Source organism: Aquarana catesbeiana, linkage group LG02 (assembly GCF_042186555.1).
Source record: "Aquarana catesbeiana isolate 2022-GZ linkage group LG02, ASM4218655v1, whole genome shotgun sequence".
Classification (NCBI taxonomy): Eukaryota; Metazoa; Chordata; class Amphibia; order Anura; family Ranidae; genus Aquarana; species Aquarana catesbeiana.
In genome coordinates, this window is record NC_133325.1 from 77,696,725 (window position 1) to 78,273,440 (window position 576,716).

Here is a 576,716-nt window from a genome sequence, read left to right on the forward strand (position 1 = left end):
AGGGTAATAGCTGTGGGGGATGAGCTAATGGAGAAAATAGTGCAGTTGTTAGATGGAGGCAGGATAGGCTTCTCTGAAGAGGAAAGTTTTCAGGGATCGCCTAAAGGAGGATAAATTTGGAGACAGTCTGACGGATTGGGGTAGGGAATTCCAGAGGATGGGCGAGGCTCGGGAGAAGTCTTGGAGGCGGATATGGGATGAGGTGATGAGGGAGCTAGAGAGCAGGAGGTCTTGGGAAGAACGGAGATGGCGATTAGGTTGGTATTTTGAGACTAGGTTAGTGATGTAGCTGGGGGCAGAGTTGTGGATGGCTTTGTAACTTATTGTTAGTATTTTGAATTTAATTTGTTGGGTGAGTGGTAGCCAATGGAGGGATTAGCAGAGGGGGTAGCAGACACTGAGCGGTTTGTAAAGTGGATGAGTCTGGCAGCAGCATTCATGATGGACTGAAGGGGGGATAGTCTATTTAAAGGTAAGCCAATGAGGAGGGAGTTGCAGTAGTTGAGGCGAGAGATAACCAGGGAGTGAATCAGGAGCTTTGTGGTTTCATTGGTTAGAAAGGGACGTAGTTTAGAGATGTTGCGGAGGTTGAGGCGGCAAGCTTTGGAAAGTGATTGGATGTGGGGCTGAAAGGAGAGTTCAGAGTCCAGGATAAAACCTAGCACCCTGACATGTGGGGACGGGTGGATGGTTTTGCCATTGCTCTTGACAGAGAAGTCAGGGAAATATTATAAGCTCGGTTTTGGACAATTTGAGTTTGAGGAAGTGGTGTGACATCCATACAGATATGTCGGTTAGTAAGTTAGTGATGCGTGAGGAGACTGATGGAGTGAGTTGAGGGGTGGAGAGATAGATTTGTGTGTCGTCAGCATAGAAATGATATTGAAAGCCGTGAGAGGCTATCAGCTGACCCAGGGAAGAGGTGTAGATTGAAAATAAAAGAGGTCCAAGAACAGAACCTTGGGGGACCCCGACAGAGAAGGAAAGAGGAGTGGAGGAAGTAGAATTGTAAGTGACACTGAAGGTGCGTTGGGATAGGTAGGATGAGAGCCACTGAAGAGCACAGTCACGGAGACCGAGGGAGTAAAGTTTTTTGAGGAGGAGGGGGTGGTCAACCGTGTCAAAGGCAGCTGAAAGATCCAGAAGTAGGAGTACAGAATAGTGTCCGTTGGTTTTTGCAGTTAGTAGGTCATTTGTGAGTTTTAAAAGAGCAGTTTCTGTGGAGTGTTGAGGGCGAAATCCAGATTGAAGGGGTTCAAGAAGGTTGTTTTTAATGAGGTGGTCACTCAGTTGGTTGTAAACCAGGCGCTCAAGTAGTTTAGAGGAAAAGGGGAGCAAGGAGATAGGGCGTAGCTTGTTAAGATTGGTAGGGTCCAAGGACGGCATTTTAAGTATGGGAGTGATCAGTGCATGTTTAACCCATATAGCAATAAATCTTCAATAATAGTTGCCGGCATAATCTTCTGCAGTAAAAATCTAAACATAATGATATCTGACTACAGCATAACAGCTGAAACATGTAAGTGGCTGCATTTGATGGGCACAGTGAGGCTGCAATTTGATTTTTTTTTTCAGTTTGTTTGCGCCACCCCAAAAATTTTGAGCACCAGCCGCCACTGTCCCATAGACTCCTATTATGGGGACTCCTGGGGAAAAAAAGTGTGCAAAAATGAAGTCGATGAAGTCAGAAACATCACAAGTACCTTGTATACCTTTTTGAGCTTCAGGCATTAAGCTACAGTTGCCTGAACACTCAAATGCGAACAGGGACAACTGGAAAGCATGGAATTTGGCTTGTTGAGCGTTTGAACTTTTAGGATCGCGCTACAAAACACTCAGATATGAATGGGTTCTAAATGTAACTTGAACAGGAAGAATTTGCAGGCTTCCATTGCTGACCTCTACTGATAATGGTAGATACTTGGCTGTGATACTGATCTAAAGACCGTAGTAGTGCTTTCTGAATTACTACCCCAGGGCACATATGCAGATTGGGAGTTCTGACTTTGCTGGCTGCATGCATGTTCTGCAATAATGACTTAAGCCAGCCATACATGGATCGAAATTTAAGCAGAGACAGGTTGTCCATGTATGGGCGGGGAGGTTGTACAAAAGTTAATCTACTGATCTTCTGTATTACCGCTCTGTCGAATTTTCACTGCATCAGCAGATCAATGTATTCTGATGACAGGGAAGTCTCCCCACTGTCAGAATACAATAACTCAGGAAGGATTCCCCCATCCACTGCAATGGTTTGTATGTGAGAGGATGGCAGAGATGTGCTAAGCCGAGCTGTCGCCTGTGTGTAGTGATCCCAGTCCTCCTTCCTCGTTCACCCATTTGGATTGAAGACAATGGTTATAGTTCTATCCCATCATTCATAGCATCTGTTTGGGGTTTATCCTTAAAGCACTGCTGGCTTTTCATTCATTTGAAAGCCATCTTAATCCGGTATGCACCTGTAGCGGGGACACATTTTTGATCTAACTTAATGTTATGTTATATCTTGTCCTCTGGCGCCATCTAGCGGCCAAAGTACAAAAGGACTGGATCTTTAGTTTATTTTTTACTGTTTGTTCAGGAGTTTGACATGGAAGTATTCTGTTTGTTTACATTTGGACATTAACTTGACCTACCCAGAATGCACAGTAACTCCCACAAACCTCAGGGAGCAGAACTGCATTGTGGGAAGACTATAAAAAGGCTGGGAGTGGCCATCTTTGCTCTCTTGTTCCTGGGACGCGTGGCCTGCCAGCAGGGCTCTGTGGGTGTGTGTGTTCCACAGAGTTGCAGCCTACCTGTGCGAAGCAGAACAGCAGCCAGCGATCCTGCCTTAGATCACAGCGGGTTGGAGCAGCAGAGTGATCATTCCAGAGACCCTTGAAGGAGGTAACCGAGGACTCCCGGTCGTCTGGGAGTAGTCTTTGGTCCGGCCTTACATCACAGCGTGCTGGAGCAGCAGTGTGATCGTTCCAGAGACCCTTGAAGGAGATAACTGAGGACTCCTGGTCGTCTGTGAAGCAGTCTTTGATCCGGCCTTACATCACAGCGTGCTGGAGCAGCAGTGTGATCGTTCCAGAGACCCTTGAAGGAGGTAACCGAGGACTCCCGGTCGTCTATGAAGTGGTACAGCGTGACGGTGTGGCCACAACGAACGAACTGAGATACTGCGGAGGAAGAACCTTGCACATCAGAGTGGAGTCTCCTGACAGCATTGTCCTGGTTAGGTGAGAGGCCCACAAGTTTCTTGACGCACTTTCATACATCAGTTTACACAAAACAGAGTTGCTGGGACCTGTAGTCCCACAAGCAAAGTCAAGAGGATTCAACACTAAGTCACTGCATCAAAGTTAGTTATAGCTCTGCTGCATCAGGACTTTGCTTTATATATTCAGGTTACTTTGTTAAGGAACCATTAACCCTTGGATTACAAAATTACCTTGTTGCTAGCAGAAGAAAAGAAGATAAAGAAGGACTGTTCAGTAACACATAAGGCCTTGGGTTATTTTATTATATCAGGGTGGTGTGATATTACAGGAGGGAGCTCCCTAGTGTTGTATTATACTTAGTCAATTTAGACATTTGATTTAGTACGGCCTTAAGCGCGCAGGAAATAGGACAGTGCTTAGAGTGAGATACACTCACTCTGACGGTATCCTAGTTACTTTATTATACCTCTCATATATTATTTCAGACATTATACACCTGTATTGTACCTTTGTAAAGTTTAATTGTCTCTCAGACTATGTTGGTCTACAGTACAACCATTGTAGTTTAACCCTTCTAATACAACAACAGTAAATACGGTTATTATTTAAGTACAACTGTGTGAGTGTTGTTTTACTCTTCATCACAAGCCAAGAGGAGGGTAAGGTAACTACAAACAGGTATATTATATTGAGTATTGTGAACTTGTCTTTGTGGTTTCGTTCTAACTGCACACTAGTACACCACAGCTGTGTCAGGGGGACTGAGATATTCAAAGGGGTGTAAAGCAGAGTATAGGCCCAAATAACTCAGCAGCTCCTTCGGGGGACAGTGCTACACACCCAATCTGACTTTTATCTCCTCTGGACTTCTAGGATGCTCTTTCTGAAGTTAGTTCCGCTGGATTTCTGGGTGCCCTCTCTGGAGTTTGGAAGCACCTCCTGCACTCTTGTGGACTTTAAATTTGAGCACTTGAGTACTGATTGTTTTTTGGAAAAGATTAATTTCTATTACATTTTTCTATATCTTATATTGATCATTGTTTCACGTTTTATGATAGTGCTGCACATTGTGTATTGATGGATCTCTCAAAAAACAGACCCCTTCAAACCATTCAATCAGTTTGTTCTTCGAACACTAGATGGCGCTCTATCATAATGCTGTATTTTCTTCCTTTGAACCTAATGCAAATTTTGTGCTACTGCCACAGCTGTTTGTAACCTATAACCCCCAGCAGAGCCTTTAAAGATGTTTTTACGTTGCTTGCCATAGCCAAGTCTGAGTGGAGGAGTGCAGTATAATAAAACATAACTGAATCAACATAAAAGCATCTCATAGATTTGGGCAGCTTTTAGGTCCTCATAAACAATAGATAACAGTTCTGCACAATCCATTAACTAACAGATTCCCCTGACTAACATTCAAAATGAATGAATATACTTCCTAGCTATTTTTCAACCCCAGCGACCTGCTTATCACAGAACTGACAAAGGTAACCATAGAATATTGGCAAAACATTTCCAACCTTTACCACTGGGTGGCCATTGCTTTAGGTGAGATGTCTTCCAATTCTGGCAAAATTGCAATGATTGGATGCTGTGCATTTAATGTATTTTAGCACCAGAGAATTGTTCTTTACCACATGGGGGTTAATCTTGAATTCCAGACAAATTAATAATTGCACAGCTGAAATAAATATATGGCATTTGTTTTACCTACCAAAGAATTCTGTCCAACCACTCCTTACAGAGCTGAAGAAATCTGATGGGCCCATTCCTTATTCTCTACTCCCTCCAGCATGTTTCTTGTCATCACCTTTGCACTGCAGCATTCCTGGTTGGCTCCTAGAGCTACGCCTCCTCCACCCAGGCTGAGTGCTGCTGTACACAAGAATAATTCCAATGTATCGGCATATTATACATGGTTACATTGGTCCAGCTTTGACCAGTGTATCTATGTATACACCATAGATGGTCAATGCCCCTACTAGAATTGGGCGAACAGTTTGAGCTGAGCAAACGTTCGGCCCGAATTTGCGGGGCGCTTGGCGGGATGTTCGCCCACCAAACGCTCCACAATGAACTTCGTGCTGCACAGTGCATTCTAGGGCCCTAATTGGGTGAAGCAATGCACTTGACCGCTGGTCAATCAGGGCACAGAGCACAGTCAGAGCCATGATTCGATAAAGTCATGATGACTTTGCCCAATCATGGCTCAGTGCTCATAGTCCCACCCCAACTATAAAAAGTTCCTTCCCACAGGAGAAAAGTGAAGTGCTAGAAATACAAATATACAGTACCCCTGGTATGAACCTAGGGAGCAAAGAACCTGCACAATAAAAAGTATGCTGAAATGCACAGAAAGTTAGTGAAAATATTAGGGGTGTAATAAAAACACAAATGCTATGTGTGCTGATTAGTGAATCAAGTGCAATCAATGTCAAAAGTCGGGTAGCACCATGTGTTCAGATGACACCTTAAAAAACGAAAATAATGAAAAAAAGGCACATGTAACAAAATACCAAGTATACGTGTTGTATCAATAAAAAAAATAATTAAAGCACAGTCCTGGGTGCCTTGTTAAAATTGAATTATCACCATTTATGCTTTTTTTAAATCTAATAACATCTGATATCCATGCCACAATGGGTTGTCTCAGAGGAATACATCATGTTATCTATCATTGATGGACTTTGCACTGTCATATTGTGTTAAAGTTTACTTTTTTCTTTTCTTTTATTGATACAACACGTACACTTGGTATTTTGTTACATGTGCCTTTATTTCATTATTTTCATTTTTTAAGGTGTCACCTGAACACATGGTGCTACCCGAGTTTTGATATTATTGATTGCACTTGATTCACTATCAGCACACATAGCATTTGTGTTTTTATTACACCCCTAATATTTTCACTAACTTTCTGTGCATTTCAGCATAATTTTTATTGTGCAGGTTCTTTGCTCCCTAGGTTCATACCAGGGGTATATTTGTATTTCTAGCGCTGCACTTTTCTCATCTCATATTTACACGCAATTATGCCCAGTACACACGGTCGGACATTGATCGGACATTCCGACAACAAAATCCATGGATTTTTTCCGATGGATGTTGGCTCAAACTTGTCTTGCATACACACAGTCACACAAAGTTGTCGGAAAATCCGATCGTTCTGAACGCGGTGACGTAAAACACGTACGTCGGAGCTATAAACAGGGCAGTGGCCAATAGCTTTCATCTCTTAATTTATTCTGAGCATGTGTGGCACTTTGTGCGTTGGATTTGTATACACACGATCGGAATTTCCGACAACGGATTTTGTTGTTGGAAAATTTTATAACAAGCTCTCAAACTTTGTGTGTCGGAAATTCCTATGGAAAATGTGTGATGGAGCCTACACAAGATCGGAATTTCCGACAACAAGGTCCTATCACACATTTTCTTGCTTTCATCAAGAGTACCTTTATAGGGTTACGGTGTGAAGACACCACCAACACCCAAAGCACAATTTTTTCAGCACCTATTTGACAGGCGCATATACTTTAAATTTTTTACAGAAAGGATTAGAATTTAGAGTGGATAAGGATATCAGCCATTGACCGAGGCAATACCTGTTGCCAACGCATCACAATGCATGCTATATGCATTTTGATGTGTTGCCATTGACTTCTATGTGCCTTCTAATGCACTAGAAGGCAGAAAGAAACAGACTTGTCATATTTTTCAAAACACATTGCACTTAAGCGCTAAGATGGGAGCAATCACTATTTTATTAGGTGGAGAAGCTGGACACAAGTATTTTAACATGATGAAATGTGTGTTAAAATGCAACAATGCTTCCAACCAGACAAAACATGTCAAGCTTCCTAAATATCCATTGCTAAAATTTTAACCTGCACTTGAACCTAAGGTAGTTTCCTTTAATCTTTTTACATATATGCTGGGGTAAAGGTACATCGCCAGCACTTCGCAGATAGGGGCTGGTAGATACCAGACAGGTTTGCTGGTCTCGGGGCCTGTTTTAACCCCCTAAATGCCAGACTACCACGCTGCAACTGCGTGTGTTGTGTGTGGTTGCAGGACAGTTGCAGTGCACTTAAATGGGTTGTGGTCAGTGGCATGGTAGTGCCCGTCAAGTGTGACGGGGGTACATCTCCAGCTGTAGGAGCGAAGCCTAGTATCACAGCCGTGAAATGTGTACACCCCTGGCCACTGTCTTCTCAGCTAAAAGGAAAGTGGTCAAGGGATGGTAAAAATGTTATTTAACCGTGGGATTTTACTGGTCCCCAACCGCAAGTGTAAACAAACCCTAAGGGGGGCATTCTTCCCACTGAGCCACTAATGAACTGGTTATAGCAAGGGTTCCCTGAGACCTGGACATCTTTTCAAAGGGTTCCTCTGAGGGTAAAAAGGTTGAGAAAGGCTGCTCTAAAATGAGGAATCTGCTACCTTTTTGGAGGAATCCTATTTGTCTTTACACAGAGAACATCAATAATCACTTGCTGACCACCTTACGTAGGAGTACGGTGGCAGAGTGGCTCTCCTGTTCCAGATCACCTACCTAATACATGATCCAGCACTTCCTGGTAGGGAGCGTGCACACGTGCTGCCAGCTGTGCTTTTAGACACAGCATGAGCTGATCAGCGTGTGCCGGACAATAGATGACTATGTCATAGCTGCCAACTGTCCCGGATTTCCCGGGACATTCCCGGGACTTGGACTTCATTCCCGGATTTGTGGTGTCCCGGGAAATGTCCCGAAAAATCCGGTTCCCGTTTTTGAAACCGCCGCCGACTTCCGACCGACCGCCGCCGACATTGTCTCCGCCGGCCGCCATTTTGTGGAAGTTCAGGAAGACGGCTGGGGGGGGCTAGACGAAGCTTCTGCGTCGCCGCCCACCCCCTGCCCCGCTCCGCCTCGGCCCGCCCCGCTCCGCTCCGCCTCGCCCAGCTCCGCCTCGGTCCGCCTACCCCCCGCCCCGCTGCCAGTCTGATATGGAAAGGGGCGGGGGTTCTAGGTGGGGGGGAGCGCGCGCACCGCTGTGGGACACCTGATGTGAGGGGGGGGGGCACTGGGGACACCTGATGTGAGTGGGGGGGGCACTGGGGACACCTGATGTGAGTGGGGGGGGGCACTGGGGACACCTGATGTGAGTGGGGGGGGCACTGGGGACACCTGATGTGAGTGGGGGGGGGCACTGGGGACACCTGATGTGAGTGGGGGGGGCACTGGGGACACCTGATGTGAGGGGGGGGCACTGGGGACACCTGATGTGAGTGGGGGGGGCACTGGGGACTCCTGATGTGAGTGGGGGGGCACTGGGGACACCTGATGTGAGTGGGGGGGGGCACTGGGTACACCTGATGTGAGGGGGGGCACTGGGGACACCTGATGTGAGGGGGGGGGCACTGGGGACTCCTGATGTGAGGGGGAGCTCCACCGGGGACTCCTGATTGTGAGGGGGGGCTCCGCCGGGGACTCCTGATGTGAGGGGGGGCTCCGCCGGGGACTCCTGATGTGAGGGGGGGCTCCGCCGGGGACACCTGATGTGAGGGGGGGCTCCGCCGGGGACACCTGATGTGAGGGGGAGCTCCGTCGGGGACTCCTGATGTGAGGGGGGGCTCCGCCGGGGACTCCTGATGTGAGGGGGGGCTCCGCCGGGGACTCCTGATGTGAGGGGGGGCTCCGCCGGGGACACCTGATGTGAGGGGGGCTCCGCCGGGGACTCCTGATGTGAGGGGGAGCTCCGCCGGGGACACAATTTCGTATAAACCACGCCCATTTTTTGCCGCTTCGCGCGCCTCACTTGTCTATTTTTCCTAGGCCACGCCTGCTGACGAATGCCCCGCCCCCTAATTATTGGACAGCTCCGCCTACAGCCACAAAAGTGTCCCACATTTTTTTTTTACAATGTTGGCAACTATGCTATGTGCACCCACTGATCAGTGAGGAGGAATACAGGACAGAGCTCTGTCAGTGTAAACAATATAGAGTTCTGTCCTGTCAGCGGGAATGTGCCGTTTTTTGTTTCCCTGCAAAGCAGGGAATAAAAATTAGCATGTCCCTTAGTAAAAGCCCCTCACAGTAAACACATTATGCACTGTTAGGCACACATATAACCCTTTGATTGCCTTAGATGTTACCCCTTCCCAGCCAGTGTCATTAGTACAGTGACAGTGCATATTTGTATTACCGATCACTGTATTAGTGTCACTGGTTCCCACAAAGTATCAGTTAGTGTCAGACTGCCCGCATTACTATCACAGTCCCGCTATAAGTTGCTGATTGCTGCCATTACTAGTATAAAAAAATGTAAATTCCAGTATTTATACCATAGTTTGTAGACGCTACTAGTAAAAAAAAAAAAAAAAAAAAAAAAAAGTAAAAAAATAAATAAATAAATAAAAATATCCCATAGTTTGTAGACGCTCTAACTTTTGCACAAACCAATCAATATACGCTTATTGGGACTTTTTTTTTACCAAAAACATGTAGCAGAATACATATTGGCATAAATTGATGAAGAAATTAGATTTTTTTAATTTTTTATTGTATATGTTTTATAGTAGAAAGTTAAAAAATATAGTTTTTTTTTTCAAAATTTCTTTTTTTGTTTATAGCGCAAAAAACAAAAACCGCACAGGTGATCAAATACTACCAAAAGAAAGCTCTATTTTGGGGGGAAAAAAATTACATACATTTTGTTGGGTAAAGCGTTGCATGACCACACAATTGTTAAAGTAACGCAGTGCCAACAAGCAAAAAATGGCCTGGTCATAAAGGTGGGTAAATCTTCTGTGGTCAAGTGGATAACAACAGTAACAACAATAAAAACAACAACCTGTTATTAGCCATTGATGGCACCCAAACTTATTTTTTTTTTGGTTTATTCATAAAGCTTTATTAACTCAAAGTTTTTACAAATAAAAATACAGCTTTGTCTTTGTACACTGGATTCCTATGTATAGATACATCTTCCATAAAATGTACTCTGTATACTTTTTTGCAGGCTGCAGTATTGTACAATGATTGGAAAATCATAACTTCAACAAATATATGGCTTTGTCTAGATAAACCTATATGTTTTTAAATGGGGCCATTAAATAGTTTTAAGTACTACACAATGACTGATGCCATCTCTTAATGAAATATTATCACATACGCCATAATTGGTAATAGGTATTATATAACTAGTGGTCGTCCATCAATGTATTCAGTGTATCTAATATATTCAGGTATGTAGTAAGATCATTCTTGTTTGGAGAATAAATTACTGAAGATGGGTAGGTGTATACGTGATTATAAGTATGCTGGGTCCTGTTTATCAAAGTGTCTGGAAGAAGAACTGTTGCCCATTAACTGTTGCTCATTAATCTCATTCAATACTGCAATTGAGAATGACACTTGAATAATAGAAACAAAGTGCTTCATTGGCAAATGGAACAATATAGACTTTGTTTCAGTATATTGGCCATTCAAGATATTGTTCATCTTTGTCCCTTTATGCTCAATGAAGGTGTCCTGTGACATACAGCCCTCAGCCTTATTAGGAGAACCGGGGCTGTGTGTAACTGAGCCCCTATCTAAAATCAGTCATGGTTATGCTGGCCATGTATGGATTATTTTGATTTGAGTACCTATGACAGCATCTTCCTCAATACTCGTTGTCATACTGTATCTCAGCAGTCGGATAAGGGTTTACACTTCACACAACTATTTGCACTCTTGTGGAGATTGATGCAGTAAAGGTTGCATATCTTTACTGCACTCCCATACATAGAATGACAATGAACCTTTTCTATAGAACCTCTTGAAATCAGACACTTTGACAAAAGAGGGACCATCTCACATGGACACTTCCCTACATTAAGTTAGCTAGACATGGAGGCCTGTTGTGATTCTATTGATGCTTAGGTTCAAAAGACAGTCTCTCCCCGAGTTCTCTGATCAGTTCCGCCAGGTCTTCTGTGTTCTGAGATTTCTCCTCAAGGAGCTCATAGCGCAGACTAGAGATGTCCTGCTTAATTTCCTTCAGTTCTCCTGCAAATATTTAAAATAAAGAATATAAAAGATCACATGGTAACTACAGTGGCCACATTATACAATAGTAGTGCCTGTACAGTATATATGGACTCCATACCCCTGATGACGTGAATGCGGACAAAATGCGTAGGGGGTCCACGCTCGTGCCGTCATCATACACAGCGACACCACAAGGTGGTTGGATCGCTACCAGTATTTTTATACATATGCTGGATTTTATCATCTTTATTGTGTTATTAGCATTGCCTTGTTTTTAATAAATACAATATACAGTTTTACAGTATGTGGATATCTTGAATTCATCTTTCATGTATGTTACGATGGAGCTATTCCTACCAGGAGTTGTGATACTGCCTTAATTCACATACTGTAAGTAGAAAGAAGCACTGAATTTTGATTTTGGATTTATATACAGCGCTTTCAACTCTTATAACCAGGGCTTTTTTTCAGCAGGAACTAGGGGGAACTCAGTTCCACCACCTCTGGCTCAGGTCTTCTGCTCACTGCTCACCACTATCACTTGGTAACACTGAAGTCCAGCTTCTACGTTTACAAGTGATAGCTTATCTCCCAGTAGCTCTCACAGGTCAGATCCCCTGCGCAGATCCCACTGAGTGTCGGACAGGGACCAGGGAGATACAGAACAGGTGCCCAGGGTTCAGTGCAGTCATGGGCAGGAGAGGGTGCGTAGTAGGCTGCACCCTCTGTGGTCTCAATTTTTTCCCTGGTGACCAGTTGTTGATGCTCCTACTGCATGATCTCCCTTGCAAGTGACTGTAGTATAGTATAGTATAGTATGCTGGGAGGTACTACAACCAGATAAGTGCTTCAACTTAATGTTGCAACAAAGGTAAAACATATGACAGATAGTGGAGCTTTTTAAGGAGGGGGGAGAAGATGAGGGCAGTGGAGGGAGGGGGTTGTATGCAGAGCGAAGAGCTACTATTTGATGCCATTTGGCAGGTATGTGTGTGTGGCGGGCATGGTTGAGTTCCTGCACCTATTTTCTGAGAAAAAAAAGCCCTGCTTATAACTTAGAGTCCATTGCTTATGGTAAGAAGGCACTTTTTACCTTTCGGAGGAGTTGCACTTGGGTGATTTATCTATTGATTCGTCATTCACACAATGGGAATTTCCATTCAGTGGAATCTGCACATCTAACTCTTTTATGAGACATCACTATGAATTATTTGTTGTATGAGATTCATATTTTCGTCACATTTTACTCATTAATATTTTTTTTAGCGCTGCAAACCTTTATTTTATACCTCTACAGTATATAGAATGCTCACATCTTCAGGGTCAGAATAACTTAACCTCTTCCCGACCACATAACTTCTATGCATGGCAGCAAGGATGGTGGGCCTTAATGCCCACACGCCCCACACATGCCTCTATGTAGGTTTCTGTCCTGAGAGTACTTTCTGCATGCTCCCAGCACAGTGACTGAGCTGTCATTGACAGCTACCAGTTTCTAGTTATGATTGGGAGGTGGTGGGATGGACTCCCGATCATGTGACCACTGTGACAGCCAAGCACAGTGACCATGTGATCGGGAAGTCCATTGCGCTCCCTGCTTAAGACCCAAGTAAAGGCCCAATGGTGGGTAGGTGAAAAGTGGCCAAGGCAAACATGCATAGATAATAAAAAACTAAGGATCCAGAGGCAAGTAAGGAAGAAGGTTCTTATCCTGGAAAATTAGGGAAGGGCTTCTACTAAATATAAACATGTATAAGGATAGGACATTTTTCATAAAATATTTTGTATGTAAATAACAATTTTTCTACTGATTTATGAATTTTGAGGGAGTGATTCTATGTGTGGCACCCAGGTCCACCATCTCCTCTGCTTTATGTAGAGGAGTTTTTTTGTTTCCTATTATACTGAGAATATGAATTATATACTATTTTTTTTTTTGGGTGGTGCCAGTGAAGCTTGTCTTGTCTTACATATGTAATTTGAAAAAAAAAAAATCATAAAATGTTGCCTTTATGAATCTACGTATACCACAATTACACATACAGGAATGAATGTTGGAATACATTGTAATCATTCCATGGAGTGGTCATTCTGCTCAGGCTTAGTGCATACTTTAAAAAATATGTAAACCCAACATTTCATATTCCTGATGCAACACTGTGCATTGTTACCGTAATGCAGATCTTTATTTTGACCACAAGATGGCAGTGTTCAAGAACTCTGTTTATCACAAGTTTCAATACAGGAGTGCAGGATCGCTGGAACTTGTGTGCTGGAAGCAGAACTTTTCTAATGCCCGTACACACGATCGGAAATTGCGCCAGCAAAAGTCCAATGTGAGCTTTTGGTCAGAAATTCCAACCGTGTGTATGCTCCGTCGGACAGAATTTCTGCCAGCAAAAGATTGAGAGCAGGTTCTCTATTTTTCCGATGGAGAAAGTTCCTATCAGAAATTCCGATTGTCTGTGGCAATTCCAACGCGCAAAATTCCTATGCATGCTTGGAAACAATTCGACACATGCTCGGAAGCATTGAACTTAATTTTCTCGGCTCGTCGTAGTGTTATACGTCACCGCGTTCTTGACGGTCAATAGTTCAGAGAACTTTTGTGTGACCGTGTGTATGCAAGGCAAAATTGAGCAGAATTCCGTTGGAAAATTACAGTTTAGCTGAGATCACAACAACCCAGGAGCCTTTGCTAGATGGCAGGAGCATATAAAAGAAAAAAGCCCGGGAACAGGGGTGGGGAGAGAGAGAGACTTGGCTGCTGGAAGGACATGTGTAGTAAAGCTGTGTGGAGCCACGTGAGCCCAGCCTGGACTGGACAGGCTTGAGCCAAGAAACCACGAATGTCATCGGAAAGCCAAATATCCTGAGGAGGCAAACTGGTGGATATCTGTATGCGGTCAGATCTGGTGGTCATCATCGCAACCACATCCGCAAAGGACAAAGTGGGCCCCAGCAGGACACTCATTGCTTCGAAATGCTTTACATAGGGACCAGGTGAGGGGTTCCTAACCAATTTAACATTACACTTCTTGCCAGTGTATTTTCTGTTTCAAGTTACTTCAGCTTTAAGGACATCTATCTATTGCTGCAGTCTGCCATTCTTATTTGTTCCTACAAGTACTGCCTGCAGGTTATCCCTATAACTCCCTGCTAGGCAGAACTCTGCACCGCACCTATCCTAAATCAAGTTCAAGCCATCCAAGGAAGGAATTAGCTGCTCAAGTTCAACTTCTCCATGTAAAGGGACATACAGTACATCTGAGAATTCTCCCCCCCATCTACTAAAGTAACTTTTTCCTACCATTCAATATTCTTTAAGTGATCTTCCACACCAACTTCATCTATTAAAGTGGAACTCTGCTGACTACTTTACCATCTTTAGAGATTATTCTGTTTACTTCTTGCTGGCAGATGAATGCAACATATACTTATGGTTTAGTGGTGGGTGGGAGTTTTGACAACTTTCCTGAAGCCTAAACTTAGTCTCTTCTGATTGAGGGTCTACAAGTGAGCTAGCCTTGTTTGTTTGTTACTCCTTTTTGTCCTCTTGGTGAAAATCTCCCAGTCCCAGAGCTATCGTTTATATCTTCAGTCCTGCAGAATGGGTAGGCCTGTCTTAAAGGGGTAGTGTATATTACCTTGTTTATCAATAGTTTCGGTTGACTGTATTCTTTACCTGCCATACTATTCTTTGATCTTAATACAAAGTAATCATTTATTTTACAAGTGTATGCATATTTTTCTGTGTGTGACACCCAGGAGACTACCTGGTCAAGGTACTGTGGTGGTGTTAGTAGGCTTAGTGTTGAACAGGGGACCCACATATTCTAGTGGTTCTTGTGGGGGTATCGCTACACTGATATGTGCCTGTTGTACCATGTACTTGTGTGACAAAGTATACGCTTTTCTTTGTATTGCTTCCTTTGTGTGAAATCCCAGGTGTTCCTGTCAGTCCCTGTGATTTCCTACCAAGAACTAACCACACTAGGCATGAGAGCACAGTGTGGTCAGTTATCTAGCTGTGCTGAGAATTGAGCCCGCTCTCCCAATGAATAGACTTGTGCTGACACCCCCCTCCTCCACCGCCATTTACTGGGAAGATCAATGTGCTGCGGTTTCTCCTCCGCTAGCTTTCTGAGCTCCTTATGCAGCGGAGAACATGGGGTGTGTGATCACTTCAAAAAAAAAAGGGGGAAAAGGTATTTATAATGTGTTTTTTTTTTGTTTTTTTTTATATCTATACACAAATGTTTTGCCTTTCATTTCTTTTTTAAACTGATTTTATATGGTCAGGGTTTAAATATATTTTAAAGGTTGGTGCAGGCATAATAGGACAAAGGAGCTAACCATAGGTCTGGCAAACCCCAAGACATAGGTGGCTAGTGTGCCAGAAAGGTTACAGCCATACATAAAATTTCTGAACGTTTTCTCTTAATGCCTTTACACTCCATGGATCTGGTTACTCCTGGCTCATAAACACCATGGGGTTGATTTACTAAAGGCAAATAGACTGTGCACTTTGCAAAATGCAGTTGCTCCAGAGCTTAGTAAATGAGGTAAAGGTTCACTTTGCAAAGAATACCCAATCACCTGCAAGGAAAATTTAAAAAAACAGCCTTTTTGCTTGCATATGATTGGATGATGGAATTCAGCAGAGCTTTTCCTCATTTACTAAGCTTTGGAGCAACTGCAAAGTGCAGAGTCTATTTTCCTTTAGTAAATCAACCCCCGTATGTCATAAACACCAGCTGATGGCTGCTCTGACTCACCTTCATTAACTTCATCACTCTCCTTGTCAACCTGAGCTTTCAGCACATAACGCTTTATGAGACGCTTCATTATTTTCTACAAAATGGAAGAAAAACATTACTAAAATGTTGTTATTGAAAATTATATCATCTACTAATCTGGAATGTTGAAAATACACAAGTCTGAAATCATGCATACATACACTATTTTGCCAAAGTATTGGGACACCTGCCTTTACACACACAAACTTTAATGGTATCTCAGTCTTAGTCCATAGGGTTCAATATTGCATTGGCCCACCCTTTGCAGCTATAACAGCTTCAACGCTTCTGGGAAGGCTGTCCACAAGGTTTAGGAATGTGTCTATGGGAATGTTTGACCATTCTTCCAGAAGAGCATTGGTGGGGTCAGGCACTGATGTTTAATGAGAAGGCCTGGCTCACAGCTTCCGCTCATTCATTCCAAAGGTATTCTATTGGGTTGAGGTCAGGACTTTGTGCAGACTAGTCAAGTTCCTCCACCCCAAATTTGCTCATCCATCATATGGACCTTGCTTTGTGCACATCCCCAAACTGTTCCCACAAAGTTGGGAGCATGAAATTGTCCAAAATGTCTCGGTATGCTGACGTCTTAAGAGTTCCCTTCACTGGTACTAAGGGGCCAAGCCCAACACCTGCAGAAACAACCCCACACTATAATCCCCCCTCCACCAAATGATTTGGACCAGTGCACAAAGCAAAGTCCATAAAGACATGGATGAGCGAGTTTGGGGTGGAGAAACTTGACTGGCCTGCACAGAGTCCTGCCCTCAACCCGATAGAACACCTTTGGGGTGCATTAGAATAGAGACTGCAAGCCAGGCCTTCTCGTCCAACATCAGTGCCTGACCTCACAAATGCGCTTCTGGAAGTATGGTCAAACATTCTCATAGACACACTCCTAAACTTTTTGGACAGCCTTCCCAGAAGAGTTGAAGCTGGTATAGCTGCAAAGGGTGGGCCAACTCAATATAGAGCCCTACGGACTAAGACTGGAATGCCATTAAAGTTCATGTGTGTGTAAAAGAAGGTAAAAAAGGGTTTAAAAAAGGGTTTCTTTTTTATTTACCTTTATATTTTTACACTGTCCCTTTATTTTTCTCTCTTTATTTTTTATCACTTTATTCCTATTACAAGGATTGTTAACATCCCTTGTAATAAAAATAAGGATGACAGGTCCAGATCTGGGGTAAAAAAAAACCCAAATCTCTTCTTTACCTTTAAAAGCAAAAGATCAAAAAAACTATATTTTTTTCTGATCTTCTGCTTTAGAAAAAAAAAATATCTTCCAAGAGCATAGAGGCAATCAGAGAGTATCTACTCTTTGATCGCCTATGGGAGCTTTGTAAATCGTTTCTCGGGCGAACCGGCGGAAACGGTAAACCCAAGAAACACCGGCGAGCAGCGGGGGGAGGGGCCCTCCCGCCACTTTGAAAACCATTCCAGCGCCTCGTGAGTTGCTCGGAATGGTTTTGTGAAAAATCTGGCAGCCGGCTGCAAAAAACAATACCGCGGTCATGGCTGACATCTTCAGTCATAATCCCGGTAAACCACTTGAAAGCCACAATTTATACAGGTGCATCTCATAAAATTGGAATATCATCAAAAAGTTAATTTCAGTATTTCAATTAAAAAAGTGAAACTCATATTTTATATAGATGCGTTACACACAGAATGATATATTTCAAGCGTTTCTTTCTTATAATTTTGAGGATTATGGCTTATTGCTACTGAAAACCCGAAATTCAGTATCTCAGAAAATTTGAATATTACATAGGACAAATAAGAAAAAAAAGGATTTTTAATACAGAAATGTTGGCTTACTGAAAAGTATGTCCATGTACAGTATAGTTTGCACTCAATACTTGCTCAGGGCTCCTTTTGCATGAATTACTGCATCAATGTAACATGGCATGGATGAGATCAGCCTGTGGCACTGCTGAGGTGTTATGGAAGTCCAGGTTGCTTTGATAGCGGCCTTCAGCTCGTTTGCATTGTTGGGTCTGGTGTCTCTCTTCTTTCTCTTGACAATAACCCAGAAATTCTCTATGGAGTTTAGGTCAGGCGAGTTTGCTGGCCAATCAAGCACAGTGATACCATGATCAATAAACCAGGTATTGGTATTTTTGGCAGTGTGGGCAGGTGCCAAGTCCTGCTGAAAAATGAAATCAGCATCTTCATAAAGCTGGTCAGCCGAGGGAAGCATGAAGTGCTCTGGAATTTCCTGGTAGAGGGCTGCACTGATTTTGGACTTGATAAAACACAGTGGACCAACACCCCAAATCATCATCACGGACTGTGGAAAATTTAGCATTTCATTTGGAAATCAAGGTCGCAGAGTCTGGAGGAAGAGTGGAGAGGTAAAGAATCCAAGTTGCATGAGGTCCAGTGTGAAGTTTCCACAGTCAGTGATGATTTAGGGAGCCATGTCATCTGCTGGTGTTGGTCCACTGTGTTTTATCAAGTCAAAAGTCAATGCAGCCCTCTACCAGGAAATTCTAGAGCACGTCATGCTTCCCTCTGCTGACCAGCTTTTAATGATTTCATTTTCCAGCAGGGCTTGGCACCTGCCCACACTGCCAAAAGTACCAATACCTGGTTTAATGATCATGATATCACTTTGATTAATTGGCCACAATGGCCAGCAAACTCGCCTGACCTAAACCCCATAGAGAATCTGTGCGGTATTGTCAAGATGAAGATGAGAGACACCAGACCCAACAATGCAGACGAGCTGAGGGCCGCTATCAAAGCACCCTGGGCTTCCATGACACCTCAGCACTGACACAGTCTGACTGCCTCCATGCCATACCGCATTGATGCAGTAATTCATGTAAAAGGAGCCCCAACCAAGTATTGAGTGCATACTATACTGTACATGGACATACTTTTCAGTAAGCCAACATTTCTGTATTAAAAGTCCTTTATTTTTATTGGTCCTGTGTAATATTCTAATTTTCTGAGATACTGAATTTCGGGTTTTCACTAGCTATAAGCCATAATCCTCAAAATTAAAAGAAAGGAATGCTTGAAATATATCACTCTGTGTATAACGCATCTATATAAAATATAGGAGTTTCACTTTTTTAATTGAATTGCTGAAATTAACTTTTTGATATTCTAATTTTATGAGATGCACCTTTATATACAGTTGTGCTCATAAGTTTTTATACCCTGGCAGAATTTATGAATTCTTGGCCATTTTTCAGAGAATATGAATGATAACACAAAAACCTTTCTTTCACTCATGGTTAGTGTTTGGCTGAAGCCATTTATTATCAATCAACTGTGTTTACTCTTTTTAAATCATAATGTCAACAGAATCTACTACAAATGACCCTGTTTAAAAGTTTACATACCCCAGTTATTAATACTGTGTATTGCCCTGTTTAACATCAATGACAGCTTGAAGTCTTTTGTGGTATTTGTGGATGAGGCTCTTTATCTTCTCAGATGGTAAAGGTGCCCATTCTCCTTGGCAAAAAGCCTCCAGTTCCTGTAAATTCTTGGGCTGTCTTGCATGAACTGCACGTTTGAGATCTCCCCAGAGTGGTTCAATGATATTGAGGTCAGGAGACTTTATTCCGCTGTAGCCAATGACAGGTCAACTTGGCCTTGTGTTTTGGATCATTGTCATGTTGGAATGTCCAAGTACGTCCCATGCGCAGCTTCCTGGCTGATAAATAAAAATGTTCCTCCAGTATTTTTGATAACATACTGCATTCAGCTTGCCATCAATTTTGACCAAATTTCATGTGCCTTTTTAGCTCACACATCCCCAAAACATCAACGATCCACCTCCGTGTTTTACAGTAGGAATGGTGTACCTTTCATCATAGGCCTTGTTGACTCCTCTCCAAATGTAGTGTTTATGGTTGTGGCCAAAAAGGTCAATTTTTGTCTCGTCACTCCAAATGACTTTGTGCCAGAAGGTTTGAGGCATGTTTCTGTGCTGTTTGGCATATTATAAACGGGATACTTTGTGGCATTTGCGTAGTAATGGCTTTCTTCTGGGGACTCGACCATGCAGCCCATCTTTCTTCAAGTGCCTCCTTATTGTGCATCTTGAAACAGCCACACCACATGTTTTCAGAAAGTCCTGTATTTCACCTGAAGTTATTTGTGGGTTTTTGCATTCCGAACAATTTTCCTGGCATTTGTGGCTGAAATTTTAGTTGGTCTACTTTTCCGTGGTTTGGTTTCAACAGAACCCCTCATTTTCTACTTCCTAATTAGAGTTTGAACACTGCTGATTGGCATTATCAATTCCTTGCATATCTTTTTATATCCCTTTCCTGTTTTATACAGTTCAACTACCTTTTCCCGCAGATCCTTTGACAGTTCTTTTGCTTTCCCCATGACTCCGAATCCAGAAACGTCAGTCCAGCACTGGATGAAAGATGCAAGGGTCTATCAGGAGTCCAGAAACTCATTGACCAAAAGGAACATAAATACATACACACTAATTACAAGCAAACAGATCACAGGTGAGGATGGTTACCTTTAATAGCCATTCAAATCCCTTTGTGTCAACTTGTGTGCATGTTATCAGGCCAAAATCAGGGTCATTTGGGTAGTTTCTGTTGCCATTATGATTTAAAAAGAGTAAACACAGTTGATTAATAATAAATGGCTTCAGCCAAACACTAACCATGAGTGAAAGAAATGTTTTTGTGTTATCATTCATATTCTCTGAAAAATGGCCAAGAAATCATAAATTCTGTCAGGGTACAGTATGTAAACGTATGAGCACAAATACGTATTGCGGTCAGTAAGTGGTTTTAACAAGTACAAAAATTCAGAGTCCAAGTAGTAAATGCTGAATTCCTATTGATAGCAGTTCACCATGCAGTCTGTGGGTAGGGTGCAATGTGGTGCACCAATGGCAAATAATTCACTGACAGCCGAAATGGAGGAGAATAAGTTCCAACAATGTGCAAACAGGCCCGGCAGGTAGACACATGTGACCGGAGCCACTTACAACCATTAGCAGAGGAATGTGACCTTGAAATGATGCTGACAGCTTCCTCAGCGAGGAGGAATGTGGCCTAGCCGGTCCACATCCAAACGGAAGACTTCCCAAGATGAGATGGTGTTGTCCCTTCACTTTTCCTACTCCTCAGTAACCTTTCCCTGCCGCAATGCGCTGTCCCTGCCAGGCAGAGAACCCATTCCTACACTAGCCACTCGCACAAAGCACGCCAAGCATGGAAGCCAGAGTCTTAAATAGACTCTGCCCTGAAACAAGATGGTCGCTGAGGTCACGTGGGGCACCTGCGTTCAATCAGACAGCCATCACCACAGTGACCACAGGAAGCCATAGAGGAATTAAGTTCCCCGCAACTTCCTTTCTCTACTGCATTAGTTCTTCGGTCGAGCATCACCTACAGTGGGGAGTACAGACAGCACCTGCCTACAAAACAACAAAAGAGAATAATGCTTCTCTGTAATCAAATTACCTCTACAAATCCTTAGTTGTATTAGCCAGGGCTAATAATAATCTGTAAAAATAAATAAGTATCTGAGCTGCTGTATAATTATCCCTATTGATATAAGTATAAATAGTTAAATATAATATAGCGCTAAACAACTAACAATAAAACATTAGTTCAAAGTACTGTATATATAAAATAAATCTGTGCCAAAAATTCCCCAAACAAAATACATTGCCATTAAGGTGAAGGATAAGGCTAAATACATTGATTCTTAGAAAATGCTGCCTCTCCCCTCCTTCTACCTATCCTGCCTAACCCGTATAACAAATATCTATGTAAATACCTTCTTTTAATCCTTTTTGGTCAGGTCATAAAATCTCACAGTTCTGGCTCCCCTATGTCAGTGAGCTGCTGCTGCAGGGGAGAGGGAGGGGAGTGCCGACAACAAATGGGCAATGAGAGCCGGTGGCTGATGTCACGGCTCCACAAATTCACAGCCATTGGCAATTGCTCTCTGAAGTAGCAGCTGCTGGAAATGTGACTGGACACATTTTTTTTTTTTATATACAGGTTATGCACTGTAGGTAGGGTTGGGCAGCATTTTTAAGAATAATTGTAATTAGCCTTTACATTTACAACCAATTTAAGTGAAAAGAAAGCCCATCCCGTCTGTCCAATCCCAAAGGTGTACAACTCTCAGTGCAGCAATTAAATTCAAACTGCAGATCCTGTTCAACAATATCAATAGACAGTTCATCAAGTATCAAGCATATACGGTAAGTGCATAAAGATTAAATGAGAATTTGCACATTGAATTGCAGCACTGAGAGAGTTGCACACATTTGGGGGTTTTATATGGACTTAAAATGTATGGGTGATAAGTTCTTGAGTGAGAATAACATTTCTGCTTTTATTCTATTATAATTATTATTCTATTCTAAGGGGTAGTAAACTCATGTTCATTTTTACCTACAGGTAATCTTAAAATAAAGGTAGATATGTAAAATTAATATCTCCTAAACGTGCGCCGTTTAGGAAATATTCTAGCGACTGTGTGCCGTGGCCAAGACTCCAGCACGCCTGCATGGGAGTGACGTAATCGCGGCTCAGCCAGTCATATGGCCAGAGTCCGCAAACCCGGAAGGAAGACTGGGTGAAGATGGAAGCCTCTGCAGTGGTGACAGCGCGCCACTGAAGGGCTTTGTAGTACATACTAACACATGAAGCGCAAACGTTCTTCCCCAAACTGTTGCCATGAGGTTAGAAGTCATATTTGGAAGCATGACCACATACTTTGTCCACATATTTTGGCCATATAATAAATCAGTCACTGGTGGAGTCTGCAGTGCTTAGTCACCCTCCAGAATTTTAAATCCCAGGGGAATTCAGGGGTGCAGTCTTGCTCCAACATGGGCGGGGGGGGGGGGGTCTCTCTTTCTCTCTCATAATTTTAGATTATTCATTATGAAAAGTAAATTGGAAGTTCATCAGGACAGAGATATAACTGCTGTAAAATGTTTATAGATGTGACAAATGAAGTGTAGAAATCTCACCACTGTAGTCCAAAAGAAACATAAGAAGCCATTAGCTCATTTTTACTCCTCAGCATCCAACAAACACTGAAATATTAGTTGAAGTGGACCAACTTTTATATACTGTATAATAATTATGGTTTTGAAAATGGTTTGTACTTACCTGATACCTTGAGGGTGTTTGGCTTATGTTGTTCAGGTTGCCATCTTCTGAACTCCTAATGCTTGAGTGCTTGCTCTGTCCCAACTGAATACAAAACAAATGGATAAGGTATTGACGTCTATTAAATGTAAAAAGTTTCATAGTATCCATAGACAAAATATGATATGCACCACTCAGCATCATATCAGATGACAGTCTCATGTTATTGGGTTTCCCTGCAGTCACTGCTATACGCTCAAATCATTTCATTACAGCCTAAAGGGGGGAAAGCCTAGTCATGGGCTTTGGCTTCTGATCCAAGTTACACTATGATCTGAGGTGTGTAATTAGGGGTATAGAGAGCATAATGAGAACAAGGGGGCTTTTAGGAATAAATTCCATAAATTGTCTAAAGTATTGTTATCTTCTAACTTCTACTGTATCTCAGTTGATACCAGTTGTGTAGCTTGACACATCTAGGTCCCAGTACAAGAGATGAGTCAGAGTTCTTAAATGTATCAATATCATCCCAACTCTTATAATATTTCTTACGGATAATATGTCCACCCCATAATCTCCTGTACCTAAAACTCTTATCCCTCATACTTGTAGGCAGTTTGTTTATTGCTGCATTAGCTAGTTAGTGGCTGGCCCAGGCTGAGGGGGGAAAACATTAAGTGTGTGTGCTCAGTTCCCAGGCTTTTTGGTCCCACCCACCTTTGGTATAAAATGGGAAAGGCTGAGATACATGCTGTGATGGAGGACTGCAGCGCCTTGCAGCCCGTCTGAGTCACCAGAGATACAGAGATCAACCAGCACCTGGAGAACGCCAACATGGGCTTCTACCTTGCAGAGGCATGCCTGGGCAGCCATTCAGTTGTAGTTGGGGTTAGGAAATGGACTCTGTTCACATTGAATTGTATTGGCAAAGACTTCTCAGTAAGGTTGCATCATCTGATCTAAGGATGGACTGCTTATTCAAAGGGGTGCATGTTGGTTTTGGGTATCAAAAGAACCAGGGTCTGTTAAGCACAAAGGAGTATAAAGCTTGAGGGTTAACTAGGCAAGACAAGGAGGAGGAGTGTAGTTGCTAAGAGTACCCAAGCACAGTTCAAGACACAAGCAACCAGTCATTAAGCGTGGTACCTGGTGTAGCTGACATGTCTTCTGGCAGCGAGGGGGTCGATGTCCTGGCTCCCTCCCTAGCGGTCCGTTTCCAGTAGCAACCTGAACTGAACCCACATCACAGAGATCCATGGCCTGGTCACATGGGTACAGGAAGGAAGGAGTTAACAAGTACACGCATGAGGTCCACGCTAGGTGCATGCCGGGACCCCATTCTTACTGAGAGTGAGGTAACCGGTATGCTGGACTGGTGGAGAGGGCGCAGGCTCTGCAGCATCCCTTCTAATGCAACATATATCAAGTTACAGTGTGTAAGGACATGGGACAAGACTTCCACAGAGGAACTCTGTATGTTTACTACTCCACATAGTGAAGGCTCATCTGTAAATTGGGGAACTGCCTTAATGTTAGACTTTTCACAAGACCTCAGTCTCTGCCTGGTCCTGGGCATTGATGAGTGCGCTCTGCGCGGAAGGTACCCCCGCATGTAGGGTGAAGATGACCCTGCCCACATACTCCCTCCACTCCAACACCTAAAACTCTCTCCACCTCACATAGTATGCCTTCAGTCTTCCAGAAGAAGAGAATTTGCCATACACTTGTTCAAGGTGAGGATGATGGAGAAGGAGTTCGGATATTGCTAGGCAGGCCCTAGGAGCCCACCAGCGCCAAGGGTGGGTTGCAAATGAAGCATCTACTTCCCCTTTACTACAACAATGTTGCTTAATTTATACAATAATCATAATCAATCCACAAACCTTGTCTCAAATCATTAAAGTGATTGTAAACTAATTAATTTTTTTAAATAACAAACATGATATACCTACCTGCTCTATGCAATAGAATTGCGCAGAGCAGCCCCCGATCCTCCTTTCTCGGGTTCTCTGCTGGTGCTCCTGGCTGTTCCTCTTCTCGGTGTGCCACCATAGAAAGCCGCTGCTATGGTGGCACACCTGTGGGCAGGCTGTGTGCATCCATAGATACAGACAGCGTGGCCCGCCCCTCATTCCCTCGTCACAGGATTTGACTGACAGCAGCGGGAGCGAATGAGAGGGTAAGTGTGAGTGCGAGGGAGGCCGCTACAGATGGGCACAGCGCTGTATCGAGTGAGGACTCAGGCAAGTATAAAGTGGGTGGGGTGAGGGGGCTATACTGTTACCTAAACATTTTTTACCCTAATGCAAGAAATGTTTAGGCTTTAGAACCACTTTAAAGCCTAGCTCAGTAATCACAATTAAAAGTATGTTCTTCTCCACAGCTGATGAAGAGTACATTTCTCATCTACTTGGCTATGGGGTAAACACATAGTTATACTTACTTTACCCCACCTTTCCTCAACGTTTGGCAATCAGTTCCTATGCTCTCCTGAGATACAATGTTGGATGATCTTACATTACCACATATAATGCAGGACCGACAGATTTGTCCCATCCTGATGGTGAATTGTATATGATGGTGGCCGGCCAGCAGCCAGCAAGAAAAGCAGATTTATGGACCGGTCATCACAACTATTGAGTGGAGGAAGACTGTGGGACCATGGATTGAGGTATTTTTCTGCATTAGAAAAAAACAGCAATATATTCTTCACCAGCGGATAGTGGTGTGGGATGGGTTAACGTTAATTATTTTATCACTGCTTAGAGTTAAGCTCTAACTTTATTAGAGTTAACTCTGTTTTTCCCCAAGAAAAACATGCAAAAAAGTTGCATTTTTTTCAACACACGTATTAAAATGCACATTTTGGGACTAAAAGGTTAATCAAAACCCCAAAATATTATTGGAGGAATTTCCTAAATCAGAGGAGACAGTATCTGGAGCAGCTGTGCATAGGAATCCATCACTTTCAAGCTTCAGCTTGTTCAGTCAAGTTTTGAAAATGAAAACTAAAAGCTGATTGGTTGCCATGTGTAGCTGCTTCAATCATAGTAAATTCTCCTTTATATAGAAAGCAAACATCTTGTAAAATGAAAAAGATGGCAGTTGCCAATTTTTATTTTGCAGGTTATTTGCGCAACTGTTCTTCAAACCTATATTTTCAGTAAACATACACAAATTTTAGTACACAAAAACACAATATCATTCACTTTTTTTTTTTTTTTGTTTTGCAATATTTAAATGGCCAGACTGTGTTGAATAAATAGATACCACTAAAAATCAAGCCTTAAAACTGCATGCAAAACGGTGAAAAATTTTGCTACTCAAAATTGTCTATAGACTGCGCTTTAAAAACTTTTATGCCCTGTACACACGATCGGACATTGATCGGACATTCCAACAACAAAATCCATCAGATTTTTTCCGACGGATTTTGGGCCAAACTTGTCTTGCATACACACGGTCGCACAAAGTTGTCGGAAAATCCGATCGTTCTCAACGTGGTGACGTAAAACACGTACGTCGGGACTATAGACGGGGCAGTAGCCAATAGCTTTCGTCTCCTAATTTATTCTGAGCATGCGTGGCACTTTGTGCGTCGGATTTGTGTACACGCGAACGTAATTTAAGCGATCAGATTTTGTTGTCGGAAAATTTTATATCCTGCTCTGAAACTTTGTGTGTCGGAAATTCCGACGGAAAAAGTCCGATGGAGCCCACACACGATCAGCATTTCCGACAACACAATCCGATCGCACTTTTTCCATCGGAAAATACGACCGTGTGTACAGGGCATTAGAGTTCACCAGTGTAGCATTAACTCTAATTGACCCTAGAATGATTCTTCTCACTTCAGCATGCATGCTGATACCCAATATGTGTTACACAAATGTCATTATTTATGCACATACATCCTGGGGGCAGGGGTGTGGGTCCCATACTTTTTTTTATGTAGTTCATTCAAGTTTATCATTATATTAGTTTATTTATTTACTTCATGTTTTTACTATCACGGGGGCTAGCAAGCCACCTATTGATAGTATTGTGCAGTGACAGGTCCTAATTTTGGAGACTTTGGGGAGTACTTGTCTCTGTCCAGAGCACTTCCGGGTTCACAAAAAAATAAAAGAGGGAGGATCAGTAAATAGATTTTTTCCTCTGGCATCTGGAACTCCTAGTGTTAACCCCAAGCCAGGAATTCAATGTTCAAAGGGTTACCCATTTGGAGAGATTTTTTTAACCTGATTAATGCTGGGGGATAATGCAAGGGTGGTTAGAGTATATCTAAAACCTACACTTTTTTGCCTTATGTCAGGGCATGTAAGTCCTGTACATACCACACAGGAAGTGATTATAAATCTCTCAGCCAAACAAGTGAGATTAATCTCCTCTTAGACAGTTGACTCCACGAGTGTCTCTGCTGAAAGATTTTCCCCTCTGTTCCTGTTCTATTAAAAGTTCAAAATGTTGACTCTCCCTCACTAGAAGACACACCATAGAGAGAATGCTTCTCCCCAGCAGCATACCTTCCGACTTTGTGAGATGGGAGCAAGGGACACTTATTAGCAAAAGTATGCAGGCATAGGACACACCCCCTGCCACGCCCCCTTAAAGAAGAATTATACAAAAAAATGATTAGTTAAACCCACAAGTGCTTTATTTTTACCACTAATATTCCTTTATATAGGCTTTTGAAGTTTACACATGCAGCAATTTAGTAATTGGATGAACGATTTAGCACCGGGAAACACTTTTTGAAAGATAAATAGTGCATTTTATATACAATTATATAGATCCGACCATAATGAGGGACAAATGAGGAGGAAAGGAGGACAGAGGGACATTGCTCCAAATCAGGGACAGTCCCTCAAAATCAGGGACAGTTCGGAGGTATTCAGCAGGGGTACACACAGCAATAAAAACCTGATAGGGATTCTAATCCCTCATTGCAATGCAAAAATTAGCTTTAGATACACATGCATATATATTATATAATACCCAGAAAAAAATCAAAAGCATGGTATTTGAGTCAATTAGGACTTCCAGTCACCCAATCAGTGGGTCCATAGCCATAGTGTAGTAATTATAATATTCCGAATAATTTATTAAACATATGCACTACTTAATAAGCAATTGGATTACAGAACACTGCTCCTTCCCCTCTGACATACACAGTGTGAAAGGTTCAGAATTTTATCCACCAGGCAAGACCATGATTATTACCCTTTTATTTAATTCCTACTATGGACTTACAGTATGTATCCTCAGCCAACCATGAAATAACCAGGTTTGCGTATCTTTACAATAATCAAATAATAATCTTCTCAATAATCAAATATTTTCTTCTCAGTGTACTATAGCTATTTTTTACTGGCATGGATTGTTACTATTATTTCACCAGTAGGGGGCGATCTTAGATCAAGGTTTCTATGACTCGGTCACAATCATTTAGAGATAACTGAACTGTTTGTTGGCAGTCTGCATCTGTCTTCACAATAACATTACACAAAGTGAATACTGACTTGTATCTCTTGTCTCTCTGAACACAGGAATTATGAAATGAACATTTATTACCAGCAGTGAACCTTTCTGAAATTCAAGATGCAGTTACTTTAAAGGACCACTACTACAAATATAATTGTATTCTGCTAAATGTATTTTTATTATTATTCAGGATTTATATAGTGCCAATAGTTTGTGCAGGGTAATTCAATATAAGAGGGTTATGGGGGCTCTGAACCTGAGAGCTTACAATCTAATAGATGTATGGGATGTGCACATGTAATGTCAGTATTCATTGTTTGGATTCTTTTTTTTTTTTCCTATGCCTTTATATTTTTATACCCATACAGACCAAGCTGTCTATCATAAGTGATAATGGTAAGGGTTGGGACAACAACTGTCACTTTTTTTTGTACTCGATCGCCAGTCACCGCAAAGGTCCATAGAAAATAATCGTTTCTATGTGTCCTGTTCACACTACAACACTGTCTTCATGTGGAAAAATGCAGCACTGCTATCCTATCCTATATATCTATATATATATATAGATATATAGATATAGATATATAGATATATAGATATATATATCTATATCTATATAGATATATATATTTATATATCTATATAGATATATATATATAGATATAGATAAATATATCTATATCTATATCTATATATATATAGATATATAGATATATATATATATCTATATATCTATATATATAGATATATCTATATATATATCTATATATATATATCCTATCCTATAAATGCATCTACTACAGCTCTACTGGAATAATTTCGATATTTAAATATACTGTAGTTTAACCACTTGCCGCCCACCCACATTAGTTGTACTGCGAGTGGGCGCAGCTGCAGGCCGGGTGACGTTAAAAAAAAAAGGATTAAAACAAGTAATTATAATATACCTTCCTATATATTTAGTTATACTAGCAGCATAAGGATTAAAAAAATAGTTAACGTTAAGAATTTAGCTCTTCTTTAATCACTTCAATACAGGGCACTTTCACCCCCATCCTGATGAGGCTGCACTGATAGGCGGCACTGATGGGCACTGATAGGCGGCACTGATAGGAGGCATGAGTAGGGTTGGCACCTAATCCCTTTAAACCCGAACACACATGAATTACACAGGTTCTGTGGCTGATTAAGGTGGTAATTAAACTCACTTGGTGCTTTATCTGCATTAAATTAACCTCAGAACCTGTGTAATTCATATATGTTCGGCTTTAAAGGGATGAGGTGGCAACCCTACTGATGAGGCTGCACTGATAGGTGGAGCTGATAGGCACTGATAGGTCTGATAGGCACTAATAGGCTATGAGTAAGCACTTTGTATAAGTGTGAAACGCGTCAGTTGTTGTGCTGTACCACTCCAGTGGTGTCTCATGTACCTTATGATCCTGTTTTACAAATTAAAAGAAGAATTGAATCTGTTTATCCCGGTGTGCGGCTGTCCAGATCTTCTCATTCATCCACAGCTAAAGGGCACTGATAGGTGGTACCAATAGGCTGCACTGATGGACACTGATTGGCACTGATGGGTCTGCACTGTAAACCATGTGCTGACAGGCTTGCCAATTAACGGTTCTCCTTTCCTCTCACAGAAACCGCGTGGGAGGAAAGGACTGCCAATAACCTGCAAATCTGTTTACATGTAATCAGCTGAGATTGGACACAGCTGATCACGTGGTAAAGGGACGCAGAGATTGGCCCTTTATCCCAATCTGTCATCAGCTGTGTCAGAAGAACACAATGATCACAGAGCGTGCCCAGAGCACGCCGCAGGAGGCCCGCAGGGGGCGGGGTTCTGGGAGGACATCTATTGACTCCCTCCCATAACTGGACGACCGCGTCGTAGCCAACTTTTGGCTATAGCGTGGTTGGCAAGTGGTTAAACGGACAAGATTATTGTATTAGGCCTTATTCACATGGCTGTAAAAATGTTATTACATGTGATTTCTAGGAGAAAAGTTCCTGTGTAATGATCAATAAAATACTCAGCTTAGATGGGTTTAAACACACAAAGACGCGTATGAGTACATCATTTGTTTTAATGATAATTCTTTTTTCCCTTTGGTTAGACTTAATTTAGATGCTTACAAATGCATAAAACATGTGTTTATACGCATAAGGGCATAAGCACATTTTCTTAGATGCAGATTTTTGTATTCTTTATTAGTGATCTGAAAGCAGCTCATGTTTATGCACCTGTGTGAATGGCTCCTATGAAAACAATGCAGCTGCATTCAGATTTGTATATGCATTTTTTTATGGCTGTGTAAATGAAGCCTTAAGCTGCTGCTTATTTTCATGGACTTTTCATAGAAAATATACCACAAATTTTCCTTATGGTATACACATATACATACCTGTATACAGTATCTTACAAAAGTGAGTACACCCCTCACATTTTTGTAAATATTTTATTGAAAAGTGAAGAAAATATTTACACAAATGCGAGGGGTGTACTCGCTTTTGTGAGATACTATGTGTATTAATATATATATATATCAACCCACATAGGCAGGGCAGGACTTAGGGTGGTGGGGGCCCCTGGGCTTGAGTCACTTATACATTACATTAAACATTTTTCTTTTAAGCGCGCCACTCTGATACCGTTTGTCCGCCATTACATCACTGTCTAATGCAGACAGGTTTTCTCAACGGCAGTAAACGAGGCACTACGTAACTGCCAATAACCAATCAGCAAACCTCAAGATAAGAGTTTAAGGAATTTTAAGGAAAAAAACTATTTAAGGAAAAAAACTTTTAAATGCTCATCAATGCACAGCGTCCATCTGCATGTTTGCTCAGTGACATTGCAGCCTTGCAGCCTTATCAGTGTCATTTGCAGCCTTGTAGCCTCCATCTGCAGCCTTATCAGTGTCCATCTGCAGCCTTGTCCGTGTCATTTGCAGCCTTGCCCAGGCTGCAGTTAAACTGCAGTGACTTGTGAGTGTCACTGCAGTTTAAATATGGCGCCGCCGAGATACACAGAGCCAGTCCTGTGTATCTTGGCTCCTGTCGGCTTTTCTTGGCTGCTCTCACAGTCCCGCCCAGTCAAGCCCAATGGTAAGTCCGGCCCTGCACATAGGACTGAATTGAAAGACACCCCGGAAATCAAAGTGAAAAAATGATGCAGCAGGCTAGTCCATTTAGCTGAAATTTCATTGCAGCAACTCAAAATGGTAATTTGTATGGCCCTTGCGTGCTTGTATGCATGCTCCTAATGAGACAACGGATGGTGTCCTGGTGGATTTCCTCCCAGATCTGGACCGGGGCATCAATGAGCTCCTGAACAGACTGAGGTGCAATTTGGAGGTATCGGATGGATCGAAACATTTTGACCCAGAGGCATTCTATTGGATTTAGATAGGGAGAGCGTGGGGGCCATTCAATGGTATAAATTCCTTCATCCTCCAGGAACTGGCTGCATACTCTCGTCACATAAAGCCGGGCATTGTTGTGCACCAGGAGGAACCCAGGACCCACTGCACCAGCGTAGGGTCTGACAATGGGTCCAAGGATTTCATCCCGATACCCAATAGCAGTCGGGTGCCATTGTCTAGTCTGTAGAGGTCTGTGCATCCCTCAATGGATATGCCTCCCCAGACCATCACTGACCCACCACCAAACTGGTCATGTTGAACGATGTTACAGGCAGCATAACGATCTCTGCAGCTTCTCCAGACCCTTTCATGTCTGTTATATGTGCTCAGGGTGAACCTGCTCTCATCTGTGAAAAGAACAGGGTGCCAGTGGTAGACCTGCCAATTCTGGTGTTCAGTGGCAAATGCCAATCGAGCTCCATGGTGCCGGGCAGTGAGCACAGGGCCCACTAGAGGATGTCAGACCCTCAGGCCACCCTCATGAAGTCTGTTTCTGATTGGTCAGAGACATTTACACCAGTGGCCTGCTGGAGGTCATTTTGAGATACTGACTGCTGATGGCTGCTGATGGGTTAAGGACCCCTTACAGCCGTGTCCAGCTCTCCTAGAGCAACTGCCTGTCTCCTGGAGTCTCCTCCATGCTCTTGAGACTGTGCTGGGAGACACAGCAAACCTTCTGGCAATGGCACGTATTGATGTGCCCTCCTGGAGGAGTTGGACTGCCTGTGCAATCTCTATAGCAGGGATATGCAATTAGCGGACCTCCGGCTGTTGCAGAACTACAAGTCCCATGAGGCATAGCAAGACTTTAACAGCCACAAGCATGACACCCAGAGGCAGAGGCATGATGGGACTTGTAGTTTTGCAACAGCTGGAGGTCTGCTAATTGCATATCCATGCTCTATAGGGTCCAGGTATTGCCTCATGCTACCAGTAGTGACACTGACCCTAGCCAAATGCAAAACTAATCCCAGGAGTTGAATTGACTTGATGCTATACTCTGATTAAAAAGTGTTCCTTTAATTTTTGTGAGCAGTGTATATATGATTTCTTCCTGCCACAGAGATTTTAACATTCCTAGTAATCTTAAATGATGTATTCTTGCTTAAGTACATTAGTATGCATGTTTTGATTTGCTGATGCTTGTTGTTTTAAGGCAGTTCATTCACTTTAAATGAATCCATATTGAATCTCGATGCACAAAAATTGCACCTACTATTTTGTGGCTGACAGTGCACCACAATGAACAGATCAGTCATATCTAAAGGACAGGTGCACTTCTTTATACCGGATACATGCACTGGGGTGCCATTCAGAATTAGTACACATATATACCCCCATCATGCAGATTATTTATATATACAGTGGGGACGGAAAGTATTCAGACCCCCTTAAATTTTTCACTCTTTGTTATATTGCAGCCATTTTCTAAAATCATTTAAGTTCATTTTTTTCCTCATTAATGTTCACATAGCACCCCATATTGACAGAAAAACACAGAATTGTTGACATTTTTGCAGATTTATTAAAAAATGAATTTAAATGATTTTAGCAAATGGCTGCAATATAACAAAGAGTGAAAAATGTAAGGGGGTCTGAATACTTTCCGTCCCCACTGTGCATGTATGTAGTATGCACGAATAAAATGCACATCAGAATGCGTGTTCATGTGCACATTAACACAGATGTATAGGTATAAAACCAGCCATGTAACACTGATCTAATCCCCAAAAAGGCTGACACTATCATCTAAAGATAACAGGTACTTTTTAAACAATAAGCCTGGATATTCAGCCCACAGCTTTCATTTACTGGCTTTGCTAATTCAAATTAAATATATGCAGGACAAGGCGAATCATTCTTATGAATACACATTTGCTTATTATCTGACACTATAGAAAGCCTCCTTTGTTGTTTCATTTATTGAGTTATGAAAAGGGTTTTCTTCACACATCACTGCAGGCTTATCATAATCAGTACCCAGGCAGGCTGAGATGGAGAGGGAATTGACACTAATAATATAGACAGCTTTATTAAATGTCTGTGTGTAGAATTCTGCCACAGCCGATGCAGGCAGCAGTATGCGCTCAGCGACCAATCAGATGTAACTGGCTCAAATATTTACTCTTGTATTTCTGTGCTTGGGGCTTATGTGTTTAATGCAGGCACGATGTTAATTTGTTCCTATGACAATCTATCGGTTTTGCGAGTGTCCCCTTTATTGCTGGCCCAAGAGTCTTTCCGCTGGTAATATCACAGAATGAGAGGAATCATTCTCATTCAATGTAATGAATTGATACACATGTCGAAAAGATACAAAGAACTCGGAAGACAAAATATACACCAGCGGCTATTTTCTTCCTTTGACCTGAAGCATGGTGACCTGTCTTTCAATCTGAAATCTACAGCTCTGCCAGAACTTGAAGCATCTGCACAGCAATGGCCTGAAATGATGCCAAGGTTAGCTCCACTCAACCCAGATGCTCCCAAGTGCTGCATCGTTTTCAGGACTGGATTTAAAATGATTGTAAAGGATCCATTTTTATCTTTTAAAAAACAACAAACATGTCATACTTACCTGCTCTTCTGGGGTCCCACGCCAGTGGTCATGGCTCCTCTTCCCTGAGTACCCCCATAGCAAGGCGTTTGCTATGAGGGCGTTACTGCAGGCTTGCTCCCAAGCCATGCTCTGTATGTCCTTTGACACACAGAGAGTGGCTCGGCCAAACCCCCTGCTCCAGTGGTGGCTGGTTCTCAAAATTTTTTGGGGGGGTGCAAACAAACTGAAAAATTCTTTCTTTTCTTCCTGTCCTCATTCATTTCCTCTCATTCTTCCTGCTTTCTTTTTTTATAAATATATACAGTGGGGACGGAAAGTATTCAGACCACCTTAAATTTTTCACTCTTTGTTATATTGCAGCCATTTGCTAAAATCATTTAAGTTCATTTTTTTTCCTCATTAATGTACACACAGCACCCCATATTGATAGAAAAACACAGAATTGTTGACATTTTTGCAGATTTATTAAGAAAGAAAAACTGAAATATCACATGGTCCTAAGTATTCAGACCCTTTGCTCAGTATTTAGTAGAAGCACCCTTTTGATCTAATACAGTCATGAGTCTTTTTAGGAAAAATGCAACAAGTTTTTCACACCTGGATTTGGGGATCCTCTGCCATTCCTCCTTGCAGATCCACTTCGGTTCTGTCAGGTTGGATGGTAAACGTTGGGTGAACAGCCATTTTTAGGTCTCTCCAGAGATGCTCAATTGGGTTTAAGTCGGAGCTCTGGCTGGGCCATTCAAGAACAGTCACGGAGTTGTTGTGTAGCCAATCCTTCGTTATTTTAACTGTGTGCTTAGGGTCATTGTCTTGTTGGAAGGTAAACCTTTGTTCCCGTCTAAGGTCCTGAGCACTCTGGAGAAGGTTTTCATCCAGGATATCCCTGTACTTGGCCACATTCATCTTTCCCTCGATTGCAACCAGCCGTCCTGTCCCTGCAGCTGAAAAACATCCCCACACCATGATGCTGCCACCACCATGCTTCACTGTTGGGACTGTATTGGACAGGTGATGAGCAGTGCCTGGTTTTCTCCACACATCCCGCTTAGAATTAAGGCCAAAAAGTTCTATCTTGGTCTCATCAGACCAGAGAATCTTATTGGTATTTCTCACCATCTTGAAGTCCTTCAGGTGTTTTTTTAGCAAACTCCATGCTGGATTTCATGTGTCTTGCACTGAGGAGAGGCTTCCGTCGGGCCACTCTGCCATAAAGCCCCGACTGGTGGAGGGCTGCAGTGATGGTTGACTTTCTACAACTTTCTCCCATCCCCCGACTGCATCTCTGGAGCTCAGCCACAGTGATCTTTGGGTTCTTCTTTACCTCTCTCACCAAGGCTCTTCTCCCCCGATAGCTCAGTTTGGTCAGACGGCCAGCTCTAGGAAGGGTTCTGGTCGTCCCAAACGTCTTACATTTAAGGATTATGGAGGCCACTGTGCTCTTAGGAACCTTAAGTGCAGCAGAAATTTTTTGTAACCTTGGCCAGATCTGTGCCTTGCCACAATTCTGTCTCTGAGCTCTTCAGGCAGTTCCTTTGACCTCATGATTCTCATTTGATCTGACATGCACTGTGAGCTGTAAGGTCTTATATAGACAGGTGTGTGGCTTTCCTAATCAAGTCCAATCAGTATAATCAAACACAACTGGACTCAAATGAAGGTGTGGAACCATCTCAAGGATGATCAGAAGAAATGGACAGCACCTAAGTTAAATATATGAATGTCACAGCAAAAGGTCTGAATACTTAGGACCATGTGATATTTCAGTTTTTTTTTTTTTTTTTTTTAATAAATCTGCAAAAATATCAACAATTCTGTGTTTTCCTGTCAATATGGGGTGCTGTGTGTACATTAATGAGGAAAAAAAATGAACTTAAACGATTTTAGCAAATGGCTGCAATATAACAAAGAGTGAAAAATTTAAGGGGGTCTGAATACTTTCCGTCCCCACTGTATATATACAGTATATATACACTGATAAAAATGATTCTGTTGGCTTGTAATTTTACCATAAAAAGTTATCATTTTCAACAAATAAATGTGTTAATTAATTTACTTTGATATTTTAAGTACCTTACTTAATTTTCATTAGTTCTTAAAACACACAAATTTTTCGAAGTCACTACAAAGCCATGCAGTGCCACTAAAAGGTAAGAATGAACATTGAACAAATTATCGTTCACATGCTTTAAAGGTATCTTAACCACTTCCCGCCCGCCCTCTTGCGGATTGCATCATATGACATCCAGCAGGATAAGCCGCTCGTGCGTGCTGACTCTGATACACAGCATCCCCGATCGTGGTAAAGAGCCTATGATATAGGCTCTTGACAGGGAGAGCCAATCAGCGGCTCTCTTGACAGGGGGGGGGGTCTGCGCTTATTAGCAAGCGCATTGATTATCAGCGCAGCCCCCTTTAGAGGTGCCCACCAAAATGCCAATTAGTGCCCACCAAATGTCAATCAGCGCCCATCAAAGTGCCAATCAGTGTCCGTCAAAATGCCAATCTGTGCCCATCAGTAACACATGTCGGTGCCCTTAACAGATACCAATCAGTGCCCATCAGTAATGACTAAGTGAAGGTAAATTGAGTATCTGGAGCTCCAGGAGGTAATGCCCTGAGTTTGTAATAATGTACATTTAATTAGTCAGTCTTTAGGTAAAAACAAAGTTGAACCACAATAAGGGGGTGATTTAAAAAGAGGCAGCCATCCCCAGAGTGTGTCCAGAAACTCTGCAAACATATAAAAGAAACGGGGGGGGGGGGGGCGCCTTTCTAAGTGTAGTATTAAAACAGTATCATTTATTGCACAAGCTGACATTGAGTCAGCATGGAGCTGACTACTTCCTGGTTTTCCTGAATGTACAGCTATTCAGCACAACATCACACCATAATCTTTCCCAGCTACCCGGATTGTGCGAGAGCCTGATGAGACGCTGTAGAACTGCCAGGACTACATACTTATGATGAGCATGACTCCCACTTATATCTTGTAAGTGTTTTAAATCTTGTGCAATAAATGATACTGTTTTAATACTACACTTATAAAGGTGCCCAACCCCACCCCCTCTTTCTTTCACCAGTAATGACTGTCAGTGCCTCCTCATCAGTGCTGCCTATAAGTGCCATCTATTAGTGCCCATCAGTGCCACCCATCAGTGCTTCCTATCGGTGCCCATCAGTGCTGCCTATCAGTGCCACCTATCAGTGCCCACCAGCGTTGCATATAAGTGCCTCCTCATCAGTGCTCATCAGTGCTGCCTATCAGTGCCCATCAGTGCTGCATATAAGTGCGTCCTCATCAGTGCCACCTATCAGTGCCCACCATCGCTGCATATAAGTGCCTCCTCATCAGTGCTGCCTATCAGTGCCCATCAGTGCTGCATATAAGTGCGTCCTCATCAGTGCCACCGTATCAGTGCCACCTCATCAGTGCCCATCAGTGCAGCCTCATCAGTGCCCGTCAGTGAAGGAGAAAACAAAATTTATAACAGAAAATAAAAACTTATTTTTTTCAATTCTTTCAATTATTTTTTTATTCTTTTCTAGTTTGTTTAGTAAAAAATAAAAACCGCAGAGGTGATCAAATACCACCAAAAGAAAGCTCTATTTGTGGGAAGAAAATAAAGATAAAAAAAAAAAATGATAAAAATGTAGTTTGGGTACAGAGCTTAGGCTGTCAATCACAGGCTGTGTGCTGGAGATCCCTCCCAGTCACCTTTTTTCTCTTGGCATCAGGAAAACTTGTCAGAAGTGACTGATAGCAGAGGAACAAAGCAGCAGACAGAAATTACACTTATGCCCCGAACACACGGTCAGATTTTCCGACGGAAAATGTTCGATGGGAGCTTGTTGTCGGAAATTCTGAACGTGTGTAGGCTCCATCGGACATTTTCCATCGGAATTTCCGACAAACCCAATTTGAGATCTGGATCTCAAAGTTTCCGACAACAAAATCCGTTCTCGTAAATTCCGATCGTGTGTACACAATTCCGACGCACAAAGTTCCACGCATGCTCGGAATCAAGCAGAAGAGCCGCACTGGATATTGAACTTCATTTTTCTTGGCTCATCGTACGTGTTGTAAGTCACCGCGTTCTTGACGTTCGGAGATTCCGACAACATTTGTGGGACCGTGTGTATGCAAGACAAGTTTGAGCCAACATCCGTCGGAAAAAATCCATGGATTTTGTTGTTGGAATGTCCGACCGTGTGTACGCGGCATAAGTACTCTTATTTGAGACAAGTACACACTATAGAGTGATATGCTTTGGGATATGCTTTGTTCATATTTCATGTCTGAGGTTTACAACCACTTTAACCACCACCCTCCCACCCATGCTATAGCTATGTACTTTGGACACAGCTGTTCACAGATCGGGGTAAAGAGCCAATCAGAGTGGCTCTTTACCATGTGACCGGCTGTGTCCAATCACAGCTGATCACAGTTTTTGTTGGTGTTCTATTGGATAGTGCCCGCCATCTAAAAGTGCCCGCACATGCGCAGTATTGAAGGGCACTCCAGCTGATTTGCCGATCAGCTGGCCCGACGTAACCATGGCGCATGTGCACATCGTATGTATCTCTTGATGGGAGATACCATTTCAGGGGCACAATTGAAACCTATTCAAACAGCGGAGGGAGACTGTACTTGTCAGATTGTGCCTTGCTGTTGCGGGGCGGCTTTACAGTGTGCTGATGGTCCAGTTTTGTCTGTGTTGCAGGGCGGGTTTGGTGTGTTGAACGCTGGTTTTGCCTGTGTGAAAGGGCAGGTTGCAACACAGACAAAACCAGCTATTCAACACAGCTACTAGCCGCCCTCCAGCAGCAGCGATGCACAATGTGCCAGCTATGGTCTCCCTCCGCTGTTTGTATACGTTCTAACTGTTCCCGTGATAGTACTTCTCATCGACAGATACCTCCTACGATGTGCGCATGCGCCATGGTTACGTCAGGCCAGCTGATCGGAAAATCAGCTGGAGTGCAATTCCATACTGCGCATGTGCGGGCACTTTTCGATGGCGGGCGCTATCCGATAGAACACCGGTTATCGGCAGTCTTCTTTATTATAAATAATAAATGTTAATTTGTTTTGAAAGCCTGTTTCGTGAGACTATTCCTTTTAAAAAAAAAAACATATTATTATTTTAATATTAAATAAAAACCTTCAAACGTATATCAAATATATTTGGAAAATAAGTTTTACCAACTTAAAAAAAAATGAGTTACAAGAAAAAAATAAGTTAATATCACTTAAAAAACTATGGTTCCAGACAAGTGGTTTAGCGGTTTAGCGGTTTGCACAGTGGTATAGTGGTTAGCACTTTCACCTTGCAGCCAAGGGGTTGCTGGTTCAAATCCACTACAACCACTTTATTATCTGCATGGAGTTTGCATGTTCTCCCTGTGCCTGCGTGGGTTTCCTCTGGGTACTCCGGTTTCCTCCCACACTCAAAAGACATGCTGGTAGAGAAATTGGCCCTAGTATATGTATGAATGTGAGTTAGGGATCTTAGATTGTAAGCTCCTTGAGCGCAGGGACTCATGTGAATGTGTATGTAAAGTGCTGTGTAAATTGACAGTGCTATATACATACCTAAAATAAGTTAATGTATGTATTCCTAACTTAAACTTATGGTCTATAAAGTGAAAAAAATTGAATAGGCTTTACTTAAACCTATGGTCTAGAAACTGGAAAAATTAAGTTGATTTTACAAGTCTATAAATTGGAAAAATTGAGTTGGCTTTACTTAAAACTATAGTTCCAGACAAGTTAAGGTATGTATTCCTAACTTAAAGCGGGATTCTGGCCACTATCATTCTTTTTTTAAAAGTCAGCAGCTACAAACACTGTAGCTGCTGACTTTAAATAAGTAGACTTACCTGTCCTGGGTGCCCACGATGTCGGCCGCCCGAGGCCGACCCGTCTCTCGGGTCCCGGCACCGCCATCCTAAGTAAGGGAAACAGGCAGTGGAGCCTTGCGGCTTCACTGCCAGATTCCTACTGCGCACGCGCGAGCGGCGATCTGTGAATAGCCCCGTGTTTTTCTGGGAACACGCACAGTTCCCAGAAGGCAACGGGGCCACTCAGCTAGGAGCAGAACACACCGCGGAATAGGAAGAGGTAGATTAGGAAGACTGCCTAGCAACAAGGGTTCAGGTAAGTTTAACATTTTTTTAAAAAGATTTTTCATGCTGTTTTCTATTTTAGGGTGGCCCTCCACTTTAACCACTTCAGCCCCGGAAGATTTTTTTGCAATACGACACTGCTTCTCTTTAACTGACAATTGCGCGGTCGTGCGACGTTGTACCCAAACAAAATTGACGTCCTTTTTTTTCCCACAAATAGAGCTTTCTTTTGGTGGTATTTGATCACCTCTGCGGTTTTTATTTTTTGCGCTATAAACAAAAAAAGAGACAATTTTGAAAAAAAAAAACAATATTTTGTACTTTTTGCTATAATAAGCATCCCCATTTTTTTTTTAAAAAGATAACTTTTTTCTTAGTTTAGGCCGATATGTATTCTTCTACATATTTTTGGTAATAAAAATCGCAATAAGCGTATATTGATTGGTTTGTGCATATAGCATCTACAAAAGAGGGGATAGATTTATGGCATTTTTTAAAATTATTTTTTTTACTAGCAATGGCGGCGATCTGTGATTTTTTTATTAAGACTGCGACATTATGGCGGACATATCAGACACTTCTGACACATTTTTGGGACGATTGACAATTATACAGCAATGCTATAAAAATGCACTGATTACTGTATAAATGTCACTGGCAGGGAAGGGATTAACACTAGGGGGCGATCAAGGGGTTAACTGTGTTCCCTGAATGTGTGTTTTAACTGTAGAGGGAGGGGACTGACTATAGGAGATGGACATGAAAAGTCTAATGAGTCAGACAAGAATAAGTTAAGTTGACAGTACTTAAAAAGTTGATGCAAATAGTTGCCTCAATTTTTTTGAGTAGACCCATCTCAATATTTTTTACAGAGTATATACAGTACATACATTATATATATTTTTAAGGTGTGATAAGTTTGGCAACCAAATTTCATCAGAAATTTCAATTCGTAATAGTTTTGGATCAATATTGTTTTAGTATTTTTTTGTATAAAGGTTGTAAGATAAAGAGTGTAAAAACAGATCAAACAGATCGATTTTCACCCTATTTATACACAAGCTCTGTTTGTCACATGAAAATTATAACACATTCAAACTCCCCATATCTTTTTGGCACATGTTTGTTATTACTTAAATGATACAAATTTCCTTTTATTTCCACCCTCTAAGGTGAACTATATTTTACAATTGCACTCATATTTTGTCATTAATGCCATTCAAGCGCTACTTAGCAAAATGTTTGTTTATGTGACAGATGGTATGTCCCTTTCCTTCCTTTATATGTAAACTATGCATCTACTATTCTCAAAACCATTCTAATAAAAATATTGTGAAAGAAAAACGATAACACTTGAGAAAGGATTCCCAGAGCACTATGTTAAATCTAAAGAGATAGCACTACAGCTTGCTTTGCAGCTCCTTCTGCTTGACAGAAATCTTAAGCCTCGTACACACGATTGGATTTTCCACAGACAAAACATCGGACTTTTGTCCGAAGGGCATTGGCCAGGAACTTGTCTTGCATACAAACGGCAAGGAATTTTCGGCCAACAAACACAAACTTAGTGATGTACTATGTGGTTTGTCTGCTCTTTAGCACCACTGTTTCGGCTCCGTCTGCTAATTTCATGTTAGTAGAAGTTTGGTGAGTGTTGATTTGCGCTTTTCATTTCGCACTTTTAATTTTGCACTTTTCAGTTCATTTTTGAATGGCCGTTCGTCAACCAGCCATGTTGCAGAATCGGAGGAGATAATGTGTTATTTATTATTGACCTTGGAGTTATTGCTTTGACCCAAGTCCAATCCAGGAACAGGAGGAGGAGGATTTCTTGGACCAAAAATTGGTTGCTTTATTAATCGTGACCAATTATGTTATATGCGGGAGCTCCAGGAGAATAATTCAGATGATATTCGGAATTATCTCTGGATGACGGACCCCTCCTTTCACCAACTCTTGCCATTGTTGACCCCCTATATTAAGAAGAAGGGCACATGCATGGAGGCTTTTATTTTATTTTTTGGTTGAATAATAATGATTTGATCTGGTATATTTTCTATATTTTTGGATGCATAGAATGCACTTTTTGGATAAGTTCTATTGGCAGATAGCATGACTAATTTTATTTGTTTTCTTTTTTAATGCACAATAAAAAAATTGTGGAGAATAATACTTGGCTATGTGTTTTACTTCAAATGACAGTTTGGGAGTCGGCAGTTACATTTTAAAAAATACAATGTAAAATTAAAAGGGACACCAACATAGTTGTATCTTTGATCTTAAAAACGACGGGATAATGGTGTTGTGGTAACTTGCACCAAAAAAAAAAAAAAAAAATAACAAACATAATAATATTATTCTTGATATCAATAGAAAAAAAAAAAGCCTTTGAAAATCTGTTTGCAATAACTCCATCAGTATCACCAGCAAAGCAGCTTCATTATTATCCCATTAAAGAAGAAGAGAATTGTGCGCTGCATTTGGAGATTTCATAATTTGTCACGTCACGAATGTTAATTCTCCAATATGAACGTTAGTTTACAAGACCGACCGCTTCTGGCTCATTCTTGCTTCTGAGCATGCGTGTTTGTACTTTGGACTTTTGTCCGACGGACTTGTGTACACACGCTCCGAAAATCCGACAACAGACATTTGTCCACAGAACATTTTTAAAGCCTGCCATCCAACATTTGACCTCGGAAAATCCGACAAAAATTGTCCGATGGAGCGTACAAACGGTCAGATTTTCCTCCAACAGCCTGTCATCACACAATTCCCATCAGAAAATCTGATCGTGTGTACGAGGCTTAAGACTGAGACCTTTCAATTATTTAAACAATGAGCTTCTTTCATCACAGCAGGAGAGTAACAATTGCTAATCATGTAAAAAGGAGACTAGAGGTCCACTACAGTTTAAATAAATGAGTAAGGCAGCCCATACATTGACCTTTTTTTTCACATTCAACCAGCGAGTTGTATGAACAAACAAAAAAAAAAATCAGATTCCCCCATCCACACACTCAAGGTGGATTGGGGAATCCTTCCTGCTTTGGTATTGTATTCTGAGCCTTCCCTGCCATCAGAATACAATGATAAGTGTTGTTGGCTGTAGCCGGCAGCACTGATCTTTTAGGAAAAACCCAACAGGCTGGTTGTACACAAGTCAATTGATACAACCAACCTGCCCATACAAGAATCGACATTCAGTCCCTGCTGAACCGGCTAAATTTCGATCCATGTGTGGCCGGCTTAATTGATATAAATATGAAGTATTTCATATTTACCTGTCACAAAAAACTAGGACCATATGTACAAATTACTAAATAGTAAGAATGTTCCTTTTTAGGGCTTGTTTTGATGGCTGTTTAACCCCTTCCCGCAGAGTGTATGCAGATGTGCGTACTCGGCTTTTGGGGGTTATACCGGGATGTAAAGACGCTCGGCTGTTATACCGGAGGAGCAGGAGGGGACCCCCCCCCCTCCCGCCGCCTCCTGCAGCTCTTAGCGGGCCTTCCATTCCACTGGGAGGCCCGATCACGAATCCGCCACCTCCGGCAGCTAGTGACAGTAAGTGGCTTCGTTCCAGCCTCCTAATTGTAAACACGGAAGCGACATCATGATGTCACTTCCCATTTACTCGGCTGCCAATGACGCCGGTTTTAAAAAACTATACAGTATTCAGAATCGCCAAAAATGGCGATCTGAATACTTTGAAGGGCAAAGGAAGGATCGGGGGGGTGACAGCAATAAAAGTGATCACATTTTTTTTTTAAAACATAATTTATTAATATAAAAATAAAATAAATCAAAATAAAAATTTAAAGTGCCCCCGTCCCTGCGAGCTCGCGCAGCAAAGAAAACGCATAGGGAAGTCGTGGTGTTCAAATCACAGTGATCTACTGCTCCCTGTCATTGGGAGCAGTGACCGCTGTCATGTCAATGGTAGCCTATCCCCCCCACAGTTAGAATCACTCCCTAGGACACACTTAACCCCTTGATCGTCCCCTAGTGTTTAACCCCTTCCCTGCCAGTGTCATTTACACAGTAATCAGTGCATTTTTATAGCACTGATCGCTGTATAAATGACAATGGTTCCAAAATAGTGTCAAAAGTGTCCGATTCATCTGCCATAATGTCGCAGTCATAAAAAAAAAAATTTTGAAAATCGCAGATCGCCACCATTACTAGTAAAAAAATAATAATAAAAATGCTATAAATCTATCCCCTATTTTGTAGATGCTATAACTTTCACGCAAACTAATCAATATATACTTATTGCGATTTTTTTTAACAAAAATATGTAGAAGAATACACATCAGCCTAAACTGAGGAAAAAAATATTTTTTTATGTATTTTTTGGGGATATTTATTATAGCAAAAAGTAAAAAATATTGCTTTTTTCAAAATTGTCGCTTTTTTTTTGTTTATAGCGCAAAAAATAAAATCCACAGAGGTGATCAAATACCACCAAAAGAAAGCTCTATTTGTGGTAAAAAAAGGACATCAATTTTGTTTTGGTGTAATGTCACACGACTGCGAAATTGTCAAAAATTGTTAAAGTGACGCAGTGCCGAATCGCAAAAAGTGCTCTGGTCAGGAAAATCTTCTGCGGCTGAAGCGGTTAAATAAAAGTGGGCAGGAAAGCCCTGGCATGGAGAAAACTCACTGTTTTGGCACTACCACTGAGCTAATAAACCCCGATGTGTCACAATACATTATATCATTAAAAACTATAAACAGAAAAGAGGGTTACAATGTTGTCAGAAATATATATATAATAATTTTGTTCGAGTAAAATTTTGGTTCAATGGCAAAGATAATAAACCCAGTTCACAGTGCATCCTTCGCAACCACAAACACAAAGAAAATCAAGTCAATTTTTCTTGGGCTTTCAAAACACATGACCTCTATAAACCATGTGAAACAAAAATGTAAAACTGGTAAAAAAGGACAGATCCAGACTAGCACAAGAGTCTCTGATTTTAATTATACTTTAAGCAGGACAAGACAAAAGAGCACCAACACAGCTGGATGGTTTCTGAATGATCAAACCTCACATATGTGAACCAAAGATGATACTTCCTTTGGCCAGCACTGGCTAAGAGTACACAGTAAATGTCATATAATTATACTCATTGTGTTCAATTTAAAGGAAGGCACGCTCTATAAAGAAGAGAATGGGTTGTGATTAAAATAAGATCATTCATAAGCACAAGATATATTGTAGCTAATAAGGAAGGAAATGAAAAAGGCACAAACTATAATATTAATTCAGCTGAAAAGTTGTGAAATAAAACTTTTCAAAAGGATTGCCCAGTGATACAAATCTCTCCTATTTCCATCAAGCTGTAGATTGCTTTTATAATTAGATTTCAAATGGAAACCCAGTTAAAAGGAATATCTACTTTGCTTTTAGATTAATCGAAATTCCACCTCTTTCTCCACCCCCATTGGACAGCGTTGGGAGACGATCAAGCTTCAGCACTGTCACATATAATGAGTCTCATGCTCCTTCACAAATGGAAGTACTGGTATTTTCTTATCTCCCAGCACCTAAACAGCAAGGCAATAGTGAGTACTGGTGCTGAAAGGGTATTCGGGAAAACCAGTTGCTTCCCTTGCATGGGTTAAAAGATTTAAAGGTTGCTTTAAAAGAGAAGTTCGGGATTATAAAATAAACAAACATTTATACTCACCTAGGTGGATGCAGCATCGATCCGATGCTGCATCTGTCCCCGCTGCCTCTACATCGAGAGCTGAGCAATCGAAGACTGCTGATCGCTCAGTTTTCAGTCTTCAGTGACAGACAGTGGTTCTCTGCTCTGCCCCTCCAGCAATCACTGGAGCATTGGGCTGTGAAGGGGTTGGGAATGGCTGGGTAAGGCTCTCAGCGATTCACTTTAATGTCGGGATCCACCCAGATGCTTGGACCGGCCAGACAGTGGGCTTTAAGGTCACATATACGGGTCACAGGAGTGCACTCCTGAGATCTCCAGGAAAGGAAGGGCATTGGCCCTAATTCTCCTTTAGGGATATGTGAAAAGGGGAATAATATATGCTATTTATCTAGGACCACCGTAGTTAAACAGATCCATTCAAGGACAGATGACAGTGCCAAACCCCCAGCAAGCTATGCCCTGCTACCTTTGCCGCCTCCACACTTCACCTAAGCCCTTGATCAAGTGCTCTATTAACCACTTCAAGGCCGCCCACCTCATTTATACTGGGGCAGGGCAGCTCTATTGCGCAAAACAACTTACCTGTACGTTGTTTCCTGCACTAGATACTGTGGGCACACGTGCCTGCTGCACGGAGGGGGAGCCAGTCCACAGGTCCTGCGCCCCGATGTCCGCTGGCCACTCGCGATCGCTCCACAAACAAGGCAGATCCCCATTCTGACAGGGAAGTACACAGAGACCTTCTGTTCCTAGTAATCAGGAACAGTGATCTCTGTGTTCTTCCTGTCAGTCCATCCCTCACACAAACACTTGCAGGGAGCACACTTAACCTTTTGATCGCCCCTGATGTTAACCCCTTCCCTGCTGGTGTCATTTATACAGTGATCAGTGCATTTTTTTTTAGCACTGATCACTGAATTGGTGTAACTGGTCCTCAAAAAGTGTTGCAGTCCCGCTAAAAATCGCTGACCATTACCAGTAAAAAACTATTTAAAAAAAATGTAAAAGTCTATAAATCTATCCCATAGTTTGTAGACGCTATATGTGCAAACCAATCAATATACGCTTAATGGAATTTTTTTACCAAAAATATGTAGTAGAATGTACAGTATATTGGACTAAATTGATGAAAACATTTTTTTTTTGGATATGTTTTATAGCAGAAAGTAAAAAAATATTGTTTTTTGTTTTTCAAAATTGTCTGTCTTTTTTTGTTTATAGCGCAAAAAATAAAAACCACAGAGGTGATCAAATACCACCAAAAGAAAGCTCTATTTGTGGGGAAAAAAAGGACATTTAGTTTGGGTAGAGCGTCGCACGACCGCGCAATTGTCAGTTAAAGCGACGCAGTGCCGTATCGCAAAAAATGGCCTGGTCGTTGAGCAGCCAAATCTTCCAGGGCTGAAGTGGTTAAGTTAGGAATACATACCTTAACTTGTCTGGAACTATAGTTTTAAGTAAAGCCAACTCAATTTTTCCAATTTATAGACTTGTAAAGCCAGCTTCATTTTTCCAGTTTCTAGACCATAGGTTTAAGTAAAGCCTATTCAATTTTTTCACTTTATAGACCATAAGTTTAAGTTAGGAATACATACATTAACTTATTTCAGGTACGTATATAGCAATAAAAACCGCAGAGGTGATCAAATACCATCAAAGGAAAGCTCTATTTGTGGGAAAAAAAGGACATCAATTTTGTTTGGATACAGCGTCAAACAACCATGCAATTGTCAGTTAAAGTAACGCAGTGCTGTATCGCAAAAAATGGCTTGGTCATTAAGAGTGTAAAACCTTCCGGGGCTGAAGTGGTTAAAGTGGTGCTTTCAGATATGGAGGAGCATGTGACCTCCCCTATGTAATAGAAATTGGACAGAACAGCCAATCGCCAGGCATTAACACTGTCAACTGGGGGGGGGGGGGGGGGAGGGCAGTGATGTCACATCCACATTCATTAACTAAGCAGATAGATCTGTTTTCAGGCCTATCTGTGCCACTCACGCTAGTTTCTATTTTAGAGTGCAATAGAAACTAGTGCAGGACTGCACCTAATTAACAGAGAGAATATGGCAGTTTTCCATATAAAAAAACCTCCCAAAATTCCCAACAGGTATGACCTTGTTGTACGGAATGTGAAGTGTCAGCAGTATTAAACACTATATGAGCAGATTTAGGGTTAACAACCCTCATCCTCTCACCCGCTCTGAGCTGAGCAGGGGAAGACAACAAGCAGAGAGTTTGAAGCATACAGCTCCAGCATTCCATTCTCTGTGCTGAGCAGTGGCGGCCAGTCTATAGAGGGCGCACGGGCGCCGCCTCCCCTATCCATGCGCCCGGCCCCCTGGTCTACATATCAGTGGTGTCGGACCATGGATTCCAGTTGCGGGGTGGGTGTTTTTTTGAAGCACGTGATTAGAGCCAGAGGCTCTAATCGGCTTCAAAAAAGGGTGGCCTCGGAGCGCAGAGCCCCTTTGTTAATCAGAATCAGCATATACTCAATTTTTATGTTTAGAATAGTGGTGCCAAGATATGTGCTTGCACCCCTCTTTGTTAATTCCACCAAATGTATGCATTGCTTTTGGCTTTGCCCATGTCTGAACTGCAAGACACTATTAAGTAACATACACAAATCTCCATGGACATAGATATACATATATATACCTTGTTCATTTCGGAATCCTCTTGTAAAGCTTTGGATTGGCATGAAAATATTTTATAAAGAACAGATTTTATTTTCAGTGCAACATGGAAGAATGACTTGGGACTCGGAACTAAGTTGAAAGGTACTGGCAGGGTCCTCCCCTCCTCAAAGTAGGAAAACCAGAGTTTAGCTCTGGCAAATTTCCATTCCACATCAGAATCATCCTAAAAACATTACAAAACAATGCCTTATTAGAAAGGGGTACTTTTACACAAAGTTATATAATATATATATATATATATATATATATATATATATATATATAAAAAACAATTGGGCACATAGTAATACAATAACTAAGAATGAAAACAGTTTATTGAAATGCATCCACTTTGAGTGCTTACCCAACCACAAAAGTAAATAGATCAAATGTATCTGACCTACCAGCTGTAGTCTATGAGCTAATAAAAATATGTGGGCCCTCTCAAGCATAATTCTAGCCAGTTTTTCTTTCTAGTGTAAAAAAAAAAAAAAAAAGTGTTCTATGTATGTGCCCTCAATTTGGAGATCCACCTCACTATCTGCACTGAGCTTCTCTGGTGAAAAGTGTCTGACAATGGATTTTCTTTCAATTTAGGGAGATTTCCTTTTACATTCTGTTGAGCCTCTTGGGACAGTTATGCCCCATACACACGAGCGGATTTTCCGTCGGAAAAAACTTGGATGGTTTTTTCAACGGAATTCCGCTCAAGCTTGCCTTGCATACACACGGTCACACAAAAGTTCTCTGAACTTTCGGCCGTCAAGAACGTGGTGACGTACAACACTATGACAAGCTGAGAAAATGAAGTTCAATACTTCCGAGCATGCGTCGAATTGTTTCCGAGCATGCGTGGGAATTTTGCACGTCGGAATTTGTACAGATGATCGCATTTTCGGATAGGAACTTTTTCCGACCGAAAAATTGAGACCCTGCTCTCAATCTTTTGCTGGTGGGAATTCAGCTGTCAAAAGTCCAATGGAGCAAACCACACAGTCACATTTTCTGACCAAAAACTCTCATTGGTCTTTTGCTGGCCGAATTTCCGATCGTGTGTACGGGGCATAAGTGTGTACAAATATCCCTGCCATTTCAGCCATTGTAAGTACTATTTTCTTGATCTTTTACTGAAGTATTGTCACATGCAACAGGAAATGCTGTAATGTGAAGGTGGGTCTTGACACTCAAAAGTCCCAGGTGGACCAAATTAGATTTAGGAATTATATCACGTAGATCTCTCTTGCAGAATGCAAGACAAAAAGAATCTGGGGCTGGCTCAGCCTACCAGGCAACACCTATAACTAAAATATTACATTTGGATGGACAAACCCTTAAATTATCAAGACGTTCAAGAAAGGAATTGGGTGAAATTCAGCCGTAGATTCTAATGTTGCATGAAAGCTTTTGTTTAACAACATTGTAAACTGTTATTAAAGTTTCCATTTTTCATTATGAAGCAGATTCTATGCCAGCTGAACGATTTATTTATATGATTTTATTTCTGACTACAAAGTCTCCAGTTGTATTAAACATACCGTAGTTGTGTTAGTTGTATTAAACATATTTCCAGCCAATCATTGTAACATTGACAATTTTTACCCCTTGACACAGTGCAGGTTGAGCTTATATCATAAATATATCCCGGGTGCCTTTTATCTCTTTTATATTCTTGGCAATCTGTTGGCAGCAACCAATAAACAGGCAATGTTGTTATTATCCTCTGATCCTGACTGATGTTGAGGATCTTGTAGCAGTATTTTAAACAGATGCTGATGGAGCCACAACAAACGGGAATGGCACCAATGAGGAATAGGATAAATGTTCCTGGCTTTAATTCACAGGACATTGATGATTTCTCATGCTCCACTGACAGAAATATACCAATAATTTGTAGCTGGAAAAGATAAACTAGTCTAACAAGGCAATGTATTGGAACCCTTGCAGACTAGATCAGTTGCTGAGGGTGACAGGTGGTGACATATCTAACCGTCCAGACTGGAATCTACACACTGCCTATACCCATCATGATCTTCTGATGATATGATGCCATCAGACTGCTGCATGTAGCAGGAAGTATTTCCTGAAAATCTACAATAAGGAGAAAGGCTAGCCTGTTTGACACAACGTAAGATCTATCATGTGAGCTTCAATATTTACATTATTGTGCTACCCCTGAACTGGCATCTTAGTGCGGGAAATAAATGCTGAACTTGGAAAATGCCTGATCAAAAATGGCATTGGCCTACTGGGAACAAGAAAGTCAAGGCATTGTCAGTAGGAGTACTGTGATCTTTGTGGTAGTTAGTAAAACCCTGTGAGTATTACACATATACATTATTTACCATGCATGCACTTAACACAGGGGCATAGATTAGATGATAGGTCTGCTTTAAGTGCTTATTTAATTTTATTTTCAAATTTATATGAAAGTTTCAATACAGTTTACTGTAAGCAGTTTTCATAAGAGATATAAAAGCTTATTTGACATAAATATGAAATATTGTCCCTTAAACACTTGTTTCAGCATTTCAGACAATGGTTCTATTTTGTGTACCAGCACAATCTTTTTTGTTTCATATTTTGCTTTTGTTATAGTATAGATTAGTGTTCATCCCTAGATTGTAAGATCTGGCGAGCAGGGCCCTCTGATCCTCCTGTATTGAATTGTATTGTATTTGTACTGTCGGCTCTAACATTGTAAAGGGCTGTGCAAACTGTTGGCGCTATATAAATCCTGTATAAAAATAATACAGAGGAATAAAAATAAGATTTATGTGCTTACTGTAAAAATCTTTTTCCTGAAGTCCATTGAGGGACACACAAATTTAGAAACTGATGGATTATACTGTCATCTACAGGAGAGTGGGACACTGGCAAACAGTAAAAACATTGTAAGCATGCCCCCTAAAACCCCTTCTCCACCCAGCATGCCTCATTTTTGTGAGCAAGCTGTACTCAGGGCCAATGAACACAGAGGGGTAAAATCTGTATCCCTCAATGGACGTCAAGAAAAGATTACAGCAAGTACATACATGTTAATTTATTTTTTGTTCATTTAAGGACACAGGAATTCTGAAACTGTTGGAGTTTCCAAAAGTAGTCCAACTGAGGGGTGGGCAGCAGCCACTGAGAGGTACAACAGATGTAGGGACCATCCCGCTTTAAAGTGTCTGAAGGAACCAATTCTTGAGTCAGGGCTAGATGAAGAAAATACCATCAAAATAAAGAAACTGCCATGAGAGGGGAGGTGGGGCACTGAGGATCAACTTGGTGCTCAAGATCCAGACAGAGTATTACCGCTAAGTGGAAAACTGTATAGGCAGGAATGAAGATATATCTCAACCCAAAATGGTATACGTGATCAGAATTAGAAATAAGAAAAGTGGTCCTTCCAATTCCAACCAAATACACTGGAGTGTTCTTAAGGTGTGGTATTCTACACTAAATACCTGCCTAGTCATAGAGAAAGTCAGTAGCAGGGTCCCAGTGAGTTCTGTCTCCTGGCTGTCTAGAGAAACACAGGACCCTCCAGTGAGGAACACTACCTTTCAGAATAAGAGGGGCACCCAAGTAATGAACCTTCACCCTTCAATGCAGAGATTGTCCATTAAGGAGATCCCAAAGGCCATAGGAGATCATATTGATGCCTTATGCAGAGAACAGACTCCATAACACAGAGGAAGAGTCCAAACAGAACTGAGATGTAATAGAAGGGCATCCTCTGGCAATTCCATAAGCCCTGAAAGGGGAAGGTAGGAAAAAGTCTGCAATACATAGGTAATAGGTCACAGGTTCACAGGGAGTGGGCTCCCTTAGCCAGGACTTCAGCTGAACAGCCCCACTTGATGATGACCCCTGGTTACCAGCAATAGACACGTGTCATTTCACATCTAGACAAAATTTACAAATGATAGGATGCTAAGGATGCTTAAACTGTAGAAGCCCAGAAAACTACCAGAAGGGCATCTTCTGGCAACCTCACAAGCTCTGAAAGGGGAAGGCAGAGAAAAGCCTGCCATACATACAATGAACAATCCTGCTGGATGGTGACCCTGAGCTACCAGTACTAGACACCTGGCAATGCGGTTTGCAAAAATAGGATACTCAGCATAGCTGAGCTTGCACAGCTCACACAGCAAGAATCTAGAAATCTAACCCTCCTTAAACAGAGTTTCCTGAGCATTCCACAATGGGGATGCCAGGGAAAGGCATTAAGATGGACACCAGGACCAGTGCTATGAGCAGGGTTTGAAACTGCTAGAGGAAGTTGAAAGGTCAGGTCCTCACCAGGGAAAAAAACAGTAAGAACTAACCTGTAGGTCTAGTAAGAACTGACCTTTCAGGTCTAGAGTTACCTCTGTGATAGGGCTATGTGATAGGGCAGAGGAGTGTCAAGCATCATAAAGGGCATAACCACATCTGAGGGTAAAGGGCTCTCTTGTGGGAAGAAGTGCAAGTCCGAGTGGGTAATCATTTCCAAGGATAGGTTTCTACCAAGGTGGGAATCAGACTCAGGATTCAGAGAACCCAGACCTACCTGGGAAAATTCACAATGGGGTGCAGTAAAACCAGAAGGGTGAAGGCATCTGAAGGAGATGCCCAAGTTGAAGGTTTGAAAGTGGTGACCTAAAATGGAATTGAATTTTTTAAAATGAATCTTGAATTTAAACGCATTGTAGGGTGTGCCCCCCAAATATTTTTTTGTATATTGTAATAGACCTTGACCAAGTTTTTTAGGCTTGCGCACCCCTCCCCCTCCTCATTACCTCTTATTTAGTGGCCACCAGTGCATAGGATGTATCCCCTTCAGTTCTCCCACATAGAGGAGTTCAGCTCCCATGGTTTAGACAAAAGACCATCCATTCTATTACTAGAGTAGGACCCACTAATTCGGGGTACTTTGTCGCAGTAAGTGGGCTTAGCACTATATGACCATATAGTGTGACCAAACCCCCGTATTTTTTGAATATGTTAAGGTGTTTTTAACTAGCCGTGCAGGAAACGTCATTCTTGTATGTGTGCGCTGTAAAATATTTTGTACTGTTTGTAGGTCTTATAGCAGCACCATCTTGAATTTAAACGCATTGTAGGGTGTGCCCCCCAAATACGTTTTTGTATTTTTCTAAAATGAAACTATGCTCAATTCCACTTCAGCAACGCAGTGTCCATAAGCACCCTTGCTGGCTCTTGACATCTTTAGCCTGTTTTTTTTCTTTGGCCATTTTGAATTGGGTGGGATTCACTCTCATGAATGCACTTCCACAAGTTCATTCATCTCAACAGATGCTGAAATTGTACACTGAGCTCCATAAAATTCCTGACTGTTCACAAATATGTATTTATTAAGTAAAGTTCCACTTTAAGCACAAAAATGCTGGGGATGAACAAAGAGTCTCCAATTTGTGCAGAAGGCTGAGAAGACATGTAGCCAAACTGCCCTACGCATGTGAATGGACATCAAAGCAGTGCAAGAAACACGATTAGATGCTTGCAACAGGCCATCACAGTTAATATGCAAAGCTCCAGACATTTGCTCAAAATGTTCAATAGACACGTGTAGTTCATTGCATTCCGAATCGAAATTCAGACAAATTTTTCATTATTTTGAAATTAGGAAGTGTCCGAATTTAGAAATTACAAAAGTAATTAAACAAATCCAAAAGAAAACAAAAAAACAAAACGAATTTGAAATCGAATTTGAGAACAAGAATAGAATAAAATTAAAATAGAAAATAAAGGAATGGAATAGAAAAGAATAGAATAGAGCAAAACAGAACAGAATAGAAAAGAAACTAAAGGAATAGAAAAGAATAGAATTGAATAGAATAGAAAATAAAAGAATAGAATGAAATAAAATAGAGAATAAAAGAAACAAATAGAAAAGAACATAAAAAATAGAATAGAAAATAACAGAATAGTGTAAAAAAGGATAGGGCAGAAAAGAATAGAAAATAAAGACGAATAGAATAGATTGGCATAGAATAGAAAAAAGAACAAAATTCGAATTTCAAATAGAATAAATTAGAATTTAAATAGAATAGAGTAGAATAGAATATAAAGTAAAGGAATTGAATAGAATAGAAAAAATATAATAATATACTGTATATGGAAGAAATATAAATATAATGAATATGAAATGAAAATAAATGGAAAAATAAAAAATAAAAAAGGTGATGTCAGTAAAGGTTTTCAAAATAAAAATAAAATAAATATAAAAATAAATAATTTAAAATATAAAATATAAATAAAAAAGTAGTTATAGAACTAAAAATAAAAAAATAAAATTATGTCAGATATGAAAGGTGTTTTACTTTCCTCTTTCCCCCGAACAACCCCCCCCCCCTTTTTATTTATTTATTTATTTATTTATATATGTGGTGTAAAGGGGGGGGGAGGTTTAGAATATATGAAAAAAGTATGAGTACAACTTATGTATGCCAAATCGCATACTTATATAAGTATATGTAGGAGTATAAAAACAATGGATGAAAATTATGAACCTACAAATAATGAGATTGAATAGTAATGATAATAACAGTAATGGGAATCATGAACCTAAACTTGAGGCTGACGTATAGGCATTTCACCCCCTTGCCATTTTTCGTGTTTTGTTGCCTCACAACCTGGAATTAACATGGATTGTTTGAGGATTTGCATCATTTAATTTACAGAACATGCCCACAACTTTGAAGATTTTTTTTTTTATTGTGAAGCAAACAACAAATAGGACAAAATAACAGAAAAAGTCAATGTGCATAACTATTCACCCCCCTAAAGTCAATACTTTGTAGAGCCACCTTTTGCGGCTATCACAGCTCCAAGTTGCTTTGGATAAGTCTCTGAGTTTGCCACATATTACCACTAGGATATTTGCTCATTCCTCCTTGCAAAACTGCTCCAGCTCCTTCAAGTTGGATGGTTTGCGCTTGTGAACAGCAATCTTTTAGTATGACCACAGATTTTCTATTGGATTGAGGTCTGGGCTTTGACTAGGCCATTCCAACACATTTACATGTTTCCCCTTAAACCACTCAAGTGTTGCTTTAGCATTGTGTTTGGGGTCATTGTCCTGCTGGAAGGTGAACCTTTGTCTTAGCCTCAAATCACACACAGATTGGTACAGGTTTTGCTCAAGAATATCCCTGTATTTAGCACCATGCATATTTCCCTCAACTCTGACCAGTTTCCCAATTCCAACTGCTGAAAAACATCCCCACAGCATGATGCTGCCACCACCATGTTTCACAGTGTGGGATGGTGCTCTTTGGATGATGTGATGTGTTGGGTTTGCACCAGACATAGCGTTTTCTTTGATGGCCAAAAAAGTTCAAGTTTAGTCTCATCAGACCAGAGCACCTTCCTCCATATATTTTGGGAGCCTCCCACATGCCTTTTCGCAAACTCAAAACGTGCCATTTTGTTTTTTGCTGAAAGTAATGGCTTTCTTCTGGCCACTCTGCCATAAAGACCAACTCTATGGAGCATACTGCTTATTATCACCCTATGTACAGATACTCCAGTCTCTGCTGTGGAACTCTGCAGCTCCTCCAGGGTTATCTTAGGTCTCTGTGCTGCCTCTCTGATTAATGCCCTCCTTGCCCGGTCCGTGAATTTTGGGGTGCGGCCGTCTCTTGGCAGGTTTGCTGTTGTGCCATGTTCTTTCCATTTGGTTATGATAGATTTGATGGTGCTCCTAGGGATTATAAAAGATTTGGATATTTTTTCTAACCTAACCCTGACTTGTACTTCTTAACAACATTGTCCCTTACTTGTTTGGAGAGTTCCTTGGTCTTCATGGCAGTATTTGGTTAGTGGTGCCTCTTGCTTAGGTGTTGCAGCCTCTGGCGCCTTTCAAAAAGGTATGTATATGTAATGACAGATCATGTGACACTTAGATTGCACACAGGTGGACATCATTTCACTAATTATGTGACTTCTGAAGGTAATTGTTTGCACCAGAGCTTTTTATAGGCTTCGTAACAAAAGGGGGTGAATACAGTCGCACATGCCAATTATCAGTTTTTTATTTCTGAAAAATAGTTTTATGTATATATTTTTCTAATTGTGCTTCACCAACTTAGACTATTGTGTTCTGATCCATCACAAATCATTCAGATTAAAAAAACATTGAACTAAAGGCTGTAATGTAACAAAATAGGTAAAAAGCCAAGGGGGGGGGGGGGGGGTGAATACTTTTGCAAGGCACTGTGTAAACATGAAGTATGAAAGATGTAAACATGTGATGTTTGAAAAATATATAAAAATAAACACTAGAATAGAATTTGTTTCCAGTGTTCTGTGTGGAATGGATTGAAAAATATGATGGAGAGTAAGGGGAGGGGGAACGGGGATTGGGATGAGTGTAGAGTGTAACCTTGGGGAGTAAAGAGGGGCTGGGGGGAGGGAGGAGGAGAGGGGGGACAGGAAATGAAGGGGGAGGGGAGGAAGGGGAAGAGGGGGGAAGTGGGCATGGGGAAGATACCATGGGAATTAGATAATAGTACTGATTTCCAACTCTTCATTCAAGCCTTCAGGTGAGAGACTATTAAGTTTGAAGATCCAATAAGTCTCTTGTGCGCACTGTTTTTTTAACCTTTCCCCATTAGGTAGCGAATGAGAGATGGATTGGATAGCCGTTACTTTAATCAGTGCAGGGTTTCTATCATGGTGGTCTAAAAAATGTAGCGCAATGCAACATTTTGGGTGAATTTCTTTCAGGCTCCTCCTGTGTTCCCCAAATCTGGTACGAATCGCTCTGATGGTGCGACCCACATAACACATTTTGCAGGTACAAGTGATGAGGTAAATAGCAAAGTTAGTGGAACATGAATATAAAAGAAAAGTGCAGAATAAAAGAGGAATAGAATCGAAAATAAGAGAATAGACTAGAACAGAAAAGAATAGAATAAAAAAACAATAGCATACAATAAAGAATATAACCATCTTCCGAAATTCAAAATTCAAATAGAATAAATTTGAATAGAATAAATTAGAAAAGAATAGAATAGAAAAAACAATAGTATGGAATTCAATAGAATATAATAAAATAGAAAGAATATAACCATATTCTGAATATCGGATTAGAATAAATTTGAATTCAAATAGAATAGATTCAAATACAATAGACTAGAAAAGAATAGCATGGAAAATAACAGAATAGAATAAAAAAAACAATAGAATAGAATGAAATAGAAATAAAATTACTGTCTTCTGAAATTCAAATTTTAAATATAAACAATTTTTATTTTAATAGAATAGATTAGAAAATAATAGAAAAGAATAGACAACAAAATAAGAGAATACAATAGAATAGAAAAAAACAATAGAATAGAATGAAATAGAAAAGAATAGATTAGAAAATAAGAGAAGAGAATAAAATAGAATAGAATAGAAAAAAAGCAATAGAATAGAATCAAATAGAATATAACTGTCTTCCAAAATTGGAAAACGAATAAATAAAATGAATTCCGAAAACAAATTAAATACATTTAACTAAACTAAATTATTTATATAAGGAAACGAAACAAAATTAAACAATTTTTTTCATTCTGCACATGTCTAATGTTCAATGATATGAGGGCCAATCCTGGCAATAACATGCGCTAATACATTAAAACCTGTGATACAATTTCACAGATCTAAAGGTGGAGAATCATTCCAGATAATTCAACCTGGAATCTAAATTTTAAATCTGTCTATCAGTGAAACCGGAAAGGTGGGAGCACCATCAGGCCCTCTAGTAGTATGCCTATTTACATTGTCTACAGTAGGGAAAGGCCAGCAAGCAAGAAACTCTCTGTCAAAGGAGAAAGGCTCTTCCACATTTTCTAAAGGTTCCATCACAGTATTTATAGTCCTTATATATGCCGACCTTTAGAGTGCATGTAGCGGTGATGTCAGCAGCTTCCTGCAGAGTGAATATCTCCTAAACTGTGCACGTTTAGGAGATATTCACTTCACCTACAGATAAGGCTTATCATAGGCTTACCTATAGGTACAAAAAAACAAAATGTACTGGAGACTTTAGTTGACTAAAATATGACTAAAACTAAAATGGCATTTTAGTAAAAAGACTATGACTAAAAAGAATATTGAAATTTGACCTTTAAAATTAACACTGTTACTTTGCTAATGCTAGTGAGTGACAGACTGCATCATATTTGTCATTTTTGTCATTTTTGATTTTGTCCTCGATATCACTGTAAACCTGGAGTTTTGCTTTACCAATTGCAATACTGTACTTTAACCACTTGCCGCCTGCCATATAGCAAAATGATGTTGGCAAAGTGGTTGTGATATTCTGACCGGACGTCATATGACGTTCTGAGGACATCAAGCCGCTGCACGGCCCCGGGGGCGCGCATAGCAGCGATCATTGTTGCAGCGTGTCAGTCTGACACACTACAACTCCGATCTAGGTAAAGAGTTTCTGACGGAGACTCTTTACCACGTGATCAGCCGTATCCAATCACGGCTGATCACGCTGTAAACAGGAAGAGCCATTGATCGGCTTTTCCTCACTCGTGTCTGACATACGCGAGTATTGAAGAGCCCATCGGCTGCTCTCCTGACAGGGGGGTCTGTGCTGATTGTTTATCAGCGCAGCCCCCCTCCCTCGGATGCCCGCTCAGGACCACCAGGATGCCACCAGGACCACTAGGGATGACCACCACACTGGACCACCAAGTATGCCACCTCAGACCACCAGGGAAATGCCAATCAATGCCCAGGCAGCTGCCAATGCCAATGAAAAATGCCTGCAGGTGAGTGCCACCAGTGATGCCTATCAGTGAAATATATCAGTGCCAGCCATCAATGCCCATCAGTGCTGCCTTTCAGTGCCCAGCAGTGCCGTCTATCAGTGCCACCCATAAGTACCCATTAGTGCAGTCTTTCAGTGTCGAATATCAGTGCCCATCTGTGCCGCCTATAGCCTTCAGTGCCACCTATCAGTGCTGCCTATCAGTGCCGCCTATCAGTGCCCATCGTCAGTGCCCATCAGTGCCACCTCATCAGTGCCATCTCATTGGTGCCACCTCATCAGTGCCGCCTTATCAGTGCCCATCAGTGCAGCTTATCAGTGCCCATCAGTGAAGGAGGAAACATACTTATTTACAAAATTTTATAACAAAAACAAAGAAAAACTTTTTTATTTTACAAAATTTTAGGTCTTTTTTTATTTGTTTAGCAAAAAATAAAAACCACAGAGGTGATCAAATACCACCAAAAGAAAGCTCTATTTGTGGGGGGAACATGAAAAAAATTTAGTTTGGGTACAGTGTAGCATGACCGTGCAATTGTCATTTAAAAAGTGACAGCACTGAAAGCTGAAAATTGGCCTGAGCAGGAAGGAGGGAAAGTGCCTGGTATTGATGTGGTTAATATACTGAGAATGCTCTAATATTAGGTAAAGAGCTCCTTTTTAAGGTGGTTTAAGTAATATAGATCTGTTGTTGGTTCTCTCTAAAGAGGACATGCTGTGGATATCTGCTACTTTGAAGTAAGATAAATGAAAAATCTCTAACAATGGAAGTAAAGAATTCATGTGGACACGGTGCTCGGTATCTGAGACATGGAGTACTTCAGATGAAATGAATAAAACTCAGAATTTTTGGCTTTTCAAACAGCATTCTGTACCAGCCCGAGTGACTTTCTGCAGGTTTTCCACAAGCTAAAAGCTGTGAAAATGCCCCTCCTGTCCTGTGCTGGATCTCATTAATGTAGATGTCCACCCTAACACTAAAATACCTACATCTACAGACATCCACGATCAAACACTAACCTATCTAGCCCTGTAAAAAAGAAATCAGTATACATACCTTTGTTGCAGCCGATCTGACCCGATCGCACGCTGAGCTGTCAGTTGCGGCTTCGCTGTGTGTAGGCGGGTGCAGAGGACACAGCCGACAACGGAAGCCCCATATTAACTCTATGGGTAACGTTATTATTATTATTATTATTATTAATATCCCAGCCGTTGTCAGCTGTGTCCTCTGCAGAGCTTCCGCTGCTGGTGACTGGATCCAATCGGCTTCAAGAAAGGTATGTATACTGATTTCTTCTCTACAGGGCTAGATAGGTTAGTGTTAGATCGTGGATGTCTGTAGATGCAGGGATTTTAGTGTAAGGGTAGACTTCTACTTTAATGAACTGTTCCAGACTAATTTTACGGTGGCTAATATGACTGCCAATCTTTATAGCCTTATACTTACCAACAAAAATAGTATAATCTATACAAGTGTAGCACCCTCTAGCTAGTGTGCTAGTGTATATAGTTAGCTGTTAGTGTAGGCAGTTTGGTTTGGCTGAGAGCCAGGCCTGGGCTGAATCTGGGTCAGGGTTAAGTGACTCAGGGAGGCTGGATGATTCATCTGACATCTCTTCTGGTGCCTCTCCCTATTTTCTGGAACCTTGGAGAAGGTTCTAGATGTAGTGGGTGGAAGTTAGGAAGGGCTGTAATGCATATTTATGAGGACACTGGCTAATCCCCAGCAAAATGGGGTGGCAAGGAGCAGCTTACCTCATAAATAGCCGTGAGTCATGCCAGCAGGGGCAGTCAGGTGAAAGATGGAGATGGAGTGCTAAGGACGCTGTCGAAGGCCCTTGCAGGGTGCCCCCTCGTCTGGGGGGTGGCCTCAGGTCTCGGGCTCAGGTGCTGGAAGGATCGCTACACATCTAAGGGGCCTCGGGTTCCTGCCTCTAACAGGCTTTTGCTCTGATCTGACTGTGTGTCTTGTCAGATCCAACAACAGTGTGTCAGTGGAGTTCTTCAAGCAAGCAAGTGCTGGAGGAAGCAGAGGAGTGTATATAGACTGTATATAGGAAGAAGTTGTCCCTGAAATTGTTCTGAAGACAAGCGGGCATCCTATCATTTTTCCAATCCCTATCCAAGTTCTAATCCCTCAATAAAACAAAAAAACTGGACTGTTCTCTGACTCTGGAGTGACTGTGAAAATTTTGTGTGCAGGGTGGGGGATCCCAATTACTTGTGGTGGTTATTCTAAAGCACAAACAGTTTTTACCTTAATGCATTCCTTGCATTAAGGCAAAATAATGTATGCATCGGTTTTGGCCAGTCACCCCCTCTTTTACTTACCTGAGCTCTCATTTGATCCAACGCTGAGCCCTCATTTGATCTGCAGCTCTTCTCTCCCCTCACTTCCATGTCTCACTAGCTTTGCTGGGGCATTGGGAGCCATTGGCTGTCAATCAAAGTCAGTGACGAGGGAGTGGGGGAGCGGGGGGGCGGGGCCAAGTCCTGCTGTCTGTGTCAATGGATGCAGCAGCGGGGCTCGGAAGCAAGCATGTACAAGTGCTCCCATGGGAAGTGGCTTCCCATGGAGGCATTGGACAGAGGAGGATGCCAGTGATGTACTCGAGAAGAGGAGGTTAGGGATCGCTCTGTGAAATTCTTTTTTTTAATTTTTTTTTTCCTTTACAATCACTTTAAGATAATTTTAACGCTACCCCCAAAAAAGCTGCTGGTAGGATGGGTCCTCTGTTTTTTGCCTTGACCTTCTCAAGGGCCACAGCCCCTCTGACACACCAGGTTGAGCAAAACACAGTAAAACACTGCAAATAATTCTTATCACCCAATAATCGTGCTATATCGAAAATAGGAACCAATGCCATGGGTAAACTTAATATATTATTACTCAGTATTGTTGATAACCAAGCAAGTTCAAATAAGTTGGCAATTGTGGTAACACAGTGCAGACTGCAAAATGGTTAACAGTGAGTACTAGGCATAAGTGGCATAAATCGCCTAGATCAGCATAAACAGTAGCAATGTCACCTAAATTGTAACAGTGGGTAGTAATAAGACTTCATCTAATAATACAGTAGCTATACTGCCTGTGTGCACTAATATCAGCTGTGCTAGGCCTAAACTGACTGGGTAGGCACAGTCAAAATTGAGAAGCATAAACAGTGAAGGTACGTAATTGCTACAGAGAAGTGCAGATTGGGTGCTATAATTGTCCTTCTCTCAGCAGCTTGGCTACTGCTAACAGTACAAACGAGCCAGGATCCCTTTCAACAACTCCCCTAGGCAGACATCCCAACCTGCAAAAACTCATTTCAGGGAGGTTTCAAACGCATTTCAGGGAGGTGACACTTTGTGCCGCCGCCCCCCCTCCCCCCCCCAATAAAATGCAGCCTTACCAGTACCAATTAAATGCAGTTTTCGTGCCCATGAAGTGCAACCTGATCACACAGCTGCTGGTCCTGGGGTCTGGCTGCTGGAGCCTGGGGTCTGGCTGCTAGGGCCAAGGGTCTGGCTGCTGGAGCTGGGCTCCTGGCCCTGGGGTCTGGCTGCTGGGGCCTAGCTGCTGGAGCTGGGCTGTTGGTCCTGGGGTATGGCTTCTGGGGCCAGGGGTCTGGTTGCTGGGGCCAAGGGTCTGGCTGCTGGAGCTGGGCTGCAGGTCTTGGGGTCTGGTTGCTGGTCCTGGGGTCTGGCTGCTGGTGCTGGGGTCCGGCTGCTGGTCCTGGGGTCCGGCTGCTGGTCCTGGGGTCTGGCTGCTGGTGCTGGGGTCCGGATCCTGGAGCTGGGGTCTGGTTTGCTGGTGCTGGGGTCTGTCTGGTGGTGTCTGGCTGCTGGTTCTGGGGTCTGTCTGCTGGTGCTGGGGAGACATCCCAGTCAGAGAATTCCCCAGCAGGAGGGGGGTGGGCAGAGGCAGAGAGAAGACTGGGCGCCGTGATCTGTAGGCTGTAGCAATTAACTTTCGGGTGCTGGTGCGCAGTGATCTCCTATGCGACAAGTACATGACAGTCCCAGATTGCCCGGGAAATGATATTGAAGAGAACTGTCATGTACTTGTTGCACAGGAGATCACTGCGCAGTGGCACCCGAAAGTGGAGAAAGAGTCCACTTGACCGGGGAATTTTTTTTTTTTTCTTTCTTAGTTTTTCTTTTTGTTGCTTAGTAAAGGTTGCCCAACAGAAGTGGTGCTGTTTGTTTGGTAAGGGTTAACTTTGGCAGCCAGGTTTTCCCTGGCTTTTCTGAAGACTACCGTCCTCTGCTAGTCACTATCTAGGACAAGAGTTGTTGGTTGCTCTCTGCATGAGCAGAGAAGGAGAGTGCTACTGAGGATGTTGTTACCACTTTGCTACTTTACCACCTCTTGTGGGAGCCCAGTCTGGGTTTCAAGGGATATGGACTTTACTGCTAAATGGACTAATGGACTTTCTCACCTATTTGAAGTGTGACCATCTTATGGGGCACAAGGGAGCACCACGGACAAACCAAAAGGGCACTTAAAGTACTTTGTACAGGAATGTGTATGGAAGATGTTGCTGAGAACTGTTATCTGTTATATTTTACTGCTTCGGTAAAGAACGTTATAATTACGTCAATCTGTCTAGTCTGAAGACACTAAAGGGGTGAATGCATTGTGTATCAAAGAACAGGGCTTAGAAGGGGGATGAAGAGGAGTCAGTGTGAATACATTACAAAGGTCTACCCTGCAGTGGAAGGTTGTTTTGCCACTGCTAGGGGCAACCGGAGTAATGTCGACTGCTTAAGCAGCCAGCCAGCAAGAGTCTTGGTGACATGGCATGGGCAACAGAGAGCACTGGTGGAGAAGGGGTTTGTGAGCTTGGCCCCCTCCCTAAGGACTGGTGCCCCACATACAGGGACTGATATCGCAGCACAGGGTATCCCAGGTACCTAGCCTGAGATGTCATGGAAGAAGAGAAGTGAATGACAGGCCTCTGGAATTAAGAAGCTCAGGAACATGTGAAGAGAAGATCTCTATGTGTCAGGGAGAGGCCTCATAGTGTCCCTGGAAGTGAGGTGACACGTCAGGTTGACCTGGTGGAGTGGGGTACAGGTTCCATTGTACCCACTCAGGATTGCTGCAGCCATTGGGAGGAGTTACGGAAAGTGAAACATACACAAAGGGTTAACTGTGCAAAAAGAACCGGCTCACTTCTAAGCCAGAGTTCTGCCTTAACAATAATATCTCATTAGTGCAGCCTCAGCCTGTGAATTCAGGCATTAGCGAACATTGTACTGTGGCTGTACCGGGGTCCAAAGAGTTATCCAAACATAAGGGTAGAGTGAACTTGCGTCCAAGTCAGAGCGCTGCCTTAACGATGATTTCGCATGTTGGCAGCCTCCGCCTGTAAGTGCAGGCATTAGCGAGCACAACTAGCGAGTCCCAAGCTGGGCGCATTAAGCCCCACCCACCCATTGGAGAAATTTCCCACCACTTTCTGTCTGAACAGAAAGTATAGGAAAATCTTCCCAAAAGGGATGCTCTATCCAAAACAAAATAATACATTTTTGGCTGGTGTTGAAAATGCCATTCCTGCTTATCTTCTAGCTAATAGACTTCCAGCTCCATTGAGGCTGGATTCACACTTTAGCGGAGTGTGTTACCTGTTGCCACAGTGTAAGAGTATTTTTTTGTCTTTTATTTGTTTTTGTTTTTTTACTTTTTTGTATATCTTCTCTTTAATGTGCCTTTTTTTTATATTTGTACATTTGGGAAGTGGTTGTGGGGAGGTTAGCTGAGAAATTGACATGCTCAAATGATTTCATGCTGATATATATGCTTTAAGGATGTACATACACAGAAAACTTTGTTTAAATACTGCAAAATAATCCATTATTTTCAGCACGAAAAACTGTTTTTATACAATAGCACTGAAGAAGTTGCATCTCACCTCGATCTCCTGAAATGAGTTGTTAATCATAGCGATCAGCATGTTTAATAAGACAATCACCATGGTCACATTATACACTCCATAGAGAACATATCCAATATTCTCTATAAATTTATGTCCATAGTTGATGACAACTGATTTCACTTCTGAGAGCCCAAAAATTGCCCAGAACAAAGTCTTAAAACTTTCTTCAACTCTAAAAAAAAGAAACAGATGAAGAGTTTTTGTTACACTGTGATCAGTTACTCAGATGGGAGATTTGCAGACACATTTCTGGCAATTGGTTTATTGATTTTGGTTTCCAAATATGTTGAATCCAACCTCTTCTATTTTACTATGAGTTTTTACCCTTCTTTTTTTCATATCAAGCAGGTATGTATCATAAACCTATGAAAGGCCTTCTTGAAAAGCTAACTTCACTTAGAAATTATACTTTTATTTGAGGAGTTCAGGCTATAGTTTGTAGACATGTGCATTAGTTTTCGTCCGAATGCATTTTCGTCCGAATTTCGTGTATTTTCGTTATCATTGTAACAAACAATAACGAACGCGCAGAATGCGAAAACCGAAAGATCCGACATAAACAAATGCTTTATTTTCGTTTTCATTGCGACAACAGTTCGATATACATAGGAGATTCAACATGATGCTGACAATAGCGATCTGTGTCCATCGAACCTGTGGTCAAATGTGCCTAACCTTAGCTCTATTAGTCCAAGATTATTCTACATAGAGAGAAAAGATTTGACATAGCTGCAAAGGGTGGGCCAACTCAGTATTGAACCCTACAGACTTAGACTGGGATGCCATTAAAGTTCACGGACGTCCCAATACTTTTGGTAATATAGTGTATGCCTCAAATATTTCACATATAAGGCCTGCCATGCATGCTGTTTTGCAGTTCTTAATTCTACCAGAGTCTAACCAAACATTATTTACTGTACATCAATAGCTACACAAGTGTGTATGTTTTTTACTTTTTTCACACAGATATACATAATTCCTGTTTTGGAAGGAGGACTGCAGATCCAAAATAACTGGCCTAAAGCATTTACTCTCTGACTTGTCTGTCACTACATTTCCAGGCTATAATAATCTATACCTTTTGTATTAAAAAAAATCCTTTCAGTCTTAATAAACGAGTCCCTTAAAAAAGTCCCATATTCCTTGAAAGATAAATAGAACTTACTATAAATATGAAACCTTTCCATCTATTTGAAGATTCCTAGATATCAAACAAAAAACTAAAATACCTGTTCCACACAACATGTTTCACCATTTTAATTCATGGCTTCATTAGTTGTGCAAACATTAAATAAAAATGCTCAAATGCTTGTGCTCCAAACCAAAATGATCAAATAAAATAAAATCAGACCACCATTGGCCATGTGCTGGCCCTTGTTGGACCACATGGCCAATGGCAGTCTAATTTTATTTTATTTGATCATTTTTGGTTGGGGACAGCTTAAATCTCTCTCATATTATTCTTCATATATGCACAGATTATGGAGAGGTATGTGAATCACAGAGTTTCAAATCCCTTGGTAGCTAACACTTTTAAAGGGTAACTCCCTTTTCATGGGGAAAAAAATAGTAAAAAAAATTAATAATAATATAGTGTATACAATTGCGACATGAGTCATATTGTAATTGAATGTTATTAAGAATGACCTTTCCTTTTCAATCTGCAGCTGCTGCAGTTTTCTATAAAATGCAATATGGCTACCTGGAGGCATTTTGTACACAGATGGATGGTGTACAGATTGCCCCCCAGAAATGTAATTTCCGCTTGTGTGATTGGCTCACTGATATTCTCAGAAGTCTGCAAATCAGATTTTGAGCATCCCCTGCAACAAAAATGTTATTTTTGGTGAGATACACACAATGGGAAATCATGTCTAAAAGGATGCAGACCCTGCCAATTTCCTCAATAGAGCTCCACAGGTGCAGCAGCTGATTGATAATTATCAAAACCACTCCCATACAGACTCACTTAGCACATGGACAAACACACAGCTATTTCTTCAGAATAACAAAAGGTAAGAATCGGCAACAGTTTGTTAAAATCCCTGAAATGTACATAGATCACCCAGAGGGGAATATTTTTTTTCAACAAAAGTGGAGTTACTCTTTAATGTATAGGTATTTTAACTTTTATTTTGGAAGTTTAATTGGATCCTTTTATTAACTATACTGAAACCCTCAACCCATACACATAGTTCCACAGACAGGAGCGTTGCTCTTTTGGACCACCATCCTTCTGGAAAACAGCATAATCCAAGACAAGCCACACTAAAATGATCCTGCTAAACTTACGTGGTAAAGGCATCATTTTGTTTAGCTCCAAGGTAATAGGAATAAAGGTTAAACATTCCTATCATGAAGGCCACAAACACCATAATAAATATGACCATGAACTTGAAGATGTCTTTTACAGTTCTTCCCAGTGATATCTGCAATGGGCCAAAGCTTTCGTTAGCTGGTAGAATGTAGGCGATGCGTGAGAAGCTGAGGACCACAGCGATTGCATAGAGACCTTCTGATATGATCTGAGGGTCAGAGGGCAGCCATTTTATTCTTGCTGAAAGAAAAAAAGGCAATAGTATATGTAATGAACAATGTGATCATGCCTTGCACTGTATGAAGTGATAAGGGTAAGGAATATGGGGGAGGACAAAAGCTGAAAGTAAGCCTGCCATGATATGAATAAATGAACTCCCATTGCCAACTTCCTTCTGGAAATGCTAGCTGCATGGTTGCCTGCTAGTGGACCCAATGGCTTCAGTACTTTATAAGCCAAAAACAATTATAGAGATAAGAAAAGTTTAGTATCTGCATACTTACTTCTTGGTTAGTGACTCAAAATATTGCTGTAAAAGGGTCACCAAACGAGTCAGGCAACTAGCATTTTATGTAGAAGAGGTCAGCGATGGCAGCCCCTATGTTTTTCTCATGACAAGTGTACTTTGAAGCATTGATAACACCAAAAAGGGAGAAAAAAACCTAGAGAAACTCAGGGAAAGAGGCCAAAACAGCTCAGATTGGGTACTTGCAATGGTCAGCTTTTTATCATTTATGTAAAACTATTATTCCAAAAGGAAAAAAAACTGTTGCTGTAACTTTTTAAAAGGTATTAGCTGGAGTTTGGAATTAACTTATTAGTCAAGACCATCAAAATCTACTGGGGTATCTAAGGCTACCCTCCCCACAGACTGACAATGCTGATGTCCAAAGGTGACTCTGCTGCTCCTCCATTCAAAGTGGAGACACCCTAAGACAGGAAATGTGTTACTGGCAGGATCACCAGGTGAAAATAAAGGAAAAGAGCCTAAAAAAGGAAACCAATGCAGCACCCGCAATACAAGATTAGTAAGCCGCTTTACTTTCCATGGGTAGGTAAAGAATTTTAGGGTTAGGTTAAGTGCTTAGGGTTCATTTTCAGGTTAAAATGTCAGTCTGCAGAAAATTGAAGTTTCCATATCTCTTTGGACAAGTATCTGCACTTGGTCTCCCGAGCCTGTACACCTGCTGCACCATTATTAGGGGTTCCCTCTGCTGGATATTTGTTTGATTGTATACTATGAAGAATGAATTTGCCTCATCCCTGGGCACATACTGCCCTAAATGTAAGTATTACTTGGTACACCATCCAGCCGCAGCTGATGTCAGCCTCTCAGACTTTTACAGTCCACAAGCAGCAGGGCTGGAAGTGAGCCTGTAGCTTCCACCCGCACCTAAACACCAGAGCTTCAAGCATAAGTTTGTTTGTAAGTCCCGGCTTCCTTCTGACCTTGCTTCTGCCTAATGCCTTGGTACCTTGCTGTCCGCCTGCTACCGAACCCCCTATCCTAGTGACCTCGCTCCTGTATCCTGGCTCAACACTGCTATCCGAGTGTCTGCGACTAAGGTCCTGCGACCAGCTGCGACTTCCTGCTGCAAGCCTGCCAGAAACTCTAGATCGCCAGATGTTCCAAGCAGAGAAGTACAAGCAGAGTGCCTCTTTAACCGCAGCTGACCCACGGTGCATGGCTGCCCTTCCTAATCTGATGGAACTTGTGTTCCTCCTGTCCCTCGGCTCCCTCTGTCCCACTCTCAGCGGGACCTGGGTTGGAGATACTAGAGAGGCCGACCTCGTCATTTTAGTCTCCCTTCAGGTACGTGACACTTAATTAGTAAATAGAGTTCACCTGTGTGCAATTTAATCTCAGTATTAGTACAGCTGTTCTGTGAAGCCCTCAGAGGTTTGTTAGAGAACCATAGTGAACAAACAGCATCATGAAATCCAAGGAACATACCAGACAGGTCAGGGATAAAGTAAAAAAATATCCCAAGCTTTGAACACCTCACAGAGCAGATTTCAATCATAATCCGAAAATGGAAAGAGTATGGCACAACTGCAAATCTACTAAGACATGGCCATCCACCTAAACTGACAGGCCGGGCAAGGAGAGCATTAATCAGAGAAGCAGCCAAGAGGCCCATGGTAACTCTGGAGGAGCTGGAGAGATCCACAGCTCAGGTGGGAGAATCTGTCCACAGGACAACTATTAGTTGTGCACTCCACAAACCAGGCCTTTATGGAAGAGTGGCAAGAAGAAATACAGTGTTAAAAGAAAGCCATAAGGAGTCCCGTTTGCAGTTTGTGAGAAGCCATGTGGGGGAAGCAGCAAACATGTGGAAGAAGGTGCTCTGGTCAGATGAGATCAAAATTGAACGTTTTGGCCTATAAGCAAAACGCTGTGTGTGGCAGAAAACTAACACTGCACATCACCCTGAACACACCATCCCCACCGTGAAACATGGTGGTGGCAGCATCATGTTGTGGTGATGCTTTTCTTCAGCAGGGACAATGAAGCTGGTCAAAGTTGATGGGAAGATGGATGGAGCCAAATACAGGGCAATCTTAGAAGAAAACCTGTTAGAGTCTGCAAAGTACTTGAGACTGGGGCGGAGGTTCACCTTCCAGCAGGACAACGACCCTAAATATACAGCCAGAGCTACAATGGAATGGTTTCCATCAGGGGTCTCCAAACTATGGGTCTCCAAACTATGGCCCTCTAGTTGTTCAGGAACTACAATTTCCATCATGCCTAGTCATGTCTGTAAATGTCAGAGTTTTACAATGCCTCATGTGACGTGCAGTTCCGCAACAGCTGGAGGGCCATAGTTTGGAGATCCCTGGTTTAGATCAAAGCATAATCATGTGTTAGAATGGCCCAGTCAAAGTTCAGACCTAAAACTAATTGAGAATCTGTAGCAAGACATGAAAATTGCTGTTCACGACACTCTCCATCCAATCTGACAGAGCTTGAGCTATTTTGCAAAGAAGAATGGGCAAAAATGTCACTCTCTAGAAGCTGGTAGAGACATCCCCAAAAAGACTTGCAGTTGTAATTGCAGTGAAAGGTGGTTCTACAAAGTATTGACTCAGAGGGGCTGAATACAAATGCACATCAAACTTTTCACGTATTTATTTGTAGAACATCTTTTGAAAACCATTTATCATTTTCCTTCCACTTCACAATTATCTGCCACTTTGTGTTGGTCAATCACATAAAATCCCAATAAAATACATTTACATTTTTGGTTGTAGCATGACAAAATGTGGAAAATTTCAAGGGGTATGAATATTTTTTCGAGGCACTGTGTGTGTGTCTAGGTCAAATTTCATGAATGGGGTTTACAACCACTTTAAGTTAGGGTGGATTTTGTAATAAACTTCTACATTTTTTACAAGTGCATAAATAAGTGGCTTTAGCATTCTCACCAAAAGTGTAATATTTTATTTCAGGAGGCAGCGTGGCACTTGTCACATCTTTAATGTTCTCATCATCATCAACAAAGTTCTGTGCTCGGGATGCGTGCCAGAATGCCATGAACCTGGCAATAAAAGAAGCTGCAAAGATTGCCAACATTCCAAAATCCAGGATATTCCACAGCTCGAAAAGGTACTCTCGGGGGCCTTGGGACCAAATCTCCTTACATTCTGACCAGATCATACCTGTGTGGAGGCAACACAGCTGGTTAATAAATCCAAAATACATGATTAATTGCAGGCATTAAACAATACATTTCAGATACTAAACATAGCACAATGAGCAGATGCAGACTTAATCCACCCAGAGAGGATGTAAAGCACTGGGGGACAGATCTGCTCATGGCATTAGGCTAGATTCAGAAACATTATAAGCGTATAAGGGTCCTTACAATGTGACTCAGATTAGAATGGGACTTAAAGATAGCCGCTAATACAAATAAATGGAAGGCTTTTACTGACATCTCATACAAACCCCTTCATAACTGCATGTGTGAATACGGTGTGACATATTGTGCATAGATACTGAAGTCTGCATTTTTTTTTTTATTTGGGTAGAATAAAGATGAGTAAAAATATCTATATACCATGAAGATAGCCACTTCACCCACCTATAGATAGAACACATTAAAGTTACACAAGTATACATGTAACAGCAATAAACATCATGCTGTGAAGGAAGAGGTTAATGCAGAACTAAAGGCAAAACTTTTTTTTATAATTATGGAAAGTTTAAGGGAGGGTTATAACTGCTGTCAGGTTTTTTGCCATCTGTTTCCCATCAGGAACATTTCCCTTCATTTCCTGTCCTATAGCCAAAACAGGAAGTGAGAGGAAATCCCTTTAATCACTTTACCTCCAGAAGGTTTTACCCCCTTCATGACCAGATCATTTTTTTGCTATTCAGCACTGTGCTACTTTAACTGGCAATTGTGTGGTCATGCAACTGTATGCTGATTAAATTTATATGATTTTTTTCCACACAAATAGAGCTTTTTGATTACCACAGATTTTTTTTGCAAAATAAAGGGATTTTTTTTTTAATACAATATTTTCTACTTTCTGTTATAAAACATATCCAATCAAATGAAATGTCTTCATAAATTTAGGCCAAAATGTATTCTGCTACAAGTCTTTGGAAAAAAAAACAGAATAGGTGTACATCAATTGGTTTGCATTAAAGTTATAGTGTGTACAAACTATGTTAAATACAGTTTTGCTAAATAGTTTGCATACCCTGGCAGAAATTTTGAAATTTTGACATTAATATTGAAAATATGACCGATCATGCCAAAAAACTGTCTTTTATTTAAGGATAGCAATCACATGAAGCCATTTATTATCACATAGTTTTTTGGATCCTTTTTATACCGTAGTGATAACGGAAATCACCCAAATGGCCCTGATAAAAAGTTTACATACCCTGGAATGTTTGCCTTGGTACAGACACAAAAGGTGGCACACACAGGTTAAAATGGCAATTAAAGGTTAATTTGCAACAATTGTGGCTTTTTAAATCACAATTAGTGCCTGCGTATAAAAAGTCAATGAGTTTGTTAGCTCTCACATGAATGCACTAAGCAGGCTAGACACAGAGTCACAAGGAGGTAGAAAAGAACAGTCCAAAGACCTGTGTAAAAAGGTAATGAAAGTTTAGAAAGATGGAAAAGGATGTAAAAAAATATCCAAAGCCTTGAATATGCCAGTCAGTACTGTTCAGTCACTTAAGAAGTTGAAAATTTGGGGATCTCTTGATACAAAGCCCAAGGTCAGGTAGATCAAGAAAGATTTCAGCCACAACTGCCACAGGGAGTTTGGGATACAAACAAAAACCCACAGGTAACCTCAGGAGAAATACAGGCTGCTATGGAAAAATATGTTATGGTTGTTTTTAAGGAGCACAATACGATGATACTTGAACAAAAAAGGAGTTGCATGGTCAAGTTGCCAGAAAGAAGCCTTTACTGTACAAGTTCCACAAAAAAGCCTAGTTGCAATATGCCCAACAACACCTTGACATGCCTCATTGGCTTTTTTGTGGCATTGGCGCAGTAAAGGCTTCCTTCCGGCAGATCAACCATGCAGCTCTTCTTTGTTCAAGTATTGTTAAATTGTGCTCCTTAAAAACAACCACACCGTCTTTTTTGGAGAGCAGCCTGTATTTCTCCTGCGGTTACCTGTGGGGTTTTCTTTGTATCCTGAGCAATGGGACTAGAGACCAAATTCAATAATATCTTAATCATATATTAAATATAATAAAACAATTAGTCTTAAAATGTGGTATGAATGGCCGTGGCCCTTTATTACTGGTATGACGACATATAACCAATAACAACCAATATATATTTGATAATATAACATTTTATAACCTTACAGAGATCAACATACCAATGGTTCAGCTATAAAAGCTTGAACCAACCAATTTATAACAAAAAACACTATCCCTTTCAAAATAAAGAATATTCAAAATGGGGAAGGACCGTGACAAGGGGGAGGGGTGCCTTTTCTTTTGCTGCAGCCGTTGTTCTGATGAAAACCGTTGGTTTTATTTCTTTTATAACCTCTTCTTTCTTCTTATAGGTTCGTTGAATCACCTGACCAACTGTAGAATCTTCTAGAAGACAAATGTCAGCTGACAGGTAAGTGACCAATTAATAACCGTATTTTATTTTTTAAATTTAAATCGAATTGCCCTATTGATTTGTCCCTATTCCCATAGGTAAGGTGCGCTATTGCGTTCCCCCCCTACTTTCATGGGACTAGAGACCAAATTCAATATTATCTTAATCATATATTAAATATAATAAAACAATTAGTCTTAAAATGTGGTATGAATGGCCGCAGTCCTTTATTACTGGTATGACAATATATAGCCAATAACAACCAATATATATTTTACGATATAACATTTTATAACCTAACATAGATTAACATACTAATGGTTCAGCTATAAAACCAACCAATTTATAACAAAAACCACTATCCCACACGCCAGGCTCTTTATTTCAAACGAATCAGGCACCCCACCCAGGCCACAGCCAATTCTATACAAGAACTAAAATCCAGGTTGAGAATATCACAACAGATGTCAGATAGATGGACCTGGTCAAAGCCATAAAAACCACCTTCCAAATCGACATGACAGAAGGACAGTCCATCAATTGAGCGCATAAATTTTGCTATCATTCTGTTAATCCTTTTACGGATCTTCCCCAGATAAAAAAATTCCGGATTAATCAACCATTTAATCCTCGGAATAATCTCAGAGAAAACTAAAATGTTGGATGGCAGAACTACACAAAGATGCAAAAGATCCACCCTAATCTGAGCAATTAAATCTAACGTTTTATAAGTACCTAAATCATTTCCAGATAAATGTAAAATAATAACAGCAGGAGGAGGCCAAGAGGAAAATAAAGAAGTCAGAGAAGGACGAAGATCGAAGCAGGACATGCTTCTCCAGCCATACCAAAATATTTTGTAAGTTGTGCTGTCGAGACCTAAGTTGAGTCCATAACTTCTTAGGGAAGCTCTCATGTTTGCCCAATAAACGAAAGAATGTCTTACAATCCAAATATAACAGGGGGATCCTATAAAAAAATTAGAAAAAGCACAAATTAGGCCTAACATATGACCAGAAACAGTCAGATTTCCAACCACCCAGACTTTTGATAGCATGAGACGACAAACCCAACCTAGAGGCTTTGGTACTGCACCAATTCGAAAAGAATGTGATGTGATATGCAAGTGGCCTAAACCGATATGGCAAAGGCATCTTTTCAAGATCATCTTGAACTAGTATTGAGTAAGGGGAAGGCCGGAGCTATGTATTAAAAGAAGACCAGACTGTTTGGGGCGTAATAGCAAGTATCTCGATAATAAGGAGAAAACACAGATCGGAGAACCATGCATTTTATGAATGACAATCCAACGACCTTTTCTCAATTGGTCTGTTTTGCTAAAACGTAACAAGATTCAGACGCAATCAGTATTCATAATGACATCAGGAATCAAAAGGCCTCCGGAAGATGATGAAGACCTCGGCAATAATTCGGAAATATGAAATGCTCTGAAGAAACAGAGGAAAACAGAAACTTGTAAAAGAAGAGTTTCGTAATCCGAAAAACAAATGGTGGAGGAGGCAATCAAAAGGCGATGCAAAATAGTAGAAGCAATTGGTACCCTGTCGTCAACCTGAAAATATTTTTTACGGTAACCTTTAAGGGCCTGCATAACAGAAAAGAAATGCGAGCATGGAGGAAAACCTCTTATTTTATTAAAAAAAGAAATACCTGCCAAAACTTTAACTAAATGAGAATAAGAATAGGATCTACGCATTAAATCATCAAGACAAGTCAAAACCAATATTTCTGAGAAATAATGTATAGGGAAATGGGCGGAGTTTAGAAAAGAGCACCACAAGGACCACGCAGTGTTGTATTGTGCCCACGTAGAGGAGGACAAAGAATTTGAGATAGCTGACGTCACCGAGGACAAACCACCGACCACAACTGTTCTCGGCATGGAGAACCCAATAGATCTGCATCCGCCACCTAACTGTGGAATCGTTCCAGCTGAAATCGGGACAAAGAATCAGCAACATTGTTAACATGACCTGGAATATATTTAACTTTAATCCACAAATTAAAAGTAAGGCATTTGAAAACCAATCGTCTTAATACTGCTAAAGCTGGTAAAGATGTAGATGTCATACAATTGATAGCAAACGCAACACCTTTGTTATCGGAATGAAAGAGAATACCAGAATTCCGTAGTTGATTGCCCCAGAGCTCAAGAGCTACTAAAATAGGAAAAAATGTAAGTAATTTAATTACTAATTTAATTTAAGTAATACAATGTTTTTAGTCAATCCTCGATCCACCCAAGAAGTAGGCCAAAAATCCATAGACCAACGACCGTGACAAAATGCACCATAACCGAGAGAACCATGGGGTTTTCCAAAAAGAACAGCCATTATAAGATACTAAAAATTCATCCCAAACCAAAAGATCTGAAACGAAATCAGATGTAATACATATAAAATGAAAAGGTGATTTAAAACCCACTAAAGCCTTATATAATCTCTTAGAAAAAAACAGACAGATAGGGATGATTTGAGTCACGAAAGCAAGCAAACGCAATAATGATTGTAAAGTTTGAACTTTCATTGTAGATTTAGAAAGAAAAAGAGACACCAAAGCATGCAAACGATCAACTTTAGCAGAAGGAAGACGACACTCCATCAAAACCGTGTCAATTGTAATGCCCAGAAACTCAACACAAGTAGTAGGCCAAACTGACTTTTCTGTCAAAACGTCTACAGATGACCTGGAATTCACTAAACAAATAAAGACAATGTGAAGAATTGGCCGGACCCATAAATAAGAAGTCATCCAAGTAGTGTATTATATTAGTAGATTCGGATTGAAATGAGACTGTCCATTCAAGAAAGGAAGCAAAAGCTTCAAAATATTTGCAAGACAAGGAGCAGCCCATGGGCAGACATTTATCATAATAGTAGGCTCCATTAAAGTAAAAACCCAGAGAGCTAAAAGCGGAATGATGAATAGGGAATAAACGGAAAGCCGATTAAATGTCAGCTTTTCACAAGCAAAGCGGACTGTCCAAGCAAACGTATTTTAAAAACTGCGTCATCAAATGACACATAAGAAACAGAACATTCAACAGGGTCAATAGTAGCGTTAAGGGATGAACTGACAGGATAAAACAGGTGGTGTATTAAGCAAAAACTATTTTTTTTTTTTTATGTATTAAGCCAAGAGGTGAGGCTCTAAAGTTTCGAAATGGCGGCGAAAGAAAGAGGCCTTCAACTCTACCTTCATTAACCTCTTTCAAAATTTTTTCGGATGCTATATCAGGAAAACGATGAAGGGAGATTATCGTGACAAACACAACCTGTGCCATCAAACTCCAGCAATCAAAAACCAACAGAAAAACCACTAATTATGAGATCCGCTGTCGGACAGTCTGGCCATATTTGAAGAAATGGTAACATGGCGATTAGTTTCACTGGCGTTATTGCCAGAATTAAAATTATCCCTAGAATGAGATGTAGCAGCCTGAGACAATTTTTTGAAGCAATGAATAGCAGGATGAGCACCAGGGCAGGTAGCGCATTCATGCTTGTAGGGACAGAAATTAGGCTATTTACATTGCCCTTCATTAAACCTGAAGCACAAACCTTTTTTAAAAGGCCCAGGCTCTGAAGATAGAGAAGGCAATATTTGTTTCCTAGGGATCAACAGGTTTAGCCACAAACCCACATCTTTAGAACCCCATTTTAAATGTTTGTGAATCGCTAATTATTGTCTGAAGGATTCATCGTAATAGAACCACGCTAACCTTGAAAACTTTTTAAAAGCTTCAAGGATAAATTCAGTGAGTTGAAACATCCCGCAACATAAATCGGGACGTTTCTCACCCATAATGCTAGCATATATGCAAAAGGCTTGAAGCCAATTGTTGAAAGAGCGGGGTATTGACTTGCGCCTATCAGCCTCAAATTTATCAGAATCCTTCTTATCCAGACGATTCTCTTTAAAGGAAGGAAAGAGAGAAAGAAGGTCAATATATTCGCCTCTCCAAATTTTATCTTTAATAGAAGCAGACAAATGAAAACTGAGAGGCGAGACTTCACAAACTGGCACTTCCTTAAAACAGCTTTCAGGAACTGAAGGAACAGAAACTCGGTCATTTACAGATGACATAAGTGGCGATACATTTATCGCCGTAACAGGAGAAGCTGATACATCAACATCTTTCCATACCTGCAACAAAGGATTTTCAGAACAAGAAGGCAAGCCGCTAATACATCTTTTGAAATACTCAGTAAAGGAATTAAATGACAGTAACAACGAACGTAATTGTTCAGACTCACCATTATTATCGATCTGTGTGTTAGGAGATGAAGATGCAGTCTGAGCAGAGGACTCCTGTGAAACTTCAGCCGCTGACGACGAATTTGACACAGCATATGGTAAATTGACAAGAGGCAAAGAAACTGCAGGCAAAAAGTTTGTAGTTTTTTTTAAACGACAAAGATGTGGATGGACATGACTATAATTGATAGGGTTAATAAATGAACAATCCTGTTGCAATGAAGGATCAATAAATTTTAAAGCTGGAGAAGATTGTTATATATTTTTAAGACTGGAAGATGCATTGTTAATCAAAAGCTTTTTTAGGTAATGATATACTAGCTGAAGATAATGCAGAGTGAGTGCAAAGGGTTAATATTTTTACCATCAACTTTTTTTATTTTTAGGTGCAGGCTGGCCCCTGGATTCGATCCAGCGGATCGGCTTCTGTTTCGTCCTCTGTGGGTGTCCAGGCGGCATTGCGTCCAGCATCGCCTTCTGCGTCTAACCTGCGCCCAGATGATAAAGGAGGGGTGGAAACAAGCGGCCTGGCCGGAACTAATGAATGGCCACACGGAGAAGGAGGAGAGGGCAGAATAGGAGGCTGCATTGGAGGAGGAGCCGGAACAACAGAAAGTAAAGGGGGAGAAGGAACTGGTTGAACCGGAAGGCATACAGGGAGAGAAGGAGATGGCACGGAGGAGACTGGAGGCAAGACGGACAGAGGAGGGGGGAAACCAGGAACAACAGCCGAGAAAGGAGGAGGGAGAGGTGGCAGAGAAGCCGAGGCCCTCTCTATCAGCTGACGCAGCAAAGAATTCATGGCGAGTGGGAGAACAACACAGGGGGTGCCTTTTCTTCTGCTGCAGCCGTTGTTCTGAAGAAAACCGTTGGTCTTATTTCTTTTATAACCTCTTTTTTCTTCTTATAGGTTCGTTGAATCACCTGACCAACTGTAGAATCTTCTAGAAGTCAAATGTCAGCTGACAGGTAAGTGACCAATTAATAACTGCATTTTATTTTTTAAATTTAAATCGAACTGCCCTATTGATTTGTCCCTATTCCCATAGGTAGGGGGCGATATTGCGTTCCCCCTACTTTCATTCTTCCACCAGTTGTGGCTGCAATCTTTCTTGGTCTATCTGACCTTGGCTTTGTATCAAAAGAGCCCCTAATTTTCCACTTTTAATAAGTGATTAAACAGTACTGACTGGCATATTCAAGGCTTTGGATACCTTTTTATATCCTTTTCCATCATGGTAAAGTTTCATTACCTTGTTACGCAGGTCTTTTGACTGTTCTTTTCTACCTCCTCATGGCTCAGTGTCTAGCCTGCTCGGGGCATCCATGTGAGAGCTAACAAACTCGTTGACTATTTATACACAGACACTAATTGTGATTTAAAAAGCCACAAATGTGGGAAATTAACCTTTAATTGGCATTTTAACCTGTGTGTGCCACCTTCTGTGTCTGTACCAAGGCCAAACATTCCAGGGTATGTAAACTTTTTATCGGGGCCATTTGGGTGATTTCTGTTATCATTATGATTTAAAAAGGGTCCAAAAAACTATGTGATAATAAATGACTTCATGTGATCACTATCCTTAAATAAAAGACAGTTTTTTGGCATGATCGGTCATATTTTCAATATTAATGCCAAAATTTCACAATTTCTGCCAGGGTATGCAAACTTTTGAGCACAACTGTATATATATTTGAAAATTGACCAATCCTGATGTACCGATGGTCTATCTTAATTAGTGAGGCCCTTAAGATGCCAGGACATTACAAATACCCCCCAAATGACCCCTTTTTGGATAGTAGACAGTCTAAGGTATTTAGTGGGAGACATGGCGTAGTACAGTACAACATCATCATATTACTGGTGTGGCAGTGATTTGGGATACTGACTGATGACTGGTAAGTTCTTTAACTTTTTTAAAATTTTTTAATTTTACATTTTTGTATTTAAATACCTTCATCAAAGTAGTTCAGTGTCACCATAGTGACACTGTACTACTCTGGGGGGAGGGGGGTTGGGGGGGGGGGGGTGATCAGGGATTTTTTTTTTTTTTACACTGTGATTGCTGTTACAGGGATGAACACTGTAAGAACAAACATTTGAACTGTCATGAATGGGTTTACATTCATGACACCTTGCTTTCTGTTAAAATGCTGTGATTGGCTACAGCTAACCACATGGTAGAGGATGCTTTGATTGGCCCAGGTGCCATGTGATACCTGTGGGCCAATCACAGCATGACTACAGAAAGGACAGCTGTTATGAATGAAACTCATTTATAATTGTTGTGTATACAATGTGATCGTAAAGCGATCACGTGATCCCCTGTCCACTCAATGCGGCCAGGTACCGGGAACCGTATATATACTGTACGTTGTTGAGCCTACCCGTTCCGCCTGCCAACAGTAAAAGTACTGTGGGCGGTCTTAAACTGGTTAAAGTGAGGGAATCCCTGGTTCTGTCACCAGAACTCTCCCATTGGGAGATTTCTTCTCAATTCCTGTTCTGAGGACAGTCCAGAATTTGTGATTTTCTTTCACTTTTGCTGATAATGTAGGGTGACCAGATGTCCAGGATGAAAAGATTCCAGGGCCAGCACACAAATTTAAAGGTTAATCACTTGCTGACCGCGCTACAGTCAAATGGCGGCTACAGTGCGGATGGCTAGTTCTGGGAGGCCGCCAAATGACTGCCTCCCGTGATTGTGCCTGCTGCGGTGTGTGGGTGGCGCGATCTGTGATCACAGTGTCCAGAGGACAAATGTGACACTCCGGTGTCACATTTGGCACCTTTCGGGGGGGGGGGGGGTTGGAGCAGGTACCTGTATAATCCAGGTATATGCTCCCACTTCTGGGCATAGATCACCGCAGTATCCCCGGCTATCTAAACCATGTCCGGTTCCTCTTCCGCCCCCCCCGCTGTTTTCTGGGAGACACACAGATCCCAGAAGACAGCAAGGACCAGTGAGATCGCGCAGCACAAGGCTTCACTTCCCGATTCCCTTACCGAAGATGCCGGCGCCTCTACCGGGAGCCGAGGGACAGATCGGCTTTGGGTGAGGCATGGTGGGCACCCTGGGCAGGTAAGTGGCTTAATATTAAAAGTCAGCAGCTGCAGTATTTGTAGCTGCTGACTCTTGTTTTTATATTTTTTTGGCAGGACTCCGCTTTAAGATTTACCACACAGGAATATAATTTTATCTCCTCTGATCCATCAATGCAACAAAGTATCAGCTTTTGAAAAAGTGTACAAGGAGCCTCTGCACCAGAAATGTATGTTGTCATTAACAGTGACAGAGTATTGGAATCGTAGGAAAGTGTGCAGGAACATTCATTGTGGGCATAATGTTAATTTGAGTTAATTTGTGTACAGAAGTTACATAGTTACATAGTTACATAGTAGGTGAGGTCAAAAAAAGACACAAGTCCATCAAGTCCAACCTATGTTACAAGCGAGCAGCATAATTTTGAATAAATAAATAGGATATACTGTATAATGTATATGTTTAAATGAAATCTGTTTGGCCTCATGAGCTCAAAAATGCCTTTTTTTACAGGCGTTTGACGCTTTTTTTTTCCCCCCTCTAAATGCCCTTCTATATTAGCCTATGTACACATGAACACATAGGCATTTACAGGAGTTTAGAGGCAGGAAAAAAAATCATCACTTGAGCGTTTTGGCAGAAAAAAAATGCCAAAACGACTAAACACATCTAAATGCACTTAAAGAGGAGGGCCACTAAAAAATAAATAAATAAATAAATAAAAGTCAGCAGCTACAAATACTGCAGCTGCTGACTTTTAATTGGTCCAGCGATGCAGGGGATCGAAGCCCCGCTCGTCTCCCCCTCCGTTCGGCGGCGCCGGCATTGCAACTGTGGGCGACGGGCTGTGGCTTCGCAGCCTGGCACCCACTGCGCATGCGCGAGCGGCGCCGAGCGACGTGATTGGCCGCTCAGTCACCTGGGACCTGTAATGGGTCCCAGATGATTGACAGGAGGGAGGGAGCAGAGCTGAGCCCTTCCTGTGCCGAGGGGTTGAGGTTTATGTGTGTCTGTGAGACTCTCGCTTTTGGCACAGTATTTAACCACTTCCCGCCCGCCCTATAGCGGATTGACGTCCGGGAAGTGGTTGTGTTATCCTGACTGGACGTCATATGACGTCCAGCAGGATAACATGCCGCAGCGCGCCCCCGGGGGCGCGCATCGCGGCGATCGGTGGAGCGGTGTGTCAGTCTGACACACCGCTACACTGATCTTGGTAAAAAGCCTCCGGCGGAGGCTCTTTACCACGTGATCAGCTGTGTCCAATCACGGCTGATCACGCTGTCAATAGGAAGAGCCGTTGATCGGCTCTTCCTCACTCGCGTCTGACAGACGCGATTAGAGGAGAGCCGATCGGCGGCTCTCCTGGCAGGGGGGGTCTGTGCTGATTGTTTATCAGCGCAGCCCCCCCTCAGATCACCACACTGGACCACCAGGGATCGCCACTAGGACCACCAGGGAAGGGGCAACATGTGGATGGCCAGGTATGTACCCCATGGCCATCCACATGTGCCCAATCAGTGCCCACAAATGGGCACTGATTGGCACCATTATGTTGCAGTGATGCCCAACAATGCCACCCTTAGGGGCATCACTGCAAACAACCAGTGCCGTCAGTGCCACCCATCAGTGTCCATTCATGCCACCTGTCAGTGCCCATCCGTGCCCATCAGTGCCCATCTATCAGTGCCCATCCATGCCCATCTGTGCCAACTATCAGTGCCACCCATAAGTAACCATCAATGCCACCTATGAGTGCCCATCAATGCCACCTATGAGTGCCCATCAGTGCCGCCTATAAGTGCCCATCTGTGCCGCCTATGAGTGCCCATCAGTGCCGCTTACCGGTGCCACCTATCAGTGCCCATCAGTGCCGCCTATCAGTGCCCATCAGTGCCGCCTATCAGTGCCCATCATCAGTGCCCGTCAGTGCCACCTCATCAGTGCCACCTCATTGGTGCCACCTCATCGGTGCCCATCAGTGCCGCCGTATCAGTGCCAGTCAGTGCCCGTCAGTGCAGCCATATCAGTGCCCGTCATTGAAGAAGAAAACGTACTTATTTACAAAAAAATTTTAATAGAAACAAAGAAAAACTTGTCTTTTTTCAAAATTTTCGGTCTTTTTTTATTTGTTGCGCAAAAAATAAAAACCGCAGAGGTGATCAAATACCACCAAAAGAAAGCTCTATTTGTGGGAACAAAATGATAAAAAATTTGTTTGGGTACAGTGTAGCATGACCGCGCAATTGTCATTCAAATTGTGACAGCGCTGAAAGCTGAAAATTGGTCTGGGCGGGAAGGTGTCTAAGTGCCTGGTATTGAAGTGGTTAAAGCATATTTAACCACACCTCTTTAAGCTCCTCCCACAGCACAGTGTGGCCATGCTACATCATTACGCTCCTTCTTATGCCCATGGGTGCCTTAAATCTTTCTGAATCCTAGCAATGCCTCTTAAACGGAAGTTCTAATTTAAAGTTTATACTTTACAAAGCTGGTCTAAAGCATCCTAATGGGGATGGTAGTTTATAATAACTCGTAAAGCAGAGTTCCACTTGTTCTTGTATCTATTAAAATTCAGCAGCTACAAAAAGTGTAGCTGTTCGAACCCTCAGTTCTTTCCCTCTCCTCTTCCTGGTGCCGGCATTACAAGTGTGGGCACCCGGCTGTGACAGCTTGTAGCTTCACAGCCGGGTGCACACTGCACATGTGCGAGTTGCGCTGCGCCTCCTCAATGGCCGGGCAATCTTCTGGGACCTGTGACATGTCCCAGAAGATTGAAGGGAGGGAGAGCGCTCAGTAGCCTGAGCGGAAGTGGGAGCGGGTACCTGTCAAAACTACTGTAGGTACTCGCTCCCCCTAAAAAAAAAAAAAAAAAAAAAAAAAAAAAATTCATGCCAAATGTGGCACGGGGGAGGGGGGAGGAATGCTTGAAGCGGAACTTCCCCTTTTGGGTGGGAGCTTCACTTTAAACTGGCCAAAAATATAAACAGACTACTGCACTGCATAATTGTTGGCATATCTAAAGAGGATTGCACAATAAAAGCATACATGAACCCTCACCTTGTAAAACAACCAATTCAGTTTAAAATGGAAGATAGAACATTTGTGTATACATATAAAAAAAAAACATTATAAATGCCTTCTCTTCCTCTTTTATATAAGTAACATAACCTCTGTTCTCAGCTGCATAAGGAGCTCAGGGAGCTGGGAGAGGAAAAACAGCAGCACACTGGTCTTCCCAGTAAAAAGCTGTGAAGATGGGGGAGGTCATCACAAGTCTAATCATTGGTGGAGAGCATACTGAGCATACTGAGTTCCCAGCACAGCCAGAAAACTGACCAAACAGTGCTCGCTCTCAAGCCTGGTGTGGTCAGTTTTTAATAGGAAAGCAGAGGGACAGGCAAGAACACTAGGGATTGCACACCAAGGAAGCAATACAAAGAGAACATGATCATTTTTCATATAAGTACAGTACATGGTAGGGCAGGCACATATCAGGAATATGAAATGTTGGGTTGACATATTCTTTAAGTTGTAATGTGTATGGACAGATCATCATTCTGTGCAGCGGAATGTACCTCCAATCTACCAACCCTCTATGCTAGGATTTTGGATTTTGACATCTCAGCTTGTTAGACATGGTTCTCTAGCACATAGAATACACAAGAGCAAGAATTTCAGTTTATTGGTGGTATATTTTTCTTTAAATGTCAGTTCCATGTCAAAGTTCGGCATAGCACTGACATGAAAAGTCCCTCACCAAGACACAGCACACAGCCCTGTCAATGTTCCTGGCAGGGCACTTAATTGAGGTTTTGTGGCAGGCAGCATCAAAGGAGAAAATATCCTGTGGACATTTCACAAATGTATTCCAAGTTCTTTTTTTTTTTTTTTTCAGCTGCTTTACAGCTGCTATCAGTAACTGTTTTTTATCTGTTTAGTATGTCCTTTAGTGTTGACAGTTTAGCAAACTGCTGGAGTAGTGATCAGGTTAACCTCTATTTTAATATTAGTAGTGGTATAAAACATGCTGAAAGAAATCAAGAAAGTGTACAGAACACACAGATTAACCCTACGTTCACACCTGTGCATTTTGCAGTTTGCAGAAACGCACTACAGTCCATTTAACATGGTTTCCAATGGTACTAGTTCACATCTAAGCGTTTTGTGGCCGGTGCGTTTTTGGAAAGGGTTGAGGACTTTTTTTCCCGCGGTTTGCGGCTAATAGATTTCAATGGAGCTGCACCAGTAACGCAAGTGGTGTGTTTGTGATGCGATTTGTGAGGTGTTTTGCATTTTGCGGTTCTTATTTTACCACTGTATATAGCAGGTGACTAAGCAGGAGGCCATGCGACGTCATTGGATGGCCACGCCCCATGCCTATATAAGAAGCGCCGGACAGCGGGGGAACATAACAATGGAGGAACACAGCTTTGCGACAAGACTAGCTCTTTTTTGTTTTTTAGCGGGTAACCGGCGACGGCAAGGAAGAAGAAGAAGATGACGCGAGGAGGAGGAAGAAGGAGATGACACCGGGAGATGACAGTACGGGGAGAAAACAGCGGCAGAAGAAGGCGAGGGCACCGGGAGAGACGACACCGGGAGACACGGCAGCTCCAAGCTATTTTACTAATAAAAGAATTGTCAAAAACTGGCTCTTGTTTTTTTAACTTTTCACTGCTTTATTGGTGAATGGGTAGGGGTATGATGTACCTGATACCCATTCACATGGGGGGGCAGGATCTGGGGGTCCTCAACCTGCCCTATGCCACCCCAACCTGCCATATGCCACCCCAACCTGCCCAATACCACCCCATCCAGTCCTATACCACCCCAACCTGTCCTATGCCAGCCCAACCTATCCCACCCCAACCTGTCCTATGCCAGCCCAACTTGCCATATGCTACCCCAACCTTCCCTATGCCACCCCAACCTGCCATATGCCACCCCAACCTGCCCTATGCCACCCAACCTGCCATATGCCACCCAACCTGTCCTATACCACCCCAACCTGTCCTATGCCAGCCCAACCTGTCCTATACCACCCTAACCTGTCCTATGCCAGCCCAACCTGCCCTATGCCACCCCAACCTGCCATATGCCACCCCAACCTGCCATATGCCATCCCAACCTGTCCTATGCCACTCCATCACTGTTCACTGTTTTGGACGCCTACAGCTCTAATCAGGTGCTTCCAAAAAACACCCCCGCCGCTGTAATTCAGGTGCCTGGTGCTCGACAAGGGGCCGGACACCTGAATAGGGGGTGGCAGCGGCGACCATAGATAGATTCAGGCAATGCCTGAATCTATCTATGGTGATAGAGGGACGGCAGGAGAGAGGGGTGGCGCCTGTGTGCCCTTTATCGACGCACCGCCACTGCCCACTTCTCAGCTTCATATATTATTGACCCCAACTTGTCAGCTTCATGTAATACTGCCCCCCACTTGTCAGCTTCAAGTATTACTGGGGGGGGTCGGGGAGACCTCATTTTTTATTGCCCCCCCAGGGCTGGGTCCACTTTGTCATCCTCATTTATTACTGTACTGTCCCCAGCCTCAGTGCCCCGACTTGTCACCTGACCTGGCTGCTCCAAATTAATTTGCTCACCTTCTAAGCTGGCTGCTGGACTTGTCTTGTGTGGTGGTGAGCAGTTGATTGAGCGCCGGTCTATGTTCCCTGGTCCTGGCTGCAGGCAGTCTGGCTGGGGGGCCCCCCTCAGGCAGTCGGGTAGCTCTGGCCACGGGAGGGAGGAGAAGAAGTCGGGCAATGTGCTGCGGGACAGGCACTGGGCAGCTGAGCAGTGGATCTGGATCTAAGCCAGCCAGCACTGCAGAATGCCACTGGCTGGAGGAGTCGGGACTCAGGAGGAGATACTGTTACACAGATGCTCTCTCTGCTGCTCACCTGCTGCCGCCTTTGCGGCCTGGAGAAGGAGAGGAGGTGGGTGGAAGCTAGCGCAGGGCAGCATTGGGTAAAGGTCTCATTCTGAGAGACTCTGCGAATGTGACGTCACTGGTTGCTAGATGCCAGGCGGGGCGGCCCTAGCAACCAGTTTGGCAATAGTTTATTAAGGTGGCTGTGTGTCCTTATTTCATTCCGGGACACTGTATTGTCCCGGGATGAAGGTGCCCGGGACACAAATATGAATTGCAGGATAATCCCGGGCAATCCAGGAACGTGGGCACCCTAGCTGCAGCTACTGGAACATGTTACATGTTTTATCCTTAATACAGGTGGAATATGTAACATGTTCCAAAAGGTGAACTTATCCTTTAAGGGAAACAAGCTGTCACTGTGTCACATAGCCAATCAGGGAAGGAGATGGGGAAGGAACTCCTCAAAAAAAGCAGTATAAAATGCTTTAAATTGAACATCTTATTAATGTCAATTAATGAATTAATTTAACCCCCCCCCCATGCAAGTGTAAATGAACCCTAAAAGGCAGAAGTAATCAACCTTCTGAACTTAGAAAAGACCCGCAGAGCTTATAAAAAGGTAAACAAATGCTCAGGCTGGTTACAGCCTAGCTGCAAAATACAATATACGTACTTAGGGACACAACAGCATAGGGCAGGGTCCCTTTATATACTGTAAGAATATTTACAGCAACCAGATCTAGAATGTTTACCTAAAACTCAAATGACTATACATACCGAATACAGTCTTTTAGGTGGTGGACGGACTAAACAGTAATAATATGTATATCCTTAATTTAAAAATATGATGCAGCAGGAATTAAAATAGTGGACAAACAGCCTTATACAAAATGAGTAATGAATGGCACATGTCATGCTTACATCATTGTTTGAGTTGGCAGTAAAGTGGGAAGTGTGAAAAAGCAGAAAATGTCACTGAAAGCCAGAAATACCAAAAGTGACAGCGATAACGAGTGATAGTTGATCCAGGAATTTCCCACTAAGTCCCTGGGATAAGAATTAACTGTTGCTGGCTCTGATAATGTCTGCGTGATGCCTGAGAAACCCAATATTAGGATGCTACATGATGTTTAGCATGTGGCTCATCAACTCTCTCCTCTTAATGAAGGCCCCTTGAGCCTATAGGGGAAGGGAGCTTTGACTGATGGGAGCATTACTCAGAAATTGGTTGTGCACATATGCAACAAGTTAAAGTAGCTCTAAGGTAATTGGCTAGACACAGGGTGAAAGGGCTGGGCCTGAATTCTATTAAGGGTCCACACCAGGGACGTGCAGTCAGGGGAGGCTGGTGAGGCAGAGTCATGAACATAAAAATATTATATATTATATATATATATATATATATATATATATATATATATATATAAAAAAGCTGAAGTCCTACCCCACCACTGGTCAAAATGTGGGGCCTCTGCACCCTATGGTTCCGGAGATATGGGGCTCCTTGTGCAGCCTGTCAAAAGCTACATACAGTACTTAGCGGCCAGTTTAAATACAAGCTGGCACACACTGTTTGCAGCAGACTGAGGATGAGCTCACAGTGCCTCTCACTTCTTGTGAGAAGCACTGAGCTCAATGGACAGCTTGGAGTCTTGGACCAATGGTAAAGCACCACTGAGCACACATCACAGCTAGCTTAACCAGCATTTTTATTATTAAGTGACCACAACAACACCATTTACATAGATTGTTTAATTATCACCTGTTACATTACTTATGTGTGATCACACAACATCATTTTAAGGTTTATGACCTCATTATCACAAGCTGCATGTCACGTGTTATATATTTTATCTTGTTTATTTTATTTATATACTACTTTTTTCTTTTTCCTTTTTTTCTACGAAGTATAGCACATGTCACTTTAACACCTTATTTCTTGTTTACAGTCAAGCATTGAGGAGGTTTTTCCTTTAGTAATAGTATTTTTGGACGGCGCCACACTCACCTCCCATTTTTGCATTTAATCTGTCCATTAAACCACCTGCTTGAGTACAGTTTTTGAAAATATAGTAAATTACCTTAAAAACAATATATAATAATTATTTGTATATTACTTACATATGGTAATTAACCCCTTGCCACCCAGGCCAATTCTGACACTTCTCTCCTCTGTAGAAATCATAATTTTTTTGCTAGAAAATTACTCAGAACCCCCAAACATTATATATATTATATATATATTAGCAAAACACCCTATATTAGCAAACACCCTAGGGAATAAAATGGTGGTCGTTGCAACTTTTTATGTCGCATGGTATTTGTGCAGCAATTTTTCAAACGCGTTTTTTTTAGAAACTGTTTCATGAATAATAATTTTTTTAAAAATCACTAAAGTTAGCCCGCTTTTTTTGTATAATGTGAAAGATGATGTTACGCCGAGTAAATAGATACCTAAAATGTCACAGTTTAAAATTGCGCACACTTGTGGAATGCCAAACGTCAGTACTTAAAAATCTCCATCGGCGACGCTGTAATTTTTTTTTTACAGGTTACATTGTTTAGAGTTACAGAGGAGGTCTAGTGCTAGAATTATTGCTCTCACTAGAATTATTGCTCTCGCTCTAACGTTCATAGCGTATGTAACCTGTGTGTATCTGGCTCTGATACTGGCCAGTGCCTCACCAGCCACTGACCTCACCACACGTCCCTGGTCCACACTGGGTGTAAAAAATGCTGCTTCTACAGCAGCTTTGCATTTTTTATTCTCCTGCCTGTAGAAGCAGTTCAATTTTATATGTGTCCATGCACATTAGGATGTTTAGAGGCATATTTTAAGCTCAGCGTTTGGAGGCAGAAAGAAAAACGTTTTTGAGAGGAGCTTTCAGACAGAAAAAACACTTGTGGCATTTAGGAACATTTGCATTTTCAGTGTACATTGAAAAATGAGCAAAAGTCCATAAACTCTCCTAAACTTTTGTGCAATATGATCTACTATGAGCATTTTTTGCCACTTTTTCTGCCAGAGGTTCTGGCATTTTTTCTGCTCCTATTGTGCATAGACTCTAAGGCTGGGTTTACACTTGCTGCGGCCGCGGCTCACAGCAGGGGGTCCGGTGTGTCCCTGTTCACAGATTCAGGTGCGAATCAGGTCCAAATTTCTGCCTGAATTCACACCTGATTCGGAGCCAATGACGCACAGGACCCTTTCCAAATGCGGACCACGGCTGCCCTGGAGGTGTGTGAACCATCTCTATTGAGAGCTGGTCACACTCTCCTGTCAAGCGAATTGTAAACTCAGAATTGGAGTTTACACTCTCCGGTCACAGTCTCCTGTCATGCGAATTGGATGCGAAGAAACCCACATCCAATTTGCATAAGTGTGAACCCAGCCTAAAAGTTTGCACTGAGGTAAATCATCACTAACCTAAGGAACTGCAGCTTCAGAAGAGTTGCCCAACTACTTGCCCTGTTTGAGGATGTCGACGGGCACTCCTAAATCATTGCATACAATGCAGGACCAGTGGTGACTGTTGGTCCTGCATTGTATGTGGTGACATCAGCAAGAGGTGGAGACACAAGATCAGCCAAAGACCAGCATGAAGAGTGGCTTTATGGGACTGGCCATCACAAATGGAACCAGCAGAGGGGTGGACCACAGTACCATGGCAGCACAATGGTTAAGTGGTTAGCAATTATGTCGAGCAGCACTAGTGTTGCCAGTTTGAATCCCAACCACAGTACTACCTGCCTGGAGTTTACATGTTCTCCCTGTGCCTGCATGGATTTCCTCCCATCTTCGCATCTCCTTGTTTACATGTGACCGGCTGTGATTGGACACAGCGGATCACATGGTTAATGACCCGCGGACGCGGCTCTTTACAGAGATTAGGGTTTCGCAGTGCCCTACTAACACGGCACGACCGCGATCGCCGCGCTGCGTGCCCCCGTGGGCGTGCAAAAGCGGCCGTTCTGGGACGCCACCATATGACGGAATCCCAGAATGAGAGCTGCACCGCCCCGGCGTCATTTGATGGCGGGGCAAGCGGCAACTATTTAAGGGTCCATGCACACTGGCTTCAAAAATCGCAGCTTCAAGAGGAGTTTAACATTTTGCCTGTTGAAGCAGCTAATGTTATCCTATGTGTACATGCACATTAGGACATTTAGAGGTACATTTTAAGCTCAGCATTTAAAGGCAGGAAAAAAAAAAACCTTTCTGGTTCACGTTTTTTAGAGTAGTTTTCTGACAGAAAAAAACACACTAAACACTCCTAAAGACTTCTAAACGCTCCTAAGCGCCTGTACATCTTGGAGCAAGAAGAGGATCTCGTGGAATAGTAACATAGCGCTATTTGACCTTCTTTTTAATTAAAGGGGTCACATATATCTGGCAAGTGTGTAGTGGTTTATGAGCACACCTGGTGTATACGCATGTCATGGTGATCGACAAGCAACAGGTCTGATCAACTTTTTTTGCAACATCACTTAGCGATATTGATTATACATTAAGTATACGCCTTTCACACCGAGGCGTTTTTCAGGTGCTAAAGGGCTATAAATAGCGCCTGTAAAGCGCCTGAAAAACGCCTCCCCTGCCACCCCAATGTGAAAGCCTGAGTGCTTTCACACTGGGGCGCTACGCTGGCAGGACATTAAGGTCCCTTTCACACTGGGGCGCTACGCTGGCAGGACATTAAGGCCCCTTTCGCACTGGGGCGCTACGCTGGCAGGACATTAAGACCCCTTTCACATTGGGATGGGGGCGTCGTCGGTGGTAAAACGGTGCTATTTTTAGATCGCCGCCATTACTAGTTTAAAAAAAATGTAATAATAAAATTGCCATAAAACTGTCCCCTATTTTGTAGACGCTATCACTTTTGCGCAAACCAATCAATATACACTTATTGCAATTTTTTTTACCAAAAATATGTAGAAGAATACATATCAACCTAAACTGAGGAAAAAATAGTTTTTTTTAATATATTTTTAGGGGATATGTATTATAGCAAAAAATAAAAAATATTGAGTTTTTTTCAAAATTGTCGCTTTTTTTTTGTTTATAGCGCAAAAAATAAAAACCGCAGAGGTGATCAAATACCACCAAAAGAAAGCTCTATTCTATTGTGGTGAAAGAAGGATGTCAATTTTGTTTGGGTGCAATGGCACACGGCCGCGCAATTGTCAGTTAAAGCGACGCAGTGCCGAATTGCAAAAAGTGCTCTGGTCAGGAAGGGGGTAAAATCTTCTAGGGCTGAAGTGGTTAAATATGTTATTTCATACCAATTGATTCGCTCAATTCTGGTGGTGTGCTTCATTTAAAGTACCAAAAATCCTCCCAATCTCCCTACCCCCCTTTCTTCATAAGTAACAAGGATGGAGACACATGAACTCAAGTAGTTGTTGCCTCATATAAAGTCCAAATATACTTTTTCTCCTTTATTGTATACAACATGAGATTGGTTGTCACTATTTGGTCACATTGATTATACATACATTATTGGAATATATATTGTTTACTTTTCAGCATTATTTTGGTGATTTTGTAGTCTTTAACTTTTTTGTAATCATCTAACATAAGAAGCGGCTACTATTAGCTGCAATATAATTGCATGTTTATCCTTCTTATCGCCCTCTTTCTCACATTTGATTTTAAAGTGTTCACACACTTTTGAGTCGGCACCTTGTCACATTATTTTTCATCACATATTTTTATTGGCGCGGAAGTCTTCATTTATATTTTGACAATATTTATGATATTTTGTAACTGGAGTAATGCCGCGTACACACGGTCGGACTTTCCGGCATACTTGGTCCGGCGGACCAGAGTGTGCCGGACAATCCGCCCGTGTGTAGGCACCGGCGGACTTTTCCGGCGGACTTTTTCCCAAAAGCCCGCCGGAACTAGATTTGAAGAAAGTTCTAAATCTTTCCGCCGGACTCAGTTTCGGGCGGAAGGTCCGCTCGTGTGTGTGCTGGTCCGACGGAAAGCCCGCTCGTGTGTAGGCTGGTCCGACGGACCAGATACAACACGAGGGCAGGGTATTGCATCTCACGCTCGCTGCAATAGGAAAAACAAATTTTCCTATTGCGGCGAGCGCGGGGCATACCAGGCCCTTAGGTCTGGTATGGATTATAAAGGGGAACCCCGCTACGCCGAAAAAACGGCGTGGGGTCCCCCTAAAATCCATACCAGACCCCGATCCGAGCACGCAGCCTGGCCGGTCAGGAAAGGGGGTGGGGACGAGCGAGCGCCCCCCCCTCCTGAACCGTACCAGGCCACATGCCCTCAACATGGGGGGTGGGTGCTTTGGGGGAGGGGGGCGCCCTGCGCCCCCCCCCCCCAAAGCACCTTGTCCCCATGTTGATGAGGACAAGGGCCTCTTCCCAACAACCCTGGCCGTTGGTTGTCGGGGTCTGCGGGCGGGGGCTTATCGGAATCTGGGAGCCCCCTTTAATAAGGGGGCCCCCAGATCCCGGCCCCCCACCCTATGTAAATGAGTATGGGGTACATGGTACCCCTACCCATTTACCTAGGAAAAAAGTGTAAGTAATAAAACACACTACACAGGTTTTTAAAATATTTTATTAAACAGCTCCGGGGGGGGGATCTTCCTCCGGCTTCGGGGGTCTTCTTCCGGCTTCGGGGGTCCCTCCGCTTCATCTTCTCCCGGCGTCCGGTTGGTTCTTCTCCGCTCTCTTCTCCCGGTGTTCCTGTTCTTCGGCCGGTGTCTTATCGAATTCAGTCCCCTATCATATAGTGTCCTCCCTGTACTGCGCAGGCGCAGTACGGAGGACAAAAGAGACGCCGAAAGTCTCCGAAGTTCAACAGCTGATCGTCAGCTGTACACGGCGCATGCGCATTTATTCTTACCCTATGTCCAGGATCATTCCCTACTATCCAAGTGGACATAGAGTTAGAATAAATATTTGCCGAGCGCAGCGAGGCCGTGCCCGAAGCGTGGCGAGCGAAGCGAGCCCGCGAGGGGCCCTCTTACACTGCCATCGCTAACAGGTGCCCGAGCGCCGTGTACAGCTGATGGTCAGCTGATCAACTTCGGGCATTTTCGGCATCTCCTGCTCCTCCGTACTGCGCAGGCGCTGCGCCTGCGCAGTACGAGGCGGACACTATTTGATACGAGGACACTATATGGCAGAACACCGGCTCCTCTGCTGTCTTCAAGTAGCTCTCTTGCCAGCAGAGGTCCGGACTTCTGGGCTTCTGGGCTTCTGGGCTTCTGGGCTTCTGGGCTTCTCTTCCCCAGATGTTGACACGACGCTCTCTCCTGCTGGACTGCTCTCCGAGGGCTGCGTTGTGACTTATATAGGTGGAGACCCCGCCCCCTTTTGATGTCACAGTCCCTGGGCATGCTGGGACTGTGACGTTTTAGGGGGCGTGGTCAACATCACCCAGTGACCACGCCCCCTAAAACGTCACAGTCCCAGCATGCCCAGGGACTGTGACATCAAAAGGGGGCGGGGTCTCCACCTATATAAGTCACAACGCAGCCCTCGGAGAGCAGTCCAGCAGGAGAGAGCGTCGTGTCAACATCTGGGGAAGAGAAGCCCAGAAGCCCAGAAGCCCAGAAGTCCGGACCTCTGCTGGCAAGAGAGCTACTTGAAGACAGCAGAGGAGCCGGCCGAAGAACAGGAACACCGGGAGAAGAGAGCGGAGAAGAACCAACCGGACGCCGGGAGAAGATGAAGCGGAGGGACCCCCGAAGCCGGAAGAAGACCCCCGAAGCCGGAGGAAGATCCCCCCCCCGGAGCTGTTTAATAAAATATTTTAAAAACCTGTGTAGTGTGTTTTATTACTTACACTTTTTTCCTAGGTAAATGGGTAGGGGTACCATGTACCCCATACTCATTTACATAGGGTGGGGGGCCGGGATCTGGGGGCCCCCTTATTAAAGGGGGCTCCCAGATTCCGATAAGCCCCCGCCCGCAGACCCCGTCAACCAACGGCCAGGGTTGTCGGGAAGAGGCCCTTGTCCTCATCAACATGGGGACAAGGTGCTTTGGGGGGGGGGACGCAGGGCGCCCCCCTCCCCCAAAGCACCCACCCCCATGTTGAGGGCATGCGGCCTGGTACGGTTCAGGAGGGGGGGGGGGCGCTCGCTCGTCCCCACCCCCTTTCCTGACCGGCCAGGCTGCGTGCTCGGATCGGGGTCTGGTATGGATTTTAGGGGGACCCCACGCCGTTTTTTCGGCGTAGCGGGGTTCCCCTTTATAATCCATACCAGACCTAAGGGCCTGGTATGCCCCGCGACGGGGCTAGTAAGGTGTCAATCTCGCCGATAAAAGCGGCAAGATTGACATCCTTTTCTAGTCCCGTCGCACCTGAGTCACGTTCAAAATGAACGGACTTGTCCGTGTGTGGGCAAGTCCGTTCATTCTGAAAGTCCGCCGGAACTCCGGCGAAAGTCCGTCGGAAAGACGGGCGGACTTAGCCCGCCGGAAAGTCCCGGCGTGTGTGGGCAAGTCCGTCCGTTTTAAAGTCCGGCGCACCTGGCGGACAAAGTCCGTCGGAAAGTGTGCCGGACCAAGTAGGATAGAAAGTCCGCTCGTGTGTACGCGGCATAAGGGTTTACAACCACTTTAACTTGAGGTTTGTAAGATAGAGATACTTCCTTATTCATTTGGCTCATCAGAGCTGGGTATCTGTGTGTTGTGTCTCTCCACTGCAGTGTATGGAATAAAAATGTCACCCTTCTCTTGATTTGGATCTACTATTTCATCTTGAACGGTCTTGTTTAAAGACTCCCTAACCTGATTTAACAGTAGACTGCTGGACATTCATCCTGTGCTTGATCAATGCATAAATATGTTTGCTCAAGCCCAAGAGAGTGGTCTGTCTGATTGTTCATTTTTACTCCTGTGATTGTTATAACTATTTTTGTACACAGTTTGTACTTATCCCGATCATTGGCCTGTTTATGCCTAATCTGCTATTATCTAATGCAGTGTTTCTCAACCTCTTTTCAGTCAAGGCAACCTTTACAATTATGGACAATCTCAAGGCACCCTCTAAAATTATGGATAGTCTCAAGGCACCCCATTCTAAAACATCCACACATAGGACACCCAGGGTTAGAGGTGATTTATTCTTCCAAAGCAATTACACTTTTTCACACTGGTACAGACTAGTATTCCAATGTTTCTCTTCTTCCTCATTTTCTCCCCATCAGTCATCTAATGTCACCCCAGTGCTAATGAAGAGAGACATAGGAGGGTCAAAAAAGGATGCTGTGGAGGCAACAGACATCCTCCTTATTACTGATGATGTCATTGGTTGTTAGGATGCCAGTGTCTAGAAAGTTGTAATGGAGCATAATAAAAACCTGTGGCTTTGCGGAACTAAAAGGCAAGATTAATCCACCTGCTGGCTTGTGTACAATTTTTGATCCATTTTTAGGCATTTTGCCAAGGCACCCCTGAAGAAACCTCAAGGCACCCCAGGGTGCTTGGGCAACCTGGTTGAAAAAGGTTTGTCTAATCTGTCAGAGGACTTACACTTACTCTGGCCATCCGTCAGAGGACTTACGTTGTTCTAGCCTCTGTCTTGCCTGGTAGCCGGCTGTTGCCCATGGTGACACAGTAGGTTCACCAAACTGTGGGACAACTCCTACATGTATCAAACATGCAACCTAATGTATGTCTTGTGTTACCAAAACACCTGCATGCATTTAGGATTTCACAGAGTTATCACAGACCTGTGGCATCTTCTATGTATGTACTGCATGTAATTCCATTTTATTAATATGTGCACTGACACTGCTTGTTGTAACAACAGAGCTGTTTTTTGTTTGCTTCTGCTGGTTAAAACTGTCTGAAGACAAGGATGCATATAATTTCCTTGCAATATTCTATACAGTATTGATGTGATTTAAAAATTCTAAAGGATGATTGGTATTCATGACATAGACTGTAATAACCCGTTATGTCTCTGAGTCCATGACTCTATTCACCTTCACATTATGCAGAATGAGAGGCAGAAAGCACGTTTTTATTTGAAATTCAATTCAATTTAAAAAGCTCTACAATTACAGAGATCCCAAGCAGAAGCAGAGCTTATAGATATTGTAAATAACACAGAGGCACATATATTGCTTGTTGGTAATTAGGCTCCCTCTGCGGAGTTTTGTTTTCTCGGTAATAACAAGGTACCATTAGATGGTTCCTGCCAGTAAGGTTAACGTAATCTGGGCCCCTTAGTCCCCAGAAATAACACACACCTAAAGACTTGTCATTATATCTTTTCATTGTGTAATGTCTTGCAATGGAGTGTCACATACCCATCTGCCTGGCAGACAAGGTTAACAATGACAGCATGTCTTTCTATGGTGCCTAATTCAATTCACGTGTCTAACCACTGGGCTTATACCAGTTGTACTCACTGCTGTAATACTGGCTAATAGTGTGAAGCTGCTTCACATACAATGTTTGGGTACCAGTCCTTTAAACACCTTAATAGACCTATGTTATCTTTGAGAGTTTCACAGCAGATATGGTTGGAAAATGACACAGGTCATCGATTCGGACCAATGTGTGTGTGTGTGTATTAGGGTGCCCACGTGTCCCAGATTGCCCGGGACAATCCCGCAATTAGCAGGTCTGTCCCGGGTCCCGGGCACCCTCATTCCGGGACAATACACTGTCCCGGAATTGCCCTGGGTCAATGTAATGCCCCCTAAAATAGCCTTTGCATAGTTTGTCTCTCGCTGTCTCAGCCTGTGGTGGACCTCTAGCTGGCAGAAACCCTTTTTACTTAATTCATCACCGCCGCTGGCTCAGTGCCCAAACTGGTTGCTACCTGCCGCCCGCTTGGCGTGTAGCAACCAGTGACGTCATGAGCAGGAGAGAGGTAGAGACCCATCACAGCGGAGGATATTTAACTTCCTCCTCTGCACCTACTGTTTATCTTCACCCACCTCCTCCCTGTATGTTCTCGAGTCCAGCTAGGCAGCAGCATGCAGAAGAAACTTCTGAAACAGACTGCAGTGCACAAACAAAAGGAGAGAAGGTAGAAAGGTAAGTAAAATGCTAAACACTCACCACACCACCTTCTCACCTACTAGTCTTTTTAAGCCCTCTGTATACTAACCAATCCTCTCAGCAGTGGCCCATCTCTCATCTGCAACTATCACTCCATTCATTGCTCATTTCTCCTTCAACCTGCCAGAATTTATTTTTATCTCCACTGCAGCGGTGTAACTACAGGGGTCGCCATTGCAACCCAGCCTCATACTCCAGGGGGCACATGTAGCTTCCCTCTAAACCTGTATATGAGGGCAGCATATAGAGGAACTGATGCCCTCCATGTTCTTCTTGCAGCCACTGAATGCCTACAAGTGGTAAAGGAGGAAAAGCGGGCATTCAGTGGCTGCAAAAAGAACATGAAGGGCATCAGTTCCTCTATATGCCGCTCCTCCTATACTGTTTACTTCTGCTGCCCACAGGTCCATCAACGCTCTCCTGGCCCCTCTGTGATCTTCCTCAGCAACTTCTCTGCTCTCCCACTCCACCCCCCCTTCTCCAACCCCCTGCTGTCCTCTGGTCCCACCTGTGCTCTTTTTCAGTCCCCCACCCCTGCTGTTCTCTGGTCCCCCTATGCTGTTCTCCGGTCCCCCCTGTGCTGTTCTCCGGTCCCCCCCCCCCCCCGTGCTGTTCTCCGGTCCCCCCCCTGTGCTGTTCTCTGGTCCCCTCCCCCTGTGCTGTTCTCCGCCCCCCCGTGCTGTTCTCTGATCTGAGGTCTGTTGTTAAGCTTATATTATTATATGTATATAGATGGACTGATTAGGGGGACAGGGACAGTGATCAGGAAAAAGGTAAAAAGCCCCCCAGCACATTTCCGACCTCCACCTCTCTACAACACAAGTGGAAGGGGAGGGGGTCAGTACTGTGGGGGTCTGTACTTAGTGGAGAGGGGGGTCCGTACTGAGGGAGGGGGTCTATACTTAGTGGAGAGGGGGGTCCGTACTGAGGGAGGGAGGTCTATACTTAATGTAGTAATAGAAATACATATCAAGCACAATGTTGGGATGATACGTGCTAAAACCAGCCAATCACCCGCCGCCGAAATCCGGAGACTACATTCAATACAACCCCCCCGGTCCTTGACAAAATTGTCCCTGAATGGCAGTTTGGAAATGTGGTCACCCTAGTGTGTATCAGGGTGAGTCTTCTACGAATATACAAACCCTTATATTTCGCCTATTGAGAAAGGCATCTAGAAGTCTTTTGAAATTGTCAACAATCCTAGCCAATGCCACTGCCTACTTCTGTCTACTGTGGTGCCAACCACTTATTGTTTCTGCACCCTACAAACCGGTCCACTCTCTTGTGCAACGGAATATATGCATTATATATGAGTGGGAGGGATAGTGCCCCATCATTGGTGTCAGTGGGAGGGATAGTGCCCCATCATTGGCATCAGTGAGAGGAATAACGTTCCGTTATTGGTTTCAGTGAAAGTAATAGTGTCCCGTTATTGGTGTCAGTGTGAGGAATAGTGTCTCACCATTGGCATCAGTGGACGGAATAGTGCCCCATCATTGATGTTAGTGGGAGGAATAGTGCCCCATCATAGATGTCAGTGGGAGGAATAGTGACACATCATTGATGTCAGTTGGCAGAATGGTGTCCCATCACTGGTACCATTAGGAGGAATTATGTCCCGTTATTGGTTTCAGTGAAAGTAATAGTCTCCCATTGTTGGTGTCAGTGGAAGACATAGTGCCTTTTTGTTGGTATCAGTGGGAGGAATAGTGCCACATCATTGATGTCAGTGGGTAGAATAGTGTCTCATCACTGGGAGGAATAATGTCCCATTACTGGTTTCAGTGAAAGTATAATGCCGCGTACACACGGTCAGACTTTTTGTCTACAAAAGTCCGACGGACGCCGACGGACTAAAGCTGGCTGACAATCCGATCGTGTGTGGGCTTCCCTGGACTTTCAGCTGACTTTTCCAGCCGCAAATCTGACGGACTTTAGATTTGAAACATGCTTCAAATCTTTACGTCGTAACTACGCCGGACCCAGAAATCCGCTCGTCTGTGTGCTAGTCCGACGGACAAAAACCCACGCTAGGGCAGCTATTGGCTACTGGCTATCAACTTCCTTATTTTAGTCCGGTGTACGTCATCACGTACGAATCCGTCTGACTTTTGTGTGATCGTAGGTAGGCAAGTCCGTTCGTTAGAAAGTCTGCCGCAAGTCCGCCAAAAGTCCGTTGAAAGTCTGTCGGACAGGCTGTCGGACTTTTGTAGCCGAAAAGTCCGACTGTGTGTACGCGGCATTAGTGTCCCATTATGGGTGTCAGTGGAAGATATAGGGTTTGATTTACTAAAGGCAAATAGACTGTGGACTTTGCAAGTGCAGTTGCCCCAGAGCTTAGTAAATGAGATGAAGCTTCACTTTGCAAAGAATACCCAATCACATGGAAGAAAAATAAAAAAATAGTTTTGCTGCACATGATTGGATCATGGAAGCCAGCAGAGCTTTCCCTAATTTAATAAGCTCTGGTGCAACTGCACTTGCAAGATGTGCAGTCTGTTTGCCTCTAGTAAATCAACCCCTTAGTGCCTTATTGTTGGTGTTAGTGGGAGGAATATTGCCCCAACCTTTACCGACTTTACATATACATTGGGGCAGGTTTCACATTTTTTAGGTGCATTTTATACACTCACCTTATCTTGTGCTTAAACATGCTTTAATAATTCTAACATTTTACATTCTGCCAAAGTATCAGAACATTTTACCTACAATTCTCTGCATGATTATTACTAGAAATTTATGCAAGACAGTTTTAATATTAAGCAGCCCTTTAAACAAGGTGTTTACATGTAGACAATAACTGGGGCACAGGGCATTGGCAGTAAAAAATCTTTACCTATTACCCAGGAAATAATGAGCAGCTCCATCCAGGAGAAGCATGACGTTTTCATTCTAAAAAGCTGCCTTGCATTATCTGTGATGCTCTCATTTGGAAGGATCTTGGTGCCTTCGAACCTGTCGGCGGCATTCATCACTAGTAGACCAAGGAATATGGTAAATGAGGCTGCATGGGCTACAAACTTCATGAACGGTCCCCGCATTATTTTGCCAAGCTGTAAAAGACAGGAAAGCACGTTAGGAACAGAACACGATGCTCCACTAAATTTAAAAAAAAAATGTAGCAGGAAGTTATAGAATACTTGTCAGGTTTTTATTGCCATAAGAATAGTTCAAAGCCTCAGACTCCATAATAAGAGTTCAAAGACTTTTTTTACAATTTGTTCCAGACCAAATCTGCATACATTTCTAAATCTACAAATATGTCTTAGGTATTGCCCCTTTATCAAGATTTGAAGTTGTAAATAATGGACTCTGGGTGCTTAGGTAAAATCAAACAATAATATGCTATGCGGCATGCTACTCAGTGGATGTTTTTTTTGTTAGCAGTGTTGTCAGCCCTGCACTTGTAGGCTGGTGCAGACTATTTTCTCCACTGCAGGTGGCACTCTTCCCCAGCAGCAATGCAGGTGGAGGAGGAGTCCCCATGGATCCCCATGACTAAGCTCCGGGGGGGCAGAGTGAAACTCGCTGGGGCGTAGCCTGGTTGGAGTCCAGGCTGAGGTTGCCACTCCAACCATCTCTGTAGGACAACATAGATGTGCGACTTCCAGGGGTTTCCCCTCTTTCATTTAGTTCCTCTATGGTTTCCTTGGTCACAGGGACTCAGCTATCCAATTGGATGCTGGCACCCCATGGAGGTAATTTTGGGTCAGGCAAAGATTATTTAAGACCCCGAGTTTAGCATGCATTTTGTGGGTGGCTAGAGTAGGAACAGGTCACACACCTTTCAGGGACAGTGCCTAGCATCAGGGAAAGGTTCCGGAGGAGTAGGGAAAGTGCAGGGACACGCCATCTTTCCTAGAAGCCTCCCCGTTTGGGTGCAGACCAGCCAGACCACATTCTGCTCCTCAAAATAGATGCTGTTGGCACCTCTGTTCCACCACTCTACTGCCGTTTTGCTGTTACAACTTGTGAGTGTTCCCGGTCAGGTTGCCTACCCACCAGGTCTGTTTTGAATTGCTGGACTTCTGTTACAATGAATCCTTGTTATTGTACTTGTGTTTTCTGCCGGCCTCATCATGTTGCACCTTCCAACACACAAATTATCCCCTGCTGGTTTACAGAACAGAACTACTTCTTCTCGATTAATCTCCGCAAACACGGGGGGGGGGGGTGTTCTGTAGTCCAGCCGGGAAAATCAGGCAAGGTTGAGAACACTGCATATGATCTGATTGTAGCTAAGGCGTCAGTGCCAGCTAATTTTAGAAAGTTACAAGCACACTTCACATATCTATTTCTGGCATTAATAATGGTTAACAGAAGTTAATGGCCTTCATTCTTTTAGCCACACATCAAGTCTGGAGACAGCTCTCTCTGAGCTTTACGGAGGTAAAAAACACAAAAAGCTCATTTCTATACTAAATGATATTTATTAGAAATATTTGAAAATACATTCACCGGTGTTAGAGTATAACCACAACCTGAATCCTGACCATTCGTTACCCTTGCTTTGAAGCAGGAATAACCTTATAATGTGGAAGCATTCCACAAGATCTTCCTTTTTTCTCCTACTCTCTCCCCTTTTTTTTTTCTTCTTTCCTCTACTGCACTTCAATTTCCACTATTTCCGTCTCCCAAGCTGGCACAACTTCACCCTTTCTTCAACCCATTTTTTCCCTTCCCCTACCTCCTCACCCCCATTAACACCGGCCAGGATGTTATCAACGCTTGCTGAAACATCCCGAACCTTGCTTAGATATCTCCAGAGACAGTCATTGGCGTGCTATGCTAGTCGCCTCCATACTGATAGATACACTGCCATACTCCCCTTCCCTTCTTCCTACCCATTATTAGAAATATTTTTCTCTTGTGATTAATCAGCCGGCATCTGTCTACACTATGTTCTGTTAAGCTTACATAACTGTTTTCATTACTTAGAAATTGTTTATGTTGCATACTCAATCTTTAACATAACGCACAATGTAAAATGAATGTGCCTTTTACTTTGTCTTTACAAATACTCTTGCAAAACCAATAAAATGCTGAAGTAAGTTGCAAGCACACAGTATTTCTGGAAAGATGAACATACACTATAGTACCAAAAGTATTGGGACGCCTGCCTTTACACGCACATGACTTCAACTCTTCTGGGAAGGCTGTCCACAAGGTTTAGGAGTGTGTCTATGGGAATGTTTGACCATTCTTCCAAAAGCACATTTGTGACCCAACTGTGAATGCGACATACTACAGGAGATGACCAGAGACTGCGAATGCAACATTCTACAGGAGATGACCAGACTGCGAATGCGACATACTACAGGAGATGACCAGAGACTGCAAATGCGACTACAGGAGATGACCAGACTGCGAATGTGACATACTACAGGAGATGACCAGACTGCAAATGCGACATACTACAGGAGATGACCAGACTGCGAATGTGACATACTACAGGAGATGACCAGACTGCGAATGTGACATACTACAGGAGATGACCAGACTGCAAATGTGACATACTACAGGAGATGACCAGAGACTGCGAATGTGACATACTACAGGAGATGACCAGAGACTGCGAATGGGACATACTACAGGAGATGACCAGACTGCAAATGGGTTGTACTACAGGAGATGACCAGAGACTGCGAATGCGACATACTACAGGAGATGACCAGACTGCGAATGGGACATACTACAGGAGATGACCAGACTACAAATGTGACATACTACAGGAGATGACCAGACTGCGAATGCGACATACTACAGGAGATGACCAAGTAGCCAGTTTTCAAATTTAAATCATCAGCAATGCACAGCTATACAGGGGGGTAAACAACATTGTCAGGGAGGGTTTAGTAACAGTGAGTCTATAGGCAGAAAGACCTACCTGGCCAGCCGGGCTCACCCCTCGCTCTCAGAGGTCTGGAGGTGGAACTTTCTGAGGTAGGGGTGGGGCTTTCACGGTAGGGGGTGGGAATATTCGTGGTCCAGGAGAGGCAATCTCGGCGCTCCGAGCACATACAGAGTACATGGGGCGGAGCAGGGCAGGGTCAGAATGTCAGTGATGCTCCCTGCCCTGCCCCTCCCGGGTGACAGAGCCTCTCTCAGCCTAAGCTGAGCCCAACAGCCGGCTATCTGATAGAACCCTGGCACCGCGATCCAGCAGGCTGGCCGCGGCGCCGGTGGCTGTATTAGTCACCGGTGGGATTTTTTTTTCATGTGGAGGGTGGCTTTTTTCCGCCCCTTCCCCCATGGCGCCCATGGCACTTGCCATGGCTGCCATACCTTAGATACACCCTGCACTTACATACTTTCACAGTGTCTGCCTTGAACACACAGATTTCTTTTTTTTCTCTAATATAACCTGAATGCACACAAGTAAATGCACAGTGTGATTTTTGCCATTTAAAAGCATTACATGTATGTCCCCGCCATCAGAATACACTGGTCAGCGTTGCATGATGCTGATTTTACAGTCTACCTGACAGGGCCCCCCCCCGGCCAAAAGTGACTGAGGACCTAGATTTATCAGTCCCTTTCTCTACAGCCTCAGCTGCACAATGAATAGGAAGTGCCTTGAGGCTTACTGCTCATTCACAAGCTGAAGAATAGTAAACACAGTTTACTATGCTTCAGTGATGAATACACACAGGAGTGATTGGTACCAATTGCTCACTGTGTTCATTCAGGAAAGAAAGGAGCCAGTAAATAACACCCCCCCCCCCGTGTGCCCGCAGCAGTTGTCAGCAGGAGGGGAGGCAGCCGGCAGCGCTGTGAGGGAAAAGGGGCAAACGAGGTGGAAGGGGCGCATGTGCTAGAACTAATCCCCGTGCAGTGCAGCCAGAAGGAGGGAGAGGAGGAGAAGCTGGCAGCGCTGCAGTGGGACACAGAAGAGGATCAGTGTCTGCAATAAGACAGTAGAGACAGCCTTCCTGCTCAGCAGGTGCCTGGGTCCCTCCTCTTTGAACTGATGGGGCCTGGGCCCAGTACAGGAGGGCTGGCTGAACTGCCTTATTAGCAGCCCTATAAAGGAAAAAAAACTGCGCTCAGTCAAAATACTATTACAGTGAAACAAATATTAAAAGATGAACTAAAATGATAAAAAATGTCCAGTATGCAGCAGCTTATTGTGAGACATGCACAAAAAAGAATATGGAAGAGAGAAGCTGCGCTGCTTGAAGGTATTTATCAAACAATTGCTTGTAGATAACAGGTATTTAATGATAGTTCAATTCCAATTGGAAACAAACACCAAAGTGAACTTGATCAAACAAAACGTGCCACCACCTTAAGAAAAACCTGCTTACCAGCTGGCAAGCAAAACCGGGCGGATGGCTTAAACCCAGCTGGGGCCTTTGCTTGTGCAGAAGATCATCTGGTAAGCTGTAATTTGAATGGCTGCATGATTATTCCAAATGCTCCTGGCACCGTACGACTCGGATTTAGAGGCCCAGTACCCCAGCTTGAGCAGAAGTTTGCGTGATCAATTTGTCCATTTCAATACTACCAATGTGTTAGAGCTACTTTGTCATCTGACTCGTTAGTGTTACAAGGTCTCAGGTGTGAATATGGAGCAGGTGTGTTAAATTTAGTGTTATCGCTCTCATACTGGTCACTGGAAGTTCAACATGGCACCTCATGGCAAAGAACTCGCAGAGGATCTGAAAAAAGAATTGTTGCTCTACATAAACATGGCCTAGGCTATAAGAAGATTGCCAAGACCCTAAAACTGAGCTGCAGCACGGTGGCCAAGACCATACAGCGGTTTAACAGGACAGGTTCCACTCAGAACAGTGGGTTGAGCGCATGTGCTCAGCATCCTATTCAGAGGTTGTCTTTGGGAAATAGACGTATGAGTGCTGCCAGCATTGCTGCAGAGGTTGAAGGGTTTGGGGGTCAGCCTGTCAGTGCTCAGACCATACGCCGCACACTGCATCAAATTGGTCTGCATGGCTGTCGTCCCAGAAGGAAGCCTCTTCTAAAGATGATGCACAAAAAAGCCCGCAGTTTGCTGAAGACAAGCAGACTAAGGACATGTATTACTGGTCTGTGGTCTGATGAGACCAAGATAAACTTATTTGGTTCAGATGGTGTCATACTTGTGTGGCTGCAACCAGGTGAGGAGTACAAAGACAAGTGTGTCTTGCCTACAGCCAAGCATGGTGGTGGAAGTGTCATGGTCTGGGGCTGCATGAGTGCTGCCAGCACTGGGGAGCTACAGTTCATTGAGGGAACCATGAATTCCAACATGTACTGTGACATACTGAAGCAGAACATGATCCCCTCCCTGCAGAGACTGGGCTGCAGGGCAGTATTCCAACATGATAACGACCCCAAACACACCTCCAAGAAGACCACTGCCTTGCTAAAGAAGCTGAGGGTAAAGGTGATGGACTGGCCAAGCACGTCCCCAGAGCTAAACCCTATTGAGCATCTGTGGGGCATCCTCAAATAGAAGGTGGAGGAGCGCAGGTCTCTAACATCCACCAGCTCCATGATGTCATCATGGAGGAGTGGAAGAGGACTCCAGTGGCAACCTGTGAAGCTCTGGTGAACTCCATGCCCAAGAGGGTTAAGGCAGTGCTGGAAAATAATGGTGGCCGCACAAAATATTGACACTTTGGGCCCAATTTGGCCATTTTCACTTAGGGGTGTACTCACTTTTGTTGCCAGTGGTTTAGACATTATTGGGTGTGTGTTGAGTTATTTTGAGGGGACAACACATTTACAAGCTGTACACTACTTTCTTCAGTGTTGTCACATGAAAAGATATAATAAAATATTTACAAAAATGTGAGGGGTGTACTCACTTTTGTGAGAAACTGTATTTACTCGGCATAACATAATCTTTCATATTTTACAAAAAATTGGGGTGTACCTTGTGTTTTTATTTTAATTCATTAATGTGTATTCTTTCCCAAAAAATTGCATTTGAAAAATCGCTTCGCAAATACCGTGTGACATAAAAAATGTGCCATTTTATTCCCTAGGGTGTTTGCTAAAAATATATATATAATGTTCGGGGGTTCTAAGTGCCAGAAAATGCCTGGTCTTCAAATGGTAATAAATCCAAAAACAAAATACTGAATACTATATTGTAGCTTACCAACTCTTAGATATGGCTGCATTCGTTTTCTTTTTTATCTTTTTTCCTTTATTTGTACCTGCTAATTCAACCAGTAAGTCTATTATTTTTCAACTTCCTTTAGCAGACCAAGCTGTCTAGCAAAAGTGGCAGTTAGAGAGGTGAGGCTTTGGTCAGCATAATAGTGCAGATACTAGTGGTGTGCAGACCTTTGATACAAATTAGTTTGCTCATTTCTACTAATAACCTGACATGATATAGGGCTGATACAAAGTGGCTGTAGTCTGGCTTCCCCTTAGCAAGCTAATTACCATGGCAACCTTCAGGATGTTAGCCGGGGTAGTTAGATCCTGAGAGCTATTGAAACATCACAGATCTATTTACATGCAAATTAAAAAAGTAAAGATACATATTTTCACCTGCAGTAATCACGCTGCCACCTGCCTCCTATTAAGCCTGCATGTTAAATACCATCAGAATTATAATATTCACGCAGATGGAATTTTACTTAAAGGTAACCTGCCATGAAAGGAAAATACAAATTTTATGTCTGTCTTTGGCTTTGATGGGGACAAGGGCCTCTTCCCCCTAACCCTGGGCTATGGTTGTGGGGGTCTGCAGGCAGGGGGCTTATCGGAATCTGGAAGCCCCCTTCAGTTCAAGAGTTTTTGACAATTCCTTTATTAAAAAATAAAAAAACAATGTCCCCCGATGTAGATCCATCATCAATCACACCGCCACCGGTGGACACGAAAAAAAAACAAAAAACCTTGACTCGCCACAAACACTTCCGCAGTCTGCCTGCCCCCGCCGTGTGACATTTCTTAAATAGCTTTGGGGCGAGACCAGCTGGCGACGTCACCTGGTGGTACCACCCCCCACTGTGACGTCATTGACCGGTGCATGCTGGGCTGCCGACGTCACAGGGGGGCAGTGCCACCAGGTGACGTCTCAAGCTGGCCCCGCCCCATAGCTATTTAAGAAATGTCACACGGCGAGGCAGGCAGACCGTGGGAGAATTCGTGTATGGCGGTGGCGGCAGTGTCAAGATTGACGATGGATCTACATGCGGGGACATTGTTTTTTTATTTTTTAATAAAGGAATTGTCAAAAACTCTTGTACTGTCTTTATTCACTTTTACACTTTTTTGGTGAATGGGTAGGGATACTATGTACCCTATACTTACTCACATGGGGGGCGGGGGCCCCCATGTTAAAGGGGGCTTCCAGGTTCTTGTAAGTCGACCCCCACAACCACAGCCCAGGGTTGTGGGGAAGAGGCCCTTGTCCCATTCAACATGGGGATAAGGTGCTTTTGCCCCAAAGCATTGGCTGGGGTGCCGACATCGCTGGATTCCAGGACAGGTAAGTGTCCTAATATTAAAAGTCAGCAGCTACAGTATGTGTAGCTGCTGACTATTACAATTTGGAGGGATGGGCTGAACACCTCTTTAATCACTCTATACGCTTGCATTGGTTCAATGGAGTGCAATTTAGTTCCTTTTAGCTCATCTCACCATGGTAGCTTCTTTGAGTTATTTTCAACAATAGTTGCAGGAAGGACTCTTGGAGGGGAATATTCAACAAGAAACTTTAGCACACCCTTAAAGTATTTGTAAACCCTTACCTTGTAAAACAACATATTTCATTTAAAACAAAAAAGAAAGGCAAAACATTTTTGTGTATATGTAAAAAAAAAATTCTAAATACCTATTTGTTTTTTTGTTTTTTTTAAGTGATCACATAATCTTAGTTCTCAGCTACATAAGGAGCTTAGAGAGCTGGGGGTAGAGAAACAGTAGAATACTGATCTTCTCAGTGAATAGCTGTACACAAGGCTGACCATTGGAGGACAGGCAGGCTGTGCTCCCAGCAGAGCAGAAAACTGACCACTCTGGGATGGATGTGCTTCTATGCCTAGTGTGGTCAGTTTAAATTAGGAAGGCAGGGGGACTGGCAGTATCACCAGGTATTTCATGCAAAGGAAGCAATGCAAAGAGAACAGGATACTTTTTCATACAAGTACATGGTACAACAGACACATATCAGGAATATGAAATGTTGGGGTAACATATTCTTAAATCTTTATCGCAATATTACGATCTGCAGATAATGCAGTAGTTGCCTTACCTTGCTGCATGGGGCAAACCAGTAAACTATGGCAAGAAAAGGGAGCCCAACCGCCACAGCCAGAACAACCAGAAATTTTACAGCGGTGGTCTGCTGTCGCAGGCCTGAAATATTTTCGTACCAGATTGATAGAAGTTGCTGCTGACAGTTCGGATGAGCTACAAACTTAAAAGGCGACACAAGTGAATGTATATTCTGCAGTTTATAAACAGACATCAAACTGTGTTAATTAGATTTTGCATGTGCTACACTGAGCCTGGGGCAAGTGACATTGAAAGGTGGAGTGTAATGGTGTCATCACACTGCGCCCACTCCACTTCTGTCATTGTATATCAGAGCACAAGGACACTACATTCACACATCAAAACTTACCATTACAACTCACTTAAGGCCACACACATGTTCTAATTTTAAGAATTCTCACATGCATAAACAGGGTGATCCCATAAAAATACATGCATTTTTTTCAGAATTATATACAGTGGGGAAAAAATTATTTGATTCTCTGCAGGTTTTGTAAGTTTGCCCATTTACAACGAAATTAAGGGTTTGTGTATTTCAAATTCTAGAGACAGAACATCAACCAAAAATCCAGAAAAACATGATATAAATGTTATAAATTGAGTTGCAATTCAGTGAGTAAAATAAGTATTTGATCCCCTACCAACCAACAATAATTCTGGCTTCCACAGACTGGATACAGTAGGTGCTCATGTGGTACACAGATTAGTCCTGTCAATTTAAGAGGGTGCTCCTAATGACAACTCATCATGTGTACAAAAGACACCTGTCCACAGAATCTCTTTCTTCCATTCAAACCTCACCATCATGGGCAAGACCAAAGAGCTGCCAGAGGACATCAAGGACACGATTGTAGACCTGCACAAGGCTGGAATGGGCTACAAGACCATCAGCAAGAAGTCTAGTGAGAAGGAGACAACTGTTGGAGCAATTATTTGCAAATGGAAGAAATACAAAATAACCATCAATCGCCCCCTGATCTGGAGCTCCATGCAAGCTTTTGCCTCATGGGGTAAGGATAATCATGAGAAAAGTGAGGGATCAGCCTAGAACTACACAGGAGGAGCTTATCAATGATTTCAAGGCAGTTGGGACCACAGTCACCAAACAAACCATTGGTGACACAAAACGCCACCATGGATTGAAATCCTGAAGTTTGCCAGCGAACATCTAAATGATTCAGAGAAGGGACAAAGTGCTGTGGTCAGATGACACCAAAATTGAGCTCTTTGGCATTAACTCGACTCGCCGTGTTTTGAGGAAGAAAAATGCTGACCAAGACCTTAGGAACACCATCCCTACAGTCTAACACGGAGGTCAAAACATTATGGGGCTGTTTCTCTGCTAAAGGTACAGGCCAAACCTTAATCGTATAGAACATTTATGAAGGGAGCTGAAACTTCGAGTTGCCAAGCGACAGCCAAGAAACCTTAAAGCGGACCTTCAGTCATTTTTTCAACTTTCCATCTATTAAGTCTTCTGCCCTTGTTGTTTTAACTTTCCAGAGTAAAACATTTTTTTTTCTGCTAGTAAATACCTTATACGGCCCACTTCCTGTTTCTTGTCTGGTCATTATAGCCTAGGCTTATGACATCATGCACAGCTCTCTCTCGCTCTTGTGAGAGTCTGCCAGGAAGGGAGGGGAGATGAGTCATAAGAGGGCCAATGAAAGCTGCAGGGCTGGAGGTGTGCTTCTGTGTGTGTCTGTGTAAAACCAGGAAGTGAACAGGCAGCAGCTTCAGCTGCCCACAGTTAAAATGAATGCAGCCATAGTTAGTGGAGGGAGAAGTACAGAATCACAGTATATATAAAGTAATATGCAAAGTGGTTGGAGGGAAGCTTCAGAATGGCAAAGATGTTTTTATTACAAATTATGTGAGCAGACTCCAGTTCCTCTTTAAGGATTTAGAGTAAATCTGTAAATCCCTCCTGAGTTGTGTGCAAACCTGGTAACCAACTACAAGAAACAGCTTACCTCGTAAGTACTGAAGCGGAGTTCCAGCCTTAGAATTTTTTTTTAAAAAGTCAGCAACTACAAGTACTGTAGCTGCTGACTTTTAATAATGACATTAACCTGTCCAGGGAGCCCGCAATGTCAGCCCCTGAGGCCAATTCGTCTACCGCCTCAGGTGCAGGCGCTGCCATTACAACTAAGGGAAACCGGCAGTGGAGCCTTCACAGCCGGTTTCCTACTGTGCATGCGCAAGATGTGTGGTGCTTTCTGAATGGCCACCTTGTCTTCTGGGACACACACATGTCCCAGAAAGCAACAGGGGAGAAGGAGGGCTCACTGCAGAAGAGGAAATGACATACTTCGCCACGGCCCGGCTGGGATGGAGGTACACCTTTGTACTTCCTAAAAGTTTGGGGAAAAAAATAATAATATATACAGTATATCCAAAAACAAGAGGTGGAGGGATGGTCTTTAGTTTAAGATCATCTTGTAAAGTTGGGTGGAACTCTGCTTATGTCATGTCATGTTATTTTACTCATTGAACTGCAACTCAATTTATAACATTTGAATCATGTTTATTTTCTGGATTTTTGGTTGATATTCTGTCTCCATCATTTAACACACACCTATGATAAAAATTATAGACCTTTCATTTTTTTTGTAAGTGGGAAAACTTACAAAATCTGCAGGGGAGCAAATAACCATCTTTCCCACTGTATGTGTGTGTTTTTTTTTTTTTAAATTGCATTGTGTTTTGAATATCAAAATATTGCTTATACACGTTACAATATACAGAGTATATAAAGAAATGCAAAGAATACAATAGTTTTTCCTGTTGCCATCAGATTCCAGCCAACATGTTTACCAAATGGAAGTGGACCTTCATTTAAAAGTGAAAGTTACACTCATTGTCCCCCCTATAACAAAATTGGTGTTTTTTTTCCTTTGATCAGGAAAGTTTTTCTGTCTCCCACTTCAGGACATCAGGATGTATCAGCTTGGCCCGCCTACCTTCCCCCACCCCTTCCCAAGCCTGCCTGCAACCTCCTGGAACATGTCACATGTCCCAGGAGGCTGCGGGACCAGTCTCATAGAGCTGTACAATCTTGCACATGCACAGTGGGGAGCCAGCTATGAAATATCAGGAAGTGATAGCCAGCTCTCACATCAAAGATGGCCGTGTCGAGGTTCTCAAAGAATAAGTACAGGTATTCTCTCCACCCTTACCCTACCATCCCGTGTCTCCAACCCTATTCACCTACAACTACTGCTCCTTTTAGAGAATACAGAGCCATTTTGTGGTAGTAAGTAATTTAAATGGAATTTATTAATAATAGACCCCCCCCCCCGAAACAGCAGATCCCCCCAGTAACAACAGACCCGACCCAGCAACAATAGACCCTTCCCCTAGGAACAAAATACACCCCCAGGTTAATGATAATAGAGCTCCCAGAAACAGCAGATCCCCCAGAAACAACAGATCCCCCTCAGCAACAATAGACCACTGATAGAAACAATAGATCCCCCAGCAACCAGCATTAATAAACCCTCCCCCCTCAACAGTGGATCTTCCCCAACAACATAAGAACCACAGGGCAAAGATCCCCCGCCAGCAACAGTAGATCCCACCACAATCATACATCCCTCCAGCAACAACTGATACCCTCCCGACAACACACAACTACAATAGATCCCCAGCAGTCAGCATTAATAGACCCTCAAGCACACCCAAGTCCACATTGCCAGTACATACATTCTGTGCTGGAGGTTCCAGAACTGCGCTCCCCCTCGTTCCCCCTGAAAAAAAGCCCTGATAGTAATGATCAATACTTACACACAGTTACATTTTACACCTACCTTTTTAACCTCGTATTTAATAGCGAGTTTTAAGCGACGGAGGCTGGGCCGGCCATTAGCGTCTGTGCTGCTGCAGTTCAAGTCTACATCACCATTTAAAATGGCTTCCACCTCCTCGGTGTTTCTGCACAAATCAAGAAGCCCAACAACAAAGTCCTTGCATTGCATAGACAATTTTTTGTAGTCATTCTAAAAAACATGTAAAACATATTGAAGAGGTAATACAAAATAGACAGAAGACTGAAAAAAAACAGAGGCCTTCATCAAAGCTTCCTCCCATCCTGTGTCAAGTCCCTCCATAAAGGGTTTTAGTGTGTAGGACATAGTTATGTGGATCGCTCAAACACTTGCTGAGAATTGACAAGTAAAAGATTCTAGACCACAGGATAATAACAGAGCAATCAATCAAGTGTCTTTTATGGATCAGTATTTATGAACTCAGAATTACTGCGTTGAGACATATTGTAAGTGATGGTTTTCCAATTGAGGAGACATTATACCCATAACTGTCCTGCAAGTGAATAAGATCTCCAAACTAATAACTTATCTCCTGATTATTTACAATAACCCATTTATTGTTAACCAAAAAAAACAAACAATTTGGCAATTCACACTATTTATCTAATTCTACTGCTTGCATACTGTACATATAGCCTAGAAGTTATAGATTTTTTTTTCTTCTTCCTTTTGACCACCCATGTTGGACCACTGGCCGACATGCCAAGCTAAATCATGGCCTACGTGGGCTAGAATTCTAACCCTGCATATAGTCAACCTTCTAACTTTGGTGTGAATAATTATATTAAAATATTATATCTAACTGTAGCTCCCTGATGTTTAGGCAGGGTTGCTAGTAATTTTACCTGCCAGGTATAGTTGCCTTGGCCAATTAATAGGGGATCAATCGATTCCACCCTAATTGTGGAATTGCTGCACTTCTCTCTTCTGTCACTAGATGGCCGGGTATCTGGTGGTATTAGATAAGACAAGGGCATTGCAAGGACAGATTAGGAATAGATAGTGTATCTCAGCCAATGGGCAGGGATCTTTTTGGGTCCCTTGGCCTGTTGGGAGAGCCTATTTATTTGGGTGGAGTCAGGTGATCGGGGTTCTGTGCTACCTGGAATGCCATCTGGGTGGACGTGTGTTGTGCTGCCCTGGGCTGCTAGGCCAGAGCCTGAGGCCTATACCAGGGACATCTGGCTGCTAGGCTGTCTGAGGGCCTATCCAGAAGCAAGATAGCAGTGTAAGGTTGGGACTGCGGCTTGAAGTCCAACCAGAAGGGACGGTTCTGTCGGCCAGAGATCCGGTGATGGTCGGAGGTAGAAGAGAAGCTGTTGCCATTAAGGGACCATCCACTTTATTACCAGAGACCACAGTGAGTAGCTGAAGCAAGTACCAGAGCAGTATTTTCACCAACTGGGGACTGTAACGAATTGGGAAACTTCAGCAGGTGTCAAGCCAGCTGAGGTGCAACTTGCAGAGCAGCCTTGTGTGTCAAGCCAGGGACCGAGCAGGCCAGTGTGGTCACGCTTGGGGAGTATCCTGAATGCCAAGCTAGGGACCCAGCAGGGACATGGAGGTGAGGCTTGAGGAAGATACTCAGTGAGAAGATTGTAGGAGCTCAAGAGATTCAGTGGCAGTGGATCAGCGAGTCTAGTGAGAGAGACTGGGAGCTCAGTTGAGTGAAGATCTACAAGAGGAGATTGTAGAGGAAGTGAAACAGTTCATTGTAACCTTTGTTAGGAACTGTGTAAGATTGTTGCACATTGGCACATTAGCAGAATTTGTCAGTGATTGGACCAGGCAATTATTGTGACTTCTACTGAAAGGTTCAAAAAGATTTTTTATTTTGCCTGAGAGGAAAAATTGTCAGCAGTGTTAGAATAAATTCCTCTTGATGGACTGTTTTTTTTGCTAACCTAATGTAACCCTGTGTAACTCACTGTATTCCCAAAAAGGAGTAAAATGTGTTTTTAGCTATGGATGGAGAAAGGAAGGGCTAGAGATTTATATTTCTTTCTGAGTCTTTGTTAGGAGGGTTAACCCTCACATCTTGTTTTGGTGATTGTAGAAAGTGAAGGGGAAAGTTGTCACCTGAACAAGAAGTAAGGGGAAATCTCCCAAAGTAGGCAGCTTTTCCAAATGCCTAATGTAAAAGCTGATTTGCCCCCCACTTTACTTAGGGCCTGTGTCAACAGACTTTTGTCCGTATGAGAACCACTTCTTCCCAATGCATACAAGTTTATATGCAAAAGCAGCTTGAAGCAGGTTAATGTAGTTTGGAAGGAGGTCAAATGTAACTGTCAATGAACTGTTATAAATATCAGAAGTGTCTCAAACTGATCTGAAATGCAAGCAGAATGTCCCTGAAAGTAAGATGCATTTTCCCACTGACAAGAGCCAAAAGCCTATTCCACAGTCCCTTATTTTGCAAGAAATAACACTTTGCTACAATGTAGTAAGTGTACAGCTTGTATAATAGTGTACATTTGCTGTCCCCTCAAAATAACTCAACACACAGCCATTAATGTATAAACCTCTGGCAACAAAAGTGAGCACACTCCTAAGTGAAAATGTCCAAATTGGGCTCAATTAGCCATTTTCCTTACCCGGCGTCATGTGACTTGTTAGTGTTACAAGGTCTCAGGTGTGAATGGGGAGCAGGTGGGTTAAATTTGGTGTCATCGCTCTCACTCTCTCATACTGGTCACTGGAAGTTCAACATGGCACCTCATGGCAAAGAACTCTCTGAGGATCTGAAAAAAAGAATGGGTGCTCTACATAAAGATAGCCTAGGCTATAAGAAGATTGCCAAGACCCTGAAACTGAGCTGCAGCATGGTGGCCAAGACCATACAGTGGTTAAATAGGACAGTTTCCACTTAGAACAGGCCTCGCCATGGTCAACCAAAGAAGTTGAGTGGACGTGCTCAGCGTAATATCCAGAGGTTGTCTTTGGGAAATAGACGTATGAGTTCTGCCAGCATTGCTGCAGAGGTTGAAGGGGTGGGGGGTCAGCCTGTCTGTGCTCTGACCATACGCCACACACTGCATCAAATTGGACTGCATGGCTGTCGTCCCAGAAGGAAGCCTCTTCTAAAGATGATGCAGAAAGCCCGCAAACAGTTTGCTGAAGACAAGCAGACTAGAGACATGAATTACTGGAACCATGTTCTGTGGTCTGATGAGACCAAGATAAACTTATTTGGTTCAGATGGTGTCAAGCGTGTGTGGCGGCAACCAGGTGAGGAGTACAAAGACAAGTGTGTCTTGCCTACAGTCAAGCATGGTGGTGGGACTGTCATGGTCTGGGGCTGCATGAGTGCTGCTGGCACTGGGGAGCTACAGTTTATTGAGGGAACCATGAATGCCAACATGTACTGTGACATACTGAAGCAGAGCCTGGAGACTGGGCCGCAGGGCAGTATTCCAACATGATAACAACCCCAAACACACCTCCAATATGACCACTGACTTGCTAAAGAAGCTGAGGGTAAAGGTGATGGACTGGCCAAGCATGTGTAGCAATAACTCATGGTGGAGCTGCTGGTTTAAAGCAGGCTGTTATCGTCACCTTTATTACCTCAATTTCACCAGAACCGGGTCTAGGGTCCTGTTGAGTTTAATACCAGACAGTGTAGACACCAGACATTTGAGTATCTTTTCCATTGCTTTAATAAAGAGTAACTGAAGGAAGTAGCAGGAAAGAGGTAGAAGAAGAGTTGCAGGGAAGTTCAAATACCTTTTCTTGATGTAGTATTATGAATTGGAATCTTGTAGATGAATGTACTCTCCTTTTAGAGTTGAATCTTTGCCCGCCCAGATAGGTTCCTCTCACTAACCTAGCAACCAGCACGCAGCACGAACAAAAGTCTCTGCCACAGACTTGAATGGAATAGAAACCCGTACGATCCTCTGTCACAGGATGTAATGGTTTACGATGGACAGCAAACACAGCACTAGAACCTTTAAGCCGACCCGGCAATACTATGCGGTAGATTAACTTTAGGATGCGTCCTCCAACTGAGTCACCAGGCCCCTCTCCAGACCAGCACTCTGCATGATCCTTCCATGACGGGTCCTTCCCTGGGATCTTCTCAGTTGTCCAGCTTCTTCCTGTAGGACAGACAGCACAGGATCATTCCCTCGCCGCTGTGGTAGGCCCGAGACAGGCTCCTGGGCCCACCGACACGCGGCAGCAACGTGGTCCTCCCGATAGGAGGACCACGCGGTAGTACTCCTAACACATACCTGTCGGCCAGGAGGGCCAGTAGGTGGAACGAAAAAGAACCCTAAAACATGGCGTCTGTCCCATAAATAACCACTCCCAGAATGTAACTCGGAGGACCGCCTCCACCGAGTTATCTCCGGGACAGAAGAGCACCCATACGCTTCAGTGCGTTGCCTTTCCAGCACTGACCCATGGCGACAACGACACCCACAGGCACAGTGTGAAACTACATGCAAAACAGCCAAACTGGAACAGAAGCTAAATCTGACTATGTATAAAACAGATAACCCACTAAATTTACCTATAAGTGGTAGATGAAAATCTACCAGCGCTACACATTTCTCCAGACCTAAACCCTATTGAGCATCTGTGGGGCATCCTCAAATGGAAGGTGGAGGAGTGCAAGGTCTCTAACATCCACCAGTTCTGTGAGCCGTCATGGAGGAGTGGAAGAGGACTCCAGTGGCAACCTGTGAAGCTCTGGTGAACTCCATGCCCAAGAAAGTTAAGGCAGTGCTGGAAAATAATGGTGGCCACACAAAATGTTGACACTTTGGGCCCAATTTGGACATTTTCACTTAGGGGTGTACTCACTTTTGTTGCCAATGGTTTAGACATTATCGGCTGTGTGTTGAGTTGTTTTGAGGGGACAGCAAATTTACACTGTTATACAAGCTGTACACTCACTACTTTACATTGTAGCAAAGGGTCATTTCTTCAGTGTTGTCACATGAAAAGATATAATAAAATATTTACAAAAATGTGAGGGGTGTAATCACTTTTGTGAGATACTGAATATCAATTGTATAGTGTTCATTCAAATATTACCTGTATTTTTAAATGGAAGAAAAGCTATACCTTTAAAAATCCTTAACTGTGAACTGACATACCTACAAAATAATTGCAATCCTGTTGTGATAAACATACACAGGTGGTGGACCTCCCTGCAGGTTATATTGCAGATGAGTAGTAGAAGTGCCTGCATCACAAGCCTGGATTAACAGAATTTAAAATATTTTGGCCTGGGATTACAGTTTCCATATGCCTATTGCTACTGAGCACTTAGAGTTCAATTATCTATAAAATGTAAGACCATATATCCAAGAACTGTATTACAACACCTTCAGAGCTATGTATGCTCACACAGCATTCTTTGGATGTACTGTATCATATCTTTATTTTACTTGTTCTTGGAAAACTTTGAATAAATAGATTAGGCCCATGTCAGATAGGCAGTTCTGTCACTGGCACACTTTGTCAGTAACAGAATTGCTAAAATTCATGGGACGTTATCAAGTGGAGTCACTTCCTTCTTGCTTGAACTGGTGATATGTTGCTACCTCTTTGGCCACTGAGCAGTGGTGAAGCACCTTCTACTAGTGATAGTGGAATCAGAGTTCAGTGATTCAGGGAATTGTCAGTCTGACATGACCCTAATTCCAAAATGTGAGACCAGAATAGCACCGGCTTTTGGTGCACAATGGGCACTAGGTAATCTATTGTATTTCTAAGGCCCATAATCAGTAGTATATTATTATTGTAAGTATATGAAAGTATGCATTCCATTTGTACAGGATTTTCTTCTGTTTAGTGGTGAATAACAACATAAGACTGACATAGCAGGGTAATAGTCATATTTCCACTGTCTGTGCTAGTCCTCATAATAAAGTCTGTAATCTCTAACGTACCTAAATACAGTGAATCACTGGGGAGTGATTTGGATTACTTTATAATGTGCAATTTTAGCTTCAGGGATTAGGTTGGGTAACGCTGAGCTGGTCAGGGCCTGGAAGTTTAAGTTTATATGACCACAACAAAAATTCCTCCTTGGTATGTAAAATACCTTTTATTGGTTGTGGCCTCACTTAGTTTACAATACATTGACAATAAAGTGATAGATGTGCTGATTTTGTATTGTACTGTATTTGATGTCAAATAATCATGAAATTTGTAATATGAGGGGTCTTCAAAAAGTTCCCGCATTATTAAAAAGAGTTTAAAAAAGTACAGAAACTTTTGAAGAACCCTCATATATTGCTACCAACCATGTTATGTGTATCTTATTTCAGTTCATAAAAGCATGCCTGTAAGGCTGAAATAAATCATAGCTCACAGGATGGGCAACATGTGATGAATAGACCTCAGATCAGTGCAGTTTAGTCAAAATATAGCTAATACTGTAATAATAATTATTAAAAGAAACCTTTAGAAAGGGTGAGTCCACCAAAAAGGACCAAATGCTGCCAGCTGACTTTTTTTTTTTTTTTGCCTCTCTATGGCTCAGATGGTAATAATTCTTAACATTGCTTAACATTGCTCCTTTCCACCTTCAAGTCTAACTTGCCCTTCTGCAGAAGGGAGAGACCCAGTGGTGGTACTACTTTTTCCAATACATTAAATATAGTAAAATTACATTGATGTAGGTTAATGAACCTGGAAAAGTAAATCACTCTGATCTTTCTGCAATCCTCAAAATAATTTAATAAAACAAAAATCAGCTAAGTATTCTGTTTTTTGGCATCTGCGGAAGGTTTTGGCATCCTTGGATGGTCTAGCCTTCTAAGGAACCAGAAACGTGTAAATCATTTACTAGGAAATGATATCACTGTGTCCTAATTCATAAAATTATCTTTACATTAAGTACTATAAAGCAAAAATGGTCCGAACATTAGTAAATGTTCCCTAGGTCTAGACACTAGATCAGTTGGTCGTGCCAAGGACGGATAAGTCATGGTTAGCCTATGCAGAAAGAAGATGAAAGGTGAAAGACATACTGCATTGATTTCCAGGGTGAGTTTATTAGGGAGAATATAAGAGAGCCTAGACAAGGTCTTATAAACTTTTAAATTACAATTTCTTCTACAAAGCCTAGGCTGATGGTATCTACAGTAGGGTTGCCACCTCAGCCCTTTAAACCAGGACACACATTAATTACACGGGTTCTGTGGCTGATTATGGTGGCAATTAATCTCACTTGGTGCCTTATCTGCAGTAAATTAGCCTCAGAACCTGTGTAATTAATATATGTCCTGGATTAAAGGGATGATGTGGCAAACCTAATCTACAGGGTTGTCTTATCCATAGGCCTTTTGTGCTACGTACCTGAAAATAGCTAGATCAGGTGACTGTCACATCATGTACAACATACCTTTAATTTCATTGATGTGTTACCAGATAATTTAGGCCTTAACTTTGCAGGTGGTGTTTAGTTATACTATCCACACATGAAACATACAAGCTGCATGAGAATACCTGCTTGCTATTGCTTCTGCAGTAAACCAGGAGGGTAATGCAATTGATAAAAGCTGTGCATCTGTCTGTAGGAAGGAAGGCACTTGTAAGCAGTTGGTGTCTGACGAGGCTATGTTAATACAGACAGTGGAGGCTTCTCTGTGCCTATTGCATTCTTTATCAATATCTTTTAAAGAGATGGGGAGGGTTGGCAAAGATTCCTAGGGCTACATTGCCGGCTACTGTAGAAGGTGTTATTTTATTCAACAGTAACAAATTGTTTCTCTACAAAGTCCATCAAAAAGTGTCCACATCATAAGTATATTGAAAATGCAGCTCAGTTCTTCCACAGGAACCACAAGAGGTATACACACTCACATAGTCCCAAACTCAGCATGCACCAAAATAGGTATGAAAGCATCTGTGGTGCTGCCTGCTACCATGAATTTATACAATTATTTTTTCTGGTAACACATGAAACATGGAGTAGTGTACAATGTGTAGTTGTGGTGCCATTCATTTTAAATGGCCACCCACCACAATTTACATACACTATAGTGCATTACAATGCATAGGGTGAATCAATTGCAAAATGTATATATAGTCTGTATTGTGGTGCCTGGGCAGCCCACTCAAAAGAGAAAGGCCTGCCTTAATGCAATACGTGTTCACGTGCGTGATAATACACCTCAGCACAAGGGAAAGTCTGAATCTGGCCTTATTGCATATTGTTCTATGCTTTTCTGATGAACTTGGGTCTCTAAGGTGGCATTTTGACCTCGATGGACCATGTAACATTATGTTGTCATTTATGGTAACTAAAAAAGGTACACTTTTTAATGCATTTCTAGTGCATAAATTAAGTTATAAAACAGTGACTGCAGTACAAACATCCTGCACTATTACATGAGTATGTAGGTGCCCTACCCAAGTGGACATACTCACCTTTGCTTTGCTTTCCTGATTCTCTGCTCAGCCACTGGGAAGGAAGCAAGGAAACCCTGTTGTAAGCTGAAAGTCACTCTTGTAGAAGCTTGCACAGGGCAGAGGACATTCCCCCGTCTATATGACAGCACTGCCATCATTAAGCATCAACATAAGAGAAATAAGAGTGAGTCACATGTAGCGCCCTCCTAGTTAGGCTGCTAGGTACTTTTTTTGGGGCTTCTGTAATCAAGGGAGCAGAGATTGTTTGCCTGGTCAGTTCAGAGTTTCACATACTGAGAGTTTTGCTTCAGCCTGCAACTGAAAGAAGCATAGGGAGGGAGAATTTAAAAAATGGCCAGTCTGAATATTGATCAGGGCCTAGCCAATCCCTGGGAAGGTGCGCCCAGATGGTTGCTAAGCAGTTCAATAGTCTGGAACACTGGAGAGATCATCTTTCCCCAGGAAATTCTGAGCCTCGGGAGGGGCTGTTGCCCCTGAGGCAGCTTAAAGTAATATTGAAGGCTGATTCTTTTTCAAGTTAACAAACATGTTATACTTACCTGCTCTGTGCAGTGGTTTTGCACAGAGCAGCCCTGATCCTCTTCTTCTCAGGTCCCCCCACCGGCGTTCCTGGCCCCTCCCTCCTGCTAAGTGCCCCCACAGCAAGCAGCTTGCTATGGGGGCATCCAAGCTGGCTCTCACCCGAGCTGCAGTTCTCATGTCCATTCACACACACAGAGCCATGGCTTAATTGGCTCAATGGCTGTGATTGACAGCAGCGAAAGCCAATGGCTCCTGCTGCTGTCTAAGCCAATGAGGAGGGAGAGTCCCCAGAAAGCTGAGGCTCTCATGCACATCGCTGATTCGAGCTGGGGATCAGGTAAGTATTAGGGGGGCTGCTGTACACAGAAGGTTTTTTTCTTAATGCATAGAATACATGAAGGTAAAAAACCATGAGCCTTTACAACCACTTTAAGGACTGGGTTGCTGTTCTACAAAGTTTAAGGAGCTGCAGTGCTGGGCCCGAGAATCAACCTGGATCTGACAGCAAACTTTCTTCAAAGGATCTAGTCTGGATAAGGATGGTCTTCCTCATTGAGTGGTGTCTGTAAGAAGCTGAAAGGAGGCAGCTGTCCTGGGGACTTGTAAGTAAAGACCCTAAAAGTTATCCCTGTGCCTGTATAGTGTTCTGAGGATTACACTGGGTACCAGCAATTATACATTAGAACAAGATAAGCAGATGCCAGAATAATTTACCCCCATGGTCTTCAGCTGTGAATGAATAGACTGTTCAGTAGTCACATTTACTTTGGGAGAAGACTGTCCTCTGTTTGCTATTAGTTTTGGAGTATCCCATGACCCAATCCCTGTCCTGTTACAAGTTCTTCAAGCAATAAATCTTAAAAAGACATGCCCTAGACGGTTTAATGGAGCCAGAGTGAATGGATGATTGCTTGGGTGACTGGCAGCCTTTGGACTGTTTGGGGAAGAACCAGTTAAATTCAGAGGCCCTTGCGGGGTAGCACTACACAAATACTCCTCCATACTTGGAAGTGTAGGGTATTTTCTTCACTTACAATGGCTGAGCAGAGAGGCAGGGGGGTGTGCTGCTTGGGACAATAACATTAATACTAACTTGTTTTGTCCTGCATGGAGAAAGCACAGATTGGCTTTAATGTAATTTTTTACTTTCAAACTTTTTTCTTTGAGCTGGTCCCAGACACAAAAGGGCTGACAAATGTGCAGGCATGATCCAAGTGCCCATGCCATGACGATGTGCCACCTGTCACATGAACATTTATTCTTGGACAAAGAGCTGGAAGGGGCAAATGCAGGAAAATAAGTGATCAAACAAGATTTTCAAACCTGAACCTTTTCTGAGAGGTCTTTAAATCTAAACTCCTGGCACAAAAATTTAATAGTCACAAAGAATATAAATTCACTTTGTGTGCAGCAAATACCTTTTCAAAACCAGATATAACCTTGTAAAATTAGTAGTCAACTGTTCCAGGAGCAGACCAATGGGAGGGACCCAGCAGGCCCGCCCTCCATAGGCTGCTTGTAGAAAACTATAGAACGAGCGGATACAAGCCCAGTCACCCTGCACAAGGAGATAGAAAACAACTTGACCTGTTTTAATAACAGGCGTTTCATGGTGGATTTGTGCACATCTATGGAAGAAATACACAATGGACACCAAGAATCAAGTAACAATACCCATGCCTCTTGCATTTTGCCTGTCTTTTAGTTCAAAAACACTAGATCAGATGATAATCATTGCATGTTCATAGCCAGGTCTATAATGAAAACCCTGATTTTACCTCTAGCTAGCTAATATTGTGAGAAAGCCAAATTTCGAGGCACATTACAGGTTATAAATATTTGATGTTGCATCGCAATCTTCCAGTAATTATCAAACTGTTGATTAACCAGGATTTAAAATATTATTACCCTATCAGCCCCAGTGGCCATTTAATGTTGATGAAGCCCTAATTGTGTACTGTATCTGTCATGACAAGTCTTGCATTGCAGAATGCAAATCCAGACACTATGCCGCTTGCATATTCATAAGCAATACTATAGAAAATCCTCTCTTATCTCCAGCTGCCTGGAGGTTTGTTTAATTTATAAACCACCTTATCGAGTATCCCCCATCTGTTTCTATTACACCATAGAGAGTTTGTGTATTATGAAAAAAAAGTGAAGGTTTAAGTGTATAACACGGTGCTAAAGTAGACTTGTCTTTAGCTAAAACCTATGAAATTCAGGCAATCAATTAATAGTAGTCACACAGCGATATCAGATGCTTTACTTAATTTCCTGGAGAGTTCTGGGAGTTCACCAATCTGGGCCATTTAATACGCAAATTTAGATGTTGAGTTGTAAAGTCAAATCTCATCACCCCCTGACCCCCCTTCCCATGGTATGGGCCCCCAATAATTAGAGAGGCTCAGACTGTTGCATAGACACACACAGCAGAGCTTCAACTTTGCAGCTGGAAGTGGCCATCGGCAAAATATCTACTTTTAAATCAGGAGCTACCAGGGCACCAGATTAATAAAGTCTGTTCAAGCACAATTTCTGCCTGCTCGGATCTGCTTCAGGGCTTTAGTTAAGACCAGATGCATTTCAAAGGCTGTTCACAAGAATTATTTTCTTTATGGGCAGACAGGTGGGTTGAAAAATGTATAACTAATATCTTCTAAGTGAGATCTCTTGGTTGAAGTTCAGCACAACCCCAGAGGCAGCAGTTGCAAGGCCAAGCAAGGAAGTCTCCATCCTTCTGTTGCATTCTCCCAAATTAATTTAAAGAGAGAATCCATCAGTGAGTGGGTGACTTGTTTTTATTGGATGAGACAGCTGGCTGGATTTGAGAATTCAGACCAGAGATGTTGCTGCCGGTGTCTTCAAGTGATATAGGATTAAATAAGCCAGCCAGTGATTCTACCCTGCAGTAACCAGACTAAGGATAAATACCAGCATATAAACTACTATAACTGATATTTCATTCTGCAGAGTGCTGTGTAGTCACGTGTGGATTGCACACATGCTTAACCACCCTCTTTAGTCTATTTACTGATACAGAGGTATCAAATGATTGTTCTTTTTACCACCAACTTGGATCAAAGTGACGGGTTCTCTTCTAAGAACTACAGTACCCCTACCCACTGATACCCACTTTTTCTGTGTTTCCCAATAGCTTTGTTCCACCATCAGAGCTAGGAGTCCTAACCCTGTGTAAGCTTCAAGCCGATTGGTGTTGGAGCATAAACAGGGCTAACATTCTCCTCCTCTTCATATGATAGCGTTGGAGCCTAGTTGCTCATACCAAGGGAGGTCACATTCTCCACCATATTCAGAAGCACTGGGTATTTACAGAGGGAAGTGCAACAAAGTTGAGAATCAGTAGGAGGGGTCAGTCTTGCAACAGTAACAAAGTAATAGATTCTCAGTGCTTCTGAATATGGTGGAGAATGTGACCTCCAAGGTGATAGCACATGGGAGCTTATCCGATGCACTCTGCATACACAGATGGAAGGAGGTGGTACGTGAAAATATGATCATTGTCTTTCACTGCTCACTATCTCCTCCAGAGAGCAATGAACAAGAGACGTTAAGGGGAAACCTTTTCTACCAAGCCCCGGAAGCTCATCTAACACCTTGAGAGGAGCACCCCTCACAGTACTACACCCACCTTGAATTCCTTCTCAATATTAGCTAACACAGCCAACTCATTACTGAGCTCCAAAGCTGTCATAACAGGGTCTTCGCTGGACAACGATAGATAGGCAGGACTTGCAAGTCCCTTATATGCATTGATCCTGGACCTGGAGTGGCTAAAGGCGTCATATTTTTGTTTTTCACTACATTCACTGCATTTACAAAAATAATCGTGAGGCCTCTCAATTCGGGCGCCCTTTCTCAGAAGGGTGTGAACTATTTCATATTCCTGACAATGAGCAGCCAAAATAATAGGCGTGATATCTTGAGAAAATCTAGTTCCGTCTTCATCATAGGCATAGAAATCGTCATGTTGGAATTCCGACTGGCTAGGACTCGTCGTAAGTCGCTTGCCTTCAGCAAACGACGGATGGCCAAGAATAGCCTCTACTATCCTTACATATCCTTTACTGATAGCTAAAAGCAAAGCATCTCCCACCCGTGCCAAGTTTTCCTTCTTCAGTAAAAGTTCTGTAATTTCCAAGTGCTCATTGGCAACCGCTAACTGCAAAGCATTCTGGCCCATGTAATCCACACAGTTGACATTTAAAGAGTGACATTCTTCAATCATCTTCCGAACCACAGGAATGTTCCCGTATTCTGCAGCATCCAAAAAACGCTCCTCTTCTGCTGATAGGCTGGTAGAACGGTCACTGAACATATAAGCTGGCCCTCGGTTAGTTTGCCTCCTGTTTTTTTCCCGAAGTAATGTCTGCCTCCGATGCGACAATTTGTTTTGCCTGTGTGCAAGACAATAAAAAGAACCAAAACGATTATAAGTAAGATACAAAGAAAATTTCCAGACAAGGTATTCAATGTTACAAAGAAAAGGAACCAAGGAACATGAGTTTTTCTTTTGAAGAAAACCAACAAATTATGTAATGAAAAATGTTATCCCAATGATTGTTTTTTTCATATGATGGCGCACTGAGGGTATTTCCCTTGGTTGGCTGCACCCCATAAAATATGTTTTATTGGATGGTGTCTGTGTAATCTCTATGCTTTATGTGCATTGAGGTACAGTATAGTTGAACTAATGGCAGATAAAATTGACACTGTATATTCATTTTCATGATTTAAATTTAAAAAAGCTGATTTGTCATATGGAAAAAGTAAAGATACCCCTACGTTTACCACCACTTCAAATCCATGAAATTAATATCAAATGTTCCAGGCGAGGTGCCAATTATGAGACCCTCCTTATAGGTAGAATGCAGGTGGAACCTGTCTTACTTAAACCTTAGACATATAGGGTCTGGTGTTCTCTTTGCTTTTGATTTGTGTGGTGTCATCATGCCAAGATCAATAGAGGCCTTCAGTAAGAAGGTTACCTAGGAGTCAGGAAAGGGATTCAAAAAGATTGCCAAATGATTTGAAATTCCATTCCTCTCCACAGTAAGGAAAAATCTACATGAGGGGTAGATTTCAAACAACTGCTAATTTATTAGCCCAGCAAATTGAACCCAAACATGTTCTTGCAGCTGCATTTATAATCAGAAAGAGATTGCACCAATTCCTTTTGCATGAGAGGTGTATAAAGAAAAAGCCTTTGCTGCCCAAAAAGAACATTAGATTAATGCTGGGCATAGATGGATCGAAATTCAGTTGGTTCAGCAGAAAATGGTCGAATTTCGATCTTTGTGGCTGTTCCTGTTTTACAGAAGTCGATCGTTAGATCAACTTCAGTCAAACGAACACACTGGTAAACGTTGTTGATTGGTGGCTGCAGTCTCTGATTAGTGTATTCTGATGGCAGTGGGGGATTTCTCAATCCACCTCACTTGTGTAGCTGTAGGAATCTGTTTATTTTTTTTTTTTTCATTCAGCCAACAACAATAACAGTCTTTGCCCAGCTTAAGATTACAATTGAACATTAAGGCCTTCTGGAACAATGTGCTGAAGATTGATCAATAATAGACAGAGTTGTTTTTTTCACAGTAACAGTAGACATGTTTACTAGAAACGGAAGACAATATTTCAGGAGAATAATTTCATAACAACTGTGAAGCATTGTGGTGAATATGTTATGACTTGGGATTGCTTTGCAGCTTCAGAAACTGTCTTTGAGTCAACAATACATTCTACATCATACAAAAATGTGCTTGATGAGAATGTGATACCTAGATGGGGATTTACTAGAACTGGTGCACAAAGAATTTGGTGTAGCTGTGCTTAGTAACCAATCAACTTCTAACTTCACCTTGTTCAATTAAGCTTTGACAGTAAAACCTAGAAGCTGATTGGTTACTATGCACTGCTGCACCAGATTCTTTGTGTACCAGTTTTAGTAAATCTCCCCCCCATCCATCCAAAAGTTGAAGTTGAACCTGAAATGGGTCTTTCAGCAGTATAATGATCTGAAATATGTTAGAAAATTTACCAAGGAATGGCTTAAAAAGAGAAAATGGAGGGTTATGGACTGCCTTAGTCAATGATCTGACATCTTGGAACTGAAGGACCTTTGCATTGAGAAGTGGTCAGAAACTGTTGGACAGTTATACAAAATGGCTACAGAAAGTCATTTCTGCCAGTGCAATGCTGCAATGCCAAGGTTATAGCTACTTTTTCTACAGTACTCTACTAAATCTATTGATATTTTCGCTACATAAATGATTGAAAATGCTTTTATTCTTGTGTTCCATTTCAAGCATATGCCTTTTATTTGTAAAAAAGTCAACAATTTTCATGGGTTATATGACTGTACTTTCCAACACTTATTGACAATCATCTATGGGGTCTCTGAAACTTCAGGCTATTCCAGGAAAATAGAGGAAGACATAAAACAGAACTGTCAGTTCCTGACACACTGACATGGATGATGGAATAGGAAAAGGCATAGCAGTGAACTTCTAAGCCAAAAGAAATATTGCTAGGTTTTACATATTGAGTGGCCCAAATAAAAAAATGGTCTATTACACTTGTAGTAAATAGGGAAGAGAAGAGTGATTTCGAGAGTCAAGTTCAATGAACTGCTGAAAATTCCTTGAAGAAAAACAATCTACTTTTTTTTCTTTATTTATTAATTCATTCATTCATTCAAAGGGTAATTGGAGAGTATATTTAGTATACTTAGTGATTTTTCATTATATATGTAGCACTAGCCCTGTAGTAACTGGTTGCCCTACTCCTGCACAGCCAGGCAATATGCATTCTCCGCTTGCATCCAAACACAAGAAGTCAAACCCTTGGCTTTGTTTTTATGTTTTATTAGGGATAGCAACTTGGATGGGGTGAAGGATTACATGGATTGCCCAACTTGAATCAAAGAATAAAAACCATGGACAACTTATTCCCTATGTACAAAGTGTGCTGATGTACTCATATTGTCCTCCTTGCTCCCACTGCTTCTTAGGCAAGATTCCTTTCAAACTGCACTGCTGTCAGGATCCTCCCAAGCCAGCCCGAGCTCCAGCCCCAGGCAGAGCCCCCCCCACCCCCAGACCAGGGGTCCCCTCTAGTGCCACTGAAATTCTCCTCAGCACTAAATCTTCCACCGACTCCCCTGCTAGCATGACTCATCCATTTTTAAGCTCTGATTCAGCCAACCTGCCAGGCCCACTGCCTGAGGATTGGCCAAGTCCCCTAAGTAAGCAGATCAACCCTCCTGACCTCTGACCACTAACTTCTAGATAGAGATGTCTCAAATCTTCCAGAAGCGGGGGGGGGGCACCAGAGACCTGCCTGTATGAGTCATCCACCATGACCTGCAATAAACCCTTGACCCAGATTCAAGATTCATTTTACCATGAGCCAAAAGGTTCATCTGAGAAATTTATATATGGGTAAGATTGGCGCTGCTAAGTGTTACCAATGTGACAAAGTATGTTAATAAAAATCCTTGGAAGATTAAATGAAAAATAGAATGAAATAACGAAAAAAATAATAAAATGAAAAAATAATAAAGTAAATTTAAAAAGTTGTACTGTCACTTTAAGACATCATCATATAAGGTACAATTCTGTTAAATGGGCAAACACACATAATAAAGTGTTCAAAAAACTGATCAATGAGTATGTGTCAAACAAGTGTCCATTTTTTTGTGATTCCAAAGTGCATAGATCAGCAAAAGAACATTAACATATAGAATCCATTCAATTTTAAAGTTCATACAAAAATTGTGGTAAAGTGAAAAAATTATTTTAATTGACAAATTTGGTGACTCTTCACACGTGCTCCACTCTCAGGTCCACACTCACCAAAGGGATGTAGCTCTTTGTCCTGTGTTCCCTCTTTGACATTCACGATCGTTCAATGTACACACATATAGATGGATAAGAAAAAAGGGAGATTCCTTCGTGTAAATCCCTATTTAAAAGTTTATTGCATAAAAGTTTAGTAAAAAGTACTGACACTAGTGCCAAAAGGTAGTACACGATTTACAACAAAATTGTCTGGGACGCCTTGCTTTCCACAGACCAGAAACTCCAAAACCGGAAGGGATGCAGTGACACTGTAAGCCCTACGCATTTGTCATGCAGACATCATCAGGATGCAGGGGCACATCCCTTTGGTGAGTGTGGACCTGAGGGGGGGAGCACGTGTGAAGAGTCACCAATTTTGTCGATTAAAATAATTTTTTAACTTTACCACTATTTTTTATGAACTGATGGATTCTATATGTTGATGTTCTTTTGCTGATCTATGCACTTTGGAATCACTAAAGAAATGGACACTTGTTGGACACATACACATTGATCAGTTTTTTGAACACTTTATTAAGTGTGTTTGCACATTTAACACATTTGCACCTTATATGATGATGTCTTAAAGTGACAGTACAACTTTTTATAATTATTTTATTATTTTTTCATTTTATTATTATTATTTTTTTCGTTTTTTCATTCAATTTTTCATTTAATCTTCCAAGGATTTTTATTAACATACTCTGTCACATTGGTAACACTTAGCAGTGCCAATCTTACCTATATATAAATTTCTCATATTCCTTCACTGATCCCACACCTGTGGGTACAGCTGGGGTAGGCTGCAGCTAATTTCCATCTCCTGGCACGGAACACTATATTGTTTTTTAAAAGGTTACTTTGCCTGCACTATTCTAGTAGCACACTAGATGGTGCTACATATATTATTATTATTATGTTTTAATATTTATTATTCCAAGTGATGCAGGCTCATAATCTACGTTGACATATTCTGCGTTAAGGAAGCTCAATCATTTTCATTGGGCTGTCAAAACATGAAAAAAATGTCCCTGCACTATTTTTGAGACACAGCCCCTCACAATGTACAGCCGTGGCCAAAAGTTTTGAGAATGACACAAATATAAATCTCTGCTGCTTCATTGTTTTTAGATCTTTTTGTTAGATGCTACCATGGTATACTGAAGTATAGTTACAAGCATTTCATAAGTGTCAAAAGCTTTTATTGACAATTACAATGCAAAAAGTCAGTATTTACAATGTCGACCCTTCTTTTTCAAGACCTCTGCAATTTGCCCTGGCATGCTGTCAATCAACTTCTGGGACACATCCTGACTGATGGCCGCCCATTCTTGTATAATTAATGCTTGGAGTTTGTCAGAATTTGTGGGGGTTTTTTTTTGTTGACCCGCCTCTTGAGGATTGACTCCAAGTTCTTAATGGGATTAAGGTCTGGGGAGTTTACTGGCCATGGACTCAAACTTTTGAGGTTTTGTTCCCCAACTTAGTTTTAGTCTTACTTTAGACTTATGGCAAGGTGCTCCACTATACTGGAAAAGGCATTGTTCATCACCAAACTGTTCTTGGATGGTTGGGGGAAGTTGCTCTCAGGGAAACTTTTTGTACTATTCTTTATTCATTGCTGTGTTTATTCATTGTGAGTGAGCCCACATGAATGGTCTCAGAATGCTTTACTGTTGGCATGACACATGACTGATGGTAACGCTCACTTTTTCTTCTCTGGACAACGTTTTTTCCGGATGCCACAAACAATCATAGAGGAGATTCATCAGAGAAAATTACTTTACTCCAGTCCTCAGCAGTCCAATCCCTGTAGCCTTTGCAGAATATCAGTCTGTCCTCCCTGATGTTTCTCCTGGAGAGAAGTGGCTTCTTTGCTGCCCTTCTTGACACTAGGCCATCCTCCAAAAGTCTTCGCCTCACTGTGCCAGCAGATGCACTCACACCTGCCTGCTGCCATTCCTGAGCAAGCTCTGCACTGGTGGTGCCTCCGATCCCACAGCTGAATCAAATGTAGGAGATGGTCCTGGCACTTGCTGGACTTTCTTGGGCGCCCTGAAGCCTTCTTCACAAATGCAGTGGATTATGGGATTAAAGAGGAGTTCCACCCAGAGGGTCCAGTAAAAAAAAAAAAAAATTAAAAATCAGCAGCCACAAATACTGCAGCTGCTGACTTTTAATTGGACACTTACCTGTCGCTGGGTCCAGCGATGCGAGGGAACTAAGCCCCGCTCGTCTCCCCCCCTGTTCAGCGGTGCCGGCATTGCAACTGTGGGCGCCGGGCTGTGGCTTCACAGCCTGGCACCCACTGCGCATGCGCGAGCGGCACCGCGCGCTGTGATTGGCCTCTCAGTCACCTGGGACCTGTAATGGGTCCCAGATGATTGACAGGAGGGTGGGAGCAGAGCGGAGCCCTTCCTGTGCCAAGGGTGAAGTGATGTCACCAGCCCGTGCACTGGAAGGGGCAGACTACGAGGGAACCCCTAGCAACAGGCATTTAGAGGTAAGTTTAAAAAAATATATATCCAAATGTTTTTTGGGGGTTTTTTTAGGATTTTTCATGTATTTTTGTTTTTTTGGGTGGAACCCCACTTTAAGTTCATTTTCATGGCAAAGAGGGACTTTGCAATTAATTGCAATTCATCTGATCACTCTTCATAACATTGTGGAGTATATACAAATTGCCATCATAAAAACTGAGGCATCAGACTTTGTGAAAATTAATATTTGTGCCATTCTCAAAATTGTGGCCATGGCTGTAGGTGTTCACATTTGTCCTCTTCACATTTCACTTTACCCTCTTTCTCGTTAACAATTTAATATATCTTTACACTATAGGCTTCCCCGAAATTTAGCCACATACCAAATTATTTTCTACACTAAGATTTTAAAGCTATTTCCTGTGCATGCTTATCATGACTAAACTCAAAGCTGCCCCCAATCGCTCTAATGAACAATATTAGCATACCACCATATCTCGGTTTCCTTTCTTGGTGGCAGTCAGTGCAGGTGGCCAATGACTGCTTGTGCTCTGCTGTTATTCCTGCTTGGGTACTGACTGATTGACTGTACTGCATCCAGTGAATGGATCAATTTGTAATGCTAATGATGTGGCAAGGAAAGATCCCACAACAATCTGACAGATGGATACGTAGAAATGCTAGCAGCTGAGGAACTATCTTCACCCATTTATCCAAATGATGTCACAGCTGTCTGCTGGACTGTGAAATATGATGGAGAGCACCATTCCCAGTGGACACTGAGCCATCATTCACAATGTGCAGAAACATCTGCGACCTGCTTCCTATTGCGATTGAAAGAAAAGAATTGTCCCAGGACAGCTTAGCATCTCTACAATAAATATATACAGTAAATGCATTCTTGGAAGTAATTGTGTTTCGCCTGTAATCAAAGCATAGGTACTAACATGTTACAGTCTTACAACTGAGTTGCGGCATCCAAGCTTTTCACATGCAAGCAAGGAGTACAAATCATGATCTCGTTCAACATTAAAATGCTCAGTAAATATAATATAGATATGTTTGCTTCTTGAATGCAATTTTTCCGTAAGCATTACCTGTAGAGGTCAGGAAATTATGAATTTACGTGCATCTGTGTCCCATTTGGGGGTAATTTCCCAAGTGAAGGGAATCAAATTGGAAGATTTTTCCCTTTATCCCTCTATTCCTGTTATGATGACAACTCCAAATCTTTGGTTAACATTCACCTTCTTGGTGACACTGGCCCTCAGGACAAATAGGGTGAATTGCATTCATATGGACATAAATATTAATACAAACACGGCTATCCCCTCACTACTGTGTGCAAAACTCTGAGCTGTGCCCCACCAGATTTTAATTGTGCCCCTCCCTGATCCCTAATGCCCTGTACACACGATCGGACATTCCGACGACAAAATCCATGGATTTTTTCCAATGGATGTTGGCTCAAACTTGTCTTGCATACACACGGTTGCACAAAATTGTCAGAAAATCCAATCGTTCTGAACGCGGTGACGTAAAACACGTACGTCGGGACTATAAATGGGGCAGTAGCCAATAGCTTTCGTCTCTTAATTTATTCTGAGCATGCATGGCACTTTGTGCGTCGGATTTGTGTACACACGATCGGAATTTGTTGTCGGAAAATTTTATAGCCTGCTCTCAAACTTTGTGTGTCGGAAAAAGTCAGATGGAGCCCACACACGATCGGAATTTCCGACAACACAATCCGATCACACTTTTTCCGTCGGAAAATCCGACCGTGTGTACAGGGCATAAGAGTGCATCCACTGATCCATGATAAGCCAGTCTGATGGGGACAGTTGAAGTAAGGGGGTACTCTAATGGGGGTGAATTGATGTAAAAAGGGGATTCTGATGGGGACAATTGATGTAAAAAGGGGATTCTGATGGTGACAATTGATTGTAAGAGGAGACTCTGATGGGGACCCTGGTAAGGACTCCTGATGTAAGGAGGGACAGTGATAGAATCAACTGATAAAATGGCACCCAGTTTCTGTTTAACTGCTTTCTGCCCAGTCACAGTACATTTACTGCAGCAGGGTGGCATGGGCAGGCAGGATCACATACATGTACATGATCCTGCCAGTTCTGTGTTAGAGGCATGCAGTGCGCCACTCCCGCAGTGGATACAGCAGATTGCAGCTCCTTGTACCCACACTGATTTGAGTGGTCAGGGATCGTGTGATCGCTATGCGATCACATGATTACACTGTCAACAAAGCTGTTATGAATGAATTTCATTCAAAGCAGCTGTGTATCCTATAATGATGCTGTGATTGATCCACAGCTATCACATGGTACCTGGGCCAGCACCCTGTACCATGTGATAGCTGTGGGCCAATCATATCAAACAATAGTAAATCATTCATGACAGTAACCCATTCATGACAGTTCAAAACATTGCTGTTACAGTGGTCATTACTGTAACAGCAATCAAAGTATAAAAAAAAATCTCTGATCACCCCCCAGAATAGTGCAGTGTCACTATGGTGAAAAAAATCAACAAAAAATTATTTCATTTTTATTTTTAACATACGGATACCAGTAAGTATTTCTGATCATTGCCACACCAGTCATATGATAATGCTGTACTGCACTGGCGACAGTATGTAAAAAAAAAAGTGAAAAAACATTTTTTTGTTAATCTCTTCATTTTTCAAAAAATTGTGACAAAAAAACGACAACTACAAAAAAACTCACCATGCCGCTTTCTAAATACCTTAGACTGTCTACTTTCCAAAAAGGGGTCATTTGGGGGTTATTTGTACAGTCCTGGCATTTAAAAGGCCTCAAGATTTTGGATTGGCTGTCAGTACATCAGAATTGATCAATTTTCAAATATATATACTATATATATATATATATATATATATATATATATATATATATATATATATATATCATAGTTTGTAGACACTATAACTTTCACACAAACCAATTATTACACACTTATTGGGATTTTTTTTTACCAAAAAAAGTAGCATAATACATTTTGGACTAAATTTATGAAGAATTTTGGGTCTTTTTTGCATATCTATTATAACAGAAAGTAGAAAATATTGGGTTTTTTTTTCTTTTTTTTTTCAATGACAGGATAATCCATACAATTGTTTCCTGTTCACTCCTGCACTATCTGTAAGATGTTACTTCCGGGTCATGACTCGTGGTACAAAAGGGTGCAGGGAAACTGGTCCCCCACTTCACTATCACACTGTGAGAAAGAGGCTCACATACAATGTTGATTGTACGCCTGCTGACTTTTTTTTTACTGGACCCTCAGATCAGATAGGATAGATATGGCCCTGTTTCCAAGCCCAGTTCTTCTAATTATGAGAAGTTGAAACTAAACCTATAGAGTAACCAAAAGTCAGGGAGCACTGAAACCCAAAAATGTATACAAAAGGATAGCATCAGTTATGATAAAGCCAAAAAACTTTATGCTCCCACCCAACCAACTCCCTCCTCCTCGTGTGCACCCCTCTCTGCTGAATTATGCTTCTTGTTTTTATATACTTACTTTTTTTAGATGTCTTCATATCAGTCATGTGACACGACAGGTCCTCCTACTCTTTACGTCTTCTCTGGGCTGGATAGTCCTCACAGATGCAAAGATTGGCACTGAAGTGATGATGTTATTGCTGTTTTCTGCACCAATACGGGTGGGGTTGATTTACTAAAACTGGAGAGTGCAAAATCTGGTGCAGCTCTGCAGAGAAACCAATCAGCTTCCAGTTTTTTGTTTTTTTGTCAAAGCTTAAAGTGCTTGTAAAGGCAGAAGGCTTTTTTATCTTAATGCAATCTACCTGTGGGAGTCATGCTTGCAACTGTCAGCCTTGCAATGCCTCATGGGACTTGTAGTTTCGAAACAGCTGGAGGGCCGCCAGTTTGAGACCCCTGCACAAGAGACTCGACTGTCTCTCTCTCTTCATTGGCTGAGACCACAGCGAAGTGCCATAGGCTCCTGCTGCCGTCAATCAAAGTAACTGAACCAATGAGGAAAGAGAGGGGGTGGGGCCGGGACGCGGATCCATGTCTGAATGGAAGCAGGGAGTTTCGGCTCGGGTGCCCCCATAGCAAGCTGCTTGCTGTGGGGGCACTGAACATGAGGGAGGGGCTAGGAGCGCAGAAGAGGGACCCGAGACGAGGAGGATCTTGGCTGCTCTGTACAAAACCACTGCACAGAGCAGGTAAGTATAACATGTTTGTTATTTTTAACAAAAAAGAGAGACTTTAGTATCACTTTAATCGAACAAGCTGAAGTTAGAAGCTGATTGGCTAACATGCACAGCTGCACCAGATTTTGCACTCTCCAGTTTTAGTAAATCAACCCCACTGAATGCAGGACACTGTGGTGACAATTCCTCAGTAGTTGGGCCCATGACACCCCTACACCCACAATATCCCCCCAGTCTTCCAGGCTGAGTGATAAAGGATTTTTTTGCGGTGGAGAAGAAGTACAATAGGGGCTCTTGGTTGAAGAGAATTATTGCAGCCAGAGCTATTTTTTTTCCATTCTTATTATACTCACCTAAGGAAACCTTTCAAACTAAAAAAAAAAAGCCTAGCGTTTGGTTTTAAGCAAGGATTATAACCACTCTGGGATCATTTTCAATTTGTATTTAAACTAGAGTTTTATAAAAATGTGTTTTATAAAACTAAATGCACCAAAGATATAAGATTTCTAGAACATGGTGTTTCCAAAGAGAAGCATCAACTGTTTTCCCTGTAGACTCTTTCTCTGTATCTTAGACTCTGGAGGGCAAAGAAAACAGGAAAAGAAAGGGAGGGCGATGAGTCACTTCTGAACCTTTCAGTTACGTTTGCAAATTGTGTTGGGATTTTTATTATCCAAAGCTGAAATGCTTCCCAAGTAGCTTTAGCAGATCACTTAGGGCCAGTTCACACCGGGATCGCAGGGGGACGCACATGTTCCTGTGTGGTGCATTTTTGACAGTACATTTCATATGAAGGAAATGCAAAACACACCAAACCATGTGTCTGCACTACTTTTAAAAAACGCACTCCATCAAATTGTATATTACTACAGTACCACCCTATATGGTGCCTGCAAATGGTCTGCAATTGCGATCTGTGTTTGGGATACCCAGAAATCCCAAGTCTCCCATGAGTCACGGGAGTCTCCCGCATTTGGCTGTGGGCTCACAAACACCCGCGAGCGCAGGGCGATCTCCTGGCTGGGCCTGTCACTCAGCCACAGACAGAAGATAGAGCAGCCGAATGGAGTATCGCCCCGGGCCCTGCTCGGGCTGCTCTGTCTTCATCTGTGCAAGGGGGAGGACTGTAACAGGCTGCATTTAATTGGGGGGTCTGCGCAGGCGCGAAGCGCCACCTCCCTGAAATTAGTTTTTGCAGGTTGGGATGTCTGGATGCCATTAACAATATTGTTTTTTTTCCTGCCTCTAAATGCCCCTGCATGTTAGCCTATGTGTCCATGCACATATAGGTGTTTGGAGGAGTTTAGAGGCAAAAAAAACCCCCACTGCCAGCGTATCCAGGAGCAGCCATGTTTTGCCAGGCAAAATGCGTGATGCCTGTAAACGCACCTAAATGCCTGTAAATACATCTCTCCTAGACACCTTTCCTCCTGGTGTTTTGGGAGAAAAAATGTCTGATGCCTATAAATGTGTGTAGCGCGTTTAAGCTTGTTTAGCACTTGAATGTTGATTCTTTTCAATGGCCATAACGAATTATTATTCTGGCCAATGAAATTAATTAACACCCAACAGTTTGATGAGCCTAAAGGTGCTACACATGTTTACAGGCATAAAGCATTTTTTCTGCCAAAACACCGAGCCAGGAGGCAAAGTGTCTAGGAGAGGAAGCAAAACTGTGTGCTTGAGGCCTTAATGTGATTGTAAATGATCTCCTTGTAAAACAACCAATTTAGTTCAAAATAGGAATGAAAGGCAAAACATTGTTTTATAGGTATATAAAAAAAAAAACATAAATTTTTTTGTATAAGTGATCACATACTCTTTGTTCTCAGCTGCATAAGAGCTGGGGTAGGAGAAACAGCAGCACACTGAGCTTCCCAGTGAAAGGTTGTGCAGCTCGGTGTGTCAGGACAAGTCTGATCGTTGGAGGAGAGCAGGCTGAGTTCCCAGCATAGCTAGAGAACTGACCAAAGTGTGTTCTCCTGCTTAGTGTGGTCAGTTTTTAATAGGAAAGCAGAGGGACTGGCAGGAACACCAGGGATTTCACATAAAGGAAGCAAAACAACGAGAACAGGATACTTTCTCATACAAGTACATGGTACAGCAGGCACATATCAGGAATAAAAATTGTGTTTGGGTAACAAACGCTTTAATGACCCTGTAAACAACTATTTTTCATGAAATCATTTCATACTGTGTTTTTTTTCCTGCCTGGTAACATTCTTTTTCTTTTCACTCTCACTTCCATTTGTTTGAAACCGGCAGTGAACATTAGTTGAAGTCATGTGCTTTGCTCTATGCACACTACACATCTTATAGTTCATAGTCCATCTCGGGAGCGAGCAAGAGAGGGTGGCCACATTCCTACATACAGTGGGACCATGGAGAATGAATGTAGCCACCCTCTCTATCAACAAGCCAGATAGCATAATTCCTAAATTCATGCCAAAAGATATTGAAATTGAACTGAAACCTTTGAGGGGAGTAACATTAATTAGTAGTAAGCCACCAGACCACACTGCCCACCAGCTATTTATATTCATAATAAGCCAACTACATGAACAGACCAGTTGTTCCAAGAGTCAGTTGGCAGGGGGTCAAAACTGACTAAAAAGAACCCCATTTTACCATCTATGTCATGCGTGTCAAACACAAGGCCCGCGGGCCGAATACAGCCCGCCAGGCTATTTAATGTGGCCCTCGCACGTAGAGGGAGGGGTGGAAGTGAGATGTGGACAGACTGTGAAAAAAGATGAACCCTGCACACTATGCATAGCACAGTCTAAACCCTGCACTCTGTATGTAGTGCACTTCCCAGCACTGCCCTCTGTACACAGCGCACCCCTGAACTCTGCACTCTGTACATAACGCAGCCCTGAACCCGGTATGTAGCACACCCAGGAACCCTGCACTTGGTACGTAGCACATCTCTGTACTCTGCATACTGTAAGTCATGCACCCCTGAACTCTGCACTCTGTACACAACGCAGCCCTGAACCCGGCACTCGGTACACAACGCACCCCTGAACTCTGCACTCTGTACATAACGCACCCCTGAACCCGGTTTGTAGCGCACCTCTGAACCCTGCACTTGGTACGTAGCACATCTCTGTACTCTGCATACTGTAAGTCATGCACCCCTGAACTCTGCACTCTGTACACAACGCACCCCTGAACCCGGCACTCGGTACACAACGCACCCCTGAACTCTGCACTCTGTACATAATGCACCCCTGAACTCTGCACTCTGTACATAACGCACCCCTGAACCCGGTTTGTAGCGCACCCCTGAACCCTGCACTTGGTACCTAGCTCACCCCTGAACTCTGCACTCTGTACACAACACACCCCTGAACCCGGCAATAGGTACATAACGCACCCCTCAACCCCGCCCTTGGTACATAGCACACCTCTGAATCCTGCACACTGCATCCCTGAACTCAGCACATAAAGCATTCCTGGTATTTATTGCCCCTTTAAGATCCTCCCAGTGTTAGTGCAATTCAGCCACACCCATCCATCATTGCAGTCGTGGGGGGGGGGGGGGGGGGTCTGGTTGAGTTCCTGCACCTATTCTCTGAGGAAAAAAAGTCCTGCATACATTTTTATAGTCTTACAGATACAACCGGCCCTTTGAGGACAGCCATAATGCTCATGATTGAAAGATTGCTTTTCCTGGATGTATGCACAAAGCTTGTTGTCACATTGCAGGCATCCCCTGCAACGTGATTTTTAATTTTAGTGGCATTATTTTTAAGACTATACCTGCATACCGAGATTTTCCATTTTCTTTTTTTTTTTAAGTACAATGCTAAAACTTATCCATTCAATCCAAAATTGTCAAGTTATAATAGTGCATCCTATCAAATATTAAATTCCATTCTTCTGTCTCTGTCTATGTGGTTCTAAATTGCACGATTTCCTCCTCATAACTGTATAATAAAATATAAAACGACACTTAAAATTTATATGGTACATGTTCAGCAATTCTTGACATTTGTCAAGAGGAAAATGTCCCATATATTTATATATAATAGGATTGGATTACAGATTCATGCCTGCAGTGACATAATTTGGATAAGGGATAGTTCATGTTTTACAAGCTGTAACTCAAAGTTAAATGGACTTTTTGGCAATTTATGCTAAGGCCGTGTGCTTATAATCTCTATAATTATTTATATTGCATAGAAATGTGTTTCTCGATGTTCCGCTGGTCATCATAATTACATAACATGTAATGACATGCAATGCTGCCCTAATGAACGTCATTTAAACTAAACATTGTATTACATATATTATGTATATTAGAGCAAATGTCAGGCAAAAGTACAGTATTCTGTAAAACAGGGGTATCCAAACTTTTTAGTACGAGAGCCACATCATATATTTTACAAATGTTCACAGGACAAAAAAAAAATCATATATTATAAAAGAACAAATCAAATTGAAATGATTAGAGATTTTTGTAATCATCGTGATATAATTAAAAACAGAAAAAAAAAAACTTAATTAAAACAAAGCAAAGAAATTCCAAATAAACTTGAGCCCATCAAAGACCCCCTTACATCAGAGTCTCCATTGGAGCCCCCTGACCCCCTGACATTGGTGTCCCCCTTACATGAGAGTCCCCATCACAGCCCCCCCCCAGATCATGGTACCCATTTAAACTAGAAGCCCCCCTTACATGAGAGTCCCATCACATTCTCCCCGCCCCTGCATCAGGGTCCTAAACGTATGACAACATTGTAATTTTTTAATTTTGTGGTGGGTGGTGGTAACCATTATGAAAGTTTTTGATACTGATTGATTTCCATTAATAAAGTTATATTTTTAATTAAGTCAAATGAATAGTATTACCTGTAGTACCTTCTTTTTCTTTTGGGAGCATTCCCATTTTTTATTTTTGGTATGGTAATCTACACTGATATGGTGGTAAAGAGGACTACATTTATAACTGGCTCCTTCCCATAGGGTATCGTTTTGGATAATCCCGGACACATGGTTCATTTCTATGGCTGAATTAAATTTGCAGTGGGATGGATTATGTCACCTTTGTGTGTTGCACCATATGGTTATGCCCCCAGCTGCTAAGCACTGCCTCTGGGACTAACCAAGCCAATCTCAGAGACCCCCCTGTACCAAGTAGAGGATGCCATACCTCGGATGGGTCCCCACCGTTTTTCCCAATAAGACCATCTTTTGGACCCCTGACTCAGTCCCCAGAGCTACCACTGTTTAGGTAATGTAGGATCTCACAGAAAGGTTTCCATGGTGCACCTCCGGAATTGAGCAGGTGGGAGTGAGATTCTCTGTAATGCGCTATGCTCCCGAACAAAGTAAGTTTAACATCAAAGGAGTACTAGAACATAATTATGACTGCAAGTCTAACTCCAATCTTTTTTTTTCCTCTTACTTTTGGATAAAATCTCTTTGGAAAGAATCTAATGTTCTTTTTTATTACTGTATGTGACTTTATCGGAGGAGAGGTCCCACACTTGTCTCTTACCTTTGTGATGGAATATTTTCTATCGTTAAAGGAAGACACAGACAATAACAGAATATTCCTGCAAATTCTAAGTCTACTAAAAAGTTTTTTTGTTCTGGTCTGCTTCACCACTGAAGAACTTTCCTATAATTTTCTGTCCTGACAGGGAGTGGGTGGATATCTCCCAAACAGGTATGCAGAGTGCAATTAAAATATGACAAAGGCTATAACTCTGTCTCTGTCCACAACTAAAAAGTTTAGACTGGGCTGAGCTTGGCTTTCAAACAAATGTTGCAGTCAGGGGCTCAGAGTGCCCTCTATTGACGTCTTTGGTTGACAGCTCACCAATATCTCCTTGACCTGAAAAAAAAACCTGTTGATCTTATTAGAAATCCAGAGATGTCCTGTGTCCTTCACATTCTTCACACCCCTCGGTCCACAAAAAATGCTGTGTTGTCATTCCACAAGAGAGCTTAGGGGATTGAGCGCATAACTAACAGATCGACAGGTATTTTTCTGTACTTGCAGGTCAACTTTTTTGATATGGGGAGGGAGGCATTAAAGAAGAAGTACAGCCAAAGTTTGTTTCACAAGAGTGCAGTTCGTTTTGCACTCCTGTGACCCATTTTCAGCTGATGTCACAGAGCCGGTCCAGACTCGGGAAAGATCACGACCATATAGCCTCCCAGCCGGTTGCTTCCACCCCCCACCCCCACAGCCCAGCGCTCCAGTAAGTGCGTGGAGGGGGGGCAGGGAAGAGAGCTGGTGACTGATAGCCAACAGCTCTCTGCTCACGGAGCTCTGAGAACTGAGTGATCGAAGATGTTTGATCGATTGGTTCTCAGTCGGACCGATGCTTCATCCAGCTAGGTAAGTATGATTCTACAAAAATTTCCATGATTCTCTTTTAAGGGCCCTCGACATCTCCAAAAGGCTGCACATAAAATTCTGTAAATGTTCAATGTCAGAGACAGCAGACAGACAAGGATACACAACTCCAAATCCAAAAAAGCTGGGATGATGTGTACAATCTATATAAAAATAGAATGTACAGTAATGATTTAAAATCTCATAAACACATATATTATTCACAATAGAAAGTATATAAAATGTTTAAACTGGCAAAATGTACCATTTTACAGAAAAAATAAGGTAGTTTTGAAATTGATGGCAGCAACACGCCTCAAAAAAGTTGGGAAAGGGCAACAAAAAGCTGGCAAAGTAGGTGGTACTACAAGGAAGAGCTGGAAGAACATTTTGCAACTAATTGGGTTAATTGGCAGCAGGTCAGTAACATGATTGGGTATAAAAAAGGGCAGCTTAGAAAGTCAGAGGGTCTCAAAAGTAAAGATGGGCAAAGGTTCTGTGAAAAACTGCATCCAAAAATTGCCGAACAATTTCAGAATAATGTTTTTCAATGTCTGAAATTTATTCTCAGCAGATGATGACCCAGGAGTATAAAGCAGCCCATACATTATACAATTTGATTGTACATTTGCTGTACACTATCTTTTAGATGTACAAAAAGTGTTTTATGAGGACAAATCTAAACAATCTATTCAATCTGCATTAAATCAGGAGTAAGCTGGACTGAAGCTGATAACTTCTGCGGGATTCCTTCTTCTGTTGCTGCTGTATTATCCTTCTACAGTGTGGACAGGGTTAAACTAAATATTCATTAATGTAGAAGTGCAGCAGCCATCTTTAAGGAGACCACTTTGCAATGCTCATCTATGGAGTGTCTCCAGTTCAGGGGGCAGCCAATTTTGGCTGGGTTGAATTCAATCCTGCAGGCGATTGGCTGATGCAACAAAGCAGGGATAAGTTGGGTTGGCAGGCTGGTGAGGAAAGGGGCGAGGAAAGTAGAAGCAAACTGGTGTGATTGGAAAAGATTGGGCTGCTGTTGCTGGCAGACAGAGTCCTGCCATGGCTGACCACAATCAGGAGAGACTGCTCATTGGGTAGTGTGGGGTATGATTTGGATGCCTGGTGTAATCAGACTGTACTAGAGAGTACTTCCACCAATTGTAAGGAAGGAAAAGAGGGACTGTCTCAGCAGAAGTGGAAGAGGGAGATCACAGCAACGTCTATCCCTGTCTGACTAACTTGGCATTTACTGAGTTAGAGCACATGTCCACAGACCCAGAAAAGGGTGCCCTGGGTCTGGTAAGAGACTAACATCATACAAGTTAATTTGTTATCTGCTGAGACTGTTGTGCTTCTTCAAGGGCCCCAACTTTGCCAGCCATCACTTTATTTTTTTTTCAACATTCACCGTGCAGTGTGACAAAACAGAGACTGTTATAGTGAGTTAGGACTATCTTTATATAATGTTGCTAGGTAAATGAAGTTCAGTTCTGTTAATTGCCATTAGTCAGAATACCACTAGTGTTTAACTATAACTCTCAGAGTGACATTATTGTCTTATTGATTATTAGTATAAGTGCACTTGCTAATCCTCTCTTCTTTTAGGTTATGCTTGGCCTAACACATTTTTTTAAATACCCCAAGGAGTGTCAGTAAGTGCTGGGTGAGTGAGGTGTGACATCTTCAGGCAAGCAGAGAAATCACAAAACAATATAGTGGCTCTATACAGGCAAGCCCATGCACTATATAGTTAATGGAAGAGCAAAAGATATTGCATAATCAAATTATACAGTGTATGTTCATCTTAAAGTGGTATTAAACCCAAAAACAGAAATGTAATATATTGCAGCTTACCAATGTGGCTGGTGGCTGCAGTAGTTTTCTTTTTTAGGTATTTCTCACCAGTGGCAGCCCATGCACTGTGCCCATCCATGCGCCTGGCCCCTTTTAAGATGCCGGACGCATGGATTCCTATGGCGGGGGTGGTATTTTTTGAAGCACCTGATTAGAGCCAGAGGCTCTAATAGGCTTCAAAATAGGATGGGCTCGGGGCGCAGAGAGGAGCGAGGAGACTCGTGCTGGAGCGGAGGTCGCCACCGCTCTGAGAGGATCTGCTGCGGTAAGTCCCCTTGGCCGCGATCTGGCGGGGTGCCAGAGCCGCGATCCGGGGGCGTGCCAGAGCCACGATCCACGTGCGGGGGGGATGCTGCCATAGCTGAAAACCCCGCGAGTGGGGGGGGGTCAGTGTTCACAGTGGCTGCATTTGATGGGCAAGTGGCCACATTTGATGGGCACTGGTGGCTGCATTTGATGGGAACAGGTGGCTGCATTTGATGAGCACAGCTGCATTTGATGAGCACAGGTGGCTGCGTTTGATGAGCATAAGCGGCTGCGTTTGATGGGCACATGTGGCTGAGTTTGATGGACACAAGTGGCTGCATATGATGGGCACAAGTGGCTGCGTTTGATGGGATCATGTGGCTGCATATGATGGGCACAAGTGGCTGCATTTGATAGGCACATGTGGCTGTATTTGATGGGTACAGTGAGGCTGCAATTGATGACTGTTGATGATTACATTTTGAGCACTAGTTGCCACTGTTTCTCCCTCTGTTTTCACCAGGTGATGTGGTGAGTAACACACCTCCTGTATTAGAGCACCACCACTCTGGACAAAGGAGCACAGGGGCACCTTTGGATAGCAACATTGTCAGTTTATGGGGGAGGGGAGAGTTAGAGGTACTAGCAGATTTAAATACATTAACAAATTGAAGCTGAACTCTGCACTTTATGAGCAGTTACAGCAAGCAGTTTTTGGGATAAAGGTTTTACATAAATAAAAAACGCTGATTTTAAGCATCCCGTCAGTGTAAAAATGATTTGTATCATCCCTGTAACTGCTACATCTGCATAACAGCTTGTTCTTTTGAAAAACAACAGAAAGAACGCTTAAAAATGAAAGCAATGCAGCTATCACATCGAAACCTTGGTAAGCTACAATATAATACATTTTTGCCTTTGGATTTATTACTGATTTCAGTGACTGCACTGAAACACACACTGCCACTAGAGGATGATTTTACAAATCTGGATATATGATACACCAGTCACCACGTAAAACTGTGAAAGTTACACCAAATAATTACTTTGAAGGGTTTAACACAACAGCAGATCAGTAGAATACATACAAAATACAGCTCACTCTTAGCAGACAACAGGATGAGCAATTACACAAATTGTAAAAAAAGAATGTCTGCATAATAAATATGTTACACAGAGAAAATATTATAAAGGTGAACATGTGCTTTAAGGACATAAAAAGGCATGAGATGTTCCAAGGACTATGAATGTGTCCTCTTTGATTTGGCAAATCCCTTGTAAGTGCTGTTTCTCTGCCAGTGGTAAACAAATGGAAGACAAATCGAATCCAAGTAAAAGAAAATTGCAGGCCTAAAACTGACTGAATAATCTGATACACAATTTCCCATTAATAGTCTGTACAGAGCTCTACCTACAAGGCTATAATGAATTGACTGACCTGTTGATGTTCTTCTCTAGAACACAATTACACAGCTCAGGTAATTAACAAAAAAAAAAAAAAACAGATCTGGACTAAAATCTCATCTGGTCCATTACCTTCTGGAAAAGATTCAACAAAGGGGCGATAGCAGGAGACTCCTAACCTTTAGGACCTGCCATTCAACAGTCAGCCCATTAAAACCACTGCCTGTAAAGCAGGATGGAAAATGGGTCCTTGAGTGTCTATGACCCAATAAACTAGGTCTGTGTACCAAAACCAAAAAGGACAATCCAGCACCACCAGATTCCCTTCACCTTTGACCCTGCAGAGCAGACAAGGTAGAAGCTTTCTGAGAAGAAACACAAAAATGAGAGAGTCCCACTGAGACACCAGAGCATCTCTTGTATGAACCTTCATGTGGTCCAAAGAGTCCCCAAATGCTCTCCAAAGGATAAAAGGGATCCAGAGGGACCCAGTGCAGAGAGGCATGGAAACAATTTTCATCCCTACTGTTATCAGGTAGCATAAAAAACCAAGAAGAGTGCTGCTCCTGGTTAGTCTAAATGTAGGTTATCATGCAGGCCATGATTAAAAACTCTCCAAAAAAGGTGGAAAATAGCAGAAAGTTCCCTGGAGAACATAACAGTAAGCATACTCCCCGCAGCCAAAGTGGACCTCCAAAGTGTGCCCCATGAGAGATGCAATGCATAGAAGGTAGGCGTGAGGAGAAAAGAACGGGGGAGACCCTCCAGTTACCACACTTATGCCCAGGTCAGGATACCAAGGTTCCGCAGGGGGTAGGATCAGGATATCACCTGTTAGGGCACTGTTTTGCCTGAGGTGGACATTGTCACAGGACAGCCTGGGGCAGACCATTTGTGTGCCCCCCAGGAACAAAACATAGACTGTCCTTGCCAAGGCTCTCGTAGCCTATCATACACTGAGCAAGGAATTGCATATGCTCAATGTTTGGAACTGGGGAGACTACAAGGATGTATACTATATTTTTCAGACTGTCACTGTGGTAAAGATAAATAAAAGGATTTCTTCCCTGGAAAATAATAGAAAACAACAAGAACTAAATTCCAGCAAGGAACATTAGGTCCTAACTTTAACACTAGTCAAAAAGCTGAGCTCTTAGAGGGGTGAAGGAGTTTATCCACCAGGAGGGACTGCCCGTAGGCTGCACTTTTCGTTTTTTACTAATATCCTTCTCCTGCAGGTGGCAGCATAAATCAAAGAATAGTGGTGCAGTGGTAGCACTCTCACCTAGCAGTAAGAAGGGTCACTGGTTCAAATCCCAACCACGACACTACCTGCTTGGAGTTTGCATGTTCTCCCTGTGCCTGCGTGGGTTTCCTCCGGGTACTCCGGTTTCCTCCCACCCTCCAAAGACATGCTGGTAGGTTAATTGGATCCTGTCTAAATTGTCCCTAGTATGTATGAATGTGAGTTAGGGACCTTAGATTGTAAGCCCCTTGAGGGTAGGGACTGATGTGAATGTACAATGTATATGTAAAGCGCTGCGTAAATTGACGGCGCTATATAAGTACCTGAAATAAATAAATAAATAAATAAAGAATACATTAAAACACAATTTAGATAAAGTATTACAGATCACTATGTAGGCTACATAATTTATGTAATTATTGACTTAATTGACTTAAGCCTAGTACACACAATGAAATTATCAGACAAATGATCGTCCATTTTTTTGGATGCTAATCTCCATATCGAAAACTAATAGGTTACTAAAGTACGAAAATTCTTGTACAACAGAATAAACATTTGGAAGTGATGTAATGTGTTGTAGTGTATTTGTTTTTGTATTTTTACTGACAAATACTGTGCCGATTAAACAAGATCGTACGATCTGGTATCGTATGAGAAAAATTTGAACGACAGCTATGTACTAACAATCAGATTATCATACGATCGCTTCGAAAGAGGTATTTTTTGTACGATATTCTGATCGTACACAACATTTGGAATTAGCTGGGTTTTTTCCATCCTCTGGATCAACTGTGGGTATAGGATTGTGTATGGAGGTTTTCTATTTTTGTGTGTATGTGGTTTTTTTTTCACTGTTGGTTGAACTGGATAGACTTGTGACTTTTTTTCAACCAGACTAACTATGTAACTATGTAGCTATTCAAAGCAAAACTTCACTCTCTCAATCAACAGTGACTATGTTTATGCTGCTAGACATAGTAAATAGATAGGAAAGTATATCAAGTATATAACTTTATTTTTACATTACTTCAGTTACTTCCTGGTTTCCATGCCTAGCAAATTATGTCATCATACATGCCAGGAGTCTTCAGGAGGAAAGGAGGGGCTTTCTCAGCTAAGCACACCCTCCTGCCTGCATGCCTGAGCTAAGGGCACATTGGTTCCAGGAAGTAAGAGCTAAATGAATAATCTGTCCTTACTCAAGATGGCCACCGCCAAAAATTCTATAGGGGGGGGGGATTTTCAAAATGATTTGTAAGAAAAATAAAATATGGAGACATGGATGTATAGGCGAGTTGCTTTGAGTATTAAAAATTAATAAAATAGTTTGGTTTGTGGTGCTCAGATGCAGTGTAGTTCCACTTTAAGGAACAGCCACACTTCAGTAGTCTATGTAAAGGCCTTTTTTTATTTCAGAGAAAAGGAAGTCATGGTTTAAAGACATTATGTGTTACATGTGCAATACTAGGGTAAGTACAGCTCCTTGAAAAAGTATTTATACCCCTTGAAATTTTGCACATTTTGTCATGCTACAACCAAAAACGTAAATGTATTTTATTGGGATTTTATGTAATAGACCAACACAAAGTGGCACAACATTGTGAAGTGGAAGGAAAATGATAAATGGTTTTAAAATGTTATACAAATAAATATGTGTGGTGTGCATTTGTATTCAGCCCCCCTGAGTCAATACTTTGTAGAACCACCTTTCGCTGCAATTACCGCTGCAAGTCTTTTTGGGTATGTCTCTACCAGCATTGAACAAAAATTTTCAAGTCTTGCCACAGATTCTCAATTGGATTTAGGTCTGGACTTTGACTGAGCCATTCTAACACATGAATATGCTTTGATCTAAACCATTCCATTGTAGCTCTGGCTGTATGTTTAGGGTCGTTGTCCTGCTGGAAGGTGAACCCCTGCCCCAATCTCAAGTTTCTTGCAGACTCTAACAGGTTTTCCTCTTAGATTGCCCTGTTTTAGGCTCCATCCATCTTCCCATTAACTCTGACCAGCTTCCCTGTCTCCGCTGAAGAAAAGCATCCCCACAACATGATGCTGCCACCACCATGTTTCACAATGGGGATGGTGTGTTCAGGGTGATGTGCAGTGTTAGTTTTCCGCCACACATAGGGTTTTGCTTTTAGGCCAGAAAGTAAAGTTTTGGTCTCATCTGACCTTCTTCCACGTTTGCTGTGTCCTCCACATGGCTTCTCGCAAACTGAAAACGGGACTTCTTATGGCTTTTTTCAACATTGACTTTCTTCTTGCTTCTCTTCCATAAAGGCCAGATTTGTGGAGTGCACGACTAATAGTTGTCCTGTGGACAGATTCTCACACCTGAGCTGTGGATCTCTGCAGCTCCTCCAGAGTTACCATGGGCCTCTTGCTTGCTTCTCTGATGAATGCTCTCCTTGCTTGTCAGTTTAGGTGGACGGTCATGTCTTGGTAGGTTTGCAGTTGTACCATTCTCTTTCCATTTTTGGATGATGGATGGAACAGTGCTCCGTGAGTAGTTCAAAGCTTGGGATATTTTTTTATAACCTAACCCTGCTTTAAAATTCTCCACAACTTTATCCCTGACCTGTCTGGTGTGTTCCTTGGCCTTCATGATGCTGTTTGTTCACTAAGGTTCTCTAGCAAAACTCTGAGGGCTTCACAGAACAGCTGTATTTATACTGAGATTAAATTACACACAGGTGGACTCTATTTGCTGATTAGGTGACTTCTGAAGGCAATTGGTTCCACTAGATTTTAGTTAGGGTTATCAGAGTAAAGGGGGCTGAATACAAAAGCACGCCACACTTTTCAAAAAAAAAAAAAAAATTGAAAACCATTTATCATTTTCCTTCCACTTCACAATAATGTGCACGTTGAGTTGATCTAGTGAAGCCTAATGAGACCGTGCCTGAGACAGGCTTTTCTTTCTTGCAAGATTTCTTGCCAAAATCTTTATTGAACATTATTGACCATATTTATATAAATAGTAGAATCCAAAACTTACAATTCAGTCCAAAGCAACCACTGGCATTTGTAGAACACAGCGGGATTGCTAGGGGTACCAATAGGCCATGGCAAGAAAAAGTTTGGCTAAATTATGGATGATGATTACGAAGTTGAGTTAAGCAGTCTCAGCCTATCCACTTGTCAGGACTGACATTTACTGGGAGCAGCTGTGAAATCAAAGCTGAGATATACTGTAGCCACAAGCCATCCAGCTGGCTAAACAGAATATATAATTATGCATGTATTTCCTTAATCTGGGATTCCCTAAAAAGGGAGAAAGAGGTATACATTTAAGATGTATTGGTTTCATTTAGTCTGTGCACAGCTATGGTGAATCTCAAAGAAAGGTCTCCCCAGTATATAACTACTTCAACTTGCTTTCTACCCAGTGCCACATGTTGTCCTAACAGAACATCATCAGGCACAGGACCTAGCTAAGGATGCATGCACTGTTTCAGAAGAGCAATTCAAATTAAATTATAAATTGGAAAAATTTTTTTACAGCTCTCTATAAATCTTTATAGAGCATCATATTTGTATTTTTTGCGCATTAATATGGTGTAGGTAGAGTCAGAGATGATTGACACTAACTTTCATTTTGTTCAGACGTCATCTGCACCCAAGGCTCATTTTTATTTTGCAGGTATTGGAAATTACATTTGATATATTTAATACTGATTTATATTACATCTAAGCTTTTTTGTGAGTCTCTTAGTGAATGTAATAAATCTATATCTATATATACTATATCCCGCCCCCATAGTGTTTAGCAATAGGAGATTATGGAGGAGAAGGGAGGAAGAGGAGTGTCATTTACCACTGTGAATACACCCACATGTGTAACTCTATATTTATGTGGGCTGCACAGGTAAGAAAAAGAGGACGTGAGCAGCTTAGAAGGGATCTGAAACTGGAGCATGCTCAATAGATGACACCAGCTGGTCTACACAATTTCAGCCTGCAATGGGGACACAGAGACAATGGGAGGGACAGCTGAAGGAAGGATCAACAAGGTATATTTCACTATATGCAAAACAAATGCTTTAGTGGATTTGTGAGTATGAACACTCTGTAGTATAGCATGTAATGAGAGTTTTTCATAGTCTGGGTTTAATGACACTTTAAATGGTCACTTGCTGCTCTCTCTACAATGCTCTCAGCATCCAGAATGCTTACAGTTGCTTCATCGGGGAAATTCAACAAAATGTTATGTGTGCTGATGTCACTGTACAGAGAAGTAGCTGCACTTCTGTAAATTATTATGTGCCAAAGACATGACAAAGTATAGTGCCCAAAGCTGTACAGACAGGAAGAAAAATACTATTCCTGCAAACAAGAAAAGAAGGGTTTCATGCTCCTGACTGCACTGCTAGTAAATGAGCACTGGTGGCCACAGATTTTACCTAGAGAGCTAACAACTAATATTAATCATAGTCAAAGAGACACAAGTCCATCTAGTTCAACCTCCATTCGGATAATGCAAATAATGCACACAGCCAGTCCCTCGCTCTGCAAACCCCCCATTCATCATAGGGTTTGGTTTGGACCAGGAAAGGAAGTAGGGAGATGCTGGAACTTCTAATTGCACTCTGGAGCTTCTTTTCAACAATGCTTTGTAGCCTCCTCTTTTCCCTGTTTGGCTCAGCCATTGTATTCCAGTCCCCCTCCTGGCCTTCTTCTACTGACCAGACAGTGGGTGGAACTAAAGTAGCAATGCTTTCTTCAGCCCTGCGCAGCTTCCTTTTGTATACTGTACAAGAGGAGAGCCTCACCTCTTGTACAGTATACTGCTCTATAAGGGCCTGCAGTTTGTGGATTGCATAGCAGCTGTGGTTTACACACATTTGAAGGCAGTTGTAGGTTTTCTTACATCCAATAGGTGGAGCTGTGCCATTATACAGATACAGTGGAGTTTGTTAGGGAAAATTGTCCCCTCATGGACGCCATCGGTGTCTCAGATTGGTCACTGCAACCTCTGGTGACCTCAGCTGTTAAATAAAGAGCTCCTCATCATATTGGCGTGTTTCTGGTGAGTGAATGGTAGGGAAAGGAACCCGCTTGTGTGGGACAGTGGATATCTAAGGGTCAGGTTCCTGGCAAAGAGGGATAGCTCAGGGTAGGCTCCTTCTCCACTTTAAACACTCCGGTGAATGGCAAAGAGACGTGGTGCAGAATGCAGGAACATTCTTTGCCAGAAGGGAAATTACTTCTGATAAACCATCCTCTAGTAACATACTGTATACTGTAAATGCTGAGAATCCATATATTTTCTGAACTGTTGATATCAGTACTGTAGATCAGTTTATCCGTTTGCTGCAAACCAACTGTGCAAGAGTTATATAAAATACAGTAGTGACATATACACTGTGTGCGAGTATTTCCTCCCAATACAAGATACCCAACTTAGGCCCCTCCTATACATTTATCACCATAAACTCTCTACATACAATCGTAGGCTTTGCGACTACTACCTGCTGTCATGCTCAATCCTATCTATAATTGCCTTTTCTAGAAAAAAAAACAGCATTTGAATCTCTTTCCTATCATTGAGGTTGGCAACATTTTTACCACCCAGGTGGGCAAAACAATGGGCAAGATATGATAGACCAGCCAGTTTCAACCAGGGTTCTATGGAACTCTATGGTTCCTCCAGAGATTTTTAGAGGTTCCTTAAGCTGTGGCTGATTGACCTCCTGTTTGATGGTGTCTGCATAATTCTGGGGTTAACACCACTTGGCAGAGTCAGCTGTATGAAGCCAAAAGTCTTTTTAGCTGTCTGTAAGGGTGGCATTCTAAGAGGGACAGTCTTTTCAATGACCGTCAATAAATTAATTTTAGCAGGGATTCCCTGAGACCTTAAATTTATAAAAGTTTGAGAAATATTGTGATACACAGTCAGGATACAGACAATACACACAATGCAACCAAAAACACTTCTACAGGAGGTTTCCCTGCCGTAAAAATGCAATGATCACTGCTGGCGGCTATATGATCGTACGAAAAAAACCTGAAGCAAGACTGTACGAAAAAATACCCGACAGGCTGACTGTACTGATGTCGATCAATAGATCAACTTCAAAACAACCAACCTGCCCATAGATGGATCTAAATTTGTCAGGTTCCTGCTGAATCGGCCGGATTTGTCTATGTCTGGCTTAAGGGTTACCTAACTGAAGTAGAGAAACAACTGGTCTCCTGCCATGCTAGACAGGGTTGAGATGTGCAACAGAGCAGTAGAAAACTCAGGGCTGGATGGACAGAAATACTAATCCTTTGGCAGGTACAACCAGAGGCCGCTCTAGGCTTTGTGAGACCATAGGCAAAACTTAGACATGAGGCCCCACTCACGCCCATAATGGGAAAAATATTTCAAGCAATAATTATTAACTGTATTAAAAGGGTACAATATACAGGGATTATAACTGGACAGTACAGGGGGAAGGTGGGTATAGAACAGGGGGAGAGTAAGTGGACACAGTACAGGGGGCAGGAGGGTACAGTACAAGTGGAAGCAAGAGGGTACAGCACAGGGGGGTAAGTGGACAAAGTACAGGGGGCAGGAGGGTATAGTACAGGGGGGAGCAGGAGGGCACAACACTGGGGAGGGTAAGTGGACACAGTACAGAGGGCAGGAGGGTACACTACAGGGGGGAGAAGGTGGGCAAAGCACAAGGGGAGGGTAAGTGGACACAGTACAAGGGGCAGGAGGGTACAGTACAGTGGGGAGCAGAAGGGCTGTCAGGGCTGGGCTCAGCCCTTCCTTCTCAAAGCTCTGTGCTCAGCTGTCGGTTAATTCCCAGCACTCTTCATTCCACAGACTCACCTGGTCTTCATTTCCTGCTTGTCAGCTAGCCCTGCTGGCTATTTAAACTACAGATCAGATCTCCTATGCCTTCACCTGGTCAACCTATCCGGGTACTTTCTGCTGTGTTTTCCTGTTTAAGACTTTTGCCTGGCTGCCATCCCTTCTGGTTCCTGATCCTGTTTACTGCCTCTACTATGCTGATCTCTGGATTCCTGTTTCACTGGCTTGTTCCGGCTACCCGCTCTGGTTACCAAACCCTGGCTATGTTTTGACTACATTTGCTCTGTTTGTACCATTTTACCATTTTATTAAAAAGTGTGATTTTTACTGCTCTTCTGTCTCAGTCTGATTTATGGTTCCTGACAAGGGCACAGCACAGGGGGAGGGTAAGTGGGCACAGTACAGGGGGGCAGGAGGGCACAGTACAAGGGGAGGGTAAGTGGACACAGTACGGGGGCAGGAGGACACATACAGGGGGGTAGGTAGGTGAACACAGTACAGGGGGCAGGAGGGTACATTACAGGGGGAGCAGGAGGGTACAGTACAGGGGGTAGTTAAGTGGACACAGTACAGGGGGCCGGAGGGTACAGTGTAGGGGCAGTAATGAATAATACAGATACGGTCTCCTCAAGCAGAGCTGCGCAGGGAAGCTGCTCAGATCCTACCTATTCTGGCAGGCTGTCCCTGGCTAAATCTACACTGAAGTGACAACTCCCCCTCTACCATCCCCTCCAGAGATCCTGGTTCTCTTCCGGCACTTTGCAGGGGTTAAGGAAGGACCCAGAGGTGGAGAATATTTTTACTGCTGCTGCTCGTGTGGGTGGGATGTGTACTGCGCCAATCAAATTGGATGAATAGGAGAAGAGGGTCAGCAGAGATTGACGCAACAGCCCTTGTATATGTATTTTCTCTACATATTTAATTGGCTGCCTGGAGTTACTCTGTTAAGACTCAGAGATGACTATCTGCTTGTGGATTACTGCAAATCTAGCATGAGAGAGGTCAGTATTAAAGATCTTAACTAAAGTGGACTGAGCCTTTATGAATGTCTTTCTGCCAATAAATAGCCAAGAGCTATTGGTCCCCTGACATAGAATGCTGCTATTGATAATCTCCCGATGACTGTCAGGGGACTCTACAGATCAGTCAGCGAGTGCAAAGCATTAAATCAGCAGCACTACGTTTTACAACACTGCTGTAATTAATGCTTACAAGGAATTAATTTCTGTATAAAATAGTGCTGAGTGCTAAACACCAACTCTGCCATCTTCCTATAAGTGGATGGTTGGGCAGTATGCCTAATGTGTAAACGGTTTATTGCAGGATGTGCCAATTAAAAAAAATCTTCACTCTGTGCAGCCACTGATAATGCGACTCCAGCTCTATGCATGATGTGATAGATTCCCCGACTACCAGCAAACTGCTGAGAAGAAGGCAGGTGTACAGTGTGGAAAACGGAGTTCCTAAATAAGTATGACTTATTGCTGTTGGCGAGTAAAGGGTTACTTCAATGTGGCTTGGGACCGAGTTCAGGTAAAATGTCACTTTTCCTTACCTTGTGACAAGCTTCTCCAGAGAGGAGGACACTTGCGATGAAAGTAAATATAATGTGGCAAAAAAAAGTTATGATGTTTTTTGTGTGCTGGTCCTCTTGGAAGTGTTTTTAAAAATGCCTAGCAGCCCACACTCTTATTGCATAGAATAGGCAATACAAGAGGCTATGTTTGATCATGGCCATCTGGAATGAGGGCAGATGATTCAGGTAGCATTTACTTCCTGGAATGCATCTGCCCTTAGCCTAGGCATGCATTTTAAACACTTTATCTCCCACATCTATTATACAGAAGCAAATCATCTATATTTTTAGGACAAGCAAGGCTTTATTTTAACAATATTGTCTTGCAAAAATTATTTTAGTTTCTATATATTGTATTTGTATTCTATATAAAAAGTATATATTTTATTCTATAATTTGCCCTATTTATAATTTATAATTTTGTGGTACAAAGACTGCCCAAGTTATTTACAAATCATTTAAAAGCTTTTTAAAAATGTATTGTGATTTTTTTTTACTTTGACACTAAAGAAATGAACAAAACAAATAGAAAAAAAAGTTTAAATATGAAGAATAAAAAAAAAATGTAATGAAATCAGCAAAGAGAAGTGAAGAAAGAAGGTTATTAGGGATGGTGAGGGTTAGCTAATTTATATCTGTGCATTTTTTTTATTTAAACAAGCAAAAAAAAAAAAAAAAAAGTTTATTTTTTATTTGTAAGCTTGGTTTAACTGGCTTTAACCTTTTGATCTGCACAAAAAGTAACAAGTCTTAATATGCTGTAATATTATTATTACACTATGGAGTCGATTTACTTAAACTGGAGAGTGCAAAATCTGGTGCAGCTGTGCATGGTAGCCAATCATCTTCTAACTACAGCTTGCTCAGTTAAGCTTTGACAAAAAAAAAACTGGAAGCTGATTGGTTTCCATGCAAAGCTGCACCAGATTTTGCACTCTCCAGTTTCAGTAAATCAGTCCCTACTGATTTATGTACCAAAACTACACAGAGGGGGTTATTTACGAAAGGCAAATCCACTTTGCACTGCAAGTGCACTGAAAGTGCACTTGGAAGTGCAGTCGCTCTAAATCTGAAGGGAAGATCTGAAATGAGGGGAAGCTCTGCTGATTTTATCATCCAATCATGTGCAAGCTAAAATGCTGTTTTTTATTTTCCTTGCATGTCTCCCTCAGATCTACAGCGACTTTACTTTCAAGTGCATTTGCAGTGCAAAGTGTATTTTCCTTTAGTAAATAACCCTCATTGCAAGGTGGTATTATACTCCAGTTAAAATTCATCCTTCTCACATATCTTTTGGAATTGTGATAGAGTTACTCAGATATGGAAGCAACTAGAAAAATTTGCTTCCAAAATTTCAGATAGTAGTATAAACCTCACTATCTATAACTGTCCCCTATTTTCCCCTATCATCGGTCTTTCCATACATAATATGAGATTGATCCACACAATATGTGTTGCTGTACACCGGTTGATAGCATACCATTGGAAATCCCCTTCAGTTCCTCTATCACATTTGAAAACCAGACTCAACAATATTAATCTAATGGAAATAATATTCCACACTTTACAGAATACTAACCATTTTAACACAAACAAATGGGACCCATGGCTTAACCATGCCAATCTCTTCTTTAACCCCGAATAATTCTACCAAATACTGAAGTTCACTGAAGAATATAATATATGTACACAGTTTAAAAAATAAGAAAAAAAAATAAAAAATTATATATATATATACTTTGCTCAAGAACCACTCAATATGTTTTGTTATTCTTTTTGTAGAAATTACATTGACTGTACTTTTTACGGCATAAGTCAACAAGCTTTTTGTACTATTACTTTGTACCAAATAAAAAAGTTTGTCAACAAAAGTAAATAACCCTCATAGTGTTGCATTACAGCAAATGCTACACCTGCAAAACAGACAAAGATGGGGCAAAATAACAGCTGATTCCAACAATTTCAGTCATAAAGATCTAGGATATACCAGGTTCACCAAGGTATCAAGTATTTTTTTAAGCAGAAATTTAGCCGGAAACTTGATAACTCCCTAGTATTATCCTTTATTTGGCTACATCATATACACAGGATCAATTCTGACATGTTTCAGCTATTGCTGCCTTAGGCTCCATTCTAGGGTTGTTGCCTCATCCCTTTAAACCCGAACGCATATGGATTACACAGGGTCTGAGGCTAATTTAACTGCCTGCCGACCATTTTACTGCAGCAGGTCGGCATGTTCCCGTGAGTTGTCGTAGCTATACGTCAGCTCCTTTAAGCGGGATAGCAGGCGCGCGCTGCACTGCAGGGGTGCCGATGCTCGTGCCCAGCGGTCGCGATGACGGCCAGCTAAGAGCAATCGTGGGCACGAGAGGTAGAACAGGGACGTTTGTGCGTAAACACACAAATCCCTGTTCTGCTCGGTGAGGAGAGACAGATCGTGTGTTCCTAATAGCTAGGAACCACGATCTGTCACCCCCTCTAGTCAGTCCCCTCCCCCTACAGTTAGAACACACAGTCAGGGAACACATTTAACCCCTTGATCACCCCCTAGTGTTAACCCCTTCCCTGCCAGTGACATTTATACAGTAATCAGTGCATTTTTATAGCACTGATCGCGTATAATTGTCAATCGTCCCAAAAATGTGTGCACCATCATGTCACAGTCACAATAAAAATCACAGATCACTGCCATTACTAGTAAAAAAAAAAATAATAATAATAAAAATGCCATAAATCTATCCAGTATTTTGTAGACGCTATAACTTTTGCACAAACCAATCAATATACGCTTATATTATTTTTATTACCAAAAATATGTAGAAGAATACATATTAGCCTAAACTCAGGAAAAAAAAAAAAAAAAAAAGGGGATATTTATTATAGCAAAAAGTACAAAATATTGTGTTTTTTAAAAAATTGTCGCTCTTTTTTTGTTTATAGCGCAAAAAATAAAAACCGCAGAGATGATTAAATACACCAAAAGAAAGCTCTATTTGTGAGGGAAAAAAAAGGACGTCGATTTTGTTTGGGTACAGCGTCGCACGACCGCGCAATTGTCAGTTAAAGCGACGCAGTGCCATATTTCCAAAAATGATCTGGTCATTGAGCAGCCAAATCTTCCGGGGGTTAATGCAGATAAGGCACCAAGTGAGTTTAATTACCACCTTAATCAGCCACAGAACCTGTGTAATTAATATGCGTTTGGCTTTAAAGGGATGAGGTGGCAACCCTACTCCGTTCACATATGCTGCGGTCCACATTTCACAGCATGGGGTCCGGTGCATCCCTGTTCACCAATTTAGGTGCGAATCGGATCCAAATGTTTGCCTGAATTCACACCTGAATCGGACCAGAAGACGCACAGGACCCTTCTTCAATGTGGACTTCGGCCGCCCCGGAGCTGCAGGAACCGGCTACACTGAGAGTCGATCACACTCTCCTGTAATGCGAATTGGATGTGGAGAAACCTGCATCCAATTCGTATATGTGTGAACCCGGCCTTACGCATAGCATGCTATGCGTAAGGCCGCAATAGCCGAAAAACATGTCAGCATGTTGTATATGTCAGCATGTCAGTATATGATGGAGCCAAATAAAGGATAATACTAGGGAGTTATCGAGTTGCCAGCTATATTTCTGCTTTGGATGTTTGAACAGGGGAGTGGGGATCCCCCAGCCTGAGCACCGAATCTCAGCAAGTATTTCTAAATTGTGCGGTTGAGCTTGGGTATCTTCTGCTTGTACCAAGTTTTTCTAGGGCGTACCTGGTATGCCCAAGGTTCAGAAATGATGAGATTTCTTTCTGAGGTCTTAAGGGTAACAATGGTCCATATAGATCCCCAGATAGCACTCTCACGTTGAGAAAAAGTAACAGGGCCTACAAGTAAATAGTGTGTTATAAAAACATGTATTTTGATGCAAAGGCAACCAATTAGCTTCCAACAGTGGTTTCTGTGTTCCAGGTTGGAAAGTAAAACAAAGATACTAACTGGTGGCAAGTGATGTTTCCCCCTTAGCACACCTTTCATACATCAGTCCCTTAGTCTTTGACTTCATTTTTTTTTTCAACATGATAGATCAGAGTCTCACTGTAAATAATTATATAATCCCATTCACATAGATCTATTGAACTATATCCCAATTAACTCTTTTTACTGTTGGGTTACAGTAATGTCATTAGAGAATACGAGTAAACAAAATCTGCCGACAGTGAGATTGCTGACATTATTTCTTTCCCTGTGGATTATAATGAGATGAAAATAAAAATTGTGTTTATACATAAAACGACAGAGGTTAATCCTGCTGCGCTCATTATGATAAAAGCTGTTTAGCATTCCCTCATTTCCTGGAAGACAAAAGATTGGATAATTGTAATTAGGATTAAATTTAATTAAAACAGTTTTTTTATATGCGCTTATTTGGTGTTAATGAAATTAGAAATAGAAAATGAATGTTCTTTATGGCAAGGGGATCATTATCCAATTAGACCAATAAAATACTGGAATTATTACACTGCTTTGAAATGTGTTTGTGGGTTTTATTTTTTTTTAAGGAAAAATAAGGACAGCAGCAGGGAGTTGAATACCAGAAATGTTTATACAATACTTTGGCATCTAAAAGAACAGGCTTGTGCCAGATCAATTGTCTGATTTATTAGTACAGAATATAAAGAAAAAAAGGTTTCTGCAGATCTGTCCACTTTCTCTTTGCTTTGGTATTAATCACATTGTTTTTGCTAAAGAGGATGGAGGGGAAAGTGAGCCGCGTTAAAGAAGAGGACAACTAGTAGTTGCTGGGCTGGCTCTGTAACACAGGGCACAGGAGTGTGTGTGGCACAGGGTGCAGGTTTTAGGAGTGTGTGGCACTGAACAAGGCACATGGCTCAGGAGTGTGTATCGCACAGGCCACAGGGCTCAGGAGTGTGTTTGCATGGGATGCAGGGCTCATGAGTGTGTGTCACACAGAATGCAGGGCCCAGGAGAGTGTGTTGCATGGTGTGCGGGGCTCAGGAGTGTCATACAGGGAGCAGGAATGTGTGTCACAAAGGGTGCAGGGCTCAGGGGCAAAGGAGTGCATGTAACACAGAGAGTAGGGCACAGAAGTGACAGAGAGCAGGGTTCATAAGTGCATGTTGCCCAGAGTGCAGGGCTCATGGGTGTGTTTCACACAGGGTGCAGGGTTTAGGAGTGTGTGTCACACAGGGAGCAGTGTTCAGGAGTATGTTTTGCACAGGGTGCAGGGTTCAAAAATGCATATTATGCAGCACGCAACAGTGTGTGCCACACAGGGTGTAGGGTTCAGGAGTGTGTGTTGCATAGGTTACAGGGCTCATGGATGTGTGTCTCATTGGGTGCAGGGCTCAAGAGTGTAAGCAGCACAGTGTGCAGGGCACAGGAATGTGTGTCCCACAGGGTGCAGGGTTCAGGAGTGTGTGTCGCACAGGGTGTATGGTTTAGGAGTGTATTTCGCACAGAGTGAAGGGCTTAGAAGTGTATATCATCCAGTGCTATATAGCTATATATATTGCACAGGGTGTAGGATTTAGAAGTGTGTCAAACAGAGCCTAAAAGTTTGTTGCACAGGGTGCAGAGCTCAGGAGTGGGTGTCACACAGGGTACAGGTATAGGTACCCACAGGCTAATGTACTATCAAAATTTAACCCCAAATCCTTCTAGTACAGCCCTGTTTCCCCCAGTCCTACCCTATACCAGTATGGGTAGTATCAGTAGTAGTAGTTCAGGACAATCTCAATTAGTAGAGAAGGGCATCGGTAAAACAAGTAAATACAAGTAAAACAAGGATATACCCTTGCTCTTATGTTACATGGTTACATAGTAGGTGAGGTCGAAAAAAGACCAAAGTCCATCAAGTCCAATCTATGTGTGTGATTATATGTCAGTATTACATTGTATATTCCTGTATGTTGTGGTTGTTTAGGTGCTTATCTAATAGTTTCTTGAAACAATTGATGCTCCCCGCTGAGACCACTGCCTGTGGAAGGGAATTCCACATCCTTGCCGCTCTCACAGTAAAGAACCCTCTACATAGTTTAAGGTTAAACCTCTTTTCTTCTAATTTTAATGAGTGGCCACAAGTCTTGTTAAACTCCCTTCCGCGAAAATGTTTTATCTATATTGTGGGGTCACCAGTATGGTATTTGTATATTGAAATCATATCCCCTCTCAAGCGTCTCTTCTCCAGAGAGAATAAGTTCAGTGTTCGCAACATTTCCTCATAACTAATATCCTCCAGACTCCTTATTAGCTTTGCTGCCCTTCTTTGTACTCGCTCCATTTCCAGTACATCCTTCCTGAGGACTGGTGTTTGTTATTAAGAATTGCCATGCTACAGAAGGAATAGATAAGGCTGATTTAAAACATTGTTTTAGGAACACTGATACCCGTACGTGATTGAAGATATCTTTAGATGGGATATTGAATGTATGTCGTACTTCTTCAAAGGATAAGGGTTGGGAATCGGATATTACAGTAACGCCTTTCTTGTGGTGGAGGAGACGGTGCTGAGAACCGGTATATTCCAACTGAAAAAAGGTCCAAGTGCTGACATATTGAACAGCACTTCCAGAGCACAATGAGCCATTAAAGTGAACGTAACCCCACTGGAACAACTTTGTGAATGCAAATATTACATAACAACTTAAGAATAACTATGCAGAGATCGCAGTATTTCACTTAACCAAAAAGACCCCTGATGTCCCAATATAGAGAACATGTCACAGCAAATGTAATACACATATTAATAAGACTTGTCTGCTATATGATAAAAAATAAGTTTAGTGAAAAAAGTGTTAGGCAATTTCACATCTACATGCTGATGTGAAATTGCCTACCACTTTAAAAAATAATATTTTTTTTTTGCTCTACTTACCTTTTTTGTCTTCCATTTTCTGGTTTCTTGAAGGCAGTGGAGACTAGGGATGAGCCCGCGATATGTTCGACTTGAACATCGGGTGTTCGTTTGTTCTAAAACGAACCAAACATATGGGGCGTTCGCGGAAAATTCGAGCACCGCGGAACGCCCCATAATGCACTGCGAGATCGCAGTGCTTTGCTGTATGATAATTGGCCAAAGCATGCACCTGACCTGAATGCTTTGGCCAATCACAGCGCGCTCTGCTGAGAGAGTCATAATTGGACAAAGGCAGGGTGCATTTGGCCAATCATGGCTCAGGAGGACTAAGTCCACGCCCCACACTATATAAGGCTGCTTACAGAGCAGTCGTGTGTTGTTGGCGTGGACAGAGAGATAGCTTGAGTTAGATTAGGCAGGCAGGTTATTCAGTTATGGCAGTGTATTTGATATACAGTATCTCAGAAAAATGAATACACCCCTCACATTTTTGTAAATATTTTCTTCTCTTTTCATGTGAAGAAATTACACTTTACTACAATGTAAAGTAGTGAGTGTACAGCTTGTATAACAGTGTAAATTTGCTGTCCCCTCAAAATAACTCAACACACAGCCATTACTGTCTAAACCGCTGGCAACAAAAGTGAGTACACCCCTAAGTGAAAATTTCCAAATTGGGCACAAAGTGTCAATATTTTGTTTGTCCACCATTTTTTCCAGCACTGCCTTAACCCTCTTGGGCATGGAGTTCACCAGAGCTTCACAGGCTGCCACTGGAGTCCTCTTCCACTCCTCCATGACGACATAACGGAGCTGGTGGATGTTAGAGACCTTGCCCTCCTCCACCTTCCATTCGAGCGTGCCCCACAGATGCCCAATTGGGTTTAGGTCTGGAGACATGCTTGGCCAATCCATCACATTTACCCTCAGCTTCTTTAGCAAGGCAGTGGTCGTCTTGGAGGTGTGTTTGGGGTTGTTATCATTTTGGAATACTGCCCTGCGGCCCAGTCTCTGAAGGGAGGGGATCATGCTCTGCTTCAGTATGTCACAGTACATGTTGGCATTCATGGTTCCCTCAATAAATTGAAGCTCCCCAGTGTCGGCAGCACTCATGCAGCCCCAGACCATGACACTCCCACCACCATGCTTGAGTGTAGGCAAGACACACTTGTCTTTGTACTCCTCACCTGGTTGCCGCCACATACGCTTGACACCATCTGAACCAAATAAGTTTAGCTTGGTCTCATCAGACCACAGGAGATGGTTCCAGTAATTCATGTCCTTAGTTTGCGGGCTTTCTTGTGCATCATCTTTGAAGAGGCTTCCTTCTGGGATGACAGCCATGCAGGCCAATTTGATGCAGTGTGTGGCGTATGGTCTGAGCACTGACAGGCTGACCCCCCCACCCCTTCAACCTCCGCAGCAATGCTGGCAGCACTCATACGTCTATTTACCAAAGGCAACCTCTGGATATGACGCTGAGCATGTGCACTCAACTTCTTTGACCATGGCGAGGCCTGTTCTGAGTGGAACCTGTCCTGTTAAACCGCTGTATGGTCTTGGGCACCGTGCTGCAGCTCAGTTTCAGGGTCTTGATAGTCTTCTTATAGCCTAGGCCATCTTTATGTAGAGCAACAATTCTTTTTTTAAGATCCTCAGAGAGTTCTTTGCCATGAGGTCCCATGTTGAACCTCCAGTGACCAGTATGAGAGAGTGAGAGCGATAACACCAAATTTAAACACACCTGCTCCCCATACACACCTGGGACTTTGTAACACTAACAAGTCAAATGACACCGGGAAGGGAAAATGGCTAATTGTGCCCAATTTGGTAATTTTCACTTAGATGTGTACTCACTTTTGTTGCCGGCAGTTTAGACATTTATGGTTGTGTGTTGAGTTATTTTGAGGGGACAGAAAATTTACACTGTTATACAAGCTGTACACTCACTACTTTACATTGTAGCAAAAGTATAATTTCTTCAGTGTTGTCACATGAAAAGATATAATAAAATATTTACAAAAATGTGAGGGGTGTACTCACTTTTGTGAGATACTGTGTATATATATATATATATATATATATATATATATATATATACACATATACATATACATACACACACACACACACACACACACACACATACATATATACATATATACATACATATATATACATATACATATACACACACATACTCTGCATCCAGTGTAGCCTATATCTACAGTGCATTCCGTGGTGTACCGTTTCTAATACACTTGAGGTGGTGTACACAGTATCTAATACAGTGTGTACAGTTTCTACTACACTTCTGGTGGTGTACACAGTGTAGTGTGGTGTTGCAAAACAAAAAATGCATCATGTCCGGAAGGCCACCAAGGAGAGGCAGATGCTCACAGGCCACTAAAAGAGAGCAAGCAACCTCTGTGTCTATAGTCAACAGTGCTGGTGATGGACATGGTGCATCCTCTGCATGTGGCCGTGGGGCACGCTTGTCCTTTTTTGCTGCTGCTGGCCATGTTATTGAGCCAGAACATGCAGAAGAGTTGTGGAGTGGATAACGAAGCCGTCGTCATCTTGCTCATTCTCTGTCATCCAGGCTCAGAGTAGTTTGCCTTCCAACGCGGCATATTCCACCGGCTCCTTGTCCACAGTCACTCCTTCTGTAACCCCACCATCATGCACAGAGGAGTCCCCAGAATTATTTGACCACAGTGTCGTTTATATGCTGCTGGAGGATACGCAGAGATTTGAAGGTTCCGATGTTGGTTCCCAGGTTCCCGATGTTGGTTCCCAGGTTGAGGAAGGAAGTAACCTGATCCTAGAGAGATGGGGTGCCACAGAAGAACAAGAAACTGGCATTCACATGTTCCTGTGCCCAACAAGGGTATCTGTGAGGGGTTACAGTGTTGTGGCACCACCACCACCACCCAAGGCCCAATTTTGTCTTCCCCTGTTTAACAGGGGCATGTAATTACAATTTTTGATATAATATTTCACAGCAGGGCCCGTTCCTGCGCCCAACACAAGTATCTGTGAGGGGTCACAGTGTTTTGGCACCACTACCACCACCACCACCCAAGGCCCAATTTTCTGCCCCTGTTCAACAGGGGCATGTAATTACTATTTTTGAAATAATATTTCACAGCAGGGCCTGTTCGTGCGCTCAACAAGAGTAACTGTGCGGGCTTACAGTGTTCTGGTACCACCAACATCTAAGGCCCAATTTTTTGCAGAGTATATAGGGCAGGCCGTATAGTATATATACTGCTGTTCAGAGTATATAGTGCCTGTGGGCCTGGGGGACCCCCACGCCATTTTTAAAAAAATATTGGTGCGGGGTTCCCCTTAACATCCATATGAGACCTGAAGGGCCTGGTTTGGATTTTGGGGGGGACAGCCACAACATTTTTTTTTGGTATTTTTATCTATATTGCCAGGATTCGACAATATATTTCCTTTAGAAATGTCATTTTGCTGTGGTACTGTTCTAAACACAGGAAAAATTCCCTACTTTACAGGCATACTAAGGACACCCCCCAGGCACGATATTTAAAGGAATATTTCATTTTTATTTTTTCACTTTAAGCATTAATAAAATCACTGCTCCTGAAAAAAACGCCCATTTTTAAAACTTTTTTCGCATTAATACATGTCCCCTGGGGCAGGACCCAGGTTCCTATGCCATTTTGTCCAACAATTTTTATCTATATTGCCAGGATCTGACAATTTATTACAGCCGCAAGCAATTTTAAATTACATTTTTTCCTTTAGAAATGTCATTTTGCTGTGGTGTTCTAAACACGGGAAAGATGCGCTACTTTACAGGCATTCTAAGGACACCCCCAGGCACAATATTTAAAAGAATATTTCATTTTTATTGTTTCACTTTAAGAATTATTAAAATCACTGCTCCTGAAAAAAACGTCCATTTTTAAAACTTTTTTTTGCATTGATAAATGTCCCCTGACGCAGGACTCGGGTCCCCATACACTTTTTAGAGCACTTTTGATTCTTCATGTTCATGTCCTATAGACTTTAACAGTGTTCGCTTGTTCGTACAAATTTTTTGCCGGTTCGCATGTTCTGGTGTGAACTGAAGCGGGGGGGTGTTTGGCTCATTCTTAGTGGAGACATACTGTATCCCGACGCGTTTCCCTGTAACAAGCATCTACAGGGAAAGTCGATGCTTGTTACAGAGAAACGCGTTGGTTGGAGAGAACCCTGTGACGTCACCATGCACCAGCTGGTAGCCTGATAGCTTAGTGCTGTGTGCTGTTTATATTTCTGTGCCGTGCATGAAAAAACCTTTGGAAAAAACTTCTTGATTTACTGCACCATGAAGTTCTTCATATTTCTTTCTCAACATATATAAAGCATTCATCAGAGGAGTCTGTGTATGAAGTTAAAAGGCAAGTGTTATATATATAAAATTTATCCTGCCATTCGCTACGGAAGAGAGCCGTCATCCCCCATAAGCAGATCAGGTTGAAACATCACAGCTGATTGCTGCTGCTGCCGGAGTATGCTGAATGATTACCTCTGTTTGGAGTTTCTTATGTGGGAGAGCTGCTAAAAGATCATCTGGAGTAGATTGGCTGAAAATCATTCCAGTGTATGGTTGATACCAGGCGAGTTTGACCCTTATAACTTGAGGTCCATCAGATTTGGTAAGATGACATCTGGCTCTGCTGATATATATCTCATCTCCAGATTTGAAGCATCTGATCAAGTTTTGCTGTGTGTGAAAGGCGGCATCATTCGTTTTTTTCTTGCTATTATTTCACCTTGTCACTTTGTTTCAGTTTGGACATTTTTTGACACATTAATGTAAATATTTTTGTGAACACATTATTTATTTATTTATCCACAAAATTTCACTTGGGAAGTTTATATATTATCACGTAATAATGTTTTAGTGATTCATTCATTTCAGATTCATTTATCACACCTTTTTAATATCGTGTTTATATAGTTTGCGCATCTCTCCATGGTTAAATCTTAACTGATGACTTATAGGGGCTTTTAAAGCATCACTTATGGAATATTTAGGATACCGACCTTTGTTAATATTTCACAGGTCCATACAACTTTAAAGCTTGACATGTTGGGAATCTATTTACTCGGTGCAAACCTCATCTTTTATAATTTTATCAAATAAAGAAGCTTTATGTTTGAATTTTTTATTTTTTTTTTTGTCATAGTTTTGCTTTAAGTGGAGCAATACAAACCTTAGAAAAAGTACTGATGTGTGCTGCAAAATTGAATCATACAGCATCTTTGATACTCCATACTGCCATTAGCTCTCTGTCAATTTAAAAAGAAAATCAAAGCTGAAATCTTTGGCAGATACTACAGGTAATATTGCTACCAGTCTTTGTTCTGGCCACTCTGCATAAAGCCCAACTCTATGGAGCGTACGGCTTATTATCATCCTATGTACAGATACTCCAGTCTCTGCTGTGGAACTCTGCAGCTCCTCCAGGGTTACCTTAGGTCTCTGTGCTGCCTCTCTGATTAATGCCCTCCTTGTCCGGTCCGTGAGTTTTGGTGTGCGGCCGTCTCTTGGCAGGTTTGCTGTTGTGCCATGTTCTTTCCATTTGGTTATGATAGATTTGATGGTGCTCCTAGAGATCATCAAAGATTTGTATATTTTTTTAACCCTGACTTGTACTTCTTCACAACATTGTCCCTTGTTTGGAGAGTTCCTTGGTCTTCACGGCAGTGTTTGGTTAGTAGTGCCTCTTGCTTAGGTGTTGCAGCCTCTGGGGCCTTTCAAAAAGGTGTGTATATGTAATGACAGATCATGTGACACTTAGATTGCACACAGGTGGATATCATTTCACTGATTATGTGACTTCTGAAAGTAATTGGTTGTACCAGAGCTTTTTATGGGCTTCATAACAAAGTAATTTTACTTCACCAACTTAGACTATTGTGTTCTGATCCATCACATATAATTCTGGTTAAAAAACATTGAACTAAAGCCTGTAATGTAACAAAAAAGGTAAAAAGCCAAGGGGGTGAATACTTTTGCAAGGCACCATACATATGATATAGCTCTGGCCCTATATCCACCCACAGGACCTGTCTAAATCTATAAAAGTCTGACTGAGAGCAACCTCCCCCATTCTTCCATGTCTATTGTAATAAAGGACCTGGGGGTCCTAGTAGATGATAAGCTCAGCAATGAAATGCAATGCCAAGCTGCTGCAAGCAACATCAACAGAATATTGGCATGCATTAACCACTTGAGCCCCGGACCATTATGCTGCCTAAGGACCAGAGGTCTTTTTCCAATTTGGCACTGCGTCGCTTTAACTGCTAATTGCGCGGTCATGCAATGCTGTACCCAAACGAAATTTGCGTCCTTTTCTTCCCACAAATAGAGCTTTCTTTTGATGGTATTTGATCACCTCTGCAGTTTTTATTTTTTGCGCTATAAACGGAAAAAGACCGAAAATTTTGAAAAAAAATGATATTTTCTACTTTTTGTTATAAAAAAAATCCAATAAACTCAATTTTAGTCATACATTTAGGCCAAAATGTATTCGGCCACATGTCTTTGGTAAAAAAAATGTCAATAAGCGTATATTTATTGGTTTGCGCAAAAGTTATAGCGTCTACAAACTAGGGTACATTTTCTGGAATTTACACAGCTTTTAGTTTATGACTGCCTATGTCATTTCTTGAGGTGCTAAAATGGCAGGGCAGTACAAAACCCCCCCAAATGACCCCATTTTGGAAAGTAGACACCCCAAGGAAATTGCTGATAGGCATGTTGAACCCATTGAATATTTATTTTTTTTGTCCCAAGTGATTGAATAATGACAAAAAAAAAAAAAAAAAAAAATATTTACAAAAAGTTGCCACTAAATGATATATTGCTCACACAGGCCATGGGCCTATGTGGAATTGCACCCCAAAATATATTCAGCTACTTCTCCTGAGTACGGGGATACCACATGTGTGGGACTTTTTGGGAGCCTAGCCGCGTATGGGACCCCGAAAACCAATCACCGCCTTCAGGATTTCTAAGGGTGTAACTTTTTGATTTCACTCTTCACTGCCTATCACAGTTTCGGAGGCCATGGAATGCCCAGGTGGCACAACCCCCCCCCAAATGACCCCATTTTGGAAAGTAGACACCCCAAGCTATTTGCTGAGAGGCATATTGAGTCCATGGAATATTTTATATTTTGACACAAGTTGCGGGAAAGTGACACTTTTTTTTTTTTTTTTTTTTTTTTTTGCACAAAGTTGTCACTAAATGATATATTGCTCACACAGGCCATGGGCCTATGTGGAATTGCACCCCAAAATACATTTAGCTGCTTCTCCTGAGTACGGGGATACCACATGTGTGAGACTTTTTGGGAGCCTAGCCGCGTACGGGACCCCGAAAACCAATCACCGCCTTCAGCGTTTTTAAGGGCGTGAATTTTTGATTTTACTCTTCACTGCCTAACACCGTTTCGGAGGCCATGGAATGCCCAGGTGGCACAAAACCCCCCCAAATGACCCCATTTTGGAAAGTAGACACCCCAAGCTATTTGCTGAGAGGCATGGTGAGTATTTTGCAGCTCTCATTTGTTTTTGAAAATGAAGAAAGACAAGAAAAAACTTTTTTTTTTTTTCTTTTTTCAAATTTCAAAACTTTGTGACAAAAAGTGAGGTCTGCAAAATACTCACTATACCTCTCAGCAAATAGCTTGGGGTGTCTACTTTCCAAAATGGGGTCATTTGGGGGGGTTTTGTGCCACCTGGGCATTCCATGGCCTCCGAAACTGTGATAGGCAGTGAAGAGTGAAATCAAAAATTCACGCCCTTAGAAAGCCTGAAGGCGGTGCTTGGTTTTCGGGGTCCCGTACGCGGCTAGGCTCCCAAAAAGTCTCACACATGTGGTATCCCCGTACTCAGGAGAAGCAGCAGAATGTATTTTGGGGTGTAATTTCACATATTCCCATGGCATGTTTGAGCAATATATCATTTAGTGACAACTTTGTGCAAAAAAAAAAAAAAAAAAAAAAAATTTGTCTCTTTCCCGCAACTTGTGTCGCAATATAAAATATTCCATGGACTCGACATGCCTCTCAGCAAATAGCTTGGGGTGTCTACTTTCCAAAATGGGGTCATTTGGGGGGGGTTTTGAACTGTCCTGGCATTTTATGCACAACATTTAGAAGCTTATGTCACACATCACCCACTCTTCTAACCACTTGAAGACAAAGCCCTTTCTGACACTTATTTTTTACATGAAAAAGTTTTTTTTTTTTGCAAGAAAATTACTTTGAACCCCCAAACATTATATATTTTTTTAAAGCAAATGCCCTACAGATTAAAATGGTGGGTGTTTCATTTTTTTTTTTCACACAGTATTTGCGCAGCGATTTTTCAAACGCATTTTTTGGGGAAAAAACACACTTTTTTAAATTTTAATGCACTAAAACACACTATATTGCCCAAATGTTTGATGAAATAAAAAAGATGATCTTAGACCGAGTACATGGATACCAAACATGACATGCTTTACAATTGCGCACAAACGTGCAGTGGCAACAAAATAAATACATTTTTAAAAGCCTTTAAAAGCCTTTACAGGTTACCACTTTAGATTTGCAGAGGAGGTCTACTGCTAAAATTACTGCCCTCGATCTGACCTTCGCGGCGATACCTCACATGCATGGTGCAATTGCTGTTTACGTTTGACGACAGACCGCCGCTTGCGTTCGCCTTAGCGCAAGAGCAGGGGGCGACAGGGGTGCTTTTTTTTTTCTTTATTATTTTTTTGCTTTTTTATCTTATTTTTAAACTGTTCCTTTCATTTTTTTTTTTTTTAAATCATTTTTATTGTTATCTCGGGGAATGTAAATATCCCCTATGATAGCAATAGGTAGTGACAGGTACTCTTTTTTGAAAAAATTGGGGTCTATTAGACCCTAGATCTCTCCTCTGCCTTCAAAGCATCTGACCACACCAAGATCGGTGTGATAAAATGCTTCCCCAATTTCCCAATGGCGCTATTTACATCCGGCGAAATCTAAGTCATAAAATGCTCGTAGCTTCCGGTTTCTTAGGCCATAGAGATGTTTGGAGCCACTCTTGTCTCTGATCAGCTCTATGGTCAGCTGGCTGAATCACCGGCTGCATTCTCAGGTTCCCTGTTGAGACAGGAGAGCCAGAGAAAAACACGGAAGACGGTGGGGGGGGGGGGCATTCCCTCCCACGGCTTGTAAAGGCAGTCTAGAGGCTAATTAGCCGCTAGGATTGCTTTTACATGAAAGCCGACCGCTGGCTGAAAAGAAGGATACCAAGATGATACCTAAACCTGCAGGCATCATTCTGGTATAACCACTCAAAGTTGTGAATGGCGTACCTGAAGACAAAAAAATGGTTAACAATAAAGCACAGTAAACAGTAAAGTATAAATAATTACATACCTGAAAAACAAACATGATAAAACATAATAACAATAACAATAAAACACTGCAGAATAGAATACAGTAAAAAAAGAGCAGAACAATAGAGAGAGAGAATAGAGAGAGAGAACAATAAAACGACAACTATTTTTTTTTATTTTATATATATATTTTTTTTTTTACACTTTTTTTGTAACTAACTTTTATAACTGTAACCGGTTCCAGGTTCGGGTCTCTCAAAATGCGATGGCATCTTGGGAGACCCTGTGAAAGTGTGCCTAGTCTGTGCAATGCTGTACCCTACGCTAATACTCAACTAGTGAATGGTAGCGTTCAAAACATTCACCAATGCAAAGACCAGGATTGTCAGGACAGGAGGGACAATAATAGCGGGTGTCACGCCTATATTCGCGCTTGCTGCAGACACAACATCTTTTTGGGGGGGTTCGTTGGGTAGGGGTACTCGGGAGGACATAAAGAAAATGCCTCTCATGCAGCCGACTGCATTTGGTTGGGGATGTGAATGAGGGAAGTACGGGCGCTGCAGAAGTGGTGGGTTCCCAATTAGGATTGGCGAATGCAGCAGGAAGGGCACTATGGGCACGACGGGCCTGTGTTTGTCTTTTTGGTGGCAGCGGGACACTACTTGTGCTTGCCACCTCACCAGCTTGAACTGCACTTATGGGACTCGCCACGTCACCAAGTGTTACTGCAGTGCTGGTTTGACTACGACCGGGGTGTACTAGGCCGCTGGTGCTTGCCAGTTCAATAAAAAGCTTCCAAAAAAACTGTTAGCGATCGCAGGGATCAGGTCTGACTCTGCGAACGCTGCAGTTATGCGTTTAGTGTTTTGTAAGTGTCAGTGATCGATCGATACTGCACTTGGGTGGGCTGGACTGGGCCGGGCGGAGGGGCAAAACGCAGGTGCTAGCAGGTATCTGGGCTGATCCCGCTAACACTGCGTTTTTGGGAACCCTAAACTGCTGGGGACGCTAGTATAGATCTGATCGGATCAGATATTGATCCGTTCAGATACTATACCACTAAAGGAGGCGTATGCTGCGTGCGTGGGTGTTAGTGGTACTGGCGCTAACCTGACGCTGCCTGGGGCCGGTGCTTGCTAGTTCACCAAAATGCTACCAAAAAAACTGTTAGCGATCGCAGGGATCAGGCCTGACTCTGCGAACGCTGCAGTTATGCGTTTAGTGCCTTGTAAGTGACAGTGATCGATCGATACTGCACTTGGGTGGGCTGGGCTGGGCCGGGCGGAGGGGCACAACGCAGGTGCTAGCAGGTATCTGGGCTGATCCCGCTAACACTGCGTTTTTGGGAACCCTAAACTGCTGGGGATGCTAGTATAGATCTGATCGGATCAGATATTGATCTGATCAGATACTATACCACTAAGGGAGGTGTACGGTGCGTGCGTGGGTGTTAGCGCTACTGGCGCTAACCTGACGCTGCCTGGTGCTAGCTTGCCAGTTCACCAAAATGCTACCAAAAAAACTGTTAGCGATCGTAGGGATCAGGCCTGACTCTGCGAACGCTGCAGTTATGCGTTTAGTGTTTTGTAAGTGACAGTGATCGATCGATACTGCACTTGGGTGGGCTGGGCGGAGGGGCAAAACGCAGGTGCTAGCGGGTATCTGGGCTGATCCCGCTAACACTGTGTTTTTGGGAACCCTAAACTGCTGGGGACGCTAGTATAGATCTGATCGGATCAGATATTGATCCGATCAGATACTATACCACTAAGGGAGGCGCATGCTGCGTGCGTGGGTGTTAGCGGTACTGGCGCTAATCTGACGCTGCCTGGGGCGACGCATATCACCGCCGGGCGATCAGGGGGCTAAACCTTTATTCGGTAATAAACGGCGGGTGCCCTGACACTATAAAAAATAAACAAACTAACCAGCGTCACCCGTAACGGTTATACGGTGATCAGTGGTGAAAGGGTTAACTAGGGGGCAATCAAGGGGTTAAAACATTTATTAGGTAGTATATGGGGGTCCCTGTCACTATAAAACGCTGACGGCGAACCTAAATATTTACCTCACTAACTAGCATCACCAGTGACACTAATACAGCGATCAGAAAAATGATCGCTTAGCGACACTGGCGATGGGGGGTGATCAAGGGGTTAAAACTTTATTAGGGGGGGTTAGGGGGGTATCCTAGACCTAAAGGGGGGTAATACTCACTGTCCCAACACTGTAACTGTCACAAACTGACACTATGCAGTAATCAGAAAAAAAAAAAAAAAAACCTGCTGGTTTCAGTTTGTGACGGGGGGGGGGGGTGATTGGGGGGGGATCGGGGGGCGATCGGGGGGGGGATCGGGGTGTTTTGTATGCCTGGCATGTTCTACTGTGTGTGTAGTGTGTTGTGCACTTACATTGATGTCTTCTCCCCTCGGCGCTGGAACGGAATACCGAGCCGAGGGGAGATGACATCATTTCCTTTGCTGCTGTTTAGCATACAGCAGCAAAGGAGTGTTCCCATTGGCCGGCGGCGATCGCGAGGGGGGGGCCACGAACGGATGGCCTCCCCCTCATCTCGGATCGCCGGGGAACAGAACGGGACCGCTTCGGGCACCGGGGGGGGGTCCGATCGGACCCCCCACCCGCGAGAGGCAAATCACGTACATGTACGTGATTTTGCCTGCCCGTGCCGCCTTGCCGACGTAAATCGGCGTTAGGCGGTCCTTAAGTGGTTAAAAAGGGGATTAACTCCAGAGATAAAACGATAATTCTCCCACTCTACAAGACTTTGGTCCGGGCGCACCTGGAGTATGCTGTCCAGTTCTGGACACCAGTCCTCAGGAGGGATGTGCTGGAACTGGAGAGAGTCCAGAAAAGGGCAACAAAGCTAATAAAGGGACTGGAGGACATTAGTTATGAGGAAAGATTACAAGCATTGAACTTATTCTCTCTGGAGAAGAGGCAATTGAGAGGGGAAATTATATTGAAGTACAAATATCATACTGGTGACCCTAGCATAGGGAAAAAAATATTCAGTGAAAGGGAATTTAAAAAGACATGCGGCCATTCACTAAAATTAGAAGAGAAGCGGTTTAACCTTAAACTGCATAGAGGGTTCTTTACTGTAATGCCCTGTACACACGATAGGATTTTCAGACAACAAATGTTGGATGTGAGCTTGTTGTCGGAAAGTCCGACCATATGTATACTCCATAGAACATTTGCTGTCGGACTTTCCGCCAACAAATGTTTGAGAGCTGGTTCTCAAATTTTCCCACAACAAAACTTGTTGTCGGAAATTCCGATTGTGTGTACACAATTCTGATGCACAAATGTCCACGCATGCTCGGAATCAAGCAGAAGAGCCACACTGGCTATTGAACTTCATTTTTCTCAGCTTGTCGTACGTCTTGTACGTCACCGCGTTCTTGACGTTCAGAATTTCCGACAAGATTTGTGTGACCGTGTGTATGCAAGACAAGTTTGAGCCAACATCCTTCGGAAAAAAAATCCACGGTTTTGTTGTCGGAAAATCCTATCGTGTGTGTACAGGGCATAAGAGTGGTTAGGCTGTGGAATTCTCTTCCATAAGCAGTGGTATCAGCGGGGGGCTTCGATAATTTAAAAAAACTATTAGATGGGTACCTTAAGAGCTCTTGCACACTGGGGCGGCGTCGGCGGTAAAACGCCGCTATTATTAGCGGCGTTTTACCGTCGGTATGCGGCCACTAGCGGGGCGGTTTTACCCCCTGCTAGCGGCCGAGAAAGGGTTAAATACCACCGCAAATGCCGGCGGTATAGCCGCGCCGTCCCATTGATTTCAATGGGCAGGAGCGGTAAGGGAGCGGTATACACACCGCTCCTTCACCGCTCCGAAGATGCTGCTAGCAGGACTTTTTTTACCGTCCTGCCAGCGCATCTCTCCAGTGTGCAAGCCCTCGGGGCTTGTACACTGGAATGAAAGCAGCGGCACTTTCGGGGCGGTTTGCAAGCGCTATTATTAGCGCAATAGCGCCTGCAAACCGGCCCAGTGTGCAAGGGCTCTAACGATCAAAGCATACAGGTATATACAATGTAATATTGACATAAACACATACACACACACACACACAGGTTGGACTGGATGGTTTTGTTTTTTTTCTACCTCACCAGCTATGTAATTATGAAAAGTTTGATTATACATTTTATCCCTCCCTGTTTAGCTAGATATTTATTATATATATCCTGCCATGTTGGCATCAGGAAAAAGGAAAATTGTATCAAATACTGTACTTTCCATAATTTTCCTTTCCTTGCGCCAATCCATGGCAGCATACGGAACGTCCCTTTTTTGACCTTGATATTTTTACTGAGAATAGGGGGGGTTCCTCTCAGTCAGACTTTTATAGATTTGAACTGGTACTATGGGTGGATATAGGGGCCGAGCTACAGTCAGGTCCATAAATATTTGGTCATCAACACAATTCTAATCTTTTTGGCTCTATACACCACCACAATGGATTTGAAATGAAACGAACAAGATGTGCTTTAACTGCAGACTTTCAGCTTTAATTTGAGGGTATTTACATCCAAATCAGGTGAACGGTGTAGGAATTATAACAGTTTGTATATGTGCCTCCCACTTTTGAAGGGACCGAAAGTAATGGGACAATTGGCTGCTCAGCTGTTCCATGACCAGGTGTGTGTTAGTCCCTCATTATCCCATTTACAAGGAGCAGATAAAAGGTCCAGAATTCATTTCAAGTGTGCTATTTGCATTTGGAATCTGTTGCTGTCAACTCTTAATATGAGATTCAAAGAGCTGTCAGTGAAGCAAGCCATCATTAGGCTGAAAAAACAAAACAAACCCATCAGAGCAACGCTGTATCCTGGCCTAGGCCAACAAGGCCCAGGCCTAGGGCAGCACTTTGCAGGGGGGCAGCACGGAAAGAGTCCCCGCTGTTAGTGTAGCACCAGTCTTATGGGGTGGACTGGGCTGAGAGACAAATTAGACTAGCGCCCCATAAAGCGGCCGAACTGCTTCCGGTATGCGGGCGGCTGGTATTCCGCAACGGGGGGGGGGGAATGGGGGCGCCACTTCTAATTTTGACTGTCATATCATCCTGGACCACAAACCATCCTCACTGTGCTATATGTTTTCTGCTGCACCATTGCCATGGTTATATCGTCTTAGTCCTCTCCATAAAATTATCAGAAATGTGTGCTTAAAGTAGAACTATAGGTAGCTCTTTTTTTTTTTCATTTTGGATAGAGTAAGGGAGGGTTATAGCCCCTGTCAGTTTATTTTTTACCATCCCTGTCCCATTGCAGAGATTTCCCTTAACTTCCTGCCCCATAGCCAAATAGGAAGTGAGACGAAATCTATGCAAATTAAGGGAATCTATTGCCCCCCCCCACCAGACCCTCCGAACTAGTGTCCCCACTGGCAAATTTCAGTGCAGGTCTTAAACAGCAAGGGGTGTGTCCTTGACAGGAAGGGGTGGGTCATATTTATATTAGGGGTACACGAGTTTAGTCAGGCCCTAGGGCAGCACAAAACCTAAATACACTACTGCATCAGAGACATAGCAAAAACATTAGGTGTGGCCAAATCAACTGTTTGGAACATCCTTAAAAAGAAAGAACGCACCGGTGAGCTCAGCAACACCAAAAGACCCAGAAGACCACGGAAAACAACTGTGGTGGATGACCGAAGAATTCTTTCCCTGGTGAAAAAAAACACCCTTCACAATAGTTGGCCAGATCAAGAACACTCTCCAGGAGGTAGGTGTATGTGTGTCAAAGTCAACAATCAAGAGAAGACTTCACCCGAGTGAATACAGAGGGTTCACCACAAGATGTAAATCATTGGTGAGCCTCAAAAACAGGAAGGCCAGATTAGAGTTTGCCAAACAACATCTAAAAAAGCTTCACAGTTCTGGAACAACATCCTATGGACAGATGAGACCAAGATCAACTTGTACCAGAGTGATGGGAAGAGAAGAGTATGGAGAAGGAAAGGAACTGCTCATGATCCAAAGCATACCAACTCATCAGTGAAGCATGGTGGTGGTAGTGTCATGGCGTGGGCATGTATGGCTGCCAATGGAACTGGTTCTCTTATATTTATTGATGATGTGACTGCTGACGAAAGCAGCAGGATGAATTCTGAAGTGTTTCAGGCAATATTATCTGCTCATATTCAGCAAAATGCTTCAGAACTCATTGGACGGCGCTTCACAGTGCAGATGGACAATGACCCAAAGCATACTGCGAAAGCAACCAAAGACTTTTTTAAGGGAAAGAAGTGGAAATCATTTAATGGGGACACTAGTTCTGGTGACCTGGGTGTCCCCCAGGAATTCCCTTAATTTGCAGTGATTTCCCCTCACTTCCTGTTTAGCTGTGGGTCAGGAAGTGAAGGTAAATCTCCACAACAGGACAAAGCTGTCAAAAAAAAAAAAATCAGACAGGGGTTAGGATTATAACTCCCTTGCTCAATACAAAAATGAAAAAAAAAAAGTTTTGCTTATAGTTCTACTTTAATCCCATTTGGTGAATAATTAGTATCAGCTTGTACAGATCTGTAGATCACCCCAACAGGAAAGACAGTTATGGAGGGCAGTGGGGCGGCTTTTTCTGTACTACCAGGAAATGTTCAACAATCCCTCAACAGGGACTATATATGCTGACTACTGGATTATTGGAATCCCTGATCTGTCACGTTCAAGAGGAAGGAAATGTCACTGTATAATGCTGGTTATATTAGGGTTACCACCTTTTCTTCAAGCCAAACCCAAACACTTTAGCGGCCTGGGACAACTTTGGGTGCCCCCAAGGAGAGTAGTAATTCGGTGTGCATAGCGTGCCACAGCAAATAGTGGGTGTGGCCAAATTGCTCTTGCTGGTGTCATTTCCCTGCCCCCCCAGTGATGTCAAACTTGCCCCCAGACAGCGGCCCACAGTTCCCGGGTCGCAACAGTTTTGTTATGTGACTTGGTTACTTGGGGAGCCACAGCCCGGTCTGAAAAATGTGTTACGGGTTTAAGTTTGCCTGAAACCCGAACACATAATTTAAAACCCGAACTGTCTGGGTGAATCCCGGACAGGTGGCAACCCTAGGTCATACACAGAGGGATGTGTACACACAGTACAAAACATTCTGGTCAGTCCTGCTAAATCACACTGTGCTTACAGTACTGACTGTGCTCCAAGTGTGCTTCTTTATGTTTGTTGCTGAATAAAGCTGAATTCCATACAACCCTCTGTTAAAATACAAAACAATATTATCTGAGTCGAGTGGCTTGCTAAAATATCTAATTCTGCACAGTTAGGCCTTATGCACACAGGATGTTTAAAAAATGCCAGTGCTGCTGCCAGGAAAAAGCAGCGTTAAAAGCGTGCTGTTAGCCGCGTTTTTGAATAGCGTTTATGGGCATTTTTCTGCATTTTTTGGCGTAAATGGTTTTTTTTCAGTAAAAACGTTCCCTATAATGTAAAAACGCCTAAAAACGGCAAACGCGGCTAAAAGCTTGTTACAGAGTTTAGCTGCATTTTTTGGCATTTTGCCTTTTTACAGCTCAACAACCTCTGCTCCTGGACGCACAGGTTGTTTCTTTTTCTACTGCCCCTAAACGCTTATGCCTCCAAATGCCTCTGACAGTTTATGTGTGCATGGACACATAGGCTAAAAATAAAAATTAAGTACAGCGCTACATTTAGAAAGAAAGTGAAAAGCAGCCAACACACTTATAGACTCAAGGCAGAAAAAAAACAAAAGAAACAAAAGTGTGGCACTATATATCACATCCACAGCCGTGTGGAATCGCACCAAAGTCGCACCAAATCTGGTGAGTGGGCAGAAGGGAAACTACAAGTGTGCATAGATTGTACATCAGTGCCGGGGCCAACACCAGGAGTAGAGGAGGCTTACCGGAAAAAAATGACCTAAAATGGCGTACGCCAGACAAGTCAAAAAAGCATAATAACCACTGGTTCTGGGAAATGCGTCTTGTCAGATGTCATCAACAGATGGTGGAAAGAAAAAAGGGGGGGGTCCGCACGGCTTCCTCTCCCATAGGTAATCCAGCATATGCCAAACGTGTAGTTTCATATGCCATGCAAGGAGCAAACAAAACTCACATAGCATAATAACGTTTTAAAACACTAGTTTATTAAAATAATAACAAACAAACTCACATTTGCAAGAACGAAACAGAGCTCAAATATCAAATAGGGGTATGGACCACCCTCACCTCGCCGCTTTATAAACAGAAGATGACCCCCACTGGGAGTGTCTACAAACCGGAAGTGCAACAAGTAAGAATCACTTCCTGTTTTCAGGGTCATAGGATGACTAATTGAATAGTTATATTAAGAACAAATTAATGAAACAGAGAACCATGTATCTCATGTTTCTAAATTAGGAGATTAAAAATGAAAAAATAAGTACAAAAAAACGGTAAGCTGTGCCCTGAATCAGTCCATCTATCAGGAACTGGTCAAAGCACTAGCCAAGCCTCCCTTTCAGCCAGCCTGCTCCTCAAGCCTCACTCTCATATGTGATGCACTTCCCATCACACAGAGAGGAAGTAATACCACTGCACTCTATAAGGAGGAAAGCAAGCCTCAATCTTTTTTTTTGTACTTATTTTTTTCATTTTTAATCTCCTAATTTAGAAACATGAGATACATGGTTATTATGCTTTTTTGACTTGTCTGGCGTACGCCATTTCAGGTCAATTTTTTCCGGTAAGCCTCCTCTACTCCTGGTGTTGGCCCCGGCACTGATGTACAATCTATGCACACTTGTGGTTTCCCTTCTGCCCACTCGCCAGATTTGGTGCGACTTTGGTGCGACTTCTGCCCCCTCGCCAGATTTGGTGCGACTAAAATTCTGTGAATACCATCTGGCCATGCATCACCCCCTTTGAACTCTGTTGATGTTTTCTTCACTATTTTTCTACACATTTTTTATGGACTTTTAAAGTTTTATGTTTGGTGTCTGGCTCATGGAACCAGCACGGGTTTCTACTAATCACTGGCACATCTGATGATTAAGCATTATTGTGTATTTACTTTATATGTGACCAACACTGATTAATTATTTGACACTATCCATTTTATGATCATACATTTTTTGGTAGTATTCACTATTTTTATATGTCTTTATTGTAATACACACGGCTGTGGATGTGATATATAGCGCCACACTTTTGTTTCTTATGGACACATAGGCTAACATGGAGTGGCATTCAGAGGCAGTAAAAAAAGTCATCAGATGCCCCTAACTGTATAAATGTCCTGTGTGCTTGAGGCCTTAGTCTTGTGATTTTGACAGCCATTCCACACAAGTCACTAACATTCACTTGTTTCTACTGCAGTTAGAAAAATACCGTATACCTTGGTCACAACCTTGCCCAAAACCTGCTTATTAGCAGGACCATTGTTACATTGTTACCTGGTTGAATGAATGTTACTGCAAGCACTTATAACAGTATAGATACCTTTATCTTGGATGGGAATTTGCACCATGAAATGTATTGGTACAGGTTGGAATAAATGGTGGTTTGAGTATAAATGAACACACAGAAAGTAGGTTCAGATAAAGTCCACTAGACAGTGTACTTATTATGCCAAGGTAACTTAGCATATAGTTCTATACCACTAGACTGGAATTAACACATGAATAAGCAAAGTCAGCATAAACAGTGCATTAAAACATTGACTGCAATGTGAATAATAATACTATAACTAGTCTAGAGTTCATTCAAGGAGAATGGCTAATATATGGTGCACTGTCCCCTGAGATGTACATCTTGGCATAAGCTATAGGTAAAGGTCTCTGTGTAGCATCTGTAAAGGGGCAGTCTTTAGCCATAACTTTTCAGCTGGCTAGCGTTGGGGTCCAGTGTTATCATTGGTGCACATAAGAATAGTCCCAGTCGAGCCTGCAGGCAGCAATAAGGCTACTAGATGGCAGTATGGTCAGTTCCTAAAGGGCTCACACCCTCTAGCAGCAGGTAGTAAAGCAGCAGCTCACCAGTCCCAGCGATATTGCAGCTCACCATCCTGTCACTCTCTGCTCTGCACCCAGGTGACTCTTGCTGTCGGCATACCTGGACTTAGCACTCTGAATCCTGCTCAGGCCCCTGTTATGCAGCAGTGGTGGTGCACACTAGACAGCAATGTGCACTCTCTGGGCTCCCTCACGGCAAGTGGAAGCTGTGTCCTGTACAGCTTGTGAAAATGTAGCCCTTTCCACTCCTTCTGGTAATCTCCCTCTGGGAAATGCAGTTAATTAAGTTAAGTTAAGCTCTTAATCACTCCTCCTACTCCTCCGGACTACAGTTCCCACAGTGCAAGGCTGCCTGACTCAGTCTACTAAAAGTTTCATGCTCAGCAGCTCCCTCCTTTTGTTGAAATAGCTGTTAACCAGTTCAGCACTGCAGGGTAGCAGCTACAGAGAGCAGCTGCAGCCAGTGTTTCTCTCACTCTCCATCCTTAGCCAAATACCGAGCTACATATAGTTAAAAAGTATCCTGTTTTCTTTGCCTTGCTTGCTTTGTGTGAAATATCTGGTGATCCTGCCAGTTCCCCTGTTTACCTATTTCAAACTGACCACGCTAGTAATGAGAGCACATCCATCTCAGCATGGTCAGTTTTCTGGCTGTGCTGGTAGAACAGCCTACCTGTCCTCCAATTGTCAGACCTCCATGTACAGTCATTCACAGGGAAGATCAGTGTGCTGCTGTTTCTCCACCTCCAAGTACCTTATGCAGCTGAGAACAAAAATTATGTGTTGACTTACAAAACAAAAGGAAAAAAGAGATAATTAACCCTCAAAAATTAAAAAAAAAAATCAGTAGCTACAAACACTGTAGCTGCTGACATTTAATAAGGACCCTTATATGTCCAGGGAGCCCACAATGTTGCCCCCCCCCCCCCCCCCGAGGCCGATCCATTCATCTGTCACTGGATCGGGTGCAGGCACTGCCTTCAGGCTTCACAGCCAGTTTTCTACTGCACATGCGCGAGTCACACAATGCTTTCTGAATGGCCTCGTTGTCTTCTGTGACGCACACAGGTCCCAGAAGGCAGCAGGGGGGGGGAGAGGCGGAGCCAGAAGAGGAAATTAAATCTCACTGCGGCGAGGCTGGGACGGAAGTTCACCTTTTTACTACCAAGGTAAGGAAAAAAATTGTATATCCAAAAATGAGGGGTGGAGGTGTGGTCTTTTGTTTAAGACCAAATACTAAAGTTGGGTGGAACTCTGCTTTAATATTATATAGATACACACACAAATCTTTGCCTTTCATTTCTATTTTCAACTTAATTGGTTATTTCTAACCTAAGGGTTCACATATACTTAAAAGCCTAATTGTCTCGGACTGTTGGCATTCCTTCTTACAGGCATGAAGATAGACTAATGCACTTATACTGGCTGTAGATAATATAGTTAATGATTTTTAACATATATGGATTAAAATTGGACTCAGATTTTTTTATTTTTTATTTCTAGATTCTCTTTTGTCCAGTGCCAGGGGTCATTTTCACAAAACAGTCATTCTGCCCCTTTCCCGTGAGCCCAGCCTGTCTTTTACTCAGCCTCCTGGGCTTGGTTCACAGTACTCAAGAACTTCAAAGTACTCACACACCATTATGTGAGAGCCACTCACTCCTGGAAGGATGTCCATAATCTCTTGCCATCAGAAGAAGAAGAGGAACCTCCTTTGACATTACCAGACTAGCTGGAAGACTTCAAGAAAAAATGTACATATAAGGTTTCAGGGGGTAGCGGAAGTCAGGTAGGAGTTATGTGTCTGGAGTTCTGCCTTAATATCTACCCAGAGAAGCAGAAGTACAACATGTATATGCAGGCCTTGCGTTTCTAATCCCTTGCCTTGGATAACTCCAGTATTTATAGACTGTTGACTTTATCACTAACCTAAATCACTAACCTCTTGCATTATTTAACTAGAACCATGCAGGATCTATAAGGGTATCACATACCAACATTCTCTATTATACAGGAGGTCACAGTGAGGACCTTTATACCAGCGATATCATCTCCTATGCTGTCAGGGTAATACTTCTCACAGTACGAATGGTCTCTGCTGATCTAATTTCTTGCTGGACTTGCTTGATCTGACCTCTATACAGATCACTTTAAGACTGATTTCATGCCTTGTTTTTCTCAGTAAACTAACATGTGCTCTTTATCTTTCTCTTATAGGGGAACTTCACCCTACCGTGGCAAAATTAAAAGTCAGCAGCTGCAAAAACTGTAGCTGATAACTTTTAATAAACAGCTACTTATCAATCCATGGAGTCCATGTATCTGATTCTTCTCAGCGCTGTTTATTTCTGGCTCCGCCATCTTGCATTTAGAAGCCAGCTGTCACTGTCTTTATCACTCACAGCCACATTATTACATTGATCAGTGCTATAAAAATGCACTGATCAATGTATAAATGACACTGGCAGGGAAGGGGTTAACACTAGGGGGCGGTCTAGGGGTTAATTGTGTTCCCTGGGTTTGTTCTAACTTTGTAGGGGCCAGGGCCGTCTTGGACAACAAAGAGACTGCTGTTCCTCATCACTAGGAACAGCAGATCTGAGATGTCCCCTGACAGAACGCGGATCTGCCTTGTTTACGCAGGCAGATCCCCGTTCTGCCTCTCCTCAGCACGATCGCGGGTGGCCGGCGGACATCGAGTTCGCGGGACCCGCAGGCGCACTCCCGCAGCATGCAGTGGGCGCTCGGAGTTTAACATGCACAGACCAACGTACGGGTACGCCAGTTTGCGCAGGAAAGCTGACCTGCCGCAGTATATATACTGTGGCTGGTCGGCAAGTGGTTAAAGTGGAACTAAACTTTACAAACTACACATGTGCAGAATGGAAAAATTTGTCCAGTTACGTATATATTCGTTACTAATTTAGTTTCGTAATTTGTTAAATTTCGTTTTGTTTATTCATTTTCTAAAGAATGCCACATTTTTAGAACGATTCGAAGTTGGATCAGTTGAAAAATGATCGACTGTGACCAGTGGTTGTGGGGGTCTGCAGGCAGGGGGCTTATCGGAATCTGGAAGCCCCCTTTAACAAGGGTACCCCCAGATACCGGCCCCCCACCCCATGTGAATGAGTATGGCCTACTCAACCCCAAAGAAAAACAAAACAATAAAACATCCGGCCTCAAAGAACGCTTCCCGTGGACTGCCTGCTTCTCCATCTAACATTTCTTATATAGGTAGGGGGCGGAGCCAACTGGTGACGCCACCTGGTGACCCTGCCCCCTTGTGACCCTGCTCCCTTGTGACATCATCGACCCAGCACCTAGATACATTCGAATCTCCGAATAACTAATAATTTGTCCGAATTTGTATGCGAACCGAAACAAGTTTCACATGTTTACCACAACCTACTAACCTCCCCCTTCCAGTGATGCAACAATAACATCCTACACTAAACACTGTCATCTTCTTCCAGCGCTACTTTTAGGTCCGGGGTTTTAGTCCTCTTAATCGGCCCAGCAGGGGATGACGTCATCCTGCAAATGCACATGGGAGTCTAATTCCGGCACAGAAATAAAGTGGAAACAAATATTTTATGGTAATTGCCTTAGCAATGCTATAGTAAACTAAAAGTTGTTTAGGGCTTACAGCTTCTGCCTCCTTCACGCTTTTCAGCAGTTTCTACCACCGGCTAAAAAGCAATCTGGGTTGGATTGCTTTTCAGAGGGTGGTAAAGCAGAAGTGATCCTGCAGCCTCTTGAATGCATGTTTTCTGCCTTTTTTCCAGTTGAACCGCAATTTGTACACAAACATCACTCTGCAACTGGTGGCGTGGCCCCATTGACTTCAATAGATGAGTCTGAAAGGTGGCACTGCCTGTCAAACTCAACATGCAGAGTTAAAGTGATTGTAAAGTCAGAAGGTTTTTTAATCATAAAGTGGTTGTAAACCCCTCTGTGCAACTTGTACCTACAGGTAAGCCTATAATAAGGCTTACCTAAATGTACTGTAAATATCTCCTAAACGTGCGCTGTTTAGGAGATATTTACCTTGTAGTGCGCCGATGATGTCACTGCCGCATGTGCTGTGAAGAAACGTCTCTCCGTGCCGTTCCTTCACTAGCAAGTGCCGTGACTGATGACTCCCACGTGCATGCCCGGGAGTGACGTCACACGACTCTGGCCAGTCACGGAACCGGAGTCCGCAGCCCCCCCAGTCCGATAAAAAGATAAAAAAATTTTAAAAAACTTCTGTGTGTAGCAGCCCCCCTCAGCCCCCCTAATACTTACCTGAGCCCCATCTCTCTCCAGTGATGTCCACGAGTGTATCCCTCCTGATTGACTGAGACACAGCAGCGGCGCCATTGGCTCCCGCTGCTGTCAATCAAAGTTAGTTAGCCAATCAGGAGAGAGAGGGGTCGGGGCTGGGCCGCAGCTGCATGTCTGAATGGACACGGAGCTGTGACTCGGCTCCGGTGCCCCCATAGCAAAGCTGCTTGCTGTGGTGGCACTCAACAGGAGGGAGGGGCCAGGATCACAGAAGAGGGACCAGAGAAGAGGAGGATCTGGGCTGCTCTGTGCAAAACCACTAAACAGAGCAGGTACATATAACATGTTTGTTATTTTTATATAAAAAAAAACAAGACTTTACAATCACTTTAAAATCTGCTGCGGCTACTGCATGTGTACAGTCCCCTATGGCAGCATGTTATGTTTTAGGAGTGCATTTGGGAGGCAGTAAACAGCAGTCCAACCACCTGTTTTTATTGCCCCCTGGCTGATTATGTGAAAGAAAACTGAAGAAGAGGAAGGATATGACAGTAGTACAGCAGATGTGTAGTCAGGCAAGAGACAATAGGAAAGTAAGAAAACAATAAATGTCTTTTTTTTTTTTTCTCGTCAGCTTTATTGTTCTTGCTCAAATTATATTCTTTTTTTTGTTTCTGTTTACTTGTTAATTCAAAGATTTTTAGTCCTCAGCTTCTAAATTCACTTTGTAACATTTGTACAATAGTAACAGAAATTAATGTATTCTCTTCTAGCGCATGTTTCTTTCAGCCTAATGTTTCCGTCTTTCTATTTTCAGCAATTTACTGAATGAAGACTATTTTCTCCATTAACATTCTATGTCTTTTTATGGCTCACACTGCTCCCATCAGGTTATTGTAAAGGTAATTCAGCCACAATTTAAGTTAAACCATGACATGTACAGAGGGAGCACAACCTACCTACTCAGTACACAGTACTACCTGCTCAGTTTTTTATTCAGACCTATAATATACCACTCAGTCCACCACGCTCTTTTTTCTCTGCAATCTGGCGATCTAAGAAAGATTATTTTTTATTCACAGAGGAACTTTAATCTTTCCTATCATAATGTAATTTACTTTATCTATCTCCACTAATCTAAGAAAGGTTGGGGGGGGGGCACTTTTTCCAATGAGCTGCTCTAACTGTGCAGGCAAGCAGCTTTAAGCAACCAGTGAATGGCAAAACTGCTTGGCCTTCTTTCGACCTCATCTCCCCTTTCCTTCCGTCTCTTACCTATACTGCTGGATGTCCTAAAAAACATAGATACAGAGACAAGTGGCAGCAGAAAAAAAGACCAACTTTTTCACGGTCATAGTTACATAGTTAGTAAGGTTGAATAAAGACACCAGTCCATCCAGGTCAACCTGAGTGAGTGTCTACAATTGTCCCTATCCCTGTACATTGTGTCTCATTAGGATGCTCACCAATTATATTATTATTTATTTAAGGTACCCTTATAGCGTCATCAATTTACGCAGCGCTCCACACATACATCGCACACTCACATCGGTCCCTACCCGCAAGGAGCCCACAATCCAAGGTCCCCAACTCACATTCATATACTAGGGCCAATTTTGGACAGAAGTCAATTAAACTACCAGCATGTCTTTGGAGTCCATCGAGTCTGCCCTCTTTTTTTAATTTATACATTTTTTTTGTTTGTATGTTTTTGGTTTTTTTTGGTTAACTTTCAGTAAAATTATACTTTCTAAAATTACTTTTGAACGTTCCTCATGTTAGCTTGAGGTCATGTCCCCGTGTTCTTGATCTTGGTTTCCTATTAAAAAATGCCACCTTCTTGAACCTTATTCACCCCCTTGATGTACTTTTTAAGGTCTTTCAATCATGTCTACCCTTTCCCTTCCTTCCTCCAGACTGTAAATATTACATTCCTGAAGTCGCTCTCGATATGTTTTATCCCCAAACCTTTCACCATTTTTGTTACCCGTCTCTGGACTCGCTCTGTCTTATCAGTATCCTTCTGTAAGTGGGTTCTCCAGAATTAGGCACAGTATTCTAAATGAGGTCTCACTAAAGATCTATATAGATCAAGGGTCTCAAACTGGAAGCCCTCCAGCTGTTGCAAAACTACAAGTCCCATGAGGCATTGCAAGGCTGTAAGTTACAAGCATGACTCCCTCAGGCAGAGGCGTGACGAGCCACTAGTTTGAGACCACTGATATAAATCTTTATCACATACTCACATGCCCAGGGAATCTAGTGTTGCTTGGTGAAACCTGCCACTCTGTCATCGCATTTCGGGTCCCATGCCATCATCTATTATACTGATGTTACTTACTTTTCTAAAGAAGTCTTTTTTGCCACATTTAAGAGCTACTGCTGAAGAACCTTCAAAATGTAACACACTTTTGGAAGTGTCAGGTGCCTGGTTCCCCACTGCACACTGTACATCCTCCCACTTACTCCTACCAGTTACTAGTGTGTCCCTTAGTGACACACTAGGTACTCCTATCTGACACTGGTGTACTTGGCATCTGACACTCTAAGACGTCTACTGAAATGGTTATTCAGCAGCTGCAGCACTTGATGGGAGTGGAGAAAAGACTCATCCTCTTAATGGGAGTTAAATATCAAACATTTTCTTCTTCTGAGTGACACTAATACACTTACACTATGTGGGACACCTCTGCCACATAAGCAGCATGAGGTCAAGTATTGAGGTTTTCCATCTTCATGCCTCTACGTTGTCACAGTTATTATCTGAAAGCCCAATAGCATGACATAATGCCATATGGTCGAGATGGAAAATGGAGTAAGAACAGGGCTAATGTACAGTAGAGGTTTACTAAATAACATGCACCTGCTCCTAAAAATTGAAAAAATAAATAAGTGTTTTATGGTAAAATACATTAAAAAGATGTCTACAAGTCTACAAGAGGTTCAAACAGAAGTAAATAGAACAGAAGTCTCAAAGTAAAGAGGAGTACTGCTATATATGATATAAAATGTTATAATAACAGGGGCATAACTAGAACCGGGCACCCAGGCCATGTGCTCTGCATCGCCTGCTGGGTGTCCTGGGTAGGGATGAGCCGAACATTCCCCGGTTCGGTTCGAAGCAGAACATGCGAACAGGCAAAAAATTTGTTCGAACACGTGAACACCGTTAAAGTCTATTGGACACGAACCTGAATCAAAAGTGCCAACTTTAAAGGCTTATATGCAAGTTATTGCCATAAAAAGTGTTTGGGGACTCGGGTCCTGCCCCAGGGGACATATCAATGCAAAAAAAAGTTTTAAAACTGCTGTTTTTTTCTGGGGCAGTGAAAGTGAAACAATAAAAATGAAATATTCCTTTTAATATTGTGCCTGGGGGGTATCTAAAGTATGCCTGTAAAGTGGCACAGTTATCCTGTGTTTAGAACAATACCACAGCAAAATGACATTTCTAAAAGGAAAAAAAGTAATTTAAAACTGTTCGGGGCTGTAATATATTGTTGGGTCCCCGACAATATAGATGAAAATCATTGAAAAAAACGGCATGGGATCCCACCCCCCAACCCCATTACCAGGCCCTTTGGGTCTGGTATGGATATTAAGGGAAACCCTGCACCCAAAGTTTTTTTAAAAATGGCGTGTGGTCCCCCCCAGACACTATATACTCTAAACAGCGGTATATATACTATACGGACTGCCCTATATACTCTGCAGAAAATTGGGCCTTAGGTGTTGGTGGTACCAGAACACTGTAAACCCTCACAGTTAATCTTGTTGAGTGCAGGAATGGTCCCTGCGTTGAAATATTATATCAAGAATTGTAATTACAGGCCCCTGTTAAACAGGGGCAGAAAAATTGGGCCTTGGGTGGTGGTAGTGGTGCCACAACACTGTAACCCCTCACAGATACTCTTGCTGGGCACAGGAACGGGCCCTGCGTTGAAATATTACATCAAAAATTGTAATTACATGTCCCTGTTAAATAGAGGCCGAAAAATTGGGCCTTGGGTGGTGGTGGTGGTGCCACAACACTGTAACCCCTCACAGATACTCTTGTTGGGCACAGGAACGGGCCCTGCTGTGAAATACTAGATCAAAAATTGTAGTTATATGCCCCTGTTAAATAGTGGCAGAAAAATTGGGCCTTGGGTGGTGGTGGTGGTGGTAGTGCCACAACACTGTAACCCCTCACAGATACTCTTGTTGTGCGCAGGAACAGGCCCTGCTGTGAAATATTAGATCAAAGATTGTAGTTACATGCCCCTGTTAAACAGGGGCAAAAAATTGGGCCTTGGGTGGTGGTGGTGCCCTAAACCAAAAATATTGTTGGAAGCTAGCATCATAAAAATTGAGGAGGAATAGGATAGTCAGCATAGGCAGTCTTTAAGGGATCCCACATCCATAGAAAATTCAATCAGTTACATCAGCATCAGGTGCTTGATAGCTGCTGATCCAAGACTGATTCATTTTTATGAATGTGAGCCTATAAATAGAGTATGTGGACAGGTGCACTCTATGATCCGTTACAAACCCTCCAGCAGCACTGAATGTGCGTTCAGAAAGAACACTGGATGTAGGACAGGCCAATAGCTTAATTGCATATTGAGCAAGTTCTGGCCAGTGGTCCATCCTCAAGACCCAGTTACCCAGTGGATGCTCTGTTGGAAAGGTATCCAAGTCTGCTCTTGCCCCTAGATATTCCTGCACCATGTAATACAGACGCTGGCGATGGTTGCTTGAACCGATCAAACCTTGGCGCTGAGGACTGAAAAATTGTTTAAAGGAATTGGTCAGCCGGCCACCTTCTCCACCGCTCTTCCTCTGACTGAACGAAGCCTCAGCAACATGTTGTCCAGCACCAGGAAATTGTAACCTCCCAGGGTCTGGAAATGCATTGCACAAACCTTTCTTCAAGGCCTTCTGAAGATGTTTCATCCTCTGCTCCCTCTGTGAAGGCAGGAGTTCTGCAACCTTACCTTTTGTAACATGGATCAAGAAGGGTTGCTGGCCAGTAATAATCCCTCTCCTTGATACCACAAATCCTAGGGTCCTTTGCAGGCTTTGCAAAATCATGGAGGCCATGCAGTGTAAGTTTGCAGAGGCATTCGATTCTGAGTCCTCTGGGTCACTAAGGATTACATGATCCGTAACAACCTCCTCCCAGCCACGTACAACTCCTTGGGTTTCTGGGGACTGAAAATGATCCCTTGAAGACTGCTGCTTAGTGTTATCCTCCACATCCATGCTGACACAATCCTCCACCTCCTCCCCTTTCTTCCTTTGTGTTTGGTGGGCCCGCAGGAATGCTATCTGGATAAAGGGGGCCTTGTCAGGTAAGGAAGTCCTCCTCTTCCTCCCACTGTTCTGCCTCAAGTGCCCTGTCCATTATTTCTAGGCAAGACTAACACCTTTGCCTAGGGCCACGCAGGTGTCAAGATCAGAGAACGGATTCACGCGACTGCCGCTGCATCTCCACCTCCTCAGTTGTTCCCGCTGCCTCCTCTGCTGCGCTGACCTCATGCCTCCTTCGTCTCCCCAGCTGTGCCCGCCTCCTCCACCGACCTCACGCCTAGTGCCTCCTCTGCCTACCCAGCTGTGCCCGCCTCCTCCACCGACCTCATGTATAGTTCTAAGGCCTTAACATTTTTTACCTTAATGCGTTCGCTGCATTAAATTAAAAAACGTTCAGGTAACAGTACACTCCCCTGAGCCATCACTCGATCCAACGCTGTGCCTATCTGCAGTGGCTCTCCTCACTCTCACAGACTTTACTAGGGCAGCGGGAGCTATTGGTTCCTGCTGCTGTCAGTCAAATTCTGTGACGAAGGATGCTGTGCTGTAGGTTACATATACAGTATCTGTGCTGCATGACACATACTTACGACTGTTGCGGTGGCTTAACACAAAGCATATTAAAGTGGAAATTAACTTGAAAATTAATATTTGCTATGTTACTGGGAACATTTAAGAAAAAATCATTATACCTTAGGGCTCATGCACACAGATGCAAAAAATACACTTTCAGGGGCATTCAGCGTATTTATGCCTCACCTATGCACATGCAGACGTTTTAGTGTGTTTTTATGTACAAGGTTCAGGAGCAGAAAAAAATGGCCTAGGCAAGCATTCTCGGAGAAGCATTTTTGCGTTTATTCCAAACAAATGCGCATAAACGCACCTAAATGCGAGTAAACACGCATAAAAGCATGCTTCTGCATGTACATTTATTCTAATGGCTAGAATACATGAAAATTCTAGCCAATAAATTTGAGTTCACAAGCAAACGCTTCAAAGCGCCATATGCATGTAAACGCGCCTGGCGCAAGTGAAAAAATGCAAGATTAGAGTCATTTTTGTCTGACAAACTTTGGCAGCATAAATTCATACACCCGTGGGCATCTTTCCCTAATTAGTGCCCTGAAAATGTTAACTTTTGTCTGGAATTCCTTCTGAAAAATAGTTTCCTGATATGTGAGTATAACTAAGTACTCCTCTACCTACAGCTCTGGTGTCCAACCTATGTTTCCTTATCACCCTGTTATAGTAGTGATTTCTAGCAGTCTCCTGAAGTATGTCCCCAGTCTCCAACAATCCCTATAGTTTGTTCACAGTCTCTCTCAGCATGCCTACAGTCTCTGACTGACTACCTCTTGTATCAGGTCCACAGTCTCTGTCTATGTCTTGTATCATGCCCACAGTCTCTGACTATCTCTTGTATCAGGTTCACAGTCTCTGACCATCTCTTGTATCAGGTTCACAGTCTCTGACCATCTCTTGTATCATGTTCACAGTCTCTGACCATCTCTTGTATCATGTTCAGAGTCTCTGACCATCTCTTATATCATGTCCACAGTCTCCGACTATCTATTGCATCAGGTCCACAGTCTCTGACTATCTCTTGTATCATGTCCACAGTCTCTGACTATCTCTTGTATCATGCCTAAAGAGGAAAATAGCTAATGGGGTACCACATCCATATATAGACTGTTTAAAAGATATAGGACAATTTGAGCTGACTTTACCAGTACCAGAAAAGGAACACTACATAATCTTATGAAATTCAATTTATTACAAAAGTAAAAATTGGTACATGATAAAAGCAAGAAATTTAGAGTTCTCATTGATATAACCACATAATGTATATGACATATTGGATCCCTATTACTGCTAGGTCAGAGAGGTTGGCAATTCATCTTAGTCAGTGACTCCTATTTGAATACCATTAAGGTATCTGACTCTGTTTGTCCTTTTGATCTAGTGACCCCTACGGTTAGATAGAATATTTGAGCGGACTTTACCAGTACCAGAAAAGGAACACTACATAATCTTATGAAATTCAATTTATTACAAATATATCTTTTAAACACTCTTGTATCATGTCCACAGTCTCTGACCATATCTTGTATCATGTCCACAGTCTCTGACCATATCTTGTATCATGTCCACAGTCTCTGACCATCTCTTGTATCAGGTCCACAGTCTCTGACCATCTCTTGTATCAGGTCCACAGTCTCTGACCATCTCTTGTATCAGGTCCACAGTATCTGACTATCTTTTGTATCATGTCCACAGTCTCTGACCATCTCTTGTATCATGTACACAATCTCTGACCATCTCTCATATCACGGCCATAGTCTTTGACTATATCCTGTTGTCTGCTGTCTCTGATAATGAATATTTTACTGAATTTTATGTGCAGCCCTTTGGTGATGTTGGCGGCTGCATTTGAAGCAAAACCCTGCCTCTACCAAGCTGGCTGCCTCCACACAGAGACACAATGCAAGTCATAGTAAGTGAAAAGAGCCCTAAAGTATGCACCTGTCATGAGAAAATTATGTAGCCAGTTACAGACGGTCTTCCCATTTAAAAATGCTAGTTCTCTGGCAGCAGATGATAATGCTAGAACTATAGGCAAACCTTTTTTTTTTTTTTAAATTTGGATAGAGCAAGGAAGAGTTATAGCTCCTGTCAGAATTTATTTTTCACCATCTGTCTCATAGAAAAGGGACAACACCATCTGCGTCACAGCCACTTGCTCCACAAGTGGCTGTGACGCAATCACGTTTTTTTCATTTATTTTTTCCTATGTAGCCAGCTGGTTCGATCCTCTGCTGCTTGTGCGCTGTTATCATCCTAACTTTTTTATCCGGTTCCTATTTGCTGTGCGATTGGATTTTTTGGTTTGCAGTTCCCAGGTTGCTGTGTTGTTTGCTGTGACCAATTGCCATGGAGTTTTTAGTGACTTTTTAATAAACCAATGTTACACATCTGCGCTATGAAGTCTCCCCGGTTTTGTTTCTATTGAGGGGTCGAGACTTGTGGATGATCTAGGGGAGGCAATTGATCCTCCCACCTCTTTTGGCTGTGGAATTCAGTTATCTATTAAGAAAGAAAGTGCCTGTTTGATGATCGTCATGAGTGGATGAGGATATCTCATCTCAATCCATCTCCCCTTCCCTGAGGAGCCTACATTGGCTATCCGTAAAGAACCGAATCACTTTCAAGACCCTCTGCCTCACCCACAAATGTATACAAGGAAACGTTCCTCAATACCTATGCTAGAAAATAAAGCACTATACACCCAATCGCAGTCTTTGATCTTCAAACCAAAACCTCCTCCTTATTCCAAAAACCCGCTACAAAACAAAAGGAGAATGAAGATTCGCAGTCCAAGGACCACGGTTATGGAACGCTCTACCTACTCACATCCGCATGGAAGAAAACCATCAGGCCTTCAGGAAGAAAGTCAAGACCTACCTCTTCTAAGGAGCTGGACAACACAGGAGAGATCTAGCGCCTTGAGGCGATTCAGTTCGCATGTGCAGCGCTATACAAATCATTCATTCATTCATCTCCCTTGATCGCCATCCAGGTGGAAATCACTGATGCCGGCAGGCTAATGCAACAAGCCTAAAAGATCTCTATAATCTGAGATCCAACTTATCCGGTAAGCGGCTATTTTTACCATATTTCCAGCTAGAGGATCATCATTTTATCCAAAAGTAGAAGATTTGTGGTTCATCTTCAACATATTATATCTTCATTTGGACTTTTTAGTTAATAGCTTTATAACACGTGGAAATCAATGGGATGTTTTAATTTAATTTATTTTCACTTTTTCATGTTTTGAAGGTTTTTCACTATCTAGTTATGTAAATAGTCCAAGCAACTAATTATCACGAGTAGTTCTTGGTTTGTAGCGTGGATGCAACAATATTGCTGGTTTACACATATAAGTAACACTGTTGTCCCTTTTTTGACACATAACACAATTCTCTAAACACGCCCATATTGTGTTTTAGGATTTGGAGTGGATGGATTAGTATCCTTCACATGCCCTTCACAGTATATCTATATATATATATATATATATATTTTCTTCACAGTAACAGTGCTTGTATCACTGTTTGAATCACAATATACATAATTTTTTGGATGCGCGCTTGACATTTTTTGATTTGTTTTGGGTCTTTGTTGTATTTTTTGGCTTACACAAGCAGATGCACCGTTTTATTCTTTATATGGTTAGCACAAAATACCCCTCTTTTTTATTTATCAGAAATAGTGTCCCCATTGGAAGATTTCCCCTCTATTAGTTTTCTGAGGACAACCCAAGATTTGGGATTTTTTTTTACTTTCTCTTTCAATAATAATGGTAAACAGGAGAAATAGAGAGGGGCAATCTCCTTAGAGAAATTCTGGCACTCGTTTACAGCATGCTTGTTCCAGGTCTGTGACTTAAAAGTATTGAAGTCAAACACAGGTAGGCAAGAATTCAGCAATGGCAGCCCCAATACTTTTCTTATGACAGATGTATTTTAAGGTGAGCACTTTAACAATACAACTCTACAATATATGTGTTCGCTAAATTTTCTCACGTAGCTTTCTCTTTAAGGTGGTTTATCTCCTAGCAACCACGTTTTGGGAGGACGGAGTTATTGATAGAAAGGTCAGTTCTGCTTCACTCACTTGCACTGTCTAAATTAAACATTTCCACCATTAGGACTATAGAGTATATTGTACGTTGCAGAGATGACAGCTGCTGACAGTTCTCTCCTGTTAACTCGGACTGCTGTCAGTGGAAATGATTACATACAGCCGCCGGTATGATGGACCGACATCAGGCACTGCAAATCACTTTCTTCCAATGGCAATTATGGCAACAGCGGCAGAAGAGACCTCTACACCGCCCTGATTGATTGATACCAAGTTCCTTCTCCGTCTAAAATTACACATACACACATACGTTAAATGATCACCTTACATTGATGATCATTTACTGCTTTCCCTGCATAGGCGCAGCTAAAAGATCATTAAACTCCTAACTGCCTAGCTCTGATGATGGGATCAATATGAACTGTGAGACTAGATGGGAGCTCTAAATGGTTCTTATTGACTCCTGTGATACAAATTAACATGGTAAACTCTACATTTTCCTTGTAATCTCGGGGTATGGACTTTTAGTGAAAAAAAATGAAGTATATATATGCTACAATTATCTCAAGGAGGACCCATACTATACAACCAACCATTCTGAACCCTTATATTAATTTATGAAAATAGATATGCATAGAATTAAATAAGATATTAGATATGCGGAACTCCGGGAAAACATCCTAGTACATATATATATACGGTACATACATATACACAGTGCCTTGAAAAAGTATTCCTACCCCTTGAAATTCTCCACATTTTGTTATGTTACAACCAAAAACGTAAATGTATTTTATTGGGATTTTATGTGATAGAGCGCAGGGATATGCAATTAGCGGACCTCCAGCTGTTGCAAAACTACAAGTCCCATCATGCCTCTGGCTCTGGGTGTCATGCTTGTGGCTGTCAGAGTCTTGCTATGCCTCATGGGACTTGTAGTTCTGCAACAGCTGGAGGTCCACTGATTGCATATCCCATAGACCAACACAAAGTGGCACATAATTGTGAAGTGGAAGGAAAATGGTAAATGGTTTTCCAAATTTTTTACAAATAAATATGGGAGTGTGGCGTGCATTTGTATTCAGCCCCCCTGAGTTAAAACTTTGTAGAACCACCTTTCACTGCAATTACAGCTGCAAGTCTTTTTGGGGAGGTCTCTACCAGCTTTGTACATCTAGAGCAGGGATCCTCAAACTACGGCCCTCCAGCTTTTGCGGAACTACGCTTCCCATGAGGCATTGTAAAACTCTGACATTCACAGACATGACTAGGCATGATGGGAATTGTAGTTTCTGAACAACTGGAGGGCCGTAGTTTGAAGACCCCTGATCTAGAGAGTGAAATTTTTGCCCATTCTTCTTTACAAAATAGCTCAAGCTCTTTTGTTTTCAGTTGTGCCATACTCTTTCAATTTTATTTATTTATTTATTTCAGGTACTTATATAGCGCTGTCAATTTACGCAGCGCTTTACATATACATTGTACATTCACATCAGTCCCTACCCTCAAGGAGCTTACAATCTAATTTTCAGATGATGGATTGAACAGTGCTCCGTGAGATGTTCAAAGCTTGGAATATTTTTTTTATAACCTAACCCTGCTTTAAATGTCTCCAGAACTTTATCCCTGAGCTGTCTGGCGGGTTCCTTGGCCTTCATGATGCTGTTTGTTCACTAAGGTTCTCCAATAAACCTCTGAGGGCTTGCGGCATGCGGGTACGTGATTTCGCAGGTAGAAGCCGCTGCCTCACAGTATATGTACATGGGGCAGTCGGCAACTGGTTAAATTGCAATTAGTGTCTGTGTACAACACTGCACCCAAACAAATTTTTTTTCATTTTTTTCACACAAATAGAGCTTTCTTTAGGGGGTATATAATCACCACTGGGTTTTTTATTTTTTGCTAAATAAACAAATAAAGACCGAAAATTTTGAAAAAAAACCTCATAGTTTGTTATAAAATTTTGCTAACATGTAATTTTTCTCCTTCACTGATGTGCGCTAATGAGGCGGCACTGTTGGGCATTGATGAGGAGGCACTGGTGGACACTGATAAGGCTGCACTGACAGGCGGCACTGATGGGCACTGATAGGCGGCACTGATGGGCGGCACTGATATGCACTGGTCAGCAGCACTGATAGGTGACACTGATGAGGAGGTACTGATGGGCACTTACTGGCAGCACTGGCAGCACTGGCAGGCACAGATTTGGAACACTGGTGGGCACAGAGTGACAGCACTGGTGGGCACTCTTGGGACTACTCTGATAATTAGGACACTGATAATCAGTGCATATGTCCCTTTTAAACAAACAATTTATCAGCTCTCTTCTCCTCTCCTCATGCTGTCAGCGTGAGGAAAGGAGTGCCGATAACTGTCTTATGTTTACATCCATGATCAGCTAGTATAGAGCCGCTGATTGGCTCTTTACCTCAATCTGTGACCACTGATCACAGAGCCCCCACCCGCAGCAGGCGTGATCATGGGACGCCGTCATATGACGGCGTCCTAGAATTACCCAGCCGCGCTGTAGCTTTCATTTGGCTATAGCGCGATCGGCAGGTGTATAAAAAGAACACATTCTATTTAAGTATACTAAAATAGTCCATTCTATTGCTCTCAGCCTTCTCCAAATCTCCATTTTTTTTTTTTTTTTTTTGCTGGTGTGATCTGACTTCCTGTTAGAAGGTGGCTACATTTGTTCTCTGGTCCCACTGTATATAGGAACATAGCCACCGTCTCTTTCTTGGACTATGGAATTTGTAGTGTGCATATAGCAGTGCACATTCCATTTTGTATCTAACTAAGTAAATCAGAATTACATCATTTTTTTGTAATAAATATACAGATTTTTCTGTTATACTTGATACATTTTCTCTCCCTGCCCTGTACACATATTGTACATGTTATTGTACATATTGTATGCAGCTGAATCTATAAAGAACTAACATATTGCTTGTCCTGTTAATTTTGACCAATAAATTTTGATTTCAAACTAAACCAAGGGAGAAACCAAAACAGCATTTTATTTGTTATATCTGTCAGGATTTCAGCTTTGAAGACTGCAACAGCATATGTATTTGAGCAAATTAGGATCCAGATAGCCGCACTCCAAGAAAATTCCTTTTATTGAAGATTCAGTCCATACAAAACAGGATAAAATTCAAGCTGCTAACGCGTTTCACACCGCTCTCACTGGTGCTTAATCATAGCTTCATAGACATGAACCTTGTGCTCCTGTCAATTGAAGAGGTGCCATACCTGCATGTGTGTTGGGCTATGATGTTTGCTAAAGAAATTCAGGGCACAACATTACTCAGACTTCCCGAAACAGGACATACATTTTCCATGCCAGGAATATATTAAATTAAATTACAGTGCCAGTGTTTAACACAAAAATCATTTTAACAGCCATTTATCACGCTGAACACATACAGTAATAACGAATGGACAACACAAAATTATGCCGTGCCTAGTTCTACAAGATTAAACAGAAATTTGCAAATGTTATTAAAGCATTTAATGGAAATTCACATTAAAATGTAAATGACTCTTAGGATTGGAATATTCTTTTATCCTTTGCTCTATTATCTACTAATTGTTTCAGAAAATACTTAAAATGAGCAGAATGAAATTAACTGTTTATATTATGGGTAATTCAGTTTTACTTCACTTGTGGTGTTACCCAATCTCTATATGATCCATTTAAAGGGGTTTTCATATTGATTATTATATATATATATATATATATATATATATATATATATATATATATATATATATATATATATATATATATATATTTATCTATTTTTTATTAGAATTTTTTTGGACCATATAAACATTTTACAAACACCTTTTACAAATTTAAATAAAAGCAACCACAAACCATTACAGCTCTCAGAATCAAAATAAAGATGCTATTTTGCATAGAACCACAGAGAGTGTTTGTTGTAACTCTTCTTCTGGACAGCTCAGACCCAGCATGGCATAGTTGATGGACAATCTTTCAGCGGTACTGCTAATTCCTGATCAGGGGCGGACTGACCATTCGGGCACTCGGTCACTGCCCGAGGGCCCCGTGGTGGGAGGGCCGGAGCCAGCTCAGTCCGCCCCTGGAGGTGCCCGCAGCTTATCATGCAAGTCATTCATGGATTTAGATTTTGCTATACTGATGACAGCGGGGCAGTTGGGTGAGAGCAAACCAATCAGGTGCCAGAGACTGCTGACTGCTATACAGAACATTCCCACCAACCCTTAGCCAAGCACAGTATGGAAGAAATAACCCCCCCTTTCCTCTTGCTCTTAAGTGGTGCCAATTTCAATTGGTGGGTTTGTCAAAATGACTGCACTTATGGGGAATCATTGTTTATTTTTTGATTAGTGTCGTTTTTTTTCAATGTCAAGATTATTTATTGTTGTTCTAAATTTTTGTTAATCAAACTCTGGCTTTGTAAATGCTACTAGGTGTTGTTTCTGCCAAAGTGCCACCTCTCCTAATAATTAAAAGAAATGTATTATTTATTCTAATTTTTCTGGGGCATTCCTGTAGTATCTCATAGACAAAAAGATGGTACCATAGTAGATACTACTACATATGGCTGAACAACAGGCTGGACAGCAGTTAACCACTTCAGCCCCGGAAGGATTTATCCCCTTCCTGACCAGGCCATTTTTTAAGGTACGGTACTGCGTCGCTTTAACTGAGAATTGCGTGGTTGTGCGACGCTATACCCAAACAAAATTGACGTCCCTTTTTTCCCACAAATAGAGCTTTCTTTTGGTGGTATTTGATCACCTCTACGTTTTGTTTTTTTTGCACTATAAACAAAAAAAGAACAACAATTTTGAAAAAAAGAAACAATATTTTTTACTTTTTGCTATAATAAATATCCAAAAAAAAAACAAAAAAAAAAACAAATTTATTAATCAGTTTATGCCAATATATATTCTGCTACATATTTTTGGTAAAAAAAATGGCATTAAGCGTTTATTGATTGGTTTATATATTTATGGCATTTTTATTATAATTTATATTTATTTTTTACTAGTAATGGCGGTGATCAGCGATTTTTAACGGGACTGCGACATTGCGACTGTCAGATCAGACACTGTTGACACTTTTTTGGGACCATTTGCACTTATACAGCGATCTGATCTAAAAATAGCCACTGATTACTGTATAATTGTTACGGGCAGGGAAGGGGTTAAGTGTGTCCTAGGGAGGTGTTTCTAACTGTGGGGGCAATGTACTGACTGGCAGGGGCGTTGCTAGGTCTGCAAAAGATCTGGGGCTAGAGCCCAAAACAGCGGTCACCAACCTTTTTTGCAGGCTGGGCAGGGGGATGCGCTTCAATCATCATGGCACCATGGTTGTTATGGTGTCAGGGTGATTGAAGTGCATTATTTCTATTGTTACATTGTAATATTAAATGACTCACAGCTGGGCGGTGGGTAGGGGCTGAGCCATGGCGGCAGCCGCCGCTGACACCGGCAATGATAAAGTTACAATTTGAAGATCATGGTAGGCCCGCTGCTAACAAAACTACAGTTAAAGTTACTTCTCAGCCAGCAAAAAATTTTCACAAAAACGAAAAAAGGAGAAAAAAATGAAATAAATAAAAAATATTTAAAAAATATTTTATTTATTATAAAAAAAATAAAACAAATACATACAATAAATAAATTAAATTGAATTGAATTGATGACAATTAATTAGATAAATAAATAATTAAATAAATAAAATTAAAATTAAATCATCATGTGTAAAAAAAAGCATTTGTCACTGCAAGCAGTCAACCCAGTGTGTCCAGGCGAGTCCACATCATATACTGAGCTTTTACAGAAACTGCAAGCAGAAAGAGCAAGGTAGCCAAAGTTCAAATAAATAAAAAATATATATAGATATAAAAAAAATAAAGAAGAAGAAAATTCATCATATTTAGGTTGCTCTTATGTGTGTGCAGAACTTAGGATCCCCAGATGGATGGCTCAGCAGGTCTCCTTGTCACTGAGACAGAGAGCCACACTGCACACACCAGGGATGCCAGGGGAATCTGAGTGTGTGTGAGATACCTGTTAGCAGTCGCCAGGCCAACGTCAGGAGCCACCATATCCCGCTTATCCACGAAGGGCTCCACTGAAGAATGGACTGAAGAAACCATCAGGGAAGGATTACAAGCAGCCGTCACAGGACATAGGGGTTGCTGGGAGACCATTTATGCGAGGAAAGCTCCGCTAATGAATAGACCAGATAGGGCATGTCAGTTCCGAGTAAGGGCAGGAGAGCGGTGATGCAGGGGTGGGCCGAGAGAGATGATGTCATCTCTGCTCGTCCGCCTGCTTGCTTCTCTCATCGGCTTGCCTGGCTCTCTCATGCAGCCCGCCGGCCACACGCTCGGTCAGGCTGCAGAGAGGCCACGGCCTGCTGGTTAGGAAGGGACCCCTGGGGCAAGAGACTCGGGGCTATGGGCCCCAGATTCAGGGCTATAGCCCCAATAGCCACCCCCTAACGACGCCTCTGCCCAGAGGTAATCCCACTCAACTGAATCGAACGCCTTTGCGGCGTCAAGTCCTGTGGCCCGTTTTTTAGCAGAGAGCGGTCTTAAGTCCACTCTCTGCTGATGTCACTGGAATCAGTCCAGGCACCACAGCATCCCGACAATAGGAGTCTGGATCCACCAGATACCTGGACTGACACCATCTCAGGCTCTCAGCGAGCCGCTGAGAGCCTGAGACGGCCGCTCTCCGCCCCTCCACAGCTCAGCACACCAATGAGCGAGGAGGAGCAGAGAGGAGAGATGCTGATTGACAGTCTACAGCTCTCCGCTCGGGAGCTATAAGAACTGAGCCATCAGCGATGTTCGATCCTTCGGTTCTCAGTGCAGAGGCGTCGGTCCAATGCTGCATCTACCTAGGTAGGTATGAATATGGAAAAACCCATACTTCTATTTTAATAACGTGTATAACACAATTAAACCAAGCACACATAGAACAGACATTTTACAGACTTTCCCTATTCCAAATTATGTGGATTGGTTCGCTCCCTGATGATAAGGCTAAGAACTTTTCAGTCCACCCTTGTAGTTCTTAGATCAACCCCAATATGTGCATTTAACGTATTGAAACACATGGAAAAACACATGCTGCGGTGCATGTAGCGGGGCGCTGCAAATGGGTGGAATGGTCAGAACCAGAGCTTAGTCACTGTATATACTTCATGCCTATGCCACAGTCCTTTTACCCACAAAATACTCCTAATTACTGAGCCACAATTGACAATCTCAGAGACACTCGTACAGTAAACCTCAAGACAAAGGATTTTTAGAAAATTTACATTTGCAATTACATTCGCTTTTCTGCACACAGATTGATATCACTGTGTCTGTCTGAGCCTAACTCAAAAAAAAAACTCCACTTTAGTTGTGAAAAGTAAAACATTTCCCTCTCCATGATCTATGTACATTGCCTTGATTATAACAAACTCTGTTGCAGATTCCTACCTTTTGTTATTCAGAAGAAATAACTGTTTGTTGTGTCCCTTGTGCAAAGTGAATGTGAATGGGAGTGACTTTTTCATTATTGATCAGCTGGCAGGATTCTAATGAGGAAAGTTACAGGGTCTGAATCCCTCTAGATGGGATTAACCCTTTGGGAGTATCTGACCAAAACTGAAATGTTTGTTGCAGAGAATGCCTAAACTCTGATTTGTATCTTAGTGCAGACTTTTGGGAAAATCAGTAAGCCGATCACAAAACAAATTTCTGGGGGGCATTCTGTACATCATCTGTGTACAGAATGCCTTTAGGTTGCCATATTGCATTGCATTTTACAGAAAATTATAGCACTGCAGATTGGAAAAGAAAAGGTAGTTTTTTAATAACATTATATTACAATATGGCTTGTGAAACTTGTATACTATATTATTTTTTATTTTTTCTTCCCACGAAACTGGAGTTACATTGAAGAACTTCATTAAAACCAGCAACAGTTGGGACAATAAACTCTTTGGTCAGGACTAAAACAACATGTTTGAGTGCAGGAGTCAGGGGTAAGTAACATACAATACACTGGGGTTGATTTACTATAACTGGAAAGTGAAAAATCTGGTGCAGCTCTGCATTGAAACCAATCAGCTTCCAGTTTTGTTTGTCAAAGCTTAAAGCGGAGTTCCACCCAAAACTGTTTTTGACAGGTACCCATCCCTACTTCCAAGAGATCTTGCCCCCGGTGCCACATTTGGTGGGGGGAGGGGGTTGGGCGGGTACCTGTTTTTTACATGTACCCTGTCCCCGCTTCCGAGAGACCGGGCCGCGGTGAAGTACGTCAGCAGCTCGGTCCACCTCCTCCTCCTTCCCCTTTTGCCGGGCCAGTGAGAGAGCGCAGTGCGTTTTGCACATGTGCAGTAGGGACCCGGTCCTGAAGCCGAAAGGCTGCACTGACGGGTTCCCTTACCAGCATTGGTGGCGGCAGCACCCGACCAGCCGATCTAAACATCGGCTGCGGTGCAGACATTCCTGGACTCCAGGACAGGTAAGTGTCCTATTGTTAAAAGTCAGCAGCTACAGTATGTGTAGCTGTTGACTTTAAATCACATTGCTAATTGCATATTGCACTTGTTTGTGGCCTAAATACTGGAATTTGCCTTTAACTAATTTTGTAACTTTTGGAAATGCCAGTAAAAACTTGGCTTTGCCAATTGCCAGTAAACTTTGGGTGTTGTGTCACTAAATCTCAATCTGATAGGTTGGCAACACTGATGGCGGCGCCTAGCAGCAGTCTTTGGGCATTTGAAGGTCTACACTTTCACAGTAAAAGAACATAAAATACATTAATTGCACACACCCTATAGGAAGACTTTTGTTTTAACATATGGTCCATGCAACCTTTTGGGCAAGGATTTAGAGTCATAGGCGGGACAGGCTTTATATCTGCACTCACACTCAGAAAATAATATGGTGGACTTGAGTCACATACACACTAAGTCACAATGAGCTCTAAAATGTAACATCAGCTCAGTGAAATATGCTGCTCAGTGCCAGACTACTAAATAGGCAGAGTAGGCATCGGCCTATGGATCCACATCTTTTAAGGGTCCCACGACAACGGATCAAAATAATATTGATTTGATGTTGAAAGAAAATTACAATGAAGCTTTCTTAAATTGTTTTCAAAAGATAGAAAAAATGAAATAACTCAAAGAAATGAAAATCCCACTCTCTAGAGATAATACTGTATTAATGTAATGTGTTACTTAAAATACATAAACCATGGACATCAGGTTCACATTGCAGTTTGTCTCTGAAAAACTCATTTTCTTTCAGCTGTCAGTTTGTAAAAAAATCTGGTGCACTCTACGTATGTGTAATGTACAGTAGTGATGGTCATCTCCATCCAGCGGCCAACGTGCATACTACTTAGGTCAATGTTATCCCACTAGAGCAGTGATGGTGAACCTTGGCACCCCAGATGTTTTGGAACTACATTTCCCATGATGCTCATGCACTCTGCAGTGTAGTTGAGCGTCAAGGGAAATGTAGTTCCAAAACATCTGGGGTGCCAAGGTTCGCCATCCCTGCCCTAGAGCATGTGCACGAGAAACCCCTAGAAACCTGTTAGGGGGGCCCCAAGGTTTTGACTGCCTAGGGGCCTCCACAGAGTTTAATCCGGCACTAATGCATTTTTATTAGTGGGCACACTACTCTGTTCCCAACATTTTGAGATGGGAATGAGGGACACCTACTAGCAAATGTATGTAGGCACAGGACACGCCCCTGCCACACCCCCTAAAGGAGAATTAACCAAAAAAAAGGTTAATTAAATCCACAAGGGTTTTTTTTACCACTATTATTCCTTTATATTGGCTTTTAAAATTTACAACTACAGCAATTTAGAATTTGGATGAAAGGTTTAGCGCTGGAAAACACTTTTTGAAAGATAAAAAGTGCATTTTATATACAACTATATAGATCAGACCAAAATGAGGGGCAAATGAGGAGGAAAGAAGGACAGAGGGACATTGCTCCAAATCAGGGACAGTCCCTCAAAATCAGGACAGCTGGGAGCTATGAGTGTGTATCAGTAAAATCATTTAAATGTTGCATTTAGAATGTATTCATACCATTACTTGCCCTTTTGACACTGCTGTTAGTTGTCTGTTGGATATCATTTTTTAGGCTGCGACTGAGCTATTATTATTCAGCTCTGCTACGCAGCCTTCCCTCTTATTCTCCTGGCTAAATTCAGCCTGATGAGTTGAAATAGACAACTCAGTGAACACATCACAATTTACCAGACAGGTACGTGCTCAGCCCAGCATTCCGGAGTGATCACAAAGCACTGTTGTCCAATCATTGTCTTTTTTATTATTATTTTTAATAGACAAACTTTACTGAGATTTATAGTATTGTAAAGTGAGGAAATGCTGAATTAGATATTGCTCATATTCTGCCTTCCGTACCAAATCCCCATCAACGTGCAAATGGAATATTTCCTAAAAAAATGCTCTATTTTCATTACATATTTTATTTTAGACTCTCTGTGCTTTTCTATGCAATTATTATTATTATACAGGATTTATATAGCGCCAAAAGTTTGCACAGCACTTTACAACATGATGGCAGACAGTACAGGTACAATACAATTCAATACAGGAGGAATCAGAGGGCCCTGGCCTATCTAAAAGATGCAATGCAGGTAGATAATGACAGGGGTGCCTAAAAACATCACAGCCCCCTGCCTCAGTACTTTTCTTAGCCCTCTCAGCTCTGAGAGGTTTTACCTCCTTCAAAGAGAAGTATGTGTTTATTTTTTTGCCTATTCATATTTACCTAGGTGGATACAGCATCAGACCGATGATGCATCTGTCCCCTGCCGCCTCTTTACTGAGAACTGAGTGATCGAACATTGCCGATAGCTTGGTTCTTACAGATCCCTGAGTGGAGAGCTGCTGAATGTCAATCAGCAGCTCTCCTACAAGAAAAAGAATCGCTGCTCCAGGTGTATAGAGATAAGGCTGAAGGGGGTATCTTGCAGAGTGCTACCCCCGGCCCGCCTCCGTGGGAAATTTGTAATGAAGAAAGAAATGGCTGCACATCCAGAACTTCCGATTGTCTTTTATTTTGTTTCACAAAGATAACACCAAAGACACCAAACTGTGGTCACGTACGTACTCTGCTCCTCCACGCTCATTGGAGCACTGAGCTGTGGAGGGCTGGGGAGCAGCCATCTCAGCAGCTTGCAGAGAGGCTGAGACTGCCAGTCCAGGCGCCCAGTGGATCCAGACTTCCTAAATCGGGATGACGCGGCGCCTGGACTGATTTCAGTGACGTCAGCAGAGAGTGGACTTCAGACCGCACTCCGCTAAAAACGGATCATAGGAATGCAAAACGAATTGCACTCCTGTGACCCATAGGAGAAGCCCAGCCTAAAAAGCTCAGGTTGGACTTCTCCTTTCATGACCAGGCCATTTTTTGCTATTTGCGCTATTTTAACTGGTAATTGCGCGGTCATGCAACGCTGTACCCAAACAAAATTTATATCAATTTTTTCATAAAAATACAGCTTTCTTTTGGTGGTATTTGATCGCCAGTGTTTTATTTTTTATTAAGCAAAAAAAGATTGAACATTTTGAAAAAATAATTTTTACTTTCTTCTATAAAACATATCCAGTGAAAAAAAAAATCTAATTTCTTCATAAATTTAGGTCAAAATGTATTCTGCTACATGTCTTTGGTAAAAAAAAATCCCATTAAGTGTATATTAATTGGTTTACATGAAAGTTAAAGCGTCTACAAACTATGGTATACAGTATACAGTTGTGCTCAAAAGTTTGCATACCCTGGCAAAAATTGAGAATTTTTGGCATTAATATTAAAAATATGACTGATCATGCCAAAAAACTGTCTTTTATTTCAGGATAGTGATCATATGAAACCATTTATTATCACATAGTTTTTTGGATCTCTTGATACCAAGCCAAGGTCAGGTAGATTTCAGCCACAACTGCCACAGGAACTGTTCAGGATACAAAGAAAAACCCACAGGTAACCTCAGGAGAAATACAGGCTGCTCTGGAAAAAGATGGTGTGGTTGTTTTTAAGGAGCACAATACGATGATACTTGAACAAAAAAGCTGCATGGTCAAGTTGCTAGAAAGAAGCCTTTACTGTACAAGTTCCACAAAAAAGCCTAGTTACAATATGCCCATCAACACCTTGACATGCCTCATTGGCTTTTTTGTGGCATTGGCGCAGTAAAGGCTTCCTTCTGGCAGCTCAACCATGCAGCTCTTCTTTGCTCGAGTATCGTTGAATTGTGCTCCTTAAAAACAACCACACCGTCTTTTTGGAAAGCAGCCTGTATTTCTCCTGAGGTTACTTGTGGGTTTTTCTTTGTATCCTGAGCAATTCTTCTGCCATTTGTGGCTGCAATCTTTCTTGGTCTACCTGACCTTGGCTTGGTATCAAAAGAGACCCTAATTTTCCACTTTTAATAAGTGATTAAACAGTACTGACTGGCATATTCAAGGCTTTGGATATCTTTTTTTATATCCTTTTTCATCTTTGTAACGTTTAATTACCTTGTACGCAGGTCTTTTGACTGTTCTTTTCTACCTCCTCATGGCTCAGTGTCTAGCCTGCTTAGTGCATCCATGTGAGAGCTAACAAACTCATTGACTATTTATACACAGACACTAATTGTGATTTAAAAAGCCACAAATGTGGGAAATTAACCTTGAATGGCCATTTTAACCTGTGTGTGCCACCTTCTGTGTCTGTACCAAGGCCAAACATTCCAGGGGATGGAAACTTTTTATCAGGGCCATTTGGGTGATTTCTGTTATCATTATGATTTAAAAAGGATCCAAAAAACTATGTGATCATAAATGGTTTCATGATCATTATCCTTAAATAAAAGAGTTTTTTGGCATGATCAGTCATATTTTCAATATTAATATCAACATTTCACAATTTCTGCCAGGGTATGCAAACTTGTGAGCACAACTGTATACTGGAATTTTTTTTTATACTATACTAATGGTGTTGATCAGTGACTTATAATGGTACTGCGGTGGGCAATCTGACACTAACATTGAGTGGGAACTGACTAGCTGCCACTGACATCACCAATGACACTAATACATTCATCAGTGCTAATACTATCCAGGGATCTCCAAACTATGGCCTTTCAGCTGTCGTGGAACTACACGTCCCATGAGGCATTGTAAAACTCTGACATTCACAGACATGACTAGGCATGATGGGAATTGTAGTTCCTGAGCAACTGGAGGGCTGTAGTTTGGAGACCCCTCACTGTACTAATGACACCGCCTGGGAAGGGGTTAACATCTCGGGTAATCAAGGGGTTAAATGTGTGCCTAACAATGTGTAATGTGTGAGGATTTTTACTAAATATCTTTTTGTTTCTTATCCCTGTTTTGCAGGGAGAAGAATAAGACAGATTATTCCCTCTGTACAGAACCCTGTGTTGTTTGTCAACACAGGGCTCTGGGCTGTGATTGGACACAGCCGTTCAGCAGGTCCCAGCCATGAATCATTGTGCGTTTTTTATAACAGAAGATACGTTATGAGTCTATTTTGTCATAGTTGCTTGTCCCTGCCTGTCAGCTGTCACATACATTGAGCTTCGCATGCACAGCTCAGCATACAATTACGACACCCACTGTGGACTGTGATGATGTGACTCCCATGCACATGCAAAGGATTAATACCATTAAGGCCTGGCCATTTAAGCGGCCAAATACACAGAACATGGAAGAAAGACCTGGTGAAGATGGGACCCACGAGATCTGTGACAGTGCAACACTGGAGGGCACTAGTAAATGGTGCATACTACAACATTATGGCATAAACCACCTGGGGGCCCATGCAGTTTAAAAACATAAAATGCGTTTAATACCGCTTTAAGAGCCTTAAAGTGGTTGTAAACCTCAGTCACAGAATCTGGGCAAAGCACATATATCTGCAGTGTTTACTTATCTCTCTCCAAAGCTCTAAGTGTCGTTTCTCTCTGGTGCTTTGTTCTTCTGTTATCAGCATGAGTCACTTCTGAGAGGTTTTCCTGACACATGAGATAAATTTGTGTGTGGGGGGGGGGGGGGGGAGCTCCGAACGGAGCTTGTCTATTCACAACCCAGTTCTTCTGCTGTGTGGAGGGGGGTGTGTAACTTTTCCCCAATCAGCTCTCACACAATGTAACTGCAATCCCTCTGACCCCTCCTCTGTGCTCCTGACAGATGAAGAAAATTTTTTAACGTGATCTGGGCTTTTGAAGGGGTGTAAGGCGTGTAAGGAGGAGAAGACTGCAGATAAACAAGTAAAAACCAATATAGGAGGATTTTTTTCACCTGTGTATCATCTGCGGCTATTCACTTCACTGAGTATATGTGAGGGTTTACAAGCACTTTAAGTGCTGATGTAAGCAGTGGGTTGGCTCTTGAGAGAAGTCATGCAAATATCAAAGCAACATAGTATTAAAAGGACTGAAATGTGATAACGGGCCATGGACAATAAGGCTAGGGAGTAAAGATCTAGATGATGCTAGATGTCCCACAACCAGGAAATTAAGTGAGCTCTATCTGACTTGCTGTAGTTGACAAGTAGACATTGTGCAAGACTGGAACTATGGCTGGAGTTCAATTTTAGGTTCATACCCAGACTTCAGGTTTAACCCCTTCCCGGCCACCCATTTGTCCCTTTAAAAAGTTGTCAAAGCTTGGGGGAGGGGGGAGGGGGAATGAAGATTGGCAGATCACGTGACCACAGACTGTCATATTGGGGGCCAACCAAGAGCTGTCTTTCACAGAAACACTGAACCACAGTTTTGCCGTTGCACATATGTGTTAGCTGGTTGCAACATAAAGACTGACTCACACCAATATATAAATAAAAGGAAAACAAAAAATCCTAAGAATTTCATATCTTTTGTATTAAGTTGTTCCAAAGTTAAGACATTTTTTTACCTTAATGCATTCCCTGCATTAAGGTAAAAAATGTCCCAGTAGTAGTGGTATGCCCCCACCTTCCTTAACACTTACCTGAATCCTTTCTAGATCCAGTACTGAGGGGGGGGGGGGGTTGGTGGCAAACAAACCTGCCAGCTGCCCCGATTGGTGATCAGTCGATCATGCCGCACTAGGTTGCATGCAAGCCCATGAGGAGGGAACATTCAAATGTTAGTTTATTACCTAGCCTTTCCTTCTATTATAAGGGCCTCCCATATCAAAAAATTGAATACCCCTTGTCCGAAGGCTTTATGATGGTCGTAGTTGAAAGACAGATTTGGGAGACAAGGAAAAAAATATATATTATGGTTGATTCAATTCAGAGACATCAACCCAAAACCAAAATATGTATTATTTTTTTTTCCATTGTAAAAAAAAAAATTGCAAATTGCATAGAGTTTTCCACAGACATATAGAAACCAACCAACCTCATGACCAAAGCAGTATAATAAGCGAAACATATCGAAGTTATTATCAACAAGCCATCACAGAAATGTCTGTGGAGTCAAGCCCCAACAAGTAACACTATGATTCTTATGAAAGAAAACAAACATAAAACTAACAGTAAAAAAAAAAAAAAAAAAAAAAGATTTATTTTATGTGGAATTGTCCTTGATATAAACTTGATAATTCCTTCTGCTCTGTGTGCCTTTCTTTGTGTCATTAGAGAGCCTAATATTCTGTGATTTATGTGGATTTACTTCTTATTGATCTCTCACTGTATATACGAATTGCTTTTCTCCTCTCTGCAGACACCTCATTTTTGAGAGCAATGACTGTGGAGCCTCGGTGTTCATCTCTTTCCATTTCAGAGGCTGTTAGATAAAGAAAAGTGGAAAGGGAAAGTTGTGTGCCTTGCTAATTCTGAAAAAAGTTATAATTTTCGAGACCTTCCAGCCAATGTGTGTACAGAAGAGGCTCAGTCCACTGTGCAATCTTCTCCATGCATGAGAGGGAAGATTCATCAAGCTTGTAATGAAGGTGCATGGTCTTGATTCTAATTTAGATTGGGTATGAGGGTAAATTTAACCCATCACCGAGCTTAGCCAGTAGATAATTATTCTATTGTTGTATGTGTTCAACGTGCTGGAAAAATGTTTAACTCCCTAGACACTCACATTTAGGGGGCTTATCCACTTTCATAGAGAACATTAAAAACCTGTACTTGAACTTTCATTCCTGAATGGTACGAAAACCCCTGATGACTTACCAGCAAAAAACTAGATGTCCCAAACAGAGGGGGGACCAAGAAAAAGATGGGGCTTACTGAAGAGCAATACACATGATTAATAAACATTCAAAAATGTATTGAAGCGGTACAAAAATAAAACACATGGATAAAAGAGTATAAACCATTGGCTCAACTACCCTTGATACAAATTGCCGACTGGTCTGTAAGGGTCAGTCAGTACAACCACAGTCTTTTATCCATGTGTTTTATTTTTGTACCGCTTCAATACATTTTTGAATATTTATTAATCATGTGTATTGCTCTTCAGTAAGCCCCATCTTTTTCTAGTTTTTGCAGTTTTTCAAGGGGCTGAAGAACAATCACGGATTTACAGGTACGCACTATATACACATGTTAATCAAGCCTTTTTTTCCATAATTCTTACGCTGATTACTTACCAGCACTGCAAGCTATTGGTAAGGGCTCATTCACAATATAACAGATTTTAACGCACATCATGGAAAAGATACAAGTGGATCTCAAAAAATTAGAATATGATCAAAAAGTTAATTTATTTAAGTAATTCAATTCAAAAAGTGAAGATCCTAAATCATATAGATTCATTATACACAGAGTGATATATTTCATGCATTTCTTTCTTTTATTTTGATGATTATGGCTTACAGCTAGTGAAAACCCAAAATTCAGTATCTCAGAAAATTCTAATATTACATAAGGATTTTTAATACAGAAATGTTGACTTAGTGAAAAGTATGTCCATGTACAGTATAGTTTGCACTCAATACTTGGTCGGGGCTCCTTTTGCATGAATTACTGCATCAATGGCGCCGTGGCATGGAGACGATCAGCCTGAAGCACTGCTGAGGTGTTATGTAAGCCCAGGTTGCTTTAATAGCGGCCTTCTGCTCATCTGCATTGTTGGGTCTGGTGTCTCTCATCTTCTTCTTGACAATAACTCACAGATTCTCTATAGGGTTTAGGTTTGCTGGCCAATCAAGCACAGTGATACCATGATCATTAAACCAGGTATTGGTACTTTTGGCAGTGTGGGCAGATGCCAAGTCCTGCTTGAAAATGAAATCAGCATCTCCATAAAGCTGGTCAGCAGAGGGAAGCATGAAGTGCTCTAGAATTTCCCTGTAGAGGGCTGTGCTGACTTTGGACTTGATAAAACACAGTGGAACAACACCCGCAGATGACATGGCTCCCCAAATCATCACTGACTGTGGAAACTTCACACTGGACCTCATGCAACTTGGAATATGTGCCTCTCCACTCTTCCTCCAGACTCTGGAACCTTGATTTCCAAATGAAATGCAAAATTTACTTTCATCTGAAAAGAGAACTTTGGACCACTATGCAATAGTCCAATTCTTTTTTCTCCTTAGCCCAGGTAAGACGCTTCTGACGTTGTCTCTGGTTCAGGAGTGGCTTGACACAAGGAATGCTACAGTTGTAGCCCATGTCCTACATACATCTGTTTGTGGTCTGGCTCTTGAAGCACTGACACCAGCTGTAGTCCACTCTTTGTGAATCCCCCCAAATTCTTGAATGGACTTTGTTTCACCATCCTCTCAAGGCTGCTGTTAGCCCCGTTGCTTGTGCACATTTTTCTACCACACTTTTTCCTTTCACTCAACTCTCCCTTATATGCTCGGATTCAGCACTCTGTGAACAGCTAGCTTCTTTAGCAATGACTTTTTGTGACTTACCCTCCTCGTGGAGGGTGTCAATGACTGTCTCCTGGACAACTGTCAAGTCAGCAGTCTTCCCCATGATTGTGTAACCTACTGAACCAGACTGAGAGACCAAATGAATGCTCAGGAAACATTTACAGGTGTTTTGAATTAATAAGCTGATTAGAGCGTGACACCCCGAGTCTACAAAATTTAACTTTTTCACAATATTCTAATTTTCTGAGATACTGAAAGCATCAAAATCAATCACCAAAATTAAAAGAAAAAAATGCTTGAAATATATCACTCTGTGTGTAATTAATCTATAAAATATATGAGTTTCACTTTTTGAATTGAATTGATGAAATAAATAAACTTTTTGATGATATTCTAATTTGTTGAGATGAACCTGTATATACACACATCAACACACTTGTTTCAAAGTGGAAAGGTCTTCTTTATTGCATAATCACATAGAAAGACAATGTTTCAGGACTGTAAGAGTCCTTTCCCACTGGGGCGGTTTGCAGGCGCTATTGCGCTAATAATAGCGCCTTTAAACTGACCCGAAAGTGCCGCTGCTTTGTATCCAGTGTGAAAGCCCCGAGGGCTTTCACACTGGAGCGGTGCGCTGGCAGGACGGGAAAAAAAGTCCTGCAGCATCTTCGGAGCGGAGTGTATACCGCTCCTTCACCGCTCCTGCCCATTGAAATCGATGGGACGGTGCGGCTATACAGCAGAGGCGCTTTGCGGTGGTTTTGAACCCTTTCTCGGCCGCCAGCGGGGGTTCAACCTATTGGGCTGAGCAAAAAAAAACTGAAGAGCTCGGGAGGAGACACTGTACTAACTACCCGATGAGCTATTGTGTTCTGACAGGGGAACCCCCCCCCCGCCAGAAAACACCACCAGAACACACCGGTTAGCGATCTCTGTTGGCTGAGAGGTGCAGATTGGCAGACCTTTTTTGGTCATGCCCCATGACAGAAGCCGAAAGGGCAGAGGAGGGATTTGGGGTTTATAGACCCCAGATCTCTCCATAAAGAATACCTGTCACATGCCTATTGCTGTCCCAAGGATGTTTACATTCCTTGTGAAAGCAATAAAAGTGATGAAAAAAAGAAAATAAAGCAACAGTGTAAAGAGAAAAATACAGTGCCTCTGTCCCCCGTGCTTGCGTGCAAAGGCAAACAGGCGTGATGGTCCTGCAGGCATGCAAACAGCAACCTTACATGTGAGCTATCACCGTGCACGCAATTTTGTCTGAAGGGTGTTGGCTCAAACTTGTCTTGCATACACACGTTCACACAAATGTCGGCCAACAGTTCCGAACTTAGTGACGCACTACGTGGTTTTTCAGCTCTTTGATGCCACACTTTGGGCTCCTTCTGCTAATTTCATGTTAGTAGAAGTTTGGTAAGTGTTGATTCGAGCTTTTCATTTCGTGCTTTTCAGTTCGTTTCTGAACGTCAACCAGACATGTTGCTGAATTGGAGGAGATAACGTGTTATTTATTATTGGCCTTGGAGTTATTGCTTTGACATTATTTTTTTGGTTGAATAATGATTCGATTTGGTATAATTTGGATGCATAGAATGCACTTTTTGGTTAAGTTCTATTGGCAAATAGCATGTCTAATTTTATTTGTTTTCTTTTTTTAATGCACAATAAAAAAATTGCGGAGAGTAATACTTGGCTATGTGTTTTACTTCAAATGACAGTTTGGGAGTAGGCAGTTACATTTTAAAAAATATAATGTAAAATTGACAAGGGACACCAACATAGTTGTATCTTTGTTCTTAAAAACTACGGGATAATGGTGTTGTGGTAACTTGCCCAAAAAAAAAAAAAAAAAAGCATAATAATATTATTCTTGATATCACTAGAAAATAAAAGCCTTTTAAAATACGTTTGCAATAACTCCATCAGTATCACCAGCAAAGCAGCTTCATTATTATCCCATTAACCACTTGACGACCGCCTCACGCCGATGTACGTCGGCAAAGTGGCACGGACAGGCAAAATCACGTACAGGGTACGTGATTTGCCTTCCGCGGGTGGGGGGTCCGATCGGACCCCCCCCCGGTGCCCGAGGCGGTCGTCTTTTGTCCAGCGGCGATCGGTGATGAGGGGGAGACCATCCGTTCGTGGCCCCCCCCTCGCGATCGCCGCCGGCCAATGAAAACACTCCTTTGCTGCTGTATGCTAAACAGCAGCAAAGGAAGTGATGTCATCTCCCCTCGGGTCGGTATTTTCCGTTCCGGCCCGAGGAGAGAAGACATCTATGTGAGTGCACCAACACACACACACACAGTAGAACATGCCAGGCACACAAAACACCCCGATCCCCCCCCCGATCGCCCCCCGATCCCCCCCCAATCACCCCCCCCCCGTCACAAACTGACACCAGCAGTTTTTTTTTTTTTTTTTTTCTGATTACTGCATAGTGTCAGTTTGTGACAGTTACAGTGTTGGGACAGTGAGTATTACCCCCCTTTAGGTCTAGGGTACCCCCCTAACCCCCCCTAATAAAGTTTTAACCCCTTGATCACCCCCTGTCACCAGTGTCACTAAGCGATCATTTTTCTGATCGCTGTATTAGTGTCGCTGGTGACGCTAGTTAGTGAGGTAAATATTTAGGTTCGCCGTCAGCGTTTTATAGCGTCAGGGACCCCCATATACTACCTAATAAATGTTTTAACCCCTTGATTGCCCCCTAGTTAACCCTTTCACCACTGATCACCGTATAACCGTTACGGATGACGCTGGTTAGTTTGTTTATTTTTTATAGTGTCAGGGCACCCGCCGTTTATTACCAAATAAAGGTTTAGCCCCCTGATCGCCCGGCGGTGATATGCGTCGCCCCAGGCAGCGTCAGATTAGCGCCAGTACCGCTAACACCCACGCATGCAGCATACGCCTCCCTTAGTGGTATAGTATCTGATCGGATCAATATCTGATCCGATCAGATCTATACTAGCGTCCCCAGCAGTTTAGGGTTCCCAAAAATGCAGTGTTAGCGGGATCAGCCCAGATACCTGCTAGCACCTGCGTTTTGTGCCTCCGCCCAGCCCACCTAAGTGCAGTATCGATCGATCACTGTCACTTACAAAACACTAAACGCATAACTGCAGCGTTCGCAGAGTCAGGCCTGATCCCTGCGATCGCTAACAGTTTTTTTGGTAGCATTTTGGTGAACTGGCAAGCACCAGCCCCAGGCGTCAGGTTAGCGCCAGTACCGCTAACACCCACGCACGCAGCATGCGCCTCCCTTAGTGGTATAGTATCTGAACGGATCAATATCTGATCCGATCAGATCTATACTAGCGTCCCCAGCAGTTTAGGGTTCCCAAAAACGCAGTGTTAGCGGAATCAGCCCAGATACCTGCTAGCACCTGCGTTTTGCCCCTCCGCCCGGCCCAGCCCAGCCCACCCAAGTGCAGTATCGATCGATCACTGACACTTACAAAACACTAAACGCATAACTGCAGCGTTCGCAGAGTCAGGCCTGATCCCTGCGATCGCTAACAGTTTTTTGGTAGCGTTTTGGTGAACTGGCAAGCGCCAGCGTCCTAGTACACCCCGGTCGTAGTCAAACCAGCACTGCAGTAACACGTGGTGACGTGGCGAGTCCCATAAGTGCAGTTGAAGCTGGCAAGCACAAGTAGTGTCCCGCTGCCACCAAAAAGACAAACACAGGCCCATCGTGCCCATAGTGCCCTTCCTGCTGCATTCGCCAATCCTAATTGGGAACCCACCGCTTCTGCAGCGCCCGTACTTCCCCCATTCACATCCCCAACCAAATGCAGTCGGCTGCATGAGAGGCATTTTTATGTCCTCCCGAGTACCCCTACCCAACGAACCCCCCAAAAAAGATGTCGTGTCTGCAGCAAGCGCGGATATAGGCGTGACACCCTCTATTATTGTCCCTCCTGTCCTGACAATCCTGGTCTTTGCATTGGTGAATGTTTTGAACGCTACCATACACTAGTTGAGTATTAGCGTAGGGTACAGCATTGCACAGACTAGGCACACTTTCACAGGGTCTCCCAAGATGCCATCGCATTTTGAGAGACCCGAACCTGGAACCGGTTACCGTTATAAAAGTTAGTTACAAAAAAAGTGTAAAAAAAAAAAAAAATATGAAATAAAAAAAAATAGTTGTTGTTTTATTGTTCTCTCTCTCTCTATTCTCTCTCTCTATTGTTCTGCTCTTTTTTACTGTATTCTATTCTGCAATGTTTTATTGTTATTGTTATTGTTATTATGTTTTATCATGTTTGTTTTTCAGGTGTGTAATTATTTACACTTTACTGTGCTTTATTGTTAACCATTGTTAACCATTTTTTTGTCTTCAGGTACGCCATTCACGACTTTGAGTGGTTATACCAGAATGATGCCTGCAGGTTTAGGTATCATCTTGGTATCATTCTTTTCAGCCAGCGGTCGGCTTTCATGTAAAAGCAATCCTAGCAGCTAATTAGCCTCTAGACTGCTTTTACAAGCCGTGGGAGGGAATGCCCCCCCCCCCCACCGTCTTCCGTGTTTTTCTCTGGCTCTCCTGTCTCAACAGGGAACCTGAGAATGCAGCCGGTGATTCAGCCAGCTGACCATAGAGCTGATCAGAGACCAGAGTGGCTCCAAACATCTCTATGGCCTAAGAAACCGGAAGCTACGAGTATTTCATGACTTAGATTTCGCCGGATGTAAATAGCGCCATTGGGAAATTGGGGAAGCATTTTATCACACCGATCTTGGTGTGGTCAGATGCTTTGAGGGCAGAGGAGAGATCTAGGGTCTAATAGACCACAATTTTTTCAAAAAAGAGTACCTGTCACTACCTATTGCTATCATAGGGGATATTTACATTCCCCGAGATAACAATAAAAATGATTAAAAAAAAAAATATGAAAGGAACAGTTTAAAAGTAAGATTAAAAAAGCAAAAAAATAATAAAGAAAAAAAAAAAAAAAAAAAAAAAAAACACCCCTGTCGCCCCCTGCTCACGCGCTAAGGCGAACGCAAGCGGCGGTCTGTCGACAAACATAAACAGCAATTGCACCATGCATGTGAGGTATCACCGCGAAGGCCAGATCGAGTGCAGTAATTTTTCCAGTAGACCTCCTCTGTAAATCTAAAGTGGTAACCTGTAAAGGCTTTTGAAGGCTTTTAAACATGTATTTATTTTGTTGCCACTGCACGTTTGTGCGCAATTTTAAAGCATGTCATGTTTGGTATCCATGTACTCGGCCTAAGATCATCTTTTTTATTTCATCAAACATTTGGGCAATATAGCGTGTTTTAGTGCATTAAAATTAAAAAAAGTGTGTTTTTTCCCCAAAAAATGCGTTTGAAAAATCGCTGCGCAATTACTGTGTGAAAAAAAAAAATGAAACACCCACCATTTTAATCTGTAGGGCATTTGCTTTAAAAAAATATATAATGTTTGGGGGTTCAAAGTAATTTTTTTGCAAAAAAAAAAAACTTTTTCATGTAAACAATAAGTGTCAGAAAGGGCTTTGTCTTCAAGTGGTTAGAAGAGTGGGTGATGTGTGACATAAGCTTCTAAATGTTGTGCATAAAATGCCAGGACAGTTCAAAACCCCCCCAAATGACCCCATTTTGGAAAGTAGACACCCCAAGCTATTTGCTGAGAGGCATGTCGAGTCCATGGAATATTTTATATTGCGACACAAGTTGCGGGAAAGAGACAATTTTTTTTTTTTTTTTTTTTTTTTTTTGCACAAAGTTGTCACTAAATGATATATTGCTCAAACATGCCATGGAAATATGTGAAATTACACCCCAAAATACATTCTGCTGCTTCTCCTGAGTACGGGGATACCACATGTGTGAGACTTTTTGGGAGCCTAGCCGCGTACGGGACCCCGAAATCCAAGCACCGCCTTCAGGCTTTCTAAGGGCGTGAATTTTTGATTTCACTCTTCACTGCCTATCACAGTTTCGGAGGCCATGGAATGCCCAGGTGGCACAAAACCCCCCCAAATGACCCCATTTTGGAAAGTAGACACCCCAAGCTATTTGCTGAGAGGTATAGTGAGTATTTTGCAGACCTCACTTTTTGTCACAAAGTTTTGAAAATTGAAAAAAGAAAAAAAAAAAATGTTTTTTCTTGTCTTTCTTCATTTTCAAAAACAAATGAGAGCTGCAAAATACTCACCATGCCTTTCAGCAAATAGCTTGGGGTGTCTACTTTCCAAAATGGGGTCATTTGGGGGGGTTTTGTGCCACCTGGGCATTCCATGGCCTCCGAAACTGTGATAGGCAGTAAAGAGTGAAATCAAAAATTTTCACCCTTAGAAATCCTGAAGGCAGTGATTGGTTTTCGGGGTCCAGTACGCGGCTAGGCTCCCAAAAAGTCCCACACATGTGGTATCCCCATACTCAGGAGAAGCAGCTAAATGTATTTTGGGGTGCAATTCCACATATGCCCATGGCCTGTGTGAGCAATATATCATTTAGTGACAACTTTATGAAAAAAAAAAAAAGTGTCACTTTCCCGCAACTTGTGTCAAAATATAAAATATTCCATGGACTCAATATGCCTCTCAGCAAATAGCTTGGGGTGTCTACTTTCCAAAATGGGGTCATTTTGTGGGGTTTTGTGCCACCTGGGCATTCCATGGCCTCCGAAACTGTGATAGGCAGTGAAGAGTGAAAGCAAAAATTTACACCCTTAGAAATCCTGAAGGCGGTGATTGGTTTTCGGGGCCCCGTACGCGGCTAGGCTCCCAAAAAGTCCCACACATGTGGTATCCCCATACTCAGGAGAAGCAGCTAAATGTATTTTGGGGTGCAATTCCACATAGGCCCATGGCCTGTGTGAGCAATATATCATTTAGTGACGACTTTTTGTAAATATTTTTTTTTTTTTTGTCATTTTTCAATCACTTGGGACAAAAAAAATAAATATTCAATGGGTTCAACATGCCTCTCAGCAATTTCCTTGGGGTGTCTACTTTCCAAAATGGGGTCATTTGGGGGGGGTTTGTACTGCCCTGCCATTTTAGCACCTCAAGAAATGACATAGGCAGTCATAAACTAAAAGCTGTGTAAATTCCAGAAAATGTACCCTAGTTTGTAGACGCTATAACTTTTGCGCAAACCAATAAATATACGCTTATTGACATTTTTTTTACCAAAGACATGTGGCCGAATACATTTTGGCCTAAATGTATGACTAAAATTTAGTTTATTGGATTTTTTTTATAACAAAAAGTAGAAAATATCATTTTTTTTCAAAATTTTCGGTCTTTTTCCGTTTATAGCGCAAAAAATAAAAACCGCAGAGGTGATCAAATACCATCAAAAGAAAGCTCTATTTGTGGGAAGAAAAGGACGCAAATTTCGTTTGGGTACAGCATTGCATGACCGCGCAATTAGCAGTTAAAGCGACGCAGTGCCAAATTGGAAAAAGACCTCTGGTCCTTAGGCAGCATAATGGTCCGGGGCTCAAGTGGTTAAAGAAGAAGAGAATTGTGCACTGCATTTGGACATTTCATAATTTGCCACGTCACGAACGTTAATTCTCCATTACGAACGCTAGTTTACAAGACTGACCGCTTCCAGCTCGTCTTTGCTTCCGAGCATGCATGTTTGTACTTTGGACTTTTGTCCGACTGACTTGTGTACACACGATCAGAAAGTCCGACAACACAAATTTGTTGGCGGAAAATTTGAGAACTTGCTAGCCAACATTTGTTGGCGGAAAGTCCGACAACAATTGTCCGATGGAGCATACACACGGTTGGATTTCCCGCCAACAACCTCACATTCAACATTTCCCGTCGGAAAATCCGATCGTGTCTATGGGGCTATAGAGTCTGAAAACTATGGTATATACAGTATATCTGAAAATTGATCAATCCTGATGTACTGGCGGCCTATCTCATTTCTTGAGGCCCTAAAATGCCAGGACAGTAGAAATACCCCCCAAATTACCTCTTTTTGGAAAGTAGACAGTCCAAGGTATTTAGTATAAGGCATGGCGGGTTTTTTGAAATTGTAACTTTTTGTCATAATTTTTTGAAAAAGTAATATATAAATTTTTTGTTTTTTTACTATTATTTTTTAAGCACACTGTGAACAGAGCAATATAATGTTACCATAGTAACATTGTACTGCTCTGGGGAATTTTTAGTTTTTACACATTATGTTTGCTTATAGCAATGTATTACATTGCTAAAAGCAAGCATTTTACTGAATGAAACTGATCCATTCAGGCTGGGTTCACACTGGTGCGACACGACAGCCGTCCTACTTTGGATCCGACTTTGCCCTGCGACTTGAAGCCGACATACGTCCGGCTTTCAATGAATGGGGATCCGACTTAGATCCCCGCCAATACCAGGCACTGTATTTGGTATGAATATTGAGGGGGAACTCCACGCCAAATTTTAAATAAAAAACCGGCATAGGTTCCCCCTCCAAGAGCACACCAGGCCCTTCGGTCTGGTTTTTAAGGGGCACCCCCTACACCGAAAAAATAGCGTGGGGGTCCCCCCCAAATCCATACCAGACCCTTATCCGAGCATGCAGCCCGGCCGAACAGGAAAAGGGGTGGGGATGAGCGAGCACCCCCCCTCCTGAACCGTACCAGGCCGCATGCCCTCAACATGGGGGGGTGGGTGCTTTGGGGCAGGGGCCCTTTTGCTCTTTTGCCCACTCATTTGCTAGCGGTGGCCCGGTCTTCTCCGCCGTCTTCTTCCCTCTTCTCTTCTTCCGATGTTGACACGACGCTCTCTCCCACTGTAATGCCGTGTGCGTGTTGCGCAACGAATTATATAGGGATGGGGCGTGGTCACCTGGTGATGTCACCCAGTGACCCCGCCCCTTATGACGTCACAGTCCCATCATGGCCCGGGACTGTTTTTTATTGTTATTACTGTTTTTCATGCCCCATGCCGTTTTTTTATTTAAAATTTTTATTCACAATTTGGCGCGGAGTTCCCCCTCAAGATCGTGTGAGCACAAGATCATGCAAGACGGCGATCCGACTTTCATCCGACTTCAATGATAGTCAATGGACTGAAGTAGGATCAAAGTTGGACCAAAGTAGTACAGGGAGCATTTTCAAAGTCGGACCAACTTGTGTCGGATCAGTTAGGATGGCTCCCATTTTCACACGTCATGCGACATGAGCTCCCAATGTCGGACGGTTTGTCGCACTAGTGTGAACCCGGCCTCAGTCTGTTTTGTTGTGATTAGCTGTGATTGTTCACAGCTGATCACATGGTACGGATGGACTGTGATTGGCCCTGTCTGTATCATGTGATCAAATTGACCAACCACAGCTAGCAACACAATTGTACATATTGGATGACATGAAAGAAAACCATCCATTGTGTACAACTCTCATGTGACCTGCTGTGATTTGTCACGGTGGTCACAACGAGCCAGTTTACTGATCAGTAATCAGTCCATGGGACACCACCGGTGACAACGCCGCAGGGCGCGATCCAGGAGGACATCATATGAAATCAGGATTTTAGACTAGTCTTTGGCACCGGGTTGACTGTGTAGCAATTGTCTGTGGTGACAAGTGAGGAAGATTAAGAACATTAAAAGTGTATATAACGGCAAACATTTTTTTTACTTAGTTTTGGTTAGAGAAAGGTTAGACCCTCTGCTAAGTTTTTATTGGGAGCTATGTCCATTGTCCCCAAAACTGAAAGAGAAAATGTAACATTTCAGAGCTGTCATTAGAGCAAGAGATGAGTGGAATATTCCAATGGAAATACACAGTCCAGTGACATCTCTCTAAGATGGGAATTCTGTTCACTTTGAGGGGGATTTATTTCATTTCCTGTTGTATCTTCAAGACAGGAAATCAAGGGAAATCATCATCACAATCATCAATACACAGACAGCAGAAGTAGCCCAATAGGAGTTTCAACTTTTCTCAATTCAAGACAAAAAAATAAGTTTTTGCTATTTCTTGAGGCCCTTATAAAGGTTATATACTTTAACTGTCACCAGTCTGAACTAGATTATTGTTTGACTGTATTTTTTCCCTTTAACCTGCTTTCTTTATTTGAATTTGTGCTATCAAGTACTGGAAAGCTTTATAAATCCAACAGATTTTATTATTATACATACACTTGACCTCGGGAAGATTTACCCCCCTTTATGACCAGGCCATTTTTTGCAATACGGCACTGCGTTATTTTAACTGACAGTCATGCAACGCTGTACACAAATTAAATTTATATATTTTTTTCCCACAAATAGAGCTTTCTTTTGGTGGTATTTGATCACCTTTGGGGGTTTTTATTTTATGCGCTATTTTATGCAACCAAAAAAAAAACAAAAAAAAAATGTTTACTTTCTGCTATAAAACATATCTAATAAAAAAAATAAAAACTCTTCATAAAATTAAGGCCAATATGTATTCTGCTACATATTTTTGGGGAAAAAAAATCCCAATAAGCGTATATTGATTGGTTTACACAAACCTTATAGCATCTACAAACTATGATATATACTGTATACTGGTATTTATATTTTTTTATACTAGTAATGGTGGCGATCAGCGACTTACAGTGGGACTGCAATAGTATGGCAGGCAATCTAACACTAACTGACACTTTTGAGACTTTGTGGGAGCCAGTGACACTAATACAGTGATCAGTGCTAAAAATATACAGTGTGTCTGGACTAATGACACTGGCTGGGAAGGGGTCAAACATCTATGGCAATCAAAGGGTTAAATGTGTGCCTGGCCAGTGTTTATGTGTGTACTGTGCAGTGCTTTCACTGCTTTCAAGAAATATGCCATTTTTTCCCCCTGCTTATCAGGGAAACAAAAACCAGCACATCCCCGCTTACATAGGCAGAGTTCTGTCCTGTATTTCTCCTCACTGATCAGCGGGTGCTGGTGGTCATCCATTGGTTGGCGTCCACTGATTGGCTTGTGCTGTGACTAATCACAGCACAGCAGGCGTTCCCCCCACACAGAAAAGCAATTTTACGTATATATACGTTTTTCTGCGCAGCCGGCTCGCACTGTAGTATTAAAGCAACAGTGCGTGGTCGGCAAGTGGTTATTATACAGGATTTATATACAGCCAACAGTTTGCTCAGCACTTTTTTATACAGTGGACAAGATACCCCAGATTCCAAGAAGTCCTCCGCACGTGGAGCTCCACATCCACTGGGCCAGGGTTGTGGGAAAGAGGCCCTTGTCCTCATCAACATGGGGACAAATTGTTTTGCCAGGGGATCCTCACTGGCAAAGGATTGGCCTGGTATGGTTCAGGGAGTGCTCTTCTATCCCTTTCCTGGCCCCCCAGGATGCACATATGTATAGTTACAATACAATTCAAGACCAGGGGGTTGGGAAGTGGGCCTAGAAATGCAGGAAAATTTAGGCTAGTAATTATTCTTGAATTTGCGCCGCGCCTAATAGCCTGTGTATACAGTATCTCACAAAAGTGAGTACACCCCTCACATTTTTGGAAATATTTTATCATATTTTTTCATGTGACAACACTGAAGAAATGACACTTTGCTACAATGTAAAGTAGTGAGTGTACAGCTTGTATAACAGTGTAAATTTGCTGTCCCCTCAAAATAACTCAACACACAGCCATTAATGTCTAAACCGCCGGCAACAAAAGTGAGTACACCCCTAAGTAAAAATGTCTAAATTGGGCCCAATGTGTCAATATTTTGTGTGGCCACCAATATTTTCCAGCACTGCCTTAACCCTCTTGGGCATGGAGTTCACTAGAGCTTCACAGGTTGCCCATGGAGTCCTCTTTCATTCCTCCATGACGACATCACTGAGCTGGTGGATGTTAGAGACCTTGTGCTCCTCCACCTTCCATTTGAGGATGCCCCACAGATGCTCAATAGGGTTTAGGTCTGGAAACATGCTTGGCCAGTCCATCACCTTTACCCTCAGCTTCTTTAGCAAGGCAGTGGTCGTCTTGGAGGTGTGTTTGGAGTCGTTATCATGTTAGAATACTGCCCTGTGGCCCAGTCTCCGAAGGGAGGGGATCATGCTCTGCTTTAGTATGTCACAGTACATGTTGACATTCATGGTTCCCTCAATGAACTGTAGCTCCCCAGTTCCGGCAGCACTCATGCAGCCCCAGACCATGACACTCCCACCACCATGCTTGACTGTAGGCAACACACACTTGTCTTTGTAGTCCTCACCACACACGCTTGACTCCATCTGAACCAAATAAGTTTATCTTGGTCTCATCAGACCACAGGACATGGTTCCAGTAATCCATGTCCTTAGTCTGCTTCTCTTCAGCAAACTGCTTGCAGGCTTTCTTATGCATCATCTTTAGAAGTGGCTCCCTTCTGGGACGACAGCCATGTAGACCAATTTGATACAGTGTGCGGCCTATGGTCTGAGCACTGACAGGCTGACCCCCACCCCTTCAACCTCTGCAACAATGCTGGCAGCACTCATATGTATATTTCCCAAAGGCAACCTCTGGATATGACTCTGAGCACGTGCACTCAACTTCTTTGGTTGACCATGGTGAGGCCTGTTCTGAGTGGAATCTGTCCTGTTAAACTGCTGTATGGTCTTGGGCACCATGCTGCAGCTCAGTTTCAGGGTTCTGGCAATCTTCTTATAGCCTAGGCCATCTTTATGTAGAGCAACAATTCTTTTTTAGATCCTCAGAGAGTTGTTTGCCATGAGGTGTCATGCTGAACTTCTAGTGACCAGTATGAGAGAGTGAGAGCGATAACACCAAATTTAACACACCTGCTCCCCATTCACACCTGAGACCTTGTAACACTAACGAGTCACATGACACCTGGGAGGGAAAATGGCTAATTTGGCCCAATTTGGACATTTTCACTTAGGGGTGTACTCTCTTTGTTGCCAACGGTTTAGACCAGGGGTCTCAAACTGGTGGCCCTCCAGCTGTTGCAAAACTACAAGTCCCATCATGCCTCTGCTTCTGGGTGTCATGCTTGTAACTATCAGCCTTGCAATGCCTCATGGGACTTGTAGTTTTGCAACAGCTGGAGGGCCGCCAGTTTGAGACCCCTGGTTTAGACATTAATGGCTGTGTGTTGAGTTATTTTGAGAGGACAGCAAATTTACACTGTTATACAAGCTGTACACTTACTACTTTACATTGTAGCAAAGTGTAATTTCTTTACTGTTGTCACATGAAAAGATATAAAAAATATTTACAAAAATGTGAGAGGTGTACTCACTTTTGTGAAATACTGTAAGTACAGAGGCCATTGACCCTTTCTTTCGGAAAAAGCCAGCTGCCTGGCTGCTTCTGGCTTCAATGATTTTTGACCTGCCACAAGCAAACAGCTACTGAAGTCAATAAAGCTCCTGATCTGCATAATTGTTCCTGGTCAGTGACTCGACAAGTATTGAAGCCTTTGGATTAGAATGACAGTCAGCAGGCTCTGTACTTTCTCTTCACAGGCTTTTTTAACCACTTCAATACAGGGCACTTTTACACCCTTCCTGCCCAGACCAATTTTCAGCTTTCAGCACTCTCACACTTTGAATGGCAATTACTTAGTCGTGTTAGAAAATTTTTATAATTTTTTTCTCACAAATAGAGCTTTCTTTTGTTGGCATTTAATCACCGCTGGGTTTTTTATTTTTTGCAATATAAGCGAAAAAAGAGCAAAAATTTTGAAAAAAACACACTTTTTTTTTAGTTTCTATTGTAAAATTGTGCAAATAAGTCCTTTTCTTCAAACATTTTGGGCCAAAATTTACACTGCTACATATTTTTTGGTAAAAATAACCCAAATTACTGGATATTATTTAGTCTCTGTGAAAGTTATAGCGTCTACAAGCTATGGTGCCAATCATTGAAAATTGATTACTACTGATGTACTGACAGCCTACCTAATTTCTTGAGATACTAACAAGCCAGGACAGTACAAATACCCCCCAAATGACCCCTTTTTGGAAAGTAGACAATCCAAGGTATTTAGTAAGAGGCATGGTGAGCTTTTTGAAGTTGTAGTTTTTTCCCACAATTCTTGGGAAAATTAAGAATTTTTTTTTACACAAAATTGTCATATTAACAAGTTATTTCTCTTACACAGCATATGCATACTTGAAATTACACCCCAACAATCATTATGCTACTCCTCCTGAGAATAGCAATACCACATGTGTGAGACTTTTACACAGCTTGGCCACATACAGAGGCCCAACATCCAAGTAGCCCCTCCAGGCGTTCTAGGAGCATAAATTACACATCTAATTTCATGATGACCTATCACACTTTTGAAGGCCCTGGAGCACCAGGACAATGGAAATCCCCACAAAATGACTCAATTTTGCAAAGGAAACACCCAACGTATAATCTATGAGGCATAATGAGTCTTTTGAATGGTTCATTTTTTTCCAGAAGTTTTTGGAAAATGTGGAAAAAAAATAAAAACACATTTTTTCTACACAAATTTGTTCATTTATAAGATATCTCCAACACATAGCATGTACATAGCAAAAATACCACCCCAAAATGCATTCTGCTACTCCTCCTGAGTATGGCGATACCACATGTGTGAGACTTTTACACAGTTTGGCCACATACAGAGGCCCAACATTGAAGTAGCACCTCCAGGCATTCTAGGAGCATAAATTACACATCTAATTTCATTCCTACCTATCACATTTTGAAGGCCCTGGAGCATCAGGACAATGGAAACGCCCACAAAATGACCCCATTTTGAAAAGCAAATACCAGGGTGGATTTGATTTAAATCAGGTCGATTTAAATCACGATTTAAATCACTAGTAAAAAAGCTTGATTTAAATCAACAGGCATCTCAGTCCCGCAACGGCTCCTCCTCTGACTCGCTGTTGACTCACAGACAGTTCCCTTCACTTTAATGGGATGGCTGGTGATGTGACAGTGACACAACAAGGTGAGGGGCGTGGTGGCAGCAGGTGAGTGGATGTACGCTAACAGGCACTGCCGTGATGGATCTGAAATGACAGGTGCTCTTTAAATGTAAGGACTTCTTGCTGGTAGTTATAACCTTTAATACTTGCAAACAAAATGAAGATTTCCTATTTAGAATAATAAGCTGTCAGGTTAGTAAAACAGCAATATCAGAACCGAATCAATCATACAGTTTGTAGTGTACATAGATTTGCAATACAATCGGATAAAGAAATATTCCTGAACTTTGGTTTATCTCATGGTTACTGTGATATTGTGTGAATGCATCAATGCAGTGCATGTTATCTCAGCTTGCAGAGCTTGGATTCATTGAATAAGTTTACCAAAAATGTAAATATTGCAAAGTATACAGCCTCATGCTACATACCATATATACTCGAGTATAAGTCGACCCGAATATAAGCCGAGGTACCTAATTTTACCACAAAAAACTGGAAAAACTTATTGACTCGAGTATAAGCCCAGGGTGAGAAATGCGCAGCTACTGTAAGTGGAAAAGAGGGTCAACAATGCCCATTTGAAGCCTCACTGTGCCCATTTGCAGCCATAGGTCCCCTGAACTTCAAACTCGGTAGTTAAGGGTTCCTAGATGCCCCCTAGCTGCAGCCAAAATTTGGGGTCTCTGGACCCAAAGGGTCCTGAAATTAGATTGCTGCAGATGGACACAGTTGACCAACTTTGGGGCCCCGTATCTCGGGGCCACTTGGTACTAGGAACCCCAAATTTGGTGTGCAAACCCAGTGGAAATAGCACTACAACATATCCAAAGCTGTGGTTCCTAGAACCAAGTGGCCTCGAGATACATGGCCCAAAAGTCAGTTTGGAAAATGTCAAGCACTTTTCTGCAGCAGAGAATGACATTTTCTGAACCGACTTTGGGGCCCCGTATCTCGGGGGCCACTTGGTGCTAGGAACCCCTTTGGATGTGTTATAGTGCTAGTTCCACTGGGTTTTCACACCAAATTTGGAGTTCCTAGCACCCCAAAGTCGGTTTGGAAAATGTTCTTTTCTGCTGCAGAAAAGTGCTTGACTCGAGTATAAGCCGAGGGGGGGCACTTTCAGCACGAAAAAATGTGCTGAAAAACTCGGCTTATACTCGAGTATATACGGTAACTAAGCTCCATGCTCAATAAACTAAATTATGAATGTACCTTAAATAGAAAACTATCTTTAGATAGATTTTTAATCCAAAAGCATTTTATTAAAATAAATTTGACAAAAATCAAAAAAATCGATTTAAATCACAAAAATCAGATTTTAATAAAAAAAATCTTATTTTTTTTTTATTCATTGATATATATCCACCCTGGCAAATACCCTAAGGTATATTCTATGAGGCATTATGAGTCTTTTGAACATTTTTCCCACATTTTACAAAAAATTGTGGAAAAAAAATGACAATGTATTTTTTTTACACAAAGTTGTAAATTTATAAGATATTTCTAACACATAGCATGTACATAGCAAAAATGACACCCCAAAATACGATCTGCTACTCCTCCTGAGTATGGCGATACCACTTGTGTTAGACTTTTACACAGACTAGTCACCTAGAGAGGCTCAACATCCAAGTAGCACCTCCAGGTGTTCTAGGGACATAAATTACACACATAAATTCCTGCCAACCTATCGGATTGTTGAAGGCCCTTCATATTTCTAACACATAGCATGCACTGTACATACCTATTACAAACCAAAATACATTCTGCTGAGCAAAGGGTAAACAAAGGTTTACCTGCAGTTTTAGTAGTGCAGTGGTCCAGAGTGGAGAGCATTGGTCCAGGCAGCAGGCAGGAACATGAACAGCGACAGCAAAACAGGCAGCAGGCAGGAATACTGTCCATAGTCAGTACAGGTTGAGATATTGTCAGCACAGCCAAAGCATTGGTCCAGGTAGCAGGCAGGGATGTGGTCAGCAGCAGCGAAAGCATCGTCCATGCAGCAGGCAGGAATACTGTCCATTGTTAGTACAGGCAGCAGGCAGAGATAGCGATCAGTACAGCCAAAGTATTGGTCCAGGCAACAGGCACATGCTCCATAAAAAGTCCTAGGTCAGTGCAGGCAGAGATATCGTCAGCACAGCCAAAGTATTGGTCCAGGCAGCAGGCAGGACCATCAAGCTTAGGGCCACGGTCAGGAAAGAATGGGGACAGGGGTAGAGGCTTCTCCCACTCAAATCCCTTTGAAGCCTCCGGACTACAGACCCTGTTCTGGAAATTACAAAACAAAGAGAAAACCCAAAACATTTTTTCTCAACTCAGAACACTATTCTCAAGTCCCTCACATATGTGAGACCCCTGTGTAGCAGGGTGAAAGAAGTCCAAGTGGCAGGAAAAAACATGGTTAACAGGCCAAGGTCAGTGCAGGTAAAAGGTAGAAATAGACGATAGGCATAGTCAATACAGTCCAGGGTCAGTTCACGTGAAAGGCAAAAACATGGCGGATAAACAATGCAGATGGAAGGCAGAGGCATAGTCAATAAACAGGCCAGGGTCAGTTCACATGGAAGGCAGTGATATGGTTGGTTGAGGCACCAGGAAAATATTCAGTACAGAAATTGAAAACGTGGAAATGGCAGTCTATTAGAAATATGGGCTAATAGATTACGGGAGTGTGATAGCGTCTGAAGCATTCTCCGGTGCAAAGGCCAGGTTGAGAGGGACATAGGGGACAATGGAAACTGGTAGCTTTCCTAACTCCTCTTTTGGTGCACACCCAACATTTTTTTGGCATCTTCTTTCGGTTGCTGATGGTGGAATATTGTAAAATGCAGTCTGCTGACACAATCGGAGCAAATTCTTCTGGGGGGGGGATTCTTGCTGATAGATCAGGGCAGTGACAATGTCTTCAATAAATTTTAGGAAGGTGTTGGGTATTTCCATTGATTTTTGATAGGTGATGAGTGCATTATAAATGGCCAAATGAAAAAAGTAAAATTGCGACTTTTTTATACCAGAAGAGGGACTTACGTGTTGATAGATGGGGCTGCCGCACTTGATCGTTTAAATGCACACCCCCCCATAAACATATTGTACTCATGGATACAGCAAGGCTTTTGAACAGGACCGTGTCTTCTGCGAAGTTCCACCAAGGTGTCATTGTGGATGGTGGACATGATATACACATCTTTCCTATCCCTCCAATTCATGGCCAACACTTCCTCGGTCTTCAGGCTTGCTGATTCCCCCCTTTGTAGTCTTGTGGTGACTAGATGCTGTGGGAAGCCCTTCCTATTTTTTCTTCATGTACCGCAGGCCAAAGTTTTCTGAAGGTATGGGTGGCAGAAAAGGGGCAAACTAGTATAGGAATTGTCCATTTAAATGTGATACCCCTTTTGGAAGAGTGGGAATGCCAACTCCCAGACAATTTACCCACTTATTCCCATGTACGTAGGACACTCAGGGGGCTGGAGCTGGGAGCCTTTGCCTTCGTACACGCGAAAGGCATGCACATATCCAGTGGGTCTTTCACAGAGCTTGTTGAGCTTCAATCCGTACCTAGCCCTCTTACTGGGCTATACAGCTTGAATCCCCACCTGCCTGTGAAATGGAGCAGGGTTTCGTCCACAGAGATGTTCTGGTCAGGGATACAAAGTTGGGCAAACCTCTTGGAAAAAATCAATTAGGGGGGCAAATTTTATACAATGTATCAAAGTCTGGATGATTTCAGGGGGGGGGGGGGCACTGTGAGTTATCACTGAAATGCAGGAAGCGCATTATCATGTCATAGTGGGACCTTGGCAGCTGAAAAGATTGGCATGTGGTGGATGGGGTTGGTAGACCAATATGCATGCACTTCGTTTTTTTTGTAAGTCCCATGTTGAGCGTAAGGCCTAAAAACTAAAAACAATCTAAGCTCCTCCACTGTTAGGGGTCTCCATTTTAAAGGCGGGCATAGCCTAAGTTGGGGTTGTTTTCTATAAATTGACGGGCAAAAAGATTTATTTGCTCCAAGATGCTTTGAACTAACTCATCAGGGAAAAATACATTTTAAAAAATTGATTTCAGAAAAACCTTTAGTTTTGGTCTGCACACCTGGCTGTGCTGTAAAAAGGGGGATTGTGGCTGACCCTGTGCTAGAAGGCAACCACTATGGGTTTGCCAAGACATCCGGAAGATGGGTTTGGGCCCTAATTCTTTGGCGTGAAATTCCAGCGCTTGTACTGGGCCTTTCCCCCTGGGGTCTAGCGCCATTGCCATTTGCCGATTGGCCATTGAGGTGTCTGGCCCTGCTGGTAGCTGCCTGTTCTTCACTTCCTTCTTTTAGGACAAACTATTTCCTCCTCCGATTTGGATGCCGATGTACTGCCTACGACAGGCTTGTATCCCGAAACAGAATTGGAACTGTACTGGGGCGTTGAGAGCTCCCTGCTGCTCTCATCGGTCAGGCTTAGGATTTGATATGCCTCTTCTAGAGTGTAAACTTTTTTGGACATGGTGGCTGTATGACGGGTGACACCGATGGGCTGCACGACAGGTAGTGATGGACTGCACGACAGGTAGTAATGGGCTGCACATCAGGGATTAATGGGCTGCAGGTCAGGGATACATTGGCTGCACGTCAGGGACTAATGGGCTGCACATCAGGTAGTAATTGGCTGCAGGTAAGTAGTAATTAGCAGCACAGACAGGTACTCTGATGTGCTCACGGGACAGGTACACCTGATGGGATGTCAGGTACTCAGACGGGATGACAGGTACTCAGACGGGATGACAGGTACTCAGACGGGATGACAGTGGTACTCTAGATTCGGGGGGTATTCTGGGCACAGTAGTACATACAGTAATCTGTAACACTATTCCCACGATCTCCTCCTCACACTGGATCGGTGTGTGAGGAGGAGAACCCTGTAACTAACAATTACCCGTGGTTTGTTTACATTTGTGACTGGCTGTAATTGGACACAGCCAGTCACGTGGTAAAGAGACAATTTCATTGGCTTGTTACCCTGATCGGGGCTGGGCTGTGTCCTGAGGGACATGCCTGAACCCCGATTGCCACACTGTGTGCCCCCCGGTGGCCCGCAGTAGCTGAGAAAAGAGGAAGATATCATATGACGCCCGCCCATAGAGGGAGAATGTTCTTGCCTGCGTCATTTGTTTATGGCCTGATATGAAACTGGTTAAACTGGACACTTTTACATGGATTTAAAAAAATTTAACTTTTTTTTTCAGTTAAAGTGTTACTAAACCCAGGACCCTGCATCACTATATCTGGTCTCCCACAGTACACAGAACATGGAAATGCAATTATGTTAGTAAATATATACTACTAAATACCTTTTCTCATCAGCAGTATATAGCAGTCTTGTGATTTCTACCAGTGCCTGGTTAAAGCTTGTAGGAGGAGTTTTCATACTACACTGGCTGTCCCATCAGGATGCAGGACCCCTGACCCTCTGTCTGGACGATGCCGATTGGCCCTGTGCTGATCACATGTACTCTCCCAAGAAAAAAAATAACTCTTTAGCAATACACACCAAACTAAGCATGTGCAGCCTGACTCCAGTAATTCTGTCTTATCCGGACATGTTTTGGAGTCAGTGCAAGAAGGGGAGGATCTGTGCATACAGGATCAAGCAGCCTTTTTATACAATGCAGAGGGTTAACCCCTTAGGTTCCACAGTGAGTATAACAAGCATGCTATACTTTATATACAGACTGATTTTACTGTTGTGGGTTTAGTGTCACTTTAACTTTATTGCTATCACAAGTCCCCTTGTGATAGCTTTGGGCAGTGATGGGTCCTCTTTATGGAGACATCAGCAGTTTATTAGACCCCTGATGTCTCCCCCAAGGCAGCTAACCAAGCAAACATCTGAAACCGGAAGCGAAAAAATATTGTGGCTTCTGGATCAATTCTGGAGCGGAGAGGGGAGAACAGTTATTCCTCCCTCTTCTCTGTGGAAGGCAGCCCTGGCTGCTTACCGTAGCCTCGGGCTTGCCAGAGGAAAAGAAATGCGGGAGCAGTGGGGGGGGGGGGTCCCTCTGTAAAAGTGATCGGATGGCTTTAAAGCTACCGGGATCACTTTTACAAAACAACTGATCGCCGGCTGAAAAAAAAACAGCACCATGATCTTGTAGTAGCCATTTGATGACGTTTATATACATACGTCGGTCAGCAAGTGGTTAAAACAAGGACAAGTGCACTTCAACCTGTATATACTTGCCTCAGTCAGCACTGAAAGAAGATACCTTGGTCTTCTCATGTTGTCTTATATCACACTGGTAGAGGTAAAATATAGCAGTCAGGTGACACGTAGGTGCCATCCCCATTCACAGACATGACGCTGATATAAAATGACTCATTTGCGAGTGTGAACTAGTTAGTGCTGACAATAATTATCTGACACATGAATCAAACTAATAGGCTGCTACATCCATTCACATCTGCTTCTGGAAAGCAAGAGATACGCAGCACAATGTTTCCGCTACCTGTAGGATGGGGATATTTATAGCGAGAACGCAATCGTTTGCTAAATCTATTTACCGGAAACTGTCAAGGCTTTAAAACAAATTATACGTATCAATACACCTGCCGTATTTTTCTTTCACCCAACTGCAAAACATATTTATGATGATTTCATAAAATGTGCTGCTGAAACGTTTTGATAAAGCACGTTCCAAAATAATTTAGCTGCGGGATCCAATCTGATAGATGGGGGGGGGGGGGAATAAAGAAAGAGAAAGGGCTCTTTAATGCACATTAATGCATCAACAGCATTATTAAACACTTTTATTTGAGACGCATGGCACAGGCATTCAAGATACGTCGGGAAATGCTCCTCAAACGTTATTTCTTACAAAATGGGAAATGATCACCTTTTACACTTTGCAATTGTACCTTAAATGTGCTGTAAATGGCATAGCAGCGTTTACAGTCAGGGCCGGATTTACATTTCAGGTGCCTATAGAGAGAATTCTAAAGCACCCCCTTAATAAAAAAAAAAAAAAAGACTGTGATGCCGCGTACACATGAGCGGACTTTTTTGACCGGACTGGTCCAATGGACTATCCGACGGACTTTCGGCGGACTTCCAACGGACTTTCCCAACGAAGGGACTTGCCTACACACGATCACACCAAAGTCCGACGGATTCGTACGTGATGACATACGACCGGACTAAAATAAGGAAGTTGATAGCCAATAGCTGCCCTAGCGTCGGTTTTCATCCGTCGGACTAGAATACAGACGAGCGGACTTTTCAATAGGAACTGGGCGGAGTTCCGACTTAAGATTTGAAACATGTTCCAGATCTAAAGTCCGTCAGATTTTCAACCGAAAAAGTCCGCTGCAGGTCCGATGAAGCCCACACACGGTCGAACTGTCCGCCGGACTCGGTCTGTCGGACCAGTCCGGTCGAAAAGTCCGCTCGTGTGTACGCGGCATGAGACAAACTTTTTTTTGCTTGATAAAATAGTACAAATCCTTTCTCCCAAATCCCACCCCCAGCACAAATCCTCCCCACTCAAATCCCTCTCTTCCTCTCCTATCACAAAGCTTCCCCCCCAAATCCCCCCTCCTAGCACAAATCCCCTCAAATTCATCCTCTTAGCCTCACAAATCCCTGCCCCACCCAATGCTCCCCTCCTAGCACAAATCTTAGCCAATTCTGCCCCCTAACACATACGCCCCCCCCATTCCTCCTTCTAGCACAAATTCCCCCTCCTTAACCCCCATTAACCTTCCCACCCCAATTTTTCAGGAGTAGTGAGGAGGTGCGGGCCCTCTGTGCCCCCCCAGGCTGCCCCCCCCCATGAACATTATACCCATGCCAGCTGCAAGTTTGGACTGGAGAAGCGTCTGCTAGGAGAGAGCTGGGATAACAGCGCTCCTTTCATACAGCAAATAACACAGGATCCTTTTAGATTGGACAGTACACGGCGTGATTACCCGTCCCCTTCCTCCTCCAAGATCAGATCTTCGATCGTTCAGCTGAACTCGCACGATTTCATTCCGGCTGTCGGTGTGAACCTGGGCTCAACTTTGCTGGGAAACACAATGTTCAAATCTAGTTACAATTGATAATGAAGATCTGCTGGCACAGATTATACAGGGTTATTCATGGCAAACACAGCTGCCCAGCACCTTTAAACAACAGAGAAATACTTAGGATTTTTTCTTGCTAGAGGGTCTAAAATAGAGCATCTAAAAAAGGTAAACTGCAATTTTTAAATATTGTTTTTTAAAGTGATATTCAAGTTTTTTTTTAAACTAAAATAATAAACATGTTATACTTTGCTGCTCTGTGCAATGGTTTTGCACAGAGCAGCCCCAATCCTCTTCTCGGGTCCCCCACCAGCGTTCCTGACTCCTCCTGTTCTCCAAGTGCCCCCATTGCAAGCCGCTTGCTATAGAGCCACTTGTTCTTTCTCGCTGTCCATTGACACACAAAGTGGGGCTCTGCCCCCATTCCCTCCATACTGGCTGTGATTGACAGTAGCGGAAGCCAATGGCTCCCACTGCTGTTTCTGAGCCAATGAGGTGGAAGAGAACTGAGAAAGCCTCTTGTGCACATCGCTGTATCGAGAATGGGCTCAGGTAACTATAAGGGGGGGAGCTGCATGCAGAAAGTTTTTTACCTTAATGCAGAGAATGCATTAACCTCCCTGGCGGTTTTCCCAAGTGTGGCTCGGGGTTAAATTTCAGTACCCTTAGCGGTAACCCCAAGCCACACTCAGGATTGCATTGCAGGATCCTGGTGCAGGTTACCTGCCTTGTCCCCAGGATCCTGCGATGTCTCCTGCTGTGTCTGTGGGCTCTGTCCTCCACCCGATGCCTCTGTGTGCCAGGCTCTGTTCCATGCGAGCGTCGCAATGCACGGGGGTGGAGCCCGGCAGCAAATTAAAAAAATAGAGAATTCATAACACATACAGTACTGTAATCTTACAGATTACAGTACTGTATGAAATCATTTCACATCTCTTTGTTCCTAGTGGTTTGTCCAGTGCCCTGAATGCAGTTTTATGTGATATATACTGTTCTTTCTGCCTGGAAACTGGAGATTGTCCATAGCAATTAAAAAGTGTCCCTTTACGTCAAAAGTGGTTTTAGACCAGCTAGAAAACAGCAATAGTAAATTAGAACACTTGCAGAATTGAGCGATAGTGAATCATGGGGAAATTCATTTTAATATTATAATATGATTTTTTTTATAATTATTTACAGTTATTTATTATATTATAATTTATGATTTTGCGTTTCAAATTTTATCATACCCAGGATATCTACTAGACTCTTGTTTGGACAGATTTAAGTGTGTTATTGCTAAGAATTACAGGCCTACAATATAAAACGCCAAATTTCTATGCAAAACAATTGTATCACTTTGAGACGCAAAGATCTGACATAATCATACCGCCAGGGAGGCTACTGTAAAAAACCTTCTATCTTTACAACCACTTTACATTTGTTATGTACAGTAAATGGGGACATGCTACAAATATAAAGTAGGTGCTATCCTAATTTGGCTGCAGAAGTGGAAAAATGCTTTACTGTAGAAATAAATGAGCTTGTTTGTTGTAAGTGACAAGATTTTAAGAGTTGTAATTGTACCTCTCTTGCTATTCGTCATTGTATGGTTGAACGTATGTTGTTGAGCACAACTTGGCACAGCTAATGAGTGATTCAAGCTGGCAGGCAGATGTTAGCAGGGAAAAGCATATGTTTACATTGCTGGTGGCTTTTATTACAATTGAACATTTCTCTGCGGGCAGAAAAACGTGAACACAAAGACACACTGGTGATGGCGGGGGGGTCATGTCTTCCAGCATTGTGAGTTTATTGGCTGGGTTCTGCTTCCCCCTTTCTCTCCACATGCTGTGGGATTATAGATAGAAAACAACTGGGTGTAATCACTTTATGTAATAGGTGGGCTGCATTCATCCTGTACTATAATCCGTCCATTAGGAGCAACTAAGGAGCGCGAGTCTTTTGTTAGCTATTAATATGGGTCAAAAAAATAAACACTAGAGCAGTAGGACTTTATTGTGAACTATAACCACTAATGTTGGAGTCATATGTACATTAAAGTAAATCTGTGCTTTCCCATACAGTCGGTTCATTTTAAAAAAGGATTAAAAAATCTGGAAGCTATGCCCAAAAAAAGGCAAGCACATGGCACAGGACTAGTTACCAGTATTGCCCATAGTTTGTTGATGATCTTTTGCCAATCAATTGTTTATCAATATTCTGCATTGTGTCTTTGTAGAGGCAGAGCTTTGCATCCTTATTTTTTCCTAGGAGCCTGCAAAGCATTGCACCCGTGATCAAGCAGCATAGTCGTGACATCCCCAAATCTCAAATTCTTATGAGACGGACAATCACAGGCAGAAAGACTTAGATAATCTCACACTGCAGATATACAGTTATGAGACTCCCATACCAGGAAGTGCACTAAACAGGCAAAGCATTGTGTACTTTAACCACTTAAGCCCCGGAAGGATTTGCCCCCTTAATGACCAGGCCATTTTTTGTGATACAGCACTACATCGCTTTAACTGACAATTGCGTGGTCGTGCGACGCTGTACCCAAACAAAATTAACGTCCTTTTTTCCCCACAAATAGAGCTTTCTTTTGGTGGTATTTGATCACCTCTGCGATTTTTATTTTTTGCGCTATAAACAAAAAAAGAGCTACAATTTTGAAAAAAAGCTATATTTTTAACTTTTTGCTTTAATAAATATCCCCCCCAAAAAATATAAAAAAACTATTTTCTTTCTTAATTTAGGCCGATATGTAATCTTCTACATATTTTTGGTAAAACAAATGGCAATAAGCGTATATTGATTGGTTTGCGCAAAAGTTATAGCATCTACAAAATAGGGGATATATTTTATGGCATTTTTATTTAAATTTTTTTTTTTTACCAGTAGTGGCGGTAATCTGCGATTTTTAATTGGGACTGCGACATTGCGGCGGACAAATTGGACACTTTTTTTGGGACCAGTGACATTTATACAGCGATCAGAGCTAAAAATAGCCACTGATTACTGTATAAATGTCACTGGCAGGGAAGGGGTTAACACTAGGGGCGATCAAGGTGTTAAATGTGTGTCTAGGGACACCAAGTTAGTTGGGAACACTAGGCACCGGAAGTGACGTGGGCGAACTCACAGTTCGTTTTTACATGCCTGTTTGATACTTATTGTGATTACCTTGATTTACTTTCACTGTTACCAAATAAATACTTGAAACTACTACACTATCGTGCATCCCTCTTCACATTTCCCCATGCCCCACTGCGAGGCTTATTTGATGCAGACACACCAGGGACAAAAAAGGGGACTCTGATTTAGGATTAGAGACATACACCAGCGGAGCCGGATACGCCAAACTGGGAGACTGCCAGGGGACATATTGGTTCCATAGAGAGATATACCCACATGCTGTTACATTACGGTAAGGTAAGGGGACATCTACACATTACGCTGCACAGGAGCTAGGAAGTCACTTGCCATCAGCACTCTATGCCAGAGAATTCTCACCAGCAGCAACACTTTATTATTTTTTGCTGATACTGTTAATATACAGTCACCATCCATCCTGCACTTTATATTTTTTACATTTTATGGACACTATTCATTTTATTTGTTTTCACCAATGAAAAGCCTGTTGCACATATTTATATGAATATATTTTTATGTGATACGTCGTTATACGTTTTTTAGGATTTGCTATGCATTTATCATAGGAATTGCATCTTGTAGTGCACTTTTTACTGAGCCTTGTTTTTCTCACCAATTTTGCACACCACATGGATATATTTTATCAATGTTTGACCATTTATAAAATAAAGGTAGTGCTGCGCTGTAAAATGAATAATGTGCAAATAAAGTGCAAAAGTGCTCAATAAAAGATATACTTAAAAGAAGCAATATCCTATGGTCAATGTATGTCGAATCCTTGACAATATAAAGAAGGCGTATCAAATGCTCAACTTATTCTTCATTGGATAAAACATTGATAAAATATATCCATGTGGTGTGCAAAATTGGGGGGAAAAAATCCCATAGACACACACCTAAACCTTGTGGACAGCCTTCCAGAAGAGTTGAAGCTGTAATAGCTGCAAAGGGTGGGAGAGCTCAATATCGAACCCTATGGACCAAGACTGGGATGCCATTAAAGTTCATGTGCGTGTAAAGGCAGGCATCCCAATACTTTTGGTAATATGGTGTATCGCCCGAGTTTCTGGAATAATGTATGCATGGTAACTTGCTAGAAGACAGGTAACTCTACGATTAAGCCCTATATGAGAGGCAAAACATGTTAGAGGAGCAAAGCTAGGAGGAGTTTGGGCTGAAGCCGTAACTTTACCTTTCTAAATGGCTGGATTCTGGTGTGGGGTGTTTCTAAGTTTTGTCTTCAGAACTGTTTCAGCTAGTCTGGATGAGCTTGTTTGAACTTCAGGACCAGATCTGTACTCTGGACTACAGGTGTGGGTCACACATGGTAACTTACTATTTCACTTTTGTTCATAGAAGCTGAAAGGACTTGGTCTGTCCTTATGCCGCATACACACGAGCGGACTTTTCAGCATCAAAGATCCGACGGTCTTTCCGTCGGAATTTCGACGGAGTTACGATGGACTTTCGAACGACCGGACTTGCCCACACACGAAGAGACTAAAGTCCGTTCAAAAGTTCGTTGGTTTGAATGTGATGACGTACGAAGGGACTTGAGTGAGGAAGTACATAGCCAGTAGCCAATAGCTGCCCTAGCATCCTTTTTTGTCCATCGGACTAGCATACAGACAAACTGATTTTTCGACCGGACTCAAGTTCGTCTGAAAGATTTGAAACATGTTCCAAATCTAAAGTCCGTCTGATTTTCGATAGAAAAAGTCAGCTGAAGGTCCAATGAAGCCCACACATGGTCGGATTGTCCGACGGATTCGTTCTGTCGGGCCAGTCTGGTCGAAAAGTCCGGTCGTGTGTACACGGCTTTGGAAAGAAATTGGAAACTCTTTCTCTGCATCAAAGGTGTCTGTTATCACCTTTTAGGACATCAAAAATACTTGAAATTGGAAGCATTACTTCTAAATCTTAGCCCATCTATGGCCACACCAGATTAAAGCCCAATTCCAGAATTGAGGGGAAAAAAACTTGGAGCCCCCAGCACTGCAAGTGTTAAATTCTTGTGACGTCTAGGGGGAGATGAAATGGCAGTATTACCTACCACTGCTCTGGCAGGCTCCTGCACCCTCCTTCTTTCTGTCTGGCACTCAGGTCCGTGGGCAGTTCCTGGGTGTCCTCCAAAACAATGCAGTACTGTAAATACTGCTGTAGCACCCTCTAGTGTGCTAGAAGAGTAGTACATTTTGTGAGGACAGATACATTTCTATGCTTGGCTGGCAGCTAAGCCTGGCTGTGTATTGATCTGCGCTGGGAGTGGCTCAGGTTAGTGCTGGGTGACTCACAGGTAGCATCACTAGGACCTCCCACTTCTTTACAGAATATTATGTTTTTTCCTGGAAAGAGAGTTAGAGAGGGGAGGTGGAGCTGCCTGGGGTATTCTGAGGAGCCCGGACCAATTCCCAATCTGGATTGACAGGGGGCAGGCCTCCCTAAATACCCAGGGTCAGCCCAGCTGGGGAGGAGTTGATCGGGTGGTAGAGGGAGATGAAGTGTTTGGGCTGTCAGGGCCTTTGAGGGAGCTCCCCAGTCTGGGGGGGGTGACCTTGGGCCTGGGCTCGGGTGCGGACGGGACCCTCTTACAACCCACCAAGGTGTCCTGACCAGGAGGCACAGGAGGAGCAAGAGAGGACAGCTGGAGAACACTGCCGGGCAAGTCTCCAGGAGTTCCACAGAGGCAGCCAAGAAGGCTGGTGAGTGTTCACACAGTCGGAAGGACTGGGAGGCACGCCTGAGAGGACTGAGATGCAGCAGACTTGGATGGATGCAGAGCCAGTCTGGAAGATTGTGGTGGCACGGGCAGTGGAGAAGGGCAGCTGCAGCCAGGAGAGCTGGCAGTGCCTGAAGAGGTGGTACTGGGAGTAGAAGCCACAGGGACAACTAGCACTGGAACTTTCTATTTGTGCTACACCATAGGGGCCCGTGGTCCCAGCCTGCAAAGAGCATCTGCTTTTGGGCCTGGCTGAGCCAGTGTCAGGCCTACAGTGCTAGCTGATCCAGGAAGTGCAAGCAAGTGATGTGCTGTAGGAGTGAGGAGTGATAGTCTGCAAGCAAGGAAGTGCAGGAGGAGAAGAGGAGATTGTACAGTGGGGGCGGAAAGTATTCAGACCCCCTTTCATTTTTCACTCTTTGTTATATTGCAGCCATTTGCTAAAATCATTTAAGTTCATATTTTTTTCTTCATTAATGTACACACAGCACCCCATATTGAAAGAAAAACACAGAGTTGTTGTCATTTTTGCAGATTTATTAAAAAAGAAAAACTGAAATATTACTTGGTCCTAAGTATTCAGATCCTTTGCTCAGTATTTAGTAGAAGCACCCTTTTGAGCTAATACAGCCATGAGTCTTTTTTGGGAAAGATGCAACAAGTTTTTCACACCTGGATTTGGGGATCCTCTGCCATTCCTCCTTGCAGATCCTCTCCAGTTCTGTCAGGTTGGATGGTAAATGTTGGTGGACAGCCATTTTTAGGTCTCTCCAGAGATGCCCAATTGGGTTTAAGTCACAGGTCTGGCTGGGCCATTCAAGAACAGTCACGGAGTTGTTGTGAAGCCACTCCTTCGTTATTTTAGCTGTGTGCTTAGGGTCATTGTCTTGTTGGAAGGTAAACCTTCGGCCCAGTCTGAGGTCCTGAGCACTCTGGAGAAGGTTTTCATTCAAGATATCCCTGTCCTTGGCCGCATTCATCTTTCCCTCAAATGCAACCAGTCTCCCTGTCTCTGCAGCTGAAAAACACCCCCACAGCATGATGCTGCCACCAGGTGATGAGCAGTGCCTGGTTTTCTCCACACATACCGCTTAGAATTAAGGCCAAAAAGTTCTATCTTGGTCTGATCAGACCAGAGAATCTTATTTCTCACCATCTTGGAGTCCTTCAAGCGTTTTTTAGCAAACTCCATGCGGGCTTTCATGTGTCTTGCACTGAGGAGAGGCTTCCGTCGGGCCACTCTGCCATAAAGCCCTGACTGGTGGAGGGCTGCAGTGATGGTTGACTTTCCACAACTTTCTCCCATCTCCTGACTGCATCTCTGGAGCTCAGCCACAGTGATCTTTGGGTTCCTATTTACCTCTCTCACCAAGCCTCTTCTCCCCAGATAGCTCAGTTTGGCCGGACGGCCAGCTCTAGGAAGGGTTCTGGTCGTCCCAAACGTCTTCCATTTAAGGATTATGGAGCCCACTGTGCTCTTAGGAACCCTAAGTGCAGCAGATTTTTTTTTGTAACCTTGGCCAGATCTGTGCCTTGCCACAATTCTGTCTCTGAGCTCTTCAGGCAGTTCCTTTGACCTCATGATTTTCATTTGCTCTGACGTGCACTGTGAGCTGTAAGGTCTTATATAGACAGGTGTGTGGCTTTCCTAATCAAGTCCAATCAGTATAGTCAAACGCAGCTGGACTCAAATGAAGGTGTAGAACCATCTCAAGGATGATCAGAAGAAATGGACAGCACCTGAGTTAAATATATGTGTCACAACAAAGGGTCTGAATACTTAGGACCATGTGATATTTCAGTTTTTCTTTTTTAATAAATCTGCAAAAATGTCAACAATTCTGTGTTTTTCTGCCAATATGGGGTGCTGTGTGTACATTAATGAGGAAAAAAAAGAACTTAAATGATTTTAGCAAATGGCTACAATATAACAAAGAGTGAAAAATTTAAGGGGGTCTGAATACTTACCGTTCCCACTGTATATACCGTGGTGTATATAGTTGGTCACAAATTTTGATTGTCAATTACTTGGGCATCTCATAAGTTCCTATCCCCAGCCAAGTTAAATTCCCCTCAATTAAACACAAAAAAAAGTGCAAGGACTGCTCTCTTGTCTCTGGATGCTTGGAAAGTGCGTGCCTGGCTGGGCAAGGTGACAGACAGACCACTACACTCAACAGCCCCTACGGCGGTACCGCTACACTGCTTTGTATATTGAGGAGGCAGCTGTGCGACCGCAGTCAGTGCCTCTTACAGAAGAAGTTTGTGGGCTGATCGCACAGCTGGAGAGACCCTGCTGAATTGTGGAATAAGCTAACTCCACTGGAAGGGTAGTTTTTTCTTGTACCCGGAGTTGGTCTTTAAAGCCCTTTTGACATTTCACACATCTTTTCTTTAAAGTTCTTTAACACTATATGTTATGATTTGTAACTGATTCTCACTTGGAAATCTCCTGAGGTACATCTTTTCTCCCAAAGGAAACACGCTTCCTGCCCTCCCACTCCAGTTCTCTATGCTGGCTTAAATTAATAATGGCCACATGCCTTATAACAATTATCCAGCATACTTGTAAGGTTGAGAAAGATAAGGGGTGTGCCTGACCTGGTCTGTTAGATTACACAGCGCATAGGAAAATGTGGTCAAGCTCTGGTGCCTATTGGACTTCACAGTAATATTTAGACACACTGCACAACTGATATAACAGGAAAGTGGGTGGCAAGAGATTAAAATTGAGGTTGTTTGTAAAATGTCAATCTGATGCAATATCAATTTCTTAGACTTTATTATTTATTATACTCATGCGTATAAAGTCATATGGACACTAAAACTAAACCCTCTTTGTACACTTCAGAAAACACACATTTTATTGACAGCTAATGTAACATTCTTTCTTGAGTGCCAGGTTATAAAAAATGTATGCTGATTCTAACTTGGAAATCCCCTAAAATACATATTTTATCCCAGGGAAAACACACTTCCTGCCCTCCCACTCCAGTGCTCTATGCTGGCATAGATTAGTAATGGCCACACCCCTTATCACAATCCTCTAACAGAGTTATAGGGTTGAGAAAGATAGGGGGTGTGTCTTACCAGGTCTGTTAGATTACAGAGCACATAGGAAAATGTGGTCAAGCTCTGGTGCCTATTGAAATTCCCAGTTATATTTAGCCATACTGCGCAACTGACATAACAGGAACATGGAGGCAAGAGTATACAAACTGAGGATGTTAGTAAAATGTCAATCTGATGCAATATCTATTTCTTTGACCTTATTATTTATTATGCTCATGCGTATAAAGTCAAATGCAAATTAAACCTGAACCCTTGTCGTAGACACTTCATAAAACACATATTTGATTGACAGCTAATGAAACATTCTTTCTTGAGTGCCAGGTTCTAAAAAATGTATCATTCTTTCTATTTTTGCTAACATTACAGCTTTTACATGTATAAGAACCTCTTTTGTGGAACAAATACATTAACTAGGGTTTTTACACTACAGTGACTGAAAAATGAAGAGGGTTACCTGAGGATACAGTCTGCAGTCAAAAATCTGAAATTTTGTGAAATAATTTGTTATAGAGACTTTGTAGTTACATATGGTCCAGCTTGGATAATGCCAGTTTCAGGTATATTTCTTTCCGTCTCTCTATTAGTAGAATGCCTGATTTGCAAAATTTACAAAAAGTGTAATGAAAAATGTGTGGCATTAAACACAAAAGCAAACATTTTATTATATTGCAGGTTACCATTTCTTAGATGTGATGGCTGCATTTCATTTTAAGGCTTAATTTAATATATAAGCAAGCCAGTGTTTAAAGGTGTGGGCAGCTGGCAACAAGGTAAATATACAGACCTTGAATATATAATATAATAAAGTGAAAGGTGCAGCACCTCAAAGAAATAAATAAAATAAGAAGACATTGAACATATATAAAATGGAAAATCAAACAATAATGTGCAGCAAAGATGACTGCAATAATATAAAGGTTGAAGTCCGTGATGTGCATCTTGATAAACATTGTGTAGCGCCCCCCTGAGTCCTCTAGAGGCAGGGAGTGAGCTAGCATTTAACCCAGGGATGAGTCCATGGCTATAATGGGGAGCTTTGAACAAATATTGGGCGACAGTCACTTTTGATCTTTTCAAAACTTTGATGTGGAACTTGAAAGATGGTAGTAGAAGAGAGGATAAGGGATCTCAGATACCAGTAGCACATCACTTACAGACTCTTTGGATCCAGAAAAAGTACAGCTTCACAGTACCAGAACCTTTAAGCCGACCTGGATACTGCAAACACATTTTCAGATGTAGAACAAGATCCAACTGCACAGTGTCCGAACCTTTAAGCCGACCCGGCAACACTATAAGCACATTTTGTAGGTGCGTCCTCCAAAGGAGTCACCAGGCCCTTCTGAGAGACCAGCTTTCATCCTGGCTCTCTCCAGCAAGGGTCCTCTCCTGGGTCTTCTCTGTTTGGCTTGGCTTCTTCCACGCGAGGCAAGACAGTCTAAGGACCACCTCAGGATTAGTAGGCCCCTTCTGGGCCTACCTGCAGAGCTCACTTCAGGAGCACATCCCCAGGCCCGGAGGGCCTGAGGAAAGATAGAAAGCACATGGCCAAGCCCAGATATATGTCATCTCCCAGAATGTAACAGTGACTAAGAACCTCCTACTGGGCTGGCTGGAAGAAGAATAAATATATATAGCTCAACCTAGCTGTACTATCTCATACTGGTCTGTGGTACCAGTGACACCCACTGGCGACAGTAAGAAATGTACAACCTAATTGATATTAGGGAAAGATCAGATAAATTGTACAATCAGTCTGAGCTGTCTACAGCCCAGCCAAAAACTAAAATGTACATGATAGCCCCAGTTTAGGACCAGGGGACTACAATTGCAATATCTCTCACCAAATTGCTGTGACAATACACCCTGCAAAAATATTAATTGGTGCCACACGTCCACCACCATATATGCACTCACCATGCGGGTGAACGCAGCCAACACAGCCTTAGTTGTACATCAACTCTGGGCTCTGTAAGGACAATCACCAGCAGTTCCACAATTGCTCACCAGGGGGTGCCCAAACCAGGACAAAATACTTATTTTGCTCCTCGTCTGCGTATGCACTTATTTTCCTGGATGCTCCTGCCCCAAGAAAAAATTGCTGAACTGGAATGTGTGGTGAAAGGGCCCTTCTACTTGCACCGTTATATTATTGCAGTTATTTTTGCTGCACATTTGATTTTTTAGGCTTTCCTTCTTCTATTTTTATCTAGTGATCCAGCCCAGAGGGCTGTTGTTTTTCAAAAGAACAAGCTCTCCAGCAGAATGTTTCAGTTACAGAGATGAGACAAATCATTTACATTAGCAGGGGTGCTTACAACGATCAGCTTTTAGTTATTTATATAAACCCTTTATCCCAATGGGAAAAATTTTTGCTGTGGGCTTAAATGGCTGCATTCATTTTCTTTTTTTAGGCTTTTTTTCCTTAATTTCCACTTGATCAAGCAAGTAAGTCTGTTATTTTTTAGCTTCCTTTAACAGACCAAGCTGTCCAGCAAATATGTCAGTCAGTGGGCTGATAAGAATCATTTACCACTGACAATGGTCAGCTTTTATTAATTTCATTCATTTATTGAATGAATGCATTTATTTATTTCATTTATTTATTGAATGTAGGTACAACTGAAAAAGTGGACTTTACTACTGCTTTAATTCTGTACCCAAGTCCATCTAAATCTGCTAGTCCATCTAACACTACCCTCACCGCAGACTGAAAATATTGCTGTTCAATGGTGTATCCATTGCTTCGCCATCCAGGGTGGAGACACTCTAAGACAAGAGGTGTGTTACAGGCCACATCACCAGGTGAAAAAAGGGGGGAAAAAAGCCTGAAAAATGAATGCAGCCAACACATTTAAGAATTCAGAAGCTGCAAAATATTAAAAAAAATGTTTGGATTTAATATTGCTTTAACTAATGTCTATTGTGTAAGGTGTGCACTAGACCATTCAGTGCAGTACACTCCTGCACCCTCACTTGGCAGATGCTGAAGTCCATATGAACAGTCTAGTGTTTATACTGTATAGCATTAATCATTGTTAGGAATGTCATTAATATTATGTTTTCCCCCATGATATCCCTAAGATTTACAGCACTTAATTTTACAAATGGACAGTAATTCATAATTTTATGACTAGGTTTTATACACAACCCCCTCTTTGCTATGTTAGGAAACACACCACATGTTCATGTTCGTATGCTTTAAAGCGGTAAAGGGCAGATCTCCAAAAAAACAATAATCCCAGAAAGTCGTGTTGTTCCCTACCTTCCAAAAGTGGTCCATGTGTCCAATACATAGAGTGGATACATATACACAATTCATTACCAAAAGTATTGAACTTTAATGGCATCCCAGCATTAGTCCGTAGGGTTCAATATTGAGTTGACCCACCCTTTGCAGCTATAACAGCTTCAACTCTTCTGGGAAGGCTGTCCACAATGTTTAGGAGTCTGTCTATGGGAATGTCTGACCGTTCTTCCAGAAGTGCATTTGTGAGGTGTTCTATCAGGTTTAAGTCAAAACTCTGTGCAGGCCAGTCAAGTTCCTCCACCCCAAACTCGCTCATCCATGTCTTTATGGACCTTGCTTTGTGCACTGGTCCAAATCATTTGGTGGAGGGGGGATTATGGTGTGGGGTTGTTTTTCAGGGATTGGGCTTGACATCCTAGTTCCAGTGAAGGGAGCTCTTAAGGTGTCAGCATACCAAGACATTTTGGACAATTTCATGCTTCCAACTTTGTGGGAACAGTTTGGGGATGGCCCCTTCCTGTTCCAACATGACTACACACCAGTGCACATAAAGACATAGATGTGCACGTTTGGGGTGGAGGAACATGACTGGCCTGCACAGAGTCCTGATCTCACAACCCGACAGAACACCTTTGGGATGAATTAGAGTAGAGACTGTGAGCCAGGCCTTCTCGTTAACATCAGTGCCTGACCTCACAAATGCGCTTTTGGAAGAATGGTCAAACATTCCTATAGACACACTCCTAAACCTTGTGGAGAGCCTTCCCAGAAGAGTTGAAGCTGTTATAGCTGCAAATGGTGGGCCAACTCAATATTGAACCCTACAGACTAAGACTGGGATGCCATTAAAGTTCATGTGCGTGTAAAGGCAGGTGTCCCAATACGTTTGGTAATATAATACACACATGCTCTATATGTAATCTGGTCTGACACAGAAATGTGACAGGGTATTGCTGTGGACATGAAGGAGAAGGGCACTGTAGAAAGGGAGGGAGTGGTAGCTCCATTGTTGATGGTCAGATCTGGAAACAACTGTTTCCTTATGGACACATGGGGGAGGATTTACAGCTTAATTGAACAAACTGAAGTTAGAAGCTGATAGGCTACTATGCACAGACACCCACTGGATGACCACTATTGGGGAAAAATTAATCAGCTATATTGGACTGTTAAAGAAGACTGCATTTGTTTCCCGCACAGGGCTTAGACACACAGTAGCTCACAAAAGTGAATACACCCCTCACATTTTTGCAAATATTTTATTATATATTTTAAAGGGACAACACTGAAGAAATTACACTTTGCTACAATGTAAAGTAGTAAGTGTACAGCTTGTATAACAGTGTACATTTGCTGTCCCCTCAAAATAACTCAACACACAGCGATTAATGTCTAAACCGCTGGCAACAAAAGTGAGTACACCCCTAAGTGAAAATGTCCAAACTGGCCCAAAGTGTCAATATTTTGTGTGGTCACCATTATTTTCCAGCACTGTCTTAACCCTCTTGGGCATGGAGTTCACCAGAACTTCACAGGAGTCCTCTTCCACTCCTCCATGACAACATCATAGAGCTGGTGGATGTTAGAGACCTTGCGCTCCTCCACCTTCCATTTGAGGATGACCCACAGATGCTCAATAGGGTTTAGGTATGGAGACATGCTTGGCCAGTCCATCACCTTTACCCTCAGCTTCTTTAGCAAGGCAGTGGTCATCTTGGAGGTGTGTTTGGGGAAGTTATTATGTTGGAATATTGCCCTGCGGCCCAGTCTCCGAAGGGAGGGGATCATGCTCTGATTCAGTATGTCACAGTACATGTTGGCATTCATGGTTCCCTCAATAAACTGTAGCTTCCCAGTGCTGACAGCCATAGCAGGACCTAGGGTGGTGGGGGCCCCTGGGCTTGAGTCACTTTCGGGCCCTACCTTCTATACATTACTTTAAATAGAACAAAATGTTGACTGGTACCGTAGGCAGTGTTACATATTAAAAAAACGTAATAATCTATTTATATGACCATTGGTTGAAGCTTGAAAAACGTGACACTGATGACAGATGACACTAATATGTGGCACTAATACGTGGCACTGATGACAGATGGCACTAATACATGGCACTGATGACACGTGATACTAATAACAGATGGCACGTGACACTGACAGGTGGCACTGATGACAGATGGCACTGATATGTGGCACTGATGACACGTGACACTGACAGGTGGCACTGGGGACAGGTGGCACTGGGGGCAGGTGGCACTGGAGGCAGGTGGCACTGGGGACAGATGGCACTGGGGACAGATGGCATTGGGGACAGATGGCGATGGGGACATTTGGCACTGATAGGTGGCACTGGGGACAGATGGCATTGGGGACAGATGGCGATGGGGACATTTGGCACTGATAGGTGGCACTGGGGACAGATGGCACTATGTTGTGTAATGTAACTGTAACTAGTGTGAGTGTTCACTCACCGCTGTAGCAAGGAAGCTCTCCCTCCTCACACGCTGTCTGTGTGTGAGGAGGGAGAGCCGGCGATGAGAGATGATCTCATATGTTTACATATGAGATCACCTCCCATTGGACACTCTGATCGAGTGCTAAATGACCGCTGTGATTGGCCATTTAGAACGAACTATGATTGGCTGTGTCCAAGGGACATGGCCAACACAGAAGTTCCCTGATGTGCGCCCGCGGCAGCGCGCAGAGGGGAAGTAAACAGGAGGACATCCAGGGACGCCCTCCTGGCAATTGGCGTCCATGCTGTAGCCGTCTTTCAGCTATAGCGCGGGCGCCGCAGGGCCCCCTATTGGGCGGGGCCCATGGGCTTGAGCCCAGTCAAGCCCAATAGTAAGTTCCGGCCCTGCTTACAGCACTCATGCAGCCCCAGACCTTTTTACCCCAGAAAAACCCTTGAAATTATTTTCGTGTCTTAGGGCTGGTTCACACTGCTGTGGTGTGAATTTTACGCAAATTTGATCCGATTGTGTTGCGAATTTTCGTTGCAAATTCTTTATGTGTTCTGGCGAATCTACTGCAATTCTACGGTAAATATTGCATTGAATTCGCATTGCACACGGATCAAACTCGCACAGGACCCTTTTTGTACGCAGCTTAGATTCGCAACGTATTGATGTAAACGGCACTAATGGAAAACTATGTTATTTAAATGACTTGCGAATTTGAGCGATCGCAATGGCTCAAATTCGCAAAAGAATTCACAGCAGTGTGAACCGGCCCTAAGGGCACGAGACCTGAAAAATTATACCTACAGTTTGCAGTACATTAGTATAATCATGTTTTGAATATAAGAATAAATAGGCATACCTAGCATATTTGACACTCTGGGCAGAAAACAATGTAACAGAAAAGAAACACGGACATTAAAAACTGTCGTTTTCCCTAACATGAGTGGTCAATGTAGAAGTGCCCCCTGTCAACCTCAGGAGGAACCCGATGGTTTTATGGAACCTTGGTTGAGAAAGGCTGCCTTGCTCTACAGTGTAAAATAATAGTAAAAGATTTCCGGCTACATAAAATCAAATCAAACTGACATTTGCAGCAGCATATCATTCCACAGAGTAGGATTTCCCCAAGTGACTCATTTAAAACCACTATAACAATAATTACCTTAAATAATATGTTGGAGAAAAGGTTATGGATATTGTTTAGAATAAAAGCAATAATGGGTGCTTGCTTGAGAAGCCTATCTGCTTACTTGACACTCATTAGCATAGAAATTGATGTTTTTCAAACAGTTTTCCACAGTTAGTGATATTAATTACATATAACGCTGAGAAAGGGTAAGCTGTTTACTGCCCCTGGGGCATCTAAGAGCTTTCCAAACATACGTTTATCAAACAGATGGCAGGAAAAGCTGAATGAACTTGCCTTCGAAGGAATATACAAGAAAGAAGGGCAAGATGTTTTGCCATAGACGTAATTCTCACTGAATTAAGGTCAGTATTTTGTCCTTGAAAATGTTGGGTCTAATATACAGTCATTGAGCCTTCATGATTGGCTGCTAAATTTAACCCCTTCATGGTTGGGGTATTTAGTGCCTTTGTGATTAGAGAACATTTAGTAAGACATTTTTTTGGGGGGATGGCAAAAACATTGGCCTTAAAGGGTTTATTCAGCTTTACAGAAAAAAAAGTAAATCTGAACTAACATTAGACACCCACCACCGGCTCCAGCGGTCTGAAATTCACACTTTTCTCACTTTTCTCCATGCAGCGCTTCCAGGATGGACCATGTCGATTTTGATTGTCACGGCAGTGAAGAAGCACTGCACAGAGAAAAGGGAGAAGAGCGGGGATTTCAAATACCCGGACTGCTGGAGCTGATTTCAGATCCCTGGTAGGTGGCTTCTCCCTAGGCATCGACACATCCAATGAAGGGCTGTAGGCCCTACATCAGTCTTGATGACATCAGAAGCATCCGACCACCGGAGTGCAGGGGAGAAGAGACTGCAAGGACAGGTCTAGCAGCACGGGGCAGAGAATCAGGTAAGTAAAACTGCTGTACTCTTGTAAACGGCTGTAAATGAGCAATTAAAGTGATTGTAAAGTCTCATTTTTTTGCTATAAAAAAAACAAACATGTTATACTTACCTGCTTCTGTGCAGTGAATTTGCACAGAGCAGCCCGGATCCTCCTCTACTTCTGTGCTCCTGGCCAATCCCTCCTGTTCAGTAAGCAGCTTGCTATAGGGGCACCCAAGCCAAGCTGAAGCTCCGTGTGTCCATTTACACACGGAGCTGTGGTTCGGCCCCGCCCCATCTATCTCCTGATTGGCTAACTGACTTTGGCTGACAGCAGTGGAAGCCAATCGCAGCGCTGGTGTGTCTCAACCAGTCAGGAGGGAGTCCCGGACGGTCGAGACACTCGTGGACATCGCTGGACAGAGGGGGGGCCTAAGGTAAGTATTAGGGGGGCTGAGGGGGGCTGCTGCACACAGAAGGTTCTTTATCTTAATGCAACCCCTTAAACACTTCCAGTGTGGGTGCAGCCCCACTGCAAAGGAGAACTTATACATTTCATGGAGTTCAGTTTTAACATTTCAGCTCTGGAAGGTTCACCCCCCTTCATGACCCGACCATTTTTTGCGATATGGCACTGCGTTACTTTAACTGGCAACTGTGCAGTCGTGCAACGCTGTACCGAATAAAGTTTATGACCATTTTTCCCCACAAATAGAGCTTTCTTTTGGTGGTATTTGATCCCCTTGTGGTTTTTATTTTTTGCGCTATAAACAAAAAAAAAACGACAATTTGGGAAAAAAAAAAACAAAAACAGCATTTTTTACTTTCTGCTATAAAACTGCTATAAAAATGTAAAAATCATCTAATTTCTTCAATAAATTTAGGCCAATATGTATTCTGCTACATGTTTTTGGTAAAATAAAATCCCAATAAGTGTATAAAAAAACAATATTTTCTACTTATTGCTATAATCATATCCTATAAAATATTTTAAAAATCGAACTTCTTCATAAATTTTGGCCAAAATGTATTCTGCTACATGTCTTTGGTTAATAAAAATCTCAATAAGTGTATATTGATTGGTTTGCGTGAAAGTTATAGCATCTACAAAGTATGGTGTATATATATTGATTTTTTTTTTTTTTTATTCCATAGTACCTTGAATTTATGAGCATAATTAATTCCAGAAGAATGCTTTTAATCCAAAGCACTCGTGTATCAAAGCGAGTTTCCCCATAGGAAATAATGGAAGCTCAGATAATCCGTTCCACAGCCACTGTTTGTCTATGCAGTATTGTGTGTGGCCAGAGGTGTGGGGGCAGAAACACTCGAAAACACTCAGAGACGCTCAGAGATACTCGTGAACGGAGTGTTTCCAAGTGTTTCCGAGTGTCTCTGAGTGTCACAGGTGCCCCCGCACCTCTGGCCAAAGGCGGTACTGCACACTTCAGCGGCTTGAATCCTGCTCGTCTTGCGAGACAACGCTCGCAAAAGTGAGTCAGGATTTTTTTTTTTAAATAGCTTGTATTGAGAAACACTCATAAACTGCGTTATTCGCAATCCGAGGTTCCACTGTACTGCTAATGGCGGTAATCAGCAACTTATAATGGGACTGCCATAGTGAAGCAGCAAATCTGACACTAACTGATGCTGGGGGGGAACTGACTGTCAATGACATCATCAGTGACACTAATATAGCGATTAGTGCTAATACTATACACTGTCACTGTAATAATGACACTAGCTGGGAAGGGGTTAACATCTAGGTTGATCAAAGGGTTAACTGTGTCCCTAACAAGGCTCAGCATTAGTGGCTTCCCTCCCTAGCGACTGCACCCATCACACAGACAGGCGCAGTGTCCGAGGAGTTTTGTTATAGAGTGGGTAAAGTCTGATGGGAAACTCTGAGCGACTACTTCCCCATCAGGTCTAACTGCCTTGTACGGATGGCAGTGGGAGGCTTGCATAGGGACTATTCAGTTTAATAGTGGCTATGGAACTCACGCACTGCCTTCTGCTGTCAATCACAAGGAAATAGCATCTGTCCACAGCTTTTTGCTGTCAGTCTTGAGGCAGGCAGACCTAATGTGGAACTAATCTCAGAGTTCTGCATCAGGTTCTGCCCACCGCACAAAAAAGGAAGTTGACCGTTGGAGAGAAGGATGGTGGAACCTGATAGGGAACTCTGAGAGATGAGTACCCCATCAGGTCTGCCTGCCTTGTGACTGACAGCAAAAAGCACTGTACAGATTCTATAGCTGCCATGGGCCAGAATAACAGCTATGGAATCTGCCCACTGTTGTCCACTGTCACAAAGCAGGCAGACCTGATGAGGAACTAGTCTCACAGTTTTCCCCCATCAGGCTCCACCCACTGCCACTGCCCAAGGCCAGCCTCTTGTAATAGGTTGCTAGGATGCTGGAGGCCTGCATCCTAGCAACCATTGAAGCAAACCCTGCAAAAAACAATAAAAAAGCTACCACAACACCTCCCCATAACTTTCAAGTTCTCTGTAATCCAACTCAAAGTCTCTGTTTCTCCAATTTTATGTTCGTCTTCATAAACTCCGTTATCTACAAACTGGAGAAAAATCTTTTTGAATTTGTCACAGTCATAGCAACATATTAAAGCTTAAAAAAATAAGAACTAGATTAATCTATAGTATGTGTAGGAACTGTTCCTGAAACTGTCGCAAGGCTTTTCTGAATTAGGTACTGGCTGTTTTCAAGAGATCATACCACCAGAATTGTGTCATAAGCTCTTTTTTGAATTCCCCATTGTGTTTGTTGCACACTATACAGGCTTGCCATGTAGACTACATAGTGTGCTGTAGTTAAAGAGGAACCCCAGTCGTTTTTGTGCTTTTTCAGTCAGCAGCTACAAAAAGTGTAGCTGCAGACTTTTAAAAAAAAAAACACACTCGCCTGTCCCACAATCAAGAGATGTGGTCTCTCGAGCTTCTCACCCTCTTCTTACCCGGGCATTTCAACCGTGGGCACCCGGCTGTGACAGCATGCGGCTTTACAGCCGGGTGTGCACTGCACATGTGTCACACTGCGCCTCCTGAATGGTTTGGCAGTCTTCTGGGACCTGTGACATGTCCCAGAAGGCTGCAGGGGACGGAGGGGAGAACTTCCGCTCGGATCGCCTAGGCCACATGTGTCAAACACAAGACCTGCGGTCCAAATCTGACCCTCCAGGCTTTTTCATGTGGCCACTGGCCCTTGCACCTTTCCTGCAGCTGTGGCACCTCCCTTGTCTCCTCCTCCACCTTGTTTCAGCAGTCGGCAGCAGAGGGAAGGACAGAACTCCTTTTACAGATCCTGCTCCTCTTTGTGCAGCTGCATCACCTCCTCATCTCAGCCTCCCCTGATCTCAGAATTCAGCTGACTCCAGCCCTCCTCAGGTTCTCCTGCAGACCCTGCCCTTTCTGCTTCCCAGATCCGCCCCTGCTTCTTCCTGGTAGCAGAACAAGATAAGGGGGGTGCACTGTGATGTAAGGGAGGGTGGGGGACTCTTGACATCTGATCTAAAGGGGGTGCTCTGGAAATCTAGTCTCACAGATACAACTGGCCCTTTGAGAGCAACCATAATGCTGATGCGGCCCGTGATGAAATTGAGTTCGACACCCCTGGTCTAGGCGATCCGAATGGAAGAGGGAGCGGGTACCTGTGGAAACTAGGTACCAGCTCCGCTCCAAAAATTACATGCCAAATGTGGTAGGGGAGGGGGAGAGGAGTACTTAAAACAGAACTTTCCCTTTTGGGTGGAGTTCCACTTTAATCAGTGGATGGTACCACAAAAAATCTTGAAAGAACGGGAATTGTCATCAGCACACCTAACTGTTCAGGAATTGTTCATTTTATTCACATTTGAACAAAGACATACAAAGACATTATGGGGCTGATTTACTAAAGCCGGAGAGTGCAAAATCTGGTGAAGCTGTGCATTGTAGCCAATCAGCTTCTAACTTCAGCTTGCTCAATTAAGCTTTGACAAAAAAAAAAACTGGAAGCTGATTGGTTTCTCTGCAAAGCTGCACCAGATTTTGCACTCTCCAGGATTAATAAATCAACCCCACGGGTCTGTAATGCCATTCGCCTAATGTGAATAAACTATTCTTGAATGTTGGTGGTGGACCAGTGACAATTCCTGTTTTTCTGACAGGGTAAGAGGCAGTTATAAAAATAAAACATACAATCCAACCCTATCACACTCTCCAAAGCTAAAAGGTTTAATAGACGTTTCATGTAGCAATGTTTAATAGCAAATTAACCACCAATGTTACCTTGAATATTACACTCTTGGGTACTGTTTCCTGTTTGTACATGACTGCCTTTTATCTTTCTGCAAAAGGAGGTTGAAATAGAATCCACTGCCATCATTCATACACTCTTTACTAAATAAAGACCCTTATTTTTAGACAATCCTCTTACAAACATTTGCCAATCACGGTTTTGGTTTTGAGGATAAATGCCTTTACCAATTTAAGTCATACTGTATATCACCATGCACAACTTCCTGTGAAAGCAAAATGCAGCAAAAAGTGCTAAATTGATGCAATTGGATGTCATGTGTTGTGTCTGCAGTGTTCTTACAAGGGAAGGAATTGTATAACAAGCTACGACAAAAGAAACATGATGAATGAACATTTACAGCAATGAACAGAAGAAACAGATCAGCATCTACATCAGCTTTTTACAAACTTTTTACCCTGGAGGGACCCTTAAAATGCTTAGGTCTCAGGGAAGCTTGGCTACAAATGATTATATCCATAGCTCACACTACATGAACATAATCAGCAAGTTGGTATATATATATATATATATATATATATATATATATATATATATATATATATATATATATATATATATATATATATGTATATCTGTATCGTATCTCACAAAAAGTGAGTACACCCCTCACATTTTTGTAAATATTTTATTCTATCTTTTCATGTGACAACACTGAAGAAATGACACTTTGCTACAATGTAAAGTAGTGAGTGTACAGCTTGTATAACAGTGTAAATTTGCTGTCCCCTCAAAATAACTCAACACACAGCCATTAATGTCTAAACCGCTGGCAACAAAAGTGAGTACACCCCTAAGTGAAAATGTCCAAATTGGGCCCAAAGTGTAAATTTTTTTTGTGGCCACTATTATTTCCCAGCACTGCCTTAACCCTCTTGGGCATGGAGTTCACCAGAGCTTCACAGGTTGCCACTGGAGTCCTCTTCCACTCCTCCATGGCGACATCATGGAGCTGGTGGATGTTAGAGACCTTGCACTTCTACACCTTCTGTTTGAGGATGCCCCACAGATGCTCAATAGGGTTTAGGTCTGGTGACATGCTTGGTCAGTCCATCACCTTTACCCTCAGCTTCTTTAGCAAGGTAGTGGTCGTCTTGGAGGTGTGTTTGGGGTCATTATCATGTTGGAATACTGCCCTGCATCCCTGTCTCTGAAGGGAGGGGTTCATGCTCTGCTTCAGTATGTCACAGTACATGTTGGCATTCATGGTTCCCTCATTGAACTGTAGCTCCCCAGTGCCGGCAGCACTCATGCAGCCTCAGACCATGACACTCCCACCACCATGCTTGACTGTAGGCAAGACACACTTGTCTTTGTACTCCTCACCTGGTTGCCGCCACACATGCTTGACACCATCTGAAGCAAATAAGTTTATCTTGGTCTCATCAGACCACAGGACATGGTTCCAGTAATCCATGTCCTTAGTCTGCTTGTCTTCAGCAAACTGTTTGCGGGCTTTATTGTGCATCATCTTTAGAAGAGGCTTCCTTCTGGGACGACAGCCATGCAGACCAATTTGATGCAGTGTGCAGCGTATGGTCTGAGCGCTGACAGGTTGACCCTCCAACCCCTTCAACCTCTGCAGCAATGCTGGCAGCATTCATACATCTATTTCTCAAAGACAACCTCTGGATATGATGCTGAGCACGTGCACTCAACTTCTTTGGTCGACTATGGCGAGGCCTGTTCTGAGTGGAACCTGTCCTGTTAAACCGCTGTATGGTCTTGGCCACCGTGCTGCTGCTCAGTTTCAGGGTCTTGGCAATCTTCTTATAGCCTAGGCCAGTGATGGCGAACCTTGGCACCCCAGATGTTTTGGAACTTCACTTCCCATGATGCTCATGCACTCTGCAGTGTAGTTGAGCATCATGGGAAATGTAGTTCCAAAACATCTGGAATGCCAAGGTTCGCCATCACTGGCCTAGGCCATCTTTATGTAGAGCAACAATTCTTTTTTTTAGATCCTCACAGATTTCTTTGCCATGAGGTGCCATGTTGAACTTCCAGTGACCAGTATGAGAGAGTGAGAGCGATAACACCAAATTTAACACACCTGCTCCCCATTCACATCTGAGACCTTATAACACATGTCACACGAATGGCTAATTGGGCCCAATTTGGACATTTACACTTAGGAGTGTACTCACTTTTGTTTCCAGCGGTTTAGACATTAATGGCCATATGTTGAGTTATTTTGAGGGGACATTTCTTCAGTGTTGTCACATGAAAAGATATAATAAAATATTTACAAAAATATGAGGGGTGTACTCACTTTTGTGAGATATTATATATATATATATATATATATATATATATATATATATATATATATATATATATATATATATTTATTAACCACTTGAGCTCCGGAAGGTTTTATTACCCCTTCATAACCAGGCCATTTTTGCCATTTGGCCCTGCGCTACTTATATGCCCCGTACACACGGTCGGATTTTCCGATGCAAAATGTTTGATGGGAGCTTGTGTAGGCTCCATTGGACATTTTCATTCGGAATCTCCATCACAAAAAATTTGAGACCTGGATCTCAAATTTTCCGACAACAAAATCAGTTGTCGTAAATTCCGATAGTGTGTACACAGTTCCGACGCACAAAGTTCCACGCATGCTAGGAATCAAGCAGAAGAGCCACACTGGCTATTGAACTTCATTTTTTCATTTTTCTCGGCTCGTCATACATGTTGTATGTCACTGCGTTCTTGACGTTTGGAATTTCTGACAAGATTTGTGTGACCATGTGTATGCAAGACAAGTTTGAGCCAACATCCGTCGGAAAAAATCCATGGATTTGTTGTCAGAATGTCCGATCGTGTGTACGGGACATAACACATGTGTGGCCATGCAATACTGTGCGTAAACTAATTTTATATAATTTTTTTCACACAAATAAAGCTTTGTTTTGATTTTGGTATTTGACCACCATTGGGTTCTTTATTTTTGTGATATAAACGGAAAAATTCATATAATGATAGCAATCAGCGCAAATGAAACCCCTAAAAAATTATATAAACAATAAAACAACAATAATATGGATATAATAACGTGAAAATATGCCACACAGCCAAACACTGTGCAAGTGATTCTGCAACACTTCTAATAAAATAATACAAAAATATATATATCAGTGTAGAGCAGCAATGCTATTAAAAAAATAGTCCAAAAAGTCCCATAAGGATGTTATTACATAACTTCCAAATTATGAAAATATATCTATAATAATAATAAAATAATATAATAATATAATAATAATATAATAATAATACTAATAATAAATAAATATATATATATATATATATATATATATATATATATATATATATATATATATATATATATATATATATATATATATATATATATATATTCCTTTTTACACTGCATGGTATGGTTACATTGATTGGTTTGCATGAAAAGTTGTAGCATCTACAATCTATGATATAGATACAGGAAATTTAGTGGCTTATAGCGGGACTGTGATAGTGTGCCAAGCAATCTGACATGAACTGATGTTGGGGGGAAACTGACTAACTGCCACTTACATCTCCAGTGACACTAATACAGTGATCAGATATAATACCGTACACTGTCACTGTAATAATGACACTGGTTGGGAAGGGGTTAAATGTGTGCCACTGGTTGGGAACACAAGGGGTTAAATGTGTGCCTAACAATGTTTAGTGTGTTTACTGTGTGGTGTTCTACTGAGCTTTGCAGGGAGAAAAAAAAATGGCACATTGTTGTATGAAGAGAGCCCTGTGTTGTTTACCAACACAGGGCTCTCTTCTGTCATTCCCTAAGCCGGCTTCTGGGTATAAATCATTGGCCGAGACCCACTGATCAGCTTGCTCTGCAGTGAATGACAGCACTGTCTTCCATGTGCGCACGTAGATGCATGAGTGAACCTGGAAGAATCCTACGATGTACAGGTATGTGATTGGGCCTGTACAAGCAAGCGACCTGCCACAGTAAATGTACTACGGCAGGTCAGCAAGCAGTTAAAAGAAGGATATTGAAAGTACGATAGAGTTTTAGTTTTTCTCTTTGGTTTCAGTTTGATATAGAGATTGCATTTTCAAATGATATTATTAAGGGCTCAGTAGTTTAGAAGGGAGGAGTAATAAATAGTTGAGTTGTTATTCAATTAAAACATTTACCCTAGGGTGGCTTCGCACTGCCCTACCGCACTTTGGGTAAAGCACAGCCAGCCCACGGTTTTGTATGTGCTGCGCTTTCCCCTAGATTTCAATTGTGTCCTGCGGTTTTGATGAGCTTTCAGAAAGCGCGCCAAAACCGTCGGACATATTAGAAGTCTATGGGAAAGCGCAGCTAACCTGCACAAAAACCATGGGTTGGCTTTGTTTTGCCCAAAGAACATTGGGACAGTGTGAAGCCACCCTTAAGCAAAAGAGAAAAAAGTATAAATTTGGAGAATGGACTTCTACTCTACATGATGTCTGCCACTTTGGAAGGGTTCTGTCTGGCTTTCCTTTTCCTCTCAGCCAGGAAGTGTGCACCTTCTTCCCCTTTCCCCTGGAAACACACATATTGTGCACAGCACACCCAGAGGCTGGAGGACTGACTGACCATGGAGTATATTTGCCAAGTGCATAGCAGTTGGCTCACCCTGAAAATCTGAGCGACATTGGGTTTTGAGGGTCCTTTTTCCAGGTCTTCCAGGGGTTGAAGTAAATTACTTAAAGCGGAGTTCCGCCGAAAAAAATAAAATAAAAAATCAGCAGCTACAAAAAGTGTAGCTGTTGACTTTTAATAATCGGACACTTACCTGTCCCAGGGTCCAGCAATGCGGGCGTACAAAGCCTCATTCCCCCCCCCCCCTCTTCTCCAAGGTGCCAGCATTATTGCTGTGAAGCCACAGCCGGGCCTGCACTGCGCAATCGCGAGCTGCGATGTGATTGGCCAGACAATCTTCTGGGACCTGTGACGTGTCCCAAAAGATTGCGGGGAGGGAGGGGGGAGAGGTGATCTTCCTTCCGGCGCCACGGAGCCCCAGGTGGAAGTGGGAGCTGGATGCCTCTAAAAAGAAGATATCCGCCCCCCCCCCCCCCCAAAAAAAAAAAAATTACATGCCAAATGTGGCATGTCAGGGGATCACCATCACTTAAAATGGAGGTTCTATTTTTGGGTGGAACTCCGCTTTAAGTCTCTGGAACATGATCTGTATCTACAGCCTGCATTGGACCTGGGGGAACCAAATGCCAAGTGGGCAGAGAGCCCAGAAACAGTGAGAGGGGGTTAGCAGGGATTAGGAAGCAGTGGGGGAGCATGTAGGGCCAAAGTTGCGGGATGGCAGGGGGGCACAGTGTTAGGGGTGCTGGGAGGCAGGAAGGTTCAGAGTCAGGGGTGTAAGGAGGCTTCTCAAACTGAGCGCCATCCTATATGGACCATTTATTTACCATGGGGAGGAAGGTCATTAGTTATTTAAAAATATCAAAAAGAGAGCGCACTGGCCTAGTGCAACACCTCAGACACCACTTGAATATAATAAATGTATTAAAATACTCAAAAAAGGACACAAATCACAGACATATCATCTTATCTCAAATCCAGGGTCTTTGCATCTCCAGAACCTGGATACTCTGCATATGGGCAGCAGAGTGGCTAAATGGTTAGCACTTTCGCCTAGCAGTGCTAGGGTCATCGGTTTAAATCCCAACCACGGCACTACCTGCCTGGTGTTTGCATGTTCTCCCTGTGCCTGCGTGGGTTTCCTCCGGGTACTCGGGTTTCCCCCCACACTCCAAAGACATGCTGGTAGGTTAATTGGCTCCCGTCTAAATTGGCCCTAGTATGTGTATGTATGGATGTGATTTAGGGACCTAAGATTGTAAGCTACTTGAGGGCAGGGACTGATGTGAATGTACGATATACTGTGTATGTAAAGCATACCTGCCAACTGTCCCTGATTTCGAGGGACTGTCTCTGATTTGGAGCAATGTCCCTCATTCCCCCTCATTTTGGTCTGATCTATATACATTTATAGAAAATGCACTTTTTATCTATCAAAATGTGTTATCCAGAGCTAAACCTTTCATCTGATTTCTAAATTGCTGCATTTGTAAATTCCAAAAGCCAATATAAAAGACTAGTAGTGATAAAAAAGCACTTGTGGGTTTAACCAATCTTATTTTTTTGTACAATTCTCCTTTAAGGGGGCGTGGCCAGGGGTGTGTCCTATGCTTTCATACTTTTACTGATAGGTGTCCCTCATTCCCATCTCAGAAAGTTGGGAGGTATATGTAAAGTGCTGCGTAAATTGATGGTGCTACATAAGTGCCTATAATAAATGCTCAATAGAAAGACCTCTTTGGTAAGTGCAACAAAATGCAGCAGGTGCAAGACGTCTGATATGCTGCGAGGGACAAGCCCTCTTTCTCAGAGCTGAGCTGTTTGTTATTTTAGTATCAAAGATTTCCCAGATCTGATGAGAGCTTCAAGGCCGGGAAAGATTCCTAGACAGCATAAGAATTGGATTAGAGTACAAGAGGAGTTTAGCCGCAGGCGGAGGGCACAGGTGCACCATCTGGCCTGTGCAGACAGCCTGTTGAACCCTATGACGGATGACAGCTGATGGGGCTGGACTGGGCACCTAGTGGTACTTTGGTTAAGGGGAGTATGTGCCCAGGGACAAATGCCTAGAGCGCTGACTTCTTAAATTCCGGGCATTCGTCCTCGGACACATGCTGCACTATGCACTAAATGTTTGTACTGCGAGGTACACCGCCCAACCACAGGAGTTGTCAGCTTCTCATAGAGTTTGACAGGCAGTCTGCAGCAGGCTGGATGGTACACCTGTACCCTCCACCTCATGGCTAAATGCCAGTGTTCAGGGAGCCTTAATGCTATTGATAGACTGCATAATATACTTTATATCATTTTTTATTTTGCCCATAGTCCTATGTTATGTGGCAGGGGTTAGAGTTCACCTGAAGTCAGACAACTGCTCCTGCCTGAATAAAAGTATAAACAAAGGAACCCTATGCCTACGAGGAATGCAGACATCCATGAGGCTCAGTTTTAATTCATGTGAAGTGTGAATTCTAATGATAAGCCCATTTTAATTTTAAAAAAAAGGAACATAATAAATAACAGACAGTTCACAAATGTAGAACTGATAGACTGGTGAATAAAATAAACAAAGTTAAAATCCTAACTCTCAATTAGGCTTGTTCCAAGAAGCACGAAAATCCCTAGGTATTTGATACATATGGACAAGTGGCTGTCTAATCTGAACCACTAAAGCCATCTGATAAGCCATTTCTGCTATAACAACCATAGCAAGAAAAATAATAGCAACATTAGCAGCATGGCATTTATTTATATGGTAATTTTCTTCAGCTGGAACTGCAGGGAACTTTGCAATTTGAAGATGAAAGCTATTGTAATCAAAAGAAAGCCGCAGAAATGCAATATACGGCAAGACAGCTCAAGAACAATGGGAAAGAATTGCTTGTAATCATGGTAAGATAAGTGATTCTGTTCAAGGAATCAATTGGGTCCTTTTCTAAACCATGCTATGTACAAGTATAATTTGTAAATGTAAATATATGTAAAATATATCTGACAAATAAAAGGAATGTGTAGTGGTTTTATATTTTATTCCTCTCTTTTTATGGTCAGGACTAGTGAGTCAGATTCAAGCTGAATGTGAAGCCGATCCATATTTTGGAATTTAAGTTGATCTAAATGAATTTGCAGTGTTTAATTTACATTGACCAAAAATGAGCTACATACTATGGACTGGATTTTTCATATAGATAAGACCAGGCAATCCCCATCACTTTAAAGTGGTATTAAAGTGATTGTAAAGTCTCGTTTTTTTTTTTCTATAAAAAAAAAAAAAAAAACATGTCATACTTACCTGCTCTGTGCAGTGGATTTGCACAGAGCAGCCCCAATCCTTCTCTTCTCGGGTCCCTCTTCTGTGATTCTGGCCCCTCCCTCCTGTTGAGTGCCCCCACAGCAAGCAGCTTGCTATGGGGGCACGCAAGGTGAGCCACAGCTCCCTGTGTACATTGAGACACAAAGCTGCAGTTCGGCCCTGCCCCATCTCTCTCCTGATTGGCTAACTGACTTTGATTGACAGCAGCAGGAGCCAATGGCACCACTGCTGTGTCTCAGTCAATTAGGAGGGAGAGTTCCCGAACGGCCAAGACACTCGTGGACATCGCTGGACATAGAGGGGGCTCAGGTAAGTATTAGACGGGTCGAGAAGGGCTGCTGCATACAGAAGGCTTTTTATCTTAATATACATTAAGATAAAATAACCTTCTGACTTTACAACCACTTTAAATCTTTGTTTTTTTTTTTTAAACAACAAACAAGTCATACTTACCTGCTCTTTGCACTGATTTTGCACAGAGCAGCTCCGATCCTCTTCTTTTTGGGTCTCCCTCCGGCGCTCCTAGCTCTTCTCCCCTTTGAGCAATACCCCCAGAGAAAGCCGCTTGCCCTGGGGGCACCACTGCGTGCTTGCTCCCTGTCAAGTGGAGATTATAACTTGTCCAAGGACAGGCAGGTAGCTCACCTACCTTTTCCACAAGATTCACTATACTGTGTGTTCAAAGGTTTTTCGATACATAATCATCGCAACTATACAAGCTTGTTGGACATCCCAAAATCTTGGGCTTTAACATGAAGTTAGCTCCCCTTTATGGCTTTAAAATGGTTCTAAAGGCAGGTTTTTTTTACCTTAATGCATTCTATACATTAAGGTAAAACATCTTCTGGGTGTAGCCCAGTGCCCCTCCCCCATTATACTTACCTGAGCCCCATCTCAATCCAGCAATGTGTATGAGAGTATGAGAGCAGCGTCTCTCCCTCGTCTCTCTCTCCTTGTTGGCTCACACAACAGCAGGAGCCATTCGCTCTCGCTGCTGGAAATCACAGCCAGTCAGCCCATGAGAAGAGAACGGGATCAGGGCCGAGCCATGCCCTGTGTGTGAATAGACAATGTGTGGTTTGGGAGCGAGCCGGCTCGAGTGCCCCTATAGCAAGCGAAGTAAGGACCGCTGTCGGGGGACCATTGCACAGAGCAGGTAAGTATGACATGTTGGTTATTAAAAACAACAATGACAACCTTTACAATCACTTTCCAAGAAATGCAGGTGAGTGACTTGTAACTGTGAGAGAGCCCACCGGGCGGCTCCATAGGTGAGAGAGCCGCCGGGCGGCTCCGTGAGTAAAAGAGCCGCTGGGCGGCTCCGTGAGTAAAAGAGCCACCGGGCGGCTCCGTGAGAGAGAGAGCCGCTGGGCGGCTCCGTGAGTAAAAGAGCCGCTGGGCGGCTCCGTGAGAGAGAGAGAGCCGCTGGGCGGCTCTGTGAGTAAAAGAGCCGCCGGGAGGCTCCATAGGTGAGAGAGCCACTGCTGACATGTGCCGCTCAATGTGTTTGTGAGCGGCTGCTGGCCAATCAGGGAGCAGGCGGGAGGGGGAGCAGAGAGATGACATCATCTCTCACCGCCCGGCGCCCGCCCTGCATCCCTGCAGTTCCCCCCCACCATGCAGGCAGCTGCGGCAGCAGAGAGATTACATCATCTCTCTGCTGCCTGTCTCTGGGACACAAGAGACCACCTTAGCAGGTGGCAAGTGAAAATCTGCATCTGGTGACAGGCGACATGGCAAGTGACAATCCGCAACATGTGGCAGGCGACGTGGCAAGTGACATGGCAAGTGACAATCCGCAACGTGGCAGGCGACGTGGCAAGTGACAATCTGCATCTGGTGACAGGCGACGTGGCAAGTGACAATCCGCAACATGTGGCAGGCGACGTGGCAAGTGACAATCTGCATCTGGTGACAGGTGACGTGGCAAGTGACAATCCGCAACATGTGGCAGGCGACGTGGCAAGTGACAATCTGCATCTGGTGACAGGTGACGTGGCAAGTGACAATCCGCAACATGTGGCAGGCGACGTGGCAAGTGACATGGCAAGTGACAATCCGCAATGTGGCAGGCGACGTGGCAAGTGACAATCTGCATCTGGTGACAGGCGACGTGGCAAGTGACAATCCGCAACATGTGGCAGGCGACGTGGCAAGTGACAATATGCATCTGGTGACAGGTGACGCGGCAAGTGACACACTCGGGGCTCCCACTGATTCTGCATTATGGTGAGTTAAACTATTTACTTTTTTATAACAATGTAATAATAGTAATAATGCGCTTCAATCATCCTGACACCATAACAACCATGGTGCCGTGATGATTGAAGCGCCAACACCAGCCATTTCCCCGATAGATGTACCCCAAAAAAATATATTTTCTGGCAGTGCCCCTCCCGAGACTAGACTCTGGATCCGCCCCTGTGTTAGAGGAGAAGACCTGGCTCCCAAATGGCATTCTAATTCATCTAAAGGTGTTCAATAGAGTTGACAACTAGACTCTTTGCAGGTCACTTGAGATCCTTCACATCAAATTCAATAAATCATATGTGCCTTCTCCAAACTACTACCACAAGGCTGGAAGTACACAATTGTCTAAATCAGCTTTGTATGTTGTATTAACAGTTCCATTCACTGAACTCAATTATTTGAAGGCATATCTACATACTTTGGGCCATATAGTGTATCTGATCACCTATTGCCATTGATGTTTCTACTTTGGTGCTGTTTTAACTGTTCATAAGAAGGGGAAAGCAAGTTAGTTCCTAATTCACCACAACTCCCATAATGTGCCAGACTCAAAATACCAGTCTGCCCACTATAAAAATGAAAAATAAAATTGAGATAGAGAACAGATCTCATATAAGAGTAAGTTATCACCTGAATCCTGCAGAGTGATAGCACGTAGGATTGGATAAATCTTCCCTACACTAACCACAATTCTCTGGGGTCAAAGCTGTGCCTAATGCCGCGTACACACGAGCAGACTTTACGGCAGACTTTGCCCGGCGGAAGGGATTTCATCTGACAATTCGATCGTGTGTGGGCTCCAGCGGACTTTGTTTGCTCAAAAGTTGGACGGACTTAGATTTGAAACATGTTTTAAATCTATCCGTCGAACTCGAGTCTGGTCGAAAAGTCCGCTCGTCTGTATGCTAGTTCGACGGACAAAAAGCCACGCTAGGGCAGCTATTGGCTACTGGCTATGAACTTCCTTATTTTAGTCCAGTCGTACGTCATCACGTACGAATTCGACAGACTTTGGTGGATTGTGTGTAGGCAAGTCCGTTCATTCAGAAAGTCCGTCGTAAAGTACGCCGTAAAGTCCGACCGTGTGAACGCGGCATTATGATTTTGAAAGCAATGCTCTGCAAGATGAGCAATTACTTAGAACCTACCATTACTTAATATTTGTTTCCACATTTGCTCCAAATTGGCATAACACTTACTTTGTATTTGTTACATGTCCCCTTCACATACCATAACTTGAAAAAAAATAAAAGATTGTCCATTCTGGACAAGGAAAAATCCTACATTGTTCTATTTGTTTATGAAGGGGCTGGATAGCTATATTTGCCATATGCCGCGTACACACGGTCGGACTTTTCGTCTACAAAAGTCCGACAGCCTGTCCGACAGACTTCCGACGTACCTTCGGCGGACTTGCGGCAGACTTTGTTACGAACGGACTTGCCTACACACGACCACACAAAAGTCCGACGGATTCGTACGTGATGACGTACACCGGACTAAAATAAGGAAGTTCATAGCCAGTAGCCAATAGCTGCCCTAGCATGGGTTTTTGTCCGTCGGACTAGCACACAGACGAGCGGATTTCGGGGTCCGTCGTACTTACGACGTAAAGATTTGAAGCATGTTTCAAATCTAAAGTCCGTCGGATTTGAGGCTAAAAAAGTCCGTTGAAAGTCCGGAGAAGCCCACACACGATCGGATTACCAGCCAGCTTTAGTCCGTCAGCGTCCGTTGGACTTTTGTAGACGAAAAGTCCGACCGTGTGTACGCGGCAATAGTTTACCCTGTCTGTACTGTGCAGGCAAATCTTCTTTATTAAGTGCTAAATACGATCTGCGCAACCACAAAGAAATAAAAAAACAAATAAACTTTACAATAACAAAAATCTTTGGAGTTGCTGCTATCACTGATAACAGCACATCACACTCCCTTTTAGAGTCCAATTATACCTTTAAGGCTGGGTTCACACCATTGCGGATCCCGCATCCAATTCGCAATAGCAGCAGATTTTGACTGGCTCCATAGATGGAGCCGGTTCACATTGCTCCGCAGCAGGTCTGGTGCTTTTTGCAGAAAAACGCTGTGCGTCTTTTGGTCCGTTTCAGGTCCAAATTCAGCCCAAAATTTGGCCTGAAATTGGACCTGAAATGGTGAACCAGGACTCACCAGACCCCTGCCGTGAGACGAATCTCTCATCTTAGGTGTGAACCCAGTCTAAAGGGGTTGTAAACCCTCAAGGTTTTTCACCTTAATGCATTCTATGCATTAAGGTGAAAAACCTCCTTTAGTGTAGCAGCCCCCCAGTGCCCCCGTTTTACTTACCTGAACCCTGTCTTTCCCGCACCAGGACCGAGCACACCAGCTCCAGCCGGTGTCTCATGTCCTGATTGGATAGATTGATAGCAGCATAGCCATTGGCTCCCACTGCTGGCAATCAAATCCAATAACGCGGGAGCCGGGGGTGGGGCTGAGTACTGCTGTCTGTGTCAATAGACGCAGTGGCAGGAAACGGGAGCGCACCTGCATGCGTACCCCCCAGGGAGAGTGCTTCTCCGACGGGGCACTCGAGAAGAGGAGGAGCGCCGCTGAGGGACCCCAGCAGAGGAGGATCGGGGCCCCTGTATGCAAAACCAACTGCACAGAGGAGGTAAGTATGACATGTTTGTTTAAAAAAAAAAAAAAAAACAGAAAAAAAAACAGAAAAACTCTGCCTTCATAGGAGGCCTCCCACGACTGCAGCCTCTTCATGATGACAGCTGTTATATAGTTGAGGGCGGGGCCACCCAGTGATGTAAAAGGGTTACCCCTCCCCCTCTGACATTACGTGGCATCACGTAACATCAGAGGGGGCGGAGTTACCAGTTTACGTCACCGGGTCGGCGCTGTGATCGAAGATGGATTTACATCGCAGGACATTTTTGGGGGGTCCCCAAAACACCCTCCCCATGTTGAGGGCATGTGGTCTGGTACGGTTCAGGAGGGGGGGTCGCTCTCTTCCCCCCTTTTTCCTGCGGCCTGCCAGGTTGCGTGCTCAGATAAGGGTCTGGTTTGGATTTTGGGGGGGACCCCAACCCCATTTTTTTTATTTTGGCACGGGGTTCCCCTTAGAATCCACACCGAACTTACATTCGACTAGAACATCAGGCTCATCCCTAATAATTATATCTTCATTATCAATTGTAATTGTATGAATTGTAACTAGATTCGAACACTGTCCGTCTTAACAAAGGGTTAGGAAGACAGTGAAGATAGACTTGGGACAGATTATTCAAAAAACCTGGCAGTCAGCCATGACACCTCCTCTTGGGAAACATCTAAAAGATTAGAAATATCACAAAAAGAAAAAAAAGAAAAACATTTACACAGGCTGTGTGATCAGGAACACAACAAATATATAGTTGGGTTTTCTCAAATTTGACTGCAAAAGTGGAACGCCAGGATTGTAATGCCGCGTACACACGGTCGGACTTCTCGTCTACAAAAGTCCAACGGACGCTGACGGACTAAAGCTGGCTGGTAATCCGATCGTGTGTGGGCTTCTCCGGACTTTCAACGGACTTTTTTAGCCTCAAATCCGACGGACTTTAGATTTGAAACATGCTTCAAATCTTTACGTCGTAAGTACGACGGACCCGAAATCCGCTCGTCTGTGTGCTAGTCCGACGGACAAAAACCCATGCTAGGGCAGCTATTGGCTACTGGCTATGAACTTCCTTATTTTAGTCCGGTGTACGTCATCACGTACGAATCCGTCGGACTTTTGTGTGGTCGTGTGTAGGCAAGTCCGTTCGTAAGAAAGTCTGCCGCAAGTCCGCCGAAGGTACGTCGGAAGTCTGTCGGACAGGCTGTCGGACTTTTGTAGACGAAAAGTCCGACCGTGTGTACGCGGCATAAGAAGATATACTTGTTATGTCTAGATGAGTGGATGAATAGGCAGTATTACTTTCCCTAACTCCTTGCTCCAGCAGGCTTGTCACTGTCCTCTTCTTCTGATGCTCCGCGCCACAGGTGGTCCCTCAGCATCATCACATACAAGACTATTCACCCTGCATTCAGGGCTGGTGCATGGATTTTTGACACCCTAGGCGAAATCTCATTTTGCCGCCCCCCCTTGGCTCCACCCCTGACTCCACCCCATTTTCCCTGCTCATTTAAACCCCACCTTTTTAATGAAGTGCCCATCAAATGCAGTCACACCAGTGCCCATCAAATGCAGCCTCACCAGTGCCCATCAGTGCAGCCTCACCAGCGTCAGTCAATGTAGCCTACCAGCACCCATCAATGTAGCCTACCAGCGCCCATCAAATGCAGCCTCACCAGCACCCATCAAATGCAGCCTCACCAGTGCGCATCAAATGCAGTCTACCAGCACCCACCAATTTAGTCTACCAGCGCCCATTAATGCAGCCTTACCAGCGCCCATCAAATGTAGCATCACCAGTGCCCATCAATGGAGCCTACCAGTGCCCATCAATTAATGTTTGCTTGCTTCCATTCATTTGGGAGTCGGGACACAGACACGGTCTTCCGCAACTGCTGCACCTCTGACACTATGTGTGAATGGAGCGGTGGCTGCCTGCTGATGCTGAGACTTAGTTGCTTGCTGCAGAGAGAAGAGAGTAAAAACATCAGTGGCCGGCTGCCTAGTTTGCCTAGTGGTAGCACCGGTCCTGCCTGCATTGTATGTGGAGGGGGAGCATGCAACCATGACCATTAGTGGCTTAGAGAAGTAGCGGCAGGGGCCCAGTTACACATTCCTCTTTTTTTGGGAATGTGTCAGAGCTGAGACAAGCTGCAGTCAGGATTACTCTGTCTCCTTTCTATCTGTTGTTGGATTTGCCTTGTAGGGAGGGAAAGGGGCAGTGAGGGAAAGGGGCAGGTCGGACTTCATAACTACACTTAGGAAGTACCTAGCCGCATGGGGCAGAGTATTATTTATTATTTTTTTTTTTATTTCAGGTACTTATATAGCGCCGTCAATTTACGCAGCGCTTTACATATACATTGTACATTCACATCAGTCCCTACCCTCAAGGGGCTTACAATCTAAGGTCCCTAACTCACATTCATACATACTAGGGACAATTTAGACAGGATCCAATTAACCTACCAGCATGTCTTTGGAGTGTGGGAGGAAACCGGAGCACCCGGAGGAAACCCACGCAGGCACAGGGAGAACATGCAAACTCCAAGCAGGTAGTGTTGTGGTTGGGATTCAAACCAGTGACCCTTCTTACTGCTAGGCGAGAGTGCTACCACTGCACCACTGTGCCGCCCTGTGCCGCCAGAGTATTACATGTACTTTGTCCCATGTGGGACAGAACACTGTAAAACATTTTGTACTGATAGATCTTCTTTAAAGTGAATAATTACATTTGTACATGGTAATCATATCTCACTTCCCTGTCCATTTAAACTGCTGCCTTTGTTTAATTTTTTTTCTAGTGACAGCGTCGCCTTAAGATTAGCAATGAATTCATTTTTACACTGCAGTAATCTATTGATTTCATAAGATCCAGAAGGATTCCCAAGGGCCAATCCAATAGGCCTTAAATAATTACTTAACCTAAGTGTTTAGGAGTAATTTTCCTTCATGTCAATAAATGTCTTGACTTGGCTAATTCTTTCGCTGGCACAGCTGACAACAGGACTGTCTTATGGGCAGTTTAGGTGACTGTCTTTGGGAATGAGGCTTTCTCATCGATCAAGAACTTGAAAGTGCTAATGAAAGCTGAGGCTGGTCAATACAGACACGCACAGCATCATTAGATATGTATGAAATATTTTAACATACAAGGATTTAAATTGCTTTTAGCAGATTCAAAGGGCCCCAGACTAATCTAAAATCGAAATGACATTCCGCAGTGTATGGAATGGAAACTTACTATTTCTGTTCATTCCTCCATTCACCTCAGTTGTGGTGGGAATCTGTTAGTATTTTTTTTCCATTTAGCCTGCTGGCTAAATAAAAAAAAATACCTTTCTATGGCTAGCTTTAGAAACTCTTCCATCCTATCCATTTTTCCCACCCCATAGTGCATTGCCATGGTGAGGGCAGGGTGGCTACCAGCACCATAACAGCCAACGATGCTCCAGGGCCAGGATGCACAGTGTCATCTGTTGCTATGGTGCTGGCAGCCAGCCCACCTGCACCATGGAAATGTATGCTGCGGATCCAAGCAGGCAGCATGCAGGGCCACCCCAGAATTCTGCACCGCCATCCAGACCTGCTTTACCTTCTGCCATGCCGCTGGAGCTGTATGGTGGGGTTACTTTGGGGAAAAGGGAACTGTGATATGGAGGACTCTGATGTGATGGAGGGACCTCTGACGTGAGTTCATTTTATTAAAGCAGTTGTGTGCATTGTCCTCGGCTCAGGTTTCCCATTGATGGTAAGTAACATTTATATTTTTTACATTTTAGACTGGGGTGTCTTCAAATTTTACTCTTAAAGGGTGGTGAGAATAAAAAAAAAGTTGAGAAATGCTGGTGTATACTATCATTGCAATACTAGCCCACACGGCTAATCTGTAAATTGTATTCTATAGGCTTAGAAAATTCATCTAATGAATTCAGTGTAAATGGATAGAAAACTGGCTAAAAGAATATATTTAGAGAGTAGTGATTAATGATTCATACCCTGAATGGTTTAGGGTTGTTAGTGGTGTGCCCTAAGATTCAATGTTGGGACCCTTACTTTTTAATATATTTATAAGTGATACAAAGTACCATTTCAGTGTTTGCAGATGACACCAAGCTATGCAGTGGAATAACGTCCTTACAGGATGTTCACAATTTACAAGCCGACCTCAATGCACTGTTTAATTGGGCAACTAGGTGACAAATGAGGTTTAATGTTGATGATAAATGTAAAGTTATGCACTTGGGGCATAAACATATGCTTTTATCTTACATAATAGAAGGAGAACAACTGGGGGAGTCAATGAAGGATCTGAGTGTTCTGGTGGAATAGCATGCACTGCAAATCTGAAGTTTCTAAAGGAAGCAAAATACTTTCTTGTATTAATAGAGGCATAGACAAAAGAGGGAGAGAGAGAATTTTTCCCCTGTACAAATTATTAGTAAGACCTCATCTGGAATATGCAGTTCAGTTTTGGGCACCAGTTCTCAGAAAGGATATCGGGGAACTGGAGAAAGTGCAGAGAAGGGCAACCAAAGAGGCAAGGAGGAGCTCAGCTATGAGGAAAGATTAGAGGAACTGAATTTATTCCCTCTTGACGAGGAGATTAAGGGGGGATATGATCAACATATAAATACATAAGTGGTCCACATAGTGAACTTGATGTTGAGTTATTGACTTTCAGGTCATCACAGAGGACAAGGGGGCACTCCTTATGTCTGCAGTAAAAGAGATTTACCAATACAGGACGGAAAGACTTCTTCAGGCTGGGTTCACACTATCTTTGTATGCAGCTCCCAGCAAGGGTCCGGTGCGTCCTGGTTCAAAGTTTCAGGTCCAATTTCAGCCTGAATGTTTGGCTGAATTCAGACCTGAAATGGACCAAAAGACGCACAGGGCTCCTGTGCAAATTGGCACTGGAGCCACAGTGGAGATATGTGAACCAGCTCTATAGAGAGCTGGTCAAAATCTCCTGCTATTGCAAATTGGATGTGGGGAATCCGCATCCATTTCGCAATGGTGTTAACCCAGCCTCACAGTAAGAACTGGGAAGTAAAAAAATAGACTCAATCAAGAACTGGTTCTGGCATCCCTAAATATAATATAAATATAACTGGATATTAACATGTATTGGTAATATGCCCAGAGATTGTTTATGAAAGAAATATCTGATTGCCTTCTGTGGAATCAGGAAGGAATTTATTTTCCCTTGCTGGAGCAAATTGGATCATGCTTTGCTGGGTTTTTTGCCTTCCTCTGGATCAACTGTGGGTATAGGATTCTGTATATGGAGGTTTTCTATTTATTCATTTTCCTTATTGGATAAACTAGACTGCAAACGTACAGTAAATTATCCATTTGTGAATGATTGTAGTTAGTGCCGTGCTAATGATATTTTTAAATAAAACCTTTCTGCTTTCATCACATATCTTTTTTTCTTATGTGCAACTGCAGACACTGTTCAGGTATTCTGATAACCAGCGCTGTCAGAAACAGTAGCCTATTGGGGGGGATTTGCCCATTCATGCCACTGTTTCTTTTGCCGGGCCGAACAAAAGAAATATATTTGTGTATGGCAAGCTTAAAACTGCTAATGATAAACAGAGTGCAGTGGGCAGCTGTCACACAGACAGCAGAGCCCCACTGATTACACTGAGTGGCAGTCTCCCAATGTAATCTGCAGTGCTGAGTTCTCAATGTGACAACTCAGTCATGCTCCTCATTAATTTATCCATACAAGCTACAGTTGCAGACTTTATTCCTAAATTTGTATTCTGCGTGAACTGTAAACCTGTTAAAAAAAGTTAGACTTTAACCCCTTGTTAACTTTAATTACTTTTTATTAACCGCTTCATCACTTTCTTCCCCTATCTTTTTTTTTTCATTTATTTCCTTGCTCCTCCATATTTATTCTTCCTTTAAAAAATCCTGCGCTTATCTAACCTCCAACAAATGTTGCAAAAATTACTATGTGAAAACAAAAACAAAAAAACAATCCAAATACTCGAAATAATCAAAATATGAAAGCCGCTACCCAGTAGGTCTGAATGTAAGGCCCCGTACACACGATTGGATTTTCCGATGGGAAATGTTGGATGTCAGGCTGTTGGCGGAAAATCCGACCGTTTGTATGCTCCATCAGACAAATTTGTTGACAAATTTTCCGCCAACAAATGTGTGTTGTCGGATTTTCCGATTGTGTGTACACAAGTCCATTGGACAAAAGTCCAAAGTACAAACACGCATGCTTGGAAGCAGAAGCGGCCGGTCTTGTAAACTAGCGTTTGTAATGGAGAATCAACATTCGTGACGTGGCAAATTATGAAATCTCCAAATGCAGCGCACATTCTCTTCTTCTATAATGGGATAATAATGAAGCTGCTTTGCTGGTGATACTGATGGAGTTATTGCAAACAAATTTTCAAAGGCTTTTTTTTTCTAGTGATATCAAGAATAATATTACTATGTTTATTTTTTTTTTATTTGTGCAAGTTACCACAACACCATTATCCCATAGTTTATAATAACAAAGGTATACAGTGGGGATGGAAAGTATTCAGACCTCCTTAAATTTTTCACTCTTTGTTATATTGCAGCCATTTGCTAAAATCATTTAGGTTAACTTTATTTCCTGATTAATGTACACACAGCACCCCATATTGACAGAAAAACACAGAATTGTTGACATTTTTGCAGATTTATTAAAAAAGAAAAACTGAAATATCACATGGTCCTAAGTATTCAGACCCTTTGCTCAGTATTTAGTAGAAGCACCCTTTTGATCTAATACAGCCATGAGTCTTTTTTGGGAAAAATGCAACAAGTTTTTCACACCTGGATTTGGGGATCCTCTGCCATTCCTCCTTGCAGATCCTCTCCAGTTCTGTCAGGTTGGAGGGTAAACGTTGGTGGACAGCCATTTTTAGGTCTCTCCAGAGATGGTCAATTGGGTTTAAGTCAGGGCTTTGTCTGAGCCATTCAAGAACAGTCATGGAGTTGTTGTGAAGCCAATCCATTATTTTAGCTGTGTGCTTAGGGTCATTGTCTTGTTGGAAGGTAAACCTTCAGCCCAGTCTGAGGTCCTGAGCACTCTGGAGAAGGTTTTTGTCCAGGATATCCCTGTACTTGGCTGAATTCATCTTTCCCTCGATTGCAACCAGTCGTCCTGTCCCTGCAGCTGAAAAACACCCCCACAGCATGATGCTGCCACCACCATGCTTCACTGTTGGGACTGTATTGGACAAATGATGAGCAGTGTCTGGTTTTCTCCACACATACTGCTTAGAATTAAAGCCAAAAAGTTCTATCTTGGTCTCATCAGGCCAGTGAATCTTATTTCTCACTATCTGGGAGTCCTTCAGGTGTTCAGGTAGCAAACTCCATGCGGGCTTTCATGTGTCTTTCACTGAGGAGTGGCTTCCGTCGGGCCACTCTGCCATAGAGCCCCGACTAGTGGAGGGCTGCAGTGATGGTTGACTTCAGGGGCGTAACTAGAAATAGCAGGGCCCCATAGCAAAAACAGCTCCCCCCACAGCTGCCCTAGAGTCAATGCAGCGTGACCTGTGCTCAATGCAGTGTGACCTGTGCCCAATACAGCATGACCTGTGCCCAATACAGCCTGGTCTGCCTGTGCCCCATACAGCCCCACCTATGCAGAGGAAGAGGCAAGCCACCCAGATCAGCAGAGAGCGGGATTGCCCGCTGTAATAGCTTTCATTTGAATTTCCCGTCTTTCCGGGGCTCATCGTCACATAGCCCCACCTCTTAGCTCGACGCCTTTGATGACGTCACATGTCCTGTATTGGATCGGTGTTCTGTCTATCAAAGGCACCGGGCCGAAAGGTGGAGCTATGTGACGTGAGCCCCGGGAACACTGGAAGTTCTAATGAAAGCTCTTACATCGAGCAATTCAGCTCTCTGCTTATACGGACAGCTCGCCTCTTCCTTTCCTCTCTCTTCCCCTGGCTGGGAGACTGTGCCGGCGGTGCTCTTATCCTCACTGGGCCCCACTCGGCTGCGGGCCCCATAGCGCCCGCATGGGTCGTTATGGTGGTAGTTACGCCCTTGGTTGACTTTCTACAACTTTCTCCCATCTCCCGACTGCATCTCTGGATCTTAGCTACAGTGATCTTTGGGTTCTTCTTTACCTCTCTCACCAAGGCTCTTCTCCCCCGATAGCTCAGTTTGGCCGGACGGCCAGCTCTAGGAAGGGTTCTGGTCGTCCCAAACGTCTTCCATTTAAGGATTATAGAGGCCACTGTGCTCTTAGGAACCTTAAGTGCACCAGATATTTTTTGTAACCTTGGCCAGATCTGTGCCTTGCCACAATTCTGTCTCTGAGCTCTTCAGGCAGTTCCTTTGACCTCATGATTATCATTTGCTCTGACATGCACTGTGAGCTGTAAGGTCTTATATAGACAGGTGTGTGGCTTTCCTAATCAAGTCCAATCAGTATAATCAAACACAGCTGGACTCAAATGAAGGTGTAGAACCATCTCAAGGATGATTAGAAGAAATGGACAGCACCTGAGTTAAATATATGAGTGTCACAGCAAAGGGTCTGAATACTTAGGACAATGTGATATTTCAGTTTTTCTTTTTTAATAAATCTGCAAAAATGTCAAAAATTCTGTGTTTTTTTGTCAATATGGGGTGCTATGTGTACATTAATGAGGAAAAAAAAAGAACTTAAATGATTTTAGCAAATGGCTGCAATATAACAAAGAGTGCAAAATTTAAGGGGGTCTGAATACTTTCCGTCCCCACTGTATGTTGGTGTCCCTTGTTAATTTTACATTGTATTTTTTAAAATATAACTGCCTACTCCCAAACTGTCCTTTGAAGTAAAACACATAGCCAAGTATTATTCTCCACATTTTTTTTTTTTGTGCATTAAAAAAAAATAAAATAAAATTAGCCATGCTATCTGCCAATAGAACTTAACTTAAGTGGATTCTATGCATCCAAAAATATAGAAAATATACCAAATCAAATCATTATTCAACCAAAAAAATAATGTCAAAGCAATAACTCCAAAGCCAATAATAAATAACACGTTATCTCCTCCGATTCCATAACATGTCTGGTTGACGAACGGCCGTTCAGAAACAAACTGAAAAGCATGAACTGAAAAGCACTAAAGCAAAAAGAAAAGTGCGAATTAACACTCACCAAACTTCTACTAACACAAAATTAGCAAAAGGAGCCCAAAGGGTGGCGCTAAAGAGCTGAAAAACCACGTAATACGTCTAGTACGTCACTACGCTCGTAATTGTTGGCCAACATTTGTGTGACCATGTGTATGCAAGACAAGTTTGAGCCAACAACCTTCAGACAAAATTCCACGTTTTTTTTGTTGGAAAGTCCGATTGTGTGTACAAGGCATAAGACTCAAAAAGTAATCTAAAAGTGAACTAGGTGCGCTTCTCTATATAATCACCAATTTCCTTATGATCGCAAATTAATAAACAGTGTATTCAAAAAATGAATTTACATGTGAAAAAATAAAATAGCAATCAGTTATCCATATAAAAGTCCATCATGCTGATTCATATACACGGAGTCCAATTAGATACTGTAATAGATATTACAGTGATTCCTGGGAGTCTCCTTTCCCAGTTGACACTTATTACAGGGAAACGCGTCGGGTGGAGCCACATCTGTGGCGTCATCATGCTCGAGCCGGCTGGCGAGGTCCGCGCCCGTGTCTGTTTGTATTTCTCTAGCTTTTGATCATCTAACTGTAAGTGCAATATATGCTTTTTAATAAAATAGGATTATAATATACTAGACCATAAAGTGCTTTCTTCTTCCTATATATGCCTGAGAACCATCGAAGACTGAATATAATACATGCTTGATTGGACATCAGGTGAAACCCTCGGATGGTAACACGGCTGAAGCTAAATGTGTATGATACCTTTGCCCTCCCTATAACCACAGGGATAAGTGGAGATTAAACGGCGATTAAGATCTCTATAATTTGAGATCCAAAGTCTCTGGTAAGGGACGTGACTTGATGTGGGGACAGCCTTTCAATGAGCACCCTGTCACTTTTTGTTTGCTGATTTTGCACACTGAATCATCTATCTATCTATCTATTATCTAATTGGACTGCCATTAGCGGATTCCATGTATGTGAATCACCATGATGAACTTTTATATGGATAACTAATTGATATTTTATTTTATTTTTTTCACATGTAAATACATTTTTGGAATACACTGTTTATGAATTTGCCTCCATTATTATTTCCTTGCTCCTCCATTAATACAGGGTGGAGTTTTGTATATATGCTTGAGCATAGTTACATAGGTACATAGTTAACTTAGTCAGGTTGAAAAAAGACACAAGTCGAGGTGCATGCGCGGAGTCTAGCAGGGCAGACATGCATTGTTAGAGCTCCACACCGCTGAGGAGAGAAGAGAAGGACAAAGCGGAGCCTGCAGGCTCAAAAGGTATCCATTTGAACCTTTTTGCCCCAGGGAACAAACTGTGAAAGTTTGGGCAGGAAATATGGTACTGGGAGGAAGCCGTGGCAGAAATAAAAATCACCTCACAAAGAGCTCACAGGCACTCACTGCAACTAAAGCAGCTCCAGTCACCTCACAAGATACAGCATCAGGGCGCTCTCACAGACAGAAAATGTCACAGCAAGACTCTCCATTTGAGTCAGATACAGAACAAATCCTCTCACAAACTTCTCCACAAGCCTCCTCAGCATCCCCAGTAATATTATTACAATTTGAAAAGATACTTCATAAGGCTTTAAAACAAACCTCAGACCAAATAACAAACAGCCTAACCAAAGAAATAAGAGAGCTGGGAAACCGCACCGCAGCCTTAGAAATAAAAATGGATGAAATTGAAATTACAACCCAAGAAAATATAACAGAATTGGAACAATTAAAAGAAGAGAATTTAATACTTCAAATTAAGCTCGAAGATTACGAAAATAGAGCCAGACGTTCAAACTTGCGCATAAGGGGAATACCTGAAACTGTGACAGACCTGCAATCTACTATTACTGCTCTATTACAAGAACTAAAGCCAGATATCCCTATTGAACGTTTAGAACTGGACAGAGTACACAGAGCTCTCACAGCCAAAAAGAAAGATGGACCCCCACGTGATATAATCACAAAATTTCATTATTACAGAACGAAAGAACAAATACTAATTGCTGCAAGAGAAAAAAAGGAACTTAATTTTCAAGGACACAATTATCAAATTTTTGCTGACCTATCCCAACTTACTATTACTAAAAGACGATCCATGAAACCCCAACTAATGGAACTGCAACGCCACAACATTATGTATCAATGGGGTTTCCCCTTTTCAGTCAGATTTAACTACCAAGGTACAATTTACAGAAGCAGATCAGCAGATGAACTACAACAAACCCTTTTAAAATTAAATCTGACAGAACCCACAAGCAGCAACTCTCCCACACGCAGAAGAATGGCATCATCTTCACCTTCAGGCAGCACCCAGAAAATATCAGAACAAAATGGGAATCATCATTCTCACAAAAGAGGCCGTTATGCCACATCATCCATGGACCAAGAAGATTCAATGGACTGACATCCTATTTCCTGATATCTCTTCATTTATTATACTAAGAGATGGTTCTCTATAAAAAACCTGTATTTATAACTGAACGTAACTGCATTCTGATAGTCACACACTGTGTGGGATCATGTTACATTCCAGTTATATTTCTTATTACTTCTGATTCATATAGCCTTAGAATATATAAGTGAAACAAGGAAATTCTTGTTCAGTTATATATTTTCAGGTAATAACAATAGATTTATTACTTTTTAGGACAAATATGTTCAATAATCCAGAAGTAATGGAAGCTTTTTCTTTCTTTTCTTAAAACAAATATATTATTACCTAACTAGTTCCTAGAACTGTTTTTGTTTATTCTAATCTGAAGCAATACAACCTCAATTTTATGAGTTAACATATCTAAACAGTTACATATGAATAAAATATGTAATTGTTTACTCTAAAAGGGTTAAAATCCCAAAATAATTCAAACCATCTTCATCAATACCAAAGTTATTAACAGTACCTTTCTAACTGAATTATTTAGCCTAGGGCAAGACTAACCATATACAACCACCCTGGAATAAATAATTTCAACAAAAACTATCATCTGCACTCCAATTAATGAATCATCATTTTGATGTCTTTTGACATAGCACTTCTCTCCTGTAAGCGGAAGATCCGTGTACCCCCATTAGCCCTCCTTATTCTCCCAACCATATTATGTGGGAGTGTGACGAAGGCACTTATTCCCCTGAGAGAGATATTTATTCTCTTTCACGGGTAAATTGTGATTACTTGCAAAAAATAATTTATACAATGTATCATCTAATCTCATATGTTTTTTGTTTACTCTTTACTCCAGAATTCACTGGTTTCTTTCCTATCTTTTCATCTCTTCAGTCCACACAGGTTGATCTGCGCAGTCAGCTCTGCATAACAAAAAGTAAGTCAAAACTATTTGATCTGTTACCATGGCACCACTGAATATACTTTCCCTGAATGTTCAGGGAATAAATGTCCCTCAAAAAAGGACCAAAGCGTTCCGTACTTTCCATAACAAGAAGGCTCACATAGTATGCCTCCAAGAAACACACTTCACCAAAGATTCTATTCCAAAATATATTTCTCCTTTTTATCAACAAATTTACACAGCTTCTGCCTGTACCAAGCAAAGGGGAACTCTAATTGCATTTCACCGATCCACACCATTCACCTTATCATCAGAAATTAAAGACCCAGAAGGTAGATACCTGATACTCATGGGTTATATAATGGATACAGCAATCATGGTGATTTCCTACTACGCTCCTAACAAACAACCTACACCATTCCTCTCACATATATTACAAGTGATTAATACACACAAAATAGGAACAGTGATAATGTGCGGGGATTCGAACCAGGTCCTCCTCCCATTTCTAGATAAATCACCTTTTACACCATCTAAAATAACCTCTAGATTACCTTTTCCTCAACTTCTTTCCAAATACAATCTGGTAGATTCGTGGAGAGAAAGTAACCCAATGAAAAAGAAATTCACTTATTTCTCGCACCCTCATCAAACCTTCACCAGAATAGATAATATTTTTCTAACAATAGGAATGATACCAGAAATTATTGCATCAGATATAATTCCGATTCCGTGGTCTGACCATAATGCAGTATACACTACTATAGCCTCAGCCATACCAAAAGCGCATGACCCAACGTGGTACTTACCGGACATAATGCTCAAACACCCACTACATCAGATGGCCATTGAACAAGCTTTAAAGGAATACATAACAATTAATAATACAACAGACATTTCCCCAATAACACTGTGGGAAGCTCATATTGCGTGGTACAATACAAAGACAAATGGCACTATTTAAACGGGAACGCAAAAATCTAGCAAAAAAACTAGAACTCAATTTTAATGCAGCCTACATATCATTCCAAGATAATCCATCTCAGAGTACAAAATCTCATCTGGAAAAATCTAGATTGGAATACGATCTATTTCTCACTGAGTCAGTTGATAAATCCCTCAAACGCTCCAAACACAATTTCTACATGAATACAAACAAACCAGGCACATATTTGGCACGGGCATTAAATTCAACTAACAAATCTTTCAAACCAATACGTTTGAAATTATCAAAAAATGTTTATACTTGTAATCCAGTTAAAATAGTCCATAAATTTCACTCACACCTCGCAACTTTATACAAGACAAACAATGAATTTAATCCTACAGAGGCTGAATCCTTCTTCTCAAAAATAACCTTACCTGAGTTGTCTCAGAATCAAAAAAGCAGTTTGGATGAGCCTATAACTATAGATGAAGTTGCTAACGCCATAAAAGACCTAAAACTTAACAAAAGACCAGGCCCAGACGGCTACTCGGCTTTAAACTATAAAACATTCTCAGAAATACTCTCTCCCATTCTCACTGAAACTTTTAACAAACTTCTAGATGGACATTCTTTTCGGCAAGAAACATTAATGGCAATTGTTTGTATGATCCCAAAACCCCTTTCTGATGATACTTCCTGTGTGACTTATCGGCCTATCTCTCTGTTAAACCTTGATATTAAATTATTAGCAAAAATAATAGCAAAACGCCTCAATAGCATTATAGGAAAATTAATACATAGAGATCAAGTAGGCTTCATGCCAAATAGACAGGCAGGCGATAATATACGCAGGGCAGTGTTATTGGCACATATTGCTAAAAAACGGAAAATCCCTTTATGTTTTCTATCTCTCGATATTAAGAGGGCATTTGATACAGTATCCTGGCAATATATGCAATATTCATTACAAAAATGGGGTTTTGGACCCCACTTTTTAACATGGATCAAAGCATTATATAATAAACCCAAAGCCTATATAAAATATGCTGGATACAAATCTGATGCCTTTAATATCGAAAGAGGTACCCGACAGGGTTGCCCATTATCTCCCCTATTATTTGCCCTTATACTCGAACCCATGGCCCAATACATCAGAACAAACCAAACTATAACTGGCATTGAAGTAGGAGGTATTACACACAAATTATGTATATTTGCAGACGATATATTACTTTCCTGTCGCATCATGGCAGCATACACTTTGGGTTGTGACTCCGCCCCCACAACCTGATAGGACTACATAGCTATAAGTTGTAGAGATGGCCCCTGCCCAGTATTCTCTTATTTTTCCTCACCTGAAGGACTGAACATATCAGAAGCACCCCCCTACCGAATTCGCCCCAGCCAGGTTCTAGCCTCTCCTGGGTGGAAGTCCTTACCTGTACAGCCTCTAAACGAGCTAGATGGAAGGAGCCCCGCTCTGGTGATCTCGGGGGTATGTTGCGGTCTAGTATAAGCCTTAAACAGGCTTAGTTGTTGTGCAGCGGTCGCCATGCCTCCTTTTTTCACTTTGTGTCTTTCTCCCTCTTTGCTGGGCTCTGTGGTCCCTCTGTGCCTCCCTACAGGCTTCCCGGGCGTCTCGGCGCTTCCGCGCATGCGCGGTGCGCGCCGTCAGGGCGTCCTTTCGATTTTGCCAGTTTCCAAGATGGCGCCGGGCGCCTCGCGCCGCTACTGCGCATGCGCGAGCGGGTCGTGACCTCGGCGGCCATGGCGGCAAATTTAAAAGCCCTGTTTGTCATTTCTGAGCTCTCCTTGCTTCCTGGAAGACTTCTGACTGCTGTATTTTGAACTTCTGCATTCCTAAAGCTCCCTCTCTCTCTGGGTAAGTGTCTAATGCTTATGCACTGTTTTGTGGGACCTGGTTGCATGTTCTTACCTTCCTATACCTTTCTCAGGTATTCACCTTCCTCTCCTATGGAGGCCGCTGCCCCAGCAGATCACCACCAGCCTAATAGGTAGGGGGGGGGGATTCCAGCGGTAAGTAGAGAAGATTGAAAAAGAGAGCAGGACCATACTAATGCTACCTAATTGGTCAGCCCTGTCAGGTCCGCAAGATCATCTAAATCAGGACGAAGAGAATCTTCGCACAGGAGAAGCCGCTCCGGCCATAGACGCAGCCGCTCACGCGGAAGAAGCCGCTCAGGCCGCAAGGGGAGTCGCAGACGGAGTCGATCCCACTCAAGGCATAGCCGTTCCTACCGCAGAAGATCCCCTGCACGAGGACACCAATCCTCTACGCACCCTTCCCGCCCAGCCGGGAACGCTTGCTGGGTATGTGGGGCCACGGCCCTCCCAGACAAACTAGCCTGCCGCAAGTGCATAGATGAAGCCACCAGGGAGAAAGAGCCGGATTCCATAGAACCCACTGGAGTCTCTACTCCCCAGGTCTCGACTCCTGATGTGGAGTTTACGGCCTATAGCACCTCACCCACCATTCCCAGTGCATCAAGAGAGCAAGAACTACTGTCGGATGATGAAGAGCCGGAAGCTTCAGCTGGCTTTGATTTTGCGCTCATAGAACCGTTCATCAGATCGGTTAAGGAAGCGATTAACTGGGAGGAGCTTGAGGAGACACAGCCTAAACAGATTAAGGAGGAGTGGCAGAATCCGGAAAAGAAGTTCAGTCTGTCCCACAGACTTACCAAACTGTACCCTCTCAAGGAACCCAAAGTATCTCCTTTACTTTCTCCTCCAGTAGTGGATGCATCTTTGATGCGTCTAGCCAGGCACGTGACGCTCCCCATTGAAGATGCAGTAACGTTCAGAGACGTGCTTGACAGGAAGGTGGATACAGACCTTAAGAGAGCTTACCTGTTCGCAGGAGGCGCCTGCAGGCCAGCGGTGGCATTAGCGGCGGTTGGGAAAGCTATCTCCAGCTGGTCCTCAGCTACAGCGAGGCTCGTCACTGAGGGCGCAGATCAAGAACAGATCACTAAGGCCTTACAAGAACTTAGCCTTGCGGGAGATTTCGTGGCGGAGGCTTCCGTAGATACTATCAGATCCACCTCAAGGTCTATGTTAGCCTCTGTAATGGCCAGAAGGGCGCTATGGCTTAAACCTTGGTCGGCTGACCCCGCCTCGAAGTCAAACTGGTGCAGGATTCCGTATGATGGGGTGAACCTCTTTGGAGCAAAGCTGGATACCGCAATCTCTAAAGTAACAGGCGGGAAGTCGGGTCTCATACCATCGGACAGAAGGCCGAGACAACAAAGGCCACCTCCCTTTAAACGTAACCTTCCGGAAAGATATAGGGATGCGAAATCCTATAGACCCGGGAAGGAATACAGAAGGAGCTGGAAGAACCCCCAGACGTCCTTCCTTAAGTTCCAGAAACCCAAGACCCCTGCCTCCAATGACCAGAAGTCCTTTTGAAGGTTCGCCCGCCCAACCAGCGGTAGTGGGGGCCAGACTCACAAAGTTCAAGTTGGTCTGGGCGGGAATGATAAAAGACCCATGGACGGTGTCCACCATTCATTTCGGTCACAGGTGGGCATTCAGAGGTCGTCCTCCAAGAGACCAATTCTGCTCAACCAGACTTCCTCCTTCTCAAGAGAAAAGACTATCCCTAGTCCAGTATATCCAAGAGTTGCTCCAGAAACAAGCAATAGTGGAGGTTCCGCCATCCCAAAGAGGCAAAGGTTTCTACTCCCCACTTTTCTTAGTGAAAAAGAAATCAGGGGACCTTCGTCCAGTCTTGGACCTAAAAAACCTCAACCGGTCGATACGGTTAGAAACATTCAAGATGGAAAGCCTTCAATCAATCCTCCAAGCAATAAACTTGGGAGATTGGATGCTGTCAATCGACCTCCAGGACGCGTATTTGCATATCCCTATCCATTCCGAGTTCCAAAAAATTTCTCCGGTTTACCCTAAATCATCGGCACTTCCAATTCCGAAGCCTTCCGTTCGGGATCTCTACCGCACCCAGGACGTTTACAAAAGTCCTATTACCTGTAATAGCCCACCTGAGAGAAAACGGGCTGAGGGTCCACCATTACCTGGACGACATCCTACTTCTCTCAGACAGCCAGGACTCTCTTGTCCTTCACAGGGAAATCCTGGTCTCCACATTACAGTCCCTAGGGTGGCTGATAAATTGGAAGAAGAGCAACATCCATCCCACACAGAGAATGGTCTTTCTGGGGGCCGAATTGGACACAAGGGAGAATACGGTGGAACTTCCGGGGGAAAAAATCCCTCCTCTAATTCAAAAGGTGAAAAGGGCAATCTCCACTACAATGCTCCCGGCCAGGACCTGTCTCAGTATCCTGGGCTCCCTAGCTTCCACCATTCCAATGGTCCAATGGGCGCAATGGAACTCGAGGCCTCTTCAGATCTCCTTCCTACGTCAGTGGAAGGGCACATCAATGTCCCAACCAATCCTCATCTCTCAGGAGGTAAAGCAATCGTTGATATGGTGGGTACGTCCTCACAACTTGAGAAGATGCAGGCATATAGTCACTCCCTATCAAGAAACCGTGACCTCAGATGCCAGTCTACAGGGATGGGGAGCCCACTATCAGGACCTTGCGGCCCAGGATCGTTGGCCTTTCAGGGCACAGGATACAGTGTCGAACGTTCTGGAGATGAGAGCAGCGTTCCAGGCTCTCCTGGCCTTCAGTTCTCACTTGAGGAGGAAGCACGTCCTCCTGAGGATGGACAACAAGGTGGCCGTTGCCTACATCAACAGGCAGGGGGGCACCAGAAGCAGGTCCATGTTACAGGAGGTCCGTCCTGTTCTGGAATGGGCGCAGCTGAATCTACTGGACCTAAGGGCGGTTTATGTCCCGGGAGTCCAGAACACCTTAGCCGACTCACTAAGCAGAAATTTCCACTCCAACAACGAATGGTCTCTGAGTCCACAAGCCTATGCTCTCATATCCCGAACCTGGGGTCCTCCAGAGATAGACCTAGCAGCAACTCCGGAGAACACAAAGTGTCAGAGATTCCTATCAAGGACACCGTTTCCTTCGGCAGAGGGGACGGACTGCCTCCAACACCCCTGGAACTTTCACCTGGGGTACATTTTCCCCCCGACGCCTCTCATAGCGAGATTCCTCCTGAGGCTCAAGAAGTCAACAGCATTGGTGGTAGCAGTGATCCCTTTCTGGCCGAGGAGGCCATGGTTTACTACCCTCATGCAGCTGAACACGGCAGAGCCTCTGCCTCTCCCATTGACGACAGACCTACTCTCCCAGGGACATCTTCTTCACCCGAACCCGGGGAAGCTACACTTGATGGCCTGGAGACTGAAAGGGCTAGGTACCTAGAGCAGGGCTGTTCCCAGAAGGTGGTGGATACCTTACTCCAGGCCAGAAAGCCTACTACCAACATCACGTACAGAAGAGTTTGGGAAAAATTTGTCTCCTTCTCCCACCAGCAAGGTTGGGACTCGTCCTCCCCGTCGGTGTCTCACATCTTGGAGTTCCTTCAATCAGGCCTAGAGAAAGGCCTTAGGTCAAGCACCCTGAAGGTCCAGGTATCGGCCCTGTCCGCCTTGACAGGAGTTAAATGGGCGCAAGAGCCTCTGGTGGTTCAGTTTCAGAGGGCCTGTCTAAAGCTGAGGCCCCCCAGAAAACCGTCATTCCCGGTCTGGGATCTCTCAATTGTTCTAGAGTCATTATCCAAGGAACCCTTTTTTCCAATGCAGAGCATATCCCTCTGGGATCTAACGCTGAAGGTTTCATTTTTAATAGCCATAACATCGGCGAAGCGAGTGTCAGAAATGCAAGCTCTAATGGTTAGCGAACCATACTTGGTTGTTCTTCCAGACAGGCTAGTCCTAAGGCCTTCGGATCGATTCATCCCCAAGGTGTCCTCATCCTTCCATTTTAACCAGGAGATTAATCTTCCAGCACTCAGCACGGATCAGGGAGACCCTCATCCACTAGATGTTAAGGGTACCGTTATAGAATACCTCTCAGCAACAAAATCCATCAGAAAGTCGGAAAACCTCCTAATTATCCCACATGGTTTCAGGAGAGGTCAAGCGGCATCCTCACGCACCATCGCTTCATGGCTAGTAAAGACCATCAAGAGATCTTACTCACTGAGTAACCATCAAGTACCTGAGGGCTTAAGGGCACACTCCACCAGGGCAGTGGCAACCTCCTGGGCGGCATATTGTAGAGTCTCGGCGGAGACGATTTGCAGAGCGGCTACCTGGTCCTCCAGGAACACCTTCATGTCTCATTACAAGGTGGATTCCGCCTGCTTATCCACGGTGGATTCCGGAAGATCCGTTATCCAGGCCAATTCCTCTATTATTTGATTAATAAACTTAGTTTGAATTCCCACCCAGTCTTTGCGAGTTACTCCCCAAAGTGTATGCTGCCATGATGCGACAGGAAAACGGAAAATTGTATACTCACCTTTCCGTAATTTTCCTTTCCTGTCGTATCTTCATGGCAGCATACAATCTCCCTCCCGTCTAAGGTGAGATATATATATACGGAGAATACTGGGCAGGGGCCATCTCTACAACTTATAGCTATGTAGTCCTATCAGGTTGTGGGGGCGGAGTCACAACCCAAAGTGTATGCTGCCATGAAGATACGACAGGAAAGGAAAATTACGGAAAGGTGAGTATACAATTTTCCGTTTTTTCTATCATCACCACAGGTCTCTGGTCCTAACTTAATACCAGCTCTTGATGGATTTGCAGCCCTATCCGGCCTTATGATTAATCCTAAGAAATGCCTAGTGCTTAATATTTCGCTCACAAACATGGAATTGATCCCGGCTAGGGCTGCACTCCCATTCACATGGGCAGAAAAATCAATCCCATATCTTGGAATTCATTTAACAGCATCTCATTCTGACTTATTCACAACCAATTATCCTCCTGTATTAAGACAGATCACAAATCTAATAAAACAATGGTCGCAACTTCCTTTATCCTGGATAGGGAAGATTAATGCAATCAAAATGACTATTCTACCCAAATTGCTTTATCTATTCAGAGTCCTCCCTATTCCAATTCCTTCCTATTTTTTGAGAATAGTACAAAAAAGAGCAACTTCGTTTATATGGGGCTCTTCTAAACCACGTATACCTATACACACACTACATCTTCCCAAAAATAAAGGAGGCCTGGGATACCCTAATTTTACTAACTACTACAGAGCAGCACATTTGGCCAGTCTGTCCAAATACCATGCAAAACAGGAAATCCCATTATGGGTATTTATAGAGGCTTCAGAAAATGACCCTCTATTAATATCAAACTTGTTATGGCTTGATCCTAAAGACCGCTTTAAAATTCATAATCCCATAACTAAACACTTCTTATCTCTCTGGGATAAACTAAAAACCAAATATCAGTTACAATCTCCACACAATCCTCTCCTTTCTTTTATCAGAAATCCGGCCTTTTATCCAGCATGGATCTACCCAAATTCTTTTAAAGCTTGGACAACATCAGGCATTCAGACACTAAATGACTTCATAGCATCTAAATCATTTCTTTTCATTCCCATCGCTTAGAGAAAAATATGATCTACCAAACTCTGAGATATTTAGATATCTCCAAATCAAAAATTTCTATACACCATTCCTAAAGGAGGATACACCATTATCCCAATTATCCATTTTTGAATCAATCTGTACAAAAGATCCATTTGCTAAAGGTACAATTTCATCACTTTATAATCAATTTTATAGAGTAGTAAATCTTAATAGACCCTCTTACGTTCAGAGGTGGGAGGAGGACCTGGGACGAACTTTAGAAGACACGGACTGGTCTAACAAATGGCTCACATCTAAGTCATCTTCACCCAACATCTTAGCACTGGAGACAAATTATAAAGTCCTAACTCGCTGGTACCTTGTACCCGCTAGAGTGGCAAAATATTCAACTAATACCTCAGCTCTTTGTTTTCGAGGATGCCCAGAAATAGGCACACATTTACACATATGGTGGACGTGCCCAGAAATCCAAACCTTCTGGAAGGAAGTCTTCGTGATTGCATCTAAAATATTTTAAAAAATAATACAACCAGATCCATATATAACTTTACTTAATCTAAAACCGGAATGGTTAACACTCTCTCAATTCAAACTTATGATCCAATTAATAACGGCTGCAAAACAAACAGTGGCCAAGGCATGGAAATCTCCTACATTGGTACTAGCAGAAACAATTCACAGAATGAATAATACAATGTCCCATGCTAAGATGGTAGCCATCGATCAAAATCAAATTCCAAAATTTGAAAAACTTTGGCATCCTTGGATAAAACAACAGTTCCTGTCAAATTTCAATGACTCTGTCCTGTTGCCATGGTAACAGATTAAATGACTTACAGAGATACCCATTCTAAGGCTTCAAAGAGAACTAAAAAGAATAATAAACTGACGAGCGGGACAACCTTGTGGACCATACCTCTGCCTTTCTACCCTTTTTCTTCTTTCTCTTTCCTTTTCTCCACCTTACGATTAAAGCTCATTATCAGAATTTATTTGACATATATACACTCTACCTGTAAACAATATGTATAGTAGGTATAAATCATTTAAATACCTACAAAAGTAACTAAGGAAATGATATATATCTTTAATTTAGGTTTACGTGAACCCAATGTTTAATATTTGAAATTTCATGATATTTACCTATATAAACCCTACTGTAAAACAATGAGCTTACTTTATAGATCCTTGTAAACTTACTTTATGTATCTTTATAATATTGTATACTCAATAAACTTCTTTTGACAAGGAAAAAAGACACAAGTCCATCTAGTTCAACCAATAAAAAAAAAAAATCATGCAATCCTATATATACACAATCCTATACCCACAGTTAATCTAGAGGAAGGCAAAAACCCCAGCAAAGCATGCTCCAATTTGCTACGGCAGGGGAAAAAATTCCTTCCTGATCCCCCCGAGAGGCAATTGGATCTTCCCTGGATCAACATTACCTATAAATGTTACTATGCAGTTATATTATGTACATTTAGGAAAAAATCCAGGCCTTTTTTAAAGCAATCTACTGAGCTGGCCAAAACCAGCTCTGAAAAGACTATTCCACATATGCATATTACACATAAACATGTGCATATTTTTTATATCATGTACTTATTGTGACATTTTTTTTTTACTTTTCTATTGGCATCATTGCTGGCCATCATTTAACACAGAAGTGGGAAATAAGATGCAGCAAAGGCTCAGTGGTGCTAAGAAAAAAAATCTTATTTTGAATATTGGTAGGAGGCGTAATAGAATAAAAAGCTGAATTTATGTTTTAAATAGGGCCTGAGATTTTAGGTGTATGTGTTGTAGTAATGTATGTGCCTACAACAGTCTTTATCCCCACAAAGTATTCCTTTATTACTGAACCAAAAAAATAATTGTGTGGTAGAAAACATTTAGGATTAAGAGGGTAACTGGAGTGGAACATAGTGTAATGCTGGCCATACACTATACGAAAAATCGGACGGAATTCAGTCATTTGGCCAGTTTGTTTGTTTTTCGGCCAGTAAATGGCACAAAATCGATCATCGGTGGGACGTTTTTGAACCGAAAAAACAAAGGACAAGTTTGGAAATTTTCTACCAAATGAATGATAAATTAAAAGTAAAAACTAACAAAAAATTGATTCATTTATGTCCACTGAACGATTTACCAGTCATTACATGATGGCATTATCGTTTGCTCTCATGGCCGAATGTTCAATTTTCGAAAATGTGTTTGACCGATTTTTCTTATAGTGTATGGCCAGCATAAGACGGCGCATTTTAGACTAAAATCTAATGGGTTTAGTTAAATTGTAATGCATTATTTAAGCATTTTTCTAGAATTTCCAAACTCATTATATACTCCTGGAGCAAAAATCTAATGTTATTATTAACAAATAATGTTATTATTTATGATATTTAGAAAAATATAATACCTCTTAAGGGATTTTTAAGGCAATGAATTTAGAGTTTGTTTTTAAATAAAATCCAATTTTATTTTGTATCGTTCAACGTTAAAAAATGTGAATTTTATACAAAAAGCATTTAAATCAGTAAACATATAGACATATAATAAAGTTCAAGACATAAAGGTGATTCTACATGTACAACCAATAATGGTAATGGTATAGAATATGCATATAGAAAATTTGTATAAAGAAGAAAGTGATGTATCACACTACCCAATGCGGTCACCCTAGATGACCTCCCTGGTATAGAGTAGTGGAATTTTATTTTATTTATGATATTAAGGTTTAGTCAAACTACAGACACAGACTTAGCTGTCTTTACAAATAAAACCAAACGTCCCTCCATTACATTTTTATTCCGTTTCTATTTGTTGATGAAATTGGAATTGATTTTCGTCATCGTTTTCGTCAATTTTTTTTTATTTTAATTTTCGTTTCGTTTTCATCACTGGAAACATGCCCCTGACGAAAATATTTTCGTCAACAAAATTAACACTGTTAGTCAGAGTAGCTCTAGACCAGGGGTAGGCAACCCCCGTCACTGGTGTCGCAAGAGGCACGCAAAGCCTCTTTTGCCGTCACTTGACTCCCTCCCCATCAGCAGAGCAGCGCAGGGAAGTGTCAGTGAGACACTAATGCATTCCAATTTCAGAATTCCCCACATCGCACCTGCACTGAGGGGGGAGGCACTGTATCCCCACACATTGTAAAAAATAGGAAACATTGTTTGGTTCTCTAACTTTGTTGTAGCTGTGATTGTCAGATTTTGTGATGGGGAAGAGATTGGGTGCAGTTCTTCTTGGGGGGGGCAGTCCCTGTTTCCAGGAGGAGAACTGTCATTGGCCGCTGCTAAACCAATCACAGTCGTGCTAGCCCCACCCACCATCTGGAGGAAAATGGCTCGCTTGGTTGCCACTACCAATCTCCAATAGAAGGTATTATACGGATTGAGAAAACCACAATCAGGTGACAGTTTGTGGAATTACTGTTGAGCTTCTGGGAACTTTGCTGAAATTATTCCTGAACCTTCCCGTAACTTACTACTCAATCCCTGCTCTCTGTGTCCCTTTAAGCCACAGCCAGTATTTAGCTAAATGAAAATCACACCCAACTTTTGCTGCGGTGCAGAGCACCACACTTTTTTTCAGTTGCGGGGGCCCAACTTATGATCCTGCACACAGGCCCACTGCTTTCAGAAAATACCCCTAACCTGAGCTCATCATTGCGCAACCATTCCAGATGCTTGTATGTCACATCAAATACATACCATACATCACATACATCCCATATATCACATACATCACATACATCACATACAAGCACGTGGGCTGGATGCGATAGGTGGATCAGCAGGAAGAGTGTGCCAGGACAGGTAGATGTGTCTCATCTCTGCTTCCTTTACCACTCTGCATATCACTTGTATCATAGATGAGAAGAGGGTACAGTAGTGGGGAAAATGAGCAGGAAGTGTTCAGAGGTGGGACAGAAAAGCAGGAGGGGAGGGTACAGCGGCGGGGCAGATGTGCAGGGAGGTACAGTGGTGGAAAAGATAAGGGGTTCAGTAGTGGGACAGAAGAGTAGGGGGGCTACAGTGATGGGACAGATGAGCAGGGGGGTTCAGTGGTAAGACAGAAAAGCAGGGGGTTAGAGCAGTGGGGCAGATGTGAAAGGAGGTGTATTGGTGGACAGATGTGCAGGGGGGTTACAGTGGTGGGACAGATGTGCAGGGGGTTACAGTGGTGGGGCAGATGAGCAGGGTAGTACAGTGATGGGGCAGATTTGCAGGGGGTTACAGTGGTGGGACAGATGTGCAGGGGGTTACAGTAGTGGGGCAGATGTGTAGGGGGGTACAGTGGTGGGGCAGATGTGCAGGGGGTACAGTGGTGGGGCAGATAAGTAGGGGGGGTACAGCGGTGGGGCAGATGTGCAGGGGGGTACAGTGGTGGGGCAAATGTGCAGGGGGGGGTACAGTGGTGGGGCAGATGTGCAGGGGGGTACAGTTTGTGGGACAGATGACCGGGGGGACAGTGATAGGTGCAGGAATTTGGGGTGATCTGAGGCGTGAGTGCAGGATGTTAATTTGTCACTACTCAAGTAGTTTACAGCATTTACTGTATAAAAAATCCTTTTCATGATTGAGATTGTGAAGTTGACATGTTTTTGTTATAAAATCGTCACGCTCAATTTCTTAGAAAACATTTTTCGGCACACCGCGCTCAAAAGGTTGCCAACCCCTGCTGTAGACAGTGTAGTGAACAGAAGAAATAGATGTCATGTGCTTTAATGATACAATAGTGATTACAGAGTTGCATTTGTTTTAGTTATGGTGTGCAGCATCAATAAATTGCCTTATAAATAAAAAGATTAGGCTTGCTTTCATAGTAATTACAATTCCTTGTAGTCCCTACATTATGCTGTAAATATTGGTCATCTCTAGAACACATATTACGTCCCAGGGAAAAACAAATTCTGGGTTGGAGGCTATTAATCTATACTGCAACCCTGGACAAGATATGTGAGTGATATATATCTGTATGACATTTAGTTTTCTGAAAAGCCTACAAAGGTATACAGTGCTGTTTTGTTTACAGCATGCCAATAAACAGTTCCAGACACAGTAAAATCATACATACCAACAAGCTCTGTTTCTTGTGCCTCTTTAAAGTGTTACTAAACCCACAACAGTAAAATCAGTCTGTATATGCAGTAAAGCATGCTTGTTATACTCACTGTGGAACCTAAGGGGTTAATCCTCTGCTTTGTGTATAAAGGCTGCGTGATCCTGTCTCCTCTGATCATCCTCTTCTTTAACTGACTCCAACCCATCTCCTGATAGAACAGAGCATTATTTTCTTGGGAGAGTGCATGTGATCAGCACAGGGCCAATCAGCACTGTCCAGACAGAGGATCTGGGGAAAATTAAAACTCCTCCTACAAGCTTTAACCAGACACTGCTCTAAGTCACAAGACTGCTCTAACTGCTGATAAAAAAAAGGTATTTAGCAGTATATATTTACTAAAACTATAACATTTCCATGTTCTGTGTACTGTGGGAGACAAGATATAGTGAAGTAGGGTCCTGGGTTTAGTAACACTTTAATACAGGTTAATAGATAACATGTACATATTATAGAATACTAAGCCCATAAGGCTGGTCCCATATGTGTCTAGGTGGTCCTTTACAATAACTGACTTCTGTGTCTATTAAAGGTGAGCGTTGAATTACACCAGGCATCCCACATTTTTGGATGTTTAAGTGGGAAGTTTATGTTATCATATATAATCTTTTCATACAGGGTTTTTTGATTAACTGCTACTATTCACTGGGTTGAGGTAGGTGCACTGGATTGCATCCATTTAACGGCTATAATTTTTGCATGCCTTAAACAATTCTTTTAGAAAGATTCAAATGTACCTTGGCCTAATTTCGTCATCTAGAATGCCAGAAAGGCACTTTTTGGGTGCAGGTTATAGGGATAGACAATAAAGAGGTAAGTAAATCTACGGTACTTGTTTCTAACAGACATCAGTGGGCAGGTCCAGATTATGTGGACAAAAATTTGCTTAAGCCTGTGCACATCTCATGCAATTTAGGGTAGGAAATTGCATGAGTATGGAGGCAATTATGTCTGGTGAATAATATATAGTTGAATAAGTTTACTGATCTCGGCTGGTGAGACTGATAGGTGGGAGAAACAAGTATCCTCCCAGTCTTCATCATACATAGACAGTATACAGGACTGCCATTTGGACCACCAGTTTCCCAATTTCATGTGTAGGAAAATGGGAATATAAAATTAAAAGCAGACCCTAAGAACCTTGGGATTTACGTATCCTGACCAGGGGATAAGTAGAGATGCAAGTGTGTAATGGATCTTGTGAATGGCTAGAATTGGGAGCCAAAAGCACAAGTTCCTGCTCCACTTCCTCTCCTCTCTTGCTAGAACAGTGACCCTCCTGCTTGAGGCTTTAACCCTCTGCCATCTTGTGCCCACTCCATGCCGGAGGCTGGACATTCCCAGCCATTCACCTTTATATCCCCAAAAGGAAGGAATGTCCACACAAAGATAGGGTTCTTGCACTTCACTGACGGAACTTGGAAGATAACACCAACAGTCACATCACATCGACAAACTATCCGGGGTCACACAACTGTCTATTGTCGATCACATTAGCGGTCTGCTTTAGTCCACAGAAGTAGGCATCAGCACTTTCGGTATGCCATCTTCCCTTAAACTGCCTCTTTCCGCCTGGTGTCAGTAGTACTCAATGAGATAAGATCTCTGCAGTCACCTCCTCCATGGGCACATCTCTCCCAGGACCCTCTAGGGAAATAGCCTCACTCCAGGCAACTCTTAACCTGGCCTAAACGGTCTTTTTGCAACCTTCCTTAGCCCCCGCCTCCATGAGGGTCAGGAAGTCTACAGCCAGCACTTTTGGGTGCAGGTCTACCTCCCCTCAGCCTCAAGCCCTGACCAGGGCCCCCACTTGCTAGCTACATTGGACCGATGGTGTGGTCTCTGACTCCTATTTCCCAACTTCACTAGGGGTCCTCACAACCTGGCTTATATATGGGCACTGACTCACTACAGGCATCACTGCAGCAGAGCTATAACTAAAAGGGGCCTAGCACCTAATGACACTGCTTTCTGTACGCACACACTAATCTGGAACAGAGCCACTTAGTGGAAGACTAGCTATCTACACCTGCTTGCAAGTGTCTTGACTCCCAAATTGAGCATCAAGACATGTCTCAGTTGCAGGTACCTACAGAAATAACCTTGAGGGGGGTCATACTTTGCCTAAAGTTATTCATACGAATTTATCATAAACACATTTTTAAAAATACGATTTTGTTCAGCTTAAAACGTTTTTTCTTGGAGTCCATTGAGGGACGCAGGAATTCTTAAACCTTCAGGTTATAATGCTGCCTACAGCAGGATTGGTTGCTGGAAAAACAAACAAACTGAAGCCCAAGGTATAACTCCTCTACTACCAGAATGTTTATAGCCAAGCAGTACCAGGAACATGGTCATAAATACAGAAGGCTGGGACTTGTGGTCCAATATTTCTCAATGGACTCCCAAGAAAAAAATTCTAAGGCAGTTAAAAAAAAAACCCTATTTTCTTTCTCATCCATTGAGAAACATTGGAAGTCTAAAAACTTTTAGATGTCCAAAGGCAGTCCAACTGAGTGGTGGGCAAAACAGCAAACAGTTCTAAGCCGAAAGTGCCCCACACATATGCACCAACAGTAGGCACATGAAAAATAACTATATATATTTTTTTTTATTTGCTATATTTTTTTCCATGGAATAGCACTTACTAAGGCCCCTTTCACACTGGGGCGGTGGGGGCGTCGGCGGTAAAACAGCTCTATTTTTAGCGCTGCTTTACCGTCGTTTTTGTAGTGGTATTCGGCTGCTAGCGGTGCGGTTTCAACCACCACTGGCGGCCGAAAAAGGGTTAAAAACGCTTGCATAGCGCCGTTATAGCTGCGGTATACCTGCGCTGCCCCATTGATTTCAATGGGCAGGTGCGGTTTAGGAGCGGTGAATACACCGCTCCTTCACCGCTCCAAAGATGCGGTTTGCAGGAGTTTTTTTTTCTCCTGCCAGCGCACCGCTTTAGTTTGAAAGCCCTCAGGCTTTCACACTGAAGAAACAGTAGAGGCAGTTTTAGGTCGGTTTGCAGGCGCTATTTTTAGCGCAATAACGCCTGCAAACCGCCCCAGTGTGAAAGGGGTCTAAAGGTCAGCTAGTTGTTTATGTGCAGTTGAATAGTCTCAACAGCGCATAAACAGACTTTTTTTTGGAGCCTGTAAAGCATTGTACCAGCAATCAGCAGATTGATGCCATACAGGTCTCAAACAAATCTGCCAGTATATCTGCTTGCCTGTACATCCTGTACAGGTAAACAGATACAACCTGACAGGAAGCATAAATGAACTACCACAGTGCTCCACAGCCCCATGGTAGTTCATTAAAAACTACAAGCCGACAGCCACAAAGGCCGTACCTTGTAGTTTTCTATGCACAGAGCCCTGTCAATCAGTAATGCGGCCGGGTGGGCAGAGCCACACTCGGCCATGTTTTTTTTTTTAACTGTGGCAGCTAACGAGGAGGGAGAAGAACCCCACTAGCTGTCACAGGGGGGATCGGGGAGTTGTGGGGGCCAGTCCGTTCGTAAACATGTTACACCCTGAATATGGGTGTAACATGTAACATGTTATGAAAGGTAAACGTATCCTTTAAAAACCCAACCTCCATATGAGGCACAGCCCTACTGGATCTTAGTGTATATTATCTGCTCGAATCTCTCATTTATTTCATATAGACAAAACAGATAAAAATATGCTACCTTAGTCTTGGACCTCGACACATCGATAAGTCCACACCCATTTTGTGACATTAGAGGCATCAAGGGCTCGCTTACACAACCTATGCATGAAAACATAGCTTTTCATAACAAACGTGTATGGGACCTCTCTATGCTTAAGATTAACGATTTCACATTGACATGCCCCTTTGGTCCAATTAGCTACTGTATTACCTGGATTTTTATCTATACCGGATCAGGGACTCTGGATCTCCAAAGGTGTATTCCATCTTTCCCTTGTGCTAAATAACAGGGAACTAAAAACTTTTAATGTCCTGAAGCAGGAATTCTTCCTTCCAAATTATATGTTTTAAGCAAAGTTTTACTTGCTGAAGAGGAAGCTGTACCAGAGGACCTGTAGTGCAAATACCTCCCTGCGCCTGCAGTTTTATTGCTGTCCATTACAGGCTTCCCAATACTTTTGTTAGTATAGCGTATGTTAATAGAGGTTGTCCTACAAAATTTAACAAAATTAGGGACCGCTGAATGCAAACTCCAAACACATGTTCTTTAAGATTAGGAGATTTTATCTGGTATCATATACTGTATGTGCTGTATTTTTGTACTCTAATGGCGCAAATATCAATATGTGTGTGCGTCTGGAATGTATATTTTTGATACTCTGGAAGAAAACATATCTTTCTCATGTGGGGATATGTTTCATTTTTTAAATGTTGCCAGCAGAAGGGATTCTAGAGGAGGGAAACATATTTTTTTCTTTTATCACATTGTTGAGCCCTCCTTCTGTAGCGCTATATATGCAGGTCTCTGAAACTGTTTAATGCTTTGCTTTATTTTATACACCTATTGTCACCAGGGGGTTGTTTTCTAGTTTGGTTTATATGTATTTATCTGTAACATTTGTATCTCACAGACTAGTATACTGTACTGTAATCTCTTTTCTTTCTTCAATAAACCTTTTTTGTTTGTTGAGAAAAATAAATAAATAGGGAAGACACATAATTAAATAATTTTTTACGGCCTGTGCCAACAGGCTTTGGGCTAGTTAAGTTTATGGCATCAGTTTGAAATGCTTCTGAGCTCATTAAGAATTAATTGACAGGTGCATATGACCTGAAGTTGGCCTTCTTCTGACCTGCATTAGACCTGCTCCTATAGAAGTATGGGAATGCAATACCTGTTTGAAGAAAGAAACATCCCATCCACACAGGCCCTTAAAGTGGAAGGTCAGTCAAAAACGAATTATACCTAAATCTACTCCCATTCTAAGCTTATTCTATCGACTGTGTGAAAGAAAGGATCTGTATACCTACCTATTCTGTGGAGGCTCCAGTCCAATCCCATGATCGGGTCCCAGCTCCAGCTTCAGTGTAGCGGAGGGACAGCTGACAATGGATGCCCCATAGTAAGTCTATGAGTGACCATTGCCCAGGCTCTGCAGCCATAGCCGTTATCGGGGATCTCTCCTCTTCACAGAAGCTGGCCGCTGGAGAGATCATGTGACCAGACCGGAGTACCCTCAGCATATGTAAGTATACAGATCATTTCTTTGCAGAGCAGATAGAATCGGTTTAGAATGGGGGTGGAGGTAGATTTAAGTATATTTAGTGACTGAACTTCCACTTTAAAGGGAAATAGGGATAATTGTATTTAACCTTGCTAGAAAATTTGACTTCTCAAGGAGAGTCAACTTTCTAGCACAGCCCCCTCCTTCCTACCATGTCTTAACCCTCTCCTTTCTGTGGGTGCCTAATTACTTTCTTTGCTGGCCTAGCTCCTCTGCCCCTGCACTAACCCCCCTACACATCTTTTGATGTCGCTGCAGCAAAATATTCAGGACTGATGTTAGAAATCATGGGACCCCGTACAGCCTACCTGACTGGGTGCCCCCGCCAACACAGGTCTCTGCCATGCATTTTTATTGCCCCCCAACCACTTCCCTGCAAAAGGCATGTTAGCCTCAGTGACACCAGCAAAGGCTCTGATGAAGAGGGTACTCCCTCGTAATGCATAAGTCGTTTTGCAATGCCCTCTGGTTCCTCCTAACATCCGGTCCAGGTTGCAGGTGTCAAGAAAACACAGCTCGGAATCCTTGGAGTAATGTTAAGCCTTTTTTAAACGCTTGTTTGTGAGTATGACCTTTGTTTTTACTATTCAAATAAACTTTATCTTGGTAATGCACAAGGTCGGTGCGCCCTTCCTGTTTTTCTATATGTTTCAGCTTTAAGGACATCCATTGTTCTGAGGAGGGCAGCAAGACCTTTGACTTTCCACACTTTATCCAAAGGGTTGGCTACACCATCTACACATGGACTAAGGCCTGAGCGCAGGAGATTGTGTTGTGTTGTCTAGAAGTCATGCCTGGTTGTCAGGGTCTTGCAACGTCTCATGGGACTTGTAGTTTCACCACAGCCGGAGGGCCGAGGTTTCCTACCCCTGATCTAGGAGCTGCCGTTAAGCTTTGAAAACTGCCTGCATGCTATAATGCATCTTAAAGTTGCCCGGGGCCCCCCCTGTTAAACTAATGGGACCCGGGCCCAGTACAGGAGGACTGGTTGTACCCCCTAATCAGTGGCCTTGGGAATATTAGAGAGTGTTATTTTAATATTTTATTTAGTCATAGGACACAGTCAAAGACATACAGCGGGGCATTCCAGAAAAAAAAAAAGAAAAGAAGCACAACACGTCATTAAAATGAAACCTCGCAAAATAGAACCCAATATTGAATAGCCATCCAGAATGTCTCTCCTATTCCGCAATATTAATGCTAGAGCCATTGTGTTAACTCCTAGCCTACTCAACGTATAAAGAAAAACAAACCATATATACTGCAGAGAGTGTTATTTTAGTGACAGTGATGAGTCTCCTGGAGCTGCTGATATCACATCTAAGATGACAGTATTTAGCAGGAGTCTCGGGGCATTCAGAATAATTTTGACTTAGGCTAGGTATACAACAATAGAATTTCAAACAAAAATTCTCAGTACATTCTAATGTCCTTCAAAAGTAGTTCAAGATTTTGTTTGCTTTTTTAACATTTGATTTTGGAATGAATGGACTTTACCGAATGAAAACCACACACACTGTTTGAAATTCATACATTTAAGAAAAATTCTCCATCCTGCTCTTTGGAATTCTCTCATTACTGCAGTCGAAAACGAATGCTGATTTGACCCCACTATGAAAAATGTCAAATTAAATTCTAATAGAGTATATCCAGCTTTAGTGAAAATCATGTCTAATGCCGCGTACACACGAGCGGACTTTACGGCGGACTTTGCCCGGCGGACTGGATTTCGTCGGACAATTCGATGTGTGTGGGCTCCAGCGGACTTTGTTTTCTCAAAAGTTGGACGGACTTAGATTTGAAACTTGTTTAAAATTTATCCGTTGAAATCGAGTCCGGTCGAAAAGTCCGCCGTCTGTATGCTAGTTCGACGGACAAAAAGCCACGCTAGGGCAGCTATTGGCTACTGGCTATGAACTTCCTTGTTTTAGTCCGGTCGTACGTCATCACGTACGAATTCGACGGACTTTGGTGGATTGTGTGTAGGCAAGTCCGTTCATTCACAAAGTCCGTCGGAAAGTACGTCGAAAAGTCCGCCGGGCAAAGTCCGCCGTAAAGTCCGCTCGTGTGTACGCGGCATAAGGATCCCACAATTCATAAATCTCAGACACAGAATGCTGAAATGTTCACATCAGCTTCTCGCCTTGAAGATGCTTACAGTCTAATGATTCCACCTCCCTAATCCCAACACACATATAAAGCCAGTCTGTCTGGAATCCAGTGAAGTGCTACCCCCAAAGGAGCCATTCGGTAATTTGGATTCTCTGTTCTGCGATTCGACTCCAAGAACAACCTCAGCACCTGTGACACACCTAGTTGGGTGAAAGTTACTGCAAGCACTTATAGGAAAACAAGTGTAGATACCGTTAAAGAGGAACTACAGTCTGCTCACATAATTTGTAATAAAAACATTTTTGCCATCCTGATGCTTCCCTCCAACCATTTTGCATCCATTTTGAGTCTGGCTGCATCCAAAACCAGGTCCGGGTCAGCAACGGCAAGACGGCAGAGTTCCTGAAAGTGTCATTGGAAGTATTAGCAGTGATGCTGTGAGCACCAATGAAAGTACTGGCAGAGACCTGGTAGAAGTCCTGGTGGACCTGGAAGTCCCAGGAATTCTGTGAATACAGAAATGGGAGGTGTAGGGCATGTTCTAGAAATGCGGAGATCGCTTCTAACAAGAACAGTCAGCAGAACAGTAGTGACTATTGAAATGACCAAATCTCAATTGGAATCTTGCAAGACTAGCAGTCAGAGGCTGCAGTGCAAATAAACAACTAAAAGGCTACAAGAGTGCTGATATACAGCTATGTGGTTGTAGGCACAGGAAGTGCACTGTTATTTTTCAGGGGCAACACAAGGCAAAGTACTGCTTAGGCACAGTTACCATTTCTAGATGTTCCCTATAACAAAGCAAATCTTCACATTCACTTTGCAATTTGTTGGAGGACCTAGAAATCAAAGACTGACAATGTTTATTTGCTTCCATAAAGATACTGTCTTGTTTTACAGGCAGCCTATTTCATCCTACAAATAGCAAGGCAAAGAAATCATCTGATAAGGCAAGGAAGCGAGATAAAGAAGGTAGGAACAGACGGAACAGATTTTCTGAAATACAGTATATGAGATTGTGCCTTTTATTTGTCACATTTATAAGGATTTTGGAGGGCAATGCCTTTATACTTCTTAACAATAAGAGTACAGTATACATTTCAGTAGATATATACAGATAGATAAGCCCCTTTTACCACTGAACTAATCAAAACCCAATGTACTACTTGCTATAAAGTTTGTAGGGTTGACATATTATTATTTTGATTGTTTTATTTTACAGTAACTATGGGAGTAGCAATCCACCATTGAGTGATAATGCTCAGGAAAGATCAGGCAGTTGAACCTTAACCACTTCAGCCCCGGAAGAATTTACCCCTTCCTGACCAGAACACTTTTTGCGATTCGGCACTGCGTTGCTTTAACTCACAATTGCGCAGTCGTGGGACATTATGGCGGACACATCGGACATTTTTGACACTATATTGGGACCACTGTCATTTATACAGCAATCAGTGCTATAAAATGCATTGATTACTGTGTAAATGACACTGGCAGTAAATGGGTTAACCACTAGGGGGCAGTGAAGGGGTTAAGTGTGTCCTAGGGAGTGATTCTAACTGTTAGGGGGCTGGACTTCAACACACAGAACAGTGATCACAGCTCTCGGTGACAGAGAGCTGTGATCACTGTCCTGTCACTAGGCAGAACGGGGAAATGCTTTGTTTACAAAAGCATCTCCCCGTTCTTCCTCTCCGTGACACGATCGCAGGCACCCGGCGGACATTAGGTCCGCAGGACCCATGGTCACAGAGCCATGTCTTGATATACAAGTAGTGTCATGTCACAACTGAGTATATAGGAGAAGAGAGGCACCTCCAAGTGTAGCAATATGGTTACATTTAATGAAGGTACAACATTTAGTAACTCACATGGTTGATGATTAAAACAGGCACATCTAAGTATGCAGGCATCCGGGGTAAAGCTTTCCACATAGACCATCCTCCGCACCACCAGCTCTCACCGCTATCAGTCTGCAATCATGAACAGGAACACTACCCTGCAGTAAAGTGATCTGAAAGCAAGGCTTGAAGCACTCGTGGAGCACAGGGTGGAAGGGATGACGTCGATGGCGGTGCAGAGGATGGTCTATGTGGACTTTACCCCGGATGCCTGCATACTTAGATGTGCTTCTTTTAATTATCAACCATGTGAGTAGCTAAATGTTGTACCTTCATTAAATGTAACCATATTGCTACACTTGGAGGCGCCTCTCTTCTCTTATATACTCAGTTGTGACATGACACTACTTGTATATCAAGACATATCAAGACATCGCTTGTATATCAAGTCAAAATTTATTTAAAAATTTAGCTTGTCTTGCAAAACGCTCTCAAACCAAGTTACTCTCAATCCAAGGTTTTACTGTACCAACAATCATTTTAAAGCTTTGTAAAGCAAATTTTGTGACATTGTAAACTTTTTTGCACAGCACAATGGGGAATTTAACATGACTCTGATGTAGCTGACTGGGAATGTAAATATAAAGTGTACTATTACCAGTGGCGGCTGCTGCATTAGGGGCGCAGGGGCACCGTCCCCCTAATCCATGCGCCTGGCCCCTAATCTACATGCAGGGCGCCAGAAGCATGGATTTCAATGGGGGTTTTTTAAGCACATGATTAGAGCCTGAGGCTCTAATTGGCTTCAAAAAAGGGTGGGCTTGGGGCACAGTGCCCTGAGCCCACCCAATTGAGTGACAATAGCGAATTAATATTCTCTATTGTCTTCCTGCTTCTCCTCCCGGACAATCAGGAAGTGGGACTTAAGACCCGATTCGCTGAGTGAAGAAGTGACCGTATTGGCTAGTACCAGGGAGGATGTACGGGGAGATCCAGGAGATGGCCCTCCTCATCGGAGCAATCTCTCTGCTCTGCATCGGTGTCAACACACAAGCCAGAGCCTGACCGCGTGAGTACCATCCACAGCCACATCCAAGAAAAGAGTCCAGTTTGGTGATAATCATCAAAGCTGATCTCCAGAAACACAACAAATACCCTATTATGTACTGTATTTCATCAAAAATCATTAAAAAAGACCTTTCCTCTTCCTTCCTATATGACTTTTCTCCCTTTCATACTCAATATTTTCTTTCTTTAATACATTGTTCTTGAAAACTGAAAATATATCCCATGTCGGATGAGAAATGTCTTCTCATCAGCATTTTTTATCTTGCTGAAGTTGTCTAGTTCATCAACTCAATTTCTGAACAGATCCTGGAATGTTTAAATGCATCACTGTGTCAACGTGTATTGTTTGTTCCCATGCCTTATCTTTTCTTAGTAAGGCCCCTTTCAGATGGAGCGGAATCCATCCAAGTGGATCCGCCTGCTCAGTGGGGGATCTCTCCGCTGAGCACGCGGATGACAGGTATGTGTCTGCTCCGCTATGCAGCGCGGACATAGCCCACTGTTCTCTATGGGATGGTCAAATGGAAATGGACTTCATGTCCATTTCCATCCGATCCGTCGGACAGGTCATGAACATATCCCCATCCGTTTGTTTTTAGCTGCCCGGATGCTGGTGGTGTCAGCTGACATCTGCCACCCCATAGAGAACAATGGGTGGTCCAATCGGGTCCACCTGAAAAACTGACTCGCTATATATATATATATATATATATATATATATATATATAATATTTTATATATAGATATATCTAGATATATCTAGATATATATATTTCTACTGCCTATTCAGCTTTTTTGGCTGGAGTTGGAGTTTTGCATTGACAATCCATAGAGACATGTGGCTAAATGAGCAATGATTCCCATGGCAACAAGTAAAATCTGCACCACTGAGTACGGGAAAATCATCAAAACCCATACACTCTTTAGAGAACAAAATAGTTTCCATTGTAAAAATTTTCAAATAAGTCGTTTTTCTTCATAAATTTGGGCCAAAATTTATACTGCTACATATCTTTGGCAAAAATAACCCAAATTAGTGGATATTATTTAGTCTCTGTGAAAGTTATAGAGTCTACAAAGCTATAGTGCCAATCATTGAAAATTGATCACACTTGATGTACTGACGGCCTATCTTTTTTCTTGAGATACTAACAAGCCAGGACAGTACAAATACCCCCCCAAATTAGCCCTTTTTGGAAAGTAGACAGTCCAAGGTATTTAGGAATAGGCACAGTGAGTTTTTTTTTTTTACACAAAATTGTCATATAAACAAATTATTTCTCTCACACAGCACATGCATACTTGCAATTACACCCCAAAATACATTCTGCTACTCCTGAATATGGCAGTACCACATGTGTAAGACTTTTACACAGCCTGGCTGTTAGAATTTATGAATTGATTGGGTCTCTGCAGGGCCGATCCTAGGCGGGTGCTCGGGGTGCACTGCACCCGGGCGCCAGAGAGGTGGGGGCGCTGAAGCGCCAGAGTGCTCCCTTCCCTCCTCCTCTTGTTCGTGTTCCGGAGGCGGCTCTCTCCGCCGGTCGCCGCCGCTGTGTTTCCTGTTCAAGCCCCTCCCTCCTCCTTTGAGAGAAGGAGAGCAGCCGGAGGTGAGATCGGAGGCAGAGCGGCTGGTCTCTGTGTGGAGAGAGACCAGCTGCGCAGTGACGTCGCTGGGGGGGTGGTGGCGGTCTGTGCCTGACACATTCTCCTCCTCCTCTCTGTGTCTTTCACTCCTGCCTGCTTGTGAACTGTTCTCCACCCTGCTCACTGTCCTCTCCTCTCCAGCTGCCGCCCGGGTGTTTTTATGTACCCTAATGGAGGGGGGGTCTGTCCTGGGGGGTCTGTACTAATGGAGGGGGGTCTGTACTAATGGAGAGGGGGTCTGTACTAATGGAGGGGGGTCTGTCCTGGGGGGGTCTGTACTAATGGAGGGGGATCTGTACTAATGGAGGGGGGGTCTGTCCTGGGGGGTCGGTACTAATGAAGGGGGGTCTGTCCTGGGGGGGACTGTACTGATGGAGGGGAGTCTGTCCTGGGGGGCCTGTACTAATGGAGGGGGGTCTGTCCCGGGGGGTCTGTACTAATGGAGGGGGGTCTGTACTAATGGAGGGGGGGTTGTCCTGGGGGGGTCTGTACTAATGAGGGGGGGTCTGTCCTGGGGGGGTCCGTACTAATGGAGGGGGGTCTGTACTAATGGAGGGGGGGTCTGTGCTAGGGGGGTCTGTCCTGGGGGGGGTCTGTACTATTGGAGGGGGATTTGTCCTAGGTGGGTCTGTACTAATGGAGGGGGGTCTGTACTAATGGGGGGATCTGTACTAATGGAGGGGAGGTCTGTCCTGGGGGGTCTGTACTAATGGAGGGGGGGTCTGTACTAATGGTGGGGGGGTCTGTACTTTGGGGTCTGTACTAATGGAGGGGGGTCTTTACTAATGGAGGAGGGGGTCTGTCCTGGGGGTCTGTACTAATGGAGGGGGGGTCTGTACTAATGGGGGGTTCTGTCCTGGGGGGTCTTTACTAATGAAGGGGGGTCTGTCCTGGGGGGGTCTGTACTAATGGAGGGGGGGTCTGTCCTGGGGGGGTCTGTACTAATGAAGGGGGGGTCTGTCCTTGGGGGTCTGTACTAATGGAGGGGGGTTTGTACTAATGGAGGGGGGGTCTGTCCTGGGGGTCTGTACTAATGGAGGGGGGGTCTGTCCTGGGGGGTCTGTACTAATGAAGGGGGGATCTGTCCTTGGGGGTCTGTACTAATGGAGGGGGGTCTGTCCTGGGGTCTGTACTAATGGAGGGAAGTCTGTACTAATGGAGGGGGGTCTGTACTAATGGAAGGGGGCTCAGTCCTGGGGGTCTGTACTAATGGAGGGGGGGTTTGTCCTGGGGGGTCTGTACTAATGGAGGGGGGTTTGTCCTGGGGGTCTGTACTAATGAAGGGGGAGGTCTGTCCTGGGGGTCTGTACTAACAGAGGGGGGTCTGTACTAATGGAGGGGGGTTTGTCCTGGGGGATCTGTACTAGTGGGGGGTCTGTCCTGGGGGGGTCTGTACTAATGAAGGGGGGTCTGTACTAATGGAGGGTGGTTTGTCCTGGGGGGATCTGTACTAATGGAGGGGGAGGTCTGTCCTGGGGGGGTCTGTACTAATGGAGGGGGGTGGTATGTCCTGGGGGGGTCTGTACTAATGGAGGGGGGTTTCCTGGGGGGGTCTGTACTAATGGAGGGGGTGGTTTGTCCTAGGGGGTCTATACTTAGTGGAGGGGGGTCTGTACTGAGGGGCGACTATAGTTGGTGGAAGGGGGGGTGACCACTATCCTAGTGACGCCAATGCAGCTGCGGGCTCTTCTTTCCCCCCTCCCCCTCCCTCTCCCTCTCCTCCTCGCATGCGCTGCTGTACTAGTGAGCCTTGCTTGCCAGCACAACTATGTTTCTTCCCCCGCCTTCATATCAGCCAGGAAAGAAATAGAATAGAAAAAGGAGCAGAGAAGAGGATTGTGGGACATATAGTCCCGAGGACTGGCAGCCCCACTGTAACACGGAAACTTCAGCCCATACAGCATGCTCAGCTGAATGGGTGAGAGAGAGAGACAGGAGCCTGGGAAAGCTTTCAGGGAAGTACACCCAGGACTCCAGAGGGAGAGGACAGTGCTGAGAAAACACCATCAGAGAGAGAACCCCACTGCCCTGCGCCACCAGAGGGAAAGCCACACAGCCTAGCGCCATCCCTGGCGGAGAAAGGAATGGAGTCATTGCAGGAATGCGATGCAATTGCAAGGACTCCTGATCAGAGGAACCTTTGCTGTATCGCTGGGTCAGGTGAGAGGGCCGATCGGCCATTATCTACTAACGTCCATAGGAACTGCAATCTCTGTCCATCTCCTGTACTATATCTGCAGTCTCTGACCATCTCCCGTACTATGTCTGCAGTCTCTGATCATCTCTTGTACTATGTCTGCAGTCTCTGACCATCTCCTGTACCATGTCTGCAGTCTCTGATCATCTCCTGTACCATGTCTGCAGTCTCTGACCGTCTCCTGTACTATGTCTGCAGTCTCTGAACGTCTCCTGTAGTATGTCTGCAGTCTCTGACCATCTCCTGTAGTATGTCTGCAGTCTCTGACTGTCTCCTGTAGTATGTCTGCAGTCTCTGACTGTCTCCTGTAGTATGTCTGCAGTCTCTGACCATCTCCTGTATTATATCTGCAGTCTCTGACCATCTTCTGTACATTGATTGCAGTCTCTGACCGTCTCTTGTATCATAACTACAGTCTCTGACCATCTTTTGTATCATGTCTGCAGTTTCTGACCATCTCCTATATTATGTCTGCAGTCTCTGACTATCTCCTGTACTATGTCTGCCTGCCTCTGACCATCTCCTGTACTATGATTGCAGTCTCTGACTGTCTCTTGTATCATGTCTGCAGTCTCTGACCATCTCCTGTACTATGTCTGGGGGCTCTTTCTAACAGACTCTCTAACAGAGAGTGTGCATCAGAGAGACTCCCCTCCAGGTCTCATTAGTGTACACTCTTCCTGTATTTTCTTTATTGTTAAAAGATAATGGGAGGATCCCAGGGTAACGAAGACTTCTTAGGGGAGCATCTCTGTGTTTGCGTCGTTGCCATAGAAACATTTGTAAAGGTGAGGAGTTGGTAAGATGACCACGCCCATGTGGGGAGCGCCAGAAATATTTCTGCACCCAGGCATCTGTGACCCTAGGGTTTGGCCCTGAGTCTCTGAAAATAATGGATTTGGATACATTTAAATATTTATATTTGTGTTTGGATATGGAAAAGTGAAATATATAGACTTTTATATATTTCTTAAGATACATTTTGTTTGAAGCTTCAAATGCTTTTCTAAGGAGCTCTAACATATGGCAGTAATTAAGAGTGAGCTAACCTTTCCCCTCCCCATCATATGAGAAAAAAGGTCTCATATTACTTAAGATGCTAAAGTTTTAATGTTTAAGTATAAGCTAGATAAGTTTAAGTGTAAGATAGAACTTCTTTAAATATTACAATATTTCTTGATTAGGATATTAATAAGAACATTGTGTTTTAAATGAATATAATATACATATTAGTATATGTAGTATTTTATTTAGATGTTAAAAGGAAACTTGTATATTGTTGTAAAAGGTAAAATGGTTTTACATATAAGCTCCTCTTAGCCCACACCTCAGGAATGTTAGAGACTTAGCAACCCCCACCTTTGTGTAATTTCCCGGCTTTTTTGTGGAACAATAAGATTCAGAAGAACTTTTAGGACAAACCAACCCTTTTTAGAAAGGTAGGGCTGTTTTCATGGGTTTGAGTTGTGGAGTAAGAGCTAGACACAGAAGTTTTTGAGACTTACACTCCACGAAGACAGCTACACACACATCACAACATTGCTGTTACATTTACACAGGGAGACATCTGATTCAATCTTCATCTGAAGAATATAATACAATATTAATGACATTCTATACTTTGATATTGTTTTTGTAATATTTTGCTATTTTTTATTATTAAATCATTTTTTGAGTTTTTACACGAGAACTGAACAGACTTTCTTGGAACTTCCCTCATCATAATGAATTATTGAAATATCGTTATAAATACAGTAATAACTCGATTTATTTCACTGGCCACATACAGAGGCCCAACATCCAAGTAGCACCTCCAGGCGTTCTAAGAGCATAAATTACACATCTAATTTCATTCCTACCTATCACATTTTTGAAGGCCTCGGAGAACGAGGACAATGGAAGTGCCCACAAAACAACTCAATTTTGGAAAGCAAATACCCCAAGGTATATTCTATGAGGCATTATGAGTCTTTTGAACATGTCATTTTTTTTCCACAAGTTTTTGGAAAATGTGGAAAAATGATGAAAACACATTTTTTTTACAAAAACTTGTCCTGTAGTGATCCGCTGTTCAGTTGTTTATGCCTATGTCCATCTTGGTCCTTTTCAGACGGCTGCCTTTTCTTTTACTGTGATTTGGCCCCTACAGCCTCCTGGGAAACCCCCATAACATATCCGGGGAGGCTGCAGATGTAAATGCATGCCATCAACATCTCCGATCATCTTGATTGTCTCGCCTGGGATGATATAACTCCTTCACATCTTCACATGGGAGTTTTTTTATCCCAGCACCAAAGCTAATAAGCATTTAAAACAGAAATAGAAGTAGTGAATTCAGAACTAGTGATCTGCATACTTGTACAGGGTCAATGCCTCAAAGAACTAAAGCCTCTGGATTGGCATGATAGCCAGACAACGAGTATTTTCATAAACAGAACTCAGCGAAGGCTCCCTATTTTTTCACAATATAATTCCTTTAAAACATTTTGTAAAGCTGCTTTGGTAAAATAACTTATAATGGTTATCACAGCTAAAATGTCTTAAAAGGACAAGAAGACACCTCCCAAGACATCCAAAATCCAAATCTAACGTAGAACATTTCTCCTGGCACAAATACAGTATATTGAATTCTAAGGCTACTAAAAATAATTCAGAACATTGCTAAACCCCTGCAGTGTTAAAGTCTTAGTAAGGCATTCCCTAAATCTGGTCTCCCACAGTACACAGAACATGGAAATGCAATTATTGTATTAAATATAAACTGCTAAATACCTTTTCTCATCAGCAGTATACAGTATAGCAGTCTTATCACTTCTATCAGGGTCATGTTAAATCTTGTAGGAGGAGTTTTCTTTTTCCTCTGACTGTCCTATAAGGCTACAGGACTCCTGACCCTCTGTCTGGACAGTGCTCATTGGCTCTGTGCTGATCACATGCACTCTCCCAGCAAAAAAAAAAAACGACTCTCTAGCAATACACACCAAACTGAGCATGTGCATCTTGCACCAAAGGCTCTCTTCTGTCAGCAAATAGATTGGGGACAGTGGAAGAAGGGGAGGTTAAGAGGAGACATGATCAAACAACCTTTTTAACCCCTTCCCGACCAGCCGCCGCAGTTCTACTGCGGCAGGTTGGCTCCCATGGGCAAAACGACGTTACCTTGCATCGGTTCGCCTTTTGACCACAAGGGGCACGCGCCTGGAGCTGATGTGCGTGCCCGGTGGTCGCGATGACTGCTGGGCACCCGCGATCGCTCCTCACAGAGACAGAACGGAGATCTGTCAATGTAGACAGACAGATCTCCATGCTGTCAGGGGTGAGGAGAGTGATATGTTGTTCATACTAAGTATGAACAACAGATTGCTTTCCTCACTCAGGCAGTCCCATTCCCCCACAGTTAGAATCACTCCCTAGGACACACAATTAACCCCTTGATCGCCCCCTACTGTTAACCCCTTGCCTGCCAGTGACATTTACACAGTAATCAGTGCATTTTTATAGCATTGATCGCTGTATAAATGCTAATGGTCGCCATTACTAGTAAAAAGAAAATAATAATAATACAAATGCCATAAATCTTTCCACTATTTTGTAGATATATAACTTTTGTGCAAACCAATCAATATACAGTTACAATAAAAAGTATGTGAACCCTTTTGGAATGATATGGATTTCTGTACAAATTGGTCATAAAATGTGATCTGATCTTCATCTAAGTCACAACAATAGACAATCACAGTCTGCTTAAACTAATAACACACAAAGAATTAAATGTTACCATTTTTTTTTTTAACACACCATGTAAACATTTACAGTGCAGGTGTAAAAAGTATGTGAACCCCTAGACTAATGAGATCTCCAAGAACTAATTGGAGTGAGTTGTCAGCCAACTGGAGTCCAATCAATGAGATGAGATTGGAGGTGTTGGTTACAGCTGCCCTGCCCTATAAAAAACACACACCAGTTCTGGGTTTGCTTTTCACAAGAAGCATTGCCTGATGTGAATGATGCCTCGCACAAAGAGCTCTCAGAAGACCTACGATTAAGAATTGTTGACTTGCATAAAGCTGGAAAGGGTTATAAAAGTATCTCCAAAAGCCTTGCTGTTCAGTCCACGGTAAGACGAATTGTCTACAAGTGAAGAAAGTTCAGCACTGCTGCTACTCTCCCTAGGAGTGAGCGTCCTGTAAAGATGACTGCAAGGATGTTCCACAGCAGTACTGGCAAAATATTCTGTGGACAGATGAAACCAAATTTGAGTTGTTTGGAAGAAACACACAACACAAGTATGGTGGTGGGGGCATCATGTTTTGGGGCTGCTTTGCTGCGACAGGGCCTGGACAGATTGCTATCATCAAAGGAAAAATGAATTCCCAAGTTTATCAAGACATTTTGCAGGAGAACTTAAGGCCATCTGTCCACCAGCTGAAGCTCAACAGAAGATGGGTGTTGCAACAGGACAACGACCCAAAGCATAGAAGTAAATCAACAACAGAATGGCTTAAACAGAAGAAAATACGCCTTCTGGAGTGGCCCAGTCAGAGTCCTGACCTCAACCCGATTGAGATGCTGTGGCATGACCTCAAGAAAGCGATTCACACCAGACATCCCAAGAATATTGCTGAACTGAAACAGTTCTGTAAAGAGGAATGATCAAGAATTACTCCTGACCGTTTTGCACGTCTGATCTGCAACTACAGGAACGTTTGGTTGAAGTTATTGCTGCCAAAGGAGGTTCAACCAGTTATTAAATCCAAGGGTTCACATACTTTTTCCACCTGCGCTGTGAATGTTTACATGGTGTGTTCAATAAAAACTTGGTAACATTTAATTCTTTGTGTGTTATTAGTTTAAGCAGACTGTGATTGTCTATTGTTGTGACTTAGATGAAGATCAGATCACATTTTATGACCAAATTGTGCAGAAATCCATATCATTCCAAAAGGATACACATACTTTTTATTTCAACTGTACGCTTATTGCGATTTTTATTACCAAAAATATGTAGAAGAATACATACCGGCCTAAACTGAGGAAAAAATTAGCTTTTTTAAAAAGAAATTGGGAATATGTATTATAGCAAAAAGTACAAAATATTGTGTTTTTTTCAAAATTGTTGCTCTTTTTTTGTTTAAAATAAAAACCGCAGAGATGATCAAATACCACCAAAAGAAAGCTCTATTTGTGGGGAAAAAAGGATGGCAATTTTGTTTGGGTACAACGTCGCATGACCGTGCAATTGTCAGTTAAAGCGACGCAGTGCTAGATCACAAAAAATGGCCTGGTCATTGAGCAGCCAAATCTTCCGGGGCTGACGTGGTTATACAATGCAGAGGATTAACCCCTTAGGTCCCACAGTGAGTATAACAAGCATGCTTTACTGCTTATACAGACTGGTTTTACTGTTGTGGGTTTAGTAACACTTTAAAGCAGTACATGCCACTGCTTTTGAGTAGTAACATATTCCTTTGGGCACTGACATTTTAGCTGATAATGTCATCGCAGGGGGACGACTCTGGGAACTGTTCTCATCTCTTCAGGAGGGCCAGGAATTTGTTTTAAATCATAGAGTGTAGATGGAAATTATGACCTTTCCTACAGTTCAGGGAATAGCCAGAATCTGGTGCAGCTGTGCTTAGTAACCAATCAGCTTCTAACGTTAGCTTGTTCGGTTAAGTTTTTAAAATAAAAGGTAGAGGTTGGTTGGCTGCCAAGCACAGCTGCTCCAGTCTTAGTAAATTCCCCTGAGAGTTTATTCAATTCATCAGCGTAATGCCCCGTACACACGGTCGGATTTTCCGATGGAAAATGTCCGATCGGAGTGTGTTGTCGGAAATTCCGACCATGTGTGGGCTCCATCGGACATTTTCCATCGGATTTTCCGACACACAAAGTTTGAGAGCTTGCTATAAAATTTTCTGACAACAAAATCCGTTGTTGGAAATTCCGATCGTGTGTACACAAATCCGACGGACAAAGTGCCACGCATGCTCAGAATAAATAAAGAGATGAAAGCTATTGGCCACCGCCCTATTTTATAGTCCCGACGTACGTGTTTTACATCACCGCGTTCAGAATGATCGGATTTTCCGACAACTTTGTGTGACCGTGTGTATGCAAGACAAGTTTGAGCCAACATCCGTCAGAAAAAATCCATGGATTTTGTTGTCGAAATGTTCGAACAAAGTCCGACCGTGTGTACGGGGCATAAGAATTCATTATTACATTAGATCTAGAGTAAGCAGAGGTTGGGAGGGACAGAGATTTAGGTCCTCCTTGTCCTTGTTCTGGGAGAACCTTGCACATCTTCCTACAACAGTGACATTTTAGAGACAGTTTTGGGTGAAAGCCAAGATGAAGAACCCCTAATAGTTTTTATTACCATTTGTCTCCCCACCAGATAGATTTATCCTTTCTATTTGTCCTAATGACCAGTGTTGCCAAAACAGAAAGTGTTGGGTGAACAAAAATGTTTAGTTTTCCGCAAAAATATGAGGTGTGGGGAAATCTTGCAATGGGAAAAACTGTTCCAGTGACAACTATGATTTTTACTATGTTTTTACAGATTTTCTCTTCCCAATGGCAATTAACTGACCAGGGTTTTATTGTGGTACTAAACCCAAAAGCAAGAATTTATTATATTGCAGCTTACCAATCCTTAGATGTAAAGGCTGCATTAGTTTTCTATAGGCTTTCTTTCCTTTATTTTCATCTGGTGATCTGGCCACTAAGCCTGTTGTTTTTCAACAGAACAAGCTCTCTTGCAGATGTAGCAGATAGAGTGTTGAGACAAACCATTTACCACTGACGGGGGTGCTTACAATGATTAGCTTTTATTTATTTATGTAAAACCTTTATCCCAAAAGGAAAAAAAAAGTTTGCTGTAACTGCTTATAAAGCGTTAGCTGGAGTTCAGCTTGAATTGGTTAGTGTATCTAAATCTGCTTGTAAACCTAACACTCCCCCAGACTGACAATGCTGCTGTCAAAAGCTGCCCCTGTGCTCCTTCATCCAGAGTGGGGGCACTCTAATACAGGCGGTGTGTTACTGGCCAGGTGAAAACAGATGGGAAAAGCCTAAAAAAAGAAAATGAATGCAGCCACCACATGTAAGGATTGGTAAGCTGCAATATATTACATTTTTGGTTTTAGGGTTAATACCGTTTAAACTCTTCTGTACTTTATCCAAAACAAAGGTGTTGGTAATGCATACCCCTCCCTCCCCCAGTGTGCCTCAGATGTATGGAAGACAGTTGGGAAAGTTAACTTTACTACATGGCAACGCATAGAAACTTAGAAAAGTGATGGCAGAAACAAGGCCGGGTAGTCCAATCGATTCTGCCCATTTTTTAAAGTTTTATATATATTTTTTATATATACAGTATATACACACACATACACATGTTTTACAGGTGGAGGCCACTGACATCTTTTCCCCTACTCGTCTTTTCTGACTGTTTTTCACTAGTTTTGCATTTGGCTAGGGTCAGTGTCACTACTGGTTATTATGAGGCGATACCTGGACACTATAGAGCAGGGATCCTCAAACTACAGCCCTCCAGCTGTTGCGGAAATACACATCCTATGAGGCATTGTAAAACTCTGACATTCGCAGACATGACTAGGTATGATGGGAATTGTAGTTCCTGAACAACTGGAGGGCCATAATTTGAAGACCCCTGCTATAGAGGTTGCACAGGCAGGTCAACTTCTCTTGGATGGCACATCAATACGTACCATTGCCAGAAGGTTTGCTGTGTCTCCAAGTACCGTCTCAAGAGCATGGAGGAGATTCCTGGAGACAGGCAGTTACTCTAGGAGAGCTGGACAAGGGCCGTAGAAGGTCCTTAACCAATCAGCAGGACCGATATCTGCTTCTTTGTGCAAGGAGGAACAGGATGAGCACTGGCAGATCCATGCAGAATGACCTCCAGCAGGCCACTGGTGTCAATGTCTCTGACCACAGAAACAGAAACAGATTCATGAGGGTGTCCTGAGGGCCTAACATCCTCTAGTGGACCCTGTGTTCACTGCCCGGCACCGTGGAGCTTGATTGGCATTTGCCACTGAACACCAGAATTGGCAGGTCTGCCACTGGCATCCTGTGCTTTTCACAGATGAGAGCAGGTTCACCCTGAGCAAATGTGACAGACGTGAAAGGGTCTGGAGAAGCCATGGAGAACATTATGCTGCCTGTAACATCGTTCAGCATGACAGGTTTGGTGGTGGGTCAGTGATGGTCTGGGGAGGTATATCCATGGAGGGACACATGGACCTCTACAGACTAGGCAATGGCACCCTGACTGCCATTAGGTATCGAGGATGAAATCCTTGGACCCATTGTAAGACCCTACCATACCTCCCAACTTTTTGAGATGGGAATGAGGGACACCTATCAGCAAAAGTATGCAGGCATAGGACACAACCCCTTTCATGCCCCCTTGAAGGAGAATTGTAAAAAAACAGGATTGGTTAAACCCACAAGTGCTTTTTTTTTACCACTACTATTCCTTTATATTGGCTTTTGGAATTTAAAAATGCAGCGATTCAGAAATTAGATGAAAGGTTTAATGCTGGAAAACACTTTTTGATAGATAAAAAGTGCATTTTATATACAACTACATAGATCGGACCAAAATGAGGGATAAATGAGGAGGAATGAGGGACAGAGGGACATTGCTCCAAATCAGGGACAGTCCCTCGAAATCAGGGACAGTTGGGAGCTATGCCCTACACTAGTGCAGTGGGTCCTGGGTTCCTCCTGGTTCACGACAATGCCCGGCCTCTTTTGGTGAGAGTATGCAGCCATTCCTGGAGGATGAAGGAATTGATACCATTGAATGGCCCCCACACTTGCCTGACCTAAATACAATAGAACACCTCTAGGACATGATGCTTTAGTCCATCCGACGCCGCCAGGTTGTACCTCAGTCTGTTCAGGACCTCAGTGATGCCCTGGTCCAGATCTGGGAGGAAATACCCCAGGACACCATCTGTCGTCTCATTAGGAGCATGCCCAGATGTTGTCAGGCATGCATACATGCACATGAGGGCCGCACAAACTACTGACTACCATTTTGAGTAGCTGCAATTACATTTTCCAGCAAAATGGACTAGCCTGCTGCGTCATTTTTTCACTTTGATTTTCAGGGTGTTTTAGAATTCATATATAAAAAAGGAGTGCAGCGCAATAAAACAATAAAAACTAATTGTTCAAAGTCCAATAGACAGAACGGATGAACCACAAATCCCAGAAAAAGGTGAACAGGAAGTTTCCACCTGTTTGGAAAGAATCCGGGAGCACAAATCTGAAGTGACAAACCCTCCACCTCCAAACTTATCCCTTCGCTTACCTCAATGAGTGGACCCCTGAACTAACAGGCAGTCACAAGCGCAGATCCCTCACAAGGCTAAGTGATAGCAGATGACTAATGGATCTGATCCTCCAATACGATAACGCAGGTTGGGAAACCAGGACCATATAAATAAAAAGAGATCTACAATATCTCACAAAAGTGAGTGCACCCCTCACATTTTTGTAAATATTTTATTCTATCTTTTCATGTGACAACACTGAAGAAATGACACTTTGCTACAATGTAAAGTAGTGAGTGTACAGCTTGTACAACAGTGTAAATTTGCTGTCCTCTCAAAGTAACTCCAAAACACAGCTCTTAATGTCTAAACTGCTGGCAACAAAAGTGAGTACACCCCCAAGTGAAAATGTCCAGATTGGGCCCAATTAGCCATTTTCCCTCCCCGGTGTCATGTGACTCGTTAGTGTTACAAGGTCTCAGGTGTGAATGGGGAGCAGGTGTGTTAAATTTGTTGTTTTAGCTCTCACTCTCTCATACTGGTCACTGGAAGTCCAACATGGCACCTCATGGCAAAGAACGGGTGGCCCTGCCCCCCTCTGATACCCCCGGGAAACCCATAGGGAAGTACCCGTGTGTCAGAGGGGGGTGGGGTTACCCGGGAACGTCACGGTGTGGCCCCGCCCTCAGTTATAAAAGAACTGTCAAAGCGAAGACATGTCATACGGCGGGAGCCTCCCATGGTGCGGCTTTTTTTTTTCTTTCTTTTTCGGTCCGTCGGCGGAGCGAGAGAAGAAGAAGAATGGACTTTGTGGGACATTTTTATTTTTTAATAAAGGACTTGTCCCAAGCCGTGTTTTGTCATTTTTACCATTTTAACACTTTTTTTGTGAAATGGTAGGGGTACATTTGTACCCCATTACTATTTCACACAGGAGGAGGACAGGATCTGGGGGGTCCCCTTGTTAAAGGGGACTTCCAGATTCTCATAAGCCCCCCGCCCACAGACCCCCACAACCACCGGGCAAGGGTTGTGGGGATAAGGCCCTTGACCCCATCAACATGGGAACAAGTTTCTTTGGGGGGCTACCCCAAAGCACCCTCCCATGTTGACGGCATGTGGTACGTTGAATAAATTAAGGGACGGGTTTCCGCGCTCACGGACTTGAAGGCTTGCAGCCTCCCCTTACACTTACCCCCGAGGGGGTGAGTTAATTAGTAAAAGAAAATTAATTAGGGGTAGATGGCGCTACCTTACCAGGGTACCTTGATTTATAATATAATGAACCTCAAAAAAATTATTAAAATCAAAAAAGATAATATTAATAAATGCAACCCCTTAATCACTCATTGAGTAGTGAATCTAAGTGTCCAGCATTACCTGAATGGACTGTACTAGCAAGTCAGTCTCATACCTTCATACAGGTGTACTCCGTGTGGCTAATCATCATAAATTCATTAGGTGACAACTTATAAAAATTAATATGTGACACTACAAAAAATAATAAATAAAACACCACGGTCAGAACCTATGCTGATCCCCAATTGTGTCCAAATGTGCTTTTTTGCATAAGGTGAATTAGCATATATCATAAATAGTCCCAACATTAAGCATACAGTGCAGGACTGCACATTGACATATATAAAAAATAATAAATGGTGAAAAAATTGAAAAAATTGGTGAAAGAGTTATATATTGACTTGTAAAAAAATTTTTTAGTGTATCAAAGTCCAACAACAGAAAGTAAAAAACGTCTGTGGTAAGTGACTTTCTTGATAAACAGCTGATCAGCTCCAGTGACTTGCGGTGCTCCCCCTCAAAGATCCCCACTCACCAGCTCCCTGCACCCCAGACACCCATCTATCTGAAGTCAGCCATCATCACCCGGCAACATTTGGAACAGCCATTTCCACCATCACTCAGCGCTTTCTACAGGGCTTTTATTTAAGCCCCTTAAGGTAAGGGCAATGTGAGCATGAGTACACGCAGATTATGCACGGATATATATTTTTGTTAATTCAAGCACGAATGAACTTTTATGAATACTATCACTATAGATGTCATATGTACTGAAGATTCATCTCCGCCATTGAACTTTGTTTTTTTGCCATTAGTACCATCTTGTTGGGATTTTTTACATGTCACTTATTTTCATTATTTCACTATTGGACTATCTTTTTATATTGTATTTGCTGATTATTTACTTTCACCTGGTGAAGTATGTTTTTGTGTTTTGCGCGAAATCATTTTTATATTAATTGAGTAAAAGTAATATACTTGCCTGAATGGTTGTGTGGATTCCCACCTTTGCAGCCATGGGATAACACCTACTATAACTGTATATTTGTGTCGCGTTCGCATAGCATAACCTAAAAAAAATATATTCAAAATTTGTAACTTACCTTTTTTAGATGCTCTTTTCTGTAAACTGCAGCACTAGAAAATCCTACTAGTTATCTTTGTTATGAGGGGGCTCTGTTTGCCATAATTAATCCTGTCTTTACTGTGCAGGCAGATCTCGTTATCAGTTGTAAACTATATTTTAACACTCTGTCCTAACAAAGAGTAAAGGTTTAGAAGCTTGCCTGCCTCTCTGTATGCATTTGCAAGCTATCTATAAAGACATTAACCCCTTCCCGCTGAGTGTACACATATATGTGGCCTCACAGAAGTGGGTCTTTATGCATGAGGCCACATATATCTGCCTCTTTGTGTGTGTGCTAGGAGCACTCCATACACCCTGCTCTCAGCACAGAGACTATGAGACTATGCTAGTAGCATTAACCGGAAGGTACAGTTCCCCATCACGTGATCACAGTAAAAGCCTCTGATTGGTAATCACTCTATAGCCCGCCCTTTTTTTTTCTCCTCTTGAATGGAGAAAAACATTCATTGTATCTTTTTTTCCTTGCTGGAGGAGAAAAAAGTGTAAACAAAGAAATGTGTGTAAAAAAAAAAAAATAATAATAATAAAAAATAAAGAAAAAATAGTTAGAACAAGGTTTGATCTAAGTCAGTGTCAGGTCAAGGTTAGGGTTAAGTTTATCATAGGTAATGGTCAGAGTTAAAGGTCAGGGTCAATGTATTTTTAAAGTAGGATTAAAAAAAAAAACATTTTTTTAATTAATATCAGTGCCATTGAGTTTTAGGTAGTTTAAAAAAAAAAAAAAGCAAAATGCGCACTATTGTTTGAGGCTCTAATATGGGTACAAATAACAAATACACATATGTGTTATCAATGTGATCGTTGTGAGCATGAGAATTTATTTTGGGTTGTTTTTTGGCGGTAGGTAACAAGAGAAATATAGAGCTACATTTTTCAAAATTATTTTTTTTACTATTTGGTGCCATTTTTCCTTTGATATAACAAAAAATCAGGAGATATCAATTACCCTTTACCACTAAATGAAAACCGAATTTGTCCTGAAAAAAACAAGGTATATTACACGTGGAAACACAGAGTAGTTATGATGGTATGTACAGTTTTAATAACACATGTCAAAGTTGCAAAACTGTGTTCAGGCATTAAGATTTGTTTTACTCTCTGTACTGAAAGAGGTTAATACTGTGCTCTCCACTAAATGAAAGGCAGCAAAGAAAAAATGTGCATGGTTACCTCCGTGTGTACAGAAATTTTGAACGCAACTCCCTATTAAATAAGCCATTGATCGCCGAAGCACTTTACCCTCCCTCCTCTCTTACTCACTTCCTACTGTCTCCATTCCTTCTTACTCCCCTTCTTGACACCTAGGGTGTCGTCCCTTTTCTCCATTACCCAGAAAAAATTTACTGGTATGCATTGATCAATGGGTGCCGCTTTTATGAAGATGGGGCTGAGAGCCATATTTTGTACACTATCCACGTTTTTCTTCCTACCCCCCGATGGTTCGGTACCTACTAGTTAGGGTTCTTCCTTTTTTTGCCTGTTATTTAGTTGATATCCATTGACTCTTTGACTTGGTGGTATTACTGTCTATTAATGGATTTTATTGACTATGTTATATAATGCCATGCCATTTTGTTCAACCGCATACCTTAAATAAAGAATTAAAAAAAAAAAATAAGCCATTGATCAGTTGTTTTGCCAAGCTGCTAAATCGCCTCAAGAAGACACCTGCTTGTAGCTGCTTTGGTTCCAGCCATCTCCAGGAGCAGGTCAATATTCAGTGGGTGTCTCAGACTGGACCGTACTTGCACAACATGTGAATGTGAATTCCAGTAGGGTTCAAAGGCTGGTTTCTTCACCTGAAGAAAACCATTCAGCAATAACTGCTGTCACCAGAGATCAATGGGTTTTCTTTTTTTTTTGTACTTGCAGGGTATTTCAGGAAATATCCATCTATTCTAGAGATATACTGCATATTTTTTTTTTTTTTTTGTTCAATCGTTTTATTTGTTTCAAGTGCAAAACAAAAAAAAAAACATGAGGTACTTCAATGAGTAACCAATAAATACACGTTGGTGCATTACATCGATTACTAAATTGCACATCGTTCAGAAATACAAGAGCAAGAAAGGCTTGTCATCCTCATGAAGAAAACATTTGCAAATAAAATTGCACCGTTGGAGCTGTTCCTTACATAGTTAACACCAACAATGGAGTGAAGAAATATGACAAGTCAAGAAAAGAGAGAAAAAAATGGCTTTGAAGAAAGCTATAGTATGTTGAGGAATTAGGGATTAATGGGGGCAAGAGGAAAAGGGAGATGAAGAGGTGGCCAGGAGAGTTTGCAGGCCATGATTAGTTTCCAGTATAGGTGTTGGCACACATCATATTTACAAGAGTCAACAATCACAATTTCTTGGGAGAAAGTGTATGACCCACGGTTTCCAAGATTGGTGGAATTTAGGTATAGTGACCTGTAGTCTGCCTGTAAGTCTCTCATTAATCATCACCCAATGCATTGAGGATTTAACTTCTGAAACAAGATATGGTGACAGTCAGCCAGGCTGTCGCGATTTTTTCGTAGGAGACAAGACATAACAAGAGTAAATTGTTGTTTAGTGATCCCTTCAGGTTTCCGGTTAACAAGAGCTTTTTGTGGTAGCATGGGTAAGGATTTCTGTAAGAGTACTTGCAGACGAGCATACACCTGTATCCATAGGTTGTGTGCAAGAAAAAGAGGGTTTGGGACTTTAAATGAGGTAGATCTAACATGGCTAAAAGATGAGTCAATGTAACAAGACATGTTTTATTCATTAAAAAACATGACATGGCAATATGAGTACATACATATTAAATAAGCATAACAAACACATATTATTGACCAGATATTCATAAAAACAATCATAGCAACTTGGAGATGACATATTGAGGTATCAGACAATTGTCCATAGTAAAGAATCGCTTGAAAAGCAGCATGGTGGGGTAGCTTGGGAGTGGATGAAATAAAGCCATCTAAAAAGAAATGGTGCAACAAAAGTGGCCTGATGCACGTTATGTGGTTTCCTACCACATCATCAGGGGCGACTGCACCAATGTCTGTAAAAAAGCATAAATAAACAATATGGTCCAAAGTTACACCCAAACACAAGGGAGACTATATATGTAAAGGAGGGGAGAAATTAACTCATCCCACTAAGTACTTACATGTCAATTAATTCTAGACCATGTGAACATTAAAACTGGTGGCTGCTTGTAAAATGTTAAATAAAGCAGCCACCTAGGCTGTGTGCCACCGGACAGGACTACCAAATATGGAGGAATGTGCCCAGGTCTGGACAGCCCCCAAAGCAGATTGGTTGAGTATCAGGGTTGACATAGGCCAGTCTAATGGGCACCATATACCACCTAAGTATAACTTTATAGTTGGTCGCAATTACTGCTGTGTCCCAACATCAAGATTTATTGGTGTGCCAAATTTGGTCCCGCTGATTAATCTCTAAGTGTACGCCTAAATCCATTTCAAAACTGACTATATAGTTAAGAAGTTCTAGATTAAATATAGAGATGAACTGGGGGAGAGTACCCCTACACCGACCGATTGTCCTTTTTAGGACCGGGAGCAGAGTGGGGGAACAGAAAACCAAAAGGACACGTTTACTAAAGAAGGAAATATACAAAATGGTAGACACGGTTATATATACAGTATCTCACAAAAGTGAGTACACTCCTCACATTTTTTAAAATATTTTATTTATCTTTTCATGTGACAAAATAACTCAACACACAGCCATTAATGTCTAAACCGCTGGCAACAAAAGTGAGTACACCCCTAAGTGAAAATGTCCAAATTGGGCCCAAAGTGACAATATTTTGTGTGGCCACCATTATTTTCCAGTACTGCCTTAACCCTCTTGGGCATGGAGTTCACCAGAGTTTCACAGTTTGCCACTGGAGTCCTCTTCCACTCCTCCATGACGACATCACTGATCTAATGAATTTTAGAGACCTTTCGCTCCTCCACCTTCTGTCTGAGGATGCTCCACAGATGCTCAATAGGGTTTTATGTCTGGAGACATGCTTGGCCAGTCCATCACCTTTACCCTCAGCTTCTTTAACAAGCCAGTGGTCATCTTGGAGGTGTGTTTGGGGTTATTATGTTGAAATACTGCCCTGCGGACCAGTCTCTGAAGGGAGGGGATCATGCTCTGCTTCAGTATGTCACAGTACATGTTGGCATTCATGGTTCCCTCAATGAACTGTAGCTCCCCGGTACCGGCAGCACTCATGCAGCCCCAGACCATGACACTCCCACCACCATGCTTGACTGAAGGCAAGACACACTTGTCTTTGTACTCCTCACCTGGTTGCCGTCACACACGCTTGACACCATCTGAACCAAATAAGTTTATCTTGGTCTCATCAGACCACAGTTCCAGTAATCCATGTCCTTAGTTTGCTTGTCTTTAGCAAGCTGGTTGCGGGCTTTCTTGTGCATCATCTTTAGAAGAGGCTTCCTTCTAGGATGACAGCTATGCAGACCAATTTGATGCAGTGTGCTGCGTATGGTCTGAGCACTGACAGGCTGACCTCCCACCCCTTCAACCTCTGCAGCAATGCTGGCTGCACTCATACGTCTATTTCCCAAAGACAACCTCTGGATATGACCCTGAGCACGTGCACTCAACTTCTTTGGTCGACCATGGCAAGGCCTGTTCTGAGTGGAACCTTTCCTGTTAAACCGCTGTATGGTCTTGGCCACAGTGCTGCAGCTCAGTTTCAGGGTCTTGGCAATCTTCTTACAGCCTAGGCCATCTTTACGTAGAACAACAATAATTTGTTTCAGTTCCTCAGAGAGTTCTTTGCCATGAGGTGCCATGTTGAACTTCCAGTGACCAGTATGGGAGAGTGAGGGCGATAACACCAAATTTAACATACCTGCTCCCCACTCACACATGAGACCTGGTAACACTAACGAGTCACATGACACCGGGGAGGGAAAATGGCTAATTGGGCCCAATTTGGACATTTTCACTTAGGGGTGTACTCACTTTTGTTGCCGGCGGTTTAGACATTAATGGCTGTGTGTTGAGTTGCAAATTTACACTGTTATACAAGCTGTACACTCACTACTTTACAATGTAGCTAAGTGTCATTGTCACATGAAAAGATATAATAAAATATTTACAAAAATGTGAGGGGTGTACTCACTTTTGTGAGATACTGTATGTAGAGATTTGTCTTTTTTACATGGACTGTAATTTCACATAAAATAATGATGCAGGAGAAGCAAAACTGATCGGCTGTACATCTAGATAATAATATGCCCTTTGCAATGCTATTTGATGTATGTTTTTGTTTAATGGAAGAGTTTTTCTCTTTCTATGTTTTTTTTCAATAAAAAAAATCTGATTTAAAAAAAAAATATAGAGATGAACATGTTATATAGAAGGGAGATCATTCCCAGAGAAATAATAGCAGTATGCACATGAATGAGTAAGTAAAGGATTAGGTGAATCACGGTTCACTAGACCAGTGTTTCTCAACTCCATTCCTCAAGGCGCCCCAACAGGTTATGTTTTCAGGCCTCCCTTTATTTTGCACAGGTGATTTGATTAGTTTTACTGCCTTAGTAATTACCACAGCTGTTTCTTCTGAGGGAAATCCTGAAAACATGACCTGTTGGGGCGCCTTGAGGACTGGAGTTGAGAAAAACTGCCCTAGACAATATGTTCTCTTGTCTATAGCGGCATAAAATGGAGTTCTATGCATCTAAATTAGAGTACACCTGGTAATCAACAAAATCAGCAATAAGTAATGGCATTAGAAAGCAGTAACAGCAATAATACTGCAATAACTTCTTTGTAAACTATAGGCAATATATATAAATGGCAATGACATTTAAGATTCCTTAAAGAGCTATTTCTTACTATGGACTATAGGAAAAGTTCTTGTGAAGCCGCTATCTGAGTGAGCAGACTTTAACCCTAGTTCTTCAGCCGGCTAGCATTGGGACCCAGTCTTTATGGTGGTGCACATGAGTACAGTCCCAGTAAAGTCTGCATGAAATAAATAATTTTGCCAATTAGTTGGCCAGTCCCTATGTGCCCAGTCTTTGCTAGCAGCAGCAGTTAATGACAGCAGTGTCCTCTCACCAGCCCCAGCAATACAGCAACAGGGGTCTCACTATGCAGATGTCAGCTCACTTCTGGATCTGCCTGGAGCAACTCCAGTCCTCAGCACACAGCTGCAGGCTTGTAGCAGGTTGATGTGCACACAGGAGCAGCAATGTGCACACCCTATTCTCCTCACAGCAAAGAGGGAATTCATCGATATTTACCTGTGAAGATACAGCTCGCTCTCTCTCTATACCTGACTCACATTGTGAATTGTAGTTCTATAGTCCATTGACTCCCATAGCATGATCCTTCCCCTGCACTACATTTCCCATAATTCAGTGCTGCCCACCATCAAGTCTCTTGAGCTCCTTTTGCATATCAGCCCCCCCCGCTCCCTCCCCGGTGGAGGTGAGGTAGTGTTAACCCATTCAGTTGAAGTCAATTGGGAGCACAGAGAGTACTCTCTAGCCAAGCACCTGTTTACATTCATCATGCTCACCATGCTCCAGCTCTTCCCTCCACACCCTCCTCCTCTGGTGGCTGGTTCTCTTCTGCTCAGAACCATTTAAACCCTTTCCTATGGTCCCAGGCTATCATGGACACATTGCTGGGCTGTTTCATTACTGCATGTGAAATGATGCCATGCCTGCCATACCTGCAACATGATATTGTTCCTCTGTAATCTTTGCCTCAACTAGCCATTACACACAGTGCGATCTGATTCACCATTTAATCCCCTACCACTGATCTACAGATAAACTGCTGTTATTTGGAACAGCTGTAAGGAACTTTCACCTTAGTACAGCTGCAGCTCACAAATACAGTGCCTTGCAAAAGTATTCACCCCCTTTGGCATTTTTCGTGTTTTGTTGCCTCACAACCTGGAATTAACATGGATTTGCATAACTTAATTTACAGAACATGCCCACAACTTTGAATATGTTTTTTTTTTATTGTAAAGCAAACAACAAATAGGACAAAATAACAGAAAAGGTCAATGTGCATAACTATTCACCCCCCTAAAGTTAATACTTTGTAGAGCCACCATTGCGGCTATCACAGCTCCAAGTCGCTTTGGATAAATCTCTATGAGCTTGCCACATATTACCGCTGGGATTTTTGCCCATTCTTCCTTGCAAAACTGCTCCAGCTCCTTCAAGTTGAATGGTTTGCACTTGTGAATAGCAATCTTTAAGTCTGGTGACAGATTTTCTATTGAATTGAGGTCTGGGCTTTGACTAGGCCATTCCAACACATTTACATGTTTCCCCTTAAACCACTCAAGTGTTGCTTTAGCAGTGTGTTTGGGGTCATTGTCCTGCTGGAAGGTGAACCTCCGTCCTAGCCTTAAATCACACACAGAGTGATACAGGTTTTGCTCAAGAATATCCCTGTATTTAGCACCATCCATCTTTCCCTCAAATCTGACCAGTTTCCCAGTCCCGACTGCTGAAAAACATCCCCACAGCATGATTCACTGTGGGGATGGTGTTCTTTGGGTGATGTGAAGTGTTGAGTTTGCACCAGACATAGTGTCTCATCAGACCAGAACACCTTCCTCCATACATTTTGGGAGTCTCCCACATGCCTTTTCACAAACTCAAAACGTGCCATTTTGTTTTTTGCTGAAAGTAATGGCTTTCTTCTGGCCACTCTGCCATAAAGCCCAACTCTATGGAGCGTACGGCTTATTGTCGTCCTATGTACAGATACTCCAGTCTCTGCTGTGGAACTCCACAGATCCTCCAGGGTTACCTTAGGTCTCTGTGATGCCTCTCTGATTAATGCCCTCCTTGCCTGGTCCGTCAGTTTTGGTGTGCGGCCGTCTCTTGGCAGGTTTGCTGTTGTGCCATGTTCTTTCTATTTGGTTATGATAGATTTGATGGTGCTCCTAGGGATCTCCAAAGATTTGGATATTTTTTGATAACCTAACCCTGACTTGTACTTCTCAACAACATTGTTCCTTACTTGTTTGGAGAGTTCCTTGGTCTTCATGGCAGTGTTTGGTTAGTGGTGCCTCTTGCTTAGTTGTTGCAGCCTCTGGGACCTTTCAAAAAGGTGTGTATATGTAATGACAGATCATGTGACACTTAGATTGCACACAGGTGGACATCATTTCACTTATTATGTGACTTCTGAAGGTAATTGGTTGCACCAGAGCTTTTTATGGGCTTTATAACAAAGGGGTTGAATACATACGCACATGCCAATTATCAATTTTTAATTTCTGAAAAATAGTTTTATGTATATATTCTTCTAATTTTACTTCATCAACTTAGACTATTGTGTTCTGATCCATCACATATAATTCAGATTAAAAAAAAACATTGGACTAAAGGCTGTAATGTAACAAAATAGGTAAAAAGCCAAGGGGGTGAATACTTTTGCAAGGCACTGTAAATATAACCTGAGATACTATCAGTTCATTGTTGATAGTTATTATAACTACGGGGCCAGATAATTGCTCTGTGGTCACAGCTAATGCTAATCTATTGCAAACCGCTGGTGTAGCTGCAGCTGAAGAAACAACACATTATTATTTAATGCTGTGTGACCTAACCTAGAAAAAGAGTTCCATACAACTGCAATATTTTATTATTACAAATCATTTTCTCCCCTGTGGTATGTTCACTGAAGCTGTAAGCAATTCCAGAGACCTCAAACATAACTTGAATTAGCAGAACACCAAACACTTCAGGCCCCTCTTGACTTGTCTGTCTTGCTCTCCATGTATGGTAGAGAGAGACTTTCACAGAATGTTTTTGCCTCCTAATTAATGTCTACTTCATAAGAAAAAAGTCATTTTCCAAAAGCTTGCATTATCCTTATAACCCCCAGTAATGGCTCTTTGTTCACTTTAACCACTTCAATGCTGGGCACTTTTACCCCCTCCTGCCCAGGCCAATATTTAGCTTTGAGTGCTGTCACACTTTGAATGATAATTGCATGGTCATGTAACACTGTACCCAAACTACATTTTTATCATTTTGTTCACACAACCAGAGCTCTTTTGGATTTATTTAATCACTTCTGGGTTTTTTATTTTTTGCTAAATAAATGAGAAAAAGACAGAAAATCTGGAAAAAAAAAACACAAACAAATATGTTTTTCTTTGTTTCAGTTATTAAATTGCAAATAAATAAGCTTTCTTCATGAATTCAGGCCAAAATGTCTCACCTACACTTATACCTGTAAGGATCCTCAGTTTAGCACCCCCTGAAAATATGTGCGATTCGTTTAATTACGAATAGTAATTAATGTCAATGAATCTGAAATAAATTATAGCGAAAACAACAAATTCATTTGTATTCGTTTGTTTCATTCGGATGACTTGATGTGGTAGTTTAGGCCTTTTATTAATGTTTGAAGAATCTGAAAAAAATGTAACAACCTAACCAATGTTCCCGAATGTATTGGGATCCATTTCGTTTTTATGTTGCAATAACATTTTTCAGTATTCTAAATAATGCACTACATATGAAATGGAAACTTATTGGAATAAATACAGTAAAAAAAGATTGTGTTTGGGTTGAATGAAGGTGGATCCTTTAGAATCTCCGAATCATAGCATAACGAATAAATCCAAAATGTATTTTGTTCTATTCGTTATGTTATGATTCTGAGATTCTGATGGATCTACCCATATCCAACCCAAATAGAGTGCATAAGTAATCTCCCAAAATAACACATTAAAATGAATATAGCAATTTTCTAAAATAACTTTGGAACAACAAATACAGTGGGGAAAATAATTATTTGATCCCCTGCTGCGTAACACACCCAACCATAGAAGCAAGAGAGGATGAGATGCAGGGGTTCACCACGGAACACCCCACCACCTCCTTAAGACCTACATGACCTCCCACATCCGGGAGATTGCGTACACCTCTCAAGTTCCTGGTGCTATCTGGAGGAATACAGCAAATCCGCGAGATTACATCCTTCTTGGAATATACACAGCCACTCACCACCTAAGCCTTGTCCGACCCAATCCGGCATATGCCTCATTGGGTCCACCTCATCTGGTAAGCCTTTTCATCTCTCGGTGGTAGTGAGCTGATCTTTATTCAAGATGTCCATATAATCCTTCATTATCTCGTTTACAACATATTGTCATAAGTACTACCTATCTGTAATGTCCACATGAGGACTACTTGTTCATAGCAGACACAATTGATCCTTCTCATTGCTTATTGACTGGTTTACAGTTATATGTGACATTGTTTAGCGCCACACTTTTTTGTTGTTATCTTTAAGGAAAGCTGGGTGCACAGAAATGTTGAACACCGCTCCCTAATAAAGAAGATATTGATCGTTTCTTTTACCACGCTGCTAAGAAGCAGCCTATGCTTCCTGTGTAATAAATAAAAACTAGCAAAAGTGTGCCTGCTCACACTAAATGGGTTGAAAATGTTAAATCCAAGTGGTAAAGACAACATCTGTCTATTAATATGACAATTCTGTAATGATTAGCAGCATAGAGTATATAGCACACAGTAAAAATGTATGCAATGTACTCCACAGAACACAAAATAGAGCAGACCAGAAAATATCATTACAGTACAGTATAGGGAGAAGAGTGGTCTGAGTATGTCACAGTGGCAGCCGCTCATGCAGGGCGCAGAGGCGCCGTCCCCCCAATCCATGCGTCTGACCCCTAATCTACATGCAGGGCACCGGACCCATGGATTCCAATGTATTTTTTTTTTTTTCAAAGCACATGATTAGCGCCGGAGGCTCTAATTGTCTTCAGAAAGGGTGGGCTCAGGGCGCAGAGTACTGTACCCCGAGCCCACCTAGCTGTGTGATATTAGCAAATTAATTTTCCTAAAGGCAAAACTTTTTTGTTAGTTTTGTATACAGTAGAGTGGAGAGGGATCAGAACCCCTGTCTGTTTGTATTGCTCTATGTGCCCCTGTTAGGGAGATTCATCCTTTCTATTTGGCCTGTTTACCATTATCATTGAAAGTGAAAGTAAAAGAAAATCTCAAATTTTGGGTTGTCCCCAAAAAAGTAATGGAGGGGAAAATCTTTCAATGGGGACACTAGTTCTGGTGGTCTGACAGGGGTTATAACCCTCCCTTGCTCTATCCAAAATGTAAAAAAAAAGTTTTGCCTATAGTTCTATTTTAATATGTCAAGTGCAGCACAGTGTACAGTGCAGAGCAACCTGGAGTATGTCATGTAACGCACAGTTTACAAAGTAGAGCAGCCTGGAGTGTGTCACGTACAGCACAGTGTACAGAGGGAGGTGGATGGTTCATTCAGGAGAACGTAACACACAGCAAAGCCAGAAGGAACACACTGTCATTCTGTGTAGGAATCTGTCAGTGTTGACGGCAATTTGATCTGACCTATAAAACCAGCAGACACTATGAGAAACCAATAGAGGCAACTACATTAACCCTAAATACAAAATGGCAGTGGACAACAGTCCTGCACAATATACATTTGTGCTCATAAGTTTACATACCCTGGCAGAGTTTATGATTTCTTGGCCATTTTTCAGAGAATATGAATGATAACACAAAAACTTTTCTTTCACTCATGGTTAGTGTTTGGCTAAGCCATTTAGCCAATCAACTGTGTTTACTCTTTTTAAATCATAATGACAACAGAAACTACCCAAATGACCCTGATTAAAAGTTTACATACCCCAGTTCTTAATACCGTGTATTGCCCCCTTTAACATCAATGACAGCTTGAAGTCTTTTGTGATATTTGTGGATGAGGCTCTTTAGCTTCTCAGATGGTAAAGATGCCCATTGCTCTTGGCAAAAAGCCTCCAGTTCCTGTAAATTCTTGGGCTGTCTTGCATGAACTGCACGTTTGAGATCTCCCCAGAGTGGCTCAATGATATTGAGGTCAGGAGACTGAGATGGCCACTCCAGAACCTTCACTTTATTCTGCTGCAGCCAATGACAGGTTGACTTGACCTTGTGTTTTGGATCATTGTCATGTTGGAATGTCTAAGTATGTCCCATGCACAGCTTCCTGGCTGATGAATGCAAATGTTCCTCCAGTATTTTTTGATAACATACTGCATTAATCTTGCCATCAATTTTGACCAAATTTCCTGTGCCTTTGTAGCTCACACATCCCCAAAACATCAGCAATCCACCTTTGTGTTTCACAGTAGGAATGGTGTACCTTTCATCATAGGCCTTGTTGGCTCCTCTCCAAATGAAGCGTTTATGGTTGTGGCCAAAAACCTCAATTTTGGTCTCATCGCTCCAAATTACTTTGTGCCAGAAGGTTTGAGGCTTGTTTGGCATATTTTAAGCAGGATACTTTGTGGCATTTGCATAGTAATGGCTTTTTTCTGGCGACTCAACCATGCAGCCCATCTTTCTTCAAGTGCCTTCTTATTGTCTCCTTATTGTGCATCTTGAAACAGCCACACCACATGTTTTCAGAGAGTCCTGAATTTCACCTGAAGTTATTTGTGGGTTTTTCTTTGCATCTCGAACAATTTTCCTGGCAGTTGTGGCTGAAAGTTTAGTTGGTCTACCTGACCGTGGTTTGGTTTCAACAGAACCTGCTGATTGACATTCTCAGTTCCTTGGATATCTTTTTATATCCCTTTCCTTTTTTATACATTTCAACTACCTTTTCCAGCAGATCTTTTGACAATTCTTTTGCTTTCCCCATGACTCAGAATCCAGAAACGTTAGTGCAGCACTGGATGAAAGATGCAAGGGTCTGTCAGGAGTCCAGAAACGCACTGACCTTTTATACACACACACTAATTACTAGACATGTGCACACTGAAATATTTCGTTTCGGAATTTCGTGTTTGTCTAAAAAATAAATTTATTTAGTTACTCCCGAAATTTGTTTTTATTTATTTTGTTTCGTTAAAAAATGCATTTGTCCGAAAATCCATAATAATTAAGGTTGAATCTGTCATTGAAGGCTTATGGTGTTTGTCGAATGTTCTAAGAGGATTCGACGGAGCAGCTAAACTTTACGACGCCGCAATCGTACATTTCCGGTCGAATATTTTGCCTACAAGCTATAGTAGAATTCTAATCTTGTATGACACTAGTAATAATTATATTTATTAATTATTATTACTAGTCAGCCAACATTAGAATTCTTCTATAGCCTATTTGACCATAAATGTCCGCTCGCATCGATTGCTTCGTCAAATCTTCATGTCGAATCTTTTCTCTCTATGTCAAATAATCTTGGACTAATAGAGTTCGGTTAGGCACATTCGACCTTTTTTGCTACTGTCTCTATCTTGTCGAATTTTTTCTCTCTATGTTGAATCCAGGCTCTACCTACAGTGCATTTATAAAGTATTCAGACTCCCTTCACTTTTTTCAATTTTGTTATTTGTAGTCTGATACTACAGTTGTTTAAACATATTTTTTTTTCCTCAATCATCTAAACTCAGTACCCCTTACTGACAAAGTGAAAACAGAATTTTAGAAATGTTTATGAATTTCTTTAAAAAAAACAACTGAAATATTACATGTACCTAAGTATTCAGACCCTTTAGGTTTAATATATTTTTATTAATCTTTTTTCGTCAGGTAAAAATAAATCAGAACAAATCAGGGTACAGAAAAAGAAAAAGGGGCAAAGGGGACAGAAAACACAAGAGATAATGGTTTACATAATAATACCAGGTGGTTTCAAAAGTATTCAGACTCTTTACTCAGTACTTTGTTGAAGCACCTTTGGCAGCAATTACAGCCCTGAGTCTTTTTGGGTATGACACGACAAGCTTTGCACACCTGGATTGGGTGATTTTCTGCCATTCTTCTTTGCAAATCTTCTTAAGCTCAGTCAGGTTGGATGGGGACCGTCGGTGGACAGCCATTTTCAGGCCTCTCCAGAGATACTCAATAGGGTTCAAGATAGGGCTCTGGCAGGGCCACTCTAGAAAATTCACAGAGTTGTCGCTAAGCCACTCCTGTGTTGTCTTGGCTGGAAATGTACCTATTCTTACAAAAAGACACTATCAATCCTACCACACTAGAGGGTGCTACACATCTCAACAACGATCAAGAGAAATGGGAGGCACCTGAGCAAAAATACAACAATTGTTGTAAAGGGTCTGAATACTTATGCCAATGTGATATTTCAGTTTTTCAATTTTCATACATTTGCAAACATTTCTAAAATTCTGTTTATACTTTGTCGTTATGGGGAACTAAGTGTAGATTAATGAGAAAAAATGAATTTAAACAATTGTAGTATCAGACTGCAACATAATAAATTTGAAAAAAGCGAAGGGTGTCTGAATACTTTATGAATGCACTGTATATCCAAAATATCATATTTGAATCTCAGTTATTGTTGAGACACCTCCACATTTATTTAACATCATATGTTCTAACAGTATTTGCCTGGACCTTCTCAAGGTACATTGGTTTTATTCTACTCCTCAAAATCATTTTAACCACTTCAGCCACGGAAGGATTTCACCCCTTAATGACCAGGCTATTTTTTGTGATACGGCACTGCGTCAATTTAACTGACAATTGCGCGGTCGTGCGACGCTTTACCCAAAAAAAATTGACATCATTTTTTACCCATTGTAAGGGAGATTTGTAAGTTCTGTATATAATTGTATTCTATTTTGTATGTATTGCACACTGCCCTCATTGTACACATGGCACTAATAATGTTTTCAGTACATGTTTGCATTCTTTCGAGTCCTGATTAGAATTAGCCTGCCTATGTTACGCCCCTTGTTACCATAAAAGTACAATTGTAATATTAATGTGATACCTATTTAATGATGTATATAAAAAACTTCAATTGTGTCATAATAAAGCAGAACAGTTATTTGGAAAGATGCGGAGTGTATCTTTTGTGTCTGTTCCCTACTGCAGTAGTTATTAATAATTTGGAACCACTATTTAATATGAGTATAGGAGTTCTCTATTTATAAATTTCCATGTCAGATGGTGAGCTTTGCCTAGGAGGGGATTTGCAGGTGATCCTAAGAATCCGAGATGAAGAGTTTGAGACGATCCGGGAATTTCTGATAATCAGCCGGCTGAGGTAAGCATTTTTGCTTACATTTGAGTTATCAGACTTCCTTGATCGGTAAGGCATTTTCGGGGAAAAAGGGTACCTATTTTACTCCCCTTAATCGAACTGTATTGATTGGTGGTTATATGTTATGTTGTCCCTGTCTATTGTCCATCGGAGTGTTATAGATAAGAAAGGGAAGAATAGTGCTGTTCACAGGTATATGTAGTACATCTGCTAGATAAAGTAGTTTAGAGGCAAGAGGGTATAGGCACAAGTAGAGAAGAGAGAAGACTGGCCAGTCATTATGGGCATTAAATTAAGTAAGGGAACGAAGGGTAAGGGACCCCCAAAAATGCCCAGCGCAAGAGGAGCGCTATAAAATATATGAACCGAAGGTGCGGTTCCGCCTATACTGTGCCCCTAGATTAATGGTTAAAGTGGACAGGGATCCACAATGGGTAACTGGGTTAACACCAAAGTCCACAGGGACTAAGAATCATGCAGAGTAAACAGCTAGAGTAACAGCTATCTATGTGAGCAGGATGGATCAAGGGTGACAGTTAACACTAGACAGAAAGGGACATTTTGATGATAAGTTGTGGGATGAATTTGGGGTCAGGCACTGCAACTAGTAAAGTCAAAACAGAATACTTTATATGTTGTCAGAGAGGGAAGATGGCACTATGGTTGCCTGTCTGATCATAGAAGTATGGGATTACAATTCATGGGATGCAAAGGATATAAGAACAAAATAAGTCAAGCAGAATTTAAAGCAGGGCAATATTAAGAGAGTTAAAAGAAAGAGAGAGAATGATATGCATGTGTTGTGTACAAATGGGAAAAATGTAAGCAATTTTAGAGAGATATTCGTGTATGTGTGTGAATGCTGGGACCTTTAGTTCTATCTCTTGTGTGTGTCATGTATGCAGATGTGACCCCCTCCTTTGCGCTCTCATGAAAGAATGTAGCTGGGATGAGAGATCAGTGATAAGCTGGAAGAACACCATGCCAATTTCTGTTTTTTTCGACAAAACATTTATAACAAACTGTGCCGGGTTATTTAATTTAATGATAAACAATGTGATCACAATTATTTTGAATCTGTTTTCCAAACATGGTAAAATGAAGGTTACATTTAACCATGTATTACACAAATTGAATATCCTTTGATAGTGAAAACAGTGCAATTAAAAAAGGGAAATTAAGTAAAATGTCCTCATTAAAGGAAATATATCTGTGGATATATATTAGAATTAGGATGTGATATTGAGATTATCACTTGAGTATTAATTTCTGATATGAGTTTAACAATATTATTTTTTTTTAACAACAAGGTTGGTCTTTATTGTAGAAGTCATCAAGTAACAAATATTATACAAGAATCAAACTCTTATACATATTCAGGGAGTATTCAACATGAGGTACAGCAAAATATCTTAATCAGAATTAACATCCATCCATTAAACTAAGAGTAAGTTGCATAGATCAGCATTAACAGCGCATAAATCAATCCTATGCACACAAATAATAATGTCAGGTTTTCAAATTAATCCTTATCTGTATCTGGAGGGGGGAGCCTTCTATCTCCTGTGCACCTCAGGGTGGTACTCCACAAGTCCCGTGACATTGATATTAGAACTGCTCGGTCCATGGTAACCATATCCGATCAAACTCCTGTGGGCACCCCCTGCTAGTGTAGGTCATCTTATAAAGGGGCAGCACATTGTTGATAGTGGAATCCCACGTCTCCACCTTAGGAGGAGACGGTGACGCCCATTTCTTAAGGACTTCCTTCTTGGCATAAAACAACAACAATGAGATAAGAGTTTTCGTATATTTAGGTCTCTGGTCATCCTCATGGATTCCCAAAAGAGCCAGCTCAGGTGATATTGGTAACATTAATTGCAAGCGGATACTGATGCTTTCAAAGATCGTTTCCCAAAAATGCACAATACGGGGACAAGTCCAAAACATATGCATGTACGTGCTATCAGGGGACCGACATCTGGGACAGTTCAGTGACCTATCAGTTTAACAATATTAGTAATAAAAATAAATATATTGTAACTGGTTTAGACAACCTTTGGTTGGTAATGAAATCCAGGTTATTGGGTAAATGTGTAAAACTGGATTATTTTAGAGTAAGATAACAATTTTGTAATTTTACATTTATACAACAGACCCTTATTGAGTGAAAAAAAAAGATTAAGATGAGGCTGTTAATTGGAATGCCATAATATTTAACAAAGCCAAGATGGATGGGATACATAAGAAGTTTTTCCACAAAAATGAAATCTAAAGGTCGGATAATAACTTGATGTGCAGTCCATGATGTGAGAGTAATAATAAATAATAATAGTAATAGTAATAATAAATAAAATTTAAATACAAAAGACCCATCACATCACGTCCACACACCCTGTTAGGATAGATGCCACCTGCAGCCAAATGTATAATTTTTGATGTGGCTGAGAGCTTTCTGTTCTGTCATATACATCTTGTTGGTCATTTTGTTTTGTATTTATTTTTATTTTTGAAATCCAAAGCAGAATGTGTGGATTGTGAAATGATGTGCCCCTTTTCCTTGTAAGTGCAGTGGTATAAGCAGAAGAATATTTTGGACTTATGGACATCTCTGCATGACCGCAGGGTATTGTTATCATTTATTATGTTATGACATCAGGAAAATAATGTCAGATGGAAACTAAGGACTTGTGTTATCTAGCTAAAACTAACAACAGAGCAAGCAATGAGAAATTATAATATTGCCAGGAAAAAGTTGTCTTTTTGAAACATGAAACTGAAGTTCTTTCACAAACAGTATGATAGAAAACAAGCCATTGTAATATATTTATGTAAGCTGGACCCAGTAATGAAGGGTTCACCCCGATATATATCAGAGCTGTAGCTTTTATGCAAAGGTGCTATTAGACAAAGTTACAGTCATTATTTTGGTCAAATATTTATATTTTAATGGTCCCACATTCTGCACAGCAAATATGCAGCTAACTAAATGTTTACCAAATGAAAGGTTCAAAATATGAATTTGTTTTGTTTGTTTATGTACAAATCTAACAATGAAAAATGCGTACATTTGAATCCAGCCACCTTATTGTCTCTATTGGAGGAGGCTGGAGACAAAGGAAGCCACATGTGTTAAATTGATGACGTAGAAATCAGCTGCTGTGAGCCCAGTGCAGGACACACTCCCTGAAGACCCAGATATTTAATTTTTTGTAGATTTGATCCCAGTTGTATACTGAGGATGGCAATACCCATACTGAGTATACAGTTTAACACCCAGAAGGATACTTTGTATTCAGAGTCATTGGATCCTTTTTCCCCAGCTCAAGAAGCAGAGCTCCAAGTTTTAGCAAAGCCTGTGAGCTATAAAAAGAGTATATATTTATATAGATAGTCAAGATCAGTGTTGCCAACGTCCGTGTTTTTACGGGCAGCCCGTAAAAACGGGGCTATTTTTTCATGTCCATGAAAATCCGTAAATAAAAAATCTTTCCAGTAAAAATATGACGGTCCCGGCTCGGAACTGTGCATGTGCAGTTCCGAAGCATGCCGAGAGTCTCCGATCATCCCGATGATCTTTCTGACACTGCTGCGCCTGCTACTGGTCTTGTACCCTCCCCCCTTCCTTCCACAGCGCGCCTTATTTGATTTCTGCACAGGAGATGCTGGGAGGGGGAGGAGTGGAGTCAGCCTGCAGTGGAGACGGACGGACTGTCTTCAGCCTAGCAGAGGAGGGTAAGCTAGTGATTAGCTAAATGTCTCTCATTGCCTTGTCTTAGTGGGCAGGAGGAGGGGGGCAGAGAATGGGCTGTGTAGCAGGCTTGTTGTGTACAGTAGATCGTTTTTTTGTGTCAGATCTGCATTGCTTCTAAACTGACTAGGGGGGATGTTTTCTGAGATCTCCCCCAATCTCTAACTATTACCTACAGTGCTTACCAGTCTGGTCCAGGCACAGCCTCCTCAGTCCTCTCCAGAGTTACCACCTCATGTATCTGGGGCACTACAAATCCAAGCATGCTAAGAGGGGAGGCAGCAGCAATATGATTTAGCTGATTTTCTGATGAAAAGTGCTACTGTATATTGTGTCTGTATAGTGCGTGTGTACTGTTTGCTCATAATATAATTGATTATGTATTGTGCTTGATGGTCTTGAGGTGTTTATTCATTTATTCTTATCTAAATAAGTAGTAGTGAGCACATTTGGTCTCCTGTAGGGTTGTCCCGATACCACTTTTTTAGGACCGAGTACTAGTACCGATACTTTTTTCAAGTACTCGCCGATACCGATTACCGATACTTTTTTTTTGTAATGTCACGTGACAGTGTTTTTTTTTGTTTTGTTTTTTTTAACAATGCTTTCTTTTTTTCGGGGCAGGGGGGGGTTGGGGGAACATTGTCTGTGTGTTTTTTTTTTTATTTACAATTTTTATTTTTTACAATAATATTTTTTTAATTCTTTATTGCAATATGTGTTTTTTTTTTTTTTATCAGCCCTGTTGGGGGGCTTTGGTGAGATATCAGGGGTCTTAACAGACCTCTGATATCTCCCCCTTGAGACAGAGAAAGAGACAGAGGATAGAGATTCCCCAGTTCCTTTCTCTGCAGCCTCAGCTGCACTGAGAATGAATGGAGAGAAGACAGCGGCTCCTCTCCATTCATAAACTGACACATCATAATCACAGGAGATTACAATGTTTCAGTTATGTGAATGGACAGAGTCAGCTGACTCTGTCCATTCACAAAGGAAGGAGGAGGAGGACAGCAGAACGGAGGGGACAGAGAAGGAGAGGGGGACAGCGGAACAGCTGAACGGAGGGGACAGCGGAAAGGCACAGCAGAACGGAGGGGACAGAGAAGGAGAGGGGAACGGCTGAACGGAGGGGACAGAGAAGGAGAGGGGAACGGCGGAACGGAGGGGACAGTGGAGAGGCACAGCAGAACAGAGGGGACAGAGAAGGAGAGGGGAATGGCGGAACGGGGGTGACAGCGGAGGGGGACAGAGGAACGGAGGGGGCATGGAGGGGACATGGAGGAGGATGCAGTGACAGTCAGCGGTGATCGTGTGTGGGGGGAGTTACAAGCACCGATCACCGCTGTATGTCACTAAAGCAGCTGAAAGCCGCGGGGGGAGAAGCTTGTAACTCCCCCACATGCCGATCACCGCTGACAGTCCAGGTATCGGGGGAAGCATCGGGAGCATTTGCCCCAGTACAAATACTAGGGCAAATGCTCGGTATTGGTGCCAATACCGATACTAGTATCGGTATTGGGACATCCCTAGTCTCCTGTATCATGTCTGCAGTCTCTGACTGTCTCCTGTAGTATATCCGCAGTCTCTGACCGTCTTCTGTAGTATATCCGCAGTCTCTGACCGTCTCCTGTAGTATATCCGCAGTCTCTGACTGTCTCCTGTAGTATATCCGCAGTCTCTGATCATCTCCTGTAGTATATCCACAGTCTCTGATCATCTCCTGTAGTATATCCGCAGTCTCTGACTGTCTCCTGTATCCTGTCTGCAGCCTCTGACCATCTCCTGTAGGATAAAACCCAGATCCACCAAGCTGGAGCCTTTTGACTGACCCCTGCACGGTGCAACTGACAGCATCGCCACGCCAGTCTGAGGGGGTCGCTGATGTAAGAGGGGAGTGACTACAATAATGTAAGGGGGCACCGATATAAAGGTTTCCCCCCTAATATTAGTAACCCCCCCCCCTTACCTTAGTGTATTCACTCTATGGAAGGTGGTCTCTGGTCACCAGAGTGCCCCCACATCAGAGTTCCCGGCGTTCCCCTTTACATCAGAGTCTGCAGGATTCCCCCTTACAGTGCAAGGGGGAACTCAATCTGGGGACCCTGATGTAATTGGGAACTCTGATGTAAAGGGAACACAGTGGACTCTGATATAAGCTGGTCTCTGGTCACCAGAGCCCCTCTCTACATCAGAGTTCCACCCTAGATCATGATTTGCAGCGTTCCCCTTTACATAAGAGTTTTGTTTTACTGTAAGGGGGAATCCTGCACACTCTGATGTAAGGAAGGTGCTGACTGGGTTCTAGTAACCTGACCTTCATGTCAATGCAGAAATATGTTTTTTTTACTTTTGTTTAACTTAAACGCATTGCTAATAGCACTAGATATATGTTTATAGTTTAAATATTGATATTTGCACTATTTAGCACGGAAAACTGCAATTTTAGGTACTTTTTTGCAGTGCCAGTAAAATTGTATGATTATTTGCCAGTAAAAAAAAAATTGGTGCCGTTTGTAAATTTTGCCGTCCTGCCAGTAAATTTTGCTTTGGAGGGTTGGCAACTCTGGTCGAGATATAGAGAGCTTTTGGTTCCATTTGAAAGGCCAGAAGTTTGTTTTTACTTCGGCAGGTAAACCAATCAAGCATGCTAAGCTAATTTGATTGGGTGTTTTCAGCCTTCCAGGTTCTTGCTGAGGCAGCCATGCTAACATTAAAAACGTATACATGGAAGCAGACCAGGCAACTTAGGATGCCACATTTACAGCCCTGGACTCTTGCTGGGTCTGTGCAACTCACAGATTCCACCCTAGTTCTGGCCCAGTATAGCTGGGATTAATAATTCAACTTTAAGGACCCCAGAATGAGAAGAACAAGTGGTCCACAGGGGAAAATTCTTATGAAACAGGATTTTGGAAAAATGTGATCTTTTATGTCTCCCAGCCACTCTTTTCCCTCCAGCTTGACACATGGACCATGTCATCAGTCACAAGCAGTTATGGCTGCCTTAGTAAATGAGCATGGGATAGAGCCAGGGTTCACCACAGTTGTTTTTGTTTTTTTTTATAACATACCACTTCTTGTTTTACCTGTTACCAAAGGTGTTACCAAAAGCTGAACATCCCTTCCAGAGATTACAAAAAGATATATCCAGATGCCCAAGTCAGGATCTTATGAGTATGCATTTTGTCTGTATGGACATCTTTTCTGGATGTCCAGTGGCAAATGCTACTGCAAAGGCCACAGTAAAAAGTGTTATCAGAAGTAGTTTGTAAGTACAGAGTGCCAGAAAGTACAGAGAGTAACAGAGGAAATAATTTTTATAGGAGAGTCCTTACTAGAAGTTTTGAGGTTTTATTTTTACACCCCCTACTGTCTACAATGTAGCAGACAAAGTAAAGTAAGAAACTAGAAAACTTTTGCCTGAATGTTTTCTTATATTTTATGAAGCCCCTAAGGGGATGTTGGACTCTCTCCCTATGGGATTTGGTTTGGGAGTGTGTTACTCACTTGCTTATATTTTGTCTCAGCAGCTGAAGTCCTCCATTCGGATCTCACAGAGAATGTTGCTGATCTTTTAAGGTTTTTGACAAACTAATTTATGTGCTTTCTCCCCGATTCCAGATCCTAAAAGTTTGGAAGGATCTAAAACTAAAGCCAGGTGACTTGTGGATTGTTAAGAGACATTTAAATATATCTGGGAAAAGTTTGGAGACTCAATACAGCATCTATTTCATGTACAGTTGTGCAACACTTGAAAGAAAAGTCACCCGGACCCACACCAGACACTGCAAAAATGACTAAATTAAAGAAATCTCTGTGTTTGATTTGTTTCCCTCTTGGAATCACAGTCTAGGGTACTTTTTATTCAAATACTTTAATTGTAAGTGATATATATATATATATATATATATATATATATATATATATATATATATATATGTATATATATAATGCGATTTGAAAAGTAGTTTAGTCATGTTGAAGTCATATTTGTCTTTTGTACGTCTTCCATTTTATGTAGAATTGTCTGTGTTAATTAAGCTAAAAGGCCATTCTGGCCAGTACTCTGTAAATATGTCTTATCAACCATTTGTTTTTCACAATGAAAAGTCATTTTGTAATGAAAAAGCTGCTCAGCTATTATATTCTCCACAATGGAGCTTGGGTGGTGGGCTACCTCCACCTAAGCGTGTGGAGGTTCCAGGTTAAAGGTGATAGCAGGTATGGTTAGTGATCAAAATATTGATCAAAAGAGAGGCGACTGTAATGGAAATTTGTAAGTTCTGTATATAATTGTATTCTATTTTGTATGTATTGCACTCTGCCCTGACTGTGCACACAACACTAATAATGTTTTCAGTAAATGTTTGCATTCTTTCGATTTCTGATTAGAATTAGCCTGCCTATGTAACGCCCCTTGTTACCATAGACGTACAATTGTAATATTAATGTGATACCTACGTAATCATGTGTATAAAAAAACCTTCAATTGCGTCATAATAAAGCAGAACAGTTATTTGGAAAGATGCAGAGTGTATCTTTTGTGTCTGTTCCCTACTGCAGTAGTTATAAATAATTTGGAACCACTAATCAATATGAGGCTAGGAGTTGCCTATCAACACATTTCCATGTCACCCATAAATAGCGCTTTCTTTTGGTGGTATTTGATCACCTCTGCGTTTTTTATTTTTTGCACTATAAACAAAAAAAAAGACAGACAATTGTGAAAAAAAAACAATGTTTTACTTTCTGCTATAATACATATCCCCAAAAAAATATAAAAAAAAAATGTATTCGTCAGTTTAGGCCGATATATATTCTTCTACATATTTTTGGTTTAAAAAAAAAAAATCGCAATAGACGTATATTGATTGGTTTGCGCAAAAGTTATCGCATCTACGGGATAGATTTAGAGACTTTTTATTGTTTTTACTGGTAATGGCGGCGATCTGCGATTTTTAACAGGATTGCGACATTGCGGTAGACAGATCTGACCCCAACAGACACTTTTTGGGGACCAGTGACGTTATTACATTGATCAGTGCTATAAAAATGCACTGATCAATGTAAAAATGACATTGGCAGGGAAGGGATTAAAACTAGGGGGACAATCAAGGGGTTAAGTGTGTTCCCTGTTCCCGACATGTCATTAGGCAGAATGGGGAATCGCCTTGTTTACATAGGCAGTTCCCCATTCTGCCTTAGTACACAACGATCGTGGGTCGGCTGCGGACATCGAGTCAGCGGGACCCGCGGGCGCGCTCCCGAGGCGCCGGCAGGTGCACGCGCACCCGCTATTCTCCTTGCCCGGACCAACGTACAAGTATGTCGGTTCGCAAAGGAAAGCTGACCTGCCACAGTAAATGTACGTGAGCTGGTCAGTGAGTAGTTAAAGAATATGTAAACCCAGTCACTAAAATCTCATATTAGCATGTTCAGGTACCTAACGTAATAGGGTGACCACGCTCCTCCCCATCTCCCTATTGGGCTCCTGCAATGTCCCCCTGTCACACAGGCATTCTGATGGAGACTACTAGTATGCATTTCAACACAGATTACAAAGCCATGGCCCATTATCACTTTTAGGCTAAGATCGCACAGGTGGCCCGCCTACAATGTGATATGTCACCCCCTCGGGTCTGTTCACAGGCTGCATTCAAGAGGCAGTGGTGTCACCTTCTGAACACCTGCAAACCGTCCCTCTCACACCACTGAAAAAAGTGATCCACTGTGGATCGATTTTCATGAGTTGGGGGGCAATACAGCCTGTGAAAGAGGCATTATGAAAATTCCATATAGCCATTGCTAGAGTATATGAAGACAAGAAGTGACTGCAAAGAGGCTGCAGGAGATCAGCAGCACTGAGATTCAACACGGGATATAAAAAAAAAGGTGAAAACAAGAATTTTTTTTTTTTTTTTAAAAAGAAAATCCAATTATTTTTTATTGCACAGCTGTTGTTGGTATATAAATACAGAGCATATGAACAGGTGACTCTATAATATTTATAGAAAACCTCTTCACTTACAATATCTGTTGCCTCATAAACCCCAGCCTGGCTTAATTTCATTTCGCTCATCATTTCCCAAACTATGAAAACGTGATTGGAGGATCAATTTACAGCTAATTGGCTCATCTTTCGGATTTCCACTCCGTCTACTAAGTCCGCTACTAGACGCCGCGCGTTCACCAGCCGATGTTCTGATATATAAAGTGCCGTGTAGCAGTCAATGATTATTAGCACAATTAAATTAAACACAGGAAATGTATTCAGAGCTTTTCTAGGGATATTTAAAAACCTAGCCTGGAAACCAGCCAGTCTCTGCTATAAAAAAAAAAAAAAATCGCAATGATTATGCAAACTATATGACAACGGCAAACGCCACATTAACGTTTTCATTTCACTTAATAAACTAAAAAAAAAAAAAAAAAAAAAAAAAAAAGACTTAGAGACTGTAATAGACTAAAGAAAAAAAGACTTAGAGACAGCAATAGACTAAAAAACAAAAAAAGACTTATGCCGCGTACACACGGTCGGACTTTTCGTCTACAAAAGTCCGACAGCCTGTCCGACAGACTTCCTGCGGACTTTCGGCGGACTTGCAGCAGACTTTCTAACGAACGGACTTGCCTACACACGACCACACAAAAGTCCGACGGATTCGTACGTGATGACGTACACCGGACTAAAATAAGGAAGTTCATAACCAGTAGCCAATAGCTGCCCTAGCGTGGGTTTTTGTCCGTCGGACTAGCATACAGACGAGCGGATTTCGGGGTCCGTCGTAGTTACGACGTAAAGATTTGAAGCATGTTTCAAATCTAAAGTCCGTCGGATTTGAGGCTGAAAAAGTCTGCTGAAAGTCTGGAGAAGCCCACACACGATCGGATTACCAGCCAGCTTTAGTCCGTCGGTGTCCGTTGGACTTTTGTAGACGAAAAGTCCGACCGTGTGTACCCGGCATAAGAGACTGTAATAGATTAAAAAAAAAAAAGCTTCTCATTCAAAAAGTGAGAGTTGTAAAGTAGTGATACGATATGTGATTATTACTATTATAAATAAATCTCATCCTGCACCTTCTACGCTGATCAGATGAGGCTGATGTGATCCGGCACAGCTCTCACAGGGGAAATCGAGCCATTCAAAAAATAGCTGCACGTAGCATTTGGTTAATGGCAGATATCAGCTCTAGACCCATTGTAGGCGATAGATTTGCTTGTGATAACCTGTATTTAATTAATGGCATTAAGAGCATCTACAGACATGCTTGGAGCGGTGCCACAAGATATGTCCATGCGGTCACAGCCTGTTTTACAGGCGTTTGACATTTTTTTTTTCTTTTTTTTTAAAGCCTATGTGCTCATGCACACATACACTATATTGTTGTAATGGCATCCCACTCTTATGCCCTGTACACATGATAGGATTTTCCGACGGAAAATGTGTGATAGGACCTTGTTGTCGGAAATTCCGACCGTGTGTGGGCTCCATCACACATTTTCCATCGGAATTTCCGACACACAAAGTTTGAGAGCAGGCTATAAAATTTTCCGACAACAAAATCTGTTGTCGGAAATTCCGATGCACAATGTGCGTACACAAATCCGATGCACAAAGTGCCACGCATGCTCAGAATAAATTAAGAGATGAAAGCTATTGGCCACTGCCCCGTTTATAGTCCCGACGTACGTGTTTTACGTCACCGCGTTCAGAACGATCGGAAATTCCGACAACTTTGTGTGACCGTGTGTATGCAAGACAAGTTTGAGCCAACATCCGTCGGAAAAAATCCATGGATTTTGTTGTCGGAATGTCCGATCAATGTCCGATCGTGTGTACAGGGCATTAGTCCGTAGGGTTCAATATTGAGTTTGCCCACCCTTTTCAGCTATAACAGCTTCAACTCTTCTGGGAAGGCTGTCCACAAGGTTTAGGAGTGTCTATGGGGATGTTTGACCATTCTTCCAGAAGAGAATTTATGAGGTCAGACACTGATGTGGATGAGAAGTCCTGGCTCGCAGTCTTTGCTCTAATTCATCCCAAAGGTGTTCTATCGGGTTGAGGACAGGTCATGGACCTTTTTTGTGCACTGGTGAATAGTCATGTTGGAACAGGAAGGGGCCATCCCCAAACTGTTCCCACAAAGTTGGGAATATTAAATGATCCAAAATTTCTTGGTATGCTGACGCCTTAAGAGTTCCCTTCACTGGGGTCAAGCCCAACCCCTGAAAAACAACCCCACACCATAATCCCCCCTCCACCAAATGATGTGCACAAAGCAAGGTCTTATTCATCCCAAAGGTGTTCTGTCGGGTTGAGGTCAGGACTCAGTGCAGGACAGTCAAGTTCCTCCACCCCAAACTGGCTCATCCATGTCTATATGGACCTTGCTTTGTGCACTGGTGCGCATCATTTGGTGGAGGGGGGATTATAGTGTGGGGTTGTTTTTCAGGGGTTGAACTTGGCCCCTTAGTTCCAGTGAACCGAACTCTTAAGGCGTCAGCACACCAAGACATTTTGGACAATTTCATGCTCCCAACTTTGTAGATACAGTTTGGGGATGGCCCCTTCCTGTTCCAACGTGACTGCCCACCAGTGCACAAAGCAAGGTCCATAAAGACATGGATGAGCGAGTTTGGGGTGGAGGAACATGACTGACCTGCACAGAGTCCTGACCTCAACCTGATAGAACACCTTTGGGATGAATTGAAGCGGTGACTGTGAGCCAGGCCTTCTCATCCAACATCAGTGCCTGACCTCACAAATGCGCTTCTGGAAGAATGGTCAAACATTCCCGTAGACACACTCCTAAACCTTGTGCACAGCCTTCCCAGAAGAGTTGAAGCTGTTATAGCTGCAAATGATGGGCCAACTCAATATTGATCCCTACGGACCAAGGCTGGGATGCCATTAAAGTTCATGTGTGTGTAAAGGCAGACGTCCCAATACTTTTGGTAATATAACATAGTTCTCAATGGAGCACAAGGGCCGTGACATCACTTTATTTGAAGTCAATGAATATTTCCATCAGCCTCTTAGCTGAAGACCCAAACATCAGTACAGACCTGACCCTGCAGGAGCCAGAGCGCTGCACCCGCAATCCACTGATCATGTTACAATGCTTTGCAGGCTCTAATACAAATTGATGATAAATGCACATTTTTTTTAGTAATCAATATTGGGTGCATTTATTGAATCATTTATTCGTTATTTAATTAGTTAGTTAGTTTGTTTATTTTGCAAAAGGTGGACTATGTCATTAAGGGGTTGTTCACGCGTGCTTGAATCTCTGAAGAGCGATCTACCTTTAGATCGCACTTCAGAGAGCATTTGCAAGGCAGTGAGCTGAGGCTGTCTTAACCCCTTGAACCCTGCACTAGAGCACCACGTTCACATACATGGCACACAGTTGCAGGGTGTTTGCAGAGTAGCCCCATTCACTTGAATAGGTCATGTTCGGCAGGTGCAAAGGGGGGGTGAAATTCCTGCCGAGAAGCAAGCATCTCTGCTGCGGCATGTGTGCAGCCCCAGCCGCTGTCTCTGCAGCTAAAGAGAGAAGGTTTGGGGGTGGTAAAAATACAACTTAACAGTGGAGTTTTACTGCCCCTCAATCGTAATGCCTTGTACACACGGTCGGACTTTCCGACGGAAAATGTACGATCGGATTTTGTTGACGGAAATTCCGAGCACGTGTGGGCTCCATCGGACTTTTTCCGTCGGAATTTCTGATCGTGTGTAGACAAATCCGACGCACAAAGTGCCACGCATGCTCAGAATAAATTACTAGACAAAAGCTATTGGCTACTGCCCCGTTTATAGTCCCGACGTACGTGTTTTACGTCACCGCGTTCAGAACGATCGGATTTTCCGACAACTTTGTGTGACCGTGTGTATGCAAGACAAGTTTGGGCCAAAATCCGTCGGAAAAAATCAGACGGATTTTGTCGTCGGAATGTCCGACCGTGTGTACGGGGCATTAGTGTGAACGAGCGCTACAGGGTGATAATTTGCTATTTTTAGGGGTTATGCTCAGTATTACAATACGTTGTGATTGGTCAAAAGTAAATAGCGCAATAACACAGTAAATAAAGCACATATAAAGCCCCTGGGATTGACCCCAATGTCCAACACGGCATGCTGGAACTTCTAGCTGCTAAAAGATTTAAATAGCTTCCTCTCTTCTTCCTCTTTTCTTTTTCCTTTATTTTTTTGCATTGTATATGTTTCAAGATAATGTTTGGAATTTTTTTTGAAATGCTGAAAATAATGATAAAAAAAAAAATATATATATATATAGCTTCCAGGGAAGCTTTGTTCCCGCGTTCCATGAAGGACGCCGTCCTAAGATCACAATCATAGCATGTTTACTACATTTAGAAAATCCATCTGTTTGAGCTGTAAATGCTCATTACATTATACGGTATCTACACGAACACGCAGGGTAAGGAAGGTTGCAGCAGTTGCTGTGTATTGAAACTGCGATATTTCCAGGAATACATAGGAACAGGTGCCGTCCCTGGAAATCAGCAGCCAATGGCAACTACACGTCTACAAACAGTCCAAAATTTGGCAGAAGATTTTTATAGACAACAAGGTCTCCTTCACCTCAGATTGCACATAAAAACACACACGTGTGTTGAAGCGTGTTGACATGCGTTTTTTTTTTTTTTACACGTTTTTTTCAAGGGTTAAAATACTAACATCCTTTTTTTGTATTCTGATAGGCGTGTTGCATTGCATTGACACATCTTGACATATTTTTTTTTTTTCTTACATTTTCCTCAACAGACACCAACACACTAGTGTAGTGAGAATGGGGCGCATCGTCAGTGACCGTTTTTAGAGCGTCCTTGCATGGAAGCTATATTGATGGATGCCACGCAGCTGAACGCACCTTGTGTGAACGGTTAAGGCTCCTTTCACATTAGCGCGTCTCCAAAGTCACACGATTTCCAGTGCAACTTTAAAGCACGCCTTTGATGTGACTTGTGGTGCTATTTTGATTCAACTTTACATACTATGGATCAAAGTCGCATAAAAGTAGTGCAGGCAGGGCCGGGGGGAAGGGGTGGGCAGAAGGGACAGCTGCTCTGGGCACAGCGCAGTGGCAGATGGTCCCCAATTCTTTGGGGGAAGCGGCAAAAAAACCTGATGACCCCCCCGCGCGCGCGCAGGAGACGGATGGTGGCGATCAGTGCCCCCCCCCACAGGAGATGGAAGGCGGCAATCAGTGCGCCCCCTGTAGGAGTCAGACGGCGGCGATCAGTGCGCCCCCTGTAGGAGTCAGACGGCGGCGATCAGTGCGCCCCCCGTGGGAGACGGATGGCGGCGATCAGTGCATCCCCCGCAGGAGACGAGCAGCGGCGATCAGTGCCCCCCACGGGAGATGGACGGGGGCCATCAGTGCGCCCCCTGTAGGAGTCGGACGTCGGCGATCAGTGCGCCCCCCACGGGAGACGGACAGCGCCGATCAGTGTGCCCCCCGCGGGAGACGGGCGGCGGCAATCAGTTTCCCCCCCCCAAGGGAGACGGAAGGTGGTGATCAGTGGCCTTACCTTAGGAGGCCAATGCTGCTCCTCGCTACAGTTTGCCGAGGGAAAAGCCGGGGCTGTTGCTTCTCCTCCTGGCCTAACAGGGGTTGCATCTCCTCCCGGCCAAACAGAAAGTGGGTCCTGAGACCCGATTGGCCAGGAGTCCTAAAACTTCCTGGCCAATCGGGTCTCAGGACCCACTTCCTGATTAGCCGGGAGGAGAAGCAGGAAGACATTAGCGAATATTCATTCGCTATTGTTACACAAGTGGGTGGGCTCAGGGCACAGTGCTCTGCGCCCCGAGCCCACCCTCTTTTGAAGCCAATTAAAGCCTCGGGCTCTAATCATGTGCTTAAAAAAAACCCCAGAAAAACATTGAAATCATGTATATTAGGGGACCGACACATGGATTAGGGGGGTGGCACCCCTGTGCCTCGGACGCTGCATGTATTGTAGGGATGGGGGCACGGCAAGTTCCTTCTACTGTAAGGCTGACAGGAGTAGTGACAGCGGCATCACTACTTTTGTCAGTCCAGCACTGGAAGCGGCATAGAGAAGAGGAGAGAGTCAGGAGGAGGTGCGGTGGGGTTGCCACCTTTTCTTCAAGCCAAACCCGAACACTAGCAGCCTGGGACACCTTTGGGTGCCCCAAGAAGAGTAGTAATGTGATGTACATAGCGTGCCATAGCAAACAGTGGCTGTGACCAAATTGCTATTGCTGACATCAATCATCACCCTGCATCCCAGCGATGCCAAAACTGCCCCCAGACAGCCACCCGCAGCTCCCAGAGGGCAACAGATTTGTGTGTGACTATCTTTCTTGGTTACTTTGGGAGCCACAGCCCAGTCTGAATAATGTGTCCGGGTTTCAGTCCACCTGATTCAAAACCCGAACTGTCCGGGTGAGTCCCGGACAGGTGGAAACCCTAAGGTGCGGGCTGTGCTCTCCCCCCCTCCTCCTCATAAACCCACACATAATGAAGGGGAGGAGGTGCAATTTCTCATCTTTACCCTGGGCACTGGATGATCTTGTCCCGGCACTGAAGGCGCCTTTACAAAGCCGCTGCAACTTTAAGTTGCAGTGATCTGAATGGGTGCCGTTGAAAAGAATGGTGCACGATTTGTCATGCGACTTTGATGTCCAAAGTCGCACGACAAATCACACATGTGTGAATACAATCTAATAGGAAAAACTTTGACACATTTGTTTAAGCAGCTAGATGTTTTTAAGACTGGTATTAAACCCACAAACAAAAAAATGTAACATATTGCACCATACATCTTTAGCCTAGGTTCACACTGGTATGCGGTGCAGGAAACCCCATGATCCGTGAGCGTTTCCCACACTGCATTCAAATCGCACTGCAGTGGGTGTCAGTGCAATCTTAACGACACCCCCAAACGCAGGTCGCAAACGTAGTGGCTTTGCCCACACCGGATCACATGGTACAAAACGACAATGTGATCCGGTTACAGTGCAGTTACAAAGTTGGAAGACTTTGGTGAGGATGCAGTGTGATTTGAGCCCGTTCTAAACGAATAGGCTCAAATCGCACAGCACAGATTTTTAGTTTCATAGTTAGTCTGGTTGAAAAAAGACACAAGTCCACCCAGTCCAATAGAAGGTAAAAAATAAATCATACAATCCCATATACATAATCCTATACCTACAGTTGTTGCAGAGGAAGGTGAAAAACCCCAGCAAAGCATCATCCAATTTGCTACAGCAGGGGAACAAATTCCTTCCCGAGAGGCAATCGGATATTCCTCTGATCAACTTTACCTACAAAATGTCAGTACCCAGTTCTATTATGTACATTTAGGAAAAGATCTAGGTCTTTCCTAAAGCAATCTACTGAGCTGTCCAGAACCACCTCTGGAGGGAGTCTATTCCACATTTTCACAGCTCTTACTGTGAAGAAACCTTTCCGTATATGGAGAATACATTTCCTTTCCTCCAGACATAAAGAGTGCCCCGTGTCCTCTGTGATGACTTTAAAGTGAATAACTCAACATCAAGTTCACTATATGGACCCCTTATATATTTATATATGTTGATCATATCCCCCCTTAATCACTTCTTCTTAAGATTTGCATGTGATTTGTACAGGAAAGTGGTGCGGTTCCTGTACCATTCATATGCGATTCATAGTGTGAACCTAGGCTTAAATGTGATGGCTGTACTGGAGGTTTTTTTTCTTCCCTTTATTCACCTGATGATCCAGCCAGTAACACACTACTTGTCCTAGGACAGTGATGGCGAACCTTGGCACCCCAGATGTTTTGGAACTACATTTCCCATGATGCTCATGCACTCTGCAGTGTAGTTGACTATCATGGGAAATGTAGTTCCAAAACATCTGGGGTGCCAAGGTTCACCATCACTGCCCTAGGGTGTCTCCACTCTGGATGAAGGAGCAACCTTTGGAGAGCAGCACTGTCAGTCTGGGGAGAGGGTTGTGTTAGATTATCAGATTTTGATGGACGTGACAAACAAATAAAGCCACTTTTTTTTTAATGGAATTTTTTATTGTTTTTGAAGAAATGACAAAATAATATAATCAAACAGAAAGTAATATAATAAAATAATAAAATTACAAAGGAGAAGCTATAATAAGCAATCTGATGGTACAAGTACCACTATAAGTTCCTTTTAATGTTTCAAAAGATTTGGGAACCAAAATATTATCTGATTTTGTAGATATTACAATGTTTGGTCTCGAAGCATGGAAGAATAGTGTACTAAGGTAATGGACCATAGTATTAGGATTGCATTAGTAAGGCATTTATAGCAGAATGCTCATAAGAGCCACATAAAAAAAAAACATAAAATAAGCGAGAAAAACAATCAAAATAAATCAAAATCAAATAAATCCAAGTAAGTCTAGTTTGCCCAGGAGAAAAGGAAACACAAGAGTCGCTTTCATTTCAATCTGTAGTAGTTTTTCTTTTTTTTTTTTTTTGCCTTTTGAGATAAAGATTTTAGATAAATAAATAAAAGGTGATCAATGTAAGCACCCCTGTCAGTGGTAAATGGTTAGCCTCAATCCTCTAACTGCCACTTTTGCTGGGCAGCTTGGTCTGTTAACCCCTTGGCGCTGGCTTCACGCAAATATGTGGGATCTCAGGCCCCTGGTCCTTAGTGCCAAGCGGGCCGCATATTTGCGTTAACTGCCCCCAATATAACTTGTGCCAAGAACGCGCACGCTGCGCACTCCCGGAACAGTTACCGTCTCTTTACCGAAAGATCAAGGAGCGATCGGGAGCTTTCGGACCACGTCAACACCATGATTGGCTGTGATCTTAAGCCGCGCCTCGCCTCCCGGTGTCATAAAACTCTTAAAGGGCCAAGAGGCGCCGGTGCCAAGAGGTTAAATGCTTCAGCCCCGGAAGATTTTACCCCCTTCCTGACCAGAGCACTTTTTGCAATTCGGCACTGCGTCGCTTTAGCTGACAATTGCGCTTCCACTGACATGACAGCGATCACTGCTCCCGATGACAGGGAGCAGTGATCTCTTGTCATGTCACAAGGCAGAACAGGGAAATGCCTGGTATACATAGGCACTTCCCCGTTCTGCTGCCCCAGTGACACGATCGCCGGGAGCCCTACGTGCACGGTCACGCTGAACATGGCGGGCGCGTTCGCGCTCCATAGCCCTGCCAATTAAAGGTGACATACAGGTGCCTTGTTTACGTAGGCACTTCCCCGTTCTGCGGCTCCGTGACACGATCGATGGGAGCCCTGCGGGCACGGTCACATTGTACGTGGCAGGCGCGTGCGTGCCTGCTAGCCCCGCCGATTAAAGGGGACGTACAGGTATGCCCATTTGCCCACCGCTGCCATTGTGGCGACGTATATCGGTGTGCAGTGGTCAGCAAGTGGTTAAAGGAAGTTGAAAAAGAACAGACTTACTGGCTGAACTAAAGACTAAAAAAAACACAAAAAAAACTAATGCAGTCACCACATTTAAGAAATGGTAAGATACAAGATAATACATCTGTGTTTTTGAGTGTAATACTGCTTTAAACCATTCTTCCCACCACCAGCCAATATCTGCCTATAAATCCATCCTCTGGACTGCATTGAGAGAGTCCAATATTCTGATGGGTTTTCTGGCCATTGATGGAGGATTTTTCATGCCAACTGAATATTCTTAACAAAAGGAAGTTCCAAAACCTTGTAGCATTGGATAACAGGGATCAGTAAAGGGAATATATATGCAGATGTGTACCCAACCTATAAGATGGATTATAGGCACACACAAGCGTAAGAATAGGTATTGTTTAAAAAAAAAAAAGTGACAGTTATCTTCAGGTGAGTCCAATGAGATTTGAGAATGACAGTCACACGGATGAAATAAAGATCTTAACTTTAGATCTTTATGAATTGAGCCTAACATCTTTTATGTGTATAAAGGTACAGATTTCACAAAACATCATCAGCACATCCCATCCATCCATCCATTCAATGATGTCTGTGGCTACCGTAAAGTAAACCTGTAAGCCCTGCATTATAAAAACTGCCATTGCTGCCTTGTATTCAACAGGTTCAGTCTCTGGCATCACCATCCTGATCCTGGCACTGACCTGCAACAAGCGTGCAAGAATGGCAGTACAGACTTCACTGGTCGCATGCTTGTTCCAGGTCAAGATGACCACGCCAAACCCTTTTAAATCTGAGTCAGCAATGGCAATGACTATATTCATCTCTCCTTTAAGTCGGACACAGCGGTTCGCTGGCACTTGTAGTCCACCGATAGCCGGAGGACCAACCGCATTCTCTGCCTAGAGTCTAAAAACAGAGCAACAAGGCACTTACGTGTGGTAGTATCCATGGTGCAGCACAGATTTATCCGCCCCATCCTCCGCTTCCATTAACAGGTAGTCCTGGCTCTCATTCCTTAGAGCTGTGATGGGACAGTTATTATTCCTGGGCACAGAAGGCTCGCACTGGCTCATGGTAACTCCAATAATCCTTTGCTGCAAGTCTTGCACAGGGCAGGCAGGTCAAGGCACCTGTCAGTGAATGAGATTCCCCAGGCAGGGAGGCAGCTTCATGGGTAGAGGATGGAAGGATGCTCCGCACATCAGGAGCACACAGCCAATTACTGCTCCTTCTTCAACAGCCTGCATGCTTTTTATTGCTGCTCTGCTCCCCCAGCTATGGTACTCTCTGTCATCACACGCCCCCTAGTGGCACACAGCAGAATGCAGCCTGGACAAGTCCGCTCTTATTGATCTCAGATCTCTTTCATTTAAATACATTAGGCTGGGAAAAGAAATCATTTTTTAGTATTCATTTGTGGCTCGGTCATTTAAAGGACTGTAATAAATGACTGTTTAAAAGCATTGGTCTATGCTATAGCTTCTTGGTTTTATCAGAATTGCATTGTACTAAAATGATTACTGTAATTATGGATAGCTGCTCCTTTATAGATTCAGCTAAAAAATATACATTTGGATAGTTTTTTTTTTTACGAGTAGGGAAAGAATAGCATTTTTTTTTTTTGAAGATATAAAATAAAGTTAGTGAATAAGATTTAAAATATTTACATTTTGGAAAACCTGAGAATAGACAAAATTAAAAACAAATAAACGTCTGTAAAAACACCACAATGATGTGAAACCGAGAAGAAGACAATTAATGAATGTAAGGTTGAATAAGTCTCTCGACAGTATTTGCTAAAATGGTTAACCACTTCAGCCCCGGAAGATTTAACCCCTTCCTGAGCAAAGCTTTTCTTTGCGATTCAGCACTGCGTCGCTTTAGCTGACAATTACGCGGTCGTGCGCCATTGTACCCAAACAATATTGATGTCCTTTTTTTTCCCCCACAAATAGAGCTTTCTTTTGGTGGTATTTGATCACCTCTGTGGTTTTTATTTTTTACACTATAAACAAAAAAAAGTGACAATTTTGAAAAAAAAGCAATATTTTTTACTTTTTGCTATAATAACTGTCCCCAAAAAATATATAAAAAAACAAATTTCTTTCTCAGTTTAGGCTGATACGTATTCTTCTACATACTTTTGGTAAAAAAAAATTGCAATAAGCGTATATTGATTGGTTTGCGCAAAAGTTATAGCGTCTACAAAATAGGGGATAGATTTATAGCATTTTTATTATTTTTTTTTTTATTACTAATGGCGGCGATCTGTGATTTTTATCATGACTGCGACATTATGGTGGCCACATCGGACACTTCTGACACATTTTTAAGACCGTTGTCATTTATACAGCGATCATTGCTATAAAAATGCACTGATTACTGTGTAAATGACACTGGCAGGGAAGGGGTTAACCACTAGGTGGCACTGTAGGGGTTAAGTGCATCCTAGGGAGTGATTCTAACTGTGGGGGGGATGGGCTTCCACTCACATGGCAGCGATCACTGCTCCCGATGACAGGGAGCAGTAGATCCCTGTCATGTCACTAGGCAGAACGGGGAAATGCCTTGTTTACATAGACAGCTCCCCGTTCTACCGCTCTACACCGCAATCACGGGCCACGGGTGCTCCCGCAGATAGGGACGCGCATTTGCCTGCCTGTGCCATTCTGTGTGCGACGGTCGGCAAACGGTTAAAAAAAAAAAAAATGGATAGTTTTTCTTATTATCATTGGCAGAAGGCAGCTGTGATTATCAGGGACCATAGCTCCCAACTTTGCCTGGTTTCGAGGGACTGTCCCTGATTTGGAGCAATGTCCCTCTTTCCTTCTCATGTGTCCCTCATTTTGGTCTGATCCATATAATTGTATATAAAATGCACTTTTTATCTATCAAAAAGTGTTTTCCAGAGCTAAACCTTTCATGTGATTTCTAAATTGCTGCATTTGGAAATTCCAAAAGCCAATATAAAGGAATAGTAGTAGTAAAAATAAAGCACTTGTGGGTTTAACCAATCATGTTTTTTTGTACAATGGCAAGGGGCGTGTCCTATGCCTGCATACTTTTGCTTATAGGTGTCCCTCATTCCCATCTCAAAAAGTTGGGAGGTATGTGGGACACATTCACATATGTTACAGTAATAAAGGTAAGCGCTAAAACTTTAAGTGAACAAAGATGATTGAGTGAATCTCACAATGGTTAATACAAACAATGTGGAGCTCTAATAAAATAAATATTCAGTGATTTTTGTATGAAAAAATCAGAAAGGAAACAAGTTATTTAAATAAACATAAACACCATAGGTGAAGTGGAAAATGTAGTGAATCTGGATGGCCCTTACAGGGACATTCGCCAAGTGTTTATAACATCATTAAGACATCTGGAAATGGTGAATAGATAATAAAACAATATGTGAATGTAGTCCACCACCAATAAGATGAAGGCTTACCAGCTGGTTTGAACTCAAAAGGACAGGCTTGTATTGACAATGCCAAAATTGGAGACATCCGATCTGGAGACCCTTGAGGCGGAAGCCTGGTCCTCACACAGTCATTGGGGTAGTGGTCTCCATAGAGGGTGTTTCCATACAGACAAATGGATGGTTTCTCCCATTTGCCGTTTTTGGGGTGGAGCGCGACGCATATATTACAGTATAAAGTGCCAACAATTTACACTGCGCTTTACATATACTGTACATTCACAGTCTCATGAGCTTACAGTCTAAGCATACATACCGTTCATCCGGAAAGTATTCACAGTGCTTCACTTTTTCCACATTTTGTTATGTTACCGCCTTATTCCAAAATGGATTAAATTCATTATTTTCCTCAAAATCCTAAAAAAAATACCCCATAATGACAACATAAAAGAAGTTTGTTTCGGTATCTCTATTGTCCATGAAAAGGAAGATTTCATGGATAATGGAACAAGAAAAAATGGTTAGTTCCTTATTGGAAAAGACCACACAATTTGAGGCCACTTGGGAACCCTGGGCTCGGTTTATGGGAATTTCTCTGATACCGGACATAGGTAGCAACACCAGTCGCTGATTTTTGAGTTTCACATCGGACAGACAGGCATTCTATACTCTTTTTCTGTACTATTGCTTTATCTTTTTTTTTTCTTCTCCCCTAGTCTTTTTCCTTTAAATATCTTCTTTTTCTGTTTTAGGAACAGTATAATTTTTCCTTAAAGTTACATAGAAATTCTCAGGTTTATATACTAATTTTTCATACTAGGGTCAGGATGTCTATTTTTGATCTATTATAATGGGAACATTATATTGTACCCCTGATAAATTCCGTAATAATCTTTGAACTGGATATAACGGATTGTTAATAATATCTCCTCTCTTCTCTCAAATAAAAGTTTATAAGAGAAAAAATGGATAATGAGAGGGAGAATCCTCACCCCCTCCTTGGACACAGTGTGATCCCCTTTGGGGCGTCGAAGGGGGAGTGAGGCTTCAACATATCTTACAATAGACAGGTGTACAATTTGAAACTGAATGGATATAGTCAAAGTTAAGAGTTTACATTATATTACTTATACTTTATTTCTTTGTATTGTTAGTGCTGTTCACCACAGTAATAAGACAACCAATAAACTGTGATCACATATTTTGAATTCGCTGTGAATTATATTGTACTGATTTTTTTTTTTATGTTGATTATACTGTGCTATTTTTTCAATGATGATAATAAAAAACTTGAATGATAAAAGAAGTTTGTTTAAAATTTTTGCAAATTTATTAAAAATAAAAAATGAAATAAATCCCATGTACATAAGTATTTCACAGCCTTTGCTCAATACTTTGTTAAAGTACCTTTGGCACCAATTACAGCCTCAAGTCTTTTTGAAAATTATGCTACAAGCCTGACACACCTATTTTTGGGCAGTTTCTCCCATTTTTCTTTATAGGACCTCTCAAGCTCCATCAGGTTGGATGGGGAGTGTCGGTGCACAGCCATTTTCAGATCTCTTCAGAGATGTTCAATCGGGTTCAAGTCTGGACTCGGGCTGGGCTACTTAAGGACATTCACAGAGTTGTCCCATAGCCACTCCTTTGTTATCTTGGCTGTGTGCTTAGGGTCGTTGTCCTGTTGGAAGATGAACCTTCGCCCCAGTCTGAGGTCCAGAGCACTCTGGAGCAGGTTTTCATTAAGGATGTCTCATTGTCTCTGTATATTGCTGCATTCATCTTTCCCTCGATCCTGACTAATCTCCCAGTTCCTGCCACTAAAAATCATCCCCACAGCATGATGCTGCCACCACCATGCTTCACTGCAGGGATGGTATTGGCCAGGTGATGAGCAGTGCCTGGTTTACTCCAGACATGACGCTAGCCATTCAGGCCAAAGAGTTCAATCTTTGTTTCATCAGACCAGAGAATTTAGTTTCTCATGCAATGGTGGCCCATAATGCAGGGCGCAGGGGCGCTGCCCCCCTATTTATGCGTCCAGCCCCCTAATCTACACGCGGGGCGCCAAATGCATGGATTCCAATGTTTTGGGTTTTTTTGACGCACATGATTAGAGCCAGAGGCTCTTATAGGGTTCAAAAAAGGGTGAGCTCGAGGAGCAGAGCACTGCTCCCTGAGCCTACCTAGTTGTGTGACAATAGCAAATGAATATTCGCTATTGTTTTCCTGATTCTCCACCTGGCCATTCAGGAAGCAGGTCCAGAGACCCGTCACCCGATTGGCAGAAAGGAGAAGCGTCCTATTGGCCACCTATGAGGAGGAGGGAGGAGATGCATGGTGGAAGCCGCTGTGATGCGGAGGAGGAGACGCAGGAGAAGCGCCGCCCATCGCCCGGAGGAATCGCTGCCCGATAGATGAGGTAAGTGCTGGGCTGGTGACCGACCGGGGGGATGGCTGTGGGTGCATTGTTTGCCGCCACTGTTCTCATGGTCTGAGAGTCCTTCAGGTGCCTTTTGGCAAACTCCACGCGGGCTGTCATGTGCCTTGTACAGAGGAGTGGCTTCCGCCTAGCCACTCTACCATACAGGCCTGATTAGTGAAGTGCTGCAGAGATGGTTGTTCTTCTGGAAGGTTCCCCTCTCTCCACAGAAAAATGCTGGAGCTCTGTCAGAGTGACCATCGGGATCTTGGTCACCTTCCTGACCAAGGCTCTTCTCCCACGATCCCTCAGTTTGGCCGGGAAGAGTCTAGGAGGAGTCCCGTGGTTTCAAACTTCTTCCATTTATGGATGATGGAGGCCACTGTGCTCATTGGGACCTTCAATGCTGCAGACATGTTTCTGTAGCCTTCTCCAGATCTGTGCCTCGATACAATGCTGTCTTGGAGGTCTACAGACAATTCCTTGGACTTCATGGCTTGGTTTGTGCTCTGACATGCACTGTTAACTGTGGGAACTTATATAGACAGTTGTGTGCCTTTCCAAATCATGTCCAATCAACTTAATTTACCACAGGTGGACTCCAATCAAGTTGTAGAAATACCTCAAGGATGATCTGTGGAAACAGGATCAACCTGAGCTCAATTTTGAGTGTCATGGCAAAGGCTGTACTTATGTACATATGATTTTTCCATTTTTTTATTTTTAAAAAGTTTGCAAAGATTTCAAACAAACGTTTTTCACATGTTCAAATAAGCATGTCTTTGTATCGAGGGGGGAAACCCACGCAAGTATGGATAAAACATGCAAACTCCATGCAGATAGGGTCCCAGCTAAGGTTCCAATTCGGACCCCTTGCACACTGCAAGGCAGAAGTGGTAAGGACTAAGCAACTGTGCTGACCCATTTTGTCCCTGGATGTCTACCTGATTTTTTTCAACACAGTACCATAAAATGTAATGTATCGTATATTTTTTGCGCAAATTCATCTAAAGCCTAGCTCAAAGAAATGTAAAAAATCATCCTTGCAATGAAGCTGTGCCCACACTGCATGGGTTGACTGATAGTTAACGTCTAGTACAGTGGTTCTCAACTGCTGTCCTCGGGACCCACTAACAGGCCAGGTTTGCAAGATAACTGAAATACATCACAGGTGGTATCATTTGCTGCTCAGTGATTGTAGTATTCTAGTCTGCATCTCACCAAGGTAATACTTAAAACCTGGCCTGTTATGCCTCGTTTCCACCGAGCAGATCGGTTCGGGTCGGATCGGTTTGGAAGGCCTAGAATGGTCCGGCCTATTCAGGTGAGCGTTTCCACTGCAAGTCGGACCGACAGGGGCCATACGTGGGTTTAGAAAAAATGCCGTCTTGGCGTCACACGTCCACCAATCAGTGGAATGTATCATAGCTCCGCCCTAACCGAACCGTTCCATTTTCTATGGCCCCACATCTGAAGCAGGATCCTGAATGGAACGGTTCGGTTCGGTTGTATGGGCCGCTTTCATAATGGAAACACCCAAAATAGCGTACCGAACCGATCCGCTCAGTGGAAACGAGGCATAGGTGGGCCCTGAGGACAGGAGTTGAGAACCACTGGTCTAGGAGGCATGCAAAAGTAGATTTAATTACCCCGTCCTGCACTCCTCTACACTGATAGACTGGCCCAGCAGCATCTTCTCTCCCATGCTTTGGTGGCCTAAGGCCTTGACTTCACCAAGACCAATGCACGGTCCATAGACCTGCTTTGGACATGAGGATGCTGCAGAACAGTCCAATGCCAGAGCCTGGGAGAGCATTGTCTGCAAGGGAGGGAAGGATCAGGTAAGTAAAACTGCTTTTACTATTCTCTAGACTAAACTAGCATTTAACCCTTGCAGTTTGGGCACAGCCTCACTGCAAGGAAGGATTTTCAGATTATTAATAGCTTTTATTTTAAAAATTATAGTATTAAAGTATAGAGATAAGTAGACAGATAGCTAGACCTATAAATAGTTACTTTTGGTTTACTTTTTCTTGGGTCCAGTGATGATTCCCTGTGCAAGAAAAGTTTTTGGGCCCTTGATTAAAGCATGAAGACTATTTTTATTTTTTTTTTTTATAATAAACATGTTATACTTACCTGCTCTATAGAATAGAATTAATAGGTACCCGCTGACGCAGGACGTAACGAGTATGGGGAGGAGCCACGCATGACGCCATCTTGTGCGTTTGGCATGTATTTCTATATATCGAGCGCTCGTGATTTGCACTTGGTAGAAGTACCTGATTTGTGAGTAACTTTTTAATCCATTAATAAACAGAAGTATAGCAGAGAGCACTATATTTCTTTTCAGTTGTTTTATATACCCGCTTTGCTGCCACCACGTCAGGGAGCGTCCTGCTTATTATATTGGCCAAAAGGAGATCTGAGACCCTGATAGGGGCATGCTTGTCTGACCTTTCTGTTCATTCAGGGGTCATGCATGTCAGGTAAGTGGCCACCCTTATCTATGGTGGAGGAGCAGTACGGGTTTAGACACTGTTTTGCCTTGATCCACAACTTTGCACCATCAGGGATCCTTGTCTCCTTTTGTCTTAAGAACTTTCAATGCACTTTTTATTCAATAACTTTTATTGATTTACTCTGTGGATAGAAGAATACCGTTTGTGCTGCACTATTTTATTTTATATGTTTGATGTGAGGTGTTGTATCATTGACCTTAAGTGTACAGCTGCAATTTAATATTAGGTTGTTTGCGGAGATTTTTTTTTTTTTGGTCTATAGAATAGAATTGCACAGAGCATCTCTGATCCTTCACCGATGGCACTCCTGGCTCCTTGCCTTCTTGGTCCACCACCCACCGTAGTAGCCGCTTCCTATGGTGGCACACCTAAAGACTTGATCCCGTGCCTCACTGCCTGTGTCCATAGACACGGACAGCACATCTCAGCCCCGCCCCCCCTGTACTCTCCTTACAGGATTTGACTGGCATCCACTGCCCTATTGAACATTCCCTCTACTTTCTGCCCAAATGTGGCATCAAGAGGAAATGGGAGAAGCAATGTACATGTGAAGGTGTGAAGGCGGTGTACTTGTTGCTCATATCATTTGCATATTAGAAGCAATGAGCGTTGTTAGGCCTCTTGCACACTGCTGCCCAAATACTGAACGTTTTAAGACATTCAGGGTTTTTTTTTTACTGATCTAAATACAACCAATTGTTTGTAATGTGGCTGTACACACATGCGTATAGATGAATAAAAAAAAAAAATGCAGAAATCTGAGTCAGTATTTCACGCACATACGCGCAAATACTGGTGTAAAATGTTAATATGAAGAGGTTGGAATTAGGTTTACTTGTGTATGCTCAAACGTGTGTATACCTGCTAAATAAGTGCCTGAAATTTCAGCCAAGAATACTGATGTTCAAACATCTGTAAGCATCAGTACCTTGTGCAAGTATTCTTAACAACTTGCAGGACCGGCTCACGCCGATTTACGTCGGCAAAGTGGCACGGGTGAGCAAAACATGTAAACAAGGCATTTCCCTGTTCTTCTTACCAACATGACAGGAATCTACTGCTCCCAGTGATCTCTGTCATGTTCTAGTGAGCCCATCCCCCCTACAGTTAGAACATGCTGAGGGAACACAGTTAACCCCTTGATCGCCCCCTAGTGTTATACCCCTTCCCTGACAGTGACATTTACACAGTAATCAGTGAATTTTTATAGAACTGATCGCTGTATAAATGGCAATGGTCCCAAAATAGTGTCAAAAGTGTCTGATCTGTCCGCCGCAATGTCGCAGTCATGATAAAAATCGCTGATAACTGCCATTACTAATAAAAAAAAATATTAATAAAAATGCCATAAATCTATCCCCTATTTTGTAGATAACTTTTGCACAAACCAATCAATAAAGGGTTATTGTGATTTTTTTTTTTTTTTTTTTACCAAAAATATGTAGAAGAATACATATCGGCCTAAACTGTGGAAGAAATTCATTTTTTCATATATTTTTGGGGGATATTTATTATAGCAAAAAGTAAAAAATATTTCTTTTTTTCAAAATTGGCGCTCTTTTTTACAAAATTGTCGCAGAGGTGATCAAATACCACCAAAAAAAAAGCTGTATTTGTGGGGAAAAAAAGGACTTTTACATGTAAACATCGAAACGTCGCACAACCGCGCAATTGTCAGTTAACCGCTTGCCGAATGGCTCACGCCGATATACGTCGGCAGGAAGGCACGTTCAGGCATATTAACGTACCAGTACGCCGCGGGCTCTGTGAGTGTGATCGCGGGTCCCACGGATTCGATGTCTGCGGGGATACCTGCGATCGTCTCATGGAGAGGAAGAACGAGGAAATGCTGATGTAAACAAGCATTACCCCGTTCTGCCTAGTGACACTGACACTGATTACAGCTCCCTGTAATCGGCAGCGATGATCAGTGTCGTGTCACACGTAGCCCCTCCCCCCACAGTTAGAATCACTCCCTAGGACACACTTAACCCCTAGAGCGCCACCTAGTGGTTAACCCCTTCACTGCCAGTCACATTTACACAGTAATCAATGCATTTTTAATTGCACTGATCGCTGTATAAATGTGAATGGTCCCAAAATAGCGCCAAAAGTGTCCGATCTGTCCGCCATAATGTCGCAGTCATGATAAAAATCACTGATCACCGCCATTACTATTAAAAAAAAAGTTATTAATAAAAATACCATAAAACTATCCCCTATTTTTTAGACGCTATAACTTTTGCGCAAACCAATCAATAAACGCCTATTTACCAAAAATATGTAGAAGAATACATATCGGCCTAAACTGAAGAGAAAAAAATATATTTTTTGGGGATATTTATTATAGCAAAAAGTAAAAAATAATGCGATTTTTTCAAAATTGTCGCTTTTTTTTTTGTTTATAGCGCAAAAAATAAAAAAAGTAGAGGTGATCAAATACCACCAAAAGAAAGCTCTATTTGTGGGTAAAAAAGGACGTCAATTTTGTTTGGGAGCCACGTCGCATGACCGCGCAATTGTCAGTTAAAGCGACGCAGTGCCGAATCGCAAAAAGTGCTCTGGTCTTTTGCTAGCCAAATGGTCCGGGGCTGAAGTGGTTAAAGAGTAACTTTACTTTTGTGGAGAAAAATACATTCCCCTCTGGGTGTACATTGCAAGGATTTTAACAAACTTTGTTGGAGTTCCCTACCTTTTGTTTTTCTGAGGAAATCCCTGTGTGTTTGTCTGTGTATCCGTATGGGAGTGGTTTTGTAATTATTAATCAGCTGCTGCACCTGCAGGACTTTAAGGAGGGAAATCACAGGGTCTGCATCCCTTTAGACATGATTTCCCTTTGGGAATATCTCACCAAAAATTAAATTTTTGTTGCAGGGGATGCTCAAAATCAAATTTGTATCTTAGTGCAGACTTCTGGGAATATCAATAAGCCCAATCACACAAGCAGGAAATGACATACCTGGGGGGGCGTTCTGTACAACATCTCTTACAGAACACCTCCATGTAGCCATATTGCATTGCATTTTACAGAGAATTACAGCACTGCTGATTGAAAAGGAAAGGTCATTTTTAAAAGCATTCAATTACAATATGACTTGTGTCGCAATTGTATACGCTATATTATTATATATTTTTTTTTAATTTGCTAATTTTTTTTCCCCATGAAAGTGAAGTTACTCTTTAAAGTTACCCTGTTGCTCTGTTTTGAACAAACTATGAGCTTAGACCACCCTATAATAAATGAAACAGGATACTGCCCTAGCCAGCAGGGGGACAATTTTCATTCTGTTTCAGAGCTATTCGAGCCGCATTCTAGACATCTTTGTGAATTCTAATTTTAATGTCCAATCCCACCCCCCTAATTTCTTCTTTTTTTTTTTACATACCTAGCTTTTAATGATTTCTTCAGGTCAGTCACATGGCTTAAGGGTCAGCTTTTTGTTTCGATCTCCTCCAGGCCCTGTTCCCAGTTCACAATGCAGAGAATGGTACTGATTTGATGACATCTGCACTGTTTTCCGCATTATATTATTACATCCTCCTCACTCAGGTTACGGGTCCATGATGCCTTGCATTCACACTATGTCCCTAATCTTTCAAATGTAGCACCTACCCCGATTTTGCTGACTACGGGGGTTAGGTACGATGGGCTTACAGTCTCAGGGTGTGGGTTTGTGGGCATGGTGGGTGATGAACATGAAAAGAACATTGGGCGCCAGTCACTTTTATGCTTTAAAAAGAATAAGGTTTATTTCTTGAACAGGAAAAATGTGGGAGAGATGGGATTGGGCACAGGACACCCTTAATAAATGATCAGCAACAGGCAGAATGGCAGACTCCTTAGACAAAAATAGGTGAGATGAGGTAGACAGCAGTACAGGAATAAGAGCCTTTAAGCAGAACCAGCACATCTGTACTTTGTAGGAAAGGCTGTCTCCTCTAGTAACTGAACTTTACTCACAACTTCATACACAGATTCCCTTGGATGAGTTCTTCCTGAAGTCCTCCCTGCAACTTCATAGCCTCCAGCTCATGAAGAGTCACCTCTGGTGCTTCCTCAGAACTCCACCCCTCTAGAATCATTTCTGGATCTTTGCTAGACTTACCGCTGCATAAACTTGAACACCGGATAGGCCTCAGACAGGCCTAGCATCCGGCAACCACCTCGATAGGCCTCAGGCTTCAGCCAGGAACTGTACACACACATCCACCCAGGCCGAAGCCCTGGGCAGACTTACCCTGATGACCCGACTTCTTCCAGATATATACCTTTTCCCAGCATGCAAAGCTACCAGTCCGATTGGCTGAGAAAGATATGGTTCTCTATACCGTGAACTTCACTGTAGCTCATCACTCCAATGTCAAAGGCAACAGCACCACCTTCTGACAAAGGGGAGAAACCACAGCCAATAGGATTAGGGAAAAAGTAAATTGACCACTAAACACTACAAATTAGCCAGGCTGGTTACCACCCAGCACAACTAAATGTATCTGTAGCCCTACTTTTAGGACGAGGGTGCTACACAAAGATAAACAATGGCCTGAAGACAGAACACTATAGAACATCTAGTGGCAGAAGGGAATTACAAGTGCCAGTGCCAGTGCGACTTGCATTTTAAACCCCTGCTGGGGAACTTGTTGAAGTTCATTTCTAGGTATGATTCTTTATAGAATAGTTACATTGGTCTGACTTGGACCGGTGTATGTATGCATATCTCATATGTGACCGAACCCTGTGTAAGCTGCAAATCACTGTATAAGTCGTTGCTACTATAGTGATAGCAGCAGTCTTCCAGGTACCCTGCTGCCATAATGAGAAAGTCTTGTATTTTTATTCAGTCAATACAAAGCAGTCTCTGATTGGATGAGGTAGAGAGACTTTACCATTTCCACCTTGTCAAATCAGAGAAAAAATACTAGTGCCAGTGGCATGTAGAGTGGAAGAACACAACAGGCCATGTGACAACTAACCTTATATTTGTATTGTTACAGATGGATTGTCAGTATGCTGGTATACACCTTCTAATAACCTTTTGATTGTTTATGTGTTTCATTGTTTTTGGTCATTCAAGTTGCGCACCTGTTTAAAACCTGTGGACATTTTTCCTGCATTTTGCTCTTCTTTACATTCATTCTGTATACCCCCTTTTTTTTTCTTCGAAGGAGGTGGGAGGAGGCAAAGCCACTAACCATAGGATTTGGTTGCTATTTGCATACATAAGTGACATTTCACCAGCCATTCTCAACCAGGGTACTGTGGAACTCTAGGGTTCCTCCACAGATTGCTAGGGTTTTCTTGAGCTGTGGCTAATTTACCTCCTATCTGATGGTGCCCGCATAGTTCAGGGTTCAATGCTACTTGGCAGAGCCAGTAACATGGCACCAATGATCTTTTTAGCTGTTTGAGAGGCAATCATCTGACCACCAACGTAAGGTGCATTTTTCCACTGACCACCAATGTAAGGAGTATTCTCCCTACTGATCACCAACATACGGAATGTTCTACCCACTGACCATCAATCTTAGGAGCATTTTTACCAATGATAACCAACGTAAGGAGAATTCTTCCTACTGACCCCCAATGTACAGTGCCTTGAAAAAGTATTCATACCCCTTGAAATTTTCCACATTTTGTCATGTTACAACCAAAAACGTAAATGTATTTTATTGGGATTTTATGTGATCGACCAACACAAAGTGGCACATAATTGTGAAGTGGAAGGAAAATGATAAATGGTTTTCAACATTTTTTACAAATAAATATGTGAAAAGTGTGGTGTGCATTTCTATTCATACCCCCTGAGTCAATGATTTGTAGAATCACCTTTCGCTGCAATTACAGCTGCAAGTCTTTTTGGGGATGTCTCTACCAGCTTTGCACATCTAGAGAGTGACATTCTTGCCCATTGTTCTTTGCAAAATAACTCAAGTTCTGTCAGATTGGATGGAGAGCGTCTGTGAACAGCAATTTTCAAGTCTTGCCACAGATTCTCAATTGGATTTAGGTCTGGACTTTGACTGGGCCATTTTAACACATGAATATGCTTTGATCGAAACTATTCCATTGTAGCTCTGGCTGTATGTTTAGGGTCGTTGTACTGCTGGAAGGTGAACCTCCGCCCTAGTCTCAAGTCCTTTGCAGACTCTAATGCCCCGTACACAGGGGCGGAATTTCGGACAGAAAGAGTCCGATTTGAGCTCTTCAGCGTATATTCCGACCGTGTGTATGCCATTCAGATGGACTTAGATAGAAAACATGTTCTATATTTTTCCGACGGAACAAATTACTATCGGAAAAAACGCTCGTCTGTATGCTGTTCCGACGCACCAAAAACGACGCATGCTCTGAAGCAAGTAGGAGACGGAAACTATTGGCTACTGGCTATTGAATTTCCGTTTTCTAGCCCCATCATATGTGTTGTACATCACTGTGGAATTTGGTGTGACCGTGTGTATGCAAGACAGCTTGAGCGGAATTCCGTCGGAACTCCATCGTAAAAACCTTCAGGCAAAACCGGTCATGTGTACAGGGCATAACAGATTTTCTTCTAAGATTGCCCTGTATTTGGCTCCATCCATCTTCCTATCAACCCTGACCAGCTTCCCTTTCCCTGCTGAAGAAAAGCATCCCCACAACATGATGCTGCCACCACCATGTTTCACAGTGGGGATGGTATGTTCAGGGTGATGTAAGTTTTCTGCCACACATAGCGTTTTGCTTTTAGGCCAAAAAGTTCCATTTTGGTCTCATCTGACCAGAGCACCTTCTTCCACATGTTTGCTGTGTCCCCCACATGGCTTCTCGCAAACTGCAAACAGGACTTTTTATGGCTTTCTTTCAACAATGGCTTTCTTTTGCCACTCTTCCATAAAGGCCAGATTTGTGGAGTGAATGACTAATAGTTGTCCTGTGGACAGATTCTCCCACCTGTGCTGTGGATCTCTGCAGCTTCTCCAGTTACCAAGGGTCTCTTGGCTGTTTCTCTCGTTAATGCTCTACTTGCTCGGCCTGTCAGTTTAGGTGGGCGGCCATGTCTTGGTAGGTTTATAGTTGTACCATACTCTTTCCATTTTCGGTTGATGGATTGAACAGTGCTCCGTGAGATATTCAAAGCTTGGGATATTTTTTTATAACCTAACCCTGCTTTAAACTTCTCCACAACTTTATCCCTGACCTGTCTGGTGTGTTTCTTGGCCTTCATGATGCTCTCTGTTTACTAAGGTTCTCTAACTAACCTCTGAGGGCTTCACAGAACAGCTGTATTTATACTGAGATTAAATTACACACATGTGGACTCTATTTACTAATTAGGTGACTTCTGAAAGCAATCTGTTCCACTAGATTTTAGCTAGGGGTATCAGAGTAAAGGGGCTGAATACAATTGCACTCCACACATATTTATCTGTAAAAAAATGTTAAAAACCATTTATCATTCTTCTTCCACTTCAGAATTATGTGCCACTTTGTGTTGGTCTGGCACATAAAATCCCAATAAAATACATTTACATTTTTGGTTGTAATATGACAAAGTGTGGGCAATTTCAGGGGGTATCAATACTTTTTCAAGGCACTGTAAGGGGCATTCGTTCCAACACCAGTGCAAGAAGCATTCTTGCCACTGAAAACCAATGTAAGGGGGGCATTCTTCCCAATGAACACCAATGAGCACTTCTGCATTCAGAGGCGTAGCTTGAAGCTTGTGGGCCCGATGCAAAAGTTGATATGGCCCCCCCACCCATTACCACCCACCACTTCCACCGTGCTTGCAAATACACCCACCGCATGCCAAGATACTCAAAGTGCCTTAAGAGTTATGAGTTTCCAGAGTTCTTCCTTACATCAGAGGACAGGAATCACCGCTGAAGAATCAGAGGACAGGGATCACCGCTGGAGAATCAGAGGACAGGGACCCCTAGCAGGTCACTTGGCAGAGCTCCTTTTCCATCCCAACACTGTATACAGCCCCCCCCCCCCCCACACACATACACACTACACAGGGCTGGAATCACATTCCTTTATACAGTCTGTCAGCCCTCACAGGGTGTATCTGGCTTTTATGTTGCCGTTCTGACCTGTGAAATTCTCTGGTCGGAACGGCAGTGTAGTTGCAGTAGGCAGATACATCCTGTGAAGATCGTGGCTGACTGGCTGTGTTGTTTCAGCCCTGTGGAGGAGTATAGAGCGCCATAATGGGAAAGGAGCTCAGCAGCCGGGCATAGCATCCAGGGTGGGGGGGAGGGCGCAACTTAGATCTGGGGGGGCAAAGCCATGTGACACAAAATCTGGAGCCTGCAGCCCCTCAGGGCCCCCTTAGGAGGTGTTACATAGTTACATAGTTACATAGTAGGTGAGGTTAAAAAAAGACAAAAGTCCATCAAGTCTAACCTATGTGTGTGATTATATGTCAGTATTACATTGTATATCCCTGTATGTTGCGGTCATTCAGGTGATTATCTAATAGTTTCTTGAAGCTATCAATGCTCCCCGCTGAGACCACCGCCTGTGGAAGGGAATTCCACATCCTTGCCGCTCTTACAGTAAAGAACCCTCTACGTAGTTTAAGGTTAAACCTCTTTTCTTCTAATTGTAATGAGTGGCCACGAGTCTTATTAAACTCTCTTCTGCGAAAAAGTTTTATCCCTATTGTGGGGTCACCAGTACAGCATTTGTAAATTGAAATCATATCCCCTCTCAAGCGTCTCTTCTCCAGAGAGAATAAGTTCAGAGCTCGCAACCTTTCCTCATAACTAAGATCCTCCAGACCCTTTATTAGCTTTGTTGCCCTTCTTTGTACTCGCTCCATTTCCAGTACATCCCTCCTGAGGGATTTGTTTTAGCAATTTCTGAAGGTTTCTTTGTCAGTGTTGGCAGGTGTTGGGGGAAGGTAACCTCCCAGAGGTGCGTGTCTTTTTCCCAGTTGTCAGAGAAGTGGGGTAAATAGACGTCCCCGGGTGGGGGGGTACAAATAATACCAGCTGGTGACTAGGAGACACTGAGCGGTGTCTTACCTCACCAGTAACATCCGTCCCATTGTGGCTACAGGACGGCACTCTTCTCCTCTTAACTTGCTGAGCTTGGTTCCATGTTGCCAGCACACAGCACAGACACTTCCCCATCCTGGGCTGTTCTCACCCCACGCTCCTCTCTATTCAGGAAAAGGCTCACAGCTTCTCCCCAGGCAATGAGAACAGAGGGGTGTGGACTGTGGAAGGCAAAGTGGAAGCCCAGTATTGGAGCGTGGCTGTGGGGCCCTAGGGTAGATCGGAGCTGGATTTTGTGGAGGATATGATAATATGACAGGGAGACCACAGGGGCCCCCCTGGAGCTAGGGGCGTGGTTGCGATTGTGACCCCTGCAAGCCCTTACGCTACTCCCATGTCTCCATTGATCACCAATGTAAGGGAGCACTTCTCCACAGACCCCCAATATAAGAGAGTATTTTTCACTAACCACTAATAAAAGGGTGAACTTTTCTATTAATCACGCATTTACAATCAATTAATTCTAGCAAGGGTTCCCTGAGACCTGAATACTATTTTAAAGGTTCCTCTGAAAAAAAAAGGCTAAGAAAGGCTGCTATTTACACAATTGGTCAGTTTTTTATGTATTGATTAGCAACAAGGGTAGGTTTGGGTTGTGTTTTTGAAATATTCCTGATTAAATTTTAAGATACAGATACTTACTATGATATTATACATTGTAATATTAGTTTTCTTATAAATTCAAATACATGCTACTAGACAACATATATTTTTATAACAAAGAAACATAACGCCCAATTATGGGTCAAAGTAATTGTAAATTGAATAACCCCTTCCAGACACTACTTCAACACGCAATGTCCATGTACAACTGGACTGAGCTACAAATGAGGCAATACATCAGCAGATATCCAGTTCCTTCCTGTGCTGTCATCCAGGGCAGACATGGAAGAGGAAAAGGTTACAAGCCAATTATATTTTAAGCATTTAAGGATATATTTTAAGGAATGTAGCAGTTTGTTTAATCCCTGATTTCTCTAAATTGGATATTTTTTTAGTGCAAACACTAAACTAAATGAAGCCGGCAGTCCAGATTTATAAGAAGATATTGATGGCAGATGTGCGCAAGATTAAAAAATTCCAGCAAGCATTTTATCTGCCCATCTGACATAACAAAATGTAATTTTAGAAAAGCCATAAACCTTTCTGTGAATGAAAACTTATATTTTATAGCTTCCCCATGTCTGTAAGGTTATGTGCACACGGACTTTTTCATAAAAAAAAAATAATAGTCAAATATAAGTTTTGAAAAGTCATGCACTGGATTTGAATTTCATGCTGTAGGAATGTTTTATATATTATTTATGTGCTTGATAGCTGCTACAGATGAGAGGTACATTCCCAATATTCTCATTTAGCCTTAAATTACCAACATTTAGAGTCTTTTTTTTTTTTACTATTTAAGTCTACTTTTTTTTTTACTTTTGTAGCGCACTACCCCCGTAGGAGCTGCTGGGTAGTTCTTTCATTCCTGAAGTGTGTTCCCGTTACCCCCTTTCCCTCACAGATAGACACGACAGACAGTCCATGAACATTGTAGTCATTGCTGGATTGCATTGAAAGCCACTCTGAATAACTCCCAAAACATTTAGGCAATGTAAATGCATCACTTCATCCAGAATATGTAAAGCCTTTTCCTGATAGAACTTTCATCTTGCACGTGGTTCCAAATATGTAATGCATCTTTCCTTCCTCCTGTTAGTCACTATTTCCTGACTGCACGGCACTTCTAATTTAATCTTCAAGGACGATACTCTGAATAAAGTCCAAGAGATGTGACTTTTTGGATTCCTCCAGGGTGTTAGTTCTTTAAGGCCCACTCCTATTCCTTTTCCTGGACCCGCACTCTAACCCCTTTAAAGTCTCTTAGAAGCACTGTTCCCCTGGGTTACACTCACATGTGTTACCGAGCGACCATCCATGATTCCACAGAAGATCCTCTCCCAGTCCTTGTATCTGTCAGTAGTAGCGACCTCCATGTAAAATCTCCTGCCGTCATTCCCAACAAGCATATTCCCCCCCCCCCCTCCCCCGCAGGGGAGAGCACCAAAGCTGTACCAGTCTCTACATCCTTCCTGGGACACATGTCCCAGAAGGCAACGGGGCCGCTTGCCGAAGAGGAGGAAGCGCCACGGAATAGGAAGAGGCAGATTAGGAAGACTGCCTAGCAACAGGGGTTTCAGGTAAGTTACATTTTTTTTTTTTTTTTTCAAATGTTTTTTTTTTATTTTTTTTTTTAAATATTGTTGCACTTTTTTATTTTAGGGTGGCCCTCCACTTTAAACTATAGGCAAAACTTTTTATTTTTATTTTGGATAACCCTTTTTTTTTTTTTCATCTGTATCCCATTGCGAAGATTTCCCATCACTTCCTATCTCATAGCCAAACAGGAAGTGAAAGAAAATCCCTGCAAATTAAGGGAATTCCTTGGGGACCCCAGGTCACCAGAACTAGTGTCCCAATTGGAAGATTTCCCCTCTATTACCTTTCTGGGGACAACCTAAAATTTGGGATTTTCTTTTACTTTCACTTTCAATGATAATGGTAAACAAGACAGAGAGGGTGAATCTCCTTAACGGGGTACAGGCAACAATAAAAACTAACAAACGTTCTAATCACTCCCCACTCTATCCAAAACTAGAAAAAAAGATTTCCTTTACTTATACTTTCAGTAAATTTGTTTTTATGAATTTGCTACAAAGCTTCTTAACTGGAGATCCTGCCAGTAACAGCACTTTATATTGCAGGATAACAACACTAATCCACTGCTTTGCAATTACAAGAGTATCAGCATTGTTAGTCTGCCATGTGTGCCCCATTCAGTTGACCTATTATGTTTATTAAATAGGCAGCCCAATGAGCAACTTAAAGTGGATGTAAACCCAATGTCATCCTTTCTAAACTACTGCCATAGGGATTATCTATATAATGATATACATGTCTCCTGCATGTATCTTTACCTGTCAAATGTCTCCCCTCTGTCTGTTATTAGACCCGAAAAAAACTGCATATTCTGTGGGCGGGTCTGTTGTCCGGAGCTCGGTGGGTGGAGTCCTGATGTCAGTAGACTCCCCGCCCACCTCTAATATGCATTTTCTCCTGTGTATTTCTTACACTGAACTTCTGCTATGATCTCTAACATCCAGTGAAAAGACAGGAAAGTAATCACATGACTTCAGCATGCCAAATCATAGTGAGGTGTGGAACAGCCAATCCTTGCAGAGCTGCTGAAGAAAGCAGTGGGGGTGGGAATTAAAAAATAATGCCTGTCTTAGGCTAGTGCACGAGATGTAAATCACCTTTCACTCACAGCAAGGGGGAGGATTTGACAAAGTTTTTCTCTGTTTGTCAAGTTTTATCTCACTGAACAATAAAAGAGGATTGCTCAGAGATGGATTAACTCTTTCTGGCAAGACTGGGCTCAAATGATAGGAAATCTTATACTCTACATTATGACATAAAAAAAAAAACTATTTCGGGTTTACATCAACTTTAAGGAGATTGCATTATAATCGCTCCAAAAACATGCTGTTAGGTTAATTGGCTCTAGTCTAAATTGGCCCTAGTATGTGTTTGTATGAATGTGCTTATGGACCTTTGAATGCAAGCTCCTGAAGGGCAGGGTCAGGAAGGATTTGCCAGAACACGAGATGGTTCCTGTAGGCAAATTCCTGTTCCCCAAACTCCTCTTAGAAGAGGAGCATGAGCAAAAACATGCGCCAGAATGCGAATGGATGTGCGCATGCGTGCATTAATGTGCACGGGGCATCCCGTGACAGATGAGGGCGCCAAATGGGCTATTTAAACTGGGTTGGTACCCACGATCAGTGCTGTCTTGTCTACCGTTTTCCGCGATTGTCCTGTTCCCTGTATATCTGCATCAACCCGGCTTGTTCTGACTACTCCTGCTCTCCACCTGCACCAACCCCGGCTTGTGCCTTGACCACTCTCCAGTCTCCGCATCTGTACCTTATCTGATCGCACTGTGTATAACCCGGCTTGTCTGACTCTGTTTATGTTCAAGTCCATACGGAGCTACCTAGCTGCAAGCTTCTGTCCACCTGCTGTTGGGACCTGCTCTTCCACTGATAACGTCTAAGTACCAGCTTGTTCCAGTCCTCCGCTGTCATCTGGTATACCACTCAACCAGAAGCCCACCAGCTAACACGACTACCGGCACTCGTGCGACTCTGCACTCCAGTGCCACCTGTCTACTCTATCAGGGGCCCCGAGTCAGAGGTGTAAGTGAGACCTTCCTCTGCAAACCAGGCTCTTCCTACCAGGTATGTGACAGGCAGGAGCTGATGTGAATGTAAAATATATATACAGTAAAACCTTGGATTGCGAGCATAATTTGTTCCGGAAGCATGCTTGTAATCCAAAGCACTTGTATATCAAAGCGAATTTCCCCATAAGAAATAATGGAAATTCAAATGATTCGTTACACAACCATTTATTCATAAGTCCTTCAGTTTATAGTCCATATAAAAAGATTATAGCAATGTGACCAGGTTGTGTAACCATAAAATGTCCATCCACAAAGGGATTAGAAGCAAAATCCAGCCTCTAAGTGTAGCAATATGGTTACATATAATGAAGGTACAACATTTAGCAACTCACATGGTTGATGATTAAAAGAGGCACATCTAAATATGCAGGCATCCGGGGTAAAGCTGTCCACATAGACCATCCTCTGCACTGCTGGCTCTCTCCGCTGTCAGTCTGCAATCGTGACCAGGAAGACTACCCAGTAGAGCGATCTGAAAGCGAGGCTTGAAGCGCATGTGGAGCGTGTCAGGGGTCTTCAAACTACGGCCCTCCAGTTGTTCAGGAACTACAATTCCCATCATGCCTAGTCATGTCTGTGAATGTCAGAGTTTTACAATGCCTCGTGGGATGTGTAGTTCCGCAACAGTTGGAGAGCCGTAGTTTGAAGATTCCTGGTCTATGTGGACAGCTTTACCCCGGATGCCTGCATACTTAGATGTGCCTGTTTTACTTATCAACCATGTGAGTTTCTAAATGTTGTACCTTCATTAAATGTAACCATATTGCTACACTTAGAGGCGCCTCTCTTCTCTTTTATACTCAGTTGTGACTTGACGCTACTTGTATATCAAGACATCTCTTGTATATCAGGATCAACATTTATTTAAAAATGTTGCTTTTCTTGCAAAACGCTCTCAAACCAAGTTACTATCAAACCAAGGTTTTACTGTATATATGTAAAGCGCTGCATAAAATTGTTGGTGCTATATAAATACTGTACCTGTAATAAATAAATAAATGTTACAAAATGTAGTCAATAAATGATCTTGATCATGATGTCAAGACAACAATGGCCTTTATATCACGTTGACAACAAACAGTCAGGCAAGGTTCACATATGTGCAAATTGGATGCAGCTTTCCCCACATCCAATTCGCATGACATGTCACACAGGTTCGCATTCCAAGAGGGTCCTGTGCGTGTTTGCGTCTGGTTCAAGTGGGAATTCAGGCAAAAATTTGCACCTGATTCACATCTGAAATGGTGAATGTGACAGACCTAGTCGGGAGAGAGAATTTTTGAGGGGACTGAATGCTAGCCTCTTGCCGATTGATCGTGGGCCCTGGCATTTGGGGGAATGGTGCTCTTTGTGAGCTGTGTGCCTGGGGACCCTTGAGGTGGTATTACTATGGATTCGGGTCCTGGTCCCCCAGGACACACAGACTCTGGGGACCCTGGATTTGCCATATTAGAAATAGTGGCTGATTCATAATGCTGGGACAGATACTGTTAGGAGATGCTGATGTAAATTCCAGCCACCTGTCTGTCTGTTGCCTACTAGAATGTGTATTGTAAATAAGTCTCTAGTATGGGATCTAAGAGTCATTAGATCCCCATTGTTGTTTGTGTTAATTAACTCTGCTATTGTGATAATGTTCATTGGGTTTTCTGAGCTACCAGACGGCCAGTCTGGCCTAAAGGTCATGTCTGAGTCATCTAGGCTGTCTAAAGGGATTAGTTAATAAGCCCATGTTAATTAGGTTAATTATGTTTCCGGTGTATTGTTAGTGTAATATGAGCAGGAGGTCTGCACCTCCTCTTTTACTGTATAAAAGAGACTGTATATCTGTCAATAAAGAGAGATCCCTGTTTGAACTTACTTACAGCCTGCCTGGTGTTTGTTCTGAGCTACACAACTGGATTAGAATGGCACATAGCTGTAGTTATAGTCCCGGGGCATCTGATGACCGAACCATCAGATGTTGCGATCTGCAATCTGATTCTATAGCTGCAGAGGAGTGTCGGGAGAGTGGAACCGAGCGAGCAAGGGGCTCGTTACAGTGAACACTACAAATTCTGGTTGGATCCTCTGCACACTGCTATACACACTTTCCTGCAAACTATGCAAAATTAAAAAAAATGTTTTTCATTTGCATAGTTTGCTGGAAAGGATGTAGCAGTGTGCAGAGGATCCAACCAGAATTTGTAGTGTTAATATGTGGCCACACCCCTTTAGCACCTGATAGTTTAAATACAGTGGGGCAAAAAAGTATTTAGTCAGCCACCAATTGTGCAAGTTCTCCCACTTAAAAAGATGTGAGAGGCCTGTAATTGTCATCATAGGTATACCTCAACTATGAGAGACAAAATGTGGAAACAAATCCAGACAATCACATTGTCTGATTTTTGAAAGAATTTATTTGCAAATTATGGTGGAAAATAAGTATTTGGTCACCTACAAACAAGCAAGATTTATGGCTTTCACAGACCTGTATCTTCTTCTTTAAGAGGCTCCTCTGTCCTCCACTCATTACCTGTATTAATGGCACCTGTTTAAACTTGTTATCAGTATAAAAGACACCTGTCCACAACCTCAAACAGTCACTCTCCAAACTCCACTATGGTGAAGACCAAAGAGCTGTCGAAGGACACCAGAAACAAAATTGTAGACCTGTACCAGGCTGGGAAGACTCTGCAATAGGCAAGCAGCTTAGTGTGAAGAAATCAACTGTGGGAGCAATAATTAGAAAATGGAAGACCACTGATAATCTCCCTAGATCTGAGGCTCCACGCAAGATCTCACCCCGTGGGGTCAAAATGATCACAAGAACGGTGAGCAAAAATCCCAGAACCACACGGGGGGACCTAGTGAATGACCTGCAGACAGCTGGGACCACTGAAACAAAGGCTACCATCAGTAACACACTACGCCGCCAGCGACTCAGATCCTGCAGTGCCAGACGTGTCCCCCTGCTTAAGCCAGTACATGTCCGGGCCCATCTGAGGTTTGCTAGAGAGCATTTGGATGATCTAGAAGAGGATTGGGAGAATGTCATATGGTCAGGTGAAATCAAAGTAGAACTGTTTGGTAGAAACACAACTCGTCCTGTTTGGAGGAGAGAGAATGCTGAGTTGCAACCAAAGAACACCATACCTACTGTGAAGCATGGGGGTGGCAACAATATGCTTTGGGGCTGTTTCTCTGCAAAGGGAACAGGACGACTGATGGACGACTGATCCGTGTACATGAAAGAATTAATGGGGCCATGTATCGTGAGATTTTGAGTGCAAGCATCCTCCCATCAGCAAGGGCATTGAAGATGAAACATGGCTGGGTCTTTCAGCATGACAATGATCCCAAACACACTGCCCGGGCAATGAAGGAGTGGCTTCGTAAGAAGAATTTCAAGGTCCTGGAGTGGTCTAGCCAGTCTCCAGATCTCAACCCCATAGAAAACCTTTGGAGGGAGTTGAAAGTCCATGTTGACCAGCGACAGCCCCAAAACATCACTGCTCTAGAGGAGATCTGCATGGAGGAATGGGCCAACATACACTGGGGATTGGAGTGTGGGCACACACAGAGGGGTAGGGGTGGGGGGAAGAGGTGCAGATCGAGCCCTCTCTGCTCTCCAGTCTGTGTGTGTGGAGGGGGGATTGTTAGTGCTGGCTGTGGGCACTGTGAAAGAATGTAACAGACACTCTCAGCTTAGACAACTGCAGCCAGCAACCCTGCTGGGAAGCCATAGTCCAGTCTAAATAATGTGTCCGGGTTTCAGGCCGTCTGAAACCCGGACGCTTGATTCCAAACCCGAACTGTCCGGGTGAATCCTGGACAGGGGGCAGCTCTAGGTACAACCAGTACCTCCTTTCAAATCATTACAACATTGGCTCGCTGCTCTGGCCACTGTGTGACTAGAGAAGTAATGTTGATGGAGAGAACTCTTGGTGGCCTTGGCGATTGCGTAATCTGTTTGATTAGAACCTTTGTACCAATTCTGGAGAGTTCCCAGATCTGTATGTGTCCACGTCCGCTCCAGCAGCCAGATCCAATTGTAGCATCACCCCTCCCCTCAACATAGTTCAAATGTTGGATAAGATGTGCCAAGTCACAATAAGTCGTGCCCCTTTTAACTATCCCTATTTCTTGTATATCTCAATGATGTGATGGCAGCAAATAGGAATAAGAGAAAATGTAAGATATCCCATTCCCGATATATCTTTACCAGCCTGTCCAATGAAAAATGCACAGATCCCTGTAATCTCTGCAAAAAAAAATGCATTATTTGAAAAAACACATCATTAATGGGAGTACTAGAAGGCACAACGTAAGCATAAAATTACAGAACAACTAATTTTGTGCTCATATGGAGTCAGGAGACCAACTGCATGTAATGAGGTTCCCAGATGTCTAATCTCCTGCTAATCAGGGAGAGGAGCCGTCACACAATTCATGGTAACAAGCACTTACAGTTAGGGCCTCATTCTGTTATTATAATTTGATTATTCATTCTGTAGGAGTTTCATTTTGTGCAGCTCAAACATACAGAATACACCCAGAGCAGCCTTTCTCAACCAGGGTTCAGGGAAATCCTAGGGTTCTTCTAGAGGTTTCTAGCGGTTCCTTGAGCAAATAGCAATTTCTGGCTCTCAAATGAGTACTGAATCCTATGATCTTTTTTTTTTCTTTTAAAGCTTTATTTATCAAGACACAAGAATGACATTCACAGCCCATCTACAGGTGTTAGCCAATGATCTTTTTAGCTATCTGTAAGAGGGATTCGTCTGATAGACCACTTTTGTAAGGAGCATTCCTCCCACTGACCATTACGCACATGTACCGTTAGCTGTATCTATAGTAGTTATAAGCAGGGGTTCTCCCGAGACCAGGAAGTTATTGTGATGCCCTGTACACACGACCGGTTTTGCCGTTAGAATAAACTCTGAAGGTTTCTCCAATGGAATTCCATTCAAGCGGTCTTGCCTACACACGGTCACACCAAAGTCCGACCGTCCAGAACGCGGTGACGTACAACACGTACGATGGGACTAGGAAAAGGAAGTTTAATAGCCAGTAACCAATAGCTTCCGTCTCGTACTTGCTTCAGACCATGCGTCGCTTTTCGGTTCGTCGGAACAGCATACAGATAAGCGGTTTTCCCGACAGGAATTGGTTCCATCGGAAATATTTAGAACATGTTCTATTTCTAGGTCCGTCAGAATTTTCGGAAAAAAAAGTCCCATGAGGCATACACACGATCGGAATAGACGATGAAAAGCTTCCGTCGGACTTTTTCTGTCGGACATTCCGCTCGTGTGTACGCGGCATAAGGGTTCTTCTGTGTTTAAAAGTCGGGAAATTAATTTCTAGCAGGGTGGATTTGATTTAAATCACTAGTAAAAAGGCTTGATTTAGATCATAATGTTTAAATAGTAACTGTCATCTCTGTCCTGCAGTGGCTCCTTTTCTGACCCGCTGTTGACTCACCGACAGTCCCAATCACTTTAATGGGGTGGCTGGTGATGCGGTAGTGACACAACAAGGTGAGGGATGTGGCGGCAGCAGTTGAGTGGATGCCCACTAACAGGCGCTGTCATGATGGATCTGAAATGTCAGGTGATCTTTAAATGTAAGGACTCATTCTTGCTGGTAGTTATAATCTTTAATATTTGCAAACAAAATGAAAGTTTCCTATTTAGAGTAATAAGCTGTCAGGTTAGTAAAACAGCAATATCAGAACCGATTTTAAGTTAATAGGTTAATCACACATAGTTGGAGAACTACTAAGATTATTTTATTTAATTAAAACAATAACATTGCCAGTGCATGTTATCTCAGCTTGCAGAGCTTGAATTTATGGAATGAGTTTACCAAAAATGTAAATATTGCAGAATATACAGCCTGATGCTACATAACTAAGCTCCGCTTCATGCTGAATAAACTAAATTATTAATGTATCTTAAATGTAAATCTAGATAGATTTTTACTCCAAAAGCATTTTATTAAAATAAATTTGATTAAAAAAAAAAAATCTGATTTAAATAATCCGATTTAAATAAAAAAAAAAAAACATGATTTTCTTTTTATTTATTTTTTTTAAAAATCATCGATTTTTAGCCACCCTGATTTACAGAGTCTCTATGAAATATTATCTAGTTAAACATATGTTGAGAAAATATTATATTAATGCCAGAAGTGTGTTTCAACTGCTACTTAAAGGGTTATTTAATTTTTTTTTTTTAAATAACAAACATATCATACTTACCTCCACTGTGCAGTTCGTTTTCCACAGAGTGGCCCCGAACCTTGCCTTCTGGGGTCCCCCAATGATGCTCGCGGCTCCTCCCCGCACCGGGAAACCCCCTAGGAGAAGCGCTTTCCCAGGGGGTTACCTTGCGGACGCGCCCCGAGTCCAGCATTTGCATCCATAGCCCCCCCCCCCCCACGTCACTGGACTTGATTGACAGCAGTGGGAGCCAATGACTGCGCTGCTATCAATCTATCCAATCAAGAGCCGAGACAACGGGTAGAGAGGGTGTGCACATCTCCGGCGTGGGAACAAACAAGCTCAGGTGAGTAAAACAGGGGGGGGGGGGGGCCTAGGGGGCTTGTCGGTGACGGAAGTTTTTTCACCTCAATGCATAAGATGCATTGAGGTGAAAAAACATGAGGGTTTACAACCCCTTTAAGCTGAAGTTTAGTATTGTTTTTCTTTTTTTTTTTTTGTATACACCTAAAAAATATACAGTCAGATCCATAAATATTGGGACATGGACACAATTCTAATCTTTTTAGCTCTATACACCACCACAATGCATTTGAAATGAAAGGAACAAGATGTACTTTAACTGCAGACTTTCAGCTTTAATTTGAGAATATATACATCCAAATCAGGTGAACGGTGTAGGAATTACAACAGTTTGTATATGTGCCTCCCACTTTTTAAGGGACCAAAAGTAATGGGACAATTGGCTGCTCAGCTGTTCTATGGCCAGGTGTGTGTTATTCCCTCATTATCCCATTTACAAGGAGCAGATAAAAGGTCCAGAGTTCATTTCAAGTGTGCTATTTGCATTTGGAATCTGTTGCTGTCAACTCTAAATATGAGATCCAAAGAGCTGTCACTATCAGTGAAGCAAGCCATCATTAGGCTGAAAAAAACAAAACAAACCCATCAGAGAGATAGCAAAAACATTAGGTGTGGCCAATTGAACTGGTTCTCTTGTATTTATTGATGATGTGACTGCTGACAAAAGCAGCAGGATGAATTCTGAAGTGTTTCGGTCAATATTATCTGCTCATATTCAGCATATTCAGCAAAATGCTTCAGAACTCAAATTAAAGCTGAAAGTCTGCAGGTAAAGCACATCTTGTTTGTTTCATTTCAAATCCATTGTGGTGGTGTATAGAGCTAAAAAGATTAGAATTGTGTCGATGTCCCAATATTTATGGACCTGACTGTAAGTAATGTGTAATGGTGTGTATCCAATTACCTGCAGGCAGCTGCTTCTTACTAAAATCTTCCCTTTAATGTCAACTTTATAGCTGCCAAATATTGCCCTGAGCAACGATCCTACGGCTCGGTGAGAGTTAAAGTAGTTGTAAGCCACAAACATAAAATATGAACAAAGCATATCCTTCTATAGTGTTTACGTGTCTCAATCCAAAGCACTAAGTGTCATTTCTGTCTTCTGCTTCATTCCTCTACTATCAGCATGACTCATTTCTGACAAGTTTTCCTGACACCAAGAGAAAAAGTGACAGGGGAGGTCTAGTTGATTGACCGCTTCAGCTCTGTTTCTGTGTGCTGTATGAAGGTGGGTGTGTCCCTTCCCTCCAATCGGCTGTCAGAGCTATCCTTACTGAGCTCTGCAGAGTGTAATTTCTGCTTCCTGCCCCCTTTTCTCTGACAGCTCATACAAGCTTTATACATCCAATACACTTTTAACACATGTTGAGAAGAGTCGATCGTAGATAAACAGGTACAACGTATGTAGTAGGATTTGTTTCATCTCTCTGTATGACACAAGGCCATTCACTTCACTGGTTATATGTAAGGGTTTACAACCACTTTAGCAGCCTGCTAGTCTTAAAAGTTGTGCCGTTCACCTGGCCCCTTCTGCCCTCTGCACCATTCAGAGAGCTTGTTTTACTATTCTCCCACAATGCATTGTGTTCTATGAATGGACTGTAGAAATCCAGTCACTCTACTGCTCCTGCGGATGTTGTCCCCGCACTAGGGTGAATCTGTCCAGGTATGAACTGGCTGTTGGTCTCCAGGAACAAAGAGCCCCAGGTGCTGGCTAATGCTAGTAAAGGCTGTGTGCAAATGGGAAAATCCGGACAGCCGCACTCCAGGAAATTTTAATCCAAACTTCTATATTTTAAAATCAGGAACATGTCATACAGTACATCAAAGGCAGAGTGTACAGACAGGCAGCTTACGCGTTTTGCACTAGATCAAGTGCTTACTCATGAGTAAGCACTTGATCTAGTGCGAAACGCGTAAGCTGCCTGTCTGTACACTCTGCCTTTGATGTACTGTATGACATGTTCCTGATTTTAAAATATAGAAGTTTGGATTATAATTTCCTGGAGTGCGGCTGTCCGGATTTTCCCATTTGCACACACTCTACTGCTCCTCCTTCATTCTCAGAATGTGAGGCATTGTGGGAGAATAGTAATATGAGTTTTGTGAGTAGCAGAGAGGGCAGAAGGGGGCGGGTGAGCGGCACAACTGTCCAGATTATCAACGGAAACTGTTAACTTCCAGAAGACAGACACTAAGGGCAATATTTGTCAGCTATGAAGGAAACATGAAGGCCCCTTTCACACTGGGGCGGTGGGTGCATCGGTGGTAAAGCGCCGCTATTTTTAGCGGCGCTTTACCTTCAATTTTGCGGCGCTTTTCGCCCGCTAGCGCGGCGCTTTTACCACCCGGCTGGCGGCCAAGAAAGGGTTAAAACCACCGCAAAGTGCCGCTGCAGCAGCGCTATGCCGGCGGTATAGCCGCGCTGCCCCATTGATTTCAATTGGCAGGAGCGCTCCAAAGATGCTGCTAGCAGGACTTCTTTTACCGACCTGCCAGCGCACCGCTCCAGTGTGAAAGCCCTCGGGGCTTTCACATTGGAGAGACAGCAGCGGCACTTTCAGGGCACTTTGCAGGCCCTATTTTTAGCGTTATAGCGCCTGCAAAGAGCCCCAGTGTGAAAGGGGTCAAAGAGAAGATGTTAACAAGAAGCAGCAACCTGCAGGTAAAGGGATACCCATCAGTACATATAACTGATGTGCTTGGTACTCTATTCCCCCCCCCCCCCTTCCCAAAAAAAAAAAAAAAAATCCTATACTTCCTTCTCAGCCTGTGTCTCCTACCTTCTCTTTGCTCCAGCAATGCAGCCTCAGTCTGTTCAATATCCGGCACTTCCTGAGGTTTTGGATACCCCTCTCTCCCTCTGTACTCTGTGGTCTCCTCCTCACAGGTCACTACCGGACTAAGCAGTGAGGGAAGGGTCTACAGTCTAGTAACAATACAGCTAACAATCCCTCCCCTCATGCCAAGGTACAAAGTGTAATTCTGGACTCTGACCTCTCCTTTCAGCTCCAAATCAAATCTTGTAGACTTCACCTCCGTAACATCTAAAATATGCCCCTTTTTAACCGTTGAAACCACTAAGCAACCTATTGACTCTCTCGTTATCTCTCGCCTTGACTATTGTAACTTCTTCCTCTTAGGCCTACCTCTCCATAGACTATCCCCTCTTCAGTCCATCATGAATGCTCAAGACTCATCTACCTTGCCAACCGTTCAGTGTCCGCCATCCCTCTCTGCCAATTTCTCCACTTGCTTGCCATTGCCCAACAAATAAAATTCAAAACACTAACAATAACATACAAAGCCATATACAACTCTGCCCCGAACTACATCACCAATCTTATCTCCAAAATGTCACCCAAACCATCCTCTCCGCACCTCCCAAGACCTCCTTTCTAGCTCCCTTGTCTTCTCCTCCCATGCTCTTCTCCAGGACTTCTCCAGAGCCTCTACAATCCTGTGGAACTCACTACCCCAATCTGTCAAGTTATCTCCTACTCTGTCCACTTTTAGGCGATCCCTGAAAACTCATCTCTTCAGGGAAGCCTATCAGCTAGTAACCAAATCTTCTATTTCTCCTATCTGTTTATCCCTCGCAGTTATTACCTTTTGTTCCACCAGCCCCTCCCTATTAGAATATAAGCTCACAGGAGCAGGGCCCTCCTGACCTTCTTGTATTGAATTGCATTGTTGCTGTATTGTTTCCCTTTATAGTGCAAAGCACTGAGCAAACTGCGGTACATAAATCCTGTATAATGATAATAACAGTCGAATATTGGACCACTCTGAGAGACCAAACTCCATCAATTCCTGGTAGTGGCTCTATGCCTTAAAAAACTTCAACAAAAAGTTCCTAGGATGTCGTGCTCCATTCCTCCTGCTTATGCTCTCCCCTGCTGCTGTTGTTGAAAATTCCTGGCTGTTAAAATGACATTATTTGCTACAATATAATACCAAAAGTATTGGGACACCTGCCTCTACACTCACAGGAACTTTAATGGCATCCCAGTCTTAGTCCGTAGGGTTCAATATTGAGTTGGCCAACCCTTTGCAGCTATAACAGCTTCAACTCTTCTGGGAAGGCTGTCCACAAGGTTTAGGAGTGTGTCTATGGGAATGTTTGACCATTCTTTCAGAAGAGCATTTCTGAGGTTAGGCACTGATGTTGGAGAAGGCCTGGCTCCCAGTCTCTGCTCTAATTCATCCCAAAGGTGTTCTATCGGGTTGAGGTCAGGACTCCGTACAGGCCAGTCAAGCTCCTCCACTCCAAACTCGCTCATCCATGTCTCTATGGACCTTGTTTGTGCACTGGTCCAAATCATTTGGTGGAGGGGGGATTATGGTGTGATTTGTTTTTCAGGGGTTGGGCTTGGCCCCTTAGTTCCAGTGAAGGGAACTCTTAAGGCATCTGCATACCAAGACATTTTGGACGATTTCATGCTCCCAACTTTGTGGGAACAGTTTGGGGATGGCCCCTTCCTATTCCAACATGACTGCGCACCAGTACACAAAGTAAGGTCCATAAAGACGTGGAGGAGCAAGTTTGGAGTGGAGGAACTTGACTGCAAGTTCAACTCGATAGAACACTTTTGGGAAGAATTAGACCAGAGACTGCGAGCCAGACCTTCTCGTCCAACATAAGCTTCTGGAAGAATGGTCAAACATTCCCATAGACACTCCTAAACCTTGTGGACAGCCTTCCCAGAAGAGTTGAAGCTGTTATAGCTGCAAAGGGTGGGCCGACTCAATATTGAACCCTACGGACTAAGACTGAGATGACATTAAAGTTCATATGCGTGTAAAGGCAGGCGTCCCAATACTTTTGGCAATATAGTGTATTTTAAAACCAATATTAATTTTTTACATCTATTTGTCTATTGATTACATAGAAAATAAAATATTATTCACAAGATTAGTGCAGAAATATTATTAAATACTGTTATTACAATATTATCAAAATATTACAATAACTATCATTCATTAGGTAATAGGAGCTTCATTTGTGCAGCTCAAACTGATAGTGTTCATCTAGATTCACATTGAAAAGTCTTTCAGTTGGGAACATTCATCTTGTTACAATCTGTATGTATAAAATAATGTATGTTGTGGAAATATTCTATCAATCTCAGGAGAGTGGTTTACCTGTTGTCATGATAAAAGCGGTATTAAACCCAAAACCAAAAATGTATTATATTGCAATTTACCAATCATTAGATGTGGTGGCTGCATCCGTTTTTTTCCTCCTGGTGATCTGGCCAGTAACACACCCCCTGTATTATACAGAAACCACCCTGGATGTATTAGAAGATTTAAATACACTAGCAAATCGATGCCAAACTCCAGCTCATACTTTATAATCAGTTAAAGCAAACAGTTGTTTTTTTTTTTTTTCCTTTTGGGAAAACGTTTTTACATGAATAAATAAATGCTGATCATTTTAATCACCCCTGCCAGTGTTAAATGTTTTGCTTCATAAATGTAAACAGATATATTCTGATGGAGAGCGTGTGCTTTTGAAAAAGAAACAGACTTACTGGCTGGATCACCAGATATAAACAGAAGAAAGAAAGATCAAAAAAAGTAAACTAATGCAGCCACATCTAATGCCCCATATACACAATCAGAAATTCCATCAGAAAAAACTTGGATGGTTTTTCCGACTGAATTCCACTCAAGCTCGCCTTGCATACACACCGTCACACAAAAGTTCTCTGAACTTTCGACCGTCAAGAACGCGGTGACGTATAACACTACGACGAGCCGAGAAAATTAAGTTCAATGCATGCATTAAATTGTTTCCGAGCATGCGTTTTTTTTTTGTGCGTCCGAATTGCATACAGACAATCGCATTTTCGGATAGGAACTTTTCCCGACCGAAAAATAGAGAACATGCTCTCAATCTTTTGCTGGCTCGAATTCCGCCAGCAAAAGCCCCATGGAGCATACACACGGTCGCGTTTTCTGACCAAAAGCGCTCATCAGTCTTTTGCTGGTTGCATTTCTGATTGTGTGTACGCGGCATAAGAATTGGAAGCTGCAATAATAGAAATGTTTGCTTTTGGGTTTAATACCACTTTAAAGAGATCATGTAAGTCTGCAAAAAAAGAATTGCAAGGCCCCTGCAATAGCAGAGCGCTATACTCACTTCTATGATGGCCTGTGTCTCCTGTCTGCACCCCCTTCCAGCACTGCAGCCTCTGCCAGTCTCCCGGTTGTGCTCCTTTTGCCCACTGGATGAAGCATTACATTGTAATTAGTAACTAGAACAATTATTGATCTTTTTTTAAACAACAGATTGTCCTCACTGAAAATTTACACTAAGTTCCTCCGAGACGAACCCTTTTTACAGCAACGTGAAGTTGCGACACTGTAAAGTGCTAAAAATCTATAGCGCCTAGATTTTGTCACATTGACGAGAATGGGTGACAAGCTCTAATTTACTCTAAATTGAAATAAATGTCAAAATCACGTTAGAAACAAAGTCTGATGTCCAATATGCTTACAAGTAACTTAAAGGGCATGTCCAAGTTTACTGTATGGAGCTGCTTTTTGAAGATGTTGCATGGTTAATATTTCAATGGGATGGGGTTCATTATTAGTAATTGTGATTTAAAGTGGTTGTAAAGGCTGAAGGTTTATTACCTTCATGCATTCTATGCATGAAGGTAATAAACCTTCTGTGTGCTGCTCCCCCCCCCCCCCCAGCCCCTCGCTTATACTCACCTGAGCCCCCTCTCGATCCAGCGATGTTCACGGGAGCCTCGGCTGTCCCGGGTTTCTCTCTCCTCATTGGCTGAGACACAGTAGTGGTGCCATTGGCTCCCACTACTGTCAATCACAGCCAGTGAGCCAATGAGGAAAGGGTGGGGGGCGGGGTCGAACTTATAGATGCATAGAGCAGGGCTCAGGAGCGACCACGCACCAGTGCCCCCATAGCAAGCAGCTTGCTACTGGGGGCACCGGCCAAGGGGGCAGAGCCAGGAGTGCCTGTGGGGGGGCCTGAAAAAAGGATCCATTGCACAGAGCAGCTAACTGTGACATTCTTGTTATTATTTTTTTTTAAATGTACCTTTTTTCCCGCAAATAGATCGAAGTGGGGTATAGCACTCTGCTATTGCAGGGGCCTTGCAATTTTTTTTTTGCAGACTTACATCATCTCTTTGAAGTGGTATTAAACAAAAAATAGCAAAAATTTTGGAAAAAAAAACCAATATTTTTTACTTTTTGCTATAATAAATATCCCCCAAATAAAAAAAAAAAATCTTCATCAGATTAGGCCAATATGTATTCTTCTAAATAGTTTTGGTAAAAAAAAATCGTATTAAGTGTAAATCCGATTGGTTTGCGCAAAAGTTATAGCATCTACAAAATAGGGGATAGATTTATGGCATTTTTATTTATTTATTTATTTTTTACTAGTAATGGCGGTGATCTGCGATTTTTAGCAGGACTGCGACATTGTGGCGGACAGATCGGACACTTTTGACACTTTTTTGGGACTATTGAAATTTATACAGCAATCAGAGCTAAAAATAGCCACTGATTACTGTATAAATGTCATGGGCAGGGAAGGGGTTAACACTAGGGGGCGATCAAGGGGTTAAGTGTTCCCTAGGGAGGTGTTTCTAACTGTAGGGGGAGTGTGCTGACAGGGAGTAGAAAGAGATCGCTGTTCCTGAACACTAGGAACAGCAGATCTCTCTCTACTTCCCTGACAGAACTGGGATCTCTCTGTTCACATTGACAGATCCCCGTTCTGGCTCTCTGAGGAGCGATCGCGGGTCACCGGCGGACATCGCGGCTGCCGGCCACGCACATCATCTCCAGGGTTGTGCTGCGGGCCCACGCACCCCTATAGCCCAGGGGAGCCTACCTGCTGTCGTATAACGACGGCGGCTGGTCGGCAAGTAGTTAAGATAAAGATGATCCCTATTTCGAGTTTTCCACCTTCAGTTAAGTCTACAAGATAACTGTAGAATCTTTAGTTTTCCTCTCTTCTTTTTTTTCCACCTTATCTGCTTTTTTATTTCCCCCTCCAACTGTAAATAGCACATATTAAAGCATACTGTATCTAAACCCATAAAAATGTGATATATTCAAGTTTACAAATCCTTTGATGTGCTGGCTGCATTTGTTTTTTCAGGCTAAGAACATTTTCAGCAAGTACAGAAAATGCCTTTTTTTTGTTGCCTGAAATGCAGAGTACTTGTCATTTCCTGTAAGCCTAAATTAAAGTACAAAGAACTTTATCTCCAATGTGTAAGCTTCTAGTGCCACCAATCAACCATGTGATCGAAATGAACAAATGCAGACAGGTTTCAAATTCCTGATTAAAAATTATCCACACATAAAAGTCCAAATGCTCAGTGTCAAATAGCCCTTTACAAATGTGGAAAACACATAAACGTCAATCTTCGAATACTTTTCTAACCGTCACTCCGATCACCCCCTGCATGTGCTCACCTTCCAGAGTGGTCCCCAATATTAATGAAGATCATATGAGCATATATCCTCTTAATCGAGGATGTCTCAACCACTCAACCACTCCACTTCTGTCTTTTCCTCCTCCTTCTGCCGCAACTTCACTCTCACGGATAAAAGTACATGCAAAAAAATAAAATAAAAACATAGTGCTCTCTGTATAGAAGGCATATATTACTCCTTCCAATATGGTGTCTCCTTCCATATTGTAAGGGGTAACATATGCCTTTATGACCTTGATAAGTATATTGGGGTCCATTTGTGGATATGAGCAGCCATTTTGCCCAGAGGATTTATATATGTAGCCTGAATGATTCATAACATGCATAAAGGATTATATGTATATTTGCATATATTTAATAGTTCAATATGAGTGCAAATTGTGATGGTTTTCCATAAGTTACTTCTATACAGAGAGCACTATTTTTAATTTTTTTTTTTTTTTGCATGTACTTGTATCCGTGGAAGTGGAGTTGCGGCAGAAGGAGGAGGAAAAGACAGAAGTGGAGTGGCTGAGACACCCTTGGTTAAAATAGTATATGCCCTATAACTTTGATATTGGGGTCCACTCTAAAGGATGAACACATACAATATACGGGGTGATCGGAGTGGCAGGAAGAAAAGTTTTAGAAGATTGAAGATTTTATGTGTTTTCCACATTTGTGAAAGACTATTTGACACTGAGCATTTGGACTTTTGTGTGTGGATAATTTGTTATTAGGAATTTGTGCTACATCTTATGCATGTTAAGATTTATATGGTGTGGTGAAAAGCGCTATTTGTTTAGCAGTATTTTATTTGAAGGTTCACAGCTGATTGTACATTTTTACATTAATTTAGGTTTCAAATCCAGCTTGTGTGACAACCATCGCTCCCTCCATAAATACAATGGAGAAATTAATGTACACATGAAGGGGCAGCAAGTACCGTACTTTATTTTCAGGATCACTCGTTGAAAATAAAGGAAAAACGCCTGAAAGAAGAAACCCAATGATGCCACCACATCCAAGGATTAAAGAAAAAGCAATTTAAATTTCAAAAGGTTTCCTTTAATCCCCCTCCCTAACTTATACACCATATTACCCAAAGATTTGAGATATCTGCCTTTACATGCAGATGAACTTTTATTCATCCCAAAGGTGTTCTGTCGGGTTGAGGTCAGAACACTGTGCAGGCCACTCAAGTTCCTCCACCCCAAACTCGCTCATCCATGTCCTTATGGACCTTGCTTTGTGCACTGGTCCAAATCATTTGGAGGGGGAATTATTGTGTGTGTTTTTTTCAGGAGTTGGGCTTGGCCCCTTAGTTCCAGTGAAGGGAACTCTTAAGGTGTCGGCATACTAAGACATTTTGGACAATTTCAAGCTCCCAACTTTGTGGGAACAGTTTGGGGATGGCCCCTTACTGTTCCACATGACTGTGCCCCAGTGCACAAAAAGGTCCATGACCTGGCCTCAACGCGATAGAACACCTTTGGGATGAATTAGAGCAGAGACTGCAAGCCAGGTCTTCTCATCCACATCTGTGCCTGACTTTACAAATGCCCTTCTGGAAAAATGGTCAAACATTCTCATAGGCACACTCCTAAACCTTGTGGACAACCTTCCCAGAAGAGTTGAAGCTGTTATAGCTGCAAAGGGTGGACCAACTCAATAATGAAACCCTACAGACTAATGCCCTGTACACACGGTCGGATTTTCCGACAACAAATGTTCAATGTGAGCTTTTTGTCAGAAATTCCGACCGTATGTAGGCTCCATCAGACATTTTCCGTCGGAATTTCCAACAAACAAAATTTGAGATCTGGATCTCAAATTTTCCGACAACAAAATCCATTGTCGGAAATTCCGATCGTGTGTACACAATTCCAACGCACAAAGTTCCAGGCATGCTCGGAATCGAGCAGAAGAGCTGCACTGACTATTGAACTTCAATTTTCTCGGCTCGTCGTACGTGTTGTACGTCACCGCGTTCTTGGTGATCGGAATTTCCGACAAGATTTGTGTGACCGTGTGTATGCAAGACAAGTTTGAGCCTACATCCGTCGGAAAAAAAACATGGATTTTGTTGTCGGAATGTGCGATCGTGTGTACGCGGCATAAGACTGGGATGCCATTAAAGTTAATGTGCTTGTAAAGGCAGGTGTCCCAATACTTTTGGTAATATAGTGTACTTATACTTATAGCCTGTTTGTTTCTCCGCAGCTCCATTCGATGCTGTAAGCCACAGGATATACCCTGGTACTTCTGGGAATGGAGGAGCATGTGACTCACTCCATATAGTAGGGCTTATCTAATCGGCAGTGTCACATGAGAAGTCCATAGCCCTGTGTAAGGTTTAACTCCAGTGACTTACACAGGGTTTGCCTTTGCTCCTGGCGGCCTAATAAAGCTGCATAAGGAATGGAGGTTGGTGGGTGAATATGCTGCTTTATAAGTTTGTATTAAAATGAACCTGTTGCCTTGCATGGACAAAGCACAGATTCAATGATCAAGACAAATCAGGTACATTATCATACTAGAATACACCTGACTCTAGTGAAGTGAGCTTAGAACCTGAGTATATAGTTTCAGCTCCAATCTTGACACATCTAGTTTTGCAGGCATTCGACCAAAACTTATTCCACTTGCTGAGAAAGACGAGGGAAGGGGGAAAGGGGGGCAAGTGAGACTTTATATGAAGCACACAGTCTCAGGGAAACCAACTACCAATGAAAGTATAAATATGTTTATTTAGGTACAGTAGGACCATAAATAGCAAGGTAAAAACAATGGATAGTATTAATATATTATAACCCATTCAATTGCATGTATATACACACACGTACATATTGATTGTTAGCATATCACAGCAATAACTACAATAATTATAATGACCTCCAAATTCTCTAATCTGCATAGGTGTGATAGGAAAGAAACCCTAGGGTGATAGTATCTCAATCCTATAACTACAAGTGTATAAAAAATATGACATATTCAATGTGAAAAACATGTCAGCACAAACACAGCTTCAAAATAGCTCGACGCGTTTCGTGGTTTGCCATTTATCACTCTTCAGAAGCAGGCACGTGATATAAATCAAAAACAAGTTACATAATTGTCCGTAAGTAATTGGCATATAACAGGAAATTATGCAAATTTAGGGATGGAACTAACTCCATAGTAATACTTCCAAACAGGTCTGCTGTGTATAGGAGGCACGGTGCGGCACTATGAACCGGAAGCCAACCGGTGATGTCAATCACGGGAACTGAGGGAGCGTGTGGCAAGATAGCATCCCACCCCAGAGCCTCCCCTAAGGTGGACAGGCATCCATGGACGCTGGATTCCTTTGGGAATGGGAATGTAAATAACACCATTTGTTGAGGGCTTCTGTGAACAATAACGAGAAATATATAAACCTCCATCGTGCACGGAGTATCCCATATTAACAAAAGGAATAGGGGAAAATGTGATGTACTGATGTATATTCCACTTGCTGACTGCAACTTGTCTATCTGGCCAACTTGTCTATCTGGCCAACTTGTCTATCTGGTCTATCTTTAGTCAAAATAACTTAAAATTCTAAAAAACGAGAGTTTAACTGACCCCTCAAAAACCTGGTTGTGTCAGCCCAGGAATAAAAGACAATTGGCTGATTAGAAAGAGGAAAATAGAAAAATAGAAAAGGAAGGGATAGAGAATAAGATAAGGAATGTAAAATAAAACACTATAGGAGAAGGTCATCCCTCCCAGGTCCCAGGTATATTTTACAAGATCAATATCAGCCATAGCCTGTTTCCACTGCTTCATTATTGCTATCCTAGCCGCCAGTAGAAATTATTGACACTTTTCGGGTGTTTAGGGATTTCTCCTTTTCAAATTTGTGGAGTAAAGTGGTTACTGATAGATTGGGCAAATTAACCTTAGCCACTGAGGCTGGGTTCACACCTAATACCGATGCGGCTCCTCTCAGGGGTCCTGTCCGTCCCCGTTCCTCGTTTCAGGTCCGATTCCAGCCGATTTCAGCCTGAATTTTTGGCTGAATTCGAATCTGAAACGGACCAAAAGACGCACAGGGCTACTGTGCAAATTCACACTGGAGCCGCAGTGGAGATATGTGAACCGGCTCAATAGAGAGCCGGTCAAATCTCCTGATTTTGTGAATTGGATGTGGGGAACCCGCATCCAATTTGCAATTATGTGAACCCATCCTAAATAAATAAGGTTGAAAATATGTATCCAGAATCAACACAATTTGGGACATTGAAACCTTTACCTGTCCGCAGCCTCTGAAGTGGTTGAGTGAAGCTTGAGAATGCAGATTTGCTATTCTTATAAGCAGCATGTACCATCACATTAGTGTTTATAGCTGGCGTCCATCAAAGTTGTTTTGATAGAGATCTGGGATTCATTGTTCGTGGCTTTCTTCCAGTCGTGGACATACATATTTGTATTAAAGTCCTGCTCCCATTATTGCATTTAAGAGAATTTTGGGGTAGAATCAGGAAGCAGCATATACAGAATAGAAATTCTCTTGGAAACCTCACCAGACCTGCAAGACTCAAACAATGTCATTGTAAGGGGTCATGTGGCTTGTTAAATCTTAGTCTTTACCTATGAAACAACCTGACTGTAGTGAAAAATCTCTGATGGAGGGAATTTGTACTCCTTTTTTTTTTTTTTTTTTAAATAATCCAAACTACAGATTCCCTTCCCTGGTAAATCCCCTGGTCTATTAAGCCTTTTCTCTACCACCAATGGAAGAGTTGCAAATTGTGACCAGGTTCGAAAATTTAGGATGCCCATGATAGGTGCAAGGGGAGTGTGCAATGAGCTCAATTGTTTTCTAGATATCCATCTGTTCCAAACAGAAAGAGAGTAGGAAAGTTTAGAACTCAAGATAGGGGTTGCAGCTATTGGGATCCACATCAATGAGTCTATTGCTAATGAGGAACATGCCAGACCTGCCATATAGACCCACTGGGGCTGAGAGCTTCTGGTAGTGGTCTGAGCTAGCTGCGCTCTTTGTGCTGTTTAGTGGTAAGGGATTAAAGTAAAGCTAAAGGAGAGGGGCTACAAGCTAAATGAAAAGGTGTCTAAGAGCTAACTGAAAAGGTGGCTCCAAGTAAATGAAGAGGTGGCTATGGGCTAAATGGGTTAAAGAGGTGATTTCAAGTAAATAAAAAAGGTGGTTACAGGCTGACTGAAGAGGTGGTTATGGGTTAAATGAAGAAGGGGCTACGGGTTAAACAAGAAGGGGGCTATGGGGAAATGAAGAAGTGGCTATAAGCCAAAAGAAGTGGTGTTTACAGGCTAAATCAATAGGTGACTATGGTCTTAATGAAGACGTGGTTAAAGGCTTAAAAAAAATACTAGGAGCAGGCAAACTCTTTATTGCAGAAACGTCATCCTGCACTGGCCAATCAAGATGGACCTGAAAGAAGCAATGTAGAAGATGCTGGTGCTGTAAGGTAAGTATTTTGTACTTTAGTTCTGCTTTAAGTTGTGGTCGTCCAGTCCTCCCAGGGTCTCAGAAGTGAACAATGTTCTGAATGATCTGCATACCTGGCTAGGCACCAGGATTGGGAGGGCCCTAAAAAAGATACATTTCTTCTAGTAGAGTATATGAGGGATTAGTTGCATTCAAATGTTTGTATTGAAGTGGTTAACTGAATCTTTAAATAGGGTATAGATTTCATGGCCCATTGAAACAGTCTAAAGTGTGCTGTTTTAAGACAGTGACTTACTTCGTTACTGTGGCAAATTAATGTAGTCAATTTAAGCAAATTAGGGAATGGTTGTTAGAGGGAAGTGGTAGAGGGTAAGTGATTACATTGATATTGTTAGTGAATAGTAACCAGTGTGTTTGACATGTTATCTTCTTTTTTTTTTTTTTACAGCTTTCTTATCGTTAATGATCTTTAAATATTAGAATAAATTATGGGCCTATCTATTGGGATTTTCTGTAGTTTCACAGCTCGGTTCCTGACCTACAACATAGCAATCACATTCTCCTGAGGCAGAGAAGGGAATCTAAATGCTTGCTACATTGTGATAAAGAAACATATTAAAAACTAAAATAAGGAGATTTGGACAGCACATACTTAAAAATGTTAATTCACCCAAATTAACATCTCAGGTTTTTTTAGATCCCACTGAGTTGGAAACTCTCATTGGTTTGCATAGTATCCTAAAACCTTAATGGTATGACATGTGGAAGAAGCTGCGGAGGACCTTTAGGCAAGGCATCTGTTGGATGATTTGACGTGTCAGCATCTAGCTGAAATGGAAATGTCTGCATGGAAAAAGTAATAGTATTTAAAGATGTGTGCTATTAAAAACCCACAAGCTATGCATTCTTCTTCTTTAGAAAGTTGTTAAAATTGGACATATAGAGCTTCAATCTACTCTCTGATACAATAATGCAACAAACAAAGAGCAAAATCTCTGAATTAATTTAGTTGCCGTGTCAAAATATATAGTTAAAGTGGTGTTCCACCCAAAAATGGAACTTCGACTTTAAGTGCAGGTGACCCCCGACATGCCACATTTGGCATGTCATCTTTTTGGGGGAGGAGCGGGTACCCTGTTTTTACGGGCACCCAGCTCCCACTTCCTCCCTGGGTGCTGGAAGGAAGATCACCTCTCCCCCCCCCTCCCTCCCTGCAATCTTCTGGGACATGTCACAGGTCCCCGAAGATTGCCCGGCCATTCGCAGCGCAGCTCGTGCCCGGCTGTGAAGCCACAGCAGGGCGCCCACAGTTAGAATGCCGGTGCCTCGGAGAGGAGGGGAGAGGAGTGGGGTGTCCTGCACCCGCATTACTGGACTCTGGGACAGGTAAGTGTCTGATTATTAAAAGTCAGCAGCTTTACTTTTTGTAGCTGCTGACTTTTAAATGGATGGAACTCCGCTTTAATTGTCTCCGCTTTAATTGTCTCCGCTTTAATTGTCTAAATACAAGATTGTACAAAAATTATTACAACAATAATACAACATGTTTTATTGAATCTTGGTGTCCTTTATGTGTTTCTTCCAGATCTGTGCAGTATTCCAGTGTGAAAAACAATTCCTTTAATCTGCCACTGTTTAGGAACTTTTATAAAGACCCGTCATTGCTACACGCTTTCCTTGTGCAGGGTGATAGGTCTTGTATCTGCCCTCCTGTAGTTCTAGTTATCAGCAGTTAGTTTGTAGTAGGTGGTCCCACCCAGAGTTCTGCCCTCCGCACCAGCTATATGTCACATAGTGATGATGTCACTGCAGTTGATGCAACATTTCAGCGCTAATGCCACTACCCCACAATTAGCATCAGTGTTGTGCTTCTTCAGTTGCCCATTGGTTTGCGATCTGATAGACCTGATCAGAAATTCAGGAGCCACCCCACCAGAGGACATTGTTCACCCATACAACGCCTTGAAAAAGTATTCATACCCCTTGACATGTTCCACATTTTGTCATGTTACAACCAAAAACGTAGTTGTATTTTTTTGGGATTTTATGTGATAGACCAACACAAAGTGGCACATAATTGTGAAGTGGAAGGAAAATGATAAATATATTGCAAGTAAAAAAAAATAAAATAAAAAATAATATAAATATATATATATATATATATATATATATATACACATAAACATATACATTATATACACAGCGGCTAAAATAAGTATTGCACGCATCACCATTTTTCTGCGTAAATATATTTCTAGAGGTGCTATTGACATGAAATGTTCACCACATGTCAGTTAAAAACCCATGCAATCCATACATGCAAAGAAACCTAAACAGATAAGTTCAGAAATTAAGGCTACTTTCACACTGTTTTTCAGGAGGTTTTCAGACACTTTCGCGCCAGAAATAGCCTCTGAAAAGCGCCTGAAAACCACTTCCCATTCATTGCAGTGTGTCTTTACACACTCGGGCGGTGCCCATTGCAATTGCAGTGTGTCTTTACACACTCGGGCGGTGCCCATTGCAATGAATGGGCAGCGCTGCCAAAGCACCTTAAAAGCGCTTTGGAAGTGCTGCAAAAGTGGACTTTTTATAAATTTTTTTTTGGTAAAAGGCACCCCGCTAGAGGCCGAAAAGCGCAGCTAAAATAGCCGCTAAAACAGCGCTAAAGCATCGCTAAAAGAGTGGCTCTTTATCGCTAACGGCTGGTCGTCCCAGTGTGAAAGTAGCCTAAGTTATGTGTAATAAAATAGAATGTCACAGGGAAAAAGTATTGAACACATGAAGAAACGGAGGTGCAAAAAGGCATGGAAAGCCAAGACACCAGCTGAAATCTATCAGTAAGTAAAAAGCAATCCTGCCCCTTGTCAGTGCAAATTAATATCAGCTGGTGTCTTGGCTTTATATTTACCTAGAAAAATTGTGATGTGTTTAATACTTATTTGTGTATATATATATATATATATATATATATATGTATATATATATATATATATATATATATATATATATATATATATATATACCGTATTTATCGGCATATAACACGCACTTTTTTCCCCTTAAAATCAGGGTAAAATCGTGTGTGCGTGTTATACGCTGATCCCGGCTAATTGTGAACTATCGGAGCGTTCGCCGTGATCGCAGCCGACATTCACATAGCGTGTAGTTTTAAATATGGCGCCGCGGAGTTCGGTGGGACTCGGCGGAGCTGAACGAGTGCCGCCGAGATACACATAGTCGAGTGTTCTCTGCTCTTTCCGGCGCAGCTCACAGTCACGCCCAGTCCCGCCATTGGACCTGTGTCATGTCCATCATAGGGCGGGACTGGGTGGGACTGTGAGCGGCGCCGGAAAGAACCGAGTACACTCGACTATGTGTATCTCGGCGGCGCTCGTTCAGCTCCGCCGAGTCCCTCCGAACTTCGCGGTGCCATATTTAAAACTACATGCTATGTGTATGTCGGCGGCGATCTTTCAAGTGATCTGTCCAAGCACGTAATGGACACTGGGGGCAAGGCTGCACTGACCACTGGGGCAAGGCTGCACTGACCACTGGGGCAAAGCTGCACTGACAAGGCTGCACTGGGGCAAAGCTGCACTGACAAGGCTGCACTGGGGCAAAGCTACACTGACAAGGCTGCACTGGGGCAAGGCTACACTGACAAGGCTGCACTGGGGCAAAGCTACACTGACAAGGCTGCACTGGGGCAAGGCTGCACTGACAAGGCTGCACTGGGGCAAAGCTGCACTGACAAGGCTGCACTGGGGCAAGGCTACACTGACAAGGCTGCACTGGGGCAAGGCTGCACTGACAAGGCTGCACTGGGGCAAAGCTGCACTGACAAGGCTGCACTGGGGCAAGGCTGCACTGACAAGGCTACACTGACAAGGCTACACTGACAAGGCTGCACTGGGGCAAGGCTGCACTGACAAGGCTGCACTGGGACAAAGCTGCACTAACAATTCTGCACTGGGGCAAAGCTGCACTGACAAGGCTGCAATGGACACTGGGCAAGGCTGCACTGACACTGAAAAGGCTGCAATGACACTGACAAGGCTGCAGATAGACACTGATAAGGCTGCATTGATGGGTATTTTAATGTAAGTTTTTTTTCCTTAAACTTCCCTCCTAAAAGTTTTTTTCCTTAAAATTCCCTCCTAAACTTGGGGTGCGTGTTATACGTCGATAAATACGGTATATATATATATATATATATATATATGTGTGTGTGTGTGTATGTATATGTTTATGTATATATATATATATATATATATATATATATATACACACAGTGGGTAAAATAAATATTGAACACATCACCATTTTTCTAGGTAAATATAAAGCCAAGACACCAGCTGATATTAATTTGCACTTATGGAAAATTGCCAGACCTGTTGGGTGATTGCAGACTGGAAAGAGCAAGGATTATGTACATTTTTAGAATATTGGTATATGCCCCTATTAGTTGAGATTTAGAAAAGGAAATGTGTTCTTCATTATATTTTTTATTAATTTAATTAAAACTGTTTATTATATACTACATAAAATTAGCCATAGTTAGCTATATAATTGGTTATTCTCAATGATCAAGAGAGGCTTAAAAAAATAAGGATGTAAGAGGAAGGTCTGTTTAAATATAATTTCCTGCAGCCAGGACATGTTAGTAAATAACCTTGAGAACAGGAGTAAAAAAAAAAAAAAAGGAAAAATGGAAACACAGAATGTTTTATTTCCTGTCTGTTTTCTGGCTATACGTGCATGGCACGGCAAGTACTTTTTTTTTATTACTTCATTTATTGTATATATTTCCTCAATACCCACATGTATTAAAGGTACTTAAATGGAAATTGTGGTGTAGTTCCAGCAAGCACATATTTTGTTTTGTAGTGTGATAATTACAGTGTGTTAAGTGGTAATTGTATAGTGACTTTCCTCTTTGGACAGGCTTACTAAAGAATATTTTATGTTACATACACAATATTGTAGGTTATCTCTTCAGTAATTTAGAGTGGCTGATAATCAAAGCAGTTGGATCTGTATGTGCATTATAATTAATCGAAATTAGTCGATTAATCGATTAAAAAAATAACGATTAATCGAACACGTAAATTTTAATCAGTAACAGCCCTATTAAAAAATCTGTTTAGCAGAAAAAAACGCAAAAGCAGCAGATATAAATACATGTAATAGCTATAATTGTTTCTGTGTTTATTGTTTTACTGACATAATTGTGTGTTAAAATAAAAATATTGTATAAACAGAGAACTTCATATAAACAGATATCAGTGTCTGAGGGATGTATGAGGCAGCATGGGACATGCTGAGAAGAGTTAGAGAAATGTACTGACTGTTCACAAAGCTTCCAACTGTCCTTTAGCCCCCATTCACTCCGATACGATTTGTCATGCGATTTGACAGTTCCAAATTGCATGAAAAGTCGCACCCCATTGTCGGCAATGGAACAGTTTAAATTGCCGCAACTCATGTCACAGCGACTTTGAAAATGAAAATGATTCCTGCACTACTATTTGCAGATTTAATTGCGACTTGCATAGACTTCTGTTGTATGAGGTCGCAAGCCGCAATGAAATCAGCAGTGTAAATCGCACTGATGTAAATGGGGGCTTTTTTTCTTTTACTCCTTCTGTCCCCATTTCCTCTTTACTCTTTCACTTTCTTCGCTCACCAATGCACTACTATGCACACCACAGAGATTTTCATTGCTGTTCAGCTGTTTGCATAGCAAGACAAACACATTTTTTCAGCATTTACTTTCTTACCCATGGTCTCTATTTCTGCTCCATTTTTGGATCAGCTGATATCTATCAAGCTACATACTGAGACAATAGGACCATTCACCTTCACTCTTGCCATGTCTGCCGCCTGGCGTCCCCCCTGGGGGTACTTGTGTCTGTCTTCTCCCTCTCAGCTCCCGTGCCACACTCTGGCTGCTGCCGTCAATTTGGGGGTTCAGTGATGGAGACTCTGGTTTCGTTCATTGATACACCTCATCCGCATCCACCCCTGATGAGCAAGCTATGATCTCGCGAAACGCACGTCGGGTTTTCTGATGCGTGCATTTGTATATACTGCATTGTATAACGTTTGTATCAACTTTATTTATTCTCTTCATTATGTGCAAATCCATTGGCTGAGCTAATATGCTATATTATTCATGTATGTACATTATTTTTAATAAACATTTATACTGCTATTACTCTTGTTACTCAGTGGCTAACTGTGACCACCTCATTTAAAGTCCCAGGGCGACTCTCTCTTTTTTTGCATATGTATATAGGGATAGAGGTGTATCACTGGTGACTGCAGACCTTTTATTTTATTTTGTTTCCTCTTTACTTGGTCCTCATTTTGGTCTGATGTATAGACCCCCAACATTAAAGAATGTTTAATGTATATATGTACTCTAACCTTGTAAAACAACCTATTCAGTTTAATGTAGAAATGCAAGGCAAAAAGTGTGTGTGTGTGTGTGTATATATACAGTGCCTTGCAAAAGTATTCACCCCCTTGACACTTTTCGTGTTTTGTTGCCTCACAACCTGGAATTAACATGGATTGTTTGAGGATTTGCATCATTTAATTTACAGAACATGCCCACAACTTTGAAGATGTTTTTCTTTTTATTGTGAATCAAACAACAAATAGGACAAAATAACAGAAAAAGTCAATGTGCATAACTATTCACCCCCCTAAAGTCAATACTTTGTAGAGCCACCTTTTGCGGCTATCACAGCTCCAAGTCGCTTTGGATAGTCTCTATGAGCTTGCCACATCTTACCACTGGGATTTTTGCCCATTCCTCCTTGCAAAACTGCTCCAGCTCCTTCAAGTTGGATGGTTTGTGCTTGTGAACAGCAATCTTTAAGTCTGACCACAGATTTTCTATTGGATTGAGGTCTGGGCTTTGACTAGGCCATTCCAACACATTTACATGTTTCCCCTTAAACCACTCAAGTGTTGCTTTAGCAGTGTGTTTGGGGACATTGTCCTGCTGGAAGGTGAACCTCCGTCCTAGCCTCAAATCACACACAGTGGTACAGGTTTTGTTCAAGAATATCCCTGTATTTAGCACCATCCATCTTTCCCTCAACTCTAACCAGTTTCCCAGTCCCGACTGCTGAAAAACATCCCCACAGCATGATGCTGCCCCCACCATGTTTCACTGTGGGGATGGTGTTCTTTGGGTGATGTGATGTGTTGGGTTGGCACCAGATGGCCAAAAAGTTAAATTTTAGTCTCATCAGACCAGAGCACCTTCCTCCATACATTTTGGGAGTCTCCCACATGCCTTTTCGCAAACTCAAAACGTGCCATTTTGTTTTTTGCTGAAATTAATGGCTTTCTTCTGGCCACTCTGCCATAAAGCCCAACTCTATGGAGTGTATGGCTTATTGTTGTACTATATACAGGGCCGTCTTTAATTTTGATTGGGCCCTGGGCAAACATTTTCTTGGGGCCCCCCTCCATTCTGAGACATATAAAAAATAGCAGGTAGACTCAAAATCAGTTTACTGCAGCAGATCACGCAGCGATTGCAATTGTTTGCCAGATGTTACAGCCTATCATTACTGCTCAATGGCTGGTTTCTAGAGGTTACAACACATAATTTCTGCTTGCCGATTGGTTGCTAGAGGTTAATGTACATTATTAGCGCTCACTAATTGGTTGCTAGGGGTTACAGCACATCATTAGCACTTACTGATTGGTTGCTAGAGATTAAAGCAGATCACTGCTGTTTGCTGATTGGTTGCTAGAGGTTCATGCACATCATTACCTCTCACTGAGCAGTGGAGCAATCCCAAATAATTGAGCAAGTAAAGGGGCACATTAATACACATACTACAGGAGAGGTTCAGAGACTGCGGACATACTGCAGGAGAGAATCAGAGACTGCGGACATACTGCAGGAGACACTCAGAGGCTGCGGACATACTGCAGGAGACAGAGACTGCAGACATACTGCAGGAGACAGAGACTGCAGACATACTGCAGGAGACAGAGACTGCAGACATACTGCAGGAGACAGAGACTGCAGACATACTGCAGGAGATTACCAGAGACTGCAGAAATACTGCAGGAGACACTCAGAGACTGCGGACATACTGCAGGAGACAATCAGAGACTGCGGACATACTGCAGGAGACAATCAGAGACTGCGGACATACTGCAGGAGATTACCAGAGACTGCGGACATACGGCAGGAGACAATCAGAGATTGCGTACATACTGCAGGAGACAATCAGAGACTGCGAACATACTGCAGGAGATTACCAGAGACTGCGGACATACGGCAGGAGACAATCAGAGATTGCGTAATACTGCAGGAGACAATCAGAGACTGCGGACATACTGCAGGAGATTACCAGAGGCTGCGGACATACTGCAGGAGACACTCAGAGACTGCGGACATACTGCAGGAGACACTCAGAGGCTGCGGACATACTGCAGGAGACACTCAGAGGCTGCGGACATACTGCAGGAGATACTCAGAGGCTGCGGACATACTGCAGGAGACAATCAGAGACTGCGGACATACTGCAGGAGACAATCAGAGACTGTGTAAATACTGCAGGAGACACTCAGAGACTGTGGACATACTGCAGGAGACAATCAGAGACTGTGGACATACTGCAGGAGACAATCAGAGACTGTGTAAATACTGGAGACACTCAGAGACTGTGGACATACTGCAGGAGACAATCAGAGACTGTGTAAATACTGCAGGAGACACTCAGAGACTGCGGACATACTGCAGGAGGTAATCAGAGACTGCGGACATACTGCAGGAGACAATCAGAGACTGCGGACATACTGCAGGAGACAATCAGAGACTGCGGACATATTGCAGGAGGCAATCAGAGACTGCGGACATACTGCAGGAGACAATCAGAGACTGTGTAAATACTGCAGGAGACACTCAGAGACTGCGGACATACTGCAGGAGGTAATCAGAGACTGCGGACATACTGCAGGAGACAATCAGAGACTGCGGACATACTGCAGGAGACAATCAGAGACTGCGGACATATTGCAGGAGGCAATCAGAGACTGCGGACATACTGCAGGAGACAATCAGAGACTGTGGACATACTGCAGGAGACAATCAGAGATTGCAGACATTATACAGGGGATGGTCAGAGAACTTTCAGGAATGCACAGCTTTACAGTTAAATAACACATCTCAGGGTTTAAACAGTCAGGCATTTTATGGTTGTAAGGACATACCTGGCCAGCCAAACTCACTACATACATTCAGGACTGTGGGCGGGGCTTCCACTCTCTGCTCTCACTAAAGCAGCTGGGAGCTCCACTGATGCTTTGTTGGGGGGCCCACGTCACCCGTGAATTGTCGCCCCGATGACAGCTTTGCAGAGCACACAGAGGACATGGGAGGATGTATTCCTCGCTAGCCAGGTGAGAGGGGGCGGGCCCGGAGCTCCACTGACGCTCTGACCCCGCCTACGTGCAGCCTGTGTACTGGTGATAGAGCGCCTGTAGTGAGAGCCAGTGATCGGAGTGGGAGTGTCATTGGAGCTCCCGGCCCCGCCCCAGGACCTCTGTATTCACCAGCCAGTATAGAGGGGGCGGGGCCGAAAGCTCCACTGACACTCCCACTCCGATCACTGGCTCTCACTACAGAAGCTCTTTTCCGAGTACACAGGCTGCACATGGGCGGGGTCAGAGCGTCAGTGGAGCTCCCGGCCTCCCCCTCTCAGCTGGCTAGCGAGGAATACATCCTCCCATGTCCTCTGTGCGCTCTGCAAAGCTGTCATCGGGGCCCCAACTCAAGGCTAGCGCTGGCCCCCCAACAAAGATTGGGCCCAGGGCAAGTGCCCCGTTTGCCCTGCGCTAAAGACGGCTCTGACTATATACAGATACTCCAGTCTCTGCTGTGGAACTTTGCAGCTCCTCCAGGGTTACCTTAGGTCTCTGTGCTGCCTCTATGATTAATGCCCTCCTTGCCTGGTCTTTGAGTTTTTGTGTGCGGTCGTCTCTTGGCAGGTTTGCTGTTGTGCCATGTTCTTTCCATTTGGTTATGATAGATTTGATGGTGCTCCTAGGGATAGATTTGGATATTTTTTTATAACCTAACCCTGACTTATACTTCTCAACAACATTGTCCCTTACTTGTTTGGAGAGTTCCTTGGTCTTCATGGCAGTGTTTGGTTAGAGGTGCCTCTTGCTTAGGTGTTGCAGCTTCTGGGGCCTTTCAAAAAGGTGTGTATATGTAATGACAGATCATGTGACACTTAGATTGCACACAGGTGGACATCATTTCACTAATTATGTGACTTCTGAAGGTAATTGATTGCTCCAGAGCTTTTTATGGGCTTCATAACACAGGGGGTGAATACATACGCACATGCCAATTATCAGTTTTTTATTTCTGAAAAATAGTTTTATGTGTATATTTTTCTAATTTTACTTCACCAACTTAGACTATTGTGTTCTGATCCATCACATATAATTCAGATTAAAAAAAAACATTAAACTAAAGGCTGTAGTGTAACAAAATAGGTATAGGCCAAATAGGCCAAGGGGGGGTGAATATTTTTGAAAGGCACTGTATGTATATATATATATATATATATATATATATATATATATATATATATATATATATATATATATATATATATATATATATATATATATATATATAGTTAGTCAAGATGAAAACAGACATCTGTCCATCTAGTTCAACCAATAAAAAAAATAACACACAAAGAGGAAACGGTCCATATACATGATCCTATACCCACAGTTGATCCAGAGAAAGGCAAAAAAACCCTAATAAATGCAAATATGTTGCCTCGGCTTTAAGGGGTTGTACCGAGGTGATGTCTGCAGCTGCACACATCATCCTGGTACCGTTTTTTAGAGCCGGCGGCTGTCTGTTATCCTAAGCAGTGGGAGAGGACCCCCCCCCCCCCACACACTGCCTTCCGCAGCTCGCCCAAGCTCTCCCGTCCCACCAGGAGACCCCAGCAACCACCCGGCTCGTGCGGCAGCTGGCTGAAGACCTGAACGAAGCCAGAATCGACTTCGATTGGGTCTCGGATCTAGTAACTGGGAAATGATGTCATGACATCACGTCCCAGATATCTCCATAAAGAGTACCTGTCACTGCCTATTACTGTCACAAGGGATGTTTACATTCCTTCTGACAGCAATAAAAGTGATCAGAATCTTTTTTTTTCAAAGGGACAGTGTAAAAAAAAAAAAAAGAAAAAGGAAATAAATAAGAAAAAAAAAGTTTTAAGCGCCCCATCCCTCCGTGCTTGCACGCACAAGCGAACGCATACATAAGTCGCGACCGAAAATGTAAACAGTGTTAAAACCACACATGTGAGGTATCTCCGCAATTGTTAGAGCGAGAGGAATAATTATAGTACAAGACCTCCTCTGTAACTCTAAATTAGTAACCTGTAGACATGTGCATGATTTGTTTTGTTTCGTTTTGATGCATTAATCTAGTTATATTCGAATGCAGCAAAGGAACAAACAAAAGAAAAATCTTCATCAAATTATTACAATGACTCTTTAAATCACCTTTGGCTTAACAAAAACAGCATTATTTCAAAATGGTTCTCTAATAACACACACTATCTTTGATTTCAGCAATATGTGTAGTGAGAATTCAACTGGAGTTCATTATAAAATTCGATTTGAATTTTAGTCCGAATTTCTGAAATACGTTACGGAAACACGTTACGGAAATACGTTTCGTTACGTTATTCAGAGCATTCGGTAAAATTTGTTTATATTGTAATTTGGGTATTCTAAAATATCCAAATCAATTAATAACAAAACATTTGTCCGAATAGTAATTCGGAATGAAACAAACCGCACATGTCTAGCAGAAATTTTTACATTTTAAAGCATGACATGTTAGGTAGTTATTTATTCAGCGTAACATCATCTTTCACATTATACAAAAAATTTGGCTAATTTTACTGTTTTTTTTTTTAATTCATGAAAGTGTATTTTTTTCCAAAAATATTGCTTTTGAAAAACCGCTGAGCAACTACTGTGGGACATAAAATATTGCAGCGATTGCCATTTTATTCTCTAGGGTCTCTGCTAAAATACTGTATGTATATATATATATATATATATATATATATATATATATATATATATATATATATATATGAGGGTTCTAAGTAATTTATATGTATGAGGTATGTGTTCATCAAATTGTCAACCGATGGTTGACACTCAAAATGGTCAGGGGTGGAAAGTGGGGTCCCCCAGGGTTCTGTGCTGGGACCAATCCTGTTTAATTTGTACATAAACGACCTGGAGGATGGGGTAAACAGTTCAATCTTTGTATTTGTGGACGATACTGAGCTAAGCAGGGCAATAAATTCTCCCCAGATCTGAACAAATTAATGGGGTGGGCAACTACATGGCAAATGAGGTTCAATGTAGAAAAATGTAAAATAATGCATTTGGGTAGCAAAAAATATGAATGCAATCTATACACTGGCGGGAGAACCTCTGGGGGAATCTAGGATGGAAAAGGACCTGGCAATGGCATGCAATACCAAGCTGCTGCTTACAAAGCAAACAGAATATTGACATGCATTAAAAAGGAGATTAATTCCAGAGATAAAACGATAATTCTCCCGCTCTACAAGACTCTGGTCCGGCCGCACCTAGAGTATGCTGTCCAGTTCTGGGCCCCAGTCCTTAGGAAGGATGTACTGGAAATGGAGCGAGTACAAAGAAGGACAACAAAGCTAATAAAGGGTCTGGAGGATCTTAGTTATGAGGAAAGGTTGCGAGCATTGAACTTATTCTCTCTGGAGAAGAGACGCTTGAGAGGGGATATATGTCTTTTTTCGACCTCTTTTTTCGACCTCACCTACTATGTAACTATGTAATGGGAAAATGGGGGGCTTATGGAAAAGGACTTGGAGTAGCTTTGGAAGGACTGTTGGACTAGAATTTTAGGTGAATGACCTCAGTCCAGATCAGGTTTACCATTACTTAAGCTGCAAACTTTTGTGTTTTTTTTTCACCTTAATGCATCTTATGCATTAAGGTGAAAAAAACACCTGTCAGTGACCGCCCCCCTGTTCTACTCACCTGAACTCTCGAACTTGACCCAGCGTGGACATGCTGTCTCTCTTCCCGGGGTTCTCTGCTCTTAATTGGATAGATTGATAGCAGCACAGCCATTGGCTCCTGCTGCTGTCAATCAAATCCAATGACGCGAGCGCCAGGGGACGGGCCCGAGTCCTGCATTCGGCGTCTATGGATGCAAGGTAAACCCCTCGGGAGAGCGCTTCTCCTAGGGGGTTATCAAATGTGGGGAGGAGCCGCAAGAGCCACCGGGGGACCCCAGAAGAGGATGTTTGGGGCCACTCTGTGCAAAATGAGCTGCACAGTGGAGGTAAGTAGGATATGTTTGTTATTTAAAAAAAAAATTACCTTTACAATCACTTTAAGGCTTAAGTTGTCCACAGATAGATTGAAATTTGTCTGGCTCAGCATGGTTCAGCCAAATTTCGATTTTGATCTATGACTGTTGGCGCTCATCAGAAGTCGATCTTGACTTCTCTCATACTGAACTGTTGGGAAACATTTGTTGTTCAGCGGCTTGCAGCCAAACAGCTACAGGTGCTGATTAGTGTATTCTGACAGGGGAGCAATCCCGCTGTCAGAATACAATGGCACCACGGAGAGGATTCCTCCATCCACCTCAATTGTGTGGACTTGGGAATCCAAATGGCTGATCGACAAAATTAACCATCCTTGGCCAGCTTTGGATGATGGCTTTGGAAACAGGTCCGAATATAGCCTGTCTGATCTGGGGGTGTAGTAAAAATGTCAGGGGTGCATGATGCCAACATGCTATAATTGTATCCTCTCCTCTTCTCTCTTGCATCTTTACATGGCTGCAATGAAAAACAGATTATTAGGCCACCATTTTTCAACCTTTTTTAATTCATGGCACCCTTTAAAAGCATGCAAAATACCAAGAACTACACGGATATATCTGCACTGGACGATGATGTCATCCACTCCTTGGCACCACATGAGGGAGATCACCCTTCACATCAGATTCTACCCATCACTTTAGAACCAGCCCTCTTCACGTCACCTCCTTCAAATCTAAGTCACCCCCATACCTTCAGAATCCCCCCCTTCCATTGAAGCCCTTCATCACAAAACAATCCACCTATCATAACAGAGTACTCCAACAGAGCCCCCCCCCCTCCACAACTCTTCACAACATAGTCCCCTTCACAAATAGCAAAGAATGATATCTTTCCTCTTGGTCCACCCCCTGAACCATGGAAACAAATGATGCGTTGTGGTGGATAGGGGCAAGACACTGTGTGCTATGCCAACTTGGCACAGCTTAGGCTGCGCGCTACACACCCAGCTATACTTTCTGATACCAATATCACTGTTCCTGGGGGAGCGCCACTGGAAATCTGGGGGGGGGGCAAAGATGGCATCCTTGACACCTGTGTGGTGCATTTTTGGTGCGTTGCATTTTAGGTGCAATTGAATTCAACAAAACATGTGTTTGGATGAAAGCATATCAAAAATGCAGCAGGCAGGACTTTTTTTAAGGCACCACCCCTCAATTACACTTAAAACACACAGGTGAAAATGGGGCCAAAGTGAACACACAATTTTGCAAGTAATTATTGGGCTTGAAATACCTTCCTCTAGAAGCCATTAAGCAACATTTTGATTTCCGTTCAAATTCAATTAGGGCAGAACTACAAATGGGGGAGTATATTTTGCTAAATTAAAATGATTTTATTGTTTCAGACCAATTTAAAATTGAACATTTTTTTCTTGATCAAGATCTATTCATTTCTTGTATACATTGGTTGTAGAGGCAGCAATTTCCATCTTAGTATAAACGATAAATTAAAATTCAAAACTATAGTCCAGACAGTTTTGCAAAGAGTATACAAGTCAGTAAAATAACACAAATTGTGCCGTTTAAGAACTATAGTTTAGCACTACAATTAAAACTGAATTAATTGGAATTTTATTATTGTTACAATTTAATGAAAAGTCATTAACTAATCATGATCTAGGGATGGTGTTTTTTTTAAATACTGGAAACTGGTTGCAGATTCGACTTCACTGTTAACTAAGTCAATATTTATTTTATTCAATGTTTTACATAATTTTTATGTTTTACATAATTTAGTGTTATTCATACTTTATTGTTTATTTTAGGTTTTTTTTTTTTATTTCATTTTGCATTTAGTTCAGACAACAGTAAGATGTACAAGTCTACATAAAACTGTGCAGTAGTATATTGTATAGAATGGTTTGCAGTGACATCCTAAAGATAAAAAGCAAAGCTACACATTTTACTATGCAGTGTCTGCAAACGTATATAATGCTGAATAAGTAGAAAGTAGATACAGAAGCAAATAGGAAAATCAGTAAATAATAAAATAGCTGAAGAAAAGACAAAGAGAGGAAAAAAAAAAAAGGAAAAGGGATCTGCAGAACAGTACGACATTAGTTTATAATATGTGCAAGACCAAACAAAGGAGAATTAAAACGTTATTCTGGGCAACTCAAAGAAATAAAAACATATTCAGTAATTTTCTGCAATACATGTACTTTTCTCCATGTTTTGAATCTTTCTAGATGCTGAGCTGTCAGGTATCCGGTGTGCTCCTCCAGGAGCAAAGGAGGTTTCCTATAGTCTATCATGAGAGAAATGGGCCAGGCTGACAACACTGCTTGGGATTTTAGTGGCAGTGGCAGTGTTGTCAGATCACTATTAGACATGTGCAGAACGAAAACATTTGTTCTATTTTGATTTGTTATTTACATAAATTCATTTAGTTAAATTCGTTTAATTAGTTTAATACGTTTTCAGAATTAGTTTTGTTTATTCGTTTTCGGATCGATTTGAAAAGTTTTCGAATAAAAATTTGAATAGTTTTCGAATTTGAAAAGTTTTCCAATTTAAATTGTTTTCCAATTTCCGAAGAGAATAAAATAGAATAGAAAATAAAGGCATAGAATAAAAGAAAATTGAATAGCATAGAAAAGAATATAACAGAAAATAAAAGAATATAATATAATAGAGTAAAACAGAACAAAATAGGATAGAAAATAAAAGAACAGAATAGAATGGAATGGAATAAAATAGAAAGGAATATCGGTAGAATAAAAAAAAATATAAAGATTATAACCATCTGCAGAAATTCGAAAAGAATAGAAAATAATAGGATTAAAAACAATAGAATAAAATATAAATAATATAACAATTTTCCAAAATTAAAATAGAATCAATTTGAATTTAAATAGAATAGAAAACAATAGAGGAGAATAGAATAGAAAATAACACATGAGGAAAGAAAAAAACAATTCAAAAACAATCTATTGTTTTTTTATATACTATTCTGTTATTTTCAATTCTATTCTAATCTATTTTATTCTATTCTATTTGAATTTTAGGAAATGGTTATATTCTTTTTATTCTATTCTATTGTTTTTTTTTTTATTCTATTCTTTTCTATTAAATTATAGTCTATTCTATTCTATTCTTTTTTTTCTATTCTGTTCTTTTCTTATGTATTCAAATTTATTCTATTTGAAATTCGAATTTCAGAAGATAGTTTTATTATTTCTATGTTGTTATATTATTTTCTAGACTATTATTTATTTTTTCTATTCTATTCTTTTATTTTCTATTTTATTCTCTTTGGAAATTGGAAAACTTTTCGAATTTGAAAACTATTCGAATTAGAAAAGTATTTGAAAACGATTCGAAAACGATTGTAATTCGAAGTTCGTCTAAATTTTTTTTTCGTTATTTCGGATTTGTTTAAATTCATTACTACTGCAATTCGGAAGTTAGGATAACAATTGATTTCTAGCAGGATCAGCATATGTTTTTCTGTACTTGGGGAACATTGGACATTTTACAGTGTATTGAAAATTTGTACTGCATATTTTTTCTTTTTCCAAACATACTGTACATTAGGTACAGTAGAAATACAATCATCTGATATAAAACTTATTAACGCATTATATTCAGCCAAGGGAAGACAAGAAAATGCTCTTTGTAAAAAGATATATCCGTGCACATGGGGCATTGCTTTATGTACAAATGTTTGTGTGCTTACAGGCTCCAGTAATGGAAATCTGGCCCTGCACATATTTTAAATGAATGAGTATAGCTCAGTAAAATATATTATATTTTGGTTAACCAAGATTCAATAGACAATTGCAATGATGCCCTCTTTAGAAGTATATAGTGGATTTCACGAGCTGATGTTCTAGCAGCAGGAGCTTTCTGAGAGAAGAAGAAAGCAGAGTGAGTATGAAAGGGATTGTTACAAGATTTGGCCCTGTACAAGAATTATACAAGATTTGTACCACTGTAGTTGGCAACAGAGTCACTCCCTGACCAGAAGGTGTTCTTTCTCAAACAGATAAAAAGTTCTCTATTGTTAGAAAGTAAAGGTCACTCTGCAGAGTTAAAGGGGTTGTAAACCCTCGTTTTGTTTTTATAAAAAATAAGAAACGTACCTATACATACCAGCTCTGTGCAATCGTTTTGCACAGAGCAGCCCAGATCCTCTTCTTCTGGGGTCCCCCACCAGTGCTCCAGACCCCTCCTCTTTATTGTATGCCCCCACTTTGCATGGGTCACCCGTGAGGGCACGCTCCCAAGGCCTGCTGCCTCCATTGACACGGGACTTGGCCCCGCCCCCTGCTCCCGTGTCACTGGATTTGATTGACAGCAGTGGGAGCCACTACCCTCGTGCACATCGCTGGATCAGATCAGGTTCAGGTAAGAAAAAGGGGGTCTGGGGGGAGCTGCAACACAGAAAGCTTTTCACCTTAACGCATAGAATTCATTAGGGTGAAAAACCATGAGGCTTTACAAACACTTTAAACTGGCCATACACTGATCAAAAATGGGCTGGCCCAGCAGGCACAGGCTGAATTTTGATTACTAAGTGAGCTCCACCGCTTGACAGAAGTTGATTGTTTAATCGACTTCTGTTGAAGGGAAATGTTAGAAATTGTTGGTCGATCGGCGGTTCCGGCCAGTCAGATGCAGCCACTGATCAGTGTATTCTGTAGTCAGAATACAGTGTCCTGGTGTGGGAGATTCGTCCATTCTCCTTGTTTGTGTGGATGGAGCCCACTGGCTAAACAAAAAAAAACACACTAAAGCCGCGTACACACGTTCGGATTTTCTGACGGGAAATGTGTGATGACAGGCTGTTGGCGGAAAATCCGACCATTTGTATGCTCCATCGGACAATTGTCAGATTTTCCGCGGACAAATGTTGGATGGCAGGCTTTAAAATTTTCCACAGGAAAATGTCTGTTGTCGGATTTTCCGAGCGTGTGTACACAAGTCCGTCGGACAAAAGTCCAAAGTACAAACACGCATGCTCGGAAGCAGAAGCAGTTGGTCTTGTAAACTAGCGTTCGTAATGGAGAATTAAAATTCGTGATGTGGCAAATTATGAAATCTCGAAATGCAGCGCACATTCTCTTCTTCTTTAATGGATTATGCTTTTTTTTTTTTTTTTTTTTTTTTTTGGGCAAGTTACCACAACACCATTATCCTGTAGTTTTTAAGATCAAAGATACAACTATGGTGGTTCCCTTGTTAATTTTACGTTGTATGTTTTAAAATGTAACTGCCTACTCACAAACTGTCATTTAAAGTAAAACACATAGCCAAGTATTATTCTCCGCAATTTTTTTAATGTGCATTAAAAAAAGAAAACAAATATAATTAGACATGCTATCTGCCAATAGAACTTAACCAAAAAGTGCATTCTATGCATTCAAAAATATAGAAAATATACCAAATGAATTCATTATTTAACCAAAAAAATAATGTCAAAGCGATAACTCCAAGGCCAATAATAAATAACACGTTATCTCCTCTGATTCCACAACATGGCTGGTTGACGAACGGCCATTCAGAAACGAACTGAAAAGTGCGAAATGAAAAGTGCGAATCAACACTCACCAAACTTCTACTAACACAAAATTAGCAGAAGGAGCCCAAAGGGTGGCGCTAAAGAGCTGAAAAACAATGTAGTACGTCACTACGTTCGTAATTGTTGGCCAACAATTGTGTGACCGTGTGTATGCAAGACAAATTTGGGCCAACGCCCTTCAGACAAAATTCCACGGTTTTGTTGGCAAACAATCAGATCGTGTGTACGAGGATTTACAGTATATGGCCAGCTTTAGCTAAAGAAACAGACACATTTCATGCCTGAAAAGAGAATAAGAATACATACGGGTGTTGAACTGGACTGTATGATACTGAGACTGATGTACTGATATGCTGTATACATTGTTTTTAGATTTTCTGGATCACAAATATAGCAGAATTATGAACATTTCGGCAGGTAAGACAATTCACATATATGCATTTCAACTATGTGTATAGCAATCTGTCTGAAGTTCAGCTATTTTTTTTTTTTTTACATTTTTCTACAGTCAGCATTACTGTTATTAGTTTATGCTGAGCTCACACACATATTCGGAGCCATGGAAGGTGCTACATATATTAATTCTGGCATTTGTGCTGGAAGTGTGCTCCATAGTGTTCCCTCAGCACAGAGACCGAGCTGTCACTGACAACACGTGGTCTCATACTAACAAACAGGAGGACTGGCTCTCAATCACATCATTGTTGTTGTGATAGCTTGTAATTGGTTATCACAGTGATCCAGTGCTGTATTTTGGCCTAGGCCAACAAGGCCCAGGCCTAGGGCGGCACTTTGTGGGGGGGCGGCGGTCGGTGCCGCCCCTCCCCCCGCACGAAAAAAGCCCCCCCCTCTGCCTCCCGAGTCAGTCTATTTGATTGCCGGAGGTTCCTGGCTGCAGCAGTGTCTCTCACATGGAGCACACACATAGCGTGTGCTCACTGTTCCCCCCTCTGCACAGACAGGAGGGAGAGAGAACTTGTCAGCATCTTCTCCAGTGTTGTAATTCCAGGGCCAATCCGATTGTGTCTTCAGTGGGCAGACCCAGCTACAGTCTGTATATCCTGGAGGGTGAGAATGAAATACTGATCCTCTTCACTGTCTCTCCTTGAAAACCTCACACAGGGCTTATCTGTGCTCCAACTTTGTTTCTCCTATTATCTCCCTGTTATCTGAAATACTGACTCTCTGATTATTATCCCTCTGTGTCCTTGCTGTGCTTTACTACTCTGCTTCAATGGACACATGTACACTGCTGCTTACATATATGGTTAACTGGAATCAATGGCATTTAACACCTTAGTGTCTGCTTGTTTATGTGGTAACCTTTCATAGCTACTTGTATCTCTAAGCCCTGGTTCACATTGATGCTACTTTGAAATCACACTACTTGAAGTAGCAAGGTCAGTGCGATTTCAGGTGCTACTTAATAGACATTTGTGTGGCTTCATTCACAGAGGTCTATTGAAGTTGCACCTGAAATCGGCAAAAGTAGTACAGAAACTACTTTTGGGAATCGGTGCGGTGCCGCAAAGTCGGCGTCGCACCAATTCAGACAGTGCCATTGCTGGCAAAGCTGCCGATTTGGCATGCGATTTGACATGTCAAATCGCATGCCAAATCGGCCCAATGTGAATGGGTGCTTAAATAGGAACTGCAGTCTGCACACATAATTTGGTATTATTAGAATGCATTTGGAGACCCTTATTGGGCACTGATGAGGCTGTGCTGATGGGCACTGATCAGGCTGCATTGATGGGCACTGACAAGGCTGCGCTGATGGGCACTGTTAATGTTGGTGAGGCTGCTTTGATGGGCACTGGTGAGGCTTCTTTGATGGGCACTGATGAGGCTGCTTTGATGGGCACTAATGAGGCTACACTGATGGGCACTAATGAGGCTACACTGATGGGCACTAATGATGCTGCGCTGATGGGCACTGAGGGGGCTGCTTTGATAGGCACTGATGAGGCTGCACTGATGGGCACTGACGAGGCTGCACTTGGTACCCACTTTTAACCACTTCAATACTGGGCACTTTCACCCCCCCCCCTTCCCAAACCAATTTTTAGCTTTCAGCGCTGTCACATTTTGAATGACAATTGCGCAGTCATGCTACACTGTACCCAAATTACATTTTTATAATTTTTTTCACACAAATAGAGCTTTTCTTTGGTGGTATTTAATCACCGCCGGGGTTTTTATTTTTTACGCTACAAATAAAAAAATACAGAAAATATTCAAGAAAAAAAGCATTTTTCTTAGTTTCTGTTATAAAATTTTGCAAATAAGTAATTTCTTTTGATAAATTTTGACCAAAAATGATGCTGCTACATTTCTTTGGTAAAAATAACCCAAATCAGTGTTTATTTGGTGTTGGCAGTGATGGGGGACAGACAGATGTTTTATGGGGACACTGACATGTGTATGGGGACAGGGGTGACAGTGGTGCTTGGTGTACTGTTTGTGGGGTGATCTGTAACAGCTCTCTGTGTAAAATCATTCTCACACAGAGAGCTGTCACAGATCTGCAGTCCCCCCCGCACTCAGCTCGGCGGGGAGAACTTTCGCAGACACATGCGTCTCTGTTTACATTGTGACGGCTGTGATTGGACACAGCCGTCACGTGATTGGGAGGGCCAGTCACACCGCCCATATCTCTGCTCAGCTGGATTCTGTGATCATAATGATCACAGGATCAAGCCGCAGCACGCCTTGTGGCCGTGCTGCGAGCACTCGCTCTGAAGGATGTCCACTCAGGACAAGGAAATGACCACCCGGCCATTTATGTGCAGTGGCCGGGTAGGAGGTGGTTAAAGTACAGTCTTAAACAGGAAGGGCCATGGCATTGACAGGAAAGGGTGGGTTGTATTTAAATTAGGGGGTGCACAAGTTTAGGCAGGCCTAGGGCAGCACAAAACCTAAATACACCACTGCAGTGATCACTCCGTAAAATCCACCCCTGTACTCTATTTCTCCTCTGAATATCTTTTTCTCCTAGCCAGATGAGCAGAATGTAAAAAAATTGTGAATGTAAATGTAAAATTGTGTAAAAAATTTGTGAATGTAAATGAAAAAAAAATTAAACAGAATGGCTAGATCAGAGTTTGATCTAGGGTCACAATCAGAGACAAAGGTCAGAGTTTCTGTTTTGTTTTTTGTTAGGATTAAAAAAGAATTATTAGTGTTGGTGTGTGTGGGTAGGATAAAAAAGTATGGAGCACCCTCCTAGATAGGTTGTTAGGCTGTTAGGTAAATCTAGTATTTTTGGCCCCTCTGTAGTCAGTGGAATAGTTGTTGATTCCTTTTGGCTGTTCTGGATTTCACCGGCTACAGATTAGATTGGTCTCCCCTGTTTTCTAGTAAGTTCTAGAACATAGGGAGTGGAGCAAAGCAAAAAGGCTGCATGGATATTAATGGTATATAAGTGTATAAAACAGTGCTCGCAAGAAAATTGTTATTTAAATATACACACCATAATTTGTGTTGCAGCTGCTGGATACAAGCACTGTGACTTAGAGTAATAATACAAACAAAACCTGCGCTGGCAACCTCTACAAAAAATTGGAATATGAAAACAAAAAATTATTAATTGTCAAAGTCTTTGATAACCCCCTGGGGGAGGGGCGAAACGCTTCGACGCAACATCCGGCCTACGCCTGAGAACCAGTGACATCACTGTTGGAATCTATATATTGGTGTTATTTTGTGTTTTCCCACATGGTCACACATATATATATTTTTAGAGGATTTATGTTTTATTTAATAATGGTTATTAATAGCAATAATATGTCACAATTTTGATGAATCGCATACGAATAGCGACATTACTATCTTTTCATAGTCGCATTCTAGCAGCGATATCACCATTGACAATTAATAATTTTTTGTTTTCATATTCCAATTTTTTGTAGAGGTTGCCAGCGCAGATTTTGTTTGTATTATTGGATATTAATGGTGCTGCAGCCAATCCCTGGGGAGGTGGGCCCAGAAGTTGGCTGAGGAGCATATAAACAGTCTGAGCTTTAGAACAGCAGGGTCTTCCGGTTCAAGGGATTCCACCTGTCAAGGTAAGGTGGCTACCCCCTCCCAAGCCGTTCTGCTGATTCAAGCAGTTGTTCATCAAGGTCCCGGCTGTGGCACAGTTCAGGAACCTACACCAGAAAGTTTCTCTGACATCTGGAGACTTCACCTAAGGATCCAGTCCACGTAGCCTCACTAGAAGGCATCTGGAAGAAGCTGAATGGGCACAGCTCCTCTCTTGGCCTAGTGAGTACTACTTTCCTATAAAGATTCTGGTGACTATGCACTATTGGGATACTGGGTCAAGTAGTTCACCTCCTGAGGGGTTCATACCTCTGACCTCCCCTAATCTCTCCTGGAAAGACTATACTTTGAACTTGGGCCAAGTAGTTCCTCTCCTGATGGGTTCATACCTCTAGCCTCCTCTGATCTCTCGCTGGAGGATTATACTCTAAATATAGCAAAAGATTTGTTCATGACATTTGCAACATAGAGAAGTGTGTCCTCCTGTTATTGTTAGTGTTCTAGAGTATCCCATACTACCCTGCACCCCCTCCAATTTTATTTATAATACAATCACAAAAAGACTGCTTTGTGTGTCAATGTCTTCTGCACTAGTGAGGGAGAACTCAGGTCTTCCTTATCATCTGTGCTGCAGCTATCAAGCAGTGTGCAGCAACTGTGCTCTTATTATACTAAGTCATCATCATCAGCCAGCGGCCCCTTTTCGGGTACTCTTACTAGCAAAATGCGCACTATTGTGTCTGGGGACTTCTACAGGTACAACCAATCATATGCAAATATATGGCATTGCCAAGCTTATCAGGTGTTGGGGAATTTATTTATTTATTTAGTGGGTCATAGACCTGGTAATGGCATGTAATATACAGGTACTTTTAAAAAAAAATTTTTTTTTTTTTTTTTTTACTGTTTTGGGCTAGTTTTTCTTTGTTAATAGAAATCTAAAAAACAGGAGATTACCATTTATCAGATGTATCCAGTTGAGGGTATAATTTACATGGATGTACTATGTAGTTTCGATGATATGCACAGTTTTACTATGGTAACACATGTCAAAGTTGCAAAACTAGGTTCTGGTGTTAAGATTTGTTTTACCCTCAGGCATGAAGGGTTTAAAAAATAAGCCCTTTATAAGCAGTAAGATCCATACAGTACATTTTCCAAGCTGACATAGACTGCTGCTGTCTAAGGATCATTCCATTTATTTACAGCATATGTATGCATTCTTTTATATTATATTTTGCCTTACATATGTTTTGCTGAGATGCACATATTACATATTTATATAGCTTATGTTTATGTTTTTCTTTTTTTTTTTTGCCTCTCCTGCAAACCAATATTTATTTGTAAAGTGCAGTTTGCACTCTTAAATGAGTCCAAATGTGCATTTAAATTTCAAATCTGTCATGAAATCCAGTTCTTGAGATTGAAAATGGATTCTGACTGTCATAGCAGAAGTGTTATTAAAGATACCCTGTCATGAATTTATATCTGGCCTAAATACATACTCTGGAAAGAACAGTGTATTTACTTAACTTGGCTGCTGCCTACACTGCTTAAAGCGGCAGTAACTTTTGACAAAAAAAAAGTCCTCCTGCAGGTTAATGTCATAATGTGCTAGAATGCATCGCATACTAGCACATTTAAACAGACTTACCTGTAAATCGATCCCTCCAGCAGCGCGCTGTCACCATTGACAGGGCTTTCATCTTCACCTGGTCTTCCTTCTGCGTTCACGGCATGCATACAGGAGCCACGATCACGGCACAGCACTCTGAATGGATGGCCCACTCGAGTGTATCATCCATTCACAGCACAGTTCTCATGCACCGGTGACATCACCGACTGCTACAAATGTGAATATCTCCTAAACAGTGCACGTTTATATATTCACTGTACCTGCAGGTAAGCTTTATTTTAGGCTTACCGGTAGATACAAGCAGACTTTCCTACCGCTTTAATGGTGCTCTGATCCTAAGAACTGGTCCTCTGAAGACAGCTGGGAAACTGACAGTTGCGGGAGTGTAGAACTTCTTCACCCTCACTGCTCACGCAGGTTCCTTCTGCTGACCACTGAGTCATTTCTGTCTCTTGTAGTGATGGTCAGCCAGAGGAAGCAGTGAGAGCCAGGAGGTCAACACTCTCAGAACTGTCAGTTTTCCAGTGGACTTTCAGGGACCTGTTTTTGGACTGTAGCACCCGTAAGCTCTCCTTAAAGGAGACCCGTACAGAGGCGTAGTGAGGATGTCATTGTTGAACTCTCCTTCTGAAAATACTAGTCTTCTGGCTGCTGATCTAAGACTAAAGTGCTTTTGTGTCAAGGGCCTGGAACAAGTATGCAGATCAGGATTCTGTAAAAAGAATAAAATACTTTTTGTAAATGGAAAAATGGAGAAGAAGGGGAGAGCGAAGGGTTTGATCATAGTATTGTACTTATAGCCATAACTATTGATAACAGTGCCAGAAGAAGAGTGCTGTCTGCAGAATCCACCAGGAATAAAACTGTCAGGCAGTTCTATGGAAATGGAAATGCCTAATGCCATCTCTAGAAGAAGATCACTTGGAAGATCTGGAACTGATATGGTTTAAAGATAAGCTCATTCAAATAAAATGTCTCCATCAGCTAAACTATACCCCAGCGAGGTTGCAAAAATGGGTTTAATACCTATTGCTACATGCCAGAGATGTTCAGTGTCACCTGCAGATACATTGCATATTTTGGATGTGTTCCTCTGTGCTCACATTTTGTTAAAATTTTAGGGCCAAGTGTTTAGATTTCTGGAGGCAAGTCAAAATTCTTGAGGTTGGCTTACTTGTTTTACTAGATGACTACGGCCTATTCAATAATAAAACAATTCTAATTTGTTCTATATTGTTCTAAGCAGGAATAAAATTGTCATTTTTGGAGCAAGCAGCAACCTTTCAGACCTAGAATACCAATTATTAGAGGTAATTTATTTCAATTTTGCTTTTCTCAATGCAGCACTGGCCCCCCGAAGGAGCTGCTAGTTTAAATTGGGCTTACTGTTACCTCATCGTTCCACCGTATCCGTCACAGGGGTCCCATTAGAAGAATGTTCAATGATGTCCACACCAAACACTCAGTTTCTTTTTCTCCAATTCTTTTATTTAACAAAATCAGATAGAGGGATGGAGGGTTAAGGGAGATTCAGGTACGTGGTATTGCGGATCAGGGTATTTCTTCAATCCAAGAACAAACGGTTTCCACAACTTGGGCCAGGAGGGCCTTCAGGTCGGGAACAACGAACCCCGACAAATTGGCGCCTGTACCTTAAGTACCCTTACCCAGAATGCAGGGCGAGTGAACCACTCCCATCGGGCTGTTTCTGAGTAAAAGGGGTACCCAATGCATCCAGCCTGTTGCATTTCCAACACTTACCGGTGGCTTCAGCGACACCCACGGCCAAGTGGAAACTGACACAACCCAGCTGAACTGGTACAGAAACCAGCAAATTTACCATAATTAGTCTGAGCTCAACTACAGCTTCAGACAAACTTACATTTTCATAGATAGCACCTGCCCATCAGGAGTAGGGCGCTACATCAAAAAAAAAAATGTTTTCCCCCTGGAGTTCCATGTTAGAATATGCCTGGAGTTCAGCTTTAATGTAAGCATATAAGGTAACCTTTTATACTTAAAGATGAACTTGTATTTATTAAAAATGAAGTACTGTACAGTAAATACTGAGAGTGAAGCCTTGAGATCAGGGCCGTCTTTAATATTGATTGGACCCTGGGCAAAAATTTTCTTGCCCCCCCCCCCATGCAATTTTGTTCTCCACCTGCCTGAACACCATGGACAGGTGTGGTGAGGGGACCCATCAATAGATGGAAAACTCCTAGGAATCCTAGAACTCCTGGGATCAGTGGCAGTGCTCAGGGGAGAGTGTGTGTGATCAATGGCAATGCTGATTTTTTTTACCAACTACCAATATAAAGAGGAGTTTCAACACTAGCCACCAATGTAATAGGGGTTTTCACTGGCCACCAATGTAATAGGAGCATTCACAGTAACCACCAATGTAAGGTGGGTTTTACACTGACCACTAATGTAAGGAGGACCTTCACACTGGCCACTAGTGTGAATAAAAGGTTTGTACCCCAAGCCCCAATGTAATGAGAAGATTTACAATGACCACCAATGTAAAGGGGATTTACACTAACCACTAATGTAACAGGAGCATTCACAGTAACCACCAATGTAAGGAGGGATTTACACTGGCCACTAATGTAATGAGGACCTTCACACTGGCCATTAGTGTGAATGAAAGGACTCTACACCAAGCCCCAATGTAATGACAAGATTTACACCGACCACCAATGTAACTGAGACATTTAGCCTGCGTTCACATTTGTGTGTGTTGGGATTGCATGCAAAATCGCTTTCCTGACACAACAGAAACGTGCTGCCCTTTAGCAAATACACAGCAGTACCATTAATTGTTAATGACACTCTCACGCATCTGCTGACATGTGCTGTGCAAACGTGTGATTTTGAAAAAGCGTTAGGGACTTTCTTCCAGGATTTCTAGCGCATAGAGCAGCCCATTGAAATAATTGGGCTTCCCTACATGCTACCTACATCTTTATCCACCCTGTCAATACATCTTTGCATTCTAAAACCCCTGCTAACCTCTGCACGCCAAATCTCCCCCACCTTCTCTACTCCAACCCTCCACACCTTTAACTCTACCTGCCTCCTCCGCTCATCTTTGCACCCACCTTTCTTACCTCTATACATCCCCTCCTTGCTTACCTGTGCACCCAAACTGTAATTCCTTCTCTGCCTACCTCTGCACACCCCACACTACCCTTCCCCTCACCAATTTGCTTACCTTTGCAGAACAGGCTGATGTTAGGTTGAATGATCAGAGTTGCAGGCAGGACTTTCAAGCATGCCCCTTTATCTCTCCTAGTGGGCAGCATTCAGCAGAAGTGATGGTGGATATGACCTCAGGGGGGCATGATATACATATGAATGCAGCCTCTATTTACATATGAATGCCGCTGGTCCCGTCCATTTACATATGAATGCCATCCCTATTTACATACCAATGCTGGTTATTTGCATGTAAACACAGGGTCTGCAGGTGAGTCATCTGTACACAACAATAGGGCACAGCTGGGCAGCATTAGTAGCTGCACTTCACACTGAGATATTGGGACACAGCACAGGACTAAAACTTCAAGGGAGAAGGAAATTTAAACCAGGATAGTTGGCAAGTATGAGGCAGCTGCTTTGGGCCCCACAACAATGACAGGGCCCAGGCCAGCTGCCCCTTTTGTCCTGCTTTAAAGACGGCCCTGCTTGAGATGCACCCAGGGAGCAGAGCCTTACTGCTGAGCAGTTCAGTTTTTCATCCAGGCTGTCAGGAAATCCACAGTGACTGGTATGACCAGACTTATAATCAGCAAGTAGAGCTCAGCCAGACTCTGCTGTGTTTGTATTAATGGTGTTTATTGTAGAAACAGTATAAGCAAACCGTAGTAAACACATAATAATTAAACAAGTGAAATACAAACTAGTAACAATGTCTGGTACAATAAAACATACAAACCAGCACAGGAAACTACATACAACTAAACAGAAATAACAGGGCAAAGTCATAGCTGACAACTGTCCATCAATTGGGAGAATTATCCCTTCTATGGAACCAAATCCATCTGTTTGTCTTTCGTCCTAGTTTGTTCCTAATTTTGGTCAGTTTTGTAAACCTTTTCTTTTTATGCACTATTTATCTACCAAAAGTATTATTCCTTTTATCTAGTCCTTATAATTATTGTATTTGTTATTTTGAAATGAAAAGTAAGTATAAACTTTAGGAACAGTATTGGTGAAAAAAAAACTTCTGGGTTTTATATTGCTTCTATAGATAACTTATGGTCTATGTAACTGGGAGCAAGGACTAATGCCTGTAGTAAGCAGCCAGAGAACGTGACACGTTTGAAAAATCACAGTCCATTGTAAATCGGTATTAAACCCAAAAACAAAAATTTTATAGCGAGGGCAAGAAGAGGTTAATTATTACAACAATACGTAATAATCATTATTCTGAATCTCTGAATGCTCTTGTTAGAATGTTTGCCTCTGCGAGGAGCCACCATAATGTAAACTGTTTAAGTCCTGACTGGGCATGACAGTAAGCAATGCAGGCATTTTCTTTAACTTAAAAAAATACCATTCACAGTCCATAAATACCATTTCATAACCCTAAACTAATCAAAGTAATAATCGCTTTCAGTCTACAGACACAAATAAACCTCAGTACACAGGATCATTTTTAAGAATAAAAGCTCTCCCTTTACATATGCTTTTCCTCACAGAGAATGTAGAGCTTACACTTTGTCTGAGTCTATAGTCTAATGCCGTGTACACATTCAGACAACAAAACCGTGGATTTTTTTCCGACGGATGTTGGCTCAAACTTGCCTTGCATACACACGGTCACACAAATGTTGTCGGAAATTCCGAACATCAAAAACGTGGTGACATACATGACGTACGACGAGCCGAGAAAAATGAAGTTCAATAGCCAGTGCGGCTCTTCTGCTTGATTCCGAGCATACATGGACTTTTGTGCGTCGGAATTGTCTACACACGCTCCGAATTTACGACAATGGATTTTGTTGTCGGAAAATTTGAGTTCCAGCGCTCAAATTTTTGTTGTCGGAAATTCCGACAGAAAGTGTCTGATGGAGCATACACACGGTCGGAATTTCCGACAACAAGCTCACATCGAACATTTATTGTTGGAAATTCCAACCGTGTGTACACGGCATAAGAAGAACTTCAGTAAAACAGTTGGAAACTACTTATCAATTAGCAACCAGTTGAGACAATAAATAATTTGGTCACAAGTATGTAACGTATAGCATAAAGTTTACAGTACAGTAGTGTAACATAGTGTTAATGGTCAATGGTTAATTCAACAAATTAAATTCAAAATAATAATAACAGCTTACAAAGTCATCCACAACTAGGTCCCAGCTACATTACTAACCTAGTCTCAAAATACCAACCAAATCGTTCTCTTCGTTCCTCCCAAGACCTCCTGCTCTCTAGCTCTCCTATCCTATGGAACTCCCTACCTCAATCTGTCTGACTATCTCCTACTCTATTTGCTTTTAGACAATCCCTGAAAACCATTCTTTTAAGAGAAGCCTATTTTGGCCCTACCTAACAACTGTATTTTTATTTTCTCCATCAGATCATCTCCCACAGACAGTTATATAGTTACATAGTTAGTCAGGCTGAAAAAAGACACAAGTCCATCTAGTTCAACCAATATATATATATATATATATATATATATATATATATATATATATATATATATATATATATATATATATATATATACAGTGGGGACAGAAAGTATTCAGACCCCTTTAAATTGTTCACTCTTTGTTATATTGCAGCCATTTAAGTTCATTTTTTTTCCTCATTAATGTACACACAGCACCCCATATTGACAGAAAAACACAGATTTGTTGACATTTTTGCAGATTTATTAAAAAAGAAAAACTGAAATATCACATGGTCCTAGGTATTCAGACCCTTTGCTGTGACACTCATATATTTAACTCAGGTGCTGTCCATTTCTTCTGATCATCCTTGAGATGGTTCTACACCTTCACTTGAGTCCAGCTGTGTTTGATTATACTGATTGGACTTGATTAGGAAAGCCACACACCTGTCTATATAAGACCTTACAGCTCACAGTGCATGTCAGAGCAAATGATAATCATGAGGTCAAAGGAACTGCCTGAAGAGCTCAGAGACAGAATTGTGGCAGGGCACAGATCTGGCCAAGGTTACAAAAAAAATTTCTGCTGCACTTAAGTTTCCTAAGAGCACAGTGGCCTCCATAATCCTTAAATGGAAGACGTTTGGAACGACCAGAACCCTTCCTAGAGCTGGCCGTCCGGTCAAACTGAGCTAACGGGGGAGAAGAGCATTGGTGAGAGAGGTAAAGAAGAACCCAAAGATCACTGTGGCTGATCTCCAGAGATGCAGTCGGGAGATGGGAGAAAGTTGTTGAAAGTCAACCATCACTGCATCGCTCCACCAGTCGGGGATTTATGGCAGAGTGGCCCAAGGGAAGCCTCTCCTCAGTGCAAGACACATGAAAGCCCGCATGGAGTTTGCTAAAAAAACACCTGAAGGACTCCAAGATGGTGAGAAATATAATTCTCTGGTCTGATGAGACCAAGATAGAACTTTTTGACCTTAATTCTAAGTGGTATGTGTGGAGAAAACCAGGCACTGCTCATCACCTGTCCAATACAGTCCCAACAGTGAAGCATGGTGGTGGCAGCATCATGCTGCGGGGGTGTTTTCAGCTGCAGGGACAGGACGACGGGTTGCAATCAAGGGAAAGATGAATGCGGCCAAGTACAGGGATATCCTGGACGAAAACCTTCTCCAGAGTGCTCAGGATCTCAGACTGGGCCGAAGGTTTACCTTCCAACAAGACAATGACCCTAAGCCAGTGATGTCCAAACTATGGCCCTCCAGTTGTTAAGGAACTACAACTCCCATCATGCCTAGTCATGTCTGTGAATGTCAGAGTTTTACAATGCCTCATGGGAAGTGTAGTTCCGGAACAGCTGGAGGGCCGTAGTTTGGACACCCCTGCCCTAAGCACACAGCTAAAATAACGAAGTAGTGGCTTTACAACAACTCCGCGACTGTTCTTGAATGGCCCAGCCAGAGCCCTGACTTAAACCCAATTGAGCATCTCTGGAGAGACCTAAAAATGGCTGTTCACCAACGTTTACCATCCAACCTGACAGAACTGGAGATGATCTGCAAGGAGGAATGGCAGAGGATCCCCAAATCCAGGTGTGAAAAACTTGCTGCATCTTTCCCAAAAAGACTCATGGCTGTATTAGATCAAAAGGGTGCTTCTACTAAATACCGAGGAAAGGGTCTGAATACTTAGGACGATGTTATATTTCAGTTTTTCTTTTTTAATAAATCTGCAAAAATATCAACAATTCTGTGTTTTTCTGTCAATATGGGGTGCTGTGTGTACAATAATGAGGAAAAAAATGAACTTAAATGCTTTTAGCAAATGGCTGCAATATAACAAAGAGTGAAAAATTTAAGGGGGTCTGAATACTTTCTGTCCCCACTGTATATCATACAATCCTATATATACAATCCTATACCCACAGTTGATCCAGAGGAAGGCAAAAAACCCCAGCAAAGCATGATCCAATTTGCTACAGCAGGGGAAAAAATTCCTTCCTGATCCCCCGAGAGGCAATCGGATTTTCCCTGAATCTACTTTACCTATAAATGTAAATGCCCAGTTATATTATGTACATTAAATCCTTCTCCGCTATGGATTCCCCCAGTTGTACCCCCTAGTATGTATGATGCATGCATATTCTTAGCCCCCAAGTGCATAACTTTAAATTTATCAACATGAAACCTCATTTGCCACACAGTTGCCCAATTAAAAAGTGCATTGAGGCCGGCCTGTAAGTTGGAGATATCCTATAAGAATGTTATTTCACTGCATAGCTTGGTGTCATCTGCAAAGACAGAAATGGTACTTTTAATCCCAGACCCTATATCATTTATAAAGATATTAAAAAGTAAGGGTTCCAACACTGAACCTTCGGGTACACCACTGATAACCTTAGACCAGGGGTGTCCAAACTTTTTTCAAAGGGGGCCAGATTTGATGAAGTGAACATGCGTGAGGGCCGACTATTTTGCCTGACATTCTTTGAACCATTAAAATTCAGTCTTTTCAACTTTTCGACTTTCGTTTGAGCACTAATAAACTACCAACAAGAATTCTCTTGCCTTTGTGGCTGTGTGTGAGTAAAGAGATGAGCTCGGGTGTGTTATTTGGATATACCGTATTTATTGGCGTATAACACGCACCTTCATTTTAAGAGGGAAGTTTCAGAAAAAAAACGTAAATTTTAAATAAAGAACTGTGAAGCAAAATAAGGGTCAGTGCCCATCTGCAGCCCCACAAGTACCATGAATGCAGCACCACTATTGCCATGAATGCAGCCCCACCATTGCCATCAGTGCAGTACCCCCATTGTGAGGAATGCAGCACCCCCATTGCCAGGAATGCAGCACCCACCACTGCCAGGAATGCAGCACCCACCATTGCCAGGAATGCAGCACCCACCATTGCCAAGAATGCAGCACCCACCATTGCCAGAAATGCAGCACCCAGTATTGCCAGGAATGTAGCACCCACCATTGTCAGGAATGCAGCACCCACCATTGCCAGGAATGCAGCACCCACCACTGCCAGGAATACAGCACCCACCACTGCCAGGAATGCAGCACCCACCATTGCCAGGAATGCAGCACCCACCATTGCCAGAAATGCAGCACCCAGCATTGCCAGGAATGCAGCACCCACCACTGCTAGGAATGCAGACTCACCATTGCCATCAGTGCAACCTGAAGGATTGCCCATCCATCTGCAGCCATGAAGGGGACAGGGAAGGGGCGGGACAAGCACCAAAAGATTACATACAGGAGGAACTCCTGTTTTCTCGGCGGCCTCTTTAGTAGAAAGTCCCGCCTTCTTTGATGGACAGAACAGTCGTCCAATGGCAGCACCAGAGACAGGACTTCCTATTACAGAGGCTGCCGTGTAAACAGGAAATACTCCTGTGTGTACGACTCTCGTCCCGCCTCACCCCTGTCCCCTCCAAGGCAGCCAGAATATATATCTTTTGTGGCCCCGGCACTGGGAGATCGTTGGGGCCACACAAGATATATATGTCCAGATAACCAGGCTGGCTCTTCAAAACCGGAACGCAGGCCGCGATTGCCCACGGGTCGGACTTTGGACATGCCTGCCTTAGACCATTCAGAGTAAGAGTCATTAACCACTACTCTCTGAACTACTCTCTGAATTCAGTTATTACCTTTTGTATCACTTGACCCTCCCTCCTAGATTGTAAGCTCTAATGAGCAGGGCCCTCTGATTCCTCCTGTATTGAGTTGTATTGTGACTGTACTGTCTGCCCTCATGTTGTAAAACGCTGCACAAACTGTTGGAGCTATATAAATCCTGAATAATAATAATATTAATAATAGTTGCAAAAATCAGTCCTATCTTTGGTGACAGCGAGAGAAAAAACAAACCTGATTATTGGTGTCAAAATGCAGCATATCTGCATTTTACTGCAGCTCACTGCATCAAACCCCTAGACTGCTTTGGAGTGCGACATAATGGTGGCTGGCACTTATCCAGTGTAGAAAAATTCCTGTCACTGCACTGTGTGAGCAAGACCTAAAATATTACGTTTATTATTGTAGTAAAATAAAGTTTGTATTTAAAATGGGTGTTGTTCATAACCTTGTTCTAGTTTTAAAATTACTCGTATACCAGGCTTAAAGTCTGTTTTTTATATATGCCTCAAGTTCTATTTTAACTTACAACACTTGTACTTTACTGTGAGTCACTGAGGGTCTTTTTTCATCATGACTTGGTAGCAGCACACCAATCTATTAAATTACCATTTTTACAAATTTCAACAAAAAAAGCCCATTTAACACCGCTTTCCTGTAAACTGCTGGTTCGTTACAAAGTTGAGAATTCCTTTCCCTTCCAGGTTTATAAATAAATGATAGGACTTTTAGTCCTACATCTTTAACAAAAGTATATTTTCAGTTCACGCTCTAAAAATTTCTTCCACTTTACTAAACTCAAAAAAGAGCAGACATGACAGATCAATGATGGAGATAACACAACAGAGGAAATATTTTAACCCAAGAAAGATATTTAATTAAATTCTCCCTTCCACCTACAATTATTTTCCCACAGAGCTGTCATTACCAATTAGGCACTGGCTGGTTACATTTTTGTCTTAAGCATTGTGTAACAATCAATGTGGAAGATGAAATTACGTTTACTCGTTAATCCATATCTAACTAGGTCCCTGGGGCTTCTGACTTAACTACAGCCACACTCAAAAATAGCCACAGGAAGTTCCCATCAAAAGAGGGAATGTTTTAGATTAGAGGACCAGTAAAAAAGCATTGCAAATAAATAAAGCCTTCCTTTTGTCTTGATACAACAGGGCTGGCAAAGTGTCTATCTTGCTTGATTTAGAGTGTGATGAAAGTGGAAGAGTCTCCATGGGACTCTCGTAGAATGGAAGCCATTGCAAAAAATACCACTGTCACAACCAGCAATGGTTCTTGTTATTTCATTATTTATAGTTCTGATATATTGCATTACACAGTACAATGAACCATTCACATCAGTTGCTGCCCCTGAATGAGGCTGCCCCAACACATACATCAAATGTAATAGGCAGAGGCATAACTAGAACCTTCAGTGGCCCGGTGCAAGAAAACCCCCCTGATGCTAGGCCGGGGCCCTTCCCTCCAAGCCATGTGGCGGAACACCAGGGTCCAGTCACAAGTGCGACCTTTGAGACTCTGATACTGTAGTTCCGCCACTGGTATCAATAGTTTTTTAAAATTTTTGTTATTATTATTTTTTACCAATTCATTTTATTTTTATACAATTTTATTTGTTATTATTATTTTTTTTAGGAGCCCTGTTGGTGGGCTTTGGCGAAATATTAGGGGTCCAAACAGACCTCTGATGTTTCACCTTTGAGACAGAGAAAAGAAGATTTAGGATAAAGCCCTCAATCTCTATCTCTGCAGACTCAGCTATACAGAATAACTGGACAGGAATAGCTCTGTACAGACACAGTGTAAACACAGTTTACTATGCTTCAGTTTTGAATGGACAGTACCGATCACTGACTCTGACCATTCAGAAAAGGAAGGGGCCAAAAAAACGACAGATTTACCAGCCCCTTCCCCACACTCCATCCTGACAGCAGCCGGCAGGAGAGGGGAGGAGGGAAGCCAGAAGCTCTGTGGAGGGGTGCACGGGGCAGGAGAGCACACAGGGGGGCAGGAGGACCTGGATAGGAGGAGTGGAGGGGGCGGCATGTAGAGAAACTGATCCCCTCAATTTTCCTCCTGCTGCCACTGAATGCCTACAGGAAGGAGAGGAGGAGAAGTAGACTTTCAGCAGCTATAGGGGGAAAATGGAGGGGATCAGTTTCTCTACATGCTGCCTCTTCTACCCATGTGTATAGGGGGGCCACACAAGCCCCATAGAGCATGGGGCCAGGTTGCAATTGCAACCCCTGTAGTTACACTCCTGGTAATAGGTCGAAGAGAATGCCAAATGAGGAATCTATTGAAGTCCAAAGTCTTTATTGGTTACAACAAGCAGGTCAAAGGATATCCAATGCATTTCGGGGGCCACGCAATTCCCCTTCATCAGGGCTGAGTGAAATAGCAGGATGTTAATTGGACTCAACAATACTCCTAAACTGACTGATCTGCACGTAGAGGATGTTATAGACAACAGTCAGTGCTCATATTCACAGCAAAAGTAGCACACATTCTGCTGGACCCTGATGAAGAAGGATTATGTTGCCCCTGAAACACATTGGCTGTCTTTTGCCCTGCTTGTTGAATTGCTGACTTGGATTTTTCATTTGGTGCTCTCTTTGACCTTTTACACTCAGATGAATGTCCTCTTTTGGGGAATTCCCATCTTTGTGATGTACTGCCATATACAGGTAATTGGGCTCAAATAATGACTTTGTCCACATTTGATAACCTGTGAAAAACAGTGTCCCGTGCCCCTCCACCATTACCACTCTTGCATAAAGGCCAGATTTGTAGAGGGCACGACTAATAGTTGTGCTGTGGACAGATTCTCCCACCTGAGCTGTGGATCTCTGCAGCTTCTCCAGAGTTACCATGGGCCTCTTGCCTGCTTCTCTAATTAATGCTCTCCTTGCCCGGCCTGTCAGTTTAGGTGGACGGCCATGTCTTGGTAGGTTTGCATTTGTGCCATACTCTTTCCATTTTTGAATGATGGATTGAACATTGCTCCGTGAGATGTTCAAAGCTTGGGATATTTTTTTATAAACAAACCCTGCTTTAATCTTCTCCACAACTTTATCCCTGATCTGTCTGTTGTGTTCCTTGACCTTCATGATGCTGTTTGTTCACTAAGGTTCTCTAACAAACCTCTGAGGGCTTCACAGAACAGCTGTGTTTATACTGAGATTAAATTACACACAGGTGGACTCTATTTACTAATTAGGTGACTTCTGAAGGCATTTTGGTTCCACTAGATTTTAGTTAGGGTTATCAGAGTAAAGGGGGCTGAATACAAATGCATGCCACACTTTTCAGATATTTATTTGTAAAAAAAATTGAAAACCATTTATCATTTTCCTTCCACTTCACATTTATGTGCCACTTTGTGTTGGTCTATCACATAAAATCCCAATAAAATACGTTTTTGGTTGTAACATGACAAAATGTGGAAAATTTCAATGAGTGTAAATACTTTTGCAAGGCACTGTATATTGGAGTAGCCTTATTTGCTAATCACATATACAGGTTATGCTCCCTGCTTTGCATTGCTACACAATGATTGTACCTTGCTTTCTCACAAGTCTATGGCAGGCCATATATGATTCATTCTTTTTTCATTCAACCAGCGGGTTGAACTAAAAAAAGGGTTTGATGCTCCCAGACAGTGTTGATAGAGGAATTGCTCCTGCATTGTTATTGTATCCTTACAGCAGGGAGAGTTCAACAATAATCAGTGTTGCTGGTTACAGCTGGTGACACTGATCGAGCGAAAAAAGCACAAAAGACATTGACTACCGTACAACCAGCCTGCTCATAGATGAATTAAAATTCAGCTGGTTCAACAGGGAATTTTGATCCATCTATGGATGGCTTAACAGTCAGTCAACTAAGTAAATACAATGCATTCCCTATGTATCTAAAGGCTTATCTCAACAGGGTTTAATATGCTGTAAAAAGAGAAATGCAGTGAGCCACTATAAAATCACTTAAGACTAGTAGATAAACTACACATCCTTATATTTAACGCACAACTGAAGTGAGGGGACAGAAACATCATCAGCGGGTAGAGTTTTTGGTGTAACTATTATTATATTATTATTATTATAAAGGATTTATATAATGCTAACAGTTTGCCCAGCACTATACAATAAAGAGGGAGGCAGTATAATTGCATAACCATTCAAGACAAGAGAGTAATGCCCCATACAGCCCCGTCAAGAGACATTTGCCAGTACAAAAAATAATGGCCGACATTCTGCCCATGTGTATGCCGGTTTGTCCTACAGAAGCCAGCCGTTCGCCCAGCTTCTGTCGGACGTGCATGGTGGAAAAACAGCAGCTGACCAACTCCCGATCAGTGTTCTCAGCCAATGACAGAGAGCGCTGATCGGAATGTTCTGTTCTGTCTCCCTGTCAGAACACAACAGCTTACCGGGGGGGAGATTGCTGAACTAACCTCGCATGGTTAGTACAGGGGCTCCCGACTGGGTAGTGTGTACACGGCTTTAGAAGGGCCTACTCACGAAAGCTTACAATCTAAAAGGGATAGGCAAGTGATATAAAAAGTAAGAACTGTGAGGGGATTAGCTGATAAAATAAAGGTTCAGTTTTTATGTGGAGCTGGCATAGGCTTTTTAAAGAAATTTGTTTTCTAGGATCATCCAAAGGCAGACAGAGTATTATTATTATTATTATTATTATTATTATTATTATACAGGATTTATATAGCGCCAACAGTTTACGCAGCGTTTTACAATATAAAAAGGAGACAATACAGTTATAATACAATAAAATACAAGAGGATTAAGAGGGCCCTGCTCAGAAGAGCTTACAATCTAATAGGGTGGGGCAGGTGATACAAAAGGTTGTAACTGTGGGGAATGAGCTGATGGAAGTGGTAGAAGTATAGTTGGAGACATGATAGGTTTTCCTGAAGAGATGAGTTTTTAGGGATCGCCTGAATATAGCAAGAGTAGGGGATAGCCAAACCGGTGGAAGTAGAGAGTTCCAAAGGATGGGAGAGGCTCTGGAGAAATCCTGGAGATGCACATGGGAGGAGGAGACGAGAGAGTTTGAGAGTAGGAGCTCTTGAGAAGAGCGGAGAGGACGATTTGGATGATATTTGGAGACAAGATTGGTGATGTAGCTCGGGGCAGAGTTGTGAATGACTTTGTATGTTGTGGTTAGTAATTTTGAATTTAATTCGCTGAGCGATTTGGAGCCAGTGTAGGGATTGGAGGAGAGGGTTGGCAGACACTGAGCGGTTGGTAAGGCGGATAAGTCTGGTAGCAGCATTCATGATAGACTAAAGAGTAGGAGACAGATTGGGGTAGGGAGTTCCAAACTTGGGAGAAGTCCTTCAAGTGATCAAGAAGGAGGTGATGATGGAGCTAGAAAGCAGGAGATCTTGGGATGAGTGAAGAGGACAGCTTGGGTGATACTTTGAGACTAGGTTAGCGATGTAGCTTGGGGCAGAGATGTAAATGGCTTTGGATGTCGTTGTTAGTATTTTCAATGTTATTCATTAGGTGAGTGGAAGCCAATGGAAGGGAATGGAAGGTGTACACTGAGCAGTTGGTAAATTGGATGAGTCTGGCATTCCTGATAGAATGAAAGAAGTCTAGTCTAGTGTCTAGTGGTACGCCAATCAGGAGTTAGTTGCAATAGTTGAGGAGAGAGACAGAGAGATAACAATGGACTGAATTGGTCACTTTGTGGTGCTGCTATATTGTTGGTAAGGGGTACATTTTGAAAACTTTACAGTGTGGACGGTGTTTGGATGTGGGGCCAGTAAGAGAGGGCCATAGTCAAGGATTAAACCTAGCACCCTAGCATGAGAGGAGGGACTGATAGGTGTGTTAATTGATCTGGGTAGAAAAGTAGGGGAGGGGGGTGCGAAGGTGGGTGAGGGGGAATAAGAAAAAAGGAAAAGAAGAAGAAGGAAGAGACCTTATACAGTATCTCACACAAGTGAGTAAACCTCTCACATTTTTTGTAAATATTTTATTATATCTTTTCATGTGACAACACTGAAGAAATTACACTTTGCTACAATGTAAAGTAGTGAGTGTACAGCTTGTATAACAATGTAAATTTGCTGTCCCCTCAATATAACTCAACACACAGCCATTAATGTCTAAACCTCTGGCAACAAAAATGAGTACACCCCTAAGTGAAAATGTCCAAATTGGGCCTAATTAGCCATTTTCCCTCCCCGGTGTCATGTGACTCGTTAGTGTTACAAGGTCTCAGGTGTGAATGGGGAGCAGGTGTGTTAAATTTGCTGCTATCGTTCCCACTCTCTCATACTGGTCACTGGAAGTTCAACATGGCACCTCATGGCAAAGAACTCTCTGAGGATCTGAAAAAAAAAAGAATTGTTGCTCTACATAAAGATGGCCTAGGCTATAAGAAGATTACCAAGACCCTGAAAGCTGCAGCACGGTGGCCAAGACCATACAGCGGTTTAACAGGACAGGTTCCACTCAGAACAGGCCTCCCCATGGCCAACCAAAGAAGTTGAGTGCAAGTGCTCAGTGTCATATCCAGAGGTTGTCTTTGGGAAATAGACATATGAGTGCTGCCAGCATTGTTGAAGGGGTTGAAGGGGTGGGCGGTCAGCCTGTCAGTGCTTAGATCATATCCCACACACTGCATCAAATTGGTCTGCATGACTGTTGTCCCAGAAGTAAACCTCTTCTAAAGATGATGCACAAGAAAGCCCGCAAATTGTTTTCTGAAGACAAGCAGACTAAGGACATGGATTATTGGTACCATGTCCTGTGGTCTGATGAGACCAAGATAAACTTATTTGGTTCAGATGGTGTCAATCGTGTGTGGCGGCAACCAAGTGAGGAGTACAAAGACAAGTGTGTCTTGCCTACAGTCAAGTATAGTTATGGGAGTGTCATGGTCTGGGGCTGCATGAGTGTTGCTGGCACTGGGGATCTACAGTTCATTGAGGGAACCATGAATGCCAACATGTACTGTGGTATACTGAAGCAGAGCATGATCCCCTCGCTTTGAAGACTGGGGCGCAGGGCAGTATTCCAACATGAGAAGGACCCCAAACATACCTCCAAGACGACCACTGCCTTGCTAAAGAAGCTGAGGGTAAAGGTGATTGACTGGCCAAGTATGTCTCCAGACCTAAAACCTATTGAGCATCTGTGTGGCATCCTCAAACGGAAGGTGGAGGAGTACAAGGTCTCTAACATCCACCAGCTCTGTGATGTCTTAATGGAGGAGTGGCAACCTGTGAAGCTCTGGTGAACTCCATGCCCAAGAGGGTTAAGGCAGTGCTGGAAAATAATGGTGGCCACGCAAAATATTGACACTTTGGGCCCAAATTGGACATTTTCACTTAGGGGTGTACTCACTTTTGATGCCAGCGTTTTAGACATTAATGGCTGTGTGTTGAGTTGTTTTGAGGGGACAGCAAATTTACACTGTTATACAAGCTGTACACTCACTACTTTTTATTGTAGCAAATTGTCCTTTCTTCAGAGTTGTCACATGAAAAGATATAGTAAAATATTTACAAAAATGTGAGGGGTGTACTCACTTGTGTGAGATACTGTATGTCTCTTCTGCACAAAAACTTATTTGGCTGTCTGCTAGCAATTTGTTTTGTGTGTACACTGCCCGTGGTGCATATACTGTACATTGTACACTCTTGATCCAATGTACCTCTTGGTCCATCTGTAAGACGCTGAGAGTGGAGTCAGGAGCTGGTTTAATGTAATTCCAGCATGCAAGAGCAGGAGTTACATCTTTAGTAGCCTTCCAAGGTGGAAGACGCTGGTCCAGATGAAGCTGAAGAAAGATGGCAGCAGCAGTGGCAATGAAATTGCAAAATAGAACATATAGCTATCAGTGCTAAAACACAGAAAAGCCAGATGGAAGTCTGCCATAATGTGCAAGAGCTTCTGTGACTGTCTTCATTCAGTTCTGTTTTTCCGTTTTAATCCGAAAACAGTAGAGCAATATGGAAGCCTCAAACATTGCTATAAGGCAGGGGTCTCCAGACCCCAGCCTGTTGGCCACATCCGGGGCCCACTTGTATGTTTTCTATGGCCCACAGCTCACTCAGATACTGCCAACACTGCAGACACAGCACTGCTGGTCTGCCTGCTTTTCTAAACCCCAGGTGTTCTTGGCAGCAATTCCTGGCAAAAAACAGACAAAGCGGTTTCCCCTATACCTCTACCATGTTGTGCTATGGATTGGTTGCGAAGACTGCCGGCATTCTAGCAACCAATTACATCATCGGTGCAGCACCTCCTGGCTCCCGCCCGCTGTTATATTAACGATCCTTCTGCATCCAGCCTGCTTGTGTAGCAGCGAGTAGGAGCCAGAAGGTGGAGGAGACCTGTACTGTGCTGTTATTGTGACAGCAATGTAAAAGGCAAATGGGGGAAATGTGCTGGACATACACTCCCTGGCCACTTTATTAGGTTCACTTTGCTAGTAGCGGGTTGGACCCCCTTTTGCCTTCAGAACTTTCTTAATTCTTTGTGGCATATATTTAGCAAGGTGTTGGAAACATTCCTCAGAGATTTTGGTCTATATTGACATGTTAGCATCACACAGTTGCTGCAGATTTGTTCGCTGCACACCCATGATGCGAATCTTCTGTTCTACCACATCCCAAAGGTGCTCTATTGGATGAGATCTGGTGACTGTGGAGGCCATTGGAATACGGTGAACTCATTGTCATGTTCAAGAAACCAGTGGTGAGATAACTTGGGCTTTGTGACATGGTGCATTATCGTGCTGGAAGAAGCCATCAGAAGATGGGTACACTGTAGTCATAAAGGGATGGATATGGTCAGCAACAATAATAGGGTAAGCCATAGCCTTTAAATGATGCCCAATTGGTACTAAGGGGCCCAAAGTGTGCCAAGAAAATATCCCCCACACCACCACGACCAGCCTGAACCATTGATACAAGGCAGGATGGATCCATGCTTTCATATTTATGCCAAATTCTAACCCTACCATCTGAATGTCGCAGCTGAAATGGAGACTTATCAGACCAGGCAACGTTTTTCCAATCTTCTATTGTCCAATTTTGTTGAGCCTGTGAGAATTGTAGCCTCAGTTTCCTGTTCTTAGCTGACAGGAGTGGCACCTGGTTGGGTCCTCTGCTGCTGTAGCCCATGTGCTTCAAGGTTCGATGTGTCATGTGTTCAGAGATGGTATTCTGCATAGCTTGGTTGTTTGGTTTGGTTATTTGCGTCACTGTTACCTTTCTTTCACCTCAAACCTGTCTGCCCATTCTCCTCTGACCTCTGACATCAACAAGGCATTTTCCTCCACACAACTGCCACTCACCTAATATTTTCTCTTTTTCGGCCCATTCTCTGTAAACCCTAGAGATGGTTGTGTGTGAAAATCCCAATAGATCAGCAGTTTTTCAAATACTTAGTCCAACCTGTCTGACACTAACAACCATGCCACATACAAAGTCACTTAAATCCCCTTTCTTCCCCATTCTGATGTTCGGTGTAAACTTCAGCAAGTTGTCTTCATCACGTCTAGAAGCCTTCATGCACTGAGTTGCTGCCATGTGATTGGCTGCTTGTGTTACCATGCAATTGAACAGGTGTACCTAATAAAGTGGCCGGTGAGTGTAAATGTGCTATGAGGACACAGATATTGGGGGCACAGATATAGGGAAATCTCTGATGGGGGATACAGATGTGGGTGAGACTGTGATGGGGGACACAGATATGGGGAGAAACTCTGATGGGGGATACAGTTATGGGGGAGACTCTGATGGGGGACACAGATGTGGAGGAGACTGATGATAGACACAGATATGGGGAAGACTCTGATGGGGACACAGTTATGAGGGAGACTCTGATGGGGGACACAGATGTGGGGGAGACTGATGATAGGCACAGATATGGGGAAGACTCTGATGGGGGATACAGATGTGGGGGTGACTGATGATAGGCACAGATATGGGGAAGACTCTGATGGGGGATACAGATGTGGGGGTGACTGATGATAGGCACAGATATGGGGAAGACTCTGATAGGGGATACAGATGTGGGGGTGACTGATGATAGGCACAGATATGGGGAAGACTCTGATGGGGGACACAGATGTGGGGGAGACTGATGATAGGCACAGATATGGGGAAGACTCTGATGGGGGACACAGATGTGGGGGTGACTGATGATAGGCACAGATATGGGGAAGACTCTGATGGGGGACACAGATGTGGGGGAGACTGATGATAGGCACAGATATGGGGAAGACTCTGATGGGGACACAGATGTGTGCAAAGCTCTGATGGGGACATAGATGTACAGAAAGGCTCTGAAGGGGACACAGATGTGCAGAACAGCTGTAATGGAAACACAGATGTGCAACAAGGCTCAGATGAGGACAAAGATGTGCAGAACAGCTCTAAAGGGGGACACAGATGTGTAAGACGACTCTGATGGGGACACAGGTGTGAGGGAAGGCTCTGAAGGGGGCATAGATGTGGGAAAGAGTTTATTGGGGACAAAGATGTGGGGGAGACTCTGATGGGGACAAAGATGTGGGGGAGACTCTGATGGGGACAAAGATGTGGGGGAGACTCTGATGGGGACAAAGATGTGGGGGAGACTCTGATGGGGACACAGATGTGGGGGAGACTCTGATGGGGACACAGATGTGGGGGAGACTCTGATGGGGACACAGATGTGAGGGAAGGCTCTGATGGGGAAACAGATGTGAGGTGAAGGCTCTTAAGGGGGCATAGATGTGGGCGAGACTCTGATGGGGGACACAGATGTGCTGGAAGGCTGTGATGGGGACACAGATGTGTGGGAAGGCTCTGATGGAAACATAGATGTCAGAGGAGGTGCATTCATTCATTTGTAAATAACTGATTTGTTTGGCCCGCGAATATGTGTAAAATTTGTGATGTGGCCCTCCTACTGAAAGGTTTGGAGACATCTGCTATAAGGTTATGCAATGATAACTCAAAATATGTGCTCACTTAAATTTGCTGTACTTTTTCTTTTAATATGTCATCATAAATTGAACAGATGATCCCCGAAATTCGTGAGGGGTACTCATCAATAATAAATGATATTGATTGATGATGATGATGATGAATTAGTTTGCAGTACGATGAAAGTATGTAATGAAGATAATGACTGCACAGCAAAGCAAAGGATTTACAGCTCCTTGGGTGGCGCCTCCTTCTCAGACACTTCAGGAGGAGTTGTATCTTCTGACAGGTCTTCTTCTGGTGGGGTTTCCTGCTGGCTTTTCTTCATAGGTTTGAGGAACATTGTGATGGGAAGCTGCTGTCGTTGTTTCTTCATGGTGACGAGGAGGGTTTTATATGTCTGAATGGCAGGGTCAATACCACTATTAACTTTGAGGGATGAACCATATAGGGACTCTTATGATGCGGGAATACTGGGCTGCATCTGACGGAGATGTGTCACAGGGCACGTTTTCATCTATGGTTGCTTTGTGTTCTCTCTACAGTACTAAAAAATGTACACAATTCAAATCCGCAAACGACTGAAGCGAGACTTTGCGGGGGTCGACTGTATTTTGAAATATGCAAAACTTTATCATTTAACTATCAAGGAACTAGGAAAATAATTAACTACAATAAATCAGAGAAGCCACTTATGCCTTTAAAGGGAATTATGTACAGAGTATTGTCATCTCTTTCCTCTTTCTAAGAAATACATTATTAACATAGCTAGACAGTGAAATGATGCCTACAATCTCCATGCTGTACTTGACAATGGAATATTACCAGACTATTGCTGCTTCATCTGGCAATGTGTAACATTTTCTATTTCCTAACATGCCCCTGTAGTCATGTTTGCTGCTATCAGTTTCTCATCAACATTCCATACTGAGAGGATTCTAAAAAACCTTAAAGCAGTATTAAACCAAAAAGTAAGCATTTGTTATATTTCAGCTTACTAATTTTTAGATGTGATGCTGCATTTGTTTTCTTTTTCAAGGCTTTCTTTCTTCTAATTTCATCTGGTGATCCGGCCACTAAGGCTGTTGCTTTTCAAAAGAGCCAGCTCTCTTGAATATGTATCAGTTACAGGGGTGAGATCAACCATTCAGCGCTGACAGGGGTGCTTACAATGATCAGTTTTATTTATTTATGTAAAACCTTTTTCCCCAAAAGAAAAAAAAAAAGCTGTAACTGCTTATAAAGTGTGAGCTGGAATTCAGCTTCAATTAGTTAGTGTATCTAAATCTTTGACTACATCTAACACCCCCCTTCCCCTAGACTGACAATGCTGCTATCCAAAGATGCCCCCTGTGCTCCTTCACTCAGAGTGGAGGCACTCAAATACAGGAGGTGTGTTAAAGGCCAGATCACCAGGTGAAAACAAAGGGGAAAAAGACTAAAAAAAAAAAGAAAACCAATGCAACAACCACATCTAATGATTGGTAAACGGCAATAAAATAATAAGTAAAATAAAAATTGACATTTTTACCAATCAGCCATAACTTTATGCCACCAAAACAGCACCTTTTGTCACCAAAACAGCCCTAACCCATCGAGAAATGGACTCAACTAAACCTCTGAAGGTATGTTGTGGTATCTGGCACCAAGCATCAGTAGCAGATCCTTTAGGTCCTGTAAGTTGTGAGGTGGGGCCTTACGTGAATTAGGCTTGTTTTTCCATCACATTAACTGGATTATGATCTGGAGAATTCAGAGGCCAAGTCAACACCTCAAATTCGTTATTGTTTTCCTCAAACCATTCTTGAAATACTTTTGCATTGTGGCAGGGCAAATTATCCTACTGAAAGAAGTCTCTGCAATCAGGGAATACCGCTTTCATGAAGGGGTGTAGTTGGTAGGCAATAGGGATGGGCGAACGGTTCGGCCCGAGCATAAGTTCGGGCCAAACTTTGGTTGTTTGAATGTTCTGCGAACACCGAACAATATGCGGTGTTTGGGGCAAATTCAAAAGCAGCCAAAACACCGTTAAAGTCTATGGGACACTAACATGAAAAATCAAAAGTGCTCATTTTAAAGGCTTATATGCAAGTTATTGTCATAAAAAGTGTTTGGGGACCCAGATCCTGCCCCAGGGGACATGTATCAATGCAAAAACATTTTTTAAAAATGGCTGTTTTTTTCGGGAGCAGTTATTTTTTTAATGCTTAAAGTGAAACAATAAAAATAAAATATTCCTTTAAATATCGTACCTGTGGGGTGTCTATAGTATGCTTGTAAAGTGGCGCATTTTTCCCGTGTTTAGAACAATACCACAGCAAAATGACATTTCTAAAGGAAAAATTGTCAATCAAAACTGATCGCGGCTGTAATGAATTCTCTGGTCTTGGCAATATAGATACAACTCACTGAAAAAAAGAGCATGGGATCCCCCCCAGTCCATTACCAGGCCCTTTGGGTCTGGTATGAATATTAAGGTGAACCCCGAACCAAAATTTAAAAAAAAAATTGCGTGGGGGTCCCCTAAAATTCATACCAGGCCCTTCAGGCCTAATATGGAAATTAAGGGGAACCCTGCGCCAAATTTAAAAAAAATGGCATAGGGGGTCCCCCCAAAATCCATACCAGACCCTTCAGGTCTGGCATGGATTTTAAGGGGAACCCTGCACCAAAATGTAAAAAAAAATAGTGCAGGGGTCCCCCCAAAATCCATACCAGACCCTTATCCAAGCACGCAACCTGGCAGACCGCAGAAAAAGAGGGGGGGACAAGAGAGCGCCACCCCACCTGAACCATACCAGGCCACATACCCACAACATGGGGAGGGTGCTTTGGGGTAGCCCCCCAAAGCACCTTGTCCCCATGTTGATGGGGACAAGGGCCTCATCCCCACAAGTCTTGCCCGGTGGTTGTGGGGGTCTGCGGGCAGGGGGCTTATCGGAATCTGGAAGCCCCCTTTAACAAGGGGACCCCCAGATTCCGGCCTTCCCCCCCCTGTGTAAAATGGTAATGGGTACATTGTACCCGTACCATTTCACAAAAAAAGTGTCAAAATGTTAAAAAAAAAGACACAGCTTGGGACAAGTCCTTTATTAAAAAATTTAAAAATAAATATGTCCCACAAAGTCCATTCATCTTCTTCTACCGCTCTGCCGACGGAATGAAAGAAAAAAAACCGCCACCAATCCACCTCCATGGGAGGCTCCCGCCGTATGACGCTTCAGCACCTTTGACAGTTCTTATATAACTGAGGGCGGGTCCACACGGTGACGTACCTGGGTGACCCTGCCCCCCTCTGATGCACGGTGACTTCCCCATGGCTTCCCCTGCCGTAGCGATAGAAGAAGATGAATGGACATCGTGGGACATTTTTATTTTTTTATTTTTTAATAAAGGACTTGTCCCAAGCTGTGTCTTTTTTTTTTGAACATGTTGACACTTTTTTTGTGAAATGGTACGGGTACCTGTAACCATTTCACACAGGAGGGGAGGCCGGGATCTGGGGGTCCCCTTGTTGTAGGGGGCTTGCAGATTCCGATAAGCCCCCTGCCCGCAGAACCTCACAACCACTGGGCAAGGGTTGTGGGGATGAGGCCCTTGTCCCCATCAACATGGGGACAAGGTGCTTTGGGAGGCTACCCCAAAGCACCCTCTCCATGTTGACGGCATGTGGCCTGGCATGGTTCAGGAGGGGGGCGCTCTCTCATCCCCCCTCTTTTCCTGTGGCCTGCCAGATTGCATGCTCGGATAAGGGTCTGGTATAGATTTTGGGAGGGACCCCTACGCCAATTTTTAAAAAAAATTTGGCACATGGTCCCCCTTAAAATCCATACCAGACCCTTCAGGTCTGGTATGGATTTTGGGGGGGACCCCTACGCCATTTTTTTTTAAATTTGGCACAGGGTTCACCTTAATTTCCATATCAGACCCAAAGGGCCTGGTATGGATTCTAGGGGGACCACCACGCTATTTTTTTAAAAATTTTGGTTCGGGGATCCCCTTAATATTCATACCAGACCCAAAGGGCGTGGCAATGGGTTTTTTTTATATATTGCCGAGACCCGACAATTCATTACACCCACGAGCAGTTTTGAATGACATTTTTTACTTTAGAAATGTCATTTTGCTGCGGCACTGTTCTAAACACGGGAAAACCATGCCACTTTACAGGCATACTATAGACACCCCCCAGGCACGATATTTAAAGGAATATTTCATTTTTACTGTTTCACTTTAACCGCTTCAGCCCCGGAAGATTTTACCCCCTTCCTGACCAGAGCGTTTTTTGCAATTCGGCACTGCGTCGCTTTAACTGACAATTGCGCGCTCGTGCGACGTGTCTCCCAAACAAAATTGACGTCCTTTTTCCCCCACAAATAGAGCTTTCTTTTGGTGTTATTTGATCGCCTCTGCGATTTTTATCTTTTGCGCTATAAGCAAAATAAGAGCGACAATTTTGAAAAAAACGCATTGTTTTTTACATTTTGCTATAATAAATATCCCCCAAAAATATATAAAAAAACGTTATTTCTCCTCAGTTTAGGCCGATCGTATTCTTCGACATATTTTTGGTAAAAAAAAAAATCGCAATAAGCGTTTATTGATTGGTTTGCGCAAAAGTTATAGCGTTTACAAAATAGGATATAGTTTATGGCATTTTTATTAATAATTTTTTTTTTACTAGTAATGGCGGCGATCAGCGATTTTTATTGTGACTGTGATGTTATGGCGGACATGTCGGACATTTTTGACACATTTTTGGGACCATTGTCATTTATACAGCGATCAGTGCGATTAAAAATGCACTGATTACTGTGTAAATGACACTGGCAGTGAAGGGGTTAACCACTAGGGGGCGGGGAGGGGTTAAGTATGTCCTAGGGGAGTGATTACTAACTGTAGGGGGATGGGCTAGCAGTGTCATTACTCTGATCACTGCTCCCGATGACAGGGGGCTGTCATCAGTGACACTTGTCACTAGGCAGAACGGGGAGATGCTGTTTACATCAGCATCTCCCCGTTCGTCCTCTCCATGAGGCGATCGCGGGTATCCCCGCAGCGATCGAGTCTGCGGGACCGGCAACATGACTCACGGGTTCCCAGCCGGCGCGCGTGCGTGCTGCCGGCGGCGCGCACGCAATGGCACGGCGGGGAATTCAAATACCTGTACATCCATTGGCCCAGCCATGCCATTCTGTTGGCGTGTGCCGGTCGGGAAGGGGTTAAGCATTAAAAAAAATCACTGCTCCCGAATAAACACACATTTTTTAAACTTTTTTTTGCATTGATACATGTCCCCTGGGGCAGGACCCGGGTCCCCAAACACTTTTTATGACAATAACTTGCATATAAGCCTTTAAAATGAGCACTTTTGATTATTCTTGTTCGTGTCCCATAGACTTTAACGGTGTTCGTGTGTTCTGCCGAATTTTTTGCCTGTTCGGTATATTCTGGTGCGAACCGAACCGGGGGGTGTTCGGCAGATCCCTATTGCTGAGTAGTGTGGCAGCAGAATGAGGGGGGTGTGGTTTATGTTGAAGTAGGCTTGTTCACTTTTAACATGTACAGACCTAGTGTACCGTCCCACATTCACTGCAATTCCCAAAGCATATAGAAAGGGAAAGTGTGTAGATCGCGCCAACTCTCAAAACAACTAAAAATAAAGCAGCCAACACAACAATCTGACCGTTGTAAATGTGAAAATAATAATAAGGTGTGGCGCTAATAAAATACTGAACAAGTAATATCTGTGAAGACCGTGTTCAAAACTTGAAGTGTGTAACCATAGAGAGAGTGTTAAAGCATCACAGAAAATAAACACAATTAATACCAATAATTGCTTAGGTATGTAAAGAAGTGAATGTTGAGTAGCAAAAGATGGGGAATAGAAAACAATTATGCATAAAGTGCTGTATTCAACCAAAGTATATGCGAATAATAAAATGTCCCAATAAATTGAGTGTACGTCCGTACTGAGTCATACACTCAATTTATTGGGACATTTTATTATTCGCATATACTTTGGTTGAATACAGCACTTTATGCATAATTGTTTTCTATTCCCCATCTTTTGCTACTCAACATTCACTTCTTTACATACCTAAGCAATTATTGGTATTAATTGTGTTTATTTTCTGTGATGCTTTAACACTCTCTCTATGGTTACACACTTCAAGTTTTGAACACGGTCTTCACAGATATTACTTGTTCAGTATTTTATTAGCGCCACACCTTATTATTAATTCCCAAAGCATGATGGGAAGTGTAGTTCTCATTATAGTGTAGAGGGAGAGGATATGATGTAATCCCTGCTGTAACAGCTCCTCCTTGGCATAACAGATGATGCATCTTTTGAATTACAGAGATGACTTCCTGAAAATTCAGCTAGACTTTTCTCTTCAATAGAAAGGAATTTCACAAATGTAATAACTCTTTAGTGGTTTGTGTAGGGGGTTGTACTAATGGGGGATTTTTTTGCCGATCCCAGAGTTTTTAGCACAAATATATAGAAAACATCTCACATCTCCCTCGAACTCATCAGCATAAAACAAGCTCAGATTTTTAACAGATCATGGCTAGAAACACAGCCTGCACTCTGGATCATATAGTATTGTTTACATGACGCTGCTTACATGTACCAGACCACTGCACATCAATTCAATATTTCCGCTGTTCTAAGATACTAGTTCCTATCTTACAGTTATTTCCAAACTGGGCCCTCCTGTTTGACCTGCATGGTCTCCCCCTGGGACCGGACTGCTGCATTGACTTATAAGTGCAAAGTGCTGGTACATGTAAGGCTGTCCTTGGCTCCTCAGTGTCCTCTCCCTTCCTGTATGGTAATACTATCCCGAGCTTCTCTTCTCTCCTGGTATTCTGTCAACTGCACTGATCCCACTTGTTTGCAAGTAAGCTGGAATTACATTACCTTGGTGCCTCCGGAGGAAGCTACAATGTGAAACATTCAGCATAGAGCACCGAGAAAAAGTCCCATTTCCTTTTTTCTTTCTGTGTATACTCACCTGTTCAATTGCTTGGCAACACAAATTTCTAATCAGCCAATCACATGGTAGCAACTCAGTACATTTAGGCATCTAGATATGTTGTAGACAACTTGCTGAAGTTCAAACTGAGCATCAGAATGGGGAAGAAAGGGGATTTAAGTGACTTTGAACGTGGCATGATTGTTGGTGCCAGACGGGCTGGTCTGAGTATTTCAAAAACTGCTGATCCACTGGGATTTTCAAGCACAACTATCTCTCGGGTTTACAGAGAATGGTCCGAAAAAGAGAAAATATCCAGTGAGCGGCAGTTGTGTTGAGGAAAATGCCTTGTTGCTGTCAGAGGTCAGAGGAGAATGGACAGACTGGTTTGAGATGATAGAAAGGCAGCAGTAACTCAAATAACCACACATTACAACCAAGGTATGCAGAATACCATCTCTGAATACACAACACATTGAACCTTGAGGCAGATGGGCTACAGCAGAAGAAGACCACACCGGGTGCCACTCCTGTTAGCTAAGAACAGGAAACTGAGGCTACAATTCTCACAGGCTCACCAAAATTGGACAATAGAAGACTGGAAAAGCGTTGCCTGGTCTGATGAGTCTCGATTTCAATTGCGACATTAAGATGGTCGGGTCAGAAATTGGTATAAACAACATGAAAGCATGGATCCATCCTGCCTTGTATCAACGGTTCAGGCTGGTGGTGGTGATGTAATGGTGTGGGGGATATTTTCTTGGCACACTTTGGGCCCCTTAGTACCAATTGAGCATTGTTACCATGGCCTACCTGAGTATTGTTGCTGACCATGTCCATCCCTTTATGACTACAGTGTACCCATCTTCTGATGGCTCCTTCAAGCAGGATAATACACCATGTCACAAAGCTCCAATCATCTCACCACTGGTTTCTTGAACATGACAATGAGGTCACTGTACTCCAATGGCCTCCACAGTCACCAGATCTCATCCAATAGAGCAGCTTTGGGATGTGGTGGAATGGGTGATTCGCCTAATGGATGTGCAGCCGACAAATCTGCTGCAACTGCGTGATGCTTTCGAGTTAATATAGACCAAAATCTCTGAGAAATGTTTCCAACACCTTGTAGAATCTATGCCACAAAGAATTAAGGCAGTTCTGAAGGCAAAGGGGGTCCAACCCAGGACTAGCGAGATGTACCTAATAAAGTGGCCGGAAAGTGTTTATACTGAATTGTGAGGGATGTGGTGCATAGTATATCCTTCATCAAATCTCTGTTTACCGATTATAGACAAATGAGGGCGGGCGGGATCCCCTCTTGTCCTGGGCCGATGTCATATGGCATTGCCCAGTCTCATTGTGATTGCATGCCCCCGGGTTGATGCAACGTGGCAATAGCGCTGTGTCCCTGGGGTATGGCGCAACCCTGATCTCGGTAAAGAGCTGATGACGTGGCTCTTTAACCTTGTGATCGGCTGTGTCAAATCACAGCCAATCACATGTACACACAGAAGAGCCAGTAATCGGCTCTCCTCATCTCACACTGACAGAGTGTGAGGAGAGGAAAGCTGATTAGCAGCATCTCCTCCCAGGGGAGATCTGTACAGATAATCACTGCCCTGATTATCAGTGCATCCCCAACAGTGCCCAGAAGTGGCGCCAGTCCGTGCCCAGTAGTGACGCAAGTCTGTGCCCATCAGTGACATCAAACTGTGCCCATCAGTGACTCCAATCCGTGCCCATCAGGGATGCCAATTTGTGGGCATCAGTGAGGCCATTCCTCGCTCATCAGTGATGCAAGTCAGTGCTGTCTTTCAGTGCCCATCAGTGCCACCCATCAGTGCCCATTAGCGCCACCTATCAGTGCTTATCAGTGCTGCATATTAGTGCCTCTTCATCAGTGCCCTTCAGTGCCGCCTCAGCAGTGCCCATCAGTGTAGCCTCATCACGAACATCAGTGAAGGAGATAGAAATGAATAGAGAGGGTTGCCTCGATCAGTTAAATCTAGAGGTAGAGACGGTACCATCATCCTTTGAAGTGAACTATTGGAGAAAAAGACCTGGGGCTGCTCCAAGCATGTCCCTGGTTTAGAAAGTAATTAGGACTATCACAGTACCCATAGATAAAGCAGGGGATTGTAATAAAATTAACAATTTATTTAAGAAAAAGACATGATTAAAAGCAATTGTAGAACTTCCGGTTCCGGCGCCACATGAGGAGGAGATAGTCAGCTCCAGCTCGCGCAGCGCTCCTCACTAATCTGCCTTCCAAGCCGGCTACTGCTCTGAGGAGATCCCCCAGGTACTGCTGACACATAGCGGGCTCCCATGGATCGCTTTGTGGAGCGATCGTACGCCCGGGCGGTGACATCCACGGTCTCCCCCGGAGGAGATACGGAGGCAGACACAGCCAAGATGGCGGCCGCTCAAGGCAGGACGGAGCAGGCACACATGCAGCCACAGCCGCAGCCACAGCTCCCCTCAGCTCCAGACATGACAGGTACGGACCCTACCTACCCTGCTGGCATTGCACAAGCAGTAGTTACACTGCTGGGCCCTACTCTCACAGCTACTGTTGACGCCGCAGTTCATAGAGGGTTAGAGCAGCTGCACATTGACTTACAAGCACAGGCACAGAGAATCAATCAGGTAGAGGATAGGATATCCTCCCTGGAAGATGAACTCACAGCCTCAGCTGCAGCGGTGGCACGTCTCACAGCTACCAACAGGGACATTTGGGACAAACTCGACGATCTGGAAAATCGTTCGAGGAGAAACAATTTACATATCATTGGTTTGCCTGAATCAGTGTCCACAGCACAGCTAACAAATATATGCGCAAAAATCATCCCAGAACAACTGGGCCTTCGCATTCCCTGCACTATTGAACGCGCGCACCGCATAGGTCAATTTTCAGAAACCCGCGCCAAACCCCGCCACGTTATTGTAAAGTACCTCAATTACGCGGACAAGAATGCTATAATGCAAAAATTTCGCCGTTCACGTCCTTTAATAGTCGATGGCGCAAAACTCCTACTTTTCGCAGATTATTCCATTGAGGTGATGAAGCAACGTAAAGCGTTTTCACCCATCTGCTCAACCCTACATTACAACCAAATCCGGTTCTCCTTAGCCTACCCAGCTATTCTCCGCATCCAAACACATGAAGGAGAACACCTCACATTCAACACACCTGAGGAGGCGGAACATTATCTCACCACCCGAGGAGCCGAAATGGAGCACAGCACACTGAAGAGAATTCACCATTGTCATCACCATCGACAGCAAAGGCACCACCCAAACATCAACGCAGCCCCACCAAACCTCCATACAAACGCAGCCGCTTCACCAACCAGGAGGACCGCTCTGAAAATCGCTGAAGGAATCCAGGAACTTTACCTAACCAATCGCGTTTCCACGGATGGGTAATATTACCCCCCATTATCTTCAACCTGGTTTATTCTTATTTCACTTGTAAATCTGTTTATCTTTTATGTTACACACTGTTATTAGTATGTGCTAGCCCAAGGTCCTGTTTTAATGCTCCCCAGCCTGGTCTACAACCCCCCAGCGCCCACATTATGTTTGCCCAAAGGGTTTACCTAGGGACTCATGTGGTTTTTACAGCTATCGACCCCTCACTGGGCAGACCCTTTGATTGAGCCCTTTTTTTATCTTATCTGAGCCTACTTCATGGCACAGATACGAGGAGCCCTTTCCCTGACCCTCCTTCCCTTGCTTACCCCTTTCCACCAACCCCTACCCACCCCCCCTTCCCCCCCTCCCCCCTTCCTCTCTTCCCCCATCTCTTCCTACCTCCCTCCACTCCTCTTTGCCAATATCATGCTCATATGTGAGGAGCTAGCGGGCCGCTGCGAGCCATTATGGTTAGTTGAACCACATGTGGAAAAAAGTGAAGTACACTGTTTGTAGTTTGTTTCGCTTTAACCGAAACTTTGTCTTGTTACAGGTCAATTCTTATTGCTTAACAGTTATGCAATTCATGTTTGCCTTATTAGTACCTTTCCTTTTTTGTGACCTACAACATTCGGGTGACTCCTATATGGTTGACACTGTACATATCAGGAGGCCTCCTAACAAGCCTCCCACTCAATACATTTATTACCTCCAGTCATGTCTCTCTCAACCGATGGGAGTCACCTGAAATTTATTTCATGGAATGTTAAGGGGCTTCATTCTCGAATAAACGTATGTCCATTCTTAGACATTTGCGACGTCTCCGGGCAGATGTGGCTCTACTACAGGAGACACACCTCTCCGCAGACGATTTAACATGCCTTCGAAAAATGTGGGTAGGATCTGTATACGGGTCCCCTGCAGTGGGCCGTAAAGCTGGTGTAGCTATTTTAATACACAAAAACCTTCAACACTCTGTGAGAGAGGTGAGGGCTGACTCCCTAGGTCGCAAACTGACTTTACATATGACCATAGACGACAAAGCAGTGGCTGTCACCAATATATATGCTCCCAACTCTCCAGACACTTCCTTTTTCCAGGACATGGTTCAGTGGGTTCTCTCTGCCCCTGAGGTGCTACATTTAGTGGGCGGGGACTTCAACTCGTCATGTCTACACTGGCAGATCGCACACATCGCCCTACGCAAAGGTCACGTTCCGATACCTCCCATACACCAGACTCCACCCCCTTAGCTCATTCCATCGACTCTATGCATTTTGTCGACATCTGGCGCCTGATGCATCCAACGGACAGAGATATACTTTTTTCTCGCCCCCACACAATACCTTTTCTCGTATAGACTACTTCTTTGCCTCCCCAGCCCTAGTTTCTATAATCAATACCCCAGACATTAATGATGCCAGAATTTCAGATCACAGTCCCATCGCAGTCCACATGACAGACCACACTATCAACCCCTTTCCCTACCTGGTGCTCCCCCTCATACCTGGCGGATAATGAAGACTTCCGACAAGTGTTAAACCAAACATGGGAAGAATATATTTCCACAAATGGAGCACATATTTCTGACCCAAACCTCTTCTGGGAAGCAGGTAAAGCCTTCCTACGAGGTAAAATCATTTCCTACACCGTTTAATTTAAAAAGCACACCCGACAACAATATATGCAAGCAAGTGAAGCCTTACGCTTAGCCCACGAGAAGCTAACACTAAACCGCACCTTAGCTAACATACAGGAATGGAGACAAGCCAAGTGCGCCTTTGATCTCTGGGCAGAACATCACGAAGCTGCTAAAACTTCGTACTCTACTCTTCACTTTCACAGGTTTGGCAACAAGGCAGGCAGATTGCTTGCCAGATTATGTTCAGGACCAAGACGTCCTACACATATCTCAACCTTGAGAAATACCTCTGGCTCGCTGGTTACCTCACCTGCCGAAGTTAGCAAATTACTTGCAGACTACTATACTGATTTATACCGAGCAGACCCAGCAGATCAACATGCTGCTGAAGCTCTGCTAGCCAAGATACGCCTGCCCATACTTCAAACGGCACAACTGGAGGCACTTAATGCGCCTATTACCTTAGAAGACATACGACACACGATCAAATCTATGGCCTCTGCTAAAGCCCCAGGCCCCGACGGGTACACTGCGGAATTCTTCAAATTAACGACAGATTTTATTCCCGACACCCTGAAGCATGTGTATGCAGCCATGTGGGACGGAGGTCCATACCTCCCCACAGGGACACAGGCCCATATCAAATTAATTTCCAAGAAAGGGAAAGATCCCTTACTTCCAGGATCCTATCGTCCAATCTCGTTAATCAATGTGGATGTAAAAATCCTGTCTAAAATAGTAGCGTCACGTTTAGCTCTCTTGCTTCCGTCCCTCCTACACCCAGCCCAATCTGGATTTGTTTCAGGACGATCAGCTACACTGAACATTCGTAAGGTCCTAATGGCTCTAGAGTATGCTAAAACCCACCCCGATCAAGACGTCGCTATCATGTCCCTAGACGCGGAAAAAGCCTTTGACAACATTGGTTTCTCATGGCTTTTCACGGTAATGGAAAAATTTGGCTTTTCAGGACAAATCACAAGATTCCTCTCACAAATGTATGCCTCACCAACGGCTCGCCTTGTCACCCCGGACTTTATTTCAGACACTATCCCCTTAGCGAAGGGAACGTGACAGGGCTGCCCCCTATCCTCGTTGTTGTTCAACATTGCGATTGAACCTTTATCTAGAATCCTCAATTCATCCGAAGGGGTTAGTGGCATCACTATAGGAAACCAAACACTCCGTTCTGCACTATTTGCAGACGATATTTTATTGTTTTCTACCGACCCCGCATCAGACTTTGACAGACTTAAACAACTCTTTGCGGCCTTCCGACTATGCTCTGGCTTTCGTATAAACTTTGATAAGAGTGAAATCTTAGCACTACACCCACGCCTATCTACTAAATGGAAACATTTGTCCCCGCTGGCCATTGCATCTCAACATATTACATACTTAGGTATTCACATAGGATGAGAACCATCCTCTTTATATATACTTAACTATCCTCCCTTGGTTGCCAAAATTGTTAGGGAATTGTAGGCTTGGGGTGCCCTTCCCCTCTCGCTTTTTGGGAGATGCCACCTTTTTAAAATGGTCTCATTTGCGCGTCTGCTATACCCCATGCAGACCATACCGCTTCTGCTGAGGCACTCAGACGTACAAAAACTCCAGAAGGCATTGACAGCTTTCCTATGGTCTAGCAAAAAACCACGCATTGCGCTTCAAAAATTATGTCTCCCGAAGAGCGAGGGCGGGGCAGGACTCCCCAACATTCGTTTTTATAACCTAGCCTGCTTACTTAGACAGGGCCTAGATTGGTTAACAGGAGGATCCAAATACTCCAACTACGCCTTAGAAGTTTCTATGGCTTCCCCATACGAACTTACAGGCATCCTCCACTCTAATCCTAACAACCTGCCACATCGCCTCAAAACTAGTGTACTTTTCAGAGATACTGTCATCGCCTGGAGAGAAGTCAGAAAATTACTTGGACTGCCCTCTAGCATCTCTAAACATCTAAGAATACAAGGCAACCCTATGTTCATACCTTCCACTTTACATAAAGCCTTCACCCAATGGCAATACAGGGGCCTCATAAGGATAATTTCGATATATCAAGATAAGCCATGTAAATTCAAACCCTATCTCACCGTGATGCGGGAATTCTCCCTGCCACCAACTCACAGCTTCTTCTATCACCAACTCACGGATTATTTGAGATCCTGCTGTGGTCCTGAGTCTGATCCCTTTAAACCATCCTTCATTGATAACATACTTCAGAGCAAGGATTACTCTATTTCTACCATCTATTCTCACCTCATTCAACACCAATCGCGGAAGTACCGCCTTACACCTTTCCAAAAATGGTCTCACCTACTGGGGGACGAAGATCTACCGGACAAAATTCTTGAGGGCTAAAGGCTTATTCGAAAACTCACAATATCTGAAACATGGCGTGAGACTCAATTAAAGATTATCCACAGAGCATACTTCCCATTTCGTTTCAACAAAGCAGACCCGTTTCAAGCGCTCTGCCCATGGTGCTCACTGCCTCGTCCCACACTACTCCACAGGCTCTGGGAGTGCTCTGCTATTACCAGATACTGGAATGATGTGATAGCCTATATTAACAAAATCAGCCATATCCGTCTATATAGTGACTGCCTACTATGCCTGTTTAGCATTCCACCTTCAGCCTCCTCATCATCCACACTGGATCTACCAAATATACCACAATGGGCTCATATCTGTCTTCTTGTAGCCCGCAGCACTATCATGTCCCACTGGATTACGACAACACTGCCTAGTCTACCCGCGGTTATAAAAGCTATGACGTCATTATTCTATCTGGAAAGAGTGGACCTCATCACATCAAATCTCCGTTTTACCCCACGATTTTTCAAGCGCTGGAAAAGATTTTTAGAAGCCACATTCCCTCAACAGACCATCCAGGACATAATGCATCCATTTCGCTACACAGCATGGTACCTGAAGAGTGATATTACTAACACACTGGGCAAACTCAAAATACCTTCAATGTCTGACCCTTCTTCATTTAAACCACCATAAGCTGTCTACAATCACCTAAGGCTCCTTAACATCCACCAACTTCATTTATCTCACCCTGGGACTATCTTCACCCAAACATATTGTTTTAACCAGATCATAATGTAGGTTATCTAGTTAGACATGTTCATAAGTCGCCTCCATTCCCTAAAGGCCTAAAGGTTTAAGTTAAACCCCCTCTGGCAATTTCTTGCCAAATGTTCGTGACAAGATGGTAAATGTGAATTGCTTTCCCCCCTCTCCCTTCCCCCTCCCCCTCTCCCCTGTGTTCCCTCTACCTGTGTTCAGATATAACATGCATTTTGTACCAAAAATTTATTGTATATCTGTGTCTTACAATTGTTTTGTACAATGTTCTATATGAATATATTTTGAAAAAATCAATAAATATTTTTCGAAAAAAAAAAAAAAGCAATTGTACATAAATTGTTAAACAGGTAATTACAACTGTACATGGTAAGAACAAATGGTTCCAAAGGAACAGGTGAACCCCATGGGTAGTAAGGGGAGATGAGATGTATGTCTTGACGTTGTCCTCTACATGTTTCGCGACTGTAGACTCTTCCTCAGGAGGAGTCAATTACACCATCTATAAGGTAAGCACATTCTCATAGTTACACATTCAAAAATAATTTAAATATTTAATGACAAAAAAATGAAAATAAACGAAACTATATACATGAGAACACACATAGTATGAATGTTGTAGTTCCTATTTGTTCGTGTGTTGCTTACCAATGGGGACCAGCGGAGAACAAAGCAGCACCTATTGAGGCACCCAAAGGTAATCACCCCACGGCGGATATGGGAGACACTTGAGGGCGTGGATTTCCTATTTTTAAAGAAAAGGAATAAAATAGAGTAATAATATATAAAGGTAGTCACCCTCAGGCAGCTACAACAAAGTGATAGTCCATTGGAAACAGGGTGGGGAACCATAGATAGAAGATAAAGGATAATAAAAAAATGAAGAATAGGGAATAAATAAATAAAGGGAAGCGAAGCGTGGGGGGGGGGGGGGGGGAGGGGAAGGAAGGTGGGAAGAGAAAGTAAAGGGAAGAAAAGGGGAAAAAAGAAAAGAGGGAGGGGGGACAGAGATAAGTAGAGGAGGAAAGAAAAGAAGGAGGGGAGGAGAAAGGAGGAAGGAGGGGGAAAGGAGGAAAGAAAAGTGGGGGAGGGGGGAAAAGAGGAGAAGGAGAGCGTGGGGGCGGGGGGGGGGTTGGTAGTGGAAAGAGGAAGAGGAGAGTAAGGGGGGAAAAAAGGGGGGGTATGGTGGAGGGACAAGTTTGGGGGGGGGGGGAGAGAAGAAAAGTGGAGTACAAGAAGGACCGAGATAGAGGAGAAGGGGAATTAGTAAATGGTCCAAACCCATCTAATATGTCAATATAGTGTATAAAAACCCAGGGGCAGAGGGCTGATGGCAGTATCATTCCATCAGTGCAAGGCTATATATTCTGTTAGGTAGAGGCTCTATTCAATATTCAATATTCCAGATGGATCTAATGATAGCCAAATCAGAGCCTCTGGAAAAATAATATACATATATATTCATGAGAGCAGGGCTTGTGCACCAAACTGAGCACTTCATCTAGAAGCACGGAGTAGTATGTGTGGGGTTTTGAGTCTGCAGCAGCAACTCTCACCACTTGGGAGGGGCTGCCGATAAGTATGCAGACTTCCCATCACAGTAGGTAGTTAGGGTGATAAAGTGAACCTTACCATGAGTAGCCTTGAGTCCTGAATGCCCCCGGGTTACAGCCGTCTTCTAGGTGAAGACCGATGTAAGCGTCTTTCTAAACCAGGGGCATGCTTGAGCTGCCCCAGGTGTTTTCTTCAAGGAGGAAAATTAGTTATTTACAACATTTTCAGATTTTTTTTTTTTTTAATATGTTCGTCCTTATTTCGTTTTTTTTAGCAAATTATAAAAAACCCGGCGGTGAAACAAATCCTCCTACATAAATTGTACATGTTTATCTGCATTCAGCTTTACAGCCACTTTAAGTCTGAGCTCCTCTAGCAAGTGGTCCTTCCTCTTGCTGTCTGGAGGTGGTTATTCCTCACAGCAGGACTAAAAATGGCAGTCATGTAATGACATGTGATTTTCATTTCGTGCTGCAATACTGTGTGCTCCCCTGGGCTGGTATGTTGACAGACCCATCCCAAGGGAAGGGTTCATGACATCCTGGCATCACAGGAACTCAGATGAATGATGCTATCTGTCATTCAACCCAGAAAAGCAGCAACATATTGTGGCAAGAAAGACTTAATGTGAAGGACAAAGATGGATTGAAAGTAGCTATTACAACAGTGGTGGCCGCTCCATTAGGGGCGCCTCCCCCCTAATCCATGCGCCCGGGCCCTAATCTACATGCAGGGCACCAGAAGCATGGATTTCAATTTTTTTTTTTTTTTGAAGCACATGATTAGAGCCTGAGGCTCTAATTGGCTTAAAAAAATGGTGAGCCCACCCAGTTGTGTGACATTAGCGAATGAAGATTCGCTAATGTCTTCCTGCTTCTCCTCCTGGCCAATCAGGAAGGACTCCCGGTCAATTGGGTTTTAGAACACACTTCCTGTTGGACCAGGAGGAGAAGCAATGGCCCTGGCTATTCCCTAGGCAAGCTGGAGCGAGGAGCAGCATTGGCCTTCTAAGGTAAGGCCACTGATTGCCACCGTCCATCTCACGCACAGGGGGGGCACTGATTGCTGCCGTCCGTCTCCCGCAGGGGGGGGGCACTGATCGTCGCCTTCCATCTCCCGCGCAAAAAATATTGAGCACCAGCCACCACTGTATTACAGTAACAGTGACAATTATTCTGGGTCTGACAGTTCTTCAGTTATGTGCAGGCACCCCTAGGTGCACTTTTTACCTACTAACATATTTCTTTCTTTTTAAGGGACAGAGTCTTTTACAGGTATATGCTGTGCTAATTATTAAAAACATTTTTCCTATTTCTTCTTTCAAAATCAAAAATAAGAAAAGCAATAATGAAGCACAAAATGCAGCTTAGAAAGCAAAAACTCGAAATGTACTATGTTATGTGTGTTGCTGATGACTTAACATGGAATAACAAATGATGGCTTATGGCTTCAAGCTAAACCACCATTACATATTTTAAGTGAACTTAAAAGGGAAATTTGGCTGAGGAGAAACAGCATACAAGTAATTTATTGCTTTGAAATACAGCAATCCTTACTCAAGCTTTGTGGAGCAATATTGAAAACAAAATTCAGCAGCAATGGGTTTAAAATCTAAATGGTTTAGAGCAGTCTTCCTAAGCCTTTTTTTACCATAGAGTAATCCATTAAATTATTTTCAGGTCTCAGAAAACCTCTGCTATAAATTATATCCAAAGCTCTTGGTACATTATTATGATTAATACGTTTTAGATATAATAAAAAAAAAGGATAATAAATGGAGTGTATTGGCGCATTTAACACCCATAGCAGATACACCTCCTGTTTTGTACCAGTAATCATCATGAAATTAATAATAATAATAATCATAAAGAAGAAAATATAGTGAAAATTGTAAAGTCCCTTTACATAGATGGTCAGTGGAAAAATTCCCTTGTATATGTGTGGTCATCAAAAAAGTTCCCCTTTTTATGAGTGGAAAAATACTCTCTTACATTGGTGGTCACTGGAGAAGTGCTCCCATCCATTGGTGGTCAGTGGAGAAGTTTTCCCATACATTGCTGGTTAGTGGAGAAATGCTCCCATACATTGGTGGTCAGAGGAGAAATGCTCCCATGCATTGGTGGTCAGCGGAGAAGTGATCCCATACATTGGTGGTCAGAGGAGAAGTGATCCCATACATTGGTGGTCAGAGGAGAAGTGATCCCATACATTGGTGCTCAGTGAAGAAGTTCTCCCATACATTGCTGGTTAGTGGAGAAATGCTCCCTTACATTGATGGTCAGTGGAGAAATTCTCCTATACATTGCTGGTTAGTGGAGAAATGTTCCCTTACATTGGCGGTCAGTGCAGAAGTGCTTCCATACATTGGTGGTTAGTGGAAAAATGCTCCCCTACATTGGTAGTCAGTGGAGAAGTTCTCCCTTACATGCCCCCTTTACATTGGTGATCAGTGGAAAAAGGGACCCTATACTGTTGGTCAGGGGAAATAATGTTTTACCGCATTGGGGTCAGTGAGAAAAATGTTCCATTATACTACAGGCCAGTGGAAAATAAACTTTGTTATGTTGGGGGCCAGTGGAAAGAGTATCTGGTACATCGAGGTTCAGGTGGAGAAATAACCCATTATCCTGGGGCAAGGCCTGTACTAGGTACAGCCAACCCTTTCATACTGGGCCCAGGGCCCATCGGCCTATGCATATAAATGAACCACTGGATTTGCACATGAATGGAGCACGTTTTAAACATATGAATGAGCAGCTAGATTTGTATATGAATTAAACTTGGGATTTGCAATTGAATGCATTACATGTATTTGCAAGTACCATGATTCATTCATATGTGAATTAATGTCAGTACCACTGCTCATTCATGTGTTTCTGTGTTGTAGATGGACAGTACCTCCTGAAGGGTGAAGCTGGGTCCTGGAGGGAAAGCAGTAAAGAGCAAATGGAGGATGCAGGTGAACTGTGGACAAGGGGTTCAGGTGAGCCGTAGAGGAGGGTTCAGGTGAGCTGTGGACAAGGGGGTCAGGTGATCTGTAGAGAAGGGTGCAGGTGAGCTGTGGACAAGGGGTGCAGGTGGTGCAAATAAGCTGTGGATGAAGGGTACAGTGAAGATGTGGACAAGGGGGTCGATGGGTGCATGTGAGCTGTGGATAAGGGGTGTAGGTGGTGCAAATAAGCTGTAAATGAAGGGTACAGGGAAACTGTGGATAAGAGGTGCCGAGGTGAACTGTGGAAGAACTGTGCACAAGTGAACTGTGGATGATGAGTGCAGGTGCAAGCACTGATAGAGGATAGCTGAGAACAAGAGTTGCAGAGGGGAGCTGTGCCTAGAGTGGAAAAAAAGGGGGGAGGGGAGTGGGGGGGGGGAGGTGATCGATGTATGAGTTGTGCAGGGGCAAGTGGTGGGTGAGGGGTGCAGAGTCATACTGTCAGTGGGTGCCACATTTTTCTTCTCATTCCATTTAAGGTGGCACTCCAAATGCTTTTCCAATGTTTGCATCTATTCTATAGTGCTTTAATCATTAACAGGAAGAAGAACGTGGAGAAAACGTAATTAAGGAAGGAAGATATATTTAAGATACTTCAATAAATAGTATATTAATAGACAGGTTGCTGTATTATTGAAAATAGATAGAGAAAGAGTGAAAAAAGCAGACGAATGATAACAGATTAAATAGTAAAAGAAGATATCTAAATATTTCATGAAAAGAAATGAGTGAGGGAAATTGAATTAGTAATATATTTAATGTATTTATTACAATCTAAATCATGGAAAAAGAGTAGGAGCTTATCTCCTGGCATAAAAGTTATTAGAAATGTCAGAAAGAATATCTATCTAGAGAAGACCAAGAAAGAGGCGTGTATCTCAGCCAACTCCTGAAGGAAACACTTTTAAGATGTGTGGAAAAAATTGGGGAAACTATTAAAACCAATCACAATGATTCTAACTAATGAAAAAAGTCATGCATTAGGTGTTGTACTGGGTTAGATGCTCAATGTAGTGAAGTGCATCACCTCTGCAATATATTTATTCAATTCCTACAGAAAGACACCTGCATTGGGGGTCAGTGGGAATAGCCCCATTTATAGAAAGCTAAAACGTCAGGAGCATCTAGCACTCCTGCTCCTCATTCTAGCATCCTGGTTTTGGCTGTGGCATTCTGCTCATCTGTCTGTCCATCTGCAAGGTGATTAATGTGACTAGTCTCTTGTTGGAGACCAAACCTGATTTAAGCCAGCCAAACCTTTAGTGTCATGCTTGGGATAACGCGTTTAAGGTCCCTTTCAGACGGAGCGGACACCATCAAGCAGATCCACCTGCTCAGCGGGGGATCTCTCTGCTGATCCTTGCTGAGCAGATGGATGACAGGTCCATGTCCGCTCTGCATAGCCTGCTGTTCTTTATGGGGCTGTCGGATGGAAACAGACCGCCTGTTTGTTTCCATCCGGCTGTCAGACGATCCGATCCACCAGACCGATGGGGAAACGGATCCCCATTTGTCTGTTTTTAGCGGACAGGGTCGGATGCTGGCGGGTGTCAGCGGATACATGTCTGCTGACTTTTGCCGCTCCATAGAGAGCTATGAAAGTCTCCAATCGGGTCCACCTGAAAAACTGACAGGAGGACCTGATCGGTCTGTCAGTGTGAAAAGGGCCTAATACCTGATCAAGCTCTCGTGTCTGGCCTGCTATACTAGATTGGATTTCCCTGTGTATGACCTCGTATCGGATACCGACTATTCTTTGAACTCTTGCCTGCCTCTTACCTGGACTGTCATTGAACCACTCTGTCTGTCTGCCAACTTAAATGACCTGTTTTCTTTGCTCAGTTCGTGCCTGCCCAGTGTAGTAGCATTGTGTATGAGTCCTGGGGCAACCGAGTACCTGTAGACCTGCTTGCCTTATCGGAAACTGGGCTGCTATAGGTAAAGAACATAGTAGCTAGCTATAGTGTCTGACCACCTGCGTTAGGGGTAAGCTTGACATAAAAAGCTCATTTTCATTATAGACACCTAAAAAAATTACCTGAGATACAAGAAATAGGGCTCCATTGATTCCACACTGCTGGCTCTGCTAAGCGACGTTGGTGCATTGAAGAGTTGATGTTATTTTCCAGCTCATGTTTCATATATTACAGGCCAGTGGTAATTGTGCTATTCATGTTACCTTTCTGGCAATACGAACAAGTATCTGCTATTTTCGCCAAGGGACATTCATTTAGCAATGTGTTTAGCAGATATTTTCAGCTATCTTTCATTGCATTAACTGCCACTTTGCGCACACACAACTTTGTTGAATATATAATGAAAGATAACTGATCAAAAATTGATGCTTTTAGTCAGTTATGGAAGTAAACACTGTACAGTGGATTTGTTACTGTGTGGCAGTTCCAAAAGATCATCTCATTTAAAGCACACAGCACAACCTAAATATTATATCATGTTATGTGGTTTTACATTTTTTATCATAGGATGTTAATAATTTCCATGTTTCTATCTTTAACTGTTTGGAAATTAAGCTTTCATGTTTTATCTGTTATTATAGACTTTTTTATGGTTACCTTCATTCCTTGTCATTTGGCCACCTTGGCTTTGATAGGTTAGTATGGCCAGATTGGGACCTTTGCGTTGGGTTAGTTTTACATCACACATTGAAGCAACTCTGTCAATAATGTAACAATTCCAAACATGTATACCTGCATAAGAAGAATGTAAATACCTTTCCACTGCACATGCCACTAGAATGTTCCTCCGTTCACAAGATGACCAACAATCCTGGAATTGATGTTAACTTGATTCCATCAGAGAGCTCAGTGGATCCTCCCACCGACTTCCACATAACAATAAGATACAGTGGTGATGGAAAGGATGGCAGGGGGACCACTAAGCTCTGCTAGGGAACAAGGAGATTGACACTCCTAGAAATTTCACCTTCTCAGTGGACTTTTTGAGAACTGAGCAATGTTCTGTTGGCACAGGAAGAAACAGCACAAATATACATTTTTGTTTTACAGGTATACCTGTTTAAATGTATTTGGTAATGACAGTGTTGCTTTAACAGGCATTTTGGTAAAGCAGCTTATTCATTTTGAATTGGCTGCCAACACACCCCAATAAGCCTTAGCATGGACCTCCATGTTTTCATGTGGTTCCCAGTTGTGGTTCACATCAGTGCATTACAGGTTTGTTGTGATGTATTGAGGATATTTATTGGGGTACCATTTAAAATAAATGGTACCTCATAGTGGTTCACGTTTTTACTCAACGCAGAGATGCCTGTAAAACAAATGTAAGGTGCTTCTAAAATACACCACTGTACATAGCCTTCAACTAAAATGCATTAATATAACCAAAGTCTTTGGAAAGATGCACACTTAAAGTGGAACTCAACTCTGTTAATCAGCATTAAAGTGTAAGTCCACAAGACTTCCATGATCTAACAATAACCTATCTAGCCCTGTAAAGAAGAAATCAGTATACATACCTTTTTTGAAGCCAATCATATCCGGTCTCCAGCAGCGGAATCTCTGCAGAGGGCACGACCGACAACAGCTTTGAAATTAATGGGGAGTGATGTCACCCATAGACTTACTATGGGGCTTCCGTTGTTGGCAGTGTCCCCTGCATCCGCAAAGCTGCAGCTGACAGCTCAGAGTGGGATTGGGTTGGATTGGCTTCAAAAAAGGTATATATACTGATTTCTTCTTTACAGGGCTAGATAAGTTAGTGTTAGATCGTGGATGTCTGTAGATCAGTGTTTCTCAACTCCAGTCCTCAAGGCACACCAACAGGTCATGTTTTCAGGATTTCCCTCAGATGAAACGGCTATGGTAATTGCTAAGGCAGTGAAAACTGATCAAATCACCTGTGCAAAATAGTGGGAATCCTGAAAACATGACCTGTTGGTGCGCCTTGAGGACTGGAGTTGAGAAACACTGCTGTAGATGCAGGGATTTTAATGTTAGCGTGGACTTCCACTTTAACTATTTTAATCCTTATGCTGCTAGCATTAGTAAATACATAGAAAGGTATATTATATTTACTTGTTAAACATTTTTTGTTATTTTTTAAGTTTTTTTTAGTTGCTCCCTGGTTTCTGTCCTATGACAAAATGATGTCATGCATCCCAGGAGTCTTCATGGGCATTTTTTTTATCTGGAGGAGGAGTGGAGGAACATTCTCTCAAGATGTCCAGAAAAGAGATTACACGGCTCCAGGTGAGATCGCTGCCCACATCCTATGATCTCCGTGGTGGGTGCTCGCCCCGGCTTGCCACCTTCACATAGCATAGGAGAAGTTGGCTGCACACCACTACTGTGAAGATGCTTAAATCTTTTATTCCATATATCTTCAAGTGAAGACAGCACAAAAAACACAGAGTATGCTGTGGCTGTTAACGTGTTTGACACATATACTAGTGCTTATTCATAACCATGGCTATGAAAAAGCACTAGCATATGTTTGAAACACATTAACAGCCACAGCATAGTCTGTGTTTTTTGTGTTGTCTTCATTTGATGATTTATGGAATAAAGGATTTAAGCATCTTCACAGTAGTAATGTGCAGCCAACTTATCTTACCCTACTCAAGATAGCCATGGCTAGAAATGCTGGGGGATGTTTTCAAAGTGATTTCTCAACAAAATAATGCCTGGAGACATGGATAAATGGGCGAGTTTGCTTTGAATCTAAAAAATTAATTATATAGCATTTACAGTTTGTGGTGCTCAGACACAGTTTAGTTCTACTTTAACGACTTGCCGACCAGCCGCCGTCATTGTACTGCGGCAGGTCGGCTCGTTCCCGGGAATCGCCGTCATTGTACGTCGGCTCCAGAACTCTACTTTGGGGGCGCGCGCCCACTGGCCAGCGGGGGGTGCCAATCAGCGGGTGGGGCATACTTGATGTCCGCCGGCCACCTGCGATCGTTTCCCGCAGTGACCAAATGGGGAACTGCCTGTGCAAACAAGGCAGTTCTCCGTTCTAACAGGAGAGACCACACAGATTCTGTCTTTCTGCTACGCAGGAAGATGGATCTGTGTGTTTCCCCAGGCAGCCCACCCCCCATACATTTAGAAAACACCTGCAGGGAATACATTTACCTTTTGAGCTCCCTGATGTTAACCCCTTCCCTGCCAGTGTCATTAGTACAATAACAGTGCATATTTTTAGCACTGATTACTATAATAGTGTCACTGGCTCCCAAAAAAGTGTCAAAAATGTCAGTTAGGTGTCCAATCTGTCCGCCCCAATTTCGCAGTCCTGCTGAAAAACGCAGATCACCACCATTACTAGTAAAATAATAAATAAATAATAAAAATGTCATAAATCTATTCCCTATTTTGTAAACGCTATAACTTTTGTGCAAACCAATCAATATATGCTTTTTGCGATTTTTTTTTTTTTTTACCAAAAATATGTACAGTAGAAGAATACATATCAGCCTAAACTGAGGAAGAAATTTGTTTATATATTTTTTTGGGGATATTTATTATAGCAAAAAGTTAAAAATTTTGCTTTTTTTTTTTAAATTGTCGCTCTTTTTTTGTTTATAGCGCAAAAAAAATAAAAACTGCAGAGGTGATCAAATACCACCAAAAGAAAGCTCTATTTGTGGGAAAAAAGGAGATAAGATTTGTTTGGGTACAGCGTCGCACGACCACGCAATTGTCAGTTAAAGCAATACAGTGCCGTGTTGCAAAAAATGGTCTGGTCATTAACCTTTCTAGTGGTATTACCGAGTCTGGCTCGGGGTGAATTTTCACTACCAAAAGCGGTAACCCCCGAGCCACACTCGGGATCCCATCGCAGGATCAAGGCAAAGTTACTTACCTTGTCCCCAGGATCCTACAATGACCTCCGGCTGTGTCCGCGGGCTGTGCCCTCCACCCGATGTACTGTGTGCTGGGCTCTGTTCCCTGCGAGCGTCGCAACGCGTGGAGGCCGAGCCCAGCGGCAAATTTAAAAAGTGAAAAAAACATAACACATGCAGTACACTGTGATCTGTAAGATTATATTACTATATCAAATCATTTCACATTCCTTTTGTCCCGAGTGCTTTGTCCAGTGCCCTGTATGCACTTTTATATTATATATACTGTTCTTTCTGCCTGGAAACTTAAGAATGTCCATGGCAACCAGGAAGTGTCCCTTTACGTCAAAAGCTTAGAAAACAGCAATAGTAAATAAGAATCACTTGCAAAATTGAGCGATAGTGATTTGTGGGGAAATATGTCATCTGACACTGAAAGTGACGAAAGCGACAATTCTGCGACTGAGCAAATTTCAGTGTTTTTGATTTGATTACATTATTGAATACATTTTATTATTATTATATTATTAATTTTGATAATTATTTATAGTTATTTATTATATTATAATTTATGATTTTGTTTTTCAAAATGAAATCATACATTTGGACAGATTTAAGTGAGATATTCCTAAGAATTACAGGCCTACAATATAAAACGCCAAATTTCTTTGCAAAGCAATGTACCGATTTGAGACACAAAATCTGACATAATCATACCGCCAGGGAGATTAAGGTGGTAAATCCTTCTGGTCCTTAGGTGGTTAATGCAAACCTGTGCTTCAACAATTCAGAGCAAAGCAACAGGTTTGCTTTATCCTTCCATCCCAGGCATATGCTCCCTCCAGGCAGTATGGGGGAGCATATGATTTACTTAATGTATATGATATTAATATTTAAATATATGAAATAATAATTTTCGTGAAGGCTTAATCAGAAAAGCATGGCGTTTATTAAATTCTGCAGTTCAGCATCTCCTTTATAAAACAGACTGCACTCCGCAAGCAAGTAATCAATCCAGGATTGCTGTAAATTAGAATATGACATGACATGGAATTAACCTGCTAGTGAACAGTGAAATTAATATGTATCTATAGTCAAAGAGGGGAATTTATCAAAACTGGAGAAGCTGAGCATGGCAGCCAATCAGCTTCTATCTTTAAGAAAAGGGGGGGATTTGGGACTTTGAGTGAGATGTGTGTTAGACAAAAATAAATAAATTGCACAATAATGAGAAGGTTTATTCATATAAATACACATGGGACATGGTACATAGCAGATATGATGAGCTGATGGGCATATAATAGACAATTGTGAAAATTCCATTATTGCACATGGTGCATAAAATCAAAGAACAAAAGCAAGTGCAGAATGCGTATCTATAAAAAATATTCCAAATTACTCCATTAAATTAAATAAGGATATAGGGGGAGGAGAAAACCAAACACCCCAAAATTACTTACATATCAGCATTAAAGTTGGTCACGGAATGCTAAAACCTGATAGCTGAGGAAAGTCGGGAAATATCCTGCAAAAAGAACCTCAAAACAAATGGGATTTTAAGGGCAAAATTACTTAGAAAAACTTATATTGATTACGTCACAAATTGTAAAATTTCATGTAAGATTTTTTTTTTCCCATGCTTTCCCTTACGCTGTGTGTTCCTCTCTTAGATTTCCACATTACTGCCATTTGCATTTTCGATAAGGCGATTTTTCGCCTCTTCAAATTGGCGCCTCTTTTGGATCTTGATATCCGGGGGTTCTTTTGCATGATAAAAGGCGTACACAGATCGGGTGGATGTCCGATGAACCATTGGAAATTCTTATGTGTATTACTATTTTTGTAAGTTCTTTATATATTTCAGCACAGGTTTCATATGCATGTCATGTGATATATGTTTACTTATACTTCATTTTGTACCTTTCAGAAATGGCAAAAATTGTCCCTGAGGAAGATTGCATAATTAACCATTTTGAAACGCATTGGATTAGATTTTTTTGTCATTACTGTAATACACTACCATTGTGTTGTCTTGTGTGTGCTTCTTGTACAAATTGTTTTTAAAAATATTTTTTTTGTATAATAAAATTTGTATTTTTTAATCAATATAATTTTTTCTAAGTAATTTTGCCCTTAAAATCCCATTTGTTTTGAGGTTCTTTTTGCATTGTTTAGGGATGGTGGCAACTTCTCACATCAACTCCTGAGAGTCTATCTTTTTCTAGTCGGGAAATATCCTTGTCGGCTAACAATCAACTATCAGGTTTTAGCATTCCATGAACAACTTTAGAGTTGATATGTAAGTAATTTTGCGGTGTTTGGTTTTCTCCCCACCCTACATCCTTATTTAATTTAATGGAGTTATTTGGAATATTTTTTATAGATACGCATTCTGCACTTGCTTCTGAAGAAGTGGAATTTCATCCACAAAACGTGTCAAGCTTTTAAATGCAGTTTTTTATTCAATCATGCGTATATATTATACCCTTTTCTTTGATTTTATGTATCATGTGCAATAATGGAATTTTCACATTTGTCTATTATATGCCCATCAGCTCATCATATCTGCTATTTACCATGTCCCATGTGTATTAATATAAATAAACTTTCTCATTATTGTGCAATTTATTTATTTTTGTCTAACACACATCTCACTCAAATCCCAAATCCCCCCCTTTTCTTAACGATTAATAGGGATGGAGGTGTATGCTCGTTTGGACCATATAACTAATTTAAAGTCCCAAAATTCCCCCTTTTATACTATCAGCTTCTATCTTTATCTTGTTTTGGACATTTTGTAGCCAAGTAAATCCTAAAATTGATCAGCAGTTCCAAATTAGTATTGAGTACTAAAGTAGGGAACAGACACACAAAGATACACTCGGCTTTCTTCAAAATAACGGTTTTGTTTGTCTGGCACATTTGAATTTTTATATAAACATGCTTACACAGGTATCACATTAACCTCCCTGGCGGTTTTCCCGAGTGTGGCTCGGGGTTAAAATTCAGGACCATTAGCGGTAACCCCGAGCCACACTCGGGATTACATCGCAGGATCCTGGTGTGGCTTTACTTACCTTGTCCCCGGGAACCTTGTCCCCCGCTGTGTCTGCGGGCTCCGTCCTCCTCCGAAGCCTCTCCGTGCCAGGTTCCGTTCCCTGCGAGCGGCGCGATGCACGGGGGCGGAGCCTGGCGGCAAATTCAAAAAATTGTAAAATCATAACACATACAGTACTGTAATCTTACAGATTACAGTACTGTATGAAATTATTTCACATCCCTTTTGTCCCCAGTACTTTGTCCTATACCCTGCATGCAGTTTTATGTTATATATACTGTTCTTTCTGCATGGAAACTGGAGATTGTCCATAGCAACCAAAAAGTGTCCCTTAACATCAAAAGTGGCTTTAGACCAGCTAGAAAACAGCGATAGTAAATTAGAACACTTGCAGAATTGAGCGATAGTGAATTGTGGGGAAATTTATTTTATTATTAATTTTTTTTTTTTAATTATTTATTTTTATTTATTATATTATAATTTATGTTTTTGTGTTTCAAACTTTATCATACCCGGGATATCTACTAGACTCTTGTTTGGACAGATTTAAGTCGTTATTGTTAAGAATTACAGACCTACAATATAAAATGCCAAATTTCCATGCAAAATAATTGTACCGCTTTCAGCACCTAAAATCCGAAATAATCATACTGCTAGGGAGGTTAATATTGTACTGAAGCAGTAAATAGACAGGCTAGTTTCTTATCAGGGTCTTAAGAATGTAAATACATGGCAGAAGAGTTCGCATAATCTCAAGTACATTGGCTGCAGTGGACAAAATATACAAAATAAAGTACATGTATATACTGAGTTTAACATTTATTTCACAAGCTTGTTTCGTTACGCTTTGAAAATGAAATATAGAAGCTGATTGGTTGCCATGCATACTTGCTCCAGATTCTGGCTTCTCCAGTTTTGATAAATTCCCCTTACAATAGTAAAGACACACTGAAGGGGTTTACTGCTGTATGTGGGGAGATTCAACGTATGTTTTCTGTCCTGGTAACTATTGTCACTGGTACAAATTGGTGGCAGATACAAATGTTTACAGTCAGCACTAAAACAGGAATAAAGGGGGACATTTTGGAATAGGACACCCATTCTTCTGGGGGACAAATGAGGGGATTTCCCTTAAATTTGGATACAAGGCTACAGCTTGCCCTTGAACAAATAGACAAACTTTCAGGCCTTCTTGAACAATGTACTGTGGTCTGATGCATCAAAGATAGAGTTGTTTAGCCACAGTAACCATAGACATGTTTGGCGCAAACCAAAGACAGCAGAAGAACTCCATACCAATTGTGAGGTATGGCGGTGGAAATGCTCAAGTAGACTATGAATCCTGCATCATTTTATATTGTGCTTGATGAGAATGTGAGGCCATCTGAGCAAAAGTTGAAATTGAATCAAAATGTGTTTTTTTCAACAATATAATGACCTGAAGCACACTAGCAAATCCACCAAGAGATGGCTCATAAAGAAGAAATAGAATATGATGGACTGGCCTTGTCAAAGCCCTGATTTGAATCCCGTTCAAATGTTGTGGGGAATTTGAAACAGGCAGTTCATGCAAGGGGACCCACAAACATCTTGTAACTGAAGGATTTTTTCTTGGAGGAGTGGTAAAAATTTCATATTGATGTCAGAAACCAGTGGGTGGTTTTATAAAATGCCTACATTAAGTCTTTTCAACTAAAGAGGGAAATACTGGATTCTGAACACAGGGGTGTATTTACTTTTTCCACAGTACATCATTACATCTATTGATATTTTTTTTGAATAAATGAGTGAAAATCATTTTCCTGTTTGAATTAAAATCAAATGTTTTCCTTTTTCAAATATATTTTAAAAAGTCAACAAATTCCATTCCATTATATTGAAAAAGTCAACAATTTCCATTCTATACTTACTTTTTCACATGGCTGCGTGTGTGTATATACTGTATACGGTGCCTTGAAAAAGTATTCATAACCCTAGAAATGTTCCACCTTTTGTCACGTTACAACCAAAAACGTAAATGTATTTTATTGGGATTTTATGTGATAGACCAACACAAAGTGGCACATAATTGTGAAGTGGAAGTGAAATGATAAATGGTTTTCAACATTTTTTACAAATAAATATGTGAAAAGTGTGGCATGCATTTGTATTCAGCCCCCCTGAGTCAATACTTTGTAGAACCACCTTTCACTGCAATTACAGCTGCAAGTCTTTTTGGGGATGTCTCTACCAGCTTTGCACATCTAGAGAGTGACATTTTGGTCCATTCTTCTTTGCAAAATAGTTCAAGCTCTGTCAGATTGGATGGAGAGCGTCTGTGAACAGCAATTTTCAAGTCTTGCCACGGATTCTCAGTTGGATTTAGGTCTGGACTTTAACTGGGCCATTCTAACACATGAATATGCTTTGATCTAAACTATTCCATTGTAGCTCTGGCTGTATGTTTAGGGTCGTTGTCTTGCTGGATGGTGAACCAACCGCCCCAGTCCCAAGTCTTTTGCAGACTCTAAAATGTTTTCTTCTAAGATTGCCCTGTATTTGGCTCCATCCATCTTCCCATCAAATCTGACCAGCTTCCCTGTCCCTGCTGAAGAACAGCATCCCCACAACATGATGCTGCCACTACCATGTTTCATGTTGGGGATAATGTATTCATACAAAATCCATTGTCGTAAATTCCGATCGTGTGTACATAATTCCAACGCACAAAGTTCCACGCATGCTTGGAATCAAGCAGAAGAGCCGTACTGGCTATTGAACTTAATTTTTCTTGGCTCGTCGTACTTGTTGTACACAAGACCGTGTGACCGTGTGTATGCAAGACAAGTTTGAGCCAACATCTGTCGGAAAAAATACATGTATTTTGTTGTCGGAATGTCCGATCGTGTGTACGGGGCATAATAGTTGTCCTGTGGACAGATTCTCCCACCTGAGCTGTGGATCTCAGCAGCTCCTCCAAAGCTGCCATGGGCCTCTTGGCTGCTTCTCTGAGTAATGCTTTCTTTGCCCGGCCTGTCAGTTTAGATGGACAGCCATGTCTTGGTAGGTTTGCACTTGTGCCATACTCTTTCCATTTTCAGATGTGGAATAAATAGTGCTCCGTGAGATGTTGAAAGCTTGGGATATTTTTTGTTTATAACCTAACCCTGCTTTAAACTTCTCCACAGCTTTATCTCTGACCTGTCTGGTGTCTTTCTTGCTCTTCATGATGCTGTTTGTTTTTACTAAGGTTCTCTAACAAACCTCTGAGGGCTTCACAGAACAGCTGCATTTATATTGAGATTAAATTACACACAGGTAGACTGTATTTACTAATTATGTGACTTCTGAAGACAATTAGTTCTACTAGATTTTAGTTAGGGGTATCATAGTAAACGGGGCAGAATACAAATGCTCGCCACACTTTTCACAGATTTATTTGTAAAAAATGTTGAAAACCATTTATCGTTTCCTTCCATTTCACAATTATGTGCCAATCTGTGTTGGTTTATCACATAAACTCCCAATAAAATATATTTACGTTTTTGAGATGAGAAAATGTGGAAAAAGTCAAGGGGTATGAATACTTTTTTAAGGCACAGTATATACAATAGAGTCATCTATATAAACATTCTGTAGCTTTCTGTGGATGGTGTACAGCCTGCACCTCCTCCTTCCTCAAGAACTCAATGATGGCGCATTGCTTCTGCTTGGAATCCATCATTTACCTGCAATGAAAAAGAAGAGATACTATAGAGGAAGAGTTGCTCTAATAACATGTGAAATTTGAATGACCTATGTAAGTTAACAAAAAAGTTATGTCCACCTATGCTTGGTACAGCCCTCATTTATACGCACATACATATTAATGCAAGCAATGCAGTTGATAACTTAAGGCAAACACAGAGAGTGCAGCCTACCTAGTCAGATTTTCTTCCACGTATTGCTGTTGTAGTGCTGCCCTCTTGAAGGTCAGAAGATGAATCAATACCCCTCCGGTTTCCCTGACCCTGTGAGTCCTCTGCCATCTCCTGACACCCTGGGTTCAAACATTTTTTTTCCTTTAGATAACAACAGCAATAATGAAATACAACAGGATTAGTTAAATCAGATATGGTTTACTCAATGGAATGAAAGGAGAAAGATTTAAAGGACAAACCTGAATTTAACTCCAAACAGGTTGTCCTTCAAAGAAAATCCTTAGCACCAAAATAACTATCACATTTATGATTCAAAAAACAGTGCATACTATATTTCCTATACCCAAATAAATGTATATAATATCTATGTGAGTGGGCTACAGGAAAGCAAAGGAATGACTCCTATGAGTGTCAGACCCCTCTCACATAAAAGAAAATAGGAAAATAACGGATAAACAAATACTCCGGCAAACAGTAACTATAGCACAATTCAACCTGCTCTTAGAGAGAGTTCTTGGTGAAATGCAGCTTTAATAGTTTCAGCAACACAATTTCTTGAAGTGGAGAGGAAAATAAGAGTAGTCCAGTGTTGCTGGGTGGCAATCCGGCTAATCTTCACCTAGCTCTCAGGTATTTAATTGCATGCAAAGAATATTAATTGGCAAGGCAGAATAGCTGATCCAATAGATGGTATACAACCAGTAGACAATTTTCCTATACTAATCAGAATTGTAATTGAATTCACAGTGAACTCCGACTTAAAGATAGTAAACTCTGTGGAACTACAAGCAGCAGCAGAACAATAGATGGCATTGATGTCTCTGTATAGTGTCTTTGATATGCTTGAACAGATCTTTGAACTAATGATGGTAAGAAGTGCAGGGATCAATGATGTCTACACACAGTGTCTATCAAACTGAGCTATCGCCCGCTCATCATACTGGAACAGGAAGTGATGATGATGACAAGGATGATGAGGATGGTGATGAGGGTGTTTGGCTCAAGGAAAGACCACTGGTCTCCGCCGCACTGCGCCACGGCTCACACGGATCTGATGTCCCTGCAGGGTGGATAGAACAGGAGCGGCCTTCAAGCTGCCACCAGACAGTGAGGGGAAACTGTCCATAGGTGTCCTTCCAGACGTTCTCTGGGTAGATCTGTTAAGGCAGGCCACAAAACAGTGGCAGCTCACTCTATCATAGATTCCCTGCACACAGATCCACGCTGGTCCCAAGAGAGCACGCTAGGCCCCCAGCCTTGCCTCTTATAGTCTCTCCCAGTGGTCTGATCTTCTCCATCAGCCCCCTGGTAGTTGTAGTTTCAAACCATACAGCAAGAGGGCAAATCCTTTCTGTATGGACTACATGTCCCAAGATGCCTTGCTCTGCCTTTAATCGAAAGAGTCACAGGACAGTCAAACTGGAACACTAGAGGGAAACAGCTTCCTCTGAATATTACCACATAGCATCTTTTAATTGCAGGAAAATGTAAGTATCCAGCTCCTGGCTACACTGTTATCTCCTGATCTGGAAACCTCTGCTTCTGATGTAAGGAAACAATTCCCAAACAAAATAAAACCAAAGAAAATTTTCAGCTCAAGTCACCAGCCAATCTTCTACCAACCGAATTATAATGTATAACAGATTTGCGATAAAAACAGGGGTTTAGTCAGCATACACTTGCAAACACATGCATTAATTGCAGAGCCGCTCCAAGGCACCCCAGTATTATCTGCAGTCCTAACTCTTGTAAATTAACGAGAGTCTCCACAGTAGAAGCACATGCATTCTAATGGATAAATAGAGGGCAGGTGAGCCTGGAGGTAGCCCGCCCCTCCTTAAAGGCACATGGGCACACTGGACACCCAACACAATGGCAGCAAAGGTGTTCAGTGTGTCCCCTCACCAATGTTACATCAGTAATAAACAAATGGCCACTGCCCCCTTCTATAACTGGCCTTCACAGTAAGGAGCAAATGGAAGGGCAACGTATGCAAAACAAAACCAAAGAAAATTCCCAGCTCAACTCACTAGCCAATCTGCTACCAACAGAATTATTCTGTATAACAGTTTGCGTTAAAAACAGGGGTTTAGTTAGGACACATTTGCAAATACATGTGTAAGCTGCAGAGCCACTCCACAGCACCCCAATATTTCTGCAGTCCTAACTCTTGTGCCTTTAAGGAGGGTTGGGCTACCTCCAGGCTCACCTGCCCTCTATCTATCCATTAAAATGCATGAGCTTCCACTATGGAGGCTCTCATAAAGTTACAAGAGTTTACAAGAGATCAAACACTGTTTTTTAACGATAAAAGGAACTATTTCAGGCTAGGAAAGCAGGCTTATAAAGTTATTTATAGGTCTACTGTAAAGCTGAACTCTAACCAGATATAAAAGACACAAATGAATACAGCGCTGTTTTTTTTTTTTTTAATGCAAGCAGTTTAATAACCTGAATTTGATTTGATGTCAGCCTTTTTTAACCCTTGCATAACAGAGCTCAGACTGGGGGAGAAAGAATCAGCAGAAGGATCCAATCAGTACTCTAGCGCTCATGCGCTAACAAGGATTATGCTGATAGGAAGAAAGAGTGGAGTGATAGCGAAATTAGCTCATCAGTCTGTTGCTTCTCCTTCCAGTGTTTAGTTTCAGGCTAGAGGAGGAACAAGTGTTACTTAAAGTAAAACTAATTTATACTATTAAAAAAATGCAAACAGGCTGACTCTTTATTGTGCAAATGAAAAAAAGAAAACCTGTACTTAGTGTAAAATGAACAAGTACAATGTTAGAATACTTAGAAATACATATGAACATGCACAAATAGGTACTTATCACTTCTAATGTTATGGCATCAAATCACCAAATGTATGAAGACAAATGTGTATTCATCAAAAAGGTATAAACTTTGTGCAAAAACAAATATATATGTATAATCATCAAGTCCATAATTCTTTCAATTCTTCCACTGTGAGAATACAGAAATCACTTTAGGTGCACCACTGCAATTTTCAACTTGTGTGATATAGTGCACAACCCCAGTGCTCCACTGCCTCTTACCAGAACAAAAGATCTCAATTCAGTGAGATCAACGAGCGCTTGGCTGTCACACAACTTTGGTGTTTTCTGGTCCAACAGCACCCAGCAAATGTCATGAGAAAGGACCTCGGCACAATGTAAACAGTATGTCATCCCCGTTCAGGTTTCCCAGCATTTAATAAACATCAAAAGGATGGAGCAAAAAAACAGGGCAGAGCTCATAGTGTAATCAAAGGTGTCCAGGCATCATCAGTAAAGGAGGCTCCTTCCCTGACGATGCCTATTGAGGAGAAATGTGTTGGGAAGAGCCTCTGATTCATGACATCATCACACACCAGTCAGATTTGTGGTGGCATTTGCTTTCAGTTTGAGTTGTGTTACATGTCAATCTTTGCAGTCCGTATTGTGCGTAGCTTCTTTGTTTATAACACCTTTGATCACTACACTATGAGCTCTGTCCCGTTTTTTGCTCCATCCTTTTTATTTCAATAAATGTTTATTGTTTTTTCACAAATACGGAGAAAAAAGGGGTATATGACATAATAGTAGCACAAGCTCATCTTTAATGTTATCCAAGAGACCATGAGAAAAAGTAGCCACGAGGGCCTCATTGTTCCAAGCAACATCTGCTGCACAAACTCAGGGTAATTCAGGACAATTGGTTTTAGCATCTCCCATGGAGGGTTTGCTCAGGCCAAGGCTCTATCAGAAAGCAAAGAAATAATAAAGCCTACTTTGCTTCTGTCTGTGGGGAACGCTTGAGGCAGCATCCCAAAGTATACCCTGGTTGAGAAACCCTTTGTATTGAACTGGATTGCCCCCAAATCGCTGGGGAAGCAGAGCGGAACCAGACATACCTCTTGCAGAGGTATAATTTGAGGCGGGTGCCTGCACAGAGACTGGAGCAGCAGCAAGGACAGCCTGCAACACTGGTTGTACTGGAACAGACAGAGTGGGAGGAAGATCCGAAGATCAGTGCCCTGAATAAGCCATTGAGAAGATCCTGGCACCGGCAAGGGACCTTGTGAGTGTTGAACTGTTGAAGCAAAGCTAAGTATTGCTAAGGTTAGTTCTGCTTTAACTGTGGGGGAAAAAACAGGTCTCCTGCCTGACAAATAGGGTTGTGCTGTGTGACATACAGTAGTTGCTAACAGAATAACTTCACTTTTGTTTAGAAAAAAACAATCCCCTCTGAGTGATCAACGTACATTGTAAGGATTTTAACAAACTTTGTTGCAGATTCCTACCTGTTTCTGCTCTGAAGAAAAAGCTGTTTGATTATGCAAATCTGAATAGGAGTGACTTTTTCATTATTAATCAGTTGATTCATTTGCAGTGTTCTAATAAGGAAAGTTGCAGTGAATGTATCCCTTTAGAAGTGACTTTGGGAACATCTCACCAAAAATCACATTTTTGTTGCAGAGGATGCCTACAATCTGACATGTATCTTAGTACATGGTTAGCACTACCGCCTAGACATGCTGGTGGGTTAACTGGCTCCTGTCTGAATTGGCCCTAGTATGTGTCTGAATTGGCCCTATGAATGTGAGTTAAGGGCCGTCAATTGTAAGCTCCCAGAGGGCAGGGCTTGACATATAATATATATGTAATGTGCTGCGTAAATTAAAGGCGCTATATAAGTACGTGTAATAAATAATAATAAATAATAGAGCAGACCTCTGCTCAAAATCAATGACCCAATCACACAAGCAGGAAATGACATTTCTGGGGAAGTTCTATACAACAACTTTGTGTTGCCCTTCCAAAGATTAGTTATAGGAGTGGTTTCCACCTATAACTGTGTACAGAAGGCATCTAGGTTGCCATATTGCATTGAATTTTACAAAAATTTACAGCTCTTCAGATTGAAAAGTAAAGATCGCTTTTAATAACATTTAAGTACATAATGGCCTGTGTAGCAATTGTATATGCTATATTATTTATTTATTTAGTTCCCTTACGAAAGTGGAATTCAATTTTTAGGACTGGTCAGACAGTAAAAAAGCTCCCATATAAATATTTTATATGTATATTTAGTTGTTTGCTTGGAGCTCAATAGGAAATGAGAAGTTCATTAAATGGTAATTTTGTTTAAAATTTCAGTCTATCAATAGACAGTAAAGTCAGGCAGAGGATAGTTTTGTGCATTTGAACTGCAATAACACAGAACTACGATGCCCTAGACGGCGACCAGGTCCACAGTAAATAGCAAAGAGAACCAAAAAGCAAAGAAAGCTCTATTTACGCAGCCAGGGGTGAAATGTCTTTCTTTGTGCTTCATTTACTGTTATCTGGCTATTATAGCTCAGTGCTTTGTAGGAAGGCAATTTTTTCCTTTATCATTTATCTCTAGTTTGAGAGTGGGCTTGCAAGGAACATCACATACAAACTGGCAAAGCACCCCATTGTAAGATGCTGTTTGATGGTCATAACAATTGCACTAAAGTCTGTTAACCTTTTACAGACAAGAGAAATTAGAAAATATAATGCATTTTCGGGATATTTTGAGTTATTATTGTAGCTATTACAACATTTGCTTAGAAGAACATTTTCACAAGAATTTCACATTTCCCTTACAGAGTGATATATTTCAAGCATTTCTTTTAATTTTAATGATTATGGCTTACGGCTAGTGAAAACCCAAAATTCAGTAACTCAGAAAATTAAAATATTACACAAGACCAATATAAAAAAGGGATTTTTAATACATAAATGTTGGCTTACTGAAAAGTATGTCCATGTACAGTATAGTATGCACTCAATACTTGGTCGGGGCTCTTTTTGCATGAATTACTGCATCAATGCAGCGTGGCATGGAGGGGATCAGCCTGTGGCACTGCTGAGGTGTTATGGAAGCCCAGGTTTCTTTGATAGTGGAGTTGTTGGGTCTGCTGTGTCTCATCTTTCTCTTGACAAGACCCCACAGATTCTCTATGGGGTTTAGGTCAGGCAAGTTTGCTGGCCAATCAAGCACAGTGATACCTGTCAGGGCTGTGCTCTTAGCAGCTCCCTTCTTTGTGCTCAGGCTGCTCAGCTGCCTTATTATTGTCAGCAATCATCAATCCCTCAGTGTCCAGTCCCTTCTGGCTATTTAAACTGCCTTGTTCATTCCTTTTCTGCCTTTGCCTTGGTCAACATATCTGGAGATTCTTGTTGTGTTCCTGTGAAAGACTTTTGCTCGGCTGATGGCCCTTCTGGTTCCTGAGCCTGTTCTTCTGCCTCCGACTACACTGATGTCTGGTTTCCTGATTACTGGCCTGTCTGACTACCCGCTTTGGTTACCGATCCCTGGCTTATGTTCTAACCACGTTTACTGATCTTTACCATTTTTACCATTATATTAACCACCTCAATACAGGGCACTTTCACCCCCTTCCTGCCCAGGCCATTTTTTAGCTTTCAGCGCTGTCGCATTTTGAATGTCAATTGCGCGGTCATGCAACACTGTACCCAAATACATTTTTTTATCTTTTTCTTCACACAAATAGAGCTTTGTTTTGGTGGTATTTAACCACTGTTGGGTTTTTTTTTTTAAAGAAAAAATGGGCGGGCATTGATAGGCCGCACGGATAGACAGCACTGATGGGCAGCTCTGATGGGCACTGACGGGAGGCACTAATGGGCATTGATGGGCAGCACTGATGAGCAGGCACTGATGGGCACTGATGGGAGGCACTGAATGGCATCACTTATGGGCACTGATTGGTGGCACTGATGGGCATTGATTGGTAGAACTGATAGATACTGATTGGTGGCACTGATGGGCACTGCTGGGGCTTTCCTGTATCAGACAGTGCCCTGATTACCTGCCCAGGTCTCCTCTGCAAGGCGATGCCACTGATTGGCACTCCTCGCTGCCACACATTCTGTCAGTGTGAGGCAAAGAGATCCGATTCACAGCACTTCCGTATTTATATGTGACCCGCTGTGATTGGACACAGCCGATCACATGGTTAAAGAGCCGCGGCTCCTTACAGAGATAGGGGTCATGCCATGTCCTAGCAACGCGTCACGGCAACGATCGCCATGCTGCGCGCCCCCACGGGCGCGCAATAGCTGGCTTTCTTGGGCGCCAGCATTTGACGTCCTCCCAGAACGAGAGCTGCACCGTCCCTCCGTCATTTGACATTGGGCGGGCGGCAACTGGTTAAAAGGTGTGATTTTTACTGCATTTCTGTCTCAGTTTGATTCATGGTTTTTGACAGTAGGCAAAGGCCATGAATTCAGAAGATGCAGGCAATCCACCTAGTGGTAATATTTTTTCCAGATTGAATGAGTAGGACCACCGCATGGATCAGTTTGCCATAGTGTTACAGATGCTCCTGATTCGCACTGCTCACCTGGATCCTCCCACTGTGGCTGTTCTGGTACAACCAGTGTTGCAGGCCATCCCTGCTGCTGCTCCAGTCTCTGTGCAGGCACCCCCCTCAAATTATACCTCTGTAAGGGGTATGTCTGGTTTTGCTCTGCTTCTCCAACGATTTGGGGGCAATCCAGTTCAATACAAAGGGTTTCTCAACCAGGTTGGGATATACTTTGAGATGCTGCCCCAGGAGTTCCTCACGGACAGAAGCAAAGTAGGCTTTATTATTTCTTTGCTTTCTGATAGAGCCTAGGTCTGGGCAAACCCTCTATGGGAGATGCTAAAACCCTTTGTCCTGAATTACCCTGAGTTTGTGCAGCAGACGTTGCTTGGAACAATAAGCCCTCGTGGCTGCTTTTTCTCATGGTGTCTTGGATAACATTAAAAATGAGGTAGCAGCCCAAGACATACCTACGGATCTGGAGAAGTTAAGCTTGTTTGCCATTCTCATTGACTCCAGGCTCAGAGAGAGACCTTCTTTTAAGGAGTGCATGCGGAAGCCTCCTATAGGTTTGACTCTGAGCTTTGCATTCCCACCCTTGCCCCCCTCACCTCCCATGCCTCCGGGTACCGAGTCCGCCAGTGAAGTAGAACCCATGCTGTTGGGCTTCACACGTCTCTCTGCAGAGGAAAGTGTATTTAGGAGGAGGGAGAGATTGTGCCTTTATTGTGGCCAGGCAGGTCACTTTTTGAAGTCTTTTCCTACCCATCCAGGAAACGCCCCCACCTTGAGGTCCTGTAGGGGACAGACCTTAGGTGGCGTTGTTGCGTCCCCAGTTATCCTGAAGGATAAGCTTCTAGTTCTGGTTACCCTTTCTTGGTCTGAGTTGTCCATCGATACACAGGCTCTAATCGACTCTGGGGTTGCAGTCCTGTTCACAAAGCTCGATTTGAGAGGGGCATACAATCTCGTGAGTATCAAGGAGGGCGACTACTGGAAAACTGCGTTTAATACCAGGACCGAACTTTACAAATACCTCGTAATGCCGTTTGGTCTCTGCAACACTCCTGCAGTTTTTTAGGAATTCATCAACAATGTCCTACAAGATATGTTGTAGCAATGTGTGGTGATTTATCTTGACGATATTCTCATATATTCAAAATCCTTAGAGAGCCACCACACAGATGTCTCCCATGTGCTACAGAGGTTGAGAGATAATAACCTGTATTGTATGTTGGAAAAGAGCATGTTGCATCGTGAACAGGTTAAATTTCTGGGTTATGTAATTTCTACTGCTGGTTTTTCGATGGACCCAGAGAAACTATCTGCAGTTCTACAGTGGTCTCGATCCATAGGTCTACGTGCGCTACAACGTTTTCTTGCCTTTGCCAATTATTATTGGAAATTTATTCGTAATTTTCCTTCTCTGATCAAACCCCTGACTGATATGATCAGGAAGGACAACAACCTACAGAATTGGTCTCCGGATTCCATTAAAGCCTTTGAGTCTCTCAAAGCTGCCTTTGTTTCAGCTCCTGTGCTGGCACATCCTGATCCTACATTACCCTTCATTCTTGAGGTTGATGCGTCTGAGACTGAGGTAGGTGCCATTCTGTCACAGCGTTCTACCTCTGAGCATACTTGTGGCCACTTTTCTAAGAAACTGTCTACGAGATTGGGGACAGAGAATTGTTAGCTCTCATTTTAGCTCTTAAAGCGGAGGTCCGCCCACTGCTGCAAAAATTAAAAGCCAGCAGCTGCACATACTGCAGCTGCTGACTTTTAATAATCGGACAACTTACCTGTCCTGGAGTCCAGCAAAGTCGGCACTGCAGCTGATGTTTCCATCAGCTGTCGGGTGCTTCCACATCCATTGCGAGTAAGGGAACCCGGCAGTGTAGCCTTATGACTTCACGTCGGGAACCCTACTGTGCATACGCGAGGCTCCGCTCCTCTCTCCTACTGGCCCGGCGGCCGGGGAAGAAGGAGGGAGGAGCAGGGAGCGGTGAAGTGGGGACAGGATACTTGGGAAAGACAAGTATTCTGGTCCCCCGCCCCCCCGAAAGGTGCCAAATGTGGCACCGGAGGGGGAAAGAAGTACAATGAGCGGAAGTTTTGGGTGGACTGCTGCTTTATAAAATAGAGGTATCTCCTCGAGGGTACCGCTGTGCCGGTCCTCATTTTGACTGACCATAAGAATCTCACATTCTTGTCTGAGGCAAAACGCTTATCTCCCAGAAGGGGCGCAATGTGCTCTTTTTCTGTCAATCTTCAATAACGTAGTCTCATTCTTACCCGGTACTAAGAATGTAAGGGCTGATGCATTATCACAACAGTTTTCCTCCTCCTCCAAGATGGAGTCGGTTCTTACTCTTGTGATACCTCATGATCGTATTCTAGTCACTATTCACACTAGTCTCACTTCACCTTTGGGTGACAGAATTCTTGTGCTCAGAACCATTCTCCCAAGGCAGCTGGTCACCCAGGAAAGAATCAACTTATTTGGTCTATTTCTCAACAATTCCGGTGGCCTAGTCTCCGTGCTGATGTAACTGCCTTCGCAACTGATTTGTTCTGTGGGCATCCTACAACCCATACCCAATGGAGAGAGGCCTTGGACCCACTTGATTGTATTGTGGAGTTACCCAACTCCCAGGGCAACACAGTTATTCTTATAGTGGTTGACCGGTTCTCGAAGATGTCACATTGTATTCCACTTAAGAACTTGCCCACACCCAAAGAGCTTGCATCCATTTTCACTCAGGAGATCTTTGGGTTACATGGACTACCCAAGGTTATAATCTCGGACAGGAGTAGCCAATTTGTGTCCAGGTTTTGGTGAGCCTTTTGTGCACAGTTTGGAATTCAACTTTCCTTCTCCTCTGCATATCAACCGCAGTCCAATGGGGCCGCAGAACAAGCCAACATTGTCTTGGAGCAGTTACTACGTTGCTGTATTTCTGACCACCATAACAACTGGTCAGACCTCTTACCTTGGGCGGAGTTTGCTCACAATAGTGCCGTCAATCCCACTTCCAGATTGTCTCAGTTTATGGTGAATTATGGGTTCCAGCCATCCATGTTGCCTGACACATTTGTTCCTTAAAGAATTCTTACATTAGAGGAGCATTTCTGTGATCTCCATTCCACTTGGGTGCAGGTCCAAGAGTCCTTGCGACGTGCCAGTGAGAGGTACAGACTCCATGCTGAACGCCGACGCCTACCTGTTGGAGAGAGGGTCTGGCTGTCATCTCATAACCTCCAACTCCGTGTTTCCTCACTGAAACTGGCACCGCGGTATATTGGGCCTTTCCGTTTTCTTCGTAGGATCAACCCAGTGGCCTACTCTTTATAGCTTCCTTCCAACATGCGTATTTCTAATGTATTCCATGTTTTCTTATTAAAACCTTTGGTGTGCAACCGCTTCACCACCTCGGTCCCACGTCCTCACCCGGTTCAAGTTGAGAACCATGAGGAGTATGAGATACAAGCTATTATAGACTCCTGTAGGCTCCGGGGGTGCATACAGTACCTTGTTCATTGGAAAGGGTATGGACCAGAGGAACGCTCTTGAGTCTCATTCTCGGACGTACATGCTCCTGTCCTCCTCCGTGCTTTCCATAGATGTTTTCCTCTCAAACCTGGTGCCCCTCCGAGGGGAAGGGGTCGTTGAGGCGGGGGTACTGTCAGGGCTGGGCTCTTCGCAACTTCCTTCTTTGTGCTCAGGCTGCTCAGCTTCCGGATAATTGTCAGCAATCATTGATCCCTCGGTGGCTCACCTGGGTATCATTATCTGCTCGTCAGTCTCACCTACAGACAGCCCCTTCTGGCTATATAAACTGCCTTGTTCATTCCTTCCCTGCCTTCGCCTTGATCAACATATCTGGAGATTCTCTGCTGCGTTCCTGTGAAAGACCTTGCTCGGCTGCAGTCCCTTCTGGTTCCTGATCCTGTTTTTCTGCCTCTGACTATGCTGATCTCTGATTTCCTGATTACTGGCCTGTCTGACTACTCGCTTTGGTTACTGATCCCTGGCTTATGTTTTGACCACGTTTACTAATCTGTACCATTTTTCCCATTATATTAAAAGGTGTGATTTTTACTGTATTTCTGTCAGTCTGATTCATGGTTCCTGGCAGATACCATGATCATTAAACCAGGTATGGGTACTTTTGGCAGTGTGGGCAGGTGCCAAGTCCTGCTGGAAAATGAAATCAGCATTCCCATAAAGCTGGTCAGCAGAGGGAAGCTTAAAGTGCTCTAGAATTTCCTGGTAGAGGGCTGCACTGGGTTTGGACTTGATAAAACACAGTTGACCAACAGCAGCAGATGACATGGCTCCCCAAATCATCACTGACTTAGAGATCTATTAGTAAAAGCAGCACACTTTACACATTACACATTTAACCCCTTGATCACCCTAGATGTTAACCCCTTATTAGCCAGTGTTATTAGTACAGTGACAGTGTATAATATCACTGCTCACTGTATTAATGTCACTGGCGATGTCAGTGGCAGTTAGTCAGTTCCTATACTGACCTCTATACTATACTGTCCACTACACTATATTGACCACTATACTGCCCACTACACTATACTGCCCACTACACTATGCTATCCACTATACTGACCACTATATGGTCCACTACACTATATTGTCCACTACACTGACCACTAAACTATACTGTCCACTATACTGCACTGACTACTTTACTGTCCACTACACTATCCTACCTACAGTATTCCTATACTGACCACTACACTGCATGACTCTAGCTGCTCTTCTACTGACTCTCTCTGGCTGGGTGCTCCCTCTTCCCAGACTGCGTCCCGCCCCCCCCCGGGCCAGCAACACGACTCTCATCACGAGGGAGTCTTACCTTTTCTTCTTTGTTTCCCATCGGTCCGGAGGGGAGCAGGAGGAGAAGACAGCGGCGCTCACAATCTTTTTGTGTCCCCCGCGCTCCGTCATGTTCAGTCTCCGGCGCCTTGTGATTGGGTGTATGGGGTCATGTGCGGCGGTGGGGCTGGCCTGTTAACGCTCGCGCTTGCTCCTGGAGTCCCGCCTCCGCACATGACCCCATTTACCCAATCACAGGGTGCCAAAGACTGAACATGTGCAGAGGCGGGACTCCAGGATGTACCGCGATCATGGATAGGCCAGCCGCACATGACCCCATACGGCCAATCACAGGGCGCCGGAGACTGAACATGGCGGCCAGAGCGTGGGGACACCGGGCAGTGAATTTAGGAGGAGGCAGCCAGTATTCACACACTGGCACGGAATTGCGCCCCCCCTAAATGTTGCGCCCGGGGCCACGGCCCCCTCCGCACCCCCCACGCTACGCCACTGGCCACCACTATGTTTCACAGTGGGGATGGTGTGTTCAGAGTATTGTGCAGTGTTCACTTTCTGCCACACATAGCGTTTTGGTTTTAGGCTAAAAAGTTCAATTTTGGTCTCATCTGACCAGAGCACCTTCTTCCACGTATTTGCTGTGTCCCTCACATGGCTTCCCGCAAACTGCAAACGAGACTTCTTATGACTTTCTTTCTCCTTTGTTCTTCTTGCCACTCTTCCATAAAGGCCAGATTTGTGGCGTGGTCCTGTGGACAGATTCTCCCACCTGAGCTGTGGATCTCTGCAGCTCCTCCAGAGTTATCATGGGTCTCTTGGCTGCTTCTCTGATTAATGTTCTCCTTGCCCAGCCTGTCAGTTTAGGTGGAAAGAAGAAAGAAATGGCTGACGTATGTGACCACAGTTTGGTGTCTTTGGTGTTATCTATGTGAAGCAAAATAAAAGGCAATCGGAAATTCTAGATGTGCAGCCATTTCTTTCTTCTTTCCAAGTTTCCCACGGAGGCAGGCCAGGGCTGGTAATCTGCAAGCTACTCCTATCGGCCTTATCTTTAAACACCTGGAGCAGCGGTTCTTTTTCTTGTATGTCAGTTTAGGTGGACGGCCATGTCTTGGTAGGTTTGCAGTTGTGCCCTGCTCTTTCCATTTCCGGATGATGGATTGAACAGTGCTCTGTGAGATGTTCAAAGCTTGGGATATTTTTTTTATAACCTAACCCTGCTTTAAACCTCTCCACAACTGTATCCCTGACCTGTCTAGTGTTTTCCTTGACCTTCATGATGCTGTTTCTTCACTAAGGTTCTCCAACAAACCTCTGAGGGTTTCACAGAACAGCTGTATTTATACTAAGATTAAATTACACACGGGTGGGCTCTATTTACTACTTAGGTGACTTCTGAAGGCAATTGGTTCCACCAGATTTTAGTTAGGGGTATCTGAGTAAAGGGGGTTGAATAAAAATGCACGCCACACTTTTCAGATATTTATTTGTAAAAAAAATTGAAAACCATTTATTATTTTCATTCCACATCACAATTATGTGCCACTTGTGTTGGTCTATCACATAAAATCCCAATAAAATACATTTATGTTTTCGGTTGTAACATGACAAAATGTGGAAAATTGCAAGGGGTTTGAATACTTTTTCAAGGAACTGTATACCATAGTTTGTAGATGCTATAATTTTCATGGAATACAATCAATATACTCTTATTGGGATTTTTCTCAAACACATGTAGCAGAATACATTCTGGCCAAAAGTTATGAAGAAATTTGATTCTTTACATTTTTTTATTGGATATGTTTTATAACAGAAAGTAAAAAAAAAATGTTTTTCAAAATATTCACTCTTTTTCATTTATATCGCAAAAAATAAAAAACACTGTGGCGATCAATCACCACCAAAAGAAGGCTCTATTTGTGTGAAAAAAATGATATAAATTTTGTTTAGGTACAGCGTTGCATGACCGCACAATTACCAGTTAAAGTAGCGCATTGGTAAATAGCAAATAATGATAAAAAAAAAATGGCCTGATCGTGAAGGGGGTAAAATCTTCCAGAGGTCAAGTGGTTAATATATATTACTTCTTCAACTCCCGAAATATTCCACCACAGTGCTTCGTTTGCTCTTGGAGAAGGTTGTAGGCTCACCAGAATTTATTGACCCGTTATACTTCAGTGAATCAAATAGTGCTTTTCCCCACAAGGTTTAGATAAACAGATTCTCAGATACACCTCTTCTCCCAAATTGACTTGGATAGACTTTAAGTAGAGCCCACCATTCCACTACTTCTTTATTGTCTTTAATCCTTGGCTCAGAGTCAACAATTAGAAGAAAAACGTCTCCATAGTGCGGGGTATTTCAGAAGCATAAATCCATATGCTTACAGTTTCATACTCACATATCAATATTTAAAACTGCTCCCCATATAGTAGAAGGGCCCCTATATGATGTTAGGATAAAAGGCTTACCAGAAGTTAAGAAGACTCGTTATGTTACTTTTGTGTCATGAGTCATTCCTCATAGGTAACTGTCCCCATCATGATTTCACCATGTATATATAAAGACCTCCACACTCTACACTTCATCCACTGGGATCAAAACTCATCTTATCTCCCAAGCTACTCAGGACCAGCATACAAAACAGAAAAACTCCCATAGTGTAGTAAATCAATGCTCAAATAATGAATATTTAAAAGATATACTCACTTATTGTTATCCCTTTCATGACTAAGCCTATTTTTGAAATTTGGTGTTTACAAGTTAAAATCCATATTTTTTGCTAGAAAATTACTTAGAACCCCCAAACATTATATATATTTTTTTAGCAAAGAATCTAGAGAATAAAATGACGATTGTTGCAATATTTTTTATCACACGGTATTTGTGCAGCGGTGTTTTAAACGCAAATTTTTGGAAAAGTGACACTTTCATGAATTTTAAAAAATCCAAACAGTAAAGTTACCCCAATTTTTTTATATAATGTGAAAGATGATGTTACGCCGAGTAAATAGATACCAAACATGTCACCCTTTATAATTGCACGCACTCGTGGAATGGCGACGAACTACGGTACCTTTGAATTTCCATAGGCGACGCTTTAAAAAAATTTTACGGTTACCAGGTTTGAGCTACAGAGGAGGTCTAGGGCTAGAATTATTGCTCTCGCTCTGACGATCGCGGCGATACCTCACATGTGTGGTTTGAACACCGTTTACATATGCGGGCGCGACTTCCGTATGCGTTTTCTTCGCTGCGCAAGCTCGCGGGGACAGGGGCACTTTAAAAAATTTTTTTTTTTTTTTTTTATTTAATTTATTTATTTTTGTACTTTATAAATTGTGTTTAAATTTTTTTTTTTTTTTTTTTACTTTTATTGCTGTCACAAGCAATGTAAACATCCCTTGTGACAGTAATATGTGGTGACAGGTACTCTTTATGGAGGGATGGGGGGTCTAAAAGACCCCCCATCCCTCCTTTACACTTCAAAGTATTCAGATCGCCAAAAACGGCGATTCTGAATACTGTGTACTTTTTTAAATTCGGCGCCATTGGCAGCCGAGTAAACGGGAAGTGACGTCATGACGTCGCTTCCGCATTTACAAGAAGAAGGCTGGAACGAAGCCGCTCGCAGCTTCGTTCCAGTCCGCCCCCAGCCGCCGAAGGCAGCGGACCGGACACCGGGCCTCCCGATCGCACGGGAGGCCCGGTAACAGCGGCGGGAGGCGGCGGGAGGCGGCGGGAGGGGGGGGATGTCCCCTCCCGCTCCTCCGGTATAACAACCGAGCGGCTTTTAGCCGCATCGGTTGTTATACACGGGTAGCCGATCGCCCGCTGAAAACAACGGTACCGGGATGATGCCTGCAGCTGCGGGCATCATCCCGGTATAACCCCGGAAAGCCGAGGACGCATATATGCGTTCGGTCGGCGGGAAGGGGTTATATCGCTTAAACCTCCAGACATATACAACGTAATAACACTAAAGCTCACCAGCTCTAAATGACCCCTTAAAAATAATTGAGCCAATAATGCTCTCCAGAGTAAGACTACATTACCTTAAAAGTGTAAGTTCACCTTTACAGAAAATCTGTAAGGTGACCTTACACTGGACCCCCTCTTCATCCCCGCTAGTCCCACTGTACCGGAGTCCCACAATCCCCCGCTGTCAGACACCGGCATGCCGCGTTAACGGTCTGGGAATTTTAAGCCCCTGTGGCTTAATCTCCTATCCATACTGCTTAGCCAGTATGGAATATAGGGATTCTAATTGGTCAGCACCGTCACATGGATGGCACTGACCGATCAGAATTTGTCTATCCCATCCTGTCAGCACTGCAAGGAGAGGAGAGAAAGTCACAGGGATTTCTGCTTCGCCGGACCGGTCAGGCGGCATGCCAGCATCTGACAGCGGAGGATCACGGGACTCCAGCACAGGGGGACCTGGGGGGATGAGGAGGGGGTCCAGTGTAAGGTCACCTTACAGATTTTTTGTAAAGGTGAACCTACACTTTAAATGGACTGTATTATAAATAAAAGGGGGGCTCACAGAAAAAGAAAAAAATCAACCCCCTTTTTCCAAAAGTGAGTCAAGGATCGATTATCCCAAAACCCTTCATAGAATCCCATGCAGTTTTGCCTCTCCAGGATGGGAACAAGAACCCTCAGAATCACCTTGACAAGATGTGGGGTCAAATTTAGGTAATACTTGAAAACATCCTTTAAACACTAAATAGAAGAACTGCATAAACAGGTTTCATGCAATCACTGCAATCACACAGCTTTAACTAATTCAAGAAGTGTCTTTATAAAAATATGCTCATTACCATACACATACTAATAGGTATAGTATATTGAGTTACTGTATATTTTATCGATATATATTTTTTCAAAGTCAATAAAAAGTTTTGTATAGGTTATAGTGTTAGATTGTGTAGGCTTTCTTTATGAAATTTTTCTAGTTACCAGAAAACTTAGGGACATCTTAAGCTGGTCACACATTTATACAGGCTGAATGAAAAAAATGTAACTGATTCCTCTATCCATGCAATGCAGCGCAGATAGATTAATCTTTTGCTGCGGCTTTTGTATTTTGATAGCTGGTCCCGCTGGGTGTCAAAATACCTGAACAGCGGCTGCATCTGGATGCAGCCACTGCTCGGCTGACAAGTGTATGTGTGGAGGGTTGGGGCAGATGGGATGGTACCAAGGTTTTTGTAAACATTCACATCCTAAATTGGGATATTATCAATTATGACATGAACTATTAAATAATGTGTTAATAAAATTGGTGTTATGCAAACTCAGTGATAAAACAATATATAAATATGATCAAAATTACTTACCTAAAGTTATAAATAACAGATATCCAAAATGAAATCACAAAAAGTGCATATCATTGGTACAGTCCATGGTATAGTGCCCATGTGTTAAAGGTGCATAATAGTTCATATCCAGATGCGGTTTAGAGCTCGTAGTTCACTTCCTTCTAAGACATATGTTTGACAACATATAAAACAAAAGGTGTGCTTCCACCTGTTGTGACACCCAGTGCTTTCACCTTAGTGAGCTTTTGATTACATATAGAAACTGTCCTCCATCGATGTCTGTCTGGTCCTGGTCCTGTTCAGTTAGTTTTAGAAAAGAAATGGTTCTTTTAAGGCTACCTCCACCATGCTTGTCCATATGTTATTGTAAAACAAAATTACCTCCCATTTGTGTAGTTTTGTAAGTAAAAAATATTTTTTTTTCAAAGAGTAACATAAAAGTAGCAGTAAAAACGCCTTTAGTATATAAAATTCTCAGCAAAAACAAGGTCTCCGACATCACTTCTGGTCCAGGATGCCCTACGCGTACATCATGCCCACGTGACTTCATCAGGGATTTGATATACTGATATACTGAAGCCTTTTTTAATGCTACTTTGATGTAAGAGTTACTCTTTGAATAAAATGTGTTTTATTTACAATACTACACTATGGGAGGTCACTTTGTTTTACCCTAACACATGGACAAGCGTGGTGGAGGGAGTCTTAAAGGAACCATTACTTTAGTTTACTAAAACTAACTGAACAGGACCAGATCAGATAGACATTGATGGAGGACGTTTTCTATATCATTATTATGACACAGGATTTATGTAGCGCCAACAGTTTGCGCAGCGCTTTGCAACATGAGGGCAGACAGTACAGTTACAATACAATACAATACAGGAAGAATCAGAGGGCCCTGCTCCTTAGAGCTTACAACCTAGAAGGTAGGGTCAAGTGGAATAAAAGGTAATAACTGTGGGGGATGAGCTGATGGAGAAAATGAAAATACAGTTGTTAGGTGTGGGTAAGATAGGCTTCTCTGAAGAGAAGGGTTTTCAGGTATCGTCTAAATACCAATAGAGTAGGAGATAATCGGACAGAGTGGGGTTTGGATTGGAGAGGCTCTGGAAAAGTCCTTGAGGCGAGCATAGGAGGAGGTGGCGAGGGGGCTAGAGAGCAGAAGGTCTTGAGAGGAATGAAGAGAATGATCAGGTTGGTATTTTGAGATTTTGAGACTAGGTTAGTGATGAAGCTGGAGCTAAGTTGTGGGTGGCTTTGTAAGTTGTTGTTAGTATTCTGAATTTAATTTGTTGGGTGAGCATAAGCCAGTGGAGGGATTGACAGAGAGGCATAGCAGACACAGAGTGATTGGTAAGGTGAAGGAGGCTGGCAGCAGCATTCATGATGGGTTGAAGGGGGGATAGACTATGTAGAGGTAAGCCAATGAAAAGGGAGTTGCAGCAATCAAGGCGAGAGATGACCAGGGAGTGAATTAAGAGCTTTGTTGTGTCATTGGTTAGAAAGGGGTGTATTTTGGAGATGTTGTGGAGGTTGGGGCAGCAAGATTTGGACAGTGATTGGACGTGGGGCTTAAAGGAGCGTTTAGAGTCCAGGACTTCACCTAGGACCTTGGCATGCGGGGATGGGCTGATAGTTGTGCCATCGATTTTGACAGAAATCAGGGGAAAGGCCACGTGGGGGAGGAAAAAAGATAAGTTTGTTTTTGGATAGATTGAGTTTGAGGAAGTGGTGTGACATCCAGACTGATATATCTGTTAGTAAAATAGTGATACGTGAGGAGATGAAGGGAGTGAGCTGAGGGGTAGAGAAATAGATTTGGGTCTCATCAGCATAGAGATGGTATTGGAAGCCATGGGAGCTGACCCAGGGAGGAGGTGTAGATTGAAAATAGGAGAGGTCCAAGAACAGAACCTTGGGGGACTCCGACAGAGAAAGGAAGAGGAAGTGGAATTGTAAGTAACGTTAAAGGTGCGGTTGGATAAGTAGGATGAGGACCAGAAAAGAGAATTGTCACAGAGACCAAAGGCATGGAGTTTTTTGAGGAGGCGCGGGGTGGTTAACTGCATCAAAGGCAGCAGAAAGGTCCAAGAGTAGGAGTACAGAATAATGTCCATTGGTTTTGGCCAACAGCAGATTGTTTGTTAGTTTTAGGAGAGCAGTTTCCGTGTAGTCTTGAGGACGAAATCCAGACTGAAGGGGATCAAGAAGGCTATTCTCAGCAAGGTGGTCGCTCAGTCGGTTGTATTCCAGTTGTTCAAGGAGTTTGGATAAAAAGGAGAGCAAGGAGATGGGGCATAGGTTGTTAAGATTGCTTGTGTCCAGTGACAGCCTTTTAAGTATGGAGCTGACTAGTGCATGTTTTAGAGAGTTGGGGAAGATGCCAGAAGAGAGGGAGAGATTGAAGAAGTGGATTAGAGAGTGTAGAATAGAGCCAGAGGGTGAACGTAGCATTTGCAAGGGAACAGGATCCAGAGGGCAGGTGGTTAGTTGGACGTTAGCAAGTAGTTTAGCAACCTTGTCTATAGTGGTGGGGTTGTATGAGGGAATTAACAATTGTACCTGTGGGCATGAAGTGTAAAGCATGGAGGGTATCTGAACAGCAGAGATCTCCTTAGTTAGTGGGTGGAGGCAGTGGAGGAAGAAGTAGAGAGCTGAAGGTAGAGAAGAGTTGATGGGGACGGGATAATAAGTTGTTAATGAGAGTGATAAAATGGGTCTGCTTGGCAGTGAGGAGGCTGGAATTGTATTTTGGAGGGCAGATTTATATTGGCTGAAATCTTTCTGAGACTTAGTCCTATGCCACAGGCGCTCAAGAGCATGGCTATTTTTTCAGACTTCTAGTGTCATCTATTTGCCATATATGGGCACAAAATCGCATTTGATTACTCACTAAGGTGAGAGTACTGGGAGCACTTAGGTAACAATGGGTGGAAGCACACCATTTGTTTTATATGTTGTCACACAGATATCATAGAAGGAAGTGAACTGCGCATGCTAAACTGCATCTGGATATAAACTTTTATGCACCTTTAACACATGGGCACCAATGATATGCAATTTTTGTGATTTCATTTTGGATATGTGTTATTTATAACTTTAAGTAAGCAATTTTGATCATATGTGAATATTGTTTTATCACTGTGCAGCACCGATTTTACTGACACATTACCAGTATCTGTGGGAACACAGCGGGTGTCTGCAGCAACTTGATCCGTAGTTTTTTCATTTATTTACTTACCAATAGACTTACAATAGATTTAGGACACTGTAATAACTTGCACAGTGGTAGCGCAGAGGTATAACCCCATTACCATATTAACTATTAAATAATGTCATGTTTGTCCGCACAACCCCTTCCAACTTGTTACACTTTAACGCTTCTTATTACAGAGCATAAGACTTATCTATCATTCTAAATAACAGCTTGGTCTGGTCCATTTATTTTCAAGTGCCAACTCAGCCTATGAGTAGTTGTATTAATATGTTTGGTATAACAAATATTGGTGCTCTTTGATGTGTATATGATAAATGTTACATCAAGCTGAATGTCTAAGATTAAAGTCGAGACTTTTCTGCTTACTGCTTCATTTATGTGCATTTACATTCCGGAGAGGGTTTTTGATAAATTGAAGGCATAGCTGGCTTGACAGGATGGGTAAGATGTGAAATCTCAATTGGGAGGTAATTATGTGGAAAGTTAGTGTTTTCCTTTGAAAGGTAACATTATGTAAGTGTCTATCATTCATGGATAAGCAGTAGGTTGTTAAGCAATGTTAAGTTACATCAGTATTAGCTCTTAAAGAGAACTTGACTGAATATCTGTCACCTAACATAGCCAAGGCTCCTATACAGGATATATTGGCCAAGTGACTGGTACTGTAACCTTGTAATATCCATGAAGCTAATTCCCATTAGGAGAGTGTGAGCATTACATTTGCATATTCTTTCAATTATTTTTGGATGGGGGGAGCAGGTGGTTCCTGAAGGCACTTCAGGTTTCTCACGATATCCAAAAACACAAAAGTTTAAGTTTATCCAAATCTTTTCTTTTTTTTCATTTTAGTTAGCATTGGGAATAGTTAAAACCCCTGTAAAATCTTTGCCATCAATGTTTTATTTGGAAGATTTCCCTTTACTTCCTGTCGTGTAGACACAATGAGTAGTAAGACTCTCCAGAGTGAGGGGGATGCCCGCTTAGTTGTCAATGGAACAGGTGTCCCCAGTGGAAGATTTACCTTCTATTCCTGTTTGTGGCAACTCAAAATTTTGCATTTTTCCTCACTTTTAGGCCCAGCAACGAGGGTCATCAAAAGAAATAGAGAGGGGGGGAGATGGGCGGAGCCTAGCGGAGCAGACATGCATTGTTAGAGCTCCACACCGCTGAGGAGAGAAGAGAAGGACAAAGCGGAGGCTGCAGGCTCAAAAGGTATCCATTTGAACCTTTTTGCCCCTGGGAACAATCTGTGAAAGTTTGGGCAGGAAATATGGTACTGGGAGGAAACCGTGGCAGAAATAAAAATCACCTCATAAAGAGCTCACAGGCACTCACTGCAGCTGAAGCAGCTCCAGTCACCTCACAAGATACAGCATCAGGGCGCTCTCACAGACAGAAAATGTCACAGCAAGACTCTCCATTTGAGTCAGATACAGAACAAATCCTCTCACAAACTTCTCCACAAGCCTCCTCAGCATCCCCAGTAATATTATTACAATTTGAAAAGATGCTTCATAAGGCTTTAAAACAAACCTCAGACCAAATAACAAAAAGCCTAACCAAAGAAATAAGAGAGCTGGGAAACCGCACCGCAGCCTTAGAAATAAAAATGGATGAAATTGAAATTACAACCCAAGAAAATATAACAGAATTGGAACAATTAAAAGAAGAGAATTTAATACTTCAAACTAAGCTTGAAGATTACGAAAATAGAGCCAGACGTTCAAACTTGCGCATAAGGGGAGTACCTGAAACTGTGACAGACCTGCAATCTACTATTACTGCTCTATTACAAGAACTAAAGCCAGATATCCCTATTGAACGTTTAGAACTGGACAGAGTACACAGAGCCCTCACAGCCAAAAAGAAAGATGGACCTCCACGTGATATAATCACAAAATTTCATTATTACAGAACGAAAGAACAAATTCTAATTGCTGCAAGAGAAAAAAAGGAACTTAATTTTCAAGGACACAATTATCAAATTTTTGCTGACCTATCCCAACTTACTATTACTAAAAGACAATCCATGAAACCCCAACTAATGGAACTGCAACGCCACAACATTATGTATCAATGGGGCTTCCCCTTTTCAGTCAGATTTAACCACCAAGGTACAATTTACAGAAGCAGATCAGCAGATGAACTACAACAAACCCTTTTAAAATTAAATCTGACAGAACCCACAAGCAGCAACTCTCCCACACGCAGAAGAATGGCATCATCTTCACCTTCAGGCAGCACCCAGAAGATTCCAGAACAAAATGGGAATCATCATTCTCACAAAAGAGGCCGTTATGCCACATCATCCATGGACCAAGAAGATTCAATGGACTGACATCCTAATTCCTGATATCTCTTCATTTATTATACTAAGAGATGGTTCTCTATAAAAAACTTGTATTTATAACTGAATGTAACTGCATTCTGATAGTCACACACTGTGTGGGATCATGTTACATTCCAGTTATATTTCTTATTGCTTCTGATTCATATAGCCTTATGCCGCGTACACACGGTCAGACTTTTCGTCTACAAAAGTCCAACGGACGCTGACGGACTAAAGCTGGCTGGTAATCCGATCGTGTGTGGGCTTCTCCGGACTTTCAACTGACTTTTTTAGCCTCAAATCCGACGGACTTTAGATTTGAAACATGCTTCAAATCTTTACGTCGTAAGTACGACGGACCCCGAAATCCGCTCGTCTGTGTGCTAGTCCGACGGACAAAAACCCATGCTAGGGCAGCTATTGGCTACTGGCTATGAACTTCCTTATTTTAGTCCGGTGTACGTCATCACGTACGAATCCGTCGGACTTTTGTGTGGTCGTGTGTAGGCAAGTCCGTTCGTAAGAAAGTCTGCCGCAAGTCCGCCGAAGGTACGTCGGAAGTATGTCGGACAGGCTGTCGGACTTTTGTAGACGAAAAGTCCGACCGTGTGTACGCGGCATTAGAATATATAAGTGAAATAAGGAAATTCTTGTTCAGTTATATATTATCAGGTAATAACAATAGATTTATTACTTTTTAGGACAAATATGTTCAATAATCCAGAAGTAATGGAAGCTTTTTCTTTCTTTTCTTAAAACAAATATATTATTACCTAACTAGTTCCTAGAATTATGTTTTTGTTTATTCTAATCTGAAGCAATACAACCTCAATTTTATGAGTTAACATATCTAAACATATGAATAAAATATGTAATTGTTTACTCTAAAAGGGTTAAAATCCCAAAATAATTCAAACTATCTTCATCAATACCAAAGTTATTAACAGTACCTTTCTAACTGAATTATCTAGCCTAGGGCAAGACTAACCATATACAACCACCCTGGAATAAATAATTTCAACAAAAACTATATTCTGCACTCCAATTAATGAAACATCATTTTGATGTCTTTTGACATAGCACTTCTCTCCTGTAAGCGGAAGATCCGTGTACCCCCATTAGCCCTCCCCATTCTCCCAACCATATTATGTGGGAGTGTGACGAAGGCACTTATTCCCCTGAGAGAGATATTTATTCTCTTTCACGGGTAAATTGTGATTACTTGCAAAAAATAATTTATACAATGTATCATCTAATCTCATATGTTTTTTGTTTACTCTTTACTCCAGAATTCACTGGTTTCTTTTCTATCTTTTCATCTCTTCAGTCCACACAGGTTGATCTGCGCAGTCAGCTCTGCATAACAAAAAGTAAGTCAAAACTATTTGATCTGTTGCCATGGCACCACTGAATATACTTTCCCTGAATGTTCAGGGAATAAATGTCCCTCAAAAAAGGACCAAAGCCTTCCGTACTTTCCATAACAAGAAGGCTCACATAGTATGCCTCCAAGAAACACACTTCACCAAAGATTCTACTCCAAAATATATTTCTCCTTTTTATCAACAAATTTACACGGCTTCTGCCTGTACCAAGCAAAGGGGAACTTTAATTGCATTTCACCGATCCACACCATTCACCTTATCATCAGAAATTAAAGACCCAGAAGGTAGATACCTGATACTCATGGGTTATATAATGGATACAGCAATCACGGTGATTTCCTACTACGCTCCTAACAAACAACCTACACCATTCCTCTCACATATATTACAAGTGATTAATACACACAAAATAGGAACAGTGATAATGTGTGGGGATTCGAACCAGGTCCTCCTCCAATTTCTAGATAAATCACCTTTTACACCATCCAAAAAACCTCTAGATTACCTTTTTCTCAACTTCTTTCCAAATACAATCTGGTAGATTCGTGGAGAGAAAGTAACCCAATGAAAAAGAAATTCACTTATTTCTCGCATCCTCATCAAACCTTCACCAGAATAGATCATATTTTGCTAACAATAGGAATGATACCAGAAATTATTGCATCAGATATAATTCCGATTCCGTGGTCTGACCATAATGCAGTATACACTACTATAGCCTCAGCCATACCAAAAGCGCATGACCCAACGTGGTACTTACCGGACATAATGCTCAAACACCCACTACATCAGATGGCCATTGAACAAGCTTTAAAGGAATACATATCAATTAATAATACAACAGACATCTCCCCAATAACACTGTGGGAAGCTCATAAGCCTGTCTTGCGTGGTACAATACAAAGACAAATGGCACTATTTAAACGGGAACGCAAAAATCTAGCAAAAAAACTAGAACTCAATTTTAATGCAGCCTACATATCATTCCAAGATAATCCATCTCAGAGTATAAAATCTCATCTGGAAAAATCTAGATTGGAATACGATCTATTTCTCACTGAGTCAGTTGATAAATCCCTCAAACGCTCCAAACACAATTTCTACATGAATACAAACAAACCAGGTACATATTTGGCTCGGGCATTAAATTAAACTAACAAATCTTTCAAACCAATACGTTTGAAATTATCAAAAAATGTTTATACTTGTAATCCAGCTAAAATAGTCCATAAATTTCACTCACATCTCGCAACTTTATACAAGACAAACAATGAATTTAATCCTACAGAGGCTGAATCCTTCTTCTCAAAAATAACCTTACCTGAGTTATCTCAGAATCAAAAAAGCAATTTGGATGAGCCTATAACTATAGATGAAGTTGCTAACGCCATAAAAGACCTAAAACTTAATAAAAGACCAGGCCCAGACGGCTACTCGGCTTTATACTATAAAACATTCTCAGAAATACTCTCTCCCATTCTCACTGAAACTTTTAACAAACTTCTAGATGGACATTCTTTTCGGCAAGAAACACTAATGGCAATTGTTTGTATGATCCCAAAACCCCTTTCTGATGATACTTCCTGTGTGAATTATCGGCCTATCTCTCTGTTAAACCTTGATATTAAATTATTAGCAAAAATAATAGCAAAACGCCTCAATAGCATTATAGGAAAATTAATACATAGAGATCAAGTAGGCTTCATGCCAAATAGACAGGCAGGCGATAATATACGCAGGGCAGTGTTATTGGCACATATTGCTAAAAAACGGAAAATCCCTTTATGTTTTCTATCTCTCGATATTAAGAGGGCATTTGACACAGTATATGCAATATTCATTACAAAAATGGGGTTTTGGACCCCACTTTTTAACATGGATCAAAGCATTATATAATAAACCCAAAGCCTATATAAAATATGCTGGATACAAATCTGATGCCTTTAATATCGAAAGAGGTACCCGACAGGGTTGCCCATTATCTCCCTTATTATTTGCCCTTATACTCGAACCCATGGCCCAATACATCAGAACAAACCAAACTATAACTGGCATTGAAGTAGGAGGTATTACACACAAATTATGTATATTTGCAGACGATATATTACTTTTTCTATCATCACCACAGGTCTCTGGTCCTAACTTAATACCAGCTCTGGATGGATTTGCAGCCCTATCCGGCCTTATGATTAATCCTAAGAAATGCCTAGTGCTTAATATTTCACTCACAAACATGGAATTGATCCCAGCTAGGGCTGCACTCCCATTCACATGGGCAGAAAAAGCAATCCCATATATTGGAATTCATTTAACAGCATCTCATTCTGACTTATTCTCAACCAATTATCCTCCTGTATTAAGACAGATCACAAACCTAATAAAACAATGGTCACAACTTCCTTTATCCTGGATAGGGAAGATTAATGCAATCAAAATGACTATTCTACCCAAATTGCTTTATCTATTCAGAGTCCTCCCTATTCCAATTCCTTCCTATTTTTTGAGAATAGTACAAAAAAGAGCAACTTCGTTTATATGGGGCTCTCCTAAACCACGTATACCTATACACACACTACATCTTCCCAAAAATAAAGGAGGCCTGAGATACCCTAATTTTACTAACTACTACAGAGCAGCACATTTGGCCAGTCTGTCCAAATACCATGCAAAACAGGAAATCCCATTATGAGTATTTATAGAGGCTTCAGAAAATGACCCTCTATTAATATCAAACTTATTATGGCTTGATCCTAAAGACCGCTTTAAAATTCATAATCCCATAACTAAACACTTCTTATCTCTCTGGGATAAACTAAAAACCAAATATCAGTTACAATCTCCACACAATCCTCTCCTTTCTTTTATCAGAAATCCGGCCTTTTATCCGGCATGGATCTACCCAAATTCTTTTAAAGCTTGGACAACATCAGGCATTCAGACACTAAATGACTTCATAGCATCTAAATCATTCCTTTCATTCCCATCGCTTAGAAAAAAATATGATCTACCAAACTCTGAGATATTTAGATATCTCCAAATCAAAAATTTCTATACACCATTCCTAAAGGGGGATACACCATTATCCCAATTATCCATTTTTGAATCAATCTTTCCAAATATCCATTTGCTAAAGGTACAATTTCATCACTTTATAATCAATTATATGGAGTAGTAAATCTTAATAGACCCTCTTACGTTCAGAGGTGGGAGGAGGACCTGGGACGAACTTTAGAAGACACGGACTGGTCTAACATATGGCTCACATCTAAGTCATCTTCACCCAACATCTTAGCACTGGAGACAAATTATAAAGTCCTAACTCGCTGGTACCTTGTACCCGCTAGAGTGGCAAAATATTCACCTAATACCTCAGCTCTTTGTTTTCGAGGATGCCCAAAAATAGGCACACATTTACACATATGGTGGACGTGCCCAGTAATCCAAACCTTCTGGAAGGAAGTCTTCGTGATTGCATCTAAAATATTTAAAAAAATAATACAACCAGATCCATATATAACTTTACTTAATCTAAAACCGGAATGGTTAACACTCTCTCAATTCAAACTTATCATCCAACTAATAACGGCTGCAAAACAAACAGTGGCCAAGGCATGGAAATCTCCTACATTGGTACTAGCAGAAACAATTCACAGAATGAATAATACAATGTCCCATGCTAAGATGGTAGCCATCGATCAAAATCAAATTCCAAAATTTGAAAAACTTTGGCATCCTTGGATAAAACAACAGTTCCTGTCAAACTTCAATGACTCTGTCCTGTTGCCATGGTAACAGATTAAATGACTTACAGAGACACCCATTCTAAGGCTTCAAAGAGAACTAAAAAGAATAATAAACTGACGAGCAGGACAACCTTGTGGACCATACCTCTACCTTTCTACCCTTTTTCTTCTTTCTCTTTCCTTTTCTCCACCTTACGATTAAAGCTCATTATCAGAATTTATTTGACCTATATACACTCTACCTGTAAACAATATGTATAGTAGGTATAAATCATTTAAATACCTACAAAAGTAACTAAGGAAATGACATATATCTTTAATTTATGTTTACGTGAACCCAATGTTTAATATTTGAAATTTCATGATATTTACCTATATAAACCCTACTGTAAAACAATGAGCTTACTTTATAGATCCTTGTAAACTTACTTTATGTATCTTTATAATATTGTATACTCAATAAACTTCTTTTGACAAGGAAAAGAAATAGAGAGTGAATTTTCCCCAGCAAGGGCAAAGACAGCAATAAAAATCTAAACAAGTGAAAATAAGGTGTGGGATTCAAAGTGGTGGTTTCTGTCAGATTATAACAGGGCACATTAGCTCTAGTGAGGCTGCTTTCTACATGACAGGACAACCCTTAAAGCGGAACTATGTCAGAACCTCGGTGAATTAAAAACAAATATGACCCAGGATTTCAGGATTTAATACTGACTGGTCCCATTTTTAGATAGGCCGAAATATTTAAAGGTTAATTTTAGGTCGTCATGTAAGTTTCACACGGAGACATTCTGTTTTTTCTCAAACTGCTGGGGGTCTGTAAACAAGCCTGCTTACAGAACTGGGGATAGGAACAATGGTTTATGATTTACTCACACACCTGGGATATTAAACAAACAACTGTTTACACGCATGTGGAATGTGAAGACGCTATGTATATTCACATAGGACACACATGATAAGCAAGGCTGGTTATACAGTGACCAACCATTGTACAAATCATCAGGACCCTGTGTGATATATATATATCTTACAAGCCAATAGATCATAACCCCTTAGCGCTGACCGTACACACATATGCGGTCTTGGCTTGAAGGGGTTATACCGGGGTGATGCCTGCAGCTGCATCAGCTACCATTTTTTTAGAATGGGCAGTTGGCTTGGATTTTATAGCCATTTTCTTGGGTGGAGATGTTTATATAGCCCTTGTGGATGTTTAGATGTATTTGTTCCTAGTCTTCTGGTGATAGAGATATGGAAAGGTCCCTTTCCCAAGCTGCACAGGCTAACCCGTAGTTAGAGGAAATACCTTTGAATAGGAGGGCATGTGTTGTTGAGATCAGATGATGTTGAGGGCTTCTCATCAGGCAAAGAGTTTCAAAGGATGTAAGTGCTCTTGAGTCTGAAAATTTTCTGTCTAAGGAGCGGATGTAGTGAGATAAAAGCATATAGGTCAAGGGGGGTGGAGGGTTCATCCCCGTTGGAAGGTAGGTTTCACGCCTCATCATCTGACACCTCCTTTTGGAAAGGTAGCCATCTTAGGAGACTCTGGTAACCACCATTTAAGCCAGCAGCCCATTTTAAAAGGGGTAACTAAAATATATTCTGTTGATTCGTTTGAAAGCTAATTGGCATATTTATTTTGGTACCTAATTGCTCTCCCCCGATATTATAACCATTTAAAAAAAAAAAAAACATTTTTTATTTTGTTTTTCCATTTTTTATTATTTCTCTAATTTTGGGCCATGGTGGCATACCATTTTACATAGTTTAATGATTATTCCTTTTGCAGGGGAATAACTGTTAGATTCTGTAAAATTCAGACTATTGTCTGATAATTAGTTATACTGTATATGGTTATTCTGTCTACAGGGAGAATTTAATTATTGAATTTAATTCTATGGAGATATCTATATCCTTGATTGTTTTAGACAATTAGGTATTTGTTATGTAAATTTGTAGTGTTTATATCCATCTACTAATCAAACTATTTATTGTGAATATTTGACTTATTAAATAAATATAAATCTATTATCAATAGCCAGTCTGTAGTCACATCAATCTGCTGTGTTCTTAAAGATTTCTGCACTGGCATAAAATTACTCAAATTAATTAATCGTTCAGGCATTCCCTGACACAAACGCAAAACAACTGAATTGTATATGAGCACCACAAACTGAAAATGCTGTTTAATTCATTTTTAATATTCTCAGCAAACTCACCCATCCATCCATGTCTCCATGCTTTATTTTGCTGAGAAATCACTTTGAAAAACACCCCTCTAGCTTTTTTTAGCCACGGCCATCTTGAGTAGGGGCAAAGATTAATGTACGGTTTACTTCCTGGAATCCATCTGCCCTTAGCTCAGGCATGCAGGCCAGAGGATGTACTAAGCTGATAAAGCCCCCCCCCCCCAAAGGGAAATAAATGCAGATGAAGACTTCTGGGATGTATGACACCATTTTGGCTTAGGCTAGAAGCCAGTAAGCAACTGAAGAAATGTAAAAAAAACCTAAAAACTAGTAAATATATGCCTTGTCATCTGTGTCTTCCTATCTTTACTAAGGCTAGCAGCATAAGGATTACAAATAGTTATTCTTGATTGAAAGAGTTTAGTTCTGCTTTTAAAAGGGAACCCATGGATGAGGGTCCTTGTGTTCAAGACTCAAAATTCTTTTAATACTAGTATTAGTTCACAAAATGATAATACAAACAGCCATCACTTTTTAGGGGCTGATAACCCCCCCCCTTCTTCAGGGATATGGGTATGTAAAAATAAAATGCATATCAACTCATTATATAACAATATAAACACAAACATCATAAGAAATTCATTATAAGCAGAATAACATTTTTAAAACATTTTCAGATCAAATTTATCATAATATCTTTTCATGAAAAACAATAGACATAATAATTAAAAAATGTAATGGGAATTAATGAAAAATGGTTTAAAATACAAATGTATTACCAAAACACAAAATAATAAATTATATTCTAAAAACATCAAATCTCTTTTAGAACCTAATTAGTGGTACTGCTATGCTATGTATAGAGGGTGGTGAAAATAATCACAGGGTTCTATATAATTCTGACTCCTAAACTATGTACGTGACACACACCTGAACTCCACACTGTCCATTACCCACCTGACCTCTGCATTATGTACGCTACCCATCCCAGACTCCTGCACCATATATGTTATGCACCCTGGACCACATTATGTAAATTACATACTTCTGACTCCTGCATTCTGTATGTAGGCTCAAGATTTAAGCTCCTCCCACATTTAGCACAGTTTTGCCACACCTATCATTTTCCCGTCACATAGATTCCTGATAGTGTTGACAGTGGACCATGTCTGCCCAATGTCTGTTGGCACAGCCATTTGTACTCTTCCACAGGGGCACATGGTGACCATGCAGGAACACCATTGGGAAACAGTTGTTACCCCATAAAATGGAGTGCATGAACAAGGACTTCATGGCATTCTTTTGATAAAAGTTGCAGATTTAAACATCAAACAGTTCCTCTAATTAGGACTTTTACACAGCAACCAACATACAGTATACCACCAAATGGTTCATGTAGAAAAATATAATTTTTATTATTCACAGTTAAAAAAAGACCTCCATGAGGCTCAAACATATTAAGAGGCATTAGTTAGGACATTCTACAGTATAGAAATTGTGGTGATACCCAATACCATATAACACTGTACATCACAGAGAATTCAGTAACAGTTAATGTACGGAGAGAGAAATCCAACGTGTTTCGAAAATATCTTCATCAGGGGTATGTATCGCCACCCTGCAATGTAGAAAGAGCTGCCAGTAAATTATGTTTATATAAGTCATCATCACAACCATAAAACATAATTGTGAATGTTACTCACATACAGACAAGATGTGCCAATGCTTAAGAATCTGTCCAAAAATATCCTCCTCAGATAAGAACAGGAGACACCCACCAAACAGAACTGCATATACTCGAAAGTGCCTAGAGGACACAACGTTTGTGTCCAAAAGAACCTTCAAAAGCTGCAGATTTAAGGAGTATTACACGCAAATTTAAAAATTACAATAACATATAAAAGTATATTTTAACCCTTCTGTAAAAAAAAAAAAATCTCTATTATGAGACTCACCCCTTTTTTTTAGTTTAACAAAATAGAAAAATTACTGTTTGTGTACTCACATGTAGGCAGAGCCAAAAAAACACTGGTACAGCGTTGCATCCCTGGGTACCACTAACAGGCCTCTTGCTAAATTTCTATATTAGTGTGAGCCCCAAAGAGAGCAGATAAAGAACACAGTTCACCATCACAGGCACAGTACCTTGACACAACACTTCCTCCGCTTCCTCCACGGCTAAGCCAGTTATCAGTTCCAGGGATACGCATCCCACCAATGAGAGAGGGGGGGATGAGTGTGGTTTTTAATACTTTACTTACATAACATCAGTGCATACAACTTCTCACCTATTCCAGTGGAGGATGTCAGCACTATCCCCATGTTGGGCATCCTTTGTGCTGTTCCCAGTTCTAGTCCTATCTAGGGTATCGACCTCTCCATGTATTCCCCAGCCAAGAAATACCACTTGCTGGAATGGCTACATCTTTTCAGGAAGGGCTCCACTGTAGGCTAGCTTCTGAGTCTACCTCTTTGTCTTCTCAGACTCTGTCTAAACTCCCTGTTGCTCAGACTCAACCTATTATACTCTATATAACCTATGCTAACACCCCTTTACACACATTTATCCTCATAACCCTGAATGGCACTGCAGCAGAGTACACTAGTACTTCCTTCGGCTGTGTGCACTGGTGCACATCAGGATGCATTGACGTATATGCAGCTGAGAACTACAACTCCCAGAATACCTTGCAATGTCAGCCTAAAGTGGAACTTTACCCATAACAGCCTGATAAAAAATAATATTGTTTAGCAAGGAACATACATTCCACATTAATAATGCTACCAAAATTAGTGTGTGCTGTAAATTGCCTCCAGCATTGCTCCTGTTTCTTCTTGCCGGAGACTGCCATTTTAATGAAGCCCAAAGCCTCTGAACAGCAGTAAATCATAAAGTGTAACTAAACCCATCGATTTAACAGTTTCAAAAAACAGTTACATTCCTGGAATACCAGAATTGCTAACTGTCACATTTGCTCGTGTCTTCAACCAAATTGTCAAACCATCAAATGGCTGGTGTCATAACTGATCACATGTGGAGCACTATGGCAGTTGCAGCTTCCTTGACTTTAAAGGATAGGAGGGTTTCATTCTGCTTTAAGGATGTCAGCAGATCGCCCTCTACAAACTCGGCAGTGACTATCAATGCCTAAAAATGAAGAGCAACTGATCAGGTGTAGAGCAGGGTGGGACAGCGTATTACTGGATTTTAACAGTATAGACACTTATTTTTAATGATTTACACAGCTACAGTATCTCACAAAAGTGAGTACACCCCTCACATTTTTGTAAATATTTTATCATATATTTATTATATCTGTTTATATGTATATTATATTCTATTTTATTATATCTGCCTGTGGAAGGGAATTCCACATCCTTGCTCTTACAGTAAAGAACCCTCTACGTAGTTTAAGGTTAAACCTCTTTTCTTCTAATTTTAATGAGTGGCCACGAGTCTTATTAAACTCTCTTCCGCGAAAAAGTTTTATCCCTATTGTGGGGTCACCAGTAAGGTATTTATAAATTGAAATCATATCCCCTCTCAAGCGTCTTTTCTCCAGAGAGAATAAGATTAGGGCTCGCAACTTTTCCTCATAACTAAGATCCTCCAGACCCTTTATAACTTAGTTGCCCTTCTTTGTACTCGCTCCATTTCCAGTACATCCTTCCTGAGGACTGGTGCCCAGAACTGGACAGCATACTTTAGGTGAGGCTGGACCAGAGTCTTGTAGAGAGGGAGAATTATCGTTTTCTCTCTGGAGTGAATCCCCTTTTTAATGCATGCCAATATTCTGTTTGCTTTGTTAGCAGCAGCTTGGCATTGCATGCCATTGCTGAACCTATCATCTACTAGGACCCCCAGGTCTTTTTCCATCCTATATTCCCCCAGAGGTTCTCCCCCCAGTGTATAGATTGCATTCAAATTTTTGCCACATTTGACAGGTAAGGATACATCAGTGTTGCCAACCGTCCGTTAATTTACGGCCAGCCCGTAAATTTCAGCCCGTTTTCGGACCGCCCATAAATGTCCGTTATGGGCAACTGTGCCCGTAAAAAAGATGGCTGCTGGCCAACAGTGCAACTGTGCATGCTCCATTCTGAAGCCAGCCGAGCTCGGGAAATCTCATATATGCTCGGCATTTTTGAATGTCAGACGCCGCGCTCTGTCCATTCTCGTTCATGTCCCCACAGTGACAGCGCGGAGGAGGAGGTCAGTCGGTCCTGTCTCTGCCTGGAAGTGATGGAGCCTGTGAGGAGTCAGGGATTCCCACCACCACAGCGCTGTAACCCTACCTGCACCATCAGCCGAGTGGGTAGAGCGGAGGTGACTTCATGGTGGCGACAGTAAGTGGCTGGCAGACTATTATGCTGTCTGAGGGACGGAGGCTGTCGGATCATCGACGGCAATGAACAGACTAGGCACACAAGCAAGGCAAGCCTGCAGACTCAAAGCTCTCAGGTGGAGATACAGCTCAAAACAAAGCCCTGGGTCGAGGTGGAGAGAGACTGTCACTGTAGGAGGTGAGTTATTAATCATATGTGCTGCCTGCTGCAAGTCAAATTCAGCTTCATTGTGTGCTCATTCTTTCCCTCTTGTGGTAGAGTGGGCTGCTGGGGACCAGGCCTCCCTGGTGACTATCACTTTCATGGAAGTCATCTGTGTTGCACTGCTGAAGTGCTGTCAGAGTCAGTCGTTTTCATATGTGCCCAAATCTTGTCTTCCCTGAGCCGGGAGGGGGTAGCAGTCTGTTTGCTGGGTACTGCAGCCTGAGGCTCTTTTGCTGTCGGGGGCAAAGACTGTGTCTCTCAGTGGGGAAAAAAGCAGTCTCTTTGGGGGGGCAAAGGCTGTCTGTGTGTGTGTGTTTCTCTCTCCCTGTGTGGACATAGGTGACAAAAAACGAATGGGTTATAATAACCTGCCTTGCTATATAAAACAATGTTTTTTTCCTTTCAGATCTACTTGAAATCACATTACTAACTGTATATTGTAGTTATTTGTAGATTAAATACCGAATTTTGCACTTAAAACTGCAAAGTTGGAACTTTTTGAAATGCCAGTAAAAACGTGGCGGTGCCAGTATATTTTGGGTGTTGCGCCAGTAAATTTCAGCTTGGTAGGTTGGCAGCACTGGGATACATGCAGGAGGCATGTATATCCTTATAGATAACCACTATGGCAGTACTTTAGAAAGGATGAGAGTGGGTTTACATCCACTTTAAAATGAGTATACTTGAGTGCTGTCTACTTTACATAAACCAGTTCAGTAAAGATCTTTTGATCAGTTTGCCAGCAAATCTTTCAGATGTCACATAGATGAATCCTTTCTGAGAATTCACATGACTTCAGCTTTCTTTTAGCAGCTCAGATGTGACTATTAAAGAAACAGCAAAATAATAACTATAACTATGGCGATATGTAAAATAATGGGCCCAAATATTGTAGCTGAATTTAAAGGTCCGCATTAAGCTACATTTTCATTTGTATGGCCTTATTATTAGGAATGAGCTAATCTGCTCAGGTTTGATTCATCGTCAGTGTTGTGAAACGTCCTCTTAATTCAGAATATCAAAACATTTCCTTGAACCCTATTGAAGTCTATAGGGGGCAAATCTTGATTATCAACATGTTCCTTTTGTGGGGCTAATAAACAAAGGGAATCAAAAATAGAGAATTATAAAAAGCTAGGCACTGCCATTTGGGACATGTATCAAAGCCAGGATTAAAATAAATATGACGTCTATTGGGACAATAAAAATACACAAATCATTTAAACCACAAGTTTGGGGTATGCATTAAAGCGGTACATTGTGTTATGGAACAGCATGATTTTTACAAACCGCCTCAGAATCAGGCAGCATATGCTAGCAGAAAATATTTGGCTGCGGAATGATTTTGTATTTTAGAAGTAGCTTACATACAGCAGAGCCCCGATTTAATTTATTGCATTTATAAAAAATAAACTTTTGTTCTAGGTAGTTTAATCAGTGACACATGGGAAAATGAGGACACCTTACACTCCAACTGCTCCCCCACCCATGTATACTGCCCCTCTTCTTTTTAAGGTATAGCAATCGTGCTCTGTTATTGATTGCCGGCTCTACCAGCTTTCCCCACCGGGTGCGAGCAGATGTTCTCTGCAGGATGACGTCAGATGCCTGGACCCACCCTACGTGTTTAATCACTCTGACGTCAGCAGGAGTGGTGTCAAGACTTAATAGTCTCTCACTTATGAATGTAAATTTGAAACTAAGCTCTGTAAACAACAGGTTTTTTTGTACAACAAGAATGCACTGGAGAACATTTGAGTCTAAGTACAACATAGTTTGTCAATAGGACTTCCCCTTAATAATGCCTAAAGTCAGCCTACTTGTTCTTTTAATCTTTGAATAGAGTAGTTCAAAATTATGTCAGTTGTTAAATTCTGCCTGTGACTCAACTTATATTTTATAATGTTTATTGCAAGATCCTGGAATAAAGTACAATCTTCAGATAGTTCATCTTGGGATCCTTTAGCCCTTCTTTTTACCAGCACCCACGCTTGCTTTGGCTGTGCCCCTGACTTTCTTCATTCTGTTTTTCCTTTCTTTACGCTGTTTTTTAGAAGTCTTTTTCTTCTCATATAAGCCATGCCTGGCAAGTCTGTGTTTGGGTTCCTTTTTCTTTGCATAGTCCAGGGAATCGTAGATCATGCCAAAACCAGTAGTTTTGCCACCTCCAAAGTGAGCCCTAAAGCCAAATACAAAGATCACATCTGGGGTAGTCTTGTACATTTTGGCCAGCTTCTCCCTGATTTCAGTCTTTGGGGCAGTGGCTTTTCCAGTATGAAGGACATCTATGATGCTTAGCCGCTTGGCCGCACACTATAAAGTAATCGACTGTGGATCGCTTTTCAGAGAATGGGCTAGTGAAAACCAAACCGTAAATAAAATAAGCCTTTGGAGTCTGTGGAAAGCATAATGCCAGACTTGGTGTCAGGAAATGCATAATAACAATCCTCAATACGTCAAATAACATAATACAAGCCTCAAATGTTTGGTAAGACTTGTTCATTGAAGCCTGAAATTGCAAAATTTCAGGCTGAAGCAAAGTAATCCTAGCTCTCCTATCCTATCCTATTATGAACAGCAGAGAAATGTCTGCCGCCACCAATGACTGCTGTAACTGGCTTCAAGCTATTCTGTTGTTCAAAACAAAGAGTTAGGCCCCTTTCACACTTCTATGCCCTGAATGTCACACGACTTTGACACGACTTGAAGCAATGCCTGTGTAATCTTGAGGTCTATGGACCTCAAGTCGCATCAAAGTCGGACCAAAGTAGTGCAGGGACTACTTTGAAGTCGCTGCGACTTAAAGTTGCACAGATATGAACAGTACTCATTGGAAATCATAGAGAAATCATAGAGTATGACTTGTCATGCCACTTTGCAGTCCCAAGTCACAGGAAAAGTCACACAAGTTTGAAAGGGGCCTTCATTCTGTTTTTCCTTTCTTTACGCTGTTTTTTAGAAGTCTTTTTCTTCTCATATAAGCCATGCCTGGCAAGTCTGTGTTTGGGTTCCTTTTTCTTTGCATAGTCCAGGGAATCGTAGATTATGCCAAAACCAGTAGTTTTGCCACCTCCAAAGTGAGTCCTAAAGCCAAATACAAAGATCACATCTGGGGTAGTCTTGTACATTTTGGCCAGCTTCTCCCTGATTTCAGTCTTTGGGACAGTGGCTTTTCCAGTATGAAGGACATCTATGACCATCTGCTTCCTCTGAAGCAGTCTGTTGGTCATAAACTTCCTAGTTCTAATAGTGACACTGTCGTTCATCTTGCCACCATCTCTCTCAGGGGCAAAGGAAAGAAAGCCCTGTGACACCTTTATAAGAAATTCCCATAATCACCAAGAAAGTTAGTCACAGACAGCAATTAAAAACTGCCTGGTTTTCTAATCCTCCCTACATAGATGGCAATAAAACCTGGCTTTACCATTTTTTTACTGGAGTCCAAATTTTTGTCCAAATGTTAGAGTGACTTTCCAAGCTCAACATCCCTTTCATGATGGAGAGTGTACTGGACAACATAGCCAGCAATGGCCAATTCAAACAAGGGAGAGAGGGAAGCACCTGCTAAATGTAGCATAAGGACTGTTTATTAAAAAACACAAAATTGGCTACTCATATTTAGTAACATAGTAGGTGAGGTTGAAAAAAGACACAAGTCCATTAAGTCCAACCTATGTGTGTAATTATATGTCAGTATTACATTGTATATCCCTGTATGTTGCGGTCATTCAGGTGCTTATCTAATAGTTTTTTATATTGTTAACCACCTAACGCCCACCTGCATTGTACTGCGGGCGAGCGGCCACTGTAGGCCACTGTAGGCTTTCTAATACCTCTCCACTCTATCCAAAACTAAAAACATGTTTTGCCTTTACTTATACTTTAATAGCTTCTCCAGTTTCAGGTAAATCACCCTTTTTTTAAAAATGATGTATCAAGAGGCTATGGATGTATGCATGTATGTGTACTGTATATTTGCATATATACGTAATTATATGTGTAGATGTTTTTTTCATTAGAATATTTTATCAAAAGAAGCACAGTGGTTAAGTGATTAGCACTTCCGCCTAGCAGTACTAGAGTCATCAGTTTGAATCCCAACCACAGCGCTACCTGTACGAAGTTTGCATGTTCTCCCTGTGCCTGTGTGGGTTTCCTTTGGGTGTACTGGTTTCCTCCCACACTCCAAAGACATGCTGGTAGGTAAACTGGTCCTAGTTTGTGATTTAAGAATCCTTATTTTGTAAGTTCCTTGAGGGCAGGGACTGATGTGGATATGTGAAATGCTGTGTAAATTGATGGTGCTTTACTAATACAAATTTAATGAAACTAAATAACTAGATTAAAGTGGTGTTCTAGCCGAAATTATACTTTTTAAATAAAAATACCCCTATAATACACAAGCTTAATGTATTCTAGTAGAGTTAGTCTGTAAACTAAGGTCTATTTAGTTTATAGCAGTAGTTTGTTATTTTATAAACTTACAGCAGGCTGTGACCATCTTAAGTGTGGGCATCTGAAGCCAGACTGTATTTCTTCCTGGATCTCATCCTTGCAGATCTTGCACATGCTCAGTACAGCACAAGCAGTGTAATAGGTTTCAGGTCAGGTTTCCATAGCAACGGCAGTGTCAGAGGAAGTTGCCGCCTCTTCCCAGAAGGCATTGCAAACAGGAAATGATGCGATGGGCCACGGCCAGGGAGGAGGAAGTGAAAAATGAATACAGCAGATATACAGTAGGTGCTGAGAAAAAAATGTAAAAATATCCAATTCGTTTACAGTGCACAGTTTATTGAGGGATGCTGAAGAGTTGTAAAAGTGGGTGGAACTCCACTTTAAGACCCCAAAGGCCGGTCACAAAAATGGAGATGCTACGTAAATAAGGTCTAACGGTTCATATGAAAAACCATATATCAAGCATAAGTATCTAGCATCAAAAGAGTTGGATAAAGAACTATAAGGTAGCAGCAGACCACAAGTGGGCAAAAGGTGCCTTCCACCTAAATCAATACAGCAAAACATAAAATGTGTGCTCTGGCGCCCCCAGTGATGCACCTCCATCCCTAATATATATCCATAAATACACAAGTCTGCCCTGGGACTTCAAATGAGGTGCAGCACACACAACCATTATATACATGGTAAACATGGTTCACAGTTTATTGATAAATAAAAATCTCATCACATAGAGTGTAAATAGTGGAATATCAATATATATCACAATGGATAATATATATATATATATACATATATATATATATATATATATATATATATATATATATATATATATATATATATATGTATTGGTATGGAATTACTACAAATTGGCGTTATATTCAACTATTTGCACTCTATGTGATTTTTATTCATTTATCAATAAATTGTGAACCATGTTTACCATGGGCATACTCATGTTTTATGTTATGGACTACTGCCAGAGACTCAATTATAATATATTATATGTTCATGCCGACAGCTAGATTGGATTGTGCACCTGCTTTTTCTTTTTATCGACTCTTTTTATCGACTAGCGACTCGCGCATACGCAGTAGGAAATGAGCAGTGAAGTCGCAAGGCTCCACTGCCGGTTACCCTTAGTTAGAATGGCGGTGCCTGCACTCGATCCGATGGATGGATCGGTCTCGGGGGGCCGACATCACGGCTCCCTGGACAGGTAAGTGTTCTTATTAAAAGTCAGCAGCTACAGTGTTTGTAGCTGTTGATTTAAAAAAAAAAACATTTTTTGCAGGTGGAACACCGCTTTAACGTAGCATGTCAAGTAGGCAGGTGGCTTTGCTTGTCAAACTCTGATATTCAGGTTAATATGGACACGCCCCAAAAGTGAGCCAGACGTTTGGCTTGTGGTTGCAGAGCATTAGGCCCATTGCAAATTGCTGATTGGAAAAATAAAAAAATAAAAAATATTCACAAGGCAGCAGTATCGCCTCCTAAATGCCTGACAGTGGATGCTTGGCCGCACACTATAAAGTAATCGACTGTGGATCGCTTTTCAGAGAATGGGCTAGTGAAAACCAAACCGTAAATAAAATAAGCCTTTGGAGTCTGTGGAAAGCATAATGCCAGTCTTGGTGTCAGGAAATGCATAATAACAATCCTCAATACGTCAAATAACATAATACAAGCCTCAAATGTTTGGTAAGACTTGTTCATTGAAGCCTGAAATTGCAAACATTTCAGGCTGAAGCAAAGTAATCCTAGCTCTCCTATCCTATCCTATTATGAACAGCAGAGAAATGTCTGCCGCCACCAATGACTGCTGTAACTGGCTTCAAGCTATTCTGTTGTTCAAAACAAAGAGTTAGGCCCCTTTCACACTTCTATGCCCTGAATGTCACACGACTTTGACACGACTTGAAGCAATGCCTGTGTAATCTTGAGGTCTATGGACCTCAAGTCGCATCAAAGTCGGACCAAAGTAGTGCAGGGACTACTATGAAGTCGCTGCGACTTAAAGTTGCACAGATATGAACAGTACTCATTGGAAATCATAGAGAAATCATAGAGTATGACTTGTCATGCCACTTTGCAGTCCCAAGTCACAGGACAAGTCGCACAAGTTTGAAAGGGGCCTTAAAAAAAATTATGCATGTAGCACTTACCCCCGAAGGAGCTGCTGATAAATATCGAGCTGTTACCGTCACCTCTTTACCTGTAGTTTCGCCAATACCAGAGCTTAGAGTCCATGTTGAGCTTTGTATCTGACAATGTAGGCACCAGTCACTTTAGTACTGTTCCAATGCTTTAATGGGAAATAACTGTAAGAAGTAGCAGGAAAGAGGTAGAAGAGGAGTTGCAGGAAAGTTCAAATACCTTTTCTTTAAATCACTGAGGAATTGAAATCTCGGGGACGAATATACCTTCAGTCCAAGATTAAATCTTTGCCCACCCGGATAGGTCTCTCTCACTGACCTAGCAGCCAGAGCGTAGCACGAACAAAAAAGTCTTTGCCACAGACTTGAGAAGAACAATATAACTGTATGATCCTCTGCCACAGGACGTAGTAGTTTTAGATGAACAGCAACACAGTACCAGAACCTTTAAGCCGACCCGGCAGTACTTGTGCGGTAGATTAGATTAAGATGCATCCTCCAATTGAGTCACCAGGCCCCTCTTCAGACACCAGCATTCCGCACGGTCCTTTCCAAGATGGATCCTCCCCTGGGTCTTCTCAATTGCTTGGCTTCTTCCTGCAGGACAGACCGCACAGGACCCTCTCTGTAGTAGTAGGCCCCAGATTGCTTCTGGGCCTACTTGCATGGCTGCAGCAATGCAGCCCTCCGGCCTGGAGGGCCACAAGGTAGAATTCCCCCTAGCACATGGCATCTGTCCCTTAAATACTCTCTCCCAGAATTCATAGCAGTGGACCACCTCTGCCGAGTTACCTCTGGGAAAGAAGACCACTCAATACACAATACAGCTTGTTGCTTTTCAACATTGACCTATGGTGACAACGACACCTACAGGCGACAGTGTGGAACTGCACGCAACACAGCCAATGCTGGAACAGAGGCTAATTTAACACAGATTAAATCTGAACTATGTACAGAACAAATGACCCACTAAATTTACATATAAGCGCCTGATCAAAAATCTGTCAGTGCTACATGCACATCTTTCCAGTGGTTGGTAAGTCCTAACCTTGCCCTCTTTAAAAGCTGCAGTTTCTGGTAGAAACACTTCTAGGAGTGCTGGATTCAGACATGGTCCCCTTTTGCATCTGCAGTGGTGACATAAAGGCCAGCGAGAGGAACAATGCACAGCATTGGGGGGGCGCTAAGAATACAGAATGCACAGAAGCATGTTAGACGCTGAAACTTTGCTGAAAGCAAAACTTGTTTTTTTTTTTTACGCGCAGCAAGATTGTTGTACCTCTGAAAAGTGATCTGCATTCGGATTTTGCCATGTCACAGTGCAAATATTTATACCCCCCCGTTTGCTGCCTTTTCAGAGGGACCATTGGGGGGGGGTGTCAGGGTAATGGTAAGTAGGAAACATGACTCAGCCGCATGTTTTTACCATCTCCAATTGCAGGTATAAACTACGCTTTCAAAGGCTTTTTAAAACATTTTTGCTGTATTTTACACATACAGGCAGTCCCTGGGTTACAAACAAGATAGGTTCGGTAGGTTTGTTTCTTAAAGAGGAGCTCCAGGCTCCTTCAGAAAAAAATTAAAGTCATTAGCTACAAATACTTGTACCTGCTGACTTTTAACATAAGGACACTTACCTTGCGGCTTCTCAGTTTGTTTCCTACTGCGCATGCGTGAGTAGCCATGCACTTTCTGAATGTGTGTGTCCCAGAAGGCAGCAGAGGGGGGGGTTGGCAGAAATGTCATAGATCGATAGATCGGCGATATTACCGGGAAGTGGGAGCGGGTACCAAAACCAGGTACCCGCCCGCCCCCCAAAAAGTGCCAAATGTGACAGTCGAGGGGGAGGGTGCAAGCAAGCAGAGCTTCCCCTTTTGGGTGGAGCTCCGCTTTAAGTTGAATGTGTATGTAAGTTTATAAGTGTAACTCCAGCCAAAAAAAATATTTTTCATTTTTTTGGATAGCATAGGGAAGGGTCAACACCCCTGTAATGTTTGTTTTGCTGTCTGTGCCTCTGTTCAGAAGATTTCCCCCCTGACCATTGGAGTTTGAATATTTTGGGTTGGCGATAAAGCTTTAGTGGAGACACCTGCCTTGAAGCACCTTCCTCTGCCGATGGCCAGGGCTGTATCTACACCCATGCTCCCATTTCTCATGTTTACTCCCACTCTCCAATATGCCCCTTCCTATTGGACCAGTGTGAACCAGGCAGACAACATGAACAGCATCTGATCACACTGAGCAGACCCTATCAATGGATCACTGCTCCCTGTTAGGCAGAGAGCACCCAAATTTGCCTGCTAGTCCCCCTGTTAAGTAGGGAAACCCAAACTATGCACTCTCTAGCACCTACCTAGAAGGGTGCTACAAGTGACTCCAACCTTCTCTGTGCAGCAGTCCCCACCCCCCCACCCCCAACCATTGCAATCCAACGATGTGCACGAAAGCCTCGGCTCTCCAGGGACTCTTCCTTTTATTGGCTGAGACAGCAGCAGGTGCCATTGGCTCCCACTGCTATAAGTCACAGCCAGTGAACCAATGAGGAGAGAGAGGGGGCAGACTAAGGCGTGGCTCTGTGTATGAATGGACATGCAGAGCAGCGGCTTGGGAGTGAGCCTGCTTGGGTGCCCTCATTGCAAGCCCCAAAAAAGCCTTTAAACACTTGCCAACCGTATAATTTACATATACAGCAGCAAGGTGGTACTGCTGCGCCAGATCACATACTAGGTACACTTCCAGGTCTGGGGCGTACATGCGAGCCGCTGGCAGTCTGCTCCCGCTGTGATTATACACAGTGGGAGCTGATCTGCGGGTACTGCAGACTCAATGTCATCCAACACAGAGACGGAACGGTGGTCTGCCTATGTAAACAAGGCAGATCACTGTTCTGTCAGTAGGGAAGGCATGGATCCTGTCTTCTTGCAATGCAGGGACATGGATCCATGCCTTCCCCCAGTAAAAGCATCTCCCACACTGTACAAAAACACTGGCTAGGCACACAGTTAACAGTTTGATCACCCCTACTGTTACCCCCTTCCCAGCCAGTGTCGTTAGTACAGTGACAGTGCATATTTTCAGCACTGATCACTGTATTAGTGTCACTGGTTCCCAAAAAAAGTGTCAAAAGTGTCAGTTATTGTTCCGATTTGTCCGCTGCAATATCGCAGTTCTGACCACCGCCATTACTAGTAAAAAGAAAATGTAAAAAATCTGTACCATAGCTTGTAGACGCTATAACTTTTGCGCAAACAAATCAAAACATGCTTATTGAGATTTTTTTTTACCAAAAACATGTGTCAGAATACATATTGGCCTAAATTGATGAAGAGATTTGATTTTTCTATTTTTTTATTGGGTATGTTCTATAGCAAAGAGTAATTTTTTTTCAAAATTGTTAGTCTTTTATTATGTATAGCGCAAAAAATAAAAACCGCAGAGGTGATCAAATACCACCAAAAGAAAGCTCTATTTGTGGGGAAAAAAGGACATCAATTTTATTTGGGTACAGCGTTGCATGACTGCACAATTGTCAGTTAAAGTAACGCAATGCCGTATTGCAAAAAATAGCCTGGTCTTGAAGGGGGGTAAATCTTCCAGGGGTAAAGTGGTTGATATCACTTTAAAGAATGCTTTATTAACAAGTTCAAGCATCCATAAAACATGTGCAGGTGTTCTGTCAGATTAGCAAACCTGGTAGTGGTGGAACGCATGTGCAGCTGAAGGAACGTCTCTGCCGTTACCTAATCTGACGGGTTTGCTATTCTGACAGAACACAGGCTTTTGGGAACATCATAATAAGAACATGAACTGGAATGAACTTGTACAGGGTATGGGAAGTATTATACGTGCCACAACTATAAATAGTGACATCTACAGGTCAGAGGTATGAACACCACAAAGTGCACCACTTAACACAGCATTAAAAGTGAAGTCCCCTAGGCAGGTGTTTGATCAGCTGGGCACGTTTTTGGGGTGTCAAGGAGATGAAAGATGTGGGTGTTGTAGGACGTCTACTTTGATTTTTGCCCAAGGCCTTTATCAAACCTGCTTTGGTTACATTTTAAGGATGTGCCTTTAGGTGGCAAAATGAAGCAAATTTACAAACTTTACAAAGCAGCAATAACCTGCCCACAAATAATTTTTTAATTTTGGATAGAGTGGAGAGGGATTAGAAGACCTGTCAGGATTTTATTGCCATCTGAGCCCCATTAGGAAAATTCACCCTCCCTATTTGTCCTGTTTACCGTTATCATCATAGTTATACAGTTATTCAGGTTGAAAAAAGAGTAGTTAAATCAATTAACCCCTTCCCGACCAGCCGCCACAGTTGTACTGTGGCAGGTTGGCTACCCCGGGCAAAACGACGTTAGCTTACGTCGGTTCGCCTTTTGACCACTAGGGGCGCACACACAGATCCCGGTTCTCTCAGGGGAGAGGAGACGGATGGTGTCTATATATGAACACCGATCTCTGTCTCCTAGTCAGTCCCACCCTCCCCCCACCCCCAGAGTTAGAACACACCTAGGGAACACAGTTAACCTCTTGATCGCCCCCTAGTGTTAACCCCTTCCCTGCCACTGACATTTATACAGTAATCAGTGCATTTTTATAGCACTGATCGCTGTATAATTGTCACTGGTCCCAAACCAATCAATATACGCTTATTACGTTTTTTTTTTTTTTTTTTTTACCAAACATATGTAGAAGAATACATATCGGCCTAAACTGAAAAAAAAATTTGCTTTTTTTTTTTTAAAAAATGGGGATATTTATTATAGCAAAAAGTACAAAATATTGTGTTTTTTTTTTCAAAATTGTCACTTTTTTTTGTTTATAGCGGAAAAAAATAAAACGCAGAGGCGATCAAATACAACCAAAAGAAAGCTCTATTTGTGGGAAAAAAAGGACGTCAACTTTGTTTCAGTACAGCGTCGCACGACCACGCAATTGTTCGTTAAAGCGACGCAGTGCCGATTCGCAAAAAATGGCCCGGTCATTCAGCAGCCAATTCTTCCGGGGCTGAAGTGGTTAAGTACCTTATTTAATTTTCATTAGTTCTTAAAACACACCTTTTACATTTACAAAAATAATGTATAATATTGAGTAATCTAGACAAAACTTTTAAGGTATGTGCGTTTCCATATTCTAATTGAGTTGATTTACTTAAAAAAAATTATCTTTTCATTTGGCTGACATTGCGGTACGCATATATTTGCCAAACGTGCAACCACACAAGTTTTGATGCTGTATATTTTAAAGAGTTTGACATCTTTTGGAACTTAAGGCAATTCCCATATGTTTGGGGCCCATCAGAACAAGAGCGCACCACCAGAGACAAGAATTTTTCCAAGTCACTACAAAGCCATGCAATGCCATTGAACAGTAATGCCCCGTACACACGGTCGGACTTTGTTCGGACATTCCGACAACAAAATCCTTGGATTTTTTCCGACGGATGTTGGCTCAAACTTGTCTTGCATACACACGGTCACACAAAGTTGTCGGAAAATCCGATCGTTCTAAACGCGGTGACGTAAAACATGTACGTCGGGACTATAAACGGGGCAGTGGCCAATAGCTTTCATCTCTTTATTTATTCTGAGCATGCGTGGCACTTTGTCCGTCGGATTTGTGTACACACGATCGGAATTTCCGACAACGGATTTTGTTGTCGGAAAATTTTATATCCTGCTCTCAAACTTTGTGTGTCGGAAATTCCGATGGAAAATGTGTGATGGAGCCCACACACGGTCGGAATTTCCGACAACAAGGTCCTATCACACATTTTCTGTCGGAAAATCCGACCGTGTGTACGGGGCATTAGTGTGAACATTGAACAAATTATCGCTCGCATGCTTTAAATGTTGCTACATACCATCCAAAATGTTTATTTTATTTGCAGATTAATATATTTATAACAAATGGACATACGTCCATTGCATGCACCTATTAAGACAACTCACTTGTGCGCACGCAAAGCTTGCGTTTACTGCAACGCAGCTAAACGCAATAAAAAAACAGGGTGAGGGACCACCAGCTGTTAAGCTTAAAAACTATTTTGTGCCACAAAAATAATTGTTTTAGCTGGTTCGATTTTTTAGATATTGGAATTCAAATTCAGATTACCTAACATCAAGCCCCGGCCACTTTGCACCCAATGTTATTAAAATTAAAAAAACAAAGATAGCATTGGTTTGCACTGCATCTGTGCCGATTTGTGCTGCAAAAACGAACATATGTGCTGGTTTCGTTTCAGAGATATTGCGCATTATAGTTGATGAAACCTCTCCCACTTTGCACCACATGTTATTACATTTTAAAAACAATTATACAATTTGTTTGTGCTGCATTTGTGCTGATTTGTATCACAAAAACCAATGTTCTGTTTGTTCGTTTTTTGAGATATTGAACATTCAACATTAGATTATGAATATGTTATTACATTTAAAAAACAAATATACCATATTTATGCTGCATTGGCAGGAAAAACAAGCATATGGGTATAGTGTATTTTGTTCATACAGCACCCTCATTTTGTATCAGAAAGGATGATTATGATACTCATTTAAGCTTTTAGCCTGAGCTACCCTGAAAACCTCAAATATACCTTTGAAGTTTTTCAGAAGATCTTTTTAGAGCTAGATGTGGGGAATCTATCTTTAAAAGTTCACACTTTAACCGCTTGCCAACCAGCCACCATCATTATACTGTGGCAGGTCAGCTCTCCTGCGCAAACCGCCATAGGTGTATGTTGGTCTTTGCACAGGAGATAGCGGGGGCAGGGCCGTTTTTTCCACTGGGCACGCTGGGCAGTTGCCCGGGGGCCCCACTTGTCTGGAGGGCCCCATCCAGGGCCGATCCTCAGCGTTGCAATCTGCTGCTTTAGTTGACTGACTGCACTGGCTGCTCACTTGCTAGAATCGCCGGCCGCCCAACGTCTAGCTAGCAACCAGTGACGTCAGTCAGAGGCCGTGGCCGCCCCAGCATTCATAGCGTGCCGCGGCCGCCTCAGCTGCTAGTAAACAAGCTCTGCCCACCTCTGCCATGTTCTTCAGACGGCGTTGAGAGGGAGTGGAGCAGAAAGACGGCCCTTGATAGCTGGCGCTGCCTTGCTGCTGTGAGTGACACACTGTACTGCACCAGGCCGGCGGCCTCAAGTAAGTCTAACACTGTCTACTTAAGTAAGTTTAAGTTGTGCATCAAACACAGCCGCTGCCACTGTGCCCCTCAAAAGCTACCACTGTGCCCCTCAAAAGCTGCCAGTGTGCCCATCAAAGCTGCCAGTGTGCCCATCAAAAGCTGCCAGTGTGCCCATCAAAAGCTGCCAGTGTACCCATCAAACGCAGCCACTGTGCCCATTAAACTTGTGTTATATTGTCCAAACGTTGTGTTAATGTTTAAACACTGATTTTGTTGGAAGTACCAAATAAATATAACCTTATTGATAATTTGCATTTTTATTCTCGTGCGTGATTGTGTAGACAGGGCCCCAGTGCACTGTATTGCCCGGGGGCCTATAATGCTATAAAGATGGCCCTGGAGGGGGCGCGAGAATGGGTCCGATGGACTCAATGTCCGCCAGCCACCCTCGATCGCTGTGTACAGAGGCAGAACGGGGAACTGCCTATGTAAACAAGGCGATTCCCCGTTCTGCCTAATGACATGTCAGAGTTCTTCTGTTCCCAGTGATCGGGAACAGCTATCTCTGTCATGTCCCTGGTAGCCCATCCCGCTACAGTTAGAACACACCCAGGGAACACACTTAACCCCTTGATTGCCCCCTAGTGTTAACCCCTTCCCTGCCAGTGTCATTTATACTTTGTTCAGTACATTTTTATAGCACCAATCAATGTAATAATGTCACTGGTCCCCAAAAAGTGTCAATTGGGGTCAGATTTGTCTGCCGCAATGTTGCAGTCCCTATAAAAATCACAGATCGCCGCCATTACCAGTAAAAAAATAAAAAAAAATAAAAGTCCCTAAATCTATCCCATAGTTTGTAGACGCAATAACATTTGCGAAAACCAATCAATATACGCCTATTGTGATTTAAAAAAATATGTAGAAGAATATATATCGGCTAAACTAATGAATTCCTTTTTATCTTTTTATATTTCTTTTTGGATATGTAATATAGCAAAAAGTAAAAAAAATAAAAAATTTTCAAAATTGTTGGTCTTTTTTTTGTTTATAGCGCAAAAAATAAAAAAATCGCAGAGGTGATCAAATACCACCAAAAGAAAGCTCTATTTGTGGGGAAAGAAGGACATCAATTTTGTTTGGGTACAACATTGCACGAGCAATTGTCAGTTAAAGCGACGCAGTGCCATAATTGCAAAAAATGGCCTGGTCATTAAGGGGGCAAATCCTTCCCGGGGCTGAAGTGGTTAAAGTGCAAATTACTTTCCTAAAAGGCTTATTTTTATATAAAAACCTTCAAACATACATCAAATACATTTGGAAAATAAGTTTTACCAACTTAAAAAAATTGAGTCAGTTAGAAGTTAATATCACTTAAAACTAGGTAACTAAATAAGTAACTAAGTAATAGGGCAGCACAGTGGTGTAGTGGTTAGCACTTTCACCTAGCAGCAAAAGGGTTGCTGGTTTGAACAACGAATACCTGGCTGGAGTTTGCATGTTCTACCCTGTACCTGCGTAGGTTTCCTCCCACACTCCAAAGACATGCTGGTAGGGAAATTGGCTCTTTGTTATATTGCAGCCATTTGCTAAAACCATTTAAGTTCATTTTTTTCCTCATTAATGTACACACAGCACCCCATATTGACAGAAAAACACAGAATTGTTGACATTTTTGCAGATTTATTAAAAAATAAAAACTGAAATATCACATGGTCCTAAGTATTCAGACCCTTTGCTCAGTATTTAGTAGAAGCACCCTTTTGATCTAATACAGCCATGAGTCTTTTTGGGAAAGATGCAACAAGTTTTTCACACCTGGATTTGGGGATCCTCTGTCATTCCTCCTTGCAGATCCTCTCCAGTTCTGTCAGGTTGGATGGTAAACGTTGGTGAACAGCCATTTATAGGTCCCTCCAGAGATGCTCAATTGGGTTTAAGTCAGGGCTCTGGTAGTCATGGAGTTGTTGTGAAGCCACTCCTTCGTTATTTTAGCTGTGTGCTTAGGGTCATTGTCTTGTTGGAAGGTAAACCTTCGGCCCAGTCTGAGGCCCTGAGCACTCTGGAGAAGGTTTTCATCTAGGATATCCCTGTACTTGGCTGCATTCATCTTTCCCTCGATTGCAACCAGTCGTCCTGTCCCTGCAGCTGAAATACACCCCAACAGCATGATGCTGCCACCACCATGCTTCACTGTTGGGACTGTATTGGACAGGGATGAGCAGTGCCTGGTTTTCTCCACACATACTGCTTAGAATTAAGGGCAAAAAGTTCTATCTTGGTCTCATCAGACCAGAGAATCTTATTTCTCACCATCTTGGAGTCCTTCAGGTGTTTTTTAGCAAACTCCATGCGGGCTTTCATGTGTCTTGCACTGAGGAGAGGCTTCCGTCGGGCCACTCTGCCATAAAGCCCCGACTGGTGGAGGGCTGCAGTGATGGTTGACTTTCTACAACTTTCTCCCATCTCCCGACTGCATCTCTGGAGCTCAGCCACAGTGATCTTTGGGTTCTTCTTTACCTCTCTCACCAAGGCTTTTCTCCCCGATAGCTCAGTTTGGTCAGACGGCCAGCTCTAGGAAGGGTTCTGGTCGTCCCAAACATCTTCCATTTAAGGATTATGGAGGATTATGGAGGCCACTGTGCTCTTAGGAACCTTAAGTGCAGCAGAATTTTTTTTGTAACCTTGGCCAGATTTGTGGCAAGGCACAGTTCTGTCTCTGAGCTCTTCAGGCAGTTCCTTTGACCTCAAGATTCCCATTTGCTCTGACATGCACTGTGAGCTGTAAGGTCTTATATAGACAGGTGTGTGGCTTTCCTCAAGTCCAATCAGTATAATCAAACACAGCTGGACTCAAATGAAGGTGTAGAACCATCTCAAGGATGATCAGAAGAAATGGACAGCACCTGAGTTAAATATATGAGTGTCACAGCAAAGGGTCTGAATACTTAGGACCATGTGATATTTCAGCTTTTCTTTTTAATAAATCTGCAAAAATGTCAACAATTCTGTGTTTTTCTGTCAGTATGGGGTGCTGTGTGTACATTAATGAGGAAAAAAAAATAACTTAAATGATTTTAGCAAATGGCTGCAATATAACAAAGAGTGAAAAATTTAAGGGGGTCTGAATACTTTCTGTCCCCACTGTATGTGTATGTATGCATGTGAGTTAGGTAACTTAGATTAAAAGCTCCTTGAGGGCAGGGACTGATCTGAATGTACAATGTATATGTAAATTGATGCTGCTATATAGAGTAAGTACTTGAAACAAATAAGTTAACACATGTGTTCCTAACTCAAACTTTTCTAGAAACTGGAAAAATTGAGTTGGCTTTACTTAAAACTGTCATTTCAGACAAGTTAAGGTATGTATTCCTAACTTATATCACTATGGTCTATAAACTGAAAAAAATTGAGTTGGCTTTACCTAAAACAACAAAGTTGAAAACATGAAAAGTCTAATGAGCCAAAAATAAGTTTAGTTGACAGTACTTTAAAAGCTGATGCAAATAATTGCCTCAATTTTTTTTGAGTAGACCCAGCACAATATTTTTTACAGTGCATAGTTGATCCAGAGGAAGGCAAAAAAACCCAATAGAGCATGATACAGTTTACTCCAGTGGGGGGAAAAATACCTTCCTGATTATTATTATTATTACCTCTAAATTACATCACTTTGTACATTTAGTGATGTACCCAGCTCTTAAAAAAAAAAGAAATAAAAATCTACTGCACTTTTTAACCTCCCTGGCAGTATGATTATTTCGGATTTTAGGTGCTGAAAGCGGTACAATTATTTTGCATGGAAATTTGGCGTTTTATATTGTAGGTCTGTAATTCTTAACAATAACACACTTAAATCTGTCCAAACAAGAGTCTAGTAGACATCCCGGGTATGATAAAGTTTGAAACACAAAAACATAAATTATAATATAATAAATAAAAATAAATAATTAAAAAAAATAAAAATAAATAGTAATAAAATAAATTTCCCCACGATTCACTATCACTCAATTCTGCAAGTGTTCTAATTTATTATCGCTGTTTTCTAGCTGGTCTAAAGCCACTTTTGAGGTAAAGGGACACTTTTTGGTTGCTATGGACAATCTCCAGTTTCCATGCAGAAAGAACAGTATATATCACATAAAACTGCATGCAGGGCATGGGCCAAAGCACTGGGGACAAAAGGGATGTGAAATAATTTCATACAGTACTGTAATCTGTAAGATTACAGTACTGTATGTGTTATGATTTTTACTTTTTTTTTTATTTGCCGCCAGGCTCCGCCCCCGTGCGTCGCGATGCCCGCAGGGAACGGAGCCTGGCAAGGAGAGGCTTTGGAGGAGGACGGAGCCCTCGGACACTGCGGGGGACATCGCAGGATCCCGGGGACAAGGTAAGTAAAGGCACACCAGGATCCTGCGATGTAATCCCGAGTGTGGCTCGGGGTTACCGCTAATGGTCCTGATTTTTAACCCCGAGCCACACTCGGAAAAACCGCCAGGGAGGCTACAAGTTAAAGAAAATCCCAAACTTTGGATTGGCACCAGAACAGGAATAGAGGGGAATCTTCCAGTGGGGGCACTAGTTCTGATCACCTTGGTTTTCCTTATTCTATGCAAAAAAATTGCCTATCACTCATTAACCAATTTTATTACCTAAATAGCTTTTTAAAGCGGAGCGCCGCCGAAAAAATTTTTTTTAAAAGTCAGCAGCTACAAATACTGCAGCTGCTGACTTTTAAAACATGGACACTTACCTGTCCAGGGTGCCCGCGATGTCGGCACCCGAGGCCGAAGCGTCTCTCCGTCCTCGGGTGCTGCCGCCTCCATCTTCGGTAAGGGAATCAGGAAGTGAAGCCGTGCGGCTTCACTTCCCGGTTCCCTACTGCGCATGCGCGAGTCGCGCAGCGCAATACGGATGGTCCCTGCTGCCTCTGGGACCCGTGTGTTTCCCAGCAGGCAGCGGGGAGGGAGCAGGAAGTGGCGTAAATAACCGCAGATTCTGCGGCTATCTATGCCGGAAGTGGGTACAGATACCTGTAATATACAGGTATCTGTACCCCCCTCCCCCCTGAAAGGTGCCAACTGTGTCACCGGAGGGGGGGAGGAATCTGATGAGTGGAAGTTCCACTTTTGGGTGGAACTCCACTTTAAGGACATTTTGAGGTCAATTCACTAAGAGCTAGATAACAACTGAAAAAATGTGGTAGAATAATACATGCGGTATATCGTTTTCAAATGTGCAATTCACTAAGAATTTTGCAGTAAATAAATAATTCGGTAAAGATTCCGTAATGAGGTAATTACCGCATATTTTCATGCGATAATTTATTACACTATAACTGGTTGTTAAGGAGTGGGGTGGGAAGTTGGCCACCGCATAGTTAAAGCAGAAGTAAACCCATCGAATTAACAGTTTGAAAAAACAGTTACATTTCCGGGACGTGCTCTCAAACTGTAAAACCATCCAATGTCTGGTGTCATAACTGATCACATGTGCAGCATCATCATGGCAGTTGAAGATCAAACAGAGATCAAGGTGGCAGCTTCCTTGGCTGAAAATGATAGGAGGGTTCACTTCCACCTTAACAACTGATGACTAGCAGAAAGCAAAACATTCTGTCAATTAAAAATTCAGAAAAAAAAACTGCGTGGGGCCCCCCCTCCAATCCATACCAGGCCCTTCAGGTCTGGTATCGATTTTGAACCCTCATGCCAATTTTTTTTTTTTAAATGGCATAGGTCCCCCCCCAAAATCCATACCAGCCCCTTATCCGAGCATGCAGCCTGGCGGGTCAGGAAGGAGAGGGGACAAGTGAGCGCACCCCCCTCCTGAACCATACCAGGTCACATGCCCTCAACATGTTGATGGGGCCTCTTCCCCACAACCATGGCTGGTGGTTGTGTGGGTCTGTGGGTGCCCCCTTGTGACTTCAAAAGACCCAGCGTCAACATCACAAGGGTGTGGATTCACCCAGTGAGGTCACTGGGTCACCCCACCCCTTCCTTATTTAAGAACTGTTAGAAGGCAGGAGCAGACCTTTTTTTTTTTTTTTTTTTCTTTCAGGTTGGCGATGCTGGCGGGCATCGTGATTGACAATGGATCTCCGCTGGGGAACATTTTTTACATTTTTGTTTTTTAACCTCCCTGGCGGTATGATTATTTCAAATTTTAGGTGCTGAAAGCGGTACCATTATTTTGCACAGAAATTTGGCGTTTTATATTGTAGGCCTGTAATTCTTAGGAATAATTCACTTAAATCTGTCCAAACCAGAGTCTAGTAGACATCTCGGGTATGATAAAGTTTGAAAAATGAAATAAAAAATTATAATATAATAAATAACTATAAATAATTATAACAAATAATAATATAATAATAATACAAATTATTCAATAATGTAATCAAATCAAAAACAGTGAAATTTGCTCAGTTGCAGAATTGTCGCTGTCATTACTTTTAGTGTTGGATGACGGATCTCCCCACAAATCACTATCACTCAATTCTGCAAGTGATTCTAATTTATTATCGCTGTTTTCTAGCTGGTCTAAAACTGCTTTTGATGTAAAGGGACAGTTTTGGTTGCTATGGACAATCTCCAGTTTCCAGGCAGAAAGAACAGTATTTATAATATAAAACTGCATGCAGGACACTGGACAGACTACTAGGGACAAAGGGGATGTGAAATTATTTGATACAGTACTGTAATCTGTAAGATTACAGTGTACTGTATCTGTACTGTGTGTTTTACTTTTTGAATTTGCGGAGCTCGGCACTGTGAATTGAGTGAGACACGGCGACTCGCCGATCACAGCGGGGAGACATCCCAAGATCCAGGGGACAAGGTAAGTAAACTCTACAAGGATCCTGCGATGCGATCCTGAGTCTGGCTCGGGGATACCACTTTTGGTATTGAAAATCCACCCCGAGCCAGACTCAGGAATACCGCCAGGGGGGTTAAAGAAAGGACTTGTCAAAACTGCCTACTGTCATTTTTTACACTACACCTTTTTTTTGGCATGAATAGGGGTACTATGTACCTCATACTCATTCACATAGAGGGGGTGGGTTTTGGGGACCTCCTTGTTAAAGGGGGCTTCCAGATTCCAATAAGCCCCCCGCCCGTAGGCCCCCACAACCACCAACCAGGATTGTGGGAAAGAGGCCCTTGTCCCCATCAACATGGGCATAAAGTGCTTTGGGTGAGGCAGGGCCCCCCTGCCCCAGGACACCCCCCCTATGTTGAGGGCCTGGTATGGTTCGGGGGGGGGCGCTCATGATTCCCCTCCCTTTTTTGACCTGCCATGCTGCATACTTGTCAGGTATGGATTTTGGGGGGACCCATGCCATTTTTTTGGCGTGGGGGTTCCCCACAATATCCATACCAGACCCAAAGGTATGGATTGGAGGGAAGGAGACCCCGCACAGTTTTTTTTCGTTTAATTTTCATTGCCATCAGTTGATGACTCTTCAGTTGATAAGGATGCGGCGACTGGCTTCCTGACCCGCTCCTTAACAACCAGCTTTTGGGTGGGGAACCCCACGGTGCATCTGATAAATACCACATGTGTAGCAGAATCGTTATTTTTTGTGAATTGGACATTTTTTTACCACATGAAATAATTTTTGCAAATGAGTCACGTGACCGCGTTATCGCATGTGGTAATCTTTAGTGAATTGGCTATATATGGTACACGTTTTTACTACTACCCTGCTCAGATTTTTTATTTCAAACTAACAAATGGACAAAAATGTAGGAAAATGCTATTTACTTAGCTTATAATAATTAGAAAAAGAAAAACTTTTTTACTTATTTTTTTTTACACTCTGCTTCAAATGCCACTTTAACAGCCGCTACCTTACAGCTGTTTCTGTAAAAATGTCTCTCTGTATGTGAGTCACAATGACAGCTGAGACTGTTGGCTTGGGGTTGTTTGCAAACAAAGCCACGTAGAACAGCTTCTATGAATTAAAGGGGCAGACCTTTCAATCCTCCGCCAGTCTTCCATTCATAGATCACATTTCATTCAGTGCTTTGTGCACTGGTCCAAATCATTTGGTGGAGGGGGGATTATAGCGTGGGTATGATTTTTAAGGGTTGGGCTTGGCCCCATAGTTCCAGTGAAGGGAACTTGTAAGACGTCAGCATACCAAGACATTTTGGACAATTTCATGCTCCCGACTTTGAGGGAACAGTTTGGGGATGGCCCCTTCCTGTTCCAACATGACTGCCTACCAGTGCACAAAGCAAGGTCCATAAAGACATGAATGAGCGAGTTTGGGGTAGAGGAACTTGACTGGCCTGTACAGAGCCCTGACCTCAATCCAAACACCTTTGGGATGAATTAGAGCGGGGACTGTGAGCCAGACCTTCTTGTCCAACATCAGTGCCTGACCTCACAAATGTGCTTCTGGAAGAATGGTCAAACATTCCCATAGACACACTCCTAAACCTTGTGGACAGCCTTCCCAGAAGAGCTGAAGCTGTTATAGCAGCAAAGTGTGGGCCAACTCAATATTAACCACTTCCCGCCCGCCCTATAGCGGATTGATGTCCGGGAAGTGGTTCTGTTATCCTGACTGGACGTCATATGACGTCCAGCAGGATAACATGCCGCAGCGCGCCCCCGGGAGCGCGCATCGCGGCGATCGGTGGAGCGGTGTGTCAGCCTGACACACCGCTCCACCGATCTTGGTAAAGAGCCTCTGGCGGAGGCTCTTTACCACGTGATCAGCCGTGTCCAATCACGGCTGATCACGCTGTCAATGGGAAGAGCCGTTGATCGGCTCTTCCTCACTCGCGTCTGACAGACGCGAGGAGAGGAGAGCCGATCGGCGGCTCTCCTGGCAGGGGGGGTCTGCGCTGATTGTTTATCAGCGCAGCCCCCCCTCAGATCACCACACTGGACCACCAGGGATCGCCACTAGGACCACCAGGGAAGAGCAACATGGATGGTCAGGTATGTACCCCATGGCCATCCACATGTGCCCAATCTGTGCCAATCAGTGCCCACAAATGGGCACTGATTGGCACCATTATGTCACTGATCTGCCCAGCAATTCCCAGATCTGCCCAGCAATGTTTTATCAGTGCCACCTGTCATTGCCCATCGTGCCACCTGTCATTGCCCATTGGTGCCACCTGTCAGTGCCCATCTGTGCCCATCTGTGCCCATCAGTGCCCACCTATCAGTGCCCATCAGTGCCACACATCAGTGCCACCCATAAGTACCCATCAGTGCCACCCATATGTACCAATCAATGCCACCTACACGTGCCCATCAGTGCCGTCTATGAGTGCCCATCGGTGCCACCTATGAGTGCCCATCAGTGCCGCATACCAGTGCCACCTATCAGTGCCTATCAGTGCCACCTATCAGTGCCCATCAGTGCCGCCTATCAGTGCCCATCATCAGTGCCTGTTAGTGCCACCTCATCAGTGCCACCTCATTGGTGCCACCTCATCGGTGCCCATCAGTGCCGCCGTATCAGTGCCCATCAGTGCAGCCATATCAGTGCCCATCATTGAAGAAGAAAACGTACTTATTTACAAAAAATTTTAACAGAAACAAAGAAAAACTTGTTTTTTTTCGAAATTTTCGGTCTTTTTTTATTTGTTGCGCAAAAAATAAAAACCGCAGAGGTGATCAAATACCACCAAAAGAAAGCTCTATTTGTGGGAACAAAATGATAATAAATTTGTTTGGGTACAGTGTAGCATGACCGCGTAATTGTCATTCAAATTGCGACAGCACTGAAAGGTGAAAATTGGCCTGGGCGGGAAGGTGTCTAAGTGCCTGGTATTGAAGTGGTTAAGCCCTATGGACTAAGAGTGGGATGCCATTGAAGTTCATGTGGGTGTATAGGCAGGCGTTCCAATACTTTTGGTAATATAGTGTATATATATATATATATATATATATATATATATATATATATATAGCATCAACCTGAACACGTTGTTCCAAACTTTTTAGGGTATTCAGTGAAATCAACATCCACATGTAATTGACTTTAATAAATGATCCATGAGGAATGCACATAACTAGATTCAGCACTGCATTGCCTTTCTACAATAATTCCATCTGTGAGATTATTTCCAGGATTCGCTATCACCCGCTCTGAAGGCAAATACTATTCCTCCTTCATGTCAGCCTCTGCACACAAAGCGTCTTCTGCCTCCTTATGCTGTTGAAGTCACTGTAAGATCTGACTAGTTGAAAGAATCAGGTCACAGAAGTTTAATGGAAGAGCAAGATTATTAGCTTTAAAAGCCAGCATTTGATTATTGCATGCACATAGCTGTGATGCTCCCTAGTATTACTGAAAGCCATTAAGTATGTTTACAAATTAACAGTAATGAGATATGAGCTGGGTGAAAGAGTAATGAAATAAGCATTTCCCTTTCGTTTCTGTTTTTCAGGAAATTTCCAGTAAGCTTAAAATCAGTGTTTCAAAAGCCGATTTCGGCATTGACATACCACCTTAGACTAATGCCCTGTACATACGATCGCACATTCCGACAACCAAATCCATGTTTTTTTCCGATGGATGTTGGCTCAAACTTGTCTTGCATACACACGCTCACACAAAGTTGGGCGGAAATTCCGAACATCAAGAATGCGGTGCCGTACACCACATATGACAAGCCGAGAAAAATGAAGTTCAATAGCCAGTGCGGCTCTTCTGCTTGATTCCGAGCATGTGTGGAACTTTGTGCGTCGGAATTCTGTACACACGATCGGAATTTCCGACAATGGATTTTGTTGTCAGAAAATTTGAGATCCAGATCTCAAATTTTGTGTGACGGAAATTCCTATGGAAAGTGTGTAATGGAGCCTATACAGGGTCGGAATTTCCGACAAAAAGCTCCCATTGAACATTTTCCGTCAGAAAATCCAACTGTGTGTACGGGGCATCAGTCTGTCCAGACAGTTTGGTCACCTGCTGACTTGGCACCATCCACAGCCAGCCTAACTCTTCGATAACACACAGAACTTGAATCCATGCCATTTTTATTCAGATAATTGCAGTAGAGAGGATGTTTTTCCAGTTTTCGGAAGTGTATTAGTAAAAGTTACAAAATTACATTATTTTGGCCACAAACAAGTACATTATGCAATTCGAAATGTGATTTAACCCCTTCCCGACCGGCGCACGCCAATGTACATCAGCAGAATGGCACGGCTGGGCAATTGGACTTACAGGTACGTCCATTTGAATTCCCCTCCGTGCCATTGTATGTGCGCCGCCGCCGGCGCGCGCACGCCGGTCGGGATCTCGCGAGTCAGGTCTCGGGTCTCGCAGACTCGATCGCCGCGGGGATACCCGCGATTGCCTCATGGAGAGGACGAACGGGGAGATGCTGATCTAAACAGCATCTCCCCGTTCTGCCTAGTGACAAGTGTCAATGATCTCAGCTCCCTGTCATCTTGAGCAGTGATCAGAGTAATGACACTGCGAGCCCATCCCCCTACAGTTAGTAATCACTCCCCTACGACATACTTAACCCCTCCCCGCCCCCTAGTGGTTAACCCCTTCACTGCCAGTGTCATTTACACAGTAATCAGTGCATTATTAATCGCACTGATCGCTGTATAAATGACAATGGTCCCAAAAATGTGTCAAAAATGTCCGACATGTCCGCCATAACGTCGCAGTCACAATAAAAATCGCTGATCGCCGTCATTACTAGTAAAAAAAAAAATTATTAATAAAAATGCCATAAAACTATCCCCTATTTTGTAAACGCTATAACTTTTGCGCAAACCAATCAATAAACGCTTATTAATACGTATCGGCCTAAACTGAGGAAAAAAAATGTTTTTTTATATATTTTGGGGGAATATTTATTATAGCAAAAAGTAAAAAATAATGCGTTTTTTTCAAAATTGTCGCTCTTATTTTGTTTATAGCGCAAAAAAAAAAAATCGCAGAGGCGATCAAATACCACCAAAAGAAAGCTCTATTTGTGGGGAAAAAAGGACGTCAATTTTGTTTGGGTAACACGTCGCACGAGCGCGCAATTGTCAGTTAAAGCGACGCAGTGCCGAATCGCAAAAAGCGCTCTGGTCAGGAAGGGGGTAAAATCTTCCGGTGTGGAAGCGGTTAAGGTAGAGATTAAGGCAAAAAACATATTTCTTATTTTATTTCCGATATAATAAGTAAGTATCTCAGGGACAGGACTCAGGAGGGCAAGAAATGATCCCACAGACCCGCACACGAGGCTCCAGCTCAGCTCCCTGACACTATGACATCACACAACACACTCAGGCACCGCCCCCGCCAGACCCGCTCCAAACACACTGTAGCAGGCAGTTTCGAGCTGAGCGTCACAGACATATTTTTTACTGGCAACCTTTTTCTGTCACTGGCATTTACTGACAGGAGAAAGGTGCCCATTTTTTTTACTGGCTGCCATTAAAAATACAGTACATGGCCTTGAGCTGAGTGAAACTAGGAGGAGGGCCAGGGAGGGGAGGACAGAGGGAAACACTGTTTCACATAAGTAAACAAGTTTTAGTGGGCCAAAACCACCACTTGATGTCAGCATACTACAGAACAACAATAACGATGCAGTTCAATATAACACAGAAAACATTACATAAATTTGGACCAGAACAATCTTGTTATGTGCAATTGCCCTCTCTGTCTACAATGGAGATTTGGGTTAATTTAACAAAATTATAGAGTCTTTGGGGAAATGCAGGCTTTTAAAACAGTTTCAAAGTGGGACCTTTCTGAAAACTTATTACATTTTAACTCAACCACATCAACAATTACAAGAAATATTAATTTGTGTTTGTTTGGAACATCTTATCGGCTTGGCCAAGAGCCCTGTAGAAGATTAGGAGACTGCTGTCTGTACAGACATCAAGACCTTCCAAAGACATTGTAAGGCCTCGCGCACCCTGGTCATTTTATAACGCTGCTGTTAGGGGCGTCTGCCATTTTTGTTTATGCCTCTAAACTACCTTGCATGTTAGCTTATGGGGTTGAGTTACTAAAGGCCAATAGACAGTGCACTTTGCAAAGTTGCGCTCTGCAAGTGCAGTTGCTCCAGAGCTTAGTAAATGAGCAGAAGATTTGCTGACTTCCATCATCCAATCATGTGCAAGCAAAAATGCTGTTTTTTTTTTTTATTTCCTTGCATGCGATTGGGTATTCTTCGCAAAGTGAAGCTTTACCTCATTTACTAAGTTCTGGAGCAACTGCACTATGGGGTCGATTTACTAAAGGCAAATAGACTGTGCACTTTACAAAGGGCAGTTGCACGCTGCAAGTGCAGTAACTCCAGAGCTTAGTAAATGAGCTAAAGCTTCACTTTACAAAGAATACCCAATCATGTGCAAGGAATATAAAAAAAATGAATTTTTGCTTGCATATGATTGGATGATGGAAGTCAGCAAAGCTTCTGCCCATTTACCAAGCTGTGGAGCAACTGCTCTTGCAGAGTGCAAGTGCACAGTCTATTTGCCTTTAGTAAATCAACCCCTATGTGTCTATGCACACAACACAGGTGTTTAAAGGCAGATAAGAAAAAAACACTGTCAGTGCGTGTAAACGCGTCTAAATGCACATTAACGCTAGGCGCGTCAAGCGCTTGAGCATTCATTAATTTCAATGCCCAGAATAAATTAATATTCTGGCCAAGTAAATGAATTAACGCCCAATCTTTAGACGCGTTGAAATGTGCCGTTCCGCGCATTTACATTGGTCAAGCGTTTTTTCTTGTCAAAACTCTGCTGCCAGGAGGAAAGGCATCTAGGAGAGATGGGCAAACGCTCTGTCATGTAATCATTTTTTTTTGTCAGTGGTAAGAACAAGGAGATGATGCCATACGTGTACTTCTGCTCCTTCATTGTCCAATTAGCATAGGGATGCTGTTAAAAGAAAAAAGGAAAGTAAAACAGCTCATAGACTACTTTTTTTTGTTCAAATTGATGGGTTGAAAAAAAAAAAAAAAAAGACTCGATTCCTCCATTCATGCACTCAATGTGGATGGGGGAATCCTCCCACTGAGCTTTTGTATTCTGAAAGTTGGGAGACTTTCCCGCTGTCAGAATGCATGGAGAGTTTGTGGTGCTAATTGTGCAAGGAAAATTCAACAGGCTGGTTGTACAGAAGTTGATCAGTAGATCGACTTCTGTACAACCAGCCTGCCCATACATAGGTTGAAATGTGTCTGAACCCTGCTGAACCAGCTGAATTTTGATCCATGAATGGCCGGCTTACATCGGTGTGTGCAGCCTACTGCATTAACCACCTCAATACCGGGCACTTTCACCCCCTTCCTACCCAGGCCAATTTTCAGCTTTCAGCGCTGTCAACCTTGAGAATTACTCAGTCATGCAACACTGTACCCAAATGAAATTTATATCATTTTTTTCACAGAAAAGGAGCTTTCTTTTGGTGGTATTTAATCACCACTGGGGTTTTTATTTTTTGCGCTACAAATGAAAAAAGACTGAAAATGTTTGAAATTTTTTTTGTTTTTATTAGTTTCTGTTAAAATTTTTTGCAAAGAAGGAATTTTTCTTCATAAAATTTCACCTAAATTTATACTGCTACATTTATTTGGTAAAATAACCGAAATCAGTTTATATTATTTGGTGTGTGTGAAAGTCATAAAGACTACAAGCTATGGTACCAATCATTGAAAATTGATTACACCTGATTATCTCTGATGTACTGACGGCCTATCTCATTTCTTGAGGCCCCCAACATGTCGACACAGTACAAATACCCCCCAAATGACCCCTTTTTGGCAAGCAGATAGTCCAATGTAAAAATCTGTATTTTTGCTAGAAAATGACTTAGAGCTACCAAACATTATATATTTTTGTAGCAGAGGCCCAAGAGAATAAAATGGTGGGTCTTACAAATTTATATGTCACGTGGTATTTGCGCAGCAGTTTTTCAAACGCAATTTTAAACACTAACACATAAATACATTTTAATGAATTTCAATGCACACAGAGACAATATAATACCCACATTTTCGGTAAAATATAAAATATGGTGTCGCGCCAGGTAAATAGATACCAAACATATCACACTTTAAATTTGCGCATGCTTGTGAAATGGCACCAAACCTCGGTATTTAAAAATCTCCATAGGCAACGCTTTATGAGCCTTTATTGGTTACCAGTTTAGAGGTCTTGTGCTAGAATTATTGCTCTCACTTTGCAGCGATACCTCACATGTGTGGTGTGGTCGCCGTTTATGTATGCGTATGGCCCCAACATGTGCGTTCACCTTTGCACGCAAGCACGGGGGAGACGGGGCGCTTTAAATGTTTTATTTATTTATTGGTAAGAGACTGGTACACTAACAGAGTTTTTTTGCACTTGTACACTATGACAGATCTTGATCGTCCACTGGCGGACACTGACTGACACTGATGTTGATGTCACAATGGAACACTATTGCACTACTACAGATGTTTTGTGCACTGGTACAGATGTGATGGGACACTGTGACAATGTTTTTTGCACTGGTACAGATGTGATGGGGCACTGACAGATGGTTTGTGCACTGGTACAAATGTGATGGGCACTGTGACAGATGTTTTGTGCACTGGTACAAATGTTCATGGGGACACTGTGACAGATTTTTTTTTGCACTGGTACAGATGTGATGGGACACTGTGACAGATTTTTTTTTGCACTGGTACAGATGTGATGGGACACTGTGACAATGTTTTGTGCACTGGTACAGATGTGATGGGGCACTGACAGATGTGTTATGCACTGGTACAGATGTGATGGGACACTGTGACAGATGTATTATGCACTGGTACAGATGTGATGGGACACTGTGACAGATGTGTTATGCACTGGTACAGATGTGATGGGACACTGTGACAGATGTGTTATGCACTGGTACAGATGTGATGGGACACTGTGACAGATGTGTTATGCACTGGTACAGATGTGATGGGACACTGTGACAGATGTGTTATGCACTGGTACAGATGTGATGGGACACTGTGACAGATGTGTTATGCACTGGTACAGATGTGATGGGACACTGTGACAGATGTGTTATGCACTGGTACAGATGTGATGGGACACTGTGACAGATGTGTTATGCACTGGTACAGATGTGATGGGACACTGTGACAGATGTGTTATGCACTGGTACAGATGTGATGGGGCTCTGTGACAGATGTTTTGTGCACTGTGACAATGTTTTGTGCACTAGTACAGATGTGATGGGGCACTATGACAGCTGTTTTGTGCACTGGTACAGATGTGATGGGGCACTATGACAGATGTTTTGTGCACTGGTACAGATTTTTATGGAGGCACTGTGACAGATGTTTATGAGGACAGGGACAGTGGTGCTTGGTGTACTGCGTGTGGGGATATGTGACAGCTCTGTGTATAAAATCATCCCCTACACACAGAGCTGTCACAGAGGTTGCAGATTCCCCCCCCCCCCCCACACACACACACACACACACACACACACACTAAGCTCTCACTAAGCTCAGTGGGGAGAACTGACACAGAGACACATGCCTCTATTTACACTGTGAAGGCTGTGATTGGACACAGCCATCACGTGATCGGGAGGGCCAATTACAGCGCCCATATTTCGGTCCCATCTTGGCTGTGTCCTGTGATCACAGCCATCACAGGACCATGAGCAGGCACCCATTCTGAGGGATGTAAGGGGTATGTGCACTCAGAACGGTGAAGCTCCCACCCGACCGTTTATGTACATTGGCCGGGTAGGAAGGGGTTAAAGTGGTTGTAAAGGCATAAGGTTTTTTATCTTAATGCATTTTATGCATTAAGATAAAAAGCCTTCTTTTTACAGCAGCCCCCCTCAGCCCCCCTAATGACAGAGCTGTCACAGAGGTTGCAGATTCCCCCGCCCCCCCCCCCTCCCCACACTAAGCTCTCACTAAGCTCAGTGGGGAGAACAGACACAGAGACATGTGCCTCTATTTACACTGTGAAGGCTGTGTTTGGACACAGTCATAACATTATTCGGGAGAGCCAATTACAGCGCCCATATTTCGATCCCATCTTGGCTGTGTCCTGTGATCACAGCCATCACAGGACCACGAGCGGGCACCCGTTCTGAGGGACGTATGAGTATGTCCACTCAGAACGGTGAAGCTCCCACCCGACCGTTTATGTACATTGGCCTGGTGGGAAAATATTAAAGGGGTTGTAAAGTCAGAATGTTTTTTATCTTAATGCATTCTATGCATTAAGATAAAAAGCCCTCTGTGTATAGCAGCCCCCTCAGCCCCCCTAATACTTACCTGAGCCCCCTCTAGATCCAGCAATGTTGCACGAGAGATTCGGCTGTCCGGGACTCCTTTTCTCATTGGCTGAGACAGCAGCGTGGCGCCATTGGCTCTTACTGCTGTCAGTTAAAGTCAGTCAGCCAATGAGAAGAGAAAGTGGGCGGGGCGGGGCGGTGCGGGCCGTGGCTCTGTGTCTGAATGGACATAGGAAACTGTGGCTCGGCTTGGGTGCCCCCATAGCAAGCTGCCTGCTGTGGGGGCACTCGACAGCAAGGAGGGGCCAGGAGCACCAAAGAGGGACCCAAGAAGAGGAGGATCTGGGCTGCTCTGTGCAAAACCACTGCACAGAGCAGTTAAGTATAATGTTTGTTATTTTTAACGGAAAAAAAAACGAAACTTTAGTATCACTTTAACCACTTCAGCCCCGGAAGGATTTGCCCCCTTTCTGACCAGGCCATTTTTTGCGATTCAGCACTACGTCGCTTTAACTGACAATTGCACGGTCGTGCGACGTTGTACCCAAACAAAATTGATGTCCTTTTTTCCCCACAAATAGAGCTTTCTTTTGGTGGTATTTGATCAGATCACCTCTACGGTTTTTATTTTTTATAAACAAAAAAAGACAGACAATTTTGAAAAAAAAACACAATATTTTGTAGTTTTTGCTATAATAAATATCACAATTTAAAAAATTTTTTTTTTTTCTCAGTTTAGGCTGATATATATTCTTCTTACATATTTTTGGTAAAAAAAATAGCAATAAGTGTATATTGAGTGGTTTGAGCAAAAGTAATCCCGTCTACAAAATAGGGGATAGATTTATGTCATTTTTATTATTATTTTTTTTTTTTACTAGTAATGGCAGCGATCTGTGATTTTTATCGGGACTGCAATATTGCGGCAGTCAGAACGGACACTTTTGACACTATTTTGGGACCATTGACATTTATACAGCGATCAGAGCTAAAAATAGCCATTGATTACTGTATAAATGTTATTGGCAGGGAAGGGTTTAACACTAGGGGGCGATCAAGGAGTTAACTGTGTTCCCTGGGTGTGTTCTAACTGTAGGGGGGATGGGACTGACTAGGGGAGGAGAGAGATTGGTGTCCATACTTAGTATGAACACACGTCCTCTCTCCTCTCCCCTGAGAGTACACACACAGATCCCGGTTCTCGCTCTGTCGCAAGGGATCGCGGGTGCCCGGCGGTCATCGCGCCCGCCGGGCATGCGCATCGGCTCTGGGGATCGCCTGCTGTCACGTTGTAAAGGAGCGATGTACAGCTACGGCGATTTTCCCAGCCGAGCCAACCTGTCGCAGTATGACTGTGGCGGCTGGTCGGAAATTTGCTAAGGTGTGCACCCCAGAGCACAAACACCACATGCGTGTATATAAGCAGAGCAGTGGACGGTGTCAGTAAAGCCTATATTGGTGTCAGTCGTTTGTAAAATCCTAATTTTTTTTTTGTTACAATTTTTTTTTTACAATATAATTTTTTGTTATATTTTTTTACAATTTTTTTTAGGAGCCCCGTTGGGGGGTTCTGGTGAAATATCAAGGGTCTAAACAGACCTCTGATGTCTTACTTTTGAGAAAGGGACTGAGGACAGAGCTTTCCCCATCTTTTTCTCTGCAGCCTCATCTGCACTACACAGTGAATGAATGGGAAGTGCTCTGTGCTGGGCAGCTTCCTTTGATTCAAAAACTGAAGCATAGTAAACATAGTTAAGAATAAACACAGGAGCGACTGGTACAGATCACTTACTGTGTTCATTCAGAAAAGGAAGGGGCCGGTAAATTAAATATTTACCGGCCCCTTCCCCCGCTCTCCATCCTGAAACATCCTCCGCAGCAGCCAGTGGGAAAGAAGGGAAGCTGGCAGCACTGCAGGGGGGAGACAAGAGGCACCAGGACCAGGGGAACTTGGCACTGCACTTGGCAATTAGGGTGTTCCCAGGCACATCTTGTGTGCATGCCTATTCCAGCTTAAGAAAGGCAGTTATACCAGTAAGGTAGAATCGATTTTTGGGGCATAAAACCGAATGTTTAGGTTAAGGTACTTGTGTGGAGTTCTTTTCCAGCATTTATTACATCCATTAGAACCACTTAAGATATAGAAAAAAAAGTGAAAGCCGATAATACACAGCCCAGAGATGACTTCTTACAGCTGAACTCATTTACACTATGATATAGTATGTTAAACGTAAGACACAGAAGTCTGTACAATATGTTTTCAGGCTTGCTGGATGTCAAGAACAAGGAAGGCACATTTGTGAGACCAAACATAAGAAAAACGTGTTTAGAATCAGAGTCTGAAAAACAACTACTTCCCATTACAAACGATGCATGCCTTCAACAATGTCATTCATTCTTAAGTAACTGCAAAATCCCAATCTATATTTATTCCACACTATTTCCCACTCGCTGTGAAAAGCCCAACTTGTTACATAACTGAGAAAAAAAAAACTGTTGTCGAAAAAACTTAAGTTGGGAGATATTCAAAACTGGTTCCGGAGCAGTGAAGAATTGGAGCCTTTGCCAGCTTTTATTGCTATGTCCCCTTTGGTGGAATTTCTCCTAGCTTCGTGTTCTGGTGACACCCAGACAATTGCTATAAGCTGATTTCCTGATGTCCTTTCCCGGGATCCATTAGTAAATGATGATATTGTTGCTGTTTCTTTTCTGTTGCAATTACTCCAACTACTTCAGGTCTGCCCCATAGCAGCTTTACTGCTACAGGGCGGCACCTGTGCGCCGGTTCACTGATATATATCCATGATCTAGATCTTCCAGGTAGGAGCCGCGCATGTACGCCACCGGCAGCTTGCTCCCACTGTGATCACATACAGCAGGAGCCCAGCAGCGGGTACAGTGGACTCGATGTCTGCCGGCACCCGCCAATGAGCCAGCAGAGAGACAGAATGGCGGTCTGACAGAAGGGAAGGCATGGATCCTGTGGGGTTGATTTACTAAAGGCAAATAGACTGTGCACTTTGCGAAGTGCATTTGCACTCTGTAATAGCAATTGCACCAGAGCTTAGTAAATGAGAAGAAGCTCTGCTGACTTTCATTATCCAATCATGTGCAAGCAAAAAAGCTGTTTCTGTTATTTTCCTTGCATGTGATTGCGTATTCTTTGCAAAGTGAAGCTTTACCTGCATTAGCTTAGCTTCTAGACTTCTGGAAGATTTACCCCCTCTTCATGACCGGGCCATTTTTTGCGATACGGCACCGCCTTACTTTACCTGACAATTGCGCGGTCATGCGACGTTGTACCCAAATAAAATTGGTGTCCATTTTTCCCACATATAGAGCTTTCTTCTGCGTTTTTTATTTTTTGCGCTATAAACAAAAAAAAAAACTATTCCTTTCTTTCTGCTATCAAACACATCCAATAACATTTAAAAAAAAAAAATCTAATTTCTTCATCAGTTTAGGCCAATATGTATTCTGCTACATATTTTTGGTAAAACAAATCCCAATAAGCGTATATTGATTGGTTTTGCGCAAAAGTTATAGCGTCTACAAAATAGGGGATATATGTATTTATTTTTTTACCAGTAATGGCGGCGATCAGTGACTTAGAGTGGAACTGCGATATTGCGGGGGACATTCGGACGCTTAACCCCTTGCCGCCGAGCGGGCGCAGATGTGCGTACTCGGCTTTCAGGGGTTATACCGGGATGATGCCCGCAGCTGCAGGCATCACCCCGGTACTGTTTTTAGAGCCGGCGATTGGCTTTCCAGCGATAACAACCAATGCGGCTAAAAGCCGCTCGGCTGTCATACCGGGAAGCCCCCCCCTCCCGCCGCGCTTACCGGGCCTCCCATTCCACCTGGAGGCCCGATCAACAATCTGCCGCCTCCGGCGGCTAGTGACAGTCTGGAACGAAGCCTCCTCATTGTAAGAACGGAAGCGACGCCATGACGTCACTTCCCGTTTACTCGGCTGCCAATGGCGCTGGTTTTAAAAAAATATACAGTATTCAGAATCGCCAAAAATGGCGATCTGAATACTTTGAAGTGCAAAGGAGGGATCGGGGGTCTTTTAGACCCTGATCCCTCTATAAAGAGTACCTGTCACCTCCTATTACTGTCACAAGGGATGTTTACATTCCTTGTGACAGCAATAAAAGTGATCATTTTAAAAAAAAAACAATTTATTAATATTAAAATAAATAAAATAAATAAGAAAAAAAAAAAATTAAAGCGTCGCCTATGGAGATTTTTAGGTACCGTAGTTTGACGCCATTCCACGAGTGCGTGCAATTATAAAGCATGACATGTTTGGTATCTATTTATTCGGCATCATCATCTTTCACATTATACAAAAAAATTGGGCTAACTTTACTGTTTCGTTTTTATAAAATTCATGAAAGTGTCCCTTTTCCCAAAAAGTTTCGTTTAAAACACTGCTGCACAAATACCGCGTGATCTAAAATATTGCAACTATCGCTATTTTATTCTCTAGATTCTCTGCTAAAAAAAAAAAAATATATATATATATATATATATATATATATATATATATATATATATATATATATATATATATATATATGTGTATATATATATATATATATATATATATGTGTATATATATATATATATATATATATATATATATATATATATATATATGTATATATATATATATATATATATATATATGTATATATATATATATATATATATATATATATATATATATATATATATATATATATGTATATATATATATATATATATATATATATATAATGTTTGGGGGCTCTAAGTAATTTTCTAGCAAAAAATACGGATTTTAACTGGTAAACACCAAATGTCAAAAATAGGCTTAGTCATGAAAGGGTTAACTGACACTTTTGACATTTTTTGGTGATCAGGGACACTAATACAGTGATCAGTGCTAAAAATATGCACTATCACTGCAGTTGCTCCAGAGCTTAGTAGATGAGGTAAATATTCACTCTAGAAAGTGAAAACATGAAATTGACTTTTGCACTTTCCTGCAGTTCACTGTAACAGGAAAGGAGGTAAAATGAAAACAGAAGTAAAAATCGAATGCAGGGTCTAACCCGCCATCAAGCTGATCTCTGGCACAAAAGCTTTAATTCAAACATATTCTTTAATAGCCATAAACATAGCTCCCAACTGTCCCTGATTTCGAGGGACTGTCTCTGATTTGGGACAATGTCCCTCTGTCCCTCATTCCTCCTCATTTGTCCCTCATTTTGCTCTGATCTATATAGATGTATATAAAATACACTTTTTATCTTTCAAAAAGTGTTTCCCAGTGCTAAACCTTTCATCCGAATTCTAAATTGCTGCATTTGTACATTTTAAAAGCCAATATAAAGGAATAGTAGTGGTAAAAAAAAAGCCCTTGTGGATTTAATTAACCTTTTTTTTTGGTTAATTCTCCTTTAAGGGGGTGTGGCAGGGGGTGTGTCCTATGCGCCTACATAGGTTTGCTAGTAGGTATCCCTCATTCCCATCTCAAAATGTTGGGAGGTATGCCATAAAGAATATCAATCCACTTTGTGTGCACAAAATGCCTTTGCAGGCACAGATATTACCTTGTCAGGGTGACATCATCACTACAGGTCTACATAGCCTGTGCAAAGAGCAGAGATGTGGGAGGGGCCCAGCAGGCTCCACCCCCTACAGGCTGCCTGCAGAAAATGACAGGAGGGGGCGGAGACAAGACCAGCCACCCTGCACAAGGAGAGAGAGCAACAGTCACTTCATCACAGGAAGCTCCGGCACAGGGGTAAAGTCTTATGCCGCGTACATACGGTCGGATTTTCCGACGGAAAATGTTCGATAGGAGCTTGTTGTCTGAAATTCCGACCATGTGTAGGCTCCATCGGACATTTTCCATCGGAATTTCCAACAAACAAAATTTGACATCTGGATCTCAAATTTTCCGACAACAAAATCTGTTCTCGCAAATTCTGATCGTGTGTACACAATTGCACGCATGCTCAAAATCAAGCAGAAGAGCAGCACTGGCTATTAAACTTCATTTTTCTCGGTTCCTCATACGTGTTGTACGTCACCGCGTTCTTGACGTTCAGAATTTCCGAAAACATTTGTGTGACCGTGTGTATGCAAGACAAGTTTGAGCCAACATCCGTCGGAAAAAAAACATGGATTTTGTTGTCGGAATGTGCGACTGTGTGTACAGGGCATTACTCTGGATTACTGCACAGATCTGGAAGAAATACACCTATCCAATACTAAAAAAAAAAATAAATAAATAAAAATCTTTGATTGGTGTTCAGGTCATGGTTGTAATCAGCATGTCACATAAAGTACACTTTATGACAGGTAAAGTGAATAACATGTATTATCTCATTACAATGGCATCAGTAAGAGGGTGGGATATATTCGGCAGCAAGTAAACATGTTGTCCCTAAAGTTAATGTGTTAAAAACAGACAAAATAGGCATTGCTGTTTGTTGTGTATGGGGTTGTGTAGCTGCAGACCAGTCAGGGTGCCCATGCTGACCTGTGTACACAGCCAAATGCACCTGCAATAGGCACATGAACATCAGAACTGGACTACGGAGCAATGGAAGAAGGTGAATCATGAGAATCTGTGGGATGTGCTGTATAAACGTCTGATCCATGGAGTCCCCACCTTACAACTTACAGGGCTTAAAGGATCTGCTACTGATGGCTTGGTGCCAGATACCACAGCATACCTTCAGAGGTCTAGTGGAGTCCATGCCTCGATGGGCCAGGGCTGTTTTCACAGAAAAAATGGGACCTACTCAATATTAGTTGGGTGGTCATAAAGTTAGGGCTGATCGGTTTGTAGCACAATCTTAGGTTCAGGGAAGGCTGCTAGCTAAATTTAGTTTGGCTTTACTGCAATCAGTGGTTGATTGGTTAGCGCTGCTCAGGTTTTCACAGACTGCTGCTCTGCGACTTCCCCTTCTAGAAATATCTGGGACATTGTGGAAGGGAGAGCTAAGGCTGCATCTGAATATTTATGGAAAGTCCACCAATCCCTGGGGAGGTGTGCCCAGAAGGTGGGGGGGAGAGTCCATAAATAGTCTGAGCCTGAGTGGCAAGGGGAAATTGTAGCTTGCTGGTGTAAGGTAGCAGTCCAGGGTCCAGCCTGGAGGAGACACTTGTTGAGGGACCTTGCTCTCTTGGGCAGAAGCCAGTTTGAAGACGCAGAGGGTCTTAGCTAGGCCTTGCTGGAGAGCCCATTTTGCAGAGCATCCCAGCAATCCAAAGGGTCAAGAAAAAGCTCATGGGAGGAGAGCCGGGAAGGAAGCTGTGAGAGAGAGTCCAAGTTGTCCAGAGGCTGAGTGAGTCTCTATGTCCCTCATGGGGAAAAAGCCTGGTGGAGGCAACTAATGATTCTGTGTCGGAGTGAGTACAAGACCCCAATGCTGCAAGAGTGACTGTATAGTGCTTTAGTCTTTGGTAAGAAGACAGATCACAGGGACAGTTGCTGGGAGTAGTACAGACAGAAGTGTGCCGGTGCAGCCAAGCAAGGGTGCAATACAGTTGGATGTTGTACAGGTGCAGCTGAAGGTGTACAAGACTTTTGTCAAGAGCCACACAAGCAAAGCCAGAAAATTAGTAGCCCTCGAGTTGTACAGTTTTGGGGTATCCCATGCTTCCTATCCCCATTCAAGTTCATTGTTTCCCCCAAAAAAACACAAAAAGAAACCCCTGGACTGATTCTTGAGATAGAGAAAGACTGCCGAAAATGCTGTATGCCTGGCTGTGTGTGCGCTGAGGGGAGGAAATAGGCCTAAACTACCAGCGACTCTCTAGAGGGTGAACTATAGGTGCATGTGCAATGTCAGCCACAATAGCTCATAGGTATAATCTGTGATGGGCTGTGTGTTTTTTTGGCTTGAGCCGCCAGGTGCTGTGTGCATACAGCGCATTCTTGTCTATGGGATGCAGTAGCTGCATGGACACAGCCGCTCGACTCAAATTGGACAGCCATGCAGATTTGGGAGAGCGCCCCAAATGCAAAAAGTGCGCATTCTGGATTGCGCCCGCAAGGCTGCCAGTCAAGCGGCTGGGTCCATGCAGACACTGTGTCTCCATAGACATGAATGGGCTGCCTGCACAGAGCACCTGCATTACAGGTGCCATAGCCCATGTGAATAAGGCCATACTTTGATAATTACACGAATGCAATCCAAAGATATCAAAATATTTGTTTAGAAAACCCCGAACTACAGTTCGTCTTTGCTTAGCATAATATATAATATATATCATATAGCATGATATATTAGATGATTCAACAATATTTGAAATAACCTGAAATGTATTTTGTAAAAATATAGATTACAATATTGGAAAACAGCAACATAAAACAACTAAATTATTCATGTAAAATATACAGGGAACTGAAAATAATAAAAAGAAAGCTTTTCAGAATGTAAGTGTACTGTTAGGAAGAATAAGTACTTGTTCTGATGATAAAAATTGACAAGTGTGCGTCCATCTTCACCCGGTTGATGAGTCACTCCGTGCCGGGTCATATATTCTTGTAATCTTGTTTCTAGCACAGCTTGTTGGTGATTTAACTGTCACAAAAAAATATTCCCCTGGTTTTCAAACTGAACTTGTAAGTACAAAGAGTACATTACTAGACTATTGTAAAAAAAATTGGGTTTTTATACTAGAGAAGTTGACTTAAACTTTTAACCCCTTGTTAGGACTGAGAGTGTTTAAATCTAGTATAAATGATATATAAAAATTAAGAATAATCTTCTTTTTAGGAGGTACCTCATCCATCTTAACTGACATCTACATCTACCAGAGAAGGACGACCACACAAAACTATGAAATGTATAATGTTTATTACAAACTTTCATAAAATTGTCTAAAAACTATAGAAAGGATATTCTTATATGCAATAACAATTTACTATAACAACTTAGCTTTTCTATGTGATCCAAGAGGTTGACGTATTTCACAACTATCAGCTTCCCCAGGATCTTCCTAACTTGGCAGCAAAGAGAAATGGCCTACTCAAAAGAAAAATACAAATAATCAACATATCATATATTACATAGATTCTGCATATGGCATCCTAATGCGTATGTCAAACTATAGCTTAGGATTGTGGTAGAATGTGCAAGGTACAATGGCACACGCATTAGCTCCTCTGTGACGCAAAGCGCACACACGCCTCCTATACCACCGGGAAGCTGAGGACGTCATATGACGCCCACCCAGGATGGGAGATCCCATCTGTGGACGTCATATGGCAATGGGCGGCTATTGAAGTGGTTAAGGATGCAGCAGATTGAAGATGATAAATATATGGACTCTATGACATATATAGTGAGGGAAAACAGTATTTGATCCCCTGATGATTTTGTTTGTTTGCCCACTGACAAAGAATTGATCCGTCTATAATTTTAATGGTAGGTTTATTTTACCAGCTAGAGAGATGGAATAACAACAAAAAAATCCAGAAAAACGCATTTCAAAAAAGTTATAAATTGATTTGCATTTTAATGAGTGGAAAAAGTATTTGACACCTTTGCAAAATATGACTTACTAATTGGTGGCAAAACCCTTGTTGGCAATCACAGAGGTCAGACGTTTCTTGTAGTTGGCCACCAGGTTTGCACGCATCTTAGGAGGGATTTTGTCCCACTCCTCTATGCAGATCCTCTTTGCAGACAATTGGTAACTTGAACCTTCAGCTCCCTCCACATATTTTCTATGTAATTGGGATCTGGAGACTGGCTAGGCCACTCCAGGACCTTAATGTGCTTCTTCTTGAGCCACTCCTTTGTTGCCTTGGCAGTATGTTTTGGGTCATTGTCATGCTAAAATACTCATCCACGAGCCATTTTAAATGCCCTGGCTGAGGGAATGAGGTTCTCACCCAAGATTTGACGGTACATGGACCTGTCTATCGTTCCTTTTGATGCAGTGAAGTTGTCCTGTGCCCTTAGCAGAAAAAACACCCCAAAGCATAATGTTTCCACCTCCATGGTTGACGGTGGGGATGGTGTTCTTGGGGTCATAGGCAGCATTCCTCCTCCTCTAAACACGGCAAGTTGAGTTGATACCAAAGAGCTTGATTTTGGTCTCATCTGACCACAACACTTTCACTCAGTTCTCCTCTGAATCATTCAGATCATTAACACACTTCAGACGGGCCTGTACATGTGCTTTCTTGAGCAGGGGGACCTTGCGGGTGCTGCAGGATTTCAGTGCTTCACGCGTAGTGTGTTACCAATTGTTTTCTTGGTGACTGTGGTCCCGGCTGCCTTGAGATCATTGACAAGATTCTCCCGTGTAGTTCTGGGCTGAATCCTCACCGTCCTCATGATTATTGAAACTCCACGAGGTGAGATCTTGCATGGAGGCCCAGACCGAGGGAGTTATTTTGTGTTTCTTCCATTTGCGAATAATCGCACCAACTGTTGTCACCCCCTTACCAAGCTGCTTGGCGATGGTCTTGTAGCCCATTCCAGCCTTGTGTAGGTCTACAATCTTGTCGCTGACATCCTTGGACAGCTCTTTGGTCTTGGCCATGGTGGAGAGATTGGAATCTGATTGATTGCTTCTGAGGACAGGTGTCTTTAATACAGGTAACAAACTGAGATTAGGAGCACTCCCTTTAAGAGAGTGCTCTTAATCTCAGCTCGTTACCTGTATAGAAGACACCTGGGAGACAGAAATCTTTCTGATTGATAGGGGATAAAAAACATATTTCACTCATTGAAATGCAAATCAATTTATAACTTTTTTGAAATGCGTTTTCTGGATATTTTTGTTGTTACTTCATCTCTCACTGTTAAAATAAACCTACCATTAAAATTATAGACTGATTATTTCTTTGTCAGTGGGCAAACGTACAAAATCCGCAGGGGATCAAATACTTTTTCCCCTCACTGTAAACTTATAAATAGCAGAAATTAACCAATAAATTATCTCAAAGGATGGTCAGTAGGAGAGAGTTTTAGTCTTTAGGGTATGCTACTTACTTCCATGCAGGGTACCCAAACAAGCCCCTCAGGGAAGGTGTTATATGTGTATAACACAGTCATTTATCCACAGCCGGGGCCAGCACTTAGTAGCAACCACGATCAACATTAGGTAATAACCTTCATTAATATTCCATAAATTAGGAGTCATCTGGCTTTCTTTTCGTTCAACCAGCCAGTTGACTGACAAAAATGGCCTGATGGGGCGCTTTCAGGGTGATGTGGCCGTAGGCTAAAGCCTACGGCACCTGGTATTCCCAGGCGGTCTCCCACCCAGGCTTAATGTCTCTCCCTTTCAAGATGAAAAACGGGACGAGGCACGGGTGTCCCTTGTCTCCAATGTTATTTGTTTTATCCCTAGAACCACTTCTGGCCACGATCCTTAAGGATCCTAGCATATCCGGATTTAAGCTGGGACAGGAAGAGCACAAACTTTCCACTTTCGCGGATGACATATTGTTTTATGTCACAAACCCCCGGGAGACAATGCGTAATCTAACTAATACCCTGAAAGAATATGGGGAAATCTCCAACTTCAAAATAAATACTGCAAAATCTGAGATATTAAATATCAACATCAACCAGACAGAAGTAAGAGTATTAAAAAATGAGTTTAAATTCACCTGGACTAAAGAATTAAAATACTTAGGTATTAAACTAGCAAATACGAGGGAGAAGATATATAAAATAAACTATATCCCCCTACTTGACGAAGTCAGGTCTGATTGTAATAAACTTCTAGGAACGTCGCTATTTTGGCTGGGAAGAATTAACACCATAAAAATGATGATCCTCCCTAAGGTCATGTATAGATTCCAGATGGTGCCACTAGCCCTCCCTCAACAATACTTGAGAAAAATAAAAATGTTGCTGTCAAATTTAATTTGGAAACATAAAAAACGAGAGTGTCTTTTCAAACGCTGAAGCAGGGGAAAAGGAAGGGAGGCCTGGCGGTCCCCGACATCTCAACCTACTACAAAGCTGTTGTGCTGTCCAGAGTGGTAGAGTGGGCAAGGGAAAATAATGAGAAAAAATGTTAACATAGAGAAAACACTAAGTAAAGCACAACTGGGAAGCATAATTTTGAACCCTCCACAACACAGAAGACTTGATGAATACACTGATACACTGACACATAATGTTTTTAAAATTTAGAACGGGATATATAAAAGGGTTAACGGTAAATATAATTCACCTTTAGTCACATTAGTAGACAATGAATACTTTCCACCTGGGATGAATAGCATAGGAGGTGTTTGGTTAAAAAAGGACGTCTCACAACTTAGGGATATTGTAAAAAAAGGAAAAAGGAGGCCCATACAGGATTTATTGCACAATAATCTCACACCGGGGATGGTAGAATTGCGGTCTCTCCAGTTGAGTCACTTTGTCAAAAATTTACCTCAACCTATCAGATCCAGAGACGATCTCTCCATCTTTGAGAGATTGTTTGTGGAAAAGGACTTGAGAAACACTATATCAAAAATGTATATGGTATTGTTGAGGGTGGACGAACTGGAGACACCTCCATTCATCACTAAATGGGAGAGGGAACTGGGCACATTGCAAGATAGGAACTTTATTGGAAAAATCTTTAACCTTGCTCACTCCTCGGCAGTGGACAGCAGAACGGCAGAGATGAATTATAAATGCCTAGTAAGGTAGTACGCTACCCCAGATAAAATAAGCAAATTTCAGTGTAATACATCAGTGGAGTGTTGGAGAGGATGCAAAGAGGTGGGCACCATGACGCACTTGTGGTAGGAATGCCCCAAAATTAGGGAATTCTGGAAAAAGATATTGCTAATGATTAAGGAGATCACTCAAAAAGAAGTAGTATTGCTCCACGGTGGGGCGGGCGACATAAAACAGTATAAAAGGTCCTTGACCCCTCACCTCTTAAATGCTGCTAAGAGACTCATACCCAAGTATTGGCATAAAAAGGAAGCTCCCTTATTGTGGGAGTGGATAGATATGGTTGAGGAAACATACACCATGGATTGCTGGGGTAGGACGGTGGAGGAGGAAATTAACAGCGCAACGGCAAAATGGGAGGGATGGATAGCTTTTAAAAAGGCATGGAGCTATGCCCAGGAATTGAGATGGCAGAACCAGGGTATGGTGAAGACTGGTCTTGGCTGTAACCTTCCGGCCAGTGGGAGAGTAGCGGTGGGTTAGGGGTTACGGGGTAGGGGTAAAGGGGGTATGTTGGGTAAGGAGTTACACTTGTTTGGTTGTAAACTGTTGGGAAAAAATCTTTTTCTTTGCTTCTTTTAAAAATGCCACGATGATGTGACAATTAAGGGGAAGGGACGGGTGTGATGATTGGCAGGGCTGATTCAAGTCCTTGATCACTGTCTGCTGAAGTGGTAAAAAAAAAAAAAAAAAGAAGATAGACAAGGCAATCCTGCTAATTGTCTTGTGGAGGCTGTGGAGGAGACAGGTGGAGGAGAAGAGAAACAGCAGACGTCTTCCGTTTTGGATGCATCCAATGGTATCCCGTCGGATGTCTACAGGGTACTTTACAAATATATATGCCCAAATGCACTTATATCCAGCAAAATTCTTAAACTTCACAAGGATGTCTGTGCCAGTCTTTGATGAGCTGTTGGAGAGGCTTCTCCAAAGTATATAACAAAACAAAGTATATAGCAAAAAAAAAAAAAAAAAAACGATTAACCATTCATAAAATTGAAATAATTTAAATGGATTCAAGTATTCCTAAAATCAACTGTAAAAAGTAGACATTTTTCCCTAAAAGCAGTTCATGGTGTCAGATGAGTTACTGGGCTGTTTGTGCACTGACTCTACGTGCTCAGTTATTTCCCAAGGTCTAGTTCATTCTAATAAGTAACAATATCAGATGTTCCTCTATGATGATTTCACAGACCTCAGTACACAGAAATACGAGTGATGAAATCTGTTCCTTTCCAGGAGTGGTTGAAATGTGTTTTATTTTTAGTGATGGGCTGGATGGCATTTTCTTTCTGCATCTGTACATTATATATTTAGGGCTTATCCTTGCTAATAAATACATTGTCAATTTCCAATGTAGCACCCTCCTATCATAGGATGCTAGGCAAATTTCATTTTGGCTCCTTCTGTAGTCAAGGGAGCAGTGATTGTTCTGATCTGTTCAGGGTTTCACAGGCTGGGAGTTTGATTGCTTCCTCTTGCCTCTGGAATAAGCTTCCAGAGCAAAGGGAGGGAGATTCAAATGACCAGCCTGCATATTTATTATGGTCTGGTCAATCCCTGGAGAGAAGTATCCAGAAGGTGCCTTGGGAGGTGATAAATAGTCTGATGACATGGAGAGATTGTAATCTCTCCCCGGGAGGGTTTCAAGCCCTTGCGTTTTATCGATAAGGTCCTTAACCACCTCCGGACCAGCCGCTGCAGTTTTGGCAGGTTGGCTCGGCTGGGCAAATCGGCGTTACCTTACGTCGCTTCACCTTTTGCCCACTAGGGGTACGCGTGCCCTCAGCGTGTGGCCAGAGCCAATGCGAGTGCCCAGTGGGCACGATGACCGCCGGGCACCCGCGATCACTCGTGACAGAGTGAGAACCGGGATCTGTGTGTGTAAACACACAGATCCCGGTTCTCACAGGGGAGAGGAGACAGATCGTGTGTTCATACTAAGTATGAACACAGATCTCTCTCTTCCCTTAGTCAGTCCCATCCCCCCTACAGTTAGAACACACCTAGGGGACACAGTTAACCCCTTCCCTGCCAGTGACATTTATACAGTAATCAGTGAATTTTTATAGCACTGATCACTGTATAATTGTCAATGGTCCCAAAAATGTGTCAAAAGTGTCCAATTTGTCCGCCGCAATATTGCAGTCCCGATAAAAATCGCAGATCACCACCATTACTAGTAAAAAAAAAATAATAATAAAAATTCCATAAATCTATCCCCTATTTTGTAGATGCTATGACTTTTGCGCAAACCAATCAATATAAGCTTATTGCAATTTTTTATTACCAAAAATATGTAGAAGATTACATATCGGCCTAAACTAAAGAAAAGATTTCTTTTTTTTTTTTAAATAAAATGTGGGGTATTTATTATAGCAAAAAGTAAAATATAGTATTTTTTCAAAATTGTCACTCTTTTGTTTATAGCTCAAAATTTAAAAACCGCAGAGGTGATCAAATGCCACCAAAAGAAAGCTCTATTTGTGGGGAAAAAAAGGACGTCAATTTTGTTTGGGTACAGGGTCGCACGACTGCGCAATTGTCAGTTAAAGTGATGCAGTGCCGTATCGCAAAAAATGGCCTGGTCATTGAGCAGCCAAATCTTCCGGGGCTGAAGTGGCGGTTGTAAAGGCAGAAGTTTTTTTTTTTATCTTATTGCATTCTATGCTAGGATAAGAAGCCTTCTGTGTGCAGCAGCCCCCCTTAGCCCCTCTTATACTTACCTGAGGTCCATCTAAATCCAGCGATATCTCGGCTGCCCGGGAGTCGCCCCTCATTGGCTAAGACAGCAGCGCGGCCCTATTGGCTTCTGCTTCTGTCAAAGTCAGTCAGCCAATGAGGAGAGAAGGGGGGCGGGCTGGGCCATGTCTCTGTGTCTGAATGGACACATGGAGCTGTGGCTTGGGTGCCCCCATAGCAAGCTGCTTGCTGTGGGGGCCCTGAACAGGAGGGAGGGGCCAGGAGCAGAGAAGAAGAGGGACCAGAGAAGAGGAGGATCTGGGCTGCTCTGTGCAAAACCTCTGCGCAGAGCAGGTAAATAGAACATATGTTTTTTTTTAAACAAAAAAAAAATGAGACTTTAGTTCACTTTAAAGCTTGCTATGCATGAACAGATATCTTTAGTTCAGCCTGTCACTCTCCTGAGGGCTATTGTATTCTGACAGCCATTACCCATGGTTGTCAGATTACCTGAAGAGTGCCTGCATCTGATTCAATGCAGTTACTGTTTGGCAGACAATGTTACACCCAGCTTGTTCAACACAACTCGACTAAACAACCAACTTTTGTTGGGCCAAATGGTACCAACAGGGGCACGTGCAACTCAAATTTTGGTCGATTCATGCTGAATCAGTCAAAATTTGAGCTGTGTTTGCCACCTTTTAGGCTTCATGCACACAGGCATACTAAAATACCCTTATGTTTGCTGGATCTTTCTGCTAGGAGCTAGCAGAAAAATCCAGATTTAGAAATGACCTGTTTTGGAACGTAATAATGTTGTGTTTATATGTGCTTACAGGCGTATGGCGTTTAGAAGCAGATGTGTGTAAACTCAGTCTATTGGCTGGAATATTAATTGAAAAGCAAAACAAACAAAAAAAAAGAAAAAACAGTATTTCATTTTGTTTTTTAACTTTATATCATATTGGCTGGAATATTAATTTATTTTAGCCATTAGAATGCATTTACGCAAATCTATTTAAGTACATTTATGAAGCGCGTTTATGCGTAAAAAGCACAAATACGTATTGGGGATGCTAGTTTTTTGGGGGGTTTTAGGCCCCTGAATGCGTAAATATGTGTTTAAATGTCTGCATGTGCATGGGCACCTTAGCTAATATGCATCTGCCTTTACAGGCATAAAAAAATAAAAATAAAAACACGAGACGTCTCTGAAACTGTGAAAAGAAAAGGGGGGAGGGGGACCACCTGGAAAATAAAGTATGTATGTATAGGGTATGTGGAGTGGTTAAGACCACATAATTGTTTGCTGCGGTCACCGCCAAGTGCTATTCGCAAGGTACAGCTGATTTGCTAGGAGTAACCTGATTGATGTATCAAAGTCAATCGTTAAGTCAGTAGATGGTATTCCATCACAAAATGCTGTCCCAAAATCCGCTTATAACAAAGCACAACCACACTGCTAGTAATGCGGGAAAGAGAGCTGAGACTGACAGAGTTACGTTACCACCTCTTGCTTGTAGGGGGGCCGGACAGCGTCTCCTAGGTTTCCATGGTAGCCGAGCTGCACCGTGGTTTCTCCGCTTGTAAGTTGGATACTTTCTGTGGCTTGCTCCGTCTTGCTTTGTCCTATGGGGCGTGATGGATGGCAGTCCGTTCCTTAGTGGACTCCAGCTGCAACTATTAGCGAATGGACCTATAGTTGTTTGGCGGTTCCTTATGGAGAGATATGATTTCTCCTGTCAACAGCGTCCCCCATCTCCCATATGGAGGGGGAGGTGACTGAGTCGGCGTCTGCACAGCGTGGTTACGTTGACGCGTTTCACAACGTCATTGTTATGTAGCTTCAACTGGACGTAAAGGGGCCCGGCAAGCATCTCTCCCTCTTATTGCTCCAAGATGCCGCCGCCCCTCCTTCCTTGATTTAACCAATCTATCCAAACAGGCTAAAGCAGAAAAACTGTCAGTGATGTCAAGCCCGGATGGAAAGTTCTTTTTGTGTCTGACTTTGATCTATATTTTTTCTCCACAGTTCTTATAATGAAGGCAGTCATGTTTAAGCAGTTGTTTATAAATGCAGAGAGAGAACAAAAACAGGATCCATTAATATCGTACATCTCCGCTAGAGATCCCCAATCCAGTCTCAATTTCAGTCACATCTAACATTCATACAACATCTATGTTTTACCACTAATAAGGGATATATGTATGAATAGACCACCTATAGTGCCCAATGTTATTGGAAGATGTGTATGAATAAGTAGTACACTGAGATTGACGGTTCCAGTCGTTTTCCTACAGAGGGGGGTACTAGGACTGGGACCGAAATATAGGGACATAGATGGCCGGGGACCAATTAAATACTGTAGAGGATACTGGAGAGCTGGAGGCTTCAACTAATCAAAAATTGAGAGATTTGGAGAGCCGCATAGGGAATGGGTAGAAGGGGAGGGGGGGGAGGGAGGGAAAGGGGGAAGGGGGAAAAAGGGGGAGACAGGGAGGGGGGGGGGCCAGGCTACACCGTCTTAATCCAAGAAGGGTTGCATGCTCAGTTCCGTGTTCATTCCTAAGGGTGCGAGGGACTTCAAGGTATATATCCACCATTTTTCTTTTTGAAGTAAGATACGATTAAAGTCACCTCTTCTTGCCCGTAGTTTTAGGACATAAATGCCCTTCACTCTCAATCCCTCGGTTTTGCCCTGATGATAACGGGCAAAATGCTTCGCCACTGGTCTCTCGTCCTTCTTTTCCCTTCTCTCCACAACCCCCTCCCTTTCCTTTTTGATGTCTCTCAAATGTTCCCCTATTCTAGTCCTGAGAGCTCTTTTGGTCTTACCTATATACATTTTTGGACACGGACAGGTGATCATATAAATCACTTTGGTGGTGGAATAATTGATCAAGTCCTTGATCACATATTTTCCCTGTACCATGGCATCCTTAAAAGTGTCGGTCCTATCCACAAATGGACATATCTGACACCTCGTGCAGGGGACCCCAGTCTCCCCCACCCCCTCTTTCTCTAAAAAAGTCACTGCTCTATGGGTATTGCTTTCATCTGCAGAGGGGGGGAGCAGTCCTGTCTACTCCTAGATTGGGATCGGAAGCCCCTTCTGGAGGAGTTACTCCTTCCTCTCCTAGTTGTCAAATCAAAAGCTTGATCCTTTTCAAAATCCTGTGTATCCCTCCTATATTTTGATTGTTTAGTTATTAACGGCAGGAGTAAACTCTGATGCGGATGATCAAAATGCAATTGATATTCTCAATTCACTGTTAGAGGAGAATGAAGAGGGTGGAAGCAGCCACTCCCCAACAAGGAGACTAGCAGACCTAAACATGAAATCTAAGAAAATGCCTCCCCTAAATAAAAACAAATGGCTAGGGATGTTCCTTGACATAATTCAGATAGATCTAGGAGGGATTTCGTGGAAACATGTTGACCATGATAATCTCACTCAAATGGAACGCCAAGCACTTAAAGAGTTGAAAGATGCCAAAAACATTATAATCAAAAGAAGTGATAAGGGAGGCAATGTCGTCTTGATGAACGACACTGATTATGAGAAAGAGGCTAAACGCCTCTTGGGAGATACTAATATGTACAAGAAATTGGATGGAGACCCTCTCCCCAGGGTGGTGCGTAACCTTAATAGCAAATTGGACGATGCAGTAGAGGACTACAATATACCCACCTTCTACTGCATACCTAAGGTGCACAAATCTCTTGAGAAGCCACCAGGGAGACCAATTGTGTCAGCAATCCATGGACCCCTTGATAGAATAGGGAAATATCTGGACTCACTCCTTAAAGGGATGGTTGGTGAACTTAGATCCTATGTGCAGGATACACGCCATGTGCTGGCCAGAATAGCCAACCTTTCAGTTGAGGGGGAGGCATGGCTGGTCAGAATTGACGTTGAATCACTATACACGTCTATCCCCCATGAATATGGCATCTTAGCAGTTAGGAGTTCTCTGGAAAAAAGTTTCCCCCACTGTGGTCCTCAGAATGAGTTTCTATTGGAACTCCTTGATTTTGCTCTACACAATAATTTCTTTCAATTTGCCTCACGATTCTATCAGCAAATCAAGGGCACCTCTATGGGGGCGGCATGGGCACCTGCTTATGCATGCCTCCATTTAGGTAGTTGGGAGGAGGAAGAGGTGTTTAGTTGTCCGATGTACCTCAGCCATGTGCACACGTGGCTGAGGTACATTGATGACGTGCTGGTCATCTGGACAGGTGATGTGGACACACTCCATACATTCATTGACCAGCTCAACACCAATGAGCGCAACATACGCCTCACTTACACTTACGATCGATCCCAATTATCTTTTTTGGATCTAAGGATAGGCTTGAAGGAAAGGATGATTAGCACCTGCACTTATCGTAAAGAAACAGCAGCAAACACTTTGTTGCAAGCAGACAGCCATCATCCCCACTGGCTTAAGAACAGTATCCCTACAGGGCAATTCATAAGAATTAAACGTAATTGTTCAAATGCTACGGACCTGCGTAGGGAATCCAAGGACCTGTATATGAGATTTCGGAATCGGGGATATTCTCATAGACAGATCCGTAATGCCAAACGTAAGGCTGCGGCCAGAGGTAGAGCAAGCCTATTATCCTTGGACCACAAGGAAGGAGAAATGGAACCAAAAACTGTGGCACAGGGTCCAGTTAGACTAATCACCACATATGGGGCCCAATGGGAATCGGTACAAAGAATCCTAAAAAAACATTGGGGAATCCTCACTAACAATAAAAATCTGGCCAACATCGTGGGTGATGGACCCAAGATGGTGGCATGGAGAGCTAAAAATCTGGGGGATATACTTATCCACTCTGAATTCACCAGACATCAGGATCCCACCTGGCTATCTGACTACCCGCGCTGCAAGGGCATAGTCCCCTGCACGAGGTGTCAGATATGTCCATTTGTGGATAGGACGGACACTTTTAAGGACGCCATGGGACAGGGAAAATATGTGATCAAGGACTTGATCAATTGTTCCACCACCAAAGTGATTTATATGATCACCTGTCCGTGTCCAAAAATGTATATAGGTAAGACCAAAAGAGCTCTCAGGACTAGAATAGGGGAACATTTGAGAGACATCAAAAAGGAAAGGGAGGGGGTTGTGGAGAGAAGGGAAAAGAAGGAAGAGAGACCAGTGGCGAAGCATTTTGCCCGTTATCATCAGGGCAAAACCGAGGGATTGAGAAGGGCATTTATGTCCTAAAACTACCGGCAAGAAGAGGTGACTTTAATCGTATCTTACTTCAAAAAGGAAAATGGTGGATATATACCTTGAAGTCCCTCGCACCCTTAGGAATGAACACGGAACTGAGCATGCAACCCTTCTTGGATTAAGACGGTGTAGCCCGGCCCCCCCCTCCCTGTCTCCCCCTTTTTCCCCCTTCCCCCTTCCCTCCGCCCCCCCCCCCTCCCCTTCTACCTATTCCCTATGCGGCTCTCCAAATCTCTCAATTTTTGATTAGTTGAAGCCTCCAGCTCTCCAGTATCCTCTATAGTATTTCATTGGTCCCCGGCCATCTATGTCCCTATTCCGGTCCCAGTCCTAGTACCCCCTCTGTAGGAAAACGACTGGAACCGTCAATCTCAGTGTACTACTTATTCATACACATCTTCCAATAACATTGGGCACTATAGGTGGTCTATTCATACATATATCCCTTATTAGTGGTAAAACATAGATGTTGTATGAATGTTAGATGTGACTGAAAAGGATTGGGGATCTCCAGCGGAGATGTACGATATAAATGGATCCTGTTTTTGTTCTCTCTCTGCATTTATAAACAACTGCTTAAACATGACCGCCTTCATTATAAGAACTGGGGAGAAAAAATATAGATCAAAGTCACACACAAAAAGGACTTTCCATCCGGGCTTGACATCACTGACAGTTTTTCTGCTTTAGCCCGTCCCTGTTTGGATAGATTGGTTAAATCAAGGAAGGAGGGGCGGCGGCATCTTGGAGCAATAAGAGGGAGAGATGCTTGCCGGGCCCCTTTACGTCCAGTTGAAGCTACGTAACAATGACGTTGAGAAACGCGTCAACGTAACCACGCTGTGCAGACGCCGACTCAGTCACCTCCCCCTCCATATGGGAGATGGGGGACGCTGTTGACACGAGAAATCATATCTCTCCATAAAGAACCGCCAAACAACTATAGGTCCATTCGCTAATAGCTGCAGCTGTAGCCTGAGTCCACTAAGGAACGGACTGCCATCCATCACGCCCCATAGGACAAAGCAAGACGGAGCAAGCCACAGAAAGTATCCAACTTACAAGCGGAGAAACCACGGTGCAGCTCAGCTACCATGGAAACCTAGGAGACGCTGTCCGGCCCCCCTACAAGCAAGAGGTGGTAACGTAACTCTGTCAGTCTCAGCTCTCTTTCCCGCATTACTAGCAGTGTGGTTGTGCTTTGTTATAAGCGGATCTTGGGACAGCATTTTGTGATGGAATACCATCTACTGACTTAACGATTGACTTTGATACATCAATCAGGTTACTCCTAGCAAATCAGCTGTACCTTGCGAATAGCACTTGGCGGTGACCGCAGCAAACAATTATGTGGTCTTAACCACTCCACATACCCTATAGAGATTTGTCGCATGTCATGTTTCATTATACTGCAGAAATGGATTCTTTTTCATTTTATTGATATGCCTTGAGCATGTGCATGCAAAACTCCCTTTTTTTCAATTTTTTTCATTTTTTCAATTTGATCCTTAAGCAGTTGGTGATACAGTCAGTGGGGCCCTCTTAGTTGGCTTTTGTTAGTGGTCATTGACTATCCACATCCCCAACCCCCCCCCCCGGGGGACCACGCATGCACAATGTCTCTTTATTATTAGATAAGATTTTTTTTTTTTTTTTTTAATGCAATTTTGATGTGGCGATTAGCCATAGGGACCTTGTGCATCTGTGGGAGTCTAGGTGCCTGCACCTTGTTTGTTATATGTGTGTATATGTTTGTTATTGTCTGTTATTTTTGTGAATCTGGCCTATTGGCATTTCGTGTGCAATTAGCACCCGATGAGCCAATCTTTCAGTGCGTGGTGGATTGTATCTACTTGTACAATTGTTGGTGCAATCTTTGTCAATTTTAACACATGTTATATCAATAAACTTTATTCAAGTTTTAATACTACTCTCCCATCATTGTCCATCATATCCACAGTAACTGTCTTTGGGCCTAAGAGAGACACATTTTCTTGTGCCTTTCTTTGACCCCTTCCCTTTATAGTATGTCTCTGAAACTGTGCATAAGGCCTCACTCTTTTTTTGGGTGGGTGATGCATTCAGCAATATTGATAAGCTGACATACAAAGCCCAGCCTAGCTCCTGAATGTTTTGGAATGGCACTGCAGCTTCAGTCCAGGGGTCACAAGTCGTAATGATGATTCATGCGATGACCTCAGCTGGTTCACAGAATACAGTTATGTGGGAAAAACTGAATTTCCATGCCCTGACAGGATGTTTTGAAAAATAAACCCCCTAATCTCGAGGGACCGCTGTCTGAAAAGTGCACTGCACATAGCTCTTTTATGTAGGGAACAGTTTAACAATGTACTAAGTACAACAACCCTTCACACGGTGAAATCTGAGTTCATTTTAGTTTACAATGTCCTCACTGTCAGCTCTTTGATCCGGCTTCACTGTCTTCCTCCATTCGCCTGTAAAGACTAGGACACATTTACATAACGCAATGACGCCAGATACTCCACTTTACATCTTCCCTTGTATGGCCAACTATGGAAACAGATAATATTTGTAACCTATTCATGTATACTGTGTTGTACCAACCTTCAGATTAAATACAACATAACACTATTTTAATTTAACCAGTCCTGCACACATTTTTTGCACCCATGTAAAAATCTGAATTTTTGGCCATAAAATTGCTAAAACCCCCAGAATATTATATATTTTATGAAAGCAGAGGTCCTGCAGAATAAAAACATAGTAGTTGCATTTTTTTTTTGTTTATCTGTTTATCCTGTATAATAATAATAATAATAATCAAACGTATATTTTCAGGAAAAAATATAAAATGAATTTTAGTGCACAAAAAGACAATAAAAGTCACCATTTTTAATCAAATATAATGGATGAGGTTGCGTTGAGTAAATAGAGACTAAACATGTAAGGTTCTAAAATTGAGTGCATTTTGCAAAAAAAACATTGGTACCCAAAAATCTCCATACGCGATGCTTTAAAAGCCTTTACTACTTATAATTTTAGAGGTAGCCACAAGTTATGGCACTAGAATTGTTGCACTCACTGCGATGTTCGTGGCGATACCTCAGTTGTGTGGTGCATAGACAAGTGCAGAACGAAAAAATTTGTTTAGTTTTGTTTCGATCCGTTATTTCCATAAATTCGTTTAGTTAAATTTGTATAATTTGTTTTTGGAATACATTTCCTTAATTTGAATTCAAATTTTTCAAATTCCATTTAAATTCAAATCGAATTCCATTCGAATTCCATTAAATCAAACTTATTCTATTCGAAATTCGAATTTTGGAAGATGGTTATATTCATTCTATTGTTTTTTCTATTCTATTCTTTTCATTCTATTATTTTCAATTATATTGTATTCTTTTCTATTCTATTCAAATTCAAATGTATTCTATTTGAAATTTGAATTTTTGGAAAACGTTTATATTGTTATATTCTTTCTAATCTATTCTTCTTTTTTTATATAATCTTTATTTTCAAACTTATACAAAAAAGATCAGGGTGATCATGATCATCAACTATTTGCATCAAAGCCAGGCATATGATTAAAAAATATATCGTAAATCACCTTGATGTTACATAGAGTATGAAAAAACAGCAACAAAAAATATATAAATGACATAACATGAAAGGATGTAAAAGAGTGGTATAAACTTTAAAGTATTGCCTAACCTGGCCTGGGATAGGGGCCAGGAATTGGCAACATTGCAACTAATGCCCTGTACACACGGTCGGACATTGGTTCAAACTTGTCTTGCATACACACGGTCACACAAAGTTGTCGGAAAATCCGATCATTCTAGGTTGAAAAAAGACACAAGTCCATCAAGTCCAACCTATGTGGACGTGGTGACGTAAAACACATACGTCGGGACTATAAACGGGGCAGTAGCCAATAGCTTTCGTCTCTTAATTTATTTGTGTACACATGATCGGAATTTCCGACAACGGATTTTGTTGTCGGAAAATTTTATAGCAAGCTCTCAAACTTTGTGTGTCAGAAATTCTGATGGAAAATGTGTGATGGAGCCTACACACGGTCGGAATTTCCGACATCAAGGTCCTATCACACATTTTCCGTCGGAAAATCCGACCGTATGTACGGGGCATTACAGTGTTGGTCAAGGGCCAACCCAGCAGGATAGGAAGGCCGCCTTGACCATCATAATAGTCATAAAGGCAGTCGACGGACCCCAGAATGAGAGCACCACACGGGAGGTTTACCCTGGTGTCCATAGTACGGTCCATTGGGTGCCAGGTGTCACCAAAACACTAGTATTGAATTGTCTTCATCAATTGAGCATTATTCCCCTAGTACCTATCATCTAACGAGTGCAACATAGATAGATAGACAATAGACAAACTAAAAAATAAAATAAAAACAGGGGGTAGGGTAGGATTGGACGCCTACTTATACCTGGTTAAAAGCTCCAGGCCACTCACATCGGCATGCACCGTTATGCAGACAAAAATTTTTTATGCAATACCTTACATGAAGAAATGTATGAACAGATCTCTACTCAGAGATCAGATGGGTAATCCAAAGCAAGGGTCTGCTAGCTTCAGGAGGGCAACATCAAGGCTGGATGGAACAAAGTCCGAATCCTTGGTATGCTCCCACCAGGCCGCCCAAGTTCTACTAAATCGTTCTGACGTACCTCTGCAGGTCGCCTATCCACTCCTCTGCCTCCATGATCTCATTTACCTTCTTAATCTATTCCTCTCCACCAGGAACCTGTACCCGCTTCCAATATATAGATATTACTTGTTTGGCAGCATTTAAAAGATGCGGTAAGGCACTTCTTTTATATTAGCTAAGCGGGATAGAGGGCACATGGATGAGGAAGTGAAGTGGAGATAGGAGGGAGATCCATGTTCAGAGTTTGCTTGATCTGAGTTTTAACATCCACCTAGAAAGCTTGAATTGCAGGGCACTCCCACCATATGGTATATAACCCCTTCCCGCCGACTGTACGCAGATATGCGTACTCGGCTTTCCGGGGTTATACCGGGATGATGCCCGCAGCTGCAGGCATCATCCCGGTACCGTTGTTTACAGCGGGCCATCGGCTATCTGAGTATAACAACCAATGCGGCTAAAAGCTGCTCGGCTGTTATACCGGAGGAGCGGGAGGGGACATCCCCCCCTCCCGCCGCCTCCCGCCCCTCTTACCGGGCCTCCCGTGCGATCAGGAGGCCCGGTGTGCAATCGGCTGCCTTCGGCGGCTGGGGGCGGGCTGGAACGAAGCTGTGGGTGGCTTCGTTCCAGCCTTCTCATTGTAAACAAGGAAGCGACGTCATGAAGTCACTTCCCGTTTAATCGGCTGCTAATGGCGCTGGTTTTAAAAAAATATACAGTATTCAGAATCGCCGTTTTCGGCGATCTGAATACTTTGCAGTGCAAAGGAGGGATCGGGGGTCTTTTAGACTCCCAATCCCTCCATAAAGAGTACCTGTCACCACCTATTACTGTCACAAGGGATGTTTACATTCCTCGTGAAAGCAATAAAAGTAAAAAAAAAATAATTTTTTTTTAAACACAATTTATAAAGTATAAAAATAAATAAAATAAATTAAAAAAAATTTTTTTTAAAGTGCCCCCGTCCCCGGGAGCTCGCACAGCGAAGAAAACGCATACGTAAGTCGCGCCCGCATATGTAAACGGTGTTCAAATCACACATGTGAGGTATCACCGCGATCGTCAGAGCGAGAGCAATAATTCTAGCCTTAGACCTCCTCTGTAACTCAAACCTGGTAACCGTAAAAAAAATTTAAAGCGTCGCCTATGGAAATTCATAGGTACCGTAGTTTGTCGCCATTCCACGAGTGCGCGCAATTATAAAGGGTGACATGTTTGGTATCTATTTACTCAGCGTAACATCATCTTTCACATTATACAAAAAAATGGGGGTAACTTTACTGTTTGGATTTTTTAAAATTCATGAAAGTGTCCCTTTTCCAAAAATTTGCGTTTAAAACACCGCTGCACACATACCGTATGATATAAACTATTGCAACAATCTCCATTTTATTATCTAGATTCTCTGCTAAAAAAAATATATATAATGTTTGGGAACTCTAAGTCATTTTCTAGCAAAAAATACTGATTTTAACTTGTAAACACCAAATTTCAAAAATAGGCTTAGTCATGAAAGGGATAAAGATGGTTGACAGACATGTGCCCAATGAACTAACTGAATAGCTCGAAGGGAGTTATTCCTGGCTTCTCGACCCGCTATAAAGCCTGTCTGATCCAGATGTACTACAGACGGTATAAGATACCTCAAGCAATTTGCGAGAATTTTTGCAAAGATTTTAAGGTTAGCAGAGAAATAGGGTGGTGAATTTGGGGCAAAGTATGATCCTTGCCTTCTTTCTGGAGGACCGTAATATGGGCCAACAAGGCCGCCGGTGGTAGTGGGCTGCCTTTAACAATCGCATTGAAGTATCTATACATCGGTGTCAGCAGCAGTGAAAGGAATGTAGTAGGTAGGGATTGGCGAACGGTTCGGCCCAAGCATAAGTTCGGGCCGAACTTTCGCTGTTCCGACTTTCGGCGAACAGCCGAACAAACGGATTGTTCGACAGTTTGTTCGGCCCCCGAACCAACCACAATGCATTGCGGCTCTGAACAGTGCATTGCAAGCCCTGATTGGCTGAAGCAGTGAACGCTTCAGTCAATCAGGGCACAGAGCACTGTCAGAATCATAATTGGACACTATCATCATGACTTTATCCAATCATGGCTCACTCCCGTCCCACAGTATAAAAGTATTCTTTCAATGGCAGCCATTTTCAATGTGATTTCGGCATGGAGAGAGATAGAACAGGGCTCTGTTCAGTGCTATTAGTTAGTTAGTGTGCTATACTGGCTATTTTGCTTCAATTGTCAGTGTAGAATATTAGTTTAGTGTCAGTCTAGGGATAGTGTGAGTGAATTGAGGAGGACCATCATTCAGGTTTGCATAGTGTGCAGCTAGAGTAGGGACAGCTCAGATAGTTTCAGTGTAGTGTAGTGAGACTGTGTCAGTAACCTTTACATTAGTGTATAGCTAGAGTAGGGACAGTTCAGATAGCGTCATTGTAGTGATGGTTGAACACTGTCTATTTGATTGCGTTACTGCCAGTTTAACGCCATATAGTTCTGTGTGCGTTACTGACAGTTTAACGCCATATAGTTCTGTGTGCGTTACTGCCAGTTTAATGCCATATTGTTCTGTGTGCGTTACTGCTAGTTTAACGCCATATAGTTTTGTGCATTACTGCCAGTTTAATGCCATTTACTTCTGGGTGCGTTACTGCCAGTTTAACGCCACATAGTTCTTTGTGCGTTACTGCCAGTTTAACGCCATAAGGTTTTGTGTGCATTACTGACAGTTTAACGCCATATAGTTCTGTGTGCATTACTGCCAGTTTAACACCATATAGTTCTGTGTGTGTCACTACCAGTTCAGTGCCATATAGTTTTGTGCGTTACTGCCAGTTTAACGCCATTTACTTCTGTGTGTGTTACTGCCAGTTTAACGCAATATAGTTTTGTGCGTTACTGCCAGTTTAACGCCATTTACTTCTGTGTGCATTACTGCCAGTTTAATGCCATATAGTTCTGTGTGCGTTACTGCCAGTTTAACGCCATATAGTTTTGTGCATTACTGCCACTTTAGCGCCAATTACTTCTGTGTGTGTTACTGCCAGTTTAACACCATATAGTTTTGTGCATTACTGCCAGTTTAACGCCATTTACTTCTGTGTGCGTTACTGCCAGTTTAACGCCATATAGTTCTGTGTGCAGTACTGACAGTTTAACGCCATATAGTTCTATGTGCGTTACTGCTAGTTTAACGCCATATAGTTTTGTGCGTTACTGCCAGTTTAACGCCATATACTTCTGTGTGCCTTACTGTCATTTTAATGCCATATAGTTTTGTGTGCGTTACTGCCAGTTTAACGCCATTTACTTCTGTGTACGTTACTGCCAGTTTAACTCCATATATTTTGTGCATTACTGCAAGTTTAACACCCTTTACGTCTGTGTGCGTTACTGCCAGTTTAACGCCATTTACTTCTGTGTACGTTACTGCCAGTTTAACACCATATAGTTTTGTGTGCGTTACTGCTAGTTCAACGCCATATAGTTTTGTGTACGTTACTGCCAGTTTAACAACATTTACTTTTGTGTGCGTTACTGCCAGTTTAACGCCATATAGTTCTGTGAGTCACTGTACGTTTGCCGCATTATATTGCAGTATATTATAGTGTATTAGTGGAGTGTGTCTGTGTAGTGTAAGTACTCAAATTAAAGTGCACCAAACACCTCCTTAACATTGATTAAAGTGCATCTACGTACAGATTTCAACTTCTTCTTTACATTTGCTTATAAGTACCGCCCCCTCCCTTCCAATAATGTCTGGGAGGACAACAAGGATCGGCCGTTCCCTTGGCACTGTAAAGGGGCCAACAACAAATGTGTCCACAGGCAAAGGTGGACATGGTGGTCAGTCCTCAGGCAGGGCATCATTTCCTCTGTTTAGTGAGTTTGCCCATGCTATCTAGCCACAGCATGCAGAGGAGGTGGAGGACTGGCTCAGTAAACCTTCCTCATCCTCCTCATTCTCTGTCATGCAAACAGAGACAATTGTGCAGTCCCCTGCAGTTGCCCATGTGGATAAACCTGCCTCCTTGTCCACATCTATTCCTGCCAAAGCCCCAACATCAGCCATTGAGGAGTCAGAAAATGCCATTTAGTTCTGTGTGCGTTACTGCCAGTTTAACGCCATATAGTTTTGTGCGTTACTGCCAGTTTAACGCCATTTACTTCTGTGTGTATTACTGCCAGTTTAACGTGACTTGGTTAAATTAACGATAGGCAACTCCTATCCTCATATTGATTAGTGGTTCCAAATTAATAATAACTACTGCAGTAGGGAACAGACACAAAAGATACGCTCAGCATCTTTCCAAATAACTGTTCTGCTTTATTATGACGCAATTGAAGGCTTTTATGCACATGATTACGTAGGTATCACATTAATATTACAATTGTACATTTATGGTGACAAGGGGCGTTACATAGGCAGGCTAATTCTAATCAGGACTCGAAAGAATGTAAACATTTACTGAAAACATTATTAGTGCTGTGTGCACAGTGAGGGCAGTGTGCAATACATACAAAATACAATATAATTATATACAGAACTTACAAATTTCCATTACAGTCTCCCCTCTTTTGATCAATATTTTGATCACTAACCATACCTGCTATCACCTTTAACCTGGAACCTCCACACGCTTAGGCGGAGGTAGTCCTGGCCAAAGAGGCAAAATACTCCATTGTGGAGAAAATAATAGCTGAGCAACTTTTTCATTACAAAATGACTTTTCATTGTGAAAAACAAATGATTGATAAGACATATTTACAGAGTACTGGCTGTACACTCCTGTGGCCAGATGGCCTTCTAGCTGAATTGTGGACATGCTGACTTATCAGCATATGTAAACACAGACAATTCTACATAAAATGGAAGACATACAAAAGACAAATATGACTTCAACATGGCTAAACTATTTTTCAAATATATATATCCCTTACAATTAAAGTAATTGAATCAAAAAGTACCCTAGACTGTGATGACAAGAGGGAAACAAATCAAACACAGATTTCTTTAAGTCATTTTTGCAGTGTCTGGTGTGGATCCAGGTGACTTTTCCTTCAAGTTTTGCAAAAACTGTACATGAACTAGATGCTGTATTGAGTCTCCAAACATTTCCTTATATATAAATGTCTCTTAACAATCCAAAAGTCACCCGGCTTTAGTTTTAGATCCTTCCAAACTTTTAGGATCTGGAATTGGGGAGAAAACACATAAATGAGTTTGTAAAAAACCTTAAAAGATCATCAACATTCTCAGTGAGATCCGAATGGAGGACTTCAGCTGCTGAGACAAAATATAAGCAAGTGAGTAACACACTCCCAAACAAAATCCCATAGGGAGGGAGTCCAACATCCCCCTTAGAGGCTTGATAAAATATAAGAAAACATTCAGGCAAAAGTTTTCTAGTTTCTTACTTTACTTTGTCCGCTATATTGTAGACAGTAGGGGGTGTAAAAATAAAACCTCAAAACTTCTAGTAAGGACTCTCCTATAAACATGATTTCCTCTGTTACTCTCTGTACTTTCTGACACTCTGTACTTACAAACTACTTCTGATAACACTTTTTACCGTGGCCTTTGCAGTAGCATTTGCCACTGGACATCCAAAAAACATGTCCATACAGACAAAATGCATACTTGTGAGATCCTGGCTTGGGCATCTGAATATATCTTTTTTGTAATCTCTGGAAGGGATGTTCATCTTTTGGTAACACCTTTGGTAACAGGTAAAACAAGAAGTGGTATGTTAGTAAAACAACTGTGGTGAACCCTGGCTCTATCCCATGCTCATTTACTAAGGCAGCCATAACTGCTTGTGACTGATGACACGGTCCATGTGTCAAGCTGGAGGGAAAAGAGTGGCTGGCAGACATAAATGATCACCTTTTCCAAAGTCCTGTTTCATAGGAAGTTGCCCCCTGTGGACCACTTGTTCTTCTTGTTCTGGGGTCCTTAAATTTGAATTATTAATCCCAGCTATACTGGGCCAGAACTAGGGTGGAATCTGTGAGTTGCACAGACCCATCAAGTGTCCGGGGCTGTTATGCAGCATCCTTAGTCACCTGGTCTGCTTCCATGTGTGAAAGTTAATATGGCTACCTCAGCAAGAAGCTGGAAGGCTGAAAACAGCCAATCAAATTAACATGGCATGCTTTATTGGTTTACCTGCTGAAGTAAAAACAAACTTCTGGCCCTTCAAATGGAACCAAAAGCTCTCTATATCTCGACTATCTATATAAATATACACTCTTTTTGTAGCTCACAGGCTTTGCTAAAACATGTAGCTCTGCTTCTTGAGCTGGGGAAAAAGGATCCAATGACTTTGAATACAGAATATCCTTCTGGGTGATAAACTGCATACTCAAATCTACAAAAAATGTAATATCTGGGTCTTCAGGGAGTGTGTCCTGCACTGGGCTCACAGCAGCTGATTCCTACACCATCAATTTAACACATGTGTCTTTTCTTTTGAATAAATGTACACGTTTTTCATTGTTAGATTTGTACATAAACAAACTCATATTTTAAACCTTTCATTGGACAAACATTTAGTTAGCTGTATATTTGCTGCACAAAATGTCGGACCATTAAAAATTAAATGTTTGACCAAAACAATATCTAACTTTGTCTAATAGCACCTTTGCATAAAAGCTGCAGCTCTGATATATCGGGATGAACCCTTCATTACTGGGTCCAGCTTGCATAAATATATTACAATGGCTTGTTTTCTATCACACTGTTTGTGTAAGAACTCCAGTTTCATGTTTCAAAAGACAACTTTTTCCTGGCAATAATATAATAAATGATGACAATACCCTGCGGTCATGGAGAGATGTCCATAAATCCAAAATATTCTTCTGCTTATACCACTGCACTTACAAGGAAAAGGGGCACATAATTTCACAATCCACATATTCTGCTTTGGATTTCAAAAATAAAAATAAATAAAAACAAAAGGACCAATCTGTATGATGGACCAGAAAGCATCAAAAACTATAAAACAACTGGCTGCAGGTGGCATCTATCCTAACAGGGTGTGTGGACTTGATGTGATGGGTCTGTTATATTTACATTTTATTTATTATTACTCTCACATCATGGACCACACATCAAGTTATCATCAAAAACCTTACAATATCATTTTTGTAGAAAAACTTCTTATGTATCCCATCCATCTTGGCTTTGTTAAATATTATGGCAGCTGTATTCCAAATAACATCCTCATCTTAATCTATTTTTCTCTCAATAAGGGCTTATTGTATAAATCTAAAATTACAAAATTGTTATCTTAATCTAAACTAATTCCATTTTTACAAATTTCCCCAATAACCTGGATTTCATTTCCAACCAAAGGTTGTCTAAACCAGTTTCAATATATGTATATTATTAATAAAATTGTTAAACTCATATTAGAAATGAATACTCATTATTACTTAATTTTACTTAATTTCTCTTTTTTAAATGCACTGTTTCCACTATCAAAGGATATTCAATTTGTGTAATACACGGTTAAATGTAACCTTCATTTTATTATGTCTGGAATACAGATTCAAAATAATTGTGATCACATTGTTTACCATTAGATTCGTTAACTCGGCACATTTTGTTATAAATGTTTTGTCTAAAAAACAGAAATTGGCATGGTGTCCTTCCAGCTTATCACTGACCTCTCATCCCAGCCACATTTCTTTCATGAGAGCGCAAAGGAGGGGGTCACATCTGCGTACATGACACACACAAGCAATAGAACTAAAGGTCCCAGCATTCGCACACACACCAATATCTCTCTAAAATTGCTTACATTTTTCCCATTTGTACACAACACATGCATATCATTCTCTCAATTTCTTTTAACTCTCATTAATATTTCCCTGCCTAAATTCTGCTTTCCTTATTTTGTTCAGATATCTTTTATATCTAGCTTCTATGATCAGACGGGGAGCCACAGTGCTCATCCCATCTTCCCTCTCTGACAACATATAAAGTATTCTGTTTTACCTCTCATTTCTCTGTTTCTGACTCTAATAGTTGTAGTGCCTGACCCCAAATTCATCCCACAAATTAACATGAAAATGTCCCTTTCTGTCTAGTGTTAATGTCACCCTTCATCCATCCTGCTCACATAGATAGCTGTTTCCCTAGCTGTTTACTCTGCA

At 42.4% G+C, this 576,716-nt stretch overlaps 1 protein-coding gene and 1 pseudogene across 2 annotated transcripts; both read right to left on the minus strand.

Annotated features, from left to right (window-relative positions):
• Positions 1 to 10,051: 10,051 nt before the first annotated feature.
• On the minus strand, positions 10,052 to 359,000 carry TRPC6 (transient receptor potential cation channel subfamily C member 6). Of its 2 annotated transcripts, XM_073613056.1 has the most exons (13): positions 358,656 to 359,000; positions 126,090 to 126,855; positions 113,504 to 113,692; positions 109,672 to 109,836; positions 101,293 to 101,509; positions 71,530 to 71,763; positions 68,079 to 68,343; positions 65,763 to 65,958; positions 49,075 to 49,278; positions 24,281 to 24,394; positions 23,156 to 23,239; positions 16,008 to 16,083; positions 10,052 to 11,247 (listed from the first exon to the last, which is right to left on the minus strand). In XM_073613056.1, exons 1-13 carry the CDS (start codon positions 358,793 to 358,795, stop codon positions 11,108 to 11,110), a joined length of 2,790 nt encoding a protein of 929 aa, XP_073469157.1. In that variant the 5' UTR covers positions 358,796 to 359,000; the 3' UTR covers positions 10,052 to 11,107. The 2 variants fall into 2 exon arrangements, with proteins under 2 accessions (XP_073469157.1, XP_073469158.1); XM_073613057.1 differs by lacking the exon at positions 24,281 to 24,394.
• Positions 359,001 to 515,140: 156,140 nt separating this feature from the next.
• On the minus strand, positions 515,141 to 515,506 carry LOC141126539 (small ribosomal subunit protein eS24 pseudogene; annotated as a pseudogene).
• Between the last annotated feature and the right edge of the window lie 61,210 nt (positions 515,507 to 576,716).

What these genes read in the sequence shown, in the direction of transcription:
- TRPC6 (XM_073613056.1), bottom strand. Translation starts at nt 358,795, where the DNA reads ATGAGCCAGTGCGAGCCTTCTGTGCCCAGGAATAATAACTGTCCCATC. An exon ending in CATTATTTCCTGGGTAATAG is followed by an intron (nt 71,764 to 101,292) that starts GTAAAGATTTTT and finishes GCCTCCACACAG; the next exon opens with GTATGATCTGGTCAGAATGT. An exon ending in AAACACCCTCAAGGTATCAG is followed by an intron (nt 16,084 to 23,155) that starts GTAAGTACAAAC and finishes TCCATTTTGTAG; the next exon opens with AAAATAATGAAGCGTCTCAT.